The sequence below is a fragment of the Acanthochromis polyacanthus genome, chromosome 7 (assembly GCF_021347895.1).
Source record: "Acanthochromis polyacanthus isolate Apoly-LR-REF ecotype Palm Island chromosome 7, KAUST_Apoly_ChrSc, whole genome shotgun sequence".
NCBI classification, from domain to species: domain Eukaryota; kingdom Metazoa; phylum Chordata; class Actinopteri; family Pomacentridae; genus Acanthochromis; species Acanthochromis polyacanthus.
In genome coordinates this window covers 13011942-13588657 of record NC_067119.1, presented here as the reverse complement: position 1 = coordinate 13588657, position 576716 = coordinate 13011942, and the positions used below count along the sequence as shown (strand labels likewise).

Below are 576716 nucleotides of genomic sequence, written 5' to 3'. Positions count from 1 at the left end.
TCACACTTTCAGTCTACATCATTTGAAGTGTCTGACTAATTCTAATGGATATTTCCACCAAACTTCGCCTTTCAGTTGTATTTCGAGGCCCTTCAACTGTTCAGCTCAAAACTTTCTATAAATATCAAAAGATCCTTGTTTGGTTAAATAAAGGGTTAGCCGGAGGAGCCGAGGCTGAGTTTCAGTCACATGACAGAAGTAATATCCGCATTTTCTGATCAATGCCACGCTTGTTTCCATGCCAGGAAAAATGTTCAAGCATCTCTGTGGTTTTGCAGGATTCAAAGGACAAAATATTTCATATTTTTCCATTAGCCTCTTCGTTAGCCATTTCATTCTAATAAAAAGAAACGGGAGACAAATCTAAATCTAAATACTCTAGGTCTTTTTTAGTGCAGATACAAAGTGATGTGAAGCAACAAAGTACATTTTTGAGGCATTTGCTCTTTACTAAACTGTATTAATTTCTTACCACCTCATACTGTTAATACTGTGCTTTTTACTCCACTGTATAATCTTAGCTGTGAACCAGATTTCTAGGTTCATACTTTATATTTAAAAGTATATTAAGCCTAAAATGTGATGCATTAGTAATAACTTTCTAAATTTTTGGCTGGTGTGGCTCCTTTTGTCGTGTTTCATTCATATCTGTAGAGGTTAGGAGCTCCACCTATGACAGAATTTCCCTTAAAACTTCTCAGATAGTTTCACTGAAATGACTGTAAATAAGCTGCATAATATCTCACTAAAATACAGACATGAGACAGGTGACAAAGTGACTCAAATAAAACCTGTAACCGGGTTTAAATTTGTGTAAACGGCTCAAAACCACAGAAGGGGAACCACTGAGCTGTACTACCCATAAAGAAGTTCTAATTAGCTTTGCCTGGTCGCAGCTAAACATCAGAATGTCACATTTATGGATTACAACGAACAAATTGTACATGTTAAATGCAATTCGAACTCAGATCTTGTAAATACTTTTAATGTTTCAAGTGTTTTTGCTGATAATACTAATGTAAGATTTTGAGTACATGACTTTACTTGCAGGTGTTGTGCTGCTATAACTACTAAAGTAAATAATCTGAGTATTTCTTTCACGTCTGAGGATGATTTTGAAAGAAAAATCAGTCAGATTTCTATCTCTGATCACCAAAACACTGCTCCAAGGAGCACTGGATGTTAGTTCGTAGTGAGACGCTGCTCTCTAGTGACAACTTCTGAAACAACATGGAATAAAAGAGTCCAGCAGATGACGCCAGCAGACTGTTTATTAACTGTGACAGCTTTTTACTTATTTATTTATTTTATGAAGATAACACAGAAAAAGCCACATGTGCAAATCTCTCTCACATGCTTCTTATCTGTGCTGCTTCTTGATGCATGATGGTCAATTAACACAACGAAGCCACTGTTCTTCTTCGTCTAATGTGGTCATAAATATCAATACTGGAGCAGAGTGTTCCACCTGCTGTACATTTGAATGCCTTTTTCATCAGTTTTGTTTATACATATATAACTCCTCCACAATGAATCAGGCTCATTAATCAGAGCAAATGCAAACCATCAGACACTCAGTTATAGATGTGGATTAAGCCTGGTCCTAAACTGCAAATTTTAATCAATCGACATTGGATTCTCTCTTCTTTTTTATTTAGTTTCAGACTGGGCTTAATCCACAACTGGGTAACTGAGTTTCAGTGTCCAGATTAGTGTCAGGGTCTGTCATATTACATTAGGCTGTGGCAGTGTGTTTATATGTGCAATATGTCTGCACAGGGAAGAGTGTGAGAGATTAGCACAGGGACCTCAGTTCTGCTGGAGTTTTACGGTGTTTGTTATTCACAGCTGTGTCTCTTAAAAAACACCTCCCAGATGCAGGAATCCGCTCAGAGATAATAGGAGCAACATGTGTGATATTGCTAGCTTAAAAGCGGGCCCCTTTTCTACTACATATCAGGGGAAATCAGTCCCTTCTGATGAATAATAAATTAGGTAATTTTGATTTGTTTTTTTTGTTTGTTTTTTTAAGAACGGCAGGGAATTGGTTTTCAATTTTGGGATTTTTACAAGGCCACCCAGCAGATTTGGTGACTCCATGTGTCCAGTCCTGACTGAAGAACACACACACACACACACACACACACACACACACACACACACACACACACACACACACACACACACACACACACACACACACACACACACACACACACACACACACACACACACACACACACACACACAGAGAGAAGCACCACTGGTTATAATTACAAATGCAGTCCAGAAAATTACTGCACGGCCGTTTGGGAGCGCTGCCTGTAATTGTTTGCAGGTTACACACACATACAGACACTTGCAACGCTGTGTTTCTGAGAAGCCGTTCTGATATAACACATTCCTCAGTCCAGTGCACCTTTTCAGAGTAAAATACTGAAGAGTTTTTAACCTCTTGAGGCCTTTGAAACGATCCAAATAATCAATCTGTGATGAGAACCATCACTCTTTGATGGATTTTCTGGTAACTCCATCAACAGGCAGAACTTCTTAACCATAAGCATGCTTGCAATTCAAGCAGGCATTCTGGCTGTCTGTGAAGTGAGTGAGTTACTTGATAAGACCTCTTCAATTAGATCAGTCTGTCTAACTGTCATTAAAGCTCATAACATCTGGAGGGAAGATCAGAAAGGCAGATTTTGAGCAATCAAGTTAAGTTCTTGGTCATGTAGAGGACTGGTATAGATGGGCATGTTCCTTGCTCCCAATTAAAATAACTCTAATAAAGACAAAGTGGCTTATCAAGAGAAATGTGAGCGAAATCAAGGGGTCTTCTTTAGAAAACACTAGATAATCCATTTATAATGAATGCGAAGCTGATTTCAGTTTGAATTATTTTGCAGCTTTAGTCCTTAACAGCCTAAATGTCCTCCCTTTCCAAAGGTCTTCTCTCCCTCAAGGTCTAAAAATCCAACTGACCCTCATAAAAGTAAAAACAAACTCAGAAAACAGAAGCCAGCCACTAACTCAAAAGGAAGCTGAAAGCATCCAGAGGGGCAGGTACTGAGCTATAATTGATTTGGACCTGAACCATAAATGTGCACCGACTCCCCCTCAGAGTCCTGCATTATGCTGACCTGCAGGAATCTCATTTGGGACGCAGTCTTTAAACACAATTCCTCTTCACCTCCTCCTTTAGCTATTTTGACCCGGATGAAACTTTAAAAACACACACACACACACACACACACACATAAAGTTTCCTCCAAGGAAGCCTTTTTTCTTCTTTTTTTTCCCCAGAGCAAGCCCAATCTTTTCTGGTCTGGATGTGGAGCTGATCCACTGAGCGTGATCCATGACAGCAGAATTACCTCCAGGATTGTCTGCAGTGTGTGATTGTGTGTGTGTGTGTGTGTGTGTGTGTGTACACGTTTGTATACCACATGCTCTTACACAACAAGCACTTCAGAAGCAGCGTACTGTGCACTGAACGCTGTGTGCTGCTCGGTCTCTGTAACCTTGGCATCGGTGGCACACCCCTCACCGCCAGAATGCGTTTCCAGCGTGTTACTGAGCACAGTTCACCCACGGAAACAGAGACACTTGATTGGAGTGCACTCTCCTGCTAAAAGCTTTATTCTCTTTCCCCCTTTATATTTAGAAATGTGTAGCGTGGAGCGAGAAATGCGCAACCATTATTGGCTGCTGCTTGGGGTCACATAATCAGAGAGGAGGTCTCCCAATTGTAATTCCATGGGCGGCTAGCTGGGCTTCTCTCTTATTAATCAGCAAATATATATATGTGTGTGTGTGTGCTGGGGGGGAAGGCACTACAAAAACAAGTAAACAGGACCCCCTACCCACACACCATTCATAAGATTGTGAGTGTGGTAAATGTTGTTTGTTTGTGTGAGTTATATATCACAGAGGCCACCTACCTCCTTTCAAATAACACAGGATCAACTGTGCTGTTGTTTCATTTGTGGTTCAGTGAAGCAGCCAGCATGACGTAGGTGTCGCTCCATAATTCAACAATTGGGTACTTGATCCCAGGTAGGCAGGAAATTGTGAGGGGTGGGTGTCTGCTCCTGTTGGGGAGGAAGGTGAGGGGGGTGTCGCAAGTTGCACAATGCGGACGGATTTTAAATAGCAGTCATGATGCAAATGCAAGTCAAAAATAAGTGCCTCATAGCCCCTCCATCCTGTCCCCACTGAGCAGAGGTGCAGGGTAACACAGTGCATTCGCCCAGAGAAGAGGAGGAAGGGAGGAAAGGTAGATGAGGAAATGCTTCACTTTGACTGCAACATTTATGTGATGGCTCTTGCAGAATCATGTTTTAAATGCAAAATATGTAAGCTCATAAAATGTCTGATTTATTCCCTCAGATTACAGCCACCTAATGTAGAGGGTGGACCACCTACAGTTTAAAGCATCAATAATTTACCACTCTGCAGGGGCATTCTCCAAAATGAGCTTTTCATTTTATTCCAACTTTCTTTTTTTTCTCCTTCTTTTTTATGTTCTCACTGAGTTTTACTGAGAAGATTTCACTACTTTCTCCCAGCTGAAATGGAGCCTGCCTGTATGATGAGCAAACCGTCTGTATCGATCAGGAAGCTCACAACACAACACTGCAGCATTTACACAGACCCTGCCTCAAATATTCAGGTGATTTTCAGCCTGCACAGTCCCCACATGCTGGTCTTACTTTCTCTGGCCAAGCAAAGAAAAAGAATGTAGCTTTTGACCCTTTTGGAACCTGAAAATTCAGTGTCATTGCCCTGGACGGGAGATCCAGCTGCTACAGTGGAAAAAAAGTTGATTTTAAAGGAGTTGTTGAAGGTTACCTGGACAGAGGTGGAAAGAAAAATGTGAAAAGATGTCGAGATCACGCAGGGTTTTCTGATTGAAAAGCCATATGAGCAGTAAAACACGGAATACTGAAGATGAGGATGGTGTGCATGAGTCCCTACAATGAAACTTATGTTTTCTATAAAGCACGTGGCACCAGCTTCGTGCACCCAGCTGGACACTTCAGCGTCCTGCGGAGTTAATTGACCGAAGCAGAGCCACCAAACAAGCCATTTCTGCCATAACTGCTGTGGTCGAGCCGCTCGGGTACAGATTTAACAGAGAGGATGGGTGGGTGGAGGGCTGTACGGGGATGGAGAGAGAGTAGAAGGATCCCATGACGCCCAGCTCCATAATGACATCACCGGGTCTAAAACAAGCGCAAGAGGGAGATGGGAGGCACCCCACACTTATTAGATTTTGTTGTAAGGTCCTGCTCACAAGTGAAGATGCTGCTGCGCCTCTGTGAGGGAAGCTGCAATGAGCGGCTGAATCTCTGCGTCCCGCTGAACTTCTGGAGCACCGAGGAGCCAGAATAATAACTCCTGAGACGCACAGACTGAGGCAGCTCGGCGTGGATAATTTAACCACCGAAGGAAGAAGCTGCGCGTTTTTGACAGCACGTCTTGGCTTCGTGCGCAGCGCTGGAGAGCTCCGGGTTGACTTGGGTGGACTGGAAACGCTGACATCGGGCTGTCATCTGCCACGAAGTATCGTGTGTGTTTTTCAGTGAAACGATGTAAATATTTGTATTGCATTGCTTGTTGTTTCAGTTTTTTGCTCGCTATTCAGATGAGACGCTCCGCTGTACGCGCGTCTCCAAACGAGGACGCACGGAGATTCAGCTTCAGATTGCACAAGTGTCAACATTTACTCTAACCCGATCTCTCATATTCAGTGTAAACGACTCCAAATTCTAATATCACAAATTAATTCTTCCCGTTTTTGAGGACAGCAGCCTGGTTGAGCCATTTTGGAGAAAGGTACATTTTGCGCAAAACAAGTTTTTGATTGTTTGGACTTTAACTCTGCAAGGACTGAAGGACGGCAGTTTTGGGAGGGAAGTTCGTTCTACAAAGTGGCATAATTGAAGAGCACTGATCTGTGTCTTGACGCATTGCCCAGGACTGCTTCGTGTGCTTAAAATGGACTTGGAGGACCTGCCGTGGGGGGCACAGGGGAGCTTTCATTTGGAGAAAACACAGAGACAAAGCAAGTGAGGTAAATATGCCACAGAATTATCATTTAATTTACGACCTAAATTATCTTTGAATATAAAAGCAGTTTTATTTTTTTTATCGAGAACACACAGTGGTCTTGTGACACACTTAGGCTATTCAAACAGAAGTAATTTAATTCAGTGAGCAAACGTATCTATTTTTCTTTATCTATAAAGATAAGTCTGGAAAGATAACCCCAGCATGGCCTCGGTTCTGGACAACGGCTGCTCCATGGAGCTGAGCAGCTTGAACAGCAGTGTGAGCATCTCCGGAGCCTCCGTGCCCTGCAACCAGAGCATCCCGAAGCTCGCCCCTTACTCCCCCGAAGCCACGGCGGCCTTTGCCACCGCCATAACCCTGATGGTGCTCTTCACCATCGTGGGAAACATCATGGTCATCATCGCCGTGCTGACCAGCAGGTCTCTCCGAGGTCCGCAGAACCTCTTCTTGGTGTCTCTGGCCGCTGCAGACATTTTGGTGGCCACACTCATCATCCCCTTCTCCCTGGCCAACGAGCTGCTGGGCTACTGGTACTTCAAATCTCTGTGGTGTGAGATCTACCTGGCGCTGGATGTGCTCTTCTGCACCTCCTCTATCGTGCACCTGTGCGCAATCTCCCTGGACCGCTACCTGTCCATCTCCAGGGTCACTTACGGGCGTCAGCGGACTCCGAAGCGCATCAAAGCCGCGATTGTAGTGGTGTGGCTCATTTCTGCCATCATCTCCTTCCCTCCCCTGCTCTCCCTGAACAAAAGTGAGGGAGGCAACCCAGGGAGTAAGGGAGGACCTCAGTGCCAGCTGAATGATGAGGGCTGGTACATCCTCTACTCCACCATTGGCTCCTTCTTCGCCCCATGTCTCATCATGATCCTGGTCTACATAAGAATTTACCAAATAGCCAAGCAGAGGACACGCTGCCCCCCAGGAGAGCCCAGGAAGGATGGGGTTGGCTGTGCAACGCCAAGTCAGCCTCCTCGACACGCACAAGCCAACGGGAAGAATGAGGAAGAGAGCACTCCCCCTTCATCCAACAAAACCTCAAACGCCAGACCCCCTACCCTCGCCATAACCCCTTCCCCAGCCTCAGGAGAGTCTCAGAACTCCCAGAATCCCACCGCCAATAATCTCCTGCAGCCTCCATCCCCTTCTCCAGCCATGTCCCCGGTCACTGCCTCCCTTGATACCTCTCCTCACGGCCCCTCGACCCCTTCCTCTGTGCCTCTGTCTGCGCACAAGACGAAAGAGGAGGGGAAGAAGGGCAAGCGTCTGGGAGGGAAGAAGGCCGACAACAACAACGGTGACAGCTCGAGCACAGAAAGTGACATGGAGCACAGCCATGGAGGAGGTCGAGGCAGCACCAGCATGCCAGGGTCCCCAGGAGGAGGGGGGATCCATTCCCCGGCCTCAGTGAAGCGCTACAGGGATATGATCGCCACTTCAAAGGGGGCTCGGCTGGTGCCAGGGAGAAAGTCAAAAACAGACACCAACCCTGGAGCAGCGAGGCGTAAAGCCATGGTGAACAGAGAGAAACGCTTCACCTTTGTTCTGGCGGTGGTTATCGGTGTCTTTGTGGTGTGCTGGTTCCCTTTCTTCTTCTCCTACTCCCTGCAGGCAGTGTGCCCACAGACCTGCGCCATCCCAGACGCACTCTTTAAGTTTTTCTTCTGGATTGGTTACTGCAACTCTTCACTCAACCCTGTCATATACACCATCTTCAACAAAGACTTCAGAAAGGCCTTCAAAAAGATCCTGTGCAGAGGCACCAAGGGTACTTTCTTCTAGCATGAAAATCTGCTGTAGAGGACATGAACACACACACACACACACACACACACACACAAATAAAATAAAATAAAATAAAACGCTGTTTATGAGGCAAAAAAAACAACAATCATTTCCATTTTTCAGAACACTCAAAGGGCTGTTTTAAAAACATGTCAAACTGTGCAAATTCCAGCGTAAAATTCAGAACTGAGACACTTTTACAGACGCAGCGTGCAAGCAGGCAACTTGGACTGTGAAATCCCAGCACTGAGAGTCACAAATTTTTACAGGGTATGGGAGGACATGAAAAAGAAGCCGAGCAGGACTTCATTTTACTGCTTTGCACTTCAGTATTGCTGACAAGTTTTCCAATGCAAAGTTTTATCTCCACATCACACTGAATAAATACCAGTTCTGAGAGAAAAAGTGGTGCAGCACAGAAGAAATGTTACAAAACCGATGATGGGTCAGTAAGAAATCAGAAGAACTGACTCCCCAATATGTATACAGACTCTTTCATATAAATATATATATATATATATATATATATGTATATATATATATATATATATATATATATATATATATATATATATATATATGTAATGTTTTGTAGCTACTAAAGACTCTACGACTAATGGGGAGAAAAGACGGGTTAATAGGAAGGAAAAGTGACCTTAGATTCTTGTGAGCCTAAGGCCTTCTATTCATCGATACAGAGCACAAGGAGCACACAAGGTTAGCTGTGATTTCTTACGTCTGCAGTCTTAATTTGCCCGGCTGTAGGGCAAACATGTGTTCCTTGATTTTTATCTAAAAATGCAGCAACAAGAGAGGGTTTCTGATTAGCTCCAATATGATAGCACAAACAAGGGCACCCTTTCAGACTCATGTGTGTGGAAAGCCTTCACGTCAGAAATCTTTTGCTCTTAGCTCAGTATTGATCACAATGGACACTCAGGTTGTTTGTAAAGATTCTCCTTTGCTTTCATGAAATGTCGAATAAACTCAAATGTTACGGATTTTGGACTTCAAAGAAAATCACATTTATGTTCTGAAGATGTGGATGGTTGGACACTCTTTCCACCTGAACCATCACATTCATGAACTGACCTGTCTTCTTCAGCATGTCTCAGTATTTGGACATTTCTTCAACAATAAAAGCTTTTTTTGAGCTTCAGTATCTAATGGGAGGTGCATCTGCTGAAGACTGACAAAAAAACCAAACTGATTCTCATGATTATTTAACTTGTGAACATGATTTCCCTGCTTCCTGAGGAGCAGCAGTATTTACCAGGTAGACGTTCATTTTGACTTTGAAGGCTGGATGAACAATGCAATTATGGGTGATGTTACCCCTAATTAGGCCTACATGGGTTCCACCGAGAACCGTCTGGGTGAGTCACTCTTTATCAACGCCTCTGGCACATCATTGCCTGCAGCGGACTTCTACGTGGCACATTTGGCATGTTGCTGAGAGGCAAAGGAGGACGAACACTTATTTTTCTCACCAAGACACCGAGGCTCTGTCAGTTTCCTCGACAAAAAGAGGAAGAAAAAAAAACAGTGTCTGTAACTGTGAACAGCACACAGACTTATTGACTCAATGGGACAAGGGCTGTCAGCAGCAACACATCAACTTACTAACTGTCTAATTCTGCTGACCTGTGTGAGTGTGTGCGTGTATGTGTGCGTGCATGTTGACTTTTATTGTTCTGTAGAAAGTGTCAGTGCCTCCTCTGGCTGCTATGTACTGCAGATCTACTGTAATATTGAAGAACAGAGACCAGATTTTGTTCTTTTTCTTTTTTTTGTTGTTGTTTTTTGGTAGGCATCGCATTGCTGTCTGTCATGTGAACGTTTCACTTGCTGGGAGGATCAGCAGTAAAACAGTATAGCTGCGTTAAGAAAGTCTTATCGGTGATAGTGAGTACATGGCTTTTTAGTGATCACCCTCAAGGGACCAAAGAGCCTTATTGGACATGAGCCTGTCTCAGTGATTTCTGGCTCTGTGTTGCTTTAACGACATATTAGTTTATATTTGGTGTATGTGACGGGAGGCAAAGGTTGAAATTATTGTATTATTTATTTCAAGCTATTTTGTGTTTTCTGTCTGTTGCCTATTTATTGTTCAGTTACTGTGCTTTTATTATGAAAACGAAGCAAATTGAAACTGATCAAAGAGCGAGAACACACTTAAGATCTCGAATAAGAGCAAATTTGACTTCTGCCATTAGGCTCTTGCTTTGTGAGCTATATTTAAAGCTTGGGGGATGTATTTGTGTTGAACTGAAGGAACATGAACTTTGAGTTATGTGCACAATGCAGAACCCAGAATGCAACATTTATCATCATTGTTTCATCTAGTTATAGTACAGTGAAAATGTTCAGACATACAAGCACATTCATGGATGTACAAATGATCAAGCATACTGCTACAGGAAAACTCTCTCCTCACCACTGCTACTGTTGTCTACCTTCTCCTTAAAAAAGCGAACAAATACGAAAATGTCAATAGCACCCGCAGTCAGTTTCAGCTGGACGATTCGCAGGATATTAAGGCTACAATCCATACCATACACAGCTGCTGGAAGATTTAAATAAATGATTAAATCAGACGGTTACAAGTAAGAACTCTCTGCACTTATACAACTGATCCCTGCCTTCATTTGAAATTCTTACTTTCCTCACCAGAAATACAAACAATAAAACAGCTACAACTGTAACAAAAATAGCCACAAAAGGCCAATGGATTCATGGCTGCATCCAATTAATAGGAGTTGCAATGCTGCTCAAACTCACCAACCATGGCTTTATGTGGTGAGGCTGCTGCTTTGTTTGTTTTAAAAAAAGTAAGAATTCCGGCTTAAAGGTGACAGGTGCAGTAATCTGCCTCTTGATCACCCTCCTTTCCCCCTGAAACCGCCTGTATTGCCTCTTCCCCAACTGTGTTTGGACCGAAACTGCCTGGTCTGAGCTTTGCAGTCTTCTATCCCCCCATCTGTCATCACTCCTCTCCAGTTTTGGAAATAAAGCTACTTGAAAACGCATGAGTCATTCCCTCGGTTGCTTTTATTTCATTTATTTTCACATGACGCACCATCACGGGAAAGAAAGATCATTTCCAGGAAGATATCTAGCAATATGCTATTTGGCAAATTTGAGAGTTTTAAGAGAATGATGTTTTTCCAGCATACATGTTGAACCAAAGCACAATCTGAAGCAATTTCCAGTCAGTACGAAATGGCCTTGAATGGCAACACAACGTTTTGGAAATAGTCCGTAATATTGTGGCCTGATGGCTGTTGGCAAAATGTCACTGGAAAATTTCCGATCACAGCGGGACTTGAAGATGGAAACGGCATAATGTTACCTACTACCAACAAGTCTATAAGGAATTAGAGCGTGGCGCCAAATATCACATATGCACATGTACACACACACTTATTGAATGTGTCATTCTGCACCAGATGTCACATATTGTATTCAAGTCATGAAACACGCCCAGTTAACACTTAGATGCAGCCACACACACACACACACACACACACACACACACACACACACACACACACACACACACACACACACACACACACACACACACACACTCTCTCTCTCTCTCTCTCTCTTGTTGTGACAGCTTGTTATATTTGAGGTCATCAGGCCCATGGTGAATTGCAATTGATTTATGCTGATGGGCAGTTTGGAGATTTCCCGCCGGCGAATCGAGCCTCTCCCGTCCTGCTTTCCATTCACATGGATATTTCGACTCAGAAAAGACACAACGCCGAGGAGACGCTGCTCCTTTACCCCCTCGTGCTTTCATTTCCATATTCATCGCCGTGCTGTGATGTCAGCCACACGAGGAGGTGAACAGATAAGTTATCACAACCAAGCGTGGGGAGCAGCGAGGTGCATGTTTACAGTGTTGTATATTCATACAGTCACAGTGTCCCTAAGCTCCTTATTCTCTGGCCTCAACTGGAATATAAAGCAGGCCTAGTTGGGGCAGTGAAGCCTCCAGAGTGAAGATGGAGAGACCAACTAACATGACACACAGCACACTCATTAGCTACTTATTCACACGGTGCAGGAGCTTGGAGGGAGGAATAAAGGAAATAAACTGCACACAAAAGCTCCCTTGCAGAAGAGGTGTGGCACGCAGAGACTCACATATGGAAACACGGACGCACATTAACTTTCATTAAGAAATTCATGATGGATGCAGCGTGCCACAGTATGAATATGCATGTGTAGAGAGGGCGTTCCGGCGCTGAGCATCTTTCCTTCTCCGATCTCCTCCGTGTTACACAGATAAATTTCTTCACCCTGTAGTTTGGCTGTTGAAAACACCCAAGAGGCTGGATGACAAATGAGAGACAGAACACAGGCAGGCTCTCTCCCCATTGAAGGTGGAGACATTAAAAGGCACTTTTACTTTGTGAAGTCTGTGATAAAAACGTCATTTTTAGGGGGCACTGGCAATTATGATGAGAATCGCTTCAGGAGGCTGTGACTGTTTAACAGAGTGGAGCTCCATGAATATGTGTGCGTCTGCGTTCTACTGTGAGGACATTTGGGAGCACCAAATTGATATTTAAACATTCACCAGGAGGATGTTTTTTTTGAATCTGTGGATATTTTCTTCACAGACCTGGATGAAGCAAAGATTTAGGATCTGTCTTAGACACGTAATTGTTCATTTTTCAGGCTAGCTATCACCTTGGCAACAAGTGCTCTTTCTGCGATGAGAAAAATGCACAAGACAAGTTAGAAAATGCACGATATGTTATTGCCTAATGTGCTGCAAGTTGAAAAATGCATGCAAGTAGACAAAGCACAAGCAAATTAAGAAATTATTGTTACAAATACACATGCAACCTTGGGCAAAAAATTCTGGAAACACAGAGAATTATACAAAAATGAAAATACAAGTGCAGTAGGTAATATTTTAAAATTCTATTTGTTCTTCTCTACAAAGGAGAATAAGTGTTTGTTGTTCCAACACACATCTGTACAACAGAATGGATGTCACGAAACAACCAAATGCACACTCTATTGGAAATTATGATTGAAAGACTGAGATCAGAAATCACAAGTCAATTTTTCACCGTTTCCATCTGCAATGTTAAGAGTTACTGAAGTTGTTGGTGCCTGTGAAATGTTGCCCCAGTCTTGGCGAAGTTTTAGGATGATGTTGGCGGACACGTTCATCCAGACCTGAGATGATTTTTTAGATGGCAAATGGAGAAGTTGTGGACATTCAGATGTTTGACTATGATGTAACTGATGTGGTAGCATGGAGTTTGTCAACAGCCTGTTCTCATCTTCCTTGTCCTTCTCTAGCGTTTAAAAGGGCAAAATAGTTTAATTTCTATAATTTATGATAACACTGAGTCTTAGCTATAATATTATATTAGCTAGATCATTCTTCATAGTCAATACTGCTGTAAGGTCTCAGCTTTTGTGTACAGTAAAGTGAGATCTAAACGCCTGTTGTGTAAATTGCTGTGGTGCGGTCACACCATTGGGGGCGCTGTGGGGTTTTGGCTTGGGGTTGCTTTGGACGTTGTCTGGAATGTGGTGTGTGACGCTGACTGGACCTGACTCAACTTTTGACCTTACTTACATTATATGTTTGGGATCTTTTTTATGTTTGAATTTGTTTTAATTATTTGTCCAATTTGATATTTACTATGATGCAAAGGGCTGCACAGTGATCAGAGGTTAGACTTTCGCCTTGCAGCTAGAAGATCCCAGGTTTGCGTCCCTGCCTTCCCTGGGATCTTTCTGCATGGAGTTTGCATGTTCTCCCTGTACATGCGTGGATTTTCTCCGGGTACTCCAGCTTCCTCACTCACTCCAAAAACATGCTGAGGTTAATTGATTACTCTAAATTGCCCGTAGGTGTGAATGCGAGAGTGATTGGTTGTCTATATATGTAGCCCTGTGACAGACTGGTGACCTGTCCAGGGTGTCCCCTGCCTTCACCCCAAGTCATCTGTCATAGACTCCAGCACCTCCTGTGACCCTAATGAGGATCAAGCGGTGTATAGATGATAGAATAAAGCGGTGTATAGAGAGAGAGAGAATCACTTTATTAATCCCTGAAGGTAAATTCAGTTGTCAGGGTTCTTATTTGTTTAATTTTGAATTGAATAGCCTGACTGCTGATGGCAAGAAAGATTGCCTAAATCTTTCAGTCCTGCAGCGCAGGGATAGCAGCCGTATGGATGGATGGATGGATGGATGGATGGATGGATGGATGGATGGATGGATGGATGGATGGACTATAATGCAAAGCATTTTGTAACTTTGTTTTCCAAATGGTGCTTTACAAATACAGTTATTATTATTATTATCAACATCATCATTACTGTGGCATGTTGTCATTTGAATTAAGTTTCATTTAGAGAATGTCTTTTATAGTCACTCATCAGAGGAGTGTTTGTACACTGACCACAATATCTGATAATTGTCCGTTAAAGCTGCGCCTGACTAGGAGTGCCTCAGTGGTTGAGAATTTATCACCAGCTAAACGGACCAAAACATTTTTCTGCCTAAAGCAAAAGAAATTCGACTGCCAGTAAGACCATTTACATGCTGTGTTTATGTTTTTTGTCCAGTGTAAATCCAGAAGTGCCGTGAATAGCAAAGACTACAGTGGAAATGTTTCCATGACCCTCACTGACTCAGGTATTTTACTTTTTGTTGACCTTGCTTTCAACTCTAGGTGACAAGCTAGTTAATCAGTTAGGCACATGATGAATAAAATTAGAAATATCTTGCTTAAATGACCATGAAAATATCCATTTGGAGGATCCCAACACACTTCAGTGGAGATAACCTTTGTGAGATTATTTGTTTTCTAACACCACTGATGGATAGATGACTTAAGTAATTAAACTTTGTTTGAAACACATATTAGCTAAATTATTTTTTTGCCTTCAGGGTTCTGTGTTCTTTGTGCGTATGTAAATATTTTTGAATGACACCATTTATGAATGTAATTATCACCAATCCAACATACAGCTTATAAGCTTAAAGTGTAAGATTATTCTTAGATGTGTGATTAACGGTGCCCCTTTATCCTCCTCTTTTATTTACTGTGAACAAATTTGCAGACTTAGGTGGGATTTCATTATTAGTTCCTCTACTGACAATGTGATAATGTATGCCAGTGATATTGGCATACATTAGGCGCCCTCCAGCAGAAGCCTAATTCACTGAAGTCAACAGTGTAAAATTTGATTGGCTGTAAAGTCATTTCTATGTCAAACTAAGTTCTTGTTAATACAGTGCAGGTTTAAAAGATTTGCATAAATACTGTAAGTGCCCTTTAATCGAACTCATTTGAGTTGCAATGTCGACAAATGTGCATCAAATCAAATACAAAACAAAGTAACTGATCGGTGGGAAATTACAGAAAACATAAAACTGAACACCCATACTGCCAAGAAATGTTGCCGTCATAGATACTTTCCTAGATTTTTGAATTCTACAGCCTGCTAGATTATTCCATTGAGAAACAATGATTTTTTTTAACACTCATATCTGGTTCAGCTACTTTGGATGAGGGTTAGATAAAGCTTGATATATATGCTTGTATGTGAGTTTCAAAAAATCTGACTCACACAAAAAAGTTGACACACAAAAGATGTGTGAAAATACAAGCAGTTTTCCATCTGGAAGTGCAACTAAATTAGGAATGAGGCTCATTTCTGCTTTCCCTGTGGACACAATTACTTCCATGTTTTCATGGATATAAACCCTGACGCATTACTGTACCTCCTGGTGTTGGCAAAAAAAAAAAAAAAGAACAAAAAAGAGTCAAGATGCAAAAGTGTTATATCATTATCGTGTGCAGCATTAAGCTCAGCTTTAACAGCTACATTCGGGCTATATTTTTGTGGGGACAAATCAAAACTTCATCTGCACTCTGATGAAAATCTAAATCAAAACTGAATCATCTAAATTGCAAAGTACACACACAGGCTTTGAAATGACCAAAAAATCTGTAGCTGACATGTTGGCAGATCAACACACATTAAAAGCGATGACTTGTGCAGTCGTGTGAGACTTTTGCGAGCGAGGCTGCCAAATATGAAGAGGGAAGAAGACGGCTGTGGCTTTATTTAGCCAGGACCATCATGGAAAGGTTGCAAGTTCATTTTGACACAAAGACATGCATAGCCTCACACACACACACACACACACACACACACACACACACACACACACACACACACACACACACACACACACACACACACAAATATACTAAAGCAAACACACACAAGTCAGCGTGCACACACACTCCAACTCAAAGCACACACAAAGAGAAACAAACTGCTGCCTAAAATAGAGAAACAGATGACTAACATTGGGCTGCACAAACAGATATACACTCGTGAATGTCAGCTTTTGAGTTTGTAGTTGATTAAAATAGCATGAGGAGAGAAAGGAGGATGAGAATGTATGAGACAGGATGTTTGTTGACATACATGCAGTACGAGTCCATGTGTGTGTGTGTCACTTTTGGCACAGGAAGGAGGACAGGATGTTCTGTTTGGATGTGAAAGTGTCATGTCTTCTCAGAGCAACACAGTAGTACAGTAGCCGGAGCAGTTAGGAACGTTTCCGTAATCACAAGACAAATTTAACTTATTGCAGTCGGGTGTTTGGGGCTCCTACATGTTAGACATCACGCTGCATTGATTTTCATTCAGTTTTTCATGATGTCTGCAGCTGGGCCTCCTCCCAGGTGCTTGATGTTCTGTTTTGACTCAATTAAATGATGGAAATGTTTACGAGGAAATGCAATTCTGAACAAGCACAGCATAAACAAGCTTTATGAAGTGTACAACAAGACTTTTTAGCATGAATTTGTGCACAGAGATATAGTTTAGACATAGTCTCTGTGTCCTCCAGTTAAAGAATATGGGGTTCCTCTTGGTATCGTGAGTAGAAATACCTCTTTATACAGCTTGTGGTACATTGTGAAGGAATAGTTTGATGTTTGTGTATTAATTTTCTTTGATTTGGAAGATGAGTTTGTACTTTGAATAAAAAAAATGGCACACCCAGCAGCTGCTTGGCTTAGCTTAGCATTTGCAGGAAAACATCTGATCTGACTGTCAAAATGTAAAACAGTGACTTTACCTGCACCTCAGAATCTCACTAATTAACATGATAAACCTTGTGTGTTTAATCAGCATGAAAATGGTTCTTATGAGATGCATTGTTTTTGGTCTTCATTAAATTCCCCTTAAAATCACACTTTTTTAAAAAACATTTTGGCATTTGAATAGAATTAATTCATATTAATCACCATCCAGTTTCCAGTCTTGGAGCTAAGCTAAGCAGCTGCTGGGGTACATTCATTTTTCTGCACAGGCATGAGAGTGTTATTGATATATTTCTTGTGACTCTGTGCCTGAAAGAAAATGAGCAATGCAAACTATTCCTTTAAGCAGAAAACTAACTGGATGAGATCTTTAACTCCTCTCAGCTTTACCCGATAATGTATGCAGTCACACATCAGTTATTTGCCCTCCTGCTGTAATCACTTCTCTTGTGCATAGACTTTTTGGTTAGGATACAGCTCTTGAAAACAAGGTTCCATAAACAAAGTCACTGATTGATTTTTTCTTTGCTCACGTCATGACTTTAGAAGAATTTTTAGCAGTAACACCTGTTATGAAATGAGGCCGATGACCTTAGTCTCCTGGCATCATTCCGCAGTTTCTCCGCTCTGCTTTGAAGCTCTAACAGTGACTGATTTCAGTGGTTGGCCTCTCATCATTAGTGTGGTCGAAGAGCTCCATGTGACTAACAGGAGGAGAGCATCCAGCATAGCAAAGAGAAAGGGGCATTTATTTCTTATCACGGACTCAATCAATCCTTGTTTAGGTCTTTGTATCTAGAATGTCCCTTTTGGTGTCAAAGCTTTTTCACGGCATTTCTTTTTATTTACAAGTCCTTTTGAAAGCCAAGAATGAGGCCAACGACAAAGATAGTAAGAACTGGGCTCTGTTAACACAACATATGTCACGCTTTGCAGCTTTTTTCATGAGATTCAAAGGTCTCTCTACTCATTTAGCGCTCATGCATTCGACTGTTTTTGTGTGGGTAGTTTTATGCTCACTGCGCTCAATATTAGGTCATTACATTTTCAATTATTATAGATTGCCTGAAAAAAAAGATTAGGAATGTCGGGAAGATGAAGTAGCTCCATTTTACAGGCATTTGTAGCAACATTTTACACTATTCTGGAACATTTCTGATATCTATCACTACACAGCACTTACGTAAAAATGTGTGATTCCATCTACAAAAAGAAAAAGGAATCCCTTGTTTGCTATCTATCGTATGCCTACAGGCTTGAGACACGTCATTTGAGATGTCTAAGATAAATATTTCCCGTAGGCCTCACTGTTCCAGCTAGATAACGCTATAAACCATATCCAGAGAAAGGGTAGCGCTTATTCCAGGATAGTGAAGTGCACATGTTCCACTGCCAGTCATTTGCTAATGATGAAAGTCAAATGTCAAAGCCATTTTGCAAAACGCTGATGGGATTTTTCCTGAAACACACACTGCAGAGCCGAGGCATAAAAAGAGTTGGGTAATTAAATAGAATTTGGAGCAAGAGATATGTATTTTTAAAGCTCCCCTGCATTTAACAAAGTGCTTTGGTCATTTTTACTTTAACTGGATGTTTGCCCTTCACAGTTCAGAGTGCTGCATGTGCAGCTTTTGACACAAAAAGGCACTTTTCAAATTCATTTGTTCAGCTAAAGTTGGAGCTGAAGACCGGGTTGGAAGGCAGTCCTGGTCCAATAGGCAACTTACAGGAGTGTGACAAAAAACAAACAGAGAATTTACTGCTTTGGCAATGAGGGTGGACTTTCAGTAATGCAACATCTTGAATTTTTCAGAGATAAAGCAGTGACGTCATTTTAAGAATCACGCAAGCCAGAAATTTTAACTTTTTATGCTAAAATCACATCAGGGGCAAATTATTAATCAAAGCAGGATATTTTATGCTCTTTGAACATGTCTGGATGTATAAAGTCTCTTTCAAAACACTGACTGAACACCTAAAAGCTAAGCTGGAAGGTTTTCCTGGTCTATGAAGTGCCACCTCTTTCTCCACTGCTTGCTGCAGCTTGACCACACCAGCTCACATCATCGACAACCCAGCAACAGGAAATGCTCCACGACACTGGCTAACATTAGCTACAAGTTCTAATAATTGTTTAAATGAAAACATTAGAATGCAATGTTCAACAAATATTTAAAGTCTCCTCTAAAGGTTTAAATTAAATAAATACATAATGTTTTCATACTAACATTCAGAGGATGTTTGGAGGATGTCAGAATGTGTTTCATAATAACACAAATTGAACTATTTTAATCAAAATTTAAAAAAAATTAACGTTCAAGATGACATCAATGCCTCAGATAAGAGAACATCTATTATAAAAGTATTATAAAAGTTTTCTGTAATGTGATCTATTAATGAAGAAAAAACCATTTTTGTCTGTAATATTCTGATGATGTTTTGTTCAAGAATCACATTAGGAACTATTCTTCCATTAAACATTCTCAAAGGAAGGTCATTTCTATTGCAACATTCAGAAAATGTTTGAAGAAAAATGTCCTCACAGAACTTTATCCTGCCTTTCAGAAGAACTTTCTTTGAACTAAAAAACAACTTACTGCTGAAAACATTGCCAGAACTTCCTTGAACTTTTTCGTTGAATAAAAAAAAAAAATCCAGCTGGGAACTTTGCTTGCTACTCAAAATCGACTCTACCCAACACAATGGCAAATTGTAATATTTTAGTAGTTCAGTCGTCGTGTTCTGCAGGATGCAAACCAGCAAGCTTTTCTGGCCTCTGTGACCCACAAGCCTCAGCACAGAAGAAGACATGCCACATAAGTCAGTGTCTCACATGAGTACAAACAAGCCTCAGCTGCAGAGGGCAAACTGATGACAGCTCATTTCACACTACAGACTGCAACACATCTATGAGCAACACGGTCAGAGCTTAAGGTGCAAGGTTATGATGACGTGTCCCATATGTATGCATACTGCATGCAACATTACATACTCTGTAAGGGCAACTGAAAGTAAAAATATGTGATTTGATTGAAATGCAGCTAGTGCTTCCAGTTGGTCATCGGTACGCTGCATTTTCAAGGTGGGAAAGCTCAGTCATGGTGTAGACTGTTTATTTTGCTCATGGTGTGTCTTCAAGCATGTAAAAAACATTTCAAACCAACACTTCAACAGTGAAAAGCTTGATTATCACCAGAAGCAATGTAAAAGCATGAAACTGGTCCTCTGCACGATGATACTATATCGGGAACAATTAATAATATTCAGTAACTCATACATCCCCTTCAGGCCCCGAATGACATTTGTAAATCATCAGAGAACTGCTGTGTCTATTATGAGGGAAGGACAAAGCCAGCAGCCGGAGCATCTGTTTATAGTTAATCGATTATCAGTTTTATCAGTTCATGAATCTTAAACAGTGCTAATGTTAGTGGCTTTTGATGGAACAGCATAACTTTATTTCCTTGACTTTGGGGCACTGGACAGGACTTTTACAGAGCAAATAAACAAAAAAGGAAAATATACTCGCTTAAACACCTCTACATATTTATTTGAAATGATTAAATGATTATAATCTTTATCTCTGCCCATGCATTCATACATACATTTAAAGAGGCACTTAAATACATGCAAATAGGCACCCAAGTGAAATGGAATAAATTTACCAAAGTAAACTTTTTCTATTTCCACTTCTCTGTCACTTGAGGACAATAGTGCCAGACTGCATATCTCAGAGTTTGGTGGCTGCAGAACCGCAGCCAAATACACAGCTTGGCACTCACATGGGAAAGTGCTTATTTGTGCATGTGTGTGCCTGTGCTTTTATCCTCTTGGAGACGTTTCACACCCTTATTCCAGTATAATACATAGAAGTAGGGGTGGGTGGGAGGGAGGGAGGGAGGGTGTTGCACGGTACGACTGTTGAATTTTTGTTGGCAGATCTCCTCCTGCGGTTGTCATTGCGCGCCAGATGACAAAAGCAGCTAACTGTGTGATCAGAGACGAGAGGAGAGCCAGGAGAGAGAAGGGTAATTTGATTGGCATCGGTGTTACAGACAGACAGCAGCGAAATTCTCTAAATTACTTATCAAGCATCACGAGCACTGAGCGTTGGAATGAACAATAATGAATCCTGACATGGGGCTAACGCAAAATTGGCATCTCCTGGCTCTTAATGCAGGTCGATCACGGACATCTCTGCCACCCACCATCTACCTGCGACTGTGTGCTTCTCACCACTCATATATGGACACACACACACAGTCACATTATGAATGCTAAGTACTTTTTTAGTCGCTGAAGTCAGGCCTCTTCCAGCGGCAGCAAACCACCAGACCAGTGAGGCTAGTGATGCATACTGAGTCTGAAATCAGCTGAGCCTTGGTGAATACAAAGCATGCAACTGAGTCATCCTCTAATGCTCAGACGTAGCTGGAGGCAACACTTGAGTTTGATAATTTGCTGTCACGGGGAATTTGCGTGCGCATGTGAGTCACACATGAGGGTAACGGTGATGGCGACATGTTTGCAAAGGTGTATTTTGACCGAGGCAATTATGAAAGTGATATATTTGAAAAAGGCTGCTCACGTATGCCATCGGCTGTAGTGCGCGCCGACCTGTGCACCTCCTGTGTACGACTCACATGTGGGTGGAGGCCTAATTATCTCAAAATTATGCCTGACTGAAAGTGCACTATACTTAATTGACACCATCCCAGATAGCAAACTATGGGTGAATCAATGTTGAATCTATGTTGAGACCTAACGTCGAAATTATACAGAAAGCGCAAGGTTGATAAAATGTTGAGTCAACGTTTGCTTACATAGATTACATGTTTGCAAACATAGATTTAACATTAATTAAACATTGACCTGTCAAACATTTTAATTAAACCAAAATACAATGTAGATTCAATGGTATCTTTTAAACACTAACTTCAATGTTGACAAAATGTTGTTGAATCAACGTTGATCCAACCATCAGTCTTCAACCGTAACCACAATTCAACCTTCTTAACCCTAATTCAACATTGATTTAACATCTTTTGCTATCTGGGATGCGTAGGGTGCAGACAAAGACCCTGCATGCAACAGATGCCAGTTAAGGATATTGAAAGCATATACAGTGATTGAGTCAGTCGGTGATGTGTCGCCAATGTTGGGGGAAAGTTGAGAGACACAACACTCAGATTTGAAAACTTGTGAAATTCTGACACCAACAATAAATATGCTATTAAGAAATATACACTGCTCAAAAAAATTAAAGGAACACTTTGAAAACGCATCATATTTCAATGCGGGGGAAAAACAAACTGGATATTAGCATTGATATGGACTGGTTAATGTGTTAGGAATGAAAAGATGCCACATTGTTTGATGGAAATGAAAATTATCAACCCCCCACAGGAGGGCTAAATTCAAGACATTCTAAAATCAAAGTGAAAAACTGATGTGGCAGACTGGTCCATTTTCTGAAATTCCTTGGCAGCAACTCACAATGGTATTCAGTAGTTTGCATGGCCTCCATATGCTTGTATGCAGCCTGACAATATCGGGACAAGCTCTGAATGAGACGATGGATGGTGTCCTAGGGTATCTCCTCCCAGATCTGAACCAGGGCATCGCTGAGCTTCTGGACAGTCTTCAGAGGATGCTGTGGCTTTTCACCAATCTGCCTTGCCATCAGTGCTGCTCATCTTACCTCCTGCACAGCACAGAAAAAAAGAGAGAGGAATGAGTTAAATGGAGGCCTTTTTTATCTGTATGTTTGCCAAACCATGAGTGACGAGTTACCCTGACATAAGAGAGAAAACCCGAGCTTACCTTACACCTGGTAAACTATATAAGCTGAAGAAATACACATCAAATGGAAAACTTAATGCCATGTTTGTGTTTCATGTTAAATGTCAGCCTTCCTATATCAGCTATTGATTAACATCAACTACTCAGTAGATTCTATGTGCACAAAGAACTTTTTTGGCCTGTGTCAGTGCATTTATCAGTATTTTATATTTTAAAAAATGGCTCAAATGACTCCATAATGTGAAGAGGTTCGGTTGCAGTGACGCACCAACAGAAGAATTAACACTGAACACTGCTGTTTACTTCAGCTCCTTAGAGCTTTCTGCCTCTTTCAGCTCATTGTTTTGGCTCCTGGTCCACAGACTCTTCACAACAACCTTATTTCCAAGCAGCTGCTTTGATCAAAGCTCCGAACCTGCTGTATGCAACTTGTCCAACACCAATTAGCAGGCGGACAAAGTTGACGACGAGCTGGCAAGCATTTTAGCAGTTAAAGGGCCGTGTATTTTCATCAAGGTTCGGCAGAGATCAAAACAGCGGCTAAAAGAAGAGTCAATATTGGGCATGCATCCATCAAGTAGCCAGAGAAACGACTCCGAATGAATGCTAATGCTGCTGTCTGTCAGAAATGTAAAATGGAAAGTGATTACGAACACGTCGGTGGATAAAGTGATCTGTCGTGTGTTGCTCTGCTGCCCTCAGGAGGCCATAAAACTAACAAATGCAGCTTTAACGCAAGGACCAACCGTCAAACTTTAAATGCTGTTGCTTTTAATGCTCTGATTCTTATGTTCTGCCAGAGTTTTGTTGATTTTGTTTTGTCAGCAGCATCATATCTTGTGAATGGTCCCAGTGAATGGTCCCCTTCTGCTGAAAGCTGCTGGAAAAGCTCCTTGATGAGGAAACACCTGTGCCTCCTCTGAAGGCCTCTTGAGCAGCAGCAGCTTTCATCTATTCTCCTATCGAGTCAAACAATGATGGCAGGAAGGTTTTTCATGTCACGGAGGAAAAGCAAAAGTGATTTTTAGACCTTCGGGGCCTCACTCCAGGGGATTTCGCTGAGGAACATGCCTTGACCCTGCAGAGAGGGAAATAATCAATTAAATTATCCTGGATGAATGTCAGATCCATCAATGCCTAGTTTCACATGTCTGTGACTCAAACAAAAGTAGATAAAATCCCTCCCCAGGCGTTAACAATATAAGAATCTTCTCAGCGGGCCACTCCAGAGGGTCAGTGTTGATGCTTGAAAAGAATAATCTCACCTCAGCATTTTGATCAATACAGTCTTACGCAAAACATCAACTTTATATTCAATTTTGACCTTGCTATTTCTTTAACAGTGACATAAATGTTTTATAGTTGATCCTTGCCAAGAATATTGCAAAAGATGAATCTAGTTCGACTGATAGCGAGACATAGTACAGAAATTAAAATTCACCATAACTTTATTAACACTGATATTTAAATTCCTGACATTAAAAAAGTTAATTCACCAGTTACCAAGGATGCTTAGACTACAGTAGCAAGTAATTAATACAATGCATAACGTTATTAGCTTTTATCAGCTAGTAATTATCTTAGGCAATTTTTTAAATATATATTTCAGTGCTGGTTAGCTATGATGTTATTGTACTATTGATGTCCATGAGTGTCTTGTCTCCAAAAATACTCTCACATTTTCACAAATTACAAAAAACATTCTCTGTTCAAAAATAATGGACAACCCTACATATGACTATCATGAAAACAGTGGATAGATAGATAGATAGATAGATAGATAGATAGATAGATAGATAGATAGATAGATAGATCATTTAAAGGCCTCAAAAATGCCATAGATAAATAAATATAGATAGATATAGAAATATTAACTACATTAGCTTTTGAATTTCCATGTCTTTCAAACTAGCATGACATTTAGCTATGTCTGCACTAGGACCAGGGACTGCACAGTGTGTAGTGGTTAGAAGTGGTTAGAAGATCCCTGGTTCGTGTCCTGGCTTTCCCAGGATCTTTCTGCATGGAGTTTGCATGTTCTCCCTGTGCATGCGTGGGTTTTCTCCGGGTACTCCGGCTTCCTCTCACAGTCTAAAAACATGCTGAGGGTAACTGATTACTCTAAATTGCCTGTAGGTGTGAATGTGAGTGTGATTGTTTGTCTATATATGTAGCCCTGCGACAGGCTGGTGACCCGTCCAGGGTGTCCCCTGCCTTCGCCCGAGTCAGCTGGGATAGACTCCAGCACCCCCGCGACCCTAGTGAGGATAAAGCGGTGTGTAGAGAATGGATGGATGGATGCACGCACGCACTAGGACCAGAACTCGAGATTAAAACTCTTCTTTTTTAAACACTGGTGAAGAGGAGAGCCGTTGGGATTTTTGGAAATATGTTTTAAAAAATGCGCTAAGTGGTGCTCAGAGACTTCTTGGGTTTCAAACATTTGCCAGGGCTTCGTCAAACAGACGCTGTGTTGCTCTTCGTGGCGCAGAGCGGCTCTAACGGCTGCTAGCTAACAGGCTGCACAGGTGCTGCTGAGCCACCGGCAGACAGGTGAACACAGGAACACATCAACACCCACAGGACTGGTTGGATGTTTGCCGAAGAAAAACCCTCCTCTGACTGGTTAGTAAAACCTGTGTTTGTTCTGTAACCACAAGGCTTAAGTATTTAATGGGCTGTGTTTGCTTTGAACGGGGAGTTTGAATTAACGATTAGACGACGTTAAACACGAATTAAGCTAACTTCAACAGTTGGCAGACCTGTATAAAATTCTGGCACTCGCTTTTCCAGCTTTTTTTTTTTTTTTGCCTTTGGTCATTAGACTAACTGTCTCGACAGTTTCTGGAAATTGTTAATTTTATCTGCCTTGTCCTACACTACACGGCTGTCTTGACGAATTGGGCCTCCGCTAAGAGTACCGTCGCCTCCAACATTTAGCTAGCAGCTAACAGTCATGTGCTGCAAAGGGTTTGATTAATGTTAACTGTGTTTGGTGAATGCTTGCACTAAGCCTAGGGTGACCATATTCTGTTTCTCTGAAAAGAGGACACACTTCCAGCTCGCGCGCGAAAAATTTTCAGTCCCCCCCCCCCCCCCCCCCCCCCCCCCCACCAATTTTTAGGGGTTTTCTGTGCTTCAAACTCAGTTACACAGATATTCTGAATTCCCCAGAAAATAACACATAACTTCTCTCTCAGAGTTTCTCCTAAACAATATAATCAGTCACATACAAATATGGCATGCTCTAATCTTTAATAGTTATTGACTCAAGTTGTGTAGGAACACATGTATTCAGATGTTTAACAAAATAAGAAATAATCATCTCTCTTAAGTCTGACACCTTAGTTAGGAAAAGTGAGGTAGAGTACCATTCTTCAAAATAACCTCCCAATTATCAATTATGTAAAAATAGAAATAATGCCTATAATATTAAACAAAAAGAAAAAAGAGAGGTAGCCTATTTTTCAATGTTCAGTTAGGCCATTCTTCAAAATAATGTGTCTAATGGCAAATGAAAAAAATATAGAAATAATGCCTCAAGTCAACAGTCCTTTTTTCCTTCTTTTTCCTTCTCTTATTAGCTACAGAGACAATAGTCCCAGCTTTGCAGACTGTACATTCTGCCTCCCATTTGACACGACCCGGACGAAAACAGGGGTACTTTTTTCGCATTTCATCAGTGAAATGACATTTGCGTTTCGGCATTTTCTTTCGGTTCGAGTGTTCTCTCGCAGTGTGCCTCCCTGCCTGTCAGCCTGCGAGGAAGCGAATCTCCAGCGCCGTGGCGCGCGCCGGCGCTTCAGAGACGTGGCGCTGGCGCTCCGCAGGGTGTGCAGTGGAAATTGTCTGATAGAAGAGAATGGGTTGCGCAGTACGATTCAAGAGCACGGCGCGGCGGTTTCGCGTTATGTGGAATTTAGGGGATCAAAAACCCGGACATTTGAAGGACTTTATAAACGCCGGCCGGACAGGCCGGACAGCCTCTCAAAAGAGGACATGTCCGGGAAAAAGAGGACGTATGGTCACCCTAACTAAGCCAGTGTGTTGGCCCTGCAAATACAGGTAAGCTTCTTGTTCTCCGTAAAATATCTAACTTTTTAGAAGATGAATTTGCTTTCACTTATGTTTTGCAGGGTAAACTGATAAAGCACATCTTTGTGCTTGTTGCTGACAATGCTGGTCACTGTTTGAACTGTTATTTTTTGTAGTGCAGAAGTCCAGTGAAAACGCAAAATGGAATACCTGATGAAGTGTTTCCATTTCTTTGTGTTGACACATAACATTAGAACAAGTTACCAGCTGGGATTGTTATTAAAATACTAATATTTAAATCCAGTTTTGCTCTTTAGAGTAGGGATGTGCGCGACTAGTCGTTTAATCATTTAACCGCCTACTCATTTATTAAACGTTTAGTATTTTACTAGTCGGTTAAACGCTGCATTAAGCATCATGCACCTTGTCCCCGACTGGACGCCGCCATGCAGCTCTACGCTCGGGCGTGCGCCGCCCGCTCGTCCCGTCTGGGCTACCTGGTTGATCCTGCCAGTAGCATATGCTTGTCTCTTTTTTTTCAACCCCCGCTATCCCCCTCATCATTAGCGGTGTTTGGACCACTCCAGCTACACCCACCACGTCCCTTCCTGCCACCCCGAAGCAAAGCATCGGCTCCAGTATGTGCTGCTCATGGACTGTCATGGCACACTGACCCGCTGCCGTTACGCACAGACACAGCGGCACTTTCTGTCTCAGTGGACGACTGAACATCTTCATCAGAGGGTGAATAGTCCTCTTCAGAATATGAGTAAGCCATTACTTGACAAAGTACTTTGTCAGCGTTGAGCAGACCTCTCGATACGGTGAGTTTTCTCACTCTAAAATGTGCCGTCTTGCGCTCTGATACGCTCCGATGGCGAGTCTCGTCTCCTCGGTTTTCAAACTCTGTAAACTCCAAAACTTTTGAATGAAAACACGCCCACAACTGATGCTCAGATTGAAGTTCCAGATGTCACCATCTCCTGGTGTACAGTACATGAGGCACACGAGGCAGTATATTTGAAGCTATGGCTTGTTATGTTCAGCAATGTTGCTTGTCACAATATTGCGACTTTGGCGCTTAAAGGGTTAAATTGCAAGTTTTCCTAACCGACTAGTCGCCAATAAAATTAACGACTAGTCCGTTAGGAAATTAGTCGAAATTCCCATCCCTACTTTCGAGTGCAGATTCCTAATCCAAAAGTTATATTAAATGCCATCATTGTTGCATAAGCAGCTGTTTTTCCAATATGGCATACCATAAATGTCAATAATGTTAAATAGGTTGACAGATATTGCCTTTTGTGAATGTTTGCTGTGTGCCAGTGCATTGGCCCTGCAAAATACAGGTCAACTTCTTGGTAGCAAAGAAATATACAGTATAACTTTTTAGAAGAGAAATTAACTTTCAGGTCTTTTTTGCAGGGAAACCTGATAATGCTCATCTTTGTGCATATTGGTTAACGTTTGAACTCTAATTCTTTGTTTTTCACCCTCCAGTTAGTACAAAAGTCCTTTTCTGTCAAGGCAGCACACTGTTTAAGAAAAATTGTAGCACACACCCTTTTCTTTTTCAACAAGGTAAAAAAAAATGGAAAAAGAAAAACAGAATGCCTGTAGGAGTGTTTGCTTGTGTTTATGTTGACACATATGTAATAAATATCAAGTTGCCAGCTAGGATTGTTATCGAAATGCTAATATTTAGGTCCAGTTTTGCTTGTACAGTAGTAAATGACAGCATTTTTGCATTCAGCTAATATTGTGATATGACATACTGAAAGTATCAATGATGTAACATAAGTGGATGAATATGGTCTTTTGTGAATGGATGCTGTGAGTCAGTGTGTCAGCCACACAAGTGCAGGTCAGTTTCACGGTCACCGTAAAATATAGAACTTTTTAAAGACAAATTGACTTCAAGTTGTGTTTTGGAGGAAAAACTAATCATGCACATCTTTGTGTTTGTTGCTGACAATGCTGGTTAATGTTTGAACTACAATTCTTTGTTTTTCACCCTCCAGTGAGAATAGAAGTCCTTTTCTGTCAAGGCAGCGCTTTGTTCGGTGGAAATGGTGGCACAGACCTTTTTTCTTTTCTTTTCTTTTCTTTTTTTTTTTTTTAGCTAGAAGGATAAAAGCAATGAATAGGAAAAGCAGGCTGCCTGTTGGTGTTTGCATTTCTTTAACTTGACACAAAAACAATAACAAAACAAAACCTCAGCATTTTATTGCAATGCTCCAAATTTAAATCCAGTTTTGCTTCTACAGTGCAGATTCCTAATCCAAAGCTTATAATCAGTGCCACCATTTTGAATCCAGTGAAGCAGCTAGTATTGCAATATGACATCCCAAAAGTGTCATTTTTGTCAGAAAAGTGGACAGATGTTGTTTTGGAAATTCCTGTTTTGAGCCAACATGTTGGCCCTGCAGTTGCAGGTCAGTATCTTGGTGGCCGTGAAATATAGAACCCTTTGGAGGATGAATTGACTTCAAGTCCTGTTTTACAGGCAAAACTGGTCATGTAGATCTTTTGTGTTTGTTGCTGGTTAACTTTTGAACTATTGTTTTGTTGTTTTTCAACCTCCAGTGAGAACAAAAGTCATTTTCTGTCAAGGCTGTGTTTTGCTGGGTAGCAATGGTGATACAGATCCTTTTTTTTTTTTTTTTAAGCAAGAAGGATAAAAACAATGACAAAATAAAGCAGAATACTTGTTGGAGTGTTTGCGTTTCTTTATGTTGACAGATAAACAAAAAAAAAACAAGTAACCACCAGCTTGCTATTGAAATGCAAAGAAGTTGAATCTGGTTTTGCTTTTCTGGTGCAGATTCCTAATCCAAAGCTTATATTTAATGCCAATATTTTTGCATCTAGATAAATGGCTCATATTACGATATGGCATACCAAAAGTGTCATTTATATAACATAAGTGAACAGGTGTTGTCTTTTAGATATGCATGCTCTTGCCAGTGTGTTGGGCCTGCACATACAGATCAGTATCTTGGTGGCCATAAAAGAAATAACTCTTTAGAAGATGTATCGTCTTTCGGTTCTGTTTTGCAGGGAAAACTGATCATGCACATCGTTGTGCTTGTTGCAGACACTGCTGGTCAACGTTTGAACGATAATTCTTTGTTTTTGACCTTGCAGTTTGAACAGAAGTCCTTATCTGTGAATGCAGCGGTTTATTAGTGGACATAGTGGCACAGGCGCATTTGGTTTTTTTGTTTTTTGTTTTTTTAACACGATGGAATGACTAAATAATGAAAAAGCAAAACAGGATATCTGTAGGGGTGTTGTAGAAGTGGCCCTGTAAATACAGGTTTCTTGATGGCCATAATATAACCTTTATGAGACTGTATTCACTTCAAATTCAGAGTATACACACTTGTTGTTTTTGCACACAAACTGATCCTGCACATCTTTGTGCTTGTTGCAGGTTAATGTTTGAACTGTGATTCTTTGATTTTCACGCTCCAGTGAGAGCAGAAGTCCTTTTCTGTCACGGTAGCGCTTTGTGAAGTGGAAATGACGCGCTAAACCTAAACAGCACATGGAATCAAATTTGTTATGAACAACAGTTAAAAACATACTTGGAAAAAAATAACTAAATTCAATGAAAAGCAAAATAGAACACCTACAGGAGTGTTTCCTTTTGTTTGTGTTGACATATAAACGGTAAGAAACCACAGACAGATAACATTTTGAATTTCAGTTTTACGTTTAAGTGTGTAAATTTTTATTCCACTGAATGAAAACATTTTTGTTGATATTGTAATATGGCATACCAAAGTGTGAAATGTGTCAAATAAGCTATTTTGCCTGTAATGATATAAATAATGCCTTTAAAAAGAACGCTCCCTGTACAAAGGAGCGTGGTGTTGTAGGTCCAGCTCAATTTTAAATGGAGTGCATTTTTTCTGTTGTTAAAATTTTAGTTCTTTTGGACAGTCAAGATGCCCCACTTGCTACTGGAAAATTTTACAAATCTGTTTCCCACGGAGGAGACTTGAACGCCTCTGTGGGAATGGCTCAAGACTTGTAGTTGGTTGGCAGAACGATTACCATCAGTATACTGCATATGTTCCCATCTTTAATCAGTGGCCTGTGTCTTTACTCCAGACTGAGAGACATATGACAGATCAGTTGCACAGCTATGACTGATGTGCCTCTAATCTAATCGTGAACATGAACACATCATGCGCTGAAGTGGAAACTAGCACTAAAACAGAATCTCGGACATTGAGCAGCACTGTAGACAACACAGATGTGCCATAGTACATTAGCTTTCACCTTTAACTTGTTAGAGATGATGCTTTTAATTCTAGCTTCCTTTCCTTCTGTCCAGCCGTGGGCCTTTCCACTCATTACACATACTTTCCCACACTGGATTTGAAATGAAACAACGGTTATGTGGTTAAATTCCTAACTTTTTCAAATGGATTTCACCAGATGGCTGATCTCAATCTACCTATGCAGCAATTTTAACATGCCTGAAACCAGTAAAATGTAAATATCATTAATATCTATTGCTACCTTTTCTTACTAAGCTTACAACACATGTAACATATTCTGAAGTGGGTTGGCATTATGTGTATTGCTTGGTTAGCTGAATGTTAGAAATTAGTTTCCAAATGTGAAGTGCCTAGTCTTTAAAACATGGCTTTTCTTGATGTGAATATTTGATGGTGAGAGTTGTGATAATTAATTATAAAATGAGGGTATTGTCCAACAGTAACACTCAAGTTGCTGACAGTCTCATTTAGTAGAAGTAAATAACTGTTCAAATTAAAAACACGATTCACATTTGATAGAAATTACAAAATGCAACACTGACATCTTTTTCTTCTGCATAGAGCCATCTCTGATTTATTACAGCAGAATCGTATGTCATTTTAATTTCACTATAAAACCTTAAATGAAATCACAGAACTCTACTAAACAAATCTATGGGGGATCTTGTAAAGATAAAGTTAGAAAATAAGAGAAACAGTCATTCAGAACTCTTGTTAATGGTCACTTTAAGCTTTGTTCAGACATAAAGGAAGGAGAAATGTTGTTTAATAGTCATACTTCTCTTACACTGTAGCATATTACCCAGGGCTAAATCCCAAGCAACTTTTAAAGTCCTCCTCCTGGCATTGATTGAACCTCTTAAAACTCATTTCTGCTCAGCAAAATTCACATTTAAAGTTTGATTTGGCTTAGATGTAGTTGTACACTTTTGCCTCCATTAGTATGCGTTGATCAATAAGGTCATAACATCTGAAATCATAAAGTTTTAGTAACAATTTCTGCTTGCATATGTTCAATTTGCCTGAAGTTATTACACTATAAAATCTGGATATTTATGAAGATATCCATGAAATTTTAACTTGATGGGGAAATTTTTTTCTGACGTAATACCTTTTTGAAAGTTTCCCATTGAAATTAATAGCTTGAATATTCCACTGTTTGCCATCAGATCATTGATTTAGAATGTGCAATACTGACCACGTGGGTGAATTGAAGTATAAAAAAAAATTCACGATCAAGCTCACATTAACAAAAAAAATTATAATTCAGAAGTCTACTAATGATACTTTTTGAACTATATGTAGTTGAAGAAACAATAATGCAAAACATATAAAATATTTTGCATTATCAAACACTCGGCCATAAAAATGAAAGTTATTTTTGTTTACCTTTCTTTGCTTGCCATTCAAACATGGCCTCAAGTTTCAGTACAATATGTGGAAAAACCTGCGGAATGTAGGTCAACGTGCAATTTAAAAAAGAAAAATCTACTTAGTGCTCAATATGTCAGTCTATAATTTCACAGATACCAATTTAAATATCCATAGTTTAGGATGAGAAACTTTCAAACAAACCAGAGATGATAGAGCAGAAGACCCCAAATTTCAGATGAAATAACCCTATGACTATGCAAATTAGTCTCCACCTCTGTCTACCAACCCCTCAGCCAATCGTCTGCAGCTCCAGGCTGGTCTGCTCACCTTTGACTCTGCTCAGAAGTTTGGAGTAACTGAGCCATATATTTTTGAGCTGGAAACCAATTCTGTAGAAGAAAAGTGCTGAACTGTATACAGTCCTTTACAAGTTGATGTATCAGAATGGTGATGTATTTTATGCATTGTTCACTGCAGTGGTAACAGATGCCATGAACTTTTGATCATGGAACGGATAATAATGTGTTGCTAATGTTAGTAGTACATCCACATTTTCTTCTTTTGCAACATTGCAAAACAAATCATAAGTTTCTCATCTAATGTGGAAAGCTCCACCCTGTACGTTGACAGTTTAATGGTTTGTTACATATGAAACCTTGGTTGTCTGAATGCATGTTTGTTTTTTTTGTTTTTTTAAGACTTTCACCAGTTTACTGCAGTTCCAAGGTAGGTGTTTACTGCTCATTTCACAGTTGTAGCATATACAAAACACCATTAAATCATGTTAACAAGATAAAGCACTTAATTTTTGTCTGACAGGGGACTCTAAAAGATGACACATTATCCAGTCTACTGCACAAAAAATGATAGAATACATAAAGGCCGTGAAAAGCCTGATTGGAAACCTTATTGTACGCTGAAATTGCAAATGTTTCTTTTAGATCCCACTAAACACAAATTGCACTCAGAGCTGATGAAATTCAATAGCAGGAATATACAAATACTCAGTGGTCAAGCTTTAAGCATAAGGTGTCTCTCTAAAAAGGACTGTAATTATCGGAGCACTGCTGAGCTGATAAACAGCAAACATTAAGTGTACTCCAAATGGCATTAAATTTAATTTATGCAATACTTAGATCACCCTAATTACTGTACAGAATTAGATATATTGGATGCTTAAATCTTAAAAGCCCTATTACTGACTGGCATGGACTCCGCATCACAATGAGGAGAGCTGGCCAACCTCTGCTGTGCACTGCCAAACAATTTTCTAGAGAAACGGCAGGTATCAAGGAAGTCAGAGTATCACTTGCATTTGAGACCCAGCTGAGGTTTATCTGTCAAAATAACTGAGCACACCTCACCTACAGATATGTGGGTGTACAGAGCTTTGAAAATGATACAAGCTGACCACTGCAGACACTCTGTGCAACTATGCTGTGTAGTTGCATTGCAGATTATTCCAGAGTAACACAATGCTGGCGATAGTTGTTGTTTTTATGGTAGCAGAGGTTCTTTTTTCTCAAGGAAAGAGCACATAGAAATCAGTTAATTCATGCATGGATTCTTTGAATTTAATTACCAAAGGCGGAGAAGGTGTCTTATGAGTGTCCTGTAGGCTGTCTTGCTGCCATATATATGAGATGTAATGCAACAGTACTATAATTTTATTGCCCTTCTGTCCCATAAATCTGAGGATGTACATTTGCTCTCTATGTACAGAATTATTGGTGGTATAAATCCGTGAGATAACCTTGCTGTCTGATGGGTCTTGCTGCTGCTGCAAGGAGATGGTTTTTCAAAAACAGACACATGATGGCGTACAGTGTAGGCATGCCTTAACAGACTTTGCAAATTATTATCCTCGGAGGGAAAATAATTACAGGGACTGTTTCTTAATCATACATTTCATTTCTGTGTACTTCATTTTTTAAGCTTGTGTTATATGAGCACACACAAATATTGACAGTAAAGGCGTGGATAAGATTTAACAACATTGAGTTAGCATCTCAATAGCAGTCAACTGGTGTGACCTTATTTAATGTTGGTACGCTCAGTGTCAGTGTTTAAAAAATGTGGCTTCATTCCTACAATATGCTGTCACTTGTTGCCAGGCTATTTGTTTTTCTGGTTACTGAAGACAAAATCTGAATATCTACAGTAGCAGCAGTAGCATGATTATGGCTGAAATTATAATGCAGGCTGTTTTGAGCAGTAATGTCATCACATTTTCTTTTATTATATATATTTAAACTGATTTTAGTGGCAAAGTATTTTTGTTGTTTCTTTCAGTTGTGCTATATTCCTGTTAATGTACACATCTTTGAATCAAAATAAGGTTGGTATTTATTAAGATGATGCTGTAAAAATGGGCACTCAGTGAGCTAACTTAAGCATCATTGTTCTTCTTGGCTTTGTGCATTCATTGTATTGCTTGTGTTGGTTTTTCAGGCGGTTGAACAAATGTGTTTCTTTTCTGCTCAGTTACGAGCCTGACGCACGGTTTGCGTATGATTTGTTCTTGCTTAACATCACTTGCCCTAAATCCAAAAGCTCTCCAGACAGCACAGGATGATCCGTGTCAAGGGACTAGCTCATCACCTTCTGCTCCAGACATTTGATTTTCATTTTACTTGTCTGCTTTGTGTTGAGTTTTCGACTCAACGTACAGCTGCAACATCCAGAATTTTTTTTGCACAGGCTGCTGCTGCTGCTGCTACAGGGGTGCATGCTTTGTGGCAAGACGGCTCCCTAAAGTAAATGGTGAAGCTCTGATCTACAGGGTCTAAAACCTTTGCACAGTGTTGCATAATCTTTTATAGTCAGAGTTTTGAGTGTTCTCATTGTAATAAAAGTTTCTGTAAGATCACGCGAGTCTACACTGATTGACAAACAAAATTGTGTCAAGATGCAGCTTGGCTCATCCTGATTAGCTCCTTTTGTTTCCAAAAAGGGTGAGTTCATAGCTGGTTATAGTAGCAGAAAGCAAGCAGAGATAAGTGATGCTGTGACAGGGCAGAACTCTGTCTGAGATAAGACAATTTGACATTATGCTCTAGCTCAAACATAGTTAAAAATCCATATGTGGGTTACCACAGCAGAGTGATTTGGATTTGTGTTCACAAATCTGTTTGACATTAATAAATAAACTGGCAGAGACATCTGCTATCTATAAGTGTCTCAGTCAACGGTCATTTGGCTAAGCCTACTGCAGGATCCACTATGTTTATTAAACAGCATGTTTGGATTAGTGGTTTCAACTGAGCATCCGGGTGTACTGTAATAGCTTTAGTCATGACTAAGAAGTTATTTGGAAATGAAACCCCGAAAGATTTCAACTTAAGTATCCATGTGTAACAAAGTGGCCTTTAGGGAATTAAAATTATTAAGCATGACCTGAATTCTTCAAAGCTCCCACCATGGCCAAGGTAATTGACAGCCAAATCAGGATTCAAATGCTTCAGTTTTTTTTTAATGATATATGCATTCCCAAAAAACATCCCAAACAGCTGATTGGTGAATGTTTTTAAGCTCTGACAGAAGAATTGTGTCATTTCATCCTCTGGAGAGAGGGGGAGGGAAGCCTGTATGTGTGTCATGTTGGTACATGAGATAATCCACATTTCAAGTGCCTGCATGTGCTCAGGGTTGTGTAGCAACAATTGGTTATTAAGCAAAGCGACTTAATTAAAGGAAACGGTAATGTCCATCTGCACTGGTTCGCTGAAAGAGCGTTGTATGGTATAAAAATGAGTATATATGCAGTTTACGTGCATCATGGGATAGAGTTTGTTGCAATCAAATGAGCTCTGAGTCGGAGGTTTTCTCTTCCCCTCACATTTCATCCCTCTCCTCTCTCATTTGTCCTTCATCGTTGCATTGATGTGTTCCCTATTACCACTGATTTGACTTGTCTGGTTGTGAATGCTTAATCACACTGAAGATGCCACACATTCATTCCTTGAAGGCTTTATTCCTACCCTTCTTTTTTCCTCTCATTTTACCATTGGGGTGACAATTATTCTCCCCTTGCTGCGAGTGGAGGAGCTATGCCACATGCAGTTTAAACAGCCATAAAAGGGAGCCATGTGTGGCATGATCTTCTTTCCTCAGCCACCTACACTCAGTCACATGTATCCATATAGGGATATCAAGGCCTACATACGGACACACATTTTAGTACTCAAACACCTTTATTTTGATTATTCTACGCAAACTCTCTCCTTTTGAAATGTGTACCTTTATTCAAGAATCTGACTGAGCTGATGGTATGTGTTTAGATCACAATATCAGTCTGTTAAATCAGGCTTCTAAAAAGTCCTTGGTTTCTATTATGATAACATTGAGTGTCTAGCCACAAACCCTGCTGCTGGTTCAGAATAAGGTAGGCCAAACATCAGTCTTTTCATTGTTGGTATTACAAATGCAGAATGAGCCCACCGTGTCTCTGTTCACATAGTTGTGGTTTACATTGAGGTGTATCTGTTTGCATGTGTCAGTCCATTGTTTTTGATCTCCAGCAGTGTACTGTTCGGGGGGACCTGTTGCCTTTAGGGTTGCTCTCAGGGCCTCGGTCAGGTGTCGACAGCTGTTCTATGGAAAATGTAGTGAATGAGTCCTTTAGTTGCTATGTTACGAGGGACCATAGCAACAGTAGAGCATCATCACTATCAAAGGAAGTATTTTTCTGTATTCCGAGGCAAATATGTACTCTGAATTTTGAGACTGGCCTGCTAAGAGTTCGTGTGTGTGTGTGTGGGGGGGGATGAAATGACAGTTGAGATATTTGATTAGAGATGGAGACACACAGACGCTGTTCAGGATGCCTCCCTGTGTTTCACTGCTAATCTCTGTGTCATTACTATTCTAAATGCAACTGTGCTGCAAACCTTGGACAGAGAATATGAGTATAGCCCTAGTTTTCAGATTTTTTATTTTATTTTTTTAACCAGCGGGGATATAGCCTATTTGATTTGCATGTGGTTCTTTGAAGTGCTATGCCTTGTGAGTGTCTTGTGTCAGGGGACCTCAAGCAGTGATTAATGCTATCTGGTGGATAGTGATTGCATCTGTCTCTAGATTAGTGTTCTTGATAGGAGTCGCATGGTTATTCCATGCATGGGGATGCGTATCTGCTTGTGAGTGCTATAGCTTTAAGTGTTCTCAAAGCTCTAGCCTTCTATCCATTTTCTGCGGCTTATCCACAGCGTATCTCAGTGGCAGCAGGCTAAGCAAGTTATTCCAGATGTCCCGCTCCTCAGTGTTTTCAAGTTTCTCCTGGGGGATTCTGAGTCTTCCCAGGCCAGATTAAATGTTGCTCCCTTGTGTGTTCTGGGTCTTCAGGGTTAGATCTTAACTTTTTTCTGCACTAGCCACCCAGGCTAGTAGCTTGCAAAATGCACTAGCCCACAGAATGTTGCACTAGCCCGTTACTTGAAGCCTTTCTGTGTCTGTAACGGCGAGCCTAGCCGTCATATTTAGGAAACTGACTTTTGCCTTTTGAATACACAATTTCATTCTTTGTGACACCACCTGCAGATAAATCAAAATCTTTGACTACCAGCTCAAAATATAATCTGTGCTGTTAATCTTATTACCAAAATCCAGTGTCTGTCCTATTTGCTTATATTCTAAATTACTGTGAAATTTCCTTTTTTTTTTTTTTTTTTTTTTTTGGGTAGTGGGAGTTTTCATGTTGTCTGTCTGTCACACTTGCATGTGTTCTGTAAATGAAGTACTGCTGCCATGAAGCCAATTAACACCCTTAAAGGTGGGACTGAATACTCGAAGACTAAAAATGCAGTGTCAGATGGTGCAAGTTTCTTGTTACTGATGTCTACATATTGAGAAAATACATTTTAAAAATAATGAGCTTATAGATTCCTGAGAGATGTGAGTGAATCGTGCATGATAACATGCATAGGATTAATCATGCAGACAGATGACCCGCCTATCTCTTGGTCTAGGTTTGTTGTAGTCGGCTCGGCTGCACAGTTGCAGCTGCATACAAACTGCTTTCTATCGGTCTTTCTGAAAAGCACAGACACCCACTGGACTTCTTGCATCTGTTTAGCAAAAAATAAATCAATCAATTAGAGCAGGAAGGCATAATAACAATAGATCTATCTTTACTCAAGTAACTTAAAAAAAATCCTCAGGAAAATGGATAAATTAGTTGTTACATTAATCAAAGAAAGCAATCATAAGATTAATAAATGCTGCCGTAGAATACACTATACATATAGAGAGAACGATGGGGTGTCTCTCAATGGTACTAGTTATACCCAATGAGGTGCCATCTAATTAGATTTTATTAACGTTGTGATAACTCTACACAGTCAGCATCCAGTCTGAAGCAGTTTAGATGAGCATTTGGTTGATGAAATTGAAAAAGCTGTACGCTGCGATACTGGAAACGAAGCAAACGGCATGTTTTGAACAGGCACACTGGTGAACGGGCACTGTACTAATGGTTACAGATCAGTGACCAAGAAAAATAAATAAGAATATTTTGTTATTGTTCTGATAAAAGCATTCTTGCTGACAGTCATGGCAGATAATGTGAAGCTTGCTTGAAACCACTGAGAGCGACGAAAGAAAACATACTTAAATCCCATCTCAGAGTGGTTATTTTAGCCTCTCTCTGCATGTTTGCACAAAGGTAGGGCTGAGCTCTTCACAATCACAGATATCGGAGCGGAAGACACAGTGGAGAGACAGATGGATCGCAGTTTACTCAAGCTGATGATGACAGTGAATGGTTGGCACCCAGTCATTCAACAGGGGAGATGGTACGAGCAAAGCTGTTAGAAAGCAAAACAAATGAGATTTTCTAAAGTCATAGTTTGTGCATTACTGTTTGTGAATTCTTGTGAACAAGCTTAAAAATAAATGCTGGTTGTAGTTAACAGTTTAACCTAACTAGCTATATTTCCTAAAATTAGTAGAATTATTGTAAACTTTAAGGCAGAGCTCAGCCAGCCACTCCTCTGTACCAGCAGCTAGACTGAGGAAAGACAGGATGATAGTCTGGCATTAAAAAAAAAAAAAAAAACCTTATCTTTTTTTTTTCCCATTTGCAAGTAGTATCATTTATGATTATTGTATTGATTTCAACTACAACAAACGGATAGTAAATGCCTCTTCTGTATGAGATCTGAAAGTGCATCTGCAGTGATCTGGTGCATTAGTACCTAGACAGACACTCACAGAGCACATTCTCCTTCAAGGCCAATGGCCTCTCTCATAGTAGTTTCTATTTTTATTAAGAAACTGATCTGTATCTGTGCCAGAATTGAATGGATTCCTCCTTTAATGTTGCTCACCTCCACCTGATTTCATCAACATTGGGCTTAGCAGTTTTGTGCATAATGTTGGAGACAAACTGCTTGAAAACCTAGGGAAGGTAGGGATGTATCAAATTGTCTATGTTCACAGTGTTTTTATCCCTTCGAATTTCATCAGCAAGATTGAAAACTTTAGAGATGTATCACGCAACTTTACGCCCATAACCAAAAATGTTACATGTGTTCAGCTTTGTTTCTGTTTGTTTTTGTGTTTACCTGACAGCAGGATTACATAAAACTACCCCGCTGGATTTCCATGAAACATGGTGGCGAAATGAAGCATGGGCACACTAAGACACCATTACATTTTGGATCCAGTTAATTTGTTTGAAATCTAAAACTTCTGGTATCACTTTAAAAAGGCTTGTTCAATCTCAGGCCCAGATTCTGGTCTTAATGGCTAATCTTATTTTAGTTACTGGGTGAGCACTGACTCAAAGAAGTGATTGTACCTCTTGTCTGTTTTTGTTCACCCTAGTCAACTGACACACTACCCCACCCTCTCAGTCTCTTCCTCCTCCGGAGGTGATGCTGACTAAAAAAAACACAGGAACAGGCTGGAGGGAGGCTTTCTGAATTGTGCTCCTCTCTTTTTGCTTTTTCCCTCGTTTTTACTCTCCTCAATCATGTGCTCTCACACAAAGCTTGTATTCTCTCTTAACTGCTCATTGTGTAACCCTTGTGCTCGCCAGGAGACAGTGGGTGGGCATTTACGTTCTTGCGGGTGCAAATGTATCTATAAGTATCACTTTATCTTACAACCTCAAGCCACCTCTTCCACCACGTGCCATGATTTCCCTCTTCCCCAAACTCTCTCTGGAAAACCTTGTAAACAACTATTCATCTAAAGTTCTTCCAGTGGTAGAAAGAGTTCTTCTTTATTTTGTAAGAAAAAAATCACTCAGCCATGCATAAGGAAAAAAAAAAAAAAACTCCCACAAAAGAAGTTGTGTAAATTTGCGTTGAGCATCTACGTCATTCTGTAGACATTGATTGATCCTATATTGACAAAAGAACAAATTAAAAAGGGCTAAAGTGATAAGTCAGCAGGGCGAATATATTGACAGATATGAGCTCATCAGAGATACACCAGCATTGGTCTCAATAGGCCGTGCAATAACAAGAACACATTAAAAAAGGACTAAACTTTGGAAAAACAAAAGAAAATTAGGAATCGACATCATAAATAGTGAGGTAGAGATCCTAAGCTAAAGCCCAGTGTACATTGTGTAAGAGTGTAGTGGTGTGTATGCATGTGCTTATGTGTGCTTGTGTTATATTTTGTTAAGCATCGCTGAGTCAACAATCAACTAAAAAAATTAATGCACAGGAAAATAAAGGCTCCAATGTAATTTAAACAAGTGATACAATTCAGAAATGATTTAGAATCAAGTCAAGATATGTGGCTCTGAGCTAGTCTAGCTGCGCTAGACAACCCACGGCAACAAATTGAATTCTCTGCCAGGGAGGGTCTAGTTACCCTCCATAAGGCTCGAGGCTGGATTCTCCTAAAACTGGCCGGACCAATCACCATGAAGTGTAGAGTCAGAAGGCGGGCGTAACGAAGTGACGACAGAGGCGTGACGATTCTGACAAACAACCGGCGCACAATAAACGGTTATCTTTCAACTCGGCTTTGGCCACAGCCCTTAAAGATTTGAAGCTAAAATTCAATTTGAAAGATAAAGGATGGCACTGAAGTGTTTCATTGAGAAGAAAGACGTATTTGGACTTATGCCGACGGGATATGGCAAATCTTTAATATACCAGTTGGCTCCGCTGGTTGGGAAGCTAATGGGACTTAGCCACACAATCCGCCGGTGCTCTCGGAACCACGTCAGCCTATTCGTTGTGTTGATTGGTTGTATACCTACCCAATTGCTGCAGAGGGATTTGATAGACAACCTTTTAGCCCGCCTCCCTCCCTGTCGAGCTTCCCTAGACCCTTGTGCCGTCAGAAACATGGGATCTAGCATGGCTAGGCTAGCTCTGAGCAACATTTTACACAAAATAACAACACAATCAGTGATGCAGGAAAAGAACCTAAATAAACAATGTTATACTGGAAGGCCAGGGTTCTCACCAGGATTTTTTTTACAGTGAAACGGCAGGTCCTCCCGCACTTGCAATAGCCTTCATTAAATCTCGCGAGCAGCCGGCCCAGATGTCAGCCAATGAGCGTCACGCAGATTGGAAGCGACTCTTAATTTTAGACGGGAACGGGTCAATCGACAGGAAAGTACGGCTGAGGTGGGGGACATAAATTAACCTAGATGGGCACCCAGTCGATAAAACAAATGCACATGGCATTATCTGTCAAAATTACAGTGTAGCGGCCCTAATCAGTGTTGTGAGATGTGTCTGGTTGTCAAGTGTAGCTCAGGCAGCTTAGTGTGTAAATGTGAGTGAGTGTGTGTGCGTGGCCGAGGCACGCTGCTGGGTGTACGAGCCAAGCGAGCAGGTAGAAGCCTGGTGTGTGTATGAGAGCAGCTGAGAGACGACTGAGACGGCGACCGGGGCAGGTAGTGAGCAATGGAATGTGGCTGATAACAGTGCAGTTAGTTAATAAAAAGCCCCTCTCTTCGGCAAAGCGGCCTTTGTCTTTTGGGTGTTTGGGTCTGGAGAAGACGGTTCTCCCCTGTGTTTCGCGATCATGGTCAGGAAGTGGATAGCAGGAATGGTTAACAACAGTGTAATCTTTTAAACTGACAGCGTAACGGCCCGGTACGACGGCGTAACGGCCCGGTACGACAGCGTAACGGCCCGTTACGCTGAAATGTGCTGACGAGAACCCTGAAGGCTACATTTCATTTTTCCCCACACATGTGACTTTTATGCCTGGGCAAGTGAAAGGTAAAATTACTTGTTGAACCCTGATAGAAGGGCTGTACTTATAAGTAGGGTTGTGCAATTGATCATACTAAAATAGTAATTCGTATGTCCGTGTCATATTGTTTGTAAATGTCTGTGACTGCTGCACTAATGGGAATCTTTTGTCCATTATGTGATGTATGGAGCACATTACATTGTGAAACTGTTTTGTCTGTTATCTAAATAGCATAGATAGATTAAACCTTTATTAACCCTTTAAGCTTCAGTCATTTCCAGCCGTTTTCAGTACAAAAAATCGCTAATATTCTATTTTTAAATAAAAAAAATTACGAAAAATACGGGGAATATTGGACGTGCATCGGGAGGTGCATTTCCTTGAAAACGACCGATTCGGGGATTTTATACGACTTCAGGACATGTTTTGGACAAAATAGTTTACTGGCTTGTGTCATCTGGATGTAAAAGGTTGGATTATGGCCGTTTTTTGTGGAATCTTTTTTTTTGTGTGTAATAATAAACCCGGAAATGTGAGTCGCGCTGTGTGCGTTGAAGCCGTGTATAGAGAACGGATGGATGAATATTTGTTTTTGTCGGACAAATGTGTTTTTCTCACCCGCTGTGGTAATCGCATCTGAAAGTGGTTTATACCGGCGGATTCATGAGAATCTAAGCTTTCCATCGGTGTATAGTGTTTGTATAATCGCGTTTGCACCCGTCGGACATTCTTGAAATTCCTATGCAAATTAGTAGGTGTACCGCCGGCGGTACGCTGAAGCTTAAAGGGTTAATTCCACAGTGGGGAAATTTACAGTAGTAGTGTACACATATTCTTAATTATGCGGCTATGTATATGCAAATTAACTGAAAAATTAGGTAGAGCAGCCCCCTAAAAGTCAGCAATTAATACCTTAATTTCAGGACCCCTTGATTTAAACCTTGATTGCCTGTTGAATTGTGTTTTTTTGTGTTTTTTTTTTTTTTTTTCCCCTTTGGCTGCATCCATGTATGCAGCGCAGCACAGGAGCAGTTTAACAATCGGATAGCAATCCATTCTTGTCCTAAAACCACCTTACTGAGAACCTGTAATTGAAAGAGAGAAGGGTGATGTGAAAGGAGGACAGAGCTGCACAATGAACGCCCACAGATTAATAGTTGTTCACATTTTGTTGTCATAAGTTGATGTTACTGTCAAGCACTGGTCATAATCTTACCATAAATTCAAAAGCAGAATAAAAGAATGCTAATGTTTTAATCTCATTTTTAGCCCTAAAACCACAGTGCTCAATCTCTCCATCAAACCAGCCTGGTATGTAATAGAGTTGGTTATATTAGAGTAGCACTGCTGTCAGCACCTTCAGCATTCTTACGTGTACCAAAGTGTATTTAGACCCCTGGTACTCTGCTCCCATGAGCTGCCTGAGAGTGCATTTGAAAGGAGAAAAATCAGTTGTGCGTCAAGGGTTTGCTGACGTAAATTCGTTTCCACACCGTTGGCCTCTGTGCACCAAAGTCCTCTGTGGTGCTTTGTTTGTGCATTGTTATTGCCACTTCACATTGTAGTGCCTGCAGTACCATCACATCTGCATGATGTGAAGAGCCTTGTGGAGTGTTTATTTGTTTCAGTATCCCTGCAGGAGTCTGCTTTTTAATAGTGCATGAGCGGCTTCATACCTCTACCAAATTAACACTCTAGTGATGTTTTTGTAATGTCCCTCATTCTATCTCAGTGTTTGCATTTCCAATTTTGCTGCCCTCTTCCAGCACCGCTCTTTCTCAGTTTATCAATTTGTTGCCTTTTCTTCGCTCTCGCCTCCTTTTTTCAGTTTTTTCAACCTCTCCTCTTCTATTACTATTCTGGCCACGTGGGAGCTGGAATGCATTTGCGAGGATGTTTACGCATATCGCTGATAAATTGTCTGCCTTGATCTGAGAGAGCAGGCCTGTTATTAGTGTGGTTTATCTGATTTGGTATTTGAGGAAGCAAAATTGTCATTATTTGTGTGTAATTAAAATACATTCCCAGAGGTCTGTTTTTTTTATTTTTAATGTTCCCAAATGTGTGTGCGTCATCCCAGCTCTATCTATGGCCTCTGGGTTGTCATTATTATACTTGTTTAGGTTAGGCATACACCCAAGCATTTTCACAGTAAAGAACCCTTTTTGACTTTATCCTTGTCTTAATTACTGGTCACATTTAAATGCCTTAATGTGGCCTTATTATAGGGTATATATGTTGAATTTTCCCTATTAGACTTATTCTTTAAGGCTTTGTATTAGTGTAAAGGTCCACTGCTATAATTTTCTCAGACACGAGTACAAAGGATTTGCAGATGCTAAGCACAAAATGATCAGATGTTGCTGCTGACATGAGATGAATGTCTAATTACTCGCAAATGCTCTATTTTCTCACCGAATATACAATAGCTCTGCACGAGGACATGTCTCCTTTACAGTTTTGAACCTTAATTATAGCTAAGATGATTACACGAAATGCTGAAACTTTTTTTTTTTGCTTAATAATACAACAGAACTCCAAATGTCCATAGTAGCTTTTGCATCTCATGTTGGGTTATTTCGATAAGTTGTGACAGAGTTTCGCTTTTGTTTACATTCTTTCTCTGACAATCATCGACCCAAGCATTATTTGCTGCCTTTGCATTGACATGGTATTTTTTGTGGACATTTTTTTGCCGTATTTCCCATGACATTAATCAGTTGCCCTACAGGGCTCTCAACTTTTTGTTAGTATGTGTGAATGCTTCAGCGGATACTTGTGTGAGTGCACTAGTGGCATTGTGCTAAGTGTCATGTCCAACCCCAACGCCTGTTTTTTTTTTTTTGTTTTTTTTCCCAGCAAAATGTCTGCTTTCCTCTAATCACACTATTGTAGGGTGAAAGGTTAGTTTCCCAGCACAAAGAAGCAGAACTGAAAAAAAAAAGTAGAGGCTCAGCAAAACATATTTCAAAATTCATATGACATTGGGGTAAAGTGCAAAAAGAACCCACTGAGTGTTAATATAATTTGTTTTTCAAATCGATTCCAGTGTTTGTAGAATTGTAAACAATGTGCGTTTGAGCGTTTCCATGCAAAACGCATCAAAAGTCCAAGTGAGAAGTGACATTTTGCTCTTCCAGTCACTTCACACTATACTGAGTTTCATTTTCCAAAGGGAAATTTTCATATAATTTACTTCATTTAATTACCATGGGCATCTCTTTTCTGTTTTAATGTAAAACATGCTTCACTTCTGTTTGAGTATGCTGTGTTTGTGGAATGTAGAAGTATGTGTTCTTACAAATTAGAGGCGCAAATTTTCAACATTAACTGATGTTATCAGATAGCTGGTCAATAGTTGATTAACTGGAGAATTTGTGATAAGGTGACAAATCAGTTTGACGCTCGGACAACTAACAAATAGTCACATAGCAGGGACTTTATTTCTCTCTTGAATGACAGGGAGATGTACTTGCTTTACAAATTGTGCAGCACTTACAGACAGGTAGCAAACACACCTGCAACCTCATCTGCAGTGCACTTTCTGACAGCTGCAATGAATGTTCCTCATCTGTGACATTGTTATTTAATATTTTTAGATGAAGGTAATCATTAAAATGAACCATTAGGATCCTTATTGTTAATGTCAGCCTTTAGAATTCTATATTTCTTTAAGATTTTATGCCACTTTGGTCATTGCATTAAGTATACAAGCTTGGGAATTCAGACAAATTGAAATTAAATATTTCAGTCAATAAACTGCAGGAAAGTGCCTGAACATTCCAGAAAATAATGCCTAAATCTTCATATTTGTCTTTGGAAAGGGATCAGCTTAAAACATTCAGGGTAGAAACAACTAAAGCCTTTAACAAAACTTTTGAAAAAGGGAGTGTCTAAATGCAGTGAAGCTTGACAATTAACAGGAAAAGGATACGAAGGATTAATTTTTAGCTCTCTCCAATGTGTTTTAATGGGATTTAGGTCAGGCTTTATTGCTGGCTGGTTTAGAACAGTCCGTCTTTTCCTTTTGAATCATTCTTTTGTGCTGTTAGATATGTGCTTCAGGACTTGGTCCTGCTAAAGACCCACAAAGCCTCAAAGCAAGTTTTCCAACTCTGGATTCCACATTTTCACCATTTCATCATTACTTTGATAAATTTATGCCTTCAGTACCAGAGGAGGCAAATCGGCCCCACAGCATGATACCTGACTATTGCATGAACCTCTACCATGTTTTACTGGAGGTGGGCTGTTCTTTTAGCCTAGCCGCGCTAGACAACCCACGGCAACAAATTTAATTCTCTGCCAGGGTGGGTCTAGTTACCCTCAGTAAGTCTCGAGGTTGGACGCTCCTAAAACTGGCCGACGAATCACCATGAAGTGTAGAGTCAGAAGGCGGGCGTAACTAAGTGACGACAGAGACGCGACGATTCTGACAGAAACAACCGGAAACAACCATAGAAACAAGGATAGACAAGATGGCTGCGCACAATAAACGGTTATCTTTCGACTCGGCTTTGGCCACAGCCCTTAAAGATTTCTGTTAACATGTCTGTAATATACTTGAGCTTCACCCATTGACTGTATAAATAAGGCTTCACTGAACTCCCGCATCCTCTGATTTCCGGTGCTCTAGGAACTACGTCAGCCTATTCGTTGCGCTGATTGGTTGTATACCTACCCAATTGCTGCAGAGTGATTTGAAAGACAACCTTTTAGCCCGCCTCCCTCCCTGTCGAGAGTTCCTAGACCCTTGTGTCTTCAGACCTGGGTCTAGCACAGCTAGGCTACTGTTCTTTTCCTTTTGGCCTTCATTCTGTTGCCTCTAAACAAACTGACGCACCGCATTCTCAAAGAGTTCCGCTTAGGTTTCATCTCTGAAAACAGAACAGAGCTGTCTGATGCACTTGGACTACTTTCTTGCCATTGGCAGTGTGAAAAGAAGCTGTAAAAAAATCAGCGCCTTTTGATGCTGTAAAACCAGCATTCTTTGGTTAATGCAGCTCATGTGAACAAACAAATTAACCCTCAAACAGTTTGGGGATTTTTTTTTTTTTGTCATGTCACATTTTTACTCACTCTCACTGGGATTATTTTTCACTGCACGATAAAATCCTGCTGCTCAGTGGAAACAGTACAACTATTGGTAGAAGTATAGACAACTTAAAAATGCCTTTTGTTAAATATAGTTATGACATAAACTGTAAACAAAAAGAAAAGGGTTGAAAGTCTAATTTGACTACCGGTATTTATTTTGCAACGAAAAAAATCACGACTAACATTTCTCCAAATGCCCACAGGTGTCAGTACTGTGTAAATGGTGACTTTACATTCTATAGACACTTTACTAGTTATTAAATTTGTTTGCATACTTCTCTCATACCTGCTGTGTATACGTTACCTGCAAATCAGCCCAGACCAACCAAAAGGTCTATGACCTTTTGTCATGTGACTGTTTGTCACAGCAGAGTTACCAGTGGCTTTACAGGTACACCAAATGGGATTTTTATTGTTTTTACAAATCACGGCTTATTTTGACATATTTTTACACGAGACATATAGAATATGGTGATTTTGATGAAATATCAAGATTTTAAGGTTAAATTTAGTTGAGTGAGTGTTGCAAATTATTTGTTAAAAGACTGCCAGAATGTTCAGGTGTGCAGGTCACAATTAATCCTTTGCACCCTATAGTCTTGTTGACTTTGAAGTAAATACAGTCTAGTTAGGCTTTTTCTGTTAATTCTAAACAGATGTTAAAGTTTCACACCTTTTTTAAAATGTTTTGTTTCGGGAATTTTCATTGTATCTTTTTTTTGGGTTTAACAAAGGTCACAAAAGGGTAACCTCCCATTTTCATTGTCTATTGAATGCTTTAACTGCCTGGTAGAGTGTTTGAATAGTTGGATTAGTTTGGACTTAAATTTTAAACCAAGAGCTCTGGTTAGAGACTGAAAGAATGAGACTGTGGATACAAGCAGGGTGTTGCTGCATGCTTTTATGGACCGGGTATCAGATCTTGGAGTAGAACCACAGCTTCTTTGCATTGAAAGCAGCCAATTTTTGGTGGACACCTCCCTGTAGAGTTATTGGAAGCATACCAGAACATGCTGGAGAGAGTACATATCATTTCTGGCCTGGGAACATCTCAGGATCCCAAAAGAATAACTGGTGGCGACTTGGGCAGAAGGACCTGCTGTCACATCACCAAGACCTGGATAAGCAGGGAATAAGAATATGTGGATGGATTGACTGGTGGATGGATGGGGCAGACTATTTGTTCCAAAGCCAGTGCTGGCAGGTTAAGAATTCTTATCATTGTCTTCTTAAGATGAGAAAGCACAGCAGAGACAAAAAAGAACAAACAAGACCAGTAAATGGTTTTTGCTTATCTTTGTGGTTTTGTGCACCACAATTAGCTTTTCAAGCAATTCTTTGCAGTACTTTTGCCTTTCTGTTTACATCAGCATAGAAGGACAGTCTTACTGGAGTGAATTCAAAACCAGGCAGGTGATGAATTAAAGGAAAACCTGCTTAATTAGTGGACAGACATAACAAATGCAGATGCTTCTATACAGGGCAAAAGGCCACTAAGTAGTTTGATAATTGTGGAAATTATGTGAATTGTGTGCTGTGGACTTCAGTCAAGTAATTTGAATCAAAACAAGCAGCAAAACACAGGAGGGTACAAGGAGAGCCATGGGCCGCTTCAAAGGAATAATGGACTGATTATAGGACTACGGTAATATTTACTTTAGGGCCCCGTTATTTGATTATGTTATTGCTTTTCACTTCAAGATGGCCCATGGGGTTTTGTCCACCCTCATATAGGTCTTCCATTGACCAATATTTCTTACAGTCAGACTCTGCTGTCTGTGGAGCACGGAAACCAGTCACAAAATGAATCTCCTGTCACACATTTGTAGCAAGTACAATATGCTTTTATAACCGACAGGGGCTTGTGCTGAGTCATGAGGTACTGAGACATCTGAATCAAATAAAGTCATTGACGTAGTTCTGAATCCCAAAGCCTATTGGAATCAAATTAGATCACTGAAATTGTCTTTGTTGCATCAACACCAATGCTCATAGCAAATTAAATCACGAGTAATGCCTCCATTTGCAAATCATTATCTGCCTACAAGCTCACGAGTGACAGAAATCTAACTGCCACGAAGCTCATTGTCGTTTGACTTGACGCAAATACATTTTTAAATGAGTCTTTTCGGCCTCTTGGTTTTGAAGAATTGTCATTATTCACAATAATGCTGGAGTAAAGCAGCAGGAGAAAGGAAGTTATCGCTAATACAACAGGGGTTTAGTTAAAAAGCAGTGGTGAAAGTTTGTTTTAGTAGATTTAGAAACTAACTGCTTTGTGAGTAGGTTTGTCTTCCTGCAGTGTATGTCATTGCTGCATTAAACACACAAAGTAATTTCATGCAAGCTGGGCTTTAGTTTAAATTAGACTTCAACAGTCCAAGTGTCAAACTGCTTTCTGTCTTCTTCTTTCTTCCTTTCTCACATGCAGCACTTCAGTTGCATATGTAATAAAAAAATAATAATAATCTGAGGAGTAGCATCCGTGAGAGTGATGAACAAAGCAAGGTTTCAGACAGGATTGTGATGTTGTCCCTCATACACAGTGTGCTGAAGAGGCAGAAAAAAACTGCTCCATGTTGAAAATCCCCCAGTAAGATATTGTTTTTTCCAAGTACATACTGTTGTCTTTTCCTCTCTCTCCCTTTTCCCCTTGTATGGCGGTGGTTAAATTGGCTCAGAAATGTAATATCAGAAGTTTTAGTTAATTTGATTCTTTTGAAACAGAGGCTGTAGGCTAAGACCACTTTCTTTTAAATAGTAAATTGATGATTGATTTTGGCATTTTTCATCCCAATAATTTTTTTAACATCTAATGAAGGAGGCATGGTGCAGTATGTGCAGCCCAAGGTAGCATTTGGTACAGATTCTAATGATTTTTAATTTTTTTTTTGTTGTTGTTGCATCCATTTGCAAGTGTTTTTCTGCATTTAGCAGCTATTACAAAGTCTTTTGAGGGCAGTTTATTATTCATCACATACACAGGATATCCTCTTTGTTGTTTATTTCCCTTTTTATTATATTTTTGCCAGATTGAAGATTTATTGTGGTATTAAATATTTTACACGCGCAATTGCAGCAGTAGTATAGTTCAGCTATAATTTTGAAAGAATTTCTACTTATTTGGGAGAGATGTGAATGCAGAAGAGGGCTGTTTGTGTGGGTTGGTGGCTGGAGAAGTACAACGGAAATGTGCCTCAGATTAAGGAGGAGAGAAGCTGACACAGCACAGATTTAGTGAGGAGAGAAAGCTGTGAGGAGAGAATAAGCCAGCACAGACAGTGAGAAAGAGTAAATCAGACCTCGAGAGGACTGAGAAATTGCAAAGCCTCTGAGACTCGGAGCATGGATGGAGGGATGTTGATTGATAGGGGAATGACTAGTCTGTTGTTTATCACTGGAGTTAAGATGCTGTTAAGTAGCCTTATTCTGTGGTGCAGCAGAAGTAGTAGACAGGCAGAGGAGGAATGGGGAGGTTGAAGGAGAGGAAAAATAATTATTGTGAAGTGGAGGATGGCAGCTTTGAGGCACATACGTTAGAGAGTATTGACAATATAAAGTCATATAGCAGAGATAAAGTTAGAGGGAGATTACTAGATACAAAGGAAGAAATCTGGAGTGAGTTATTTTTGCACTATATCTCTATTTGTCTTGTACAAATGTATTAAGTCACTGATTCTTCAATCTGACCGATTGCTTCTGCTATATTTATTCACACAGAGCGGCTATACATCAGTTTCACTGCAACATCAGTTCTTTTCCACAATTTCTCATATTGTCAGCAATCATTTTGTGTCAGCTTTGTTATAACCAATAGCAATCTTTTCCCCTTGGTGACGCGTGAAAGAGGGTTTTGTTTTTCCTGCTTGAGACCTCACTGGAGATTTATTACATAATACTCTTCTCCTCCTCGTGATTTAGAATAAAGATTTAGAATAAAGACAATTTGAAGAATGGGCCTATATAATTCAAATATTGCTTCTAAGGAGGCATGTTTGTCTAGCTCTGCTGTCCCAAAAAAGACAGTCTGTGGTAGAAAGCATTCCAATTTTATCTAGAAAATCCACAGTGTGGATTGCTTCCGTGGCCAAGCTATGGAGAAGTGCCATCTTGGAGCCCAACATAAACTATGCACGTGTCCTCTCAGTTTCTGATAAGTAGGCTGTAGAGTTGCACTTGTATGGTAGTGCAAGTTGTAAGCAATTTCCCTTAAGCTTAAATTACTCTCTAAAAAGTTTTCTGCTGTGTATATGCTAAATGTTCATCTTCATAAGCTGACAAGTGAGACCAATGGAATAGTAAGCTAAGTCACATCTTCCCTTTACTTGGAAATTGACTATTTTCCATATGGTTGCACAGTCTTGAATGCATTATGGGAAGGGAGATGACACCTACGCACAACATCCTGGAAAGTCAGTCATTCTTTTTGTAGATGTCATCACACATCATCACATACACAGAGCTTTAGTGGAAGCTAGGTGGCTATTAAGCACATGTCAGGAGTTTACTCACTACAAAATTCTTGCACATCAGAAGATCTTGTATCTTAGATTCCGTATCTGTGCAGTGCAATGGAATCGGTGCTGTTGGTCTGCATGAGTGATACCATGTGACACGTTTGACCAAAGTTGGTAGAAGTGATTGAATGTGTTGGATCACTGTCAGCCGTCTAAAATTTAAAACAGAATTGTGGTATCGCTATTACCAGATATGCTTAGTACATTTTTCCATCCATTATCTATACACCCTTCAATCCTCATTACGGCTCGCTGGCAGCTCAGGATCCTTCCCTGCCAGCGAGGTGAGTTCCACATCCCCGAAGCTAGTCTACACCTGCTCCTGCCTACTACCCAGTGGGCATTGCATCTGGTTTCAAGCTTTCCTTAGGCCTTAATTAACAGAAATGTTTTGTTAGTTTTGCTTGCATGTGTTTCTCAAGACTTTGCCTTTATCAGTCAGAATTTATTTCTCTTATCCATTGATTTATCACAAATCATTTTCAGCAAATGGATATCGAGTGTTAAAAAAAGACATGCAGTTTTAGTTTGTGTCTGCCAGCAACTGGAGATAAATATCATCTCCACAAATGATTGTCAGAAATGTAATGGAATTGGTCCTGTAATTCATTTCTAACCCCCTGAGAGGTTTTAGCCTTGTGATTGTAAAGATTACATCTCACTCTGTCTCTGCAGAATACCAATGTCATACTTAAACTTATCTCTGACTGCAGCAGTTCTACGCTTATTCATTTGAGGCGCAAAACTTTTCCTGCTGCTGCTCGAGAGAGAAAATTGTGAATTAGACAAGCAAAGTGGTGCAGTGTGTGAGAGAGAGCCTGGAAGGAGGGACAAAGTCCTGAAATGTATCTGAAAATCCCAGTGGTTTTCCTCTTTGTGCGTTTTCTAATGAACCAGGTGTTCCCCTTATCCTGCCGATATGAGAGCTGGGAAATGAGTTCACTCCTGCCTCATTTATATTCATGTTGAACAAAGCAATGGAAAAGTAACAAGCCTTTTCATCACATTTCCTATAATTTCACTTGGAACAATGTGGTTTCCTTATTCACTACAGAAGAGATTTAATCGTCTTTGACCTGCTGACAGCGATAATTTAACAACTGACTGAACATAATTAAGGGTCACATTTAAACAAGTCATGTCAGTGCAGGGTTAACCGGCATTAAAGGATCAAAAGATAAAAAGCCTATAAAATTTCACAAGTATGTGTTCATATAAATATTCACAGTTGTAAGAGTGTTTTCTGTGTGAGCTCAAACAACTATGAATAGTGTGAAGTCTAACAGCGGCTACTGCTTACTAATTTCCCATGTATGGATGCACGTGTGTTTTCAAGTTTTTCCTGCCATCTAGATTTGTTTGTTCCATAAACTAAGTCATAAACCCATAATTCATGGCTGTAAAGACTCTTGTAAATTTTAAATGTGGTTAGTTAATGACGTGTGGTCATCCAATTACAAGCTTTCTATTGAATTTTCCATTTGCACAGTTGTCAATTAGTGACCATCGCTATAAATGAGGCTCAAATAAATTGTGATACATCACATGAGATGAACAAATCTGACCCACAAAAAAAACAGATAGCTGCAGGCTTGAGGTGACAGTAGCTACCAGTGTCTCCCCATAACACTACATGTGAACGGCAGCGGCATTATCCCCACTCCTTGTTCAATACATAATTTAAAATTAATTTAACAAATTCATTCATTGAATTCATTATTAAATAATTGTGTATAAAGTTATCTACTGCAAATATTTGAATTACTTAATTTGATTTGTGACTAATAAATAAGGTGGTGACCTGAGTGTGGTGCTGGTCCAGTGTTTTAAATATTGAGTTCTGTGTTTGCTGCACAAAAAAGGGAAATCAAGGCCCAATTCATGCAACCATATGATAGTCTTTCTCTGCCACTTCTTACTTAAGTGTTATGCCCAGTTGTGCCTTCCTTCTGAGAACTACATTCCCATCTGCAAAGAAGATGCGCTGAATGGGGTGGACATTGCAGGACTGCAGAGAAAACATCTTGCCACCTTTGATGCTGTGGAGAAAAAAAAAACGCCCCTCATTTTGCCTTCACCATCTAAGAGGATCTTTGGTTTGGGTGTTTGCGGCTCTTTGAAGTACATTTGAACTTCATTTTTCACCATTTGGATCTTTTGGGCCTCCTGGGATTTGCTATATGGACTGATGCAGTCCTTTGATCAACTGTGGAAGACATGAAATTGTTGTGGAGTCTTGTCTAGTAAGGTAAGGACTAGCACAATTTAAAAACCTGCAGCCTTTGTGTCAGCTGCTCACACAGCAACTATTGATTTGGCTTCAAGTTAAAGGAGTGTTTGCCCCTATAGAGTTTAGACCGGACAGTGGCGGAAAATGGCCCGTGCATTTCCTGGAGTCCTTTAGTATGTAGTGTTCCATCTCGTAAGGATGTCCTGTATCAGTTTATGTGTCAGTGTGCTAATTTACGGCTGTTTCACCTTCAGTTTTTTGTTCAGCTTGCTTCACCTGAGGTGGTGTACGTTTTTTTTTTGCCTGCCAAAAAGCTCTGGTGATGTTGGGCTCTCTGATAAACAGTGAGGTTGAGTGTGTGCCCAGTGGTGCAGACACGAGCCCTGCCATGTTTCTCCCTCAGTTTTGCTATCACACATTACCACCACTGTCATGACCTGCTGCTTTTACTTGGGCAGGCAAGATGGCATATTAAGCTGCCACCTTCTCCAGTCATGTCATTTTGTTTGCACCAGAATGTCTCTGCACAAGGGCCACTGTGTCAAGGTTCAAAATGTTGATTTGCCCATCTTCACAAATGAAGTAAAAGGACAGATCAAGGATAAGCCTCTGGTGCATGACTAGTCCAGACATCAGCTGTCAGCATGAGGAAACTCTTTATTGGTCTCCTTCACCTTTAAAGGTGGAGAACGCCGTTCCAGAGGTAGGTTGTTGACATTTGAACTCAGAAGTCAGACAAATGTACTCCTCCCTTTGGAGCCCTTTCAGAAGCCTTTAACCCCCAAATTTATGGACATGGAGTGCATTGATGAAGCCTTTTTTGCTGCAAAATTTTAATACACTAGCCTGTCCATGAATTTGATTTCTGCCTGAGTGCCATCTGTTTTTCATGGGGAGTGGTCATAACGATAACAACCCCCTTGAACCGCTGTTCCCGTCATAAAACAGCTTCTTTTGTCTGTTTTTCCATCGCGATCCTATATAGATATTATATACTGTCTTTTTTTTTTTTTAAGTCAGGACTACATTTTTGATCAGCTGCCTTAATGTTCTGTTTCCATGAATTCTGGAGTTATATTAAACACATATCTGTTCTCTGTGTGTTGTGTATGAATGTGAATGTGTGTGGAAGAGTTAAACACTTGTACCTTCTCAAGAGTTGTTTCATATTTCTTTTCTGTCAAGTGAGTGAAATGAGTTCTGGATGGTAAGTGGCATTCAGGGTTGAACTGCCTAATCATTTCTTGAACCCTTCACTCTTAGCCTTGGACAATAGTCATATCCTTGATCAGCTTTATCACTGATTCAGGGAGTACAGTCACTCGCTGGTGAACGCAAGTCTACTTCCCATGAAGAGAATCATTTATGGTAGCATTACTGGTGCAGGTTCTTTCCGGAGTGCATTTGGAAAAAAAGATACTTCTCACTCAAGAGAGTGACATTGCTCTTTTAAACTAAAATACTCCATTAAAAATGATACATTCCAGCCATTTTTTTTCTCCTTGATTGTAGACTACTGTGTAGGTAATTAAAAGTGCCCTAAAGAAAAACTTTCCCCTCTATATTCCAGTTTCATTTTACATTGAGATCTGAGTTATTAGGGATGTCACTTTTTTTTTTTTTTCTCCCAGAAGTCAAAATCGAGTGAGACCAAACAAACCTGCAAATCATGCCGTGTTCTCCAGCCTTCAATGTTACGCTAAAGATTAAGTTAAAGCACACTTGGTATGTGAACAAGATCCATTTAGAACACGTAATTTACAAGCTGTAACATCTTCTGATGCCACATTATGAACAGTCATGTATGTAGCATGTGTTTTTCCATCTTGACAGCTAAATTGCTAATTAACTTATGGAGGGAGACGAGTCAGTGTTTCCCCTCTCTGGCTGCTCCAGCACTCTGCTCTAATGTGCTCTCATGCCAATCAAGGTCAGTAGTGTTGCAGGTCACAAATGTTTTGACTGAGTTTGGAGTGAAATGCACCCACATTTAAATGGCTGATTTAAGTTCCTAATGGCCAATTGCATTTGCTAGTCATCAATTTTACTTGAGTACTTTGATTATTGATTGTAGCCCGAATGCACAGTAAATAAGAGAGCTGTGGATTAAAGGTTTAAATGTATAAAGAGATACAAATTTGAAAACACTATAGAGAGACATTCACTTCAGTTGTACTTTGCGTTTAACAACAAACATTTTGTTGGTCTGTTAAAATAAGGTTACACAATTTGAAATCTCCTGGTTTGGAGACCTTTCATGCAAGGCTGGCTGTCACGCTACCCAGTAGTATGTTTACTTTCGTGTGACTTTGCAGTAACAGTTATCAGGTGACATTCTCAGGCCTGTATGTTGTCTGCAGCACCTGCTGTGCACTCCCATCCTGAAGCTGTGTGTGGCTCTGCATATCTGCAACCTCTGTGACAGTGTATGTGTGGCTTTGTGCTAATGGCTTCCTCTGAATCATAAATTAGACTTGAAAGGAGGCAGAGAATGAACACATGATTGAGGACTGAGAGGCACAGAGAGAGCTTGATAGATTTTTCTATCATTAATACAGATTGTCTTGCCACACAGTCTCTATCATGTAAGATAATTACATTGATTTTGTCTGTCAGTCAGGTATTTTACCAGAGTGTGGCCCTCGTTCAGTATGCATGTGTGTGCCTGCTGTGGAGAATTAGCCAGGTTGCACAAGGGTCTGTCAGAGGACTTTGTCTGTAATTAAAGACTGTGTGGCAGCAGCATGTTTCCCATTAGGCCACCAGTATGACATCCCAGCCATGTGACTCCGCTTTGGCAGTCTGGCCTTCTTGCCCAGTTAAATAGTTAAACAGAAATGCTTAGCCTCATTGTCTATGTCACTGTTTGGATTTGTCTGTGACACTGTAAAGTAGCAACAATGATCACCTCAGCAGACAAGATTAAAATGGTTTCATATCCAGTAATTGTTGAATTAATGTGTACACTGGGGTAAGGAAAATGAATGTGCATTCTGATTTGCTCAATTTCTGGGGAAAAGTAACTGTTTAATTTATTTGCCTGCAAGGAGTTTCTGAAGAACTCTAGTCTGTGTGACTCGTTCTTTTCTGACACTTTTTCACAGATGATTGGTTCTGGCTCTGCAGACACCTCTGTTTAACTACTGTAATTTTTAACTTATTTTCGACTTGTTCAAGTGTTGCTGTAATTTTTACTCTTCTGTTTTTGCCATTGACTTAAGACGGACTGCGTAACTTTACAGTTGGTCGTTTGAGCTACAGAAAGTTTTGTAACTTAATTCTATCAAAACAAATGTATTGCAAAACTTCACCGAGTGTCAATGTCGGCGTTTGACGGGAGCCCTTCATCTTTCAGTGGTCACAGCAAGAGTTTTTTTGATGAGTTCAGTGGCATGAATGTTTGCCTCAATCAGTCGTGTGTTTGAAACTGTTTTCTTTATAATCCAAAGATAATTGTTTTGATATAGCCAACAATGTATAAATCACTTGTGAGAAAGTAGAATTGGTTAAATTATCTTGGTTCACTATCTTACCATGGATTTATGTCTTTTCTGTATGGAGCTTAGAAAAAAAATCCAATTCATAACAGCCTAATATTCACTTTAAATAAAAATTCCTTCGTTGAATAATTATGAGGATTTGGTGGAAGCAACGATTTGAAAAGGATAATAGCCTAAAATTATGGTAATAAGCTACAGCTGTCCCAGGAAAATCGGCTGCAAAACAAGTTGCACTGTTTAAGTTATTCTTCCAGGAAGTTTATATTTGTAGGTTGCCTTGGCTGCTAGTTTGCCTTGAACTTGAACTCACAAACACATGAACATTTGTGTGTCACTCAGTTCTAGGTTTCCCAGAAACGCCTGTAAAAACACATCCTGTTTGAGCTGTTTAATTTGGTTATGTCAATCGACTGACCAGCACATCCTTTGAAAGAGATGCTGGAGCCAGAGCACTGACATCCTTCGATTTCTTTTTACACACACACACATTTTCGTTTTTCTATACCGGTGGGGACTTACCATTGACTCCCATTCATATCTAACTCCTAACCCTTACCCTAACCTTAACCATCACCAAATCAATGCCAAACCCTAAACAAACGTTTTTGCACTTTTACATTTTTTATTAACAACAATATGGCCAAGAAAACGGTGTTGCCACCCGTGGGCACCTCATTTTAGGTCCCCACCGTAAGACAAGTCCCCACCTTTATAGCAAATAGTCAGGTCAAAGTCCCCACCGGTATAGCAGAAACAAGTACGCACACACACACACACACACACACACACACACACACACACACACACACACACACACACACACACACACACACACACACACACACACACACACACACACACACACACACAGAGAGAGAGAGAAATCCCCATAAACATATACGCTACATAGTCTTCTATAAAGCGCAGGGGCTGTGCTCAGATGTTATTGATATGTGTAATCATGGAGTGCCCTACTCTAATGGAGGAAGAGTCAGTGGCTCTCAGGAAGTCTGGCCTTTTGAAATGTCACAGTCATTTCAGAGGACTATCCTTTAAAAGAGAAGATTTCAGTCCTTCGTCTTCCACTTGTCTTTCCTCCCCTTTTTTCAGTCTATGTTCTCCTTTTTTGTACTCCACTTTTCATTGTTCATCCTCTCTCTTTGAGTCCACCTTGAAGCTCTGCAGAATGGCACAATGTACTTTTTGAGCCACGCACACGTAAAAGGGAACAGAACTGCATAGTGGCAGGTAAAGGTCTTCACACCAGAATAGGCTGAGTACGAGCTTTGCATGTCACATAGATAAAATGAAATACTTTCTATAATCCTCACTAGGGGTTTTCCCTTTGGGGGCCTTGTACATTTTGAGCTCCACTTAAATCCCTTCATATTTAAGACATTTTTAGAACGTGGGGGCTGTAGTTGGTGTTTTAACATAACATTGCAGATGGTTCACCTTCTGGGGTATTTAGTGGAGGAAAAGACGAGCAGGCTGCAGATAAGTTATTTTAGTTATTGTTCTTCTGAATTAATACATCTACATAATCAAATCAAAGCTATTATTGACAGTGCATAGAACAAAATTGGGAGCGCTGCTCCACCTGGTGCATTGCAAAAACGATTTAAAGAATAAAAGAAAAGCAAGAATATATCAACATGGGTATACTAATCGATAGAATATAAGAAATTTAGTGGACGTGTGGTGGAAAATATTTCCAGTAGGTAACCAGTTATTACATGAGTTATGTGTCAGCAAATGGTGAAAAATGCAGACATAATTTTCCCATGGCCTTAGGTTATGTGTTGCAGCATATCAACATGCTTTTAATGCGTGTATTTTAATCAGTTCTGCTGTCTGTGTAGGCTACATTTTACTTAACCTTCATGTCCATAAAAGTGTCTGTTTTTCTGTATTTAGTGATTGTTGGGCTCTGAACAGTTCCAAAGCAAAGGTCACAACTTTATACTGTAAAGACACACTGGAGCTGCTGATGCTACTTCATGCTACTGCTTCTGTTTATTGTCTTTAAAATATCAAATAGTAATAAATTATCTATCATATATTCAAAAAAACATTCAGTTCTCACATTTGAGAAGCCTTTTAGAGTTTTTGTTTAAAAAAAAAAAAGACTTGTATACAATATGAATTATTCTTTGACTGTTAAGTATGTTTGTGTTATATCATGTTCATAGGTTGTTTAGGATTCTCACTGCACTTGGGAAACTACAGCTTTTAGTGGGAAAATCTTATTTCCAGAGCCCATTTTTCGAAGAGCGTGGAACATCTAGTTCTCCCATCTTTGGCCAGTGGGACCCAGCTGATATGAGTCTCATACACTTGACCTTAACATAAAACCTTTGAACACTCAGACAGCGAGTGAAGTGCTTTGCTTCACCAAAGGTCACTCCCACAGATTTCTTCCGCTGGTGCAGTGTTTGGCAGCAAGAAGGAAAAGGGTGAACCCAGCAGGCTGCTGCTGTCTGACCTCAGGCCAGATACATTCCTGGACAAATATAGCCTTGATCTGTCTTTACACTACAGTTTCTTTTTAGATGTTTTTTTTTTGTGGACATTTTACGTTTATTCAGCACACTGTGGAGGGAGACAGAAAATCTAAGGAAAGAGAGCAGAAGAATGATGTGCAGCAAATAAATTGTTACTGAGCTAGTTAGCATATTGAAATCATTAGCATGTGCCAGATTTGCCGTCCCTGTCGTTCCAACTGCTGCTTTTCCTTCCATCTCCCCTATGCCTCCCTTCCCTTCTGTCCAGGGCACGAGCATGAGTGCAAGCTTGAATATATATGAGGCACTCTAGAATGGTTTTGTGTGGATGATCTGAGCCACTTTGTTGCTCATCTACATCATATATTTTAACAATCTTTTTTAATTAAAGACCAACAGAAAAAGGTACGTACTGGGGCATATGGTACTAAAAGGTAAGGATATAGCTGCAAGAGAAGCCATGAAGGACCTTTAAAAGTAAGATCCTAACCGCTATCCTAATTCATACAGAGAACCAGTGTAAAGGGCAGAGTGTTTAGAGTAATGTGATTGCATCTTTTGGTTTTGGTTAAAATGTGCAAATACATTAAATATCATCATTTTGTATTTAGACTTACATGTGTTCTTCAAATAAATTTTTAGTTATATTGATATAAATGTAATTCAACAAATTTTGACTGTGTAAACAGGATTTTTGTAAGACAGAATTGTCTAAATATGTTCAGGACAGCAAAAAAAATAGTATAATAGATTCCATGTAAATGTGTTTTTTACTATGCCAAGGAACGGCAGTTATGTGATAATCGGCGTATGTCTGTCCGTCTGTAGCATTACTCAAAAACTGACTTATGGATTAAATTTTCAGGGCAAGTCAGAAATGACACAAGGACCACCTCATTAAATTTTGGCAGTGATGCGGCTCATAATCTGGATCCATGGATTTCTTAAGGATTTCCCATTGCTAGATATAGCTGCTGAACCGGTGCTGCTGTAACCATGACGTGAACTCTGTCAGTTACCCGCTGACGATCACATGATTGTGATCCAACTACAAATTGATCGTGATTTATCATTTGGAAATTATACAATGAACAATTGATTAAACTGTGGGGTGTTTCTGAGTCCCATCAATTCCTGCCGACCACTACATATTTAGGTCATGTATGTAGCAAACCCCAGCCAGACAATGGTGATGCTCCTGATGTTTCACAAAGTCTTTGTGTTCAGCCGTCAGCCTTATTTTGAACACAAATTCACCTTTCTGTCCTTTACTCCTTTCTTCAGGAAATGCCGTCGGAGCTTGTCTCCATTCCAGCAGCTTCTAGGTTTAGACGCATCCTTTGCTAGACAGCAACAGCATAGAACAGTTTTCTTTCATCTTTACATGGATTTTTGACCTTTTAGGCATCGTCTTTGTCACGTCAAGAAACCGCTTCTGAGATAAACACTTCCTGTGCTGCTGGAATGGTAACAAAATAAGTCTGTAGCATTAAAAATACGCCTTCAAAATAAAAGCCTGGAGGGAACGGTTATTTTAACACTCACAAAACAAAGGCTTGCCAAAAGTGATGAACTGATCAACAGACCTTTATAAGGGAAATTTACACACAATTCAGTATCCATACGTAACATGCACATGCACAAGGTCATTTTTTGTTAAAGATTTCATCTGTCAGAAATGATACATCTACTGAACAGCCTTGGTGGAGTCCTGTGCTCTCTGACTGCTTTTCTTGTCTTTTCTGCCATGAGTCTGGGTTTAGGTGTTAACATTAAGAAAATTGAGTATTGACACATTACCTCTCCTGGTGTCACAGATTCATTCATAGTCTGGTCTGTGGCCTTAGAGTTTGTGCTGCTACTGATCTGTAGCATTTATAATCTGTGTGACCTCAAATGTGACTGAGTTGGTCAGTCCTGTTCTGTCTTTGATTCAGTCATATGCACACTATGCTGCTCTTTCATCTCTCTCCCCATCGCTTGCTTGTTTTGTCTCCCAGTCGTGGCAGTGTGATGAGATGAGAACACGCAGTGTCATTGTTTACAAAAATGACTGCCAACCTGACATTCAGCTGTCCATCAGCTGCCTACATGAATTCATATTACCAACCACTCTGTCCTCCTGCCTGTCATCTCTCTCTCTCTCTCTCTCTCTCTCTCTCTCTCTCCCCCCAATTTCCAACAAAACATGCCTTTCCTCCCTGTTGTCTCAACTCCTCCTCCTTTCCTGTTTTTTCGTTCTTTCCTCACATCACTCCACCTCAATCTTCAACATCTATCGATGTCCGCTTTAACCATGCTGCCTTTTCTGCCTCTTCCTCTGCCCTTTATCTCCTTTGCTCCCACCTCTCCGCTCACATTTCTTCACCCAGCTTTCCTATTCTTTCGAGTAAACGCAGTGGTTGCTTCAGATCTTGTAATATATATCAGTTTGTTTGAACTAGAAAAGCCCCCCCCCCCCCCCCTTTTGCTCGTGTGTTCTCCAACAACCCCTATCACATTTATCTTCATTCCTCACTCGTCCCATCATCCCTGAGTGCTTCTGTCTCTTCTTCTGCCTGTTTAATGTTGTTACATCTTCTCTGTGTCGTTTATCCTCCTCCGTTTCTCCCACTTCACTGAACTTGTTTTCCTCCCTTTTCTTATAAAGATATTAATGTATCTGCCCATTTGTCAGGATTTGTTAGTAAGGTCTGGGTAAGTTGATATACAGAAATGTAGAAAATCTATCCGAAACAATGGAAATGCTATTTGTCATTTCACTTATTAGGGGCAGGGTACTGAAAGAAATGATGCCATCATATTTTATTTTTTTGCATAATGCTTCACGTCATGGTCCCTATCCATGTGTTGATCAAAGTTGAAAGGCCTTGCTTGTGGGGGCCCAAGACCCAGAGTGGTGAAAAGCACCTCTCCCATATATATATATATATATATATATATATATATATATATATATATATATATATATATATTTTTTTTTTTTTAATCGACAGGAAACCTTGCTGATCTCACCAGCTCTCTTCTCTTCCCCTACTGGGTAGATGAAGACCTTCATCCCTCTATTTGTCTCTCTGTGACGCAGCTGTCTGCATTTTCCCGCTTTGCTCTTCATCCCCCTCTCCTTTATTTTCCTCTTGTCTTCTTTGCCTTTATCCTGCCATGGTCATTTATCCTGTAGTCATTATTCCCCTGTGGTGAAAAAAAATCAAAATGTCACTTCTCTGACACACCCTGAGCATGCCCACCCACATAATCCTTGCTCTTGAACGTGTCATTTATAAAAACACTGAGGCCTGGATCATATTAAATAGTAAAGGCTTGGATCTGTGCAGAACGCCCTCTATGGAAAAAAAAAAAAATCCATTTTGTAGTTTGTTTAATTGCCTGTCTCTTCCCTAGGGTGATGCTACCACCTAAATTAACACAGACTGAGTTTTAATTTCCTCAGTTTTAATTTCCCTCCTTGTCACCTGTCCCTATTTGCTGAAACAGTTAACACCACACACAAAGAAAACCGAACCTCTCTTTAATTTCAAAACGGAAGTATTTGTGGTTCAGTCTGGCAGACATCTATGCTGTCTTATTATGTTAGCTCTGCATCTTAAATTTATGGTGTTATTCTTAGAATTGTGGATGCTCTGTCAATGATACTTTGCTGAGTTTGCACTTCGCACCTCCATTGTAGAGATCCAGGAACTTCCAGCAGAGCAACAGTGAAAGCGCCATACAACTTTTGAAATAAAGTTAGATTTTTCATAAATAAGTGCTTAACGCTTTGTGTGTCAGCCCGAAATAAAGGATAGGAGGTAGCCCCTGGGATTTTAGTTGTGTTGCTGTTCGTGTTTAGTGGAGCTGTTTTGGGCAGAGTTGTTGTCATATTCAGAACAGCCAATTCAAAACGGTAGGTTGAAAATTTACAGGATTTGCCTAGTAAACTATTGGAAAAGTGGCTGGATACAGAAGGTGTAGCAAGAAAGATTGAGGGAAAGACGTGCCGATACACTGTAAAGATGGACAAACCCTTTGTGGTGTCATTCATAAGTTTCCAGTGGAGCAGTTTTAAAGGTAACGTTAAGCTTTAATACATTTTAAATGGCCAGTCAGATCAAAATGTACCTCAGTACAGTTGTCATTAATGAGGAACTTGGCTGTAAAGACAAAAACCATTGTTGTAAAAGGCCATAAACATACTTATTTCTCTAAAAGGTTTTAGCACAGCTGCCAATGGAGATTGACTTGCTTTTAAAGCCGGCCTCAAGTGGCCGTATGATGAACTGCAAATTGTGGCACTTCCGCATTGACTTTTTTTTCCATCCCTGAAGGTTAGCACTTTCACATGCCATAATCAGAGTTAACAGTAAGATTCTACAGAGGTCACACTTTTTGTCATGTAGATATTCTGACAGAAGAGATCATGCTGTTGGCGTCCTGATCTGCTTCACCTCTGTCACAGTTCTTCACAATGGTTAGCCCTTGACTATTTATGCTGACTCAGCAAATAGGTTTTTGGTCCTATTATCTTTTTTTTCCCCTCCTTTCTTGTCTCTATTAACTATTGAAAAGGCTGCTTTGTCATACATCAGCTGAAATCCCTCTTTATTTTTTTACTTTTTAGCACTTTGCAGTGGCAGTGGGAGTAATGTCACCATCGCTAAGATGAGCAGAGGCAGGGGCATCAGCAGATTTACTGTTGTTATCTCCAGACACAGTTTTGCTTTAATGGGAGAGAAAATGAGTTGGGGTGATTGAAGCATAAGAGGTGGGCTGTAGTGCAGCATGGAAGAAGTGAGGTTAAGATATTTTGTATTCAGTTTTTGAAAAGTATCTTTATTTTTCCACTGTGTGTAGCTTTTTGTTCACGATCACCTTTTGTCCTCCCTCCTCTTCGCTACAAGCTGAAAAGCACTACTGTTAACCTGTGCTCTCATAACAATTAAACAGCTCCACAAACTCAGAATTCATAATTAAGCAAATCACTTGTCTGATTAAGTAATTAGAATGAGCTGTGGTGTTCGTATTCCCCAGAAGGGTCCAAAAAGCAATTTTAATAAACTGGCGTGGGCCACTGTAATCAAATACGCACATTCACTGTCTAACTGCATAATGCTGACTGAATCTCTGATTTACGCAGCACAACGCAATATTGAAATATGTCCTTAGCAATTCTTTTAATGATCCGTTTATGTTTAGAGCTGCTCAGAGGCTGGAGTGAGTCGTTCTGAGGTTGGGCGGTGCTCCTGTGGTACCAAAATACAAACGCCTCATGAAATATCATGGAATCAATGCAATTCAGTACCACGACCATACTTCCATGGCATTGCTTTATTCTCGGGTGGAAAAGATTCCTTGAGACACTCGGTAGCTTGGTTACTAAAGATCTAAGCTTTGGTATAACTTTATACAGCTTCAGTGTATTTGGTACACCTTGTAGAAAGTAGATAAAGATAGAAAATATCGAGGGGTGAGGAGAAAAGACTGGAAACGAGAATGGAAAATGTTTTAGTTCTTGCTGAAAAACCCCTAGAAAGTCTGTGTAGCGTGTCTCTTGTAAAACTAAACTAGTCTCCCACTGCCATCCACCCAGTGCACATAAACTGCCTATAAAAAGTAATTATACACTTTGAACGTTTTGTTCCCTTTTGTTGAATTGCAACACTGAATTATGGTCAATACAATTTGGTATTATGGCCAAAATTTACAAAAAAAACTTCATGTCAAAATTAAAACTGACTTCTACAATGTAATGTCAATTAATCAAAAATATAAGGCATAAAAGAATTGACTGCATGAATGTTCACCCCACTTCAAGGTAATATTAAGGAGATGCACCTTTGATCGCAATTACAGCACTGAGCCTGTGTGGATAGCTCTCAATCAGCCTTGCACATCTGGACACTGCAGTTTTACAGCCTTCTTTGCAAACCTTCTCAAGCTCTTCTAGATTCCATTGAGCTCATGAGTGAACAAGCGCAAATTTACCGTTAGAATGACTCGGCCATGCCACAACATTCACCTTGATGTATTTAAACCATTTCACATTTGACTGTATGCTCAGGCTGTTGCTGCAGGGTCACAAAGATTCTCCTATGTTGCAGTTCTCTACCCTCCACTTTTAGAAGCCTTTCAGGGTTTGCTCCTGAGAAGATCTCCACATCATGATGCTGCCACCACCATGCTTCACAGTTGGGATGGCCAAACCTAGTGTCATGTCTGATGGCTTACAAGCTCAGTCTTAGTCTCATCAAATCAAAGTTTCTTCTTCCACTTGACTTTAGCGTACCTTCTGGTGAACTCTAGTCAAGATTTAATATGAGGTTTTTTCAACAGTGGCTTTTGTTTTGCCACTCTCCCATAAAACTTTGACTGTTGAAGAACAGGCAGCAGTTGTATGCACAGTTTCTCCAATATGAGCTGCTGAAGCTTGAAACTACTTCTGTGGAGTCTTGGTGGTCTCCCTCAGTAATCTCTTTCTTGCACAGTCACTCAATTTTTTGAGGATATCCTGCTCTAGGCAGACTAATGTATGTGCCATATTCCTGCATATTCCATTTCTTAATAATGGGTTTCGCTGTCCTCCAAGGTATATTCAGTGACTTGGAAATTGTCTTGCTTGAGAAGCTATTCAATAAACTTTTCACTGATGGCAGTCTCAAAAGCTCAGATTCAGACAGTCAGGGTTTCATATGAAACAAACCAAGGGAACCAATTATATTACCTTGCATTTTGCTGTTTTTCATAACATTATTCTGCTTCAGAATATATCTTCTGGCAACAGTCCAGAGTTACATTAAAGCAAGGTATGAAGGGATTATTTGCATTAAAAAAAAATCAAAATATTTAATTTTAATACATAGAGAGATTATAAGACCAGTTTTATTTTATTTTTTGTACACTTACCATTCCAACTTAATAAAAGTATTCCCTTTATGTTTACAATCTAATATTGTTTCAAGTATAGTCATACTAAAAAAACTAAGCTCAAATAATGAGCAGTGCAGAATAACCCAAAGTAAACCCCTTATTTACTCACCCTGCTTATTATTATATTGCAGTGTACAAGCATGTGTTATCTAAGATGTCACAACAACTCTGAATTACAGCTAAATTAACACTTTTTAGACATTGTGTTTGGGTATGAAAATTAAACAAACTTCAAAGTTGTTGTATTATTTATTACTGTTCATGCTATTTTGTCTTTTCTCTAAATGTGCAAATATGACAAAATTGTTGTGATATAAGATTAGTTATTATTATGTACTCCTTACAAAGTGCTGTAAAGACAATCCCACAACAATTTAGTGCTAAGAAATAAAACATTTTCTGCAAACATACCTAAATTAACTCAACCATCCACCTCTACACAAAAGAACCTGATGGGTTTAAATGGATGTGTTGACACCAGACTATTATCATTTCCCTCCTGCCCTAATTAGTTGCATGGTAAAATGCTCCCCTCCGACTCTTGTCTAAAGCTTGACAGTTTGTTTGATGTGTGTGACTTTCCCTTGTTCTCTGTTGGATCCTGTCCACTGCCGTGCTTTGACTCCTGGGCACGCACACATGGAGAAGGAAAAGAAAGAGCTACTGTTTAAGCTGCGAACTCGTGCCTGGCCTCTCCTCTGCCGTTAATCACCTTGTTTCCCATCTGGACTATCTGGCACTAGCACTCTGGCTCTTCTTTCCTCTTTTCTGACTCCTCAGTCCATAGATTCAGCTTCCATCAGGTTATGTGGGACTGAGATATTTCCGGCTGTACCCGACTCAGAATGTTGTTAGTTGAATCAGAATTGACTTTTCAATGTGAAGACTTTATTATTCATTTCGTGTTTTTATTCATGTAGTCAATCTGGAAATCCACTGGCATGGGCTTCAATGATGATCAATCCCTGAACATAGTCCTATATGCACTATTTCCCCTGGGTTGAAATGGCTATGAGGTGGTGGGGTGTAGGCAAGGGCCGAAAATCAAGATGCAAAATGGGGCATTCTGGCACGATTTGGAGCACATTTTGTTGTATTTGTAGCCATTTCCAAAAACTAAATTAAATAAAATTTTCATGTTTCTTTTCTAAAAATTAGTGATCGGGAGAAAATATGACAAATATAAACCCACTTGTCCTTGCGATCAAAACATGTCAACTAGTCCAGTCTGTTATATTCTGGTCAGATTTCCACAAGCCATTCCAAAATGCCACATCAGTTCTTATTACAAATTTGAAAAAGATGACAAAGGACTTGAATCTGGAATCAAGTGGTGACTTTTACTTTTTTTTTTTCTAAAAACAACTACATGTTAGGTACCAAATTCCCACTTCATTTTTATTTATAATAAAAAGGTTATGTCATGACCTTCATTTTACTTAAAAATGTGAAAGAACTTCAACTCTGGGTTAACAACTGGTTTTCTGATACTTAATTTGACATATGTCTGTGATACACACCTGCTTTTAGCCCCGAAAAACGAAACCATGGAGCGCTGCCACTTCTTGTCCGCAATGGGGATGTGCCTTGCTGTCTTCAGCCACGGCGAGAAAAGGCTGCCATTCTGGCTTGTTGATTTCAGCGGCGAATATACCGGACTTAAGTGTCAATGCTTTCTAATATTTAGCATTACTTTTTTTTTTTTTTTTTTTGACGCGGACCAGTGAGGCGGCAATGTCGGCAAAATTGTAATGAGGTGGTGGCCTATACCAGCGAGGCGGCCCGCCTCGTCGGTCATATAGGAGGGGAAACACTGTATATGGGAGGGGAGGGGGGAGAAAAAAATGTATATCTAGCACTTAAAAATCAATAAAAGACAGCGGCATCTGAAACAAGATTCCCACACCAGAGGGCTTGTTTCCCCTTCAGCAGGAGGAAGGGATACGAAGGGAAGGAATATTGTAACATCTTAAGGTATACAACACTTTGAAAAGATTAGAATAGACGGTTTCTATGTAATTTGTAACGGCTTTTTAAAAGAAAGAAACTTAAAGAAGACACGGCACTTTGCAGTGTCACAGCCTTGCAAGAGATGTCTTCATCATCAACAGCCTGGGTGGGCTGGTACTCTGGAGCCTTCATGCAGCACTGACAGAACAAGAGCTGCTGTATCGCATCAAATTTTATTGAAAGTAAACCTTTTTGGCACTCGCCATTGAGTCCATAAATTTTACCTTTTGTTTCCCCTCTAATTTTATTTGACATTATTTCTTCTGTTTTTTCCTTTGCAAGCTCATTTGGGCTTTGGGTTGAGAATTAGACAGGACCATTTTCCTTTGTTTTGTCATCCAGCTAGCTTGACTAGCTGAGGGAACGGTGTCCAGGCAGCTGCATGATAATCATGGCATTGTTCTGAAGAAATAGGTGTATGCATGGGACCTGATTTTTAATCGCAAAATCGATTACAACTACCAGATTGAACACAGAAACCCTCACTTTAGACGAAGAAGCACATCTGTCACACTCTCATAAACACACACAAACACACACGCACACAAATGCTACTGCAGTAAATAAAATAATAATAAAAAGACTGCTTTACTTGCAGAATGCCAGTCAAGTGAAGGTTTTCAGACTTATTTCTTGACTTATTGACTTTCAGGTAGCAGCCCTAGAGACACTTGCACAGTCATAAGTTAACATAAATAAAAGCAGTCCTACAACAAACATGAACAATGAACATGTCAGTGCTGTCACAATGACAAGTCCTTGTTTCATTGTGTACAGACAAGACAGTCAAATTGCTTAGTCATGCTCTCAATATAACAGTTACTCTGGTGGAAGGCTCTGATGCTGAAGATGGTTTACGTAAGTTTTGATGAAAGTTGCAAGTTACACCTTTGTGTGTGGGAGATTGATTGCAAGAGACTGGACAAGATTCATTTTACACTTTTACTGTTTTAAAATTTCTTGACAGACCATGTTATTGATACAGAAAGGAAAACAGCGCTGCATAGCACAAAGAAAAAAACAAAAAAATAAAAGTAGAAATGTGAACATAGGACAGTCTCCTCAAGGATAACTGTACTTCCAGTGCTGTAGGAATTACACACAAATTCTCATCACATCAGAAATTTATTCTCTTGTCTTTGAACGATTTCAGAAAATTCTAACCCTTCACACATTTCCCTTCATTAGAGAAAGTCAAGATTTACCTGGGAGCAATTAACCAATTAAGGACAGATTTAGATTTTTTTTTCTTTTTCTAAAGCTGTCCTGAATTGGTGTGTTTGTATAGAAATGTATAGAAACATCCTGACATATAACATGTTCAACCATTCTGCATGTGAAGACTTAAGTGATGAATTAATGCCTAAATGTTGTGAGAGCTGAGACTATTCAACAGAGACCCATGATAATACATTTTGATCAACATGACAAAAGCAATTGATAATGTAGGAAATAGCAGAGAATTGTACAGAATCATTTGCATGGATGGACCAAAGCATTTGCAACTTGTTGAAAAAAATGAGAAACTGCTTTCTTGATGTGCACAAGTGACACGATGATGTGAAGACTGAACAAGGAGTTTAGAGAATTTTAATTCTGATCTGAGAAATTAACCAAAGCGACTGAGAAAAACTGTAATATGACTTTGCAGTAAAAAAATAAAGTACATTTCAAATGGTGTAATTTTGACCTACTAAATAAACATGAATTTTGGGAATGCAATCCAAGAAATGTTGTTAGTCTTACACAGCTTGAACTATGTTGCACTGTGGCACTGCTGAAGAATGATCCGGATGGACCCAATTTGTTCTTCTGGTATGGTTGGGGAAAATGCAACGTCACATGTTCCACTTTAGCTGGCGACATCTGTTGGATGTCATTCCCATCTCTTGCTCCCCCTTATTTTCTGTGATCTTGCACGGCAACCCCTCAAAAACTCTATTAAAATTTGAAAAACAGCTCCAAATACAGTGCCTGATCCCAGCAATCACTTCTTCATATCACAGACTTTTGTCCATATGGTCTGGTATATCATTACCTTACCTGCCATAATCACTCTCTCTTTTTTCTACCTCTGTTGAGGTTACAAGGTGGAAGAACAGCTTCTCAGCTGTCGGCTTTTGGAAAGCCATCAGCTATCACTTGGCAGCAGACTTAGTAAAAAGGAGAAATTTCCGACTGTAGCTCCTACCAGACCTCTCCTGCCCAAATGAAGGATTTTGCACCAACATCTTGCTGTGTTTTATGATTATGTGCTCTTGGTAGATGTGCCAAGAAGTTAATATTGTTGTCCGGTCCGACATTAGCATCTGGATGTTGACAGATTTGTGAACATTATAGGTGCTGATTGTAAGAAAGAAGTCTTCTACTTGAGGTACCTTTCCACATTTTGGAGAGATACCAGGTCACTGAGAGTTCAGTAGAAGTTATTCCTTAGTAGTCATTTTAATCTGAGCTTTTATTACTCAGCAGATAACTTTTTCCACTGGTCAAATCCCTGTGCATGTTAGGGTTCATGGACACACAGAGAACCAGAGTGAGCCTTTCATTTAGTAACTCTGATGGTGTGTGACAGGCATAAAATTAGGCCAATAAAAGCAACAACAAAATTAATCCCCACAACATGTTATCATATTATGGGTTATTGGCAACATATTTGTTACAAGATTTTATGCAGGCTCATTAAGTCTCAGATATCTGCGTCAATTTTTCATGATTGTTACGGTCAAATAAAAAAATAAAACACTGCATGTGAGCTACATTAACAGCATTTATCTCTTTATGAGAAAGCCAAGCAGATTTTCATTTAGCTGTATGACGTCAGGAAGACGCATATCAATCATGCAAGTTGTTTGATTTCTTTGGTATGATATGATATTTTTTACTAGGGCTGTGTACGATAACGACAGGCATAATTTTAAAGCACAGTTTAGAAAAAGAGAACCAAGAAAAAAAACCTGGACCAAAAAAAAAAAAAAGCCAACTGATATAATGGTCAACCAATATAATATGCAAATAATATTAATTGTCAAGGATCAAATAAGCACTGATATCGAATCCAAATTTAAAGTGTTTGAGGAGGACAAATATTAATATGCAAATGATCATTAGATAAAGTCTGCTTTTCATATATTCATTATTGAAGGTTTATTAAGATGCATATACTTTTTAAGAACTAAAAAAATAAAGTACTGTGATTTAATTATTGAGTTTATATATATATATATATATATATATATATATATATATATATATATATATATAATATTTTCTTTTAAAGTTATTTTTTGGCCTTTTGTTGACCTTATTAGACAGGCTAGTAGAGAGGCATTCTGTACAGTAGGGAGAAGAATGGGGGGATGATTGCTCAACCAGTGAAACTATCTGGGTGCCCAATCGAATATATATATATATATATATATATATATATATATATATATATAGTGCGTGCAATGTTATATGATGATGTATGTACTTATGTAGATGTTGAGAAGTGGTACTTATGTGATTAAAAAAGCAATTACGGTATGCATAATAAACTTTAGCCTTTTCCTTTCCAGATGCACCTGCACACAAAAATGTGCTATGTGGCAGGACAAATAGAAATAAAAGGAGAATTGTAAAAAAATAACTGTCTATTTCATGGCAGATTAAAACAACAGTTGTTTCTGCATCAAGTTCTCATCGGTGTGAAATGACGCAGTTTCCCAGCTGATATACACCTTCAGTCTTAAAAACCTCCACATGGGCTGCTGCATGTTTTTATGAGTTTTTTTTTTTTAATTGTTTGATGTTTACAGTGCGTTGTGCATCCATAAGGTCTTTAATATTGAGTAAAGATTATCCCAAAATTAAAGCAGTTTCCACAAAGCAATAAGAAGTCAGTAAAGGAAAGGGGAAAACGTACTCCTCCAATACCCAACCAATTCTCCTGATTGGACCTAAATCACTGCTAGTAATAGGATTAGTCTGTTGGAGAACAAAAATAAAGGCTGTGCTGATTCATGGTCAACGGTTATGTTAAAGATTTTGTCCAAACCGTGCTGGCAGCCTCAGAAAAACAAGTTTGGAAAGAGTGTATATTATTGAGTATCTAAGTAGATGATGAAATAGAAATGAATCTGAGAACAACTACTAGAATGGCATGAGAATGTGCTCTGGAAGAACATACCCGGTACATCCTCTGTCAGTACCCACCTTCAAATTTAATCAAAGCTCCTGGGATCTGCTGCAAATTTAGTAGGTTAATTTTGGACCAGTGATCTACCTCTATGAAGTTTCCTGAAGTTCACTGTAATAGCTTTTGTGCCAGACAGACTCTCAAACAAATGGCTCATTTTGACAGAGAAATAAAAGATCCTAATGGAGCTTATTGGTACGTTATGTAAGGTTTATTATGAAGATTATTTGGAAGCAGATCTCAGTAGAGTGGCGCCCTACATCCAAATACATAATTGCATTATCTGCTACTATAAACAAAAGTCAAATGAAGACCAGAGTGCAGTTAAGGCAGGAGACAGTATTTGTACTTAAGGAAATTGCTACTGACAAGATACTCTAGTGCCATGAGTTCTTGCTGAAGTAAATTTTCAACCCATCTGTCTATGTGCAGACAGCAATTCACAGAAAATGATGAAAGAACTCCGTTTTCACAAAGTATGTTGACCAGCAAAATCACATGCACTGTTAATAGAATCCTGAATAAAAAATAAAAAAGGGTTGAGCATAAAAATGTTAAACGGTAGAATACTGTAACATGCAAAAGCAACAAAACAAGCAAATAATGGAAAGGTTCTGTAAAATAGTATTTCAGATGTAAATACAGCAAAGCACAGTAAAAATACAGATTTTTGATTTGGACATGATTTACAGGTTTTGTTTTTCAACATGTGAATGATTTTTCTTCTGTGACCAGATATTTTATGTAAATAAATAAAACGGAGTAAATCAGTGAAATAGTAAAAAAAGTGTTTTCCAACACTCAAAATATATAATTTAATAGCAGATAACTATAGAATAATTCTAGTCTGACTTGAATACAGCGAAAGTAGTTTTAGAATTTTACAGTCAAAAGTAATAAAAGTGCAGATTGCCTTTTTTTTTTTTTTTTTTTTTTAGTGTTGACATTATTTACAGTTTAGGCCTGTTTTATAGAGTAGCATGTACAGTAAGACTTTTTTGTGATTTAAAAAAAATTACTAAATAATTAAAAAAACTGGCAAAATTTGTGAAAAATGGCGTATACTCTAACATCAGTAACCTGGAGACAGTACTGCTGCACAGGGTAAATGCAACAAGGTGAAATTCCACATTAGATGTGGTTGTTATTTTCATTTTGATTACCTTTATAGCCAGCGTTGCCAAAAGTTTATACCTCTAATGACTCCCTTGCCACCGATTGCCACAGGATCGGAAGCAACAAGCTGCAGAATACCTGATTCTAGGAAGGATAGACATTGTGAGCCTTCAGGCATCACGTCCTGTTTGAAAATCTCATCGCTTCTTTATGAATGTAAAGAAATGTCTTTTAGTACAGGTGTTCCGGCCTTAAAGGGGAACTTCGTTTTTTTTCAACCTGGGGTCTGTTTCCATATGTAATTTCATACATGTGAGTGATGGAGAAATGAATTTTCGACATAGCTCCAGTATTTAGCCAGGCAGGCAGCTTAGCAGCTCAGCTAGCGAAAAGTATGGGGCAGCTGGCCCCCCCGCGTCAAAGTCCGCCCTAACGTGCTTTTGCCCCACACTGACCGGCTCAGATAGTCTCAGTGAGTGTCCCACAACATACTAGAGATGAGAAGTGAACGAAAACCTCCACATTACCTGGCGATCGCTCTTTGTTGTGGTCTGCATCCAAATCTCAGGAGGCTAGAACGCAAATCTCGTTGCGAAATCGCGCGAGACAACAGGTGTTTTGGCGCGAGCTCTAGCTGAGCTGCTAAGCTGCCTGCCTGGCTAAATACTGGAGCTATGTCGAAAATTCATTTCTCCATCACTCACATGTATGAAATTACATATGGAAACAGACCCCAGGTTGAAAAAAAAACGAAGTTCCCCTTTAACGTGTCACGATGCAGACGAATAGTGGGAATAGCAGTGACAAGAGCGTTGCGTCAATTTTAATTCAAGGATGAAAAATGGTTTAACAAATGTCACGTGTCCTTTATTCCTGAGCCGCACTAAAATTAGTTTTTATTCTGCTGCTATCATACCGCGACAAGATCAATAGTGCGATAATATTTCATTTCAGTAGTTTTTTTTGGTAATACAGTGCGAACACCTGCCCCTGGCCGTGATGGGCGTCCCTAAACAGGGCCGTGAAAGTGAATGACATATTGATTTTGTTGTGTTTTTAAATTTCAGAGTACACCAGTGTTGACAACTGTCAGAATGCTTTAGGCTACAGAGGCACCCAGTCAATAAGGTGCCAGGCTTATAACAGGAGGGCTTAAAATAGCGTGTGCTGGGTAGAATTTACTCAGATGTTTCAGCCAAACAACAAAATGACAGCTTAATAAAAGCCATAATCTGACACGGCTAAAACGGTCTCTGGCAGCTTCTGCTAAATACACAGAATTATATGGTGACTTTCCCTTAGTAAACAACCCAAAGCATTCCACACGTTTTGGCTTATTTATCGTGCATTTTCAGCTGCTGAGGAAAATTGGTGATACTGAATTCATATCACGGTGGTAGAAAAGGCAAGTTCTTTGATATTTTAACAATACACTTTTGATTTAAATATCTAGCTACATTAATTTTGTGTTGGTGTCTATAAGTGATGGTGGTGTTTTGATTGCATACTCATATGTAAATAAAAAACACATGAAAATCTTGAAAATGACAAGGAACAATTTGGCAATAATTTCTATTCACTTTTATTGTCCTCTCAATGACCAGCATAAATATTTGAACCAGATGGCATAAAACAACATGAAGTTATAAACCTGTCATCCTAACTGTCTTGGGGTGCTACTGGAGTAAGACTATTAGAGAGGTGTATTGTTTCTTTTCCCATTGCTCACAAGAGCAATAACACGATGTTCAGAGTTAAAGAGAGCTCTGCATAGTCAATCAAACCAAAATTCATTCTCAATGGGCCAGATGCATTGCATTTTAGAGGACAGAGCACTTCACAATGCATTATTGTGGAAGCAAAAGCTTTTTTATGGGGAAGGTAAACAATGTTTTATTAATTTGCTTGAATTTTGTTTATTTTTTCAGCATAGGCAGAGTCATAGGAGGTCACTGAATAAATGGACTGGAAGTTCACAGACACAGGCCTGTTCAAACTAGGTTAAACGGGGTTGTTTGTAAAACCCACTCTAACCCTGCAGTCATATCGACTTCTATTGCTCTGACAGCTTGTTTTTCATCAAGAGAAAATTGTATGCATTTGCCCTTTAATAGATTAAATGGACTAAGATAAAACAGTGAACTGGGGTCAAGCTTTTGAGGGCACAAATGCATGGGAAATTCCATTTAGCAACGAAAAAGTGCCGGGAGGGGTCTAACTGGAGAGGAGGGTGCAAGTATACCCACCCCATGGGTTGGTGGAGTCCACCCACTCTGTGTTTTAGCTGTGTGACTAATAACATTTTGTGATTCGTGACTGTCTGATAGAACACATTCTAAATTGGCTGTCTTTGAAATATAACATTTTTTAAAGACTGTTGCTGTAAAGTGGATTTTTGACAATTCACGTATAATAATCTCTAACAGTCAAAATATGTTTTTAGTGTGCTGTTTAAGACCATCAGTGAGATCTACGGTGTTTATCAGGACTGATCCTCAGGAACACTTGACAATCTTAATTCACTGCAGTCTGATTTTTTTCCATGACAATGATTCAGTAGTGTTTCTTGCAGGGAGACGACTTGTGCACAGGTGAGTGTTGTGCAGTATATTAATGTTTTCCAACAGGACACCGTCAGTCCAATAACTGGTGTGTGTGCTGATGCATTCAAAGAGGTGTCCAACACTATTTGAAAAAGGGTCAGATCATGTTGGATAGGTCTTTCCCATACACAAAATTTTTGCTGTGGCTCAGCACAGTGTTAACATTTCTAACCACACATTTATTTTTATCTGTACTTTTTTACTATTTTAAATGGATGAGGAGTAAGAGACAGGGAAACCTCTGACTTTGGAATGAGTATCTACTGCAGCCTGGCTCGTAGCTGGTAACTAGCTAACTGAGGAGAAACATGCACCATCACAGCATTGCAAAAACTGGACCTGTATTTCCTTTTCTATGGCAATGGATACAGTACACAACATCTGGATAAGTGTTGCACTGAAATTTGGGCCTATCTACACATTTTATGTGTGATGACAGTAACTGAATCTCCTCTGACAGCATTTATTTCACAGTGCTTACAGTTTTGTGCAGCAAGCTAGTATTTATCACTCCATCAAGGAACGCGGTGGAGTTATGTGACGATTTGTGTACGTTTGTCCGTCTGCCTCTCAGTTTGCAACATTGCTCAAAATTGAACAAATTTGGATGAAATTTTCAGGAAACGTCAGAAATGTCACTGATTAGATTTTGGCAGTGATGTGGCTTATAGTCTAGTTTCATAGATTTGTCAGAGATTTCTGTTTCTTTGTGAGACACCAACACTGTAACTATGACAACAAGTGAACACTGCGTCAGCTGCCAGCTGACAATCACATGATTGCGATAATACTACAAATTGGCCGCTGTGGACTTATCGGGACTTATCTGTTGGAAATCAAACAACTGAGCAGCCTTGGCAGAGTACGGCACTCTCTGAGTGCTTTTCTTGTTACCTCTGTGCCTATAAATAGCACGACCTGTAAGGCACATTTCATTCATTCATTTCGTGTTTATGCATTTTAAGTGCTTCGTGTGTAGTCCTACAGCCCTATAATTGTAAAGGGGTTAATGGTATGGAGAAGGGGGTCATTCAACATGACTGCATGGCGTCTAGTGAAGCATGAAGGGCAAACCACAGGTTCTGAAAACATGCATTTGTTATTCACACAGCTTTTCATGATACCTGTCAGCATAAGGCATGTAAACCGAAAAGCAGCCCTGTGATGTGGAGCTTAGGTACCTTTGAGACATGAAACAAGATCCAGGAAGACGAGTCAGATTAACAGAACCATGGGTTTCAGGCTTATCAGATTCCTAAACACTTTTGATTTTAATATGAGACAGTGTTTTTACAGCGGCAACTGTTAAGAATCATTTTACCCTTTGTTGCGCTGACTGTAAGTGAAGTGGCAGAAATATGAAGCTTATGTTACATAGTACTCTGCCAGCAATGGAGACTTATTTGATTTACCTTGAAATATAATAATTAAAGGGCTAAACACTAACATGATGAAAGCAAAAGCTTCATAAAAGCATGGAGACAATAGTTAAACCCAAAATTGATTATACAGCCATAAATATACTAGACTACTGCATTCTGTTGTGTACAAGCAATGTTTTATCATAGTTGCAACTCTACAGAGTGATGTACCAAATTTATCGAACAAACAGAACTACCACCGCAAAAAACAAGATTATTAAAACTTGAAGATACTTTCCAAAGCACCACACAAACATCCGTAAGGAGCGCCTCATCCAGTTCACCCTTTCCGTTAAGCTCTCACAGGCACAAGGAGATTACAGAGATAATTTTTTATTATTAAAAATGGTTGCCACAGGAATTGTGAAAGAATTTTGAAACCTCACTTTGGACCGAGCTAATCAAGATTCTGCCTTTAGCCAGACCAGTCATTCTTTGATAATTGGTCGATCGATTAATGTGAGGGTTTTGTTTGCACATCACGTTGTGCGTGCATGTTGTTACTTGCTTTATGTACTTGTAAACCTGTGATGTTTTTCAATAGGATTAATTTACTTTGTGTGAGTCTTTGTGTTGGAGAACTGTAGCACACTACCTAGAATATTTAATGTGGTTGGAGACACTCTCCAGAAGTGTTGATAAGCTTATCTGGCTCGTCAGGTCACACTGTGTATTAGACAGTGAGAAAGGCTGCTGAAAACAGAGCCAGCACTGCCGAAATCAGGTCTATACATCCGAAATAATGCACTTGGCTATTCTGCTGCACTTAGTTAGCTGTTGCATCTTTTTTTAAATAGATGAATAAATATTAGGCTTCTCCACAGCCTTTCACAACAACTCAGAAAAGGGTTGCTGTTGAACTCTTGTCACGGAAACATGTTAAAAGTTGTAGATTTCAATATTCAAACTGATGTCTAGATCGATGTGCAAGTTGCTGTCCGTGAGTGGTTTCAATAGATTGGTTATTGGGACAGATTCCCTGCGAGTGTTCCCGGCTGATAAAGCCCACAGGGCCGCTTGCAGCAGCAAATGGTCCATCCCTGCTAGAACCCTGTCAGAGCCAAGTGTACCGGAACTGCCAGCTCTCCGACAGAGGAGAATGATAACTACCAGAATGGGCATTAATATGCAGCACCCACCAATCAGGACAGTGCAGCTGGTATACAAATATGCATTCCTGAGTGGGTGACTACACCACCGGCTATATTTAATAGTATTGGGTTCTGTGATGCTTGTAATGTGACACATGCTTTTCTTTCATGTTTCTCTGTAGTAAAAGCTTATTAGTGCTTTGCAACAGCATGTAAACCAGCTGAATTAATTACACACGTGGACAAAATTGTTGGTACCCCTCAGTTAAAGAAGGAAAAACCCACAATTCTCACTGAAATCACTTGAAACTCACAAAAGTAACAATAAATAAAAATTTATTGAAAATTAAATAATCAAAAACAGCCATTACTTTTGAATTGTTGATTAACATAATTATTTAAAAAAACAAACTAATGAAACAGGCCTGGACAAAAATGATGGTACCTCTATAAAAGATTGAAAACTATTTGACCAGAGTGACATGATTAACTCAGGTGTGTCATTTAATTGACATCACAGGTGTTTCCAAACTCATAATCAGTCAGTCTGCCTGTTTAAAGGGAGACAAGTAGTCACCCTGCTGTTTGGTGAAAAGGTGTGTACCACACTGAACATGGACAACAGAAAGCGAAGGAGAGAATTGTCCCAGGACATCCGAAAAAAAATGATAGACAAACATCTTAAAGGTAAAGGCTATAAGACCATCTCTAAACAGCTTGAAGTTCCTGTGACAACAGTGGCTCATATTATTCAGAAGTTCAAGACCCACGGGACAGTAGCCAACCTCCCTGGACGTGGCCGCAAGAGGAAAATTGATGACAAATTGAAGAGACGGATCGTTGGAATTGTATCCAAAGAGCCCAGAGCAACCTCCAAAGAAATTAAAGGTGAACTCCAAGGCCAAGGTACATCAGTGTCAGATCGCACCATTCGTCGTTGTTTGAGTCAAAGTGGACTTCATGGGAGACGACCAAGGAGGACACCACTGCTGAAAAAAACTCATAAAAAAGCCAGACTGGAATTTGCAAAAATGCGTGTTGACAAGCCACAAAGCTTCTGGGAGAATGTCCTTTGGACAGATGAGACCAAACTGGAGCTTTTTGGTAAGGCACATCAACTCTATGTTCATAGACTCAATAACCAAGCATACGAAGAAAAGAACACTGTCCCTACGGTGAAACATGGAGGAGGCTCAGTAATGTTTTGGGGCTGCTTTGCTGCATCTGGCACAGGGTGTCTTGAAAGTGTGAAAGGTACGATGAAATCTGAAGACTATCAAGGCATTCTGGAGAGAAATGTGCTGCCTAGTGTCAGAAAGCTTGGTCTCAGTCGCAGGTCATGGGTCTTCCAACAGGACAACGATCCAAAACACACAGCCAAAAACACCCAAGAATGGCTGAGAGAAAAGCGTTGGACTATTCTAAAGTGGCCTTCTATGAGCCCAGATCTGAATCCCATTGAACATATGTGGAAGGAGCTGAAACATGCCATTTGGAGAAGACACCCATCAAACCTGAGACAACTGGAGCTGTTTGCTCATGAGGAGTGGGCCAAAATACCTGTTGACAGCTGCAGAACGCTCATTGACAAATACAGAAATCGTTTAATTGCAGTGATTGCCTCAAAAGGTTGTGCAACAAAATATTAAGTTATGGGTACCATCATTTTTGTCCAGCCCTATTTCATTAGTTTGTTTTTTTAAATAATGATGTTAATCAACAATTCAAAAGTGATGGCTGATTTTGATTATTTAATTTTCAATACATTTTTATTTATTGTTACTTTTGTGAGTTTCAAGTGATTTCAGTGAGAATTGTGGGTTTTTCCTTCTTTAACTGAGGGGTACCAACAATTTTGTCCACGTGTGTATTTTTTGAATGTATTTTCAACATGACTTCGAAAAGAACGAATTGACTCCTCTCAATTATGTGATTGAACCATGGCGTTCTCTTACTGAGCCTAATGTGTGCATCAGAGTGGAAATATGTTTGTGTACATCTCAAAGAAAGTTATCCTCACATTATTTTTCTAGCCACACAGCATATTGATATGTTAGGAGTAGTGCTCAAGTGTACTTGAGACCAACATCTGTGTTGAATTCGCACAGCTTTTATGAACTGCAAGCATAGAAAACAATCCCAAACTGACCAAGGTGTCATACCTTTGTTGAGAGTCAACATCAGATTCGAGAGGCTATGAAGTCATGCAGAATTTATGGCTCTTACTCTTTCACTTCTTATTCTCTTTGGTGCAGTAGAGCAAGATGTAGAGATATGGAGCATCTCTGTCCAGGATAAGGCTAGGCTCCGTGTCTGCTAAATATTTATGTTCAGACATTAAATATATATATGATACACTGTAGTTAAAGATGAAGTTTGGGAAGGAAGGAAGGATATAGACCAGATATGGGCTCTTTGTTGTTAGAACAACAAGAAACAGGAGAGTGGATGCTCTTAAGGTGGCTGAATAAAACTGTTTAAATCAGACAGGGCTGCCAAGACTTTAGACTTCTTGGCAAAAAAGTTAATGAAAGAAAGAAAAGCTTTTATGTTCATTTATATTCTTGTCCTATTGGAAACCTAAATCATTATGGTAATGCTAAAGGTCTGATGGTAATGTCACCGCTTTGAATGGTAGCTGTGGTTAAAGTGACACAAATCAGTGAGGTTAACAGAAGGAAAGGGGAGAGTTATAATAAAGTGCCTTTAAGTGTATTTTGGTTTAAGTGTATTCAAATTCCTCTCTCCTCAGATAAAGAAAATGAGATCTGTGAATATTCTCCTCTGTACTCTTAACATCCAGTTTGTGAGGATTTTAAAGATTTATCTTTGCCAAGCAAAATCTTCCCCAAAGTTGTTGGAGTAAAGATCAGAATATAATAAGAATTTAATACACTATTTGAAAAGCAAATAATTTATTTATGCAACTTGTTGTTGGTTCTACCTGGGTTTGCTGACATTATCAATGTGTTTTCAAACCTAGAAATTCTCCTTTCTTTGATATTTCACAACAATGAATGCAGTTGGCATCCTCTTTTTTGCTTATTCCTTTCAAACCTGTTTGTGACACTGCACTGTATGGAAAATGTTTCATTTTGTAAGCACTTCTGCTAATATACATGACAAGGAGATATAATACATTGCGCTGACTTCTTGGGTTGCTAAAGTCTATGTCATGCATCCAGTGTGATTGTTGCCAAACAGGAAGCAACCAAATTTAATGTGGTGCAGTGAACAGTCGTTGCACATAAAATTAATTTGTAGGCCAGCCAAGTGCATTACCTCTGTCTTCAGCCAGCAGATTGATTATGCAAACTAAATAGCTAAATGGTTATTAATTCTCAAATGTGTCACAGCCCTACAATTAAAGCAACTTCCACAGTCTATCAGAGATAGCACAGAGCAAAGCTGGAACCCTGCCAGTAGCAGTCAGCAGATGTCTACAGAGTGAAAGACTGCTATTATCAAAGTAAACACTCTGTGCATGAGAAGTCTTCAGGAGAGAGAGAGAGTGTGGGGAAGTGCAAGAGAGAGCAAGAACGAGACTCTAAGACCTTGTGCATGATCTATAAAAAGTGAGTCAATACAGCCTGAGGGGGCATGCTAACTTGGTTCCCTGTGGTATCTGTGTATGTCATCATTTCATAAGCTCTGCACCCTGTCCATCTCTATTGAGCACTCAGTATTTAATTCAGATACCACTAGCATCTACTCTACTGGTCATCAGATCCATAGGGGTATTAGCAGGCAGAGTGGTGTTAAAGCTCCAGCACTGGATTGTGTTTGTGCGAGTTTACCAGCATGACTGAGTATTGAGCAGCGGTTGAAAGCAACTGCAGAAGAATTAGCAGCACTAAAGTCGGACTATTACCCTAATGAGCTGGAATTGAATCTGGTCTGCAGGGCAAATGTGATTCATGACAAGGGCTGAGTAGTAAGCTGGATACGCTTAGGTGGAATGTTGTTGTAACCATCTTAGCTTTTACATAAACTGTATCAGAATAGCGTAGGTTTCAAGCAAATTTGTGTGTGATGATGGTGCAGAGGCGGCCCACCATCTCGTACTCTAGTCTTGCATCCCTCACCTCTCACTGCAGAGGAAAAATGTTTATGGAAATGAAATGCATATCCTACACATAATACTATCTAAATAAATCTGTTATCTCTGATTCCAAGGAAGTACTCTAGTTGTGAAATAGACTTCACAGGCTGTTGTTTGTATAACAGTAGTTACATGATATGATAGATGAAACACAACAAACTTTTGTGCTCTTAGCCTTATCACTGCTTATCTAGAGTATTCAGCAGAACTAAATACATCCATGTGCAATATCATTTCTAAGTAAAATGATTAGAAATCTTGAAGTTGACATAAGTGTCTCCTGTGAACACTGCAAAACATGCAAACCACAGACGGTGCGCTACTTGCATAATCTGTCTAAAAATCAGATGTGCAAATGGCTCAGACTCTTCACAGGGTTTTAAATGGAAATTAAGGTTTTGGTGAAAGCTCAGTGTGGAAAAACATGGCATAAAATCAGATTTTTATGAAGCAGAAAAAACAAGAAGAAACTGTTGCTTGCTCTTCAGCACGAAATTGACAAATTAAACTTGGTAAAGTTCATTAAAAAACAACAAAAAGCCTGATGATAATCAGGGGCACATTGTTTGATCAAAAGAGACCTAGATATACTTGTTTGGCTCAGACGGGGCCCAGGATGTTTGACATGAACCTTCTAGGACTCTCACAGTAAATGCATGATCTCCGCAGTAAAGCCTGGAGGCAAGAACATATTATGGGGCAGCATGAGTGCAAAAGGGGAGATGACATTTATAGATATCACCATAAAAGCCTCTTGTTATACCAAAATACAGACTGATACGATGACTCCCAGCCTTCAGAATTTTAGCATTATAATTTTTTAAACACATTTCAAAAATCACACAAAAGTTTGTAAAGAACAAATAACTAAAAAAAAAAATGTTCAACTGCATCCAATAGAATCCTTTTAGGGTAATTTAAAGGTAGAATAATACATCCCTTCCAGCAAAAAAGTAGCTCAACATCGTTTAAAAAGTCAGTTTGAGTTAGACTTCCAGACCACTGCACCTGTTTTTAGCCTTTCTCTTTTACAAGTCATTTTGTAATTTGTTTTGTTATATTGTGTGATTTGCGCTAAATGTTTTGTTGTTTCTGGTTTGCGTGCCATCTCTTGACCAGGTTGTTATTGAAAATGAGAATCAGTTTTCAACTAACTTATCTGGTTAAATATAGGTGAAATAAATAAGGTGCTGAAAAATATCTCTGAAGAATGACAGAGCATTTCTCTTGAAATTTGTGGGTTTGAAATCTTATTAGTGAAAGGTCTACTGACCTGATTTCCTGCTGTGGGGCCTGCACTTTAAACATAGTAAGTCCAAACTGTCACATTTTAATTTAAACAGTAATGTTCAATTTAGAAGTCATGCTTTTGCTGTAAGGCCATAAAAGTGACGGTACACAGTGCTCACTTCTGTTGTACACTGTAGCTTATGGTAGCAGCAGGCCAAGCAAGGAACTGCAGATGTCCTGGTTTCACCTTGTCTTCAAGCTTTTCCATGTGGATCCTGAGGCATTCCTGGACCATGTGGGAAGTATAATCCATCTTGCATATTCTGGTTCTGCCCCAGTTTCTATTCAAAAATGTAAATGCTTGTATAGAGAGGCGTATTTCATCACCATCTCTGCTAATTATGATCACAATGTCTCCCTTCCACTATATTTACTTACCATCTGATCTTCCAGTTTCAATGCCCCCCTGCTCTAGCTCTTCAGGTGGCTTCCATGTAGCCACCATTATTGGTCAGTCGCAATCAAGGTCATTGTCATTTAGTTCTCCCACTCCCTGCCTGGACCACCATGATGGAGGTACCCTGCTGCCTCCTGTGAGAGCTGCACTAACTAGATGTCTCTTGTTGTTCCTCTGCTGTCTGTCTCTGCTTGCTCATCCAGAGGCAAGTGCACAAATGTATTTATAGTAAGGTTGTGACAAATCAATCAATCAGTGGCAAAGGGAGGTGGAGCTGTCTAATTAAATACAGGGAGAAGTCAATGTCTTGGTGTCTTCTGGTCCTTGGGTAACTCAGAAATGGACATGCAACAAAGTCACCAGTAAAGAATTCAGATTGTCAAAATGACCACGTATAAGCAGGGGTTTTCATGTATGGCAGTGTCACCAAAAGAGATCCCACATGTCCCCATGCCCCATGAAGTTTAACAAACATCCCAAGAAAACAACTTGCATCGAAATAATAGGAATCGAGGCATCCAAGAGCTAAAGAAACCCTTTTCTTTTTTTAAACCACTTTCGTTAATGGGGTTTCATCCAATAAAGTATAATAGACAGCCTATCAGATAGTCAGAAATATTTGGAAAATGCATCAAGTAAAGACTCATTACCTTCACTGTACACAGACTGATCATTGTGACTGTTGTGTGAACTCTCCCCCAAAGGCCCATTCTGAGCAAGGGAAAGCCCTGATTAATTAACGCCACTCCTTAGTGAAATACAGAGCTTGATGCCCTTTGATGACCTTTTCTCTAAGGAGAGCAATGGAAATCGATCAAATAATGTGCTTTTCCTTCAAAAGAGGATATGAAGAGACATTTAGAAATGAAATAATTGAATTTATTTAAACACAAAATGTACAGTAGCTTTGTATATTCAGTCATTTATGTAATTTTGTAGTAATTTATACTTGACACATATGATGACACATGACAATAATTTAGATGTAAACACATCATAGGCAGATTGTCTTAACATGTATGACTCCATTATTACAACTTTCCACTGAGTAGCACCGAGCATTTTAGTGTTTGAGCAGAGTTGTATGTGAGCTGGTGTGCTGAGCTGCAGCAAATAGCAGAGGGTCAGGTGGAGGTAAAGACGGACAATACATAGATCTGCACATACTAGAGGGAGCAAGAGTGTAGAATATCATCTAAGAAGGCAATAAATATTATTTTGGAAGAGAAAAAAAACATCTAAAGCTGTATCTTTGAATCTCAAGAATGAGGTTTTAAAGGTTTTTTTTTTTTTTTTAATTTTCAGATCTTCTAAGCATTTTGACTTCTAAGCTACAGCTGTAGTCATCTTTGTGTATGGTTGCCATGGTTACAGGTATTCTCATCTATTGGTTACTTAGTAGAAAATGCTCAGTGCTTATGCTGTTCTGCACTGCAGTCATACAACAGACTGTCTTCAGTAAACCCACTTAAGGTTGTTGTTTCTGAACTCTGAACTGCTCGTCCTCTGTCGGATCTACTCATCTCTCATTACAATTAGCACAGGTGTCTGTTCTGTCCACTACTGTAGAAAGAGCAGCAGCATCTTTCAGGAGATGATTCACCTACTTGACATTCTTGAAAAAAATATCACACAATGGTTGGATATCAATAATGCAGTTAATCAGCTGTATTTCTTACCAAATATCTATGACTTCAAAGATGTGCAGACATTAATCCTGAAATGTACTCATTCCTTCTGACCGCAGCATCAAAGTAATGTTAGCATTACATCCACATCACTTGTGTTACATTACAGTACATACACATGCAGCAGTGTTAAACTAGTGTTCACCTTTTCAGAAATGTAGACTTCTGCCTGTATATTTGTACTTTACCTCAGCTTTTCTAATGCCTTTTATTCTTATCTGAATGTGATTACTTTATAAACTTGTTTTTCCAAGAGCTTGTTGTCAAATAACATCACTGACACTGACATTGCTGAACGTAAAGTGCTTCTTATTAGCAGCAGTACAAATGACCAAAACATAAATAAACTACTTTGGAGGAAACTTTTACTGGTCATAAGCTGCAGTCTGGGATTTTACAGATGCCGCAGGTCATTTAGCATTAGAACAGTGTTGTTAGTTCAGTGCGAGCACCATGCCAATGTATTGTTTTGTTAGAGGATGTTTGAGCAGCATTTTGTAATACTTTTCTTTTGTACATCTGCTCCTAAATACATTTTACTGATCTTACACTTGTAATGTTCATGCTAATGTAACTGAAACACTTGTCAAGCCCTGAAATAAACCAAAACATAGCTCTAAAGTTAAAAAAAAATGCTTCAAGGCTATTAATGGGCTGTGGTGTCAAGCACTCAGCCTTATGTGCACCAACAAAAGATGACGCGTCTGTCAAAAACAGCAGATATCACAGTCCATTAACACTTGCGGTTGATGAAAGCTACAGTATAAAACACTTGACTTTGTTATCAAGTTTCCAGTCTGAGCTCGTGAGTCCTGCAGCCTGCAGTGTCTAAGGCAGCTATTTGAAAGCTATCATGTCCCAGCAGGATGTCACTCGGTGGGGGTCTGTTCCTGCAGGCTGTGGTTCCTCACGCACATCACACTTCTCACACATCCACTTCCTTAATAGATGTTTAAATTAAGCTCATTTTATTTCTCAAATAAATAGTCTTAAGTCATCCTGTGTCTGTTTGTCTTGGTATTTATTTTCTATAATGAGTCCACCAACTCAGAGTGGCCTTATTAAACTATTACCAGGTATAATGACTCAGTTTATTTTTGCAGTCGGATGCTGTCTGTTAAGAAACTCATCAGCCTTGCCCTTTTATCCTTATTGAATATACACTCGAGTGTGAAGTATACAGCTCTAGTGTCTCCCAAAGGGAACACAAAACCTATTACCCCATTTCAAGATAAGGTGCCAATTTATGAATTACAGAGTTGTCAGAGAGATCTGGCTGATGGTAGGACTGGGAGTCTCAGGCTATGCCATGATTAGAGAGGGCAATAAAATCATGTGAATCTGGCAGTGGGCACAGCACATTAATCTAGATTGCCTAATTAAATTGAGTTATTCTAACACAATGAAGAAGAAGAATATTTCACACTAATAGTCTCTTCTCTTCAAAATATGATATGACTTTATCACAGTATACAGAAGTGGCTGCCTGACAGAGCAAAGTGCTTGGCTATATAGCTGTCAGTGCATGCTTTGGGCAATTCTCTGAATTACACTTAAGGAGATAGGTGAATCATTTGTTGAATCGTCTAAGAGAGAATTGAGATGCAACCAAGAATCAATAATTGTTTCACGCCTACCTGATGGGAGGGACAGTAGAACGCATCACTGCGCGTGAAGCTCTCATTTTTTTGTGGTAAATGCGCCGGTGCTTGATACTGATCTCCTCTCAAGCTCCTCATTACAAGAGGAGATTGCTGACTTGAACATCAGCAAAAGCTGTCAGAAAGGGATTAATCTCCTGGTTGAGCAACTCTCTAAGACACAGACAGTTCACAAAGTGACCATAAGATCATTCTTGCATCTATGGGACACTGGTTCCATCCGTTATTGCTTTCTGCTCTAATGAACTGAATACTCATAAGTCAAAACCCTTTTTGTATAAACACTAAAACATAAAGTACAGACTTTGGTTGGAATGAAAAATGCAGAAACACATGCTTTAAAGACAAGAAGTGAGATCTTCTTGGTTACAGTACGTGATGATAGAAACCCTGAAATGTATTGTCTTATATAGGAGAATAGTAGGAATATCCTGCTGACAAAATGGGATTAAGTATGTTGCAGAATTGATGAAATTGCTTTGTATGGCTACCACATGGCAGAATTCCTCCACACGGATACACATGCATGCTGTCCCTTGTGTCTGATCATCCTGCTGGATTACTGTAGCTTAAGCAGTCTTTTCTGTTTTTTCACTGTTCTCCCCATGCGTAAAATAAAAATTGATCCACAGGCACTTGACATATTGCTCATGTCTGGGGACATATGCTCGTATTTGAATTTGTTGATTAGTAAGAATGTTTCTTGTCAGAAAATGGGTAAAGCCCACAATATTTTCCTCCTTTATGAAGGCATGTGCAGGCAGAAAAAAGATTTAGACTTTTTGCTAAGTCTCCTGCATGTTAAATGAGTAATGCACTGTGCCAACAGCTTACAGATTTTATTGAGGGAAAAGTGATTAAAAGAGGAGTACTTTCAACCAAAACAAAAGTGTGAAATAGTTTTTTGAATCTCATTAGAAAGTTTGGAATGTGTCTGAAAGAACTCTTCAGGATTGTAAGTTGGTAAATTTAAAGTTGTGAAAGGATATAAGAAGCCTTTTTAAAGTGTCCAAGGACTTGCCTTCGATGTCATTTTCTATCAGACCTGCGGCAAATCTGTCAGAGGACTTATCTTTTATGCCGCTTTCTCTTTCGTCAGCAGTTGTTTCCTTCCTGAGCATTTTTTGACTGTCATGGACATTAAAGTCTATCTACTTCAGGATCCTTGGTGACTGCTTGTAAATGAGTGGTTTCAGTCTTACAGTGCAAAGGTCAGTTTAGTCTTTTTTAGGGAAACCCAAACTAAGTATTGACAGAAATTTATTAACGGTGGCATCAATACCAGTACTGCTACTCGATTGTTATTGATACTTATCTGTCCTTGTGTCAATATTATTGCTTAATTCTAATGAACTAAAAATGTACATCTAAGTATACCCTTATCTGTTGATTTCTTTGTATAAAAATCACAAAGCTTGATAGCATTCTGTTAATTGTTGTTCACTAGGAGGGAGGTGGAATTAAAATGCTGATTTATTTGGTGTAGGTATTTGCACTAATGACTGGGTCTCTGTCTAATGCACAGTTATCAGGAAAACAAAAGCTGAGATGCTACATAAGAGGTGAACATTGTCAATAAAACTATCCTACATCTCAGAGCGGAGAATTGCCTCATGTTCATAGCAGGAAGGCAATGGGACTACTGCAGCCAGCAATGCTAAACTTAATTGTGTTTAATCTTTAGCTTGCACCATGACTTTGTAAAGTTAATAACTGGGGAGTTGTTTGATCTGATAACATCATCTGATGTTACCTTAAATTTAATCAAGTGGTGATTTGGGCAATGGGGCCACTCGCCAATGGTGTATTTTCCCTCTGCTAAAGCAGCTTTTCTACCCACAAACGCAACTGTTCACTCACTGTTTTCTATGTGGGTTTCCTTCAGGTCTTTTACCCCCTTGGCATTTTAACCAGTGTATCTACAAGCCAGAGAATGATTAATGATAGCCCTATAAACTTCATAGACCTTATAAACCTTAATCAAGCCAGTGAATCAGGACCGCTGTCAATTTAAGAGCGGTCCTCAGTGCCCATCCATATGTATTGATAAGACAGAAGAAATAAGCAAGTACCAGCATGAACAAAATACATTATCCTTTTTAAAAATAGTTTCACACTACTGACCATAAGTTAGTGCTTAGTGAGTGATTGTATTGCAGGATTATCTTACAGCAGCGTCTATTGTTGTGACGGGTAGACAGACTGGCCACTGAGAGTTAAAGCATCAGACACGGTAATTACCCCTCTTACATCTAACGAAAAATTGGCAGGAGTCTATACACTTGGCAAATGAATTTGTACTGAGTCTTTCGAGTATTAACAGTCACCACAAATCCATTATTGCTTTATACAGCTGGTGTGTAGCAAAATAAAATGACTTTTTTCTCTGTCATCCATTTCCCTTTATTTTTTTGTGAGGGTGAATTGTTAAATTCAAAGACACCTTAATATTGAATTGAATAAGAGAATGTATTACGCAGATGTCTTCAGGAAGATGTTAAATCCTGACAAAGAGAGGACAATAGAGGTCTTTGTTTTTCACTGCACAAAGAGAGCACCTGTGTAGAAGATGTTGTCAGACCCATATAGCCTGTAGTAGTCGAGGTAATTTACTTAACCAGCTAAGCAGAAAAACGGCCAATTGTTGGTTCTGGTACAAATTATAGATTGGAACAGTTGTCAAGCCCAAAAGTCATTTCTGTCATTTCCTCACAAAGTGTGTGATTTTTGTTTTTTAATTAGAGCAGGTGTTAATAGATTTAATTGTTGCATCACTAGCTAAAATGGCAATGAAGAGTTTTCCACTTTAATTACCAGCTTCCATGACACAGGACATCCCTGATTAACAAACTGCAAATTTAGATTTTATTATTATATTTTACAGAGGTTCATGTCAGGTGTGTGCAGATTTGCTACTCTGCTGCTCCCGTGTCTTGCAAATCTTGTGCAGAATTCAACTCCTGGGGCTCTTGTTTGTGTTGAGTCCAACTTGGTAAACTTTGACAAGCAAATTTGCATCACTGACAAATAACAAACCCATCTCGACAGCGCTGACCTTTGAGGGAACAGAGAGCTAGAGACTGCAAAATGGAGTAAGCTATTGTAGCTTATTGACTGTGTTGTGCAATCCATTTTTATGTGAGACTACTGTGCTATAAACGGCTCCATAAAAGAGCAAACAGTTACAGGTTTATTGTACAAATACATCTATTAAACTATGTTAACTTATTAAGTCCGGCATTGAAATAGTCATTAAATTCCAGTACATGCAAACACTATTGTAATGTCAAAACTAATATTTGGGAAAGTGGACTAAGATTTTTAAGGAATGTATTACAGAGTAGATTAAAACTACATTTTACGTTGCATTTACATTGTTCACCTTAACACTTAACTCCTTTTTTCATTCACATTTTAGCAGAGCCCCACCCAGTTAATTAGGACAGATAGTGCCTTGACAAGTTTGTGTGTTTTAGAGATTGTATTGTAAGGAAGAAAAAAAACAACCTCTCTAAAAACTATTACAGCTCTATTGTGACTTGGATGTAAGTTTCACATGTCACACACAGAACTGCATGAAGTTGTTCACAATTTCTTTATTGTAGCACTATGTCCTTTTCAGCTTACTAAAGTGGATGGATTTCACAGCTATGCATTTATTATTACTTGCAGCATGTGGACATGTTCTTGAATGTATATGTGTTCATATCAAGGCCACTGGACTGTACCCTTTAGGGGGAACTGGTGCTCTGATGCTGAAAGCAGCAAATTCATAATTAATAAATCTTAGGCGCACAGCAGCACAGACCTTCTCAGTGGACCTCAGGCTGGTGTTTGATGTTACATCCTCTGTTTCACTGCCACCATTTTCACTCTTGAGGAGTTGACTATCTCCTGGTTCTTGTGGCCCAGAAGCACTAGTGCCCGAATTAGCAACGTTTTGTCAAAAGCTTTGGTTTGTTCCATTGTACAGGTTGGTGCAGTCACCATAGTAACCATTGTCACTGCTGTAGCTTGTTTTCATTATAGTTTGACGTGTGATGGAAAGCTAGTGTATATCTCACATGCTCATTATTTTCCTGGTCAGACGCATAGTGGACCAATCACCAAACTATGGGGAGGTTGTAGGTGGTAATAATGGTTTATTATAATAATTTTATTTATATAGCACTTTCAAGCTTAAGCAGAGAGTGCTTTCCATGTTAAAGGATTTACAGAATAAAAACTGAACCCCATTATATGCCTCCCCTGTAAAAGCTTAAAAACATGAAAGCATTTATATCACCAGCACTGAGCCCATACACAAGCAAATGGAAGTGCACAACAAAAGAAGTAAGTTCACATATATAAGAGTATAAAGCACATACAGATAATGGTGTGATACAGATAATGGTGTGAGTCAGAGTGATGATGGAGTGATTCAGCCCCTCTCTGTTGAACAACCTTTTAAAGTAGGCATTGTACATATAAAGTGTAGCATGTGTGCATCCCACCTCCCTGTCCTACCACCCTGTTCAAAAATAAGCTACCTTATACACAAGATAACCGCACACAGCTGTAATTCTTTGGGAATTAAAGCACATGATCTGGGCTCCAGTGCCAGCCCCATTTTCCTGCACCCCGGTCTCAAAGTTTCCACATCTCTCATCTAAACAAACTCTGATGCCACAGTTTGAAAAGAGCTTAAACCGATTTTTTTCCCTTAAATATTAGATGTTAGTGGGGTGTTAAATCCCAATCTGAGTTGGTGAAACAGCACATTAAATGCTGATACTTCAGTAATGTCCCTCCAGTAAAGCCACACTCATACATTTAGCCTTCTGATGACACTTGTTAAAAATGCACTGACGTATAAATATTGCATGTGTCTCCATAAAGTAGGCATGGGACTGACAACAAGTCCAACTACTGCTGGCTTGATTCTTAACTTGCAGCAGAGGCTGTTGTGGTCATTTGCAGTGCACCCACTGCTCCACACATCAAAGCCATCCATTTGCCATGATTAATTCTCGTTTTTTTTTTTTTTTTGTTATTGATTAATGCCATCTTTCAAATTTTGACAGCATTCCAGAGTGGCAAACAAGTAAGGGTGGAGGGAATCGGAGGTAGAGAGAGCGAAGGTGTGAGAGTGGGCGGCAGATGGGAGGCATAGACTCTGATCTCAGCTAAATGAGATGTTGCTGGAATTATTGGTCAAATCAATCTGAGTGCCAAGTGATGCCGGGGTTGTCTCCCTGCAGGGCAGGAGTAGGAGTTTTATAATATCTCTCTGCGAGAAACGCACACACTGAAAGACTGAAACGGTTTTTACTGTGTCAGCTCTCTGGTCATGATTTACTACACATCTGTATGTCTTTGTACTATGGGATCTGGGTCATGTTATTTATATTATTTAGGTGAAGCTCTGTAAATCATAATACGATAGAGTCTTAGCTATATTATTACATTAGGTCATTCTCCACAACTAACACCATGGCATCTCAGCCTTGATATGCATTGCCTTTTTATGGTAAAGTAGTATTTTAGATAATTTATGTAGGGGTTTTAGTCCCTTATATATAAAAATTGCTATAATCAAATGATAAATAATGCAAAAAGGGTTTTGACTTCAATGTTTACACTTACAAAGTTTACTTTTAATACCCGTCAAGATCCTTTTTACGTAGGCAACACTTTGATGTTATGGCTGTAGACTTTAAACTACTGTGTTTTTAAATATGAAAAGAAAAATAAACAAGCAAGCAAAAAAAGCCTTGACTTAACTTTGTACTTATGTTGCATGCTTACAGACCTGTTTATTTTTTAATAGTTGACTAATTTCACATTTGCTGCATTGCAAAATAATTCTGCAGCTTTATTATTGAACAATGCTACAAAATAAAGTTATTACTACTACTGCTAATGCTACTACTACAAATAATATTTTAATGTGATTTAATATTATTAACAATATTTTTTTTCGCAATAATAAATCTTGAACTGCTATGTACGGTCTCCTTCAGTTTTTTCTAATTCTCACAAGACAAGAATTCACCGACATTTAATATAAAATTTGTTGTTCATCAGGGTTTTGTTGGGTAAAAAGTGCATTGTATTAATGTACAGAAAATTTAAAGTTACAATCATGGTCACTCTGTTATAAATACATCCTTGGTAGAAAAATGTAAAAGATACCATGTAAAACAGGTAATTGTTCAGCTGTATGGTAATTTTTGAAGCTGTACTTTGCCATTGTGCATCTGTAAAAACTTGGACATTACCAGTATGTTGATATTTCCCACCGTTTTGGTGGATTCCAAATGTATGATATATTTTTCCAACCTACCGGTAATTGCAGAAAACATCAGGTCTCTCCTGTAGTGGATTATTACATCTGCTCATGATGACCCACAGGCAAATGCAGACATGAAATACGTTTTTCAAATGCACTCATTCACTGGGGAAAATACGACTTAAGCTTCTATTCAAAGCATGCCATAAAAATTTCTATGCAGCATTTTCCAACACAGCTGTGAACCTTTAGCCTGACAGGAGTTATCTGCCTGTCACTGTTAATTTTGTACCCATGCATACATTTCATTTTGAAATCTTTTACCAACCAGTGCTGTTGGTGATGTGGTGATGCTGGTATCACCGTGACTCTCTCGCTGTTGTGGATTATTCTACGTTAAGGACACTGTTAGTGAATGGAATGTGTAAGGATGCTGTCAGTGAAACCAACCTTGAGTATAATGGTGCCTCATGCAGCACTACTACACTCACTATAGCATCAACAATTACAGTGGACCCGAGGAAACACCAGAGCTGTAGTCGTTTTAATAGAAACTGAACATGTCAATGTGGAGTGCAGTACAGCTGCTGTGTTGCATGAGATTGTGCAGTTGTTTTTATTTTTAAATCAGAGCTGCACTCTGCAACTCTGTTCTTTAGGCAGTTATTCATTCTACAAAAGGAAATGTATCTGCATTAAAAATAAAAAAAGATTGAAAACAAAGCTGAATAAAGCCAACTGGAACATTCCTCATATGGTGTAACATTGGAAAATGTTTCTATAATAGTTTTTGCTTTGGATGGCAGTTAGAACTGGCTTTGCAGTTGTCACAAGGAGCTTTGAAGTGAAATGATCAAACAAATTGAGTTGCCTTGTGTACTGCAAAACACTGCTGACAGAGTACCTGTGTTTGGTCAACATTTTTTCTAAATTGCCATACGACTGATGTTCCTTTTCTTTTACAAAGAAATATTCCTTTTCAGAAAGTTAGTGTTTTAAATAGTAAACAAAAATGGATTGTGTGAATTAGTCTCTGTCAGACAGATTAGAAAACTATGAATTTCACTTTTAAGCAGCAAAAAGCCCCATAGCAGGATGTGTTGTAGTTTACTTGTCCTGCTTCACGTTGGACTGCGACGTGAGATGATGTGACGTGCTCGTTCATGCTGAAACATATGGCTTAAAGTATTCTGGCAATGTGCCGGATTTCCGTTGTGTGGCTGGGAAAAAAAAGGTCTAGTTCATCTACCAAAGGAACAAGGGGAACGCACGTTTTGCTCTCAACCAAACTAGTATCACTAGTAAAGTAGGGGCAGATCTTAGAAAGACGTTGAGCTCCAGCTGCAGTTGATTCCATACCAGAGTTTCCCACGGCTTCATGGAGTTCTGTATGCTGATATCGGGAGCATGGAGAACAGATTTTTGAAGCCAGATGAAGACTTCAAGGGTGCTCAGTTGTATGATTTTCAATGGATAAGCCCCGATAAGTCCGCAGTGGTAGATTTGTAGTAGGTTCACAATCATGTGATCGTCAGCAGGCAGCTGATGTAGCATTCACTTGTTATAATTACAGTGATGTTGTGCCATTATCTCACATTGATACAGAAATCTGTGGATCCGGACTATAAGCAGCATCACTGCCAGAATCTGATCAGGTGGTGTGTCACTTCTGATGTTTCCTGAAAATTTCATTCAAATCAGTTTTCTTTAGTAATGTTGTGCACAGACACAGAAGGACAAACGTAAACCGATCGTCACATAAGTCCACCAAGGAAGGCAGCGGAGTAAAAATGAATGTTGCTGGCCGTGGGTGGAAGAGTTAAACAGAGACGGGAAACCTTTTGATTGCTGGTGCAAAAAAATTGAAGGAGCTGGGTACTTGCTTCTGAACAATGTGCTCCAAAAAACTCATGTAACTAGTGGCAGAACAGTGCTGTCACATCACGAGTCAGACCCATAGAGCTGCTGTCAGCTCTGAAACTCACAACTCATTTACCGGGAGCAACAACCACCTAGGAAGTACCGGCTGACCAGGTTTGCGATTTTAAAAATACGCCTGTGCACATCCATTGAAGAACACAGCTTGTCGTTCACCACATCTCAACCACTCTTTGATCTGTGTAAAAAATGCTTTGTCAAAACTTTGTTTCAAATCAGCTTGCTGCTTCCATAAATACACGTGACACCGTGGCACCAGCATCTAAGAAAAGTTTTCCTAAAGCTCCAAAAAGAGTGTGTTTTCATTGAATATTGACAAAGCCGCTAACCGGAGCACAGACAAAAGTCTTAATGTGCTTCTTTTTTTTTGTGATGATGCAGTCAGAGTAACTACTTAACATCTGGCAAACAGAAAAGTGAACACTGCCATTGTATCAGCCCTTACAGAAGAAGTAAAAGATGTCAGAAAGAAAAGAAATAGGAAAAAAAAAAATTCATCTTACCAGTTCTTGTAGCCCCACAAATGTTATTCTTTTAATAAAACTAAATTGCAGTTATCTGTAGTGAACTATATTGTTTTCTATTTTCTTATTCATTTCTGATTATGTAAGTTTTTTTGTTATTTGAACTGAACTATGCTTTGCTGTTATGGACAATATTATTATTTATTTAGTATTTTTTGCACTCTGTTTACATAGTTGTATTTCAGAATAAGTAGTTCAAGTGGTGCACATATTGTTAATCATCATGTTGTCGTCAGATGGAGTACCTACCATGACCTACTGACCTTTTCTGGTATTACTATAATCTGTAGTCTGAGGCAGATATCTTCATTTCTTATCGGATACCTAGATTGTACCTCCACCCCAACCAAAAGCAAAAAAGTTCAGGCTCAGGATTATTTTTCACTTTAAGCCCCGTGAAACATGTTGTGCAGCTCTAACATAAATGTATGTTTTTCTTCGGAGGGGACCCTGAAATATGATTCCATGCATGTGATGATTGTGCCCCTGTGTATTCAGGAAGGCTCAGTAATGGTGTCCATTCAAAAATAAAGTATTTATGCTGGTAAATTACAACAGGCTGAGAAATTAGTTCTCTAAAGAAGCTTTACATCTGTGAGTTGGGTCACATTAAACATACAGTAGAGGGAAAAGTGAGCAAAATTAAATGTTTCCAACAGTCTTAGTGGACATTTATGGATGTTTTGTTTTATTCAACAGTACAAACTAAGAAGATATTCAGTTTACTGCTAATGAAAGCAGCAAAGATTACCATTTGAGAAGCTGCACTGCCGAATTAATCACTTGTCACAATCATCACTGACTTCTTGGAATGTTTTGTTTGCTTCAGCAGCACAAATCACAAAGATATTCAACTTACTCCTAATAAGAGCAGCAAATATTCACTTTAGGGAACCTGGCACTGCAGAAATAATCAGTTATCACCATCTTTGCTGGCATCTTGGGATTTTTTTTTTTGTTTTGTTCAACAATACAGATCCAGATTATATATTTGGTTTACTGCTAATAAAAGAAACAAATATTCACTTTTGAGAAGCTGGCATTGCAGAATTTTAAATGAATCTCTTATCACAATAATTGCTGATTATCTGTTGATAAACTAGTGGATCTACATATTGCCCTCGAGCTCATAATTTTGAGTAGTTTATTTTATTCCATAAAATGGATATTTCATACTTTATTGTGGGTATTAATGCAGTAATATTCACAATGCAACCTCAAACTGCCTGTCTGCTCTTAATTTTCTTCTTTAGTACATAAAGTCTTCCTTGACTCTTCCCTTGAAACTTTCCTGCACACTGACGTTATACACTTGTTTATCTTCCGACATTACTTACTGCCAATAGTGAGAGATTAATTTGTCAGTCAGACAAATTGATGATGGGCTAACCCTGGCCGTGACCCGGACTCCATTGATTTAGGCAGGATGAGTAAAATGTGCTGAGACTAGAGGGTTTGCTACATTTCAATAACAATTGTTCTGTTCAATTGTTTTCTTCCCTGTCAGCTCTTTGTAGTCGGCAAAGGGAATCCTGGGAATGCTGATGCTGGAGAGCCACAAAGATTCAGGGTAATTTGACTGGTAGCCTCCAGAAGGGCTCTTTGTGAATTAGAAAGTTATTGCCCGATTGCCACATAAATTGCCCCGTTAAATAGGTTTACTCCCCTGGTATCGCGTGCACTTGCATTATTTGCGTGTGGCCGCAAAGAAAACGTCAGAAAGCGAGATCCACCCAAGATAACTGGCTCACCATTACTTATATCAACAGCGCAGATAGTGCTGGTGCGGTTCTTTATTACCGTCATCAGTTTTATTGGTGTTGTTAATACTATGGTTTGTTCCTCTGGCACTCTAATGCAGAGGAGATGAGTGGATCAATCACAGCTAGATTGGCTCCTGGAGGAGAAATAAGCAGCGTGAGGCAGAGGGAGAGTGAGCGGCACAAAGAGATAAAAAGTGAAAAAAGGAAAAGTAAGGCGATATGAAAGAATGAGCAAAATAATTGAACAAGCAAATAGGCAGCAGTGAGTTGTTTGTCAAGAAAAAGGAAGTGAGAGAGGCCAGATAGAAAATGGGTTGCCCTGGATTGTATGTCCTCTGTGGGTGTGATTTAAATTTAGGGTATAAAAAAAACACCTAATGTGCACAGAAGGAGTAAAGAAGTTTTTTACTTAAAAGTGAAAGAGTGAGCTTAAGCAAGGAATGAGGGATGCCAAGATGAGTCCTGTATTTTTCTTGGCTCTGCAGAACAAAGTACTATCAGCTCTGCCAGAAGCAGAGGTTCTTTAATACTAGCAGGAATAGCCGTACGTCTCTTGCTGTACCTTATTTGTCACAGAGAAGAATCAAGCTGAATTTGGTTCTGTTAGATACTGTTGATGTCAGCTGTTCATTACCGTTCTTTAGGCTACGTACTTCATTTTCTGCTCGACGCTAACCGGGTCAGCTCTGTCTCCTGGAAGTCATAAGGCTAAGATTTGCAATGCTGAAGGAAGAGGTGAACAAAACAAGACACTGTATCGATTCAGCAGAACGTGATGCTAAGAAGGGTCAGACGTATCCATTTGCAAGAAGAATTCACTTTGGTTATTTTGAGAGATATGTGTCAGATTTAGCAGGTTAGTCATTTTATTGTGTCTTTTCCACTGGGGGGGAAATGTTGTAGTCTGTACCAAACAAGCATGCTCTCATGTCTGGAGACAAATGCTTGGAGTCCAAAGCATCTCTGCAGCACCACAATGCTTCATTTGTAACCTAGTGGTTACAATGTCAGCGCTGTAAGTGCATGCTAAAACTGAGGCTCCACCACCCCTAATTGAGGTGATAACAAGCATCCTAGCAGGTGGAGGAGGTCTCTACCTGCCTGTATGTGTGGGAATAATTTGCACTGATCGCACCTATTGAATGGTATGATAACATCCACATTGGAAGGTCACATAAAAAGGTGTTTCTGTTACCCAATACATCATCGCATCCAAGTGCCCCTACTTATTGACTTCTCTATCCTCTATTTACATATTTTAGTGTATTTAATGTACAGTGAAACATACTCAAATACTAATTTTAGAAAATGACACATTTGCCTAATGAATTATATTATATTAACAACATTAAACACTTGTGGAGTCGTTTCAGCAGACAGCAGTAAAGCAGAGACACGGATCATGGATCGAAAATCTTCACAGGTTGGATCAGAAATTTTCGATCCGTGAATTATGCTGGTATTGGAACCCGATACTGGATCTGATCAGCCTCATCCCTAGTTTAATCAGCTGTTCCTTTTTTGGTAACTTGGCTGCAGGGTGGGGTGGGAATGGGGATGTGTAAAGTTCTTTGTGTTGCATTTTCTGTGTTTGAAACGTGCTATAAAAATAACGTGATTGATGCGTTTTTTGAGGCGCTTTATGTTCCACAAACTTGATATGACACTGTCGATGCAGTTACACATATTGCTAGACGTCTCTAGCAAATTGTGTCAAGATACTGTGAGCTACTGGAGCTAACAGAGCTAATGGTAACTACTGGAAAAGCAGTCTTTGTAGAATCCTTTTTTGTTGTTTATCAATGTTTTGTCAGAGTCTAATTTCTGCCATCAATCACTTTTCAGCTCACACTGGTCGAGTTTTGCAACTGCAAATAACCTCATTGTCACAGTGTTGTAAGAGAAGCCGAAATAATGACAGCAGAAAATATGATTGTGTTTTCTGCTTTCCATTTTTCTCCAGGTGATATTTATTCAGCTGATCTGTGATCACTCAGAGATAGTAGACCCGAACAGCATTTTTAAGGTAAGGACACAGCTGCTGAATGCAACATGTGTAATCAATCACAGTAGGGCTGCAACACCTATTTTCATTATTGATTAGTCTGCTGACTGTTTTGTCCATTAATCAAGTAGAAAGTGGTGCAAATGTACATATTTAAGTTGCTGTTATTTGTTACCAAATTAAATACTCATATTTGAGAAACTGAAAGCACCAAGTTCGTTTGCATTTTTGCATGAAAAATTATTCTTAAAAAAGGTCACTGATCTGCATATTGATAAAAATGTTATTTTCGATGACGGTTATGAGACATGACTTCAAAGAAACATCTAAATGCACTTATATTATGAAAAGTAGTAGCATGTGAAGGATTTTTGTTGTAGTACTTCTATGAAAATCATGCTGGAGCAGAAATCAACAAATCAGATACTATATCAGCTGAAGCATTGCCATGAAAATGATGCTGATATGCAACGGCAGTCAAAGTCTCACTCAAGCGTCCCTTTTGTAGAGATGCTAGATATTGTAACAACTGCCTCAGCCAGTTGTTGTGATATGAGAAGCAAAGTAGAGATGATGGCAAGGAGGAGAGAAGGCGACTGTTATTACGAGACAGAAGATGGGGCGGATAAGAGACCAGAAAAATGGCAAGAGGTAAAAAATATAATGAAAGAGGAAGGCAGCAGCTGATGGAAAAAGAGAAGACAGATGGTGATGGGGAAGGGGAGTCGACGTGGACGAGTTTATGTCTGTGTTTCACATTACATGAGGAGATGAGGAAAAATGATTCTTCAGCTCTCTGTCGTGGTGGTTAAAAATTCAAGAGAGCCAAAGAGTGGTGCAGAGACGGGAGAGCTGAAGAGTTTGGAGGAGCAGAGCAGAGAGAGAGAGATGACAGTAAGACAGCAGAAGAAGCCAAGGCAGTGTTTTGTAGTGTAATTAGAAGAGCTCTTACCCCGGGCCGCCATTGGGGATGTTTTTGTTCTCCACTTGAGCGTTTGGTTGTTTGTCTGCACAGGTGGTTGAGACAAGAAAGGCGGCAAGAGGGAAACAAGACTGAATGTGCAAGTTGGAAACGGAGGGCTTCAGGGTGTCATGTTTTTGGAGAAAATTTGCACACACCTGTGGAGCTGCTGTTTGTGTATTACTCTTGTTTTCAATTTACCATATGTGCCTCATTTGCACCCATTTAGCAACAGCATAGACCTGCTTAGGGGCACCTCTTGCCCCACCTCTGACATTGCGTTAGCTTTGCGGATATTCTTGGTTGAGCATGAAGGAGCAGGTGAGCGGCTCTCTGTTTGCCTCTTCTGTCATTTTAGCGGACCACGTTAGGAGACAGCTATATATACATGTACATCCATGTTACACAATAGCTGAAGCACTAGTTGCGCAAGGATGCTTACATAAGTGGTACTGCATTCTTTACCACCACTGTTATCCACAGTGTACAACAATGCAATTAACACAACCCTTTTTTGTTAAAATGCAGTTTAAATACATTTAAGTGCAACTGCGTGTGAGGTTTCTTGCTAAAACTGCGTGTCACTACAATAAAAAGTTATTTTGGTGATATGATCTCATTGTGATATTAATCATGTGCATATACAGAAGTGTTAGTTCTCTCAGGTGTATGGGAAGCCCCAGAATATGGTCTTTCAGTGGTTCCTGTGTGGTTGTGATACATGGAATTGCTTATCCAGCAAGTATAAGTGATGTAGACCCTCTTCAGTAATCTGTTGACTCAGCAACTCATGAGCCTTTACAGGACTATTGTGGTTTCCTGTCTGTATATTGTCGGGTTTAATTTTTATTTATTTTCTTAGTGAAGTAATTTCAATGAGCATTGGATACAATGAGTTTTTTTTTTTGGAGCGTTAGCTGATGTTTATTACAAGAGACTTGACTTTTTTGCTGCCTATGAGACAAAAAAAGTGTTTTCAAAGCCCTGTCCATCACAGCTGTCAGATCCACACTATATTTTCAGTGGGTGAAAGGGGGAAAAAAAAAAAAGGTCTTTATTCGCAGTGAGCTCTGAAGACCAGCAGAAGGGTGTGATAAAGTAAGAGTCAAGTTGTTCAGATGAGGAGCACACTGCACAAGGAAACTGAAGTCAGAAAATCACATCTTTCTCTTTTTTTCTAATCTTCTCATCAGCTTCTACTTTTTTTTTTTTTTTTTCCTGTTGCGCCTGGAGAGACAGGAGAGAGGGAACAGGAAAGGTATTAAGTGTAGGTCACTTTGCCATTACAACGCTTTTCATTCAAAATATCACACAATTTAGTTAAACTATACTGTGGTGCACTAAATGTGGACATCATATCTTGGATTCTCAATCCATAAAGAAGCGCAGCTCACACTATGGCAGATGCACCCAAAGAAAAACCCAGCAGAGCTCATCAGAAACTACACACTACAGGACAAAACAACAAAACCACTGCCAGAGGCCACAAAAATACCTGTACATAGTATTATTTTCGGCCTTGACACAGTGTACAATCTCTCCCGCTTCTCACAGGATGTAACTTGAAAAAACAGTGTTCTTGCTGAAAAGAAATCTTTCAAGTAAACAGTGATACTGTTGTACCTGCCTCTGCTTTCTCTGCTGTAGACTAAATGTTGGTGGACACCCGCTAGTATACGCCTCCACTACACAGAAAAGATTAAAAAATAAAAAAATAAAACGAGCCGCTGACAAAACCCCCCCCAAAGGAGATATGGACAGAGGAGACAATCCATTCATTAAAATACACAGTTAGGTCTCTGAGTTTAGGTGAATAGAAACCTTTTGATTATCCCAAATTCAGCTTGTACGCAGATGCAATGTTTTATTACAAAGCAGCTTATTAATACTGTAAATCCTCTGAATTATCCCATCTCCTGACTGACTTCTAAGCTTCCAAATGTGTGCTTATAATGATCCCCAAATCACTTTTAATCATGAAAACATGTTGTATTTTCCAGGAAGCAAAACAACCTATTATTGTGATTTCAAATGCAGCCTTAATAGAAAAATACCTTCTTAGAGAACAGCTTGCCATTTGACCTGAGGAACGCTAATTAAAGGCTGCTGTGGGTAAGGTTAAAATATGTTGAATTTATATGTACACTTTCAGAAGTAATGAGACACATTTGACTCCCCTTTGCTCTAATTTCCTTGAAAGGTTGCAAGACCTCCTGATTTTTAAGGACACACAAAGTCCCAACAGCAAGACCTCAGATAAACTAAACTTTGTTCGGGAAAACGAAGCAATTTGTTCCATCAAAAGCGAGGCCTGTTTTATAATATGAGGAGACATTTATATGAGAAGCTCCTGCTTCCCCCTCAAAGCACTGTGATGCACTATACACTCCATGTATCCTCAGGGTATTACTAGAAGCTGTTCGCACATCCAGCTGATGAGATTATGAACTCTACAAAAACTCCCAAGTAAGAAAAATATTGATTGCCTGTGTTTTTACACAGCCCTCCTGAACAGGTTGCTTTTACCTTGCATCAGCTGTATATACACCTGACATGATCACAACTATGGCTCGTGCCAGAGGCCCATCGGCTCAGATTAGAGTAAAGAAAAAGCATCTTTTAGTTATAGCACCCTGGGGAAAGGCATGAGAAACGAGCTGTGCTGAAACTGAGAATCCTTATACCCTTGTGAGGTTTAGACTTCAAACACCACCTACATACGGGAGGTTGGCCAAACACCACATAGAAAATGTACGGTAAAAGTAGTGACAACTGCAAGCAGTGTTGTAAAGCTGGGTCAAGTAAGGTTGACAGCCAAGCAGAGGCTTTTGTCAGAGATTAAGGAGATCATGCACTAAGCATAATGATGTGTTTATAAACCAACATGAGACACTGCTTACAGGTGCATCTGTCAGACAGCCAGCTGAATTCCTAAATATATCAAGAGAAACCATGGCTTGGGTTGTGTAAATCTCCTGATTATTATTTTGTCAACTTACATGATGCAGTTTTGCATCAGTATTTTAATAGCAAGTTACTCTTTAAACACTGAGCATGTAATTCCTGCTTTTAGAAGCGGTGGTATACTATAGCAGTCAAAAGCTGAAAAAAATACAATCACATTTTAACAGATTTTAAATACAGTAAAACAGTGTAATCTTAGAGTCATGTGTAGTAAAAGAACAAATTCCTCATTGTTAATATGTAATAAATATTTTTTCTGTAATTCTTCAACATATTATTTGGAATTTGACAAAACAGGGAGAACCTGTAAGATGGTAGTTTAAAAATGTTTACAATTTTCCTATCCTTCGTGCCCATAAATAATCAATTAAATGCTGATTTAAATACGTACAAATTTGTGTAATATTACAGTCAAATTCAAACTTGTAACATAGACATTAGTTGTAATTTTGACCTATTTTTATGATCTAACATATCAGGTATTTATAACGTATTTTGTATACATTTGATTAGTTATTTCGTTTTACTAGATATCAGCTGTAATTAAAAAAAACAAACAGTAAATATATGTAAAAACAGTGCTTTGTTTAAAAAATTACCGTTAAAACTCTCTTTTACAGTGTACTTTCATTAAAGTGTGAAGTGGCTAGGGTTTATGGGACTTTTCACCATCGTTGCTATTTAAATTCTATGATTTAAGCAGAATTCATGTTCTCGGACAAGTCTGCTACCCATACAGCTACTGTATGGTATGTTATGTTATGTGGACATTTAAATCTGGTATCTGTAGTCAAAACAATCATACGAAAATAATTGTCATGCTTCAGAAGTGAGCTATACAAACAATAGGATGAAAAAACAGCTGTGTCACCCAGCATTTACCAAGTAAAGTGGTTTGGGATGATATATTACACAAATCAGCAAAATAGATGCTATTTTTCTAGTCATGTTTAGATATATTAATTCACAAATGTTGCATGTTGAACCTTTAGGAATCTTTTCTTTCAGCTTTTAGGTTATTGTGCTGCTGTTTGGATGTGTTGTCTTTTTTTGACGGTGTGTCTAAGTAGAAACAGTTTAATTTGTCGATTTTGTTGAAAATCATGCACAGTAGAGTTTTGAAATTGATTTTCCAATTGCATTTCCTTGTACAAATGAAGGTTACCACCACAAATGGGCTGAGGCGTACTGCTGATCATTCTGCAGCTGTTGGATGAATAGTCTAACAATCAGAGGAAACCCAGTTGGTGGTCCTTCCCAGATTTATTCATTGGGGGTCAATCATGGGTTTTGACAGAACACAGAAGAGACCGTTGTTTGTTCAATTTGTTTCTTGTTTAAAAATCTGTTCATCATTGAAACTGAGAGGGGAGTGCTTGAAATGCAACCACTCTTAGTACTGTAAGGCACTTTAGATAGAAGTGCCCTCTTGATGTTTTTTTTCTTTCTTTCTTTTTTTAATAAAAATCACATGAATGATACTGAATATTGAACATTATCTAATCTTTGAGAGACTCTTATACCGTTTGTTCATTACTGGTTGCCCTGAGGGCAAATTTATACTTTCATCATCATTTCCTGTTTTCATATTTTTCAGGGACCCATGTGACATACATTTTTTCTGCTGCTAAGGTCCTGGAACATTCCGCTGCCAAATCTTATATTGTACATCCTTACAAAAGATGTAAAATTGCCAGCTGTGCAAAGGTGATTTATGGGTATGGATGAATGAATGGATTAATAGTAGTCAATCAGTTGCTTGTCGTTAACAATTTAACTGAGTTGAAATTACAACGCAGAAGGCATGGAACATGCATATGAGAAATGTATTGTACATTTATTGTAGTACCTGGTTGTGCCACCAGGTGCCTCACTCTTTGAGGTGAAGTTACAGATGTTTGCTGATCAGCTATGAGAGGCGCATAAAACGAGTGCCCCTCCTTGCTGTCTAACTGCTAACTGTGGCACTCATGTTAATGTATTCTGCAGCACTGAGTTGTAAAAGAAGTGTCTTGCAGCTGTCCAATTTAGCTATAAATGCATTTTAGTGGTGACATTTAATATTAGCAGATTTCCTGGACTAATAATGTTGCTGCGAAAGTATTTGCTCCAGTTGAGCAGCTTTTCCAGCAGCTGGACTAACAAGTCACTTATGTGCATTATTTTTGCTACAAAATGCTGTTTAGAGATGAACACTGATCAACGTTACAGGCTCTCCTCTGTAGGAGACTGGTTGGTTTCATCTTTTTATAGGCACAGAGTCTGAACTTTTTCAGACTGACTGACATAGTTGGACTGCATCTTAGAAACTCCAGTAATTCTGTGAGAGCACAAATCCATTGTTATTTTTCACAAGACGCTGATGTGCTACTGCATACAATAGACATTATGTGTCTGGCATACACTGTCTATTAAGAAAGAAAGCACTGCAGTCTGGTCCACTTGTTCAGGGCAGCATCATTTTCACCACATTGCCTGTTATTATACAGACTTGACATCTCTCATTGAGACCCCAAGCAGCGAAAGCTTCTCTCATCCCTGTTGTGATGTTCTCACTTTTCATCCGTGAAAAAGGCTGTTTGCAAACGGTGACTTTTCAGTGGGAAGTCGTCATTAATAAAGTGCATTGTTAGACTTATGTAGGGCTCCACTGTCCAGCTTGACTACCGTATGTTGTAACTGCATTGTGTTCCACTTCTCACACCTTGGTGTCATCTTGTGCCTTCATATGGGTCTTGAATGGCAATTAGAGAAAGATAGATGTGTAATAATAGCGCTACTTTACAAGTGGCCTGATCATGTTTTCAAAGGCCTCTTTGATGTGTGTTCACTGGTGTCATGTCAAGTTGTCACATCAGTGATTTCTCTCTGCCATTTTGAACCTCTCTCACATGGTGTAACACTGGCAAAGGCATCCAAAATGTCTTTTTTTTTGTTCTTGCTTTGGATGGGATTCAAATCTGGCTTTGCACTTGTCACAAAACCAGACCTTCTTTATGGTGCTAATTTTAAAATGCCAAACAAATTTGTCAAGTTTCCTTTTGTAGTGGCAACAATTACAAGATACTGAAATCAAAGAAACAGTTTGTGGCCGACATCATCTTTGTAGCTGAAATAATGCCATACACTGTGCATTTCTTTATGCAACCAGATCTTCCTCACTAATGCAGAGCCTGCATGTCGTGCCTGGATGACAGAAAATGATTTCTTTTGAATTAATGAAAAAAAAAAAAAAAAAATTCCAAGAGACCTAAAATCTGAGTGAATCACGTCAGACAGACTTATCTTGTAGATTAAAAATGAAAATGGGCTTTCTTTCTATATTAAGCAGCGAAAAAGGCATGTTGTGTTTGATTTAATTTGCAGTGACGATGCAGAAACAATATGTTGCCAGCCATAAAATATGTATGCTTAAGGCAGTCAGTACAGATGGTGTGCTTACCTGTCACACAGAGGTAATCTGTTGTGCAGTGTTATGTGAACATCAACCTGTAACCTTCATCTACAGCTGTCTGTGTTTTCTCTTCAGCAGAGTGGTAATTCTTCTTCAGAGGAATGATCAGCTGGTGGTAGCACACTAAATACATGACGGTCCCGAGTCACTGTTTCACCATCGAATCAATCATTTTAGTGCTAAATCAGGTTATCTGAATCAAATTCTTCAAAAGTAAAGTGATAGAGACAAAGACAGGTGTTATTTCTGTGTTACAACAGTCAATCAGCATGTTATCGTCTGCTGTTCAGCCCAACTACAGGATGCGAAAAATAATTACGCAATTTTAATAAATGTTAATGTCCATTAGTTTAACATCTAAGCACTAAATACTGTAGCATTTATATCTCCTTGCCCAGAAACAGCTGGTCACAGATCTAACTGGATCCTTGGATTTTAATAATTTATAACTTTAGTTACTTGCAAATGATGAAATCTAATTTTAATGAGATCCAATAAGAGATTTTAAAGGCTTTTGATCTGGTAAGTGGTTTCAATAAGATGCTGGTTTCAGAAACCCCAGGGAATAGAGGCCAGTTGGAAGTAGCATTAGCTGCTAAGGCTATAATCACTGGCTTTGTGTTGACTGCTCCCCTCCGTAGCTTTACTGTTAGAACACATGCTGACTGCTATTAAGTGTTTGAGGTCCTACTTTAACATTTGTTAGACTTCTAAATGCAATGTAAAGATTTTAGGCCACGTTCCAACATCTCTTTCAGTGTGAGAGGTGTGCATTGCCTTCAGCAGAGGGGTAAATCTTTCACTCTTGTATCAGCTCCTTGACAACTAAATCAGCTAATCTATACTCCCACACTTTCTCCCCACATAGTTACGTATAGCTCTGATTAATCATTGGCTACGACGTGATCACTCGGTCGGTTACCTGCTGGGCCTAATCAGACTCATTATGACGCCTCCCATCTTGCTGTCAATATAGTTACTGGAAGACAATTTCAATAATTGGCTCACTCATTAAATGCTTGGCCTGATGTATGGTGCAGCACCAGCACTGATTTTTCTCTGCAGCCTAATAAGCACGATATTGTATTTTATAAAAATGTTAGCATCTCATGACATTACACTGAGGCAGAGCACCTTTTGCATAAATGCTCAATGAAACCTTGGAGTCATGTTGGCTACACTGATCTATCTGCATCAATAGTATATTTCTGTGCCCCAGCTTTAGTATGTCATCATTATAAGTGAGCTTGTGTCCTTGTTTTTATCTTGTTAATTTAGCATGTGACAGTAAAAAACACAACTTCAAAGGTTTCACAAAAGAAATGGTTTATTCCACATTTCTTAATTTTTGATAGGAGCTTCTTTTGATAGTCCTCATGACTCCAAGGATTACTAATATTTGCTGCCAGCTTCATCAAGCTTCTCTTTAAACTGGTTTTAAATTCAATTTTTAATATGTGCTGTGGAAAAAAAAAATATGCCTCACATCTTTTTACTTTGTTCCCTTGCCTCTAGGTAGAAAATATTTTTTTTGGGAGCGCATGCCGTCTTGTTTTCAAAAGACTCGAATAACTTGCACATTGTATTGAGATACAGCCTTAGAGGGAGCTCTGATATTTTTGTTTTGCAGAGAAGTTAGAGTTTGGCAAAGAAGTAAACAGTGACACCACTGTATTCGACAAATCAAACACCCACAGTGAGAGAGAGAAACAGAGGGAGGGGCAAATTCTCATAGAATATTCACCCTCGTTAGCCCACGGGCTCCTCATTGAACCCACCTAATGACCCTCACATGCTTGCCTCTCTCACTCTGACATATAACCACACAGCCCACAGCCTTGATTATATTAGATTTTACTGGCGTTGAAGTTGTGATCATGAGACCTCAATAAATTGCCTCCTTTCTCTTTTTCCCAGAAAGCTTCTAAGCCATGTGGCAGAATAGCAAACACATTCACATCACCCTTTTATTGGCTGTACACACAAGGATAAGAGACACAGTTTAATAATTTTAACAGCTGAGGATAGAGGGACAGAGGGTGTAATGTGCTGTATAGATTGCCCCCTTGAGGCAAATGTGATTTGTGATATATGGAAAGAAAATTGACTTGACTCGAATGTAAGGGGTATCAGTGGCAATATGCATTATACTGTATGTGAAAAGGCCTTTAGTCTGAGAAGGCTTCTCTCTGTATCTTCTGCGTTAACAATATTTTGTTGCCATAAATAAATGTCAGTGGAGACAATGGGGCAAATGTACTGTAGGTCACAACATTTATAAAGTTGGACTGACTCATTTAACAAAGTACAATAAATAACAAAGCGGAAGAGGTTCTAGAGGTTCTAATGGGAATATAGTTGCAAATTTTGAGTAATCTTTTAATCCTTTATTTACTCAATGCTGAATATGTATTTAGTACATTGTCTTTTTAATACATTTATATGTCACACATTTAAACGGACAATCATGAGTAAAGCCAGGCTGATTCTGGATTTTTGGGGTAGATATTGAATTTAGTTAGTAAAGAAATTCTGCTATTGATATATCGGAGAGTCTATGTATTTACATAAGCACATATATTATCGCTCTGAAGTTGCTATTCAGGGGAAACCCCATATCGGATGGAAAACCAAACTTTCAAATTTTAGCTTTCTTCAATGCAGTGACTCCTATTATTGTTACACTGTACAGAGAGAATGGGCTTAGTTGCTAACACATAAGCTTCCATTCAAGTGACAAAAAATCATGGAAGCAGCTCCCTAGCTGGCTTGCGAACCCACCAGATGTAGATTGCTGTAAACTTGACATTGGGCACATTTGTTACGTGGATTTCACCTCCCGTTACTCTTCTTATGTTACTGTTTTAGAAATCCCCTTATGCTGTGGGGAAACAACAACAATAACCCACAGTCCAGCATTGTACCACAATGAAAATTTTATTTTAGTTTTGCAGAGTATCTAGATCGTGAAAGGCAGCTCTGCTCATTTTTTCAGTGAATTATGTATTTTATTGACAGTGCTTGCCTTCTTTTGTGCAAATATTCCATCAAAAATATTTCCCCATCACTCGTTTTTACCTCTTCTCAATCTAGTTGTGATTGGTTGAGAAAAAGACAAACAAGCCCTATGGTAGAATGATAATGAAGTGAAGACGTACTGTTCTGTGCAAGACTACTAGCTCAATAAATCAGTTTGGCTTTAATGATGAGTAAAATAACAGCCTCAGAAAACAGTGATCTATCAGTGATCTAATTAACAGGGTTTTGTATCAAGTGTAAGGTCTGACTACGGATATCGTGAAAGTCGTGCAGTTTCTGTGTTGTTGTTTTTTGTACTGCCCACACATTCCTGCTCGGCCTATAGACTTTACATCACGCAAATAAAATGATTTCACAAATAAGACCTCCATGGATTAAACATTTATAATATGACGGGTGATAATTAAGCTTGGACTACAGTACTGCTTTAAACTAAAGTGGGCCTGTATTAAAATGAGTGTATCTAATCCTGTTTGAGAAAATATTTTGTATCTGAATAGCTCTAAATTAAGAAACTCATTCATATCCTCATCTATTGTTGAATTGATTGACTACACTTTTTAAAGTGGACAGAACACAGACACCAGGGTCCAAAACAGACACAGAAAGAGTGAGCACATTATATTGATTTTAGCTAATCTACACTGACTTTTGGCACCTATTTGAATCAATTTTAAATTCTTTTAATGGTTTATGGAGTGTTAAATGGCTTAGCCCAAGCTTCCATATTTGAGCTGAAACCCCTCCAGCCACCCAAATGCTCCAGCCTCTGCCATTTGGCCTTCAAACATCCCACTGCTGCTGTTGTACCATCATATCCATAAAAATGCTGAGGATGCAGCCTCTCTGCTTATGCACAGTGAGCACTTTTAGTAGTAGAAAAAGTATCTGTACAAACTGACCATCAGTTCACTCCTTCCAAAGCATTCCGAACTTCGGTTTAATATATTTTTCTGTCAAATCCAATATGTTGTTATTGTTAGTGTTTTATTTATTGCTATTGTTTTGTCATAGTTTGCTCTTTTATTTTTCTTTTATTGGCTGTTGTGTACAGCACCTTGACTTGCAACCACTGTATGAAAAGTGTTGTACAAAAAAATAAACTTCCATGATAGTTTTTTTTTTAACTTATACAAATAAATAGCAGATAAGAATGTATGTGTTTGTATAACATGATGACATAATTATGCTTTCATTGGTAGTAAAGTGCAGGGTCAAAACCTACCCATTTAGAGCCACTACATGGCAAAAATTGCTCAGAAACAACTCAAAGAGCACGGCTAAGAGCCCAAAGTTTTGACAGATCCTCCAAACACCCTATTTCTCAATTCTTTTGAGCATCTGGAACAAGCTGGATCCAAGTAGGCCCCAGCCTGTGACCTAGAGAAACCAAAGGATCCCCTGCCAACACCCTGGTCATAGAGGTGCTGTGTCCACACCCTGATGGTTTTAATGTTGTGGCTGATTGGGGTATGTTGCATGAGGACATTAAAGCAGTTAAATACCTCCCAGAAATTTGAACCCACACTAATTGGGCTTCATTTGTGTATTTTACACCAACCTTCAACTCATAGGCACTACATTTTGACCGTACTAATTCAGTTAACCTAAGCTTGAACTTCTGTGCTGCTCGTCGTAGGTTGATTGCGTTTCCTTTTCACCAACAAAGTAGTAAGGATTTCTAAGGATGTTTTTATCTTGACATGTTTCGACTTCCTCAGAAGCGTCATCTGACATGTGATGGCATGTCTTTTTATCAGGTGACAGGCCGGTCACCTAATAAACACACGTCATCACACTTCCTTAATAATCCGTACTAATTTGTAGTTAAAAAAGAAACGCTAACCTTCTGTGCTGCTCTTTTTTTTTTTTTTTTTTTAACATCTTACCCCCTCTTCAATTCCCTTACCATATTCAGATTTCACCACGAGCAGTTCTGTTTCTTTGTGATGTGTTGAGCCCTGTGCAGGTCTCTAATTGTCTCCTGGCTCTGATTTAACTTTGCTGTCAACTTTTTTTTATTTTTTCATACCCCATCACTGTTACTCCTGTGACCATGAATACAAATACAGATAATTATACGCTGCTCTCTGTCCCATTTTTCACCTGTAGGTCAGACATCAATGAAGAATGTAGCTTGTACACACCCATGGACACACACTCAGAAAGATGTCCCTGCCCCCCAGCTGAACTCTTAACACGTTCGTTCACTTAATTGTAATCATTCGACCGTGTCTGTCTCACCTTACTTGAACTCCTATGTGTACATGCACTTGTATGTGTAAATGTAAATGTCAGTGTGCGTGTGATCGATGCTTTCAAGCCGACAGATCAAGGGTGCAGTAGTGGCGTCCAACCATTGAATGCACTTCACTGGCACACTGGTGAAGCATTTTACTGACTGTATTTTTGACTACTGCTCTTGATTTATAGGCATCAGCAACAGACTTGAGTATCCACTGGAACTTAAGATGGTGCCAGACAGCAACACTTTCACAGGCTCTACTGTTCACTTTTCTACACCTGAAATAGATTTTTTTTTTTCTGTGATTACGAACTGAATATGCTTGGATTTTCGACTGATCGTCAAAGAAAAGATTGTCAGGGCATGTTGGGCCTTCCAAATGTGATAGACATCTTTTGCTTTCGCTTTACTCCATGGAGCAATCGGTCATTTATTAATGTATGAATAACAAAAATTCATTTCATTTACAACCTTGCAATTCTCTTTGCTGCCTAAACTGAGAAATGCTTAAGTGTACAGGGGGGTTTATATTATGTTTGAGCTGAATAATTGATCCTTAGAAATCAGTCTACAAAAACTTTGACCGTGAATTAATCGTTAAAGTCCTGTCTTAAGGAAGAATGCCAAAAATTCACATAATCCAGCTTTGTCAAATTAATTCAGTGTAGGTTTAGGGCATTTCATTTTCACAGGAAAGCCTTGAACCCTCTGGTGGAAAAATGAACAGATAAAGGAGACAGTTTTATTTCCATTAATGCTACAAACAGTAGGCATATACATCCCACTATAGTTAGGTCAGTGTATTCTTTCTCTCGGTCATATTTTCACACTCGTGGAGTTCAGCTTGTTGCCGGAGGGGGAGGACAACTCTGGGTCAAAGATGAAATGCATATTTACTTAATGTTATTGTAATTTTTCTGTGATGATAAGTGGGTGTTGTGGGGCGCTCGATGTTAATCAAACAAGCTTATGCTGTTCATTATAAGTGCAGCCTTTGGAGAAGTCTGTCTTTGCATCAACACATTTTGCACAGTTCATCCTCAACTATTGCATAAAAGCTGTCAACCCTTCCCGAATATTTTTGCTTCATGAATCAATTACCAGATAGGCCGGTTGCATAAGACATCGTGTTGCATAATAGTGTTTGTAGATTACATTTTGAAGGAACTTTCCAAGTATAGCTTCAGACGTTTCTTTTAGAGTATTTGCACATATTTGAACGTGTCTCGATTCATGTGCAAAGGTGGTTATGTAGACTACAACTTGGATATTTGTTTGTGTTTGGAGTACAGGGGAAGCAGAGCTGTAGGTGTTGCACCTCTTGCCCTTAGTTCAATCTGTTGCAACCTGGCAGGTCGACTGAGGTGTCTTGCATCCCACAGTAGTTGATAAAACATCACGGCTGTCGAGGAGAAATAAGAATGTGTTCAAAGGTAGGAAAGAGGAAAAACATGGACGCGTGAACAGACGGATGATGGGTATCTGACGTGTAATTAGTACCCTCTTTATTTGTGATTCCAGTGCAAGATGGAAACCTTTTTATCTGACAGAATCAGATAGAAACGGCTCAGTGATCAGTGTAATTATCATCAGATCCCATTAGTCAAAAACACGTTGATCAGTGTAATTATCATCAGATCCTGTTAGTCGAAAACAATCTGATCTCCATTTTTCCGAGCCTCTCTCCCCCCTCCTGTTTTCTTTTAATCATATCTTTTACAGTTGTATGCAGGCTTTAATGTTGTTTTTATGAAAGAACATCAAAAGTCACAGCGATTTGCTCGTTTTCTCCCTTCGATTCGTGCCTTCCCTCGCACAAACACATGTTATCTTTTATCTTTCTGCCGGGACTTTTGTTTTTTTGTGACGAGACATGCGGGGTCAAGCAAAGGGTAGAAAATGATCACATCCAACCACATGTGAGATATTTCTATAGTAAAACTGTCTCTGAAACCTTGTCAGTGGTAATAGAACTTTTTGTCACAGCAGACATTTTGACTTGCCACCGTAGAAAAAGCTCAGGTGGTGCTAATAAAGATGGCTTTGCTCTGTTCTAGTGTCCCAGTAAGCCTTTGCAGTGTGACAGCAGCCTGCACACACAGTACCAGGAGATTGGAACTGAATCTGCTAAAAAAGAACAGGGGCATCATTTATTTTTGTTATTCAGACATTGTGCTTTTCTCAGAGCGACACAGCAAAATGTCAGCATTGAAAAAGGCCTCTATCGATTGGATTTTCACTCAGCTGTACGCAGGCGAACTTGATCACTCCGGACACTAAAGCTGTGGGGCAATTTTGCTTTATATATATTAGTCATGAGTCTTTCAGCGATCTGCACTTAGATCATTTATTTTCTTATCCGCACCACCCCTGCTCACCGTAACACTTCCAATTAAACTTCTTTTTTTTTTTGCACAGTTAGTGTTTAAGTTCCCATGTGGCATGTTAGAATGTCTCAGAGCTGGATTGGAATACTTTGAAATGGAAAGAAGGCTCTGCTCACCTCCATAACCTAAGTGTTTTCAGTTATTCTGGCTAATTAGACCTCAGGTTGATACTTGGCAGAGCTCTGCTGGGAATTCACCAAACTTCATGTCTTAAAAGAGAGGAAGTGTTTCCAAACATGAAAAGCACAGGTGCATGGGTGTGTTTTCCCTCATTTTTTGTTCAGTGCACAAAACAGCACCTGCCGCTTATGAATCCGAGGGGTTTGTGTGGCAACTAATGACTGAATCCAAATGGAAGGGTAATGTACTGTCACTGCCAGCACTTAAAATCTATTAAAAGATTAAATTAAAGTTTACCGCAGCGTGTCCACTACCTACTACTGTTTGATTATTATCTGATACTTCACAGCTGCAGCCTGCACCCCATAGAAGCAGGTCTTCCCCAGCATGAAAATGACTGGTGCACCAAATGATACAGTAACTGTGTAAATTTTCCTGTTCTGACAGGTGACAACAAGCCTAACAAGAGAGTTGGGGAGATGCCAGTCAGGCTGAGTCTGCACACTACCACACTTTCCTGGGGGCAGGACTCATGCATATTAAATGAAAACATCTGTGGGGGTGAGCCATGGGTGTTCAGAAGTTGCACTGTTTAGCTAAAGTAATTACTTTGTGTCCAGACAACAGCTGAGATAAACAAATACCTGCTCTATCATGGTGAAAAGAGAAGATTTTTTTTAATGTTTGACTTTAGTTTTGTGATGCATTTTCTACTCTAACTGTTCTTTGAGTCGGTGTATTTTTTTAGTGGTTACTAATATTACCTGCAGATTTGTGAAAATATCACCTGAAACATCCAGAAATCCACACGAGGGAGAGTAAATATGAAAAAACAAACAAATACTGTCATGCAAATAAGGCAAATCTTTGCACACCTGTTAAATGACAGGTGCGTGGGAAATGAAGTGACAAGTAAAGGTATTTTCAGTTTGGTACAATGAAATGGCTGTTCTCGTCAGACATTTGGATGCTGTCACTATACCAGAATGTGAGTATTTATGTTGCCATAAATGCTGACGCTGTGCAAGAGCCGATTTTCATTAAATAAAGAATTATGTGGTTCCCTAAAGAAATTTCAAAGGGATTCTTGTATTAATATATTGTATTGTTAGTCTGTTATAAACCCTGCAATGCATTGAAATTCTAAATAAGATGACATAAGTAGCTCGCTCATTAATGTGGAAAAGTTGCATAACTGTCTGTCAGCCTTTTTAATTTGATTGCTGGCTGTCTTTTACAAGTGCTGTGCCATTGACATTAAAATGAAAACCGTGTGCAGCAGAATGGAGAATGAGAGCAGAGAGTAAAGTTAAAGAATTTCTTTTGTTCGGGGAAATCAATGATGCTCTGGCTCCATGACGCACAGTAACTGATTCACAGATTGATTTTCTGTGTGTGTGCGTATGTGTGAAGCAGTGAGACAGCTGACACATACAGGTGCGTAGCTGTGTATGTTTGCCATATTAGCATTCTTTTTGAATAGCCTGGTTTACTTGTAGACTGTAAATACATGCCTATCGCACTGATGTTCCTGTGGTGTTATCTAACTGCCTGCTCAGCAGAATCCTCGCTCCTCATTGGTTTGTTTAAGAAAGCTCATAAGCATGTCAAAGGCATGCTGTTAACATTATCACCAAGAACATTATGCACCACTGGATTGTCCCATTTATGCCTTCCTAGCTAATGCAATACTGAGATTAAAATGTTCTTTTCAGCAGGGGGACTCATTCTCTTCCAGTTGTAAAAAAAAAATTGTCATGGTTATTGCAGTCACAGATTGGCTATAGATCTTTTTACACCAAATTATCTAAGTAAGTGACTGACTATTGTCAACAAAGGTCGACTGGTGATATACAAGATTTCAGATTAAGACAAACGGCAATGTTAGTGATGAAACCCTTTTTGTTTTTGTGAAGAACTATGTAGTAGTTCAAGCAGGTGCATGATCAGGTATTGTCAGAAGTCTTCTGTCCTCCGTTTGTCTATGACGGCAATACATTTCTGCAATCCTTCAAATCCTTAAAATATGCTGCAGGTTATGATATTCAATATCTGGGTGTTCATCCTTCTGCCTGTTGGTCTTGTCTGGATATCCTGACTGCTCCCTAGAAACCCAAGAGGGCGAGCTCATAGCAGAAGTACATGATGGCTTGTCCTTCATCCTCAGCTGATGCTTTTTTTCACTCCTGGCAGATTCCCAAAATTCTGCAGGGGTTCTTCAGACCTCACTTTCCATATCCTGTGTAATCCATCAAGCTTTTCCATTTTTTAAATTTTTTTTATTTTTATTTTTGGCTGTTTCAGATCAATACCTTGTTCTCCTCCTTGTTCAAAATCCACATCAGAAAATCATTGACTCTCCTCGCCCCTCGTATCTTGGTTCATCAGCTTCAGCTCCTGCTCTGCTGAGAAACCCAAGGCTAAAAACTTGCCCCTCCAACCCCACTCCAGCAGCAAGACTCGGGTCACAGAGTGGGTCGTCCATTAATTGCAAAGTTCGCCGATTCGATCCCTGGCTCCTCACATGCCAGTGCGTCCTTGGGCAAACCACTGACCCTCCAGTTGTTCCCAGTGGCACACCAGCATCTAGCGGAGCAGCTCTGCTTCAATTAATGTGTGAGTGGGGGAATGAGGAACATTGATAAGCGCTTTGTGGAACTGCAAAGGTTAAATCACAGAGTACAGATGATTAACTCTGTTTTATGAGCCATCTCAAGTCTCTGCCATTGTAACTACCTTCCTCAAGAAATTTAACAAAAGACTGAACTGGTCCCCTGTTACAGGAAAAAAAAACACTCGGAAAAGGTAGTTGTTGCTGTTTGAATTGCTCTCTATGGTGCTATAATAAACTGTCATCTTTATTTGTGGATAGAGATACTAGGTCTGACTGACAGAAAAATCTCCAGATGTGAATTATTGCTCTTTCCTGAGCGTTTCCTTTGATGCTTGATTGACAGGTCATTAGGATAATTAGCTAGCTGCAGCTGCGACTGTGCGATGTGCTGCCTTTTGTGTTCAACATTGCAAGGACTATTACAGGAGAAGGATTTGAAGATAAAAGTTCATTTGTACGCAGTGTGAATTTAACCTAAGACTTCATATGTCACTGACTTGACTGGGGGAGAAATTGCTTCTGCTGCAGGTGGGTTTTACAAATAAATTCTGACTTTGCAGTGATGTAGTTTTTTTTTTTTTTTTTTTTTTTTTTTTTTTAACCTGTAGCTACCTAACATATAGCTAACTCGGCCTTGGCTCATTCATAAATTCACAGTGTAATACAAACCTTGGTTTGCCATCAGTGTGGTTCTTAAATTGAATTGGTGTCTGTGATGTACAGTAAAAGCCTCTCTCGGGCACATTATTCTGCCAGCATTTAGAGTAAACATTGCATTGATTTTCTTGAGGCCAGAGAAAGGAAATGCATTTCTTTAGCGTTTTCCATTCAGGTTGTTTAAAGCTCATCTGGCATGAACATACGGTTTGTTTTGAATTCCTTTGTTGCTTTTACACACCGTACCGTGTTTGCATATTGTAGCGTCAGTCAGTGGCTTCTGTTGTGTGTTTCTTTGAGTCCTTTCCTTAGTTTTCATGCTCTTTGTATGTAACATAACATAACAACTCGCCAACCAGCAGTTTGCACTTCCTTGATACACTCACATCTATACATCCATTTGTGCAGATTTGGAGGAAAAAAAGGTTTCCTGTACTCTGAGTGCTGCTTCATTCTGAATTCTCCATCTACAGCTCCTTTTCAAATGCATGCAAAGTGTAATTAAAGCCCCCGCTAATCACTGAGCAGTTTTGGGAATACACTTGAATGCACCCACCAACATCACTTCTACTTCTGCTCTAAAATTATCTTCGCTCTAATCTGACCTGGCATCTTGTAATGACTTCTGATTTTTCATCCTTTCTCATCATGGGCCCACTTAGGTCTGGGCTATCACATTAGCAAACTACAGCATATTAATTAACGACTGTAATTGATCAATTATCTTTTAATGAAGGGAAGAGCTAAGCAAGCATAAATGAGTACTGTAAGGAGGAACCTGTGACCCAGATCTCAGTATCTGTCTCTCCGTGTTTCTACAGATCAGTGTGTGATTTCACATGTTGTGTGTTGGCAGGTAAAACTGCACGTGGATGATGAAACTCGTGCGTGTAGTTTTACACCAGTCTGGGCTTTGTATACTGCTGCCTCTAGCTGTTTCCATGTGGTCTTGGATTCCCTCTAGAGTGGTTTATGTAACCCCATTAGAGCCTTTGCTTATGCCGTGGCTGTATAATATACAGATCTACACCCTTTACTGCCCGTTTTGCTCTCTTTTCTACTTCATGAACTGGTACACCTGAGAGGGATAACACAGCCCTGGGAACCTCTTATCAATGACTTTCTTCCCTCTGGAGTTGGTAATGAATGTGGGAACTTGAGCCAGTTGAAATGGAGCATCTCCCCATGGGGAAGTCTTAAGTTTTAATTAGCAAAGTTAATGGGGCAGAGTGGGATCAACAGAATGAGAGACAGCGATGCAAAGGAAAAGTCTCTCATCGAGCCTAATGAGACTCCTGAATCTGATGGATGCAGCTCCAGAAAGGTTTATTTGAAGACAGTTGTTGACAGCAGGAGGTGTCTTCGTTTTTTTTGTAGTAGAAACAAAGTCTTACACAGACCAAAGAGAATTGCTCTCAGGAAGGTGGCTTTCACACCAGCTTAGCTCTCTTTGGAGAATACGGACTGGCTCTTGATCTGCGTTAAATCTGCTTTAATTTCAGGTGATTACTCACTTGAGCTCCACCACTCTGTGCTATCAGTTAAATAAGCTGTTTAAGCTAGATCGTATTACATTTTGACTTATGTTGCCAACACTCATTACTGTGTTTCCGTGTGGGCAAATGGCCAGCATCAGTTACATAAGAGCTGTTTTTCAGTGGATGGCTATATACCTTACTTTTAATGATTTATAACCCACTAGTGACTATCTGCCCCGCTCCTCCTGAATGTTGCTGAGCAAAGACGGCCTCAAGTTCCTATCCATCCCTAAACTCCTAATGGCAGTTCTGTCCTTGTGTTATTCCTGCCTGCATATAGAGGTAAACACAAAACTTTTAAAATAAAGTTTGCCACAAGTCCAATAAGAGGAAACGATGAGAAACCAAGCCAATGAAACTGGCAACAAGAGGCTGCTCTCCTCTAACTCAAAAAGAATGAAAGGAAGGTTAAGAATTTGAGAGAATTTTGTGATGGTGCAGGGTAAAAAGTGCTGGTTAGATGGGTGAAATTGTAGCTATGGGCACAGGATGATAGATCAGAGAGTGCAGCCAACACTCCCCTGCTAGGACCAGAGGACAGAATGAATTTTGAGTCATACTGAGAGTTTCTGTGTGTTTATTTTCTTAAATTGGACATTGGAAGCCTTTTCTCAAAGCACTCTGACAATTCACAAAATTAGTCTTCTATATTGAAGCTCCTAAAAACACTCCCCACTTACATGTGCTCACAAGCATCCGTTATTAACAAACACAATATTAGAATGCATAGTTTTTAACCTCATGCTTTCATATTTGCTCTTTTCTCCCAATCTTTTCTTTGATAGGTTTCTGTGTGTAAATCTGCAGGAGCCTCACCATGGTGCAGGAGAAGACAGACGGGACAAACAAAGACATTGTCCTTCCACCAATTCAACTGAATAGAGCCGCTGTAAGAACGCTGCCTGCATGACTCTCTCCCACTGTCATCTCCCACTTACTCCATGCGCACTAATCTCAGACGCTTTGTTCTTCATAATCACGAGAGCACATGCATCGCCCCATGTCCTTAATTGTGTTTGATGTTTACCAAATGACAGGATGTGATGCGTCAGTGAGTCATACTGGCCCATCAGAAAATGAACAGAATTTTCAAAGACACACTGACATTTTGGGAAGCATGCTCATAAGTTTAATTGTTGCTGATGAGAAGATGGATACCACTTTTATCCGTGTCTGTGACGTTGTGTTTAAAGTATTGAACTGGATGTGATTAACTTTGCTTGATAAACTTTGAAATCTCTACTAACCGGGGTCTAAACAGCTGCTGACAGCTCTATACCTCAGATAGTAACATGTTGTATCTTGTCTATTTTAGTCAGTACACACAGATATAATAACAGCATTTTATGATTGTAAGGTAAAACTGAGTGCTTTTAATAATTGTGTGTGTATGTAAGAGTGAAACAAACAAGATACAATTTACCCCGCCTTTCAGTCTGTATACCAAATTAAGCTAACCGCTTACTGGCACTACCACCTTACTAAAAGGATAATTGACTCTGACGTATTTCCCATTAATGCAACTGTTGTGGCTCTCAGTGAATTATGCTAGCTTTGAACTGTTTCTTTGTTGTAAAGGTCCAAAAACCAGTAATCGCACAAAACAGTGTGCTATTTTTGGGGGTAAACATTATAAACTTAATGGACTTTACATTAGCTACTTATGTACATATTTATGTATTTTGTTGCTACAGAATTAATAGGATGACACTCCGCCTGGTTGCGCAGTCAAGTACTACGGCAAATACAAGTGTATATTATTGAGGAAGATGGTATCGGATCAGATTGGCAGATACTATATATTAAATTATTTGTTTGGGTTGGGGGGCCAAAAACCTTGTTCAGGAGATTCCTATTCCTCATGGCTCTCTATTGTAGCAAACTGTTCCTCTTGACTAAAGCAGGTAACACACAACTGATCCATTTTGTACCAAAGAAAGGTCAAATGAAGTTGAGTGCTCCTTTTTATGGGAGTGCACACAATACATGAGGAGGAAATACTGTAACAATGAAAGCTGATAACCACTGTAATGATACCCATTATATGTTTTTATGGTTTTGTCACTCCAGCTAACACAAAGAAAGCCCAGCTATGTTAAACTTGCTTCTTCGTATACCCTAGAACAGCGATTTTTTTTTTTTGATTTTTTTTTTTTTTCTCTCCAGCTGCATCAAGGCGTTTCATCCAGGACAACCTCAGATCTTTACAATAGAAGTGGAGAATGCAAGGTTAACCTGACACATATAACCACAGTATCCATATGCCAGATTGAGATCAACGAGAATTATCCTTTGAACAATGATATGTAATAATTAAGAGCTTGTATGAGCATTAGAACAGGTTCTGTTTGGTGTATTTGTTGCTCCTGGTCACGCTGCCCATTAGCAGTTCCCTTCCTAATGTGATTCCAGTGGAAGTGACTGGGTCCTTCCTGTGTGACTTTAAGTAATGGCACGTAGAAAGGTTTTGTTTTGAAAGCATCTCTGCTTGAATTATTTGTATTCCCTGTTGAGTTTCCAAACACCATAGCTTATGACTGAGATGCTTTTTGGCAGCTGAATGACTGTCGTTAGACTTCAATTCAGCATCTGAATGCATCACCAGGGAGGGTTCACAGATTTTAACACCATCAAAACTCTAAAATGAAGTAACTTTAATGGAAACCGAGGCGCACATGTGCTTCATTATGAAGCATTAGCTACTGTATGTTGAGCAAGTTCCAAGGCTCTCTGAGTTCATTTTGAAAGTGCATTTAAATAAACTGAAGCTAATGGGCAGCTGGAAGGTACAAAAATGTATTAAAACACTACAGCACCATTTAATTCCTTGAAACTTTCCATGAAAATTAGTCTCTACTGTGAGTCATTGAATTACTGGTTTTAAACACATTGATAAACTGAATATCTTTGTGTGATTCTAGCTTTGCCAAGTTTTTGATAACCTGTGCAGGAGCGTGTTTGATTTCTCCACATCAGACATTCAGTGTCATATATGGGAGATTTTCACACACACGTCTCCTGAACACGTTTATATGGAAATGTTTATTTAATTCCTATTTTTGTCCATGTGTCCGTCATCATAGACATTCCAGTGCACATTTTAGGACCACATTAAAGTTAATGAAGCAGTTTACAGCTGAATAGCACTGCATAATGTATCAGCAATATCTGCATGAAGAAATCAAGGTTGTTTTGAATGTTGTTTTCTGTTATATTGCCTATCGTGTCCTGTAGTATTTCTGTAATTTTTAGTGTCACTGTACATCTGTTGCAGCACCGTTAGGACTAAACAATCAATTTCAAGGCAAATTTCTGATTTGAAACAAAGCCAGCAGTTTAGTGTATATACTATGCAGTGTGTCAGACCCAGAGTTTAAACTGTCCTGTTGCACAAATTCATTTTGTTCTTCTTGTGCAATAGCATACTTTTGATCATCAGTCTTGTGGTGATGAGATTTTGAATTTTAAAATTCTTCAAATCTGTTATAGGTTGATATTGATCTGAAGCTTAACTTTTATAAGGCAATATATCATAAATCCAATCGCGGTATCTGTCAAAAATAAATGCAGTTACGTTCAACAAACCCCTAACCCTAACACCTGTTAACCTCAGCAGTTAGAAATTCCTTACCTTTCCAGTCAGCAGCAACACCTACTAGGTGCTCTGCTCACATCTGTTGCTGCTATCGTATAATTAGCTGAAACTCACTGCTGCTTTTATATACTCTGTGACTCAGCGGGTCACTCACCCACAATGCTGTGTGGCCAGCTGTCAGTCTAGGAGCAAACACTTGGGTAAAAAAACTGATAAATATTCATCAAACAACTTCTTAAGTTGAGTTTGGGACATTCTTTCTTCCCTTGAATATTAGGTTTCTTTCTTATTGTATTCTGTCTTTTGTTAAAAATGCTGACTCCTTTAACAGTATTCACATCCCAGCTATGAATTGTATTTGCAGTGTGGATCATATTGTCATGTTTATGTAACACGGGTTATGTATACATTATTCTTATGCCACACTGTGAGCAAATGAAATTGAATGCAAATTAATCAGCATGCAGAATAGTTACACATCACATCAAAAGATTGCCTCCTTCTCTTTGGAAAAGAGAGACAGAGTAGAATCAATCCTCTCATCAGGTTATTTCCAGAGGCAGCTGCAGTGGTTTTAGCATCATAATCCAAAAGCTTTGCCTGTGTTGTTGTCATGCCATCCACTGTTTTTGTTTCTCTCTCCTTTCTTTGTACTTTTGAATCAGTGTGGTAAATTAAATTATCGATACTTTGATGCAAGCTTTGTCATTGCAGTAATGTTTTGTCTTTTAATCGATCCTTTCTTGGCTTCTCAGTCAGCTGCTGTTTTCTTGAACCTGTCGTCATTATTCAGGCAGGAGAAAATGTCATTGATTTTAGGAAACTCATAGCTAATTTTGTTTAAAGGGAGCGTTCAGTAAATCCTAACTATAACACCACACGATCAGCATGATATTCAGTCAGTAATCGCGCTGTTTGGTTTGATGCTCTAATACAAATATTTACAGCTGACCAGCAGTCGGCTTCCTGCAGGAGACTTGAAGTCTGATTTATTAGTATACAGTGCACATTCTGGCCTGTTCTGAGCATGAGTTGTTTATGTTTGCTCTGCACCAAATGCTTGATACTGGATCTAAAATGAGATCTGTATTAATATTTACTGCACTGCTAGTTATTAGCTAGACTTTAACCAATCACGGAAACGGAGAAAACTTAATAAACTCTAAATTAAATCAAGGCCAAAGAATCAAAGTATTACACGCTTTTATCCCCTCTCGGTTTATTGACGTCACCCCCATATGCCCCCTTTTTTTTATCGCATGTCAAAGAAAAAAGGAATCCAAACTTGTTCAGTGTAATATAATACAGTTCAACAGCACTACAAACTGCAGCCTCCACAGTGACAATACGGGTAGAGAAACCTCTCTAAAATCCAAAGTTTCAACAACAATTCCACATTGTAAAGGTAGGCTTTTTTTTGCAGCATTGTTATAACATGCTGCGTTACTTTCAGGAAGGTGTAACTATTGAACTGTCAATTGTGTGCTTGTGTTTGCAGTTGCTGGGTACTTGATATCTTATTTGTGCTCTGTTAATGTGTGTCCATCCCTTTTAGTCGTCATGGGGGTTGAAGATCAAGAAAAAGCTGATTGTGCCTCCCAGTCTGGGCAAGTTCAGACCAATTGTGAACCAATGCTGCCACCAGTGCACACCAGACAGTCTGGTGAGTGTGCAGCTCAGAATAGACAGAATTTAGATGGATAACAAATAGGACTGCAGAAAATGAGATTGATGAAATGAAATGCGAGAAGTAGACTTTGTTGTGGACTCTGCAAATTAAATTTCTGTATTGTATAGATTAAAAATGAAACTATTCCACTGTATGGCACACTGAGCTTGTTGAAATTAAAGAAGCACTTGTAGATGTCAGATAGTATCCTTGAGATGCATGTGTCATATATATATATTAATTTGATTCTGTCCACTGGAGTCCATTCCACAGCCAGATCATCTGTTTGTTTGTGTTTTTCTGTAATTGCTTAGCGCAAGAACCTTGGACAAAACTCTTCACTTGGCTTCCGAAACCTGCTGAGCATCAACGAGACACAAACCAGGTACTGATGGTAGCTGGTGTTCAGACAAACAGAATATTTCAGTCCCAGCACACTCACCCATGCACTTTTCTCTAAATTGTGTGTTTTTCTTTTGCAGGTATCGTGGTTGGCTGGTGCGGAGGGTCTGCTTCGCCCTGTTTGTGAGTGGGCGCAAGGTTTACGGGAGTCCTGTTAGCAACAGGCTGGAGAGACTCTGTCAGAGCAACAGGTACCTGAGGGGAAAAGAGAAGGAGGAGGACATGCCAGAAAAGAATAAATAAATGATAGGCAGAGATACAGAAAATGAAACTCCTTCAGCTCTGGAGAGAGGGAAAGAGAAAGGACTAGGGGAGATAAGACACACAAACAAAGCTAGAGAAAATGAAGGCTATCATGGGGTCTGCACAGTGAATGAAGAGAAATAGGATTACTTGGGATGGTATTCACACTTTCCCCATCTCTGTCACTGAGTCCTCACTTTGTATCTGTTGTTTTCCCTCCCTCTGTGTAATTGAGTTTAACCTCTGCGTAACCTCTTCGCTCAGAGATGCTGTTGTTGCCGTGTTACTGAAAGTCGAGTGTTTGTGTAATTGTAGCACAAATGAGGCTTTGTGTCGTGTTAACCCTGCTGTCCTGTGACCATGCGTTTCAGGGTGAGGGAGGCGTTCACAGCAGAGCATGAAGCATCCGAGGGGGGAGACGGCCAGGGGCAGCTCAGACTCCTGTCACCATACCATGCCCTCACTAACACCTGCATTTCCTCTGGATTCTTGAGGTTTGTGTGTTTCTTTGCGTGGTCTGATGGGCAAAGGGCAAGGTTCAAAGATGGTTTTATTGTTTATTTATTTATAAAATGATTTTGCATATTGATTTCGACCTGCACTGTGTGACCTTTTCATTTAGAAATAACAAGAAACCAATAGGTCATTGCCAGTGTATCTGAAGCAGAAATAAAGATTCCCTTCAATGATTTTTCTTGGTCTTCCGAGAAATAGAAAAACAAAGGTGTTCTGGGAAAAAAGTGATCATAAAGTCAGAAGCTTAAGATTTTACAATTCCAATCATGTAAAATCTTGTTTTATCCATGAAATCAGTGTTGATACTTCATGGACAAGGCTTGTGATGTTTTTTCATCTCATCAGCTTCAAATCTGCTAAAAGCAGCAAAACCAGCAATGAAGGGATTCAACTATCAAGTATTGTTTGTGCAGCTAAACCTAGCTTATTCATCTTTGTCAAAGAGCTCCATTGCTAAGCAAAACTTATTAAAAGCACATTAATGAATGCTGGCTGAATGTTTTTTAATTACAATGAATACGGAAACTGTTGAGTCAGTTGAACTTAACCCGTCCTTGCACCTTCAACACTTAACAGAGCGTGGGAACTATGGCAGAGAATAGTTCCCAACAAATGCAGGAAATTTAATGTGCCTTTTTTTCAACCACCGTGTATATCCTGTGGCCTGTTTTTATGTCTTTTATGTCACTGACTGACTAGATAAAGGAAAATGTGCTAAGAGACCAAGTATTGCGTTTGTGGCCTCGGGTGTTTTCGTTGTATTAGCTTATGATACTCATAAGCCACAGTCATAGTTGCTATGGAGAAGAACCGAACCGGAGTGGGAATCCTAGCCGTTATGAATAGGAATGAGGAACAAAACGTGAACAAATTCACTGAAAAATGACCAAGAATCTGAAAATGAGCCGATTTAAGTCATTCAATGTTTCTTCAGCATCCAAGCAAAAACGATTGGTGATTATATTGTCTTTCTTCCCAAAATACAGGGTGACCCAAAAGTTTGGAAACAAATGAAAAGTCTGTAATCCAAATAATATGTTATTTCAATAAATCAGTACCACAGATATATTCAGAAGAGTAACAGATTAGTGTAAAACAAACATATTTCGACATTTTCATGTTTGTTTCTTATACAAAGTTGTGAACGTTTCCACCAACTGGTTACACTGGTATCTTCTGGAATGTATCTTCATTCATGCTTATGAAGGTTCCTCAAACTGGCCAGTAAATGTTGCCTCATTGTACTTTTGCATGTTTAAAAAAATTAAAACTGTCAGATACTTTACCATCAAGAGTTTTGAAATCTGGCACTGATGGTATGCATTTTGAAGTTATGCTCCAGCATACCTGGACCTTATGGTTCTATGAATTTTCTTACGAGTTATTGCACTCGACAAATACTAGCTTTTTTTTTTAAGTTATTTTATTATGCTATAACAAAAATGGGTAAAATAAGAGTGAATTCATGCACCCCCAACTCAAATAGACACTGCAGTTAAACTTTGTTTCCAAACTTTTGGATCACCCTGTACTCTTGTTTGTTGTGCGCAGTGGTTTGTAATTTTGACTTTTTTTTTTCCAGTTTTACCCATGATTACACTGAGAAATGTTCATGCCTTTCCAAGTTCTGACCAAGTGCTCCAGCAGCCAGTCGCCGAAAATTATCAACAGAAAATGAACAGTACATTTTCATCTGGAACTCTGGAAGCTTAAAATTGCTTTCTAGCCCTGAGGAGACAAACCCAAAAATGGTTAATATACCACTGGACGTGTAGGATGTTCGTGAGATTGCTGTGCTTCAAATGCAGATTTACTTAGAGATGCGGGGCTATCCATCATGGTCTTCAAGATGACTGACAGTTGTTGAGACATAGACTTGTCCACATGCAACACACTTCGATCAGGCCTGGTGAAAAGACCCAGGTTGTATTTGAAGCTGAAATTGGCTGTTCTGATTCTGTCAGATGTTGTGCTACATACTGTGGTAGAAATTCCGTACTTGTCTGGTGCAATGGAGTGGAAACTTCAGACTTTATGAGCCAAAGAAACGACTTTGGCTTTGTTGTGGGAATCTTTCTGCAAAATCTCCCATTCTCCTGCCCTCGTCTCTCTCTGTCTCCCTCATTTACAGCCTCAGCTTTTGTCTCTCCTCCCACTCTTATCGCGTTCTGTTTTGCTGCTTCCCTGTGTCATCATTTTATCTCTTATCCTCATCCCTTTTCACCCCGCTGCTGTCACATTCAACTTTGTCCTCACTTCCTGTGCTAAAGCTGTATTTATTTTGCACCATCACGTTATTTGTAGCTATTTTTCTCTTTACTTCACCACTATCTGTCCATTACTCCCTGCTGTATATTGTCACAATGTTCTCCTTATCTCCTCCCATTAATTCTTTTCTCCTCTGCTCTCTTTCTATACATCTCTCCACTCTCTATCCTCTGCTGACTAGATTTGTAGGCTGGGCGATGCTGAAGATGTTTGCTTCCGTCTTCTACAGTATTGAAGTCAACCTCAACCATCTGTCAGCATTGCACAGAGTCTCACAAGAGGTACGACAGTCTGTGGTTCCACACATGCAGCTGCAGATAAAAATATCACCTACTTTTTTAACAGCTGCCCCAAAGGGTGTCATCTTGTCCTGCAAAACACGGAAAGTACACTTTGTATTTGCACATGGAGGCTGTGATGTTTTGACTCAGGATGTGAAAATAGGCTGCGCTCAGCCACCTAATGAGATGGTAAACAGCTACAGCCTTGTTTGCGCACATCTGCAACAAAACATTTCAAGGTAAACAGAAATGCGAGGATATTTTCAGTAAAGTGAAGTTTTAAAAAAAAAACACCTCAATGTCTGGAGACTTTTGAAAGTTCAAGTTTCTCCTATTTGCCTTGTTATACCTAATTATTTTCAGTTGTTTAGTGACTACACATCTCTAATTACATGGCTGACTAAATAAATAGAAGTAAATAAGTCTGTCAGGCTGCTTGTTTCAGAGGCTCAAAATGGGTACGGATGAAGGCAGCGATCTGTGTCTTTAATTTTAGCTCCGATTTCACATCAGTTTAGTCTGTTAATTCATAAGTGGAACCCAAACCATCAAAAAATACTTTCATCACACTTTTGGTTTTTATTGGAGTATGTTCTGTCAACGAGTTGTCAGAGCAGGTTTTCTCAGGCAACATAAGAATGGTGTCCTCTCTTCTGCATGATTCGCGTGCATTTATAAAACCTGTAAATATTGGGGAAAATGCACAAAATGAATGGAGTTCTTGTCTGAGTCGGAGTATCTCGGTTTAGTTTCAAATGTGTGGTCCATTTGTCTGTTTCTTTTCTTTGTAGTCTGACATTAATTCTGCTTTGAAGTTATTAAACAAGATATTTAAGAATTTTTTTATTGTCCAGAATCTTGTGGCATTTCAGCATGACTTGCATATATGTTAACCTCTTTGGATGCCCACCTGAATCCAATTCAATCCAATCCAACTTTATTTATAATGCACTTTACAAAACAACACAGTTGACCAAAGTGCAGTACACACATAAAATATATAAGACATTAAAAAGCAATAAGCAAAATAAAAACAGGTATAAAATTACAACTTAGAATGAATTAAAAGCTAAGGTAAAAAGATGTTTTAAGAGCTGATTTAAAAACAGGCAGTGAATCGATCTGTCTAAGGGAATCATCCAATGGAACAGTCTGTACGATGCATAGAAAATCCAAAATGTCAGCAAAGTATGTTAAATAATACTTACACAAAAAGTGTCAAATGGTTGACTATCCCACTGTACTGTCAAAAAAGAGAGTACACACACATCAGCATCTGTGTGTGAGATATCATGGTGGCAGTGTCGTGTATGTATGATGCAAAGAAACATTTAAAGTTAAAATCTTACCTGAAGAATATAAATCAGAGAAAGAATCAGCTACAGATGATGTTTGTGTGTCCCAAATCCAATGCAGTGACAGATGTGGCTGATGTTCTTCACAGTGAACGTTTACTACATATATGTTGATAATTTGTGTGATTTTGTGTCTGTCCAATTTAAAGCAGGAAGAAATCTGTTCTCTGTAAGTTGGCATCTATAGCCTTACATGCTTTAATGTGACTGTTTTAATCAGTAGGTAGAAATTGCATGTAAAATAATAGATGAAAACTGCTTCACATGACATCGTTAAACTTGGTAAACCTTCGGTAAGAGTCTTAGGTGTTAAACAAGTAAAAAACAGTAATAATTGTTTTCACCATCCGTTTGAAGTGCTCGAGCTACTTATGTTTTAATATTGCAAAACCTTTTTTAAAGTAGTGACATTATGAAATGCACAAAAGTGAAGTTGTCTTTTATCTCGCCTTTACTTCATTCAGTATACATATAATTGAGTTTGTGAATGTAGCTCATTATTGCCTGTGGTGAAAGTAATCAAATGCTACTCAAAAGATAGCGGACTGCAGAGCAAATAATAGAGCTGCTGTTGAACTTGAGGGAAAAATAACCACTCATGATGTGTGTCGCATTTTTTCAGTACAATCCTTTAAACATACATACATGTATATGTTTATTTGTTGCATTTTTCTTAAACATCTAGGTGTACAAATAAGATTTAGGCATTCCATTTAGGCATTCCATTCTGATAATATCCGAACCTTGTGGGTCTTGATGACAATGCTGATTGTGTTTATGATCACTGAAATACTTTCCTAATCAGTGCATCACCTCTGCACAGTTCATGTTTGTTTGCTGTAATGAATGGCAATGTAAGGAATTTTGTTTGTCTAAAGCTGCTTTTGTTCTATAATTCAGGGATCTCCGCTGGTTTATGTGTATATGCGTCAGAGCATCATGGACTGTGCTCTCATCCCTCTCGTGCTCTTCTGTCACAACCTGAGAGTGCCATACACTGTTTATCCTCTCCAGATTAACAGCTCCTCACTAAGGTATACTCACTCAAGCCGCCTAGCAAGTCGAACTGCAGTAACGTTATCGAACACACTGGAAATAATGCTCCTCTCAAAACAAGAAAAAAAACTTATTCAAGGAACTTTAACCTTGAAATAAGTGGAAAAAAATCTGCCAATAAAACAAGTGAAAAATAGCTTGGTAAGATTTCTTGAAATATGATATTTAGAATATTGAGATCTTTAAATTGGTTAGGAAAACTTATTTTAAGCTATATTTTACCAGGATTGTCAAGCTTAAGTGTCTTAAGATAAGCAAGACATGCAAAAAAAAAAAACAGTTTTTCACTCAAAAATAGATTTTTGCTTTCACGTAACCTCCTAATCTGAGACGGATTAACCCTGCGGGTCAAAATTGACCCGTTTTAAAGTTTTAGTGAAAGTTCTGATGATCACATTTTCAACATTTTTGGGAAATCTTTGAACATTTTTTGGTGGGGAAAAAAAAAGAAATGTTAAAAATGTTTCTTAAAAACAACCAAAATTTTGGTTGATTTTTTTTTTTTGTGAATGTTTTTAAAGAAAATATTAGTTTTACTGATATATGTGCAATCACTTTAGATATTTTATGATTTTTGGAAGATTTTTACTCATTTTTTGAAAATATTTACAAGAATTTTCCTGCCAAATTTGGGGGATTTTTTAAAATAAAACTTTTAAGGGAAACTTTTAAGGAATTGGAATTTTCTTCCTGAAGGTTTTGCAAATTTTCAGAAATTTGGGGAATTTTTTTGCTATTTTTTGGGGGGGATTTTTTTTCAGACAAAGAAACAATTTTTTGGTGCTTGTAAATGAAGACAGCAGGAGGGTTAAACTTATTTTGAGTTTTCTTGTAAAATTCAACTCAAAACAAGATAATTTCAGGATTGTTTGACTTAAGACAAGGGTGTCAAACTCAGTTCCTGGAGGGCCACTGTCCTGCATATTTTAGATGTTTCCTTCTTCCAACACACCTGATTCAAAAGATCAGCTTATCATCAAACTCTGCAGAAGCCTGATAACGAGCCTGATCATTTGAATCAGGTTGGCTGGAAGAGGGAAACATCTAAAACATGCAGCATAGTGGCCCTCCAGGAACTGAGTTTGACACCCCTGACTTAAGAAGATACTTAAGATGCTTTGTCTTAAAACAAGTCCCTACATCTTGTTGAAATGTCTCTTGCTAAGTGAATTTGTCTTAAATCTAGTGAGATGAGACATTTTGACTAAAAATAAGACAAATGGATTTGGTAAGATTTTGAGTTTCACAAACAGAGCAGATGCCTCAGTAGCTGGTAATGAAATCCTGAATTTATCTCTTTTGTTCACAGCACCTTATTTAGGCTGGCCAGTTTATTTTAAACACGGTGAAGATATGCACAGTCACTCACAAGTCTGTTAAATTAGATGGCTGATGCCCGTGTGACATTATTCTCTATTTGTTCTACAGATCAGTCCTGCAGAAAGTCGGTGTTGTCCTTCTTCCTCCTTCTGCACAGACTGAACAAGATGCTGAGATGGACAGTTTGTACTCACCTGTCATGACCTCTGTAAGTCTCATGTTTTTGAAGATTGGGAGGTTAAGAAGGGGTAGGACATGGAAGTTTCAAATATTTGTGGTGATTTCTGTGCTTTGATGTCCTTTACCCGAACCCCAACTGATCGCAGCAGATGGCCCGGTTTTGCCGGAGGGTTTTCCTTCCTGTTAAACAGTACTTTTTTCTCCTCACTGTTGCCAGGTGCTTGCTCAAAGGCAGCCCAACAGAAAATTCGGATTTGTTGAGTTTTTCTGTATAGTTTTGTAAGGTCCTCTCACCTCACCATCTGAAGTGCCTTGAGACGTATGTTGTGAGTTGACACTGCATAAATAGAACTGAATTAAAATAAGAACACTGTTGAGTTATTAGGCACATGTATGAGTTTGTGCCCAGCCTCTAATAGTTTCAATTATTAGACAGTAGTGTATTAAAATGCTCCACAGGCAACCTGTGACCTCTGTTCACGGTTCAGTCTAGCAGATTTGTCCCCCTCAAACTACATCAATAAACAGAAAACACTGAACAGTCAAATAGATTAGGAAGATGGGAAGAAATACAAGATAATAGCTTTCTCTATTGATATGTCAGATATTCAGACTGTCAAGGCTGAAACATCTACACAGATGTTATTTTGAGACTCTCCACAGTCCCTACCTTGATGCTAAACACTTCAAGAATTAAATCAGTGTAACATCAATGTACAGTACATTAGAAATATATGTTCTATGCAGTTAATGATCTGCTGAATGTGTTCAGCCCCTCAGACTGATAAACACCACCATCAACAGCACAGCATGTGTTATGTTCATGGAATACACCTTCAAAATGAGAACAATCAGATCTAAATGTCTCCAGTTCAACTCAAATGAAAAGTTTCTGTCCAACATAATGTTGAGTCAACATCTAAACCAGTGAGCTGTTCAGATCAGGTGTGAGCCCTACATCGCTGTAGCATTAGAGCAAGTTGGATGAAGTCAGACAGAAATGTAACTGACTTGCATTGTACTGCAGAGATCTGGTTCATTTCATGCTACGGACAAGCAGATAGTGTGTGCCTTGTATAGAATGTAATTAAAATTTTTGACTTGAAGATGTTGGTTAACAAAAAGTCTTTTTGTTTAAAATTATTCCAGTTCACCCTCAGGTGGGGGAGCATGACTATCTGTACTAGATTTCCAGCCCATTAATTATTAATTTAGTAGCTGTTGAGACCTTCAATGCACAGCATATATGAAGCTCATGGTGGTGTTAGATCAAATGCCTATCAAGATACTGAAGTTTGGAACCAAGTGTTCAACCGACTGATGGACTATTCTTACTGTTCTGCAAACTTATTCACAAGCTTGTGTTAAAATCTTCTATTTTTGTCTCCAACCCCAGTTAAACCTTAAGACCCTTAATTATGTCAGTTAGGTACAGTAACCTATGCAAAGCTCCTTGAATGACGACATACACATTCCACCTTCAACAGAAAAAAAACAAAAACAAATTCGGGTTACATCTACCATTTTTTCACCAACAACAAAACGCCCTCTTGGTTACATTAGCTGCGTATGCGAAGCCAAGCACGAGCCACTGGGCCCTGAATCAGAGAGAATGTAGATAATGCATTTTGCTTAAAAAAATCATAAATGGCAGGTAATTATATGAAATTGCAGGGTAAGCAGAAGCTACCTATCGTTGTAATTTGGCTTTTTAGTGTAGGTGCATTCGGTTCAATTCGTACTCACTCACGTAGACACTTTTCATTGCACTCCACAGTGAAGTGTTATCACAGTCAGCTTCTCAATCAGAATACAACCTGTCTTTTCCTCCATCTCTCATTCCCAGCCTCATCCCACTTGCTATTCATTCTCAGTATTACCAAGGGGCTTGAGTTTTGCTACAGAGATTGCAGCTTTGGAGTTGGCTGGAGTGACAAAGCAATGAGCAGAGGGTTGGGAAATGAGAAGAATCGTGGTTAGTTTGATTGTCTGCACTTGGCAGGTCTAAGCAGGTTGTTTCTTTTTCATTGGAAGGTAGTTTGTGTGTGTGTGTGTCGTCGTTCCCCCCCTTATTTGGAAGCTTTCGTGGTCTGGTTTTTTTTGTTGTTTTTTTTGTTCCATTCTCTTTCTCTTCCCTTGCATCTACTAAAGCACCTTTTCTTTATACCCTTTATCAAAGTACCTCTATTTATTTTTATCAGTGATCAGCACCTGTTCAGCACTGCTGTGTTTATGTATTTTTTTGTCTAGAAGGAAGCTATTCGTGCTTTTTTATCAGTTTGCCTAAAGACATATTTCATTTGGAAAAGTTACTGGTTTCTTTGAGATCAATTTTGAGTTATACTGCTCAATAAAACAGCTGAGTTAATATGCAAGATTACAGCCGCAGTGCGAACAAAATGAGATTGTTTTATGAGTGGTACCATGAGTACTTTTTGCTTGTGTCATGTGACCAATCATATTGGCTTGTACGAGAAGGCAGGCTTGTTTATTGGTTGCACTTCAGCGTTTATAGACCTTTATTGTTTATTGAGTGTAGGCCCGCTTAGCTGTTGTTCAGTAGTAATTTAATTTTCCTTGTCTGGAAGGGAGAAACTGGACTTGGGGCAAAGGAAGTATCTGAATGTCATAAAGTGTCCCCCACAGTCTCTCTTCATTTCTGCTTTTTATCCTGACTGCTTCATGAATTTTGACTTGTCCTCTCAGCTGCCCTCCACCCTCTTTCCTTGCCTCTTTGTTCCCTCCAAGGTCTGGTTTGATATATTGCTTATGTATATTTTAAAAATGCATGGGAGGCACCTTATGTTAATTGCTCCCCTACTGCCAGGAGTGTTCAGACCTTTGGCTTTGACATCTTTCTCTCTCCTCATTTTTCTTTCCTTCCTCCTCAGCTTGTACGTGAGCTGCTGCATGAGGGCCAGGCTATAAGTGTCGGTGTGTCACCAGAGTCAGGCCAGGGCGGTCAGTGGCTGGCTCACATCATCCAGCTCATCAAAGAAGGATCTGTCCCTGATGTCCGCGTGGTCCCTGTGGGCATCTCGTACGACTGTGTGCCCAACACCAACGTGCAGGTGGATGAGTGTAACCGCACACTTGCAGGAACACATTTAACAAGAGCCATCTGTAACTGTAATGTCCTCAGGAGCAGCTGAACAGGTTTTCTCTAGAACAGAAGTTTTCAGCCTGCGAGTGGAAGAAATATGAGGCAGAGATGCTGCATGAGGTGAAAACAGGTGCATGTCAGCGTTCTAACAAAAATAATGGGTTAGTTATTGTAGTTTGATTAGTTGATTTGGTCTGCTAATCAACGCAGTCAACAGTTGGAGCAGCGGCTGTTTCTGTGACATAAAGCTCATGGAGGCAATTAAGGCATTTTAAAGGTCCCATATTTTGCCTTTCTAGCAAATTAATGAAAGTCCCACGTGTCCACAGGATGTGACTTAGAATTGTTCCCCTCAAAATACTGTGTAGCGATATTGCCTTATTAAACGTTAATTTAATAAGGATGCACTCGTTGATTGTAGTTTTATTAATCGGGGCACCACCCGGAGTTTAATTTACCGGGAAATTATTAATCAATCTTAATAAAAATATTATTAATTGATTGAAAATTTTGATTAGTTAATCAGTCTAATATCTGAATGTCGAGAATCCTCGAAAAACATTGACCTCAGTCAACACATATAAACGCAAAAGAGACTGTAATTGTGGTTTAAATGAAAGATATTTATTGACTAAAACTAATAACAAAACAGTGATTAATACAGTAATAAGTATAATAGGTGTGTGTGTGTGGGTGTAGGTGATTATAGATGTGTGTGTATGTGTGTGTGTGGGTGTGTGTGAGTGTGTGTGTGTGTGTGTGTGTTAATTATTCAGATTTGCATTTCTAACTAGGATTATGGACTGAGTAATCAGACCGCTGACGGTATGACGAGATGATTAATAGTTTGGAAAATGAACGACTGGTAAGTGACTAAACGGAGTTATTAAAAGAGGACTTTGGAAGCTATTTAAGGAAGATTTCAAGCTATTTTGAGACGTCAACCCAATAATTCAGATCACACCCATGCGTTTGCTGGCTTACTTTGTCGGAGAACGGCTGCTCAGTCTCGTTGCGGCTGGGACCACATTGCGTCTTGAACGGAACTTCAATCCTTGGCGGATCCCCGAGTCATGAAGTCTGTCGCTATGGCAACGTCTTAGCGTCCTGCCTGCTGATGCTTTTGAGCGCCTCTGGTTCGGTTCGGGCCAACTGGGTGGATCTCAGCAGATGGTGGAGAGCACGCAGGAATCGTTCGTCTTTCTCTGGGGTTGACTTGACCGAAAAATAGCTTGATAAACAAAACAGAACCGCAGGCTCTTGTCTATCTCTGCCGGTAATTTTGACTGTAGAGCAGATAGGTAAAGAAGCCTCTAAAAAACTGTCGGAGCCGTGAAACGGATCGAATTAGTTCTTAATTGAAAATAATTGTCGTCGAATAAAAATGGACTTGATTTGCTTAAGTAGTGAGCGTAGATATCTATTCTTTGATTAAAAGGAAAAATGATTAAGAAATCGCAGCTATGAGAGGCCTGCTCTGATGCTGGTATAGACTTAGAATAAAGAAAAGAAGAAAGAAGGCGCCAAGAAAACAAAAACTCGCTCTACGTAGTTTCTGGAAGCTAGTTAGGAAGAAAGAGAGCGTAGAAGCGTAAGATGGCTGGTTTTAAGGATTTTCTCTGAGAAGGGGCGTGGAAGTGTCGGCTGAGGCGCGCATTCCTTTGAATCTGAAGGAGGAACCTCCTTGGGCTCAGAGGGGAGAGATGAAACCGGATCAAATAATGATTAAAAATATTAAAACGCGCAAAAAGAACGATCTGTTTACTCCTCCATGGTCCTTACAATATATGTTAAACAATCAAAGATAAAATAAACTGATTATACAAGCTAGTCTAAAAATATGTGAGTTCTCGTTTCTATTTTATATGTTCGTGTGCATTCTAATGGTTATTATATGTATCACAGGGAAGACATGGTAACATACGTTCATACAAGGCAGAATAAAACAGTTTCCAACGGCTTTCAACCTGAATAACGACAAGTTTTATGATTAATACATTGAAACCTCGATAATGTCATGGCATTCCGACGTCAATAGGGGGCAATGTTGAGCTGTGGAAGCAAAATGTACTGTTCATGAGCAACACAATAGGTTTGATAACTTTTGATCTAAACCAGCTAGAAAAACGGGAGTTGGTTCAAAATGCATGTTGACATCTCACTGTGTCTTTTGTAAACACAGAATAACAAAAATACATTTCTGAATATGAGTTTTAGAAGTTCTGTGGCTGAACAAAGGAGAAAGTCTCTGCTAGCCTTTCAGAGGTGAGAAGCAGGTCATTAGAATATTTATGATCCTGCTTATCTGATGGCAGACCGGGAGAGCAGCAGAGGTCCAGCTGTGAGGACACTTAGTTCATCAAAGCAGTTCTGTTGGTGTGGACCACAAACATTTGAATGGTAATTAAATTTAAAGGTGTCAACAGTTCTCTGCAGGGACTCTGGAGTCTCTCTGTAGAAGAGGAAACAATAGGAGAAATCTCTGATGGGAACACGTGTGTCTCTTCTTTGGAAAGAAAAGAGGTTTTCTTTAAAAGTCAGAGGTCATCATAAACATGAATCTAGGGTGTCCTGGCGAATGGTACAGATGTCTCTGAATCGCATCTGGGATGATACAGGTCTCTCTCTGGTCATAAAAAAGCACTTTGGGCTCTTAGTCTTGTTTGTTTAAGCTTTCTGAGAGGAGAGAGTTTGTTGTTATCTGAGGAGGGGATCGGCTGTGGAATGTTTTGGTCACTTAAACCTGGATCTCACTACAACTGCAAAGTAGGTCCATTTAACAATGTTTGTGTAACTCCTGGTTTAGCCCTGGTATCAACAAGCTGCTTCAGTGTCAGTGGATTTATTTTCATACCCTCTTCAGGAAGAAAACTATCTCTGTGTCTGTCAGTGATAATGTGGGGCAAAACGGTCAGCGGCACGCAAGCTGACTCAGGCATCAAGACCAGTACATTGTAATGATCTCTGAGTTATCATTTGACATGGAAATATCACAGAACTCAACAGAGCTGTTGTTTTTATCTCGTGTATGATGAATTTATTTGACAACATTGCAATTTTAAAGTCAGTATTGTAGCAGTGCAGATCAACAGCTTGGAAATGGCTCTGAAATGACTGCTTGTTAACATGTGGTCTTAATGGGCTGGAATTCGAGCACTGTTTCATGCTCGTTCTATGTATGACAAGAGAAACAGAAAAACATATAAATGCACAAAGCTTTATTGGAAATTTGTCTCTATTAAAGAGAGAACAGAAAAAAGTCAACAAATGTAAAAACCTGCAAAGTTCAGATGACACTGAAGCACAGCAGGTGTCACAGTAACCTGCCTAGTTCGTGTTTACTTGGTTTTAAATAATCCATTTTGACCATCTCTGAGCTGTAGGCATATGATCAAATCTAATGGTAACAATAGCCATGTTAGCCCAGAGACTAACACTGAACACTGAGGACGGCTGTTGCTCTTGGCTGAGACATTTTAGAATTAGAAGGAGCAAGTAAATAAATCTGGTGGACTGACAGGCAGCTGCTCATTCTGAACGGCTCACCTGAATGCATCAGGCAGTGATCAGTTGAATTGTTGATTCTTTAGCTGAAACTTGGCAGCTCAGTGACATTCTTACTGACTTTTAAAGCTTTCTGCTATCTGTTTGTGTGTTGGAAGTAAACATCTTCATATCTTAGCAAATCCTCAAACTAATAATGTTTTTTATTATTATTTGCTTTACCACATAGGAGCTATAATACACACACAGTTATAATTTGAGTAAGAACTGAACACAAAGATATGATTCACACACATTTGTGGATTCAGTGTGTCTGACACTTCCCGATTATCTCTTTTGTCTGTCACCTATAAACACTGATAAATCTGCTCACAAATCATAGAAAAATATGTTCCTTATGACTCCAGAATTTGCCTGGAAATCGCCATATTTTTAAGCTTTCTTCAGTGTCTAACTAATCCAGTCATTGTATCCAGTGATAGCTGTCTGTGCCGCCATGGATAATTTGCAAACAGGACCTGCCAATAGATAATTAGCATACTTTTAATGGTGCCAGTTTTCTAAAATGTAACCAAACGTAGGCCAAAAAAACAAGTTGACAGCATCACTGAATCCAAAGCAGCATTACTCTTTCTGGTAACGTCCAAAATGAACTGTAGTTTTACAACTGGTCATCCACCAAACAGAAGAATACTGACTCCATTAATATTAGCTAATTTCATGCTGCCCTATCAATATTTCCAACACAGCAGAGGCTCACAGTGTCAGTGGTGGTTGCAGTTTTCAGTTTTTCTCTTGAGGGGAAACTCACAGTGTCAAAGGCGTGGTGTGGAGGAAAAACAGAATTGCCAGTGATGATCCTGCTTTGAGAGCCTTTCACAGCTTTGCTCTAATTTCTCACTGCCCAGCGTCGGTTGATTAACTGAGGTCTGCATTTCATGTTTTTTTCCCCCAGGCCACAGCAATGTCTATTAGTCTCCATTAATCTTGCCCTCTGTTGTCTGCACTTTGACGCGATACTGGAGAGTGGGTGTTGCTGTCGGTTAATTGTGATAATCAGGTCCTCGCCCCATTATTTTGTTCTGTCATTGAGAGCACATACAGTGCTGCACACACAGTTGTAGTGCTCGTTCACACTGTGAGACTGGCTGTTTATCTTAGTGCCCGTCATAGATCCTGCTCATTAGTGGTATTGCTGTTGGAATGTCCATCCTAAAGGCAAAGACCTCATTATGATATAATGGCTAACTCGCAGCCTGTAACACTTCTATGAATGTGTGTGTCTGTGTGTGTCTGTGTCTGTTTTACAAATCTCACAGGTTGGCTTGAGATCCGTGTTGCAGTGGATGATGTCTTTTCTCTGGCGGAAACCAAAAGAATGTGTGAGGATCCACTTTGTCCTGCCCTTTTCTCTTAAGGTAAAAAGACACATTCACAAAGACCTGTTTGTTATTCACACCGGTTCCCAGACTTTTTGGTTTGTGACACTGAAAATGGAACAGCATTCTTTGTGACACCTCATCACAGGTCTTAGTCGGAACACAAACTGTGAGCAATTCAAGAGATGGAAGGAAAGAGAGGGGAAAATCACTGACAACAAAGACTGTTTTTACGTTAAAGAATAATACCTCATTGCCTTGTGGGGTGCTAGCAAACAATAGGCTTTGTTATATATCACGCTGACATTAGGAGGTAGATTAACTTAATTTTCTGCTACAAATGAGTGTTGAAGTGGTTATGTTGTTTTAAGTTCATCCTCACTCAAGACTTGTTATTGTCAATATATGCAACACAAATGAGCACATCACAAATTACAATCTCCAGTAATGATTACAAGCTCTTCTGAAAGTAGGATCAATTGTAAAAAAAAAAAAAAAAAATGCCACATCAGTCTGCATTGGTTTCAGCTAGGTGTATCTAATAAACTGGAAACTTCTAAATTGCTGTTGATGATAGAGAAATGAGCTGTAGCAGAAACTGATAGTTAATAACAAACGCTTTGTGTAATTTTATGAACTCATTTAACTAGAACATCGACATTAAATGATTGAAAGATACTGATTTCCAGCTGTTTGAGTTCTTTGATGGCGCATGTGTGTGTAATTGATCCTCCTTGTGTGTGTGTCTGTGTGTGTGTAGGAGATGTGCGAGTCCAGGAGGTGGAGAGTAGACGAATGGCTCCCTCTTCAGGACCTGTTGCTTCCTGTAATCCTCAAGAACAGGTAATCAGACCACCTGAGTATCTACCTGCATGCATGACCGGGTGTTAGTACTGTATGTGAACAAACCACAATGGAATTCAGATGTAAATTTTGAATTACCAAACATCTGTGCAATTGAAAAGTTTCCTTCTCCTCAACTTTTAGAATACTTTGCTTTAAACCTTAAATCTGGCACAGTTGTGATGCAAGCTCTGATGAGAGTTTTCATCCTCTTAGACTCGGTCCAATTACCATCAACATTACACAGTCTGCCAGTGAAAAAGATAACGGAAAGAAAATAACATCCTCGCTCAATCTCTGCTTGGCTTCCGACGAGCAAAGTGGCTTCTGCCTTCATATGCTTAATTCTTCTGAGAGAGAGAGAGAGAGAGGGAGGGATGCTGGAAAAACAACAGCCCGAGTGAAAGAGATGGGAAGTGATAGATGACGAGGGGTAAAGAGGGGTTGTTAGATTGGATTGTTATCAGCATGAGCGTTTTGAGTTCTCCGTGCATGTCTACATTACAAACACGCTCCAGTGCTTACAGTGTGTCTCTGCTGTGCTTTCTCCTTCTGTTTGTCCCTGGCAGCCGAGCTTTGTAAAGTACACAGGGAATGTGTGGGCTGCTCTAATGAAAATGAAAAAGTCCTCACACACACACAGACACTGCCAGCCACAACATTAAAACCAGCTGCCTGATATTGTGAAAGTGTCGCCCAAACAAATCTGGACATGGGATCTCTGGGGGGTCTCCTGTGCCGTCTGGATTTTGGAGTTGTGGAAGCTGGCGCAACACCTTGGACTGTTTGTCGTGCTCCTCGAGTGTTTTCTGAGCAGTTTTTGCAGTCAGACAGCGCACATTGTCCTGCCGTTGCCATGTAGGTGCAATCTTGGTCTGCAGCAGTGTTTAGGTGGGTGGTACATGTCAAAGTAACATCCACATGGGTTCCTGTACCCAAGGTTTCCCAGGAGAGCATTGCATTGTAGCGAGATGGTCAGTGTCATTCACTACACATTTAGGTGGTTTTAATGTTGTGGCTGAAAGGCGCCCACGCTTGGTTTATTTACTGTTGGTTGAATTAAGCAGTGTTGTTGTCTGTAAGTCTTGTGTACTAACAAAATCAGACTCTAAATGTCTCTGATTCACTCAGAGTTAAAATGCATAAATAATACTCATATCACGGCAGAGTAGCCTCAGATATACAGCTAAAAAATCCATCACACACTTCAGTGTTTGAGTGATGCCCCTGCTGTTGCATCCAAGTGTTCTTTTATACTCAAATACAGCAGCTGGGGCGCCTGTATAGCTCAACGGGTTAAGCGGGTGACCGTGTACAGGGGCTGGTCCTTGACACAGCGGCCCGGGTTTGATTCCCGCTCATGGCCCGTTGCTGCATGTCTTCCCCCAACTCTTCTCCCCTCCTTTCCTGTCCACCATCTCTCTAACTACTCCTATCAATAAAAAAAGGCAAAAATAAAAAATTTTTAAAAAAGAGAAAGAAATACAGCAGCTGTTACAGAAAACTTTTTTTTTTTACTTAAAATGTTTTTTGTTTCTTCAGCAAACTGTTCATTACTGAAAAATTCAGAATTTAACATCGTTCCAGTTGGGGCAAAGAATACTTAAACCAATTGCCGTGATTTGTTGTGCAAAGTCTCTTGACAATGTATGCAAGATGCTGCAACACATTCTAATGGCTTAAGGCCAACAGTGGATCTTTTCACCAGTTGCTTTATTCTTCAAATTTAATCCCTGTAATCCTTGAGATCTCGGTCCTGGTTGATGACAGCTGTGGTTACCGTGGTAACAGCAAGTGTGGTTTACCAAACACTCGTTGAAAAGCTGCTTTGTCAAAAATACAACAGAGGAGCAACGGATGCATCCGTTTACGCTGTAAACGCGCATTATATTCCACCATGACCAAGTTGGTTACTGTACGTCTTCATGCAGCAGCTCCTTCATGTTAAATTACTCCCTGTAATATTTAAATCTGATGTAACACATGCTAGAAATTATCATTAACATTTTAACTTTGTGTTTTTATTAGACAGTCACAGTTTACGCTCAGAGCAGTAAAAATTCCATTTCCTGTGGCTGCCTCACAATCAAAGCTGCCCCTCTGTTTTGTTATTTGGGCAAATTTGCTGTGTGCAGCTCTAATGCAGTGTAAAGCAAATGAACAGGGCTGTAGCTGTTATCAGAGATAAAATTTCACCTCAATATAAAATCCCTCACCTCTTTGGAAGCACCACAACCTTGGCTGGAAATACAAAAATCTAAAAAATCTGTTTTGTGCTTTATGATGGTTATAATGCCATAAATTATTAAAAAAAAGAAAACAAAGCTGAATTTCTTTGGTTAGTTAGTTTGCTTATTTTGAAGAAATGGAATCAACATGTGCAACATTATTCCAAGTGCCAACAGGTGTTGCTACTGTTGGAGAAAAAACAGCAACTCTACATAGTATCAATATTTTACTATTTATTATTATTAATTATTTCTAGTTTGTGTCCATAATTTCTGCCATCAGCTTTGTGTAAACACAGTCTGTGGTTCACTCAATTGTTGGTTGCACGGAGGAGTAATATTGTGTTTTTAAGCATACCTTTTGGTCCAGACTAGACTCTGTGTAGCATGTGATTTCTTTTAAGTTGAAAATTTAGCATGAAAGAAGCTAACATGCTGTTGCGAAAATAGCCTGTAAATGTAATTATATGTATCAAAAATGTGTAGGCTAATGTGGCCACACCGCGTAATTGAGTGTAACATTGCACTCATTTATCAGCAGGGACACCACTCAGACATTTAATTCAGGCCATCTGGGAGACCTTTATAAAGAATATTTCAGGTTGAATGATCATCAAATGTATCACATCTACTTGTATTGATCAGTCTCAACCAAGTCATAAACTCTGATTTCATTGATCTCCAGTTCCCAAACAAAGAAACACATGATAATTATACACAAACATTTATTAGCAAATACTAAGGATAAACAGCAATGACATAACAAGAAGAGACATTAAATGAATAAAAAAATAAATGCAGGTAAACAAAGTAACTGTGATCATCACTGGAAGCAGTCGGTAGAAAGGTGATGAATTTAGAATTATGTTGGCGTTGCAAAAGTGTGCCGAAGTAAAAACACTAAGAGTCAAAGCTCATAGTTATAAAGAAAATATTCCCCCGTTTCATTGTTAGTTAACTGAAGAAGTCCAACAAAACATAGGAAAACAAAATCTATCTTAAATTGTAGAAAAGAAACCTTAGCAATTGTATGAAAAAGCGTGAAAAAACACTGAAGTAGCAAACCCTAGTTCACAGTTATGTCATATTTTTCTTTAAGCCATCATAAAAGAACCCAATTCTAAGCCTTTGTTTTAAGTTATAAGCCATTCATAGTTTAAGTCATCATGAAAGAGCCCGTTGCATTCCAGTGACTTTCTTTAAAACTGAAAGTTTTGAAGCCAAATTTAAATCAGCATCTAACCAGTCATGGATGTGTTCCTCTCAAGGAGTGGTGTCAAACTTCACTGTCCCGGAGATCAGAGGCCAGATGCCTTTAGAATTTATTTTTAGTTCATTTCTTAAATGTATGCATCCAATTATTAAATATCTATGATGATCACAGATCTGAAATTCCACGAAATATGTGATTAAAACAGTACCAATCGTAATATGTTTATCACGTATGAAGTAAACTTCTAAATAACTGAGAACACAAAAATATATATTCATTAGCAAAAAAAGAAAACTTTATTATTTCATTTTTTAAAATTTGGATTAAGAGTCTGTGTCTTTTTTTTGCAGTGGCAGAGAGAAGGGGGTGTTTGTGTATTCTATGTGTACATCTTCCACAAACACTTGAGATATGATGTGTTCTTCTTTGATGCTGGTCCTGATCAACCCTGGTGTCAGGTTGAATCCAGATGTTGGGAAAAATGCTGATTTTCTTTATTATGAGGGTTTCAAGCTGTTCCATTCATTGTTGTAGAGAAAGTTCTGGGTGTTAGGGAGAGAGAAAGGTCCAAAAGCCACAGTGAATAAGGTGTAGTTATTCTTACAATTGGCACTTTGATCATTTTGAAGTAAACATCTGCTCTGCAGATGTTCTATTTGGATGTGAGTTTTGGGTTCACTATCTTTTGAAGTGGTGTCTTACCAAATTTACAGCTGTGGGAAAGGGCCTTTGGATTCTTTGTGTATTGCTGGAGTGTTCTGCTGCTCAGTCCGCTACATATGCCTTTCAAAACCACTGACAGGTTTTTGGAATTCAGAAGTTTGAAGTTTAAGAACTTAAAAAAGTGTAAAGTACCTGAAATACTTGAAAATTCTCTTCCATATCCCTAGGGTGACATGAACAGTCCAAACCAATATGTATATTGTGTACGTACTTGCCATTATAACTGATTCTGAATCTGAAAATGAAAATGCTGTAAATTAATCCTGATGTCCTTCTCCTCTCACTTTTTCTGTGAAGAACTGAAAGCGTGTTTGGGAAAAGGAGGATGTCATGGCTCCTGCCTTCTTCTCATTATGCATCTGAACTTGAAGAGCCGGGTCATCCAGACAGGAACCTCAGCGTGGCCATCATCCATCACCTCATCTTCTGTAAATCCATGATTATGCACCCCTACTGAATAATAAATGAGTCTTTGTAAGCTGCTGTTTTAATTGTATGCAAATTGTGCCGCATTATCTCAGTGTGTGTGTCTCTTTGTAGCTGCAACTTCCTGCATGGCTGTGATGGCCACCAGTGTTGTGTCCAGCCTTCTGCTGTACAGACACCGCAAGGTACATGCACCATCCCCGTATGCATCATCCCTGTGCTGGTGTGGCTGCCAGGGTAATTTCCCCTCGGTGCTGTCAGTGTTACAATTTGTCCCTCCAAGCATCCATCGTTACTCCAAGTCACTCATAAACAGAATTGGTTTTCGAGCTGGTGTAGTAGAGTGAGAATGATTTTCTGAGTCATACCCACCAGTCTCTTACTAATGTCACCAGATGGTTAATGCTCACGTCTGATTTTGAAATTAAACTTCTCCTTCTCCTCCGCAGGGCGTGAGCGTATCTGGCCTGTGTCGTGATGTGGACTGGCTCATCGACGAAATCTTGTTGAGGAACAGAGACGTCGGCTTTGGAGGAACTTTAGCCAACGTTGTCCACTATTCCCTCTCTCTGCTGGGCCCCCACCTCATCATAGCTGCAGCACCGTCCAGGTGATGAGCAGCAAAATTGTTGCTCATCAAAAATACATTTTTCTTTTCTCTCCATCTCCATTAAGATCCTGTCTTCCATGTCTCTCTTCTTGTAGGGAAGACCCTCTCATCGTGCCCCGTCCTTCCTTTGCTGCCACACTTCACCTCTTCGTCCAGGCCCAGGCTGTCAGACACACCTTTGTAGTGGAAGCTGTTGGAGGTGGGTGACTGTGAATGCATGTATCCTGTGTAGCTAACAGAACTTTTCACTTAAATATCATCTCGGGGCCTTGTGTTCTCTAGGCACCTTATTTTTCGTGGGAGGCCTTGGCAGTGGCTCCGACTGTTGGCATGTCAATGTGGAAAATAATTTTGAAATATGACATTTAAAATTATGAGAACTTAATATTCATGATTTTTTGGGAAGTTTTGAACGGCGTCAGGGTACATGCAAAAGAGATTTTTTTTTTTTTTACTTTTAAAAATAAACAAGTAACATACAGACGGGTCGGCAGTGACACTGAAGTTCAGAAGCTGTTTTTTATGGTACCGCTTGTTTATTGCTACCTGTAATAAGTCAGTGAAACATACAAATGAGGCAGTAGAATGATATGAGGAGCCAATGCTGAAACTGAAAGATTTTCCCCAGACTAGATCTTATCCAGGTTACAGTCTTCTTTTCACCAACTCCAGACCTCTTTTATTACAAAGCTTGTTGAGAACTCCAAAATGCATGCAGTTCACAGTAGTATAAATCCTTGTTATTGCTGCTCTGACCTTTGAAAATCTAGCCAATAACATGCTGCATTATAGATATTTAGGGATTTGTTTGAGTACTTGATGGTTTTACAGAACTCATACCGAAAGCCTTACTAAGAACACAAATAAATACCGAAAAGCCGTTGTTCTGTTCACAGCCTACACAACTGTACACCACTTACCTTAGCTCCACTATATTTAAAAGCTAATAGTCTGTCTGTGTGTTTGACAGAAAACTGCTTTGTACAAATAAATTGTCTTGTGTTTTTATATATATACATTGATCAGCCTTGTCCTTAACATGGCAGCCACAGTTCTGACTCTTTAGGACATAAACACCAGATCTATTGGGATGCCTCTCTGTCACAGGGACATTGGCATCAGATGTCTTGGGTCTTGTGGATTGCGGTTTGGGCCTCTGATCATCTGGCTTACGCTGGCAAATCTTGTGTATTTGCACTCAGATTGGGATCTGTGGAGTTTGGAAGCTGAGTCAACACCTTTCACTCTTTTTCTTGTACCTAAAGCTGTTCCACAGTGGGTTTTGCAATGAGGCAGGGAGCACTGTCCTGCTGGGGGAGGCTTCTGTAGTTGGGAAGTGCCACTGCCTTGGAAGGATGTGCTTGTTCTGTGCAAAATGCTTATGTGGATGGTTTGTGTCAAAGTAACACCCATATGAAGGCCAGCACCCAAGGTTTCACAGCAGAACATTGCTGTAACAAGATAATCAGTGTTCATTTCACCTGTCAGTGATGTCTGATTGGTCTGTGTGCTATTTTTTACTCTGGTATTTCTTGTTATTGACCTCTTGATTTCAATTCCTGAACATACAAAGCTCAACAAACTAAAACCAGGCGTCCTTGTGGACATTTAACAGGATTCCCACTGGATATCCCTGAGCAATACACAAACAGCTGAACTACGCCGTGTTTTCATCATTATGAAGTCATAAAAGGAAAGCACTAAAGTGACAAGGTTTAGGTTTAGAGGACTCAAAAGCATAACACGAAACACTCTGAAGAGAGGGCATAACAAGCTTTACTGACAAAAGGCTCAGCCTTTCAAGGTGTAAACCAGGCAGTCAAACAAAGAGAGCGACAGCAGTCAAAAAAAAACAAAAAAAAAACAGGTGCTTTCAGAAAAAAACAGGCAGAGCAACAAGCAAGCACAACAGAATGCTGTAAGGTTTTGCTGCTGCTCTTAGAATTTCCATGTATACATGTGGGTATGCAGGGATCTCCCACACCAGAGCTGTAGCACTGAATATAACTTAGTGCTGATGGAAATTAAATATTTTCTGTGATTAAAGTGACTGAATTACAATCTGGCAAGGTATGAGTGGTGAACAGGGAACATGTACAGAAGGGACCAAAGAGGGATGTGGACGGCACCGAGCAGGGAGGTCAGAATTCCAGGTCAGAAGTATTATTAGCAGGAAAGCAGGTAGACAGGGGTGGCCTGGTCTGAAATGATGGGGAAATTAGTGATGGAAGAGCATGATGACAAGAATGAATGGCTTGATAATGTAAAATAAAACGGCTTATGTTGAGTATGTCATCACTTCATATGTAGTGAAATTCAGCAGTTACAGCATGAAGCTTCCAACTTATTGTTACTTTTAAGATGTGCAAAAGTATCAAGTATCAATTAAAGTTGCATCTTAGTTTAAAAATCTGTACATTCAAATACAGACCTGCAAACTTAAATTTGGTTATTGTTTTATCTTGCATGTGCTTTTATTAAAAGAGAAACACATTGATGCCGTTTCTGTCAACGTCCATCATAATCAGGATTTGGCATATTGGCCCAGTATCCCTACAATTAACAGGATGATTGAGCTCCTCACAGTTTATTTCCATTGGTCCATTCATTGCCATAAAAGAGAGGAGTTGCAAACACATGAAGATGTAACCCAGATGAAAAGTAAGGATGTTAGGATTGAGGATGAGTGTGCAGCAAGTGAGAAGTTTTGCTTTTGTCCAAGACTTGCAATTAATATTAATGTTTGATTATATGTCATGATTTTACTCCAATCTTCATGTGTTTTTTATTGTCCAAATATAGCAATAATGTAAAAAATATTAGCATCTAACATCCAGTAGTTTGAGTTTGCAGAATTCTCCAATGCCGTTGTTCTTCCTTGGCAACAGAGTTGAGAGAATTGCATAATACATGAGAATGTATGGTAATCGTCTAATGGCAGAAAGCCTAGATTCCAAATCCTCACCAGAGGTATATCAACTCCTGCTGACAGGCAGACTGGCGTGAAGCCATAGATACTGTAGCCCCATTTCAGTATTGTTGGTGGAGGTAAAAATAGTGTGTTTTTGAAGTACAGGAAGCTGCTTGTCTTGCATGATTCATTCATCCTGCATGACTTGCTTTGGTTGTATAGGAAGTGGAGCTGGTGGGCATGGGCTTTGTACTGCTGAAAGCCTCTGTGGAGAATAGTCCTACATGGGCGCTTACTTGAAGTGGTAAAAATGAGTTACATGAGCTGCGCTATATTTAGGGGATTATATTGTGTTGTAATAATAAAGCAATCTGGGAGACATGTCATAACACTACTTTAAAGAGAGAGAGAGTCAAATCTACCCAGCCTCCATAATGGTTCATGTTTAACATTTGTTCTCCAGGTTTGATTTTCTTTGATGTGTGAAGGCTTCACTGTTGAGTGACATAAACAGTCTGGATGTCACAGCTTTCCCACCAGCACATGATGAAGCAGGATGAAAGGGATCGCAAGTATATAAATAAAGACGTAACACTTGTGTAAATGGCGGAAATCCTAGATTACACTTATCAGCAAAATCTCATCTGCTGATCCATCATCCCAAGAGCGTGTCCTGACATAGTTCAGCCAATCTTGACATGCTTTTTTACATTACGCAGACTTCTCTCTGCTTCATCCTGGATGACAACACCTGTTTTCTTATTGTGTGTGTGTGTGTGTGTGCTAGCAGTGAAGTGTTTGTGTGTGTTTTTGTGTTCTTAGCATGTGCGGTGTCGGCCATGCTGTGTGAGGTGGCTTCAGTGGTGTCATGCAGCAGGGTGAGGAGTGACGGTGTGGAGGGAGAAGAGGTCAAAGAGGACATGGAGTTTAATGTGTGCTCTGCAATCCAACCTGACTGAGAGAGCCTTGCAGCTCTGCCATCTCCTGCCACCGGGCTTCGTGCCAGTGAGTGTTTGAATTCATATCACACACACACACACGCCCCAGTGTGTCTCATTCAATGGATGTTTAATGGAGCCTGAACAGCCATTCATCCTGCTCTGCTGCCTCTATCTCAGGGAGAGAGAGGTTTTGGATTGTGTGTGTGTATCTGTGTGTGTTTCTGTATGTACTTGCCCCACAGACTGACTTCAAGGGCTCCGAATCTGAGCCAGAAATACTGCTCCTTTCTGTTTGCCAACCTTTCATTTCGGCACCTGCTCTTTCTTGTCTCTTCTACTTGCAGCTATGTTTCTCACCTTATTCCCTCACCGAAAATATCCCTCCTGCTCTCATCCCCCTGCCGGCCGCCTCTCATTCTCCCTCTATGATCTGTTCTACATCTGTGCTGCACACCTTATGCTCTCTGTCAGCTGTCTAACTCGGCTCGTCTTAGATAATGTGACGGGCTAAAGCTGTTTGCGTCCTTAAACCTTGCTTCCCATTCAGCTCTCTCGTTTCTTCTCTCTCCCTCTCCAGCCCTGTCAGTCATCCCAGAATTTCGCTCTGGATGCTGTTGACAGTCCTGGTAACGCTGTGGCATCCCTGATCAATGGAGGAAAAGTTAAGAACATTTCTACTTTTTTGAAAGTTGTGCTCATCCAAAACCTTCAACATTTTAAAACTGTTCATTTTTTTTGTAAAGATTTCAGAGTAAGATGAATAGATCTGGTCTGTGTTGGATCTGCAAATAACTCTTCAAACAGTACCTTTTATTTTGTTTAAATTTGATTACAACACTCAGTAGCCACTTCAGTACACACATCTCTACATTCTAATGTAATCCATTGCAGCAGTTCTTAGTTCTTCTTTATGTCTATCGTCTTTTTTGACTCTTATCTAAGTGTTAATTAAAATGTACAATGTTTTTCTGGACTGCATTGTACATTTTTTTGAACAAATAAACTCTGTCATTGTATGATTAGTGGGACTTAGAAACACCCCCACAATTTAATCAGTTTGTTCCTTTTGTCATTTCTGATCAGTCCGCTGCGGTCGATTTGTAGTAGGATCACAATCATGTGATCAACAGCAGGCAGCTGTCTTGACTTGTTGTCATAGTTACAGTGATGCTGTGACACTCTCGCAATGATGCAAGATATGAGATACAGAAATCTTTAAGAAATCTGTGGATCCAGACTATAAACTGCATCACTGCCAAAATCTAATCACTTGGTCCTTGTGTCATTTCTGGCCTTCCCTGAATATTTCATCCAAATCTGTTATTCCATTTTTGAGTAATTCTGTGCACGGACAGACAGACAACTGTATGTCGATCGTCACATAACTCCACCGTGTTCCTTTCACAGAGTGATAAAGGCTATTGTATTCTGTTCTTTTCTCTTCTAAAAATATGGAAATGCGTCATCATCATCTTTTATGCTGACTGATCACGGCAGCTTTAATTTAGAGAGTAGTAATCTTCCACCTTCAAGGTAGCAGTATAGCACAATACCATTTTTATCTATAACATCAGTAAAGTAATTGAATTTTAAACCTCAAACATCATCATTAAAATTTAAAAGTGTGAAGCATTTAAAATATTGGGTGTTATCACAGGACTGCATTAGATTGTACCTAACGAAGTCGCCACAGCATATATTGATTTTATTCACTGTCGGTTATTGTATGAATAAATTCATAATCTAGATTAAAATGAAACAAAATATTTAAAATATAAAAACTGTTGTGTGAGCTCATTGTGTGGTCTTCACATTGCGTTCGTCTTTCAGTGTGAGTTACTGCTGTTTGTTGTTTCCTCTATACTCTGTAGATTCCAAGGGATGTTCCTATCTGTGATTTCTGGAAGAAGGACGGTATTCTGACCTGGACCACACTGATGACCCCTATCACAGCGACTCTGACTGCGAGGAGCAGGACCTGCGCTCCTACAAGGTACAGAGGAACATTACTGGGCCAAACTGGCTTCTTTACGTGCTTCGAACAGCATGAGTTTACACAACAGGACAAATGTTCAATGCCAGTCTAACCTACAGAAGATCGAACTCAGGTGACTGGCTCCAGGGCACATACAAAAATACCAGAAACACCACATGAAAAAGAACTTGAAGTAACTAAATCTCCATTCCAAAAGCACCTACATAAATGAGTCATGTAGCTTGAATGCCAAATAGCAGTATGTGTCAGCTTTAAAAGAAGCCCAGCTTACATGTCCGTTACATGTGATGTTTTCAAAGAAACATGAAGCAGCTAACCTGCTTCCAAAGGGACTAAGCAACCAACACTCAGAGGTGCCGGTGCATCAGTCATAAACACTGCAAAGTGACTTTGAGGTGGCAGTCTCAAGAGTCATGAACAGTAAAAAGTGAGAAGCAGCAACAATCACAGCACACTGACAGGGATAAACATACACTTCAACACAGCAGCTGACAGCTATGGAAAGATCATCAATCAATTAAACACTTTTTGCTTATTTTCAGCATGTCAAAATTTAATGAAAAACATCACATTCATCCTCTATTTCCCCACTTAAAAGCCTAAAATTTAGAAGCATTCTGTTCCTTAGCTGACAGGAAAGGTAAGAAACAACCATTTTTCTGTGCAGTGCTCTTATTCCAAAGTAAGGAACTGTTGTTGCTTTGGGTTTTGGTGTCTCAGACTGGCTTATATCATTTGAATTGTGAGGCATGTGTTTACTTTGAATGGGCCTCTTCACTATACACTGAGGAGGTAGCAGAAATATCGACACTTTACAGATATGTGATGTTCCGTTCCTGCATCAGAAGCCAAATGCTTGAATGCATTAAGAGCTATTGTTTACAAACCTATTGTTTATAATCTACAGTCATTTCATCGCACCTTGGCAGCTACTTTAAATTTAACTCCTTTTGTAAACATCTCCAAATTGTGGTTTATTTTCTATGCTAGAATTCACATCATGAGTGAAATAAACACTCACCATTGCTGTACTGATAACAGGTTCAAAAATACTAATTCAGATGTCCAGGTTTAAATACATCACAAACCAAAGGAAGCAATCAAATTAGTAGGGTGGGGCTTAATGTATTAAGATTCTTTTGCAGAATTAGTTTCCGGTTCCAGCATGGATGGCTAAACTACTCCTATATTACAACTTCCAGCTAGTTTTACAGAGCTTGAGCAGCTTTGTAGGTGAGCTGATGTTCAAGCTGCAGTGAGTGGTGATGATGGTGTAGAACTACATCTAAGCTATTTTAAAGCAGGAGGGGATTATTTTCAAGGGGAAAAAGACTATCTAAATATATAACTTTGTTACACAAAGATGAGTTTTTCAGGGTTTAATCAATGACCGACATGAGCCTTTCAAATGTGCTCATGTTCAATAAATGTGCATCTCAGGCCCTGTTGAGGGGCTGAGAGTGGTATTTGTTACAAGCATCACTTGAACAGAAGCACATAGCCAAACAAAATGCTCATTGCTGTAGCAAATGGGTAAAACTTCGAGGTGAGTGTCCTGATGAAACTTTACATACAAATGAGACAGAGAGGCTGTCCACACACAGCATATTGCGAGCTCTCAAAAAATTACTAATGAACATTGGAACACTGAAATGGAACATTTTGGCTGCCGTGTCTCTTTTTTCTTGTTCATATTAGATCATTATGGAAACAGACTGGTAAATGGACTGCAGTTATATCGGGCTTTTATCCAAAATGCCTCACAATTTACCTCCCACTCACTCATTCACACACACAAAATAGACACACACACTGCCATTCATTACATTCACTACTATCACTACGATTTCTCTCTTGATCTAACCCTAAGTTTACGCCATGTTTTTATCCTAAATTTAATGGTTTGCATCACGAAGACTCGGTTTTTGTCACCCTAAAAGCAAGGCGTCACAATGTGTACACACAACCACACACATACGAGGGGCAGCAACCTGTCATGTAAGGCAGCAGCTCAACCTTGGCAGTTAATTGGGGTCTTGTTCAAAGCGAACTGAGCGACATGTGGGCAGGAGGAGCCAGAGATTGATCCACCAACCTGCTGAGCCACAGCCACCAGTTGGTGCGTGCGTTCTCATATCAGGTGATCTCATAATTGTAGGCCGAGCTGTCTTTTTTGTGTGCGTTTGTTTGTTTGTGTGTACAGCCAGCTTTTCATATGAGCGCTTGCCTGACGAGGACCTTGACGGCTGAAACGCTGCATCGCTAACAGTTGTTATCGGGGAGCTTCTTTATGCTCTGTTTCTCACAAACTGTCCAATATCCTAGTTTCTTTGTGAGACTCCTTTTTTTTTTTCTTAAAAATATAAGGAGCATTCAAGCAAACAAGAGTAAACTAGAGAAAAGCATCCTAATAAGTTTTCATGCCTACCTTTGCTGCAAGGGAGCTGACAGCTTTGGTCCAGTTAAACCACTGCCACCCACACTAGCATAAAAATCCTCTCTCTGACTTCAGCTTTGTCCACTGAGGTAGAGCCTCGCCAGAATTTACACAGTTTTACTCTTTCAAACTCCTGTCTTTTAACTTTCTCCGTCCAGTGCACTCAGTCTTCTTGGCTTGACGCCTCTGCTCTGCTGCTCACAGGTGCTGAGTGAGGACAGCAAACACCTCCATACCAAACAGTGAAAAATATTCCCTGACCTCCTCCCCTGCTGACTGTTTCCACTTCACCTTGATAAATTCGCTCAAGGTGGTCTTACAAACCCACTGTAGCAACTGATTCTGTTGTGGAGGCTCATATTTTTGAGATTTACTCCCAAACACTTGAGCGTTTAAATATTCATTTTATACAAAAATATATAAAGCTTTCCAGAGGCGCTTGCATTTATATTTGTGTATATTAAGTTATTTATTTGTATTGCTTCTCGGTTACACTAGCCGCAGAGTATTATAAATAAATAATCATCCCCCTGTATGTTTAGAACTTATTTCTACAATGAATGAAGACCATGATGTGCTGCAAATGACAGTTAACGGCTAAAAAATACTGCAAGTACTCTCTGTTGGGTAAATGATGTAATTTCTGACATTTCTGTGCTGCTATTTCTTGCTATTTACTAGACAATGTATGCACAGATACAGATCCATCTGATGACTTAATGTTGGAGAATGTGTCAGTGTTTATTCAGGATGCTAAGATGCTTCTTTGAATCCAACCAGTGCAGCTTCTTTCTTTAAAAATCAGCTTGTTTTTATTATCTAATTATTGTATTGCGAGTACATTTGCAAATTGCATTTATGTGCAATTTCTTTGCCAAGCCTTGTTTCCACAGGGGCTGCTGTGTTGCCCTTTTTGTTGTAATGTGTGTTTACTGCTCTTCTCTCTCTGCTGCTGCTCAGATTTTAAAGTTCTGCTGTGTTTTGATTCATTGAAGCGCTGTAACTTAGTATGATGATATTTAAACACAAATTGAACTAGCTTAGTTGTCTAAATGGTGACTGCTCATTGAAAAATTGGATGAGCTCCATTCAAAGTGTCAAGCTGATTCATATATTTTCAAGCAGATTTTGTACCAAAAAAAAAAAAATGCGAGGAGTACAGCTGCAGAATAGTCAGATACGCCTCCTCCCACATGAGGAGGAGTTTGTATGTGTAGATACCAGAAGCTGCCTATATCAGCTGCAAGCTGTTCAGCATGCTGTAGTGGCGAAAGCATCCATCCTTTAAGAGCTTTAACTTTCATAATGGCTTTGCATGGCTGTGTAATGACCAGAACAATTTTACAGGACCAGCTGCACTCCATAATGTACACTCTGCTCTCATATATTCCCATATTACATGATTATTATGGCCCCACACAGCTATTTATACAGCGCTGTCATGAAACCCCAGTTTCATGGCCTTTCTCATTACCAGATGTAACCATTAACACAGTCTTTATTGCAAAGTAAATTTCCAGCTTCTGAATCCCTAAAACAGACGACGGGCTTCTTTATGGAAGAATTATGCAGTTTTTCAGTTTGCACTGTGAAAAAGTATCCAAACAACTCTTTCCACACAGTTTTGTGTACTTCTAGTTGTGGCTGTAGGCCTTGCTGCCAGGTGAGAGAAGTTGTATCTTTAAAGGTCCCATATGGTGAAAATCAATTCTTATTTTGTTTTGTGCTTGTTATAAACTTGGAGGTGTAAAATAATGGCTCTTGAGATATGAAAATGTTTCTTACTGCCGTCCCTAAGCCCCCAAAAATGGATAGCCTCCCAGCTTTACAAGTCGATCAGAATTTTATTGAATTGCTACATACCTGCTGACGAACCAAGAGCTGTCTAGCACAAACTGTGCAAGGTGAGCCAGGCTGAAAGCACAGCTGCCGGTTCTGTTTACTTCCTAAAGTTGGATCTGCAAACTCTAAAATGTCTCAGCCAACTAGCAGAGCTCAAAAAATGTTATGCTGTTGGCTGCAAGAGTCAACACAAGAGTCTTGATGCACTTCAAGCATGTGAAGAACTGAACATCCAGTGGGTTACAATTTTTGAAGGCCATGCCACCACAAAACTAGGAAAATACAGTGTTAGCTTGTTGTACACATCTTGTGCTTCAAACTCAGTTGTTGTTTACTTCTGTTTGCTTTCTCCTTCTCTCTGCGGTCAAATATACTGCATTTTAATACAGCCAAATTCCCATTAAAGCTGTTCTACTTCACGTATTTTTCTGCTTTGGTTTTCAGACTTACCTGAAGTAGTGACTGAAACATTAAGGCTGAATATTGATCATTTCCAAACTGCTGCTCAGCATCACTGAACTCCTGATTTTATACCTGAAATGTTGTCTAACAAACTCACCACATAGAAACTACAAAGAACAGCTGCTGTGCTGTGAATTTAATGATATTTCCACTTACAATGAGCATTCAGAGAGAAAGTTAAGTTATAAAAAGTCCTGGTATCACAGTCATTCACATCTGTGTCGGCTGATGTGATCAGCTGTTTTTTTCTGTGCTCCCACTTGGAGAGGCAGAGAGAGTCTTCTTCCTGAAGACAATAGCAGCTCAGCTTACATCAAAGCTACAAACACAAACAGTTTATTCATAATAGGGCTACACCAAGGGGCTATTAAGGTGTGGTATAATGAACAACTCCTAAGTGTTTTGAGCTGAAAAGTTTAAAAACATTCTAGTTACATGTGAGATTCATTAACTTCCTGAAAATGGGCACAGTATGGCCTTTATACCTTTAAAGCACGGCATATATGTCTAGACAACAATGTGTTTCCAGTTTTCGTGTTTCAACAACTGCGCAATATCTTAACCTGTTTCAGGAGGTCGTCATTTGATATGGTTTTCATTTCGCAGGTGAGCAAAATGCTTAAAAGCAAATATAGAAAACAAGTCTTACTTGATTCCTATAGTAATCCATATTATAGCAAAAATATTGCACCAAGTGAAACAACGGTTCATTATTCCATTAATACATGAAGGCCAGTTAGCTTCTGAAAATTCAAGAAAGTTTCTTCAAGTGCAGAAACCATCAAACACTGATGAAAGTGGCTCTCAAGTGCTGTTTCAGGAAAGGAAGGGCAAGAGATCCCTCTGTTACAGAAGATAAGTTCATCAGAGACTTAACAAATCAGCAATTAACAGCAGCTGAGATTAGAGCCCACATCAGTGTTTCCCAGAACAGACACAACATCAACTGGTGGAGAGACTGTATGAATCAGGCCTTCATGGTCACCCTGCAGCAAAGAAACCACTACTGAGGAAGACTAATGAGAAAAAGACAACAGCTTGGGCCAAGACACACAAGGAAGGTCGTCAAACTAGTGGAAATATACACTGTGGTCTAATGAGTCCAATTCTGATATTTTTGTTGCCAGTAATCTTTTTTTTTTTTTTTTTTGTGAGACACAGAGGTATGGATCGGATGATGTCTGCATGTGTGGTTCCAACTGTGGACATGGAGTTGCATGGAGGTGTAAATGTGTGCTCTGCTGGTGACACTGATGGAGATTTATTAGTTCAACACTGAAGCAGTATGGCTACCACAGAATCCTGCAGCGACACGCCATGCCATCTGGTTTACTCTCTGTGGGAACAGCATTTGTCCATCCAAACATCAACTTTCCTCCACTTGCCCAGTTTGCGGTGGCAGCAGGCTTAGTAGGGCATTCCCAACAATGATTTCCATTTATTTCCTGGGGATTTCCAAGGCTTTCCCAGGCCAGATGAGATGTGTAATAAGTTCTTGGTGTACTCTGGAGTCTCTTTGCAATTGGACATGCCTGGAAAACTTCCAAAGAAAGATACTAATTCAATTATATCCTGATTGCACCTAATCAGACTCCTGAACTACCATTACTGGCTCCATTCACTGTAATAGAGCAGCAACTCTAGTCTGAGCTTCTCAAACTATTTTCAAGGCTGAGCCCAGCGACCCTGTGGAGGAAACCCATTTCAGCTCTGTATATCCATGATTTAATTCTTCTATTCACTACCCAGGGCCCATGACCATAGATGAGTGTTAGAAAGGAGATGGATTGGTAATTCAAAAGCTATGCCTTCTGGCTCAGCTCCATCTTCACCTCAGCAGACCAGTACAACACTCACATTACTGCTGATGCTGCACCGATCCGTCTGTCCATCTCACGCTTCATCTTCCTGTCAGTCAAGAACTGGATCCTCCAATACTTAACCCTCCTGTTGTCTTCAATTACAGGCACCAAAAAGTATAGTTTCCTCATCTGAAAAAAATCAAAAAACCTTCAGGAAGAAAATTCCAATAATTCCTTAAAAGTTTCCCTTAAGTTTTTTTAAACAAATTTGGAAAGAGAAAATTCTTGTAAATATTCTCAAAAAATAAGTAAAAATCTTCCCAAAAAATCCTAAAAATATCTAAAGTGATTAAACCTCTTATATTTCCTTTAAGAACATTCACATAAAAATCAACCAAAATCCAGCGAAATTGGCTGGATGCCTGTTCTATTTTTAACATTTCTTTTTTCCACCAAAAAAATTTTTCTGCAATTGTAAAAATAATGGAAAAAGCCTTGAAATAATGCGTGTTTAAACCTTTGATACTGTTGAGTAATTTATGGCTCAGAGTTGGTGTAAAGGTTTCACTCCTGTCATTGCTGTTGCTTTTTTTTTTTAATCCACTCACCTTTCACTTAAATGTGATACACCTAAAACTCCTCCTGCTGTCGATGTGTGCTGACACTTTTGGTCATGGATGATACATTTATCTTCCTCTACACTTCCCTTCTTCAAACGGTTTATCAGCAGGGCCTTCACATTCACACTCAAAGACAAACTGCGTGCCATAACTTACTGTATGTGGAGACTCAGTAAGACATGACAACAGTAACAATCTGCCAACTGTAGTGAATTTATAAGTTTAAATTTACATCGATTTGAAAACTATGAACTCTCTCATTAGTGTATTGCCCTCATAAATGTTGATGCCCCAATGTTTGAAGACTACACCTCTGTGTCCAGCAGCTGCACTGTGATAGTGACTTTTAAGTATGAACTCATTGTAGTGGAAAATACTCCTTTCACTCCTGCAGTCCCTCAGCCTGATTGTGCCTTTTCTGACCTTTCCGCCTTTGGTTTGTCTGCTTTTATAGATAAGCCAGCCAAGTCGGTGTCCTGAGATGCTCTTCTTCCTCTGCAGTATGCTTGCTGGACATCTGAGAGCCCTGTGCTGGACCACCATGGGACTGGACCACATCGACACACCTCTGGCGAGTATGTGCACTGAATGTTCAAAGGACTCTCTGTGCCCCTTTTCAGCAAATGAACGGAAGTCTCACATGTTCCCACAATGTGATTTTCAGTTTTTCACCAAAAAAAAAAAGCAAAGAGAGTTAATTTTACCATGATGGTGATTTTAGTTCTGTTCTGAAGGGCTGTTTCAGTGTCTGTAGGTTTAACCCTCGTGTCGTCCTGCAGGTCAAAATTGAACCATTTAAAAGTTCGAAAATGTGGGAAAAAAAAAAATCACAGTGAAACTTCTGATGTCCACATTTTCAACATTTTTAGGAAATCTTTAAACATTTTTTGGTGGGAATAAAAGAAATGTTAAAAATGATTCTTAAGAAAATTTGCATAAAAATCAACCAAAATCCAGCGAATTTTGCCGGATTTTGGTTGTTTTTTTTGTGAATGTTCTAAAAGAAAATGGTAGACGTTTTACTGATATATGTGTATGTAATCACTTTAGATATTTTTAGGATTTTTTGGGGAAGATTTTTACTCATTTTTTGAAAATATTTACAAGAATTTTCTTTCCAATTTTTTTTTTTTAAATAAAACTTAAAGGAAAACTTAAAAAGAAATTATTGGAATTTTCTTTCTGAATGTTTTTCAAATTTTCAGAAATTTGGGGAATTTTTTTGCAGATTTTTTGGGGTTTTTTTTCAGACAAGGAACAATTTTTTTTGATGCCTGTAAATGAGGACAACAGGAGGGTTAAGACATCTCAAATTAGGAGGCTACATGAAAGTAAAACTCTCTTTTCGAATGAAAAACTTCTATTTTTTTTTAACTTGTCTGACTTATTTTAAGACATCTCAGTTTGACAATTCTGGTAAAATGTAGCTTAAAATAAGTTTTCTCAGCTAATATTAAGATCTCAATATTCTAAATATATCTTATTTCAAGAAATCTTACCAAGCCATTTTTCACTTGTTCTATTGGCCGAGTTTTTCACTTATTTCAAGGTAAAAATTCCTTGAAATAAGTTTTTTTTTTTTTTTTGTCTTGTTTTGAGAGGAGCATTTTTTTTTTACAGTGTACAGATGTGATTGAATGTTATGGATCATTTTACATGCATTATGCTTATAAAATCAGTAGTTTCCTGGTGCTGGTCAGCAGCTGGAAACTGCCTATTGTCTTACGAAAGAAACAGAAAAATATACAAATGAAAACAGGAAATTGGTTGTGTTAAAATGCAGCACACGTGAGCACAGAGAGCAGGAGAGATGTACACAGATGTGAACGTTGGTTGAGTTTAGGTGACATACACTGCAGTAACCCACACCGTCCTCATGTTTTGAAGTGGTTCTAAAGTTTCCATCATCTCTGCTTGTCCTTTTATATTTCATTCTCCACATAGTTCTGACCTGTAGGCAGAAGATCCAAGCTCAAGGTAGCATTAGCCACATTAGCCTCACAGCTTGCTAACACCAGTGATTCTCCTGTTATTTTGGTGACATGGCGATCAAAAACAAAAGTAATCCACTAGGTCTGTGGCTTTTTAGGTGCTAGGAGTGCATGGAGACTCTTGAGTTTGTTCTTGCAGCAAACAGGAGAACATTTGGTGTGTTTTAGTGAGCAGAAGCAGCTCTAGAAGGTAAACAAACCTGTGACTAACTGAAAGGGCGGGTGTTTCTGTGAAATGTCTCACCTCATGAGCAGTGGGCAGTGAGGGGGCAATATACAGGTTTGGAGCGAGATGACTAGTGATGTTTTAGCTGGTGTGTAGCAGTTCAGTAACATTTTTACTGGCAGAAGTCCAACCACAAAAGACAAGTAAATGCATTTTCACCATATGAGCCCTTTAAGGAACAACAGTCGTCTCTGATCAGTGTGGAGAGTAACAAATGTAATGGGCTATGACTGGCTTTTATGGTAATGAGTCTCTTTCCGCGACTTTGCCTTGAAATTATCATGTTTTTTAAAAGGTGCAGAGAAATCAAAGCACTAAAGTAGCTCTTGAGTTGGAAAAAAAATGCTGAAGGCAGTCTTCATGTCTGATAATTATCTCTCACCCGATGCTATTTGTAGTGACCTTCTGAACAACCCATCGGCTTTAGAAACACAATATGATGGCACGTCACCCAACCACAAAGAATCCATGCATTATTTTAGCAGGCTGTCCACACTTTGCTGCTGTAAATGCCTCCATTTTCATGTCTTTCCTGCTGCAGAAGCTGAGTTTGTGGCTCAGATACGCTCGCATCTGCGTGACACAGCGAATGAGAAGAAGCAGTACTACGGTGAGCTCAAGCTGACATCTCCTCCCAAAAAACACACACTCACACCAACACCTTCCATTTCTTTGTGACGTAACTTAAAAAGCTTCTCACCTTGCCTTTTCCCACTCGTTTAGTGTCTGTTGTAACGGCTTTACCCAGACCATGTTCTCCTCTCATTAAAAACCCACATTAGACACACAAACTACCCAAATGACACCCTTAAATATTATTCAGGATTAAAATTACCATCCCACTGGTAATGGCTTTGTTCTGTTATCCTGACCTCGTTCTTCTATATTGGATATCTGTCTGTTCTTTTGATTCATGTGTGCCTTTGTGCTGTATCTCACAGAGAGCTGCTCAGAGGAGGCGGCACACACTGCAGTTAGAACACTAATAGACCTCGGGGTGAGTGACAGCCTCTGTGTGTCTCTAAATCTGTCTGTCTGCCGAGAATTCAGCACTGAAACTTTAGGCGCACTTCCACTCTGAAGAAGTTCAGCGCTAACGTTAATCTCTTCCCAGGCGACCCTGAATCCGGCCCGAATCTCAAAATCACTAGCCTAGCTGCGTGTTTTTTTTTTTTTTTCTTCAGCGAGAGCCCTAAGCTCAGCGTGAACAGGGGTCCAACCTGATTTTGATGCAATGAGAAAGTAACTGTGTCTGACTGGAGCCAACTATATCCAATCATGTGTGAGCCAGGAGTGTCAGTCTATAAAGAGAGTACAGTGGGCCAAGGGCACAAGTGATTTAAAATTAGAGGCTGTGAAAGAGTAGCGCAGGCAGGTTAAGGTCTCTCCAGTGTGGCAAAGTGATTTACATTTCACATTCAGGTCTTGAAAGAAGAACACTGGTATTATATTAGCCTGTAATCTTATTATTATTGCCTATATCTGTTTTACATTTTCTTGCTTAATACTTCCAGGTGTACTGGAATAAATTTGAGTTTAAAACATTCATAGTGTCAGTAAATTATCCAACAGAGAGAATTTAATATCTGTAACAAAGACGCCTGAGAATACAAACATAGTTGGGATGACTGCATAAAACTTTACTGGAATACTTCTTTGATTTTCCAGCGAAATTTGCTGGATTTCGGTTGATTTTTTTATGTGAATGTTCTTAAGAAACATTTTTAACATTTCTTTTTTTCCACCAAAAAATGTTCAAAAATTTCCTGAAAATGTGGACATGAGAAGCTTAACTGTGAAAATATGTGTTTTTTCAACTTTAAACCGGGTCAATTTTGACCCGCAGAACGACATGAGGGTTAACTGAAGGGAAGTATCTGCATTCTTGGCCGGGGGTTAAACAACCAAGAAAATCTGTTTTTGAGGATTCCTCGTCGACACATTTCCTCTCTTCTTATGTGTTGGGAGATGACCTGATATGAAAAAACTCCACTCTGACACAGTGAACTGAACATTTACCCCAAACTTTGATGAGACCAGATAAAAAGGTTGTTGTGTTTATTGTGATGGATTATCAAGCTGTGAGAGTTATTTTCATACAGTGCAAAGAGGAAGGCAGCAAATGGTTTCTACAAACAGCAGCGAGGAATAAGGGGGGAAAAAAAGAAGGGCACAGACCTAAACACTGGGACCCAAAGGGAAGCACACGTATTGTGGGAAGTTGGCTTGAGAACAGAGTTCAATGATGCAATGTTTTCATCCAGAAATATATAAATTAATGTTTCTGCACAAATTCCCCTCTCTAGAAATTCACCAGTCAGCCTTTCAACTCGGTTAAGTAGACGGTGTCTGCTCCCATCAGTCTCCACCAGTCTGTGGGTTGGGAATCGCTGCCTTTAAAAATAGAGCATCATTGACCCATTTATCTGCAAGGATCTCATGGGGTAGTTATTGAGTTTATTATCAAGGTTATCAGTCAGAAATGCTTGTAATCACGCTCGTCTTTAAGATCTGACAACTAGCTCCACTCTCTGATGTCAAGAAGATCCGCAGGTCAAATCACAGATAAAACATGCCTCTCATGTTTGTGCAACTTTGTGAAAAAGCAACGACTGCAGTCTGAAGTTCGGCTTTCTCATTTGGCCTAATTATTTCAGACCTTGCAAAGTGAATAAGGTGTTTTTTTTTTCGTTTTTGTGAAACATCTTTAGCTTTGTTTATCTTTTTCATTTGAGAAGTGCCCTTGTTTTGAAAGGTTTTGTTTTATCTCTTTTATTACTTCACTGTTCTTTATTTGGCCTTGTGCAGAAGAAAGCACACCAGTGAAGATAAGAAAAAGGCTGTGCTGTGTCCTAACGTTGTTGTGTTTATGTTCATTATGTTCAATTCAGGTCCTTTCGGAGGAGCGCCACGAGGAAGGCGTTCTCCTGGGTGTTAGTCCTTTGTTCCAGTTGTCAGAAAACAGGCAGAAACTGCACCGCTTCATCTCACAGTACCTCTTCAATTAATGTGTTTAACGGGGAAGAATGAGTCAAGGCCTCGACACGGCTTTGTTTAGTTGCAGGGTCTGACCTCATCTGCTGTCAGTGTCAGGAAAGCTGGTGTTCGCTGTTAAAAAAGATGCACGCTGAGCCGGGGTGCTGGTGTTTTTAGGTTAATTGCGTTTTGATTTTTCAATGATGAGACATTGATTTTAAGTTTATCTTTAGTAATAGCATTAGCATAAAGCCACAGGAGAGGAGGATTATGAAGTCCCTGTAATCAGCAGCGAGGACTCGTGTCGGATGGTGCAGCTTGTGCTTCCAACGCGTTTATTTTGTAACCAAGGCTCCTCGGGTTTTGTTTGTTCCACGTGAAAATGTTTGTTGGGCTTTTTGTTCAAGTTAAATAATGTTCATGCTGGCAATAAATAAATTCAGCACCTGCACAAGAGTAGGTTTCATGCAGACAAACTGAAATCCTTGTCAGTAGTTCATCAGATATAACTTCCTCCACACAGCGCCTCATTGTGAGGAGTTCTCCTGCTGAATGTAGATCATCCTGTGCTGAGTCAGACCTCTGGAGAGTCCGTCTGTTTGACGTCGACCTTTTGACATCAAGATCCAGAGACAAAATCGATGCCTCACTTTGATCGGGACATGGAGCTTTTTCTGGCAGACGTTCATATTTTGGGCATTTACAGCCGACTGTTTGTACAAGCAAGAGTCACTGCAGCTGTTTTTTTTTTTTTTCTTCAAAACTCCTAAATCAAGCAGCAGTGGTTCAGCTTTTTATCGACCATGAGCCTCCACTGCCCTCCAGTGTTCAACTGATGATACTGTTGAGTCTGAAATCAGACTCAAAATCCATGTTAGGAACTGAATTTGGTTTGGTTTTAGAAGCAAATTATACTCAAATCAGTCAGGTGTAAAAACAGATTTTTGGGCGTGTTCTTGATGGATATTTTCCAACAATGTAAGTACACAGAGGAACTGAAAGAAATAATTGTAAATGGTGGTCTTCTAAACAAATCAGTAAATTGACATTTTAAAGTCACCAGTCAACTGATGCAGTTATTTTAGAGTGTAAAGCAGCTACTGATTTCTTGTAGACCAAATCCACAGACAGTATGCTGTATAGAGCTGCATAACAATGGGATGTTTGGGGATTCATTTTAAAATTATATGTAATATTCAATTTTAGCCATTCTTTTAAACACAGGGGAAGAAGTATTTATCACGGCATCTCCACAACAGCATGGGCGTCATGAAACCACCAAATAGACACTGTACTGAAGATGACAATGGGTAGATTGAGATTAGAAATCGCACATCAGTGCTACACAGTTAATTAGGTTGTCAATGCTGCTTGTGGAATGTCGACTCCTCCTGGAGGACTTGGTGAAGTTGGTGGACACTTTGGAAGACGGTCACGTTGTCAGACATCAGTCCAGAGCATCATGGACGAAGCCCATTCTCACTTGCCTGTCATCTGTGGTATCGTGTCATTTGGGAAAAGCTGCAAGCCACATTAGTCTGTTTACTGTCCACTTAAAGCCACATCTGACCAGCATGTGGATTAACTCATATCAGTAGTTGAGCACCTCTAAAAATGAGATTTTTTACTTTTCCTCCAAATCGTAAAAGACCCATTTGCATGCTGCATTTTAATTTTTTGTTCCGTTTAATTATAATTACTGCACAGTTTATTTAAAAAAAAAACTGCCAGCATGGGTAAAAGGATTCAATTTTTTTTCTGATGCAAATTTTCAATAATTTCTTGTCATTCTGTCCGCACAATTAGAAAAACACCACATTATGGGACTTTTAGAGGCAGCTGGAGCTTTTTGGTTTGGGTATTGCAGAGATCGCACTGCAAATTACTCCTTATGGACGATATCTGTCAGTGCAAAATGTAAAAGCACAAAATAATGTAACGCCTCATTTTGAGTCCAAGCATTTCACACGTTGTGAGTGGTTCAGTGGTCAAACATAGTTACCAGATTCACTCATCACGCTGCCGCTAATTGTACACGAGTGCATTTGGTCCTGGGATTTCCCTGAAGCTTTCTGAGTGGAAAAATGATGCCTTCTGGGATTTGACCAAAGAGAAAATGAAGCAAGGAGGAGCATGAATCAAAGTCCAGATCAAGGAAATTATTAAGAATTTTCTCCCGGGCAAAATAAAGGACACATTCTGAAGATGGCATGTTTTATTTTAATTAAATTCTCTGAGTTACTTGTAATTCTTCTTCTAAGAAAGTTGCCGTTTGAATCATCGCAGTCGGTAAAAAGTTCATCATCCTGCATATTAAACATAATTAGAAATATGTTTTATTTATTACATATTGAAATAAGTCAGGAGGTTCAGGGTTTCTGCTGTATAGCGTGAGTGGGTGGCTGCTGATGAAGAGTATTTTTACAGCGGGTGATGACTGTGACTCAATAACTGAGGTTGAGTCACGTAATCACACAGTTCAGTAAAAATACCACTTTTCCTTCCTCACAATTACCCAAGTATCATTGATTAACACATTCATCAGGCTACATACATTTTTATACATTTCCTGCTGCTTTTGCATATTCAGTTAGAGGGAGGGAAAAAGATTTTGTTTGTAAATTGTAATTCATGGTGAGAAACAACAGATCAGAAGTGCAGTTTATTTTCACAGCTGACATTCACTTGGTGGATTGTTGTCTCCGGGTTTAGACCACTTTGTTGATTATAGAGCCCAGTTGGTCTACCTGGCACTCCACCACGTCTCCTTTCTGAAAGACAAACGTTAAATTACAACTTTACTCCACTTAAATTGTTCCCTTATTGTCTATAAAAACACAGTGTTGCTGACTTTACAGTCCCTTTAACTTGATTCTATAAAATAAACTTAATGGAGCTACAGATCTGTGCAAACTGTCTGTAAAAACACAGATCAGACACAGCATTAAGACCACTGACAGGCCAGGAGGAAAGCATCAGTTATCTCACTAGAATGGTCAAATGAGTGAGGACCCTTAGGGAAGGTCTCTCTACCTACCTGATGTATCTACAGAGTCAAAATCTGTTAAGGAGTAATGATATGTAACAAATCATCTAGACATTCAAATTCTTTTATTGGTTAATCAAAGGACATTTTATTACACTTTGATGATTGCCTTAACAATAGAAACATATGAAAAGATAGTTAAAGTTCACTTTTTTTCATCAAAAAGTAACATACATAAGCGTAATTTTGGAAAATTGATAATTGCCATTTGTCAAAAACGTGCCTAGCTTACTATCTTTTCATATGTTTCTATTGTTAAGGCAATCATCAAAGTGTAATAAAATGTCCTTTGATTAATCAATAAAAGAATTTGAATGTCTAGATGATTTGTTACACATTATTACTCCTTAGCAGATTTTGACTCACCTTCAGATTTGCGTCGCTTTGGACAAAAGCGTCTTCTAAATTAAATTGTAAATTGAAGTTGGTTGTTGAAAGCAGGAAAAATGGAATCTGAGCAGCTTTTACGAGAACCAGAGCGCGATGGCTGGACGAATGGGGCGGAGAATCGTTCAAACACTTCTGGGGTGGATCAGGTATGCAGTGGATGGTACTCCACACAGGTCAGACCAAGGGAGAACAAGCGATTAATGGACTATAAGGCCGCTGAGAGCTACTAAACCATAATGCTAAACTAACACGGAATCAGAACACAAAGGGCTGCAGCTCAGTCAGGTCCACTGTCAGAAGTAACTACAATGTTCACGTGAAGAAGCAACATTTCTTTGGCATTAAATAATAACTTTATTTGTATAGCACCTTTAAGAAGAACATTCAAAAGTGCTTCGACAGGTAGACCATAAAGAAAATGGACAAAAATGTCCAGAATGGATAGCTAACTAAAAGCTAGTTAAAAGGACAACATCACAGAAGGAGGTTCAGAGAAAAGATAGAAATAGATTAAGATCAGGAGGTTAGAAAGAGGGACTTCAAGCAGTGAACATTTTAAAAGGGATAAAAAGGCAGAGTGATAAAAGAACTTTACTGGAAGGCGAGTCTTTAAAAGTGGGTTTTTAGAAGAGATTTAAAAGAAGTTACTGGTTCGGTGAGCCTTATCTCCTCAGGCAGGTTGTTCCAAAGCCGTTATGTGAGCGGTGCTGTGTATGCTCCATGTTTACAGAGGAAGAAACGGAAGAAGGCAAGCTGCTGGAGGCAGTGTGATGCTCAGAATAAAGTCCTGCTATGAAACCTTTAGGATGTTAGTTTGACAAGTACTGTCTAGCTAAACACTCTTACAGATCAGATCCATCCCTTCATGGTGCCAGTATTCATAGTGACCTCATCATGATGCACCGTGGCACGCTGCAGAAATCGTTCAGGAAGGTTTTGAGCAGCATGACAAAGTGTTCAAGGTATTGTCTTGGTCTCTAAATAACTCCTCGGGTCTCAACGTGACTGATTTGATTTCATCTCGTCACATCTTTTGGGATATCACCTCTCCAGAAACCTGAAGGAATTAGCAACAAAAATGACAAACGTTCTCTGTACAGCTGTTGAAGAGAATCTAAAAGCAAACTAGAGGAGTTCCACAGCCTTTCCAGATCAGTTCATGTTTGGTTGTTAACCTTTGATGCACAGTGTGGGTCAGGAGATGCCCATTTTCCATTGGATTTGGGTCACGTATGACCCGTGTTGTGCATCAAAGGGTTAAGGCTGCAGAGTCTAACAGAGCAGTTAATCTCAGTTCTGGACCGATGTTCCACCTGCATGAGGAGATTGTTACAGTGTTCCAATGGAATGAGACTTCATTAAGAATAGAGGACTACTAATGTCACATATCCTTCGCTGCAAGGGTTGATCAAAACGTTACGAAACCGTGCCTCAAGAAAGCAAAAATTTTAATAGAGTTAAACTTGGCCTCTGTGCAGCGATACATTCGTAACGCTCCCTGAAATGCCGTTACATAAACATGTAACGCACCAGCTGCAATGAGCACCGAATCTCCTCAACTGTGTCAGAATAGTGACCCTTCGACTTGAATTTTTGAGAAGAGGAAGGAGTCACTAAAGCCAAATCAGGTGAGTAGGGTGGGTGAGGACAGGCGATTGTGTTGCTACGGCCAAATAAATGATTCATAACCTCCACCCACGTGCCGCTGTGTCACATTTCATGTTGTTTCTGTTGAATATTCTCCCTCAGACACCTCAGGAGGTTACAGTACAAACATAGGGGCTTAAATCATGGTGCACAACCACAGGAACGTTGAAGAAAACGGTCATGCTGATGTTGGAGTACTGCCCTGACACGTCGTTTATTTTTGCATACTGTGAGCTCTTCTACTGTGTAAGCTGCTGTTTCTTCTCTTGATGGTAGCTGCACACCCTCTCTTATGCTCCTCGACATGAAAGCTGGCTCATCCTGGCTCCTGACTGACTCAGAATTTGATGTTTTCTTGAACTTTTTGATCGTCTCTCATACGTGGATTGTGCTGGAAACTAAGTCTGGTCCACGGAGCCCTTATAACTTCCAGGACTTGAAGGATCTACTTGATGTCTGACACCACAGGACACCTTCACAGGTCCTGGGGAGTTCATGTGTCAAAGGGCCAGACATGTTTTGACGGCCAGACGGAGACCAACAGTTTTGGTCAGGTGGTTTTAATGTCGATGTATTAGGTTTTGTCAGAGTCATGCATCACCTTGAGAAAGACCGGTGGATTTTTGAACACGCCCACACCTGGAGGCGTCCCCGTCAGGAACACGTCTCCTGGAGTTAACGTCACAAACCTGACAGCAGGGAAAAAAAAGACGAGTGAATTAGCAAGACTGAGCGTGTGGCTTCCAGCAGCAGAACATGACTTCTAGTGTTAATCAAAAAATGTGGATTTTCGTTCTCAGGTTCACGCAGAATGAGCACTATATTAATTTAGATTAGGCAAAGGCAGGCGAAACAATAACTTTGCTAAATTATCCTGCTGTCTGTGGAGACCCTGTGAAGGGTGCCCCTAGCTGCTGTCGCTTCAGAACAACACAAGCATTGTCACCAGGCAATGGAGGGAGAAGCTTTATCGTCCAAAAAATCTCAGATCGGATCAGAACGCTCCAGTTGGTCAGAACGCTTTAGGGCAAAAGAAATAAATCTGAGCTGAAGCTTGTAATTTCAGCTTTAAGTGTGTGATGAATGGAGGACAGAGTTCTTTTAGCGGATTCATTTCAGACATGATTTGATTTGCATCATTTCACAAATGGAAAGTTTGTACTGTCTGCTCGACTCACTGAAGGAGAAGAAAGCTGTGCATGTATTCTGTTAATCCGTACTTGTGGTGTCTCTGAAAGTCTCATGTACAGACATAATGAGCGATGAACACTGAGTGGACTCACTTAGAGACCCAGGCGACCAGCGCTGCTGTCTTGAAAATCATCTGCTCAGTGTTGCTGCTCTGCATCGTGACTCCGTTAACAAGGCAGCGGATGTTCAGGTTGTGAGGATCTGGAGGAGAAATAATACATGAAAGCTGATATTTCTGTTTTTCATGCAACTACCCCTCAAGAAGATGTATGATCGTATCTGCACATCAGCGACTGAAATAAAAGAACTCTTGTTGCCTTTTGTTTCCCCAAACATGGATCAAATCCATTAGTTGGCTGAATAGAAAATTCTATGAAAATGTTGCTTTGAGGAAGTCATTAGTCTAGGACTAGGCTTCAAGTCAGGAATATTGAACCTTTAATAAGGGCGAAATGACGGATACACAAGTCAAATATTAAAAAAACTAGAAAATCAACATCCTCTGCAGAATTAATCTGAACAAGCTCCTGCTGATGTATTTTTAATCTTGCAGTTTTTTAAATAATTACTCAGATGTAACCGTGCTTGTAATGTTACCTAAGTCGTCAGTTTCACTCATTACCAAACAGAACAAAATACTGAGCCCTTAGTACAAGTACAGGATTCTTCATGAACACCAATGTAGATATTTGAAAAAAATAGAACAACCACATACCAGCTCAAAGTTTGGTTCTTTTTGGTCAAATCCTTTAGATTACATTCACATTAACGTTTGAAAAGTCAACTTGTCAGTGCTCTGTGAGCACGGTTTCTTGGTTTGCATTTATTTACCATAATTCTTGTTACTTATAGGCAGCTAACACACACTAATACAAATATGTTTGCAGTGACCTACTATGAACTTATATATCAGCTGTCTTTGTGGTCTCCAGTCAAACATGAAGTGTATGGGACTTGAGCTGCAACATTTTTGGTCAGTTGTCAACTATTAATCCCATCCATCCATCTTCTTCCGCTTATCTGGGGCCGGGTTGCAGAGGCAGCAGACAAAGCAGGTCGTTCCAGACGTCCCTCTCTCCAGCAACACTTTCCAGCTCTTCCTGGGGGATCCCGAGGCCTTCCTAGGCCAGAGGGGATACATAATCCTCCAGCGAGTTCTGAGTCTGCCCTGAGGTCTCCTCTCAGGTGGATGTGTTCAGAAAAGCTCCAAAGGAAGTCTCCCTGGAGGCATCCTAATCAGACGTCTGAACCACCTCAACTGGCTCCTTTCGACATGAAGGAGCAGCAGCTCTACTCAGAGCTCCCTCCAGATGTCTGAACTTCTCAGCCTATCTCTAAGGCTGATCTCAGCCACCCTGCAGAGGAAGCTCATTTCAGCCACTTGTATCAGTGATCTTGTTCTTCGGGTCACTACCCAGACCTCATGACTACAGGTGAGGGTTGGAACGCACATGGACCGGTAAAATGAGAGCTTCTATGAACTATTGATCCCCATCTAGTTTTACTCTCAATTACTATTTTTTTTTTTAAATAATAAAAAGTCAAGATTTTCTGATTCAAATAAATTCAAATTCAAATACTTAAATGTAAATATTCTCTGGCTTCTTTGTTTCTTTATGACTGTAAACTGAATCCTTAATCTGAAAACAGTGGATTAAAAAAAAAAAGGTTTGGTTTTTGTGTGTGCTGAAGATGCACGTTGTTGTCTGACACTAATGCACAACAGAATGAAAGCAATTAAAACAAACTAACAAAAAAGTCACAATTCTGTGATTCCAGCTTCTAAAATGTGAATATTGTCTGTTTTTTGTTTTTTTTTTTGCTTCATTTTTGCAGCAAGTTGAGTATCTTTGGTTGTGGATACAACAGGACATGTAAGGATGTTATCTTGGGCTTTGGGAAACACTGGTAAACATTTTTTGCAATTTTCTGTCTTGTTTTGAAACCAAACAACTACAGTATATGATAAAATAAGAAACAAAATGGACAAAGTGGCAGCCCTACATGGGACTTTATCCTGAAAATAATACTTGACAGCCCTAATACACAAAACTAAAGACTTAATACACACAGCTGAGGAAGAAAAAGCTTTTTGTTCCAATAAAAACAGGCCTTAAAGCTGTTTGTAGTTACTATACTGAAGATGATTTGAAACCTCCATTCTTGGAGAACCATCCCCTGGAGTCTGAGCTGAAGCTCAAATGTATCGTTTTTAAATGTTGACTCATAAACACGATAGCCCACATTCAACCAGAATGCTTTCAGCCTTTAGAAAGCCTGATGTTTGTTATCATCGTGCCCTGCTGCTCCCATCAGCTAAAGAAATCACACTTTCCTCCTGAATTGCAGCGCACTAACTCAGTGATGCTGTAGGCGTCACAAATCACAGATAATTGCGTGATTCACCAGATTATCTTTAATCCCCCTCCTCTCTGTCTCGCCGTGGGTCCTCGCTCACCTCTCACAGCGTCTCTGGTTACTAAGGCTGGGCCGAGAGGACAGAAGCTGTCGAACGTTTTTCCAAGCAGCCACTGGTTCCCGTTGCGTTTCATCTGCCAGTCACGAGCGCTGACGTCATTGGCCACGGTGAATCCGGCCACGTAGGAGAGAGCGTCTTCCTCCTGAAACACAGGAGCAGCAGTGATGGAGTCACATGTGACGCTTAGGGCAGAGCATCAAAGCAGAGGTGATGCTGGGATGCTGACCTTGATGTGTTTTCCTCTTCGTCCAATCACAAAGGCCAGCTCCACCTCCCAGTCCACCTCCTGCAGACACACAGGAGAGCAGGATGAAGCAGAAACCGCATCAAGAAATAAAAATTAATAGGTAGCAAATTAAAACTGAATGCCCCATATTGTCGTGTGAGGCACCGCTCACAGATGTAAAACATGTTAGTACGATTTTTCCATTAAACATTTGTAATCACAATTTCGCTAAACATAAAGCACTAAACATTTTCTGAGTTTATAGACAACCAGGTGTGTTGGTCCAGTTAAGGTAGAATTAATAATATACTGTCTCAAGATGAATACGCTGCAGATATTACAGATAGAAGAAATGATGTGACACTTGCTCATTTTAAAAGGCTGATCACACATTAATGTCCCTCTGTGGTCACTGATTAAATCCCTCAAAACTCATATCCGTGTATCAAAGTTACTTGTTTAGAACAAAATAATACCTTCATGCCTTGAAACATATAAGTATAACTCAAGTTTGTTTTGTATAAAGCCCAGAAATCTGTGTTTTACGGCTGTCGCTGGTCGTTTCAGAGTAGAAATGTTCATCCATGGTGTTGGTTTTGCTCATGATCTGTCCTCTAGCATGTAAAAAAAAACCCCAAAAAGATTTGATAAAAAGGGAAAAAGCTGTCTTTAATTGGAGCTTCACATTCATAATCCTAATAACCAAAGCAAAGTGATGTTCAGCAGGTATCATCAGACGCTGAGAGTTCTGGAGAACCAGCTGCTCTGGTTTTATTTCTAAACTAAATGGTGCAGATTTGTGTCAGAGCAGAAACAGTTGCAGACACATTGACTCACTCAGTGCTGCTCTCTGTGGGTCAGAGGAAATGTTAAACTACTGCAGAAAAACAATTACACTCTGACCTTTTTCAGGCTCCATTTAAACTACATTTTCAGTCATATTTTGTCTTTTTAAACTGTGCATTGACTCACAACACCTGCTTTCTAAGAATCTCTTTAACCCTCTGTAAGAATGTTTTTGTCAGTGTTTAATTTTGTGCAACAAAACACTACATCAGATTCCTTGGATGTGAAAACCCACTGAGCAATAAAAGTGACTCTGACATTTCTAGTTTAGTGAATACGATCTGATTTAGTCCTCCATGTTTTCAGCATCAGCCTCAGGTCGTCTTCTCTGTTCGACTGCACGACTTCACTGCTTTCTACCAAATCAGAAATGAACTGCACCGGTTTCAGCTGCTCTTCTTTGACTCTTACAGGACTGAATAAAATGTTAATATCTCAAAAATCAAATCAGTTCATCTTTCAGGACAAACAATGGTCTTATCTGTGGAAAATTTCCAGGTAAGGAACAGATAAAGTTAATCTCTTATCTTAAAACTTGTTTTCTTTGTCTTTTGTTTGATGATTATTTGGGCTAGACCATTGCTTCTCTCTTATCTTTTGGTACACCACTTTGTCGCCTCTTTTTTTTAAAACCATGACTGATTTTTCTTTTCTCACCCTCACCTGGCTTTCTGTGGGTAGAATGATGTCATCGTATGGCCCGGTGATGGCGCTGGGGAACTTGCTGAAGATGATGGGTTTTTCGGGGATGGGGGCGTTTTGCTCCAGGCAGTGGTCCTTATAGTTCATCCCGACACAAACCACCTTCTCTGGGGCCGAGACAGGAGGCAGCAGCTGGATGTCGGCTCGATCCACCAAACACTGACCGGACGCCAGAGCTCTGAGGAGGAAGAGAATGATGAAGATTTAGAACAAATGATGATGGAGGAAAAATGACGGTCGCTGAGGAAGATAAAAGTTTCAGTATGGAAGAAGAAGAAAATACTTTCACAAATATATTTAGAAAGATTTTTAAGTAGGGGATGATTTGGTGACTGATCAAAAACAGGAAGTTGTTCATTAAGGATGTTGATTGAAGAAGATGACGATGCTTTACTATTAGCATGATTAATGGAGACAAGAGTACGTTGATTTAGAAAGGCAGTGATGATATAAGAATAATTCAAGGCATCCTAATTATTTAGAAGACGATGGAAGTATGTAATGTACAGCTACGATGATTAAACTTGTTGATTACTGAGATTACGGCTCCTGTGAAGATGATTTATTTAGAAGGAGAAGGCGGACACTGATTTTAGGAGAAGACACATAATAGAGAACGATGACAGATTCAGGAGATATTCATGAATAATAAGAATATAAGTGCTTGTGTTTGATACCTCTGTGCGCTCTCTAGACCCTTCTCTCCCAGCTCCAGCAGCTCTCTCATGGTGGAGGGCATGGAGGGGTCAAACGCCTTCAGATCCACCACACCGAGCCCCTCACCCTGCTCCACTCCCACCCTGATGATGTTTCCTTTGTCGCTGTGGCGACGAAACTGCACCAGACGCATCGCCGCACTGCTCGAGTTTTGCCTCCGTGCGTCTGCTGTTGTTGGCCTTTGACAGATTAAACTCCTGAAGATGCAAAAGGAGCGAAGAGGAAACCTCATCTGATGGAGACGAGGGGAAAGAAAACACAACAGGTGAGGAGAGATAACAAATGAACAAACAAAAAATGGGACTGTCTTTATCTTATAGGTCACAGCTTAATCTTTACATATCAAGAGACAGAAATTAAAATGCATTACTCCTTTTAAGATCTTTTTCAACTGTGCTATTAGAATATAGTGCTTATTACAGCACAGATTACTTATTTTGTTAAATGGAGAGTCCAAAACTTTACCAAAGTGAGTTTAAAGTCCCCCTGCAGTCATTGATTAAACCCCTAAAAACTCATTCTGTGTGTCAAAGGTACTTATTCACAAGTTTTCTTTCCTTCCTGCCTTATAGAAGCTTATAATTAATGAATCTGGTGAAAATTTGAAGCTGCTGCCTCTTTTTCCACTCACTTGATAATTCGCTCAAGAACACCAGCACAACTACAATGTTGCTCAAACTGTCTAAAACTACTCCAAGCTGCACAATGGAAAGTTGTAATATTTGAGTAACTCAGCAGGTATACACTACAGTTCAAAGGTTTGGGGTGACTTAGATATGTCCTTATTTTTGAAAGAAAATTTACACATCATTCTTGCAGAAATGTCCCTGTGCAGTGGCTGATTTAACACCTAAAAACTCACCTCTGTGTATCAAAGTTACATATTTTTTATGAAAGAAAATCACTTCATGGCCAAAAAATGGCTTAGATGTAACTCTATTTTGCTGCTTCATCTAGAATGTGCTGATCTGTCCACTCATCCTTTCCTGTTCACTGCAGCTCGAGCACACCAGCTCACTTACAACGCTGTAAAACGACTTTTTGCTACACAGTGGGAAGCATATTGGACTAATTCAGCAGCACATGTTCAAAACACAAAAGCCAAACTACTAATTAAGCCGACATGACTGGTTGTTTAGGTTTGTTACATATTAAACCCTGGAAGTCTTAACCTTTGTTTTGAGACAGTCATCGGTTCACTGCAGTTCAAAGGTGGAAATGTTACACAAGGTCCTAAAAAAACTGTGATTTTGTATGAAACGGTGCAAAGTAGCAAAAACCGGCACCAGAAAATTATGCAGTTTCAACTGACATATTGGGATTCTATTAAAGGTCAAGTAAAGTTCTTGTGTTGTGATTTATGATTTGCACTGGGCTTGCAGTGAAATGTCTTACTAATGCATGTTTTTATATAAATTAATCTCTATGAACTTTGGACGGCTGCAGCTGAAAACGCTGCAAATACTACACAATGAATACTACACTCCTGAAAAGTAGCCTCCCTTGTTTGATTTGTTTATTAGGCTTTAAAATCACCAGAGCAGAACATCAGAACACAATGTGAACTGAACTCAAACCAGTTTGAAGACAAAAGGCTGCGAAATGGAACAAGTGCACATCATAAAAACATGCCTATCGATCAAATACTAATAATCGCCTGTTCTCACTGTGACAACTGAGCTGCAAATCCTAACCGAGGGGAGAAGAGCCTGAACAGCTGCAGCTGAACTCTGCCTACCTGCAGCTCGACCTGCTGGATTTCCGCTTATCTCTGATCAAATGTCATTTCCAGAGGAACGAACCACTGCAAAGTATAACTACTGCTTCTGTCCGCCCTTTGCACTCTGTTCACTCAATACTCACCTCCACTTCTGCACACAAAACACTTCTTCTGACTACTTCCGGGTTGCGTTTGTGGTCCTTTAGACGCTGAAGTTGGCGTCAGAATCAGCCGTTAAGGGGAAAGTTAAGGGAAACTCAACGTACAGCACCAAGTGAGCAATTATTAGCTTTTTTAATGGACATTATATTGATGGATAACCTTGTTGAACATTTTAGAGAATTAATGCTGCCCGAAACTCGCTTTAAAATCAATGAAACCCTTTTTCTAATTGTGAAAAAGCGAAAATTGAAGATTTCAATGCCTTCTTGTTTTCTGCTGATCGAAAACCACCAGATAAAGACAGGTCAAATCTGGATTACTTTGTTTTACAGAGGCTAACAATTGTGTAAAATGCAGTTTTTCATCTGTGAAATCTCTTCTACTTGTGAAGATGCCAAAAGGGAGATTTTACTGTTTTTTGTATGTAGAAGACATTAAATCAGGGCTACATGCATTTTAAAAATATATTTTAAAAACGTATTGCAGTTGCCCTCACAAAGTACGGACTGTTTCGTGCAGTATGCATACAATGAAAATTTACGACATCATCATAAGAATACTTTTTTTTAAGGACAATCTAGACCACATTTGACCTGTTCTTTGGGATTTGGATCTGGTCTAATGTGATCTGCATGTAAAAATAAAAACAGGGAAATAATATTTAATTATTCACTTTTAAGTTTATGCACTTTCTCTTCATAAATCGAATAAAGGTCGACTTAGGTTTCCCTTAATTTTTCCCTTGACTTGTGAATTTCAAGCCAACTTCAATGAGGTCAAGAAGCACAAAAGTAAGTTATTAAAAATCAATCAGCGACGCAGTGTAGCCGCAGTTTGTATATATTTGCAAAATATTGCTATAATAAATTGCAATATTCTTGTTATAATAGTCGAATGCTGTTTTTTCTTTTGCTTAATCGTTTCTGGAAACTACAAATCCCTACTGTGATCCCAGAGACGTTTTTCAAGTACGGTGGGAATTTTAGCTTATTTTAACAAACTACTGTGAATGTAAGTGAAATTTTCACTTTTGTAGATTTGAATATCAAACTAATTCCAAGCAAACTTCATAACTGAATGAAATTACCTATTCAAAGTTTTATTCTTCCTTATTATCGTGCTGAATTAGCATTTTACGACGGAGATGATCGTAATTCCGAGCTGCGTGAGTCCGTGAAGGCAGCACCAGTGTAACTTAAGGGATCACGTGACCGAGCGGAGTTCACGGAAGAAGCGGTCGTTACCGGCGCTCAGTTGCTTCTTTCACCCCGAAGACACCGGCGGAGGAGAAGGACAAAATGTGCACCAGGTGGGATTAACGTCGGCTTTCATTGCAAGCGGTTACATTTAGAGTCGGTAAAACGGTTTTGTAACGTGCACCGTTTCTGTGCATGAATTAAATAACAGCTGATGAAATTCATGAAGGCTTTATTGTTGTCTGATGAGCTGCTTTGCACACAGCTGCAGACTATAATGGCCAGTTAACATTAGTTATTAGATAAGCTTGCATTGTAAAATACTGCGCATGTTTGTTAGAGATGTAACTGAATTATTCTCCAAGCATTTAGATAATCGATTAATTGTTTCTGGTAATTAAAAAAAAAAAAGAATTTAAATCTAAATTGTTTGATTCCAGAATGTAATATCTACTTTCTTTTCTCCGCCATGACAGTAAACCAAACAAGACATTTGTCATGTTGGATTTGAGGAACACTGATCATCATTTTCTGACATTATATAGCCCAAACAACTAATTGATTAATCGAGAAAATAATTAACAATGAAAAGAATCATTAGTTACAGCCTGAATCTGATCGTCCCATGAATCATATCTGTATTCAGTTTGCGCTAGTTTTTGTTTGTTGTTTGCTTTGTTTTGGCTTGGATTTCTATTTGTTTCATATGGTGCCTGAAGTGTCTATCGTTTAAAAAAATGAATAAATAAAAATTAGTGTTTTGCTCCACAATCGTCAATCAATCCACTATTTGTCAACTTCTAAATTAATCTGCAAATATTTAGGTAATCAAGTGATTCGCTGAATATTTTTAAAGGAAAAAAGTCTAAATTCTCTGATTCTGGCTTCATAAATGCAAGGAGTTTCACTTTTGCTGACAGTAAACTGAAAATGTTCGAGTTGTGGACAACATAAGATCATAGTCATCGCGTACTTCAACATTTTTCACCATTTTCTGACATTTTATAAACCAAATAATAAATAATCAACACTTAGTTAGTTGGAGCTCCAGTGTTCATTCACAGATAAAAGTAAAAGAATCTGATCCTCTCATTTTGTTCAAATCTGGATTGTGTTTCCACTAAAAGCACACAATGTTTCTTGCTGAGATTTCACTTTCAGTCTTCCCCTTCTTTTTTCCAGTATCACATGACGCCTGAAGCGTCTGACTAATGTGAACAAACCTGTCTGCTGTAATTCACCGCAGACGGAGTGATTATTCCTATAAACTGCACACACGGTGCAAAGTCTTGGGACAAGGAATAATCCTCAGACAACCTACTTCTGAGGTGCAAAGAGAAGCAGGAGGTCTAATAAATGTACCTGTTAGACGCTAAAGCGGTAGATCTCAAAGGTCTCAGAGACTTTACCCACTCTGTTATCATTAACCTGCGTTATAAAACCTTCCTGATTGCATCTGTCTTGGGTATCTTGGCTCAGCCTTGTTTTTTCTGAAATGCTGACGCTGCACCTTGTTTTTCTGTCCAGAGTCCAGCCCATCGAGTGGACCACCGACCTCAAGAACCAGAAGTGAGTAGAAATGAAAAGACAGGGACTGCTGCACTTCCTCTTTAGCCGCCTGTTTGCTGGGAAGTTGTTAGATGATGGTGTTGCTTGTTTTCTAGTTTTGATGGCATCGTCTTGGTGACCCAGAGTCATGAATCTCTGCCCTCTGAGCTCGAGTGTCTGAAAGCTCCTCTGCAGGACTACAGCTCTGTAAGTTTCTGCTCTTCTGATCTTTATCTGTTTCTATATTGACATCAGTTTCACCACTGCTACTAATGAGGAATATCGTAGTATCACACATCGACTGCTCCAGCCCCTTACTGACAGGCTTCAACTTATCAATAACCACCGTGCAGTCAGGATCATTGGTTCTTGGTTTTCCTTTCATTTGCACCGTGTCTTTTTTCTGCAGCAGAAGAAAAAGTCACTGTATCATACAAGACATCAGAGAGAGAGTCTGCGCAGTGAGGCAGGCTGACAATACTTACACTTCTACTCAAAAGGAAACTTAGTTTCCCGACCTTCAGTACTTTTCCACTCAAAAACAAGTCTCAGTACATTTATCATGTGACACAGCAATGCTTCAAAGTGATCTCTAATACAGTCCCTGCATGTACGATCAAACCTCTGCAGATGATCCATAATGCAGCAATCAAAAACAGTACGCCACTCTGTTTAGATCGCTTCACTGGATTCCAGTGGCTGCCCATATAATTCAAAACTTGCATACATATGTACAATGAAAACAGCTCCCTCCTACCTGAACACTCTCATTCAGGTTGACACTCCCTCCTGCTCTGTACACTCAGCCAACAAAACGCACCTGATTCAACCACCAAAACAGGGCCGGTCCATAGCTAGACTCTTCTCCTGTGTGGTTTCTCGACGGTGGAACGAGTTACCAAACTCTCCTGCATCTGCAGAATCCTTCTCAGGCTTTAAGAAAAGACTAAAAATCCAACTCTTCACTCAACACTTTGCACTTAGCAGACTGCAAAAGAAAATTCTTCTTACATCTGCCCTGCCTGAAGACACCACGGTCCTATTTTCACACTTGAACTTGTTATATTGCTCTTATCCAGGTTGTCTTCTCCTGATTAGATCCTTGTTTGTGTTGCATCTACTCTTAAATGTACGCCTCTTTGGATAAAAGTGTCTGCTAAAGGAAACCGTAGGAAAAAATTTGTTTGATCATACAGTGTATATTTTTATGATCTCAACAGCTTTCTTTGCATTTGTGCATTTTCTGTTGCAAACATTGCATGTCGTCTAGTTAGAAATTACATGCAAAATATCTACAACGACATATCGAAAGTGCTCAAACCCATAAGAGGTTAGTTCTTTGTCGGAAAGTAATGTGCTTCATAATCTGGAAAGAGCTTTTACATTTTTTTTCAGTACAGTCAGGAATCAGAACTGAATCATGCCAAATTCAATCAGGAGATTTTCCACCTAGTCACAGCAAAATAGATCATTTTGAGTGGTCTTGATAAGGTTCACAGGATTGAACCGGCAAGAAAAAAGACTTTTATGCTGCTCATGGCTATTTCTTTTTCAGAAATGACTCTAATTTTAGGCTTTTCTTGCGAATTATTTCACCTGTTCAGGCTTGTGTTGGTGAAACACTGTACAACCTGTGGTGACGGATTGCACATTGTGCCATTTAAAAGGGTCTTCACCATAGAGCTCGTGAGCAGCAACACTGAAGGGCCTATATGAATCAGTTGTCTAAAACAAAGGGTCCCTATAATGATGATCTTGTTGTTATAAGAGGTGGTGTAATATGCTCTCCAATGGTGCTGATTTGCTGTGTGGTGTTTCTTTGCCTGCAGGTGGACAGCGGTCTGGGTGAGGAGGTGGTGGTCCTCAAGGTCCCCGGTCTCCCTGGTAACCGCCTGGTGTTTGCCTCCACCGGCCCTGTAAACCGCGACTACGATGACGTCAGACGCTTCAGTGACGCTGCAGTCAACGGCATCAAACGGTCAGTTAACAGCAGCTGATTCCTCTCCTCTTAAAGACTCACGCTGCAGGTTTACATGGAGGTTTTGTTCTGTCTTTGCTCATCCGTTTGTCCCTTCAGGGCCCTGAAAGCCGGCATGCAGCGCCCCCTGCTGGTGTCTCCTCCACACAAGGACTATAAGAACAGCACCTTGGTGGCTGCACTTGGAGCCCTTCATGCTCTCTATATGGTGAGAAACACCTAAATATCTCATTCTCACCTAGAGCTCATAAACGCTGTGCTCACATTTGGTATTTAAAGTGTCTTCAATGGCTGTTTTAACAACAATCTCCACTGCCCAAGTATAGTTTACTAGTTATGAGATGTAAATGTGTGATGTGGCATTGGCACATTTAATCAGAAAGTTCTTGGTCACATACAGTATGTTACAGGAAATGCAGGATCCAGGTTATTTGAAGGTTTATCTGTAGTAGCAACAAAAAATCAGGAAATCCCTGCTGCTGCTGCACTGATTTTTAAAACTGATGACAAAGCAGAGAGTGTTTAATAGTATGTCAACCTTGTGATTGACAAGTTGTGTCCTCCTGCCTGTTGCATTCTATAGAAGCCAAATTTGTCTTGTGGTTGTTTTTTTGTTTTTTTTGTTTGGGTACCTCCTATGATTCCATTACTAATATAATGGATGGACATACTCAGGCATATTTTTGATCTTATTTGTACAGGGTTTCTGCAGGGCATTAAAAAGCATTAAAAGTCCTTAAGTTGATTTTGTGAAAATTAAGGCCTTAAATGGCATTAAAAATTCGTCTTCCAGTTTTCAAGAAAAATATTTGACAATAATATATATAATTATAGACTGCGATTCGTCAGATATGTGCATCTGCGTAAACATGCTGAAGCACTGCGATAATTGTTCCGGCCGGTCGGGTACAATTGCCGAAAGCTGCATGTTTTTAAAGTGGCCGGCAGGCTGGATCAGGTAGCGGAGAGCTGGGAAATGGGGAAATGCAAATTCCAGCAAAAATGGTTGGAAAACGTGGAATTCAGAGAATGACTGCAGCCCGTGGGTGGTCAGGGGTGGTTTCTGGATTCAGAAATAGTGAAATGTAGGGACAGTTTTCATATAAAAATCGTGTTTTACAAAAAAGAAATCCATGTAACTTGTTGACTTCAAGGTTGTGGCATTAAAATTTTTACAGTATAGAATTAAAATGGCATCAAAAAGCATTAAATGTGACTGTTGTCAAACTGTTGTGGTACATTTAGTACTGCATGTCTCTCTCTTTATGGTCACTGCTGCTGAGGCTTCCAAACAGTAGTCCTCAAGTGAATAGGGGACGCATCACTGTTGCTAGATCCATCTTTTATCTCACTAAATCCACAGCAGGGTTGGTCAAGGATGCACTTGAGTTGTGTAAATCAAATGCTGTTGGTCCATGACAACAGATTTTTTTTGTACAGTTAGTCTGTGTATCTTAGCCTCATCAGGCGACAATGTGGTTTTATGGGCGGCAGACTTCAGTGAAATGGTCACTTCAGACATGTATGAACACTAGTTAATCTCAGCTGACACTTGAACTGAGATAGAAGATGCTTCCTTTGAACAGGGCGTCTTAATTTGAAACCTCACCAAATTTTACACATTTCCAAAAAACACTCTGACTTGCTGTATTCTCTACTTCCAGCCCCTTGAGGTGAGGGAGGGCAAAGTAAAACCCTCTGACTACAAGGTGTGTGTTCTGGGGCTGTGGGCCGCACAGGAGGCTCAGGCGAAGAAGATGGTGGAGCTCGCTAACGCTCTGGAGAGCGGCAGGTGAGTCTGACACTTCACCTGATTCCCTGCTAAGATTTCACAGGTTGTGTTTGTTCGTTCACTGACCAGCTGCCCTCATTTCCCTCCTCAGACTGGCGTATCGTGACATTGGAGGCTCAGACCCTGAGCGTATGGCTGCTCCTCGGGTGGCTGATTACGTCCAGGAGCTCTTCAAGGACAGCCGTGTGAAGGTAGAGAGGAACATTATGTACTGTATGAAATCAGAATTAGGCAAATGTGTAGAAACGGTTTCAGTCTAGAACAGTTATGTAGGTGTTTGGCGGTTCTTTAAACTACCTTTCTAGCTGCAAACATTCTAAACAAATAACGGTTTCTTTACATCCAGGTGGAAGTTGTGAGCGACCTGAAGATTCTGGAGAAAGAATATCCATGTCTGGCAGCCGTCAACCGCTGCGCCAACGGTAGGCAAACTTTTTTTTTTAAACACTTAAATTAACATGGGCTTAGATGGGGTTTTTTTAAAACAAGAAGTCGCATATTAATTTGTTGTCTCCTCTGCTTACAGGCATCTCTCGTCACCAGGGCAGAGTCATCAAGCTGCAGTACTGTGGAGAAGGACCGGTCCAGAAAACACTCATGTTGGTGGGAAAGGTGAGACGAGACTCTCATGCATCTGTCTTTGAACTAGTATAACATTAAATACATTTCTTTGTGTTGAATATCTGTGGTTTGTCAGGTTTTATAAACAATACATTTGAAGAAGTCATCTTGATATTTTCACTATAATCTAGATTAATCAGGAATCAGGATTCTGCTGAAATTTGATAATAAAAATAAGCATGAATTGTAGCTCTTCTTTAAGGTAGATTTAAAAAAGGAATATTAGCATTTACTGCATCTGTGTATGTGACTACATGATTCTGTGGTGTTCTCAGGGCATCACCTACGACACCGGTGGAGCAGACATTAAGGCCGGCGGCATCATGGCCGGGATGCACAGGGACAAATGTGGAGCTGCTGCTGTTGCCGGCTTCTTCCAGGTGAACGACTTCATCTCTGTATCTGAGTAATAAAGCAAATCTGAGCAAAAAATTTCCCCAAATTTCTGAAAATTTGCAAAACTTTCAGGAAACAAATTCCAATAGTTCCTTAACAGTTTTATTTGAAAATAAAATCCCCCAACTTTGGAAAGAAAATTCTTGTAAATATTTTCAAAAAATGAGTAAAAATCTTCCAAAAAATTAAAAATATCTAAAGTGATTACATGTAAATCTGTAAAACTTCTATTTTCTTTAAGAACATTCACATAAAAATCAACCAAAATCCAGCAATTTCGCTGGATTTTGGTTGATTTTTTATTTAATTTTTTTGTGAATGTTCTTAAACATTTGTAACATTTCTTTTTTTCCACCAAAAAAATGTTCAAACATTTCCCAAAATATTGTAAATGTGGACATCAGAAGTTTAACTGTGAAAATACATTTCTTTTCCATATTGTCAAACTTTAAAACGGGTCAATTTTGACCTGCAGTACGACATGAGGGTTAAACGTATTTTGAGTTTTCTTGTAAAATTCAACTCAAAACAAGATCATTTCAAGATTGTTTGACTTAACAAGATATTCAAGATGCATTGTCTTAAAACAAGTCCCTCCATCTTGCTGAAATGTCTCTTAAGTGTATTTGCCTTAAATGAAGTGGGATGAGGCATTTTGACTAAAAATAAGACAAATAGACTTGGTAAGATTTTGAGTTTTTGCAGTGTGTCCTTTGAACTTCCCAGGAGTTGTACATTTTAACTTGGATGGTGAAACTTGAGGTTTTGTTTCAAATGCTGATCCCTTCCTCTCCTGCAGATTTTAGCCCACCTGAAGCCCAAGCACCTGAAGGTTATTGGCATGATGGCCATGGTGAGGAACAGTGTGGGTGCAGGTCAGTGTGCTTCACTTACTCCAGCTGATGTTTCTCTGATTTTAATAGTTTTGGCGTCTCCTCTCATCGGCTGACTTCGTTTATCTTTGTGTTTTCTCAGACTGCTACGTGGCCGATGAGCTGGTGGTTTCCCGCGCGGGTCGCAGAGTGCGAGTGGGAAACACTGATGCTGAGGGGCGCATGGTGATGGTGGACCTGCTCTGTGAGATGAAGGAAAAAGTAAGAATATCTCATTAAAATCACTTTTCGGCTAGTTATTCTTCAGGTTATATCCGTTTTTTGAGTGAGATCGTACCCTTTGGGTCTGTGCAGGCAGTACGTGAGACGTCTCCTCAGCTGTTTACCATCGCTACTCTGACCGGTCATGCCATCCGAGCCATGGGACCCAACTACTCTGTGAGTACTGCTGAAACACAGACAACACAAAACGCCTGTAAATATTTAATATGCACACTTCAATGCAGCAGAAACCACTGTGTATGCTCAGGTCAGTTTGGAACTTCTCGTTGTAGATTATCATGGACAACGGACCGGCCCATCGCAGTGGGAATGCTGCTCAGTGGCAGAAAGGTGAGAGAACAATAAATCTGAGTGTTGGAGCACTCTCTTAACCTTGTATCAGTAAATATTAAAAGTGTATTTACTACTGTCTTAAAAAGCTTTCAACTGCAAATGAAGCCTTTACGGTCAGTGGTATTAGTTCAGTTGTAGTCATTTTTTTCCCCACAAATAAACCACAACCACAGAACCTGCTCCTCTGACAAAGAAGAAATAGCTAAAAGGGGTCTTTCAGTTATTTGATTCATTTTAAAGACCCCAGGTGTTTTAACATGTCCATAAGGTGTTTTTTTTTATGGTAGAAGACATATCATGATCAAAATAAGCAGTAAACACCATAGTAAGTAAGAAAGTAACCTTTATTTATGTAGCACCTTTCACAGATACAAAATCACAAGGATAAAAACAATAATGACAAAAGTAATAAATTGTTAAAACAGGGGAGCAGCAGCTGGAATACAGTGCATCAAAACGAACAAACAAAATAAAGCAGTTACAGGTCAACCAAAAGCCTGTCGGAATAAAAACGTTTTCAGCGGCCTCATAAAAGCTTCACGGGAGTTGACTGATCTCAGCTGCAGAGGAATAGCGTTCCACAGTTTAGGTGAAAGTGCTTGGAAAGTGCAGTCACCACGGCTTTTATACTTAGAACGATGGACAAGAACTAATCTTTTTACAAATGTAAATTCTTTACAATATAACGATTAGTAGACAAAATAATTATGGCAACAGAGAGACCACATGGTGTTTGATCGCAGTCCTGGACTTCTTTTTAATAAATGCAGTTCCGCATGTTGCCCAGCAGATGTCGCTATTTTGATTGATTCAAATACTTGGAAACTTAACGTTTTCCAGAATCTAACGCATGGTCTTTATCCTCTCTTGCAGCTGGAGAGGAGCTGGGCGACGTGTTCGAGGTTTCCAGTATCAGACGAGAGGACTACGAATTCCACAAGGGCAAGTCTGAGTACGAGGACATTCTGCAGTCCAACAACCTGCCGTCCTCAGCGACACCTCGAGGACATCAGACCCCTGCAGCTTTCCTCATCATGGCCTCAGGGCTGGACAAGGTGCTGACACATCATTAGACCACATTATTTATTTTCAGGACACTAATGATGTGAAAGATGTGCAGTGATTAATCTGTATTATTACTTTCCACCACAGCACGGCGTGGATTCTGACGCTCCTCTGCGGTACTCCCACATCGACATCGCCGGGTCCAGCGGTCCTTTCCCCGGTGTCCCAACAGGAGCCCCCATCCTCGCCATGGCAACCAACTACATCCTGTCTGAGGGTGTCTAAACAGATGGTGTAAAAAGAGCCCTGTCTGCACGCCAACCTTTCTCAAATTTGTAATCGTCCAAATATAAATGCCTGCCACAACACATAATGCAAATTTTCATGTCTGACATTTCTCAATACCTCAGACTGCTTTTCTTGTAAGACGGTTCGCTGCTCGCTTTTCTAAGATCTTTGAACATCCTTCATATCTGAATTGAGTGTCAACGAGCCTGTTAAGTGACCTGAATCTGTGTATTCTCAGGGGTTTAAAGGCCGTTAAAAATAACACCCTTTTATATGTGTGTCTGTGTGTGTGCAACAAAAAGGGGGACATACCTGTGTGATTTGTGAAGCCGTGTGCCAGTCGACACAAGCACTTCTCATTGATCAATAAATCAATTTTTGATGCCATTGTGTTGTTTCCATGTAATTTATTCTCATACATTTTTTAATATGGAAGAAGAGCTGTTTTTATTAGCTTGAATCAAGTCTCAGTGGTATTTTGAGTATCTATTATTTTAGGATTAATTTTCGCATACTATATATATTTTTTTTTAGAAATGGCGGTGGAAAACTAGTCCTACTCCACTATATTTTTAAAGAAAATATTGTGCATATCCTTCCATTTCTATTCACCAGCTAGTTATTTGCAGATTAAGAGCTGAAAAACAAAACCTTAATTTTAAAATAATTTTGCATACTGTGATGTTTTTGTATACATTATAGAATTTTAAGTCATTTAAGGTAGTAAAAATGATTTCCATCTTGTGCTGAATTCCATTGGAAGTTAAATTCAAGACTATTCTTTTATTTATTCAACATATTTGTGATCGGTATAATTTAATGGTACTTGATATTGCAGCGTGGACCCAACAGCTTTGCATGCAGACTCCAAGTTTTTATAATGCTCCTAATAAAACTGTAATAAAAAATATCTAATACATTTTTGAAAAGTAACTAGTAACTACAGCAGCTGGATAAACAGTAGTGCTCTACCCTGTAGCTCTTATTTGTGGGGTAATATATAATATTGTAGGTTTTTCACTTTAATATTTGAATTGGTGAGGTGAATTTGGACTTGATGTTGTAGGATCTTAACCTAGATATATATTTTAGTCAGATAAAACAGTTTTTTATATTTCATGCAGTCTTTACTTTAATATCTAAATAACCCTTTAAAACCATTTGTAGTTGCATTGTTTGTTTTCCTTGTTATGCACCACATTCAAGTAGTATTTAAGGAGTATTTCCATTATCGTCTGTAGTTTATTGTGGTTTATGAAAATGTAAGTTATGTATGCTCACTGTACTGCATTAAAGTCAAAAAATAGCCATAGCTATAAACACTCAGCACATCAGTTTTACACTCTGTAATGGAACTGTGTTAAACTTTAGTGTCCCAATCAAAAGATGAACAAAGCCAAGTATAAACTAGTTTTTGTCCATTTGAACATCTCAAACGTGTACACTCCAGTTGTGTTTCGTACTTTAACCAATAACTACAGTAGCGTAGATAAGATAAGTGGTATAATATTGCTCTTTGAATTGTACTAAAATAATCAAATAAAGTACCCTTAGTTGAATTCAGTTTATATTTAAGCATAGTACCTGTTTAGAGGTATTTTATCTCTTCTACTGTTCATCTTAGGACCTTTTATTACAGTTTACACAGTTGCCCTCTCCAATATGGTCGACATCAACGTCCACTGTTTTTCGCAGTTGGGCGGTACTGACGTCTGAACGTGATGATGCAATCACGCCGAATCATTAAAAGCCGACGTTAGCGCGCGCTTCCAGCTCAAAATCTCCTCTGTGCAGCGAAAGTAGGGTCTGTGTGTAGCCGCCGAGCGAAAAACAACACAAAGCCTGAACTTACAGAGGAGCCTGACTCTGAAAACTACCACCTGCAGCCTCCAGTTTTTCACGGAGCGACGCTAAAAAGGCGGCACAAATCTCTTCCTCCTTCTTCTACAACGCAGTCGTAAAACTCCACAGCAACCATGTTTGAGGCTCGCCTGGTCCAGGGCTCCATCCTGAAGAAGGTTCTGGAGGCTCTGAAGGATCTGATCACGGAGGCCTGCTGGGACGTCAGCTCGTCCGGCATCTCTCTGCAGAGCATGGACTCCTCTCACGTCTCCCTGGTCCAGCTCACTCTGCGGCACGACGGCTTCGACTCGTACCGCTGCGACAGAAACCTCGCCATGGGAGTCAACCTGAGCAGGTGCAGCAAAACACTACATTCAGCAGAAAACGCCGAGTTTAGTCTTTAATCTGTAGCGCTGTTAGCATGATAGCTTGTGGAGAAGTTAGACTTATGCTGACTAATGTAGCTGGTTTAGTAAAGTTTGGCTGCAGTTTAAAGTGGCTGTAAAACTCGCGATGTTTGGTTCGTCAGAGCGGATTGTGCGTACATCGCCGTCTGTTAACGTTACTCTCTGAACAACAGATGATTTACAGTCTTTTGTTGGCGTATTTTAGTGTTTTATATGCGATGTCTGAAGCTGACAAAGAAGGTAGCCATCTTGGCAGAGTTTGCCCGGGCATGTCTCTCTGCTGAGCTGAGAGATAAACCGGTTAACTCTTTGCTGTCAGCTCTGAAACAAAGCGGCATTTACACCCGTTTTACAGTCTGTATGCAGCTTTGCTGTCGCTGTTTAGTGTTAAAACTGCATTTTGGCGCAGTTTGGGAGACTTGGGCGCTTTTGTGACGTCATTTGAGCGCCAAAATCTCTCCTGGCAGTGTTGGCGGGAATCGCTGTTGAACCCCCACTTCCGTTTTTTACGTCACTACCTTTAGTCCGTGCAACACCAGTGTCTGCAAAAACTGATCGCAGTTATCCTGACTTATCCTGCAATTCTTCAGTTTATATAAAACACCGATCATGCTAATCAGTGTAAACAAACATACTGAAAATGATAAATTCATAGCCTTAACATGAGTTTACACAGATCAGAACTTTTTAGCATGACTTATGTCCATAGGATAGGCTTCTGCTGTAACGTTTTGATGTCTATGAAATATTTTTCGATTAATGTGCTGGGGGAAAAAAAAGACGGTTTAGGCTCACAGAAACGTTTTATATTGTGTTTCATTATGAGGTTTAAACAATGATCTGTGATTTTTTTTTTAAATCAATTTAGTTTACATAAAACTTTTGGAATAAATACAGCACAAATTCTCTTTTGAGAAGTTATTTTAGTACAAACTTTAACATATGTTGTGATCTGATTAGTTTTCAAATGTATATTTACTGTTGTAAAATTTGGAAGTTTTATATTTCAAGCGTATGAATCACAATTTTCTGTCCCTTGTGGTTTATAACCCATGTTTTTGTATTTTCTGTCATCTAGTATGTCAAAAATCCTGAAGTGTGCAGGAAACGAGGACATCATCACCCTCAGGGCAGAAGACAATGCAGACACGCTTGCTCTTGTGTTTGAGACAGTCAGTAAGTAGAAGTAAATCAGCTTGACAGATGCTCTTCAGCTGTATTCCATCCCCATATGTCTAATTTTCCGTCTCTTTACTCTTGCAGACCAGGAGAAAGTCTCAGACTATGAGATGAAGCTGATGGATCTGGACGTGGAGCAGCTCGGTATCCCAGTAAGTAAATTGCTGTCTTGTACTTTGTGACCAGCATGTGTTTTACTGTACATGATCCCTGACCTTTCCATGTCTGTCCCTCCAGGAGCAGGAGTACAGCTGTGTCGTCAAGATGCCCTCTGGGGAGTTCGCTCGTATCTGCCGTGACCTCTCTCAGATCGGCGATGCCGTCATGATCTCCTGTGCCAAGGACGGAGTCAAGTTCTCTGCCTCAGGAGAGCTGGGAACAGGAAACATCAAGCTGTCCCAGACCAGCAACGTGGACAAAGAGGACGAGGCTGTAAGTATGAAACCAGAATGATGTGTAGCCAACATTTAGTCAGTTACCAGTATAACCTGTTCACTTATTGCAAAAACGCATAATCTGACAAGTATCAAAACAGCGTCATACTGATATGTCAGAGACAGAATGTGTGGCTGTCTGAGAGATGACATGTTTGTTTATCAGGTGTAAACATTTAGTTGTCACAAATTTTATGTCAAAGTTTAGGGGTTTCTTTTCCAAATGTTTTAATTAATACAAAGAAGATATGTTAGTGAGATATATTGATTTAATAAGAAATGTAATTACCAGCTGTTTTGATACACAGCAGTGACTTTGGCTATTTTTACGCTCTGCAATGTTTGATGGATTTCCTCTGCTTTGTGCCATTCATTGAATACTATATTTTCCTTGACAGCAGGTCAGATAAACAGTTAAGGACACCTGCTTTGGTTTTCTCTATTTAGGATTATTAGTTTTACCTTATTAACTCCAACAAAATTGGATTTTATGCAAGTGTTTAATGCTGACTTAATGTTTGTCCCTTGAAACGAGCATTCAAAGCTTCACTTTAGAGCGAAAACACTTGACAGTAAATTCATTTGAAGCTACTTTCACTGTTTTTTCACCTTCTCGGCTGTGAAGATTTGCTCCTTTTTAGTTTGAGATGAGCACTTGTTCCTTTGACTGGTCATGTGTTAACTTCTTGACCGTTCTCTTCCTGTTTTCAGGTTACCATTGAGATGAATGAGCCTGTCCAGCTGATCTTTGCCCTCAACTACCTGAACTTCTTCACCAAGGCCACGCCGCTGTCCAAGACAGTCACCCTCAGCATGTCGGCTGATATCCCCCTCGGTAAGCGCATGTGTTCTTCTTACTATCAGTAAGGTCTTTACTCCATCTGTTGAGCATTAGATCTGACCTATTGTTCTTCCCACAGTGGTGGAGTACAAGATTGCCGATATGGGACACATCAAATACTACTTGGCACCGAAAATCGACGAGGAGGCTTCCTAAGTAGTTTCTAACAGACCGAAAAGGGAGAATGGAGAAAGACAGGCGACTGTGACTCATCCTGAGTGACGGAGGGACTGAAGTGATCCTGTGATGGTCGATGCTCACTCTGTCTGATGCTTCTGACTGTCAAATGATGTCAACAGCTGTGGTGTAAACAGCCAGATGTGTGAATACTGTCATCTGTATGACATAATGAAACTACAGAGGTGTTCAGAGCTGCTGGCTTCGGCCCACACATCCCCCGTGTAAACTTCAGCACTTGTTCACTCCACTATTGGGTCTCTTTCTCTATTTTGGCCTGTTTTGGGAAAGCAGATTTTAAATATCCCATCTTTTTTTGTAGATAACGCATTTGTAAATACTTTCTGTGGTTTCTCACTGTCAGTTACCGCTCCAAATGTTTTTGTATTCAATGATTCAGCCCAAAATAAATGATTCAAGTTGTTTCAAACTTTTGTGTTTCATGTGTACAGTAGTTTAAACGTTTATCACAGTCCTCACAATGTTAAATTGTTTTCCAGTGTTACATATTGGAAGAGTTGGCTGAGATTAGTTTGACTCGTTTGGCATTGGCAGGTTAGATTTGAACTAAATGTGAGCCATCATGAGCTGCCGTAAGACCTATATCCAACTTCTATGGACATCAGAAATTATTAAGCTCATTTACATTCACTGACCTAAGTCATTGCAAGTGAAGAATTTTAAAGACAATTTTTGCAATTCCTTTTAACATCCTTAGTTCTCTGAAACAAACCATTTGTATTTCTGTTACTCATGTTTAAAGTCTCTTAAGAAGGAAGTCATGATTCTTAGTTTCCTACCCTGGGAGTGTCCCATTAACCAGAACTACCTGCTAAAGGTTCACATAACATAATAAGTTTAGCAACTTTGAGCGCTATAGTCTTAGTGATCAAACAATGTCTCATCATGGACACAAGGGCTTTATAATGACGGGAAAACAAATTAGAATGAGAAAATGGAGGATTCCAGATGAGCCCTCAAAATAGGAATATTTCAAAAATAAAACTTTTAAAAATACTATTTATTTCCTTTTTTAAAGAGGGAAATTATTAATTTAGACCACTTGTTTATATGAAGGATTCAATAAAATGTAATTGTATGTAAAAATACTATTTATTTCCTTTTTTAAAGAGGGAAATTATTAATTTAGACCACTTGTTTATATGAAGGATTCAATAAAATGTAATTGTATGTATTATGATAGTCTTGTATTGGACTGAGTCGTGGCTTCTCATTTATTCAGCTAACATAATTTTATTGTGCATGAGGGATTTATGATGTTCGAAATGATAATAAAGTTCAGATCTTAAATTAGGTATGAGACCAAAATATTTAATTTGCAAATTAAGTTTGAATGAAACGCGTGTGTGTATGCAGTAATTAGGAATGACCACTAGGTGGAGCTACTTCTCTATTTCTGGATTTAATCTGTGGGCGAAACCAAATTACTTTCGCCAGTCAAGGCACGTCGGATTTTAGATTATCTGTATTTTCCCATTTTTAAAAAAACAAAATAGATACAGGCTTATCTTTATTTTCTAAAGACAGATGTAATTTATGAGCCACCCTCCATCTATTTACTTTCTTGTTGCATCACTTTTATTCAATCAAATTAGGAGGTTTTGGACGTCCAGCTGCGTTTCAGAGAAGTTACATCACAGAAGTCCTCCACACTGAGGCTCCTCCACAGACCCAGCTTTGTCCTCATGCAGAGGTCAGTGAGATAACCAGACAAACTACTGGACATTCACAGAATTCACGTAACATGCAGCCAGAAAATCACGAGTGTGTCTGTGTGCAGCTGTGTTGGACTGCAGTGGGTAGTGAAGAGGCAGACAGTAATCCTCACAAAGCTTTAATCTGACCAGCAGACACATCTGGCACCAGTTTACTTTCTGTGCACAGAGTTGTTCGTTACAGCATAACACGACCAGAAACTAGCTGGTATTTACTGGCGCTTGTTTACTTTCTGAGCAGAAATAGTCTCATGTCTGTGTGATTAATATGAAACTCCAGCTTTAGCTAGCAGCTGTTCAGTGCTGGGTTATTACAAGCTCCAGTTTCACATGAACATCACTTTATTGCATCTGACATTGGTTCTCTTACTTGTGTTTTTGAATTGTATGAATTTTAAGTTGTAGTTTCTTGCCCTGTTTGTTTTATTTTTTTGTGTTGTTATTAAAGTACCAGTCCGCTGTTTTGATACACTAGCCTAGAATACACACAGGACAAGATGGAAGATGTAGTGTAGCTAGCTTAGCCTAGTATAGAGACTGTACAAAATTTGTTCAACTCAGCTTAGCACACAAACTGGACAAGCTTAAGACGTTATTTATTTTAGTTTAGCAGGCTGGACAGATTAAGGCAACCGTTAGCTTTGCATAGCTTACAGACTTCCCAAGATATCTTAGCTTAGCCTAGCATACACGGTGCATAAAATTAAGGCTGGAATTTAGCTAGCCTGTCATAGCGCACAGACTGCACAAAATTAGTTTGTTTAGCCTAGCATGCAGGGTGGGCTCATTACAGTAATGATTCAGTTAGGTTAGTCAAGCATAAAGACACGACAGGATTAAGACTGTAGTTTGACAAGCTTGGTCTAGTATATAGGCTGCCCAAAATAAAGTAGTTTAGCCTAGCCTACAGGCTGACCAGATTCAGGCAGTAGATTAGAAGATTAAGGCTGCAGTTTAGCTAGCTTGGCATAGCACACAGACTCCTTAAATGTATTACTTTAGGGTAGCATACATACTGGAATAGTTAAGTGTACTGTAGTCAGATGAGCCATACATTCAGACTGCAAAAGATTAGTTAGCTTAGTTTAGCACACAGAGTGGACAGATTGAGACTGTAATTTAGCTATTCTAGCATAGCACATCATCTGGACAGATTAAGGATGTAATTTAGTTAGCTTAGTAAAGCATACAGACTGCACAAGATTAGTTGGCTTACTTTCACACACAGAATGGACAAAGTTAAGACTGCAATTAAGTTATCTTAGCCTAGCATACAGATTTCACAAGATTAGTTAGCTTAACGTAGCATACTCACTGTAAACGATGGTAAACTGCTAGCCTGTTCACTTCAAGGGTAATAAAATCAACCAGCACCCGTTAAGATCACTAATGATCCAGTTCTATATTGTTTTTTTTTTAAATCCACTTAGAAAATTGAAGTGTAAAATGGACAATTCAACATTTTATTGAGGTTTAACTCATGCTCCCTGTTCAGCAGTTGCCAGGCAACGAGCCAAGAGGGCATTACTGGTCACTGGAAAACCTATTGTTTGTTTTTTGCGCCTCAGTTTCTGTAAGGATTAAACAGAATATCATGTGTTAATTAGTGAGCTTTAGAGGTGTTGATAGATGGATTGTTGCACCTCTGGAGACAGGCTAAGCTAAGCTAGGTGGTTTATTCTTGCTAACAGTCGATCTTCTCATCTTTAACTGTTGGCAAGAAAGTGAATGTTTCTCACGATGTTAGATTTAGCCTTTGAGAACATATGTTTTCTCCCCACCATATTCGCATGAAAAGGCACTTTCTCTCTCTCTTTTTAGGCCATCAGTATAAAATCAGATTGTGCTCATACCTGTGCTGGCTGTGTAAAGAATAAAAGCAGTTTGAGATAGAGACAGCAGGGTATAGACTGAGCAGATTATAACCTCACAGTAGATTGCCTGCCATTTGTAATCCTGGACTCCTCTGGAATGTCAGAATTCATCTGCTGAGGGGGCTGAGCTTGCACCCAGCATCAGGAAAAGAGGATCTAATTTTTTATGAATTTATTTATGTCAGATTCATCTGATAAATGTGCTTCAAAATTTAAAATACCTGTGTGTCTGTTTGAGTTGTGTAAATCCATACCAGCTCTCACAGCATTTTCATCTGTACTGGAATGTTCCTTAGATTTGTGAGGGCAGCTGTACTCAAAGTATTTTATTTTTTAAAGTACAACGTGTCTGCTGCAGCTGTGTGTTAATCTGATAGGGCCACTGTTCCAGATAAGAAGAGTGTGTCTCCAGATGCAGAGTAGGGAAAAGAGATGAGACTGTCATCTCACGAAGTGACCGATAAAGCAAAGTGACAGTGCAGCCGCTTAAGCTGCCTCAATATTTAATTAACCACTGCCATCCAGGTTAAGATTAATTATTTCCTGGAACAGAGCGAAGAGGGTTCAACCTGATTGGGGTTTCCACTTCTCAAACGGCGACAATTTCAGACTGCAATATCAGAGATGCTTCATAATAATGTCAGAGCTGTAAGGCTGAGTTATACTTGATGTTCAGGACAGATTTAGACAAAATCAGGCCAGTCAGGCAATTTATCTTGGAGTCAGAGCTGCATAGCAGACTGCCGTACTTTTGTGTGATACTGACTTGATCAATATTATTGAAAATCCCTATTTTGTTTTCTATGTTGAAGTTGTTTATAATTACTGCATGAGGTTCACACATCTGTCAGATCCATAAAGTGGTATTTACTGTGCAGTCTTCAACAGTGATCTGCTTATCTGTGACATTTAGTTTTTTAATCTTCCTATTCAAACAGCTCAAGTTTACATGTTGCCAATTAGCAGCACCGATCAGATTTTAGAGTCCCAAAGATACTAAATCACCGAAGTTTAATATACAAATAAGAGAGAACTCTGGCTACCAACATCTCTAAAATTTACTAATTTTCACATTAAGTCTTGTTTGATGAACACAAGAAAAAGCATAATTTTAAAATTGACAAAATTTACTTTTAATGAGATTTGTGAAAGCCAAAGACCTGCTGGTATAAGAACCTCTGCTAATGATAAGTTTTTCTAGTGATTAATCTATCTGCTATCTATCTAATCTATCAGCAGGTGATATTAAATTTAATTAATTAAAGCACAAAAATATAGGGTTAAACTTGAAATGCCAACATGCTAAAAATAAACAGAGGGCTTATTAGTTAAGGCGGTAATGGAGCTCCCAAAGAAATTTTTAACAAACCCCTGCAACATGGTGGATACTTTACAAGCTGCTAAATGAAATCCTTTTATCCTCATTGTGTCATTGTCCTTTGACTTTAGTTCAGTGAAAATATTGCTGAATTCACATTGCAGCCATTTCTTTTAACTCCTATGTTTGGTGAGTTTGTTGCATAATGTCAAAATGAGGATTTTAACTGTGCAAAGCAGCAGCTTGGAAGTGACTGCAGCTCAATATTTAGTCCTAATGAGCCACGATTTAGTCACTATTTTGCACTAATTCTGTTGTCTGCCAACAGAAACAGAGATATATGTAAATATGAACAGCTTTATTGGGAATTTGGCTGTATTAAAATGTAGTATATGTGAGCACAGAGAACAGGAGAGAAGCAAACTGATGGAAAGTACCTCAGTGACAAATAACCATTGGAACTAATTGCACAGTGTACAAACCAACATTTCTTTCCGTCGTCATTTGAAGTACTCGCGTACTTTGAAGCCTTGGGTCTTTGAAAAAATTTGACACTGAACCTGACTTTGCTGTTGACACAACAATCAGAAACTGTTGTGCTGATCCCCATTGAATTACGCAGTGATACTGAAGAAAACGTGGTTGAACGGAAGTGGGAAAAAATGCATTAAGAATTTATCGTGAACATCATCAATAATGTCAACTCAGAGGCTAACTATTTCCATCCGTGTCCAGTTTTTGTGCTAAGCTAAGCTAGCAGTCTGCAGCATAAAAGTGAAATGTCTTTTTTCAGAAATTAGATGTAACTGTGTAGCTCTAAAAAATACAGCAGGGTGTCAGGATGGTTGTTTCCTGATACCTTTTTTAAGAAAGATAGTTCTCATAAAGCCATTTGACTCTTCAAGAAGAAATGTTACAGCATTCATCACACAGCTGATCTTTACCTCTTGGTATTAATGTTGTTCTGTGAGTTTAACAAATTAAGACTTACCAGTAAACAAAACAGAAGTCCTAACAAAGCCATGAAATGAAAACAGTTCCCCCCTCAAGTTAGTCACAATAGTCAAACTTTTCTATTATATAAATTATGTTGTGTTGTTAAGGGTTTACTGTAGTTGCATAACATTTTTCCAGGCTTTCAGCAGTGTTAAGGCGTTCTTTGATAAAATAAGAATGAGCAGCATGACATGCTCAAGATTATGTCTCCGACCTGCTGCTAATTTAAAATTTTATTTGTGTGTCATTGCTTTATATTTTAATGCCTTCTTAGTGCGACACACTTGTCTGGGATGTAGCTTGTTGTATTGAAGTGAAGCTAATGTGTTATCATGAGGCTGCATTCCTGCATCTCTGACTCGCTCTCTCTTCTGTCTCCGTCTGGCCTTTAAATTGCTTTCTGGAGGCAGGGGATTTTGGCCAGGGAGATAAGGGGAATGGGATGAAACACTCTCAGTCTGTCTATCTCTGTCTCTCTGCGAGGCAGAGGGAGTCTACTGACGCGCTACATTTACTGAGACAGAGGAGAGAGCAGGTTGTTCTCACTCATCCCCCGGGTCAGTGAGGCTGAGGAGATGCCAGCGACGCCTTTCAAGCCGCCATCAGCCTTATCAGGAACAAAACAAACTGCTTGTGAATGAAGGATGTGAAAGCATACAGTAGATGTTCACTGAAACTATAAAATATATTGCACTGATGCTGCAGAGCGGATAAAAGCCTCTTTGTTTCTCTTTTGTAAAAAGATTTATGTTCTTGTGGTTTCTATGCTCTTGTCAGTCAGTCAGGTCCCGGAGGGTCATTCCCAACTCTCAGACCTGACATGCTCTTATATAAGCTCTCAGTGCGCTGCTGTCTCTCCACATGAGCAGGTTGCATGGATTATTGATGCCTGTGCAACAAGAACAGGGCTGCACATGGCAAGGACATGCCAGTCACACACAGGCTACCTGCAAACCACTCTGTTGAATATTTCAGATATTATTCTTCCTGTTGCAGAGATCTTGAGGCATTTTTTTCCTGGTGTGAAGATGTGGGGATTCCCTCTCCACAAAGCTTCCACCATCAGTTTTTAAGCAAACTGCCACAGCTCCCTTTCTTTTCCTGATCACCCTCACCCTCCCTGAGCTTTGATTTTACACAGTGTGCCTCACGGTTGACACACATGTATTTCTGACTATGCTCCATGTGTTGAAGTCTTCCCTGCATGGATTAGCATATTAATGGGATGTCCTCTTTGTCCCTGTTTTCTGTCACATAGATTTCACAGCACTGAGGGAGAGGATGAGGAGGAAGATGGTGCGCTGGCGTCGCTCAGGAGTCGTGCCTGAGTGTAATTAGCACAGGTGGGACAAAATAATCAATACAGTCATCAGTGTCGATGTGGTCACATTGACAACTGTAACTTGAGAGTTTAATTCCCCTATTTCTGAAAATATAAGCCATGAAAACACACCATGTACTCCCCTGTCTGAGCAATTTTTAGTTTATAGAACAAATCTTTGGTCAGAGATTCTCGTCAGGCATCACAAAGTGAGAAACTGATGTCCAACACCTGTAGATTAGATTAAATTAGATTAGCTTTGTCATTGCACTAAGTACAAGTATTAAGACCACAAAATACAGTTTAACATCTACCCAGAAGTGCAAAAGCAGCAGGAAAATGCATTTTTACACTATTATATCCAGTATGTTACATTATAAATAGAATGATCTGCATGGACAGAGTGCTATGAATATATAGATGTGGATATAATATGAAATGAATCAAATAAGTCTAATAAATAGTGGTATGAGCATTATAAACAGCATGAATAGTGTGTCACGTTACTGTTCAAATCTTACCTTAACCCCTTGACGCCTGAATTTATTTACAGTTAAATAAAAAACATTTTTTGGTATGTTTTTGCTTTCCAGCTGATGCTATAATAAGTGGAGATTGTTAATTTATCCATTACACATACAACATAGTTACATAGATATATAATAATAATAATAATAATAATAATAATGGATATATAATAATTAGGTCCCACTCCGACCAGTCCTATGAGAAACCAGTGCTTGCAAAAGGTTCTGAGGTACATATTGAATATGGACAAATCGGCATTGAGGTAATGTATCTCAGCTACGACAATTGGCATCAAGGAGTTTAGCAAGCCTTTATTTGGAGGGTTACGAGTATCTGGGTGTCTACATGGACAGCAGAAGCAAGTGGAGGATCAACACTGACGCTGGGTACAAGAAGGAGATGAACCGACTTTATTTTCTGAGGAAGCTGAGATCCTTCAGCGTGTGCACCATGATGTTGGAGATCATTTATCGGTCTGTGTGGCCAATGCAATGTACTTTGCAGTGGTCTGCTGGGAGAGCAGCATCAAACCCCGAAATACCACCAGACTGAACAAACTTTTCAGGAAGGCAGCTCTGTGATTGGCTGCAAAGCGGAGACTCAGCCAATCACAGTGGAAAGGAGGACACTGAAAAATCTGTTGTTTATTCTGGATGATCCTGACCACCCGCTTCACCCACTGCTGGACAGGCAGCGGAGCAGCTTCTCTAACAGACTGCTTCAGCTCCACTGTCAGATACAGAAAATCATTCCTGCCCACTGCAATCACTCTGTTTAACTCCTCACCTCTGGCTGGCAGAGAGCTCTCCACACTCTGCTTTGTAGCATCTGTCTTGTTTTTGCAGGTTATTCTGCTGTCATTGCACTACATGCGCATGTTCCACTGCTGTTTACAGGACTTTAATTTCCTCATTCATTGTATATATTTAAATCAGGCATTTGACACTTTGCATCTTTCACTTTAGAACGTTTTCTATTCTTTTGCTGTTTTAGTCTGTTTTTTGTACTTCAGTATATTTTTCTTTTTCTTATTTATTAATATTGTGGTGGTGGTCACTTTACTCTTTCTGCTTGTACTGTAACAACAGATCTTCCCCTTGGGGATCAATAAAGTGTTTCTATTCTCTTTGGTGACTTTGGTGATCCAAACTGGATTTTTTAGTTGAAAGAAAAGTTGTCGATGCTTAAAGACACCGCATGGCTGTCCAGTTTCAAAAAACGCTTCCAATTTTACAAGCACCGATCAGCCACTACATTAAAACCACTGAGAGGTGAAGTAAGCAACCTTGAATATCTTGTTGCAGTGCAGCGTTCACCTTTACACTCACGTGGATGTTCCTTTCACATGTACCACAGAACTGAACACTGTTGCAGACCAGGCACACTCCCAGCAGCAGGACGGTGCCTCTGCCACAAACCCAGAGCTGCTCAGGAACAGCTCGAGTAACACGACAAAGACCTCAGGGCCTTGATCCGGCCTCCAATCTCTTGAGATCGCAACCCGATCAAGCATTTGCAGCATGCAGAGGAACAAGCTCGATTTACGGAGGTCCCACTCCACAACCCACAGGATCCACAGGATATCCTGCCAGCGTCCCACTGCAAAACAACACAGGACTCCTGAAGAGGTTCATTTCTGTGCCTCGATGGGTCAGAGCTGTTTTGGCAGCACAAGAGGAACCTACACGTTGTTAGGCAGGTGATTTTAATGTTGTGGCTGAATGGTGTATTTTGTCTTCATTCGTAGTTGTCACAGTGCAGACTACAGCGCAACCACATGTTGTTTGAGGGCATCATGTCACCCAAATACTGAGAAAACACCAATCTGTACCTGTCCAGTATACGGTAATAAAATATCTCATTCTTTCATGAACCCTGTCAACAGACATGTCAACTGTTATTCCTATTTGTTTTCAGGGTGTTTCCATATGTTAAGAAAAGCTTAGGCACATGAAACTTCCTTCACTGATCCTTTCACCTAATATTTAGATTAGAGTTTTGTATTAAATAATGTTGCAGTTTGGGAGTACTGGTGAAAGAAGGACAGCATGTTGTAGCACATTACAAGGCCAATTTAAAGTAAAGTTACTTTTTACAGCGAGCGCAGCCTTTTGTTGTATTTCTGCACAAAGATAAGTCCAGAATGAAAACTAGAGTTTAAAACCTTCACTTTGCACCCAGAACTCTGCAACATCACAAATCAACTTTGCTGTCTTTTGCTTGTTCACCTTCTCCCTCGTATTGCGGCCTGTCCGCCACGCTTTTTTTTAAACATACAACGCGTCATGTTCATCCACCTGAACACATCAATAATGTCTCCTGGGGACATCAGGTGTTTTGGTTTCTTTCAGCATCACATACGGTCACCCAGCTGGTGTTGATCAAGCTCAGACTTGTCTCCAGATACGTATTACATGATTTATCGACACGGCTGTCAAAATGCAGCTATTAATGTCACTCAGGCGGATCTGAAATGTGTTAGATTAATGTCTGAATCAATATTGTTGTTCAGGTTTCACTGTCAGGATTTTGCAGAAACATTAACGGACTTAGTGAAGTCCTGTCTGCTTCTGACAGCTGGCTGAGCGTCAGATTCTTTTCTTTGACTTTAATAAATACCTGCAGCAGCAGACGTGATCAGTACTGCTTTAAATTGAGAATAATGTGCACCTTTACACTTGAACCGCAGTAATGGTAACTGCATGAATGCAGGATCTGATGATGAATAATGTTAGTATTGAAGTGTAGCTGTCACTTAATCGTACTGAGTAAAGCTCTCAAGAAAAAATGCCAAATCATCCCCAATTCTTGCTCTTCAGTTGTGAATATTTGTTGCTTTTCTTTGTCTTATTCGAGATTCAAGAACTTTATTGTCATACACACAGTAGAAACAGTGGTTACCCTGAGTGATGAAATTCTTATTTTGCGAACTTCCTTCACATAACTGAAACAAATAGATAAGATTTTAAAAAATGACATAAAAAATACTAATAAAAATAAACTAAAAACAAAATAAGATAAGATAAATAATAGTTACAAATACATTTTCTGTGCAAATGTTGGCAATAATGCAATATTGTCATATATAAGCAGTGAAGGGATGTGTGCAAAATATTGCTATTTCTGGTTATTGCATGTGAGTCAGTGATTTAATTGCCTGTGGATAAAAGCTGTTCTTCAATCTGGTGGTCTTTCACACTCATGCAGCGTCTTATTCAGTAGTAAACAAAAAAAAGTTGATTTTGATAAATCTGTATTTGCAGGTTTTGGGGTGGGGGGCTAACTCAGCAAAACAAACTGTTTAATGGCGTCAACTTGTGTTTTAACAAGTTGTGACATGAATTACTTTTTGAATCCACCAAATAATGAATATTGAAATGAATCTTAAGTTGCTGTTGTGTTGGAGAATGATGGTTTTGATGAGTGATCCTCCTCGTCGAGCACTTATAAAACAACCAACTTACTGATTTTGTTTCAGTCGTACAGTTTTGTTCATGTGAATCTCTGAAAATCTTCGAAAGCTGTGGATATTTCTTCCTCTCTCTGCACTTCTTCTGCACTTTCCTTCCCATCATAATCAGATCTTTGTCCCTCTCTGTCCGGGGATGCACCGGTTTGCTACTTAGCAACTGTTTCCACGGCTACAAAGTTGCTCCCTGTCTCACCCCCACCTCGCCTCCACAATAAGTCGCCGGTGTCCCTCTTCTGCTTTGCGTCTGCTCCCTAAAGTCTAGTGATGAAGCGAGCCGTCGTTGAACTCTGACGTTTATTTATCTCAGTGTTAAACGTCTGGAAACTGTCTGAGGTTTACTCTCAGGGCCGGACATCATCCAGCGACATGTGTCCCTCTGTGTGGAGAAGGGGTTCGTTATCTCTGAGCTTTGATGGTTTTATTTGTCCCACGAGGGCTGTGGAGAGTGTACTGATGAATGTGACAACCTCTTCCCTATTACACTCCTGCCTCTTTCCTCTGTTGTGCTCCTATCCTGAGTGTCAGTGAGCCCATACAGCTCAGCACTAATGTCACTGAGATAAATTGTCATTCACTCACACAGAAACACACTGAGAAGGACTGTGGATGAGTGTTTGGCTGTGTGATTTAGAAAACAGGTCCACAGAGACACACAGATAAGAAAATAATATACAGTAAAGGCTGCTGGGAATATTCAGACGTGATTCCAAGCGTTGGAGCTACAGAAAGATCTATTTATATCTCTTCTAAAAATAGACATTCTTCTCCATAGAAACATGAAATCCTTCTGAGGGGCAAATTACTCTCAAGCTGCTGCTGTTTTGTGTGTGTGTGTGTGTGTGTGTGTGTGTGTGTGTGTGTGTGTGTGTGTGTGTGTGTGTGTGTGTGTGTGTGTCTTTGTTAGTCTTCAGTTTCTTCCAAAGGTGAAAGCAAATTAGCGGCCGGATCATTCCAGCTGTGAGGCTCTTTCTTGGGGAATCTCCGCTTTCTCTCTCCCTCAGCCTGCTGGATTTTACAGAGCTTTGATGATCACTTCCCTCCCCCACCCCCACCACCTCGTCCTTCCGTCACGGCGACGGGCTTTAATCCGACAGGCGCGGCGTAGATTCATCCCCATTAGTTTACAGTAGCAAAAGGAGGAAGTGTGTGAATCCGTGGCTAATCTGCTGTGGGAGGGAATTGTCTTGACGATGTGGAAAAGACGAAATGACGTGAAAATCAGCCTCTAATTTTAGCTCAGATAGCCAAAAGCCAAATGGCCCTTGTCTCAAACATTTAACAGGATGTTTTCTACTGATCGTGCTTCCTTGTATTCTGGTTCTTTAGTGTGGCCTTCAGCTTATAACACAGTAGTATCACCCAGCTGCAGCTCTTAGTCAGGCTAATTTCAGGTGGATTCATCTGCCTGCCTGCTTTAGAAGCACTTTGATTTGACTTTTGATGTCATCAGCCAAAAGTTAATTCTGAAAATGCCAGAAAACTGAAAACCAGTTAAAACTATATCAAACTAAATTCTTGATACCCCAGATAATCACATTTAAAAAAAGAGATGCATGAGGAAATTGTGCAGCTACACCTGCCAAGTCACAGAAATAAGGACAAATTAAACAAGAAGGTTGAAACAAGCACAGCTTTTTATTTTAATGTCAGTATTTTTCATTTGTACATCCTTGAGCCTCTCATTTGTCTCCAATTTCCTTCTCTATTGTGCAGTAAATGTTCCATTTTATGTTTCATATTGGCTGTTGGACACATTAACGTGACAAATTGAAACATAAATCAGAGGAAATGACTCAAAATAACATTTAACAAAGCACTTGCTTTTATGCAAATCTGCTACATGGTACAATTAAGCAATTAACATCATCTGTGAGCGGTAAAAATGCTCAGATAGTCCCAATAAACCTTGATTTTTACTGGCAGGAGGAAAAGATTTAAGTGATTTTTAAAAATAGTTCAAAGGGCAGCCACAGGCTATGAAGAGTCACTGAATGTTTGATGAGTGTGAAGATGATGTGGATCACTGGAGTAATGTCTGAGATGTGTTGTGGAAGAATCTGTGCCAAGAATTACTGACTGTGTTCTTCAGGGTCCTGGTTTACCAACACCAATTTGAGATATGCTTAAGTCAGTTTTACTCTCATTTGTCTTCATGCTTTCAATGTAGATCCTACATACACAACCTGAGATTTTGTGTTTGATTCACTTAAATATATTCTGCAGTTATTGTTTAAAAGCACAGTTAAATCTGCACCATTACATGGAACCAATTTATTAAATGTACAGCATCTTATCCCAAATACTCACAGCACGGACCACCCAGGGGTATTGGATGAGGACTCATCTGTTTAGCGCTAGAGAAGTTGTTGCCAAACTGGGGGTTACGACCTCCCAAAGGAGCCATGAGATGATTAATTGGAGAGAACAGAGTCAGAAACTTAAGCTCGTGCTGCACAAATCAGCACTTTTATTGTGGAAAAGTGATGCTTGAAAAGCAAACAGTCCCCCGGAGGTTAATATTTACGATATGAACCTTAAAATAAGGGGTTCTGAGTTAGCATTGCTTTGTTTTGAAGGGATAAACATCATAAAACATGGAAACCACTGTGGCAGAGCCTTTTACAGCTCAAATACCGAATACTCTTAGGGGAAAAGGAGGAGGTCAGTTGATTTGGTCTTCACAGACATCTTTTCTTCCACTGTAACTTTCTCAGACGCACCCTGTACGTGTTTTCCTACATCATGTGTCTCTTCTGTAAGAACCTCCAGCTTTGCGTCAGTTTTTATCTGACAGGTGTTGTTTGTTGTGTCCTGGAGTGAGTCTTTATTCTTCGGCAGAATCAAGTCACCTTGATTTAAACTGATCAGCCACATAATAACCTTGATCATTTTGGTGCAGTGCAGTGTCACACTGGAAAACCTTGGACTCTGGCTTTCATGTGGATGTAACCTTAACATAAGTCTTGAAGAGACAGATGTATCTCCACAGCACTCTGTCAGTGCTGGAGAATGGTCTGACTGCACCCCAGTTTCATTCTGATATAGGGAGAAAACGAAGCTCTGGCTTGTTAATTACTGTCATGTTGGGCAGTGATGGTGCAAAATATTGGCAGGAGAATTGTTTTAATGAAACATTTGCATGCAGGGATATGAGCACCGTCATTAAAATGGCTAATTCAATGAATTAACCAAGCATGGCTGCCGTAATGTCTGATCCAAATCTTTGGCCAAACTTGTCATTCTCAGCTACACAACGGTTGTTGTTTTTGTTGTTTTCAGTAATAAAGTGGATTTTTAAAAAATAGTGGAAGTGGAGGAGAAAGCTGCCTGAAATAACAGAAATGGCAAGCTTGGAGCTGAAGTGCACGTCTAGTGAGTCAGACTATTTTGACATATGCCAACCACCTAAACATTGTTGCGGACCAAACAGACATAGCAACCCATAGCAACAGCACCCTCAAACCGCTACACAATGTGCCACACTGAGGAACACAACCAAGAGCCCAAAGCACTGACCTAAACATCAAAGTCCCTAAGTCCCAATTTGATTAAGCTTCTGGAGCTACACAACATTGTGCAAGTGGTTTTCATGTTGTGTTTCAGTATACAGAGAACATTTAAAACAGCAGAAATGAACCCAAAGCGCTTTGAGTTTGAGACAGAGGAATAACAACGCTAAGCTACATGACTAATAGAATCAGAGAGCACTCCTTAAAACCGATTCATTTCAGTTTCTACCACAACAAAAGCCATCTCAGGGCATCTCAGCGTCTACAGTGAACCTCGGGGGAGAATCAGCAACAGTTTCATCCATCAGATACCCCACCAACACACCCCCACAGGGATCACAGAGCCGATGTCGATCTTCAACAAGAGCCGCTTCCATCATATTTATTCTATGGCGAGCTGGAGGAGTTCAGATGGAGCTGACCCTTGCACTGATTGTTTGTCCTGCTGAGCCATTCTCTTTGATAACTGTTATCCTTTCTTGCCACGAGGAAGACAAATGAATTGCTCAATGTGTGTGTGAAAGAATGAGATACTGAATGAGTCAAACAAAGGCAGAAAAAGAGAAGAAAAAACAGAGGAACATAAAGGTTTTATTTCTTTGTGCCTACTGTACAAATGTTCATTTATATCCTGTTCTCCTTCATTGGCCCCTCAATGATGCTCAACCAATAAGAGAACATGCAGTTATTAGTGAGACGGCAGCTGTGAACACACAATGCGGTTGTGTATGCAAAGCAAGCGAGGCAGAGATAAAGTGGAGGAGAGCCGGAGATGGACATGGAGATAACGTGAGCCGATGAATTTGAGATTATTTTAAAAAAAAAATCCACTTTGTTAGAAGTGACTTTGCAGATAAGAGCTTCAAGTACAAGTGACCTTTCTACTCCAGACTGGTTGCGTTATGTCGGCCTTCCTCGTCAATTTGCAGTATTTTCAGTCAGCAGAGTCTTTTTCTCAACAAACTGCAGGAAAATGAGCAAATCTTTGTCCTTCAGACAACAAATAGAAGCTCTGGTTTCTGATGCCCATGAATATCAATCGCTAGAAAATGTAATCTGTTAGGTTTGTGGTCAGAGAAATGACAAGGTTAAAGTATCACTCTTATGTATTTCAAGGGAAAGTCCTCCATTAAAATCTGTTCAAAAATATCAGCGACAAAGGTAACACTTTACAGCACAGAAAAATACAGTTACTGAGGAACAAGTGAGGAACAAGCTGATAATTAATGACGTGACAATGAGTGACAATTAGAGAAGAGACTAGGAGGCGCTGCATTAATGGATCATTAGGTAATAAAAAGCTCATAAATATTTTTACTTTCTTCATCAGTCATTACTAATTAACTTTAGTAGCCACTCATTCATTGAGAACTACTGAGTAATTGGTTGTTCTTTTTGTCATACATCATGCTGAGTGATTACCAGCTAATCCTGCAGTACTTGATGATGATCTGACCATAACTTACTCCTCTGTGCCCTTTGATTTAAAGCCTTTCCAAACTAACCTGTAGATGGTTTTATATTGATTCATTAATATCATGCAGAGCTGAACACATGACATCCTATCTCATTATAAGAATAAATTCATGTACTACTGGATCATTACTATTGATGCTTTAACAAGTGTCACATTTTAATGATGTAGGTGGTCGACATGAAGCTCGTTTTAATGAGTTACTTGTAGGTTAATATGTGGCGAGTCGCCATGTTTTATTACTTTATTGCATGTTTTGTATAAAAATCTCAATTTGAAAGATAACAAGACAGTATTTAATGTATTTTTTGTGCAGTATATGTGATATTATTTATTTATTTGTTGCATTTTAATACTTTTACTCACACATTTCCCTCTTCTTATTGCCCAACTTTGCTGTGTTTTTGATTGATTCAAATGCTTCCAAATTTCGTTCCTCTTTGCATCTTTTGATCTGCAACTTGAATGACATTCTTGATCTTAATCTTGATCCTAACAAATGCAGTGATGTAAAAACACAACCTTTCCTTATGAAATGTGGTTGTGTAAACTCACACCGATTAGCCTCAACATTAAAACCACTGACAGGTGAATGACATCCATCATCTCGCTCCAGTGCATCTTTCTGCTTGGTGACCTTGGGATTCATGTGGACGTTGCTTCGACGTGTACCACCCACCTAAACATTGTTGCCTAAAGCACATCCCACAGTGGAAAAGTCACCCAAGTCACTAAGTCCTCTCCAGCAGCACAATGGTTCCTCCTCCACACAGCACATATGCAGGATATATGCATAAGAACAGCTTGAGGAACCGAAAGCCTGAAGCACTGATTCTGCTTCTCAACTCCACAGAGTCCAATCTGCTCAAGATTTCACGAAAGTGTCTGAGCAAGGTCAGTCCATGGAAGCCCCATTCCACAATCCATAAGAGCCAAAGCATCTGCTGCCAACATCCCAGCGCAAAACACCACAGAGGTCCAATCAGGTCAGAACTGTTTTGGCAGCATGAGGAGGACATACACAACATCAGGCAGGTGGTTTTATTCTTGTGGCTGATCAGTGTGTTTCCTCTTCTCTCATAAATATCACAGTGCGTTTGACAAAAGCATTATTGTTACGTAAAATGAGACTTTAACAAGAAAAGCAGCCTTGTTGCCAGCCTTGTGATGATGCATTTTTCAGACGATCTTGTTGGTTTTTTGATGATTTATTCAGCATGAAAAGATGGGAAATGTCCTCAGTCCAAAAAGGTACACCTTCACCTCCAGGGGAAAATTCTATCTCTACAAAATCGGAGATTATTTGCTTTGCCAGTTGTCAGAAAAATAAAGTATTTTGACAGTTAGTTAATCCAGGGATGAGCCAGAAAAAGCTCAAACCAAAACCAAATGCCAAATTCCCAGTTCCCAACGCCACAGAGTTCCTGTGATCATGCCCCGATGGATCAGATTTTTTGGTAGCAGGAGGCAGAAATGCACGATATTAGAAAGTTGTGGTGTATATAGCAATATAAAAATAAAGTTAATTTATTTTACAGTTTGCTGGAAGCGGCAGTGACTGTGGGTGCAGCACTTAAAAATCACCAGCGTAGCAAAATGGAGATAACGTTTGCTCATTGTCTCAAGTTTTAAGCCAACTCAAGCAGAAAGCCCCAAAGAGAAACTTTAAAACGATTCGACTGAACGCTCCAGAACAGCAACTAAATGGCCCTGGAGGTGAAATTGTTTTTTTTTGTCAACTGGCTAAGAATAAACTTTAAATCAGCTGCTTGTCAGGGATGCTGCTAACATTAAACGCGGTTGAGGCAGTTTGTTCGCTACTTTCTTTAAAACCTCCCGAGGCTCTTAATCCTGCTGTTAAATTAAACAGTGTGTGACAGGATTCTGAATGTGCTCCGCAAGGAATTTCATTTTGATAACTAGAGACTTGGCTTTAATATCCCCATCAAATTGTGTCGATATAATTTTAGTTTTATGTGTAAAGATACTGTAGCACTCAGGGCTATGCATGCTTGTGCTGCTGTAATGAAGAGATTCTGGGACAAAATATTTGGCTTTGATGTTTTCTTAGTATAAACAGTAAACTATAGGATATTTTTCCGAGAATTTCATCTGGAAAAATGAACATCCAGTCAGTAGCTGCTGCAAAACTGTGAGGCCAAAATGAACAACCTTCAGCTCTACGGATGGGAGACTCCTGGGACATTTTTAAAATCCAAAAATTCTCTGTATCCTCATCACCAGGTCGGATTGAGAGTAGAAAAAAATATTGCAAAACCTGACACTTTTTTTGCTTTTACCTAATCGAAATTACTGAGTAAACAGCAGCCTTTTAAAGTAAACTTGTTGTTGAACTTGTTCTACAAATTCTCAACTGCAGCTTTGCAAATTTGATGCAACAGAAGTGAAACAAGTCTTCATTAAATGTGCGTTTTTGATAACAGATGCAGCCTGGGGTTCAGCATTCCCAGGATGTCTTTGAATTATGTGGCTTCACCAATCCTCACATGCTATCACACCACCTTGATAATTCATCCCAGGGCTTTCTGAACCTGCTTGTGAGCATATTCACATAAAACGGGGCATCAGATGACCAAACATTAACAGGTTTTACAGCTGCATATTTCCCACAAGCGGAACAAACTTTAATCCTAAATCAATATGAGGATTTTTGAAGTTTAATCCAACCTAATAGCAACACTTCTGCTGCATCCAAAGCAGGAGAAAAAGCTGGCAAGTAACTGTGCAAATGCACAAGTGAACAAGCTTATCAATATCACTGCCCCATCATTAAGATCTGACTGTAATTACAGTTGTATATTCCATTAAATGTGCCCAGATGAAGCCTTTTTCTTTCTGCTGCTGGTGTTAAACGGTCTGAGGAGCAATAACAGAACAAATATAAAAGCATCATTCAAGCCGGTAAGTGGGTTCTTACTGCGAATCTCAAAAGATCAACAAGTACAAGGATTTAGTGCTTTAATCTGTCTCTGTCAAAGGATTATGTACTGTGGAACAACAAAATGGCTTTAAAATTTCTTGCCGTCAAAAGGAATAAAAATAAAGCAAGGAAAACTCGAGTTCTTTCCACTGGGAATCTGTACCTCATATCTGTCCTTGTCAGGTCCCTGTATAAATACTTTAGATTTTTTTTTTAAATAAAATAAAAAATAGAGCAAAAATGTAGTTTCAGAATAAACATTGAAATATTAATGTTTTTTTTCTTTAAGACCTGTGACTTTACAAGTCCAGATGCTAATATAGTCTGACTGGTAAACGTATTGATTGAATTTTGATTGTTATTCCACAGTTGTAGTCTGATCTGTGCTCTGTACTCGATGGACACTTGGAGATGACAGTCTACAGGCACTTTCACATGAGGACTGGAGGTCCACAGCAGAAACATCTGGACCCTTAAACTGATTCATTCCACTATGTCCACATGTGAAATCACTAAATTATCCTTAACTCATTCTGCTGCTGGTTCTCTCCTGCTGGTGCTGGTGTTGTAAATCAGCTGTTTGCACTGTGTCGGCCCCCTGGAAAGTTTTGTCCCTGCAGGGAACAAAACAAAGTGGGGGGAGTTGGACCTCATGAGGCTTCAGCTCACCTGGTTCAGTTCCATTATATGAGGTGATGCCAGTCAGTAAATCTGTCTTTCCTTTCTTGCTGCCCGCTTGTTTTTTTGTGCTATTCCATCTTTTCTGGTCTCCCCTTCGTTGTCCAGACTTGACACATGCAGGGTTGCCTGCTTTTTAAATGGACTAACTCAATGGCTTTTTTGGCCTAGTTATGTGTCAGATAGCAGGTTCTGCTTAGGGAATCTATTGTGTCAACTAAGGTGTGCTGCTGAATGGGGGAAGAACGTTTTGCTTGGAAACGCCTCGGTGTCTTCTGGAGGGCTGGTTTAATCGACTGACTTCCCATCCCTGATTCACGGTGTATAAGTACCACTTACAATTACCCGCTCAACCTCTTGAATTGCGTAGTATTTGGTGAGATACAGTAGGCAACTGATTTCAGTTTTATTTTTCTGCTCTTCTTGAGTTGAACCTGCTCCATTATTTGCTATCTTCTAGCTGAGTGGTTTTGAATTTGTGATCAGCTGTGGAGGATTTTATTCTCCTTCAGTGGAGTTATTGGATCAGTGTATGAAGGACTGTTTATTAAAGATTGCCGAGTATTTTGATATTGAGGTGAATGAAAAATGTCTGAAAGATGGAGATGTGGGAAAAAATGAGATTTTTAACCTTGTCATTGAAGATTGTCTGACTGTTGCTTTCATTTAACTTATTCTAACACACTTGAGATGAAAAAAGAGCAGAGTCAGTGATCTTTGGTCCACCTGTTAGTTTATTTTACACGATACAGAGAAGGCAAAAACTGAACAGGACATCAGCTTAAATACAGTTCTTTATGCTGCCCAACATGCGTCATAGAAACTCCTATCAGACTGTGTGAGGCCAACTTTCATGAGTCAGCGTCCAACTTTCTTCTCGTGGTTACATCCTGTGTCCTGTTTTTTGTAAGTCGTGTTTAAATCAAAACATCATGAGATATGTGTTCTGCCTGTTTTTTGACCCAACACAGAACCTTCCAAGCTGGCTGAGTCACGCATATAAAGCATACAAAAAAATCTGTCCTATCAAGGCTTCCTTTGGCTATCTATCCTGAGAAGATGATCAATTTGGACGTCTTGCCATCATTACATTTTAGCATATGTGATTTTATATTTACATTTAGAAAGCTTATTAACATTCTGTAGCCCAAGCAGTTTCTGGGCATGTTTAATTCTTTTTTTACTGTCACATTTGTACTCACTGTGGGCTCATTTATCACTGCAATATTAAATCCTCCACCTCCAGAAGTCAGTTTTGCAAAATGCCATGCCATAATAAAAAAGATAAAAAATATAGTTGAATTTCTTTATATATTTTACTTGAAAAAAACTTGAAATCAGCATGTACATCATTATTCCATCTACCACCCATGTTATCAATACTAAAAAATTCTACACGCTATAGATATTTAGTGCTTTCATTTTTAATTTGTCTTCTTACGATCCCCTTTTTACTCTTTGCAAACTCAGCCTTTAGTTCCCAGAATTTTTGTCACATCAGTGTTAGTCAGAGCTGAGTCACTACTGACTGGTCTAAGGACCAAATATTTTTTTAATTTTTACAGAATCTGGCTAGTGATAGTTAAATGTGACACATGGAGTAAAGCGATTTTGATAAAATATCCTGATTTTAGGCTTAGGTTGCAGAAAGAAAAAAACGCTGTTCACAGATGGGAAATTTGAAAACTTGATGAATAATCTTTTCTTTTTCACAATTTCTGGCGGGTTGTGGTGCTCAGAGAGTTAAACATGAGTGAAGACTTGGTTTAAATAATTATATATTCTATATACCGACTGTATTTTTAACACACAACCTGCTATGACCACTGAGGTTTTAATCTTTAAACAGCAAAATTAGTTGTTTATGATTAAATTGTGACATTATAAACAAATGAAATGCATAAACAAGTGAATATAAAAGAATGTCTGGCACCTAGCAGGGGACTAGCACTCTTAAAAGACAGTGTCGTTCGTTTAATAGCAGCCCTGGCCTGCATTAAAACAAATGAGCTCCCAGACACTGACCGAGCGCTCTGCTTTCTGGTGGGGTTGCTGTTCTGGAAGACAGTAGTTTTAAATTGGAGCTAACTTGAAATTGCTTTCAAAGTTCACCAGAAGTTTCAGACCTCTTCTCTCTCTTTCTTTGAGCAGGTAGAACAGTTCCAGGACTGGTCTGATGAAGAACGTACAGTACTGTCACAATGAGTTCTCACAGGTAAGGAACAGGAGGAATGAGCGTCTTTAACTGTAGAAGAGAAAATGAATTCTTTTAAGTCTGCAGTGTTGTGGGTTTTTGAGTTCCTGTCGGCAACGTTTCAAAAAATTTGACAGATGACAGCATGTGACAAGTCAGATTTGTGTGGGATTTGATGGCATTAACGTTGTGACAGCAGTTACTTTACGTTTGTTTCAGTTCAATAGTGCTGCGTTGAATTCTGATTAGTATTCAGGATGCAGAAAGTACCAACCAAAAAGATAATACATATAAATCTTTGTATTTTCAGGAAGCTGCAGGCATTGATTTTCGTCCACGCTGTGTATCTGCAGCCTCAGGTGATAATTTGACACTTTTGTCTTTAGCTCTTGTACATCCAGCATCATTTCCTGCCAGCATATGGTAAGATTCCTTCTGGAGTGGTGAATATTCAGCAGGCTGCCTCATAAATCAAACTCGATGTGAATGTGTTTTTGCTAAAAAATGACCTCTCATGGTGCCTGGATGCTACAGAAACATGTGGAAACGTGTCTTCGGCTTTGGTGGCTAATAGGAAGCAGTTTTATTAGACAGATGGCCTTTCCCCATTCATCCTGCAGGCGATTTACATTTCTTGGCTGTTCATTATGCAATCAACGTGATGTGTGAGGATGCTTGACCTGGCTTGATTGCTATTTAGCATCTCGCTACAGTCTCCCTCGCTCTCTCTGCTCCGGGCAGCTTTGCAGAGAGCCAAGGTCGCCTAAATTGATTCAGTTCCTCACCGAGCTCACGCCGATTCTCCAGCAGGGTTTTAATTGCATTTCTGTACCAATAACTCTCATGACAATCACGTACTGTACTACAACACACACACACACACACACATAGAAAGAACCTCCATCGCTTTTTTGCTTAAATTGGCTGCAGTGATGATGGAAAAGGAAAGATGAATGAAAAAGAAACGCTGCAGATTTTCTTTTACTTTTAAGATGTTGCATTAAAGCTGCTATGTATTGCAGGGACTGTTTCTCAATTTAGGATTGAAGAAGGGTTAACAACTAATAATGGTTACTTATTTGAAATTACAAGTTGAGGCCATTCTTAAACAACTTTTGTTTTGCCAGGTGTGGCTGATCATGACCACTCTTTCGATTAGCTGTGTTAGTGACTAATTTGCAATTATAAACTGTAATACTTTATTAATAAAGTGCTATAAGAATAACTGATGTAGCCTGCAGTTGTAAATATTAACACGTTGGTAACAAGATGAATTTTATTCAATTATTAATACTCCATTGATCATTACCGAGAAGTGCGAGCTATTAATAATTTGTTTATAGCACACTAACATGCTGAAAGACACACTACAGTTTATTTCAGTTTATTTCAGCCTGATCGATATTAGATTTTTGGGAGAGAATGAAGATTTTTAGGGAATAGTAGAGTTACAATGAATAGGAAAACAAATTTTCAAGCAATGTGCTTCACAGAGTAGTTAGTGATTTACCATGAAGACGCCACTTGACTCCACACCGCCATCGGCTCAGCTGTGATCCTTACTCTGCTACATGTGCTGCAGACGGTATTGTAGACAGTGGAGTGCACTCTGCTGGACGAAACTGCGTGATGACACTGTTTTGAAATTATCTCAAGCATTTTTTTCTGTGTTATGTTCTGTAAAATAAAGTTTTCACATTAGACAACATATATGCTGATACTAATATATCTCTGATGGACCAATATTGACCAGCCAATCGATCAATCGGGCTCTACTTTCTACATCAGTTTCCAAATTATCGATCTAAGCATTATGCATTATAAAGGAAAAAAAGTTTTCTTATTGGGCAGCATATACACAGATAAAGATATATCTGCTATATCAGCAGACCAATGTATCAGTCAAGCTCTATATTTTATACACCATTTGCAAGCTCAGTGTCACATTAAATAATGTACAACTGTTGCCAAATACACTGACTCAAAATATCCCTTATCCGCTTAAACTGCACAATGTTTTATTCACCATAATGCTTTTAAATGCTGCACATAGACAGTCTGTAATGGAGGAATATTGCGGTTGATCTAAACAGGCACAAATACAGCAGAAGTGTCATGTCGGAGAGGGTTTTTCCCCAACCTGGCAGCCCAAAAACTAATCAATGAAAAGCTTATTACGGCTCTATACAGCATTAGCAGATGATCAGTCATTAGCAGAACCAATATCTGCTGCTCATTATGGCAAAGCTGACTAACAACCTCATGAGGGCAAGAATAAAAATCTAAATTATGAAATCATCAAATCTAATAATATTGATAATAAATCAGTCTCGAGGTTTTTCTGATATCTCAGCTCCACATCTGTCCAGGTGTTCAACCCTGCTGCAGCTGCTGTTTTAGGAGGACACATTAGTGGAATTAAATCAACTCTGGCAGCCTGTTGACTTTGTCCTCCCACCATCAGGGCTGTAAAACGTGAAGGTGCGCTCGTTTGCTGCACCTCTCGCTCCACCCCACCCCCTCCGCGTGCGTGGACGTGTGCGCGCATTCCTTCGCATCCAGCGGAGCGGCAGTCGGAGGTTGAGGGTCCGTACGGAGAGGACGCACCGGGCAGGAATCAGCCGTGACTGTCGCCGTTACAACAAAACAAAACATGCAGGTAAGACTCTGATTTAACAAGAACGATGATAATAATTCTTTTTTGCAACACGAAACGACGCGCTGTTATAATTTCCTGCAGGTGGCAAAAGCAAAAACGCGTCTTAAATAGAATGAATACCCAAGATCCGCTCATGAAGCTACTTGTTGGTTTAATTTGCTGTGTTTATCCTCATTTTTTACCTCCTTCCAAGACCATCAGAGGCTCATTCGCTTTTACTTTTTTAGCCGAAAGCTGAGTTTGGGAGTGAAGTTATGTAATTTGCAGCCCTGCTGTGGAGGAGACGCTTCGCTTTCAGCGCGCAGCAGAAATCCTGCAGACAGCAAGTGTCACTTGGCATCACGTCTTCCGACTTTTCCTCCTTCTCTGCACGTCATTTTTGAACGTGTGCTGCGTTCGCGTGTTTCTTACTGTTGGTGAGATGCAGAGTCCTCACGAGTGACTTCATGTCTGTAAATATCTGGACTGAAACCCCGCACGGTCTGCTCCAAATCCCCGATTCTAGGAAGAGGAGTGGGATTGTGTTTGTAATTCTGCCTCTGCATGTCCTCCTGCAGCCTGATGAAGCAATTTAGCGGATCAGCCCTCCACAACAAGCAGCCTCTGAGCCTAAATCCAAGGTAATAGACTGTAAAGTGAAAGCCCTGCCTCCACAAAGTGACTTCCAAACACCTTGCAAGGCAGCGCTCATTAATGCTCCCACTGTGATCTGGTTCTGGTAGTTTCCCTACTAGAAAACAAGGGAAACCTGTTACTGCAGAAGCAAACCAGGTCCTTTTAGGAAGGGCTGCAGCTCCTTTTGGCTTGGCTGCACATCATTTACGAGAAGAAGCTGTGTGTGGCTTCATGTCAGAGTTGTTTGCTCGCATGCACTAGAAAATCTGAATTTCCCCATCAGGTCAGTTCAGATCAAATGGCCTCCTCCTGCACACAAATCTTTCACATCTGCACCAATACATGCAGGTCCCAGTGCTGAGAGTTTCTTTGTGATTGACGAGGTTCATCATCAATCACTTAGCGGGTCAATCAGTCATTCAGTAAATTGGTCGATCAGTCACACAAACATAATGAGATGGAGAGCCGAGGTCTGCGGGCTCTGCATTATCGTGGGCTGTGTGCGTGATGGAAACGACTTCAGGGTGTGAATTTGTCTCTCATTTGTGCTTTATGATCTTTTTAGGCAATCATGCAGTCTATAAAATGTCAGAAAATGTAAAAAAATAAGTGAAGCAAATTGAGTAATTACCCACCAAATAGAGTTTAGCTGTAATTTCTGTTGTTTATTTGCTGCTCTCCTTCCATAAATGTGACACGCAAGTTAAACCAAGCATTTCTGTTCTGCATTATCAGTGACAGCAGCCGTTATTAGCAGCAGATTGATCCCTGCCACGGGCCGACTGCTGCCGCTCCTCTCCTTCAACATTTTGACTTTCCCTTCTTCCTCTCTCTTTCCGAGTATTGACCTGCAGGTGTTTGAATTAAATCACGCTGAGAGGCATCTGGGTGCCTCATGGTGTTGGTGGGTGACTCATTTTTGATTTTTTTTGTGCCGAAAAATGATCAATAGGGTTTGTGGTTATTCTCTCATTCTGAGTCATTTTCAGCAACATCAGAGTGCCACTTTGAAAGAGTGCTGCTGAACCCTCACTGACATTTTCTTATACATAAAACATCATTAAACATCCGATATTTCAGCCGTTTGACAAATGCTCGACTCATGCCAAGAATAATTTTGTGCTGAAGAATTAAATATGCTCGATCCCAATTCTGCCACCTGCTTTCGTCTGCTTCTGTTAGAGAACAATTCTGGTGATATTTCGTATTTTTGTTATTGTCAACAAACACACCGATGAGTCAGTGCCATATTTCTTCATCACTATGTAGTTTTTGTTGCACCATCCTGTTGCTGTTTTTTCCTGTTTAACATTTACACTCAAGTAACATTTGCTAAAAGCTCCTGTGGTCAGTTATATAAGGAAATTATTCAGCCTTTCTAAAAAAAAAAAAAACAACTATGTGCTTTTAATCTGCTTTAAAGATTTTCATGTTCAGCTGGAACTAAGAGGCTTCAGGCTGAGACCGAAGGTGAACTTGGAGATGCACTGAAACTTGATTCATATGTATAGTTTACAGCGTAGCTACACTACACCGCAGCTGACATGTGCTTCATATATGTAACTACATGTTACAGCCGTGTGGGAAGTGTGGCTGGGTAATGGAAGCTGCTTGTGTTTCCACCTTTGTTGCACACCATTTACGAGAAGAAGCTGCTATAATTGTATGTGGCTTCATGTCAGAGTTGTTTGCTCACATACAAACAACTCTGTCTGATTCTTGGTGGTTAGGAAAAAAATAAAAGAAAGACTGAATTGGCTCACTTATATGCATGGAAAGAAAAACCGAACAGGACGTCTGTCAGTGTAGAAAAATGTGTTCCACTTATCGGAGTGGCTGCATTCTGCTCTGTGAGTGTAGGAACAGACTCTTTCTTTTCTGTATAATCCAACAAATCCTCCAAATTAAGTGACAAATTATGTAATTTGTCCATGCATTGGAGAAGGGAAACAATATCATTTGTCTGTGCCGTTTAAAGCTGAAAAATAAATCTGTTTATGATGAAGGATTTTGGTTGTGTTGAGGCACAAAAACAGCTCTTTTGGGGAAAGATATTTTGTTAAGATTAGTGGTCCGTTGAGTAGTTGTAAGAGGGGGGGAGTAGGGAGGATGTTGGAGTGGATGATTCGGCCAACAGTGCTTGAGACTCTGAAACCAGAGAAAACTTTTAGTACCAACAGTCTGATGTTATTTCAATCACGTGAATGCATGGAAGTGAAGCCACTGACCAGAATACAACCACTGAGTCTGGTCTTGGTCTGTTATTGTTTCCTTCACTGACAAAGAGAGGAATTTAATCACTGAGTCAAGTGTAACATATAGAAGTCTTGTCCTGTTGTAGTTTCTTTCACCTACAATCATATAACCGAAGCTGTTGGGGCTGTTTTGGTCGTAAACAGTTGACTCTAGTAGCAAAATCTGAAGTATTGTTGACCCGGTCATCCACCCCAGCAACCTCTCTAATCACTCTTGCATCACCTCACTTTCATCTTTGCTCCTAATGAATAATACTTGAAATTGTTGTTGTTTTTGGGCTTATTTGCCCACAACTGATGCTGTTCTTTGGTCTCATATGATGATTTAAGTTCATCATGATTCTGCCATGCATTCAGGTATTTAGATGGTAGATCTATCATATAGAGAAATAGGTAATGTGCATCTGAATGTGTCAGATTTTAATGTTGTATTGTAGGGTGTCAAACTAAACCACAGTTACATGCCTGTTTTGAAATATTCCGTACAAATCGCCCTCATAACTGTACTGAAGGTAGCACAGCAGGTATTTCATGGTGGACTTTTCCTCTCAGAGACTCTAATGTTGCAGGTTTCCACACAGCAGCCCGTCAATCAGAGCAGCCTAACACACAAACACACACACAGTCGACCTGCACAGATCAGTGACGCTCCGCCAGACAGGCTGACGGCAACACACACACACACAAACACACACACACACAGTCCCTCCGCATTGTGCGGCACCTGATATTGTGTCTGAAGGACCCACCTGTTAAATAGGTGGAGTGATTGGTAGATTTAGACTCATTAAATAATTTAACAGTCCTGGTAACTGTATCCTTTAAAGCTGGAATAGGGATGGGACGGTGCACACTTCTGATCCAACTTCCACACAGAGGAGAGCTTCTCATTGCAGCACTGCAGAAGAACATCAAAAACTTTAACTAGTGTTTTTTTTTTTTGCTGAAATCTACATTTTAGTGTAGCTGGTGTTCTCAGGATCCAAGCTTTGAAACGAGGTCAGTTTTATCATAGTAAATTAGTCCGACATGGTAAATTAGTTCAAATGAAGCATTTCTTTTTGACTTCAGCATAAGATATTGTAAATTAGCATGCATAGACACACACACACACACACACACACACACACACACACACACACACACACACACACACACACACACACACACACACACACACTTTACCAACTTCACAGCACTGACTGGGACATGGTTTTATTGACCGACTAAGGGGAAAAAATGCAGTGAGGTGCAAAGAGGCTGCTGTAAAATATCACTCATTGATCAGCTAATGTTGTGATGTTCATACATGGTATCTCTATTATCCGTCGATATTCTTATTGACCTGAACAAAGATGAATGGCCGGACAGAATGGGGCGATGTGATGTGTTTGACATGGACTGATGTGTGTGCAGCAGAGGGAGTAAGAGGAGGAGGAGGAGGAGCTGATAATTGAAACATGGCTCCTCTGTTGCTCGCAGCCTCCCCAGAGTATTAATTCTTTCTCCACATGAAGGCTCACACATCAATATAATACTGTGGCTCTCTCCATCACACACACACACACACATACACACACACAGACACACAGCATGCAGTCCGTATGGATGTGCCATCCTCCCGCAGACACACTGATTCACACTGACAGCCATACTGAGAGGCTCAAGCAGTCAGGACACAAATAGTATCAGCTCTGGACCATCAGCCGGCTCACATATTTTCTTCATCAACACACAGCTGACTACACGTAGAAGTACACTGCACCATGTTATGGGAGCATATAGACCGATTGCAGATGTTTTCTATCAACTTCAGGTGAAAGTTGCAGTCTGCTTGCTATTTTATGCATCAGACTGACAACAAACGGTGCCTTATTACCAAAACTTCATCTGTCTGCATCTCTAACGACCATCCAGCATCTGCGAAGCCGTTTTTCGGCTGTCAAGTGACTTGATTTGTTTTTCAGAAGAAAACGTCTACTTTATTCAACTGTACCATTTTACTTGTCGAGTGTGATTTTGTATTTAAGACAAAAAATTTTCAAGAAAAGAATTTTGTTTTTCATGTAGGATCTTATTGTATAACAGTGTTCCAAGATAGAACATTTAAAAAAAAAACAACAAATCAATTTAAGTTATGAAAAGGCAAAATAGCTTAGACAAATGTCAACAAGTCCTTCAAACTAAATAATGAAGGACACTAATTGTCGTTGCGCTCCAGAACATGTCATCAAAGATTTTTGTTATTGTTGGAAGGATGACGGCGTTCGTCATCCTGCCAATTTTAACAATGAATCATACAACTGTTTCATGACTGACCACCACTATGGTTTATTTCTTTATTTAGTTTTAGGCACAGAAAGTACTAAATGACATTGAAAATAACATGATTCACCAACTGCAGACCACAGAAACACAGAGACACAGAAATCCAAGTTGCATGTTTCCTTAACTCATTCATCCACCCCAACCTCCTTATGTTAAAATGATATGCTACTTTTTAACATACAAGAGGCCTAATCAAATTAAACTAAATGTATTAATTTGTATGTTAATTGTTACATTAGATGCTGAAGTTGTTACCACACATCTGATTCTGAGATGATTCTATCTGAAGTCAGACGCTGCAGCAGCATTAAACTGGTTTTGTTTAGTTTAGTTGTGAGCAAGCCAAGCAGCCACACTGAGAAGTCTTCTCTCCAGCAGAATCTCTGTTAAAACCATTCTCATGTGTCATTCTCACACCGCTTCACACCTGCATTTCAGAGATTTGAGACCATGTTGCACTGCTGGAAATCCCAGGTGATAAAATCTCTGTGTGAGACTTTTTTTTCCACACAAGTGTTCACTGTAGGTTTCCCTTTGTGCTGTCAGTTCTTGTCACCGTGCTCCCCCTCCTGCCTGCTCCTTTCATTTTTCTTCATATGCAAACACGCACAGGTTTGCAGAATGAACCTCTATTCTGTTTAGGTCCTATTCATTTTCCCTGCTTCACCTGCAGAGTAGCCTGGCGGCAGGTGACATTATGGAGGAGTGATTGACTGTGAGCTTAATTGGAAGGAATGAGGAGGTGACGAGACGGAGCAGTTTAGGACAGATTTGTGCAGACGTCCAGGGTGAAGAGAAGGAATAAATATTGGAATGAGCGGCTAATGAAATGAGTGTTGTTTTCCATGGTGTGCACGCGTGTGTTGGTGGATGTATGTGCAGTCTCATTTTCATTCCAAGGGAAATCAGGTTAGGTCTTTGAAATGTAGCCCTGTGGATCAATTAGATCTCCTCGGGGTTTTAAGAAGGAGTGTTGAACAATAAATAGATATTGAAAGAGACGCAGGAGGGAATGAAAGCTCGCGTCAGGGTTTGTGGGATGAATATGTAAAGAGCAGAATAAACCGCTTTTTTTATTTCATCACCTTTTTTCCATGCAGCTTGCAGCTTCTTTTTAATGCAGCTGGTCCAATAGAATTGATTTTCACTAAATAGCTGTGGCTGCACCTGTTAAGTTATCATTCTTTTCCCAAGAGATGTGCAATTTGCTGCTCTAATTGTGGTCAGTTTGCTCAAACTTTTCAGTAATTTCTACAATAAAACAAATAAAAGTCCTTGGTTTCTCACAGTGGTAGAAAAAAGCAGCTTCTCATTTCTAGCTTGTGATTGTAATTTTTTCCAGCCAGAAACACAACTTTAATTTTAACGAGCCAGCTACCTGAATAAGATAACGGTAGCTTCATGAATTAGTTGAAAATGCCGTCACTGTGACTTTACTGTTCCCCACTGGGCTGTTTAAAAGGGGGACTTTAAAAATTCAGGTAATATCTACATAATGCATACATGCTCAGGCTAAAAACGGAGACTGAAGCTACATGTCTAGGGCAAAGTCAGTCAGCATCCGTATTGAGGATTCTATGTGAAGACACAGATATAAAGAAACACTACTGATGTGATGTTTGTCAGGAAAGTGATAAAGAAACATGTGAAAACATGTCTGTAATGTTGTACAAACGTGTGGACACTCCTGCACAACATTACTTAAGTTACTTGAACGTCAAATTTCATTTAAGTTGAAAAGTAAAGGATTTCCACTTCTGAAGAATCAATATTTGCAAAGAAAACCAATCCGCAAAATAGAAACTCGGTGCAGAAAAGTAAATAAACCTGTGATCACTGAACCCAAACTGAGGAAACCTGTGATTTCAAATGAACCTAACTGCCATAAACATGATTATGAAGTGACCTGTAAACACCAGAACTTGCTCGGTTTTGTACCTATGGGCTGTTTATCTGCATATCTGCATCATGGCTCAACATAGAAAAGAATTGCAGAATGAATTTTAAAAAATCTGATTGAGAAGCTTTAGAAAAATGGGAAAATCTTGAGCAACTTAAAATCTGTCAAAAACTGTTGCAACAATAAGGAGGTACCAAATGAGTCGTTTTACCGGTGATTAGAGCAGCAATGACTGTCCTCATGTACTACCTAAACTATGCAGTTCTTAGAATCAGACATGCAAGTACTTGTGACTTTCTACAATGGTTATCAGTGGAGCTGTGAGTTTTGTGGGATGGTCACCGCATAGTCCTGACAGTGAAGCACGGAGGCAGAAACATGATAACAAGGCTTAGCCTGAATGCAAAAGATATCTAGGAGATGACATTAGATGGCACCATGAACGGCTGTCGATATTCCAAAATACTGGCCAACGTGATGATTTCCTGTCTGCAGCAGAGGAGTATTCCAGCATGATAATGATCCAAAACATGCAACCTAAATCATGGAAAAGTTTCTAACAACTAAAAAAAAGAGAGAGACCTGTCACCTGACTGAGTCCAGTAAAACACTTTTTGGGTATTTTAAGGAGAATGGTAGAGCAAGAACACACAAAAAAAAACGAAAATTTGGTATCTTCCATGCTGATGCGGATTGAATTTGTCATTTATTGTTTCAGTAATAAAGGACTTGGAACTCAGTGATGAAAGATGTTCTGACTTTGTTGCTTTTCTACTGAATTTTTATTGTAGTGAAGCTGAACTGTTGTACTTTAATTATACACAAATGCACATAACCTACTGTTTAAGTTAGAGGTAATGCAATTATCAAGAGGTGATGCAGTTTTTAATCACTTGAGATTTAGTGGCTATTGCACAGGGATGCGGTCACTTCTGTTGTCTACTGTATAATGTTGCCTCCAAACCCAACACCGTTTGACTGCTGAGGAGCTTTAATGCTGTTTCCAAACAGCATGTTTTCTCATTAAAAGAAGGGATGAATGCTAAACAATGCGTCTGCCAAATTAGTGCAGATAACGTTGCTGGAGCATAAACGCCAACCTAAACTGCACCAGCTTCCACGTAGCTACTAAATACTGCATGATGTGTCAGATTTTTCTTTGAACTTCACGTGTAAATAATGTAGTTTGGTAATGGTAACACTGGGAAGAAGTCCATGTAGAAGATTTTGCAGTAAAGGAACCACAGTTAGTCCTAGCAATAAAAGCACAGTAAGAGAAATTGTATCGATGGTATTTCATTCTAACATAACCTTAATTAGCTGCTTAACTTTTATTCTTGCTTGTATTTCCAACCAGTATGTGGTAAATGGCAGGACAGAGGCCTTAATGTCACCTTAAACTCACTTAGTGTAAATAGTAATGTAGGTTGCTGGACATGCTAATGAATGTAACTTAGATTAGAGTCGACAAACACCGTGCAATCTGACACTTCTGCTCTTGTGCTTTTGGAAAGACTGAAAAAGACACCGACTTCCAAACCCATTAGACGGGTTCACGCACGCCTGCTGTAGCTGCTTTAGGTCTAACCAGACCATCTCTGTGCTTAGTGAGCGATCACGTCTGCACTTAATTGAACCCCACGTGTTGTGTTTGTTGAGCCTCCAGCTCTGAGAGTCATTTGAACTTCTGTGTACAGTATCAGCGAGCTGCAGCGCGGCTATGTGGGCGGCGGTTATAAGTGTGACAGATATAAGGGGAGGTGTGTGTGTATGCACGTATTTCTAGACTTGTGTCTGCCTTTATGTCTGTCTTTATGCTCTTCTATATGTGTCCAGGATACATCTCTGTGTTCTGTGTGGTTATTTTCATTTCTGCCTTATATATATTTAGAAATGGGTAATAACAGGCTGAAACACATGGATCATTTTCATGTGATATTTTATAAAATTGTTGTCTAGATAGGGTTTCTTATCATATGACTGACTACATATTTTTCTAGATTTGTGATTTTGGTGTTTGCTTTTTGTGCATATTATGGTGAGATGTTCAGTTTATTTCTGTTGTTGTGTTTCTGGTTCTTTGCTTTATTATATAAGAGGCTTAAAAAGTGTCCTTGCTAGGAGAGAATAAAAAACTTAAGTAATGCAGCTGTGCAGTCAGTGGCTAATTTATTAAAAAAATAAAAATTTTATTAAAATAACAGCAGAAAGTCGGCTTTTTTTTCTAAGTTAGCTTTAATATTAATAAAGCAGGTTCAAGTTTGAATCCATTTCCAAGTTAGTAAATTACCTCCAACAGTTCAACTCAGAGTCTAAGGGACATCTTGAATGCATTAATTTAGTGTTTTAATGTGCTTGTTTTGCTCTTGGATTTGTTTCCCATTTTCGCCCACTGTATGATATTGGTATTTTGTATATGTTGTAACACATTTTTGAATGAATCTTCATTGTCTCTTTTTTAACTTGTAAAGAACAACATGCACAATATTTGAGTAGTCATTTATTTCTCTTTGTGAAATATGGAATTTGTGCCTTTTTTGTCATTTACAGTTGTTTATATGAGACGAAAAGGACTTGATGAAAGACATAAAAGAATTCAGATTTGATGCTGGATTCACCGTCAGTAAAAAATAATCAGTAGATTCTTGACAGAAGTAACTGTTTTCATTTATAATGGTAAATATACTTTATATAGTATAAAATGTCTGTGTTAAACTGTCTAAAATTAGCGTAATTTGATTTTAAATATATAAATAGAGCTAATCGTTAAAACAAATACATGGTAAAGATTAATAGGAATCTTCTATGGGCACTTTTCTCATCTGAAGCATCAATGCTCTGCGCTCCAAACTTCTATTTTCTTCTGGTCAAAGACACAAACAAGGACTTTGTAACTGTGACTAAACTTGACAGATGTGCTCTGATGTCATGCAATGGAAAGGTTGAGCTGTCTGAGGAATACATCATTTTATTTTTTGTTTGAAAGCGTGTTTTGTGACTCGGGGATATTTCCCTGAAGCGGCATGTTTTAGCATGTTGTGACCTTGAAGAAGCAGTCGGGCAGAACAGAGAAAGCTCTGCAGGCTGAGTTTGAGTCACGGCGAGAAAAAAAAAAATGTGAGCCTGGACATTAAAGGGGGACTTCGTTTTTTTTCAACCTGGGGTCTGTTTTCATATGTCATTTCATACATGTGAGTGATGGAGAAATGAATTTTTGACATAGCTCCAGTATTTAGCCAGGGAGGCAGCTTAGCAGCTCAGCTAGCAGCTCAGCTAGCAGCTCGCTAGCGAAAAGTATGGGGCAGCTGGCCCTCCCGCGTCAAAGTCCGCCCTAACGTGCTTTTTGCCCCACACTGACCGGCTCAGATAGTCTCAAGAACCTGATATTCCCCTCAGGAGTTGGCGGAGACCAAAAACTGGTCTTAAATTTGAGAGGTGACCATCTCCAAATGAATGCTGAATTCGGTCTGTGATTGCTGAACATGTAAATATGGTTTGATATAACATTTTACTGATGCATTTTCCTCAACAATTACATGCTGATAGCATGTCAGTGTTGTGATTACAGCTCCTGTGGCTGCTCCCAAGTGATCAAAAACACAATTATTAGTGAATAGAAATGAGAAACAGAAGCAGCTAATGAGATCGAGCTGATTGGAAAGGTGAGAAAAGAGGAAGAAGAAGACCTCAGCGCAGGTTTGTGTGTGTGTGTGTGTGTGAGTTGCTTTGCTGGTTTTCCCTCAGGCTCTGACATATTCGGCTGCTTCCATGGCAATGTCAGTGGTTTTCCTGCAGTAAATATTGAATTTTAGTTTGGTCTGAGAGTGTGTTGAACTCCTGGTATGTCAGTTTTTTATGCAGGCTGCAATGTAGCAGGCTGTTCTCTGTGGGTTGCCATGTTTGTTATTGTCCACCAGTTTCAGTGAATGTTGAGGTCGCAGTTGATGTATTTCTTGTTTTCTGGTGGCTCAGACTATTTTTTTTCATGTTTCTTCGACTGTATTTTGTTTTACATTGATCCCTGGGTTGATTTCAGCGGAGCAGCAGCGTGTAATGAGGCCAGAGTTTACGCTTCAAGTGAAACCAACATTCACTGAACCAGCAACACAGTGGACGACGCTTTAATAATTTACGGCAGAGCATCGTAATGTGCACAGTGTCGCTGCTCTGTTTGTTTTGAGCGTATATGCTCTGCCTTATAGGATGTGTGTGTGTTAGTTTGTTTTTCAGAGGACGTTGAGGAGACGTTACAGGATGGAAGTGCAGCCGCAGGACGAAGCCAGCTGAAGCGTTAAGGAACAGCAGATATTAGCTGGAAATGTGTGCGAGTGCGTGTCCAGCGGCCCATGAATAAACAACTAATGTAGCTCTGAGTTGTCTTTTGTTTAAGCAGCGTCTGTCTGCATCTGTTTGTCTCGCGGGCCTTCTTCTTTCCCAATTTGTGACTTTCACTGAAAAAGCCACGTTGAAAACAATTCTTTCTTCTAATTTGATTCTCCAAAGAAGCGAGTCGCGCTGAGCTCATTCACTGGGTTTGTTCTTATTACTCCTCTCCGCCGCGCCGCTGTTGATATCTGGTTAAATAAATATGTGGATAAATGGAATTTTCTCTCCGTTTCGGTGTGCTGTCATTGTATTGCGTGCCAGTCTGTTTGTGTGTCTATGCAGATGTTTGCTCCTGATGTTCTGCGTTCCTTCCTTCCTTCTTCCCTGCCTTTTCTTCTTTCATCTTGCGCTCTTTCTTATCCATCTGTTCATGTGGAAGACGCACGGAAATAGCCCTGAAAATATATTCCCGGGCAAAGTGCTTTTCTATCCTCACCTCCTTCCATCCTCCCATCCTCCATCGCTTCGTCCTCTGGCCGTCCTTTGCTCTTCTTCTCAGATAGGCCACGATTCATTATGGTAATTGACTTCAGTTCTTCCAGGAACACTGGCGGAGCTTGTTCTCCTCACATCTCTTTCTTTTGCTCCCTCGCTTTCTTTATTTTCTCCTTCTCTCTCACTACCTTGAAGAAAAGGGATTTGCATGGTCAGACTCCCATGGGGTCAAATAGCCCTTGAGAACCCTCTGTATGTGTGTGTTTTTGTGTGTTCCTACCTCCTCTCATCTCCTTCGTTTTCTCCCCCTCTCCTCCCTCTGTCTTCCCCTCCTTTCCTCTCCTCCCAGCAGAGTAAACAGAGCTACTGTTTGTTCAGCGTTCACCTCTTTCATCTTCCTCCCCATATATGTGTGTGTGTGTGTGTGTGTGTGTGTGTGTGTGTGTGTGTGTGTGTGTGTGTGTGTGTGTGTGTGTGTGTGTGTGTGTGTTTTGCATCCGCCCGGCAGGAGCAGCCTAATAGAGCTTCTCGAGAGTTTAAGAAAAGGCATTCTCACTAAATCACATCAAATCAGTGTTTGCCGGATAAGAAACCGAGCTGATGCCGATATATGAAGGAAAAGAAATTGAAAATGTATTGGAGCAAAAAAAAAAAAAAAAGTTTATCTCCACTGATGAAAGAGGATAAACGGTGAATATGAATGAGTCAAAGGGGGGGTTAATCTTGCACAGAGGGAGTCACGGGGATGAATGGAAGGTGGATATGAGAGTGAACAGAATCAGGTTTGTTCGTTCATCTGAAAAACTGAGGGCCGATATTTCAAGATGTGACTTCTTAGAACGCTGGTGTCAAAATTGATGTCTTCAGGCTGATTGAAAAACTCTGTACTGACAATCACAGTGCTTGTAGATGAAGTGGATCATCATCTCTGTCTAAAGATGTTTGACTCTTATTCCTTCTCAGTGTGTTGGTCTGAGCTGCTGTATTTGCATCCTGATGGTCATAATCCGTTCGTATTAAAGCATTTTTAAGACAATGTGTTGAGCAAAGCAATTAAAAAGTTGTTATCCAAAAGTTGTTACACCGCTTTCCCACTGAGTCAATTCATTAGTGATCGATGCAATAATTGTGTTTTTATTTACATGTGAAGGAAGGCAGTTAGAAAACGCTGCTAATCACAACACCAGCAGTAATAATCAGTAAATTAGTAAGATCGAGTTATGATTGTTCTCACGTGCTGTTAGAGCTGCAATGACAAATTGATTAGTTGTCAACTATTAAATTAACTGCCTTCTGTTGGTTTGGATATTTTATTGTATTTCTGATTTTAGCTACTTACATGTGGATAGTTTCTGTTTTCTTTCCTCCTCTGTGACGTTATACTGAACGTCTTTGGGTTACACATAAAGCAAGATGTTTGGGAAACAGTGATGAACATATATTTTTTGAACCACTTTCCGACAGTCAATAGGTCAAACAGCTACACACGTGGACAAAATTGTTGGTACCCCTCAGTTAAAGAAGGAAAAACCCACAATTCTCACTGAAATCACTTGAAACTCACAAAAGTAACAATAAATAAAAAAATTTTGAAAATTAAATAATCAAAATCAGCCATCACTTTTGAATTGTTGATTAACATAATTATTTAAAAAAACAAACTAATGAAATAGGGCTGGACAAAAATGATGGTACCCATAACTTAATATTTTGTTGCACAACCTTTTGAGGCAATCACTGCAATTAAACGATTTCTGTATTTGTCAATGAGCGTTCTGCAGCTGTCAACAGGTATTTTGGCCCACTCCTCATGAGCAAACAGCTCCAGTTGTCTCAGGTTTGATGGGTGTCTTCTCCAAATGGCATGTTTCAGCTCCTTCCACATATGTTCAATGGGATTCAGATCTGGGCTCATAGAAGGCCACTTTAGAATAGTCCAACGCTTTTCTCTCAGCCATTCTTGGGTGTTTTTGGCTGTGTGTTTTGGATCGTTGTCCTGTTGGAAGACCCATGACCTGCGACTGAGACCAAGCTTTCTGACACGAGGCAGCACATTTCTCTCCAGAATGCCTTGATAGTCTTCAGATTTCATCGTACCTTGCACACTTTCAAGACACCCTGTGCCAGATGCAGCAAAGCAGCCCCAAAACATTACTGAGCCTCCTCCATGTTTCACCGTAGGGACAGTGTTCTTTTCTTCGTATGCTTGGTTTTTGAGTCTATGAACATAGAGTTGATGTGCCTTACCAAAAAGCTCCAGTTTGGTCTCATCTGTCCAAAGGACATTCTCCCAGAAGCTTTGTGGCTTGTCAACATGCATTTTTGCAAATTCCAGTCTGGCTTTTTTATGAGTTTTTTTCAGCAGTGGTGTCCTCCTTGGTCGTCTCCCATGAAGTCCACTTTGGCTCAAACAACGACGAATGGTGCGATCTGACACTGATGTACCTTGGCCTTGGAGTTCACCTTTAATTTCTTTGGAGGTTGCTCTGGGCTCTTTGGATACAATTCCAACGATCCGTCTCTTCAATGTGTCATCAATTTTCCTCTTGCGGCCACGTCCAGGGAGGTTGGCTACTGTCCCGTGGGTCTTGAACTTCTGAATAATATGAGCCACTGTTGTCACAGGAACTTCAAGCTGTTTAGAGATGGTCTTATAGCCTTTACCTTTAAGATGTTTGTCTATAATTTTTTTCGGATGTCCTGGGACAATTCTCTCCTTCGCTTCCTGTTGTCCATGTTCAGTGTGGTACACACCTTTTCACCAAACAGCAGGGTGACTACTTGTCTCCCTTTAAATAGGCAGACTGACTGATTATGAGTTTGGAAACACCTGTGATGTCAATTAAATGACACACCTGAGTTAATCATGTCACTCTGGTCAAATAGTTTTCAATCTTTTATAGAGGTACCATCATTTTTGTCCAGGCCTGTTTCATTAGTTTGTTTTTTTAAATAATTATGTTAATCAACAATTCAAAAGTAATGGCTGTTTTTGATTATTTAATTTTCAATAAATTTTATTTATTGTTACTTTTGTGAGTTTCAAGTGATTTCAGTGAGAATTGTGGGTTTTTCCTTCTTTAACTGAGGGGTACCAACAATTTTGTCCACGTGTGTAATTGATTTATCAGGAAATTAATTGACAGATTAGTCAATAGTGGAAATAGTCAGTGGTTGTAGGCCTAATTACTGGAAATGTCATGATAGAAGGAGTGTGATAATTGTACCACTACTATTGAAATGTCACAACCTAGTTCAGTACAAAATTAGTTACTGAATGAGAAAAACATTTTTGTTAAAAAAAACTCTGAAATAGTAAAAAGAAAATTTAAAAAAAACAACAACAAAAAGTCAATTGTTTAAAAGATATTGTTCAATTTTTTTACAGTGTAGTGTTAAATGATGTGATTGGAAAGGAGGCCATTTATTTTGAAGTATTAACCCACATCATGAGCGTCTTTAACTCAGCCTGAGACGTAACTCACGCTGGATGTAATGAAGCTTACATTGACATTAACTGTCCTGCTGTCTTAACTCTGAAAGTTTTGACATTGTGCTTGTTGTAAACAAACATTTCTGTGTAATTTACACACAAATTCAATGCAAAAGTGTTTTCCAAGCATGTTAGCAGGGAGCATTTTATGCAACATGAAGACAAACATATAAGACAAAGACTGCAGAAATAGTTAAACTGAAAATGCTTTGTTCTACATGTTGTTATTGTTGTCAGCATCTGCAGTATTTATGGTATGTATGAAACAAGTTTCCAGATCATGGCATCGACTTAAGGGTCTTTATTATTCACTCCATCTTATAAAGTAAATTGACAGTCCAGCTGCTCTGATCAGTGTTACTACATTAATAGCAGCTCAAAGGTCGACATACAGTGTGACGGAGAAGGAAAATGTTTTTCAACTCAGCAGCTTCCTTTATATAATTAAAAAAATGGTGTCTTTCAGCTCATTGTTTTGACTTTCAAGCCGTTGGTTTTAATCCTTTCATTTCTGTTTTGTTGCTGCAGCAGGCAGCTATTTCCAGAAAAAAAAAAGCTGTGATAAACACTGCATTGTAAACTGAACTCTTTTTGAACCTCTTTAAAGTGTTTCTGACACACCTCCAGATCAGAGGTTAATCATATTTTCCAGGCACGCACATAATCTCCTGCTTAATTTAAAGATCTCAGCTGGGTTTGTTTAATTTACATACTGACCTACTCTCTCTCTCTCTCGCTCTCTCTCTCTCCAGGCGGATGGCAAGGTGGTCGATGGCAGCCTGCTGGGAGATGCCAACGGCGTTGAGCCTGCGCCGGGCAGAGTGAAGGATTCTGGGAAGTGGCAGAAGCCGCGGTTTTCTCGGAAAGCTTTGATGAAGTGCTGCCTGGTTAAATGGATCATCGCCAGCACACAGCCACAGGACAAAGGTGAGAGAAACGAATCCTGAGTGTGAGGTGTTGCTGAGGCTTACGACGTGGTGAATGTACAGCAAGTGTCACTGACGGTAATCAAATTGATCCCTGAATGGACTAGATGGACCTCTGCTGGCCCTCTGAGGTCCCTGTGGAGCCGACGGCCTCATTGTGCCGGCGGTTGACCTCCAGGTCAAGCACCCAGAGATCATTTAACTGCATACAGTCATTTATCAAACGTCTCTGCACCCTCAGTTCACATTAATATTCTCCACAAAGACCTGAAATGTTCTCTGCATCTCACGTCTCTGCCTTCTTATCTATCTTGTCACCATTTTTCCTCTGGACAAGTACACAAAAACGCAGTGATGGGAAAAAAAAACCTGTGAAGAATGAAGGAGATACTTTATAAGACTGTGATTTACAGCAAAACCTTGTATGAATGGAAGAAAACCTGACTGTGGAGGACAAATGAGTAAAAACTGCACATTATACTGTAAAAAAATCTTTATTTAAACAGTGAAAATCTGGCGGCAAGGGTGTCAGATTTTTGGTAGAAAAAATTAATTACTATTTTAAAAATACAAATGTATGTTTTGTGTATTCAGTTTTTGGACACAATGTGCAGTTTTGATCATTTTATAGCTGTCAACAAGAAAAATAATACTTTATTCTATGATTTAAGTAGATTTTGCTTCTAATTTAACAAAGTAGGGAAAAATCTGTAAAATAACAATACATTTTTAAAAAAATTTTTTAGCAATTTTTCAATCCTAAATATGCATATTTTATTCTTTTGAAATAACGGCAATTAACTGTAAAAATATATTTTTAGCAGATTTAAAAACAGTAAAAATAGTTTAGTGCTTCGTCTGCCATTTAAAAGAACCTGTTTTGGCCTATTTTTCTTTTAACCATTAACACATCAATGTTTTTTTCTATGTCATTGAGCTTAATTTAACAGAATAGGGAAAATACTAATTTTAAAACATTTTAAAATATTTACCATTTTTCAATTCTCAAATTCATATTTTTTCTTTCTAATAACAACAAAAATCTGTACAGTAATTATATTTTTGCTGATTTAAATATTGCAGTTTTACAGTGAAACATTGTAAAAGATCGAATCACTATTTTAAAAACTACACATTTTTAATGTAGATTATTGTACAGTTTTGACCATTTTTCATAGTTAATATGTGAATTAATACCATTTTTCTGTGATTTCACTAGTCATTTTCTATAATTTCATAAAACTGGAAAGTCTGTAAAAACGACATTAAGTTGTTTTATAAGATGTAAGCAACATTTTTACAGTGCATACTTAACAGTATTTATTATATTTGATGCATCTGCCGGGTAGTTTTCAGCAGTTCCTTTACTTTCTTCTTGCAATTTAATCAGAAGAATTAAACAGTAATTACTGGGCTCCTTGTTAAACATTAACCATGTTTAATCCAAAGACATCTGTATGTAATAGTGTTAGTTTTTCCTCCTCCAGTCACAAGAGAAGCTTTTTGTGGAGCAAACTTCATTGGAACTTGATTCCTACAGCAAAATTACATCGTCCAGAAGACAGTGCTGAGAGGCTAATTAGAACTTGTCCATTAGCTTTATGTGGATGTTGCCTTTAAGGAGTTCTGGTTTCTTCATAGACTGTTTATATTTAGTCTGTGGTTTCTTCATGTACTTGGAGTGTTATTGCTCCACCCAGTGGTCCAGCTGTGATCGTACAGTCAATGCCTGCAGGGAGAAACTATGGAAAATGTTTTCAGTGTTGTAACATGCAGGTGTAAAGCTCCAGCTTCATCCCTCAAGCTCATCGTCACCACCGACTTTTATGTCAGTCTCTTCTCGTGTTTCTCTGCTGTGTCGTCAGTTGTGATAGAGAGCTTTTAAGTGGATTGCCCGAGGACACAATGAGTTGAATCTGTTTTGTTTGGTTACATAAAAAGCACTCATTTGTGAGTGAAAGTTAGTGATGTGCAACTAAAAGCCTTATTTTGTTGTTCTGGCTTTGTTTGAAATAACAAGAAGCTACAGAGATATGTTCAATCTGCTCCAATCAGAGGCTGGTCCTTCTTTTGCTGGCCTCTTCTTTCCTCTTTACCCTTCCTAACCTCCTTCATTCTTCCTGCCCTTCACTGTCACATCTTTTTAATCCCCATCTCCTCGTCTCTTCCTGCGCTTCTTGCTGTCTAGCCCTTACTTGTCTCCTTCTTTTTCTAACTTCTTTCCATCTTTCTTTACCTTCTCTTTATGCCTTTACTTGTCTCTTTTCTTTTTTTCTTCCTATTCTTTCCTTGTGCTTCATTTTCCATCTTTATCTCCATGTTTCTGTCCCTACTTCTTCCTTTTTTCAGCCTGTTTCTTTCCTTTATTCTCATCAATCCATTCTTATTTTCTTCTCTTTTTTTTTTTTACCTATTTCCTGCTCTTTCCTGACTTCTTCATTATCTACTTGTGAAAGTCCCTGTTTTACTGTTCCTTCACTGCCTCTTTTTCTCACTTTCTTCTTCTTTCTTGCGCTTATCTCGTTCTTTCCTTTTCAATGGCCTCTTATCTCTTTTTGCATTCCTTATCTCCTCCCTTTCTTTCATTCCCACTTTCTGCTTTTCTTCACTGCTGGCTTTTCTTAATCCTGTCCCTCCTTTTCTTCTTTTCTTCTCTTTTCCACTAAATTCCCATTCTGCAATGACTTCTCCTTCATTATTTACTTCTGTCATTCCCTTCTTTCTTCTATCCATCGTCCTTCTTCACTTCACTGTCTCCTTAATTTCTTTCCTACTTGTTTCTCTTCTCCCTTAATTACCTCCTCATGTCCTTCCCAATGACCTCCCATCTCTTTTTGCCTTCCTTTTCTCCTCCCTGAGTTTCTTTCCTGCCTCCTGGTTTCCTTCACTACATCCTCCTTTTCTTTCCCTTTGCTGTTTATTTACTCCCAGCCTCGTGAGGACAAGAAATAACTGGAAACCGATGCCTTGTTGTGGCTCTAAAGCCAATTTTAAGGTTTAAATGAAGGCCACATTCATTAGGCAGCAAGCGTTAGTCCATCTTCAGAGAGTTTTAATTAAACCAAATGAGGCACAGTGAGTGATCGCGTCTCTCAGGCCAGTTCAGCCTCATGTAGCATGTAATGGTACTCTGTCAGGTCACTGAAACATGAGAGCGTTAATCAGTCGGATAAGCCCTGCTGTTATCGTGCAATCCACACACACACATTCATTGTATCGGGTGTGTCTTGGCTCCAGTTGTGGCATTTGACTGAGTGCTCTGATGGTTTCCCCCCAGGTTCATGGAAACTTTTTGCCCTTTGGCGGCCCCAAGTGGCGACAGCACATAATTGTTTGCATTTGTGACATTGGGAGTGACTTTTAATCTCTGAAAACAACATTGCACACTGCTTGGGTGAATTTTCTTTTAGCAGTGAAGTTAATGCAGACATTGAGGAATGTGTTTCAGCTGCAGGTTCATTCATTGCTGATTTATGTGAAGTAAAGCAGCGCTATAACAGACATATTTGGACTTCCCAGCCAAGCCTATGCACACTTGAATTCCATCCTCTCAGCATTCATGGGGTTTAGGGGGCTGTTTTTAGCTGTTTTTACTTGCCCCTCATGCACACACAAAATCAGGCTTTAAGACATTCGCATTATCCTCCAGGTCTTTTCTTTTCTGTGTCTTTGGCTGCAGAATCAGTGAAAGAGCTCTTTGTGTGGGTGAAACAGGAGCACAGTGAGTAAAAAAAAAAAAAAAGACTAAGAGTCACAGGGAGAGAAAGAAAAGCAGCGCTGTGATGGGATCTATTTCATCTCAGCAGGGTCGAGGGAAGAGAGAGATGCAGCACTGGCAGTGGGCAAGCCCTCACCTCGATAATGGCCAGCAGCTAAAAATAGCAGCAGACATGGAGAGAGGTGGAGGTGGCGGTGGAGGTTCACTTTAGGTGTGGAGAGGTTGAGACAGAAAGCAGAATTTAAGCTGCTGACTGTCCACTCTGATAGACTGCAGGATATGAAGTTTACAGGTGAAGGTTTGTCCAGAAAAGCTGTTAGTAAGGATATGAGAATTAGAAACAGAGTCAGGAAGTCTGCAGGCTGTGTTACAGATATTCTGACTGTGATTATTTATAGAACTGGTCACTTATTTTTCCAGTTAACTGACTGTTTATGTGGGTTTCACGTTCTTCAACTACATGATTTTCTTCAGGATGAGTCTGATACGGTTATAAACGTGTGTTTTATTTGTACATATTTTATCTTTCGAATTACAACAAATACATAAGATGATATTTTTGAGGGATGTAAATACAGTGAAAATAATATAATTTTAGAGTCACATACTGTAAAAGAATAAATTACCATTTGCAAAAATACAGATTTTTAATGTGAACGTATGCAGTTTTGGTCTATTTTTTATTCTTATTTTATAGTCAACATGTAAATTAATAAAAATTTTGCTGTGATCATACTTAACATTATCTATAATTTAAATAAACAGTGAAAATCTGGAAAATTTTAGAAATTATTTGCCATTTTTCTGTTCTCAAAATTGAAAATATTTCTGCCAAAAAAACATCTTTTATCTGTAAAATTATATTTTTTTGCAGATTTAGGCAGTGTAATTTTGCAGTAAGCAATTGTAAAAGAAGGCACAAACATTGATAAAAGTTCTTGTTCTTCTTTTTGTTCTTCTTCTTCATTATGAAACATGAACAATTTTTGTCACTTTTTCACATTTAACATGTAAATTCTGTATCTTGTATCATATTTCTTGGTGTTATTTCCTGCTTTTATTTGAAAGAACTATCACAGAGAGATTAAATGAAATGACTCAGGATGCCCCAAATATGAGGTGAAAAAAAGTAAAACTGTTCCTCTTCCAGTTTAATATTCAGTATAATTATATTCCTAGTAGTACAGAAACGGCTTCAGAATGTCTTAAAGTTTAACAGGTTAATGAACATCCTAATCTGAACGGTTTAAAAGCTTCTCCTGGTGGCTGTGGATTCATAATCACCCAATGATTCGGTTTCCAAACCTGCATTCCCCTCCAGATGTGTTCTTCAGAGGTATTTGCCATCTCCCACGTCTTAATTTGAATGGTTTTTAAGCGAGGTGTTATGTAACAGCGTTCATTATATAACAGCATATCATAAGCTGTTTTTCACTGGCAGAGCTCGCGAGTCATTTTAGAGTGGCCCTGACCCTGTATGTATGTTCTGACTGCTAGAGCTGCCCCTGTAGAACATCTTTCAGGGCCGTTTTTGTGGTAGAAAATAGTTCCTACTTTAGGGTAGTATTCCAGAATAAGCTGCTTTGTGGGGATCAACGCCGATTTGTTGAACTCAGAGAGAACAACAACGACAATCTCGATCCTGCCGTCTTGATGTTCTTGATGGGGAAAAAAGATTGCTATAAAGTAAAGTCAGACAATTTAAAATGTGAAAGAAGGGATTGCAGTATTTGCCCCTTCTAAAATGACTCCTCTAATTCAGCACAGGTGTAGCCAGTTGGTGCTTGAAGTGACACAATTAGTGAAAAGGAGATGATCTGAGAGCAGTGAATGTGTCTTAGGTGATTTTTTGCATAAAGACACCTGTATCTGGAACTTATCTAGTCACTTCTGGATACAACAACACCATGAAGACAGAAGAGCACTTCAGACAACTCCATGAAAAGCTTATTGAAAATCATAAGTCAAGGGAAGAAAAAGAAAGAATATTTACAAGTCACTGAGTATCCCTTGGAGTACAGTTAAGTCTGTCATTAAGAAATGGAAGGAATATGACCTATGCAAGAAACTCCATTGTGAGGGAGATCACCAAGACCCCTATGACTATGGTTGTCTTTCATCAAAGTTTTATTGAAGCGTAGCAAAGAGAAAGTCACTTTCGAAAAAAGCTCATATTATAATCTTGACTAGAGTTCATCAGAAGGCAAGTGGGAGTCTCTGAGGTCAACGGGAAGAAAATTCTTTTGTCTGGTGACACCAAAATTGAGCTTTTAGGCCATTAGAATAGACTCTATTCTATTCTACACATTATCCTCACCATAAAGCATGGTGGTGGCAGCATCATGGTGTGGAGATGCTTCTCGGCAGCAGACCCTGAAAGCAGCATTAACCTGGAAGACAAACTGATGCATGAGAAGATTCATTTTCTAGTGAGATAATGACTCAAATCATGAAGCCAAAGCTACACAGAAATTGTTTAAACACAACAAGGTGAATTTTGAGTCACAGCTCAGAACTCTAGTTGAGAACTTGCGTCTGGACTTGAAAAGAACTGTTCCTCAATGATCGCTGTCTAACCAGGCGAAGCTTTTGAAATTTTACAAAGAAGAATGGGGTAAAACTGCAGCGTCCAGATGTGCGAGGCTGATTCAGACCTACCAGCACAGGCTCAATGCTGTGCAGCCACTAAATACCGATTCATAGGGTATGAATACTTATCCAGTGACTTATTTTATGTTTTATATTTTTAACAATATAAGGCCAAACATGGATATTGGTTATTCTTTGCTTAACATATTATCAGGATAGTCATTGTGAAGCATGCAGTCCCACTTCATTCTGTATCAGATTGTGGATTTTTAGATTTTTAAATTTCACACAGCACAGTTTAATCTCTAAATTCCACTGTGTGAGAGGAGCCAGATAATGGAGCCATATCAGGGAAACTGAGAGACGAACAGGAGAAATGTCAGCGACTGTAATATGAAAAGTGTAACATGAGTCGGATTGGATGTGGGAGAGAGGTGAAGGAGGGAGGCGGCGAAGACAGCGTGAGATTTGGTTTCTTCACTCAACTCCACCAGGTTGCGTCTGCATGACTTTTGTCCGTCAGAGAAAGTGAGGTGAACTTCAGAGGACGGTGACGATGCAGCGCCTGGTGACGGCTGAAACAGGAGGAGCGTTGACGGTGTCGGTGTTGTGTGTTGTGGTTTGTCAGGGTCGGTCATATGAAACGACAGTGACCGGAGCTTCTGGACGGACCAGCGTCAAGCGACTCACTTCAGCTCCTCTGAGACAACAAGGGTAGAGGAGAGAGAAGAAGAAGAAGAGGAGGGAGTGAACATCACCAGTAGGAAAAGTGGGACACCAGTATAAAAAGGCGCCTGAGAGGAAAACGCAGACAAACAGAACCTTAATAGTCAAAGTTCAACTGGAACGTTCATTTGAATTTGAGCATCTTTTTAGTTTTTTGTAGAGTTTTTCTGTTATTTCTTTCCATTTGTTGGGGCACTTTGGTTGATATTATCCTGTGAGAACAACACTTTTTTTGTAACTGTTGTTGCTGGTGGTCAAAGTTTGAAGGATGAATGCATGCAGGGCTCAGTGTGAGAAGGAAATCACCAAGCTGCTGAGCTGCTTCTTTGGTTTCATCACCGGGACGCTTGTTCAAGGTATTTTCTCTTTTATTCTGTTGCTGCTTTAGTCATCCGTCAAAACTGTATTTTTTCTGTACACTAAAATAAAGGTATTGGTTGTAAGTAGTTTTAAAGAAAACCTACTTGGATGTTTTCATTACTATTATCTGTGACGTGGTGTTCATTCACTTAATACGAATCAGTGGTACGAATGTGGTCAACCTGAGAAACTCTTGGTAGAAATCGTACCCCGTCTTCAACCGGGGTGAAAAAAATCTGCCTTTTGTTTGTGGATTAAACTAAATTGGGCCACAGTGCACCTTATTAGGCTAAATTAGTTATAAGTAAGCATAAAAAGCTAGTATTTGTGGAAAACTTTATACTTTTAGCTTGCTTGTTTTACACTGAAATCCTCATAACAGTCTTGAACTAGCCTATATTCATATAATTTCTATTAAAAAATAAAACGGACTGTATCTGCTCAGCACAATAACTAATTAGGAATATAATACAGACAAGTTAGGCTGTTTTAGACAGTGTGATGTATTGGTTGTTAAGCTCTGGTGATTGCAACATTTGCACTTGTATTTTTTTACCGTTCGTTTTGAGTCGACTCCGAACAAACATACAGAAATCACTGAATAAGTCAGATCCAGCCGTCTCTATTAGGTTTGGTGAGTTTAGAGGATTTAATGAGCTGAGAATGTCGACCTGGAGACTCAAGGCTCTAATCAGTGGTAGGAAGTAACACAGAAATGTTCATATTCCTTTCTTGAGTATTTCTGTTCTGTCACATTCTGCTTCTCTGCCTCTCAGAGTAAAGTGTTGTACTTTTTGCTCAGTTACATTTCTGTGAAAGCTGCAGTAACCTGCTACTTCAGATGTTAAACAAATGATATGGTTATAAAATATCATCCAGTGTCTATTTTATGGCCGCTCGTCATGTTTTAAGGCGGTTCCACCAAAGAGATGCTTCTCTTCTAAAGTTTTCAGAAGTTTCCAACTCAGATGCTACCTGTTCAGGGTGCTAAGATGTAAAAATATCCAATATTTTAGCATCTATTTTAAATACAGCTAATATAAATTCCTGTAGTACAGCTTTGGCTTTCTTCATTCATCTTCCATTAATGATAAGACCCCCTCTCAGATTAATCTTGTCACCTTTAGGTTGGAAATTTCAGAGCTGAACTGTATGCAAAGTAGTCAAAAGTAGCTGCATCTGGTTCAGGAGTTAAACGCTTCTTACGTAGTGACATATTAACATTTTTAAATGTAAACCATAAAGCAAATCATAAAGAACTCTAAATCAAACATCACTTCACAGAAGCCAGATTCTCTTACTTCGTACATTTAAAGTGTAGTTTGTACTTTTTTTTTTAAAGGCTCATTCACTACGTTCCTACAGTATGCAACAATACTGCAGTCTCATTTACTTTATGAAGGGAATGTTGTTTCTGCTGGATTATGTTTGTTTGTGATGCATCACAATTGCAGGGTGGGACCTACCTACATCAGGTTTATCCTAACATCATGCATGCTCAGTAAGATTTGAATCTGAGGAGTGTGGAACCCAGGTGAACAGCTTCGCTCTGCTGTGTTCCTTGGACCACTTCTGAGCAGATTTTATGGTGTGTCAGGGTTCATTGTCCTGTTGAGGGTGGCAACTGGCATCAAGAACTGCTGTCGCCATGGAAGGCTGCTTGACCTGCAATGTTTAGGTGGATGGTAGATATCAAACATCTACATGAATGTCAGGACTTAAAGTTTCACATTAAAACAAGATGATCGATGTTTATCACTTCACCTGTCAGTGGTCATAATGTTGTGGCTGATGGATGTATCTTTGCCTTTTATTCAGTCATTTCTTTTCAGTCAATCAATCACATTTTGGGTGTCACTCATCACCTTGGTAACCTGGAAAGGTGTTGATTTGAACCCAGACAATGATATTTTTCACAAATTGTGGCAAGCCTAAATCAAACCAAGGGTGTGCAGTGAATAAAAAGAATCCTAAATTGAAGAAAAATAGTCCCACACTGAATGCAGACTCTGTTCTCCTTGATAAAAGTCCTGACTGAAGTCACTACCCCCTCCTCTGACATCCTTCTGTGGATTTTCAAACTAGACACTTTTCTGACTACATCGTAGTCTTAAATAATTGAGAATGAAGTTTAGTTGTATAAGTGCATAACTTTTGAAGACAGGGTTGCTCTTTGGTGATAAATAGTGAATTAGCAGACATTTATTTAAGTGAAACTCTTCTAGAGTGGCATTTTAATTCACTTCCCCCACGGTGTCATTGTTTCGACCTTTTAGGAGACTGATACTTCTTGGTCTTGGCTTTAATCACGTTTTGTAAAGACTTTTCAACCTCCTTAAGGAAACAGTGTGCTGTGGCTTTTTTCTTTAGATTTAAATATTGTTTTTTGGGAGGCCTCTGAGAGTCAGTGGCACCTTTTCAAATTGTGATTTTTTTTTATAACGATCTTGTTCATCTTTTTATTTCTCTGTCCTTCTTGAGTCAGTCTGTATCGATCAGGCATAACTCGATCCTCTGTCCTCTTTCTGCGCCCTTTTGTCACATCTTCAAACCCCTACCAGCTGAATCAGCACTGAGTATCCACCCTGTTTCCTGTCCATCCACACTCATCTCTGTCGTCACATTCTTGTTTAAATGTTGATGATCTGTCCCATTCATGAAATCTGCTCCCAGATTCTCCTCAAGTTTGTGCAGACAGTAAAACGTTAGGACATCTTCTTTAATAAGGCAGCAGGAGACAGGATGGATGATAAATGTTCTCTGCAGAGGAAAATTGCCTTCTTTTGCCTCCTGCCTCCCAGTTTAAATCTACATAACTGAGTCCTGCTGCGGTTGGTCTTCACTGATCCATTAGTTAAACCTAATTCTGCCTTCAAAGAGGGAAGAAAGGGGGAAAAATAGGGAGAGATTTGGGTGCTGGATAAAGAGAGAAAAAAAAAACAGGGCAGAAGAAGAGGCGAAAAATTAAGCTTTGATTAAGACCTGACTGTTTTAATTGCGTAGCTGAGGCCGGCTTTGAACCTGCCTGGCTTTATGAAAGGGGAGATTACCTCGTATGAAAGTGAGACCGGGTTTGGTTTTAATTGGAAGATATCAAGCAGCTGACGGAGCGAGGCAGAGATATCAGGAGTGGGAAAGAGCTGCCATCCTTCCCCTGATAACCATTGTTAGATTTATTTCAGCTCTTGTTGCGAAGTTAGAGAAGCAACTTTAAGTGTCTGGGCTGTTGTTTGCTGAGAGTGCAGAAGGTGGTTCTTGTCAATCCTTGGTGAAGGGAAGTTTTTAGTAACTGGGGCAGGTTTTTAGGGAAGATGGAGGAATTAAAAACACAAGGATGGAGCATAAGGGTGGTTACAGTCACTGCATATGCAAAAAACATGCTAAAACCTTCTAGATTATCCCTTTTCCGCATGATTGCATTTCCTAAATGTGCAGAGAATTACAGGTAGGCTTCAGTGCTGCAATCTTTTGATATTAAATTTCTCTGTGGCTTGTTTTCTCTCTGTGTATTGGTTGTTCCTGATCAATCATTTCCCTTTCGAACACGGAAACCGATGACGTGACAAACCGCAGAGCATCCACTGACCCGTTTGCAGCTGAGTAAGCTCGGAATAGTCGGAAAAATCTGATCCAATCTCTCATGTTTCCTCTCCTCTTTCCTCTCTAATCGTGTTAGTGAATGGAGATGAGCAGGTTGTCTGGCGTCCGACGTCCTCTAGTGGAGTGAAGGGATATTACATTAGTGCTGGGAAATAAGAATGTTGTCTTTGTTATTGCTACATCACATGGACTTGGAAATGTCTGGATTTTAAATGTCTGTTAGCTCGACTCAGTTGCACAGAAATGAAGCAGCTTTTCCACAATAACTTTCCGCTGATGCCCACTTTCTCTGCCCTTTCAGTTTAATGTGCATATAAACTAAACAACTAAAAGCCCCCGTGCTTTCATTATGCTTTCACAGTATGGTAGGTTTGTTGTTGTTGTTGTTGCTTACCGGCTTTGTGTTTCATGACATTTTCCTCCACCGCTGGCTGCATGGTGCCAGCTTTGTGTTGCGTCTCCACCTGTGTATTCTGTTGTTTTGTTTCCAGTGACGAAACAAAACCAAGTGAATCTTTGGTCGAGACTCCACATGGAGGAATTTGCATGAATGCGAGAGCAGGTGAACTTTCTGTAAAAAAAAAAAAAGAAAGAAAGAAAAAGAAGCAAGCAAACTAAAGGCACTTCAAATAAAGATTGAGGACAGACATTTGTCTTGTGAGCTTTTATTGGAAGCAGTTGTGAACTTAAATTTGACAAAATTGATTTCAAATTTGTTAAATGCGGGGCAGCATAAACAAGAGTTTATGCAAAAGTGTTGTAAAAATGAATTATTGAATGAGCAGGGAAGATTGATTCACAAAAGACCGTCAGATTAGTTGCAATGTCCTTCGTTTTATGAAGAAATTAAATTCACAGTTGCTTTAAATATTAGCAGTACATTAGCCTCAGACATAACAGTAGGAATGTCCTACTGGGAATCTTGTTTTCTCACTTTTAGTTATCTCTGATCATCCAACTTAAACACTGTGACTACTGATTAGAGGCACAATGTTTTCAAATTGTCCATCACATTCTTGTTAAGATGATCTGTCATAATCATGAGGGAGGGAGTTTCATTACATCCTGCACATACGTTCACTTCGACTTTACATAAACCGATTAGAATTTGGTGATCAAACATCTCTGTGAACTTGCAGAACATGTTCACAGTCAAACTCGAGAATTCATGCACTAATTATGACAAAAGGGTAAAATGATGAAGTGATGACATTTTGCACCCAAAAGGTCAGCTTCATTCCAACAGTAGCAGAGACGGTCTAAATTTCTCATTTAGTTGGTTGTGGAAGAATGATTTTCAGTTCTGCTGGGTTGAAGATGTGTGGGAAGCCTCTTTGTCCAGTTTTTAGCTTCAACATCAACAGCAACATCCACATTTGAAGCATTGTCAGCTGTCATCAGAATCTGCTTTATTGGCCCAGAGTGTGAGCACATACAAGGAATTTGACTTTTGTTTAATGAACTTACGTCAGTCACGACTACATATATTGTGTGAGTCTAGACAGACATGGATGTAAAGTATAACTTGACTGGTTGGTGAAGACGTACAACAGAAATGTCCTAATTGAAGTTTTAACACAGTCACACTGGATCTTTTGCTGCAGCTGCACTTGTTACCGTTATGTACCATTATGTTTTCAGAATTTTAACAACAATCAGTCCTACGTTAACCCTTTAAGCTTCAGTCAATTCCAGCCGTTTTCAGTACAAAAAATCGCTAATATTCTATTTTTAAATAAAAAAAATTACGAAAAATACAGGGAATATTGGACGGGCATCGCGAGGTGCATTTCCTTGAAAATGACCGATTCGGGGATTTTATACCGACTTCAGGACATGTTTTGGATAAAATAGTTTACTGGCTTGTGTCATCTGGATGTAAAAGGTTGGATTATGGCCGTTTTTTGTGGAATCTTTTTTTGTGTGTAATAATAAACCCGGAAATGTCAGTCGCGCTGTGTGCGTTGAAGCCGTGTATAGAGAACGGATGGATGAATATTCGTTTTTGTCGGACAAATGTGTTTTTCTCACCCGCTGTGGTAATCGCATCTGAAAGTGGTTTATACCGGCGGATTCATGAGAATCTAAGCTTTCCATTGGCGTATAGTGTTTGCATAATCGTGTTTGCAGCCGTCGGACATTCTTGAAATTCCTATGCAAATTAGTAGGTGTACCGCCGGCGGTACACTGAAGCTTAAGGGGTTTTAACAGAGACGAATCAATACTGATGTTAATATTTTAACCCTATAAAGATCATCCATCCTCTATACACCGCTTTATCCTCACTAGGGTCGCGGGTGGTGCTGGAGCCTATCCCAGCTGACTCGGGCGAAGGCAGGGGACACCCTGGACAGGTCGCCAGTTTGTCGCAGGGCTACATATACAGACAAACAATCACACTCACATTAACACCTACAGGCAATTTAGAGTAATCAATTAACCACAGGGAGAACATGTAAACTCCATGCAGAAAGATCCCAGGCTCAGGCTGGGACTCGAACCAGGGATCTTCTTGCTGCAAGGCCAAAGTGCTAACCACTACTCCACTGTGCAGCCCCTATAGAGATCAGCGATTGCATATTCAGTTTTGATTGGTGGTAGATTTGAAACCAGATAAAATAGATCCATCATTCTTTTGCATATAAAATCTAGAGAGTTACACTAATGTTTAACACATTCACCACGTCGCAGAGGGTTTTTTTCATTGCAGTGACGGTTTTTTAAAAATACATAATAAAGCACACATAGCAAAAATCTTTATAAATAAGACCATGGGATATTGTGCAACTATTTTACATTTACACATTTGAGGGATGCAGCCATGCAATTTCTGTGTTTTGAAATATATGTGAAAATGCAAAAACGATTTTAATCTTTTTAGGTTTATTGCACTTTTAAGCGATTTATTGTTGTAGTTAAGACATAAGTCAATACATATCATTAAAAGATGGGATATAGGGGTTATATTAATGTAAAGCAGATAAAAACACTTCAAAAAACTGCACTACAGTTTGTAAAAATGTAAGAGTATCTCCCACAATGGTAGGTCTTAAAGAGTTAACTTTTTTGATTATCAACGAACCTCAGATTTGTGCTCATACCTCAAACTCTTCTCAATTTTTTCGTTCATTCATATCCAAGTCTGAGCCTCTCCGTCTTCTTTAATGTTCTTGTAATGTCACTCATTTTCATGTAGATACAGACATGCTGTTTTAGCGTAGCATTGGATTCATATACAATCTTTGCGTGTGTTATGGTGCAGCTTTGTTTTTGTTGTAATTGTATCTCGCAACTCATGTCTCTGTGGTGGAAAGCTCAAATTATTTTCAAAACTTCTACTCTACGGCCAAATGAACTGAGAGAAAGTGGCTGCTTCAGTGCTTAAAAGTGGAAAATTCTTCAACATCCGGAATTCTTTGAGGTCTCTTCTTCCTGCTCCTGCTACTAATAAGCTTCTCTCTCCTTTTGTTGAGACAGAACTACGAAAAACAAGAAAGTACAGTCTGTTGAAGTTAGATATACTCCACGTCGACACGTCTCCTATTTTATAATGATAGAGAGTCCGTTGAAAATCTGTGAAAAGTCACCCACTCGAGGTGCAGTGATTTAAATCCTGCTGCCAGTTTCAAGCAATCAGCTGAGCGACACGACCAACAAAGGCACAGAAGACTGCATCTATCAAACTATGCACAGTGTGAATGTTTAACAGCAACATTTAATATGTGCAACAGAATGTTTTATTCATAAGTGTGATTACGTATAAAATAGTTTGTCTGTTTGTCTGCAGTGAGATAATTGCGAGTTGCTCAGGTTTCCAGGAGCACACAGGAGGAGGAATTTGCATAAGAGTGTGTTGGAGAGAGTCAGTGTGTACAGTTGTGTTTCTATGTGGTAAACGATCAGAAGAGGGGAAGCCGGTGAGACGGACTGAAAAAAAGAAATGTGGAGGTGTGCGACTCGTGTGATGTGAAAGGTCAGGAGCTCTGCAGCGCTGTTTGATCCCGTCCTCTTTTTTTTTCATCTCTTTCTCTCGCCTGACGTGGTGTCACAAACTCAAACAGACTTTCCAATGTGGCTTCGCACAAAAGCACTCGTACACACAATCACACACACACAAATACACACATACAAGCTGTAAAACTCCCTCACCTATCGCCTTTTCCACAGTGCATAGTCGCCTCTGTCGGTACGAGAGATTCAGATTCTGCTCGTTCGCCTCCTTCTAGGCTGAGCTGAGATTTTTCAAACTTAGCAGCTCCACTTCAAGCATTTTGTTAGCATTGATCGAGCTTTCACATTTACGGCTTTAAAGTTTGGATCTCCAGCAGCGTCCAAACTCTTTCAGCCAGCCTTGTTGTTGTGATTAGTTGAGCTGCATTATGGGAGCTGTGATGGCTGCTCTGTCTGTGGAGGCCAGGAGGCGTCTCTCTCGGCCCAGCTGCCTCTCTCACTGTGGACACAGTGCAGCCAGGTACCATCGCTCAGGTAGGCATCAGGCGATTTCACTTCATTAACGTGTCTTTGTCTTCATTTTCCCTGCCTGTTTTGTCATTCATCTCTTGAGTTTTTTCTCAAATAGAAGTTACAGTCATAAACTGCACTATTTTTAGGGAGTGAAAAATTTTGGCGCTGGTTTATCGGCTAATATTCTTGACATGTATACATGTTTTTATTAATTACAGTAATAATAAAAAGGTAAAGTTGCGCAGTCAGTGCTCATTAGCTTTGCAGCAATGTAAAGTACAATGCAGCACCTCTTTACTCCGCACCGTCATCTGCTACATGTGCTGCAGACAGGGATGAGGGTAGTTTAACCCTCTGATGGGCAACATGCGTCAAAAGTGACTCAAATCCAGTGGAAAATGGGTGTCTCCTGACCGACACTGTGCATCAAAGAGTTAAATAACCCTGCCAGCCAGTCTGCTGGACGAGCTATGTGATGACATTTCCATATTATCCCTCCATCCACCCATTATCTATACACTACATAATCCTCATTAGGATCTCGAATGGCTGGAGTCTATCTCAGTTGAGTTAGGATGATGGCTGGGGACACCCTGGACAGATCGCCAATCTATCGCAGTTCTACATACAGAGACAAACGATCACACTCACATTCACACCTACAGGCAATTTAGAATCATCAATTAACCTCAGTGTGTTTTTGGACTGTGGGAGGAAGCCACATTCTCTTGAGTATATTTTTTCTGTATTATGTTGTGTACAAAAAAAAAAAAGACCAAAAAAGATTTTTTACAAGTTTTCTTATTGGCTCATATCACACAACATATACTTCAGTACTGGTATGTCTGTGATTGACCAATATCAGCTGCTTTAATTAAAATTCTAATTGGCTGAGCTGGTCAATAATTCTGCTTTCTTGTACACTGACTTTTGGTTAATGAATATCTAGAGAACAGCATCACATCTTGTTATTGCTTCACAAACTACTCTTGTTAAAATATTGACTGGAAATTACTTGAAATTAAAGTTAACAATCTTGTTTACCATTTTTAATCAAAAATTAAACAACATATATATCATTTTGTTGATTTTAAAGTATTTTAAAAATACTTTAGACGTCATAGTATGTACAGAAAATAGACAAACATCCATATTAATAGCCATTATAACATGCAACATTTAAAAGTCTTATCATGGAATTTCAGGACATCTTGCTTACAAGTGGAGAGCTGTTTTATCCCCATAAATGACCTGATGTTTAAACAATTTGTTCAGCTCAACAGAAACTTTGCCTCTCAAGTTTATATTTGAATTTCTGCCGGCTCTTTTCTGTGTCTGTTTAGTTAGAATTGGATTTTCTGTTGCTGTTTCCTGCATAAACTCAACATCTTCTAACTTATTTTCCGAAAATCTTCACTTGTGCTTGGCTAGATTCCACATTTTACCTAATTTATGTCACAACAGAGGTTAGTTATTTGTCCTATTGATCCAAAATCCTGGAAGATTTTGTATGCTACCCAACAACATATGAAGAACTGTCCAACCACAGTATCAGAAAATACTATGCATCGTGTTTATAGGTAAGTGGACTAATTCTGTGTATTAGATGCTGATTAAATCTGTTATGTCTGAAAATATTGGATGGAAATAGTTTAGTACGGAGTCATTTCTCACAATTAGACAAAAGCTTCCACACTCAAGAGGCTTAAATGTGTTATTTCAGTGAGTCTTCCTCTCTGTGAAGGTCTTTGCTGACGTGTCTGAATGAGAGGAAACAGTCTGGGTCCTCTCTACCTATTTACTGACTGTTGTGTCAGCAGGCAGCACTGAGGAAACCTTTTAAAAACCTGTTAGTGTCCTAATGGCCTGGCTAGAGCAACACACACACAAAACACCACCACACAGCATCAATATGCAGCAAAACAAACTTAAATGTGCAAAATAGACTCAAAAACACAGTTATTCCCCATTAAAATATCATTATGCACAAGATGCACAAGTACCTGCAGTCATGATGTGGTTGTGTTTTCCAAAAAATGCAAATGTGACCTTCAGGGTGATTTTTTTTTTCACTGTAAGCTACACCACAGACTGACTTACCACAGTTACAACAATAGAGTTGTGACTTTACGATAGATGATTGACCTCAATTTTTCGAGTGAAGTCTAGAAAGCAGAGGAGGGAGCTTCACTACCATCACCTCACCACAAATGTATTGATCTCTCTCACCCCGGCCTCCCAACTGTGTCTCCCATCTCCAACCAAGTCAATGCATTCACACACACACACACACACACACACACACACACACACACACGCACACACACACACACACACACACACACACACACACACACACACACACACACACACACACACACACACACACACACACACACGCACACGCACACACACACACACGTCTTATGTTGGTGCATTAGCGACTGCACAGTCATCAGTTAGCCTCTCTTGATCAGCTAAACACTCACTTACACAACTACATTTATGCAAACTCAGAGGCATTTTCCCTTTCTATCTACGGCACACGTTCCAGGAATCATTAATCTGATTTAGTGATGAGTTTTTTAATAACCTAAGTTCATGCTGTGTTTAGAGAAATAGATGTAAGTAGAACAGCTGAAGTGTGAGGAGATGGGGTGTCCCGGCTATTTGATCTCTGTGTGTTCGTGCGTTTGTGTCCTCACTCGCTAAAGTGTTTCCTCAAACGGAATCATTGGATTTGTTGGGTTGCTCTCTATACTATGCTCTCTAATCTTGTAAAGTCTTGACCTGATTATGTGAGGTTACCTGAGGTGATTTATATAGAGAAATGGTGCTGTTATAATAAACAGAATTTAATAGAACCTGATTGGGTAACATCAGAGACACAGGACCAGTGTCTCTATACTAGAACCTGTGCTTGAAGTGACAACTAACATTTCCTCTTGGAGAGCCAGTCAATCAAATGCTGTTGAAAAGATACCATACCATACTCCCTAAGATGCAAACACAAAAGTACCCAAAAGAAGACACAAGAAAAAGAAACAGTTGAAAACAAGATTCAAAATACCTAAAAAGAGGCATGAAACGACCACAGAAAGATGCAGAATGACTACAAAAGATGCAAAATGACAGCAAAAACATGCAAAACAATTGCACAAGATGCAAAATGGTCACAAAAAATGCAATATAACCACAAAATGATGGAAAACAACTACAAAAACATTCAAAATGATTGCAGAAGATGCAAAGTGGCCATAAACAAGAGGCACAATGACCTTAAAAAGATGGAAAGTGATGAATAAATATGCATAATGGATATAAACAAAACAAAAAGATATGAAATGATTGTAAAAAGACGTTAAATTTCTACAAAAATATGCAAAATTGCCACAACAAGGTAAAAAAAAACCAACCACAAAAATATGCAGAACAACTGCAAAATGCAAAACTACTACAAAAAGATGTAAAATAATCATAAGGAGACACAAAGTGACTGCAAAATGATGCAAAAAGATGCACAAAACAGCCACAGAAAAATACAGAATGATCACAAAAGATGCAAAAATGACCACAATAGGATGCGATATGACCTCAAAATGATGGGAAATAACCACAAAAGCATTCAGAATGATTGCAGAAGATGCGAAGTGACCACAAAAAAGACGCAAAATGACCACAAAAAGATGGAGAGTGATTAGTAAAGATGCATAATGGATGCAAACAAAACCCCAAAAGATGTAAAAATGATTGTAAAAAGATGTTAAATTTCCACAAAAGATGCAAAATTGCCACAAGATGGAAAACAACTGCAAAATGCAAAACTACTACTCTTATTAGAATCTTGGAAGTTGTTTCATCTCAGTTAATGATTGCTATGAACAAGAGCTATTAAAATTGAGTCTTTACACATTTTTGTAAACATCAAATATTTCTGAATAAGCAGAGCTGGATGAGGTGAAGACGAATCAGATGGTTTGAAGAATGAAGAAGGAACCCAGCAGAGGTGGAGAGAAAGTCTGTGGTTGGCCAAAGTTATAGAATGACAGAGGAGATGGAGGGAGGAGGAGGAGGAGGTCCAAGCTTCGGGGCACAAAGGCGAATCCGATAGACAGATGCAGGAAAAGGAGGAGAGCAGTGGAAGATAGAGACCAGAAGAAGAGCAGGATGGGTGGAAGGTATCAGGTGGACCCTTGAATCGCAAACCTTCAGCTCAAGCGCAAGTTGCGGCTTGAAACAGCAACAGATAAATTCAGGAAGCTGCAGAGAGAGAGAGGGGAGTGGTGGAAAAGTATTTGCGGAGGAGGTCGACACCAGGGGAGGAGGTTTCACTCCCCACAGCTCCTCTCAGTTTCTCAGGATTTCCCTCCCTGGACACTGCTGCTGCTGCTGCTCTGAATTCCTTCTCTCCAGAACCAAACTCTTCCATAACTGGACCTGGATTTGGACAAACGGTGAGGACGAGACAGCAAGACGAAGCCTAAACTGAGCTATCAACAGTCAAATTATATCTGAAAGCTGTTTGAGGACCATTGTGAGAGATTTAAAATACCACAATTCTCATACATAAGCCTGATCAGTTTGATTATTTGGACAAAAGAGCCTTTTTCACCAAATTCTGCATTTTTGTCTCCACTCGGGTCTGTTTTGTTTGGATGCCGCTGACTCTAGAAGGTCAAATTGTTCTCAGCTTGCAAATAAAGTATTTACAAAATGCTCTTGCTCCATAGTTGAGGTTTTAAAAATTCTCGTGTGGTTAGCGCGTATAATGGGGTAATTTATTTCTGATTGCTAATGCTGTTTTGCCGTTTTATGGCTTGAAAGATGAGAAGACTCAGGCATTCCGTGCTCTGCTCTCGCATGTTGTATTCAATGAGTCAGTTGCTTTCACTGAAACTTTCTCCCAGCTAATGGGAGCAAAATCATGAAAATGGACACCGAAGCTGTACCGCAGTGTTTGCTTTCCCTTAATGACATTTTCATCTAAAACCAAGATGTGATTTATTAGTTGAAGTATGACGTGAGGACTGATAGTAGCTGTTTAGATTAAGAGGCTGTGGAGTAACTTGCGTCTTTGCCAGTCTGGGCTGAGGAAAGTCTGGAAAGTGACTCTAAACGTCTCCTTTAATGCACTGTGATAAATGGCTCATGACACGTCCCCCATTTTCCCTCATGGGTCCAGAGAGGAAGGTTTTCCATATATGTCGGCTTCTACATATTTTCCGTTTCGGCATCGGTGTTGACATTAGAGCAGCCTTCGTCCAGCTCGCTGGCCTGGTTCTCATGCTGCGTCCTGGGCCTGGAAACAAACTCATGCAGTCCCTCAACAGCCAGGCTGACTCCGTCTCGGCTCACCTCTGTTGAAAACACTTGTTGTCGGCGAGCGCAGCTTCCTTACCGTCTCCAGGCCTTTTGCGAGCAGGTTCAGGCCCTGAGCGGCCTCCACTCCTGACCTGCAGTCATGGGGATCCAGGGCATGGAGCTGTTTGCCATCGGCGTTGTCATCATCCTCTTCATGGCGGTTCTCAAGCAGTTCGGCATCCTGGAGCCCATGTCCTCGTTTGAAGGTAAGGGCCCGTCTGAGGCCCCTCTGCTGCCTAACAGGTTCCTGCAGTTTGGTGCCACTGTTGTCTGCGTCACGGCTGCACCAATGAGCAGCCCTTTCACCTCCTCTAAGCACCATATAAACATTTATTCGACAGCACAGAGCACACTTTAATACTGTTGTTCAGACATTTGTAAGTGCTTTTTCATATTGAATATATCAACAATCTGACCTACTAAACATATTTGATATTAAATTAAACTGACATTATCTTTTACATTATTAGACTCCAGCCTCCACAGGATGAGTTATAGTTGTTGTGCAAACACTTGTATACATTATAGTGCCTTATAAACTATTGATTAAATGAGTGTTATGCTTATAATTGCTACAAGGTAAAAGCCAAACATTAGCATTTTAACATTTATCGATTACATTCTCACATGTTTAAAGAAACAGTTTGAAAAGCCGCACATCATGTTGCTGTGCTTCCAAATTTGGCGATAAAATGAAAGAGAATCCGTTCCTTTAAGGGTTAAGTAAAATAAACTGTTTAAAATCCCACTGGATTAACCTCCAGTGGCTCTCCCCAGTGCAAGACTAAAATCTTGTTTGGATAAACTCTGCTGTAGCAAACACAGCTGCAGGTTTGTGTATCTAATACTGTTGATCAGTTATTTCCAAACAGAAAAAAAGAAATATTTCAATGCTAAATAAAGTAAAGTATGGACTTCATTTTCACTCTTTTAACATGTGCAGCAGTTGTGAGATTTGGCTGATGTTTAATAATAAGACCACACATAACTGCAGTGTTGTCACATGAAAGGTTTCCCACTGTATGTCTAAAAATACTCTGTATTAACTTTATGTATAATAGTAAATATGTTGCTTACATGTTAATGTAACAATATTAACCCAATAATATCAGGAGAAATCTGATCTCTAATCAGATATTCTGCTGCTACTTAAACTTATTTTACCTGTTTCAATAATATTTGCAATGTTTTGGCTTTGCAGTGTGTGTAGTTCTACATATTTGATGTGAATAATTCAACCACTGTGATGAAGTCATACTTTTCTCCATGTTGCCTCTTATACAGAACACAATGTGCTTCACGTAATTAGAGTAATAAATTAAAGAAATGAAGGTATTTCTATTGTTTTAATGTTTTAATGGCTAATTAGCATCTGGCCAGTGCACCAGTTTCCTTATTTACAGTGATGTTGATCAATGCACATTGACCCTGAAAAGATAACAAAGTTAAATCAATCAATCACTCAATCAGTGGCGGCATAGGGAGTCAATGTCATCCCTGCTGGGTCTTTTCTGTTGTCCCCTGTTAAAAGTGCATCCTTAAAATGTACCGTGACTACAGTGGCATTTAGGTTTGTTGTTTTTTAATATCTCTAAATACAGTATTACTCTGGAACGATCAGTAAATCTGTTGATGCCGTCATCAGAGTAGAAAAAAGGTTAATGGGTTGTTTATTTTGCCTACTAAGGGATATACCATGAAGGCTGGACACTCCGATGGACCGTGTACATTTGGGACGGTAAAAGAGACATCAGATACTGCTCTTTGAACGATGCAGCTCCCTTTGATTAGAGTTTTGGGCTGAAGGCCAGCCAGTCAGAGTGCCCTGCCGTCAGCGTGCCAAGACAATTACAGCCGGAAGGCTCCAGTCGGCACATTAGTGCTTCTCATATGGCTCGGCATCATAAGTAATAAATTCAACAAAAACACCAGTAATGCGCTTTCATAATTTATCACTCCTCTCAATCTCCCCAATCTTTAGTTCCACCGATACCACCTCCTCCCCCCACTGTGGCAGGGCCTACACCCAGGTTTAGCATTACTCCGCATCAATTATACATGCAGTATTGAACAGGCTTTCTCTGAGGCCGCCTAAATATGGAGCCCACAGTGATCCTCCAGGACCCTGAAGGACACTGGCCATCCTGCAGTAGCCTCCAAAATCCTCATCATGTGTCTTCATCCTCGTTCCTGCCATTTCATCACTTACTTCCTCATCTCCCGGTGGGACTAATTTACCAACTGCAGTGTCCTTATCCGACCTGTGGGATCGTTTTATCTTGACTTTTAGCGTCTGACAGCAGATAATTTATATGTTTCAGAATCCACAGGTGCAGATGTTTTGCTCTCTGTTCATTGGCCTTCGATAGAAATAGCTTCCAAACAGCAGCCCTGCAATAAACATTGAGTTATGGAGACTCTCGCTGTGACTGTGATTCAGTTCTGTGGTTTGTTATTTTGTGTTTACTGTCTGTTCAAGATGGCAGTCTGTAAACACTGACTGAAAATTACGCTTCCTTTTCTGCAAATGCATGTGGGTCATTTGGCAAATGGATTTTGAGGTTATTCTCGATACTGGGTCTGGTTGACCTTTAGTGATATTTCTGGGAATTTTGGGCGGGTGTAGTGACAGTCAAGAGTTTCAATTTTACAACTGGGCCTGTAATTAAAGATGATGTGCATCTCCATTAATCAATAAAACATTTGTTCTGTGAAACTGTGAAACATGTGGGAGAGCTTTGTAGCTTCTGCAAACTGTTTCTTTTTATGGTCCAAAACCCAAAGATTTCCATTTTACACAATAGACAAAGCAGCAAATTTGATCATAATTATAAGAAATAATGATAATTTTGTGTTTATCAGCGAATGCGAAGAACTGAATCAGCTCTAATTACACACATATTCAATATTTTCTTAATATGTTTCTAAAAATGTTAAACTTTCTATTATAAATTTACATTTTGATATAGAAAATAGAGCCCAACCAATCTAGACCAATTATCTGCTGATATTGGCCCATTACAGATAATCTCAGCATAAATGTTGTATGATATGAAAATTATGAAGAGTTTCTTTTCCGAGACATAAAACAGAAAAAGATTCTTGGGATGACTTAGAAATAGTGTCTCCGACTCCACTGTTTATAATACTCTCAGCTCTGTGTGCAGCACATGTAGCAGAGCAGGTGGTGGTGCAGAGTCAAACTTTGCCCTAAGTTGAACTAGTTTTTGAAAAATATTGCTGGAAAGTTACGAAACAACAACTCCATTATTTTGTCATTTCAATATAACTCTGACATCCAAAGGGTTCTTCAGAAAGTTCTCAGCCTCACCTTGAAACAAGATGCATATCTTCTGTTTCAGGGTATAACTCTGTATTTTAAAACCTTATATCACTGTCCACAAAATCGCAAAATCCTGTCATGTTTTCTGTTGAAGTATTCTCCCATGTTTGAGCAATATCGGCCCATATATTGATATCAGAATTTCTTTGCCCCTTAAATCGACACCGGCCCTGAAAATCGAGTATCAGTCTGACTCAAGAGCTTTAGTTGGTGGTTTGAGGTCAGGAATGTTCTCAGGGAAATTTTACTGGTGACCTTTCTCAAATCATGGCTATAACCCTGAACACAATATCCTCTGAGGAACTACACTAGTGGTTTCATGGTATTTTTAAATGCCACAAAATTTGACTCATGCTGGACTCACTTTTCTTTTTCTTCTTCTTTTTTTGAGATGTTTTAGCTTCACTATGAACATTAAAGTAAACTTTGGCACTAGTGGGCTGTTTTCATGTTGATATGTTGCTACAATCACCTTCAATTTTAGGGTAGGACAAGCATATGAAAAGGGATGTGAGTACCATTTATGGTCTAATATGCTTGGACTCAAACCAGTGTGATGTAGAAACCTCAAATGTAACCCATGATATTGTTTGTCCGGGAGTCTGAAGTATTTATTTTTCATGTGTTCAGTTTTTCTTAGTGAAGGAGAAGCAGCAGTTCATTGATTATTTTTTTCTGGAGGAAAACACATCTCACATGATTATTTTTAAGTCTAAAACACATCAGGAATCAATCTTTAGATTCCATTTAAATACTGTGTACCCACATTTAGCTGTACATTAGGTGTCCCTTATCAATCAGCTCCGTAATAAGGTGTGGTTTATGTGTTGAATTATTAATGTCACCAGCACTTAATGGAGCATCCTCTGAGTTTGCCCCACAAAAAGTGCACACCGCTTCACTTCTTCTCTGTGTTTGACCACATACGTGTTAATAGTCCAGTTAAATGATCTGGTCTAAAACGGCAACGCTGGACTTTGTTGTTTCTGTCTGATCTTCTCCGGTGTCGATGTTGGGTTCAGTCCAGCTCGGTCCTAATTTGGGATGACATCGATGCCAGAAGTAGCCTTGAGATGTACCAGCTCTATTTTGAGGATCTCTGATACCAATATCTGGTATTTTTTTACTCCACATTTGATTCTCGTGCAGGATATTTAAGGAGTGAGTAACATCCGTATACTGTAAAGAGAGATCAGGAGAAAAAAAAAAGCAGTTTAGATTGTCTCTGGCTTGTTTGCTCCTTTTCATTCATTTTCTTGAAAATCTGCAAAGCCTAAGTTACAGCAGTGGAAGAAGATTGTACTAATAGTTGCCTACTTAATCTAAGATTGTTCCTTGAAACTCACCACCTGAGACATTCTCAAAATAGAAAATATACATTATACGCATTATACACAGTACAGACCAGATCCATCAGTGTTCATTTTTGTGGAATCTCAGAAGCAGCGTCGTATTTATTTTGCTCTAAATGATAAAGTTAGTGTGTCTTACTCCAAGCTGTCTGAAGTTATGTGAGCAAATTTTCAAAATCGGGATTTTGTCCTTTGTCTTACTACAGTTTCTGCGTCTTCCAGGTACAATTCAGATGATAAAATGTTGTTGTTCGTCTCTATCACCACGACAGCCCGCTGACTCCAGGGTGTTTCTGGGTGTTTTTTGCTCCTGTGTACTCACTTGGGGTTCATATTCCACTGCGATATAAAGTCCTACTCCTCTATTTAAATAGCACAACCATGACTAGAAGTAGAGAGAACTCAAAAATGTATTTTGTGCAGAATGGCAGCATTATAATGCCATAAATAATCCAAAAATAAGGTAGAGATTAAAATATCTTAATTTCTTTTACAGAAATTTTAAAAACCTGGAATCAATAAGTACAGCATTTTCCCAAGTGCCCACAGGTGCTTTCAGTATTGGAAAAAATGGTAATTCTTTAAACTATATAATAGGCTATAAATACTATTTACATTTTTATTTGTTTCCATGCTTGTCCCCTGCAGTTCAAGTAAAGATTTCCCAGATTTTTCTCACGACTGTTGGTTGTCGATAAGTCAGTATTCATCACACCTGAGCAGCTCAAGCATTTACACGTTCTTGCGTGCCTGAATGATGTCATTTTGTTTGTTTTTTCTTCAAAAGGTATCAGACCTTTCAAACCCTCAGGTGGGTTTTGGAGTTGAGAGGGTTAAGCAGCAGCAGCAGCAGCTTATCGTTTAATTTCACCTACAGTGACTTTATTGGTGGAGTTTTTATTTTTCATCTGTGCTTTATCAAGGGCTTCTATTGGTGAGGTTTGAGATGGAGTAAATATTTCACAAACTGAATGAGAAGTCAGTTGTACCTCATTTCTTTCCCTCATTCTGTCAGAAGTGTGACCTGACTGTCTCACATTTAACTCGTAGCACGCCACCTTAAACAGCAGCAGCACACTGGCACAATCTAACAATGAATATAACATACAGATGTATGTGAGCACACATACGATTGGAACTCTTACACGATGTTCATTTCTTTTTATCTTCTTATCATTTTCTTATGCTGACTTGTTCTTTCAAGCTGTCGTATTTCACTGTATGAGCATAAATACCTTGAATACTGAATGTGCATGGACAATATTTGTGAATGAAGAGTGAAACTATCATTTTCTACGTCTCAGATACAGTTACCTCTTCACATTACAAATCTCAGTCAAAACAACCCTTCGCACTCTCTCCGTTCTTGTAGTTTCTATAGTTTCCACTAGAGGGAAGCAGACAATGACACAAACAAGTGTCACAGGGCCTGAGGGAGCGTTGGCTCACTGTTTCTCTGTGTTACATGAGTGTGTGACAGAACTCCGCTGAGTTAATGCGCTGTTAAATCTGTGCTACACACCCCAAGAGACGCTCAGGAACAATTAGAAAGTAGATCACGGCGCTGAGTGGGAAAATGGGATTCAGGACACCTGTTGACCTTTTTCACCGCCCTCTCTGCCTCCTTAAAGGCAAATAGTTTTCTGTATGCCACATTTAGCAATAATTATTAAAATCCTTGCTAGTTTTCTTTATTTATAACTGATGTGCAGCGTGTTGATGTGTCTGTTGTCTTTTAATTAGTAATTTTGATGAAAATTGTAGGAATGCAGCCTTATTCTGGTTTCTCGGGAGTTCACAGGTTAATTAGCAGAAAAAAAAGGTGTGATGGAGTGAGGATTTAGAGGAGGGAGTCACAGAGCATCAGTCATTCAGTCTGTGGTGGATTTTTACAGCCCATTTTAACCCTCAGATGACTTGTGGATTTTATTTTTTTGGACACAAGTTTTGTCACCAAGTAGCGGATTCAATGGAGGAATGCTAAAACAGCTGCAACCTTTTGCACATTTTGAGTGAAAGTATTTGAGCTTCCTTTCTATCTGATTGGATTTTCTGTGGATTAACGTGATGGTCGAGGTTTTTGGTAGGATTTCTGTCTCTCTTTCTCCCTTTTCACAGCAGTAATCTGAATCCCTTTGCCTTAATAAAGGCGTTTGGACCATCACACCCAGCGCTTAGTTGTGGAAATAATCCTGAGAGAGCTAAATGGAGTAACAGAATCGACAGGATAAAAAAAAAAATATTGTGACAGAAAAAGAGCGATGAGTGAGTGACACCGTTTCAGAGACAGGACGAGATAGAGCAGAAGGGCGGAAGGCGGAAAGAGGCAGATGGATTGAAAAGGAGTTTTGTAAAGAAAGTCCAGTAATGTAGAAGTCGAGAGGAAGGAAGAAAAGGACCGGGAAGCTTGAAGAAAAGGAGGAAAATGAGTGTGAGATGGGAGACGGAGGGACTCCAGACTGTTGGCATCGTCTGCCTGGTGATCATGTTCCTCAAACTGATGCACCTGCTGGGTCTGATCGACATCACTGAGACCGGTGAGGCCACCAGAGAGGGCCGCTGAGCCGGAGGGAGGAGACGGAGGCTGGAGGGAAATACTTTACTTTAATCCTGGATGCTTGTTTTAAGAGGATTAGAAGTAGTTTGCGAGGTGCTTACAAACGTGAGACAAGCTCAACTGGTGTAAATGATAAGGTCATATTTTGCATATCTGGGATTTAACGGAATGATCGTTCCAAAGGCTGTTAGGGAAAAACTCATTTCAGCTTGAGTTACTGTCAGTGAATCCCAGGAAAAGATCAGAACCGACAATGTGTTGCTTCTTCTTTCATCAATACTCCCATTACATCTGCAGCCTGTCAGCTCAAAGAACGTTTTTATAAATCTTTAACAATGGGTTTTGTTTTGTGTTTTTTGTTTAGTCAGGCAGGAGTAAATAGTTCAGTTGGTTACATATTTGGTGCTTGAGGGAGTATTTACAGCACAAGGACAGTATATACTGTATTTATGTTGGATCAACTCAGAGTAAAACACAGTAATTGTGGTGACATAATGAAGGAAAATGTCATTTCAGTACAACAGTGTGGCTTATTGATCTGTTTAAATAGTTTTTACATGAAGCAGGATCAATTTATTGTCAATTTTGGTCTTTTCCCGGCTGAAAAACAATGAAATTTCACCAGACTTACACCTCAAAGTGTAAGTTCACTGCTTTTCCTGTAAATTTGACAAACCAAGGAAATATTATCTATGCAAAAACAGCAAGATTCATCTTCTGTGGCTGTGAAAGTGAGATAAATTTTAATAAAAGCCTTTGAAAGTATCAGAATTCTTTAGTACATATCCTGCTATATAAAGATGAATAATTTTCAATTTCTAGTTTGGGAATGGTGCTCTAGTGCCATGTGTAGATAAAATTGGATTAAAGGTGGATTAAAGGAGGCAGCAATGTAAAAAAAGAAATATATACTGTAAATTATCTTGCACACACACAGACAATATGCTTCTTATTTGTGTTCACTGGGCTTCTCTTCCAGTATGAAGCAAAATATTCCTCTTACTAACTAAATGCAACTTTTTCTTCTTATTGGTATCATTTATACCCCTTTGATGTAGTAAAGCAATAAAATATAACTTTGAAATTGCTGTGCCGTGTAAAATTAGAATAAGTAGCTGATAGTTTAAAATACTTTGAATAGAAGTTTTCTTTAAATCACCCCTAAATACTTGATTGTTGTTACGGCGGTCAAGCTATTTGTGTAGCCCTTAAAATTAGAGAAGTTAAAAAAGATAGAGGGTTAAATCAGGATTTGTAATGTTAGTGGGGTTCTTGTAGAGTGTCAGTATTCTAATACAAAGGCCTTTATTTGATATCAAATCTATTTACAGGCATTAAAGAAAAGGAATTTTACTCCACAGTTTCATGTGCAATATTACTTTCATATTTTTGCCAGTATTAATTCTTACTTTTTTATTTTAGTGTTATATTAATTTGCTTTTTGTTTACTAACTGTTTAGCACTCCTTGCTATTTGATGAGGCACAGCTGTTAACTCCTTATACACTGTATATTTACTAATCCTGTGTTTTTTTCTCATGCAATTGTTATTTTCGCTCTGTCTGCCACAGGAATTTCCTTGTCTCATCTTAGTATGTTTGGCAACATTTGACAGATTGTACATGAACTTCAATGACTAAAACATATTATAAACATCGCTTCAGTTATTAAGAATTGAAAAAACATTGTTGAAGATGGCTGTAGTGAGGCTGATCGTCCCTCGATGGCAGTACAGAGCTCATTTCTGGCCCTGAGGCTGGACTCAGTTTAACCCCTGTGTGCAGTATTTGCTCCCTAATTGTTTCGTTTTGTTGTTCCCTTATGTGTGCTGTGTTATATCGCAGTTATTACCAAAACAGGACCGTAAATTTGGAACAGTTCTGTTCTGTTTTGCAGGAAGTAATCTAAAATGTTCTTATTTTTTACACAAACTGAGCTTCTCTCATTTTTACAAGAACCTCACTGCCCTCTGAAATCATTTAGTCTTCCTGTCGTTGTTGAATTTAAATATGACCCTTTAAGTCTAAACCTTTGTGGCTCAGATGCATTTTTTATATATATCGAGTGTACAAACAAAACAAAACCCAAGCGGGCTCTGGTGCAGTTTCCCAGAGGTTTTCCCGAAATACAACCCTGGCTTGGATCCCAGCTGTACTTACAAAAACATTTAGTAAATAAAACCGTGTAATCCCAGAGTTCATGTGAGTTCAAAGACCCGTGTCATGTTCCCATCGTATGGCATGGATGGTAAAAAATAACAAACAATGGATTGCACAAGGATTAGAATAATGTGCATTGACAATTTAATACCTCATGCATTTATGTTAAATGCCATGAAACTGTGGCCTTGTGAAGCACTTGTTTGTATTGTTTTCAGGCAGTTCTGTGTAACTAAGTAGCATTTTTTTTTAGATTTCCAGATGTAACTTTAAAATCTTTTTTAAAAGAGATTTACAAGTTATGGCATGAATGCAGGGCGCTCCCATGAAAGTCCACGAAACAGATTCAAAATTATAAAAATGTAAAAACAAATGTGCTTTGATCCAAAGAGAAATCCTCTCAGTGAAAGATGGAAAATACTTAACTCACCATCCACTTTTAAACATTTCTGACACCTAAAAGATGTGATTTAAAGTTTATACTATACTTTATAGTATGATTTAAAACAGGTTTTATGGCCCAATTTTTGTTTCTAAGATCAAGAATGAATGTTTGTGAACCTCAAAAGCAAAATACTGTCTAATAAATAAAAGATCCACTAAAATTTGTTTCTAACAAAGCATCTTTGATCATGTGAGTGAATCTTACAGAAACTGTCGGTTTCCTTCTGGGTGGTTTGGGTTTATGTCTCCCAGTATATTACATTTCACTGCTCTGCTGGATGTTTTATCAGAATATATAACTTTCCTCTGGACTCCGCAGCACCCATCGTTTTCCCTCTCAGCGTCCGATCTGACTTGACTTGTTTTCTTTTTGTTTTTTTTCTTCCTCTTACTGTCACTGTTCTCCATTTGCTCTCTTTCACTCCATCTCGGTGTCAACGCTCCCCTCTCCTCCTCTGTTCTCTCTGTCTAAAGATGGTGAGTATGGAACAGCTGAATAGAGCCCGACTTACTCGGAGAAAACTTCCCTCCTTTTTTTCTTTCTTCCCAGTTGTGCAGTGCTTTCTCTTAGTGTGTGTGAACTGGTGACCAAAAAAAAATAAATGTCTTTGATTGAATTTCTCAAATTGTGATTTTCTGCAGCAGCTTTTTTGAAACAAAAAGGAGTTTGGTGACATTTCCGCCATAAAGAAAGTACCCCCTCTTCTTTTTTACTCCCTCTTCAGCCTGCCTTTTGCTCCTCTACAGTTTTTGCTAATTCTCTCTCCAACACTCGCACGTTTCCCCCTCCTGCTCTATATAAATAGCCTCCCTGTTGAATGTGCGAATCCACCTCCTCTCCCTGAATGTTGACCTGCATCCACTCACTCAATGTCTGCCCCGTCCTCCCTCTTTTCTCTCTCCATCTTTCCCTCTCTGCATCACTTCTCTCTCCTTCTTTCTGTCTTCTCTCCCTTCCTGTCTGTCTATCCATCCCTTTCTGTCTCTCTCTCTTTCTCCCACAGACAGCAGCGACAGCGACCTGGAGCTGTCGACGGTTCGTCACCAGCCGGAGGGTCTGGACCAGCTGCAGGCTCAGACCAAGTTCACCAGGAAGGAGCTCCAGTCTCTGTACCGAGGATTCAAGAACGTACGTCCAACTGCTGCCGCTGCTCAGATGCTCTTAATTGCTTTGCTACCAGAACTTTGCTTTATATAGACCTGAATTATTCTAATATATATCGTTTTTTCTCCCTCTCTTGAGCAGGAGTGTCCCAGTGGGCTGGTTGATGAGGAGACATTCAAGACCATCTATTCTCAGTTCTTTCCCCAAGGAGGTTAGACGTTAAAACGATCTCTCCTTTCTTGTCCTTTCTTATCAGGGGCTGTGCAAAAAATAATCAGGGGATTGGAAGGATATGCGTTTCATTAATTAATTTTTTCCAGATTTATTACCAAGATTTATGTTTTGTTTTGTGATTTTTTAAAATGTTTTTTGCTAAACGTTTGTAAAATGATGCAAAAATTACACAAACCCCAATTTAGGAAGGTAAAATTCCATCTTTCAAATAATATTTTAGTACAAGTACAGAACATCAGCATCAGTAGATCCCTTTTACTTGGCCCTGGGCCACAATAAAATCTCATATTTGAGTTTAACAAGCTGCTATATTTAGCAGTGTAATCATTTAGATCGACAGTAAAAGGGAAGGAAACATTTTTTCTCCAATTTACAATGTCAAAGACCAGTCTTAGCTTAAAATACAAGCTGAGATTCCTTAAGCAACCAAGTTCATGCACAGCACTGTTGATGTCATTGCTGCAAGACCACACATGCAGATCCGTGTATCGGCGACTCACGCAACAGGATTCCTCGTTAAAGTCATGTTCCCAAACTCATTAAAATCTTCCTTTTGATCCAGGTTAAAGGTTGCAACGCTGCTCAGTTCTTGTTTGTGCTTAGACTAGTGATGTGTCATGAGCAAAAGATGCGACTCCAAGAGCTGATGCTTTGGAGTGACTCAGAAGAGCCGACTCCCAATACTAACACTGTGCTCACAGAAACCACGTTACTAAATCCTAGGTTTAAGAAGCTTGCCTTCAGTCTTCTCCCTCCTGGTGGGAGACTGTATTGTAACAACTTCTGTTCCATCTGAGAGAATCTTCTCAAAAACAGGGCAAATATTCACCGAAAGCAGAAACGGTATCAGCCCATCCAAGTTCAGGCATCTGATTTTTCTGAGGCTGCAGTGAGGACATTTATACTGTTTGAATCCCGAGTTTGGTTCTGTTTCTGCTCTGGTTCTTTTCTGTGGGTTTGTGTGCAGTGTTATGTTCACTTGTTTTTTGATTAAAATATTAAACAGAAAGAAATAAGAATGCCTGCTTTTGTAGCAGAAAAAATGCACAAAATGAGGCAATTATAAGGCTTCTCATAAACGCACTGAATGCAGAAGGGTTTATCAATGCACAAATCAATCATATTTGCCAGGTTAGCCTAAAATACAAGACTACAAATAATACTAAATGAGGAGCCATTTGGGAGTACAAAGAGCCGGCTCTTCTTTGGGAGCCGTACCAAAAGAACCGGCTCTCTGGAAAGAGTCGAACTTTTCACCAACGTCTCTTATACAGAAGCATTTTCAGCAAGACTTATTTTAAGTATGAGAAGTAGAAGCATAAAAGAATGCTGTCTGAAAACTGACATGTTGCTGTAGAAATAAATGTCAGGACTTAGAAATAATGTCCATGCACTGACAATATCAATTTATTGGGGAAGAAATGCATCATAATTTAAAAGGCGATCATATATTTTAAATTAAAAAATGTATTTTGTGTAGTAACCAGGTCTACAGTTGGTACATAAATACAGTGAAGTAAAAATATGTAAAATACAAGCCTAAAGAGTCCAACATAACCTCCAGTCCTCCTCACCTCCAGTGCTTTCTTTCCTGTCTCTTTAGGTCAGGGGTGTCAAACTCAGTTCCTGGAGGGCCACTATCCTGCATCTTTTAGATGTTTCCCTCTTCCAACACACCTGATTCAAATGATCAGCTTATCATCAAGCTCAGCAGAAGCCTGATAACGAGCCTGATTATTTGAATCAGCTGTGTTGGAAGAGGGAAACATCTAAAACATGCAGGATAGTGGCCCTCCAGGAACGGGTCTTGACACCCCTGCTTTAGGTGATTATGGGTGCTTTGACAAAAACGATACATTAAATCTATGTTTCCTTTCATCCACAGATGCAACCACCTACGCTCACTTTCTGTTCAACGCGTTTGACATCGACAGAAACGGTTCGATCCGCTTCGAGGACTTCGTCATCGGCTTGTCAGTGTTGCTCAGAGGTTCGGTCACCGAGAAGCTCAACTGGGCCTTTAACCTCTACGACATTAACAAGGACGGCTACATCACCAAAGAGGTAATAGGATGAACGGGATATGTGAGAGTTTGATCACAAAAAGTTGAATGAAAACAGGGAAGTTATTTTATTCTATTAAAGACAGGATAGACAGACAGGACAAGCAGTTCACATGCATCAAAGGTTTCAGACACACACTGCTTGCCCATTGTTGATTCAGACTGTATGTGAAGATGGGAAGATCAAATGATGATAGAATACAAAAAAATAGAATAGATCTTTATGGTCATTGTAATAGAACAAAGAAAGGTGGTTTAGCAGCTTCTGGGATTAGTAGCAAGTGCTTTATTTATTCTAGAGGAGTGTGTGTGCATTTAAAAGCCTGTGGGAAAAGCTGTTCATTCCGTCTGTTTGATGTTTTCCATTGGTTTCCATTGGAGCTGGTTTGGTGAGTTGATGCCTAAAGAATGGCTTCATGATCAACGCCATCTGTACCGGTTGAAGCTAGGGGGTTCAAATATAGGAAGTGATGTAAAAAAGTGGGAGAGGGACGTGAAACCGGATAAAAAATATCAAGATGATTGCGATTATCATGCGAATGCCCCGGATGCTGGATGCTGTTGCCAAGCAATGCTCCAGGTGTTAAATCTGAAATCTCATTTCCAGTTCTAACTGAAGCATAAACAAATTGAAGATGACCACAGTTGTCCTCAAAAAGTTTCTCATCCAGACTTGTTTAGTCTTTTTCTCATGGTACAGAAGTATTATTTGTGTTATAACAACTTGTTGCACCACAGTCTCTGTTTGTTTGTGTCCCCATGAGATCCTGTGACGTCCTCTCCCTGATTGCTCTAAAGGCACTATAATTTTGATAATATCCTGTAATATGTGATGTGCCATTATTTTAAAATCCTGTAATGTTAGCATGTTTGACATTAACAGAAGTATATATGTGAAACTTCTCTGTTTTTGCAAACCATTTTAAACTTTCAAACAGTTTCTAAATTTTAATAATATAATCTAATATATAGTATCTAATAAATATATCATCTTAAAAAAGTGTCATTTTCTAAAGCCCTTAAGCTTTTTGACAGACCTTTTGTGCACTTTTACAATTGACCAGTTTGACATAATGAAATGAAAATTTATTTTGGACAAAAACATGCCCATACTTCTCAAACTAAAGAATGTGAAAGTTATCACTTTGGTGTCGGTATAGAAATTTTGATCTTGTACTTTCATCAGTATGAAACCATGTCCATCGTAACTCAAAGCGTGGTGCCATGTTCGTTGCTACTGCATCTTCATGTCATGTACAAATGTGCCATATATACCATGTTAGAGGGTTACATTTTGACACTATTTAATCATGAATCTTCCTATTAATTCTGGATTTTTTAAACCTACACAAGCAACTTAATTCTAAGGCAGCAATAAAATTCCACTCATTAAATCTGTTTGTGATCGTGGTGTGGGACACTGCATTGTTCATGAGAGACTTAATGTTTAAATGTGTCTTCACCATGTGCATGTGATGTGATTTAGAGCTTTGTAACAATAAAACTCATGTGCAGTTAGTGACAAATATTAAAAAGTTTTTTTTTTTTTTCTTCTGTGCAGGAGATGCTGGCGATTATGAAGTCAATCTATGACATGATGGGGAGGTACACGTACCCCTGCGTGAGGGACGAAGCTCCGTCTGAACACGTGGACAAATTCTTCCAGGTTCACAAAACTCACTAAAATAAAGCAAACACTCGGCCACAAGGTGCCTTTTTTAAAAAAAGTGCCCTTAGAATTCTCCTTCTAATGTGCCGCTTTGCTTTGTTTTGTCTCTTTTTCCAACAGAAAATGGACAAAAACCGAGATGGCGTAGTGACTATTGAAGAGTTCATTGAGACCTGTCAGAAGGTGACTCTCATTTTCACCCAAACTCAGTCACTCATCAGCCTGTGTAGTTCACAGCAGATCAGCATCAGTAACAACGTGATGTGACAGGCCTTGACTAAAAACAACAGCCTTCATACGTACAGTAGCAGCATCACTCGTGTTTTCCAGAAACATCACACTTCCTTGAAACACATCGAGGCACTCCTTCATCTTACTAACACCATGTTTATTTTAAAATCGACTTCACCCCAAATCCTGTTAGCTTTTACTTGTCGCCACCCCTGTTTCACACAATCACTGTGCAGTTACACAAATACTATCAGGAGAAGGAGACAAGACCAACCCTCATTTCCTCTCTTAACATCTGCAGCTTTTCTTCAGATTCATAGGCTCATTTTATTGTCAGAGCAGTTCTGATGCTTCCACTCTTTATTACTTGGTTGTGATTTTAATCCTTTGAATACATCTTGACCCAAAATTTCTTTCAACAAACCAACACTCACAGAAAGAAAAAGAATATAAAAAGAAGAAAAAACACAAAATCAGTTAGTTTTCTTTCATTTTGCTGGTAAACTTCATAACAAATGGTGTCCTGGGAGTAGGTCGATCATTATAAACTAATGCTTTGCAACCCTTTTCCTACTCCAAACAACAACAACAAAAAATATTTTGAATGTTAGTGCAGAACCCAAAGTTCCCAAAGACTCCCAACTGTGTCATTGCGGATTTTTCTCCTGCAATTTCACAATATTACAAACCACAAATTCTTTGGTTTGACTCCAGACAAAACACAGAGTGTGCATTCCTGATGGAGAAAGTGGCTGAAGTCCTAAAAAGTTATCAAAGAAGAATAAAAACGACTTGTGTTTGAGCATGTCTCTCAGTGTAAGCATCGTATAGATTTAATGTAGAGCTGGAACAAACTCATGCTGTTACTAATTAACCTGCTGCTAATTATATGCTAGCCTCATTCTAAGATAAGATAAACTTTATTGATCTCTCCCTGGGGAAACATTACGACAGCTAGATGCAAATAAAGCAGAACAGGAAACAAGACAAGTTCAGTAAAGATAAAAATATAATATGTATGTATGGTGTATAATATGTATGTGATGCATGTACATCATCCTATTATTTTACTGTTTTGAAGCCAGTGATAAAAATCTTCAAAAGACAATCATCTTTCTTCCCCTTCAGTTCACTGCTTGACTTTTTGTGTGAAAACGTTTAATCTGTATTTGTTTTTGAGAGTTAAAGTCATAGCATTAATTCTGAGAAAGCGGTGCAGCTTTGTGATATATGCCACGACATGAACAGGATTTTCTTTACGTCTGCTTAAAAACGAACCATGATATTTACCCAAATTATCTTTTTTTTTTTAAATTCGCTGCTATCAAACTGCTTTTTCAGTTAGGGATGCATAATCTGGCTTTTATTTGCTGCTTTGAAATCTCTCTGATTTCCCACCACTGCTTTTAACACTGACCCACACTGAAGACGTCTCTCAGCGCGTTCATGAAAACATCTTTTTACAGCTTCCGAAGCTGTAAAAAGGCAAGAGTGGAAATTTTTATCTCCCGATGTCGGTGGTAAGCTGCTGTAAAAAGATGGTGTCAGTAACGAAAGTAGATGAATCAAAACTAGGCTTTAAATGTGACTTTTGAACCTTTGTTTTAATTGTTTTGTTGGGGGGGCGGAATGTAATTACATTGTTTAGATTGTTCTGTTCTGGTCAGTTTACTTCTTGAGTTAGTGGGGATTAAACCGTGTGAGTCAGATGTCGTGTAAATATTAGTGGAAATCTGACGCACATGGGGTGATTTGAGATGTTCTGTGTGTTTAGTTTACACCAAAGTCAAACATTGTGCAACAAATCTGTAACTCTGCAGCTGTTCTGTCAAAAAGGGAGTTCAGATACTTTGTAGGGGGTATTGACATAACTCGAAATAGTGCATTTTTGGAACTGTCTTCTCTTAAATGTAGATTTTTTTACAGGATCCTCTGTATACATAAATTAAGGAAAAACACATCGCTAACAAATATACAGCTTTCTTTTGTCTTAAGTACCAACTGTGTATCATTTTCTTTTTACATAAAGTACTATACATCGTAGACAACACATTACTAAACCACAAGTAGTTAATTGATCATCTGCAAAAGTGATCAGTGTTTGGAATGTTATTTTTTAATAGCAGCTTATTACAAAACAGCATTAACAAGTGACACAAGTAACTCATTCGAATACGTTTGCATTAAATTAAAAAAGATCTCCAGGTATTTCCTTGTGAATTTTGGTTTTATTGTCCAAAGAGTGTGTGGCCTTTACTTATTAAGAATTACTGTATGTTTTATTACAACTAAACATAAGATCAAGAGGGCAAACAACATGTTTTTGTTGTTGTTGTTTTTGGAAGCACATGAACATAAATAGAAACCGGGCATACCTGACAGCTGGCACCTGAGCAGCGGTTTGGCTCCTATCGACTAATATTCATTATTAATCACAGCTGCCACTGTTTAAAAAAAAAACAAAATACAGGCACGTGTAGCTTACCATCTAACTAACTAATAACTAACTTGTAGGCATCTAGTTGCCAAAGAGTAGGAAAGAAACACAAACTGTGTGAATGTTAGTTTCTGATGTACCAGATTTTCTTATATTTGGTTGTTTTATTGCAAAAAAAGCAACAGAGAAATACAGTAAATTTTAACATTAACAGAGTGCTTATTTAGAAAAGTAACTAAATAATAAATTAACTGCAAACTTAACATGTACTCTTTGTGATACTATATTTTCAGTGTAGTTTCATGTGGGAGAGATTCTGTATTAGTCATATCTTATTTCATGCAAATTTGAGATTTTAAAGGAGAACTTTTTCTTTGTCCTAAATCATTTTTGAATCATAATTATCACTTTTCTGCTGTAAAGCCGATTTAAAGTTTCAAATAATCAGTTTCTTTGGACAGCTATGCACCAGTACACAAATAACAAGACAAGCTAGAAGATTTTTGTTCAGAATGACAGATTTTTAAAATCCCTTTTCTCTGAATTTCGCTGAAAACTACAGCATACTTTGTGTGACTTCTAAAATGCTTCACAAGTCAAACTGAACTTTTCTTTACTTCACACTTGTGCTAACAGATGTTTTTCTGTTGTTGTTTTTTTTTTTCCAGGACGAGAACATCATGAACTCCATGCAGCTGTTTGAAAATGTGATATAATGAACCAGGATGTCCCCACTTGTTTTCCTTAATTAGCACAACTCACATACAGAAACAGCACAGTCATACACCTCGCCTATTTCTCCCACAGTCACGTAGGACATCCTGGAACATAATGAAGCTACTGTAAAAAAAAAAAAAATACAGATTTTTTTCTATTTCTGAACAAACTCCTTTAGGTGTATCCTGCAGCTGCTCCTGGATTTATTCTAAATAACTGCTACTTGTAGAAGAAGAGCATCCTGGGTACATGTTTATGTCCTCGGTGACGTAACAGAAGAGCTCCTTGTGCTTTTATCAACAGACAAAAAGGATCAACAAGGAATGAAGAAGCTTACAATAATCCACTGACCTGAGCCCACATGGATACTAGCTTTAACACGAATACACACTCACATGCACACCGACCTGCTGTCTCCCCAAGAGTTTTTAGAGCACTGGATCAAATACAAAAAAAGAGAAATGAACTAAAGCATGTTTGTCATCAAATATGTGATGTGGAATTAGCTTGCACTACAGTTTTACGACTATGTATTATATGCGCCTGAAATAAAGGCACTGTAGATACCTGCACCTGATACACACTGATGGAAACCAGTGTGTATGTATATATGTATAGTTAATAGTTATATATCCTGCATTGTGTCGGTCTCATCTGTATTGCACTGGGTGATGATGTTGGACCAGATCTGAATATTTGTTTAAGAAATCTCTGTGTTAATTTTAATTTAACATCATGTTTAGTATCCAATCTTCACAGAATTTAAATGGATTATTCAAATACTTCTCTCTTTTTTTTTGTATTTTGGAAGATTATGTTTAGCTGGTCAGAAAAGGAAAAGGAGTCTGTACAGTACTGTGAAGAAACTGAAGGACTGTTAAGTGTGTCCTTATGCTGAATTAAGGCTTTGTCTTGTTTCTTCAGTATCTGCGAGCATGCTGACTCTTAAGTGCCACGGTATTATGTACAGTACAGTAGGACCTTTGTGATGTCCGTTAATTAAAGATTCTGTCGACAGCTGAGACTTCTCCTTTTTAATGCGTCCATTCACCTTAGTTCCCTTCTGTGTTCAGATAATGAAGCAGCAGAAACTGGTGGGTGAACAAATGTGACTTGACATTTATCAGTAGGAAATGACTGATGTAAAAACTGAAGTGAGAGTGGTTTGTTTCAAATGTGAGCTGTAAAATTTGCTTGCGCTGTGCGTGAACACATAAAGAGGAGTACATGGAGTCGTGAGCAAAAGTTTCCATATACTTGATTCATTAAATCATTGAAAGCCTAGCATCTTTGTCACTAAAAGAACACGAATTTTGATTCTTTCATAGATTTATTGTAGGTCTTCTGGAAATATGACAATCTGCTGGTTAAAAATATACATACAGTAATGTTTATATGTCTTTTGGCCTGCCTATGAAGGTTCTCAGTCATCCAGGTCATCTTAAGGTGAAGGGTTTAGTTTATGTTCATCTTGAGCGACCCACTCTGAACAGAGGGGGAGGCCTCAGGCACCATCTCTCAGCAACATACAAAGCTGCCTTAAGAACTCTCCCCAGAAGATTTAATCACTCTTCACACCTTTCCTCATGTGAGCCTAATGACTCACATGATGATGAGTCATAGGTACGAGGCTATTCAGTGGGGCATTAAATCAACAACTCTCACCAACCCCCCCTCTATTAGCATATTAATACCTCACTGGGAGTCAACACCTGTTGTTGAAAGATTTCTTTAGTCTTTCAGTAGATACCATCAGCCTTAGCCCCACCTTCACCTCTTGTGGTTAAATACCTGGGACTCTCCAAACTAGTTTTTAGAACTGAAGAAGCCAGTCGGATGAGAGGCGAAACGTCTTTAAGATCACAAGAATAAGTCCAGTTGCCTGAACTAACCCTTCACCATGTCTTTTGTCCATTTTCACCTCAACTAAGTACTTTTGGTAGCTGTCTACAAGCTTCTGGTTGTATCTTTGATCACCCCTCATGGCAGAATAAAGACTAGATCTGATTATTTCTTCATCACACTCCAAAGGTTCCTGTTGGGTTTGAATCAGGACTTTGGGAATCCCAGTCAAAAAACTTCAATTCTAGTCTGATTTCTAATGTTTGGGATCAGCTATGTCCAATGATCCAACCTTCTGCTTAAAGATTTCAGGTGTTCCTGAAGATTCTGGAGTTAATCCTCCTCCCTCATTTTTCCATTTACTTTGTGTGAAGAACCAGTTCCACGAGCAGAAAATTGTCCCAGAGCATAGTACTGTCTGCCACCACCATGCTTGACAGTAAGTTTGGTGTTCTTGTGGTTAAAAGCCTCACCTTCTCTCCTCCCAACATGTTTCTGGTAATTGTAGCTCAATCATTGATTCATCAAACCACAGAACTTTCCACCAGAATTCCTTTTCTTTGTTCATGTGATCAGCGGCCAGCTTAATTTGTTGGTTCCAGAAGATGGCTTTCCTCAAGAACCAACACCCAAGGTACTTTTACGTAGCCCTATACACTGCAGTCTATTCCGCCTGAAATTTCTACTGAAGTTCGCTAATATCCATCCATCCATTCTCTATACACTGCTTTATCCTCACTAGGGTTGCGGGGGGTGCTGTAGCCTATCCCAAATATGGGACACGCAGCACGAGGTGCACGTTCACGAAAACTAGCCATTTGTGGATTGTTTACTGATTTCAAGACATGTTTTTGGACAAAATATTTTACTGGCTTGTTTTGTCTGGATGTCCAAGGTTGGATTATGGCCGTTTTTTGTGGAATATTTTCATCTGTGACTAGTTATGAGCCTTCAAAGGTGAGTTGTGCTGTTTACCTTATTTGTTGTTTGTTGGATAAATGTGTCTATATTACCCGCTGTGGTTATCACATCTGAAAGTGGTTTATACCGGCGGATTCATGAGAACCTAAGCTTTCCATGGGTGTATAGTGTTTGTATAATTGCGTTTGCAGCTTCAGACATTTAAGGAAATGCTTATGCAGATCTCAAAGCATCCCGCGGGCGGGCCGGTGAAGCGCAACGGTTTAAGCACTTTATGTAATTTGAGGGACTTATACTTTAATTGAGTATTTCTGCTTTATGCTTTAGCAGAACCTTTCAGAAGAATATATTGGAGCATTTGTCCCTTTTTTCACCATTACATTTAAAATGCTAGCTCCTAACAAATAAATCAGCATCTATAAATAATCTTACAACTCCCCAGATTTATCTTGTGACCCTGTCCGACCATTAGGTTGGGTACCTCTGAATTAAACTACAGCTTGGTAGTAATTTTTTTAATAATGCATAGATAAATGTGTTCCAACTCAGAACAGGTTGAGTTGAAATGGAGCTTTGTTCATCTTTAATGACGACTGGCTCAGTCCTTGAACAGCACCTGATGTAGATCTTTCACCAGTATTAAACTGATGTTCTCTAATCTTTTAACTCTCCCCATTTTTCCTTCATAAGTGTTATTTCTTTGGAGTTGGTGCAGGCCATGATTTTAGAAAAGTGCAAATTAGTCATATTCTTCAGAGCACAGATACGTTATTAAACAGGCAACTGTACAAACTTTTAGGCTTGAATGGAAAAGGCTGCAGGTTATTTGTGTGAGAGGTAGTTTGTGGCAGTCTGAATAACTGTAGGAAATATAAATTGAGATAATGAAGCTCTTGCAGTGACATTTCTTGCAGAAAGTTCCAAAGCTAAAATTAGGTTTTATTTTGCTTGATTTTGTGCTTTTGTAATGACTATTTCTAAATTAATTTAGCTTTGTGAAAACACCACAAACTAATTACCAATTCAAGTGATGCTGAGAGATACACGGATGCAATAATGGGCTCATGGCTCATTTTCAAACCGGGAGGAATGGATTTTAAATAAATGCTGATGTTTCTTCTGGTTAGCAGACAGAGCAGTGCTTGAAAAACTGCCATCTCAACAGCTTTACAAGGTGTTAATGGGACTTCACAGGTGTCGGCTGGCTTTTCAATTATTCAGTACAGCTTTAATAATTAAGTGGAACCCGTATATAATCAGGTAGCATTGTGCTCATCCTAAATTTGCATTTTATCAAAATCCTTTAAATACATACATATTATCATACCCCAGCTGAGACTCCACAGAATGAATTTATGCTAGAAGCCTAGTAATTTAAGTTTATTAGGGAACATATCTCATATATAGAATATGAAAATATCAGATCCTGTAACTGTCAGGTAATCTTCGATATTTTCTCTTAAATCTTAAATTCTAAGAAGTACAGAACAGCAACTACTTTGCTACTAGCAGACATGATGAAAGAAGGACTCAAAATCTTTCAAATAAGCGATGCATGCAACTGTTGAATGAAGCCCAAAAACAAATCAAATTTTTTGAAGTTGTGCAACAGGAAAAAGAAAAAGAAAAAAATGAATTTGTGCAACAGGAATGGGCTGCTGTGACAGCAGAACAATATCAGAAGCTGGTGGAGAGCATGACTACGGTCATAAAAAACAATGGTTATGCAATCAAGTGTTAACTCCTGTGTGTATCATGTGACTAAAACAGACAGAAAAGAAATCACTGAATGCCTAAAAGCACTGTATTTGGCAGCACAATGCCATAACTACTGATGTAAGAACTTCAGTGATTTTGGTTATCAAGAAAACCATGGAAAATGGCTAGATATCAGCTCTTAAATTAAACTTTTATGAGCTATATTTGTGGTTATCATTATATTTGTCCAGGCATTGAAGTGAACAAGAAACTGAAGAAAACAAGGGTGACCTGATCATTTTTTCCATGACTGTATTCTATTTTGATCTAATTATTGTTTTTATTTTGACTTCTTTAGACCTCAAACTGCAATTTATAGGAAACCATTTAAGAGATTTACAGTGGAAAACACCTCGGATATCTTAAGCATGAAAAATAGTTAATTGTATGTAATAAGTACTGTTTTACAACAAACAAAATATGAACACAGCATGCCAATTATCTTTTTTGCTGACTAAGAGAAACAGAAAAACAACTCATTTCTACTGTGTTGTGTAGAAAAGGGTCACATTCAGCCACAACTGTAACTTTAGGTAGTATTCAATAAAAAATGCATTCAGGCTTGTATTTTTTGATGTATGTTGAAAAGTGACTATAGCTGTCAGAGTAGTGGAGAAAAAGTATAATAGGTCTTAATTATAGTGATGAGGAAGTTGCATAAAATCATAAAAACTATCTCAAGTACAGTGTTTGAGCAAGTGTACTTCCCACCCCTGCCTGCTGGCGAAGCACTGTTACCCAACCTGGCTACAACTGTGTTATGACAGAATTATTACATGATCTCAGGCGTGTGAATGTAGGCCAATAAAGGCAGTGCAAATAAATATCCATTGGGTGGCAGTGTGGTGGGACACATGAGGATGAATGCACAGTGGAGGTCGTGCAGAAAGACCAGCTTTTAACAATTAGCGAGGCAGTAAACGGCGTGCAGGCTAAGTAACTGTACACAGCAGAGAAATAACGGACGGCTTATGCAAGAAAGGTTATTATTACAGAAAGTGTCGGAGCCTCCATAGGAGCCTCAGACACTGACATCCTCACACAGAAGGAGGCTGGGCTGCGTCACCTGCCAGGCCGCCTCTGATTGGCTGAGCCGCGCCTCAGGGGGTGGAACTGATAGGCTGGCACTTGACGTCAAGAGCGAAGTGAGCATGCGCGGCTGGAGAACGTCAACCCCCGTGGCTTTATGAAACGCGAAATCCCTCCATGGGCAGCGCGTCTGGCAGCTGTCTCAAAGCGCGTTTATCGAGGGCAAGAAGCTCGTCTCGGAGGAAACCGGGTCTGAAGACGGTCTCACCTGTCCCCCACCGCTGTCCGCCGTTTATGTGAGCGACCCTCCGCCTTCAACCGCTTCTGTGTTCGGCTCCCGCTTCAACAACACACAGCACGGGGACGAGCCAGCGGTCGTAACGTTAGCCGAGAAGGGAAGTGGACTCCGTCTTCTCTTTCATCAGGCAAGTGAGTACCAAACGTGCCATTTTTAATCCCGTGAGACGGACTTTAGCACACGTGTGGCCGTTAGGAAGCGGGACAGGCTGGCGGCTCCGGCTCCGGATGCCCCCTGTGAGCGTCGCTACAGCCGGGGCTCCTCCTCCGGCTGGGTTAGAGATGTAAAGGTCTCTGAGGACTTCGAGGGCCGGCGTGACCGTGTGTCTGCTGATGCTGGAGTGTGACCGAGAAAAATCAAGGCCATATTAATCAGGCTCGTCCCTTATTTCCTCCACGTAGTTACCTTTCCCCTCTTTAGCACGGAAAAAAATACATTTCACACCGCATCTTTATCTGTATGTCTATTAAGGAGGCCAGATGCCTCAAGGTTTCAAGATAATGAGGGTTTATTGTGACTCCAGCACACAAAACACAGAGCAGAGAACATGCATTTATAAAAAGCAATGCCTTGTATCATTTAAATTAATGAGACCCTGTAAGGTGGAGCTGATATGAACCAGCTCTAACTGGGACACACTGTTTGGCCATTAAGATTTATTGGCTCAAGATGATGGTGGTGGTGGTGGTGTCCTGGAAACGTGGCTTGGCAGGTGTGTGTGTGTGTGTGTGTGTGTGTGTGTGTGTGTGTGTGTGTGTGTGTGTGTGTGTGTGTGTGTGTGTGTGTGTGTGTGTGTGTGTGTGTGTGTGTGTGTGTGTGTGTGTGTGTGTGTGTGTACATCTGTCATCTGTAAACACATTACTGAAATGGGACTGAAAAGGCAAGAGGAGAGTAGTTGTGACGAAGTGTTGATTGAGGTAATAAGGATGCAGCATCCTTTGGAGTCGCATCCAAAATAGCTGAACATGTGCCACAGATGCCACAGAGCAGATTGACTGCCTCAGCTTCCAGTCTAATCAATGACTAGTTACCTTTCCAGATGACTCCACTATTCCCAGATTGCCCAGAGTAGGTATTTTTTTGACCCAAGTGCACCTGTTAGAAAGATAAATCAACATTTCTAGCATGAAGAAATGCTTCTCAGTGTGTGGCCTTCACCATCAGGGTCATCAAACCGTGATAATATGATGAAGGAAGGACATAATAAAACTAATTGTTATGGTTTAAATGTTGCTTGAGATTTGGCTTTTTCTGAATGTCCTCTTCTGTCTGACAGTAGGTTTTATAAATGTAGTGTGGACTGGTTTGATAACCATCATTTTCACATCACTGTTCATTACACTGAGGTAATTGTGTGGAACCAGTGTTCTAGTCCAGTAAGTGTATGGTTTTTCCTGTTGCTTTGCGCTAACCAGGAGTTTATTATACCAGCCAGTATAATGAGATTTTCTTTGCAACACCTGAAATACCTGGAAATACATACATGTATGCATACACACGCATTCTGTTACACTCACGTTCCCTAAATACGAAAGTTTAATGCAGCAAAGGTTTCTGGGTGTTTTTTTGTCTGTTTGTTTGCAGAGCATCCTTTTAATCGGTGCAATTTTCTCCTTTTTGGTAAAATTTAGTTTCGTTCATCTAGTGCCAATTCACAACATATCCCTTTTGTAGTGTACGATGAAGACCTGACAATATTATATTATGAAGAAAAACTCCACATTTTCCTTTGAGCAAGCAATTTGACGACGGTGAGAAGTAAAAACTCTCCTTTTAACCGCAGGAAATCTCTAGCAGAATCAGATATAGGGAAGGCAGTTATCTGCCTCAACCAGTTGGATGAGGTCAACGGTTAATTCATGCTTTCCATATCGATTTGACCAGTGGTTATTTTTAGTGTTCTGCCTCATCTTCAGTGAATTCTTCTTTATGTTATGCAACACATTTTTCATGTCAGTTATTATGCACAGTTAATATATGTAGTTACTGTTGTCAACAGCTCATCGGCTAGCTTATTGTATAAGCTCTAAATTACCTTCAGTTGTGTTCTTGCTGAGTCAAAAACAATCAGAATAAAGTTTACTGATTGAGTATAATTTGATTCAGTTTGATAGTGCCAGTCCATAACGTCTATCGTCACATGATCTTACAAGTAACCTCACAAAGTTATACAAATACAAAGTTTCCTTGAGATTCCCTCTGAGCAAGCACTGGACAACAGCATTTCCATATAGAAGAAGTTTGAGTCAGGTCTAAGTAGGGCTCAATGCGCATACACTACCAGTCAAAAGTTTGGACACACCTTCTCATTCAATGTTTTTCTTCTTTGTTTTTACTACATTGTAGATACATATGAAGACATCAACTATGAAGCAAGATATATAGAATTATGTAGCAAACAATTGTGAACTAACTCTAAACAGGTTTTATATTTTAGGTTAATCAAAGCAGCCACCCTTTGCTTTGATGACAGCTTTGCAAACCTTTGGCCTTCTCTCCATGAGCTTCATGAGGTAGTCGCCTGAAAAGGTTTTCGCTTCCCAGGTGTGCCTTGTTTTGGTTAATTTGTGGAATTTCTTGTCTTCTTAATGGGGTCGGGACCATTAGTTGTGCAGAAGTCAAATTGGTACACAATTGACAGCCCCATTTGACAACTGTTAGAATCTATATTATGGCAAGAAAAAGTCAGCTAAGTAAAGAGAAATGACAGTCCATCGTTACTTTAAGAACTGAGGTCAGTCAGTCCAGAAATTGCAAAAACTTTGAATGTATCCCTAAGTGTAGTCGCAAAAACCATCAAGCAGTATGACGAAACTGGCTCACATGAGGACCGCCCCAGGAAAGGAAGACCAAGAGTCACCTCCTCTGCTGCCGAGGATAAGTTCATCTGAGTCACCAGCCTCAGAAATCACAAGTTAACATTAGAGCCCAGATAAATGCCACACAGAGTTCTAGTAACAGACACATCTCTACATCAGCTGTTCAGAGGAGACTGACCAATCAGACCTTTATGGTCAAATAGTTGCTAAGAAACCACTACTAAGGAAAAGAAGAAGAGATTTGTTTGAGCCAAGCACACAAGGAATTGACATTAGACCAGTGGAAATCTGTGCTTTGGTCTGATGAGTCCAAATATGAGATCTTTTGGTTTCACCGTGTCTTTGTACGATGCAGAAAAGGTGAATGGATGGTATCTACATGCATGGTTTCCACTGTGAAGCATGGAGGAGGAGGTGTGATGGTGTGGGGTTGCTTTGCTGATGACACTGTTGGGGATTCATTCAAAATTGAAGACGCACTGAACCAGCATGGCTACCACAGCATCCTGCAGTGACATCCCATCCCATCTCATGCGTTTAGTTGGACGATCATTTATTTTTCAACAGGACGATGACTCTAAACACACCTCCAGGCTGTGTAAGGGCTATTTGACTGAGAAGGAGAGTGATGGAGTGCTGCATCAACTGACCTGTCCTCCAGTCACCTGATCTAAACCCAATCCAGATGGTTTGGGATGAGATGGACCACAGAGTGAAGGGAAAAGAACCAACAAGTGCTCAGCACCTCTATGAACTCCTTCAAGACTGTTGGAAAACCAATTCAGTTTGAGCTCATAGAGAGAATGCCAAGAGTGTGCAAAGCAAGCAAAGGGTGGCTTTTTGAATAATCTACAATATAAAACATGTTTTCACTTATTTCACACTCTTGTGTTTGCTTCATAATTCCATATGTGATCATTCATAGTTTTGATGTTTTCATTGAGAATCTACAAAGTAAATAGTCATGAAAATAAAGAAAATCCATTAAATGAGAAGGCGTTTCCAAACCTTTGAGTGGTAGTGTACATACAGTGTCAAAGAAGGCACACAAAAGCATAACTAAAAAAATATAAATAATGAACTAAAAAGTACTCTGTGGAAATGCAGCCGTATTCTAAACAATGAACTGCTGTGAGGTAGGACATTCAGATTTTACTTGTCAGCAGCATCTCATTAGACCCAGTGATCAGCCTTCTTCTTTGTACAAACTTGTCACTTTTTCACATTTGATGGATAGCAGTGAAAAAAAAAAAAACTTGACGACAGCCCAATGAGGATGTTTCCTTCAGCTGGGAGAGCTCACATCAGTGTGGGGGCAGCAGTGACTGTACGTGGATGTAAGTTTGTCCAGCCTCCCCTACTGCTTACTGTCTGCGAGGAGGCTGATGAGACAGTAACATGCAGATCAAAAGCCTTTGTAACCACAGATCTTTGCGGTGACAGGCTTTAGTCATTTAGTCGTGTGATGAATGTTTTTTTTTTTTTTTAAATGGGACCAGTATGATCACGGATAATTTGACACAAAAGCAACACTACAAGCTATGATGACCCAGTGTTTTGTTATGTTTTTGCCTTTCAATGCCCCAACTCTTACAAAAGCAGGTGGACTGAGTTATTTTTGGATGAGGGTTAAAGTCTGTTTTCCCAGATTGTGGAAATGATGCCGGCAACAAAGTATAGCTGATGAAATTCACAGCAAAGATGCCACCAAATGTTTCAGCACTATGTACAGTAGGAGAGAGAAAATGGTTTAGAACCAGCCCTGTTAGCTGCAGAAATAAAAATTGTGATGTTATCTTTGTTCCCTAATTCAAACGAGGAGATTGAATGGTGAGATTATTCTTTTTGAGCAACAGACGAAGACGTGAAACTTGTCATCTTACCTAAGGGAGAGACTACTCTCCAACCAGTCAGTTATTTTAGAAAAGCAATTACTAGTCACAGGCTTCTGGAGCATGAAAAATCTATCTTGTTAGTTTTGTTGTTGTTGTTGTTAGTAGTACAATCTGGCTTTTTGTATTAGTTAATGTATTGACCATGATTCATGCCAAAGTGTACAATATAATTGCAGCTTCCTTTAGAGGTAATGGAATCTTATCTTGTCTACTATCTTAATTTTTGGGGCATTTAATCTGCTTTTCAAGGGAATTGTACAAAGTTGCTACATATGAGCTGTCTCATTTCATGTTTCCCTAGCTGCAGACTGGTCACTGTTGTGGCGGTCCTCGATGCCACTGAGCTCCCTCTCTCGTCCTGTAGATGGACACCAAGTCACTGTCTTTGACTGCAGCTGGTGACAGTAGTTGAGTACGTCATGATGGGCACTTCTGTACAATCTTTGTTCTGCTGCAGAGCCTCAGTAGGGGCAGATGAACCAGTTCTCCAACACGCTGGAAGTGGTCGTCTATAGAGCAGAATAAGGACGACTAGTTGTAGTCAAAGACGGTGAATTTGGAGTCTGTCTGTAGGATAAAGACAACCATAACAGCAGCCTGACCTCCCTGCAAGTAGGCAAACTAAAGATGGGACAAGCGAGGGCTGAGAAGTTGCACCGCTTTATCCTGGTGAGGGTCACAGGGGGCTGCAGCCTAATAACACTGGCATTACCTGAGAGGCTGGGTACGTATTGGACAGGTCCACAATCTGTTACGGGACTGACTTATAGACAACTACTTATACTCGCACTTAAAGCCAATTTGAATGCACTCGTTAACCTACCATGCATGTCTTTGGATTATGGGAACAAGCTGTACAGCCTGTAGAAAATCTGTGCTATCCATAGCACCTCCATGCAGTTCTGTTAGCAGAGACATAACTTTCAAAATAAAGTGCTTACCTTTAGATCATTTCAATACAGAAATTGCTATTAATTATTTACATTTTCCAACTCATCATGAACAAAGCAAAAGCACAATTAGTTCTTCCACAATTAGGGCTGGGCTCACTGGATGCAGTATACATTGTGGAGGTGTAACTTATGTTGTAAACAAAGAAACAGCATAGCAGTTGAAGAACAGCAATGATCGTACTAACATGAAAGAGGTGTCAAAGATGTGGAGAGGCCTCTTCTGGTCAGGACTTACAGAATACAATCAAAGTGTGTACAGGATGCAGAGATGTGTAAGTTTGCCCTTTATTCCTGACATGAAGTGACAGGATTTGTATCCTGGAAACACTATACACTAGTATTCATGTGATCTAAAGAGTTTAACTATTTCTGTCATGATTCTAACCCAATAGATTGTTGTATGATCTTTTGTGCTGTGTCACCCGGCCTTAACTTACCCTGTGTAATGGTACTACCACAGATACTGCTTTAATGCAGTTAGTCTACAGATCAGTTCAACTTGTACACAAAACTGCAATGATCACTGGCTTGGCTTCGTCTTAATGCTTTACTCTGATTAAAGCAACTCTTCTGAGTCACTCTGACTGGAGGATATAGAGCAGGAGATCACCGGGTGTCGAGCCAGGCTGGGCCAGGAACAGACACACGGAGGTGAACTGGGTCGCAGAAATGGATTTCTGGCTCTGTTTGCTGTAGGCAGCATGTGACTAAGATTACACTGTAGTGCTGGGTCATGCTGTGCCTTCCCACTGTACTGTGCAAATTTGTGTGTGTGTGGTAAACTGTAACCTTCTGGCCTGTGACTCTTAATATTTATGCCCTAAAATAACATTTACTTCTATTTATATGTACTGTTTTATACAGTCGGTGTATTGCTAAGTTAAGATAATGGATCCTCTAGTGCTTGTGACTACACTTGTGCTTGTTAATGAAAGAAAAAGAGTAAGATGCAGATGAAATGGCTAAAGGCAGCATAGCAGTATTAAGCCGTTTAACTCCATTCATCATTCTAACCGTATCAAAAATGTTATTCCTTTCAGTGCCAGCGGAGCGATGTTTGTGAACTCTCACTGAATCGTCATTCTTTGCTGCTTTCACAGCTGTTGATGACCATTTGTGCAATTACACTTTTTTAAAATAAAATTAGACAAAACTGTTTTGTTTTTTTTGTTTTTTTTACTGCATCACATCTGCATCACATGGTCTGGTATAATGAGTTGGAGAACAAACTGGGCATTCAGTAGCATTTTAAAGATTTCCACTTACTGTGTTTGGATGAATGAGACCACTGGAGCCACCGATTGGCTCCAGTGGTCTCATCCAGTGGATTTATTGCTGACTGCAACAAATCATACTTATGTGCAGATGCCAGTGTTCGTGCAGCGAAGACATTGTTTTCTAATTTGAGCAGAGTTTATTTAAGCTTCTATATATTTCCAAACATTATAAAAATGTTCCTACTGATGCACAGTGAACATAGAAAGACCTGATTTAAATTGTCTCAATGCTTGTGTGTATTTTTGTAATAGTGTGAACTGATTCCTGGCCCAAAGTGCCTGAAGTAATTGTCTAAAAAGAAAAAATCACACGGAATGCAACTAACCCTGATATTAGGTCAGATCCTGGAATCTTCACAACCAAATGGACCCATGAAGACCTCTAATCTGTTGATCCACATTATGCAACAGGCCTCCAGAGGAATCCAGCAAATGGAACTAGGCAATAGTTCAGAATAATATTATTTTTTTTAACTATGCCAAGTTTTTTTCATGTGTTGTGATATAATTTTTCTCTGGTCCAGATTAAAGTATTTTTGTCAACTTTTCTGTCATTGGACAGTAAAATTAATGTATTTTACTGTGAAGTGCTGGTCAGACAAAACAAATGAGTCCATGTTTCCCTCTCACTGTTTTCTGACATTTTATAGACAAATGTTGAAATATGGTGAAAATAATCAATAGTTGCCACCCCAGTTCCAAGCAAAGTGCTATTATAAGCATAGTTGAATAAATTACGAAATTGATTTAGCCATGGCCCAGATTTTGTGCCTCACTTATAAAAACCTTGTGACATGTCCTCAGGCCAGTCTGTGTAGTTCTGAAAATACTGGAACAAAGTACTGACCCATATCATATGTAAGTATCATAAAAATTTCATCAGCAGCATGACAGATGATGAATGGATTGGCAGCAGCTCACTGAAGAAGATTACTAATTGACTTACTGTTTCTCAGTCTACTGGAAGTAGCCCATGTGAGGTCTGCCTGTGCCTACACCCTTATGAAAGGAGCTTGAAAAACACATCCACACTCATGTTGTCAGGTCAGGTTTTCCAAGAAAAATGATCATGGCCCTAATTATATTGGAAGCTATTGTTATTTTTGAAAACGGCTTTTGACATGTACTTTGTTAGTCTGTCAAAAGAAATTCAGTTGAACAAACTAAGAAGAAACTATGAATAAATGATCTAGATATCAACCTGCAGCCATAACCCAAAGATATTTGAGCATTTCTCTTTAATATGTTTACTGAAATGATTAATTAATGTTTACTTGGTCATTTAGAGAATGCTATAAATTGTTCTGTTTTGTTGAAATTGGCTCAGCTTTCATTCATTCCTTGCTGATTGCCTTCAGGGTAGGCTAGTATTGTTTTACATGTACAGCACTTTGACCTTGTATGTTAAAAGCCTTGTTTTAGGAATCATCCATTGATTTTTATCCTCTTGTGTGTCTGTCACTGGGCCCCTCAATGTGGCGACTCCCTTAGTGATAGTCTGCATATCGCTCCTCAGTCAAGCATCTCGTTATCTCACCAGGCGTTGTTTGTTTTTGTCTGTCATCTCGCTTGTTATACCAGCATGCTTCTTTTGTAGTGTGCGTGGTTCTGTGTACTGATTGTGCAGCACAGTTGGGTGTGTTTTTGAGAAATTCTCATACTATGTAATAATTAATAACAATATAATACGTGTTGATTTGTAACTGATTTGATAATCCTTTAATTTTTGCAGCCATTTGTGAGGAGAACTTAAAATGCATCATTGATTAGCTGTAATTTAATTGTCTGCTTAGTTTTCAGTTATATTAAATATATCTTCAGATTACGAACTGTGATTGAACAAACCTTAATTATATCATTTCATCTTTGGACGCCAAAATTCAACCTTATCTGCACCAGTTAGTTTGCTTATCAGTTACTTTACTGACAAAAACATTAAATGCCCTATATTATGGCCCTTTTCAACAAATTTTAAAGTTCTCCATAATAAGTCTTCATGTTCATGTTCCCCCCCCCCCCCCCATGGCTTTTTACACCTCCATGTTTATAAGACATTCAAAACATATTTTTTCCATAAGGGATCTGTAGTTGGCAACCAGTGAAGTTACTTTTTAGACCCTCCAGAAAAACGTGATTATGTGATCTCAAGAATTCCCGCATTAATCACCAAAATGCCGCTGATTATGCGGGGGTCAATTATTTCCCAAAAGGCCGCATAATCCCCACAAAACAGCGCATAATTCCCGCAACAATCTCACATTTCCACGAAAAAAAAGAGAAATATGCGGGTCCCGCTTGATTTCACAATTTCCGCATAAAATGAGAAAACTATAACCAATATAAATGGAGTTGTGAGTTTTTATGTGACGCCCGGCCTGACGTCATCAGTTCGCGCATTCGCACACACACACTAGAAGCACGAGCTGATGTGGAGCGCGGCGCCAGTGTTGCCAATTTAGCGACTTTTTCGCTAAATCTAGCGACTTTCCAAAGCGTCCTTTTTTTTGTCAAAAGCGACTAACCACAAATCTAGCGACTTTTTCTGCCGTTTTGGAGACTGACAGGAAAACTCGGATCATTCTGCAGCTACTGTTTTCAACAAGCAGCAGGTGCTGCTGTGAGCTTCTCACCCTCCCAGAGCACAGGCTGTCAGTCCAGTAACCCTGCAGCAGTCCCATCCCTCTGTGGCCAGATGGCAGGTGAATTGCGCATATTTTTGCATATTTCACAACTATTCGCATACATTGCAACTTTCCTCAATTTCCCCGCATAAAATGGCATAAAAAAAACACATATTTATTCGCATAATCAAGGATTTTTGCCCGCGTTTTTCTGGAGGGTCTAACTTTTTGTGTTCTTTAATTGCAGTTTTGCCAGTGTGATGTTTTGTTCAGTTAAGACTTGCAGGAATTCAGAGATAACAAACCGAAGGAACCAATCTTGTCTACTTCAGGGATGAAGTCTCCTGCGTCATTGCTCTTCTTCAGAATCGGTTTCTGGTTTGGATGATAGAGTTACTCCCATATTACAGCTTGCTATTGTGAACTGTAGAGTATTTTTGCAGTATTTGAGCAGAGTCGTAGGTGAGCTGGTGTGCTTGAGCTTCAGAAAGCGGTGAGAGATGCATGGGGATAGAGAAAGCAAAGGAGACAGGTTTAATTAATGACTAGAGTGGGACTTATCACCTTAGACATTTTTTGCTCATAATTAATTATGAAACTGTGGAGTGTCTGAATAAAGGTAATCTGTTTCCATAGTTACTGCACAAGCAAATAAAACCAGGTGTCCCACTGCGAGCCGCAACAGGAGTCTGGCTCGAGTAAGCTTAAAGGATTTCATCAAGTTCAAGCAACAAAGGATACCTTTAGTTTATGTCACTGCAGGGCTCAGTGGAAAAAATGCCTGAGGCTGTGATGGAGTGGAATGACCTATAAGAAGAGTGTACAGTTACAGTACAGGTCGACTTTGTCTGAGAACGTTTGTGAGAAGCTGGGCCCATTCATGTGCTGTTGATAGCACGCTGTGTGGGTGTACGTGTTGCTTTGAGAACGGGATGGAAGCACAGTTAACGGTTGAACATCTCCTTTCTCCTGGTCTAAATGTTACTCTGTCCTGCTGCTTCGGTTTCTTCAACTGAGGAATTTGTTTGTGTAACGCAGCATGAGAGCACACTCGCTGTTTAACTGTAAAGACCAGCCAGATTATTGGAAAAACCGTAACTCAGCAGTGCGTGTTTCTCTTTGTGTGGAAGTTGACAAAATTTTCCATTAAATGTAACATCTTCCTTGTATTGCTGTGCTGTTACACAATCAGCTTTTTCTTTGCTTCCTTGTGCCAACTTTAACGCCCGTGTCCTGCAATCAACGTGGGACGGTACCGAGTGGAAATGAAAGTCGAGGAAAAGGAAAAGCAGATTGAATACAACAGTGGTCTCTGTTTGAAATGAAGGTACTTTCCCCCACCGTGCTTTAGTGTGGTAAAGGCTTGGGACCTGATCATCCCTAAGTGTTTCTTGTTGACTCATGATTAGGAAAAGGAAGCAGGGATTTACAGTAAGTCCCTAAGCTGGTCAAAAATCCTGAACTTTTAGCCATTACCATGCAACAGTAATAGCAAAATGCAGAACAAAGTGCTTTTAAGATGCTACTGATTCCAGTCTGAGCTGAAAATGGTTTAAGTTTTCACCTTGTGTTGATTTTTGCAGCTCTCTTTGAGCAACAGGAGTACAAAGAAAATATTCCAGTAGTCAAGATCCCTGTACTCTTACCAGTGAACTGCTCCGATGAACAACCCACACGCACACACATTATTTAATTTATACGTAAGCAAAATTTAGCACGTGTTTTTTCCTGAAGTTAAACGATGTCTTGCTAAGAGCTTCCTCTGTTTCTGTGTGATTGATGAGTAATGATTGTAATTCCCACTGACAGCTGCCACAATAATCTGGTGTTATACAACAAAATGTGCTTCACCCTGACGTTATCTGCTTGACTTGGTTGCATTGTTTGTTGGAAAAATAAAATGTTATTGCTTTCAATATAACCTTAGACCAGATGTAAGTATCCATGACTGTTACCTATTTCTGGCCTAAGGTAATACTGACCACATTCCAACCACAAATCTCATGTGATTTCATTATTTGGTTCCTCTTTTCACTTTAAAAATGTGCTGATGGGTTAAATCCAAGTCCTGTGACACCAAAAGTTCTTTTAAAATCATGTGACTGCAGTCGTGGTTGATGGTATTGAAACTGGGAAATAAGTAACTATAGTAATGAATTAAGTTTATTGAATGCAGTGCAAAAAAAATGCAATATGAAACTGAAATAATATACTGTAGTGATATTTGTATATTGCCTCAAAAATGAACATAAACACATAGCAAAAAATATACACAAAGATGCAGCTAAAAGTCATCATGCATAAACCTAAAACATTTTTACTTAGAATATAGATTTTTAACTACAAATTTGAAATAACGAAAAGCCTCAGACAGGATCATTGTGCTTTGTCACAGTTGTAGTCATCTGAATTAACGGTTATGATAATTTTTTATTTGTCAATTTGTTAATTTCAGCTAAGAAATTGACTAATAGGACTCAGGACTTTTTCAACATCAGCAGCAGTTTGTGATTTATTACAGTTAGATCAGATCATTAGTCATACTGCTAGAGGAAACAAAAACGGAAGGAATTTCTTACTCTTGGCACATTGTTGGCTGTATTGAAATATTTAGTCGTATACTGTTTGTATGAGTCAGTCTGACTTCACATTGCTGCTGTACTGAAAGAGCTGCCTTCACTGTGACTGTAGCGTTGAAACAAACTCTCCTATCTCCATTCACCCCTGCTCCGCTGGTAGAAAGTCGACTGATGTAAACATGACCTTGGAGCAACTTTACGGTCTCGCGTGCTCACCTCTTGTGGTGAAATATGACCTCCTCACGTGTACTCTGTCATGTAAAGTGATGCCTGCTGCCACCACCACATGCATGCACATTCTTAACATGTTTCTTTTACCGGGCTTTGCAAAAGTTCTGTTACACTCTGTTTCATGATATTTAGAGACGTTTACATGTTGGAGTGAAAAATTCCATTAAAGAAACTGAAAGTTCTACCTTATAGGCAGGTGTCCTTAATACAAATTTTTTTCTCCGGTGAAGTTGTATCAAGATGGAAGTCAAAAGAGTTGAGATATCTGCTCTCCTTTGTGCTGAACATCAGCCGGATGACCGTCCACAGAGTCGCGGAGAGGCTAAAGAATGGTGAAGATCTTTCAGGTCTTCACCATTCTTGAAAGCTCACTGAAAGATCTTCACCATTCTTGAGCCTCTCCGCGACTCTGTGGACGGTCATCTGGCTGATGTTCAGCTGCTTGGCTCTGTCAGACTTGTTGTGGCCTGCATGAAGGAGAGCAGATATCTCAACTCTTTTGACTTCCATCTTGATACAACTTCACCGAAGAAAAAAACTGTATTAAGGACACCTGCCTATAAGGTAGAACTTTCAGTTTATTTAATGGAAATTTTCACTCCGACATGTAAACGTCTCTAAAGATCATGAAACCGTGTAACAGAACTTTTGCAAAGCCCGGTACAGTACTGCAATGCATATCATTATTTCCTGGTTTAAATAGTTTCACGGCAGCTAAACTGTGGTGTGTTGTTGGCATTTATTTGCTTGCCAAACTTAAGATAGTATCGGGTAAACGTTTGAACGAGGAACTGTTACTAAACCTGGTGCAGAACATTTAATGCACAACGTGACAATTGTAAGACAAACGGTCTGAGCTTTCTTTGCCCCGCGTCATATTTTGCAGCTTGTTTAAGCATGCTGACTTGCCATGTCAATAGTTTAGTTATTGTTTTGAGTCGAGATAATTATAGTAATTGTACTTCTTCAGAATTCAACACAAATAACAAGCTTTCTGTTTTTGGATTTATTGGTTCTGTGGCCATGCAGCCGTCCTGTCAGCTGCTCCTTCCAGTTTTGAAGCAGCTGCTGAAATCTTTTGCCACTGTATGCAAAAGTTTACTTCTGTAGACCTTGTTTTTTTTGTCTGTACATAATACACACATCCCGTCAAACCTTAAATAGCTTTAAGTAATGCACTGTAAAACAGAAGCATTTGAGGAATTTAGCTTTTGTATCGGAGGTTGTCATGAAGATTGTGACAGCACAGAAAACTTGACCATGCAGTATTTTGAAAAATGAAATGCTAGAAGTCACAAGACTGAGTTGATTCCTGGAGAGGTTTTCATAAATTCTCATCTAAGCACCTGTTTGAATAAGTGCTTCGAAGCAAACTGTGACTCTTGAGTGATATTTGCTAACAAACCTTTCTGACAAACAAAAATTGAAACACAGCTTCCGTGCAGTGATATGTGGTTTTCGATGCAGAAGTCATGGAGGAATTCCTTTTTCATTCAGAACTGTCACTGAAACTCAAACCTTGTAGTCCACACAGTGAGTGAATATCAACTGAATATCTTCAGTTTTGTACAAGAAAGATGAGAAGAAAAAGTCTTTTGCAATTTTGTTAAGCAGTTAATCAGGAATACAATTGGCATAATAATCAGTAATGAACAATGATTAGTTGTAGCCTTACTATCAAGAAGCGTCTGGTTTGTATTGCAAATTTGGTCCCACACAAGCATCTGTGACTGAAATGTTGTATTTTCAGTGGACTTCTTCTATGCTTTTTTTTTTCCGGTAACGTAAACGGTACAATTTAAAAACGCTCCCAAATCTGTGCTCATGCTTAAACGTTATCTTGCTGCAGGCTACACTTTGAACTCCAGACTAGCATCTGTAAAGGACAGAGCTGATACACACAAGTGTGCTTAACTCGGTGCTGGAGATGAAACCACCAACATAAACATTTTGTGCGTCCTCCTCTGGTGGAATCCCACACAACACAACACAAGCCTGCACAAGATCAGGTTACCATGGTTATAGATCCAGCCGGTAACTGTCCACCAGCCTGCTTATTCTGGGATGAGATAAAATTACCACAGCAGATATCTTTGTTCCACCTCGCCTCACTCGCTTCCTTTATTCACTGCTTTTCCTATTTTTCTGACACTATCTCTTACACAAACACACACTTCCTCTGATTTTATCCTTTGTTTTCCTTTGTATTATGTAAAAGCTAACGAATGTTGATCAAACTGCAGTTTTCACTTCTGTTACATAACCAGATAAACTCAGTTTCAGTTCTCTCTTCTCTCGCTCTAGTTCCCCGTGTGTGTGTGTGTGTGTGTGTGTGTTCCCAGTCAACACCAGCAGACGGAAACAACAGGGATGAGTCCAGCTGAGTGATTTTGTCTCTCGGGTGATGGTGGAGTCGAGCATTTGGGGATTTCATGCTACAGTAGCATGGCTCTTCTGGTGTTAGCACATGCCTCATCAGACCTTAAGTCACCCAGAGGCTGCTGGGATACTCTCTGTCAGCTTCCACATCTCACAGCTGAGTCACAGTAGCGAGAGAGCTACAGGCTGTTCAGCGCTGAGGTCAATTACGTACTCTGTTTTCATGTCCAGTGTGCAACATGCATGGGTCAGAAAAACACCTTGAAGAAAGACCGACTCGTCATCATGTGGCATGGGTAGTGGTTTATTTGGATGTGAGCTTTTTTTGTTCTTTTGACAGTCATTTATATTTAGTATAACATTGTACTTGTCAAATGTTAGCATCTGGAAAGAACCAAATTAGAACTACATACTCCACATAGTATATTTACTGTACTTCAGTAGAAAAAATAAATCAACATTTTCGTTCTCTTTTTTTGAAGTTTGTGCATGTCAATTAGCGGTTTATGTCACATTTAATAAGTCGTAAGCATCTTTCTCTTTTTTTGAGCCAACAAAGAGAAACAAAGGTTGCCTTCGAGGGCAGACTATGCTGAGAGATGGATGGGTTACCTTTGTAGACTTTAATGTAATGACTTCCTGTTTCACGAGTGTTCTCCATGAATGCAATCTCATATATCATCATTCCTCAAGCAGGGCTCTGAGCTCAGTGTTATCACAGATCGAGCAGGAAACTGAGTCAGATAGCTTTCAAGTGTTGAAGTTTAATAGTTTTTGTGTTTAAGCAGCCCTTCAAGGAAAGAAAAGTCCAGCCACTGACCTTCAGCTGATTTGAGTTTGTGTCTCTGTTTTAAAACCTATTCCATCATCTGACTGCTCTTGTTTTCTTCCAAGTACATTTCCTTTAAATGATGCTGTCACAGATTGAGATCGTATCTTTGTGAGTTATTGTTGCTTTAAAAAAGTATGAAGGCTAAAATGGCCCCAAAAAAAAAAAAAAAAAAAAACCCCAGACTGTAATAATGCATAATTATCCTTTGAAAAGAGTGAGTCTCTTATCCAGAATCACATTCATGTTTTTCCATCTGCAGATTAAGGTACAGGGATCTTTAACAGAATAATTGTGGTATGGGTATAATGATACACAAAATTCGTGCGCAACTTCATTTGCAGTGAAAGTATTTGTATCATTTTACAATTAAGGCACTCAAATGTTGCATGCTGTCAATAAGAAAAGACTCAGAGTAAATTCATTTAAAAATGGCTGTTTACCCAAGTGCAGAATATTACAAATGAACTTAAATGAACCAGCCAGCATTCTTTCAATACTGAGGACGGCCATCTGGATTGGACACCGATGTTAACATTAATCAGGGGCTTCACATAAACGAGGTGCAGATTGTGACGGAGTAGGAAGGAGGATTAAAACTCCTAATGAAACTGTAGCGTGAGTTAACACTTTGAACATTTTTTTAATTAAGCTGACAAAAGTCCTGCCAGATTTCAAGAGGTACCAGGCTAACATGTTCTACTTGATGAGAAAACTGATGCACTGCCAAACCTTATGGGTGGAGCTCTTGTCAATTTTGCCTGTCAACAGTCTTCATTCTTTGGATTTACGTTTTGATTGATATGTCGAGGTAGACAGACTAATGATAGTTGTTTGGATCACAAAGTGTACTGAACTGAATATCTCACAACAAACATTTTGGGACAAATACACCTGCTGGAACAACCCTAAAGTGTAGAGTTTTTATTAAGGCTGCATGATACTGGGGAAAAACTGACATTGCGATGTTTGTTTTTTCTGCGCTATGAAAAAAGCACTTTGTAAATGTAGCATGGCTGACTTATCAACTGCAAGATGCAATTTGTGTTCAAAGCACTGCAGCCTGATCCACATGTTCAGGGCAGCACCTCGTTGTCTGTTTGGATCAAAATGTTTCTCCCATCACCAAATGATCAACCAAGCAACAAGTTTTCAGTTGTTGCTCCTGATTTATAAAGTGGAGGGTAAGACGTGCTCAGGGCTATTTGTCAGACAGAAGTACTTCCCTGCTGTAGCTGCAAAATATTCCCTCTGTGGTAGCTCTTTCAATTTCTGACTTGCAGTTTCCATACAGCTTTGGGATGGAAACTTGAGAAAAATAGATGTTTGATGTTACATAGTGCTTCTCAATGGACTGGATCATGTTTTTAAAGTCCTCTTGTGTTGCTCTGTTAATCGGTATCATGTCTTTCATGAGGTGAAAAGTTACAAATCAGTTATTTCTCTCTGCCGTTTGGAATCTTTTTCATATGCTGTAACACTGGCCAAGATTTCCAATATAGTTTATTTGCTTTGAATGACTTTCAGATCTGGCTTCACTCAGAGCTCTGCGGTGCTGATTTAAATGTGTAAACAAATTAGTTGTGTGGCCTTCAATAGTGGCAACAGTTGAAAGACACTGCTGACGGTGACTGCAGTTTTTGATTTTTTTTTTTTTTTGTGTAGCCAAAATATCTCAATACAACTAATGTTGGATTTCTTTTACTGCCAACTCTTTTTTATTTATTTTGTGGTGCGCTCCTGGTCTTTGCTCATGCAGAGCGTAAAAGCCTAGATGTAAGCAAACTCTGTATCCAAGAACCCTTCAATTACTGTAAATTATGTTCTATCCGACAGACTTCTGTAAAAGACTTTTGGAAAATGGTAACTTTGAAAGTTTTATTTTTATAGCAAGAAGCAAAAAGTTTCAACATGATATCCTTTACCTTGGCTATTGTGCACTTTACAATGTTGGTGCTGAAATTATATATCGCACAGCTCTAGCTTTGATCCACGGTTAAAGTCCGGCAGTAGGTCTTAATAAGATGTCTGATTGGTGCAACACAGACTTATGTTGTTCATATTTGTGTGAAATTTACTTTTTCCAAAGAAATAAGGTTATGTCCACATCTGAACTTCAGATTTAGTAAAGACTCATAGTACTACTTGTGAAAAGGTGAAAGCAGTAATGACCTTTCTGAAGCTAGATTTTACCAGAGAATCTGACTAATAATCAGCCGCACTAACAACTTTTGCTTGTGATTAAATGATATCTGTCAAATTAACTTGTGTTTCACCTCCCCCTTCCTCCTTATCCTCAACCCCTCTATGTCTCTCTTCTCTGCCTCCTCCCCCTCCTCTTCTTTTCTTCGCTCTCGTCCTCTCTTCTTCTACTGCCTCCTCCTTTCCCTCTCTGTTGCTCCTTTCACACAGATGCTCCCAGCCGCCCAGCTTGACAGGAGTGATGGGATGTGTCAACTAGGTATTGCATCTATCCCAACATCTTACACTGCAAGCAGGGATACTGGCTGGGTGGGAGAGGATGCACTGGGAGGGCACTAAAATTTAAAAATTTGATCAGGCAGCGTGGCATAGGAGAACGGTGATGACAATGCAGACATAACAAGTGGGGCCAGATGGGCATCTGATTTGATTAAACAGTTTGATGCCAGTGGGTAGTCTTTTTCTAGTGCCAAACAGTTGGAGGAATATATCCGATATATTCATGATTGCATTGCAAAGTCCAGTTGACAGGAAATGAGCAGAAAGATGGCGGATGAACTGGCCATTGTTTTATAAGCCTGAGGTCATCAGGATGCTTCTATTTCTGCTGTCTAAATAATAATGTGGGACAGCAATTTCTCACTAAACTAACTTTTTCACAACTTTTTGAAACTTATTCGTCATGTTAGTTGTTTTGGTTTTTTTTACATAGATTTGAGACATCATGTTAAGGGGACTAATAATTAGATATTTGATCATTTAGATCATTGTTTTGGCCAATATGAATATGACTTGTCATAGATTCTAGATGCAAGCACTGGACAAGAAATGCTTTTACATAAATATGCATATTGAGACATGAACAGAAAATTGTATGAAGAGGATTAATTTTTAGATGAAAATGAGAAAAAACAGAAGCGCTCAAACGTAGTAAATTTGTTTTTCTGCTGTAAAACAAGAAGGCTGTTTTTATCGGGAAGTGGGGTTGGTTTGTTTTGTTTGTAATGAGATAATGAATAAAAAGACCTTTTAAATAATGAAGCAGCTTTGCATTGGAGTGGAATGAAGGAAACGGGATCCTTGATGGCTCCTTTTCCTGTCAGAGACCTAATTGTTTGGAGGCCAACGTTTAAAGGTAGCACTTCAGTTGTGTATGATGTGAAGTAATTTGTGTACTGCTAATGGCACTGTATTGATGAAGATGCTGTTAATATGCCAAAGCACTAAATTTTATTTTTTTAAATCCTCCTAGTTTTGTTAATTCCAGATGTTGGAGCTTCCACCTGTCTGTCTGGTCCTCAAAGCTCAGTTGATCTACTGTGTGTTTCACATCATGTACACCAGACAATAAGGCCTGTTTTCTGCCAGAGGTGAACGCTGCTAGTTCTGTTAGCTAGTTCTGCTTGTATTTAATCAAAAAAACATCCTTGACATCAAGATCTTTTACAAAAGAGACCTGAGATGAACTTGCATATATACAAGAGCCCGACCGACTGGATTTTTCAAACTAGTTTTGCAAACTAGTTAGCAGCTTACGACACTGACAGCGCTCAACTTCACACTGCAGCTACTCTGCTGCATGTGCTGCAGGCATTGCTCAGAATATTGTAAACAATGGAGCTGGAGCCGCTTGGTTTGATAAGCTATGTGACGACACCGCTTATAAAAGACACAAAGTATCTTTTTGTGTTTAAAAAAAAAAAAAGATATTATGTCTATACACACCAGACAACAGTATATAGCAGGTCAGTATGAGTTAATAATTTTGGCCTGCTGATGCATGGATTAAGCTCTAGTATTTACACAAAGCAATCATTCCAAACAGAGTTATAAAAAGAGACCAAATGTTTGAACACCCAGTTTAACGACTGCTGGGTTGAGCGTGTACCACATCTGACACCAGCATTTCACCAACTCTCTTTTGATCTCAATACGTAAGGTGTGTCACAGTCGACTATTTCCAACGATTTGATAGCGTCAGGTAGAACAGACACGGGAATGGTACCAAGAAATGTCAGTCAAGGCTTTGTGTTACACAAACAGAAGTTGACACGACAGCAAAAATTAGACAATCCCCCACCATGCCTGCTAGTACAAACTGACATCCCTTTCTTTTTCCTTACAGCACCTTTTTCACCATCTCTCAACTCTGATTATTCTGTTCCTTCTCTACTTGCGTAACCTGTCCTCTCTCTTTGCTGCCTTCTCTCTGCTTGTGTCAAACAGACGGTGACACCATACCAACAAACAATTCATTGTTTTATTCGCTAAAGTCTATAAATTGTTTTTCCCAAGTCATTATTTCTTAAATAATCTTTTGATTATTAGTAAGTACTTGTGTATGTTGTAATTATGATTATCTTTAACCATGAATATGCAGATTATTCTGTGGAGTATTTGTTTGGTCTGCAAAATGTCTGATTTTTAAAATAACTGTTATAATGGCTTCACGGCCAAGCCATTTTGTGTGTGTGTGTGTGTGTGTGTGTGTGTGTGTGTGTGTGTGTGTGTGTGTGTGTGTGTGTGTGTGTGTGTGTGTGTGTGTGTGTGTGTGTGTGTGTGTGTGTGTGTGTGTGTGTGTGTGTGTGTGTGTGTGTGTGTGTGTGTGTGTGTGTGTGTGTGTGTGTGTGTGTGTGTGTGTGTGTGTGTGTGTGTGTGTGTGTGTGTGTGACTAATGTTCCAAAACCAAAATAGATTTAGTTTACTATGGCATATGATAGAGGAAGTTCATTTAAAAATTTTAAATACGTTAATTCTTGGCAATTTTGCTTTAAAAATTACTCACACATTTGGCCGACTATCAAAATAGTCAATGAGCTGTTTCAGCTCTAGATCAAAATCACTGAGCCAGGATACCAGAGCCAAAACTGATGTCTTCAGAATGCTATCAAAAACTGTTAAGCAACCAAGAAAGACTCCTACAGCCAAAAGTGGAACAGAAATTCCTTGATACTAACTAGAACAAGGAAAGCAAATCTTGGTATTTGAACAGCTATAGCCAGCTTGTTGAGTTCTCTTTTTACTTTGTAAATCATCAATATTTGCAATTTACTTAGTCTTGTTGTTCAGAATAGTCTGGACCAAAACATAAGAGAGAGACCTAAGATAAATCAAGTTTTAATCAACAAAGAGTCCAACCTTCCAGCCTCACATGCTCTCTGATGTTATCAGATCTTAGTTAAATTAGGATATGGGAACCCTTTAGATATATCAAGATATTAAACTCTGTGTGTTTGTCTTTTTCGTCCAAGCAGGTGAGGCAGTCCTGGACAATGTAATCGGACTGACGGATTCATCTGCAGTGTTCACACCGGAGCAAGATAAAGGAGGGACTGAGATAGACGAGGAGGACATCACAGACACAAGGATGGGTGTGGGGAAGAATACCACCTCGAAGTCAATGGACACCACCAGTGAGGGTGGAAAATATGAAGAGGAGAGCAAACATGGTGCAGATTTCTACCCTATTCCGGTATGTAAGCCTGTTTAATGTCTCTTTTCACTGTTGAAAATGGTACAACTGTAACAAAACCGCTGACATGCTTAAAGCAAGCTCACATAATGAGCAGATGACAAAAACTGGTTTCCCACGCAATAATTACTATCCTCTTGCTTCTCCTCCTTTGACTCTCACGATCATATTTGGCCCTACTTTTTGCTTGGAATGTATTTGTTTGAGCGGACAGCATAGCTGCGCACTACTTAGTGCACACTGCTGCCGCTCCATCCATCCATTTCATCCATTTTTGTCATGGCAGCAGGCCACTGCTTCATGTGCTTCCAAGGCACATTCACAGACATCACGCAAACACATTTGTGTTTTTTTTTGTAGAAGTTTTTATATAAATCCAGTAGTACAAATGAACTGGCCTGTACTTAAGTACTTTTTTTGATGTATTTGGGATGAAGTGGAGCACAGGCAGGATTGGTGCTGTACTCTGGGAACTGTATCGGACTGTTTTAGTGAAAAGAGTGCTGAGCCTAAAGGCAGAGCACACATATTACCAAGTACATTCCAACCCTCACCTGTGGCTATTGTTGTTGTTAGTGACCAAAAGAGAGAGACTGAGGATGGCAGAGCTCCCTCTTAGAGACGTGGCTATTCAGAGGGAGGCTTAGAAAGGAGCCACTTGAACTTGTTCAGGCATCTGATAAGGATGCCACCTGGGCGTTGCCTGGACAGGTAGTTGTTTACCAGGATAGACCCAGAAAAGATTATGTACCTCCAGGAGAGATTATGTATCTGAACTGGTTTAGGAGCATATTAGGATTTCACAGAAGTCATAAAACTACTGGTGAAAGTATCGTCTGGACGGCCTTTCTTAGCATGACACAGTTCCAGATAAGCAAATGAAAATAGATGGTTTTTTTTTTTTTTTTTTTAATGTAGTGAAGTCTTTGGATTTTATACCAGTTTATACTTGCCATTGAATAAAATTTATTTATACCTTTTTGGAGTTTCATATTTTACGTACAGAACATGTAATCAGTTTTTTTTGAGGTTTTGAATGGGAATGAAGTAATTGCATTTTCTCAACCTAGCCTACATGCACCATTAATATTATAATATAATATTTACACAATAATACATCAATAATTGGAAGGACACTCGGAGAGCACAGACCTCTGCCAAGGTCAGCAGTGTATTCTTTGAGGTGTGATTTTGCAACCCACACCAGATCCTCCTGAAAATGTATTTGCTTCTTCTTTCTCTCACGCTCCACCTCTGTTGGCAAGTTTCATAAAAACCGGTTGCTAGTATCTACATAACCCTGTTACCTAAACGGTAATTATAACATAACCAACTTTTCAGAGGTAATCATTTTCCCAGGCACAAACATTTAGTAGATAGTAGCAGAACCGCCTGAGTCACTGTTTTGAGGAAGGAATCACCTTTCGAAAGGAACCACAAAGCTGCATAACTGAGTGGAGATTCTTTGTTCCACCCTTTTGTTGTCTTTCAGCTCATTGTTGTGGTTTTTCAGCCTTGCCGATTTATTGGTTTGGCCAGGCTTCATCAGTCTGTTAAAGTAGCTGCATTCTGTCATTCAGACAGAGGTCGCATTAAGGTTTCTCACTGCTTCATTCAAACGTACCTAAGACAGTATGTGTGATATTAATCATACTAGTGAGAGCCATTAATAATAGACTATTCCACGATGTTACAAATTATTTAACTGCAGCATATGAACTGTGAATGTGAAAAACTGTATGATGTGAAGAAAGTACACAGTGTGACTTGTTAGATCCTGATCGACACAGTCTCCATGTTAGGGATAATTTACAATTGTGTGTAATCTACATAGTTACTGCTGTTCTTCCACATGCATAAATGTAAAATCTCAACTGCTTTAGAGATACAAATAAGTGTATGGTTTATGACTGCTGTTTGAAGCTGCAGGTTTGTAATAAATTTAGAGGAAAGACTCCTATAAGCTCTGTGGCGACTCTCCAGGGTTTATCTAACTTCTCATCCTGTGTCAGCTGGAATAGGCTCCATCCACCTTGTTAGCTTCTGCGGGATAATGTGGGTATAGAAAGATTCCTACGAACAACTGGAAGTACACCACTTGTGCGTCCCTCTCCATTCAAGCAGTGGCATGCAGTTCACAAAGTGATTAGCAGACTCTTTCCATAGAGTAGCGATAGTGTCCGTGAAGCCTGCCGATTTCCTTTAGAAACTTAGATAACCTCTGTTCCAATTGTTGGAACAATCACAAAGCTTCTCCTGAGGGGACCAGCTTTGTCAAACACGAACTTGAAGCTTCCTTTGTGTTTAATAGTCCCATTTGGCATTGTGAGGTGATCTTTGTTTCTCTGCACAAGCATACATGCCTGTTGCTGCTCAGTGGTAATCCGTTGGGTTTGGAATGTAGACACAACAGAGTATGCTTGCATGTGGAAAACCTTTTCTCAGAAGGGATTTCAGGACTGTACAGTAAAAACTCAGCTGTAAAAATCACTTTGTAACCACAATTTAAAGACAGAATGGCGGCAGCTCATGGACGAATATATTTGCATGCTTCTGTCAGTTTGCATGTTGTCCTTTAGGACGGCATGAAAATGTTCTAAAATATAAAATCCTTAAATATCTTTAAGCATCTCTAGTCTTTGTCACTGTCTTCCCAATGTACTCCTCCTTAATAATAAGCTTCTCCTTATTGATTAACGCTACATGAATACGTGTAGGTCATTCAAAACTACACATTTGTACATAAATCACGCACACGCTTGGTGGAAGAAATTTGTTTGACAAATTTGCATACTGTAGGAATCATGTGCTCAAGTCCAGGTATCCAAATCTACTTCATTACCTGTCTTGACCTCGTTTTTTTTTTTCCACATAGTGTAGCACATAGACAGATACTCAAACAAACTCTTGACACTTTTATTACATGTCAGATTTTGTCAGCCAACAATGTGTCAAAGATATGAGCATTACCTGTTTTTTTTTTTCTTTTCCTGGGAGTTCACGTTTGGCAGTCTGTAACTACAACTGACCTATATAATGTCTCATGAAAGGAAAACTGTTGACGCAGAAATTTAATATGCAGATGTTTGTTCTTGTGTGTTTAGGTGGTTGTAAATGGAGTTGGCAGCGCCAGTGGAGACCAAGACACTGAGAACACAGAGCTGATGGCAATCTACACTAAGGACAACCAAGTAGCAGAAAAGGTAACAATGCAGAAGTGAAACACAATCCTCATCTAACATGGTGCTTTAGAAGTACGTAGCGTTCCATTTAAGCACACTGACACATAGTCACATGGTTCAAAAAGCTGAATCATACAGTTTCAGCCACAGTTTTTGTGTTGGCATTGTAATTTTGTGTGACCACAGTCAAAAACAGTTTTCTTGACTTGCCTTTTCTGCCTTCACCTTTTCCCTGCATCCCTAAAATTGTCATGCAAGCCTGATTTGAAAACCAAATCACCCTTTAAAGAGCTACATTTTTTTTGTCTATGGGTGTTTTTTATTTAAAAAAGGTAGTTAAAAACAACTGTGTTCACAATCTTGTTTTGTTGATGCATTTTTGAAAGTGATTTTATTACAAAGCAGCAGTTACAGAAAATGTTCAGAGGCTGATGTCAGTAACATTGAATTGCACTGAATGCTGCGTCATTTCCTATGAATTTCATGTTTGCGTAGACAATCAGTATCCAACACAGGAAAGGCAGATTCCGGCACCACCAATAAAAATACTATTTGGACAGATAATTGGCTCCAAATAGAGGCTGCAGTTTGCTGTTCTGGCAGTGTTATTTTAATTTTTTATTAGTTTTGTCAGTGGGTGTTTTGGGCTATGGTCTGTGTGTATATTTCTCTTGTTTTGTGTTATTGTGTATCTTAAAAATGAAAATACAAAAATACATTTCCATGTAACGGATCTTTACAAGAGAACAATCCAGGGTTATGATCTGTTAAACTGAATAAATGAAAAACATTAAAGTTAAATGTAACAAGAATAATAGTGGGGCTATTGCAGAATTATTGCCAATCATGAATAATGTTTAAAAATTTGAGTGGATGTAAATGTAAGAGAAATTTTTAAGATAAGATGAACTTTGATAATCCTACAAAGGGAGACATTTCTGTTTTCCCAGCAGCAGCAGGTCATAGAACAAAAGTAATTTGTCTCAAGAATAGTTCAACTTTTATTATGACTCATTTATATTTTCAGCTTAGCAGTGATTCATGTGTTTTCCCTAAAGAAAGGGTGCCCTTTTATGATATATCTTTTGCATGATTACCTATGATTTTTATGTTGTACAGCACATCTACAGTATTATGTAAAAGTCCCGATTATTAATCTTCAAGTAAAAAGGTTAAAAACTCAGTTATGTTTCAATGCTTTCCTGTGAAACACAAACTCATTTCTATTACTGTCTCCACATTATCTTCCTCTGCTGTGCTCTATTCTTGTTGTCACTGTGACAGTGCATTTTTTTTCCATGCTGGGAAAGTGAAATGACGTGTTGCGCTCTCTTTTCACACAGTGTCTTTCTTTGTCTGTCACAGTCTCTTTTTTTTTTTTTTTAAATCTCACATTTTCTTCATTCATAAGATTCTGCCTTTCTCATATTGCTCAGACATTCTCACATCGCTGTTTGACTCTCTTGGATGAGATCTGGCTGCCGTTCTTTGTGCTTTTACATAAGTAAATTCTACCAAAGTGCATTATTTTTGATGCTTTGCGTAAAGGAAATTGTGCAGGACAAATGAGCCATGTCAAGAAAGATAATGATAGTAAAGATATCATTCATCCTCGTTCTTTGTGTCATTGTGTGTGCAGAGCTCAATGTCTGAGACGCTGGACAGCACAGACAGTGTGGACGCAAGGAGGAATGATATGATCTACACCATCGAAGACACCCCACCCTGGTACCTGTGTGTGTTCTTAGGCTTACAGGTAAATCCACAGAACACCAACAACAACACACATGTCCTGTATAATCAACATCTATGTCATATCCTTTACTGTGATGCACGTGGTATTTTTTTATTCCACTGTGTCCAGAAGGCATTAGGTAGCTGCACATCATACACAAAAAAAGGATTTTGCTGACAGTATTTGTCATGTTCAGTAGGTTAATGTTCTCTTTGTCTGACTGCAGGGTGTTTGTATCTGACTCTGGACTTTTGTCTACTATTGTCTCCCTCTGTCTCTTAGTCATTACTGAAAAGTCAAGTCGTTCTTATTTCTGTCGCACATTTTAAAGAACAGATGTCGAGCTAAAGTGTTTTCTAATAAAGAAATAAGAGTAATGTTGCATATTTACCAGATAAGGTAAAAAATTTAGGCTAAGACACTACAATATTATATATAGAGTATATAGAGATCCACAAAACCAAAAAAATCTCTTTGAGAAAGTACTTGGAATGCAAGAACTCCCCTTTAACAGAAACAGGCGTAGGGAAGGCACTCATCTCCCTCAACTGGTTTGAGTTAAGGCAAGGATCTTATTTTCCTGAAATACAAGAAAGAAATCCCTCAGGCCAAGCTCACACTACAGGAGTTTTGTGCAAATTTACCTAATTTCAGTCCTGCTGAAAATCAGACTAGAAATGTGGTCTGGGACCCTGTCTGAACTGTTGTTTGGCACAAATTATTCGGTAATGTGAGGGTTTTCCGAGCCAATCTTAAACCTCCTCAGCTGTTCGCAGAGTCATCAAGGCCACACTGATACTATCCAATATGTTTGAGTTAAAATCAGGCTGATTGCAATTATCACGCTAGCACCCACGCTAGCTACAGGTTGAGACTGAGAGTTAAAGTCTCACCATCAGAATAAGCAACCCATGGAGACTGCATCTACCCAAACATTTTTCCATTCAGACTCATTTAGGCTATGTTTTTGTTTTTTCTCACTGGAAAGTATTATTAGCAGGAGAGCAGGTTGTTGCTCCACAGTCTACATTTTGTTTAAATCTGCATCCCCATGAGATCATGTGAGTTGATACTCTGCTGCCTGATTGCTCCCTCTGGCACAATAATCTTAAAAATACCCTCTCGTATGTTATGCACTGCAATTTCTAGTCTTGTAGTGTGAGCATGTCTGAGATTACAGAGAAGAAGAAGAATATCTAAGAAGTATCTCCTGATGTGCTCAGCTTTACTACTAAGGCTGCATAACCCTTAAAATTTGTTGGGGAAAAAAAACTTAAATTTTTTTGAAACGTCAGTGTAAACTTGGACACAAATCTTCACTGAGCCGCACATACTGTATAATATTGTGCCTTAATACTTTTATCCACAGACTCTGGGAATGCCAGTCAGCTTAATGCCCTGTCTGTTGGGAAAGTTTAGTCGATGAAGAACGGTTTGATTTAGCTGTCTGACAGCAGAACAAAACATTGGCTTAACCACCAACCATTCAGTACCAATGGTCCAAGAGATTCAATAATAACATTTGATTGAGACTTTCTTTGTTCAGAGAGGGTTTAGCTCATATTCACTGTATTCCTATAGATGCAGAAGATCCACCCACATAGCAGTTAATCCAGACCAGCTGTACTGAGGGTATAGTGAGAGTGTATACTTCCACTGAAAGGTAGTTCTTCTGATTGGTGGACAGGGAGCATATTTTTTGTCATGCAAAGGTGAAATGTCATTGAATTTTCCATGGTGGGTTTGTGAGTTTATTTGCAGTTGTGTAATGCATTAAAGAGGTATGGCCATAAATAAGCCATAAAGGTGTAGCTTTAAAGAATCAGCTGAACGTTTTTTGCATGGCTGTCCAATGGTGTCCCAAATCTGGGGAAGATCTTTGTAGGAAGAGTAATGAATAGGAAAAGAAGTCAGATTGGTGGAAAACCAACAATGAGTTACACTCAAGGATTCAATTTGAACAAAAGATTTCTGTTTTATGAGCAAAAATGTAAAGGGAGTTTTTTTTTTTTTTTTTACGAGTCTTCTTGATAACAGTGTAAGCTCCTAATATAAAAACAGATTCCTTGTTCTTGTTTCTTTATTCAAAACTATGTTTCTGATTTACATTTCTGGGTTAATTTTAGTTATCTAAAAAGCAACAGAAATTACTGCCACCCCTAGGTAATTAATTTTTGGACAAAAAAACCCCCAACAAAATGAGAAACATCCTGTCCCACTGCTTTCTTGTTCCTTTTTTCTTCCACGGTCTTCCCTGAGGAAATAAAGAAATTTAAAGTCAGTGCAGAATTAAAGATGTGGGAATATCCTAAACTTAAGTTCACAAGTTTTAAATGGCAATGCCATGTACCGGTAGTTGAAACGTCCTAAAGAGTTGTAGTTATGGTGTTTTTGTTCTGCACTGCCCCTACATGACTTCACAGTTGCTGCTAAGCTAGGCCCCTAGACGGGCACATGATCACTGACTCTATCACACGTTGTCTTCCAGCACTACCTGACATGTTTCAGTGGAACTATCGCCGTGCCGTTCCTTCTCGCTGAGGCGATGTGCGTCGGCTTCGATCAGTGGGCCACCAGTCAGCTGATAGGGACCATCTTCTTCTGTGTGGGGATCACCACCCTGCTACAAACCACACTGGGCTGCAGGTACACACACATAATGTCTTACATAAGGAAATGCTTCCTCTTAAACACTATATTTAACACTAAACTGTAGCCGTTGTGCAGCTGTAGGACTTGCATTTTCCTCCTCCCTGTTTGTTCCCCCTTACTTCCACTTTGTCTCATCAGTAAGTACCACTTAAAGACAAGCACCATTGTCAGGATGAAGTTCCCTTTCCTCCAGCCTTCCTCTTTGTCATTGTCAAGCGTCTTTTAAGTGTACGAGGATGCCATAAGTATATGGGGTTTTTTTTGTCATTGAAGGTTCTTAGAAATTCTCCATTAAAAAATTAATCGGTTTTTAATCTAAATTTTTTGTTGAATATGTCTGAGATAAATTATCAATCTAAATGTTTTGTTAGCAACTTTTGAAAGCTTTGCGTTCTGTAGCAGTTGTCTCGTATGTATGCCTATTTGCTGTCAAAATGTAACAACTATATAGCATTTTAAGTTCCTCGTTTTGTTTTTTTAAGACTTAAATGGAACCCAGCCTCAAGTAGATTGTAGTTTCTGAATGAAGACAACATCTGAGAGAAAAAAAGGATTCCAGAAAACAACCACATGAGGCATTCAGGTGCAGACTAGTAGATTGAGCTACATGTGGTTCAAGTATTTTATAATTTCTGGGTAAGCATTGTGAATAGCACTGAAGCTATAATCGATTAAACACGCAGGCATGCCTTTGTCAGCCGCCAAGAGGCCATACTAGTGTGCACATGTCGGGAATAGCTCGTTTGACCCAGTTTCCTCTGGCTCCTGACACATTTCTCCTTCCTTCTTTATCCACATGTCTTTTATTTTCCTTTGTCCTCATCCTACCCTGAGATACTCAGCCTTCTGCACACGTATTGATCTACCATACGTTATCTGCAGTTCACCACCTTTATGCTTTCTGCTGTTCGTACACGTCACTAAAGCTGTGTGTTTCAAAATGTACCGTATGCTTTGTAACCTTTGATTCAACTGTGAGGGTGATATCACTCCGATCATTTGCCAATAACAAGTCATGAGACATAACCTGTTGCCATGGACATTATCCCATCCTCTGGGTCTTGTTTTAATGAAAGCTGGTCCATGCTGGCACAAGGTGTTATTTTCCTTTCATAAAAGACAAGTAGTTCAGAGGTAAACTGATTCCCTTTCTTTCTTTTTTTTTTTTAATAAATCTAATCTTTCCATCTTGACGTAGCGGAGTCTCTGTCTCATTATCGTTCCTGGTGTGCAGCAGCTGTCTGCCAAATCACTTCATCAGACAAAGCCAGACGGACACAGACACTTGCTGCTCTTTTTGACGTCATTTTGATGGCTTTCGCTGCTGCCTTGATGAAAATAATGTCCAAGCACTGGTCTATCATCTTATTTTTATTACTCATTATTTCAGCAGAAGCCCAGAAATTTTTTTTAATTATATTTTCATTGAAAGATATGTGGTGGCTTAAAGAAAACAAACTCTTCATGGGAATTCTCATATTTTTCCTAGAGCCCAGAACCAGATGTACACACTACTAGTCAAAAGTTTGGACACTCCTTCTCTTTCAGTGGTTTTTATTTAATTATTTTGTACATTGTAGAGTAATACTGAAGACATCAAAACTATAAAATAAATATGGAATTATGTTGTACACAAAAAAGTGTTTTGTTCAGTATTAATCTACAATGCAGAAAATCATATAAATAATTAAAAAGCATTGAATGAAAAGGTGTGTCCAAACTTTTGACCGGTAATGTATGTCAGGAAACTGACTGTCCAGTACCTAATGCAGATAATTTTAAATTCAGATGGACTTTACTTATGCATGATGTTTGTTTTTTCTCCTTTTGATATCACAGCTGGTAGATGTATTACCTGCAGGGAAAAAGGCTAATTACAGTTTTGTCTTGAACTCCACCACTGGCCTTAGCAGTATCAGCGCTGACACATTTTTAAAAAGTCATATTCAAATCAAGTTTGATTTGTTGTTATTTTGATTTGCACAAGCTCAGGAAGCAGCCTTATCTTTGTGGGCCATTTTGTTATCTTCTCAGGTGCTGCAATGTTCTGCTGGAGCGCACAGCTCGTGTCCTCTGTTTTTATTCCTTAGCTGCTTTCGCTGATAAGCAAGTAGGATATGCAAAAGGGTGATAGTGAAGAGAGCGCCCTCTGTTGAACACCAAGGCAAGCTACTTCAGTCTGTAATGCTCAGATTGTCGCGGTTTTAGTTCAGTCAAGTTATAACAGATCGGATATGGAGTAAAAAGTGAAAGTCCTGGAAGGTATAATGTTCATGAGAGGTCAAGGGATATTCCACTGATTGCGTTTATAAAAGGGGAGACCTGCAAGGTAATTATTAACATAAAAGTAGTAGCAGTCAAGCAGTCTATGGTCTTCCTCTTCTTCTTTTACCGTTTGGTTCCCCAGGTCATTGCTCCAGCCTTCGTTTTTGTGCTTCCTTCATATATGACCAATCATCTTCCATGTACACCACTTTACTGCAACAAGGTGCAGACTATAGCAGCTGACACAGAAAGATAACACTCTATGAAGGGCGTATGCGCCACAAGACATGACGGACAGAGATCAGATCAGATTGACAAAAGAAATTGTCAAAATAGTTTTAATGATACACGGGCCTAAAACTTAATATCTTGAGTTTTATGCCCTAATACAGTGTTTCTCAATCTCCAAAAGCGCCAGATCCTACAACACTCTTAATGCAAATTGGTAGCGTTCGGTAGAGTTGGATACTGCTTCATGTTTGCCTTAATATAGCAACAACAGGGAAATTCCAAAACACCCTGTTGGCAGAGATGCCTCGCAAATTAAAAGCTGTAAGTCTAAATTTTCTTGCTCATTCTCAGATGCAAGGACAGAGAGGAATCTGGTCTTGGCTTCAGTGTGACGGACATTCCTGTCACACCAGCAGCCCACTCTCTGTGAGGCGGTGCTGAGCCGAGGTGACAAACAGTGCCTATCTATCCATCTCTCTGTGGATTACTGTCTCCAGAGAAATGTCACTGTGTGTGCGTTACACTGTGTCACTTTGGGTATTTGTAGCGCAGTCACACTTTTTTTTTTTTTTGTTCTTAGGGGCTGAACTTTCGCACATTCAATTTGAAATAAAATGGCGAATGCTACATTAAAACGCCAAGTCTAACCTTTAATTTAAGTGTGTTTACATTAATATAGAAAGAACTGTGTGGGCGGTACAGCCAATCTAACACTTACATGGGCTGTTTGTAATGCACCAGATGTCACCTACACGCAGATTGTTAGGAATGAAAATACACATTTAATTTGGCATCTCCTCCTATTTTTAGCCGAGCATCAGAACGGCCGTACACTGTGCTGTCTCCTCCAGCCACATACATTCATGAGCATAGAACATTTCATGATTTGACTAACCTGTTATCTTGATTGCAAATTAACCTCTCAAATCAAAACGTGGTTTTCTTAAAGCAGTTTGACTGTGATGTTTGGGCATTTTGCACAGAACGAAATATATGTGCAGTGTATTTTTACATGAATCTGTTTTTCATGTGAGATGTGGAAGCTTCTTGTCACATACACTCAGAGTTGACCTTTTCAGTGAAGGAGTAACATCTTTTGTCAAACCTTGGTAGACTCTGTTTTTTTTTAATGAAAGTTTTTTGTATAAGCAGATAATTGACTGGAAGGGCTCTTTTAAAGGTCCCTGTGGTGAAAATCTTTTTTTTTTAACCTTGTTAACCTGTTCATATGTTGTTTTATAGGATACAGACATGTCATTTCATTTCCACCTTGAAACCGCAGTGTACCGATGACGATCTAGGTTCAGACTTCCAGGGTTTCACATGTAACAAACCCAATGATCCAATCCTGTCAACTTGTAGGGTGGGGATTTCTGTATCAAAATACTTCTTCTGAATGTTTTCAACCCTGGCATGTATTCCTGAAATACTCTAGTGTTACAACTTGCTATTGTGTAGTACTGGGCAGTTTTACAGTGTTTGAGCAGAGTTGTGAGTGAGCTGGTGTGCTGAAGCTGCAGTGAGTAGGTAGGGATGAGTGGAGAGAACGGCAGGGACAGAATAGTCCCTACACTCTAGAAGAAACAATGGTGTAGTTATATCTAAGCCATTTTAAGTAATGAAGATTTTGCTTGTTCTGAAAAAAACTTCTAAATATGTAACCTTGATTCATAGAGATAGGTTTTTAGGTTAAATCAGCCACTGCAGAGGGACGTTAATGTAAAGTTGTGGAAACTTTTGGTCGCATGTACGGAGAATTAGACTTCTCAGTAAAACGAAGTCGTCTTGTGTCCAAGATATTTGCATATTGGTAGATTCTGTTTTTTTGAATATGTAAAAATGAATAGCAGACAAAATGTTCTACTAAGCAGATTATTTTTGTAATAAATCATATCTTGAAAAGCTCTTTTCAACATGCTCTCCGGTGAAAATCCATTTTTTTTAATCTTGTGAATATGTAATTGTGGTAGGGTTTTTTTTATATGCTTGAATCTATATCATGAACTAAATGCCATGGCTGAGCATTTCCACCTTGAAACTGCAGCAGCGATGACCGGCTTAAAAGCACTAGCAGACAGAAAAGCTTATTCTAAATGCATTATTTTGTCTTCCACCACATCTATAAATGCTCTTTTAAAGTAAATGTCTCTACAAACCCCTACCACCGGCCCACAGCACAGTTCTCACTTCCAAATACACTTGTATCTGTCGAAGCTTATCGCTGAAATGTTTCTTCAGCAGATTAAATAGCTAATAATGAACCACAATGAAAGACAACCCGTTAAACTGGTTCAGTCCTAGACGTTTGAATCCCTGCTCAGATTTCTTCAAATGTTCTTGATGAATAGAACAATGAAGTGGGGGGAAAAAACGAATGGCAGTTCAGTTTAATTATTAAACTGTTAAACAGGGACTTTTCATGTGCCTACTAACAAGTGCAGTTCTTATTTCTAGTAACATTTGTATATTTCAGAGTTATTCGGATGCCATGTCTGAGTAGTGACTGTATCCTTGATGTAGAGAGCGTGTAGCTGAATGAAGCGCACAGGAAAAAAAGCTTGAAGATGAGTAGTGAGGAATGCTGAGAGACAAAAGAACACGTGTACAGCAGTGAAGAGATGGAGAGAGGAGGAGGTATGCGGTGTGATTTGATGAGTCATGGTACCAAGTAAGGTCGATCAAAAGGGCGGAAAAAAAAAGCCCAAATGCTCTTCCTGGAAAGGTGAAGTGTTCGTGTACATTTCCCCGAGTGTCGTGTCTGAGTGTGCAGCTGCCACCCGCAGACATGTGACTTGTGTAGTGGATGTGAAATGATTCAGTGTAGACTTACTGCTTTTTGAATTTTTTTTTTTTTTTTGTCCTTGCTGCTTTTCATTTGTCATAATATTTAGTTAGATTTTATTTATGAAAGAAAAGTAGAGTGAATGTGTTTTTAAGCAAAGTAGCCAAGGTTCTTTTCCATTAAAGGTACTTTGTACTGGAAACAGACAGCTGTACAGTAGAACAGGAATCTGATGCCTTTTTTAGATGTACAGTGTGTCAGTCCCAACCTGATTATTGTCACGTCGTCAGGTTATTTGATCAAGCAAAGATCAGACTGGAGATGTGTTTTGATGCCGGTATTCTCTCTTTTACTCGAAACAAACAGATGCACATCAATTTACTATGAATGCTCACTTCCTCTTTCTTCACAAAAATAGCCGTCCTCTCTGTTTTCTAGCTTGTTGGCGCTCATTTCTGTTCTTCACGTTTGTATTACAGTTGATGAATTAATTCTGTTTAGATAATTGATTTACCAAGCTGTCATGACTGCATATCACAGCAGGGAGGGAGGGGAATCTGTACCAACAATAACTGGCTGCGCTATGTCCTCCTCTGTTTAGCTGACCTTAAATCAGCCAGCAGCAGACCAGGGGGAATCTTACCCTGCTCAGTGAATGGTATCCAAAAAAAAAGAAAAAAAGATAAAAATAGCCAGCAAGAATAGTATGCATCCTACCATGATGACTTGTAACTCTTGGTTGGAGGTGGTTCTCCATGTAAAATAGCATTTTTTGACACTTTGTTGTATGTTACTGTGATTATTCAGGCTCTGAAAGTGATTTGTAAACTGCTCTTTTCTTGTGTTTAGGTTGCCTCTTTTCCAGGCCAGCGCTTTCGCATTCCTCGCACCAGCCAGAGCAATCTTGTCACTCGAGAAATGGAGCTGCAACAACACAGGTAGCACTCTCCTGCTTTCCTGTCTTTCACTCTTCACTTACTCAATACCAGCACTCCCACGTGATAAAAATGTCAATGAAAACTGTTGTTTTTGTGTCTTTGTTTACTTTGATCCCTGCTCCAAATGCTGTGAGAGCCTGCAAAGATGGCTGAGAATTAAAGGGCCCCAGATGGGATTAGCTGGTTTATATTTGTGTGCTCCATTTAATATCTAGAGTTCTGATTCACATAGTGATCTCATTCTGTTTTATTATCTTCTGATCTCTCCATGAGCAGTGGTTCCAGCACTGAACAGCACAGAGCTCTTCCACACAGAGCACATCTGGCACCCCAGGATACGAGAGGTGAGGTGAAGCAGGGCAAAAGACAAAAACAGACAGACCTGGAAAATGTAGGAGGCTGAGCATGGACATGTTAGATGATTACCAAATTTTCATGACGCTGTGGAAGGGCAGGTCTATTCAGTTAACATTTTCATAAGATGTTATCCAACCTAACTTGAGTAACTTCTTACACAAATGTTTACGCAACTGTAGTAACATAGTGGGCGTTTCTTGACCTAATTTATTTATTTTGTTGTCCAAATAGAGATGCCGCTTTGTCCTCGTGTCTGCAGGGTTTGGTTTTGTGTAACAGATGCTGCTAATTTGCGTTAACCTTTTCTGTTTGCATAAGCCAGTTGAGTAATTGTTGTTTATGTGACACACCAATGAGACAAAACTCAATCAGACGAAATCAAATTGCTGAACGGAGGAACACGGAGGTGATAAAAAGAGACAGAAGAGAACACAAAGGCCGATGAAGCCCAGGCAAACAAGATTATCACTGTGAACACTGGTGATTCTGTTCCTCCGCCATGCACAACCATGAGGCAGATTGCTTATGGTTATTTTTGATTCATGACTTAGATTTTGCACATTATTTGGCTAAAGGTTATGGAATATGCTGGTTATTTACAGGGTCTCCCTCAGGCACTAGTTACACAGATATAGCTGTGATACATTTTGTCTTATGACCAGAGTAGTTACCAAAGGATGTTTCCAACAGTGGCCTTGATCATAGATTATGTTCACGAAATTTTGTTCCACTGAATCTTGATATGCAGGGTGTCCCAAAAACATTAGACATAATTTTGCAGGTCAGTAATTTTGGCAATTCTTGTTGAAATAACCTCAAATTTTCACAGAATGTATAGAAACAGATCAAGATTTTATATTTACTGTTTTATTTTTGTCCTGTTTTCAGGTTGAGCCGTGCCGTTCACTCCCAAAGAGAAGTCATTTTGTGTCTTGGAATATGCTCACACACAGTCACCCAAAACTGTGCAGCGTGCCTTCAATGCAAAATTTGGAAAAACTTCACCAACTGGCAAACAAATTTGGACTTGCTACCAAAAATTTAAAGAGGAGGCTGCTTATGCAGGGCTAAAAGATCTGGTAGACCATCATCAACATCAGCATATTCCAAGACACAAAATGACTTCTCTTTGGGAGTGAACGGCACGGCTCAACCTGAAAACAGAACAAAAATAAAACACTAAATATAAAATCTTGATCTGTTTCTATACATTCTGTGAAAATTTGAGGTTATTTCAACAAGAATTGCAAAAATGATTGGCCTGCAAAATGATACGAAATTTTTTGGGACACCCTGTATAGTTAAATATAATCTTTATTTTAGATGAAGCAGGGCAGCTCCTTCACAAAACCCCAGATTTAGTTTTGCTAAATTAAGGCACTCATTACACTTTAGCTAAAGAGAGCAGGCTAATGACATGCAGTCACTATTTAGGACATTGGCACCTATGTAGAATGTGTCCTAACCAGTTCACTGTTGGGTTGCCCCTCAGTTTAAAATTGTCTTAATTCCAATTTTAACAGTCAACACCATCTTGTCTCTGAGTCTACTCCTGTACTTCATGAGTTTAAGTTGTTGATTAAAAGTTAAACTAATTCAAAACTGCAGCTGTGTTTAAATTTGTTGTTTCGTTTTTTGTAGCTTTATTTCTACAGCTTCTAAAAACATCTTTGTTTCATTGACCTGTTTTTTTCTGCCTCTACAATTTCTCTGTTCCATCAGATCCAAGGGGCGATCATCGTGTCGTCCCTGGTTGAAGTGTGCATCGGAGCGCTGGGTCTGCCCGGGATCCTGCTGAAGTACATCGGACCTCTGACCATCACCCCAACCGTGACCCTCATCGGCCTGTCTGGTTTCCAAGCTGCAGGGGAGAGGGCCGGGAAACACTGGGGCATTGCTATGCTGTGAGTAAAGACTCTCATGCAAAATAAGTTATGTTGCAATAAGAACATTTTAAAACGAAATTCCACCCACGTATTTTCTCTGTTGTACTTTTGCATTTTGTCACAATCCTGATTCACATCCATCATACGACGTTGTGTATTATGTAGAAAGAACAACACTGAGCCTGCAGGTGGACGGATATAATGGATAATGCTACAGAAGTGGTTTCTATTTTAATAAATTATTTTAGTCTACCATGAAACCTGTCACCACTGGAAACCACTGAAACTGTCTATAAGCAGAGCGGCCTGTTCACCAGGAAACGGAAGTTTTTAACCGCTACATGTTTATTACTTAAAAAATTTCAGGGTTTAGAGTAACATTTGACGCGTTCAAAAATTGTACTTCTATTGTAGTGTTTTATACGCAGTAATTCTTTCCCTTAACTGATTTATGTTGATTTCATAAGCAAGCTAAACTTCCTCGATCTCCTACTTTACAGCGATTATTGAAAGAAAACTTAATAACTCTCTACATCCTGTAGACTGTAAAGCTACAGAGGACTGACTCAGAGGAAGATCTACTTTCTATCCGTGATACTCGGATGGTGTGACATCAGCTCCTGCTGTGTCATGGCTGTTTACACCGTAGCTGGAGGGCCTCTCCTATCGCTCCACAGGGACCGAGGATCTGTGCCTGTAATTGCCACCGATTTGTCAAGCAGTTAGGATAATTGATTGGCTCTGAAGCCTATGGGGTCTGAGTCAGCCATAGACGGGACTAAATGGAACATGTTCATAAAGGATTAGTTCTCTCACAGGAAAATATACCTTATAGGAAATAATAAGACACTATTATTTGACTGTGATTAAACCAAACTAAAGATGTTTCTCTCTGCAGGACTATCTTCTTGGTGCTGCTCTTCTCTCAATATGCCCGAAACGTTCACTTCCCTCTGCCAATCTACAAAGCCAAGAAAGGTTGGACCTCTTACAGGCTGCAGGTCTTTAAAATGTTTCCTGTAAGTACACAACTTGTTGTAAAACTACACACAGACTTCAGCTTTTGTATTGTTTTGGGTTTCATTTTGTACCAATTGTTTGAGCTCTAGTTTTTGCTTCCTTTTTTTGAGTCTAAATATTGTTCTCTCTTCTAATGGTTTGGTTTGACCTTTGTGTTTCGTTACACTTGTGTTCCCATGTAAGTCTCAAATTATTCAACAGAGATAATCTCATTCTCCCTCGGAGACGTCCTAACTCTGTGTAAATCAGTCTTTTCCTACCCTCTGCTGGTGAAATGACAAAAGCTCTGTTGAAATTACACCAGAGTTACCCAACAGGCTGATTTATCCCATTTCATCCCAGGGCCTCTTACTGCTGTTGTAGTTTTTATTTACAGTGTTAAAGTGAGTTTGATTTTGTAGTCTTGGAGGCTGGAAATGCACTGCAACACTTTTATACTGGTCCTAAATGTCACATATTTTCTGTGTACGTCAAAATGTGTTGAAGTTGAAAGTCGCAGTGAAACAGAAGCTAGACTGTCTTTATCTTCTGTGTTTGTGAATAGATGAAATACTTCACATGAGGTGTTTAAATCAGAACCCTTATGTTTTAGTGAATTTCTCAGGTGGTTCAGTTAATGTATTAATTTATATGGAGCTATAAACAACTGTTAACTTTCACCCAAATTTTCCTCACCTTTGTTTTTGACCAAGAGGAGAATTATGATAGAAAAAAAGTAAATCGTGTTTGTTGAAGATGTGAAAAAATTTGCCAGCTAATACCTAAACACTCACCTCTTAATGTGATATTGCATAGTTAGCTACTGTGACCAACCAGCTGAAGTGTCTCCAAGGCACATTTGATTGGATAAATTAATGCATACATCCTTTTTTTCCCCCCCTTTTTTTATATTTCTTCATGCATTTGGCGTATATCGAGATTACTGCACTGAAGTTACACAAGACTGAAAATTAGCCCGAGGAGCCACAAGAAAGTCTGCACGTTCTTGGTTTCTGTCACATTTTTACTTACTGTCGGCTAATTTGTGGTTCAAACCCCAGTCGGGGTGTAATTGTCTAGTGAGGACGCTTAAGTAAGGCCCTTAGTGTTCCCTGCCTACCAACTTCAACCATAGGTTTGAAAGCAGGCTTTTTGTTTTTCATTATTTTTACAGCTTCTGACTCTAAAAAAATGCTGTAATTTTGGCAGTTCAAAAATACAAAAGACAATTCAAAGTTCCGGCAACATTTGGAGGTCAAAAGGCTAAACTTGTCAAATGTGTTTATATCATTTTATTTGAATGTCCTATGAGTGTTTTCTTCTCTCTGGCACCCAGATCATAATGGCCATCCTGGTGTCATGGCTGCTGTGTTTCATTTTTACTGTGACTGACGTTTTCCCGCCGGAGAAGGACAAGTACGGTTTCTACGCTCGGACAGATGCACGTCAAGGAATCCTGGCAGCTGCGCCATGGTTCAAAATCCCCTATCCATGTAAGCGTGTTCATTTGGAGTTTAAGATTAAATACCACTACAATGGCATGGAGCTGTCTTAATGATGTAGGAAGGGATGCAAATGTGTTAAACAAAATCACATACAACGTGTGCAACAGGAATTAATGCCACTGTGATAATTCAGTAATATGAGCAGCTCAGACAGAAACCAATAAACACTTTATATACAGAGGATTGAGACTAGTTTTTTTGCATAATGTAACATTATGCAAAAAATGATGATAATAATGTTATTTATGTAGCACTTTTAAAAACAAAGGTTTGCAAAGTGCTTTGACAGACAAAGAAAAATCAGGCTACAAAGTAAAATAACAGGAACTGTGACAGCAAAGCCAAACAAAGCGAGGCAAAACTGAGATGAAATTAACATAAAGTTAAAACAAGAAGACGGAATTGACAAAAATACAGAATGCAAAATGTCAGCATTAGTAAATACCAATAAGATAATAAAGCAATAGAAAGACAGCACTGCATAGAAGCAAGTCTATAAACATGGGTTTTAAGAAATTATTATAAAGAAGTCCTTTTTAAAAGCCTTATGTCAGGTCGTTTCAAATCTGAGGGACGCTGATGGCAAAAGCACCTTTCAGTCTCGACTTTGGAGCAGTTTTCTCGTTCAACATTTCAGCTGTGTAGCTTGAGTTCAGGAGTAGATCTGCTATACACCCATGTTTCTGACGGCACAAGGGTCGAGGGAAGCTTGACAGGGAGGGAGGCGGGCTAAAAGGTTGTCTATCAAATCCCTCTGCAGCAATTGGGTAGGTATACAACCAATCAATGCAACGAATAGGCTGACGTAGTTCCGAGAGCACCGGCGGATTGTGGCTAAGTCTCATTAGCTTCCCAACCAGCGGAGCCAACTGGTATATTAAGGATTTGCCATATCCCGTCGGCATAAGTCCAAATACGTCTTTCTTCTCAATGAAACACTTAAGTGCCGTCCCTTGTTTATCTTCCAAGTCGAATTTTAGCTTCAAATCTTTAAGGGCTGTGGCCAAAGCCGAGTCGAAAGATAACTGTTTATTGTGCGCCGGTTGTTTCTGTCAGAATCGTCGTGCCTCTGTCGTCACTTCGTTACGCCCACCTTCTGACTCTACACTTCATGGTGATTCGTCCGGCCAGTTTTAGGAGCATCCAACCTCGAGCCTTATGGAGGGTAACTAGACCCACCCTGGCAGAGAATTAAATTCGTTGCCGTGGGTTGTCTAGCGCGGCTAGGCTAGATCTGCTATAAAAGTGATGCATAAAATCCTCAAATCAATTCTAAAATGAACGGTGAGCCAGTAAAGCAAAGCTAAAGTTGGGTGATGACAGGTTGAAGTTGAAGCAGCTAACAGAGTCTTCCAAACAAAATTAAAAATCTGACAAGTAAAATGCTGACATAAAAGCACTTTGCTAGATATTCAGTCCAAAAGCTTTGAGTTTTTGTTATTTTGTTTTTTCTGTTGAAATGACGCTGTGTTTTTCCCTCTACAGTTCAGTGGGGAACTCCATCTGTGACAGCAGCTGGTGTCATCGGCATGATGAGCGCTGTGGTGGCCAGCATCATCGAGTCCATCGGAGACTACTACGCCTGCGCTCGCCTTTCCTGTGCTCCCCCACCTCCCATCCATGCAATCAATCGGTAACTCTCCTTTACCCGTCTCCGTATTCTCTCAAAATACTCCGGTTGATAATGAATCATAGCGTGGACAATTTACTGTCTGGTAGACACCATAATTAGTAGCATTTCTTTGATGTCTGCAGGGGGATATTTATCGAGGGTCTTTCCTGTGTGCTTGACGGTCTTTTTGGGACAGGAAATGGCTCCACGTCGTCCAGTCCAAACATAGGCGTCCTGGGCATCACTAAGGTTACACACAGCTCTATTTTTACTTTCATTTTGACTGTATGTTGTTTATTCTGCATCTGTGTTTCCTCATGATTCATCGATAAGTCAGTGGGCTAAAAATTATCTGGCCACTGCAAATGTTTTCTGCTTCTTCTTCTGCTTCTAAAATGTGAAGATTTTCCACTTGTTTCTTATTTTCGTATCATTGTGAATTTAATATTTCTTGTTTTGACACTATTGGTTAAACACAATGACCAATTTGAAGAAGCTGCGTTGGGTTCTGGAAGCTATGATGGGCATTTTTAAATTCTCTGACTTTTGCAGACAAAATGATACATTTATCACTAATGAATTAAAGTATTAACAAGCCTTAAATTCAGATTCTACAAGAAAGGCCTTCAAGAGTATTAAAACATCTGGAATTTCGACAGCCTTTTGTATGTGGTTGTGGACTATTTGGTGACTTGGTACATGTGTAAAGTGTGAGTCTGATGTGACAAGATTGTGTGGGCGACTTTTCAACCATTTTTGTTGTATTTGAATCTGCACCATCAGACCTATAGCAAACACTGCTGTTTTGCCCGTCTATTATGACCAACAGTTACAAGTGTAAAATGTAGCAAAAATATGGTAAAAATGAACTTCAGTTAGGTTTTAGTCCATCTATGCATCGTTTCACACAGGTCTAGGTTATGTTAATTGGTTAGAAATTGCTGTTTAACTGCTTGGAAGAAGCTCATATACAGTGTAAATGTCATTAAATTTGTGTCTAAACCATCTGACCCCAAGCAATGTAGAGAATGTCACATTTTGATTCACTACAGACTAATTTTTCACTGCAATATGTAGCCTTGCATTTTGGACACAGAACAACCATGATTAGAAGTCGAGAGAAGTCAAAAATGTCTTCTGTGCAGTATAGAAAAATCTCCGTTAAATAGTGTTTTTTTTTTAAGGTACCCCGCTCTTTAAACCCACCAGTTGGTTTAGGGTTTAGATAATTAATAATAATTGTGGTCCTTATAGTCTTTCTGGGTTTCCTGTCATTCCTAGATTTGTGTGATCATGAAAAAGATTTGAAGCTACAGTCAGTGTGGTGCTGAAAAAAAAACTTTAAGCTTGTGTGACATTCCTTTCCTCCAGGTGGGAAGCAGACGTGTGATCCAGTATGGAGCTGCCATGATGCTGCTGCTGGGGCTTGTGGGTAAATTCAGCGCCCTGTTTGCCTCCCTGCCTGACCCTGTCCTGGGAGCTCTGTTCTGCACCTTGTTCGGGATGATTACAGCAGTGGGACTGTCCAACCTGCAGTTTGTTGACCTCAACTCCTCCAGGAACCTCTTTGTCTTGGGCTTCTCCATCTTCTTTGGTCTGATGCTGCCAAGCTACCTCAAACAAAACCCACTGGTCACCGGTGAGTGCAGGGCAGGAATCTTAGTTTATCCATTTATACTGATCAATAAACAAGAATGTTAGGACTCTGAGTAACTTCTGTTTATCAAGCTCAGCTTAATACAGAACTTGTGTATGTATGAAAACATTTAAAGTAAAATTAGTTTCTGTTTTGCATGTGAGTAGCACATACTGTACATCTTTATCCTTCCATTATCTTACGCAATCTGCAGGAAGTTTGTGGCAACTTTTGAGAAGCTCGTTTAATGTGCTGCTGTCTGAATTTAGCTGTTTTAGGTGTGAGGTGGGAATAAATCGGGCATCCTCTTAAAGCTGAGACTTCTTCTCTGAAAGTATTTACTAGGGATGTTCCAATAAAGTTTAATTTGCCCCATATCAGATCAACATTATTTATTTAGTGTCTGTTAAGCCCCATGTAGTGGTTAGCACTTTCACCTTCCAGCAAGAAGATCCCCAGTTCAAATCCCGGGGTGGGCCTGGGATCTTTCTGCATGGAGTTTGCATGTTCTCCCTGTGCATGGGTGGGTTTTCTCCAGGTACTCCGGCTTCCTCCCACAGTCCAAACCATGCTGAGGTTAAATGGTTACTCTAAACTGTCTGTAGGTGTGAATGCGAGAGTGATTGTTTGTCTGTATATGTAGCCCTGTGACAGACTGGCGACCTGTCCAGGGTGTCCCCTGCCTTCGCCCGAGTCAGCTGGGATAGGCTCCAGCCCCCCACAACCCTAGTGAGGATAAAGCGGTGTATAGAGAATGGATTGATGGATGTTTAGCCCCAATCGCATTTTCTCTGATAATACAATGCTTCCAGTATTGTATGTGAGCTGTTGTACCTGTATTTGCCACTAGGTGTATGCTCTTGCTGTTTAGTCCTGTAGTGAACAGAGGAGGCGGTCTATGTTTTTGATTGCAAACTACGAGCTAAACCCACACATTTCTGTCAGAGGGTCTCGATGACAAACTCCTCTGTGAGGCTTAATGGCCTTCATCCAGAGCTCACACACTAGATGAAGTAGGTATGAGAAAAGACAGTGTGTGAATTTCCCAGTGCTGTACATATCATGCGTATCTGACTTAGGCGACAAGATCAACACATGACTGTTAAAATATGTTCTGGATAATATATTTCTTTCTTAAATAAATTAGTCGCACATTTTAAGTAACTTATTTTATTTTACATCCAGTTTGATAATGGATGTAAACAAATGATCAAGCTTAGGCTCTTGTTGATGTCATACAGTTTAAAAATTGTCTCGATCTCCCCCAAACCTTGAAAATTCAAGTGTTTACAATTAGTTTTGTTTTGTTCTGTGTCATGTTTAATGAAGACAAAGTGCACCCATACGCTGTAGGTCTCTTCACGCTCAGTGTTTATTACATTGCTCAACACTTTGTGAAACAGTGATGACATTCTCTGATATTATTCATACTGTCAGTTTTGGCATTTGTTAAAAGCCTCAACACATATTTTGGTCAGATGCTCAGCGCCCATCTTGACTTTCTCTTGTTGTCTTTCTCAGGCATAGTTGAAATTGACCAAGTGCTGAACGTGCTCCTCACCACTGCCATGTTTGTCGGAGGGTCTGTCGCCTTTATTTTGGACAATACTATCCCTGGTAAGGTCTTTACTTCTCTCTTCTTTACATCTGTCACACTAATAATGTTAACATTTATGGCTGCATGATAGTCACAATGTTGTGATAGTAGTTTGCAGAACACAAAGCATTTTTTAAGGAAGAACATCATAATAATATGTCTGTAACTGCAGAGCAGGTACAGCTATGCATATAAAAGCAGAACATGCCAGCAGGTGGTATATGTGATCCTCAAGATTCGTCTGGGAGAGCTGGAAAATGTGGGAAAATGTTACCTGGGTTTAATCGACTGCCACATGGACAATCAATAGAGGACTGATGGACAGATGCTGTTTCTTGACATCTTCAAACTGATCATTGGGTTGTAGCAACAATGGAAGACTCGAAGATCATGTTCTTTGTTAGTTTGGACTTTTTTGTTGATTAATCTTTACCTTTTGTTTCAGGTTCCCCTGAAGAACGAGGCATCAGGAAGCTGAAGCGCGGTTCTGGTCTCAGTGCAGCAGAACTGGAAGGGATGAGATCTTATGATCTGCCGTTTGGAATGGACTTCATCCGCAGATACCCAATCTTCAAGTACATCCCCATCAGCCCTGCGTTCACAGGCTACCAGTGGGGGAGGCTAAAGGAGTGCGGCAGGAGCAGAATGGGACACGGGGATGTGGTGAAGGGAGGAGGAATGGGAGGGGAGGGAGGCACGGCGCCAGGGGAGAGTCGGGTATAGCCAACGGGCTGGAGAAATCCTAAATGTTGCTGAATTTGGGGAGCAAGGGATGGTACACTAAGATAAAATGATGGGAGAGTGGAGGACCGAAGCGGCACAGGATTGTGTGGAAGAAAATGTGATGCACCAACCCCCCGTCAGTATGTCTTTTCTTTAGCTTGTGTCAGTCTTTTCCCACTTCCCACTATGCTATTTTCAGCATGCTATAGCAAGTCAAAGCATGCTACAAAAGATGTCACCGTGCTGAGGCTGCTCGGTGTGCGTGCATGTGTGTGCCGTATGCAGTACCAGATAACGGGTTCGTGCATTGATTTACCTGCACTTCAATCCAGAGGGAGACAGATGAGCATCAGACGGTCGAAGCTGATCGTCTGATGAGTCGCTGACTCGTAATCGCTGCTAATTTCTACTGCCCGAGTCATTTTTATAAAACATATTCTACTAAAAGCACAGTAGAATGGATTATGTCAATTGAGGATCTCGTCATGAGTCGTTGGCCTCTAGACTTGTTATGCAACCACATTAGAGAAACGCGCAGACACACACACCGACAGCCTCACCAGCTTGAGCTCTGCAATGCACGACAGGGGTCATGTAGATTGATGGAAGTAGTTTGTTAGGTGCCCTAAGCCACGCAAAGTGATTGTGAGATTTATTTTTGCACTATCTGCCTCTTGAATTCCAAACTAGAATGTCACTTCACAGCCCGCTCCCCCATTTCTTCAGTGAAAGCTCCGCAGAGACCCACTTAGCAGCACATCACGTTTCATGTTAGACAACCTCACATCTCTCTTTGTTTTCACATAGGAGAGCGCTAATATTCACCACAGCTCCCATGTGATTGGGCAAAATAAAGTCACTAATACGTCAGTTTACATCTTAGTATTAAGCATCGGTTACTAACTAGACCAAAACTCTACCTTTCCTGAACACACCCTTGTCTCATTCAGATATCGAATGGGGCTTGTTTTACTTCACTTTGGAGCTAAATTTATTATTTTAAGAGTTTTATGTTTATTCAGCAGCCTTTATTTGCTTTACATGTTGGCACTTACATAATGACACAAGCTTTGAATAATGCACGTGCTGCTGTGTCGACAGCAGTGCATTTGCAAAAGCTACAGTAACGCACAAAGCATGACGGACACGTGGCCTTTGTCAGGGAGACTTTGTGTACATAAATACCGGGCTTAAAACCGATGCATGACGACAGGAGAATTAAATGTTCTTTATCCAGTGACAGCAGAGATCTGTGGTCCTCTCTCAGTTTAGAGGGGTCACTTGTGCTCTGTTTTTAGCAGTAATGTGAGTTAAAGTAGGATTTACAAAGACAGCACCATAAATAATGCACACCCATCCAAACCCTTTTTTCTGTCAGTGCGGCAGCATAATTTCAACAAGTAAGGAGGGTTTTTTTTTTTTGGAGTGTTTAAATGTAATACAAGGGTTTCCTTTGTTTTGTTCTGTGCACTGACTCACAATAACGTGTTTTTGCATCAGCCGATCATGTCCGCTGCCGACAGTTGTCACATGTTTGATGGTGTTGATGACTTCCCCTCACATTCCTCCTCCCATCCTCAGTCATCTCCTCTCACTCTCATCCTCTGCGATTCGTTTACTGGAGGCATTTGTTACTGCTCACGTCTGTTGTATTTCAAGCTGTGGCAGCTCGTTTGGCGGAGTGACGCACAGCTTCAGAGCATCGGCAGCCTAAAACCCTGAAGAGTGAATCTTTTATTTGACCACACTGTGTGCCTCTGCTGCTTTAATTGAAAAGCAGCAGTTTATAAATTACCTTAGAAGAGTTTGCAACAATATAATCGAGGAAAATTGTAGAAACAAAGAGCCGCACAACTGCTAAATATTTAGCCCAGCTGAGACTTTTACTAAACCAAAATGCGAAAAGCTCTTTTTTTTTTTTTTCCTTTTTCTTCTGACTTTTCTGTGTTATCGTATACCAAAACTTTTCTTTTCTTTTGTTGCTACTGAGAAACTTTAGTTTGGAAATTAGTCTCATCCCAAATTTCTCCCTCTTTTTATCTCTTTTATTGAAGCTATTTATTTATTTATGAGAAGAAAGTTGTTTAATGATTGCTTGAAGCAGGTTTCTGTGTCTCTTGCACAATGTTGAAAGTATATTTATTAGTTTACTCATTTATGCCCTGTTTAGACAAGCCTGGCAGTTATTGAACCGCTGCTCCTGCATTCGGCCTCAGCTGCAGTTGGTGCTTTTAGAAACTTACCTGGAGACGACAGCTTTTAAAGGTAGTTACTATTGTAAGATGTAAGCTGCTTCAATTTCATTCCATTAATACCGTGTTGTTTTTAAAAGCAAGAGAAAAAACACTTACAGATGTTGAACTGGATCGTTTAGTCAAATCTCCATTTCAGGGCCTTTTTACTACAAGTACTGTTTGCACATGTAAAGGTGCCAAGAAGATCAGGGTCTGAGTGAGTAACGCTCACTAACCTGGAACCCTAAAATGTCACTATTGTGCTTTTCCAGTTTTATAGTCGAGTAAGAACATTGGTTTTTTTTTTTGTTTGTTTAATGGACATGAAGACAAGTGGCTGAACTGCTTTGTGGCTGAATATTTTTGACCATTAGTATCTGAGAGTATGTCAAGCTTTAGCTGCTTTATGGCTTCACCACTGAGACTCTTATGATTTGGTCACATTTGACTTTTTCTCACCTTTTATCCAGCAGCAAATTGCATCTTTAAAAGTATTTTTTCTATATATGTAATATTACAGATGTTTGCTCAGGACAAAACCAAGGTTCAAATCCAATATTTCCACAGACTCTGGTGTAGGACTGAGTAATTAATCGTATATCACAGGTTGAAACAATGCAAATGAGTTTGTGTTAATGCAGAGTGTGTAAACCAACATTTACAATCTTGTCAATGATTTTACAGATTCATGGCGTCCTCCTTGAGTTACCACTAGCTTTTGACGGTAGCTCATGTTAATGTTAATTTCATGTCTATTACCGAGTTTATATTGAAGTGAAGCTTCAGTTTTAAATGATGTATTGAAAATGTAATTGCAGTCACAATATCTGTCAGAAAAAATACAATTAGATGTTTTTCAAAGTGATTTAGCCCATACTGTTATGATTTTAGCGAAGCCTGTAGTAATATGCTGACAGAGGCCAGCATTAACCCTCCTGTTGTCCTCATTTACAGGCACCAAAAAATATTGTTTCCCTGTCTGAAAAACTTTCCAAAATTCAGCAAAAAAAATCCCCAAATTTCTGAAAATTTGCAAAACCTTCATGAAGAAAGTTCCAAAAATTCTTTAAAAGTTTCCCTTAAAAGTTTTATTTAAAAAAATACCCCAAATTTGGCAAGAAAATTCTTGTAAATATTTTCAAAAAAATAGTAAAAATCTTCCAAAAAAATCCTATAAATATCTAAAGTGATAACCTATATATATCTGTAAAACTTCAAATATTTTCTTTAAGAACGGTCACAAAAACTATCAACCTTTTGATTTTTTTTTTGTGAATGTTCTTAAACATTCTTAACATTTCTTTTTTCCACCAAATATTCAAAGATTTCCCAAAAATGTTGAAAATGTGAACATCAGAAGTTTCACTGTGATTTTTTTTTTTTTCCCCCCCACATTTTCAAACTATAAAATGAGTCAATTTTGACCCGCAGGGCAACACGAGGGTTAAACCAAAATGTGTGTCCTGAATAGGAGTTTCAGTGAGATGTTAAATCTGCTTTGATCATATTTACCACTAATGTTACCAAAATAGTCCTAAAATTTTCTTTCTTGTCATGTAGAGTCACAGATTTTGTATTTTTATTATGCCTTTATTAGATCGTGTGGAAAGGAGCTCATGCCAGATGTCAGTTAATGCCAGAATTTTTACTTACATCTATCATAACACAATATGCAATTTAGTAAAATACAACCATTTGCATTGGTTCTAGAGTTGAAATTCCTAATTAGGTCACACAATGCAGTATTTATGTGGAAATGTTGGATGTAAATGTTGGTCCCACCACATTAAATGATCATCCTGGGTAGATGGTGAGAAACATACGGAGTGCTAGAGTCACAAAAGAAGCTATTTAGAGACCTAAATAAAAAACTATAAATCTAAAATCTCACCATCAAAACGTTGGCTGTGCTCAGGATCTGGATAGCTGTAAATACAGAGCAGTGTTGGTATAAATCAGCAGCGTTGTTGTCGCTACGCCGGCTGATGTTTTGACTCTCCTGCCTTCACTGCGACCTTGCTCCAGGACCCGGCGACGAGTGAGTAGACGTTAGACAGCAGCCGCCACCTCTTATATCTTCCCTGCCAGAGAAACCGAGGCGGGTTAGTCCTAATGGATTCTTCAATACATGCACACATGATGATCACATGCAACAACTTGTTTTCTGTGTCATATCACGTTCATCCAACCAGCACTTACTTCTCCCGTCTCACAGTCTCTCCTCTCTCCACACAAAATTTCTATCCCCCCACCCGCAGTGAAAATATATTGGTGTCCTCTCATGTTTAGTGTACCTGGTTTTCTCCCCGGGAATTCTTACTGTTGATGAGACACCGGCTGGCCGCCTCATTAAGAGCCTTGTTGGGGTTTTGGCAGCTGAGTGAACCTGCCTCATCACTTCACCTCAAGACGAACATCAGATATCTCTGTGCCTAAAGGCAGCTTCTACTTGATTTTAACTTTTACCCTCCAGTTTTTATCGTATTTTCTTATTTCAGCGTTCTATACACATTGTAGTTGTTACAAAATCAGTTACAGTTTCAACAGTTGGGTTTTTTTGGCTTCACGTCTGTTTCACCAACAGATAGCTCTTAAGAAGGCGGCCTTAAGGTGTGTAACGCAAAGACATCAATCCCTTTCAGTTATTTTGAAGGGGGCGCTACCTGAAGAATATACTTCTCTGTATTAAGTGTTTTATCTTTTTCAATGTTTTTGTTTTTTATACATTGTTTTTATGTTTTTGCAAGCAGATATTTGTAAGAAACAAAATCATACCTTTTAATCTTAAATCATGCTGGAAAGCGCACCATCTTGTACTTTTTATTTAAAAAGTAAATACATTTTGATCCTATTTTGAATCTGTGGTTTGGTGGAATCCTTTTGTTGGTTAGGACCTTTTTTGCATATTGTATTTTTTTACTCTAACGTTGCTTTCTGTCCATGTTAACACATTATTAGTACAAATCAAAGAACAAGCGGAAAAACTTTAAACAGATGTAAAAAAAAAGTGTATATTTAATGGAGTACAGTTTGCTAAACATTCTGGAAGATAAATTGTGTAAACTAATTGTAGCAACAAAATGTTTTATTCTCTGTTCCTAAAACTATTTAATAAGATGTTACAGAATTCATTCAGTCTTTTGTCTTTTTTCGTCACCAGTCCTGGAGGTGACAGTTCATCTCTTTCCAGTCTAGGAAAACTGAACAGAATGTTTAATTTCATTATCTGACAGCTTTTTTCATTACTCTTTTCTCTGCAGCATTGTTGGTTGTGTAAATTCTGAAAATAAAAAAGTAGTACGTGCCTTCCAAATATGATTTAACTAAATATAAAAGATAATAATGAATTGACCAAATATTCATATCCTATTTAGAAAGGCAGAAATAATACAAGCTATTATCGTAACTGATCACATTTTTCCAACGGTTACAGCTCTGGAAATACAGCAGGCCTCTGTATACGCTTTTTCAATGTTACCAACAAAAAAGGATATAAAAGGACATATTATGATATAAAACTGCCTGAAATCGAAGCTGCAAATGCAGTAACCCTAGTTTATGTTGTGCAAATGGTTTGTAGTAATGTATTTTGTTTGGGAATATGAACTACTAATGCACAGTACCAGCTAATACAGTAAGTTCCTGCAGATGGGCCTTGCTTTCTGCTGAATCCTGAAAAGAGGCCACCCGTGTTAAATCAGGTTTAAAGTAATGTGATCCTCAATGCAGTGCAGAGTGAATCCTTATTAGGGGCTCATTTACTATCCGCATCCCCAGAGTTTCATGTTTTAATAGATTCAAATGTCCCATGGAAAACAAGGCTGCACATCTTCTTCTAAATGTGAAATTTTAGTGTTGAACTTGTTCAATATTAGGGCTGTAACCAGGGGTGGACTGGGGCAAAAAATCAGCTCTGGCATTTTTGGCCCAGACCAGCCCACAACATTATCGGTTGACTGAATCAAGCACTAATTTTTGAATGACAAAAAAACTTGACAGAGAGGTCAGATTTTCAGAACAAAAATTCAAAAACATCCCGAGAGACCTAAACAAACTTGTTGACAAGTAGTCCGGTCTGAGAAAATGTCTTAAAGCAAAGGTCCAGAACATCATTATGTAAAACTTGAATTAGTGCGATAGCTATATGTTGATGTAACCTACTAGTTTTATTAGCGTCTGCATGTAACCAGTAACTGACTATCAAAACCAAATAAATTCAGTACAGTTCAATAAACATTTTGGCAACACTTTTTTTTATAAATAACTTTTTATATAACTGTAAATCTTAAAGTGCAGAACTTAAAAAAATGACTGAACAACCTGAACCAACTTATAGACATAGTTAACAATTCCTAAATCTGAAAAATAAAAACAACTGAACCAGTGTGTGTGTGTGTGTGGGGGGGTACAACAGAAAAGGGGGGGCTGCCGAAAAGTTGTAAGAAAAAATGAAAGCTGCTACTGACCTCTCGCTTTTACAAAGTATTTTTCATGTTTTGTTGGGCAATTAAGTGACAAATATTGTACAAGAACAGCACTATATACAACCCTTACAATGTTTACTGACAATTATCACACCTAAAATAAGAAATAATATTCTGTACTTTTAGCAATCAGTTCTCAGCTGTATACCAGAAACATAGGGTTCTGTATGCTAATCAGTCTAAGTCTAAATGAGTACTACCCAATACATCACAGTGAACAACAACAATCTTTACCCTTGATCTGTGATAAAATAATCTTAAATGTTCTGTGCAGTAATGTAAATTTTAAGATACAATAAGTAGCACTCTATACATTTAATAGTAAACCTGAGAACAATAATAAACAGTAAACAATACTCCATATGGAGCTCCTGCAGGCCACAGCTCCTGTCAGAGAGAAGGCCCCTTGACTGTTGTGAGAAAGGTTTGAGTAGCTGAGCCACTTGATCCCAGGTGTGGCTCAGCTGACGACCCTGACTCAGCTCTGGGAAGACACCTGGTTTCCAGGTGGAGGGTCGTCACAGTAGGTAGATAGAGTGTGTTAGGAGGTTGCACTTTGTGTTTCCAGTAAATCAGAATTTTTGGATTATGGGTTTGTATCTATTAAATATATGTAAAAACATTGTGAAAATGGCCTGCTTTACCAAACACTTGATTGCAGTATCCAATACAACAGTTTCAAAATAATATTGTTTTTTTGTATTCAAAATTATCATAGAAATCATGAGCTACTACACTATAGCAATGAAAATTTACATTTTTGTTAAAAAAATTCCTTTCCTTGGGGAAATTCAGGAAAAGATAACAGAACATGTTTTAAGTTGTATTGACAGACTTGTTGGGACCTTGTACTGTGCGTCTCCAGTAAATCAGAGTTTCCATTGATTAGCTCTGCCTGCTGCTCTCTCTCTGGACTCTATTGTTGTCCTGTTTTCATTCATCTCCACACGCAGCACTAACAAAGGCTCGTCAGACTCGCGTTCTGATTGGCTCCCTGCCGGGCCCGCGCGCCGCCGCCGCCGCCGCCGCTGCCGCGAGCTCCGCTACAACAGATGGACAGCTCTCGCGCTCTCCTCCTACTTCTCCCACGAGCTCCTGGATGCGCGGCGGCTGCACGCGCCCCTGCTGATTGTTTCCAACGGCAGCAGCACGAGCGAAGAGTTTAACGGTTTTGACGGGGAAAAGGAGAAGAAGAAGAGCACCGACAGGAGGAGGAAGAGGAGGAGAAACACCGAGGAGAATCGTGTGAGGTGAGCCGAGAGACGAGCTCCAGAAGTGGGCAGGAACCAGACGGAGGGTTTCGGTGTAGCTAAGTGGGCTGATCGTGATGATGTCTGTGGGGTAGATGTCGCGCTACGGGCTGGGTGTAGTTTGATAACGCGGTTGTTTGTGCCAAAACAAGACTTAAAATGTTTTTGCCACATAAAACACCAAACAGCAACATGTATTTATCTCATAAAAGCACAGGCGACACGCACAGACTCCAAAAACCTCGAATTTGACGCGTTTGTGTAGCGTTTAACTCGCATGCAGCGATAATAGGCACAGACCCCAGCACTTTCTGTGATGCTCCAAGCTACATCTCCAACAGAAAATACGCATATTGTCACATTTGTTCTCTAGCAGGGAGTGCACATAGCTATGATTTAGTAAAACAGGTTACATAACGAGCAGTAGATAGTTAAAATTCCTCTCAGCGAACGTAAGTCTGGCTGGATACAGGGAGTGCTAAAAAGTGATGCTCACTCAAATGCCGCTATATGTGAAACTGCAGTTTAAGATCATCCTACATCCATAGTGTTTAGCTTTTTTCAGGTGGGGATTCAACTTTAAAGCTATTTTGAAGAGTATATGAACAGCACCATCTGCAAAATAATAATAAAGTTGAATTACCACTCCTAAATTACAACTAGAAAATCATCGGTGGGATTATTTGCACAAATTGCGCTAAAATAGTTTTTATGTAGGTGGATCTGATGAACTAACAGCTAAATATTCAGCCTCAGTCTCATCTGTACCATTTAACCAATCCATTTCTGCTTTTGGACATGTCAAGTGCCAGTTAAGATTGTAAACACTTTTAATTTAATTGATACGCAGTTGCAAGTTTGACCTGCATTTGTGATTTTTCTTTTACAGGGAGGATTATTTGCAGAAATATTTCACTAGAATTAGTTTTACATGCTCTTGAACTTGTCAAACCCTATTTTTTTATTATTGTTTTTTTTTTTTGATATGCAGTTGCAAGTAGACAAGGATTTGCAAGTCGGATTATTTGCACAAATGTTGCACTACAGTTACTTTTATGTGGGTCTGATAAACTACTAGCTAAACATTCTGTCAGCTAGCCATTATTTTCCTTTCTCTTTTGTTTGTTCTATAAAATGCCACACAACAAGCGCTGACATCTTAAATGTATTGTTTGTCCGTCTAAAACCTAATTTTATGTAATCAGTAAAAAAGATAATTATAATGTTTAAAAAGCAGGGAACAGTGATTTTCTTCTGTTTTTGCTTCAATATAACTTTGATTTAGCCACTTACAATGACTAGTTGTTTCATCTCCACCGTCAGCTAAGAGGAAAGAGTAGTTTGAACTCGATCTTTAGAATCTGAGCGTCGTATTCAGATTCAAGTCAAGCCTGGCAGCGTTTTTGACAACCCCAGTAGGCCTAACAAGGAACAGGACAGACAAACACACTATTTTTGGCTCAGTGTTTGTGGGCTAGCTGCTGAAGCTCAGATGTTTTCAGTGTTGCTATGACAATAGTGAAGCAGAGCAGTAGTAACGTGGAGAATGAAAGCAGGGGAGACGGTGTTGGTGGGCCTGAACAGGAGGAGGTACGGCGCTATTCATCGTCCGTTTCAACCAAAGACATTGACAGAGGAGGTTCAGAGGCAACGGGGCAAAAGGGCAGAAAACAAACGTGCATGTGGGTCAGTTAGAGGCAGAGAGTTTGGGGGAGAAAAGTCAGGAAGTTGCGGTTTAACAGCATGTTGGATGGCGTCTAGTTTTTCACAAGGCAATGTGAAGCAGATGAAAAGCCAAGAAGAAAGAAAGCCAAATGGAAAAAACAGGCAGCAGAGAGGGCAAAATTTTCCAATCAGAAAAATTGGACAGCCGGTAATACACTGAGTTACTGTGGTAGAAAACAACTGAGCAGATTAAAGTGAATGAGACATAAAGACACAGAGAAAGAGGAGAAGATGGAGGCTGAGGATTGGCTGACATTGTAATGAGGCACAGAGGAATACAGGCAGTCAATGAGTTCTACATTTGGAGTTGTCCAGTACAGAGATGGGAAACGGACTGGGTCAGCTGTGGGTCAGTCTGGCTGCTTTATATGCTGGTGTTGGCTCTGCTGCTGGACTCTCAATGCCATACAGATTTTTCTTTCTGTGGAGACAAGTTCCTCTTGTTCTAACAAACAAAACTGTCAACGGTTTGGAGATATTTTGCTTAAATGTCGAGGCCATTTGTTCAGTTTTATAGGCCTTGAAAACCATGCAGATTCAGTTTATGTGATTTACATGTTTTCCTGAATGACATTCCTTTTGAGAAAAATGTAGAGATTTCTATCAGTATTTTGCAGCGGAACTGATGGTACTTTGAGGTAGTATTCCCAAACCAAAAATTATGTTTGATGTGGATTAATGGCCAAAGAAGTGCAATAATTAGTTGTTCATTTCACTGAGCTGTAACTGTTCGCTGTGATAGTTATATCATCAATTTAGCTATCTCTAAAGTCTTAGCCTTAGCATATTTGAAAGAACTTTGGATTCTAATAATCTGTAATAATCCTCATCTATCTGGTACGTAGATATTTATCTGAATAATGCAATTATTTTTATATCTCAGTTGATTTCAGTTTGAAGGCTTTTATGTCAACAAAAATAACCAAAAGTATGTCTCTACCAGACAGATAGCAATAGCATTGAGACCACAATGCTGAAAAGATGCACAAAAATACAGCAGAACAGTTAGCTAAGGCAACAATGAAGTTTTTTTTGTTCCTTTTATTTTACAGAGTAGTATGAATTTAGCATCAAATCTCTGGTCAGATATAGAATTTTGCTAGCCTTTTACCTCTTATTAGGTAGCTTTTCTCTTGCAAGTTATTAATCAAAATAAGTTTGTGAACTTTGTTTTGTCAGTGAAAAGCTCTCCGATATTCTCACACATATGCAGAGGAAGGTATTTAAAAAAACACTTTGGCATCATATTGGCAACAGTGCTGAGACGTTCTTGAGTGTCCGGCCCTGCTTAACTGTAATGTAGCCTTGAATGCACAGACAAAACAAACCTTTGTCACAATATTAAAACAAGAACAAACCCTGCACAATATCTAACTTCATAATACCACATTGATATTGCACTGAAATAACTCCCAGCTCTGTCTCCCAGCTGAAGAAAACAAACTTGTCGCCAACAGCAAACACTAAATACATTTATTATGATGCTCTAGCAGCAGCTTTAAATGTTAAATATCCTTTTCGATTTTAATCTGAGGAGCCTGAGGTAACATTAGGAATGGATCAATTTTGTCATCGGATGGCAATTTGGTTGACCTAAAGTTCACATTGATCTTGTGACTTTCCAGACAATTGCAGCTTTGTTTTGCATTAACCATCGGCCACATGTCTGCCTCCGACCGCTGGCATCGCCCGTTATTGAATCTACGAGCACAACCGCCTTTGACCACGACTGTGATATTAAAGACTAATGACTTTCATTGTGTAGGTCAATGGTGAGCTTTTGAGTGCTTGACAGGGCTAATATAAGTGCTGAAATATTGATAGACCTTGGCATGGGGCTTGGCTGATTGGTGTTAAATATTTAATTCATCCACAATAACTGAACACATTTATTTCAGAGATTGACAGCCTCAGGCTATTTATCAGCACTGTGTGTTTAAAGCTGCTTGTCAGGTCTTTTGTTTACACTAAACTGTTTAGGTATGTGTCTGATCTCAGTATTCAGAGCCTGATAACGGTGTGAGGCAGTTTGTGCATCTACTCATGCTCGTGTGTAAACTCTATTTGGGCGTGCATGATAAGTCAAAGGTGCAGCTTGAATTGAGGAAGTTTTGGGCTGTGTAAAGGCTAGTGTCAGTTTCCTGTGTGACTGACTGAGTAAAGGAGGAAGTGAATTGACGGAAGGGGAGCACTTCCTTTTAACGCCCCCAGTCTTCCTCGTCTGTTTGCTGTCACACTCAGAAGAAAAGATCTTTGTGGGCCGTTTTAAACTGACACCTGAGTCATACATCTGCTAATACCTGAGGATACCTATAGAGACTGCCTGCCTAACATTTCGCTATCTGTCTCCAAACAGACAGCTCCCTCTCTCTGGTGACTCAACACGATCACACAGTCTTCTCTACGGTAAGATCGCTTATAGTCTTACAACACATATTTATACTGCATTTACTGCGTAGGCATGTCTCTATAACTTTTTATTTTAAAAACGGATTAGTTGTGTTACAGAAGCACTCACTTGTGTAACAGAGAAATGTGAAAAGAAATCATGCCTTTGTTTTGCATATTTTAACCTTTTTACCACTCATAATGTATTTTTTGATGCTGTTTCTTAGAAATTTGTATCTTTAATCTCCCATTCCAAGCAGCTCTGAGACAATGAAACCATAATATAACAGTGAAATTACTGAAAACCTGTATGTAAACAAGTCTCTAATGTCCAGTAATTGATTCCAATGCCGTATGGAATATAATCAAATCCAGTAGTTACTTGTAGCTGCAGTAAAAACAAAAAGACAAGACAAAAAAATATACCAGCATGTTACCAGCTCTGAAAAGTGTCTGAAGGCACAAATCTGCTTTGAGCTACATGAGTCCATGCTAATATCAGCTCAGTGACAATGGTGACATTCTGATGTTTAGCAGGTACAATGTTTAGCATGTTGACTTTCTTAGTTAACCTGTTATCCATCCATCCATCCATCCATCCATCCATCCATCCATCCATCCATCCATCCATCCATCCATCCATCCATCCATCCATCCATCCATCCATCCATCCATCCATCCATCCATCCATCCATCCTTTTCCAGAGTCAGTTCACAGTAGCAGTCTAAGCAGGTCATTCCAGATGTCCCTCTCCCCAAAAATGTTTCCCAGTTCCTCCTGGAGGATCCCAAGATGTTCTCAGGACAGATAAGATATGTGATCCCTCCAGCGAGTACTGGATCTACCCTGGGGTGTCCTCCTAGTTGGATGTGCCCAGAAAAGCACCAAGGGACAGCACTCAGGAGGCGTCCTGATCAGATACTGGGACTACCCCAGCTGGCTCCTTTCAACATGAAGGAGCAGCAGCTGAGTTCTGGAGTTTCTGATGTCCTCGCTTTATCATTAAGGCTGGGTCCATCCACCCTACAGAGGAAACTATTTTGATCACTAGTAAGCTTATGTTTGCTAGCAGTAAAAATAAAGTTCAGTAAAGGCTGATGGGAACGTCATTTGTTGAATTTTGGCCCGATGACTCTTCAGAACTGAAGGGGAGGTGAAAGAGAAGTCCAGTTACTTTTACTGAAACTTTTATGATTGAACTGAATGACTCAGAATCTGCACAGACATTTTGACCCCAAGAGGAAGTTAGATGAAAGGTCAGGGGATCGCCAAAGTTGCTGCAAATCGCTGGGAGAGAAACTGGAATGTCTATTAAATTTCATTGCAATACATTCAGTAGTTCAAATTTCAACTTCATGATGACATATATGGGATCACTAAAGTAAGAAGGATTTATCCCCTTAGTCCTCTCCTCACATCAGAGATTTTGTGGCGATTAAGTGTGATGAAGTATTCATTTCAGCTGTTTGTGATGCCTCTCTTATATGACGGATGTGGAAAATGTTCATTGAGGATAAATCAAGGATAGACTTGTGCATTCTTGCTCAGAACTCCTCTTTGCTTTGCTCTCCACAAAGCATTTTAGGAATTGAGACATCCTTTGTAATAGAGCTCCAGGATTGATTTCCAGGTCATGGGCTGCAGTACAAAGGAAACTGAAATTTGTGAAATGAGATGAGCCTATCCTCTCCAGAGTTGTGTAGCAGCCAGCCACATACACACAAACAGCTGACTGCTCCTCTGAGTACAGACACATTGCAGGTGACATGACTTAAGCCAAAACTAAATTACCAACCAAACAAATTTAAAGCTTTGATTTCAATTAATATTATGTCAAATCAAACTTATACTGGAATGAAGAATCACAGAGCTTGATTGGATTCTAGGACGACGGTTGCCAGCAGACACTAGGAATAGGTTTGATTGTGCTTTTTTTTAACTTTTGAATCCTGTGATGTTTAATTGGAACTGCTAATTACATGTACATCTCTTGGCTTCAAATCCTGAAGACAACCCTTGCAGAAATGAGAAAATCTTTCAACGCCCATCTTTGATTCCCCCATCTTTTCAACATATACTCCAGTTTAATCATTTTTTTCATATTGCTCCTCCACATACTCTTACAATCCCATCCGTTACATCAATAACCACTTTTTAGGATGTTTGGGCAATTCTTGTTTGAGATGTCACTGAGGACTGCAAGAAAGCATCATGGAACATGATTTGGAACCCTTTGTTTTGTTAGTTTTATTTAATTTTATGTGATTATAGTAAAACTAAAATGTGTTTGGAAGAGTTTCTGAGATAGAACATTTTAGTTAAAATAGGATTGATTTCTTTTGCCCTAAGCTTTTGTCCTTTGAAGAGAGTGAAATGATTTCTGCTCAAAACTACCTCTAACAGGGTTATCATCTTTCTTATGAGGCTAGCTCTTTGAATTACCTTACTTTAATATCTTTTACAGTATGTGTTAAACAAAGAAGTTAGACCTACATGGCACCACTGTGTTATGAATGATACACCTAATTATTCATTACCCTCAAACTTTGAATTACACTATTGCTGAGACTTTTTTGACATGTCTTATCAAGCCAAAGATTTGTTTATATATTTATCTTTGGACCAAAGTAGTTGACACACAGACCTTTTGACCCGTACTGTCAGTCATAAAGTTTTCCACTTTATGTTCTACATGCATTTAAATAAATATGCTCTTGCAAACACATCAGTATGGACTGTCAAAAAGGTCCATAACAACGTGTTTGTATGTGAAAACATGGAACACAAAGATTTATGTTTCAATAGTTTGAGATGACTTTTTTTTTTTGGATGAAATCAGAAACATCCTGTGGGTTTCATTTTTGAGATGCAAAGACTTTATAGTCAGTATTTACAAACACAAATATGACAGATGAAGGTGTGTATTATGCTTTGCCAGTAGCATGCTCCGTGATTAATGTTTAAGCAGCTGAAATAATTTGGAGCAGTGGGTGGCCCATGTGTCCTGCACCTGTCCATCTCCTTCCGGAGGCTTCTGTCCAGCTAGTTTGACACACACACACACACACACCGTCATTCATTCAGCAAAGAGGGAAAGAAAACTCTACGGGGAGATGGCAGCGTTCCACTTAGAACAGCTGCATGTGCGAATGTGCAATGTATGCTTACGTGTAAAAGAGAAAGGCAAGAATTAAAGGGCTGACAGTAAGAGAACATACATTGTAAGACGAATAGGAGAATGTGGACAGCAGCTGCTGTGCTCCATCACACACTAAACGTTTTGATTGTGAAGCTAGACCAAACCAACGGTGGTTTAACTGTCAAAATCTTTTGATGAATAGCTGACAGGAAAGTAGATATGATCTGGTGTTATTGTTTACAGTCTGAAGCTTTACTTCTTCCTCTTCCTGCAATCACTTTCCTCCCCTTCAGGCCGTCCTCTTCGTGTCTGTGCTGGCTGCCGGTCATGAGGAGTCATGAGACTGAATCAGATGGATGAGCATTAACTCTCTCTGTGTTGCTTCTTTGTCTTTCAGCTCCTCTCATGCTCACTGAGGATGGATGATACACAAGACTTGGTTCAGATTGGAGAGAACAGATTCATTAGCAAGTAAGATTTCTGTTCCACACATTTCTCAAATGAACACACAAATAGTTGAATGTAAAATAGATGACAAACATATCAAATTAGACATTTTTTCATTTATTAAACCTTATTAACCTTTGGTGTGTGTATGATAGACACATATGTTTACAATCACATGGTGTGAAATGGGAAATTAAAGCAACACGCTGGTGGTTTTAGAGGTTTCTGCATGTCAGCTGCTCAGAAATTTCACTGTTGAAATGTTTGTATGTAGTGTATGTGTTTGAGTTACATAAGAACCTTTTAGTGCCCAGCCCATATAGACTTACATGACACTTTAAAACGGCTAAAATGACATTGATCCACATATTCAAAAAGAGACCTTAAATTTCTGAAGAGTTACTTTTCATGTTAACTAAGCAATCCGACGCCCAACATAAAGGATTATTTATCGTTTTTTTAAAAAAAGTGGTCTCATTACATCTCTGTATATGCAGGAATTAAACAGAAGTGAAATTAATTCTCAATTATTCCAAAATCACAAAAACAAGCCCCAAATGCTGCTCTTCAGGAATGTTTTTATCCAGCCACATCAAGATCTTACCAGTTTGTATCTGGATATTTGCTTTGCATGCAAGATTTTTTCTTATTTTTCATGCTCCCTGCACAATATTAGAAATCATCTTGCAGAGGCATTAAGTGCCAGTTATATGTTGTAACATCCGTAACATGAAATACATAAAAACATGAAAGTTTCAGTATCACTATATAGAAATGCACTCAAGAGAAGGGACTGATTTGGAAACGCATAGGGATACACTGCCAAGCTGTTATTTGCTGCAGGATCCAAAATGTATGAGGAGATGGCCAAAGAAAATAGTGCTTTCTCAAGCTAGATTGTTTGGAAATCAGAACCAGAAGACAAACAGGACACAAACATGGAGATGGTTAACCTTATTTTTCAGCGAATCAGCTTTTAGCTGGAATGTGTTTTAGATTTTTGTTTTTTTTAAATCAACTGACCAAAAGCATTAGCCCTGCAGCTCTGAAAAAAAATGTACTGAACACTCCTTTAACTGTGTGTTTAGGAACAGTGAACTTGTTGTTAATTTGTGGAAAATGCGTCAGCAAAATACATGCAGTGCATTTTTGTAATATTCTATAATTTCAAATTTAGAATTCCAGGGAAGTTGTTGTTAAAATCTAATGCAGACAGTTGTTGAAACTTGTATTCTGCATATGCAATTAGGGCTTAGTTCAGTATGTCTAATGCATGATCATTTATATTACTATGTATATGGTTTTACATACATGCTACATTGTGACGTACTTTGTATTTATATCAGAAAATATACTTACTAATACTGAGCAACTGATGTAAACATTATCATGTAGCCTAACATAAATGTCGGGATGAGGACAGGATTTTAGTAGCATAATTTTAATGCGATAGACTCTACATTAGCTGTTCCTTTAAACAGTCTTCCCTGTTCACTGATTCACCTTCTCTGTCCACAGGACAACCGTCCTCTCACATCTTAAAACATACAACTTGTATTATGAAGGACAGAATCTACAGCTGCGGCACAGAGAGGTTAGTGTTACCAGCTGTCTGTTTGTACATGATTGTTCTTATTCTCATATTTTGTTTTCAACAAAGAAATCTTAATGCCTCTAGGGTTCACCCCTGTTGTCCTTTTTATGTTTGCTCTCAGTCCTATGCAGTTTAATATACCCGACCCATTATATGCTCAAGCCCAAAGGGGTAATAACTGTCTATTGTGTGTATTTATGTCTGTCTGCATGTGCATTGATCAGGGCTTTTGTCTACTCACAGGAAGAGGGGGAGCTGATTGTCGAGGGTCTGCTGAACATCTTTTGGGGCCTGCGACGTCCAATCAGGCTTCAGATGCAGGATGACCACGAGCGAATCCGACCACCTCCCTCCTCCACGTCCTGGCACTCCGGGTGTAATCTGGACAGTCAAGGGTAAGTCATCCAGACAGATCCAGTTACACATCAGTGACCGGAAATGGTGATACACAGGTCAGTGAGGGCAAATATGGATTCTTTCTCGTTTTTCCTGGAGATATTTATTGACATTAGTGTTGTAGATTTATATAAGAGTGGCCGTCTTGTAACTGGAAGGTTGCCGGTTCGATCCTCGGCCCGTCGTGCTCATGTCGAGGTGTCCCTGAGCAAGACACCGAACCCCTAATTGCTCCTGATGGGTTGTGGTTAGCACCTTGCATGGCAGCTCCCGCCATCAGTGTGTGAATGTGTGGTGTGAATGGGTAAATGTGACATATCATCATGTAAAGCGCTTTGGATAAAAGCTCTATATAAATGCAACCATTTACCATTCATGCAAGTTCAGTTTGCTGAATCTCTAATTAAACACCAGTCGGCTGCGATCTATAAACAAAGTCAACCTTTTAAGCCTCATTTAAAATCACCAACTGAGCCCGAGACTAAGTTGGTGATTTTTGCCCCAAGCTGTTACAGATCAGTCTGTCAATAGACTCAAAGCCCCTTTTCAGCTCTGTAACCCCATTCATTAAAGAAAGCTATTCTTGTTCCCACAATAACATATCTCACTGGCATGCAGCTCATGTTTGAGTGCTAAAATTCTATCCAGTAGATGGATAAAATAGCATGAAACATTTATGGCAACATTTACCAGCAAGAAAAGACATCTATCAGGTTTTAATAATGTGAATTTTGAAACTTATATTTGCACTCAACCAAACAATGCTGGTGAATTGTTCCAAAATTACACAATTCTGTAAATGCTTTCAGATCTCCTGAAGATATTTCAAACACAGAAAAACTGCATCAACAAAGAAAGCTGAAACTAACAACCATGGACAGGACACATAAAACAAACACATTAAACAAACTTTTGCTATCTGACAGAAAATGTAATAATTACAGTTCCCTCGCTGTCAGTGTTTGCAGTCATGGTGATGTTGTCATTCCAAAGACCACACTCTAGATGTTATTAATTAATATATAAAGTTTTTATGTACAAAATACTTTCAGATGTTGCATTAAGGTTTGCCAGCTTACAGGTCCTGTCTTTTGTCTCTTACAAATGCACTCCTGCTTGTTTCTCTTTGGAAGTTCCCCCAACAACACAGATGGTCAACAGATGACACAGCAGAGCCCACCCACAGTGGAAGTGACGCCACCTGAGAGCCAACTAGAGGACAACGGTGTGACGGAGGAACAGATAGAAGGTAACTGGCTTAAAAGACAGTACAAGTGTTGAAACGTGCTGTGTGTTATTCTTTGGTTATAAGGATCCAGTAAACATCACACATTAGTAAAAATACATGAAATATGTAAGTTGGTAAATTTAACTGTTTTGTTTATGGTATCTTGCCATGAAAAAAGAAACGTTGCATTAAGTCTTTAAGAGCAAATTAACTTGGCTGTTATAAAAACCTTGCTGTAGACCAAGTCTGTAATTAGCTCTCAGCTGCTTTATGTAAACATACAATCACTGTTTGCTGGAAACCTCTCATCAACAAACTGGCAGTTTCACTTGGAATTAAAGCCTTATTTTTTTTTTTTTGTTCTTAATTGTTCTTTTTTTCATCTCTTAGAGGAACATGTGTGTACTTTAATAATACCTGTAATATTGTGCTTTTTTGGATTGTAAGGATTATCTTATAATCAGAATTACTAATTATGTTTCCAGTTCTGCAGAGGGGATTTACTTTGATGATTTCAGTGTGAATGAATACAGCTTTAAATTAACACATCCACTAATTGAACGTAAAGCCTATTTTCCAAAAATTGGAAGCACAAATATGATGTCTTCTCAGGAATAATTAATATTGTGAGATCTTAGTTTAAGCTCACATTTCAGGCCTCTTTTCAGCAAATTCATCACATGTCCCCATAGTGTGTCTTTCAGTTTTTCAGCTCAAAATACAAAATGCAAAAAGAATTCATTTTACCATGTCTGTATAACCCCAGCTTTCAGGAGTGTTTCAGATTCGCTGTTTTGGTCTGAAAACTAATGAATGGCTACTGTTTCAACCTTTTCAGGGAAACACACTGTCTCTGTTTGAGCTGGATGGCTATTGGTTTTAGTTAGGTGTTACATAGAACCTGTGTTCAATTCTTATTTACTTATAGACTTAGAGGCATAAAATAAAGGCACCTAAGTAGCTTCCCATGTTTACAGCAACTGCAAATTGTACAATAGAAATGGATTGTCACAACATGGGGCCTTTTAAAAATAAGTAAACATTTTTGGAATTGCTTTCACAATGAAGACTGAATAATAACCGTTAATCTAATGGAGTGATTGTTGATTGGACAGAGGACAGTGAGAGCTCCACTCAGTTGCTCAGAACGAAGAGTGATGCAGGGGTCTTAAGACGGGGCCAGCGAAGGTCCCCTAGTGACCAGAGGAAAATCCGCCGCCATCGATTCTCCATCAATGGGCACTTCTACAATCATAAGGTAATGTCATTACCAAATGTTTGTCAATAGATCCCTTGAAAGACAAATTATGTGATAATGTTTGTGTTCTTCATAGTTACACTAAGATTATATACTATTTTAAAACTTATTCCTCTTCCAACAATTTAGTCTTGCTTTAATTTATGTTAAAACAATACATTAATAATCTAGTTTTGCAGACTCCAAATAGTTATATACCCATAAAGTTATGTAGGAAACAAATGAATGTTTCTGTGTTTTGTTTTTCTCCCAGACAGCAGTGTTCACTCCTGCTTATGGTTCAGTCACTAATGTTCGCATCAACAGCTGCATGACCACACCTCAGGTGCTACGAGTTCTCCTCAACAAGTTCAAAATTGAAAACAGTCCAGATGATTTTGCCCTCTACCTCGTCCATGCAAGTGGAGGTGAGTATCCGTCATTACTTGTTCCAGAGTCTAAAAAGGGGTTAAGCACTGTCGAGATGGAGTTTAGGCTCAGGTGGTAAATGAATTGTGCTCACATCTTACTTGATGGTTAAGATGTAATCCTAATTTACAGTTTATCTCAGTAGCAGTGTAATTTTCACATTTTTCCAACCATCCTGGGGCCAATCTCAGTACATTATCAAAATCATTATACAGAGACGAAACTTGCAAAGCATGGCAGATGCATCATAATGGAGTGCATATTCACGCAGGTTTTTAGTAAAGTTAATTTTTTTTTTTTTAGGTTTTACATGTATTTAAATGTTTCCTGGATTTCAGAGGTGCATTCAAGTCCTGATATGAAAGGCTGACAATAGAGCTTTTCCACTGTGCTAACACGTCGCCTTCCGTTCAGAAGCGGTGTTGATGAGAAAACGTATCAGAAGGAACTACTCAGTGTTTTTAATAACACGCCATTCATTGCAGACACTTGAGTAAAGAACCATAGCATCTTATTCTCTTCTCTGGTGTTTTTATTTGTAGTGTAGTTGTGTTTTTAGGCACATGTATAACAGAACTTCAACAGATACATGAGTTAAAACTGTTTGTCATAATATTAGTTTGTTGATCTCAAGAATGGAGCACAGATTTAGCTACACATTGGCACATAAACACTTTATTTCTCTGCATCCAATTCAGCTGTTTAACCTCACTATATTATCAGAGCTGAGGCCTGTACTACAAAGCAGGATTATAGGTTATCAAAGTAACTAACTTTTTAGGGCTCTGATATAACTCCTAGCCTGCTCCTGGAAAAAAGCATTACCTTCCTCGGTGCACAGATACTGAGAAGGGAAGATATAAGTTGCAGAGCTGAAAGCAATTTAAAAGACATTTCATTATTCTAAATGCTTTCTGTGCAGCAGTATAATCCTGAAACAGAAACGGATTAAAAGACTTAAGCCTTATAGCCTATTTGGCCTTGTAAGATTTGCATTACTTATTAGTTTGAATGATGTTTTAGATTTGTTCTTTACTTGTTCCCAAAACTGTTTAACACCGCCAAGATTGTTGTTTAAAGGATATGGCTAATACTGTCTTACACACCAGAGGAATAAATTTAAGCAAAACATTTATTGAACATAATATACAGTAATAATTATAGGGAGATCTACTTGTGCCCTCATTGATTTACTGAATTTAAAACCAGCTTTATGATGCTGCTCATCCTAACTGTGGTTGTTAGGTTAAGTGAAGTCAGATAATGAAAAGAGAGAAAAGATAATCTGAGTATGTTAAACTCGCTTCGTAGTACCGGCATCTGGAAAGGCCACATCTCAGCTAGTAAACAAACAAAAGTCAGCAAAATAGTAACTCTGCAAAGTAATGAAGCTTCCAAAATGATGCAGAGTTCTGCACAAGTTCGTTCAAGAGCAGCAGACTCTGTCAGATGGTGGTTTAGTTACACTCGGCAAAATATGCTGTCCACAACTGAATGGCTTTCATGGTTTGTTGATCGAATTTTCTATTCCCTCCCAGCAGTGATGTTTTGGTCGAACAGTGGAATGTGTCTCTCCATTATGGAAATGAGGCCTAGATTTTTTTGGAGAAAATTGTTTCACAAACAAAATCATCATTACTGTCGGTTACAAACGCAGACTTAAGTTTTGTAATGCAAAGCACTGACTTTAACCTCTTAAGACCCGAGTATTGGTTGGACTGGGATTTTTTTCTAGTTATTTGGGATAAGGAGTAACCAATAAATATAATAATTGGATAATATCTAATACCTGATTATTATGTTTATTACATTTACATTATATTTTTTCGGATTTACATTGTTATTGTTATTACTATTATTTTATTTGTAGTTGTAATATTAGTAATAGAAGTAGTAATATTATTATTATTATTAGTTTTAACAATACGCTCTTTTGGAAAAACAACAACAAAAAAACAACAAAAACATGTCCACATATGTGGATGGCAGGTCTGAAGAGGTTAAAGATGATTGTATCACCTGAAGTTTTACAAAGTTGTGCTTTGTTGCTGTGCAAAATATTACAAAAAGCAAAAATAGAAGTGAGTGTTTTGGGGAATGACTGTGTGGAGGGTATTTATTGAGCTTAAACATACAAAATTTCTCATACGGTCCTTTATTAAAGGACAGCACTACATTATTTGCAATTTTTTGTTCTCTTAGTATGTTTATGGATGTGTTGTTGTTTCAGAGCGTGTGAAACTGAAGCGGACCGACTATCCTCTGGTGCTGAGAGTAATGCAGGGTCCATGTGAGCAGGTCTGCAAAGTTTTCCTCATGGAAGAAGACCTGGGAGAAGAAGTCACATATGATGTAACATTCCATATTTATTGTAACTTTCTGGCTTGATACAGGAACACAGATATGACTCTGCTATAAACGACCACATCTTTGTCCTTTTTGTGTGTCACCCTGCATCTACAACATATTCACCTCGTTTTTTGTAGGACTTATTTATCATTGAAATCCTCTGTCCTTCCACCAGGTGGCGCAGTATATCAAGTTTGAGATGCCTGTTCTGCAGAGTTTTATCACCAAGCTGAAAGAAGAGGAGGACAGAGAGGTGCAGAAACTCAGAAGAAGGTACAAGAAATACTGTATATAATTCACCTCACCAAACAATTGCCACATATTTGTTAAATCTTATGATTGTACCAAAATGTTCATACAGGAATGTCGGTAGTATTTCTTTTTTAAATCTCTCTGTGCTCTCTCTTCAAACTTGTAGATATAATTACCTGCGGTGTATAATTGAGAAGCAGCTCAGTTGTCTTCCAGAGGGGGCGACGTGTATGTGATCGGCTCACGGTGAGGATTCCCTCCACCACACCAAACTGTCAAAAACTTTCCCAGAGTACCATATCCTCACAACCGTGACCAAGAACCAGCTGACAAGAACACAGCATATGTGTTTTCAGTGACTATTCTGCTCCTTTGAATTCCTTCCTCTGCATGGGGTATTTTTCCAGCTGATCAACCTACAGAACAAAACATGCTATATTGTGTTCATGTTGAATGTGACCATCTCAGCAATAGTCTTGACTCACATGTCATAAAGAGTCTTGATTTGACCCGATCACTTCATCTTTCTATTCGTCGTTACACACAGTGCACGCAGAAAGACATTCCTCTAATCCTGAGTGGTATAAACCTTTTTGCAGAACAGAACTTTGTTGAATGAGTCAAAAATGAAATGCCTTTTCTTCTGTCTTCCCTCCAAACAATATTTAAAATCAATTTAAAGCACAAACATCATGGTCTAAGGTCTCAGTAAAGTGCCTGTTTGAAGGGTTCTCAAAGCACAAAACAAACTTTGATCTGTACTATTTTAAATTGTCGTGTGGGAAATTTGGGGGGGGTTTACTAGGAAAGCAAATGAGTGTAGCCTCAAAAGCATTTATTATTCAGTCCCAAAATGCACTTGATGGTTCTATTTTCCTCCTGTTTGAGCATTTGTTTAATATTTGAACTGATAAATTGACTGTTTTCATTTTATTGCACTTGAGGAGTTAAATGCAGGGATTATTGAAGGCCATGTGAACAGATCATCTTCTTATGTTACCGTCAGTCTGTTGGAAGTCTGCTCGTGTCTGTGGCGTTTGTGCAGGCAAACAGACAAAATGTCTTTGTCATGTAGTTAAAAAAAAAAAGATAAACGCTTGCTCACTTATCTCTGTAAAGGTTAAGATGTTTATTTTATATTTGTGTAACTACAGCCAGCAGCTAGTAAGACTAGAGACAAACAGCGAGCCTGGATATGTTCAGAGGTGATGCATAACACCTGCCAGCATCTCTGGAGCTCATTAACAGACACGTTGTAGTTTGGTGTTGTTTATGTGTCAGACTATTACTTTCCAGAGGCTTAGTTTGACAGATAACAAAACAGCATTAAGTTGTATTTACTCTTCAGTTTTTGTAAGAGTAAAACAAACAAGAAATAATGTTAACTAGTGAGCTGGTGCTGGTTGGCAGATTTTACTGCCTTTGCTTTCTAACCCGCTGCTCGCTGTAGTTTCATATTTACCACACAGACATGACATTGCTATTAATCCTCTCAACAAACTCACAGCATGAAATCAAGTATTTCTCCAAGAATATCAGACTGTTCATTCAATGAAAGTTGTATATTTTAATTAAACTGTAAAAAAATGTAAAGGCCCAAGTACAATAGTTGAAAGTTAGCAATAGCTAGAAACTCTCTGTGCAGCACATCAGTCCCATGATCTGCGTTGTCACTATCAAATAATATTAGACAAAAATCAGAAAGAAATCTACCCTGAAATAGTTTTAAGCCTTTAAGCCTCTTTTAGTCCTTCTACATGCATTATTGTCTTAACCTAAAATGAAAGACTATTCAGGGATGATTCTTTTTTCATTTATATCCAGCAAAAAATGACACAAAGCACAATACAAAAGTGAAATCCCACAAGACTGTGAAATATGCTGATGATCTTTTATGAAGGATGTTTTCAGTGTGTAACTGAGCATTTCAAAGCAGTACAATTTGCCTCCACATGTACAGCACTTTGCATTCGTCTGCTTTTGTCCGTCGGTTCAATATTTCTAACGTTGCTGAAAATCTCGCCGTAAAACACACATCCTCAAGAGTGTGTCTGTGACACTGAGAGCATGCATGTTATATTTTTAGTGACTCTTTAAGACTTGCCTGCTTTTGTATTGCGTCTTTTACAAAATAATGAAGAAATTTTAGTCTTTAAAGTGTTAAAAACTCATGCCACTACTTGGAAAATGTAGATTTTTTCGAACAATGATTATTATTTAATAAAAAAGTTGTTTTGGGAAAATATGAATTTGTATTCTCTGTCTCTGTCTTGTTCTGGTCAATGTTACGTAATGATGTGTAAATAATGTTGTACAATTTAAACACCACTTGCTAAGACAGTATAGAAGCAGCATTAGTCATTGCGGAAGCTTCAGGAGAGCTCGTTAAGTGTCCTGGTTTGTTCACCCAGTGGGCGCTAAAATAATTCAGACACAATTAGAAAGACGAATGTTGACCCACAGGTGTGATGTCGGTAGTACAGCAGCTTACCGTACGCTCAGCCAATCAGCATTTGAGAGACGCAGTGATCCACTCCACCTGATTGAGATTGTCTGGAGGATAACTGACTGCCCCTGAAACATACCTTCTCACAGTCGGTCAGAGGAGTTTGAGCTGCAAACACATATTGTGGTTTCAACTGTCAGAAGAGGAGCATCACCTAAACGGCCGTGTTTCCATCACCAGCAGATACTCAACAGGTTAGAATGTTTACTCTCTGAAAAACTTTTTAAAATTTCTTTTTAGATCTAAATGTTACTTAATATAAGAAGGCGTGAAAATTTGTCTTGGAAATTTAATGAGTTGTAGAAATGTTAATTTTTCCCTTAGTTATGTGAGTTTCCCGCATTGTTTGAAGCCTCACATTATTGGCACAAATTTAAGGCACATGTCTAGAAAGCCCAGTTAGTAGCCTACTACGCATAATGATTTGTTTTATCTTTGTGACGGCATTGCTGTAATCTGGGAGTCACTGGATTATTCTCCCAGCAAGTGACCTGGTGTAATTATAGCTCAAGTCATCTTCTAAGAGGGCACAGATTAGGACTGTAGACGGTTTGTTGACGGCACAGAAAATTGTGTCATGTGGCTCACCGGTCGTACTTTTCTTAAACCACATTGTAAAGATACTCTATTGCCAGTTAAAGTTCTGCATTTAAAAGTTAATCCAAGCAGAAACGCACCTAAAAGTAAAAGTGTTACATTGCAATCATAGTCTTATAATGTGCTGTACGTGAATCCTCAACCTGAAAAGTAACAATATTTCCATTTGGAATTTAACAGAATAGATGCACAGAAGAGCATAAAATAAAACCACAGAAGTACCTGAAAACTGATCTTGAGTTAATGTAAATATTATTGTTCTATTTCACTGCTAACATTTTGTGGATATCAGAAAAACAGGGCAGTTTATGAGATAATGCATTGATTTTTCTCACAGTTTTGTTGCAAACTCATCATCAAAATTGCATAATATTCACCTGATAAATATTGTTATCACTACCTATTATGATGAATGACAATACCTGGCACGAATTTGCAGTATTTAACTTTAACAATATGCATTTATTCCATAGTGTTTTTTATAATAGTATTTACTACTCGCATAATCAACACAGGTTGCTTTTCTAAAAAATACTTGGATCACTATAATTACTGCATGTATAAATTTGAGTGTGGGAGTTGCAATAACAGGATTTTTATAATTTATATAATTGCAGCATTGCTTAGTGTTTATATTATCTAATATACACATAGATATGCAACTTTATATCTATATATTATGTAGTATACTTACCTATTGCATCCTACCTATACAATTAATAGTGCACACATTGTGGGTCATGGATTTATTAAAGTCACTCGCTAAAGTCATCTCTCCCATTTCCATTCATCTTCATTTAATTTTTACAACATTATTATGTAATTTACTCCAAACAAATGACTATCAATTAGGCAGGCATCCTTCACAGATCTAGGACCAGGCTGCCTCAAGCAGACACTAATTAGAGATTGTGAAAGCTATCTGATCCCTCGTCAGCTGCAGCGTTAAATTCTGCTGCGCTGCTTGTGTAAAATGAGATTCTCAAAGCTGGATTAAGAGCCGTGATCTGTACTGCTCTTAATTCATCTGTGACGCAAAAATACCAACCGCAGAAGTAAAGCTGCACTGAGAACATCTCTTCAGTCTGTTTATGTTGTGTGGGAGCATTGTGTGCTTTCAGGAGCCAGTGGTGGAATTTAACTTGGTGTTCATCTTTGAAATATTTGTACTTTACCTGAGGATTGTCATCTTATGCCAGAAAGTATTGTACTCGTTCATTTGACAGCTGTAATTACTAACTATGTTAGAAATCAAGACTTTGCTTACAAAATACATGATTAACTTCTAAAATATGTAGCAACATTACAGATTAAGTCATTCACCAGTGTTTGAATTAGTAATGCAGCCACTGAATACTTTTTCCTTATATACTTTAAGTATATTACATTAATATTACTGAAATGCAACCTAATTTACTTTGGAAAGTTTGCTAACATTTAAAGATAAAATGTATTCATGTACTTATTTCTCAAGAGATGCAAGTATCCAACTATAATTAATGACAGATCCACACAACAGATGCATCTGTTTCTAGTGCAGTAACAAATTGAATCCTAATGTTTCCTTAATTTTATTTCTACAGGTCAAAAACCATGTTAGGCCTGCAGAAACTTCCTGTTGCAGTGGCTCTGTGTTTGCTTCTCCTGGCCACACTATTACCCAGCTCTGAGGCCCGTCGTGGAGGTGGTGGCTTTGGCCGAGGAATGCGAGGCGGAGGCTACAACCGGGGCTACAGCGGTCAGGCCTACAGACCAGCACCTGTCCAGACCGGTGGGGCCAGTGCAGGGAAGGTAGCCGGGGCAGCTGCTGCTGGGGCAATAGGTGGAGCTATGCTGGGGTCTGCCCTGAGCCGCCCTGGGTATGGGTATGGTGGAGGATACGGAGGATATGGAGGATATGGTGGAGGATTTGGAGGATATGGAGGAGGGTATGGAGGGTATGGAGGGGGATATGGCTACCCACACTATGGAGGTGGAGGCAGCAGCTACAGGTCTGAACCAGAGGGCTCTGGAGATATGGGCTACTACACTGGAGCATCCAGTGGGCCCATCTACAACAGCATCATCGTTGTCATTGGCTCCCTCGTGTCCCTGCTGCTGGGCCACTGGGTGGCAGTCATGTAGAGCCGGACAAGGAGCTGAGATCCTCAAAAATAGACACAGAACCAACCCACCCCTGTCCAAAAATAACCCGTGATCTGCCCGTAAAGACAGCTAGACCTCTGAAGAATGAAAATTAGTTGCAGCTAATTGGTTTTTCCAACGCTTCAGTGACCCTCCGTGAGGACAAGAAGATGAATTTAACATATCAGTGGGACCCTGTCTGCAGATGTCCTGCTAAACATGAATCTGATTCAGTATGTTATGAATAATTCTTCAGGATAAATCTGGTCAAGAATAAATTAGATGTTTAATCAAGTGTAGTCAAGAAACAATGTCATAACCAGAGTTTAAGAGCAGCTGAGCACTTGATTTATTAATGCCATTTTTCAGTATATTTCATCAACTATCTAGATCAGTTAGACTTTTTTTCCCTTGTGATTTATGTTCTTCATATTCAGAAGTTTATTTTTCAAGTATACTGCTTGTGAACAGACAGCTTTATAAAGTAAAATACACATTTTATGCTATTTTGTAGTTTTTTTATGGAGAAACAGACAAAGGAGTTTCCATGTTTAATATTGTTATATAAATAAATAAATAAATGCCACAGCCGAAAAACATTTGTGTTGATTTTTTCCCCCTATAATACACAGAGCAAAAACCAAGAAGCTAAGTTTTGATACTCAAAAGTGTATACAGAGTTTCAAGAAAGCTGTAATAATTATGAGCACCAGTATCCAAAACAACACAAGCTCCACTGTCTTATTTGTTCTAGAACTTTCTGCTGGATCTAATGGTCACTAATCAGCACACTGTTGTGAGCTGGAGTTAAACCTTTAATCTGACAGAGACCCTGCCAAAGCTAAATGTGAACATTAGCATCCTAAAATATGCTTTGACAGCATCTTAATTTATTTATGTTTTTAGCTTCCTATCGGTTGCTTCTTAACATTAAAGTCAAACTATAACAGAATCAGAAGTATTTGAATATATGTAAATTAATAGGTGCATTTTTTTGGGATTTACCCTGAGTGGAACACGAATGTCCCACAAAATGTACTGCTCATCTTTCTGGAATTTTTGAAAACCACAAACTGGTCAGACGAGTCATTAGGATTCATTCTCTGCGCCCAAGAGGCCCTTCAGTGCAGTGATCCATACATGCACACTTCATTTATAATTTACAAACATTGCCCTCACTAATGCAGTGAGAGACAGAACTGTGGATACTGATGCGACTGTAACTTCCCAGACCTACAAAAACAACAACGCGTTCATCGTAAGAGGTAGCAGTTGTAGCCAAACACCTGCTGCATAGCATTTAGACGAACCACCATTTGTCACAACCTGGCGATGGTGCAATCTAAGTATTTTTAATCAGGTACTGTGCTTACATACAAACTTAAGATACTTGTGCTTTACTTGAGTTTCTCCATTTTGTGCAACTTTCATAATTCTACTGCAAGAGGCAAACATTGTACTTTTTACTCAACTAGCTTTACTTGCTTGTTACTTTTCAGAGTGTTATTTTTCACAGCCTTCCTGTCCAGCAAAGACTATCTTCAAACTTTTCTTTGTCTGTCTTTTGTGATTTTTGAATCACCCCTTGGTTTTGCAGAACATTTTTGCATTGCCAGAAAGCTGAAAACTGGGCTGTTTATGAAGCTATCTGTAAATATACAACAATATATGGCGTCGTTAAAAGTAGCTAAAACTTCATCTACAGCACTGAAATGCAACAAACACAGCAGGATTTAAAAGATCTATATATAATAGTAAAACACATGTTACAATTTCTGAATTCAGTACTTTTACTGTCCTGGAGTGTTTTCTTAGTGTGATGTTAGTGCTTTTGTTAAGGACTTTTGCTTGTAGAGGAGTATTTTCTCAATAGGGTGATAGTACTTTTACTTCAGGATCTTTGTATTTCTTCCAGCATGCGGCAAAAATAGGAGACACATAGGTATACCACATGGCAGAAAAATGTATTTACGACAAAAATAATGTAAATAAGTGAGTGGGAGACATCTGCAAAAGGCAGTTCACTTCCTACTGTATGGATGTAGTGTTGTAACACAAAACAACAAAGGCTCCAACCAAAGGAAATGTACGGGGAGAAGAACTCTTCTAACTGGCTGCTGCTCCAGTCTTATGTATGCATGAAGGACACCGGAGCCAGGTGTATCCAATGCCGCCGTTATGTTCCCTGTCAGGTCCTGCAGAAAGCAAACACAGCAGCAAGCAGGGCAGGCAAATGGGCTGTGACATATCACCACCTGGTAATATGCATATGTCAAGAATGAGGAGGCCTCCTTTTTCTGCTGATAGTTTTAGCTATACTTAGCTGCTTTTGTACTTATACGTGTGACTTATATTTGTAATGGAGATTTTGGATTGTGCTTTTTTTCTAAACATTTTGGTGATATACATTTTCCATCATTATCATACTGTCTTACACCACATGAGTAGAAATCAATAGCTTTAAACTGCACATCAATAAGTCTGTTAATTACCATTACATTAAGATAGCTCAACAAAACCACATATAACTAACAGATCCATACACATACACTTACAAATTTATGTATTTAGATTGATATGGGTGTTTTTTGGGTTTTTTTGCTGATGCGGCGCATTAGTTTGATCACAATAAATATTTGATAATAATTTGAGGTTAGTCCACCATAACATGTTTACCCTAACCATTGCCACTTCCTTCATGGTTATAAATGTGCAATCAAAGCGTCCTGTAACACTCATTTTAAGTCAACATTTCACCAACCAGCTCTAAAAGTAATAAGAACAAACATCCACAAATTCAAGTTAGCAAAAGTTTATTTGACAAGCAGAAAGTGCAAGTAAACCCTCTGTATTCAGCAGAACATTCAGCAGGTTGGTACATAATATGTCCCAGCATAGGAAACAACAGCATAGGTGCAAACAGCTTTTAGTGATCCATAGTTACATTTTACTGGGATTGTGCCCTCTAGTGGCCACAGTAATTCTGATCTTTTGCATAGGGAGGTGGTCAGGGTGGATGGGTGGGTTAAGAAAACATTGGCCTTTAGGACAAGAGATCACAGATCATTTCCCATTTTTAATCAACATCAATGTTACCTTTACCCATGACCATTCCACAACCTTACCCACATATTTATTATCCCCCGCCTCCACGAAGTGGAAAAGGGGGATATACACACGTGGACAAAATTGTTGGTACCCCTCAGTTAAAGAAGGAAAAACCCACAATTCTCACTGAAATCACTTGAAGCTCACAAAAGTAACAATAAATAAAAATTTATTGAAAATTAAATAATCAAAAACAGCCATTACTTTTGAATTGTTGATTAACATAATTATTTAAAAAAACAAACTAATGAAACAGGCGTGGACAAAAATGATGGTACCTCTATAAAAGATTGAAAACTATTTGACCAGAGTGACATGATTAACTCAGGTGTGTCATTTAATTGACATCACAGGTGTTTCCAAACTCATAATCAGTCAGTCTGCCTAGTTAAAGGGAGACAAGTAGTCACCCTGCTATTTGGTGAAAAGGTGTGTACCACACTGAACATGGACAACAGAAAGCGAAGGAGAGAATTGTCCCAGGACATCCGAAAAAAAATGATAGACAAACATCTTAAAGGTAAAGGCTATAAGACCATCTCTAAACAGCTTGAAGTTCCTGTGACAACAGTGGCTCATATTATTCAGAAGTTCAAGACCCACGGGACAGTAGCCAACCTCCCTGGACGTGGCCGCAAGAGGAAAATTGATGACAAATTGAAGAGACGGATCGTTGGAATTGTATCCAAAGAGCCCAGAGCAACCTCCAAAGAAATTAAAGGTGAACTCCAAGGCCAAGGTACATCAGTGTCAGATCGCACCATTCGTCGTTGTTTGAGCCAAAGTGGACTTCATGGGAGACGACCAAGGAGGACACCACTGCTGAAAAAAACTCATAAAAAAGCCAGACTGGAATTTGCAAAAATGCATGTTGACAAGCCACAAAGCTTCTGGGAGAATGTCCTTTGGACAGATGAGACCAAACTAGAGCTTTTTGGTAAGGCACATCAACTCTATGTTCATAGACTCAAAAACCAAGCATACGAAGAAAAGAACACTGTCCCTACGGTGAAACATGGAGGAGGCTCAGTAATGTTTTGGGGCTGCTTTGCTGCATCTGGCACAGGGTGTCTTGAAAGTGTGCAAGGTACGATGAAATCTGAAGACTATCAAGGCATTCTGCAGAGAAATGTGCTGCCTAGTGTCAGAAAGCTTGGTCTCAGTCGCAGGTCATGGGTCTTCCAACAGGACAACCATCCAAAACACACAGCCAAAAACACCCAAGAATGGCTGAGAGAAAAGCGTTGGACTATTCTAAAGTGGCCTTCTATGAGCCCAGATCTGAATCCCATTGAACATATGTGGAAGGAGCTGAAACATGCCATTTGGAGAAGACACCCATCAAACCTGAGACAACTGGAGCTGTTTGCTCATGAGGAGTGGGCCAAAATACCTGTTGACAGCTGCAGAACGCTCATTGACAAATACAGAAATCGTTTAATTGCAGTGATTGCCTCAAAAGGTTGTGCAACAAAATATTAAGTTATGGGTACCATCATTTTTGTCCAGCCCTATTTCATTAGTTTGTTTTTTTAAATAATTATGTTAATCGACAATTCAAAAGTAATGGCTGTTTTTGATTATTTAATTTTCAATAAATTTTTATTTATTGTTACTTTTGTGAGTTTTAAGTGATTTCAGTGAGAATTGTGGGTTTTTCCTTCTTTAACTGAGGGGTACCAACAATTTTGTCCACGTGTGTAGGTTTGGCCTCCGTCCGTCCGTGCTTCCGTGTGTCCATGCGTCCGACATGAAGGGGACAGCTTTTCTCGTAAACTATTACAGCTAGGATTATGAAATTTAGTGTGTAGCTTCACACCATGGACACCTTGATCAAGTTCGAAAATGAGACCTGTGCGATAATATTTAACAGAGTTATGGCCCTTAATCACTATTTTGGATATAGACTCATAGACATCACATGTGGCGGGGGATATTGATGACCATGTCGTCTTGTTTGTTTTAACCCTTAAAAAGCCGGAACCAAGTATACTCGGTTCCCGCTTACTTGTACACACAGCCGAAACCGAACATTCTCGGCTCAACACGTGACTTGTTTATGATTGCAAATTAAGATAAAATATGCACACACCCGTATGTTTAACTCGACCAATGGTAAGATATAAACATTGGCCCCAAATTTGCTTATTTCAAACGATAAAGCCGTATGAGCCGTTATAACGAAGCCACAATTACGAAGCTTTTATCGGGGCCGTGTACCGTAATAACATGGCCGAAATTCACAATGGCAAACGTCTACGACAATGCGACCTCGCAAGACTTGATCGATATTTTTATGGATTAGGTGGTTTTAGTATACAGTATGTTTTAGTATATGTACTTCTACAGAAATATGACTGTACATGCAAATATATATAAAATAACATGGCCTTTTAAGGGTTAATACTGATGACCTTTAAATGTTTCCCTAAAACGAACCTGTCTTATTTACAACATCCAAGCAGCAGAGTCTTAAAATATCTAAATTTCCTGCTGTAAGTGCACGGGCTAATTTTTTAAAATGCTCTTATGGGTTGTATTTAGGATATATATAGTTTTCAGGATAGAGAATTATTGATACATGTGGATTTCAAATACATTCAAAGCCAGACACGAAATAACACAGACTACGTACAGCGACTTATTAAAGGTACACTGTGGAGTTTTTCTGTCCAACATCAAATGATTTAGGACATGATAGTCATGTTTGTGTGTAATAAAAACTCCAAAGAGTACTTTTAATTTGCTTTTTTCCAGTCATCTGCTTCAATGACTAGCAACATTCTTGTACAAATGTATGTACTGTACTGCACATATCTTGATACCATAAACACAGCTGATAATACAAGATAACATTCAGTAGGGTTTTGAGATCAGAACAGGCACATGCAGGATGTTACACTTTAAGAGCACTTCTGAAATCACAAAAGTGGAGGGAAAGGCAAAACACTGGATAGAAGGAAACAAGGAGGCAAGTATATTTTTTAAAAAAAAGAAAGAACATATCAGAAAATAAACAACCTACTCGACACAGCAAAGGCGGAACACTTACAAAAATGTCAGACAAATGTCATAATGTTTTAGAAAAAGAAAATCCTTTTCTTTTGGTTTGAGTTTTCCAATGCACCACATATTTTAAAAGTCCACATATGTATTAAGCTGTCAAGATGGAAGTAGATATAATTCCATTACAAATACTCAGTCATGCTTATAGTGTAAAATCTCTGACGAAAGCCTGAACCATTGATAGTGATATTAGTAGACAAAGTTATTACTAGACAGGTAAAAGCCAGATATTAATTGATCATTTCAGATGGCTACTTGGTGTTTTCCAACTCTTTGTACCCTCTTTGCAGATAATGCAGTTAGATCACACTTAAAGCATACCTGCATTATCTTAAAGTAGTTTATTTACACAGATCGTCTTTGGCCGAGCCTGTGGCAGTCCCACAGGTGCAGGCCAACCCTCTTAAATGCTTTTTCCACTAAAGTAAAAAAAGACAAAGACCTCGTCAGCTCCTTCAATAAAAAAAATAAACAATTTAAAAAAAAATCTGAAACAAACGGGACATTACACACGAGAAAATGAGTTACTGGCAGTGCCACTCTGAATTTCTAAAGCTATGGCTACAGAATGTGTAAATGTAAATAGACTTTAATGGACCAGATTTTAAAGCCGTAGCAAAACTTTGAGTATTAGTGCACAGTTAATGGACCCTTTCTTTTTCCTTTCCTCTAATAATTACATTACAATCCATTATGTCTGCCAGCTGTGGCTTGACAATCACACATGTGCATGATGAATCAGTGTCTTTAAAAAGCATAAAAACAATAAAGTAGAAGTTCCCAAATGATAAAGAGGTAAGAGGTTCCTTCATTACTAATTATTTACCATCAACTTACTTTTAACACATTCTCCATCATTCCCCACTGTATGAAGGCCTTAGTGCAGGAGCATTAGCATGTTGCTATTGAGCAGCATCAATACTGTACTAGTGACCACAGCTAAAAGCCCCCGCAAGCCCATCTCCAGTCCTTGTACCCCTCCAGTCTGTCTCTTCAAGTACCTTTCAGAGTCAACCATGTACAGCTCCAAGCATTTCCTGGCCTTCAGCTGCTCAATCAGCGCTGGGTAGCCGATCTCCACAATGCTGACTGTGTCATCATCTTCAGCACTGCTGAGAGCCGGTGAAGCCGGTGCCACAGGACCGACTTCAGGCTGATTTCGAGGGGAAGGAGTTGAAGGTGCAGAGCTCAGGGTGTTTCCTGCAGCACTGCTGTTGGTCTCTGTTATGTTGCTTTTAGTATCTGAAGCTGCAGTGATAACAGTGGTCGCAGTAGTTTTAGTCATGGTAGTGACAGCTGGCTTGCTCTTCGGCTTTTGACTCTCTCCACGCAAAAGGTCGGTTCTCTTCATACAGTTGTCCATGTGTTGATCATAGGTCTGAGGAGGTGGATCGTATTTATAGTCTCTGCTGTAGTCATTAGTATCAGTAGACCGGGTGCCATACTTCCGGTACATGTAGTGGTTGTAGTAATGTTCCTCCTGCCGGTTGCGGAGGGGGAAGTGAGGACGGGGGAACTTCCCTATCCCGTAGCCCACAGCCATTCCTGCCACAGCCCCTCCAGCTGCTGCCATTACTGCAGTGCGTCCAAACCCTCTGGACTTATCAGAGGGACCAAAGCCCATCGACTTTACATGTTGGGAGAAGGGAGAGCCATATCCAGCGCTATAACCCCCATAACCAAAACTGCCACCATACTGAGGGCTCAGAATTTTGTTGTTTGGGTTCCTATTGATATAACCACCTCCATAACCACCTTGTCCACCATAACCGCCTTGTCCACCATAACCTCCATAACCACCTTGCCCACCATAACCTCCACCATATGGGGAACCTGGGTGCTGCTGAGGGTAACCTCCTGCACCCGGCTGCCTGGGGTAATTGCCTTGACCAGTATGTCCAGGTTGTCTTGGGTATCCACCTTGAGAGCTGGATCCTTGGTTAGTTTTGCCTGTATTGGTGTGGCTGCTGCCGCGGTAGGTTGTGGAGGTCTTTTTGGAGCCCCAGCCTTTCCCAAAGCCGCCTCCTCCTCCTCTCTTGGCCAGTGATAAATCAGTATTAAGCAAAAGCAGTGACAGATAAAGCACAGATAGTGGATTGAGCTTCATCTTCTCCCTGTAGGGAAAGTCATGGAGAGAAAAGGAAAAATAAGACAGAGAAAATTTTGAGGAAAATATGAGCGATATAAATTTGTATCTGCTGTAATACATTAATAAGGCTTCAACTATTTTCACTACTAGAATTAGAAATATTATGGTAATAATTTTTTTACATTGTCAAATGATTGTTTTCCGTATTAAACAGCTATCTTTTGTCCATTATGAAATCAAAGAGCCAAGGAGGCATCTATAACCTAGTTACTGCATCTATATCTAGTTTTATCAAACCATTACACTGTTTGGCACTTGAAAAACAACTATTCATCATAATACTTTGAATTGCCATTTATTCTTCCTTTTTAGTTTCTTCCTTCGTTTTAGGCTGTGAAAAATATGGATGTTCGTGTCACCTGTACTAAACAACACAGTGAGTGATGTGTACGTATGTCAATATTGAAACTGAGGGGAAATAAAAAGGCAATTCGCAGTCATGCTCATAGTGAAATGTTAGGTTTAGTAGAGCTACAGTTGATGATTATTTGCATTGATGATAAATGTGTTGATAATTTTCTTGACACGAAAAAATCGATCAGTGTTTCCAGAAGCTCAAAATGGTGTCTTCATATTTCTTGTTTTGTCCACAACCCAAACATATCCACATTTATGATGAAGCAAAAAAGATAAGACTCACATTTTAGAAGCTGCAATCTGAGAATTAAGACAGTTTTTCTTTTAAAACTACTCAAGAAAATAATCATCTACGACATTAACTGGGTAAGTAAATAGCTAATATAACTGTTATACACACACACACACACACACACACACACACACATATATATATATATTAAATGCTAATTAAGCTCACAGCTAATTGACTAAGCAACAGATTGCTGCAGCTCTTAAGGTTATAAATGCCTGCTGCAGTTTTATTTTTTTTTGTCAACAACAACAGGGGAAAAAACAACAACAAAAAACAGTTTCCACAGAAAAGCTAACAAAAGCAGTGCTGATCCAGTCAAGTTAAATGCTGATAAACTCGCTCTTCTTAACTGCTCATTCATCAATGAATGTGCAGTAATATCTTGAGAGCATTACAGCTTTTACATGTATGAAGCTCCTAATTGAAAAAAATTCAAAACCGACAACATCATTTACAAGGGTGAGTCAGACAGGTGATCAATCTGAGATCTCATGAAATGCTAAATCATTAGGGTGAACAGAAGTCATGGGTATATTTTGTTCCTTTTCTCTGGTAAATGCACTAATTAATAACGAGAAATAACTGTTAACAGTGACCAAATCTATCCTAGTCCAGCTAAACAAGAAAATTACTTTTATTTACTTTAAATAAACTGTGAAAGTGAAAATGATGCCTTTTCCTTCTGAAAGCAAAACCAGTCAATAAGCTGATGAAAGGTGTGGCATTGAGAGTTGACAACAACACAGATCTGTTTATGGTGGGGATGCCACACCTACGGATAACACCATCAAAACATCTCAGAATTAAGCAGAACTAATTAGGACAAATGCACGCTGATATTAGTATGCTGTGCAACAATAACAATGGCACAGCAGATGTGTCCTGTCAGCTCCCACTGCTCCTTTCATTCAGTTAGAAAGATGGCGATTGTCAGATAGCTGTCCACTTGTACACATGAGCTACGGCGGCGTCAGGTTAAAAGCATCATCATCTCCTGGATCCAAACAGTAAAGGTGCAGCTACATGACACGCAGCCTTACCTTGAGTGATGACAGCTTATCTGCCCCACCACTTCAGGCTTCAATTTACCGTCAGCGATCCTCACGTGAACCTGTTTAAAAACTTCGGAGTCGTTCGTACCGTTTAGAAGCTGCCTCTATCCGACGTAATGCTGCACGAGAAATGTGGGTCGCATGGAAACAGGGGAGGGGGCGGGGCTTACCTTGACTCATTTCCCAGCATGGAAAAACATACACACTTAAATCATTAAAAGTGCACAGCAGAAGTGAGCACACATCACGTGCACCTCTAAATTGCATTATTTCTAAACAAACTGAGGAGTGTTTCCTCTCATGCACACCCAGAAACAACTACTTTTGAAAGATTGTATTGAAAATACAAGGCCAAGAGTAAACATTGAATGCAGCAAGTAAGTATGCCACACCCATGTTTGCTGCAACAAAACTGATTACAGTTGCCACTTCGAGTAACTCTGCTTCCATGAATGTGGTTAGAAAATGAGCAGTAAACACCAGAACTTTCTCAGTTTTGGCCTGTAGGTTGGATGTCTGCATCATGTCGCCACATAGAGGAACTAAAATGTTTGATTGTGAAGCTTTACAAAGAGGAAAAAGGATACAGGAAGTCATAGATCACCAAAAAAACATTCCAAACACAGTTGCAGCATTAATTAAGAGATACTGTTCAACGCCGGGCAGTGGCCAGCCATAGCTGCTATGGTTTCCTTCAAATGTTGCACCAAAAACAGTGCATTGCTTGCTCAATCTAGCTGAAAACCTAGATTGAAGTGCTTCAGACTTGAGTTATCAATGTAAATATGAGATTCTGTGTCAGCTCAGGCTGTGCAAAGGATGTTGTATGATGTCAACCTCTATTGACCGCACCCAGGGGGAAAAAAATGTGCTTGCTCTTCAGCACAAACCTGCAAGAAAACATTTTAAAAGAACATGAAAAAATGCCCAATGGATAAAAAAAACTAAAATAATTTTTTAAAATCTCAGTAGTGAAAGATGCACTGACTTTTACTGTGTTGAGCTCCTACTGTGAAGTCCTATTTTTTTTTAATAAATGTTGCTAATTTTCTATTTTACATAAGTCTAAATACCCAACTGTTCTACTCAAAAGTAATGCTGTTAGTGTAAAGTGATACAGCTTCAACCCATTCGACATTTAAGTGATATTGCACATCCGTGTACTTACCTCCTTTGTGTACTGTATACAACTTCAGTGAAGCATAGGGATAAGTGCATTTAGCCTGCTCAAGTAATGTTCAGCTGGGAGGTAAATTTACTTGACTGCTTCCATTTTACTCATATAAAATATACATTTTACAAAGCTATGTCATACTTTTACGTCAACTTCCTTTATTTGAAAACATAATTAGTTTCTTTGCAGATTAGGATATATAAAATGATGCAAGGTCCTAGAATAAAATACCCAATAAAATGTAACAAATCAGATCCAGCATTAAAATGCTACTAGCAAGTGTGCTGTATAAATACTTGAGGTAATTTTGTCCTGACAATATGTAACACTTTGAGCCCCTCGTTGAGTATATATGAGCAGCGCATAACAATAAATAATAGCTTTCTATTTTTATACATCATTTCCTTATATATTTTTATTGTGTTATTGCTAGCTTATTGTAAAGATCTGAATTCTTTTTTCATCACTAAAAGGCAACAATGTCTAAAACACATACAGAATACTGCGGCAAAACAATTCAGTTCATATTTTTAGGTTATGTATTTATAGGTTCCTTATTAAATATTATATTTCAACACACTGTTACCAAAAATAAGGTGTTGCCAGTGTAAACAGTAACAACTAATTTCTTTGATGAGCAGAGGTTTTAAACTTCTCTAAAACTAGTATACAATTTAAAAATGTTAGCCTGATCTTTCTAGAGGTTTTAAAATATTTATTTTCTGTTTAGACCAAAAAAAATTCTGTATGCAATACTTTGTGGTTGACCTTAAATAAAGTTAGGCTTATAGATTTTCCTTTTATGTAGGTAGTGATCCACAGAAAAGTAAATACCTAGAATGCTGGTAATGATTAAATGTTCTTAATGATTCAAACTACTGTATAACTGTGTGACTGTGAACTCATAACCCAATGTGCTCAGTAAATGAAAATATAACAAACTGATCCTTTAAGCAGCCGGTTGAAACTGGCTAACATCACTGATAACATCAATGTAACTTGTTTGTGTGCCTTCAAGCTAAACCATTTCCAACTATTGTCAGTCACTCAGTCAGACTTTGCTCTGTTGAAGTGATTCCTTGCGCAAGAAAAACTTTGCTTTGACTTGAGGCGACTCCGAGTATTAATTTGAAGAAGTCAGGACCCCACTGAAGAATTTTCCTGACAATACCAAAAACCAAAGGTTGCATTTCAGCACAGTTTGCAGCTGTCTTATTTAAACTAAAGCCGCTTTCATTCATTTGTAATATAGGGTGTAATCGAAACTCTACTGACAAATGGAGACAAATAACCAAAGCTGCTTCTTGGCCCCGTGATGTTTTTGTGGTTAAGTCAGACAAGGATTTTAAAGAGCTCCGGAAGAATAAGCAGTTTTGTGGATGCTTTTAAGGGGGATTCCACAGTGTCCATAGTGTTGGGAAAGTTCTTGTACAAATCCTTATTTAACCCCAGCAATGAAACACTCAGCTCATAATGTGATAAACATCCGGTAGATCTGGAATTTAGCTCAGTCAGGCTCTGAATTGCACCACTTTCAGGCAGTCTTATCGTTTCCCCTTTTCATGGTCAGAAACTATAGACACAACATTTATAAAGTAATTGATTTGGACTTTATTAATCATGATTCATATTAACAAAAATATGAATAATTACAATAAGAAAACAGTGCCGTGAGTGGATTAGGTTTGTTTGCATCAAGAGTTTTTGGGGGGGTTTTTGTAGTGGGTAATTGCCCACTACACCTCATCAGCAGCAAAAGTGAATCCACCTGCGGAAATGAAATGAACCAACTGTCCAATGGGTGCAAAGACAACAACCTTTCCTTAAATTTGTGGAAAAAAAAGGATGTTGTCATCAACTTCAGGAAGGACCATCAACAGCAGAGAAGTGGAACAAGTGTGCAGCACCAAATTCCTTGGAGTGCACATCTCTGAGGACCCTCCTGGAACAACTATATAGCTTCACAAGCCAGGGAAGCAGCGCCTCTACTTCCTCTGGAAGCTGAGGACAGCGAAAGTCCCCCATAACATCATAAGGACTTTCTACCACGGCACCATAGAGAGCATCCTGCCCAGCTATATGGCCTTGTGGTTTGGGAGGTGCACTTCTGTCAACTGCAGAACCCTGCAGCGCATAGTGAGAACAGCTGAGACAAACATTGGTGCCACTCTGCCCAACCTCCTGGACATCTACAACTCCTGTCTGCATTGCAAAGTCACTATTATTGTGACTGATCCCACCCACCCCTCACACACCCTCTTCAGTCTGCTGCTTTCTGGGAAAAGATACCAAAGCCTCCAGGCCAGCTCCACCTGACTGTGCAACTACTTTATACACCAGACTGTCAGAAGGCTGAACTCTCTCCTTTTCACTTCCAAACAACTTGGACTATAACCTGTGCCATCATTGTTTCTTAGTGTCTTTGTCTTTTTTTGTTTTTCTACTGTGCCTTGCATGTTTGCACCAAGATCTGAGAGAAACAGCATTTCAATCCTGTCTGTGTCCTGTACATGTGACAGAATTGACAATAAAGCTGAGTTTGACTTTGACTTTAAAGAAGTATACATGCTGGTATCTTTATTAAAATGGTGATGAATTGCCCTCATGCATGATCTGACATACATACAATTATAACCTAATTTTATGGTGAAGATTCAGAAAAACAGAAACGCATAGCAAGAATTATATATTGTATAGATGCTTTTTTCCCTTTTTCAAGGGAGCCCATGTCTTATAACTAGAAGCCAAGTTTCCATTGGCTCCCGATTTAGTTTGTATATTGAGTTCCATTAATATGGCCACATCTCATGTGATTTTTCCCTCAGGGTTGTTACATTTTAAGACCACTCCTGCTGTCATGCACCGCCTCAGAGAGTGGAGAGAGGCCAGACATAGCAGAGAAGGTAGGCAAGTGTAGAAAATATATTTCAAAAATACAACATCAACAACAGCTGTACAAGAAAGGGCAGTGCACAGCATTGGACAACAGGACAACAGTATTCGGCTTATGAAGATTGTTTAATCCAAATGAAATGAAATAACCAACAGAAAAGAGGATTTTGAATAGTTTTTCTGTATTTCAGTTAAACTTGTGGTAATTACATAAAGATTCAGTTTAGTATACAATAACAACAGTAAAAATGTGATCCATTATGAATACTCAGTTGTGCTCACAATGTTAATATTTTAATATTTACTACATTGTCATCATTCAGTGTAATGTTCACTCTTCATTTTTGAACTGTCCTTCAGTCAGACAGTCCTTCAACATTAGCTTGACACAAGTTCTTATAATCACTACATATACATACTAATATCACTACATATACATACTACATATACATACTAATATCACACATCCTTTATGGCACTACTGTATTTGTTTAAACACATCATCACAGTAACACAATCCGTATGATTTCCAGAGTGCTAAAAATCCCCTAACACACTAACACTGGCCACATTTTTTAAATAAATAAGCAAGAGTCCAAGTGTACAGCTATCTTTGTGGATCTCTGAGGCACAATGGGGGTTTTGGCTAAATGCTACTTTCAACATGCTAGCATGTTCACCGTATTTACAAAGTTTAGCACAAATTTCAGCTCAGGCTGATAAGAATGCATATAATTTTGCAGGTATTTGGTGATAAAACAAAACCAACTATTGGAAAAAGATAATTGGACTGATGGTAGCCTGATAATCTACCCAAAACTCATCAAGATATGTTACTCAAAATCAAAAATGTCAACCTGTCATTCTTTGGGGACTGCAGATATACAAACAGCAGATATTTTACCACTTCCCAAGATAGTTTCAGTCTAAACCAGGATAGAGGACAAATGAATGACATGCTTATACCTGGAGCCATTCTGTTTTAATACTTTTTTTGTTGGGCACCTTACACCTACATTTCTCAGTCACCTTCAATGCTAATAAATGCCTCAGTGCAGCAGCAGCAGCATTTGCGTTTTGATATTCAATAGCATCACTGTAGTGCCAGTTACCACAGATAAAAGCCCCTGCAAGCCCATCTCTAGTCTCTGCACTCCAGCAGTAGGAGAGTGCGGTGTGGGTGTCGGTATTTTTTTCAAATGCTTTTCAGTGTAGACCATGTAAAGCTCAAGACATCTTTTGGCCTTCATCTGTTTGATCAGTGCTGGGTAGCCTATCTCCACAATGCTGACTGTTTCATCATCATCATCATCAGTAGCAGCGTTTCTAAGAACCCGAGCAGGTGGAGTTGTAGGATTGACTTCAGATTTATTTAGAGGGTGGAGAGTTGAAGGTGCAGTGGTCGAGGAGTTGTCTGCTGCAGTGCTGTTACTTGTTACAGTGCTGTTACTTGTTGCAGTGCTGTTACTTGTTGCAGTGCTGTTACTTGTTGCGTTGCTGCCAGTTACAGTAACTGGTGCAGAAGTAGTATTGGAATTAACAGAAGCAGCTTGGGTAGTGTGAGTTGTGGTGGCAGGTGCTTTGTTGTTTGGCTTTTGCCTCTCTGCAGGCAGAAGGTCTGTTCTCTTCATGCAGGAGTCCATGTATCTATCATAGGTCTGAGGGGGTGGATCATATCTGTAATCTCTGCTGTAGTCATTAGTATCGCTAGATTTGATACCATATTTCCTGTACATATAGTAGTTGTAGTAATATTCCTCCTGGGGACTGTGAAAGTGGAAATTTGGCCGAGGGAACCTCCCTAATCCATAGCCCACAGCCATTCCTGCCACAGCCCCTCCAGCTGCTGCCATTACTGCAGTGTGTCCAAATCCTCTGGATTTATCAGAGGGGCGAAAGCCCATCGACTTTACATGTTGGGAGAAGGGAGAGCCATATCCAGCGCTATAACCCCCATAACCAAAACTGCCACCATACTGAGGACTCAGGATTTTGTTGTTTGGGTTGTGGTTTATGTATCCACCCTGATAACTGCCATAACCTCCTCCATATGGGTAGGCCTGTGCTGGATAACCACCAGCTGGGTATCCTGGGTGTTGGGGGTAGCCTCCTTGGTTAGGGTACCCTCCTGGTTGCTGAGGGTAGCCTCCTTGGTTAGGATACCCTCCTGGCTGTTGAGGGTAGCCTCCTTGGTTAGGATAACCTCCTGGTCTGCCTGGCTGTTGAGGGTAGCTTCCTTGGTTAGGGTACCCTCCAGGTTGCTGAGGGTAGCCTCCTTGGTTAGGGTAACCTCCTGGTCTGCCTGGCTGTTGAGGGTAGCCTCCTTGGTTAGGGTACCCTCCTGGTTGCTGGGGGTAGGTTCCTTGGTTAGGGTAACCTCCTGGTCTGCCTGGCTGTTGAGGGTAGCCTCCTTGGTGAGGGTACCCTCCTGGTTGCTGGGGGTAGCCTCCTTGGTTAGGGTATCCTCCTGGTCTGCCTGGCTGTTGAGGGTAGCTTCCTTGGTTAGGGTACCCTCCAGGTTGCTGGGGGTAGGTTCCTTGGCTGGACTGAGTGGGTTGTTTGAACTTCTTGAGTATTGCATCCTTAGATTTGGATTCTGGTTTAGTACTTGTTTTGGGAGTTTTTTTAAAAAGATTTGTTATCCCTCCAAACTTTCCTTTTTTAACGGCCAATGAAAGATTAATATGAACCAAAAGAAGAGATAGACACAAGGCAGCTATTACTGTCAGCTTCATCTTTGCACTGCAGAGAGGAGCCAGGGAAAGAAATGGAAAAAGAACAACAGATAGTAAAAAAAGGGGAAACTATAAATGTTTTTATTTTGCCATTAAAATTATTTCTCTTCTTGTGATCAGAATAATTAAAGGATAGTTCCGATATATTTTAGCTTTTAGCATATGTCCCATTCATGCGAATATTGCATTCTCTGCTGTAGAAACGAGGTGTCACACAATACTGCATATCATCAGAGAAAGCATGACTATCCTGCAGCTTTCTAAAAATTTGAACTTAGATAATTAATTTTATATGCTTGTTTTCTAGTCTAAGCGAAAGTTAGCACAAAAAAATGCCCATATGGATCAACCTGATGGATGACACATGCAACTTGGCTTGTACATTTACAGAAACAGCCACAGCATAGACTCTTTCAGTCCTCCTATTTCCATTGCATTGCCAGATCTGACAACATTGTCCATGACATTAATTCAGAGCACAACAAAACAACCGTAAATAGCAACTTTTCGATGTAACTCCAGTTCTGTGCACACAACAATGGAGCATTTGTTGTGTTAGCTTTTGTGGCTAATTTTACATTGCTGATGACACTGTGTGATAGAAGACTGATAATCAATAATCAACCAATCAATATTGAGGCATGCACAGCTGTTTTTTCAGGGCAGCTGAGAAATGTCAGGAGCCCTGAAAAACAGCCCTGAAAAAGGTTCTACAGAGGTTGTTCCTACAGTCAGAACATGCACAAAGCTTCAGCTGACCCCAAAAACAGCCAACAAGTTCCTGGATTGAAAAACAGCTAATTTGTCACCAATATATGCTGTTTTATGTAACTCCTTGTTTCCTTCAGACTCTCTTACCAGAGGCAAAGAGTGCAAAGCTAGCATGTACTAGAGAGCCATAACAGCCATATTCCTGGAAAATGTATCATGTTGACATAAAGTGGAATTTTTCTTTTCAGTGTTTAACCTTCAAAAACTACCAAATGATAAATTTCGATGGGTCAAAGTTTCATATTTCCTGTACCACTTTTAATGAAACTACATAAACTTGTGTTGACTTCTAAAGTGTCTACAGCAGACAACCTAATTAAACACCAATAAAGACCCATAAAATGACACAGCATTTAGCTATTTAATTTAAAATGCATGTGTAGACCTATCCTTAAGCCTGATTTGGTGCTAATGCCTGTAATATAAATTATCGAGACTTGTGCTGGGTGCACATATTTATCATGATTTATGGGTTGCTTTTTCGCTTTAATATGTATGACAAGAATATACCAAAAGACATGTCAAAGTGAAAATACAGGTAGACAGATACTTGAGACATCTTCACTGCACTCAGATGATTCAAGCGTTTCTATTTACCATATGCTTACAGTATGTGTAGTGAAATGCAAGGTGACTGCTTCTCAAGGCTGTGAAATAACAATAAGACATTATCAAAGGACAAATGACCTCCATTTCACTAATTGTATAACTTCTAACCCCAACTGACTGCACCTGTGTTGATTAGGTGAGATACTTTAAAGGGGGTAAACACTTATGTAATCACTTATTCTCTATTTTCAATTAACTGACGTTACTTTGTAAAAGGCTGTTCACACTTTGACATCAAGGAGTTTGTTTTGTAAGTTCTTGCTAAAAAAAAATAAATAAATAAAAACAAATTGACCATGATTTGATGTTGGAAAAAGTAATGAAAATAGAAAACTTCCAAGAAGGATGATTACCTTTTATAGGCACTGCACACACATAACTTAATTGCTACATGACATTTTTGCATTTATATCATGTAACAAACACACAGGACAGCAACTCACACAACACTTTAATTTAATATTGTCTTTACACCTGATTCTTTATGACTTCTTCTTTTTATAATTTATTTTTATCATATATCTTGTTAGTGCACAGCCTTACAGAGCAGTCACTTTCCATTTCATGTCCCTTCCTAATTGTCATGTGCCAAATATAACCTTTTGAACATAGAATCTTGACAATACATTGCATTATGTCAAAATACATTACAGCCTTTATATCATTTTGACAAACACAGCCTCGACCACTTGGTAAACACAAAGCTGTGGGTTCAACAAAGTGGCTGGCTTAAAATAGCTGCGTCCTTATGCAGGCAGCTGCTCTAACACTTCTGTTTGTTCTCAAACTTCTGAACATTTTCCTAAACTCTATCCACTGCAAAAACCTGTATTTCAGAAAACACAGGTACAAGTTGAAACAAATTATGTCAGAGTACTTTTATTCAAAAATCGGAATTTCCCCAGACACTCACTGCAACATGTACTAACCTTCTGCTTTCTGTGCGTCCAAAACAGCCCCTCCTCCTCCCCCTGTTCCACCATCATCCTCCCCTTTGAACGGGTAAAATTTCAGTCCCCTGCCCACCGCCATGCTGTAACCAAGAAAAAAACAAACCCCACATGCAGCATTTGTTACAACCTCCTGCATAAAATGTATTCATTGAGATTTGAACATGCACAGCATTTTTCTGTTTTGTACAACTTCCTTGATTGATGTCATTATAGTATTAAGTAACACTGGAATTTTTAACTCTTGAACATTAAATCAACTTAACAAATTAGTCCTGTATGTTAGTTCATGAGGTAAAATAACCATGACTTTTGTCTTGTGGAGTTTTACAGGACATAGACACAGTAATAGTGACATCTCCTTGGTGACTGGAAGGTCGTTCCATTTAAACATCCTTATTATCAGATGTAAAGTGGAGTTAAACAGTTAAAAGAAATCACACATTTTCCCAACAACTATGATGTTTCTCTCCTCAATTACAGTCACTGTTTGAAATATTAATTAGATTATAGTCTGTATATGCTGTTTATTTTTTTGTCATTTACCTTTTATTGGTTTTTGATTTTACATGTAAACAGACTAACAGTCAAACAATCAACCTGAAGACCTATAGATAAGTACAGATGTATCGAGGAGAAAGTAAAAACTTACATAAGTGGACTGGTAATCACCTCCAGTTGAGAAGATATAAGTATTCTGTTAGTACAGTCTGAGATTACCTGAAATCCAGTCTTATGGTAGAGACAAGAGCACACCATTTTTGCCAATTATCAATAAATATCTCTTTTTGTGTTCTTAAATTAAACGTGATTCTTTCCATATAAAAATGCTGTACACTATATCAATCCATTCATCTACACTAGGTGCCTCCCTCTTCAGCCATTTCTTCGTTATTGATTTCTTACAGACCACCAGTAATATTCTCAGTAAATATTTATCTTTGTTCCTCCAATCTAGTTCCTGTAAATCCACCAAGTATAACAAACTGAAACAAAAAGTTATTTTTGTTGAAAACACAGTCTCTAGAGTTTGATGTACACGTAACCGAAATGGGGTCACAACAGGGCAACACCAGAATATATGATAGTGATTCGCCTCTTGGAAACTGAAGGCAACACCATAATTTCCCAGGAGAATTGGACGAAAATTTTTAAACAACAATGGAAAACAACAAATTCTCCGCTCTGGAGAGAATATGAATGGAAAAATGTCATTCGTTATTTCTGTACTCCATATCAAAAGAGAACATATTCCAATCAGTTCGAATGTTGGAGAGGTTGTGGAAGTAAAGAGGCGTATATGCTGTTTAAAACCTCCAAGTTTATTATTTACACATACTGTTAATGACAAATACAGCCTATGTATATAACATTAAGTTTATGGTTTGAATGATTAGCAATGGCATAGTCTCTTTTTTAATAGATGGCGCCATCTGTAGACCATCTTAAAACAGATTTGAAAATACAGCTGACTCATTGACATCAAATTTCGGTTTTGGTTGATTTTTTGGGGGAATGTTCTTAAGAAACATTTTTAACATTTCTTTTTTTCCACAAAAACATTTTCAAGTTTCCCAAAAATGCTGAAAATGTGGACACCTGAAGTTTCATTGAGAAAATATATATTTTTTCCACATTTTTTCAAACTTTAAACGGGTCAATTTTGACCTGCAGGACGACACGAAGGCTAAACAGCTTTGGAAGTCAGCAGACACTTAGTGCTAAAAGTCAAGGGACAACATATTGCAGAAAGTCACAGAAAAACTTCCAGTGGGCAAGAATTTCCAAATTAGTTGCCTGAGAATGTGTGTGCAAGGTTAGATAGTATTTAAACAACCCCAAATGTGTTTTATTGAAGCACATCAACAAACAGAGACAGGAGACAGATTGTAAAGGGTTCCATGATTTTAATGTGTGAATTCCTGTTTTTCCATCACCCCAAAACTCATTTGCATTTCCAGAGTGATGCATGAATTTTAACGCAGGGCAACAACTAGCTGGACAGCAGTGCAATTTTCAATGGAGAAACAAACTGACTGTGATGGCAGCAGGTAGTAGTAGCTTCAAGACAGACACGGCAGTCATAGGTAACAGACAGAAATATTTTTCAGTCCGGTTCGGTGTTTAAATGCTGTGCGATCTTTTAATCATAACATACCAGTCATCAAGTCAGAACACCTTCCAGCTCATCAACTCAACAAGACACTTTTCTGTGTGCTGTTAAAGAGTGACCACATCCTCACCACTGACCTGCACTGGATCTGTAGATGTATTTCTGACATCCGTGTTGAACAAGGTCACACGTGCAAAGGAGCACATTTTTAATCACAACTAGCTGGGATACAGAGTGTGGTCAGCGGTAAAAGGTCAGAGGAAACAGGCCCAAAACTTTCAATCAGGGAGGAAAAAAGTCACTCCTATAAAGCAAAGATCTTTCTTTAAAAAAAAAAAAAAAAAAAAAAGAATAAATTTTCCAGAAATCATTTCACATCAAAACTTAAAGGGAATTGTTTTTTTTAAAAATATGGCTGCAGAGCTCTAACCAGAGATGACAAAACAACTATTCTGATTCTTTTTTTAAAACCGTTTTTCTTGACCTTCACACCACAAGGGGAGAGCCGATTGAAGATGCGTTTCCATCGGTATCAACACTGCTGACTGTAATGAAAGGATTTATTTGGGTCAAATGGGAAAGGGAAAAGGAGACATTCCACGAGAGAGAAAAGGTGCAACTGGGTGTTTTAGACACACCGAGGTAATTGTTGAATTCAAAAGTATCAATGTGGAGTTCAGGAAATCTGTCTTCTGATGTAAAACGCAAACAATCGCCCTTCAACCTTAGGCACATATGTAAAACCAAGAACACAAATCGCCAACAGAAATCATTTGGCTTGAAAGCGTTCTCTTTTTCGTTTGTGGCATCCACCTCTGGTAGGTGTCGATGGATAAACAGCAATGAGGAAAAATAAACATGGAGGATTACAAAATGTGAAGTATTTTCAAACGCACGCAAAACTGTATTTATGTGCTAAACCTTCCAATAATTACTTTTAAGATTATATTTATGGGGCTTAATGAAGTCGGGTGAGTCTTAACGCTATATATTTACTTCTTTTATTGCCACAATACCAAAAATAACAATCTCATTTGTGGCTTCAGGATTTAAACTTCTCCTGCCATATTAATAGCATATTTATATTGACAACATCATGTACTTTCTGTTTTCAGTTTAAAGACATTTTAGCATCATAGTGTTAAAGCACAGTACATATACCATATATGCAAATAAAAATCTGCTGCTTCTTTTTTTTATTTTTTATTTTAACAGATTGTCCTTTCAGTGGCTTAACCAGTGGAGGGCAATAAAATTTACCAGCCTCCTCTGGATTTAAGGAGTAGACCTGCTCTTCAAAATGTACCAGTCTTCATCTGCTAATTACAGCAGCAGTAAACTACAGTAACTCTGCTGAGAAACAGAGCCAGTCCAAATCTGCCGTTCTGCCAGCAGACAAATAATTAAATTTCTACATATACATTTTATTTAATAGCAGGTCTGGATCATGCCAGCTTCTGATGTCTGCTTCGGCACGTCAGTGCAGTCAAGCTTAATGAGCAAAAACGAGGTTGGGGCAGTGTCCGAACCAATAAGTTTAGCAAAAATATTTCAGAAAAACCGATATCTTCTCTCTGAACATGAGTTAAAAACGTCTACAAATAAAACTAGGTAAAACTGCTAAGAGAGAAAAGCCTGGCCTGCGAATAGCAAACTGTACAAAGCTGCTGCTTCTGTGATGTAAGACAGACAAATAATATACATGATATTTACAAATTTACACAAGGAGGAGGAAGAGGAGGAGGAGAACGTCCAGACTGTTGAGAGAAACCTGCAGACAGACAGTTAAACAGGAACTGCTGTGGGCGGTTTGTTAGTTCAAAGAAACCACAACACCGCCGGTCTGCCAGTCCAGTGAAAAATCAGAACTACAGAGAACGGAGTGCAGAAATGTGAACGGAGAGGGTAAGAAACCGGCAGCAGAGCTTCCCTGGGAGGTAACGGAGAGAGACGAGGAGGGAGAAAGACTCCTTAGATGCTGGTCCAAGGACAGGTTGGACGAAGAGCTTTTACTGATGGTTACTGAAATGTAGACCATCAGTGGGGTGTCATCTGTCGCTCCTCGACCCATGAGGTCACGGGGTTTCGTGACTCCATCTCCCTTCAGCTCAGAGGATCCTGCTCCTCTTTAAACACCGTTGGCACTCATCTTGCTCTTCTGGGCCACCTCTGTTGCTGCTTTAGCCTGTCAAAGAAATGAAGAGAACTTAGTTTAACTACAGTGTCCTTCAATTCCCACTGATAAAAATGACAACATGAGTCTTTTCATGTGACATGAAACACATTTTTCATGAATGTCTGTTGCATTTGTGTGATAGATTGCAGACATTAAGTGACAGAAATCATGAGAAGAGCTGCCTGTCGTGTTCCTCAGAGTGAGTTTAACCTCAACAATAAGGTGAGTGTACAAACAGCTACATAACATTGCAGTCCAGTGAGTTCAAACTTCAGCGTCTTAATAACTCTGTCCTCAAAATAACATTTTGCATGCTTTCTGTTCATTCTCACGATAGGTTTTCTTTCACGGCTGTGTATACATAATTGTTTAAGTACTTGTTTGTGTGCTATGCATGTGACTGGAGCATTTCACCAAAGAACTCATACAGGTGAGGTGTGGGTTCTCCATTTAAGTTGATGAAGCTGTTTATATCACTGCTTTAATTCAACACTACTGAACATGCATCATGTGACAGTGCTGCGTTAAAAAAAACTGTGGACAAGAAACAGACTTAGAGCAGTTGGGCTAATGCAAATTTCAATAATTAATAGTAATTTTACTGTTTGAAAACCAGGTCACATACTGGATGTGTCAGCTGAGAATAACTGGAGACATCCTCTCACCAAATGTTTATCAGTCAGGGGGTGTGTATGTATGTAAATGGTGGATTGGCTCCCCCTTCTGGCAGCGACAGTACTAACACAAACAGTGTAGACGCGTATTTATGACATATTACATGTCGCCTTCGATCGCTTATATGTCACACTGGTGCTCCTGACATTTAGCAGGTCTGACTGTATGTTTCAGGCACTGACAGAGATGAAATTACTGTTTTCAACTTAGATAAATCTGACAGCAGTGAAGCAGTGGGGTTAGAGATGATAATAGTAAATGTTAATGCTGCTAATAATAATATCTAGGAAGAGCTAGTCTTCACTAACTTTAAATCCCATCAACCTCATGGAAAACAACAGGATAAATGTATAAACGATTTACCTGCACCTCTGTTCATGTTTGAAATAATTTAAATGATATGACAAGAAATTACCAATGTGTATGGGGCCTGACCTAAAAGGTTAGTATTGTGTGCTGGTGCACCTAAGAGCCCAGTCTTTTCTTATCCTTATTTTCAAGATTGAGTGTCTCTGAATCATTAGATTTTTTCTTAAAGGCTTGCTTGGTTTCTCCAACAAACTCTCAGCTGCTGTACTTTTCACCGTCTCTATCACAACAGTTGCACCTCTACCACCGCTGTGGTAAATCAGTCATTGTTGGATGATGTAAAACGCATCACTACCGATGTAGCAGAGCTGGAGCGTTGCCACAAAGACCAGATTTAAGATCCTGGCCTGTCACAAAATACAGATTTACCTCCTGCTGACAGTTAATCAGCATTGTGTGAAATCGTTTGGCAAGCGCTTGACTATAACGGACAGAAGCGATCTTACATAAGATTTCACTGATAGCGTCTTGAAAAAAAAAAACAAGAGCCAAGTGTCAGAAAATAGACATTTATCCTTCCATTGTTAGACGTTGCGAATAAATAGAAATAAGAGCAAAGAAAGGGCACTGTCCTGAATAGAAGTGAGAGTTGTTGTATAATTGGTGACTGGACAATTGAGAGTTCGGATCTTCCTTCTGAATAGAGACATCAACAAGTGCAATTACAGTCTTCTACAGAGTGTGTTGCATTATGGATTATTTGTAGCTTTAATACTGCTAAAGTAGAAAGTGCTTTCTAGTCTGTTTATTCAGTTTTTTTGGAGTTAATCAGCCCTCAAAGCAGTTGGTGAGTCTAGTTCAATTTGCAGGAGCTTGTGACAGCTCCTGCGAAGTGTTTTTCTGCTTCAGTAACTAATTATTGCTTCTAGCAGGAATGAAGCAGTGAGAAAAATCTTATGAAGCCAACAGCTAAGAATCAAGGCCGCCACACAGAACATCTTGCTGTCAGAATAATTTATATGACGCTACATCATTTAAAAAAATCCACACACAGCATCTTTAAATGCGTATTTGCATCTTGTAATATCACCTTAAATAACTGGCTGAGCTCTTGTAAGCCAGTCATAGGTCTATGTTTATCAGATATTTTTAAACCTCACAGATTATCTTCCTGCTGTCCAGCTCCTAGTTTGCCACTAGCTTTCTGAATTGGTGATGGTCACTCTGTCAAGCTCCTAATCACTAATTTTATACATTGAAACTAATTGTATTTCTAAGAAGTCTCTATTCTTTCTCGATTGTATTCAAATAGTTTCTGTTCTCCAGAAAGGTACCTCTGTCCCGCTGCAAGAGATTAGCACATCATGTGAAGGAGATCAAAGCAGGAAGAGCTAACTGGATTACAAAACCCCATACTGGTTTCAGTGGATTCTGCAGTTGCTCACCTGAAGGACTTCAGCAGGAGTCAGAGGTTTGTCCGACACCAGAGGAGCCTTGTCTCTCATCTCCTCAACCTAAAAAGGACAGAGAAAAATAGGACAAATATACAGTTTGGTTATTTTGTGGATCCAAAACGTAAATTTTTCACAGGCATAGAGCAACAGGTCTGTTTCTAGACATGTGAAAAAGACATTTTTATACCATCTACCATGTTTTTGTTTTATTTAAATGCCTCACAGAGAGTTAAAATGTGAATATTGATCACTCTTACATCAGTACAGTAAAGTTAGCAGCAGCAGCAGAAAGACTGGAAACGGAGAAACGTCTAAATGTTGCTTTCTTTGGAAATATATACAAATATGCATGGCTGGGCTGATTAACGAGTGAGCTTTGACTGATTTTGTTACCACTAGACGAAGCCAAATTGGCAGTTTTCCCTCTTCTTCCAGTCTTTTTGTTAAGCTAACTGATGGCTGCAGCATCATTTCCCCATACAACCATCAGCCTTTGCATCTTAGCTTCCAGCAAGAGAGCAAATAAGTGCATTTCCCCAAAAAGATGAACGGGAACATTTGGCATCTGGACAAATACAGTGAAGATCAGTGACTCACATTCTGCAATTATATATGTAGCTTGTAACATAATATATATTTTAAAAAAAGATTATAAAATTCAACTAGAGAGGTGAAGTCCCACCACTTTTCTAAAAAAAAGTGCAGACAAATAATATTTTGATCCTATTTGAATTGCACCATGAATTACAGATTTGTCAGTTGAAAAAAACAACTTTTCAAGAAAGAAAGTGGCGGTTTGTCTTAAAACTGTTTTACGACTGTATTATATTGTGAAAATATGTAATTAGAAAGACAACACGCCCCAAAGTGACATCATGGTAATTTGAGCTGCTGAGGATTGAGAGACAGATTTGCTCCATTCTCACAACCGTCGCTTTCAACATGACCAGACTTGTGGTGATTTTTTTGTGAACTTTTGTTTTTCTTATTCTGGAAGAACAAAGTGAAATGTGCCAAAATAAACGAGACAACTATAAGACAACTATATTCACAAGTTAATTTCCAAATGGATTAATAATAAACATAGGAACAAACAAATAAATAATGATGTATTATTGTTGTGAAGTCCTGTAGTGGCATCCTATTATTAGATGAAGATGATGCTTTATTGATCCTCAGGAGGAAATTTACAAACTGCTCCACAGTAAGTACTAAAACTAGCTTCACATTAATAACTAGAATATAAAAATAAAGTACACACTAGTCTGAAATGGGCCATCTGCAGAATAAGCACAGCTACTTCTGCAGGTTTAAGTATATATTTATGCAAGTACTCCTGTACGTTTACTGAAGCAACAATCTGCAGGTCTTATCCTCTTTACAGAATATTTGTTTCCAACTACTCCCACCTCCAAAGCGTCAAAATGTTTAAGTCCACTTGATAATTTGTGCTCTCTTGCGAGGACTGTTTTCCACTCATGTTCTGTGATCTCCTATCATGTGCACATGCCTGGTTTTGATGTGGAGAGGTTTTGAGTCTAATAAAAGACCCTAATCTTATCCTGTTCAGTGTTCTGTGTGAGTGTTTCAGCAGCGCACTGACCGGTCTGTCTTTGATGACGAGAGCTGGGTCTGCCAACATGTCAGTACTGACCGAGGGTGTGTTTGCTCCGGGGTTTTCTACTGGGGGAGGAGCAGCAGTCTTCTTCAAAAATAACAAAAAATATCAGGTGAGACCAACATCCTGCACATAACCACACTATAAAGCTGCTCTAGTTTACTTCTTCAGTGGTGGAATTTGTTTCTCTCAGAAATGTGTTTTACTTATTGTTCATTCAGTTTGATGTGCAGAGTTCTACAACTGAAAGCTGTTTATACATTTGTCTGCAGAAGTTGTGCTCAATTTACATCCGAGTGAAGGTATGAGCTGATTTTTATTAAATTTAAAAGTATAAAAATGCAAACTTTTAGACTTCATGTAAAAAAAATAAGAGCCTTTTTGAAAAAAAAATTGTGACTTAAATGAAAGATGTTATAAAGGATTCACAAGGGTCTACTTAACCTCAATAACAGTCAGCTGAAAGACAATTTATTATGAGTCAATTTTTAAGCAAAAATGCCAAATATTTTCCTGTCCCAACTTTAATTTTTTTAATTTTCATAATAGTGCAGAGGATATCTTTATGTACTGTTTGTCGGTCAAATCATATTATATTATTTGAGGTTGCCACTCCCAGCTCTTGGAAGTTATTATTGGCATTTTTTGCTGCATCTTTCACTCTAAATCTCCCATCAGTTACTGAACTTAATTTGCTAATAATGAACTGGAAGTTCAGAAAAAAAACAAAACTTTTTCCCTCATGGTAGCAAAGACTGAATATAAAAAGCCTCAGTGACCTGCATAGCAGCTATTTAACATCAGGAATGTTAAGCAGCGTACAGCTTTCTCTAATCTGACATTCAAATGCATATGCAGCGCTAAGATTATGAGTGGACTGTTAAGGTCGAACCTCTAGTTTGGGAACAGGGGGGATGACGGGGGGTTTTGGTTTGAGGTCTGTCAGGTACATGGCTCTGGAGAGCAGCAGCAGCGATGGAGGAACGTTCTCCTTCAGGTGCAGGTCCAGCCACTAGAGGACAGGAACATTTATTAAAGATGATCAGTGAAAAGACGGTAAAGTATGTGTTTAATAAACACGTCTGCTCCAAGCGATGCTACAAATTCCCACAAATGCAACCGATACTGTATGTTTTGATAAATGGAAATTAATATTCACTGTTTAAAAGATTTCTATTTTTTTGTGTTTACTTCTTTAGCCTCAGATACTGAGAATCAGTGGAATCTTGGATTAGCTTCTGTGAAGCCATAACAAGCTACATTGATCTGCTCACCTGCTGCAGCTGCTGACGGAGCTGATCGGTGGTGAGACCCAAAGACCTCATCCCACGACTACGACACGCCGCCTGCAACTCTGACACACTCATGGCTGGTACACCCTCTGCTGCAATCATCTGTGAAGAAATAGAGCAAGGAGGTAAAAAACAAACTGTTGCACAAGCACAAAATCTGATGACATTTCTGCATCAAAAGAGGCCAGAATTTCTTCTGTATCTCTGAGTTGCATACTACTGCTGTGTTTTCAGATTTCCTTCCTTTAAGGGTGGCATAGGTTTTTATTAATTCTACAACAATATTCACAAAATCATTTTACAGAGACTTGGAACTTCCTTATTACAGTTTTAGTGCCCTTTCACACACAGCAGTCCCACCCTAGGATCATGTATTAGCTGCAATGCATGTATTTGATTTGGACACTGAAGAACTTTACATGATGTATCTACAAGAACGCAGAATGCTATCCAAGTCGTCAGAAGTCGATGCGCCACTTTTTGTAGTGGCATCAGGCACATTTATAAACTGTTATTTTATTTCATTTTAATTTTCAAGTGGCATTCCCATCCCTAACTTCGAACTCCAAAAATTCTTGGAGAATCCCTGTATTTTTAACAGTTTATTCCAGCTGTCTTTTTTATCACTTTGCCAGACCACATTTCAGTGAACACATCAGTCTCCTCCTTCTCTTGCCATGTAATAAAGCCGTTTTTCCTTCTCCCCCCTTCCAGACAGCCTACTTTAATTTCCTTTAATTGGTCCTGAAGTCCCATCCACACAAAAAATGTTTTCACACTAGAAATGCACTGGACCATTGTTCAGTTTGAGCCGGACTAACACCAACATGGTTTCATCGGCTCAAGGTTTGACTGTTTAAATCAAACTGGAAAGTCTGAAAATCCAGACCAAATGAGTTGGTATGAAAGGCCTTTTAATTTCTTGCCAAAACTGCATTAGTGTGATGTGCCGAGACAAGTAAAAGTAAAGACTGTTATGAAAATTTCTGTCACAAAAAGGCAGAAAAGAAGGTAATCTGGAGTCTACAGCAACTGATCATTTATCAGCCTACAACAGAAACATCAATGTGACATCTTACAGTATATTTGCCTGAAAGATAGTTACCAGAAATAGGTCAAAATCATGCAAACTACTAGCATTTTAAACTTTGTGCATCTCCTCCTCTCATGACTACAAAATCCTGTTGGCAGTTCCTGAGCCACTAAACTACCAGGTCCCAGCCCTCTGTCTCACCTCATCGTCTGACTTGATCGTTCTGAGTTGCATCATCAGCTGAAAACGCAGCAAGTTGTTGGTGCCGATGGGCTGCAGCTCCAGCAGTTTGCACAGAGCCACCAGCTGAGGGCGCTCCAGGTGCTCCAGCGTCAGCTCGTCCTCAAAAAGCTTCGAAAACCGGACGATGTCCTTCGTGGTCGGCTGCTCCCCCGTCACCCGAACCTGAAAACAACACAGTCGTTAACGTGAAGTAATTAAGCAGTCCCCTCCTAATGTCATACAGCTTGGCTATCATTGGTCAAAACTGAAGCATTTCATGTCAGAGATGCTCTTCTCCAACACTTTCCAGTATTGCTTTTTTGTAAATTATAACCAATCTTCTATGCATCTTAGATAAAATCAACTACAGTTCAGTTTATTTACTGAACCTCGGTACGTTTTAAAAACTTATCAGGCAACAGTCAAACTTTAAAAACAGTACAGCACCAAATAAACGGCACAGAAAATTAACTTAACCGTGAGCTACACAATGTGTGACGAACAATGTGAACAGTTATCTTTGCAGTAACTCACCTGCTGAACATATGTGGAAAAGCGCTGCGTCTCATCCTCAGTCTGAACTTTTGCTTTATTCCTTCGGGCCATTTCAGCGATGGTCTCTTGGAGAAACTTGGCCAGTTCCAACTTTGCAGCTAGACCCTTCTTCTGCTTCTCCTCCTGCACAAAGAGGACGGAAGAGGCCGATTAGTTTCTTAAAATACTCAGAGTTCAGAGTATAATTTTTAATACATAAAAGTTTCTCTATAGTTCAAGAAATGGAATTGAGACTTTTCTATCTAGTAGTGCTTGGCTTTAGGACAGTTTTTCTTTTTCTCTACGCTGCCTTTTGCGGCCAACTTTAAACACTGACTTGTTTGTTGATCTTCTTTTGAACATACAAAATACAGTGTAATTCAAGAAGGCTTTTACACTCTAATGAAAAGCGATCACACATATTCCTTATTTCTATAGTTTACTCCAGATAATAAAACAAACAATACATCTGAATATTTCTGATAGCTCCCTCATTGTTTTTGACACTCTGTTGTTGTCACAGCACGCATTTTTTTAAATTCTTCCAACATTGAACACCTCTGTTCTGTCCAGGAGCATGAGAACAGATCTGTGAAGCATTCAGCTGTGATCCAGAACAACCAGAGATCTTCAGAGTTAACAGGTTGGACGCACCAACACAGAAACCTACTGCTTCTTTTATTTTCCAGGAGACGTAACGGGAATGCCATATTATTGGAATAATTACAATACATTTTGCAACAAGGGAACACAGATATGTATAACAGGTCATGAACGACAACATAGCAGAAAACTAAGTGAATGAACAATATAAAATATGTCTTCATATATGAAGTTAGAACTGCTAACACATACTGTACATTAACAAACACCTGTAAAAGTCTGTGTATCTGTTAGTACTACTGCACTTATTATTTCTAGAAGAGGCAAACCTGAATCAGGTCCTAAAGTAAATTGCCAAGATTAGATAAAGTCAGCTGCCTGTTACATGAACAAAAGGTTCCTGGTGGTTACGTAATCACAATGAACCATGTCACAAGGTCACACAGGTGACAGCATCTGTCTTTGTGTAAATGAACACGTGCCTTTTTGGACTCTGTCTCGAAGGTGGAGGGCAACATCTCTGGGAAGAGTTTGAGGAAGACCGGAAGGAGGAACTCCATGAAAGGAACGATGATAAACACCATGAAGGGCACCAGGCGGAAGAGGTCAGCACAGGTCCTCATCAGCTGTAAACACAAAGAAACACAATGCTGATGTTACAAAACGTCAACAACAGGGGACAGTCCTATCGTGTCACTGCGCTGCTGTTAGGGCCCCAGGCTTTAGAGCGGGGTTTGCCTGCAAGATCCACTATATCTGCCTGCTGGCCCTCTTCTAAAATAGCCCAAATATAGTTTTACCAAGGCATGTGCACAGCTTGAAACTCTGCATGTGCATATGATGTGTGTCCACCAACCAGTCAGTAACAGTCTGTTCTTTCTCAAAGCTCTATCAGGGCTGTGTCTTCAACAAGCTGCAGATAGCTTATCTCAAATTTGCTGAATATGTTCTATAATAAAATAAGAAGATCTGCTCAGCACAGTCATATCTAGTAAGTAAAAGCGAGTGGCTGTAATGATGTGCAACTTTTTGTAGTCAGGAAGAGCAAAGTGACAGACAAAATTCATGATTACTGACAGTGACAGTGGACATGCAAAATGTAGAGTTTGAAAAGTAATGACCTCACACCTCAATTTGAACAAAAATGCCAATATACTGGTTTCTTTACCTTTGGTTAACACTAACAATTACACATTTACAACTTAACATTGCCTCACCGCTTCACTGACACGTAAAAACACCTGCTGTGTCCAGTATTACTTAGTTCATCTGAATTTTATAGACGATAAAATAGCAGTCGTCTCTGTTATCATCAGATGTATCTTGCATGCAGAATGGATTGACAAACTTTCTGTAGCATTTGTATTCATTTTTGTATGTGCGGACATATTTTGCAGAACAATGTTTGTCTGGACAGTGGCAGAGAATATTAATCTAGATAAATATCCATTTGATAGTGGGCAAGGGGTGCGTGGGTGCAAAATAATGAGGGTCTCCTTTTTATATAGTTTTCCTACCAAAGACTTTCTGTTTCTGTTAAATGTCCCAATTGGTGCAAATCTTAGTAACTTAAATGTGTTAATGAAATAAATACATCACATGTAAAACAATTCATATGAGCTGCTGCAGCTATCAGGTTCTTAAAATCTCACATTGTTAGGCTCAAAAATGCCTCTATATGTAATTTTGTGTATATTTAAGCGTTATTTTTGCATTATTATGCCTCATATGCACTGCTGAAAATGTAATTTAAAAGAAAATGGGTATGAAAAATCATCTTGCTTACATCAGACACATATTTGAGGCCGTAAAATACTACAGACTGTCATATTTTACTGTCACCAAACAAAGTTTAACTTACGACCGGGCTATAAATACCACTGCAAAATCCCAAGTACTTGTGGTATTAATGTATAACAACCAATGCTTAGTGGGTCGCGGATAACAACACGAGAACCGAGTGTATTTCACAACAGGATTTAGTTCTACAGATTAAATTTAACCTACTTCCAGACAATAAGGAGTCAGAGAGCATAGAGAAAGTGCAGCCATACACCCCACTCTTCTTTTTTCTATCTGCAGCTCCTTCTGACAAAGAAACTAATCTGCTGATGAGCACAGTGAATGTTGCAGTATTTAAAACTGAACAGTCATTTAAGGCACCACACAAGTACGCACCTGCTGTGGCACACATGAGTTACAACTTCTGGAACACACAGTACACATTCCTCATTGACATGTGAAGGCGTAAAGCTTTCATAGGAACCCTCAGGCTATAGCATAGGGTTCAGTGATTTACTGATAACAGCCCAGAGAAAAGAGTGATGGAGGAGGGGGAACAGGATGAATACGTCTAGAGTCTAGCTTTTTTGAAACAACAATAAAAAAAGAAACCAGACAGACAATACAAGATCAGGGCAAAACAAGGAAGAGACAGACTGCAACTGATTTAGGACGAAGCCGTGAAACATCGTCTGTTTATATTGGGTACAAGTCTATGCTATGATAAAAGAAATACAGCATACAGTCTACTGGTAAGCTGAATTTACAGACGTTAATGCTGCTACTTTCAGTTACCATTAGGAGCAGGGAGGTTTATGGGCTTCCATGAATACAAAAGACATCTTGAAGGTATCTGACACCTACTTAATGTTTAACTGATCATTAAATGCTGATTTAAGAGCTTCACTAAAATACTGAGGATTTATGAGGACTTCCTACCCGAGTGTTTTTTGTCAGCAGGTGTCTCAATCTTGCCACTATTGGAATAGAATAATCATCAACTCAGATCTTCATTATTTTTAAATGAATCACTTCAGCTGCAGACGATTCACAGAAAGAGTAAAATATGAATTATATATTCCCAATCTGATGTCTACACACTGATGAATTTCTCAAATCAACATTCCAATATCCTGAGACGTTCCATTTTGACCCATTCTGTGGGTCAACGTATGGTGACTTAAGAGCTACAATATCCTTAATGTAGAATATATTCTTCTGGTTAGTTGGTGCTTGGGCTGCACAGTGGATCGGTGGGTAGCACTGTCGCCTTGCAGCTAGAAGATCCCTGGTTCACGTCCCAGTCTGGGATCTTTCTGTGTGGAGTTTGCATGTTCTCCCTCTGCATGTGTGGGTTTTCTCCTGGTTTTCCAGCTTCCTCCCACAGTCCAAAAACATGCTAAGGTTAACTGGTGATTCTAAATTGTCCGTAAGTGTGAATGTGAGTGTGCTTGTTTGTCTCTATGTGTAACCCTGTGATAGACTGGTGACCTGTCCATGGTGTCCTCTGCCTTCTCCTTAAGTCAGCTGATACAGACTCCAGCCCCCCATGACCCTAATGAATATTAAACGGGGTGTAGATAATGGATAAATGGTTGTAAAACACTCCAGTTGAGTTTTAGGAAAGGACTGAAATATTACCTTTGTGTGCACACAAAAACAGTGTGATGCTTTGTGTCAGCTTTTATGTTCTTGTCTGACATAAACTCATTAGTTGTTTTATTGGGTAACCTTGTAGAATGCAATTCAATCCAACACAGCAGCTCAGCCATAAACTTTACCTTTAAAGGATAATTATGTTCAGTTTATGTGACACGATCAGAGAGGTTTTAATTTAACTATGTGCTTATTACTGAGGTAGCAGTTTCATGGTGCTTAACTAGTCTGCATAAAGCCTCAAATAAACCTTTAAATTGTAGAGTCCCAGTCAAGTAAACGGCACGTTCTGCATATTCCCAGGGCTGCCTTCAAATTAAGGAAAAGTAAAGTATCATGATCTAACTCAACAAACCAAACAAATGAAAAATAAACAAACAAAAAACTTCAAGATCTATCTACAGTTTGCATTGTTTCATTTACTTTTATTAGATTTTGTCACAGGAATGCATGTTCTTTGTCACGTCTGAACGATGCTTTTCTGTTTGCAGCGTTTGTTTTGAAAAAACTTTTTTTCATTATTTATATTTCGTATGCTGTGCTCATTGAAAAGTCCCTTGATGCAAATTTTTGATTTGTATTACTGGGATGTGTTTGTGTGTTTGTGTATAGTGCAGTCCAGTACAACAATATCACTATCCCCTCAATAATATACACATAGTTAAATGAGCATGTGTCTGACAATGTCAACAATAACTGAACATCATAATCTTCCAAAATGTAGATGTTAAGACAGATGTGTTGTATTGGATTGCATTAAATTAGACAGCTGTAACTGGAAAAGTGGATGTTTCTTATCAGCGCATGATAGCATGATGCCAGGATATGTATGCAAGACACAATAGTTATATCCATAAATTATCTAGTTTCCAGTGACTGGTGGTTCAAGGGATTATAATATCAATTAGACAGACTGAATAAACGTATACAATAATGTACATTTAGCTCCTCTTACCCTTCTTCTCTCCCTGCGTGTGAGCAGTTGTCCATGCAGCAACCTCCAAACCATCCTGCCAGCAATCTTGATGTCAATGCCGAGTAACCGGAAGCCGTTGTAGTAATGCTTCAACTCATCCACAATCCTCTGATGCAGAGCCTTTTTCAGAATTGCCCTCTCCTGAACCGGAGGGACGGTGGCGGCTGTGGTAGCGGCGGACGTTGGAGCGGGAGCTGACGGAGGTTGGGGCTGAGATGCAGCGACCACGGAGTCCTTTTTAGCTCCTGGAGAAGCATCCTGCGCTGCGGCTGGTGAGGCCTTAGCATCCTCCGGCTTTATGTCCTGGAGCCAAACACCTGAGTTGTGTAGAGAGCGGGCGAGCAGGGCGGAGCTGTGTCCACGGCTGAGGGCGTGACCTCGGTAACAGTGGGGGTAGCCGTAGCGGGAGTGCCTGAGTGGGAATGAAGTCGAAACATGGCGGGGAGGGTCTATGTGGAGATAGGCTTTTGAAGACAGAGAAGAGCAGCTGTGCCTCTTGGATAACAAATAAGATCCCCTGTCAACAGAGACAAGAAAAACTGGTTACATATAACGTAATGTCTGAGGAAATGTTGTTAGAGAAAGTCTGGAGAGCACGTGCTAGTGCTCACATGTGTGTTTGATGAATTTATTAGTTCATTAATGATAATTAAAATTCAGATGATTACTTAATCAGGTAATTAGAGAAGTAAAAGTGCAAAACTGTCTGTGGTTCAGCTTCACATCCTCGCTGTACAGTAATGATCACTGGATACCAACCTTCAAGCTGCCAACAATCAGTTGATTAGTTGATATCTGGCTGATTAAGTTCTTAAGCATAAATACCTAAATTCTCCCACTGAATCTCCTCAAAACAATTCTGTTTTATGTCAGTAAAAATTGAAGATCTTCTTGTTCTGACTTCTGTTCAGACAACCTAAGTTATTCAGAGACATCGTCTTGGGCTCTGGGGACCTTAATGGTCACATTTGAACAATTTCTGACTTAAAAATCTAATAATTTATCTATAATGTAAGCTACCAAATACAGCTATGATAAAAAATAATTGGTTGCAGATGCCACCTATATCACCACATGCTGCTATAGTAAAAATTGGACGATGTAAAAGCACCTCTACAGGTTAGCAATGAACTATTATTATTTAATTACCTGTTGATTGTTTAATTTAATTTAGTAGTCATGTAGTGAAGAAAAACACTACATGAACCAAAAAACAGTGAAAGACATTGGACACAGCAAATCCTTACACTTGAGAAATTAGAACAAGCAAATATTTGACAGTATAAAAATTTCAAGTATAACTCTACATATCAATACTTTTGAGGACTAATTTCTGTAAACTGGCTAATAAATCAGTTATTTCAGCATAGCATCGTCCACAAAGGTCACTCAGTGAAACCTAAGGCCCAAATAATGACCAACACTTAGATATAAATAAACAGTGCATGTAGAGGTCACTCAGTTTATTTATATACAGCGTTCTGCATTATATGGGTCTCTCAGGGTCATCAGCAAATCAAAACGAAGGAAAACTACGACTGAGTATCAAACAGGCTCCTTGTTGTCTGCACGCTAGGCAGCTTTAAGCATCAATACCCCTATGTACATTTGCGTAACATGTTCCTGTGGCGTCTCTGTTGCGTTAATGAGTAACTGGCTGAGTAGGTAAAGTGACACCTCTCTACTGTGAACATCAGTTTGTCAAACAAAACCAAATGTTACAGATAAGAAAGGTTAAAAGTGTGAGGAAACATGTAGCGGGTCAATAAAATAAATGCATGAGTTCATTGAAATTCATCCAAAAATCTACTCAAACACGGACCAATTCTGCACAAGAACAAAAATGGGAGGAAAATGTTCTGAAAAATACATCAAACATTAACTTACTAAACAAATATTCTTGGCACACTTAAGTTTATCTAGCCTAAATAAAACGGACAAAAAGTTTACTTAAGAGAAACGACTCATTTGTGTTCCATTCTTGTTAGGTTTCTCTTCTGTTCTAAAATATTTTGTGAATCATCACACCACACATTCATCTCTCAGACCTCTCCATTCAAGGGCTTCTAGGACACCATCCATTCTTGAACAATTTTTACTCTTTAAATAACAACATGCTCAGATTGACAACACAGACAGATACTGAATCCTGCTGCACTTCACACGTGGCAGCAAAATACACCTCTGCTGCATCGCCAGTTGATATCAGATTTCTCTTCCCCCACTCTACTCAGACAGTACTGCTGAAATAAAATACACAATAACAAAACCTGAGGAAAGGATTTTTGCACTTTGGGAAGCATTTGCAATAATAGTAACATTCAGCAAAACACCTGTTAGTCAAATGAACATGTCCTGAATTTAAAATAAATGTTATAACCCTCACTTAGATGTAATATGTGGTTACTACAAAATTAACTGATTTATGCATTTTAAACTGGAACGTGGAAAGCTAATATAACTTTTAGAAATTGTATTACATCCAACGTCCTCTATAGCCGTTATGTTAACACTCTGTTTTGCTCACAAATACTCACTGAGGTGCAACAAATATTTAAAATACATTTCCTTTCATATAAAACATTTGCAAAGTCATTTTTTGGTGTTTGAAGTTCTACAATGTTTTCTAGCTGTCAGTTTTTCCTTTGCTGCATAGGTTATTTCTTTTGCAATATTGTCATGTATCAGGAAAAAACTTTGATGCAGATATAAAAAGCAAGTAATGTGAATAAAATCCTATAAATTCAATACAGCTACAGTGCAGTGGTAGCTTGCTCAACCTCAAATGTACAGCTAAGTTAAGAATGTGCAAGTACAGGGGGTATGAGAATTTAGGTTGCAAAAAGAGGTCAGAAACTCATGTCCACAAGAACACTGCGCTACCTTTTTCTGATCTTGCGTCATTAGTACCTTCTGTGTGTGAGTGGAGTCATGAGATGTACTGAAAATGCTTTGCTGCAGCAGACATTGTGTAAACAGAGGCAGCCTGCAGTCTCCTGCAATACACAGCAGGCTGCACCCACGAGCTGCTAATTAGCAGTATGAGGAGAAAGCAGTTTGTTTGGGGAGGTAGCCAGCCTGCTCTGCAATAAGTTAGTGTAAAAATGCACTGTTCACTTACCTTGATCTTGTGACTGCAAGGAGCACCTGGTGACTAAAGACTGCCATTGCAGGGGCAAATTACAGTATCCTATTCAGGCACACATGGACAGAGAGAGAGAGGGAGAGAGCATGCACAGGTCCGGTTACAATCCAGTTATGTGGCGCAACTGCAGGTGAACTAGAAAACAACTAAAAAAAACAGCAGTAACGACTGTGTAATTACTCACGCATAGTCCTGCCAGTTCTGCAACTTAGCTAACATGACAAAGCTAACCTTAGCGTGAGCACAACGGGACAGCAGGTTAGTTCTGTGTTACGTAACAACGCCGCTTTCCAATGACTACTAATTTGACAGATATAACGCATCTATTCATTCGTTTGTATTAAAAATAATAATAATAGCGGACTATATTTAGAATAGGAAATACACTCAAACGTTACACATATATCCCGGCTTAGCATTACGTTACGGTCCGATCTATAGATATTAAAGCCGTAATTTGATGTTAAACGGAGGAGAAACCTTCAACGTTTTTGGTAAATTTCCACTAACGTTACCTCGTACAACAAACATCCAAATGATCTTCAAATAGTAATAAATGCTATTAATAAACCACTAGTCTATAAACCGTGGAAATTCACCGGCACTCAAACCGGCTGAACTTAGCATCGAGCTAGCACAATATTATTACAAGCTACAGCTAGCCGGTTAGCCTGTCAGCTTAGCCGGCTGTTGCTCGCTAGCTAGCTAATGAAATGGCAGTCGGCGGATGACGAGCGCACTAACCTCCAGCGTCAATGACCGAGCAATGGCTGCCGCTGCTGCTGCTGACTGGGCGTAGTAAGGCTTGTCGGTGAGACGGGAACGAGATAATCCATCCAAAACAATCGGATGAGGTAAACGGGAGCGACGAAGGTAACGGCCGGTGTGGTGATAAACCCATTTACGGTGGGTTTGCGGTGTTAGATCGCCTGTGGATGTGTCGTGTCTCAGCTCATGACCGTGTGAGCAGCCTTCCCAGGCAGCTGCACTGAAAGGTCACACTGTACATGCGTGGATGTTGTGTGTGGAGCCGCCCAAGATCGTCTGTGTTTGGACAGATGGATCACTCGGAGAATGAAAAACAACTCATAACAGGAGCTCAGGAGAAGTGGGCGTTAACCCCGGACTACATCCCAGATTATCATGGAAATTTCCAGGATATGACCCCCTTACTATATCTGTGTAGATTCTCCAAGTCAATGTAATCTTCATTTTTATCAGAAGGCAAGTGAAGTCTTCTTTTTGGTTCTTGAGGATAATTTAATGGTTGTGAAACACTCAATGAAGGGATCTCAGTACTGCATCATAAGTGCCTGATAAATGGTGTCATAGACCCCCCTCCTTCATCCTAATTTGCTATTAGTGGTCTTTAAATTAACACACATCTCACATTATCAATGTAGATTTTAGTGACGCATCTCCCTCAATATGTCCGGTGATTCTAGTTTTTTCATTAGCGGGCAAGTGAACTGCTCTTTTTTTATGAGGATGATTGAAGAACCAAAGGAGGCTTCTTCAATTGTAAATAAATCACATGGTGCACCAGGTATTATTTCTTATCTCCAAGTCACATCTCTAATGGCCCAGTAACTGATTTAAAACCTTCATGCCTTTAGGTGTAAAAAGTTGTGAAACACATTAGCACCTTGAGTGTTAATAGTGGTGAAACTGCATGAAAGGGGACCTCAATACTGCATTATAAGTACCTGATAGTTCATGTCATACACCTCCTCCTCTGTTTAAAGAAGGTTGTTTCGTCAGTGGCTCTTCATTTAGTTAGAATTAAGGAGGCCCCTTGGATGAAAGGTAAACATCCTCAATATTCAAAAAGATAATCCTGTTGCTGTCTGATAAATGTCTTAAGAATAGCATGTGCATTTTTGAAACTGAATTATGTCCACAATTTTCCTTATTTCAATAAAACTTCTCATAGGCTTCTCTTTTGTGCCAGACTATTTACTTGATGAAGGTCTGGCACAGAAACATTGACTTGATGAATATCATTTTTGCAAGTTTATCTGATTAAAACTTTTGGATTCACATGTCCTTTCCACTTGCTTTATGCAATAGATTTGCAAAGAGTTCCTTATATTAAATTTGTTTTTGACAGATGATGTTTCAGATAGCATGTGTGGAATTAACCCTACATCTCAGTTTGCTATCAGTGGGACTTGATTTACATTTACGACTGAAGCAAATACATGGCACTGATCATGTTTGTTCATTTTTATACTTACAAAAGCTGTATTCTTTTATTTAAGCAGATCACACTCTAAACTCTTCAACGCACAATCAGGCAAACTAAAAATGATCGAAACACCAGAAGATCAATGCTTCAAGCTTTATTCGCTGAAGGATAGAAAACTAACTTCACCAAATACAGAGTGCAAGAATCCAGTCAGCAAATGTCCAACCAAAAGAAACCTTCATAAAGGATTCTCTTGTTGCTGCATGATTTGAGTTTCCCAACTTATAATCCTGGGAGCTTTAGCAGAGGGGTGTGGATAGTTGTGAAACTGCTAGCACAGTGATGACTCAAGATGATGGTGATGAAACTTTCTAGGACTTTTCAGGACAACTTTACATACCCCATACAACTATTATTTTCTCCATGTAATCAGTTTCTGAATACAGTTAAACAACAAAAAAATATAAAATAGACCATTCATGCTTCATTATACATCTATGCTGAGTACTAGCTGTTGTCATCAGTGCTCTCCATGAGGTGGCTTTGTAAGATGTTTTTACAACAGATATTTGGACTTGTTATAGCTGGAGAGGAAATAATATAATTCACAATGCATTTAAGGGTTATTACACCTGAGCTTTCTCTGCTATGGCATGTTAAAATGTCTGCTGTGACAAATGTTAGACTGCTGTATGGCTGAGACCCAAACGTGTTATTTAATCCTGCATATATGCATATAATAACAGAAGGCAGCTGCACAGAAGCCAAATGAACACCTTGTATAACCACAGTTAGAAAATGTTGAAAAGTGCTGCATTAGCTTAAATCACAAATGAGTTTTAAAGGAGCTGAAAGTATCACTCCTGGTTGTGCTTGTTTTCTCAATTTGTAGCATTTTTTTTTGTGCCTAGAGTTTCAAATTAGAGAAGATGTGTCTTTAATTTGCTTGTTTTTTTCCATTTGAGTGCGTTCTTTTTGAGTTGCAGTTCACTGAGCTTTCAGGAAAAGCATTATTTTGTCATGGACATACTCTTAACCAGAGGACAGCCTCCATATAACTCTGTATCAACCCGACCTCTGTATTCCTTGGTATTTTTTGCCACATAACTGTAATAAACTGTACATCAAGCCACTAATCTGTTGTTGCTTTGGAGTCTTTGTTCGTAGTGTTGGTCAAAGTTTGGCTCTCATTTAATCAATGACAAAAGGGTACCAGTCCACATGTGGACTTTAAAGTGTGGATATATTCAGCTTTGGAATCAGCTTTGCTTACCCGAGGAGATGCGGTTCACAAACTCAGTGATTTCGTTAAAATCACCTCTAGACACCCATTTTTACAGACTTGTTTTTACATTAGTAATCTTATTTCTATTCCACTTATTTGAGGTCAACTCACAGTGGCAACAGGTAATTCAGGGACATGCCAGACATCTCCCTCCCCAGCAATGTTCCCAGGTCAGATAAGATATATACCCAGTTGACTATGCGCAGAAAATCCCCCAAAGGGAGACACCCAGAAGGAACCCTAAACAGATGAACAAACCACCTCAGCTGGCTGCTTTTGATGCGAGGAAGCAGCGACTCTCAGACATCCAAGCTCCCATTTTGGCCACTTGTATCCGCAATCAGTGAGGGACTTCTGAGTATGGTGCATTTGTTTTGTCTGTCGAAGCACTTTATAAATCCTTGTTTTAACAGTGTTACATACATAAAAGTAGCATTATTATTACATAGATAGTCAAGTTAAGTCAAGATCCCCTTTTATTCTCATTCAAGCTGTACATCAAAAGATGCAAAGAAATGACAACTAAAAACAGCAAAAAAATGTATTAAAAAAATGAACTGTGTGAGTCAAAACAATTAAAACGTAACAAATGATACCAAATGCACTTTAATCCTTACTACATTCCTGTTGTTTTTTGTGGATGTATTTCTATATGTATTACATTCTGTTTACATACATATTCTTGTGTTCTCTTTGATAACATTTACCAAACATTGCCCACTACTACTCATGCTAGTGTAAGAGACTGGCAATAGAATTTTATTGCATTTTCATCTACATTTACAATGAATAATTTTTAAAAAAGCACATAAAATCCATTAATTGTGAGACTCTGGGAGCAATAAGTTTATGGGTGGTGTCTCATTTTATTTAGCAGTCTAATGGCAGAGTGTAATTGAGTGTTTTTGGCTACTGTGCAGATTAAATTGTGGACTACAAGGTGCAGGAAACAGAGGCGGAGTGAGACGTCTTAAATTTTTGGCTCCTCTCGGCTGCAGATCAGGAGAGGAGGCGTGTGGGAGCCAATCAGAGACGCTGCTGCAAACGTAACTACAGTAGTAGAGAAAAATCCTAACAATTATTTAATGTTGTTCATCCATAAGATTGATTAAAAAAAACCCGCTGAGTCAGATTTTTTTTTCACTTCCCACTTACATGAAACGACATGACATGAATTTCCTCTTTCGTTTCAGTGTAGGCGTGACTTTTTTATCACTGCTGCTGCTGCGTTTAATGCCCTGCTCCTGTGCTGTGTGGTGTTTTTTTCTTCTCCAATTAAAGTCATAGACAGTGGTGGAAAGTCTGCGCCCTGACAAGTAAACTACACATCCCGGAGTGCCTCTGTTGACCCCTGCAGCCCGCATCTGTGCGATTTGGCGCTGAGCTGGAGGACCGAGCGGGGCCTTAAAAGAAGAAGAAGAAGAAGAAGAAGAAAGAAAAAGGAGCAGCGCTGCTTTTGTTGAACCGGAGCAAGAGGGAGCTAGAGATTATTAGTGTTATTAAGAAGAAGAAGACAAGGAAGAATTGGACGTGTCTGTCTCCAGCGGACCTAAAACAGCTCGGGTCCTTTGCACTGACGAAGAGCCCAGCTTTGGGATTGGGTAGCGACCAGATAGCGTAACACCCCCTCCTCCTCTCTGTGGAGAATTGCGTTAAAACGAAAAAGGAAAGGCCTGAGCTTTATCAATATCACAGGATTATTTTTTTATTTTTTTCATTTTCCCCCCATTCTACCCCCCCTTTTCCACCACTATAGATTAAACGAGGAGACGTTGCTGGCTGGTGTATGTGTTTAGAATGGGACACGCTGAAGGTATTGACATTTTTTTATATTTGTATTTCCCTGCATCTTTCGGCTCGGCATCAAAATCCGTCCTGCTGCTGCTCCTGCCGCTTCGCTCTCTTTAGCGATAAGCGTGTTTTGCCGTATCTGCATGTTGTTCTCCCCCCTCCGGTTAGCCTCTCACTGCCCCGCACGGTTCGCGTTTGCTCGCAGCTACCTTGTTTTCAGGCACATTTCCCTGCAAACCGCCAGTGATGGAGGTTTAATCACGGCAGACAATTTGATTTAAAGGGGCAAAGGCAGCCATATTGGCACTGGAGCGTTAGCCTAGCCAACATTAGCTTCCCCCCTCCTCCTCTTTCATCTTGCCCCATGTGTGCTGCACGTACGTGGATAAACAATAACCGGAGACATTTCGCCGTGTGTGCCCGAACACCAAATGGTCGTATCTTCCCGTTCCGTGTCCGTTTTCGGGCCTTTTTTAACGGCTCCCATCTCCCCATCGCGAGCCCCTTTGATGCCAGGTAGCTTTAAGCTAACATCGCAGGAAGCTATAAGATCATTCAGGGAAACATTTCGGTCTGCGCAGTCGTTTTAAAATGAAACCACACGGCTGTAACCAGATATTAATGTCCCCCACCACACATGTGAACCCAAAATAACATTACGAGCTAATTTAAGCAGCTATTGACCGCTGGTTGACACCTTATGGATGTTTACATCACCGACGTTCACCTTTTCCCACTCGCACATTAAACCACAATGAGGGGATTCGTCTCCTCGCTAAACACTGTTAGCCCGATTAAACCACAAATTTGTGAAGTTTCAAGTGTAGGAAGGGCTCAAAGCAACCCACTGGTAGATGTTCTTTGTTTTGTTTGTGTCCGCGGGCCACCATGTGTTTGTGTTGATGGAATAAAAACACTAAATGATCGATAGGTTGTGATAAGAGGCTGATGGCTAATTGGTTGTCAAACAGGAGCCTTGTAAAACCTCTGAGTCGTAAATACAAGTTGCCTGGAAATTAAAAGCAAGTTGGAGATAAGACGTGGTGATAAAAGCTGAGCATTTGACCATACAAGTCCACTTATTGTCCACTGGCATCTAACATTCAGGCCGCCACATAATCATTTCTTCATCATTATTAATCTGCAGATCATCTCAATGCATCTAATAATGATTATAGCTTGTTTCTTTAAAATAGTTTAAAAGCATTGTCTGGAAAGTCATTCAAAAATCAAATATTTTCCATTTGTTGCTATAAAACACAAAATTAACTAATGCGCATTTGAGCTCAATCTGAAGTGATTATCAAAATTGCTCAGTTAATCCACTGCATGTGTCAGCTTTTGAGTTTATTAGGTGCTAAAATTAGAATGAGAGATGCTGTATGTTTTCACAGGATCGAGACTGGAACCAACATACCGTAAATATGTAAATATTTAATGAAGTGACCACAAAACAGCTGATACATGGCAACACCAGAGGCATGTGAGTTGTACTGAAATAGGAGAAGTTGTAGGATTCTGAGTGTCAAGGTTAAATATTGTCTAGACAGTAAGTGATGGACAACACATATACGCTGCTCAGAAAAATTAAGGGAACGCTTGAATCATTCATCCACACTTTGTAATTTATTGAGGACCTAATGACGTAAGAATGGACAGTGGAAACCAAAGTTATTAATCCACAATCACTTATGCTGGACAAGTTGGTATCCCAGAAGTTTAGTTGAATTGGTGTTTCTTTAGATGCATGGAGAGTTGCAGGAAACGGAGGTTTTGATCTATGTAATGTAAAGCTGCTGCTACATGTTTAATAGCTTCTGAAGGTTTTGCAAATGATAAATGAGAGGATTTCAGAGGTGTTTAAATCAGAGCGTATTTAACTGCACATATCTCTGTCAACAGGTCCAGTCAAAGAAAAAGACAGTTAAGGATGCAGGAGCCCAACAATGGATTTCTCCTTCTCTTTCATGCAAGGGATCATGGGAAATACAATTCAGCAACCCCCTCAGCTCATTGACTCAGCCAACATCAGACAGGAAGGCACCTGCGACACCGGCAGTGACCCGGGTGAGGATGGTGGTCCCTCCTATGATGCTGCCCTGGATGCAGAGTTTCCTTACCCGCCGTCAGCCTCGGAGGACATGCCGCAGGTCCCCAATGGCTACCCGTCTGGTCTGGGCATGTACGAGCCGCAGGCCAAGTTCTCTATGTACTCACAGTTCCCCAACGGCTCAGCCAACGGCTATGGGGCCATACGGAGCTACGGAGATCACGGCCTCATGCCAGGCGAGGGCACGGTCCTGAGAGGCCCCGGTCTCCAGGAGAGACCCCTGTCCCCCGTGTCTCCCCCGCTGCCCACACATCACCCGCATCTCCACCACCACCACCATCACCCGCATCACCACCACCATGCACACCACTTCCACTCAAACCCGCCTCACATTCAAACCCACTCGCACCCGCAGAGCCCTCCACCGCAGCCGCTGCCCTCCCAGCACCACCTGCCCCAGACGCCTCACATCATGACCCACAACCTGCCCCCGCCTCCCCCCTTACACCTGCCTTCCTCCAGTCCTCCCCCCTCCCTCGTGGACAGCACGCCCTCATCTCAACCCGCCCACGCCCCGTCCATGACCCCCGGTGGGGTGCTGAAGAAAACCAGCTCTCCGGAGATCAAGTTGAAGATCATCAAGACGTACCAGAATGGAAAAGAGCTGTTTGAATCTGCGCTGTGTGGAGACCTGCTGCAAGAACTGCAGGTAATGCATCCAACAGTCAAATATCCACTCACACACACTGACACAGGTCAGTATCTCACACCGAAATCACGGTTGTTCTGTCTTTTTACACTTTTCAATGCAAAAATGCGTTTCATTTAGAAAGAGAATGAGCAATCTTCTATAATTTGTGAAAAACAAACATGCATATTTGATGTTATCACAGAATGATTAGCTGCATGGTACTCATTTTTCTTCTGGTGCCATCCTGGTCGGCCGTCAGAGTTGCTCCTTCAGTGTTTGTGTCTATTTAACTTTTTTCCCACATTCTGCACTTTGTTCACCAAAGTAACAAGCTAAGTTAGTTCTGAGTAGAACAATGGGGCTTTGCACTCTTTCATGTTCTTATCGCTTTTCAAGTTTCAAGAGGTTCTGCCTTACGTTATGAAACCCTTTCTTATCTTGTCTTATCATAATGAATTAGTAATCGGCAGGTTGCTTTGATAACAGTTAAGGCGTATACCAGATTACCACAATGCAGTTTGCAAAACAGCTTCCTCCCTTTTCACTTGCTTCCACCTCTACATTGTCCTGGCCAGTAAAAGTAAAAATCCCAGAAGAAAGAATCAGTAACAACTTTTGTTAGCTATTTTGGTGATTTTACATGCAGAAATAATGAACGTTGAATGGCTTCAGCCTCTCAAATGAGAGGATTAACTGCTCGTCTCTCTTTTGTGTCATTGTGAACTGAATATCTTCAGACTATGCTGAGCATTTTGTGGTATTTTCTGAATGAGCAATGAATTAGTAAATGTGTAGATAAATGCGGAATACCGTAAACATGATAAGCCTCTTGAATGGGGAAAGTTTCTTTATTCTTGGCTTTGGACAAAAAACCCACTTATTAACTTTTTCCGCCAGCTTTTAATCATATGTCTTAGCCATCCTTAATGTCAGCATAAGCCTCTTGGCAGCTTTCGGGATACAGTATTAAACTCACCCTGCTTTTATCTTTGTCTGTTTTTATTAATGTCAACAAAACTACACCTGAAGGCACTGCGGATCATGCTCACTGTCAAACTTTATACTTATTAAATGAGAAAAGAGGAAAATAGATCTTATCCTGACCTCTTCTGAACTGATCATCCCTCTGCATCTCGTGAGCTTTGTATTCGTTATGCCCATCAGTTGATTAATCAGGAAACGTTGTAAAAACCACTAACAGATCTGGAACGGTGTTCACAGACAAGGCAAACAGCTTATTTGTTCCTACACTTTGGATCAGAGGATACACTTAAAGATTATTTTAGTTATTGGATAATACAAATATTTTGTCTACTAACCTTTTAATTGTTTTGCCTCTAAACAATAAACAATAATAAAACATGTTCGTAACAAATCCTTGGAGTCCACGGTGATGGCTTTGTCCTAATTATACAAAAAACATTAAGTTTAAGATCGTGACATGCCAGAAATCTCTACATTTTAAGGGCTAAAACCAGATTTGTGGGGGGTGTTTGATGTTGAAAAATGGTTTGTCAATTATCAAAATAGTTTTTGTAGTTTGCTGCACACATAAGCCCTCCAAACAAACAAAGCAATGACAAAAAAAAATTACGCCTCACACTAAATATAGCCCTAATCTGTCCTATTAAAATTCATATGGAAATGTTACTGTGTGTGCATCTTAGTTCGCTTTTAATCATCTTCTCAACACAGCGTAGGAAGTGGAAGCCAGAGGATGTTTTGATATCAGCAGACAGAGTTTGATTTTTGAGTTATCTTTATATATAAAAAAATAACTGATGTTTCATCACCGCTGTTTTCCTTTTTCTATTGTCTCATCTTCAGAAGGAGTCTCAGAAGAACGAGGCCGCTCAGATGCAGCGCAGACATGAGAGGAAGAAGGAGAAGAGGAAAAAGAGTGCGAGGCTGCAGCTGCAGGTCCAGGAACAGAGCCTGGAGTCGAGCCAAACGCAGGCAGGTACCACGGGCCAGACGGAGGACACCCACGTCCAGCCTCAGCCGAAAGAAACGCCGCCGGCCCAGACAGAGAAGCCTCAGAAGACCGTTATCAAAACTGAACCAAAGACGCCGAAGGCAAGAGCTCGATTGTTCATTCTCCAACGCTGTGTGAATCCTTTGCACACCAATCACTTCAGATTGTAGTAAACATGCAGCACTTGACATTTTTTAGGTCCTGAAGACACACCGGTGACTTGTTTGTTTTCATGTTTAGGTTCCGAAGGTCCATCATCCGTCAGTGATCCAAGAGACGGGTTTCTGTAAGGAGTTTGTAATTGGAGACCTGGTGTGGTCCAAGGTGGGCACTTACCCCTGGTGGCCCTGCATGGTCTCCTCTGACCCACAGATGAAGGTCCACACTCGCATCAACACCAGAGGTACGATTAATGCTCAGAATCCACCTGTTTTCTGTGACTGCGTTAAGACATTAATGCTACAACTTGTTTTCCTTCCTGTGCTGCTGTGCAGGCCACAGGGAGTATCACGTCCAGTTCTTTGGCAGCGTCGCTGAGCGAGCGTGGATCCATGAGAAGAGGATAGTCATATACCAGGGGAAGCAACAGTTTGATGAGCTTCAGGCCGACACTCTGCGCAAAACCACAAACCAAGTAGAGAGGAGCAAAGTATGTACAAACACACTGAAGACGTTTAGTCAGACTGATCCAAAATAAAGACAGTGAAAACTCAATTTTAGTTTGTTTTTTTAGATACAGTGGAGGCATTTACTGGGTGAGAGTTCTTAAACTAAATTTAATTAAGTAGCTCAAGAGTCTAAAAAGTCAGACTTTATATATATCATTGATTATTACTTTGGTTTTCTCAACAAAGATGGAGACGTCATACATAACTGTATAGAAATGATCACGCTGTAGTTATAAGTAGAACCCAGTTAATACTACAATTTTGACACTGATCCACTGTTTATATGTATATTTATAACAACTGCTGTGAAATAAAGAATCCCTTCAATGCAAAAATGATGTGAAACAGTCCAAGTATTTTACAGATCAACAATAAAGTCAGAGACACTCAGCTTTGACAGCAGCTTTGGCGCAGCTGCGACAGACATTGAGTTCTTATTTGTTTGTTTAAAAAAGATTTACTTGAAGATATGAAAACTGTATTGTAAAATATACTTTGTGGTGCCAATACTGAGTTTAGAGATGTAATTTAGATTTATGTTCATTACGTATTCTGAAAGAAAAATGAGAAACTCTCTGGGATTTCTTTCAGTAGAAGCGTATTCTGAGCTGTCCTCCAGTTTAGTTTGTGTTCCGCCATCTCATGCCTCATCCTTAAAGGGATTATAAGTAATCTGGACTAAACATCAGTGTTTATATTGCAACAGTTTCTTTTCATCAGCTCCCATACAGTCACTGAATACATTGCCAATTTGAAGGTTTCTTTATCAAATATTGTATATATATGGTATAATATTTACTTAACTCATGCCCTGTATGTCATTAGCATGTTCTTGAAAATGCAAGTAAATGAAATGAAGGCGCTTTGTTAAATAGTCCTACCTATATATGCTATTTAGACCATCATAAGTCATCAGTTTTTGTGTCTTTTGTCTCCAGCTTCTGAAGCCGATCCCTCAGCGTGAGCGCACTCAATGGGAAGTGGGTGTGGGCCACGCCGAGGATGCCTTCGTCATGACACGGCAGGAGCGAATTGACAATTACACCTTCATCTACGTCGACCCAGACCCCGCCGAAGCCCCGCCTAGCAAGAAACCCAACATCAGAGCTGAGAAACGAAGCCGACGCTCCAGCGGCTCCATCAGCTCTGTTGGTAAAAAGGAGGATGCACGTGTGAAGTCACCAGACAGAGAGCAGCCGCCGCGAAGGCAGCTGCCACGGAGACAGTGCAGTGTTACAAACACAGACGACAACGCAAACTCCCAGGCCTCAAGCGAAGAGAAGAACCAGAGGGGGGACCAACGTAAGAGCAGCTCGCCGAAACAGAATGCCGGCTGCGATGCACGAACACGGCAGGACTCGCCACCTCCGGTCAGGGCGTGGAAAACAGCAGCTGCTAGGAAGCTGCTGCCTCTCTCCATCACCATGAAGAGGCTGAATGTGGAGATCACAAAGTGTGACTGGCCTCTCCTGCAGAAAAAAGCTGCTCCATCTCCAAAGAAGGACAAAGAAGAAGAGAACGAGGAGCGAGTGGAGAGAGAGGCCAGGCAGCCCGACCTGGGATACTGCTCACCTGAGGTTGGTACAGCTCAGTCAGACAGAAAAAGCTGTGCATGACAGAGTTATCCTCTGAGGTTAAGTCCAGTGTTGCTTTCAGCAGGACAGCAGAGCTAAACCTGAGCCCAGTCCAGAGGAGGAGGAAGACGGGGATGAAGGGGAGGAAGAGGGGGAGGAGAGGAGAGGCTCCCCTGCTAGTCGGAGGAGCGAGGAGGGAGGGATGCAGCAGACCTCTTCTCCTGGATCACACCACAGTAGTCCTCATGGTTTGTAAAACACCGACATGCAGCGTGTTTAGATGAGGATTTGACTCGAGGAATGACGCTGTGCGACCAGTCAGCTCACTATGTTTTGTGTTTTTCAGGTTCTCAGGAGAGGAAGCTGCAGCGGCGGTCGGTCAGGAGCAGATCTGAGTCAGAGAGAGGCACAGATCCCATCCCTAAGAAGAAAACCAAAAAGGAACAGGTATCAGTCCTCCACAGCTAACCTGACGTTCAGCCCAAATAGTATTATATTGAAAAAAGTGTTGCATACAATTGCAGCATTTCCAGAATGTTATAAACTTCTTTGGTTATATTTCTTATACACTTTTTTTGTCTATGCTGTCAGCGACCAGTGCAAGAAATATTGACTAAATTATAACAAAAAGGTCAAGTATGTAAAACTAAATGAAATATGAGCCAAGACCTTCAGTTGGAGTAACAGCTCTAAGAGTTTGAAGGTTTATCAGATGCCAAAGCTCTGCTAGGGATTTATAATAATATGATGGAAGGTTTTACAACCGCTGGAGACCTGTTTGGGCCACAATAATTTTTCCTGCATCTCATCGTTGTTGGGTAAAGAGTGAAATTACACGTCTGCATTACAATCTAATCTACAAGGAATGCATGTTACAACATATATAATGTCATACTGTGTGAAGGAGCAGCTTATTTTGCACACTGCTGATGTTGGTATATACACGGATTAGAGTGAATTTTCTCACACTGACCTGCCATCACCTAAGTCTCAAAGCTCACCACAATATCCTAAACTTTCACGGTTCCTTTCCTGGCAGGCTGAGATGGCTCCAGAAACCACGCTGAGGACGGGTTCACAGAAAGGTAAGGGATCTTTCTTTCACACCTGCTGTAAACCTGTTAGTGGAAACTCCTTTGCGCCTCTAAAAGGTGAAATCCGTCTTTTCGTTGCCCTTCCATGTTGTCGTTTAGGAGCCAGTGAGATCTCGGATGCGTGCAAGCCTCTGAAGAAGCGAAGCAGAGCGTCAACAGATGTGGAGATGGCTTCATCTCAGTACAGAGACACGTCTGATTCGGACTCAAGAGGCCTCAACGATCCACAGGCAGGTTCAGAAACACACTGATACACAAAGAGGGAAACGCTTAACTGATTAACGTCGCCCACAACCCAATTAAGCTAGCTGTTAGTGGCTTATCAATGCTTATGAAGATATAAATGTGTAAGCATGTGTCAGTGTGGACATGCTACACGTTATTGGATCAGTTTCATTCTACACGATTCAGTCATTGATTAGAAAGTCTTCTATGAGGTTAGGCCTAGATGTCTTTATCTCCATACATTTGTGCTTGATAAAAATGTAGATGATGTATTTATTGTGCTTTGCAGAGGCTTGTTACAGGACAAAAACTATTTTTATGTGCCATTTTTTGAATAGATGTGGTTTAGCTTGTGTTTTAGCCACGTGTTGAAGTAGCCCATTTTCAAAAACAGCAATAATGTATTTTTCAAATGAAGTCACATATGTACTTTCAGTTCTTTTGTTCTAAAATGTTCTATTGGTTTGTGACAAATAAGCAGACATTCCCTAAAAATATATGGATTTTATTAATTACCATGCAGTATTTACCTGGGAAGCACTCAGGCTCAGGGATGTTTACACCACTTGAACTAAATTTATAGGAAAAACTTTTATTCCTTTTATCTTTATCATCTCTCTTTAACTTTGCCTTTTTTGTTAATAGCTAATAAAAATTCAATGCTTTGACTTCTCAAAGGTGAACATTTTGCTGCTCTTTTATTCATTAAAGATTGTTTTGGTTATCATTGGGTTTTGTCCTACTGTGTCAATGACAAGCAGAGGTTTTCTTTATTATTTTACAAACCAAACAGTTAATATTCACATTCATTAATGGGAAGGAGATTTTGTTGCAGCCTTTATCACACCATACATTAGTAAAGATATTTATTTACACACATTTCAAGAGTAATTAAGCACAGTGGCTGACATTTGCTGTGTCTGCGCTCCAGAGTTTATTCGGGAAGAGTCTTGACAGTCCAGCAGCAGCAGATGCAGACGCTTCAGACACTCAGTCGGTGGACTCCGGTTTATCCCGTCAGGACAGCAGCACTGGGAAGAGAGACACCGTGTGCCAGGTCAGTGGTGCTGATGACTCATCACCTGAAAGCTCACGGGCACTGATTTGTGTGATGTTGTAACTATCCTTGTGTGTTTTTGTGCAGATCTGTGAGGTGTATGGCGAAGGTTTGGTGGTGTGTGAAGGTGAATGCAGCAGACAGTTTCACCTGGAGTGTCTTGGTTTGTCGTCCCCACCTGAAGGCAGATTCACCTGCCTGGAATGTAGAAATGGTGAGTGAATCAGAATATAACTGCATCTTCACTGGTACTTCTGTTGTGTTCAGCTCTGTAGCTATAACTGACTCACTGTTATTCCTTTTCTAGGCAATCATCCTTGTTTTAGCTGTAAAGCAGCGGGCCGGGAGGTGACCCGCTGCTCTGTGTCTGGATGTGGTTGTTACTACCATGAGGATTGTGTGCGTAAACTCCCGGGCGCCACCAGCAGCTCCGGTGGAGGCTTCACCTGCCCTCAGCACAGCTGCTCAACCTGCTGCCTGGAGAGGGACCTGCAGCGAGCCAGTAAAGGTAAAACAGCATCTGCTTTATATTTTGACTTCTCTGGTTTCTTGTTAGCCGGTGCTACGTCAGTAAAATGTAAAGAGAATAAATGAAACTCCAAACCTTCGTTATGAGTTGCATTTGAGGCTTCATAGCTGAAATCAGTCACAACAAGCAACAGAAAAAAGCTCAAATTCTGTGAATCAAAATGTTCAAGGGTCTATTTCCTTCATAAAAACATGTAAGATTGCAGTGCAAGAGGAAGAAATAAGACATCAAGTGCTTTTCTTTAAGGAAATTAGATTGAGAAAGAGAGAACTGCCCAAAAAAGTGATGCTTACTATGTGCAGCATTTCTTGTAGAATATTATGATAGAGCCTTGCTGTACGCATTCAGTTCCACCTCAGCTGAAAGTGCTCTATTTGGTTTGAGATGAAGGGCACCTAGAGGCTGTAGATCACTGCAGAAGTAATTGCTACATTCCAGAAAATGTCTCTCAATGATGGCGCAGTATCCTGTTTGAAATGGGCAATCTGAAAAAGGAATGAGATGCACTGCGGCTCTGACAAAGATCAAGTGTCTTTAGGTTTTGAAATGACTCTCAAATCCGAATGTGTTAAAAATCTGTACAGAAAAGTTCAAACATTTTACTCTGTGATACCATCAGCTGCTGTTTGTACCTCTGACACTACAGACGATTCATGCGTTTTGTGCTTTCATTCTGACCATAAAGAAATGACGACACAGTAGTTCAGCATTTCTAGAAAGGAAGTAAGTGAAATCTGAATCTCACACTTCTGCAACCACTGCATTTTTACATAATAACAGAAATTCCCCTCGGGACATGACTGAAATAACATCCTTCAGCGAATTATGTTGTATCTACTGATGAGTCAAAACATTATGATCACTCACAGAGGAAGCAAAGAACTGATTATCATCCAACACTGCGCATGTCAGGGCCTGGGATATACTGGATGTGGGATGCAGGTGTAAAGACCTGAGAGCATTTGACAAGAGCCACATTGTTCTGGTTAAATTACTGGATCGAGTCTTGAGCTGAGACAAACCATGTGCTGGTGACAGTGTTTGGACAATGCAAGGCAGTAGACCAACAACATATTGAGCATTGTTTGAGCATCTGAAGGACAAGTCTATTGTAAATTCAAACCCAACAGGAGAGAATTGTGGCTGTTTTCTGCAGAATCTGTCTGCACAATCCAAAATGGTGACTTCCAGCCTTTCTGACTTGTAATCTTTCTCTGTTTGGGGCCTATTGTCACATTTAGGTGTTGATGAGTTGTTAACGGATCACGCATAACCACTGACCTAGAGGTAGTTGTAGTTCTGAGGTCAGTGGGAGGTCATAGCCCAGTTGTTAGACATGCTGAACACATTTGTACGAAGCAAAATTTACATAGCTGGGATTTCTTTGCCTTTGGTTCTGCAGACCTAAAACACGGAGGTTACCAGTATCACGACAGTTATGAACTTTATTGTTAACCCGAGTTTTACGGTCATTAGGCTGTTTGAGCTCCTGTGAAAAGGGACATTTTGATGCGTCGTTTGAGTTTTCATCTACACAAAATGGACCAACTGCATGCTGCCTACTGTAACAGAGAGCTGTGAAGAATATAAACATTATTTGGGGTGAAAAATGCTGCTACTGCAAGTAATGCTGGTAGAAAATTGTTAATGGTGTAAGTTAATATGTTGTTTTTTACCACTCGGTGCACTCTTAGTGCATCTGCTTGTTTCTAATGTAACAGCTGCACATTAAAGCTCTTAAACTTTTAACTTCATCCATTAAAACATGATTCTCTAGAAATGCATTAGCTGTGACGCTGACCCAAAATGATTGAAATTGCTTACGTTTCAGGCTAAATCCAAGTGAAATTCATGGTATTGACTGAATATTTTCTGTGATAAATATCAGCAGACTTGTCAGTTTTCTAATTTGTGCTCTATTAGCAGTGCTGCTAGAAGTGTAGAACAGACTTTGCAGCACATCAGGACCAAGTGTCGAAACATATTTATGTATTTTCTGCATCACCAACTGAATCTAGGTTCCTGTGGCAACGAAACACATATGGTTTTGTGACTGTAGCTGAACGTCTTTGTTCAGTGGCGTTACAAATGTACAGCTCAATGTGCAACTGAGAGTCTGTACCGCTCAGAGAGAATATTGTCAGATAAAGAACTGTTGTGAAAAGGAGACGCATCTTACAGCCGATTTAAATCCCAAACTCCAAACAATAACTGCCTTTGACACAGGCTGGCTGTGTAGCATCAGTTACCATGGTGATCAAGCCACCTTTATGCCACTGAAAACTCTGGATTTATGTTCAGCATACCTCACTAACCCATTAATCTCGTTTCGTAGCACAGCCCTCAGATCTACTCCAGAAGTACCTTTGTGTTCACCTTTATCTGGAAGACCCATGTTGAAAAATGTGTTCTCGTAGAGATTATACTTTCTTCCACAGACTCGGGGTGGATGGGATGGACCAGAGGATTATGTTTTTATTCTGCCAAGCAGTTTTAAGGAACACAATCGAGTATGGGATGTGAACATGGTATGGCAATCTCACTGCACAGTGAAAGTCTGAGCTTGTCGGCTGATACAGGCTGCAGGAAGGTTATAGAGAGGGATGAACATCATTCCCTTCAGTCGATATATGATCACACAGAAAACAACCATCTCATGTTCTCCACACTGAGTATGAGCTCGTATGTTCTGCACCCCAACGTAAACGCAGCCTGCCTCAGTTAACATTTTACACAGTGCTGATTGAGGTTGTGTGTTGGTTTTATGATGTTGTTTTCAGTTTTTATCGCTGGCTGTATAATATGTGCATTATGTTTATGTATATATGATTTGCAATGGAGGCAGCTTTACATGAGAAGCATTTGAATCCAAGACAAATTTCCTCACGGAAACAAAAATAAATCATGTCGTGTTGTACGCTTTTCTTCTCGGATCATTTGAATTAAATGACAGTTTCAAACATTTTCTCAAGCTGAAGCGTTTTTTTTTCCCGCTTCATTTCGCATTTCACAACCTGCTAGATTTTTCTGTGACCCCTCGAGTTCACAAGTGTGAATCTTTATTATCGAACCATGTTTTGCTCTTTTGCCTTGTTTTCATAGTTGCAATAAGTGCTTTTTTCATGAAACATTTCAAGTCATTTTTAAGTTCTGTGAGCAATGCAAACCAAATCTTGTTCACAGACAGATATTAGATCATATCTGCACGTAACTGGATGCCAACAGAGTGAAGTGAGAAAACATTGTTTGTAATTTGGGTGTTTTAAGTCTTTAAAAATAATTTTAACCAGAGTTAAAAGACGTTGACAGAACTCCAAAATGTATTTTATGCAGTCCTGTATAGAAAGTTAAAATGCCATAAATTATACAAAACAAAAGAATCGACACAAGTTTATTTTCTTTGATTTTTTTTATTTTATAAAATACTGAATTAAGAGGAATCGGCTTGTTAAAAATTTTCCAAGTGCCTACAAGTGTTGTCAGTATCGAAAAGAAAGATAATTCTACACACTATAGATATTTTACAACTTATATATTTTTGGTTTATTTCCATACCCGTGTCCTTTCTGCTCTGTCCATGAATCCCTGAATTATTGTCACATCATGACTGAGTCAGACATGGCTTCTTGGTTGTGCTGAGGAGCGCAAAAGTTTTTTTTACAGAATGTGGTTGGAAATGTTTAAATGAGATATGTAGTTTTAACTATTTTGTTGAAATTTCACATATTTAAGCTTAGATTTAGTTAAATGTCCTGACAGAACGTTGCATCACAGTACTGTTAGACAATTGAAAATCCAATAATTCTTTTTGATTTTTGTAGTTTCTTGCCCTAATAATGGACCTAATTTTGTCAGTGTTTGAAAACGATAACATGCCTTTTAAACCTGCTGGCTGGGTTTGGGGATTCAGAGAGTTGAAGGACATTTAAGCTCAAAGGGAAATTGTTAAAACTTTGTACTTGAGTCTTGATTATCTGGCCACCAAAATATTTCCACGTGGTTTTTCCTTTTAATTTTAATTACAGCTGGAACCCATAAAGGAATATGACCTAAATCCTTATAAGGACTCTGCAGTGGAAGAGCGTGAGCAGCATTACACTGTACTGTGTCTTAGCCATATGTGATCGCAGCTCACAGGAACATTGTTGAAAAGTCACCGCACCAGTCTGCAATAAACTCAAAGCCATTTCTCCCTCTTCTTTTGCTTCCCTGCAGGTCGCTTGATTCGCTGTATCCGCTGTCCGTTGGCGTATCACACGGGCGACAGCTGCGTGGCGGCGGGCAGCGTCATCATCACCCATCACATCATGATCTGCAGCAACCACGGCAGCGCCAAAAGGAACGGCCTCCTCAGCTCCCCGGTCAACGTGGGATGGTGCTTTTTATGTGCCAGAGGTAAGCTTCCTCAGCTGTACACACTAACTGCCTTCCTCCCCTGATAGAGCAGTGGCCTCGAACTGACGGAGCAGGCACATGCAGAAGCTCTTAATTTCACCAGATTTGGTGATTTTACCTCCACTGACAAACAACAACATCAGTCCTTCTTACTTTACCTTCACACTAGAGCATCAGTGGGACCAGATCGCCCTCCATGACTGTAGTTTTTATAACCACTTTTTGATACATCTCATGAGTGAAAACTGAAACCTCACATGCTGTGTTTAGCTATCTTTAATATTACATGTTTCATGTGTTGCTCATGAATAGCGGTGCTGTGGAATGTAATGTTTGTTTTCCATCACGATACTAATACTATGAATGATTCAGGCTGCTACACTGCACTCCACTTAAACAATCACGCCTGTCCTGAATGCTGATGAGAGATAAAACACAGGACTTTCACCCTTTTCCACGACTTTTAGCCAGTTTAGATCTGATATGTAACAGTAAGTTGAGTGCACTGTTTGGCCTCTTTGTGTTGGGACGAATTTGTTTTACTTTTTTTTGTGTGTTACAACTGTGTGTGTGTGTGTTTGTGTGTGTGGGTATGTAAAACTGTGCGTATGTGTTTGTTCTTTCTCTTTTGTGAATTTTGGGTAATTTCGAGTTTGACTGCGGCTCACCCCCGTCTCTTCCTGTGTGTCTTGTGTAGGGCTGTTAGTGCAAGACCTTACTGACACCATATTAAGTTCATATGCCTATAAGTCCCACTACCTTCTGACTGAGTCAAATCGTGCTGAGTTGAAATTACCTATGATTCCCTCTCCTTCGTCAGCTACCAAAAAGAATGTTGGGAAAGGTAACTGAACAGTTTTTCTCTTTCTCCTTTGTCCCACTGGTCTGTGTTTGTGTTGTGCCTGCTCCCATCCTGATTCAGTTTCCCCTTTTTTTTTTTTTTTTTTTTTTGCATACGTCTTTCATTTCAAAGCCTTGAGGTGCAAAGTTAATTAACTGATTAAACATGCAGTTAATTTTAATGCAGAGTGGCGCAAAGTAACTTCAGCCGAGTTCCCTAACACATTAACAGATAACAGTGGGCCTCATGCAAGAACGGTTTTGTATTCTGGGACAGATTCACCAGGTACACCTGTTGTAATTTGGTCTTTTTAACAATCCACAGGTCACAATGGAAAAGCACAGGTGTAGATGTAATTCGTGGTAGCTGTTTCACCTTCAGAGTCTTGTTATTGCGCCTGCTGGCTCTCTGCCGCACTGTCATGGCCGACTGAGACACTTGAATAGAGCAGAGCCATTGTTAATGTTATTAGTGACATCTGTGCTTTCCCCACTATGACAAGTTGAAATGTCTGCTGTGAAAAGACTTTCTGCTCCTGTCACCCTGATGAATGTCGCCTGTTCACTGCATCATTAGCATAATCACAGTCTAAAGCTTCATTTGTGGGCAAGAGTTAAAAAGAAAAGCAATTATGTTGGAAATTGGGAGAAAAAAATCAGATGGCTGTGTTATAAGAGAGCCAGAAACCAAAATATGAAGTAGATGACAGAGAGGTGTTGTCAGAACAGCGCTGTACTGAGGCGGTAATGAAGAAGGATTATTGTCGTAAATATTCAGAACTCAAGGTGCACTTAAGCCTTTTTTGCAAAGGACTAGTATTACCTGGGGTCCTCTAATTTGTAATAACTGTGTATGTCATTTGTGAGTTTGAGATTTCCATAATTTGTAAAGTAATAATTCCGTCACTCATTTCACCAAACAGGTCCTGTGATAATAATTAATCTCTTGAAAATCAGCGTCTCAGTGATTTTTAAAAACATTTTACAAGTTATTTTTGTTTTTTCTCTGCACCTTTCTTCTGCCTCTTTGTGAGGCTGCGTTGCCAATTATAAACGAAAGTCTGAACAGCATTTTGGGTGCAAATTTATGAGGCTCATGTTGCTACACAGCATGGAGACCCATTTACAGAAAGAGCTCAGATCCATCACAAAATGATTAGATGAATGGCAGCAGGCAGAATGCGGCACTTTGCTGTCTTTCAGCAGGCTGAACTGTTTTTAAGTGGCAGCCTGTTAATATGAAATTATCCACAGCTAAATCTCATGCAAATGCACCACACAAATAATAATTTCTAAATCACACGAGTCTCCAGGTAGCACTAGTCCTCCACAAATATGGCTTTTCTTAGCCTTTGCCTGTAACTTTCAGCATTAGCATCCTTCTACAGCAGGTGAACAGTGACCTACACACCGGGCAGCTAGTCAGAAAGTGTTACACCTGTCACTATTAGTGCTAAATGCGATGTTTATTACAGTGTGCAGAACTGTGCAAAAGCTTTAGGTAGTAAAAGTAAGATAAAGATGCAAATAGTTTTTATGCATCAATAAATTGCTGTTTGGAGAACAAAAGTCACTGAAATCATTATCAGATGTGTCCATACTTCACCTTTAAAACAGCAGTAGTTCCCCTTTGTGCTCTTGTGCACAGTTTTATTAAGGCTTTTAGAAACTCCAGTTTTTCTGTGGATTTAGGCTCTCACCTGCACTTTTCACAGAGATAATGCTGAAATTCTGTAAAAAATAGAGCCCCTCGTAATGCCACTGTTGCTGACCTTTGCTCATTCACGTTGAACGAAACAAGCCGGTGCATCTTGTAACATGACGGCTCTCCTAAATCAGACATGTAGCGTGTAACACAACAGCATCAATGTCCAGCATTGCATGTCCCACCATGCTAGCTCAGGTGTCAATTTGACTTCTTTCCTACCTCTGCTGCCCACAGAAAGGCACAACAGCAATTCCATCTCTTTGTTCTAGACAGCTTTGAATAGACATTGTAAAGGAGTCCAAATTACTCCATGATATTTAGAGATCTGTTACCGGATGCCCTCTCTGTATTGTCAATAAAGGCAGTTTTATATATGGAAACTTCTTGTCTCATTCTACACCATAAATTTGACCAGTTGGAGGCCTTCCTGATGGTTTTAATGTCATGGATAAGTGTCTAAACATTGGAAACGCTTTAAAATTTTGCACAGTACTCTATGGTCAAAATAGGAATACTGAAGTTTGAAATGGAAGTTAGGTGCCATAAAATAAAGTCCATAACCTTCAAGGGGAGCTCAATCAAGAGGACATAGCAGTACAAGCATGGCTATCTCTCAGCAGGGCAATAGATGGCAGAATATTTACCAAATATTATTATTCAAATAAAATCTTGTCCAAGAACCGCCTCAGTAAAATGCCAAACTATAATGATTTGGTTTATTGTTGTAATTCATTTCTATTTTAATTCTGCTTTTAATTATAGTTATTTAAACAAGAGGATGTGGTGAAGTCGTATCTGTACATGACAGATCTCAGCTGTTCAATAATTTTTTTTCCCGTTCATATCCGAGTGAATGTGACGATGCCTGACCTTTGTCTGGCTCCAATCTTGTATGAGTGGTTCTTGCACGAGGCCCGTTGTGCGATTGGTTGTGCATGAACAATCAATCTGGATATACAACTTTGCAAAAATGTTGCTATGTACAAGATCAAACAGTTTCTGTGCTGGGAAAATGTAATTCGTCTTCAAACCTCCAGTGTGATGCCCTGATGCTGGATGCTCTGGGTTGGTTCCGGTTCTGTCTGTGGTTTGTGGAGCTTATCACTGCTGGAGGCGCACTGCTTCTCTGCTTCAGCACTCTGGGCTTGTTATTGATTTGAAAAGCCTCGTCCAGCCTCACCTCTTTTATGCTGACTGCAACTAAGTTTTGGTTTTTGACCGAAATTTTCAGATGATCTGATGTCCCCTCATTTCCTTGAGCTTTGACCTGCCTTGGATGGAATATAAACCAATCCGTACTAGATTTGCAAAAGTGAAAATTAATGTCAGTATGGCAGTTATTTAAACAATGAAAACAAAAGCATTTTGGAAATTTCACTGTGTCAAAGCATGATTCCATGCAAGCAGGTCTGTGCAGGTTGTGATATGTGTGATGGGAAACGTTTGCCTTACTGGCAGGACTGCATGCCTGCTTTTTGCCAATAATTTGTTATTTGAGTAAAACCCTGATTCACTGTGAACTTGCTGGCTGATTTTATTCCGGTGCTGCCGCATGTATTTCCCACAGACTGGTCTTGGTACAGTGCTCTGAATCTGATTGCCAGACATGCTGTAACTGTTGCAATATGAAGATGAAACCAACCTGACAACCTCGTGCAGGGTTTTCAAACCCTTCTTAGTCTTTTTCCTGCAGTCACAGGAGCCTTCACTCAAACAAAAAAAGCTCCTGGCCTTAGTTTCCATTCTAAATAATAACCATATATTATTGTAGCTTCAGAAACAATTGTGTTCCCTACACTGCTGAGCTAATATTAGCTGTTAAAAAACCTGATTTTATTCTGTATTTGTAGACTTCATAGTATTCATAAACTTTTTAGGCTTGTCTGCAAATGAGATTCAGAGTTTGTCCAGGTATGAAGGTGCATCACCTAATCATGAAATCCTCCTCTCTTTGCATACCCACCCACTCACAACGCATGCACACACACTCACACCCACGCACACTCATACATGTACATACACACACACACACACACACACACACACACACACACACACACACACACACACACACACACACACACACACAAAAACATGCATATGTACATCCATACAAATGTAGGAGGCAAGTTGCTGTGCTGCGACTCATGCCCGGCTTCCTTCCACCCGGAGTGTCTGGAGATGGAGATGCCGGAGGGCTCGTGGTCCTGCAGTGATTGCAGGGCAGGGAAGAAACCTCACTACAAACAAATTGTCTGGGTCAAACTGGGCAACTACAGGTAGGCTGAGAGCACTGATTATGGACTGCTGAAGGTTGTGCAACTGTCAGTTTGTCTGTGTTTTTCATGTCGCCAAAAAATCCCATAAAAAGGCCAAACCTAGTAATAAATTGATCTAATTTCTCTGTGCCAAAGTCGTCCATTGTTGTTTGTGTGCAGAAACACTGAAGAGACTCGCCCTGTTGTACCGAGAAACATGAGCACTGTAGTTTATTCTGAAGCAATCCCACGTCAACACTTTTGGTTCTACAAGTCTGCTGAAAAAAGTAGTGCCGAACATCAACTGTTTACTTCTGTTCAACCCTCAGAACTGGGCAGTTTCTGGGTATTTTTCTTCCGTTTTCTAACTCACTGTAGACTCAGTCTTCACTGCAATGTAAAGTCCTTCATCTCTATTGCAAAACCACAACCATGGCTGGAAGTACAGACAGCTCAAAAATATCTTCTGCGCAATATGCTAATGTCGTAAATCACCGAAAGAAAGAAAAAGCAAAGGTTGAATTTCTGTAATTATTAATTTTCCAAAACTTGAAATTAATTCATATCGACATGCAAACATTGTCCACAGGTGTTGCCAGAAATACCGACTTTTTTTTTATACTATTTACATTTTTAATTTGTTTCCATATTAGCCTCTTATCTGCTGTGCGTCAACACAGTCTGTAAATCCGCCCAGTTCAACCAAAAATTCCCTCAATGTTTTTTTTCACGCGTCTGTTTATCACAGCTGAGTCACTAGTGGCTTCTCAGTTGTGCCAAAGAGTGCAGAGTTTTATGCTTTTTTTTTTTAAAGAATCTTGTCAGTGAAAGAAATTTATTTTTGGCAAATCTTTATAAGAGGTATCTAGAATAATGCCATTTTGATTAAATAAAATTATTTTGTTAATTTTTTTTTCAGAAATAACTATACCTTTCAAACTTTCCCAGGTATTTTGAGGTTCTGAGGGTTAAGTAGCTTTTTCTGACAGCTGATTTAAAAAGTTAAACTACATATTTGTGCCCCATTTGCTTCTCCTCAGTAGGAACACATGGCCCTTAGGCTGCCAGCTGCACATGGGCTGAGGCTAATAGATAATTTGGCCTTTTTATAGCGTCAGTAGACATGAACTAAACTGCTGAAAAATGTCACCAGTCTTATTCTTTTAAGTTCATTGCAACGAATTAGCCTTAAACCGCACACGGAAACAGAATGTGACGCCATATTATCGATTCACATGTTCAGAAAGTCATGTGCCGATCACAGCAGTGGTGTTTTCTTTTGTCATGCTTTAAGCAATTCTCTTTGCCATTTAAATCACAGTTTGCAGTCTGCTGTCGTGGTGCTACTGGGAATAGGACACAAATCATTTCATTCTAATGTTGGAAAATGATTTTGTGCCTCAAATCAGTATTTTTTGGGGTAAAACATACAGATCTCACAGGTCAGAGTTAAACATTTGTAATTTTGAAAAAAATTGAAGGAACTTATTTTTGCTGCCAGAAACACATTTTTAAAAATAATTATTCACTTTTAGAAGCAAAAAGAGAGAATTATATTTTGAATACATTGTTATCAAGTGTGAGACTACCTTCAGGCTGTAATAACTTTAGGTTAAATGTTCTGTGATTGGTTGTTAACACTCTTCTCCATTCTCACTTTTCCTCCCCTTCTCACTCACTAATGTCTCGCTTCCTGGCAGGTGGTGGCCAGCAGAGATCTGCAACCCTCGCTTGGTACCATCAAACATTCAGAGCCTTCGCCACGATATCGGTGACTTCCCCGTCTTCTTCTTCGGCTCCCACGACTACTACTGGATCAACCAGGGCCGCGTCTTCCCCTACGTGGAGAACGACAAGAACTTTGTCACGGGTCAGATCAACATCAACAAAACCTTCAAGAAAGGTAACTCATCCCTAGAAAGTTTCCTCTTGCATGATGACAAATCTGCTCTGATTTCGTCCTTTTAAGAAAAGATGAAATTCTGAGAGATTGTTTAATGTTTCAGCTCTGGAGGAAGCAGCCCGACGCTTTCAGGAGCTGAAGGCACAGAGGGAGAGCAGGGAGGCTTTAGAGCAGGAGCGCAACTCTCGCAAACCTCCACCGTACAAATTCATCAAGGTAATGTGATTTTAACATCTCACCGACGACAGAAATGATTGAAGCTAAAGTTAAATCCTCAGTGTTTTTACCTGTTCTGTGTTTTCTTGTGTCAGTCCAACAAGCCAGTGGGGAAAGTGCAGATGCACATAGCCGATTTGTCAGAAATCCCACGATGCAACTGCAGATCAACAGATGAGCATCCCTGCAGCCTCGACTCACAGTGTCTCAACCGCATGCTGCAGTACGAGTGTCACCCACAGGTCAGTGTGCAGACATGCTATTGTTTGTTTAGCTGATTTCTTAATTAGATTTAAAAATCATATTAAAAAAAACTGTGAGAATCTGCACCTCTGACCTTTATGTTTTTCTGATCAGGTGTGTCCCTCAGGAGACAACTGTGAGAATCAGTGTTTCTCCAAGCGGCTTTACGCAGAAACCGAGGTCATAAAGACAGACGGGCGTGGCTGGGGCCTCAGGACGAACCAGGCTCTTAGGAAGGTGGGTACTGTTAAGGATTTCTTGTATCAGAAACAGTGCAAGTCAAGGTTTGCACTGTTTGGAGACACGTAGGGATTAAAAGGCGACCAGCATATCTTCTCATGAAGAGGTCTGTGTGAACTTTCTTTCGCTGAATGACACATAAAAGCAGAAAGCTTTTCATTCCGGTATTGAAACCATCAAAGGAGTTTTTTTTTTTAAATTTGGGGCATTCACATATCGGCAGGGCGGCTACGATTTGAGCTTGTGTGAAAAGAGATCAAATGTCAGTGAGAAAGATTCACACAAAGACCTCATGTTTCACACTTTGGTTCCTGTTTTTTGATCTTTCATTAGATAAACCTCATTTCAAACATGCACTCCTTTCAGTTAATCTGACAGCCCCTGAACGTGTCTGAATTAACACCCTGGTCACTTCGCTGTAAAAGCCACTTTCTTCTCACTTCTGTATCACTTTCAACACAACACAAGTCTAAACTGCATGTAGTCAGATCAGTGGAGAGCCACGGACAATATTACAATGTACTGATGTTGGATGTTATGTACAGTGGATGACACAAGAGTTTAGGATGTGACACTAGCTGGAGAATGTCTTGAACAGCAACAACACATGGAGGAAACTCCCCTGGAATGCATTCATGTTCATCCACCGTATTGTAGGAAAACATCTAAGAAAATTCTGTCTTCAAACATTTTTTTGTCACTTGACATACTGTCCAGTTATGCACATATGTTCACTGTTGTGGTTATGTCTAAATATATAAGGAAAGCTATGAGGAAGTCAATACTTTTACCTTAAAAGGCTAGTAAAGCCACATGTTTGTCTGAAAAGGGCCTCAGCAAGAACAGAATGGTAGGAGAAGAGAGATGAAGGACATTTGATCAAGTTCCAGCCAACTGTGGCTGACCTTCACAGCGCTGAATCTCAGGTGCCAGTACTGCAGCAGTTTCCCAACACAGAAACACACGATACATAAACCCTGAGTGACTGTATTTAAAGTTGGAAACTGCCTTGATCTTCTAGTTTTATAGCTGATAACATAATGATGAAAAGCTCACAGGGTCAGTAGATCTCACATGAATGTGTCCTGTTGAATTATCTCTCACAGTTATTCCAATTTAAAGTAATTTTAAATAATAAAAATGTGATTGTTTTTGTTTTCTCCAGGGCGACTTTGTGACGGAGTACGTGGGAGAGGTGATCGACTCAGAGGAGTGCCAGCAGCGAATCAAACGCGCCCATGAGAACCATGTGACCAACTTCTATATGCTCACCCTCACCAAGGTACCTCAAGTGATGCAGACAAACACAAGGATGCCACAGTAAAAAAAAACTACAGATTTTGATAGACCTGCACCTCCTTTCCACATAGCTCTGTATTCACATACGACTCAAATGTTACTCCATTCATTCCTATGAGAGCCTTCGTGATCTCTGACATGTTTGTGAAACTCCTTCTTAGAAGCCGGATTTTGCTTCAAGTAAAAATTTGAGAGACCGGATTGTGTTTTCCAGAAAGTTGAAAAAATGAATTCAGACAGTTCAGCTGTTCGCTGGTCAAGTCATGTAAATTTATAATTACAAAATAAACTAGTTTAACATGTGCTAGCTGTGTAACATACAGAGAACAAACATGCTAGAGTGCTTCATACATCCTGTTATTACATTTTTCACCAAACTGGTTGCACATGAAGCAGCATAACCTCTTCCTTTATTTCTCACTGTGTATTAATGATTCTGTTTTAGTGGCTCCATGCACACGTTTCACAAAACTGGGTGGTTAAAAAAAGCCTCTTTTTCCGTCCATCTTTGATTAAACACATTAATAAAGATAAATCAAAACTACATGAAAACGAGGCGTGAATAATAATGAGAACATCCTGCTGTCATTACCAGCAGCACCGTTCTATATTAGCCTGAAGAAGCTAATGTTAGCTTTTGGGTGTGTGGAGTTTTGCAGCTAACAGATGTCAGGTGTTGCAATTAGCAAACAAGATCAGTAACTTTTGAGCATTTGGAGGACCTTGGAGCTTCCTGCTAGACACTGAAACATTGTTCAGAGAGTCTTAATGTCTGTTTTTCCTTCTAGGATCGTGTGATAGACGCCGGCCCAAAAGGGAACTCGGCCCGGTTTATGAACCACAGCTGCAGCCCAAACTGTGAAACCCAGAAGTGGACGGTAAACGGTGACGTTCGCATCGGACTCTTCACCCTCTGTGATATCGAGGCCGGTGAGTTCACATGGAATAGTGACGCTCATGCTTACATGTGTTGTGTTAAGTTCAAAGCTAGATGATCTGTTTAATGTGGATCTGGTGTTTCTACAGGCACAGAGCTGACGTTCAACTACAACCTGCACTGTGTGGGCAACAGGAGGACGTCCTGTCACTGTGGATCAGACAACTGCTCCGGATTCCTCGGGGTGCAGCCAACGGTGAGGACAGTATTAATGTTTCGCCAACTCGAGAGCAAAACCTAAGTTTGGAACCTGTGTTTGAGACCATTTCTTTCTTTTTCTAATGTTTCTTTCAGAGCGCTGTGGTGATGGAGAAAGAGGAGAAGGCCAGAAACGCCAAGCTGAAGCCGAAGAAGCGGAAGATGAGGATGGAAGGCAAACACACTCATGAGTACTTCTGTTTCTGCTGTGGAGAAGGAGGAGAGCTGGTGATGTGCGACAGGAAGGACTGTCCGAAAGCGTATCACCTGCTGTGTCTCAACCTCACCAAGCCGCCATACGGTAAAGACAATATTACACTGTAAAGAAAAGTTCAGACATTTTACGGTAACAAACCTGTGAACTCAAACAGTTTGATGCAGTTTATATAACACTGAAGCACCGTAAATAGGTGAATCAGGAGAAAAGTGTGTTTTTTAGATTTTTTTTCATACATTTTTCGACTCAACACAGTTTTTAATGGAAAAATGCCATAATATGTATAACAATACTCTCATTTTTGCATTTAATTCTCAAAAAGAATACAGTTTTTCCTAGTTAAAATTACGTATTGTTGTGCTGATGATGGAAACATGCTGCAATATTTACAGTAAGCCTGGCAATTTCTGCATAGATTACATGTAAAAATTACAGTTTGTACAGGTCAGAATGATTTACTTTTGTGTTAATAACAGACATGCTTTAACCGCAATTTTTGCTAAAAATATATATATATTTAATGTTACATATACTAACTATTGTGCTGATAATGAAAAAATGCTGTAATATTTATAATAAGTTACACAAACTTTATTTTTTATAGTATTTTCATGTAACTTTTAACATTTTTGAAGTTTAAAACTTTTTTTAACAGTAAATCATGGAAGGAAGCATGTTTTTTTTAAAACGCTAAAATCAATAATATCAATGCCTTTCTTTACCGTAAATGTAGAAAATGTTTTACTGTAATTTTATGGTCGTGTTTTAGCGACCACAGTTGCCGGAATTTTACTATAAAAACTTCTTTTTTTTTTTTACAGTAGACCTCATATGCATGTGTTTGTTTACATGTAGACATTAAAATCAATGCATAATGTTGAAACAATTTTTTTTTTCTAGAGCAACTTGCCTCCTAAATGTTTTTCAACTTTTTCGTTCGGTTGTGTTCACTTTAAACCCCGGTTATAACGTTATATTCACACAGTAGTAGAATTTGAGAAGCAGGATAAACACTCCTTAGACTGACCTAGAAGTGTTGATGTGATATTCCACGGTGCTCAGCTTTAGTGCCAACGTTCTCGTCACATCAGATAAAGAGTCTAAATTAGCTGCTTTTGTAGTGTCGCACGTTTAGCCACATCAAACCAGATGTGTTTACAGCCGTTCTACCCACACTTTGTTTACATGTCTGTAGTTCCTTTTACCAAGTGAACAATATTGTCTTCATCAGAATATCTCTGACTCACCTCAAACAATTCCTGGGCGTTTTCTGCTCATTACACTTTACCTGCTGCGTTTTGTTTTGCATTTTTCCTCTGTTATTTATACGTTCTTATGCTCTGATTTTACTGGACCGGCCCTCTTGAGATCAGATTGGGCTGAATGTGGCCCTTGAAGTAAAATGTGTTTGACACCCCTGCTCTACACGTAATACTTAATTTACTCTTTACACATTTAATTTGTGTTCATACTCGTCTACTTGTTTCACATCTGATTTGGGCAAACACAGCCTGCAGTTGAGCAGAAAAAAGTCTTTGTCACCTGACTGCTGCTTCCATCTAATGGCTTAACAGTTGCTCATAACTTTTTGCTTCTTTACAGAATTTTGTGAGAGCAAATAGTTTATTTTTGTCAAACTCTTAAGTGACACGTAGAATAAAATTATTTTGATGAATTTAATTCAATTTCCCGACTGTACGTCCATCACAGATGAGTAGTTCAAGGACTGCTGGAAAGTTCAAAATCCAGTGATTCTGTGTTTTTACTGTTTCTGCCTCAGATAAATGGTGTAATTTTTGTGGTTTTGCAAAGACAAAAAGCCACTGGTAGGTTTTGGGATTCAGAGGATGAAAGATCAGCTAACATCACTTGATATATGTTGAACAGAAATAAGTTTTTTTTTTTTTTTTTTTTTTTATCATTTCCGTTTTTCAAAATAACAAACCACCATAACAGGGGCGGCCAATAACAGAACTCTTTTCTTCTGTGGTTCCCTGATGGTGGAACAAGTTACTACTGTTCGATCTGCTGAGTCTCTCTCAGTCTTTAAGAAAATACTATAAACTCAGGTCTTCACTGAACACCTCTGCACTTGACAGACTGCAACAAAACAAGTCCTATTACGTCTGCTGCCTGTAGACATCATGGTCCTGTTATGACTCATTAACTTGTTTTATAGCTCCTATCCAGGTTGTTTTCTCCTGATTAGATCGTGCTTATGCTGAATCTACTCTGATATATGTTGTTTTGGATAAAACGTCTGCTAAATGAAATTGTAGAATTGTAAAATAACCTCCTGTGAGCTTACCTTTAGGCCTAATCGTCCTGTCTTCTTGTCTGCAGGACGCTGGGAATGCCCGTGGCATGACTGCAGCGTCTGTGGTGCTCCGGCTTCGTCCTTCTGTGACTTCTGCCCTCGATCGTTCTGCCGGGACCACGAGGCGGGAGCGCTCACCGCCTCCTCCCTGGAAGACCGCCCCTGCTGTTCCAGCCACAACCCTCTTAGTCCGCTGGGCTCCAGCTCCAGCTCGACCCAGCCTCGCCGCTCCACCATGAGCCCCGCCAGGGTCAAAGAGGAGCCGGAGCCGGAGTCGGGCCAGTCGGCCACCGAGTGACGCCGCAACTCCCTCAATACCTCATTCCCTGCACGGTGCCCGGCGCTCCCACCTCCGACATGAAGCAGCGCACCACTAAAGGGAATACAGTGCTTTTTGACCAGTGCGACGGCCGCCATCCAGAGCCGAGACTCACTGACGAACACCTCGATGCCGTTTGTGGCGAGAGCAGAGTGGATGGAGCAACAGCAGCGGGAGTGACCAGGCATCATCGTGCGGCGTTTTCCCTCCTCTTGCCATAAAAACACACCACTACTTACTCTGCAGCTCGCCTGCGCCCAGCGGAGGGCCCAGACCACAACCTCATTATGTTTTCTTTTTTTTAAATTGTTTTTACAGCTGTGGAAATTTTAAGTGTTGTCGTCACGTCGTCAATTACCGGCACTTTGAAGAACTCAGCGAGCGAGGTGGAGGGAGGCGAAGGGAGGAGGACGAGGAGGAGACGTAGAGCCGAACCTCTCCACCGTCATGCTGCTCCTCTCCTTGTTTACCTGCTGTAAGCTGTGGTCGACATCTCTCACACAGGACGGCTTCACGATGGAGGCGAGCCAGCTTTACTCCATCGCTCCTGGCGTGATCCGTCATCCTATTTATCTCTTTTTCTTCTCGGAGAAAAAGGAGCAGGGAGGGAGTCGGGGAGGGGAAGGGGAAGGGAGGGAAATGACCGATTTTGTGCAATTTTTTTCAGGACCACACTACATTCCAACCTTCCTTAAACATGGTTTTAATATACTTATGGGTATAGATGAATATAATTATATACAGTATCTATGTTTGTTAATGTTTACAGACAGATTCTCTCACTTCATCTCGGTGAGTGGTGTATTATGTTTGTTTGTTTAGGTGTTGAACATTACGCAGACCTCCTTGTGAAAATAGTCCTATTAAGGTGAAATATAATGGTATATAGTGTAATGGTATGACATTACAGAAGTACTTGTGATTTTCATATTGCCAGTCTCACTTGCCATTGTGTACATAATTGGCTCACAATATTGTAAAGAACTTAAAGATCAGGAGCGGCGGCGGGAAAAAAAACGCCTCTCCGGTTTGTTCCTGAAAGAAGGAAACGCTTTTTTAAAACGACAAGACAGATCCTTTTTTTTTTTTTTTAATTTTATTTTGAAATTTCACATTTCGTCCGAGTGTTTCCTATCATTTGTATAGCAGATTGAGGGGCCCAGCTTGTGATCACTGGTGCTGTCTTAAAGTGTTGTTAACAAGCCTTAAGTTGGGTTTTGGCTGTAGTAACTACTGCCCAGATGCAGTCCATTTCAGTGAGTTCATTTCAGTTGTGTACTGTGACGGCTTCTTTAGTTGTTTTTTTTGTTTTGTTTTGCCAGACTTTTCTGAAAAAGCACTTTCACACGGCTCGTCGCTACACGGTTTAGCTAGGTCATACATCTACAGAAATGTATACTAAAAGAACATACGACAAGTGTTTCAAAAATGGATACCTCTTTTTCTCGTAGTGACGTTGGAATTTGAACTGTGTTGTAACTTTTGTTGCCTCTAGGTCAGAAACATGGTGAGTGCTGGGTGTGCTTTTGTTTCTTTTAACTTGAGTTTTTCCTTTTTTTTTCTTTGAGGAAAGTGGCCTAAAATGCTGTGTTTTTTGTTTCGTTGGCACAAGTAGGAATGACTGCCAGCCCAGCTTCGTATGGAAAAAAAGTCCTCGGTGTCTTCTGGAGGCACTTCTTCTTCTTCTTCTACTTCTACTTCTTCGTCTTCTACTTCTACTATTTCTTCGTTTTCCACCTGGAGAAAAATCCTCAAGGCTGGGCTTTCTAAGAAGACATAACGGCGTAACAACAGTCCAGTCCAGTTTAATGTACAAAATACAAACTCCTGTACAGTGTTTTTAATCGCTCATCTGTCAAATCCAAATTTTTTGTATTTATTGCACCGCATTTTATACCAATTTCTTTTTCAGACACCAGTGCAGTACTTTTGTCTCCCTCTTCACCACGGTGTAAGTGAAATAGACTATTTAAAAAAACATGGGGAGTTTTACATAATATACCTGTATTTAGTCCTATTTTCCTTTTTGTTTTTTTTTACATTTGGTGTAATGATTCCACATTTGGTAACCGCCGCAGCTCATCGGCGTGTCGTGACTCACTAATAATTGGTGTTAAAAGCAGTTCAGTATTGGAATGTAAAGTTTCTGTTTCAGACTCAAGCGATCGTCACAGGAGGAAGCTTTTCTGTCATCATGCCTCAGCTTTTTGCTTGCGATTTGTGCTTTTTTTTTCATGTTTTTTGCCCTCAAAAGATGCTTTTTTTGTAAGCCTTCCACGGTGGTTGGTGTCAAAAGTTGAGAAACAGGGTTAAACAGTGCCAATGTTTCCAAATCTGTTCAATTCTTTTTTATTGTCTCCTTGAATGCAAACAGTAGATGCACACGATGGCCTGTTTATTTTGTTGAACTCGTAGTAAATCCTTCAGGAAGGTTGTAGTTTTTAGTTTTCAGAAGATGCTGTTGAGCTGCCAGGTGTTTTTATTACTTCTGCCATCTAGTAAATAACAGAAATGCTTCGAAATTCAAACTGCCGCCTCTGAAATGACTCCAAACGCCACTCAAGAAACAAAATCTTTACGCTTTCTGAAGGGTTTATTGCAGGACTGCTGTATTAGAGCTGCTTTAACCTGTTAAACTGGCAGCTGAATGTTAATCATAAAGCAGAAAAATCCAAAAGGGGGGGGGGGGGGAGCGATGCGAGCCCCTGAATGCAGAAAAGTAATAAAGTTCTCGACATTCTTTAAGCTATAAACTTCAATTAGACCGTTAAAAATACTCAACCTCACACATATTTGTCGTTTGTCCTCTTAAAAGTGGTCTAGAATCTATAAATATGCAAATTTTCCTCATTTCAAAGTCCACTTTTGGTGCAGTGGAACCTTAAAATTGCCACATCAAACATGTGTAAGTTGCATATTAGACCATGAGTTGGGACTTAAACTAACATTTAACTTCAAATGTCAATAATAATAAATAAAATCACACGTTTGAGTGAAGGAAACTTTAATATCCTAAATATGCACAGCACAGGTGCTTAATCGCATAAAGGGTCCAGAAAAAGAACTCCTGCTTCTTTTCTGTGAGCTTTTTGCCTTTAAACGTCAGTATTTATGCACAAATATAGTTTTTGTCACTATTCAGCAGCTCTTCCTCCTTTATTCTATCCGTCGTTTTTTGTGGACTCCTGAAAAACAAACGTTATTTTGTGTAATCAGGTGGGTGCATCATCTTAGATGCACTTGTACTCAAAACGGTCATCTACACTTGAATATTCTTTGTGTTTTAATTTATTACTGTGTTGTTTTTAAGGCATCCCTGACTCTTGTTGCTTCGATAAACACGACTTGTGATGACATAGCTGGTCTTACAGCCTTTGTTTTATTCTGAAGGTGGCTGTTGTTCAGCTGAATTGCATGCTCCTGACACCAGACAGTGATTTAATGCCAATGTTTTTATTTTGTTTTATGTTTTTCTTACCATATTGCACAGAGATTCAGTAAAACCGAACAGCCTTTATTTTTCTTTGCACCTACAGATCGCATGACCACGATCGTTTCCTTTGTGCCAGTTTGTCGCCCTTCTCAGCTGATTCAGCAGCAGTATTACTCATTGAAGTGTCCCCTTTTCAACAGCTATCTGATGTTTGTTGTTGCCCACGTTTGTTTGTTTTTGTTTGAAGAGACAGCATGTTTGTTCTCGTTTAAGTGACCCCTTAAACATTGTTTCACTTAAATTTTGGATGGACCACCCCTTTTTCGTTTGTCAAAGGGCATGTTTCAGTTCACCGTGACGTCTTTTTTTTTGTTTGTTTTGTTTTTTGTGCAATGTTGCCGACTGTCATTGAGTTTTTAGTTGACATGCTGTCGGGCAGTGATGGAATAAAGAAATAAATTCACCTTCATAAGCACTCATCTCTTTTTACTTGTAGTAAAATTGCTTACAGTAACTCTAACTGGGGTCATATCTATCTCTCTTGGTGTTGCTTCGATTAAAAACGTGGATGAACACAAAATGCCATGTTGATTACTGTTCAACCTGTGTTACTGCATACTACATATTGTTGAAGAACCTGTAAATAGTTTGCATTGAACTTGCATAGGATCATGTTACTGTGGCGTGCTCTTTTTGCCTGTACAATTCTGCTTCTAAATGTGTGTGACTGTTGAGACGACACTCTTTTTGTACATGACTGTCTTTTTATTTGAGAATATTGATTCTGTCCTTTTTCATTCTAAAGTTGAGTTTGAAGAGTTCAGACATGCCTGAAGTTTGACTTTAATAAAGCTGTACTCTGTCTCAGTGAAACGCTCTGTGTTTGTCGCTTTTTAAAACTGATTTAAAACAATCTTGATTTTAGTCTTGAGGTAATAAAAATAAAATCTGTTAGTGAATTAGAACGCTGTCACAAAACATTTGCCATTATATGGGATTTTTCCTTTCAAATTTCTTTGAAATTCGTGGAAATGTTAGTAAAATTACAGAAATGCATATTTATATACTGATGTGACATTACAATAAAAATAATAAATATCTACATATTTTTCAGAGAATACATTTTAAACATAAAAAGACAATTAATACATTTGCAAATGTATCATAATATCAAATATTTCCTTTTAATTTAATGTATAAACTAGTACTTTAAATATATTACTTATTTTTATAGATTAACAGCATCGTATTCTTTCTGTCTACTTGCAAATATTCTTTATTTATTAAAAAAATAAATGAAACGTGATCTCAGATTAAGGCTGAAAAATATATTTTGATTTAGAAAAAAAAATTTTTTTAGCTGTATTTCACTGTGTTTCTGGCTCCCATGTTTTGTTTTTTTCCTTTTTATAGTGTATTGACGGATTTGCATAAATATAAATAAACCTAGAAAAAAGTAAAAACATTGATTTATTCTGTTACTTCTGAAGAAAATTCAGAGGAAAAAAATGTTAAAATGAAACTATAATGCCACATAATAAACTATAATACGTTGTCAATTAGGAAGAATGCCAGACTAAATGATTTGATAGAAAAACAAAAAATCATGCAACGTCACAGTTTTTTAATCATCTGTAGCGTGACGTGGCTTCTCGCATCCACGTGTCAAGTCAGATAAAATTATCTCACCGCCGCTTCCTGTTTATGAATTACTACAGCCCGACATTCAAAAAGATATTTAAACACTCTGTGATGCTTTTAAATGCTGAGAACTCATAAATCATAACAGACGATACAAAAATATACAAGTTTAAAATACAATAGGTGTGTTGCAGTAGTCATATGAACAATTATTCTATTTTAATTAAGTTAATAATTTAATTATACTCTTAAACTTATGGAATACAAATGGTGGCAAACTAAACAAAAAACTAAGAAAAACAAAGAAAAGAAATGTGTTTTGAATCCTTGCAAGCTTATTCAATCTGCAGCTCCTAATTAGTGCTAGCTATCTAATGCTTGTAATCTTCAGTATGACATTGATCACGCAACAAAGCAGAAATAATCGGTGATAAATGTTATTTCACAGAACTTGACCAACAGAAAAAACACGTTTATAATGTATTTCACATGAAAAAATCTCAACTCGCTTGGCAAAATACAATAAAAGCAACAGCAGTACTCTGCATGAGTACTTTTATTGCTTTTATTGTATTTTATGAAGCGTGTATAAGTATGCACAGTAACACACAACATAAGTATAAATGCAAAGTGTAGATTAGTTTAAATATACAAACTTTAAATGGCAAAAATGTATAATTCAATCCTTAAAATATACTCGTAAGTGAATAGTCTCTTATGATTGTAATTTAACATTAAAGAAGGAATTGTATTTAGGAATCAAAAGTAAAGATTTGTGTTATATAAAGTGTTTGACTTGCACTTACTTCTTTAAATGACATTCTATTGGAGTCTTTATAATTCAATAAGTTGCTGCTTCATTTTCATACTCTTATGTTGAAAATCTGTACCGGATGTGTGCGTTGTATCTGGAAGCTTGACGCGGCTCTCCGCACCTCCGCGGCATCTGTGCTTCTCTCAAGTCCTCAAATGCGCGACTTTCACCGTCGGCAGAACCGGAGGATGTCGAGGCCCGGTTCGTGTTAACGGGACGTGTTAATATGAGAATAAAGAGATAAAATACCGGCCCGTTAAAGGTCAGTACCGGAGCTGCTCTTGGCTGGTTGTCAACGCGGAACTGGGCCAGATGTCTTGTTTGACAGATGTTGCTAGCTAGCTTAGCTCAGTCTGCTAACATCTAGTTTCCACAGAGTTATTGATGCTAGCTGTGTGTTTCTCTTTTTTCGTGTGCTGACAGGCTGTACGGTTAGTTTGAGGTCATTAAAATGTGGGGTAATGCTAATTATTGATAAATAGCAGCTTCTAAATATGTGTATCACCTGGAAAATGAGGGCACAGGTGCAGCATGTTGGCCTTTACTTCAGCTTTAAGACGAAGCAGGAGCTGCACAGTAAATACTGACACATTCTCAACATTATCTTTAATACCAGCTTATCTCATGTAGACTGACTGGACACGTTTTAGAGATATATTGTACAAAAAAAGAACACTTCCACCATTTATTTGGGATTTTTCCCTGTTTTTGGAGACAAGTTTAATATAAAGGAGAATAATGTCTTAGTAATTACATGTGACCTTCACTGTGTATTCCCTGAGAGCAAACACTGACCAAATCCCCCTTTACCAAGAGGGAAACACTTCTGACAGAACCAGGCTCAGGGATGGCAACCATCTGCCTCAACCAGTTAGGGTGAGGTTAAACGAGTGAGAGAACCAGAATAGCAGACGGAGAACAGATAAACAATGCAGAAGAGAACAATATCTGCACCAAAATAACATCAGGAGGATATCAGATGAGTTCAGGGTGAACTTTCTCTCACAGTCCTGTGAAGTGGGAAACCTGTGTGGGTGTGGAGAGCTTTTGAAATGGAAGAAAATGTGTCAGAAATGATTGTTTTTTTTACCTAGACATCTAACATAAGCAGACATTTTTGATAGAGATCAGTTGGATATATGAGGCACTGAGACATTGCCATAGGAAAATAAGCATTAAATAATAATAACAGTTTCAAAACTACCTCAAATTATTAGTATTACTGAAGTGCAATATTTAGATTATTGTCCAACATACACATTGAGCTTATGCTGACTGATGGATTATTAGTCAGGCTTTAATCATAACAAAAAAAGAGCTATTTGTATTTAAATTGATCACTGTATAATCTAAAATTCAGTCCTCCTGTTTCATTTAGTCCCAGTTCAGTTTAAAGAAGGTGGCGTGACGATGTTTGCTGTTGACTGAAGTCCACTCTGAGAAACAAAATGAAGAGGAGGCTGCTGCGTGGGTTCCTGTCGGAAGTTTCCGTCCGATTAGCGCTGCTGGTGGTGTTCCTGTAAGTCGTGTGCTTCCTTTGAATCACGCCTGCGGATGCGTCATCTCATTTGCAACAGATCCATCATCTATAATGCAGGTATTGTTTCTTTATTGCGGAAAAGCAAACACTAATATAACGCTGTTTGTCGTACGCTCAGGGTGACGGAGCAGCTTCCTCCTTTCTACCGTGAGATCCAGGCAGAGGAGATGTGGCTTTACAAGTTCCATCGTGTGGAGAGAGACCATGTTCCCACCTTCCTCATGTTTGTAAGTGTGTTTGATTTCATCTGAGATAAACTAGAAGGTGATAAATCCTTTCTCTTCTCCTGCTGTGTCTTAAAGATCATGCTGATGTTTCTTACCATCAGTTAACGTTACTCTGTCAATGATTATCCAAAGCTTATTGTAAGTAAAGCTGCAACTGAACGCTGTTTTCATTGTCGATTAAGCTGATTAATGATCTTTTTTTGCAGAATTGATTATTTATTTAGACTCGAAGATGTCAGAAAATGGTTAAAAAAAATCAAATGACTTGTTTTGTCCACAGCCGGAATATAATCAGTTTGCTGTCATGGAGAAGGAAAGAAAGTGGAAAATACATTTATGAAGATAAAATGAGAGAATTCTACAAGAATTCATGTCTTTTATTTTTGTCAAAAACGTCACTGTTATTTTTCATTTTGCTGCTCAACAAGAACATGAACATGATAGATATCTAGATTTCTGGCACTGTAAATGCGCATAATGTTGCCTTCTAGTTTACTTTCGACAAACCAATTCCACTGTTTTTGCTGGTTTTCATCTAGTAGTGACAAAAACAGAAGCAGTTTGTCTGAAATATTAATATAAAAACTATCACGATACTTTATAGTGGAAGCTGTTATCATTTATGTGTATGCTATACATGCATACGGACAGATGTTTAAGGAGAAGTCCACCAGCTCTACACGTGTTTCTGATGTACAACAGCATGCATTTCATGAAATAAAGTTGTTTAAATCCTTTAGTGTCTCCAGATAAAGCTGTGAAATTCGATAAATTGGAGGTGTGGAGTTAGAAAGAAGTGACCCTACCAGACCTCTGTAATCTTGATGCCTGCTTGTCTCTTGTAACTGGAGACTACATCAGTTGTTGTGAGGATAATGCATCTGAATCTCTGGTAGATCTGATTGAACTGCATTGTGGGTAATGTGGGCAGCAGATTATGTCGAGGGAGAAGACTGCATGGGATGACAACGTTGGTTTCTCTGATGGTTTTTCCGGTTCTGCTGCATCAGTGTTAATTGCTGCTGGAATGTCACTCTAAGCTGGTGGACTACTCTTTTAATTTCACAATAAATTAGTAGATTATTATTCAGCCCTTCTCTTTTTCCTGTCTGTGTCAGACTGTGGCGGTTTTCACCCCTCTGATTGTAATCCTGGTTTTCACCTACATGAACAAGTCGGAGCGTGGAGATCTGAAAGAAGCTTCACTGGGTAAGAAACAGGGACAGGATTTAGTATTTTTCATTTTAAAATATGTCAGCTAGCTTTTTGAGTTGACTCGTCTTTATTATGATTCAGTTGTGTCTCCCCCTGTCATCCAGCTGTGACTCTGACGCTGGTGCTGAACGGAGTTTTCACCAACGTCATCAAACTTGTTGTTGGCAGGTAAAACAGCAGAGCAGATTGTAACTTTAACCAGTGCTGCAGTGAAATAAAACCTGAATTTGTCCTTTCTGTCTCTCTTTGTTCTCTCAGGCCGCGACCAGACTTCTTCTACCGCTGCTTCCCGGACGGTCAGATGAACCTGGAGCTCCGATGCAGCGGTGACCCAGATGTGGTCATGGAGGGCAGAAAGAGCTTTCCCAGCGGACACTCTTCCTGTAAGAGGCTGTTGTGGTCGATTATGTTTGCATGGCTGTTGTATTTCTAACAACAAAAGCAAATAAATGCACAAAGCGAGGCAGGCGGCCGACCTCTCAAAATGGATCCATTTAAGTGTGTTTTTGCCTTCAGGCTCATATTTGGTTGCATGAATCAGAATGCATCTTGTGTTACTCTACAGAGCATCTCTTGGGCTCTGATCCTGCTGCATGACACTCCTCTGTTTCTGTATCAGACGTCCTCTGGCTCTGATCACCCTTTTGATTCTTTCTCCTTGGTTCCAGTTGCGTTCGCGGGTTTGGGTTTCACGGCGCTGTACGTGGCAGGAAAGCTGCGCTGCTTCACTGCAGCAGGACAAGGCAGAGCGTGGCGGCTGTGTGCCTTCCTCACCCCTTTACTCATCGCGACTGTGATCGCCCTCTCCAGAACCTGCGACTACAAACACCACTGGCAAGGTCAGGCTAAAAGCACTAGTCATCAATAAAATGACTGCTGTACGGAAACAGAAACTTTTCCGAGTGCATTTTAGTTCAGGTGCCACAGACATCCCAATTTGATCTTAAGTGGGCCAGACCAGTAAAATCAGAGCATAATAACCGATAAATAACCACAACTCCAAATTTTTCCTTTGTTTTAGTTCATAAAAAAAGCACCTTCTGAAAATATTGACATTTAAGGATTTATCTTTTTACAAAACATTATGAACAAACTGAAATTTGTGAAGAAAAATAAATTCAGTTTCAACAACATTTTGCCTCAATTTATCATTTCCACATTACAGCTGACAATTCATTGTGTCTACAAAGGAACAAAGCATTTAGCCACATACATCTGGAACTGAATGATATAGTGTTTTACTTTAAAAAGGACAAAAACAACAACAACAAGACAAAATATTACAAAAATGGGACATATAGCAAAACTGAGAAACAAAATGACCAAAAAAAGATCAAAAATTAGACAAAAAAGTTACAAAGCAACAAAAATGAACAAATGAGAAAAAAAAATGACAAAAGTGTGAAACAAAACGACCAAAACAAAATGACCAAAACGAAACAGAAAACAATTAGTAGAGCAAAACACAGAATGAAACAAAATGATAAAAACGGTAGCTTCAGTTCAGACTGTGATATGTGTTGTTTTCTCTCTCCCTCCATAGATGTGTTAGTTGGGTCTCTGCTGGGTCTGGCCTTCGCCTGGCTCTGCTACCGGCAGCATTATCCTCCTCTTCAGGACCCCGACTGCCACAGACCTCTGCGTCACAGAGAGACTGTTCCCACTGCACAGGAGCGCAAGCTGGCCAACTCCAACTACATCCTGCCCCTGTAAAGCATCTGTAACCGCATTATACTCTTATCTGGTGTCATTTTTACCGGGTTACTCAGTAATCTGTGTAACGCTGGTTTTCACTTCTTTAGGGCAGGGCAGCATATCAGTATTTATTCTCTGTCGCCAATCATTGTAACATGATGCACAGTTTGTTTTCTAAACTAAAACTACAAGTAATCAGGCAGTCAGGTTCCTCTTGAACGGTTTCTGAAACATTTGAGAGCTGCTTTAGCACAGCAACAGTCCAACGCAGTGGACGTCAGCCACACACCACCTGAAGGGTGTGTTTCTAAACCTACAAAGATGTCATTACATGCTGGAGAGATCGATTTTAGAAGTCGGCTAGTTCTTGTTTCCCACGTGGCCCAGCTCTGCACACGCTGTGCCTATAGATCACATAACTTTAACTAGTCACAACAGCTGAGCAGGTAAACAACACAACCACTGCACTATTTAGTCCACTGCCCATCGATCCCTGGCTCAGCTGATGTGAAACAGTTTCTCACGTAGGGTCACTATTTTGTGATTGTTTTGTAAACTTTTTAAACAGGTTTGAGGGAAGATACCTGAATACTATATTTGGTTTCTGTTCATTTTCGACCTTTAGGAGCAAACTAAGGGGGAATAAGATCAAAGCTCAAAACTTCTCGTTAATAATTGAGAATTTCCAGGCACATTTTATGATCTTTTGGAGCTTGCTCAGGTGTCACGACAAGACTAAACAAACACCACGAGCTGAGTCGAGGGCGTCAGACTTCTGTTTATCCTGCTGGTTTAAACGTAATAGCACAAGCAAACCTCTCAGAACTTCAGAGAGACGTTCTGACCAGCTCATGTGGCAAAACTTCACATTTAAGCTCAGCTGATGACCCGTAAGTCAGCTGCATTTGCTGAGGAAGATGGTGAAATACGGTTAACTAATCCAAAATAAGTGGAACTTTGAGCTTAGATCATAAAATATTTGATTTGTCCAAGAAAAACCGGTGAAGTAAGAAGTGTCTGAGAGGAGTGGGTTGCATGGATATAATCCTTTGTAACAGTTATCATAGTATTGATAGTTTTTGTGTATAATGCCTTTTTTGAGACATCAGAAAAAGAAAGGAATGTCTTAGTTAAACCTGCAGATTCAGTAAAAGACATTAGCTAATGACACCATACAGTGAGTTATAACGATGCTATCAACGGATGAAAAGCTGGCAATATTTGATAGCTTTCGATTTGTCCACAGATCCCATGATGAGACCAAATCTAAATGTAAAACATCACAAATTAGTCAGAAATGTGTAGTTTCATTCTTCTATCAGCTAGAAAAAAATCCTTTATGAACTGGGTATTGTATTTTTCAACTAAAATGACAAACTCTAGTAAAAAGTTTTTTTTTTAAATGAGGACTATTTTCTGTCGTGGATGAATACACATTTAATGTTATCGTAGTTTTTGAATAACAATGAAGCTGTGTGGAGGAATAAAATATCTCTAAAAGGCATTTAATTCTGATCTTTATGGGATTAATTGGCAAGAGGAAGAATATCAAAAATTGCCAGATTTGTCCTTTAAATTAACAGTTATTAACACATCGTAATATTTTCCACCTGGGTTACATTTCAAGGCAAGTTAATTTAAAACGACTTGTCTTTAGTGCTTTAAATTTTCTGTCTTCCTCTAGTAGATTTTGAATGTTTCCATCAGCAGTTTTTTGACAACTATTAACATGAAATCCTCATAGAGCAGCACCACTTATTGTTTCTCTAGTGCCTGCTATACTTTAGACCGTCATCTCATCTCTGCTCATCTGAACACGTCGCCCAAAGTTTGTCGCACTTTTAAAAAGAAACCCTGACGTAAATGTTTTCCTACATCTGTGGTCTCAGGCTTACCGCCGGTCTGGTTTTTGTAGCTGCACACCGGCTCCTCTGCCGACTCGTGGGGCTCCGTCCTGAGTTTGAATGTTCACCAGAATTGGAGAGACGAGGTGCATAGGGTTGGGTTTAGGAGTGACGGTGGAACCAGATCTTTCTGATGTACCTGGACTGTAACCTCTCCAGGTGATGGTGCTAGCCTCCCAGTGCTCCTGCTGGTCGGGTTTTCTATCCTGTTAATAGTTCTGGCTCGTGAAGTTTGGTTTTTGTTCTTTAAAATCAGTGAATGCTACAGTTTATGGTTTAATCGCTCTGTTTTCAGTTGTGTCCGTTCATTATGCTCACAAGGTTGGTTTTGCATTTGAAATACCTTCAAATGTACATGTTTTATTTACTGTTTTTCCAGGTTGCACCGTAGGAAACTACCAAACCTCATGTTTGTGTGTGAAACCAGCCAAAGTTTTTCAGGGTCAGAGCACTTTTTGCTTGTGTCGCTGTAATCTCAGTGGCTTCCGACCAGACTTGGCAGAAAAAAAACATGAATTTGTGCCTTTGTTTACATCACTCTGAGTTAATGAATGAAGTATACACTGCATGTGACAGTGTATGCTCTCTGTCATTCCGTCATGTTACCTTTGTTATGAATCTTTACTTCTTTTTTTTATACTTTCCAGTATATAGGATTCACTTGTGAAGATACACAATGTTTAAATGTGGCATGCTGCCTTTCTTTACCTCAGAAAATACTTTACTTTTCATGGATTTAGTTGTCGATGGAGTCAAATGTGAAGGTTTTCTGTGTGGTGACTAACATTTACAAGCGAGGGATTACACAAGAAGGAGGTAAAACTTACCTCTAAGACAAATAATATCTGAATTTACCTGTTCAGTCTTACAGGTATTTTTTAAGACGATGTACAACTGAGTTTAATTTTGGGGCATGTAGGAGTTTACTTGAATATTTGTTACTTTAAATGTGAGGATCATGAAAACAGGAGTCATATTTGTGGGTTTCTGGGGAGCTTTCAGACAAAGAAAAAAAAAAAGAAAACGTTCATTAGACTTTGCTGCATTTTGATAAAATCCTGCATGTTCACAGCTCAAGAGCAACATATTACCCTCATAACTTCCATCCATGCTGTTAATTTATGTGGTTTTCAGGACACATTTACTGTTTCAGGTCCATGATCATGTCTGTTCTTCAGATCTACTGTCATGACAAGGGATTATACCAAGATTTGCCTGTTTGCTTTATTTATGTCATGACCACAGAGTAGCTGCTCATGCTGATACAGTATCCTGATTGTCCATGTTGTGATGCTTTTAATCAATCTTTTCTTGACACTAGACAATGTTTTGAAATTACAATGCACACTGTCTTCTGCTCTTTTGAATCAGCACTCCTGGTTTTGTTCGGTAATTACAATAGAGACACAAATATGCACAACAAATTGTGAAGCTGCAGCGATGAGAGTTTGTAGAGTAGCAGAGTTTTCTGTTTTATAGCTGCAGTTTGTTTCTTCTATTTGTAGATGATGCGCTGGGGAGGGATGTCCTGGTTTGTTTATATGTATTTCAACAGGAGGGAATGTCAAACCTCATTTTAAAGTCATCGTTCTTGCCGCCTGTCTTCTTGTTGAAGCATGTCATCCTGATTAAACTGATATATTTGAAGGAATGTCGTTGTCGGGATTGTGGTTGTAGGCAGGAATTTAGAAAAAAAATCCTTTTCAGAAATAGTATGACTGTATTTACAGTAAAATCACGAGCAAAACTAAATCTTTCATTTCAATAACATTTAGCTTGTTTTGTATTATTAAAGACTGATTAAAATGGAGATGTTGAAATATGAAAATGAACATGTTTTGTTTCCAGTTTTGGGGTCCTCAGTGTTCTTAGGTTCTCAAGGGGATGCATCAAAATACTAAGTCATAAATTATGTTTTAAAGTATTATTATATACTCAATAATAGTATATGTAACAAACAATGACTCTAGTCTGTCTTATTCCAACACATTAAGACTGGATTTGACCTCTGTGTGCTTCGGCCTTGATCAAAGTACAGTAAAGTAACCTTATAATTATTACTACAGTATTTCAGTCACAAGTAAGCAGTATTTTTAATGTGCTGTCTTGGTATTCGAGATATTTAATTGTTTGACAGAGTTTTGGTCTCTGAATTTCAATTTAAAAGATGAAACTCAGGTACCAAAAATGCTACTCCTCTAGAGTCTTTTGTACATCAATGCAGACCTGACCTATCAGTAATACTTGAAATAAACTCTTATCATTATCTTTTCAGGATATAGGCTATTCAAGGTTGTGCTGTTGGACTAATGTTTAATTGAAGCATTTTAAGCTCTATTGCTTTCTGTATCGCCATCCTCCCAAGTCTTTTTTGTTTATTTGGTGATTTTATTTTATTATTTATCATTAATCAGGGTTAGCGCTTTCGCCTTGCAGCGAGAAGATCTCTGGTTCGCGTCCCATCTTCCTGGGATCTTTCTTCATGGAGTTTGCATGTTCTTCCTGTGCATGCGTGGGTTTTCTCTGGGTACCCCAGCTTCCTCCCACAGTCCAAAAACATGCTGAGGTTAATTGATTATTCTAAATTGTCCATAGGTGTGAATGTGAGGTGTGATTGTTTGTCTGTACATGTAGCCCTGCGACAGACAGGCGACCTGTCCAGGGTGTCCCCTTGTCTTCGCCTGAGCCGGTTGAGATAGGATCCAGCCCCCCAGCGACCTTAATGAGATTAAGCGGTGCATAGAGAATGGATGAATGGATAGATTACTTATCAGAATCCATAAAGTCAGTGATTGACATCATCAAGGAAAAATGTCTGATGTTTAAATCGGAAACGTTTTAGAGTAAAAGTACATACAGAATAGTATAAAACTGAAAAATAAAGTACAATATTTAGGCTGGTAGTTACTGTCCATCACTGCCTCTGTATTTATAAAATCTTTCCTACAGCAGTAACTGAGTTCATTCAGCTGTCCAGGTTTGCAAAAGCTTTGTGAACAACAAAATGATACAAAAAATGTAATTTCTGTTATAAAGTTTAAACATAATTTCTGCTTTATCAGAAACAAATCTACAGGAATCCCTCGTTATATAGTGTCTGTGTGATCTGAGCAGGTTTCTGTCTGGTTGTTTGTCTTCTTTGTTTCTGCTCAGCTTTGTTGTCTCAACATGGTGGGCGTGGCTTCATACCTATTACGTACGCCGACTCCTGCCCTCTGATTGGTCGGAAGTGACATGCAGATTTGGCGCCACATTTCTAACAGGAACAGAGCGACGCAGCTCGGAGTCTGACAACAAACCAAAATAACTTGCTCTTCATGCCGCTTTAGGGCTGTTTTTTTCCTGCTTGTCTCATTTTAAGCGTTTTAATTCGCCACTGGAAAATGTTCATCACGGACATCAGGAAGGATTTTTATGAAGTTGTCGCCAACCAGGTAAGTGTTTTGAACTAACTGTAGCTTTAGTTTAGCTAGCTGTCTCGAGCCATGGACGGCTGACGGTGCTTAGCTTGTAGGTAATTTAAGGTATTGTTTCGAGTCGCGAGACATTTATTTTGTGTTGTAAACGTATAGTTCTTTGCTTTCAGAGAGTCGCACTCCTGGTGGCCTCAGACATCGACGCTCTGTGCGCCTGTAAGATACTACAGGTAAGATAATGTGCTAACTGTTAGCAAGAGTTGGCTCCTGTTCGGGCTCAGAAAGCTGCTTTTTGTTGTCCAAGCTTCATCAGCAACAAGATCCAACAAAAACACGCACTACGATCTCGTATCTACTTTATAAAAAATATATATACATGTGTTTGCTCTCGCTTTGTGACCACCAGACAGGATTGAACGATTTGAGAAATATATCTACTTTGCGATTTTTCTAACATATGATCCTTTAATGTTTAATCTTCAGTTCAATATTTGATGTGTGGTAGATCTAAATTTATCTATATTCTAGATCTATATTCTAATGCAGAGATGAGAACTTTAAGATTTAAAGAGAAGGAATGTCCTCAACATCTATGATATGTTTAAAATGGCGTAGGAGAAGCTGTGTTAAGCTCAACAACTAATGTAATAGTAATAATTAAAAAGACAAAAATAATTTCTACAAGAGACTAATAGGATCTTTCTGGGAACAGCTTTTGACATTGCACAAGCACTTATGCAGTTTGTCTTCCTCATTTGCAGACACCGGTAGAAGTTGTTTATTCTTTACCAGCTTATTTCTTGTATAATGGATCTTTATGCATAATAACTGATTATTTCTTTATATGAGAACTTGGTATTTAAATACTCAGTTATATCTCCTGCGGTAGAAATTATACTGGGATGTTGCCACATTTATATTGTTTATGTTATAATCGAAAATATTTAACTTATCATGTGTTACATGTCAGATCAATCAAGGAATACAGCTTTGAAAAGTGAATTAAAGTGTCTATCTTTACTTCCATATCAAGACTTATGATTCAAGGTTCTTTTAGAAGTCGACAGATCTGGAGTTTTTTTTTTTAGGCTGATACCAATAGATAGGTAGATAAATACTTATTCATTCACTTTATTGGGGGAAATTGAAGAAAACGTGGAGACTAATAAAGGAGAACTGATATTTGGGACTAATATACATTTACATAAAAATCTAAAAAAAATGCAAATAGCAAAACAAAACTGTGTTGAAATGCTTTTGTTTAAAAAATGGCCACATAGGTTTCATTATAAGTAAACTTTTTAAACATTTATTGTTCAGTATTTGCTATTTTTCATGATGTGTAGCCGCTCAGTGTAGATGGGATATTGTTTGAGACAACAAAGAGGTGATTACAGGTATAGAGACACAGCTGCATTAAAGCCAGTGTAGCATATTATTAAGTAATTGTATTTTAATGGGAATCAGTTAAATCATATATCATACAATGTCATATACTGATAATCAGTATATTCCTAGTTGTCAGAGGATGAAATTGTGAATTAAATCATGTTTGCTTAATCTGTGTGTCTCTTTACTAGGCATTGTTTCACTGTGACCAGATCCAGTACACACTTGTGCCAGTTACAGGCTGGCAGGACCTTGGCACTGCCTTCCTTGAACACAAAGAACAGGTACAATTAAATCAGACTTGAACTTTCACGTGAGTATGTGGCAGTAAGGAGGAACTTAACATATTAATTTGGTTTATGTTGTGTTGTAGTTTCGATACTTTGTTCTGATCAACTGTGGGGCAAATGTTGACCTCCTTGAGATGCTCCAACCAGATGATGACTCCATCTTCTTCATCTGTGACACTCACCGGCCTGTAGATGTGGTTAACGTCTACAATGACACCCAGGTGATGTTTAAGGATCGGGTTATTTCAAAGTTTAGACTCATTTAGCAACAGTGTACTCACATTAAAATGCTTTTCCTTTTGAATTTATTCATGCATTTGTTAATTGGTTTTCTTTTCCATGTGAAGTTTGCTGTATGAGAGTTAAAAAATTTAAATCAGTGGATCTAAGCAGCTTTATGTCACTTGTGCAGGTTAAAGTTAAATGAACTACTGTCATCTTCTCCACAGATAAAGCTGCTAATTAAACAGGATGATGATCTAGGTGTCCCCTCTTATGATGATATCTTTCGAGATGATGACGATGAGGAAGGAGATGACTCCGGAAACGAGAGCGATGAAGGCTCGGAGCCGTCTGGCAAACGGAGGAGATTCGATGAAGTACGTATTAATTAGATTTAGTAGATCCAACAGAAATCAGTCAGAAGAATGTGGACTTGAATGTAACAGTCTTGTTGGGTTGATTGTATCATCACAGGGGGCAGTTGAGAGGAGAATTGAAAGACAGCGAGCGAGGAGGGAATGGGAGGCCCGAAGGTGAAGTGTTTTTAATTATTCAATAGTATTTAGTTTTATTAATACTCAGTACAATGACTAAATTGATGCTGATGTTTCACTTATTTCACAGGAGGGAAATCCTGTTTGACTATGAGCAGTATGAATACCATGGAACATCTGTGAGTAAACGGTTTTATAACACTTAAATGTTTCCTTTCTAAGCTGTGGCAACTCCAGATAAGCTTGGAAAATAAACTTTCACAAAACCAGTAAATTAAAAAAACATTTTAGAGTTCACTTTGTGTATCTGTAGATTTTTTTTGCACATGTTCTGCTGTTTTTGAACGAATTCTTAAAAGTTTTCACGTGTTTCTTCTGTCAGGCTGCCATGATGTTTTTTGAGCTTGCGTGGGTTTTGACTAAAGACACCAAGGACATGCTGTGGTGAGCTGATTGTCTTTTTCAAATGCAAATGTACTGGATAGCTGCAGTGATTATTGATTATTTGGCACCTCTGTAAGTAATCACCAACTGTTTTGTGAACTGATTATTTGGCTTTACTTCAGTAAGAAAGATTCTCTGATTCTACATCCTGAATTTTTTGTTTTCTTTGCACCTGTATGACACTAAACTGAATATTTTTGAGTAAAAGAAGGCCTTGTTGGGCTTGATCCACATTTTTCACCATTCTCTACCATTTCATAGAGCAAACAACTAGTCAATTGAAAACAAATTATTCAACATTTACGATAATCTTTGTCATAATAATCTCTGTACAAACTGAGGTCTGCAGTATTTTTCTTTGCAGGTGGGCCGTCATTGGGCTGACAGATCAGTGGGTTCATGATAAAATCACTCAGTAAGAATCTGTTCATTATTTCATTCAGTTATTTAAAACATCACAATTATCTGGAGGACTTATGCTTGTCTGCCTTGTTTCTTTTTCAGTATGAAGTATGTAACAGACATCGCCACAATGCAGCGACACGTTTCACGGCATAACCACCGAAACGAGGACGAGGAAAACTCTCTCTCCATCGACTGTATGAGGATCTCCTTCGAATACGAGTATCCTTCGTTCGTCCGACATGTTGTCATTTTACAGATCTTTGGATCCCAGCTTGTTTCACCATACCAGACAGAATCACACTTTATTCTCCTTAACTTTCTGCTCCAGCCTGCGTCTGACACTCTACCAGCACTGGTCTCTCTATGAGAGCATCTGTAATTCCTGTTACACATCATGCAGCTTCAAGCTTTGGACCTTAAACGGCCAGAAGAAACTCCAGGAGTTCTTGGCTGACATGGGGTTTGTGTTGAAATCAGCGCTTTGTGTGTTCGCAGTTGGAGGCACGCAGGAAGTTTATTGAGTGGACGTTTGTTTTTCTATGTAACCTTATTGTGTGTCTGTGTGTGGTGCTTTTACCAGGCTGCCCCTGAAACAAGTGCGACAGAAATTTAATTCCATGGACTTGTCGATCAAAGAGAACCTGAGGGACGTGATTGAAGAGTCCTCTAATAAATTCGGGTACAAATCTAGACTTTAAGAGTCTCTTACTGTCATTCAGTTTCCTTTCATAATTCACACTTTGTTTGCATCTCATCATCAGTATGAAGGACATCCGCATCCAGACGTTCGGCGTTCACTTTGGCTTTAAGAATCGTTTCCTAGCCAGCGACATGGTTCATGCTGCTGCTGCCTTGCTGGAGAGCGCTGAGAAAGACGAGAGCAACAGCGACAACTTCATCAAGGCTCTCGAAGCTCTTTCCAGGTGTGTGAAGAAGCAGGTTTACTTACTTTACTGCTGAAAATCTTCATGCAATTAAACTTCCTCCATTTGTTTTTTTTAAAGCTATGAAATGTTTGTGTCAAAATGTTGTTTTTTTTCTGTCCCTTTGTCTGTGCAGGAGTAACCTTGAGCGTCTACATTCAGGCATCGATTTGGCAAAAAAGAAGCTGATGGCCATCCAGCAGACTGTGGCCAGCTGCATCTGTACCAACCTCATCCTGTCACAGGGACCCTTCCTCTACTGCTACCTTATGGAGGTGCGAACACCCGCATGCCTGATACACGTGGCTGGTTTTATAGCGTCACATCCTGCCCAGATCAAGCTTTTCCTCCTCCTCCTCCTCTTTCATTTGTAGGGAACACCTGATGTGAAGCTCTTTTCTAAGCCCATGGCTCTGACTCTACTCTGCAAGTACCTCCTGAAGGCTTTTGTCCATTCGGTGAGTATGTGAGTGCAGATTGTGAAAGGAGGAGATTAAAGTCAGTTGTTGAAGTTTTTCCAATCTTTTCTTGTTCTCGGTGTCTTGGTTGTTTAGACGAGGAATAAACGCTGCAAGCTGCTTCCCCTCATCATGGCTGCTCCTAAAGACGTGGAGAAGGGAACCGTCATCGTTGTCGGGATCCCACCAGAGTCTGAGACGTCTGACAAGAAAAAGTAAGATTTCGCTGTGAACAAGAGCTCTTTGTGAATAGAAGGCGACTGCAAGATATGAGAGAGAATTCAAACTGTGCTACTGTAATAATTCAGCGTAATTTAACACTCAAGTAAAAACGTTTTAATATTAATGTAATTATTTTTGTTTTAATGCAATGTCAAGCTGCTGAAAATGCTATTTACTTACATTTACCCAGAATGCAAATTTTCAAAAGCTTCAGACTCATAAATGTTAAATATTTTGAAGAGTTGATTGATTGTATGTCTGAATTTTTTATGTCTCAGTTTTCTTAAATGTACAGAACAATTGTTACTTTATTTCTTCAAGTGTATTTTGTGTTCTATCTTCAAGTTTCTTTGGTCGAGCGTTTGAAAAAGCTGCAGAGAGCACAAACTCCAGAACTCTTCACGACCACTTCGACACCTCAAGTAAGTTCATCTATAATCTCTGCTCTGTTCTGAATTCTCTTATTTGTTCTTTCAGAGAAGTCAGTCTCTTCTATGGGCACTAGGTGGCAGCCTTGTCTTTGTGTAATGCTTTTATTTATCCGACCTGATGAAGGGTCAGTTGAGACGCTCATTACTTGTGTTATTTCAGATGTTTGGATTGCAACCCGAGTCATGTGTGAAATAATGTTTGAGTGCTTCTAGTCGTTCCTTCAAACATTTATTCTGGACTGCTTCCATTTGGATATCACTAATCCACAACACTGACAAGTTTTCAAATTAATTACACAGATTCTTCCCAATGAAAACATGTCGCAGTGTGACGGATGAGTTCACATTTTCTTCTTATTTCTTATCTGCGTTTTTCTTTGTGCAGTAATTGAACTGAAGTCAGAGGACAGAAGCAAGTTTCTGGACGCGCTCATCACTCTCCTGTCCTAAAAGTTCAGAGATCAGAAGACTGTGAGTTTGAATCTTGGTTTGAACGGTGTCAGATCTGCTGCGTTTCACATCTGCATGTCAGACGTGACGGAAATGAATCGTTGGTGTCCGAAATGTAAAGCGTCACCTAGACAAGAACGTTATCCAGGTTTCATTTTCAAAGGTTTTAATTGGTTTTGTGTGTATATTGTACAGTCTTGTAAATGAGTGGAAGTACTATTTTTGTTTTTAAATTTCTGTCTCTTATTCCTGTCTGTGTATGTGAGTAGTTCATATCACAATACATTTTAAACATTAATAAATCATTTTAGCAACTTAAATGCTTTGATTGTGTTTTGTACAGATTCCTCTACATTTTTAGCCTGATTTTTCAGGTATTGGTTATCTTCTTCACATTTCGTACCTTTTTTTTATTTTTGAATTTGGTCAAACTTGTGGCTCTGAGTCCTGCGTTCCTCAGGTATTTCCTGTCGTGCTTTTATTTCTCTTGGTCTGGGGCAGCCGTCTGTCCAGCTTCAATAGTGATTTGCTTTTTCATTTCCTGAGCAGTTTTAGAAATTACAAAAGCAATTGTCATGAGCCTGAGGATGAATGTGAAACCATTTTTTAAGCATTATAATCATTCTCTTTTATTTTTAAAATATTGCAACAAGCAAACCAAGAACTTGGAATATTCATAAAGGGAGAATACAGAATCTCCTCGAGTACAACTTCATGGTGGAACCACACCAATTTCATGGTAGTATACAGTTAAAATGAATATCTGTATATACACATCCACATTTAATACATGGGATATTTAAATGAAACATCCTTTTCTTATCTCTCTAGACAAATATTCAATCATGAAAGTAACCAAGTAACAAGAGGGCTTTTTTTTTTTGACAAATATCGTTTTATTTGCTGCTGTTAGATAGGTGAGATGTGCTGCTTGTTGTAACAATACTAAACTAAGAACTTTATTGATCGTAGGTGTTACTGCAGCTGAACAAAAGTGGTTTCTTACACACTTTAGAAGAAAAAGTTACGCAGCTAATCTAAAGAATTTAAAACAAAATGCACAGAAATTGTACATATCTACAGGAATTATAGTGGAGACGGACAATCGCGAGACACACTGTAAGAAAGAACTTTATAGTAATTTTGTCGGTTCAATAACAGAAAATTGCTCTGTATGTTATGGTAAAAGATATGACAAAAAGAAAACACTGGAGCTCGTTTAGTTCGACCTGTTCAAGTTCATGTATAGTTCCTTGAACAAACTTTGCAATTATACCAACAGTATGTGAGAAGAAATGCATTAAACTCAGTAGATTTAAATCTGTGCAAACAAAACTGTTCATATCCTCTGACAGGCTCAACCAAAAGTAATCTGCAAGGAAACGTGAATTCATGGTGAAAAGTCATTCTATTCATTTTACCACTGACACCTGTTTTATCAGCAAAACGCCTGGAAAGATCTAGATCCATCTGATTCCAGATCTTAAAGGAAGTTGCGTCTCTTGTGTCATTAAACAAAGACTTGGCAGATTGTTAGCTGCTGGCAGTCGCAGCCGACGGCAGCAGAGAAAGTGATCCAAACTGATTAGTCTTTTCATCGTGATCCAGTCTTTTGTTTCGCTGACGCACAACTTGCAGTTCCACAGAAAGTAAAGCTGCTCTTACCGCATTTTTATTTTTATTTTTTTTTGTTTTTTATGACCTTTATTTAACCAGGTAAAAATGTTTGAGAACCAGTTCTCATTTATGAACATGACCTTTCCAAGAGGCCCCAGTAGGAATAAATGCATCAAAATGCATGATAGATAGATGGATAGATTAGATACATACAACAACATAGATAAGAAAAAGACAGGACAGACAGGTTAGTATATACTCTAAAGAACTTGTACGATAAAATTAAAAGCACTGCCAATTTTAAAAATGTATACAAGCTATACATGGAGTAAAAATACATACACACCAAAAAACAAAACAAAAACATTTCCATTTATGTGACCTCTAGTAAAAATGTCAAGCTTGAATGAACTTAACGTCTTCTCCTGAGCTCAGCCGGCTCTTGTGGGCCAAAGGTGAGCGCTGTGACCTTGACCCACATCGCTGAATGTAGGCCAGGCCTCCTGGTGGGGATTTGCTGCCGGCCCAAAGAGTGACTGGAAAGGAGAGGCCTGGGCTGCTCTCTGAGGGGTCATTAAGATCCTTATCGCTCCTGGATCAGGATGAGATCATGGCTTTCAGGGTGGAAGGTGTTTGGGAGGAAAGTGCAGACTGAGTGGCAGCAGTGGGTCTGAAACGGGCCACAGTGGGCATCATGCTGCAGCCGGGGATGTTAATGCAGACAGCCTTATTGTCAGGAGGGTGTGTGCGACTTCATCACCTAATGCTGCAATCTAAGTCTTGTTCCCTCCCCCTGGATCGACTATTTGAGAACAGTTTCCATCATAATAAGACTGTTTACAGTCACAGCACAGTTATGTTATCCAGAAGAGAAATGCTGCTGAGAAACAGTTTATTTTTAGAGCTGTAATTATCATGAATTGATGATAAATGTGCCTTCAGCTGCCTCTGTTTTTACTTTCAATTTCTTGCTCTTTACTCATGTTTTGTTGTTTCAGGTGCCTACCTGCAGTATGTTGAAATTTAAACAAGGTCTGTGTGTGGATGCTGTCGTCTACAGTTTGTTCATATGTGGAAAAAAGCTACTCAGTAACACAAACTCAAGACTGTTGTGCACAAATTCTGCTTTCAGGTTCTTATAAGCTGCAAATATGTAAAATTATAAGTTTTAAATCCTTATGTAGCTGCCAACTCATCTTCTATTTGCATTTCATCAAAGTAAACTTTGTCTACATCAAAATTCAGTTCAGTTTCTCAGGTTATCTCAGGGCACTTCAGAAAGTAAGGCCATGATCTCATAATATTAAATAATTGACAGAAACTCAATGAAAACTTTAGTACTTCTACCTAAATGTAGTGCACAGTATACAAGAATTGTGTGAAATGAGCAATGCAAGAAGAAAATATTCTAATCAGTATCTTTTCATGGAGATACATTTTTAAAGTTTAATAGTGCAAGTGTCCTCTACAGTTGAAGCCTTTAACTGCAGAGGACACTTGTAACTTTAACTCTGGGATGTTTGCATTAAAAGTCATTAAGCGTTAATAGAGGTTTGTAAAACCAGGGAGGAGGAGGGCCCAAACAGCTACAGAAAGCATTTAATGGTTGTTTTGGGGGCTTTGATTATATCGCATGATCTCCAGCTGCAGCTGTTCAAATTATACTTTTTTAAGGCCGACGTTTTTAAATAGCCAGTTTAGCAGACGGAACAGGAAACAAAAACAAAGTGCATGTAGTGGAGCTTTCTTTGCTTTTAAGCCACCGTGGATGAGAAGTACTTCAAGCAAAAAGATGAAACTTTGGCTGAACAAATGGCAACTGGCAGGATAAGTTGACATTTTTTATTTATTACCACTTAACTGTTTATCAGGAATGCACTTAAATGTAGTCAAACACTAGGCCAAATAATATCAGTCATGTATTTATCTAAGGTTTGCTAACTGCTGGTCACACTTGATCAAGTGAGGCTGCAGCAACAAAAACAAACCCAGAGGGCAGTGAACTGATTAAGGATACCTGTTATTGCTTATAAGTTAAGATTTTCCATGAGTACGATGGTGCCTTTTCTTCTTTCAAGAGTTACACAGTCTAAAAACCACTGAAATGTTCAAAAAAATGATAATTTGAACATGTAGTTTCGGGGCAACCAGGCAAAATCCTGATGCTGATGAAGGCCATGTGGTGTGATAGGAAGCTACTACATGTAATATTTTCTCAGCTGCCATTTTGAGGCCTCAAATGAACTTTCACATGCTGTCAGAACATGAAAACAAACTAATCTTCTTCTTGTTTTTGGTTGCTAGGACATTACGATGTTGTTGTTTTCACTCTTTCCTGAGCAACAGCCCACACCGACTCGTCCAGCGGTGCATCCACCTGTTGGCTCCGTCACTCGGCCTCCTGCCCTCAGCCATCAATCACTCGGCTCTCCATCCCCCCTCTTGCACCTCTGGTGAAGTGGGGCCACTGCCCTTTATGCCTCTCTGAGTCTGTGGAATGTGGCTTGCAACAGACCCAACACACACACTGAGGGAAACATCTCCCCAAAGCCAGGATCATGCAGTCCATGTGTAGATGTGTAGCACAGCTTTTTTTTTTAAGGCTTCACACTCAAACAGTGGTGTTGCCTCAACAGGGGTGAAGCTGCTTAGTGGGGCTTTGTGGGATGTCAGTGGAGTAATGATGTGGATGATGGGGGGGGCCACGGCTGATACAGTATTTTCTGACTTTTTTGATGCAACAGCTTAGTTTTAGTCTGGACTGAAATACTCCACAGCTTTGAAGTTTACATTTTTAAGTGAAGTTTTTGATAGATGTGGCACTTATCCAGGCTTTTTTCTCCTGGCTAGTTCCTTGCTTGTGTCGTATCTACTCTCAGATGTACGTTGCTTTGGATAAAAACAAAGTGAACACACTTACAATAACTTTTCATTCCACCATGTTCGAAACAGTGGATTAACTGTTATATTTACAAGTACAACTTCACTGTTACTGGATATCTGAAGCATCTGTTTTAATGCCTCATATCTAAAAATCGTATTGTATTGTATCTTTGACATTTCTGTGCTCAAATTTCATGCTTACAGGCTGATATCAACCAACATATGTAAGTATTTATTTATCTTTTAATTCTCCTTTCCCCCACAAAAGCAGTTTATAGTCACTGGTTGCATGCAGACAAAACATTGCGTCACTTACAGACAGCTTCTTGTTGTTCATAATAGCATACTTATTTTTAGGTTTCTGAAAGAGCTGCACTTACTTTGATTGGTTTTAGGACATTGTGCTCTCATTAATTAATATCTCAGTAAACTGTATGTTTGCTTATCATCCTTCTAAAGCAGCTGTTTCCATCCCTCTTCCCGCTCTGCCTCCCAGATTCCAGATAGGATTAGCTTTACTGGACAACCAGGGACAAAGAACTACAGCTGACTGCTTTCTGCCTGTTGCCGGACTCCCATCATGCTGTGAGAGGAAAATCACACACACACACACAGACACACACTCTTGAACACACACAACCACAGCGCACAAACTTCTCAAAAAGACTAGACACGTCATCGCTTCAGATCTGTATTTTGGGTTCTGCTACCTTCGTTTCAGCCTGTCAGCCCACAGATGCCCTTCATGATCCCTGACCCCTGCCACCTTCAACCCCTCCAGCCCTCTCACGGTTGGGGGTGTTATTCCCCGAATCGCTCTCTTCTCCTCCATTGTTTTAAAGTGCTTTCAAGCAAAAAGGGATTAGTATTGCTGGAAAAGAAATTTGCATTAATTTGACACTGAATTGTGTTGCTGCCCCTGTTTTGTTTTTTTTACAGACAGCAAGTTTACTGAGAAACATTATTGAATTCATTTCAACATTAAGCACTTTTATATGTGATCTAGCTCATTTTTATTCAACTTGCACTTATTTTTTTACTATACATTGTCACATTTGTTGTCTCACTTTGAAAGCCTGTAATTGCTTCTACTAGAAATATACCTGTATATATGATGTACAAAATCAGCAATAATCCTTATTAATTTGACCCTATTTTAAATCTCCTACTTTCATAATATGTTACTGTTGCCATTTGCCCCTTTTCAGATTTTTAGTGCTTACTTTCAATATCTGTTTTTTCAAGACAGAATTATAGGCGATGGTACCAAAACCTGAAGGAAACAGCGAGCCTGGCCTTGTGCAGAGAAAAACACATCTATTGCTCATGTAACAAGATGTTATCACTCTTGGCAAACAATTTTCTGGCATCTAAGTGCCTGTCTAAATATTTGGCAGCACTTTTTATAGAGGTGGTTTGGATTTTGTTACCTTTAGACAGAAACAGGCTGTTGCTCCTTGTTTACGCTAAGCTAAGCTAAGCTAAGCTAAGCTAAGCTAACTGGCAGTTGCTTTTTTAGCAGATATAGAGTAATTTCAATGTTTTATAAGCGCATGTCCCAAAATGTCAGTAGTTGGTGACCACAGAGCCTTGTTTATTGTTGTGTGATGTCTTTTGCATTGCAGACATTACAGATTCAATTTCAATTCATTGTTCCACACATTCTGGTAATTGAGGATAACCAAACAAGACTAAAGCCACAGAACTGCTTTTTGGCCAATCAAAACCTTTGACCAGGTTCACTGCAGTATATAAACATAGACAATGCATCTCTTCTTTCTCCTTCTGTACAAAACTGAAGCCAAAATATCTCAGATATGGGCGCTGCAGGTGGAGCCAGGGTTGAGCAATTCAGATTCAGTTTCTGTGATTCAAATTTAGTTTCTTGTGACATTTAATTCTCCCCATACGCGTCTTATAAGCACAGAATCAAATGTAAAAATAAAGATCCTGTCACAACTTTATGACAGAGGGATCCTTTTAAAGACCTCAAGATTAGTCAGTAATATATGCCCCTTCAAAGCACTTATCATGTCAGCAGAGACTGCTGCAATGCTGCATGTTCCCATTAAAAATGATAGTCAAAGTCTAGCCTCATGAAACATTGGTGATGCATCTCAGAGGAAGAAACATTGAAGGCATTTTAGATATTTGTGTGCATGTAAATATGTTTTCCACAGCTTGTTTTTTCAGCCCCAGTTGGGAAAACCCCAATAGGCATAACATCCCCCTTTTATTTGGGTTTGCACACTGGGACAAAACCGAAGGCTCAGACTGCAGTCGGGTGTGATGAGGGCGTCTTTTCTGTCGTTCTCGGTGGTAGGTGGCTCAGTCATGCAGGACTTTCTTTAATGGATAACAAGCAGAACAGCCTTCATCCTTGAAAATACACTGTGCTCCCCTGCACAAAGACACAGAGAGAAGAGCTCAGGATGAGAAAGGAAAAAACTTTCATATAAGTTTGCCTTTTCCCAGATTAATTTCTTCAGCTGCTTCTTTTTTTGTTTTTTGGGTTTTTTTTTGCATCCAACAGTCATAAGAAAAGCAAGACTTTTCCTGTGAGATGCAATGTGGAAACAATACACTTAGAAGACATCTAAATCCTGACCCTGTTTGTGTGACGGGTTGTTGGTTTAATTAGCCACTGATTGCAATATCCTATGTTAATATGGAAGTCCAAATTGCCCCTGGAGGCCAAAGCTAAAATCAGCACCACATGTGTCGCTGTTCTCAGTATCAAATATGATGAATAAATGCTGATGGGGTTTGTTCCTGCTGGATTTCTTGTTTGAGGAGGTTTGCTTTCTCGTCTTAGTTGAAGAGAAACTGACATCACATACATTTGCCAACCGTGCAAAATCAGAAATGTCTCCGGATCCCCCCCTCAGACATTCCTCATGCTGCCAGGACTCCTCTTCAGCTCAGCAGAGGGCTGCCATTCACCCCTTTGCCTGCTCAGAGTTACCTACGTGCAAGTCGACACATGCTTTTATGTGTCCAAGTATTTAAAGTTGTCTCTCCCTGATGATATACAACATGGAAATATGATCTCACTCAGACAGGCATGAAAGGAGTCGAGACTCCCTCTTTTGACTTCTCCTCTCTCATATTTCTGAGATAAAACCATCCCTGTGCACTCCGTCTATCACTCTGTTGAGAAAACACTTCATCTGTTGCTGTAAAATGTTGTTGGCTTGTCTCGAATTATACACCAATGCTTGAATATTGTGTCGTTTTAGAAAAGTGGGATTGAATATTTGGCAGCACTTGTTTTATTTTATAAATATTGCAGGTGTGTTGGGTTATAGTTGAAGTTTATAACTACCTGTTTAACAGGGAATGCGGAAATTAGTTGTGGCTATCATCACCTTTACACTGATGTAACTGGTGATCCACCAGTTACAGAGCAACATTAACATTCACATCATCATATATTTCCCAACAGGTGGCGGTTATTGGAGGTTCTTTCTTACTAAAACTTTTTATTTTCTCTCCTGGTGCATCTACGCAATCAAGAATAAGTATTAGCCTTTATTGTCACTGTTAGCTCTGTGTACAACAAAATGGTGCTTCGAAAATGCAAAAGTTAAAGCACAGGACAGGTAATAAAACAACAAGATAATTTATTAAAAGAAAACATACAATACACGCACTATAAGTAACATGAGGCACTGTAAGTAACCTGAACTGCTGAAAAGAAAGTAAATTACATTAATGGACAAGAGTGTAGGCTGTAATAACTAGGATAGCAGGATATCTTTTTGCAGACATGATATTGTGCCTGTGTATGATGAGAGTTGTTTCTTTCACTTTGTGTATGGCTGAGGATCAAAATTGCATTAATAAAGTAATGCAAGTGATCAATAGTGAGCAGGTTTTTGGGTTTGTCCTCATAAGTTACCCTATACAGGGTTCAGCTGCATGGAGTGTGTGCAATGACTGACCCAAAATCATTGGTTTTAAAGTTTCAGACAGAAATCTGGAATAGGAACAAAAACAACTATTTGAAAACTTCTTCCTCTCTGCTTGTTGCTCTAAGTTCACCAGACGTACCAAGATATTCAAGCTAAAGTCCTCTATCTGAGGCCAGTGTTGTACTTTTTGTATCTGTGCCTTTACAAGGATCCCTCCACAGATATCCACTGACAATTTCTTTCTCTTTATTCTGTCTCACCTGCTCAAAGTAAAAGACTTGTGATTGACTAAAATCTCCTGTCATAGACTAGATTTTCTAAAGCCTGAAAACAGAGCAGAGGAGGAACAGATGTCTGGTTTCCTCCCAGACCACTTCAATAAAAATCCTGTCCGCCCCAGCTTTAGGATGTTAAATTCTCCCTGAAGTATCTTGTTATATAACATTCTACTGTAACCTGTTTAACAACAGCACACATATAATTCACCTCTTTATCAAAGCTTTATCACTTTAGTATTGAGTGAAATACTCACATCCAAGATACTATAGTTTATTAAACATTGCATCACGCTGAAAAACAGACTGGTGGGACTAGACCATGATTTAATACATACTTCAAACGAATTACCTTGAAATATTTCATATACTCTGAAAGTTTTGGAACTTGACAAGAATTCAGAATAACATTGTATTGATTTAAACAAACCTTATCATAATAAAAACACAGCTGTAGAATGACAGACTTGCCAAAAATCCATCATTAAAATGGGTGGAACATATGGTGAATTTATTGTTTGACAGGATTTCTTACGCCTTTTACAGTATCTATGTAAAGTATTCAACCCCTTGGAAGTTTTCCTCTTTTATTGCTTTTAAATATTGAGTCATAGTCACTTTAATTTGACTTTTTAGGAACGTAGTGTCTACAGATACGGACCCGTACCCGTAGCCTGTGGCTTACGGATACGGCACTTTACCTTTCGTAAATATTAATGAGACGGACATGAATATTAATGAGCCGACTGATGAACGCGCTTTGTGATTGGCTGGTAATCCGACGACATAAATATTAATGAGCCGGCTTGGTAATCCGAGTGATGAAGGCGCTTCCGTGATTCGAAGTGAATCTGCGCGCCGAGCCCGTCATGTCAGTCATCTGCTGTTCTCTTTTCTATCATGCATAATGTCTTATAAATATCATTATCTGACTTTTTCACGGACAGCGATTTGGGGGTTGAAATCAGCACTACTATTAAAAATAGCAAAACTTTTTATTCACGTGACCCTGTTCTAATAAAGCACAAACAGCAAACAAAACAAATGGCGGAACTAACAGCCAGCAAACGAAAAGTATTTTTTACCTTCAAAAGTAGCGACAGACTATTACATATTAACAACCTAAACAAAACCCTGACGTATTTTCTACGTCTGTCAACACAGACACTGCACGTCAGTCACTTTAATGTTAGCGGACTCTGTTGAATGGCTAAGTTACATCACCACAAACAAATCTCACAATATCACAGTAAATCGAGTTTGTGGGTTTTTTTAATTCATGCCGAATTAAAGAGCTGCTCCTCACCATTCACGAGTGTTTGTTTCATATTCGACATCCTTAACTTTATCTTGTAAATTAGCGTCCGAAATTAAATGGGAACATTTGCAATGGAGTTCGTCAGCCGCTTCCACCACTGAACGCGGTAAACTAATTAATAGGAACTGGACTTCAAACAATTTAGACACGGCGTCTAAAAGCGTAAAAACTGCAATGTCTAAAGTGTGAGAGGAGACGGTGTATTTTTGGTTAAATTATACAATGTTCGCCGTCAAAGTCATTCATATAAACTGCTTGTAATGTGCAGCAAATAGTAGTTAACCGGCGCCAGCTCTTCAGTGACCTTAACGGGTCCGTACCTCTAGTACAGATGCTACCTTTTAGGAAAGAATTTACCAAAACAGACTCTTTCATGTAAAGTGAAAACAGATTTTTACAAAGTTGTTTCAGTTAATAAAAAATATATAGCATATGAAATAAGTGATTGCAATAGTGTTCAACCCATTCAAGTCAGTATTTAGTAGATGCATGTTTGACCACAGTCACAGCATTGAGCCTGTGTGCAAAAGTCTCAATCAGCCTGAACATCTGGACACTGTATTTTTATCACATTTTTCTTTGCAATAAAGCTCAAGCTCGGTCAGGTAGGACAGAGATCATGAGTAAACAGCCCTTTTCAAGTCCAGCCATAACTTCTCAATTGACTTGAGTTCTGCGCTCATACTGAGCCACTCCAGAACTTTCACCTTGTGGTCTTGAACCATCTCTTTGCAGCTTTGACTATGTCCTTCATCTTATTGTCTTGCTGGGACACAAATCTTCCCAAATCTTAGTTCTCTTGCAGACTACATCAGGTTGTCCACCCGGTGTCTCTATACTTTGCTGCATTCATTTTACACTCTGCCTTTACAAGCCTCACAGTGCTCACTGCCGAGAATCATCATGATGCTGCCACCGCCATGCTTCACAGTGGGAACTGTGTGTTTGTGATGATGCGAAGTGTTTGGTTAGTGTCTAGTCTGATGGACAATAGTCTAAGTTTTGGTTTCATCAGACCAAAAAAAACTTCTTCCAGTTGACCATAGAGTGTCTCATATACCTTCTGGTAAACTATAGTTAACATTTAGTATGAGAATTTTTAAACAATGACTTTCTTTTTGCCACTCTTCAATGAAGATTTGACTTCTGCCATCTCAGCTGCTACAGCTTGTAACTACTTCTGTGGAGTCGTAGCTGCCTTGGTGGTTTCTTGCGCACTCACTCAGTCTTTGAGGATGCACTGCTCTAAACAGACTAATGTATGTGTCATATTCCCTTCATTTCTTAACGATAGATTTAACTGTACTCCAAGGAATATTCCATTCGTGGAGTTGTTTGGAGTTTTCTTTTGTCTTTAAGGTTTAAGTAAAGCCAGAAGTACTGATTCACCAGTGATTGGACCAAAAAGAGTCACTTTTACTAAACATTATAGTCAAAAAACCCAAATTAAACTGACCAAAGCAATAAAAGGTAAAAACTCTGAAGGGGGTACTTTTTATAGGCATCATGTCTGAGACCTTCTCAGATAAATTTTTCACATGTGATAATATTGTTGGTGGTGAAATCCACATAAAATATTCTCTGCGTAACTACATTTTTTGTGTTATCAACTGCCTTTTGTATTCATTTGGCTCAGGAAGACGAAGAGTTTATTGACCTATAAACGAACAATGATGGGTTTGCATGCTTTTTGTGCAGGTTGTGTCAAAATGAGCGTGAGCATAAATGTGACTTAACACGTCAGAAGTTAGATGATTGCTGGACATGCAGACACATATGTTTGCTTGTACCTGTGTTTGAGTGTATACTGTAGCTCTGGGAGCAGTTTAGCCCAACCATAGAGCTGCACACACAGAAACACACGCTCTCCACCCTCCACCGCCTCCTCTCCACACCCTCCATGTTCCTTCCTGTTTCCTGTTCCGCTGTCCGCTGCACAGGAAACCTGGCCGCGCTACGGCGCTTCGACAAAAACTCGTGAGTCACCGAGCTGTAAACTTTCTGGACATGCAGGAGAAAAGAACGTGGCGTGTTATTTTCTGATCTCCATCTCTAACCATGCTAGCTCTTGCATTGTTTAGCAAACAAACGGCTCACAGGGTCTTTAACTCAGCTTACAAAGTCACATTTGTCCTCCACATTTAACCACCTGCTGACTCTTGGCTTTACTGTCTGTGAGTAAGCCTCCTCCAGCTGGGAAGTCTGTAGATTGTATGCACCTGCTGGCTCTGATGCAAGTCTGAGTCAATCAGTAAAAACATAAATTAAGTCTCCTTTGTTTTATGAATCAGCTACACTTCTTTGGTGGTGTTGTGGTTTCCACATCACATTAAATTAAGAAAGTTCCCGTAAGCAGTTATTTGCTGGTGTGAGGAGCTCAGGGTTGAGGGTTGTGACTCCGATCAAATGTGGAGGATTCTGCTTCGATGAGATCATGCCTGGTCAGTGGCGGGAAATGACTTTCGGCTCGCCTGACCCGAAACCGGCTTCAGAGTTCAGAGTTCATGTCATGAGAGACAACACTTTAGCCCAACCCAACCTCCCGAAAATGCACGTCTCTCACTGGTGACCGCACAAATCTGAAATCAGTACTGACTTTTGACATGACCTTAACCGTGTGGCCCCCTCGCTCTGTCCGACTGAAGGAAGTCAAGTTTAGAGGTCAGTTTCAGTGGTTCTTAGTGAGTTATGTCATCTGTTTCTGCGAGACATTTTTCTGACACCCCTGACATTTATCTCTAATATGTATTGACAATCATGTTGGCAACAATTGCTCTTAAAATGAAACACAATGAAGCAAAAGTGTTTCTGCTGTCACAGCTGTTCTTGGAGTGACCATTACAGGATTAAAGTAAATCCCTCCTTCATCTTCCAGACTGCTGTGCATAGGCTGTGTGTATGTTTGTGTGTATGTGTGTGTGTGTGTCCGTGCATGCTGGAATGTCTGCTGGCCTGGCCTTTTATTAGGCTCATCCATACCACCACATTATAGGCTCCCGTAGCCAGGCAACTGCAGGTTCTGGCTGGTTACCATGGCGAGCGCCCATTGAGTGACGTCGCTGGCCCTATTTGCCTCCCTCCTCATTGGAATGAGGGCCTTTTTAAAGGTGCAACAACCCCACCCCCAACTCTTTCTACACTCACACATACGTGCACTCACTTAACCCGTTACTCACTCACACACACACACACACACACACACACACACTGCACTTCGTCACCCTCTGTGCGGTGACTAGAGTGGAACTAACAATTCGACAAAAACATCTCACTGAGGCACATCACACTGCACCTTCCAGAGAGAGTCTTTGTGTAGAAAAAAAAAACTCCTGCAAGCTGCAAACAAACTGCAAACACTGTAGGCAATTCTGAGCTTGAGACTATTACTTAATCTAGATAAACAGTCACATTTTATTAAGTTAGAACAGTCTAAGATTTCTGAAGTACAATGAAATCAGCCAGGTGGAATGAATAGTGTTTAAAATATATCATAGTCACTAAAATAAAGGTACCAAAAATGGTTCTTCTCGGTAATGCCTTAGAAGAACCATTTTTAGTTCCACAAAGAACTTTTAACCAAGAAATTCTTTGAAGAATCCTCAAAAGTGTCTCAAAGATCTATCAAACTATGGCCCTCCAAAGAAGTTTTGCCAAAATGACTTCTGTAAGGAATCATTTTTAAAGTAGTTTGTTGTTGACTCATCTGGTTCTGTTTTGATAAAAGGACTTAATAATTGTTCAAGTAATTGTTAAGGAAACAATTTGATCTGAGTCCCTTCCACTATGATACATTAATTATTTTGAGTTCTGGATTGTTGGTCAGACAAAACAGGATATTACAGGATGTCAGTTTAGGATCTGGGGAGTTGTGATGAGCATTTCTAATCATTTTCTGGTGTTTATAGAGCAAATGAGTAATCAATAATGCAAATAATTGCTGGTTGCAGCTCTGATTTAATGCTATTTCCTGCCACCGAACCAAATAACCCCAATAAAAATAAAGAACTTTTAGTACTTTATCGAACCAACAGTAATCCCCTAAATAAAGAGCTTCTCCAGTTAATGAAGATGCTTTGAATATAACTTTTTAACAATTTATTTCCTATTAAACCAATTTCCAATTCATTTTGTGTCTATAAACTCCATATAAATGTTCATTCTACTCTTTTGGAAAGATGATATAATCAATGTCTGTGGTATAGTTTGACAAAACAATACCAACTTAAAATGCTGCATGTTTTTATTGCAGGGTTCACAAGAAGCAACATGCTTCCAAGTTGGGATTTTTTGTCAAACGACTATTTTTCAGACCAAGTAATTGTTGACATTTAACTTTCTAAACCAACAGGAAGGAGATGCTTGCATGGCAACAGATCTGTCTCCATGGCAACGGCGCAAACTCCATCCACAGAGGCAGAACCTGTGATAAACTCGAGAAAATTACCTGATTCTAAGTCTCATATCATACATTTTATTTCCTTTCTATGGTTTGCCTGCAGCTGTTTGTACCAAATGTGGAATAATAGCAAATAAGCAGGAGCATTTGTTTTGGATGTGGAGAATCTACAGCTATAGTTATCATTTTGCTAGACTCTCTCCTGATTGTGCACTCGCCAGACTCTATGCAGACTTTCTTTGTGGCCACAATTTCAACTTCTAAGAGGGCATATGACCTGCTAAGGTTCTTAAGTCACCAGCAAAACAAGTATGGATAAGCTTTTGTAATCCAGTCAAAGTTTTAAATCAGACTGCTGTGACTCAGTCACTGAAATATCTTGTTACTGTTTTTTTTTTCAGTTAAACAGTCTTGTAACTTTATTTCAATATTGCAATATCATCCCCGTGAAAACATGTTGTTGCCATGAAGTACATGTGGACACACTGCGTCAAAGTAATTATTAGCCGTGGCACCGTCCTGGTGGAGGGTTGTGACCACTAATGAATGAATGCAGTGACTTGCAGGAAGACGATTCCAACAGCTTCTCCATAGCTTTAATTTGAACGCCTTTCACTGACTGCGGACGCGGGGGCGTGGGGTGGAGGGGGGGGGGAGTATTGTGAGTTGAACAGCAGAGCCCCACTCTTGCTGAATGGGCATTGTCATCTGGATTTCTATGGCTAACCAAAATACTTTCTCCCGCCGTGGGGGTTGGTTTATGGATTCATGGTGGGAACGGCATGTATTACGCACAGCCGCGGAGGGCTCTGCTGCATGTGCGCACCGTCACAGCTTTAAGAACACATTTTAACTAAAGATTTCAGACAATATATTCACTTTAATCTTAATAAAAGGAAACAGTATTGCATCTTCGTATACATGAATAATGAATCATTACATCAACATACCAACAGAGAACAGAGTTTATTCCTGGAAGTTGTGAAAAGAGCAGAGCCTCCCTGCAGGGACAATGATGCAAAAACTTTGCAGGTGCTCAGTGCGGCCGAATAACGGACTGTACATGTTTCATGTTTTGACCTACAGATCCCAGGATTTCCGAAATCTACACGTCTAGAATTAGACTGCAACCTTCTGAACAAGACAAAAAGCCTGTCTGGCATTCACATGTATGCACCTTTCTTCTTTTCTCTTAGATGTTATTAGAGTTTTTCTGTCAACATGTCAGCGTAGTTCCCCCTAAAGGAAATTCAATGTGTGGGAGTGCAAACATTCTCAGCTACTGTACAAGTCTGTGCTGACAATGCACATCAAGGTCAAAGAACAGTGTTTATTTTCGGTGGCAAGAGTTCCTCAAGAAAAGAAAACCTTTGCAGTTACAACGGTAAACAATTCAAAATACTAATAATTTCGAAGATTTACAAAAGCAGGTACCTAACAAAGATACTCCTTTATGTCTGTGAGCTACCTCTTGTCGTTGATAGTCTTTATTTTTTCTTTAATCTCCTGTAGACACAAAAAGGATGTGTGAATTCGTGGTCCGAGCATAATGAAGGGCCAGTGTAAAACAGCAGAGGTGCTTCCATTGATTTTCAAAGTTCAGATTTCTAAGAACAAACAAAACAAAAAACTGCAGGTGCAAAGACAACGTCCGTTAAAAAAGTTTAAAAAAAAAAGTTAAAAAAAAAAAAGTCTTTTTTTTTTCAAAAGCTGCAGGTCATTACGCACCGCCTGCTATGAGCCGCACAGCTACACATAATTCCTCTTGTCATAGTCCCCGTTCTGCGCGGCTCTCTTGGTCGGTGCGTATTTTACCGAGTATCCAGAGTTCCCGCTGGAGGGACAGGAGCAGCACAGCAGCGCTCCTCCGATCAGCAGCAGCGCCGTGGCCGCCCAGCCGATGTAGAGCGCAGCGCCGATCTCTCTCTTCTGGGATGCGAGCACCTGTGGATTGTAGAAGTCTGATATGATGTTGTTGGCCATCCAGCACAGCGGCACCAGCACGAACAGGCCGCTTATGATGTAGATGACTCCTCCGGCGTTCACCACCCGGGCTTTAACGTACTCGGCGCGGATGCAGTTGGTGCACTGCGCCCCCGCGATCACCACCATGAGCCCCAGCACGCCCATCACGGAGGAGATGATGGTGAGCGCTCTGGCCGCCTGCAGGTCGTGGCTGAGGGCGAGGACCGAGTCGTGCACCTTGCACTGCATCTGGCCCGTGCTCTGCACCACGCACGTCATCCACAAGCCGTCCCAGATCGTCTGAGCCACCACGATGTTGGCCTCGATGAAAGCCGTCACCTTCCACATGGGCAGCCCGCACGCAACCATCACCAGGAGCGAGCCAATTACGCACAACGACAGTCCCAAGATCTCCAGTCCGGCCGACACCATTTTCGCTCTTTACGTCCAACCAAGTCTGTCTGAAGTTGTTGAATCTCTCCCCTTAGTTCTCTACTTGAGAGCAAGGTGTTTTTCTGCGCTTTGTGTCTTCGTTCTCACCTCGGCGTGCAGGAGCGTCAGTCGTTAGTTGCGCATCACTCACCGCATTTACTCAGAGATGTAAGACAGCAGCTCCGCGTCTCTTTGTCAGCGAGGGGATGTGAAAACAACTGGAATCACAGTAGCACCGGACCACGAATATTTGCGGGGTGGGGGTGTGTGGACTCGAGGAGAAACTTTCCTCCAATCCGCTGCCGCCGCATCCTCAAGGGACCAATGAAAACGCAGGGAAGTTGTGCGACTGAATAAAGCGGTCCAGAGCGCATTGTGCGTTTGAACAGTTATTTACAATGAATAGAGGGGGGCAGGAGAAGGGTGACGGGCTTTTATGGGAAGGGGGAATTAAGGGGTGTTTAAAGGTTATGGAGCAGCTGAAATGCAGTGGTTTGGTGAATCAGGGCTCTTGTTATTGATTTTTCGGACGTGGAGGCTAATGCCACTTGTCTGTGCAATACACGGGCTAAAATAACCGTTTCACACTCATTCTGATATGTATGAGATTCTTATTTGGCTGCTTTAAGCGTCGGGGAAAAAGGAAAGACAGTGAAATGACATAGGCAATTTCTTTAGCCTTCTGAGAGCCTGATTCCCTGACTGAATTTGGTTTCATTGGTCTCAGAAAACACGTATAAAGTGTTGTTAAATATGTTTTCCAATACATTTGATTCTTTTTTGTTTAAATTTCACATTTAAAATCACTTGTTTTAAGTACTTGTATTATTATTTATTATTTATCTGTAATTATCGCTGTTATTTATCATTTATTATTTACCTGTGATGTTCTTGTGTTTTAGATGCTTTAAAAATTATTAGGGGATCTGGTGGAGGGTTATGCACCACCTATGCTAAATAGAGCAATTTGTGAAATGTAATAACTTGTTAGAGACGTTATTGAAACAGTAAATTCATTTCAGTTTACACCAGAGCTCTTGATGGTGGTGCATGTATGTAGGCCAAATTAAACATTTGAATAAAATTCACATAGCCTGTAGATTACTCAAGGGTATACTCTGCACAACAACCTTTATTTGCACTTGATAGACGTTTTAGCCTATAAAATGGCACCAGCATAATGGAAAAATGCTCAATTAAAGCACTTTGATATGTTAATGACTGCTGTGAAATGGGGAAATAGTCACAATATCCTGTGAATGTAATGCAGTTGAATAAAGAAGTATAAAATGGAAATACAAGGATCTCAAATTAATACAATGTGTGTAACTTAAATATGTGTACTAAAGAACAATACTTACATTTGAACACTTGGTTTGCTAATTTAAATCATTTATGGACACACCTTTGGGCATGATACAAGACTGTATCAATCAAAGTTTATTTCTATAGCACTTTTCATACAAAAAGTAACACAAAGTGCTTAACAAGTTAAAAACAAACAATAAAAAACAATAAAAAGACAATGTCCCACATCTCTCCCAAATCCTGCCCCACATCATACTTCACATGAACACACAGACATACACACACCGACAGTCACATAGCCACACGCACACACACACACACACACACACACACACACACACACACACACACACACACACACACACACACACACACACACACACACACACTTTTATAACAGAAATAATAGTGGTAGTGTCTTCTAAACACAAGAAAACATAATTTGACTTGTAAAATACTTCTATATTACATTTAAAATTTTCCCACGAAGTCGGCAGACAGGGCAGTCTGCGACAAGGCCAAAGTCAGAAGAAACTACAATACTTCAGCGGCCATCTTGGATCGGTTAGGTCTACGCTGTTCTACGCTGCAGCCGTCCTGACCGTTGAGCCGTAATGGCGTCAGTGGCTCAATAGGACAGCCGTTGGTAATGAAAAGCTTGAGTGAACGAGGGCGGACTCAGGGAAGCGCTTTCCGGGTTTCCCTTCCTGGGCTGGGACAGCGGCGAGAGGCAAAAAGCTCCGGTTATTAACGATATTTCAAAGTTACGGACAGGTAAGGCATCACTCGGTTGTTTTTGTCATTTCTTTATATTTTAAAACTGTCGGAAATAGTTGGAAGAGAAATCGCCGGACAGTCGGTTGAAGTCTAGCTGGCAACATGACACCAGCCGCAGTAACAACTGTTGCATGCTAAAGTTTGACATGTAACGTTAACACAGTTTCTTTGATTTGTTCGGGTCAAACTGAGTTTGTCGTTCAAGTTTTAAAGGAGTTACTCATTTAAAGGAGCTACCGTGTTTACCTAAGCGGTGTACGTACACGGTATGTTGTCATTGTCCCAGTTGATGTTTGGTAAACTCAGTGGTGTCTGACAGACTGGGTGTGGTGGACATCTGACTGTTAGACACTGAGGCCTTCACACACGTTTCAAATTCCCTGTCCAGTGACTAAAGCATTGTTTTATACTCCCCCTTATTACTTGACACAACTGTCCAAATAAACATTTCCTTCTCTTTAGCTTTTCAAAACAGTGATGATGGCCAGATACCTTTTATTGTGTAGTGCTTTGAACTCAGTTATTGTCCCATTGTTCCAGTTCATTCGTGGTTACAGTAGGGAAACTCTCTACACTTCAGTAGGCCTACATATCTCCGAAATCAGTGCCATAACAAATATACATATTCAGAGCACTTCACAAATTTCCTGCAAAAACCTCTTGTGTAACTTTCTTGAACTCTGCTTTCTAACATCAGATTATATCTTGACCTTTGATGTAAACTATATTTGCTCAAAAATAAATTTTGTGCCCAGACAACATAACAATAACAGTGGGAAACAATAACATATTCTCATTATATGTCTGTCTAAGATGTGGCGGAGGGCCACTATTGAAGAATTATCATCCATCTTTGCTTGTGTTTTTGGCTCAGTGAAAACATGCATATTTCACTTCCTTTGTTGCTGAGTGTTGAACACTATGGGCATGATGGCAGACGACGCAAGCTGTAATCTCAGGCTGGCAGCTGCCCTTTAGCTCTGAAAATGGCTTCGCTTTCTATCCAGCTGGACAGAGATCAGTTTGATATCAGAAGAACAACATCTTGTACTATCGAAAGATGTCTCAGGCCTCTGATTCAGTACCTTCACCGCTCTCTGACCTTTCCCCTTCCCGTGGCCTTATCCTACTAATGCTGTCTGGCACGGGAGCGCCAGGGAAGACCTCTCTCTGACACTACAAACTACAAGGGGATGTTTCCTCCTGTTTTGCACTTTGGTGTGAATGGAAAAACAGAACTTAATTCACTTTGACGGACCCAAGTGGAACTGGACTATTGTGCCAGACGTTTGAATGATGATGTTTCTCAGCAGGATACCTTTGATTAACCAGGCTGTGTGTGGAAAACTGGATGAACAAACACACTTTAGAAATAACCTTCGTCCCTACAAGTCCCCGTTCTATTGTGATTACAGGAAAATGGTCACATATGGCATTGATTTGCTGTATACTGTATATTTTTGTCCTCACTAGGTATGAGTCTAATGAGACTGTAATGACTTCATTTTAGGACTGCTACTCATGCTTACTTTTTCAGTTTTAAAAATATGTTGTTGTAATCTATTTCACAAACTACTTAGCAACTTACTGTGAAGACACAGCTTGACTCCACACCACCATCTGCTCAGATACGATGCGTTACTCTGCTACATGTGCTGCAGACACTGCAGAGAGTATTATAAACAATAGGACCAATGCTTCTTCTTCCAAATTAAATCAAGGAAGACTATCATATGGATGCAAAAAATGTGATGACTAATTTTCAGCAATGACCACTGTGGGTTGTATTTGGTGCTATTAAATGCTTCCTACAGTGTAACAAAATCTATTTTTTAGACAGATTTTGTCTACAATATTGTCCAATTTATCATCTCCAATTTGTCCTTTGATTTGACATTTAATGTTGAAAATGTTAGTTTTCTGGACTATAAGGTTCTTTGTTTTGTTTGACCAAGAGAAAAAAAGTTACTACAATATAGCAGAGATAAGCAGTACTTCCTCACATTTAACAAAATGAAACTACTTCATCTTTAGCATTTTGCTTTTTAAATGACTTTTTTGATTCATTGTTGGTGCTAATTTTTTGTTGTCTGTTCATCAATTAATAACATGTAAGAAATTAATGTAAGTTATCATAAAGTTTAGGAGTCTGTGCCATGGCAGTTGACTGAAGGAATATTGCAAATGAATGAATGAATGAACCAATGGATAGAATTTGTTCATTCAAAAGATAACAAAAAAGCCTTTCTTCCCATTTAACTTAATAGTACTGTATAGCAGCTATGTGGGCAATGCTGGGATAATATTTTCTTGCTGTATGACTCCCACTTGATTTTAGTAATTTCCTACCCTGTCCACATCATCATAAACGGTCCATCCTGTGCTTTAAACTCTGTCCGTGTTGCAAACAGGCCTGCTGGTTTCCTCATGGTTGAAAGGCTTTTTCATTCCGCCCATTGTGGCTTTTTTCCTCTCTCTGGACTCATATTTTAAACTGTTTCAAAAACCACCGCTTAAAAACCAGTTTCATGTCTTTATCACAGCACCGTAGCCCACCACCACTCCCTCTGGCTCCTAAGGGATACTTAATTACAGTCAAGACCCCCTATCTCTGTGTCGTAGTGTGTCTATGAGTGTGTGTTTTTATATGAGCCAAACATCACTTTATTATGCTCAGGAGCTCCGGGGTCCCCGCTGCTGTGATCAGTTGCCAGTAAATTACCATTTTTGTTGTTATGCCACCGAGTTCACCGAGTCTCCAGGGTGTGAAATTATTGTTTCAATGTTTCCAATAAGTGCAGAAAGTCCTTAATCCAGAGAGAGTGGGTGTGCGGACCCTTGACACTGCTTGTCAGGAAGGTGAATAGTTGTACTAGCACTGCTGCCCCTTCATGGCTTCCCTCCAGCCAATAAATCAACTGTAAATGCATTACATGCCAACAACTTTGGCTTTTCTAAGGTGGCATTTTTCCCTTTTGGCCCAAACTGTTTAATCTCCCCCACACGTCTGGCTCATTGATGGCTGTGTGTATGTGTGTGTAAGCAGCTCAGCAGCCCGGCCGATTAAATGGCCATTATTAAGAGAGTATTATTGAAGTGTGCCTCCTGCCTGTCTGTCCTGTAGTGTTGTCTTTGTAAGATTACAACTGCGATATTGGAACGGTTTAATTAATCTGCTGACGGACTAATGCTGGTTCCCACCGAGCCTGAAGTGGAATAACACTCGGGGTATGTGTATGCAAGTGATACACATGCATACGCTTGTGTGGTCTGCTGCATTAACTCAGACGTTCATTAACAATGAAAACACATTTATTTTCATCTTTGTGTTTTTAGGCTTGAAACAAGTGATGAAGCTGCCACGGTGTAGTAGCTTTAGGGATGGCAACAATAGGCAGGGAGTCGGTCAGTTGGTCAGTGTACCACTTTGATTCAAACACCACTTGAAATATGAAATTTGGTGCAGATATCGACAGTTCTGAGAAAGTCAATCTTTTCTGGCTTGGGTGATGCCTTAATTTCTTCTCCTGCTCCACCAACAGGTCAAAGTTTTCATATATTCAGGTAGATGCTGCAATGTTAACTGGATACATTGGTTCACATTTTCTGCATCCTAGTACCTTGTGTAGTTCTATGAAAAATATCTTGACTGCAGGGAATAACTAATATTAATTTCATTTCAGCAGTTAATTTTTACAAAATATATATAATCATTTTCCATCACAATGTCCTAGTCGTTTTAACTCATGCCAATGGCATGCCATGCTCTGTGTCGTTGTTTTCATAACATTTGCCGTGTGTCAGTGATTGTTTCTCCCCTTTCTAAATGTTTATTTCCTGACAGGCCCTCATACACTCTCCCTCTTTGATTTCACCTGGCACTCCTCCGCCCTAGATGATTGGTGTTGTTCAGTATGTGGTTGGTCTTGAAATGTTGTCAGGGGTGAGGCACGTGTTCTCCCTCCCCCCCATAGGAAATTCTTCAGGAACCCAAGGGATAAACATCCATTCCTACGGGCTCGATGAAACCCCCCTGTTGGAATGAGAGGCTGCTGAAGCTTTCATGTAGATACAGGGGGCGCCCCCAACTCCCATCTAATGCGTTTAACAGTGTGAAATTATTCCCCAAGTGTCCACACATGTGTTTGCCACATGCCAACAGAGAACGGTCAATTCAGGTTCCCATGCCACCTCTTTTCCCCTGGCTAACATTATATAACCAGAGTGAATCTCCATTTGGCAGCGCACGGCAGCCGACCTCTTTCTAATGCTTATCACACTCCACCTGTCAAGGGCCAGTGTGTTGGTGATAAAATGGAGCCTGTTCTTCCTGCTCAGTCATTATGCAGCTAATTTATCAAGAGGGATTGTTGCTCTGTCGTCTGCTCTGGGTCATAGAGTGGGACAGGAGGACGGGGTACACAAGACTGTAACAGCTTAATGGAAGTCTGGGAACAAACTTGTTGCCACCAGCTCGTAATCTCTGCTCCTTCCTCACGATAGCATGAAGAACGGGGTAGTTGTCTCCTTGAATGAACGCCTGAACGTAGGCTCAGAGTGCAGATCTTTTTGAGCTTACAATAAAAATATTCTGAGGTGGCATTGTGTTTTTGTAACAATAGTAGTATTGGAAATATAAGATGTAAAGACAACTGTGCTTGTTTATTTCTTTAATTGCTTGCGGCTGTATGAATGAGTTGTGAAGACTTGCAAGAGAAAGTTTCAATTTTGTCCAATTTTTCTTGACCTTGTCACCTATCTTGTTAGTTCTCAGATCATTTTGCTCAACTATTTTATGCTAATATATGTTTTTTAAATGATTTTACATTAATGAGATGTTTACGCTTTACAACTTGACTGGCACTTTTCATTGCTGATTTGTTTGGTTATGTTAGGGTTTTAGATTTTCCTATGAAAAGTTTTTTCCCCAGAAAAATATATTTTTTAATGTGTGTGTGTGTATATATACATACACACACACACACACACACACACACACACACACACACACACACACATATATATATATATATATATATATATATATAATTTTTTAAAATTATTATTATTTTTTTAACATTCTAAGAGTACACAAGTGATTCCTTCCATTTGATGCACAAATTAAAAAAAAAAATTAGTTTCCAGTTTTGCTGACAAATTCTCAACAGGTTCCTCAAATCAGGCTAAAATGCAGGGATCTATTTACGGCTGTGCGACATAAAGCGAGAGTGAATATGTCATATTTGTTATTATCGTCTGAAGCTGACGATAGGAAGAAAAAGCTAATCCTTCCTTTCACATGTAGGAGAGCAATAGCTGTTGGCCGTTCAAATTATTGCATTTTTCTGTTATCTTTGTAGTTCATTTGCACCTCTTTCTTCGTGGTTAACTGTTGAAGCCATAAATATACTTTATAGGTGTTTACAGTTTCTTCTCACATGTTGCATGATTTACTGCAAAATGGATTACTCTGGATGGACACAATATATGAGCTTTATGAAAAACATTGACTGCAAGAGGCAATTTGCATCTAGTAGGAGGAGGGTTTTTGAGTGACATCATTTACAACTATATCTCCCTATTTTTTCATCTGCAGGTTTATCAGACGTCCCATAAACAGTAGTGATGTCTCAGTCTGGAGAAAAAGGGAAGGTGAGTAACAGGCAGCAATTACACCACCTTACAGTTATTACACTAAACTGTGACAGATCGAAGGAGTGCACAGGAGGGGTTCCTAAGAAGGCACCGGTGATTCATAGGCATGGTGCTTGTAATCTCATGCACACACTCATACACAAGCATCCACAGAGGATATCCTGTATAAATTCAAGTGTTTCATTGCCAGGCTTTATTGCCTGTTGGAATTTCTACAATGATATGCATCATCATCATTAATCTCACTCTTATACACTCACTTGCATCTTTCAACGTACACCTCATAAAATTATGAGAAATGTCAGGCAGGGCTTGTTTACTGAATTTACACAGTGAAAGGAACAAGTAGTAAAGTGTAGGAAATACCTTAACACTAACATTGCATAATAGTACAATACCCTTGATTGTGAGGCAGTACATATTTTTTTTACAATGGTTGAAATACAATATGCCTATTTTTTTTGTTCCTACAGTTCCCAGATACAGCAGGTTATGTAGGATTTGCCAACCTCCCCAACCAAGTGCACCGGAAATCAGTGAAAAAAGGGTTTGAATTTACCCTGATGGTTGTGGGTGAGTGATTACTCTTGCTGTCTAATTCAGACTATATGCTTTCTTTAGAGAGAAGAGATTTGTTTTCTAATGTCACTGTTTTTCAGGGGAGTCTGGTTTGGGAAAATCGACACTTATAAACAGCTTGTTTCTCACTGATCTCTACCCTGAACGTTACATCCCTGGTGCCGCAGGTACGTTCAACAACACACACACACACACACACACACACACGCACATTGTAATAATAGAGAAATGTCTGCTGCAGTGTCTCCAGCTGAGCATTATTTCAAGAGGAATGTTGGGAATGCTGCAGTCTCAAAATATGACCCTGCGTTTCTTATGACTCGACTTAGATTAGGACTTGTTCTGGCTTGAAAACAATTATCCAGGCCCTCCCCGGTCTGCTTGTGTAGATTGGACAGTATCCCTTTTAGATGACAAAACCCATGATTTTTTCTTTTTTAAGGCAATAATACTTTATTTGATGTTACAATGTTTCTCCTGCTTTGACCCCACAGAGAAGATTGAGAGGACGGTGCAGATTGAGGCGTCGACTGTGGAAATTGAGGAGAGAGGAGTGAAACTTCGTCTTACTGTTGTTGACACCCCTGGATACGGTGATGCCATCAACAGCCAGGACTGGTGTGTTTATGTGCTGTGGAGGAGTGATAACCACTTGAGACATATTCAACATGCTCTCTCGTCCTTCCCTCTTGTCCTTTACCCCTCCCTTTCTCATGTTTCATCCCAAACTCCTTTTTTCTGACCTCTCCTCCCTCTGCATTCCCTGTGTCTAGCTTCTAGTGCACTCTGCGTGTGTGTGTTTGAGAGTGTAATGTATCTGTAGGTGTGTGTGCTCATGATAGTGCTGTCAATGTAGACTCCCTATCCAAGTTGATTGTCTTGGAATAGCTCATACTGCCTATAATGGCTACTAAAGGGAGGAAAGGCTGCAAAGATACAAATTTGTAGGAAAACAGGCATATCACCTTTGCTTTCTCTGCAGAATCTGGTGGTGTCCCCTCCCCAATCCAATATTTAGATGATTGATGTTAAAAATGAAAGATATTGACGCAAATTTGATCACGCATTTCAAAGTATGAACTGAACACACATTATACTACATCACAGTCTCTGAAACTAAACATAGAGTTTGTGCATTCCAATTGAAGAGTAGGGTTTTATCAAATTTAAGCAACTAAACTGGTCGCAAAACATGCATTTTCATTTTCATTTTTACACAGTAGGTTAGACAAAAATAGAAACGGTGTTCATTCTGCGAGTCATTTTGTCCTGTTTGCCTTTGAGGTGGAAATTTTTTTTCATCACTTAAACTCGTTATCACACCAGCTGCTCAGAAACAGTGTGTACAAGTGGCATCCTGTTTATTTCTATTTCAGAAAGGCTAAAAGTAATGACTGTTGTTGTAAGAGATGCTTAAGAACTGAGGTGACTGTCAAATGATGACCTCATAGCAGAAAAATGTCTGCTGTTGCTTTGTTTTGACCGCCTTAATTTCTTTTAGTTCATCCAGAAGAGTTTAAAAGCTTTCTCAGCTTACAGACTAACTTGAAATCCTTAAATTGAAAGCAGTCTATCATGAAACTGGAGGAACAGTGACATACAACCACCAAGATATGTTTTTGTTGAAGTCCAGGCAGTTTATTTAGGCATATATCTGTGTTTAATTCTGAGACTATTTACTGCATTTGCTTTATAAAATACTGTATATTTACATGAATCCTTCTTGTATATAGAGAGTATCTCCTTGACAGTGTTGACAGAAAAATATTTCATTTGTCTGTTTTGGTGTCAGCTTCAAGACCATCATCCAGTACATTGACAATCAGTTCGAGCGATACCTCCATGATGAGAGTGGGCTGAACCGAAGACACATAGTGGATAACCGGGTGCACTGCTGCTTCTACTTCATTTCTCCATTTGGACACGGGTAAAAAAAACACTTGCAATACATTGATTACTCTGCTACCTCATTTCGAATATTTCAGAACATCTCTTGTTTGGTCAGCTGCTTGTTAATATTTTTGCATCCGCATTGTATATGCTATAGAGACAAAACTGTTGCCTCCGATCACTGGTAATGCATTGTCTCCCAGGGCTGTAATGAAATTTAAAGTTGCACAACACGCTTGATTTGTCCAGTTTCAACCACTTTCAGATTTTTTTCATCTCAGCACTGCTGCCCTCCCAGTTTTTCATGGTGTCCCAATTGTCCTTCCTGTTCCTTTTTTCTTTCCTAGCCTAAAGCCTCTGGATGTGGAGTTTATGAAGGCCATCCACAGCAAAGTTAACATAGTCCCAGTCATCGCCAAGGCTGACACACTGACACTGAAGGAGAGGGATCGCCTGAAGAGGAGGGTGGGTTTAATGCACACATCAACATAATATTCCATCCAGAGGTTTCCACTCTACATAAAGTACATGTAATCATCTTTCCCCTAGTTTTGACTACCGGCACAAAGCTGGAATGTCTAAAGAATCTTGTAGTCAGGATGTTGGGGACTTTATTTTGGGATTGTTATGTGCTTGTTTTCATCCCGTCAGCAGATGCATGGTTTATCCATTAGAAAATGGACCATCATCATGATGATAGAATGGACTGATACACTTAAAATAGCTATGTCACTTTTCTATCCTTATTGGCAGCCTGGTGTGTCGAACATCCAAGCTTTTGTGTGAGAGTGCACACGTGTGTAATCACAGTGATGTATGGCTTGTGTTTTTGGTGATACTGGCAGATTGTTCAAAAGCACAGGGAGGGGCAACATTGGAGGGGAAACGGTAGGAGGGACGGGCGTTGGAAAAGAGTGTTGTATATAATATGGATGAAGCACATCTCATCCAGTCTCAGCCCGTTCCAGATACTTCCTGCTGGAGCTGACCCAAGTGTCTGCCTGCCTGCCTGCACGCTTCTCCGCTTCCTGCTGTCCAGAGGGGGAAGAACAGAGTAGTACCACACAATATACGAACTTCACAGCAGTGTGTTCAGCTGGTAATCTCTCACATGTGAGACGAGTTAGTAGGATTTTCCTGCTTCTGTGTTACTACTCTTCTTTCCCTTTCAGTGTTTCTATTCTTCTCTTTAATTGGTGTTCCTTAGTAGTTCCATACTTGGAAGTCTGGAATCAGAAAAAAAGAAGCAATTGGGCAATTAGGTAATTATTTTTAGAGAGAAATAACTTGTCTTAGTCACTTTTCAAACAAAAATACCAAACATTCTTTTGTAAGAGCTTGTCAAATGTGAGGATTTGGTGTTTTTTTTTTCTCTTTGACATTTTATACATGTATTTGAAAAAGTGACCTCAGACTTTGCTGCCATTATTTTACAATTTTCTTGCATTTTACCAAAAAAAAATTATTGATAAAAAAAATCAGTCTAACGGATAGTGAAGGTCACTGCTGGTTGCCAGTGCTTGAGAATAGTTGCAAATTACTTTTTCATCACACTCCCACCTCGCTTGTTTTTAATTGGAAGTCAGCCTGTCTCCCCACCTTCCCGGACCTCCCACCTGCCTCTCATTCAGGTCTCGGAGCCGGTGGTCTGGCAGGCGTTTGGCTGGTCAGCTAACAAGAGTCTAGCTCAGCTGCGTTCTTTTCAGTCTTCAAAGCCTCCGTAGTCAAGTAGCTTGAAATCGCTGATGCAGCATCTTAACAAAACAAAAGATCACAGCTTGGCCGTTCAGGACACACGCTTTCTTCCTGTGCTGCTTAAGACAACAGGATTTAACGTTTGTCACCGTATCAAAATATGTGAACTCCATAACAGCACTAACTCTGGGTTTTCACCAGTGTACAAATTGTTGCTCCAGCATCAAAGCTGGAATCAGTCCAGTGTGTTGCCCTGAAGGGAACCTGCCAGTTTAATTGTACCCTGCAGTGTTGTTTTGTGTTGTGACCTTCCTCAAACCTACAAAGTGTTCCTTTGGCACTTGAGATGAACAAAACCATGTTTCCTGCCACCACTGACCCCCAGCTTAATATACAGAAAATCCCAGAGCTTGTTGGCTTTCTGATCCAGCTGGCAGCGTTCAGGGGGTCAGCTGTCTTGATTAGAGCTTTGACATAGCTTTTGTTTAAATTTGTCTGAACGTTTCTTCTACATATATTGTTAATGTGTGGCAGCAAAGTAGGAAACTACATAAGTGGGCCAGCGGAAATATTGTAACAGTATCACTCTGATCTGACCTCGTTTCAGCTGAACTGTCCTCAGCACTGACTGTCCAGCGGTTTGTTCACATGCTCCGCTAAGTGTTCATTTAACAGACATTTCCCTCTGTATGCTAAACAGCAATTAGTTTGAGAGTTCAGCAAAGTTTTCCAATTCATGCGCACACACTCACACATCCATAACATCTATAGCAACAATGACAAAAACATGTTTTTCTGCACTAAATATCTTTTTTTTTTTTGTTCTAGTTACACACCAAATGAGATATTTTACCTTATCTCAGCCTTATCTAATGACAGTGAGTTCCTGGACAAGCCATTATTGCCAGGAAATACACAGGGTTAATTGAGGTATCTGTTCCACATTTAGAAATGGCACACTGTGTCTCTAAGGAGGGTGTATTACTGCTATCTCTCACTGGGCCACAATTTTGGCATACACAACTTTTATCTTCACCTCAGTTTGTTTAAAAAAGTGCTGCAGCGGTGCCTATTTACAGACTGATGTTGCATCAGTTTGTTTCAGATTTACAAGCCCTAATTTTACTGGACACAAAAGGCTGCATTTCATTCTTTTGGCGTTATCTTCTAAAATAACTGATGTCCTTTTTAATCAGATAAAGATATAAAGATACACCATAAATTCCCGATAGAGGTAATTTGACCTTTCCACGTTCTATTCTTTTACGCTTTCTAAGTGACAAGAGATCCAAATGCTGATATTCAAGCACATACCACAGTCAGTATTTATTCCTAGTCTAAAAAAGTCAGAAAAACAGGTGTCATAAAAGCCAATAGTCATGTAAAACTCCTAATATACAGCTTGGCAAGTTTTTGGTAAGTTAGTAAAAGTGGTTGTGTTTATGACAAAGACTTGAGACCTCTGTAGATGAGTGTCTTTGTCACAAAATAATATCATAACATACTAGAGCTGAAACTTAGCACTACTGTATTGCTTTAATGGTCAAAGTAGAAAGTTGAACCACTAAAAAAGTTGTTGTCACATTGCTGAACAGAAGGCTACATGCAAGAATTAAACACAAGTGCACGTACAAGCACCAACTGTCCCCTCTATAGCCTTATTGCTGCTCTCCAGCATACTGAGTTTAAATTAAGCATGTACTCTTTAAAATATGTGATAGATTAAGTACAGGTAAAATGTAGTTTCAAGTACATTCAGAACAATTAAATAATTGCAGGGTGTAAATGTGCTATTCTTGACTATTCTGACATCACTGATTTATCACAGTAATTGTGTTCTTTGCGTGTTTGGAAACATAGGCATTGTAAATGTGAAGCAGCATAGCAATGCCAATTAATCTTTATTAAGTGTCTCTCAGGAGAACTGGCGTGAGTGTTTGTTGGTTAGATCAGATTAGTTGAAGTGGCTCTTAGGTATACGTGCCTGATTCCTGACGTACGGTACAGTACAGTAAAGCGGGCCACCAGGCCTTCCTTTGAGGTCAGAGCACCAGCAGCCAAGAACCTGCCAGAAAGCTGAGTGCTGGAGGATGATTGATAACCCCGAGTGTTTCTCCTACACAATTTATTAGTTTGTTTTTCAGCAGGGCACTTTCTCACCGTTTGGAGCCATTTGTCTCTGGGTAAATGGGACAACCCCCACCTCAAAGATTGTCCAGTTCTTTTTTTTTATTATTACAAGGAAGCAGCTTCTCCAAAACAATATACGTTTCCTGCAATGTGTCAAGACTGTTCCACTGACAAGACACAACCTGCTGCCCTGCACAGCTCAGGCTCAAAGGACGCAGTGAACAAACCTCCCATCGTTCACCTTTCATCCCCTTAGTTCTGCTTGCTTCTCGCCCAGTCCTTCCTCTCCTGGCAGTGCCTGACTCAGCCGTCTCTTGCTTTCTCCCTCTGCCTCTTTGTCTCCTCTTTTTTTTAATTTGCTCTAATGCCAATTTCCTTCACCAGGGTCGCTGTGGTCTCTAGCTCATAAGTTGCCCTGAGGAGGGTATATTGAGGGGCTGATCCTCTCAGTCTGGGACCCTACAGTCATATCCTGTGTGGGGCTTTAGTCTCAAACTGCTTTACTGGTTGTTTTTTGTTTGAACATCGAGGACAGTACCCAGCTGGTTTAGACTGGAATCCAGATGGAAACAACAAAGTGAAGATGCCGGGTTCTTCTTGTCATGTGTCTGATTTTTAGCTAGAGTAATCAGTTGATTGGTTTGGCCAAAACTCTTTTTTTCAGGTGTTAGATTTTCACAACATAAATCTATAGTTCACATAAGTTTAACTTAATACTGAGTGTGCTGTTCAGCTTGTTAGATTAAGAATCTTGAGCAAATTTCAAGTCTCTGCCTGTTCATTTTCATACTTTAATTAAATGCACCTTAACCCAACACTCCTTAGAAGGAGTGGAAAGCATACAGTATACAACAGAAGTAGGAACACTTTCACTTTTTACTTCTTTAGAAGCTCTTGTGGGATTTTGGCTGTGTGCTGTGGATCGTTATCACGCTGGAATATTTCTCTAAAGCCAAGCTACTACAGACTTGGAGTCATCTTATCAGACGGTGTTTTAGTATATCCACCAGTACTCTTGTTGCCATTTATAAATTTCATCTCAACACCTTTTGCTCTAATACAGCACCATTACACTCCTACCACCATGCATCACTGTCAGGATTATGCATTCACTGCAGTATTCCTGGCCAGGTCAAGTATGCTGAGCTCTGACCAAAGAATGTGCTGTCAATATTCATCAGGCTTTTTTTCACGACTTGTAACAAAGTTTATTCTGGTAGTTTTGTGCTAAAGAGCAAGCAAGGGAAATTCTGATGTACGTCATTAACACCTGTGCCAAATTTTAAGCCTGGACCGTGCAAGTAGCTCATTGTCTGTGGCATCACTTTCAGAGGATAACCACTGCGGCTCTGATAACTGGTACTATGTTTGTGCTATGCCTTGTTATTATAGCAGTAGCTATAATTTAACAGATTTTTAGATGGTCACTGATCTTCCTGTAAGCTCTGTAAATTTTCTAATCTGTGTGTAAGAGATCACAGATGTATTCACTTCAGGTATATTTAGTTTCTACCCTTGGGCTTGTATTGCCAGTGTAACCAAGTAGTTGTTTTTGATTTCTCATAAGTGGACATATTTGTCAGTTTAGAAGTAATACAGTTATTGACAGGTTATACAATTTTGACATGATATTAAAGAAATATTGCACAGAGGTGTTCTCACTTCTGCCGTATGCTCCATCCATTATCTATACACCACTTAGTCCTCATTAGGGTCACCGGGGCTCTGGAATCTATCCCACATAGGGCAAAGGCAGGGGACACCATGGACAGGTCACCAGTCTGTCACAGGGCTACACATAAAGACAAACAAGCACACTCACATTCACACCTACGGACAATTTAGAATCACCAATTAACCTCAGCATGTTTTTGGACTGTGGGAGGAAGCTGGAGTACCCGGAGAAAACCCACGCATGCAGAGAGAGAACATGCAAACTCCACACAGGAAGATTCCAGGCCAGTGCACAAACTAGTGATCTTCTGGCTGTGAGGCGACTGTGCTAACCACCAATCCACTGTGCTAACCACCGATCCACTGTGCTAACCACCGATCCACTGTGCAGCCCTGTATGCTTTATATGAATTCTAAAATCCCACAATGTACTTTTGAAAAATGCTCCACAGATATTAAAGTGTAAATATATATGTTTGCCTTTCCTTTAAACAAAGCTGTCAGAAAGTTGCAGTTTGCTGTTTAATATGATGAAAGGTTTGCAGAAGCTGACCAGATGCTCTGCGTGGCATCTCTGTTTTCCTTTTGCGTGAAGACTAAAGGCTGCTCTCCTAAACCAGAGGTCAGCGAGGGCTAGAGAACCCAGATCCTCCTCTGTTCTCGCACCAGGCTGCAGACAGCAGACAGTAGTTTAGCCTTTCTTCCTCCCTCCACTCCCTTCTGTGTTCCTCCTTTCTCCTCACATCGCTTGTCACTTCCCTCATCTTCCTCATCTCCTCTCCTTTCTTCTCCCAGCCAGCCACTTATCCTTAACCAGCCATTTCTGCTGACTGTCTCCTATCCAGAACCCTCTCTCCCTCCTCTTTGTCCCCTCAGATGCCAGATTTTACCACTAGTTCAGGCACTGTCACAGTTTTACCTTCTTTGTCTGAGTTGCTGTCCTCCAGCTGCTCCACTACAGTCAAACTGTGTGAACCAGTTCTCCACTTACAGACATTATAACTGCTGGACTGCTCATACCAGGTTTTATGAAAGTGAAACAGTTTTGACACAGGGGCAGTCAGTTCTTTTACACAAGAAATGGAAATTATAAGGCAGGCATATACAACTGATTAATGATATGGAATTTTGTGAATTTTATGTCCGTTTTACATATTGCTTTACTAAATTTTTAGACTGGTGCCCCAGAGTAAAGTTTGAGAGTCAATTACTTCATTCTTAGTCTTTGTGTGTGTGTGCGCAGTCCATGGTCAACTTGTGCTCAGTCCTTTTCCTGCCAGTGTTTCAAACACGCGGATATATTTATTTTTCTGCCCTCCAGCGGTCATTGTGCCAGGGCATGCTCCACATCTCCACAGATTTTAAAACAATAAATATGCCTTTTTCTTCATGAAGCGAGCAGCTCGATTACACACAATTGTGTGTTCTCGAGTGAAGAAAGTACAAGCCGACTGCAGTGTGAAAACAGCAGGTTTCCTTGTTCAAGGGCCAACCTGAAAAGATGGTTTCCGGACTTTGCCGTGCCGCTAATGAGCCACTTATTGCTGTTGTGTTTGCCGTTGAGACCCCCTTTGATTAGCAGACCAAGCCACTAAACTCGATGTGTGGTTGAAATCCTAAACTCGTACTGTCCCCTTCTAAATCTCACTTAAGTACAAGATTACATGAATAGCTCGATTGTATCTCTGCATGCTCTTTGATCAGAGGGAGAGGTGGGTGGTCTCAACTGTACTAATACTTAGTCCAGACAATAGGAGTGTGGGACGGTGTGTGTGTGTGCATGTGAGTGTGTGTGCTGACCATTGGAACTCATATGATGCCTTTATGTTACGATGGATCCGGGACTTCCTCTGTACGTTCCATCGGTACCTCCTGTCGAACAAATCCAGCTGTTCTGGTCCATTCAGTTCTGATCCGGTCAGTTCTAAGCTAGACTGACTGAATATATCTGCATTGTGTTTCTGTGAGTGTGTGCAACTGTCTTTAATCCTGTGAACAGAAAGATATTGTTCTCCTGGTGCTGCTATGTGTCGGTCAGTCTTGTATTGGTCCTTTTAGAGGAAGATATCAGAAGCATTTTCTCTGTAGATGTTTTGCAGGTCAGGGTACCTGAAGATGTGAGTATATTTTTTTTCTCTCTCTTGTAAGACTGGGCTCAGTCTTTGATGATTCACTCACCTCCTGGAGCTCCAAAGCTCCTTGTACGTAACAGGCAAACTCTTTTCCCCACTCCTGACGCCGGATTATACCGGTTCACAAAGTGAGGCAGCAGTTCGCTATGGGTACGTGAAAGTGTGTGTGTGTAGGAGGCTGGTATGAGGCCTAAATCCCTTCGACCCCCCAGATCAGGTATTGTTGGGGCTCCCTCACCCCCTCAGACTCCCTGCAGGCAGGAGAGAGCCGGTTAGTTGAAAGGCGTTTCCTGGCAAGAGAGAAGCATTTGTTCTCATGTGTCTTGAGGTTAGCAAATTAAGTTTGTAAACTAAAGAATAGTAGTAGAAATTGAGCAAGAAATCTGCTTTCTCTCCTTCTGCGCTTTTGTTTGTATTGTAATATGTCTTGTCTGAAATATTAATTACATGGTTGCAAAGGTCAGTGGTTTTCATGTAGTGTTCCAATTTAGATTTGTTGTGAGATTTACTGAAAATTACACTTTTTCCTTGTGTGGAGACTGACTAAATCATAGTTTTCTGTTTAAATAAATGTTGGTATTGTAGGTTGGTTGCTAGAGTGACATTCCTCTTTATTTCATACTATGGAAATGCAGTTTATAGCCATAAAGCAGCTTTGAATATTAAGACTTTATGCTTTTCTAGACTTAGATATATAACTGGAGATGCTGGTACTCATCACAGTATTTTGTTTAAGCAGGTTGGCCTTTTTATGTTATGTGGTAAGACACCATATTTTTGCTCATCCACAACTCATGTTTTACGTTGTTTGTTGGCTGGAATTAATCTTCACACTCACTGGAGCTTAATTTTTGTGATTGATGTGACTTTAAAACATGAACATTAGTTAAGAATTGTTAAAGAATCTGTTTTTGTGCAAATGTTTTCCCAAGTTGCTTTCATTTCCCTCCTAAATAAAACTAAAGCCAAATTTCTGAGATAGAAACATAAAGTAATTAACATTTTACCAAGAACATTGGTCTACCCGATGTGAAATCTTAGATATAGCATGTCTGATTGTAAATGTATCAATATTAAACAAAAGCCACTTTCAATGTATAAATGGCATTTTTGTGTGAAATGATACCTCTTTTGTTTTACTTAGAAGTTAATTTTAAAATGCATTACCTTTAGTTTCATAAATAATGTTTGATTTTTAAGATGCTGGATGGTCTTAGGTTGAGGTGGGTAACCCAGATCTAGTGTTTATGGGGTGTGTGTGTGTGTATAAAGCAAATTCACCAACCGTAATTGTATACATCATTTAGAAAATGTGACGCAATTAGGCAAAAATGTAAACAAGGAAGTAGGTATCACAGCTCTTGCAGAATAAGTATGTAACCGAAACAAAGTTAAACTTTGCAAATGATGGAATAAAATGTGCTTCTCCAAATACTACCTCTGTAGTTTAATCCCTTTCATTGAAACTTTTATATTCATTGTAAGTTTTTATTACTACTCGGTACTACTGGTTCACCTCTATGGCAACATATTTCCTTATGTTAGCTTTTTCCTTTGAGCACCAGAGATTTTGCCTTAAAGTAAGTGTGTGGATTTATAATGTGCAAGGTAAGCAGTTGTCTTGTTCACAGATGCGCAATTGAGCCCACTGAAGTCTAATAAGGGGCACAGAGGACTCACCATGGCCAGGATTTGCCTCTAATAAATCCCCAGCTTTGGAAAAAGAGGGCCCCTGTTCTTGAACTTCATAACAAGCAGTGTCCCACCAGTGGGTCGGTCATTAAAAACTAATGCTACACATCCAATCCTTGTTCAGTTTCTCTCAGTTTAATCATGAAGGCCTAGTGAAGAGTTGGAACAAGCTGGTGCTGTCAGATAGGGAGGAGTGAGATGACTTGAACAACCATAGATCCCTCATCCTGTGAAAACCAAGTTATTAATTTTGTTGAAATGGTTTCTTTGTGTTAGCTGGAAGACATGGCAAGAGAAAGAATCAGTGAACACCATGGTTGAACATGTCCACTGTGAAACTGCAGTGTAATGATGATCCTCCAAAAAACATGGATTCGGACCTCTGCAGTTCCAATCCGGTCTGCTTGCAAGGCAGGACTTTTATCATTGTTTTTCTTCAGCTGTTGGTTTCTGGTATGAATATTTATGGCTAAATTACTTCTTACAGTATTAAAACTTGCAATTGTGTATTGCAGAGTAGTTTGACAGTGTTTGAGCAAAGTTAAAGGAGAGCTTGTGTACTGTGGCTGCAATAATAGGAGAGTGAGGAAGAGACTTTATATATAGACACACTAAATGAGGCAATGGTAGAATTAAGTTACATTTAAGTCAATTTAAGGGAGGAAATTATTACTTTCATAGTAAAAACTTTCAAATATGTAACTCTGATATGACCGGAGATTTTAAAGCTACTTTGAAAGTTGGAAAAGTGCATGTGAAAGGGTTTTCGTATTGTCTCAGTATGAAACCAGGTTTTAAAGCAGCTAAAAGCCAATCAGATTCACTTCATCTAATGGCAGTGATGCACCGTTTCATTCCCATGGTCACTGCAGAAGCTGGCAGGCAGCTGTGAGGTTACATAAACGTTATGTAAAAGTGCTACTGATCTGCTCCCTATTCTTCGCATTCTTGCTCTTCTCAACCAGGGATGTTTAGTGTCTAGATGCAGTTTGATTGTTTTGTTTTGTGTTTTTTTTTCTCTGTATGCATTGTTGATTTCCTGAGAATGCTCTGGTACATGTTTCTACTTCCAAGTATTGTTCCCTGTTACAGTTCAAACACCATGCCAATCCAGAAGAGACTCAGTCTTGTCCCCAACAATCACATGAGAAAACTGAATCCTTGCGTCTGTGTTTGTGCGTGCCGTTACCTGTTGAATGTCAAAGCTTCACCACAATCCCCTCTTTTGTTTCTTTGGTCTTTTCCTTGGCAGCTGTTTGCTTCCTTCCAATGATGTTTGTCCAGGAATCATTGCCCAGTGCTTAGCAGGTGTTTGAGTCATTCATATTTTTGTGGGTTTGTTTGTAAGAATGAACAAATTGTGAAAATATTATTCTCTCGGCAGGATGACATGATGGAACTGTAATCCGTGTAATGATGGGTTTGCACCGTGTTTCTTTATGATTTAGGGGTTTGGTTCAAGCTGCTGTGCAATTGTAAAGAAAAAAACTGCTTAGCCACGTCTCCCACCACTTCACTCTCTGCAATTATACCTATGTATAGGCCTGCAGGTGTGCTATATTTGGGTTTCACATAACCGCTACAATCTATTTAATACTCCTACTCCTAGAACTGAATAAGCCTGACTTTTCTTTGGAAATGCACGTCTGGCATTATTCATCTATAATTTCCCTAATTTTTAACCCATTTTCTAAGTGAACAGCATCAGCCTCCACCCTGAACTTATCACAGCTGCCCAACATGACTGAATATTTCCACAAACAATGTTCATATGCTGCGATGTGAGCCAGAAACTTACACCGATAAGTCTTTGGCTTCCTTTTCTAATTAACGCTGAGGCAGAGTCTTGCGTGGCATTGTTTGTACGCCGCCCGGACAGCGCTGAGTGGACCCGCACAGCCAACCATAACAGCACAGTGAGGGGTGGGAGTGAGCGGTGTATTATAGCTGGACAGGATGGTCATAAAATCAAAATGGCTCCCACTGCCAACATTCCCATGCCAACGAAAATACACAACTACGAGGAGGAGAGTCTGGTGTAACATTTGAGATTAAGGCTGACATTGTGTACAGTAAATCAGCAGGAGACAACAGGGATTTGGAGCAGGCAGTGATTTTGACATCTCATGATCCCTGAGAGGTTTTGATTACAGGTGTCAGGCCGTACTAAGCACATGTTACGGAACAGAGTAATTCAGGTAAACAGCCATTTTGGATTTTCAAGGTCTGGAAACAGATGATGGCAGACAACAGATTTGTGTTTGTGTATTGACCTGACCAGATCACATTTCAGCATATTTACTGATATTAATGAAATGTTTATACTGGTTTCATCAGTTGTTCATTTAATTGGCTGCTTGGTGGTTTTCAGTCCCACTTTTCCTGTTTTATCACATATCTGAATTTGTCTCTATCTTATCTACTTGACGGCCTAGATTTGCTGCTTGTTTCATTTTTTCCTGCCATTGTGTCATGCGTGTTTATTTTCCCACTGAGTGCACAGTTTCCCAAAATTCTTTATGTGCTGCCCCACCACACTGATGTTTATCCAGCCTCCATGTTGGAGGGTTCTGTAAATCGTGTGTGTTTGAGTAAATGAAGGAAAAAGAGGCTCTGGTCCGGTGTCACGCTCTCCTCTGAGTCCTGCAAAGCCTGTTTGTTTTTAGATCTGCCCCGCAACAATACCCCACTCTCCCCACACACACTATCTCACACATACTGTGCACAGCGCTCACTGAGAAAACAAGCGACAGCCATAACAAGGACTCAAACAGGAGCTGCGCTCGGTAGGAAAACCTGCACTCACTTCCCAGACTCCTGCCTGACTCACCACTGTCCTTTTGTACACTACTGTACATGAAAGTACCCAAAAAGTCAGGAAAACAACACTTGACATTTTTTGGCTCAATTACATAAGACTACATTGTGAATTTAAAAATTCTGCACTCAGTGAAACAAAAGAAAAATGCAGCTTTGATGCTTAGAATAATAAATACTGACATCTGTCCCCGAGGTAGCGGTGAAGAAAGCTCCTTTGTTTTAACTTGTTTCTACACCGGTTGGAGAAGAAATAGACGAGGGTGAGAACTTTGTGTCGGACTCTTTCAGAACCTGAATGCACACACAGACTGTTATTTTTCACCTGTCTACCCTGTCTGTCTTCCCACTTATCCCCTATGGGGGGCTTTAATTAAATGTGTTGCTGCAACAACGGATACTCACTCACACCCTCCTATTAGTCTATAGAGCTCTCTTCTTTTCTGTTTATGGGTCAGAGCAGCAGCTGTTATTTTGTCCACATAATTCACAGTTTACACTGAATGCACCTGTTTTATAAATATATGTAGATCACTTGCAGAAGCATGTGCTTTACTGGAATGAGCATCTGCATTACAGAATGTATTGTTTTAGTTAACATTAAAGATTTCAGTTGAGGTAAATGGCAGGAACAAGAAATAAGATCACAGTGCAAGTTGAAGAACAAGCAAACTTAAAAGAAACTCATACTAAAGAACAGTTCCTATACACATAATTTAGCATTAAAAAAACTATAAATTAAAGAATGTAAAAATATTTTACATGAAGTTATCTTGAAGGAAAGGGTTCATATTGTTGTGGCAGTGAGGATTCTTTACTGTTTTGAAATGAGGTGGGTTTTTATATCATTGATATCTGGACTGTTGGAGTACTGATTGATAACAGAAAGTCAAGCCGGACCTTTGGTTGTATCTGAAGGACTCAAGAGTCGAGTTTTCCCCTGTGTTGTGGGACAGGTCAGGAGGTCACACTGAAGTCAAAATGCTGCCTCCTCACCTCTGTGTTTCTCTTGTTTACACTTCTCAGATCCTGGACGAGATCGCAGAGCACGGGATCAAAATTTATCAGCTACCTGATGCCGACTCTGATGAGGATGAGGAGTTCAAGGAACAGACCAGAGTCCTGAAGGTGAGACAGGGACACACAGCTGATGTCAGCTGGTACCAAAGTATGTCAGACACTCCCTGCTGCTGCTTTAGCAATACATACCATTCTCTACCCATTCATTCTGGTTTCCTTTTACCTCAACACCTCCCTTCTGATACCTTTTATTTCCCATATCTCTTTCCATATCCCTTCCTCTGACTTTGTTTCTTTTGTGACATCCACTGACATCTAGCTTCCTTTCTCAGGCGAGCATTCCCTTCGCTGTGATCGGCTCCAACCAGCTGATCGAAGTGAAAGGGAAGAAGATTCGTGGTCGTCTTTACCCCTGGGGAGTAGTAGAGGTGGAGAATCCTGAGCACAATGACTTCCTCAAACTACGCACCATGCTTGTGTGAGTCTCCTTGGTAACAAAACTCCTCAAGTAATAGGATTTTCACATGGAAAAGGCTTTTATAACCTTGACCGAACTTTTCCTCATTAAGCTGGTTGCAAAAGTCTGCCACAGGAAAAATAAAGCTGAACTCTTCTGCCCTCTAGTGTTTGAAGATTTGATTTTGTGTCTGTTTGTTTGCAGGACCCACATGCAAGACCTCCAGGAGGTAACTCAGGACCTGCATTACGAGAACTTCCGCTCAGAGAGACTGAAGAGAGCTGGCAGGTGAGATGCTGTTTAATGTCTCTCAGATAGCTGATGAGCTACTCCTGCTTCAAGCATGGTTAATTATATTTAATACCTGCTTTCCTCTGCAGAGCTGTGGATGAGGATGTGGTGGATAAGGATCAGATCCTGCTACAGAAAGAGGCTGAGGTAAGAGCACACAGCTCTGATCTTTTTGTGCAAAAATGTGTCTCGACTCATTTAATAACAAGTGGATAATATGGAGGTACTCTACTGTCTTTATTCAAGTGGGTGGTCTCTTAAATTGAGAATATTATTTCTTCATCTTTTGTTAAGATTATTTAACACTTTCACTCAAAACACTCTTTCAAAAAGCTCCTGCTCAGCTGCAGAACTGTATGTCTGCAGTCTGATAAACACTCAACTTTCACATATTTGTGCATCTCTTCACACTCAAATTGCTTCTCAAGAATTATCTGCTCTCAGATTTGTGCTCTTGCTTCTGGATCTTTATGAAACAATCCTGTCAAAAGTCCCCAACCAATAGAACACCAGGTACACTATGACGCCTACCGATGAAATCGTCACTACCTGTTTGTATGCCTTCTTGCTTTACAAATCTGAATGTACAATTAAGAAATAATGATCTCAAAATTAAAATTAAGAAAGAAACATAATAATAATGTTCAGTGCAAGGCTGCTGTGGTACAGAGGCTGTCCTTACAACAGTTTCACATTTTTTATACATTTAAATTCAGAGAGATGTAAAATTTTCAAGTATAGACAGTTAACATACTGTAGTGACACAAATGTTGCCACTGTTTTATGTTAAAGTGGCAGAACTACACTAAAGAAAAGTGTCTCTGCCAGGGATAGGCTACAGATAAAATACTGTTTTACCACTGAAATCACAATAACGGTGAGCTATAAGCTATATATGGAAATGGGTAACTTACTGAATTTTAGTCAGATGTGTGACTTGGTTTATTCATGTTGAAAACAAGCAGTTGAGCAGAATATATCAGGATTAAAAATGGCTGCTCTGATGTGATCTTTTTTGAAGTTTCATGTCTGGGCATGTGGATGTTGGAGTAAATATATCTTTTTTTTAAAAAAGCACAAGAATCTGAAAAAAATATTCATAAAATATTGTTCTACAATGAAAATCACACCAACTGTGAGCTATAAATGGAAATAGGCTACTCACTGGATTTTAGTTGGGTGTATCACTTGGCCCATTTCATTTTGAAAACATAAACAGCTCAGCAGATTATTCCAAGATTAGAAATGGCTTGCCTGATGGGACCCTTTTCTTCCTGTGTAGTTTTGGGCATGTAGGTTTTGGAATAAACACATCTCTAAAAACAGCACAAGGATCTGATCCCTCAAACCACACTAACCCAGACTGTGTGTGGTCAAGTGTAAATGTAGAGTCACCCTGACTGTTCAGAAAAACTGCTCTTTCACCTCTGTCAGTCATGTGTGGCACTGTGAAATTAAAATGTTCTCTGGTTTTAGAAGCTGCAAAACAAACCTGGAAACCTGTCAGTTCTTCAGAGCATCTGTATATTGGAAAGAGAAAGAAAAGTTTTGTTTGTTTTGACCCTGCTACATTTCGTCAGGCAACAATCTGCTTCCTGATGGCTCTTGATTGGCCTGTGCTGCTGCAGCGGTGCTCCGTAGTGAGCGGGCGCGGTGCAATCAGAGCTGTTTGTAAACAATGTGCCCGGGCAGGATATGCCATCACTTCCTGCCTGGATGTGCCGGTGCAGTTTTATGGTGGGAATGACCTCAGAAACGTGAGCAGCTTGAAGCACAAAGCTGCTGGGACAGTGGGTCATTTGCACACATGTTGCCAGGGATTTAGTGGAAGGAAACATTACAATGACCACTGGTACTCCCTAGATCCCTAATACTATCCCAGAAAGCCACTGATAAGTTATTGTTATTTATCTGAAAGGTTCTTGGAAAGAGCTTTGTACTTTTGCTTTAATAGCTTAAAAAATCAAGACAGAGTTCAACTGTTAGGACAAACGGGTTGCGTTCGTGCACAGCAGGTCAGTTGAATTCACAGAAATGTAGACGTCGATTACAGGCAAATTCAGATGACAGTTCAGTAAATATGTATTTACTGCATTATTAGATACAGTGTCTATCAATAAACATTGCTGTAATGGTTATTGTCATGTAATGTCAGTAAAAAATCAGCTTTTTTTTGTGCAACCTGGACAGATGATGCCAAATCGCTCTATAAGAAGAATATGAGATTAAAGTAACAAAACAAAGGGGTAATAGTAACATTGTTAAAACATTATATGAGACAGCATTACACTTCGTTGTTAGCTACTATGTAAAATATACATGTTCCAGGGAGTACATGCATTGAAATAAACACATGAATGAAAAAATATAGTAAGACTAGAGTTTCCATTATTGAAAAATATTGATGTCATGTGTCTTGCTTCAAAATGCGGTTACTTGAGGTGGTACTTACTGCGCTTCCAGTCTTTACTTTGCCTAAAATAGCAACTGTTTCCAGGTATTGTCGCAAATTATTGACTAATTATAGGAGGTTTAAAATACAGCACTGCCTGTTGTTATTTCCCTAAGGTAAATGATTATACCTGACTGTAATTCTTGGGTCTATATTTGTAGTAAAAACAGCAACAATGATAATAAATTAACTTAAATCTGTGTTTAAAGCCTATTTAAAATTTAAAGAGAGATATGGTTTAACTTTCCATTGATTTCCAAAGTATATCACGAGCAGTTAGCCCTCATATTTTATGTAATCTAAATTTTGCCAGCCAAAACATATGCAGAAATTTTGTGTTATTAACATTTTAATTGCCTTGAAACAACTTGATTTGATTCCCAAAAACACATAAGATCACAAGAAATAACTTCAGTTTTATTGTGTAAAAAAACCCCATCCAATATAAACTATTTGAAGTTTCATGTTCAACCACAAGATGGCGATAGAAGTAAAAAAAAAAAAAAAGAAAAGTTAACAGTTTTGGGAAGTGATTTTCCCACAAGACGAATATTAAGAGTTGCTGAAAAATAAAGATAAATTTATACTAACACACACACACACACACACACACACACACACACACACACACACACACACACACACACACACACACACACACACACACACACACACACACACAGGTTCTGAATCAGCTAATATACTTTTGTGTTTTTTGATTTTGGAGCAACTCTGATCTTAATATGCTGAACATTCGTGTATCTGCTGGGTTTCTTTTTCTACATCGGATGTACTTTCTTGTACAGGATTTAAAGTGAACAGATCCAATCTCTACCGAATTGTGTTGCTTGAAGCCAAAATTCTAATTCATTTCTAAGCACCTATTCATATTAGGAAACACTGTGTTGAGGAATGAAAATGGAGATTTTAAATCTATACTTTTTAGGATGTAAAAGTCTTTTAACTCTCTTAAAGCCCAAGCACTTTCTGTTCTTTATATGTTTACTCAGTATTGTTAAATTCTTTACTGTAGTATAAAATCCTGCTCATCTATAGAAACAGCACAGCCATGTCTCGAAGTAGCTCAAATTAAAAGTGTCTTCTGCGCAATGTGGCACAGTTACACTGCCATATATTAACAAAAGAATACACAACAACAAAAAATGCTTACTAATTTATTTTACAAAAGCATTAAAAAAATAGAATTACATGTACGTACACCGTAAGTGTTACTAGTACCGAAAAAATTAATGAGTCTACCGTACAAACTGTGTATATTTTCCTGCTTAAATTTTTAATTGGTTTCCATACATTCCTATCTGCCCTGTATAAACACTGCCACAGTCACACAGAATTACCAACTACAAGTTAAAAGTCTGATGATTTGTTCTCCTTTACAGTTTGTGGCTCTGATAAATGTTTTTTTGTTTTTGTTTTTCAAACCAGACGATATTTTGTGGGGTTTAAAGGGTTAAGCGAGAAACACAGCTAAAACTTCATGATGTGAAAATGGTTGCTGCTTGAGAAAATCCTCCACCAATGAAACTTTGTTTTTGTGTCCTTCTCTCTCTGTAGCTGAGACGCATGCAGGAGATGATCGCTCAGATGCAGGCACAGATGAAAATGAAATCAGACGAGTAGAAGAGTCGTAGGGAAGCACGGTGATCCTGTCGCACACACATATCACACATATCGGTCCAACGGTTCCTGCCGCCCTGCAGACCCTCCAGGAGCCCAGGATCTAATCATTTTATCTCCACACCACCACCTCTTCTTCTTCTTCCCTCCAAACATCCATCCATCAGTCACTCTGGAGCTCCACACTGATGTTTTTTTTGTCTTCAAGACACATGAATCACAAAAATGTTTGAGTACTGGATGCTTATTATTGACATTTATACATTATTTCGCCTTCAGTCTTAATTATTGTCCACAGAGCTGCCAATGACAACGGTACTGAGAGTCTTTGCGATCATGCAACGTGTTTACAAAAATATACGTTTGAGTTGTGAGTTTTGTTCAAGCTTCAGGATGCTCTGTTTTATTTTGCTGTCAGTTTTGAACATACTTTAACTTTGGAGTAGAAAACTGTTTTCTTCTCATGTTTCCTAATTGCTTTTGAGTAATTCAGCCGCCCATCAGTGCCTGTTTGCTTCAAGCTGATAATGCAAAAACTTCAGAGATTACTACAGTGAACGGTACGTGTGGTTAACTGTCTGTGTCAGGGATGAGGAAGAACTTAACAGATATTTGTTAGTTATTTCTTAGCCAACAGTAAAAACTAATGCCAGACTGCTATATAGACTTTAGGATCAAGTCATAATTATTTTGTATTTATCATCTAGAGTTGATCTGTCAGTGCCAAACTACAACTACAAACTGTAAACTAATCAAATTACTCAGTCCTGAAGCTCATTATGTGTCAATATTTGTTTCATTGACGTTATTTAATGTGTAAAATGATCTGTTTGTACACTACATGTGCAGTTTATCATCATACTCTAATCGTGCTTGCCCATTTAACAGTGCAGTACTATAATATTTAACGGTACTTTGTGTAAACTCCCTCCAGCTTTCTGTGAGCAGCAGACTAAACATCCTAACTTAAGTTCAGCACTGCAGTCTAACTGTGCTGTCACTGAGGTGCCATCGGCATTATTTTGTTTTCGTCTTCTGCTTGCAAATTTGTCAGTGGAACTTAAAGCGAACGTAATTATTATTTCCTAACCATGTGTCAGACAAGCCTTGTTTTTAGCTGTCAACATTTTTTGTATTTCTCTCTGAAATAAAATTTGTTTAGAGAACGAAGTTGAGTCACTTTCAAATGTTTCTGTCAGCAGCTTTTAAAAGAACAAAAACTAAATTATGTCAGCTTTAATCTTATTATGATCTGCACTGACATGTGCCTTGTTTTCTACCACACAGAAACCTATTCAATAAATGCATTTAACATCCGGTACCATCCAGGGCTCCAGACTGTGACCTTTTTTTTTTTTTTTTTGGAGAGTGTGTGAGGTCATGATGATCATTGAAGCTGTATTTGCATCTCTAACCGGCACAGGCAGCTACTGTTAACCAAAGTAGTGGAAAGTATTACCTTTATAGCTTTGGTGTACTGTGGTATTTACACTTATAAATGTGGAATCGAATGAAATGCAACTACATGCACTGTTTAGAAAAGAGCGCATGTCAAAAAAACGTACTCTGTTTCATCTGGGACAAATCTGACATTACAGCGATCTGGTTTTATTCTTTTCAAAATAAGTTTTTGTCGCACACCTGTCTGGGCACCGCATGACAAGCTGATACACCGGTGCTAACAGGAGCTCTGCTACATGGTCACAGTGACTTGTGGTTTATTTGTTTTGTGACATGTGTGACTACATTCGTTTCTGATGTGATATTTAGAGAAAATTGTGAATTAAATATGTAACGTCATGTTTTTTCTTAGCAAAAGTCCAACAAAATATAATTAGCTGCATACTTTCATAATTAATCTTCTGCAGGGTGTCTCAAAGTAGAGTAAACATTTGATACACAGAAAGTCAAGTGGTGAATGCAGCTGTTTTTTGTCATGATCCTGTAGGTAAATCTGGTTTTCTGTGTTTAGGTTTCTTTTCTGCTGGTAAAATATCTAACATATATTAAGAGGGATTCTAAAAAAAATGTAGATCAGAAACAGATGCAATTTCCTGGCCTGCTTTTTTTTAGACTTCAAAACCCAAATTTGTATTTGACATAATAAACAAATAAGTTTTAATGACAGAAATACAGTTTAGAAAAAAAACTAACAGTTTAAAAGGCCATTTTTCAGACTACACTGCACAACAACTCAAGAAAGATGTTTCACCATGCTGAATGTATCTTACAACAACTTTTCGAAAGACGGTTTTGCGCTTTGTTTGACAGGTTTTTGAACTATGCTGCATTTATTTCATTCTCAAGTGTGTTGCATTAGGGTTATCTCAATCAACAAATCCCTGGATCTTTTCACCTAACTTTTGGTCACTAGTGGCTTCTCAGTTGTACTGGGGATCACAGAACTTTTAGTTTTTCACAGTATCTGGTGAAAACAGTTTATTGTGAATTTTCTGTGCTTAGATTTGGTTAATTTTATGGATGGAACCATATTTTGTATTACAGGTTTTCTGAAATCTTCTATCTTAATAAGCAAGTAATGTATTATCTGATTTAATTTGCATTCATTTGCATTATTTTTCATTTGAGAAACATAAGATAAGATAACCCTTTATTTCTCCCCAACACCAGGGGGAATTCATATGGTTACAGCAGCTTATGAAGCAAAAAACATAGAAATAAGATAATAATAAAATGGTAATAATGTTTACAATATGTACACGAGTGAGAAATGAGAATGATGGAACATGTGCTGTTTTATTCATTTTCTTTCCTCTAGTCTTAAAGAATGCATTTTATAGAGGAAAATACTGACCAGTGGTTGTAAAAACAGTTTTTTGCTTGTAGTGACTCGCCTGTAATGATGTCAGTGAGGCTGGTTTTGACGCTTTAAGCCCTCATGTCCACGGCTGTGTGGAGCTGAGCGGTGTGACTTGGCTGCATGCAGGAGGAGGAGGAGGAGGAGGAGGAGGAGGGCTCTCATCTGTCAGCTCAGCCCGCCCTCCTGCCGTCTGTCCGGGGCTTGGAGGCGAGGCGAGGGGCCGCTTTCCTGTGAGTCGTCGCTTCGGTGAAATCGAGGGAGGAGAGCGCTCATCATGACGAGCAACATCAGGTACAAAAGCCGGATCCCCGTCAAAACAGGTGAGGGGCTCTCTGGGTTTGTAAATTCTGCAGCATCCTGTTTTTTTTAAATTCTCACTGAGGATCGATGCGATGATTGCTTCATGTTTGTGTCTCCCTGGGCGTCGCTCTGCATCCATGCACCTGCGCTTCCTCCTCCTCATCCATCCTGCAATGGCCAACAGAGGACAGCACAGAGGTAGGAAGCACCATTTAACCTGCTTATTTTATGGCTTTTTAAAAGTACGGATGCGTGTTTATTATAGGAGCGTTGGCAGATCTCAAGCAGCGCAGCACCGCCTCGGCTAAAGCAGCAATATTTACGTTTTGGATCGCTTTTTTTTTTTTTTTTTATCTCAAACGCACGATGCTGTGAGGCCAGCCATGCCATCACACTTCACAGGCTGATCAGCGCACTGACAGCAGGGGGGAGGTTCATTTTTAGACGCGTATGTGGAGCAGACCGGCGCCACAAGAGGCGAACGTGGTACCCAAAAGACAGCATCCTCCTCCTCCATCCTCTCCTCCTTTAGCCTGCAGTTTTATTAGCGATTATTTGCCACTGACTCCACTGATGGACTGACCTGATTGTGAACGTTACATCAGCATGATTACTGCTGCCTTCAGCCTCCCTGACCATTGTTCAGCCCAGAAACAGCTGCCACATGAGCCTTTAGGGGAGGTCGGCTCTCTGGTGACCCTCGGCCTTCCTCCTCCTCCTCTTCCTCCTCCTCCCCCTCTTCCTCTCTCCACATAGTGTCTGATGACAGCACAGCAGCATGTGTGCACCTACAGTGAATCATCTGCACGAAGTCTGGATATTTGAGAGATAAAAATAGAAATAGGGATGATTTCTCATATAAAAGCTGAAATACATGAATGGGAGTGGTGATACCAAACATGCTGCTGCGATAAATGAGCGCTTATGGGATGTTTTACATATATGTACAATCATTTTTGCATGGTCACAAACGTTCAGAGAGGTGTTGTCTGTGAAAGCTGATGGACTGAGCTGTTCTGTAATGGGAGGAGCTGTTACTGATTCTATTCTTATAAATATAAATGCAAAGACTAAGTAGAAGCACCTCCCAGAAATAACTCAATGCAAGTAAACAAAACCACAACTATAAACTGCAGATTCGCTAATCTGTTCCTCACTCGATGTTCACATTTTCAGCAGCAGGGCTGAAGCTAACGATTGTTCACACTGTCGACTAATCTACTGCTTGTTTTCTCGATGAAGTGACCAGTTCTTCGGTCTATTGAACATCAAAAACTGTCAGTGAGCAGTAAAGAAGTCAGAAAGTAATAAGCTACTCTATTGCAAGAAAAAATACTGAATTCATAATAACACTTGATGTAACAATATTGGTCGTATAAATCACCATGCAGAAGAGAGTAGCTCAGAGAGTTGTGCTATTGTTTTACAAGTAAACACTCACATAAAGTAAATACTCTCAAATCTGTCCGCCTTTGTAGCCCATATCATATGTCTGTTGATTAAAACAGAATATCAGCACTGGGCAAATATCCACTCAGTTGGTGTTATCAGTTCACCAGATATTGATCGATAAACCCAAAAGCACACATGATCTCATATAAAGTTAAGGCTGGAACATGAATTTCAATCATGTGAATTAATTTTTATGAGGTGTTTTCCCCCCACTATTGTAGTGTATTTTTGGTGCCTATTAATTACAATTGATATTTGTATAGTTTTTTGTTGCTGTTGTTGTTGTTGTTTTTTTTTTACAGTGCATTGAAATTACTCTGACAGTTGTATTTTTCTTTTTAGAAGAAAAAGCATTAGAGATTTTTCCTGTTTTGTTAAATGACGGAAAATACTTATTTGATCACAGAAAATGTATTCATTCAAGTGGTAATTGTAAAACATCTGACCTAAAATGACACTGCATTGAAATCATCAATAATTTTGGAATCTGACAGTGCTCCACCATTTTTTAACTTTTTTTTTTCTGCTTGATGTTTAGTTTTTATCTGGACTTTTATTCATCATATATATATATTATTAAAAATATCTGTTGTCAGCCAGACAATTTCATGTTGTCCATAAAACTCACATTTTTATCCATGTGGCAACATAATTGAACTAGGGTTTTCTAATCATCAATTAGCCTTTCAACACCATTAGCTAACACAATGTAGCATTAGAACACAGGAGTGATGATTGCTGGAAATGTTCCTCTGTACCCCCATGTAGATATTTAATTAAAAATCAGCCGTTTCAGCTAGAATAGTCATTTACCACATTAACAATGTCTAGGATGTCTTTCTGATTAATGTTATCTTCATTTTTTAACAGTGTAGCCTTTTAGTCTATCAAATTACTGCAACATAATGTGGTTGTTAGGTTGTTGTGTTCTTTTATGTTGTTGTTGTGCACCTTATTGGATTGCCCTGTTAGTGCTTGTGCTTGTTTGTAGCCACTTGTTTGATTTCTTCAACCACCTTTAGGGATAGTGAGTCTCTCGCGCTGTTATTTTGGGCTTCAGGGACTGAGAAGTTTTGTTAATGCCTGGCGTCAACTACAAATACATGAAAATGTGCTTACATGCTATATTCATGTGCACTTTTATCTTATATATTTTGTCAGATTTAGGCTTCCCCCCCCCATTTTTATATTTGTCCATTTGCTGGTTCGGGCGTTCCCTCCCACCTCACTGCTGGCAGAAATATGGCGGACAGGTTGCATTTGCTTTCTCCAGGAAAATAACAGTTGGATGTAATTCAGTGGTTGAAATCGTTGTTATCATGTAGCATCACTTCCAGAACACCCACACAGAAACGCACAGAGGAAAAACCTGCTTTAGTCGATTTTGCACGACTTCCAGTTTGTGCAGAAACTACATTTCCAGTAAGAGTTGGCCTCCTGGTACAGATATTCACCTACTTCTGTAGTGATTCACTCGTGCTCAGTGTGTAAATTACTGTTCGCTTTTTACAACTCGTGAGTTTTGCTGTTGGACGTCGCTCACTCCCACATTCTCTGCTGCATCTGACCCTGTTAGGCTGTTTGAGAAAAATGTTTCATATTCTGGACCATCCAGGCTGCGGAGGAGGAGGAGGAGGATGAAGAGGAGGAAGGAGGAGGGAGAGCTGGAAAACATAGTAATCTGCTCGGTGTGACTGAGATCATAGCTGCTGAAAGAATTACAACTGATAATAAATCCTAAACCAGTGTTTTCACAGCGCTTCTTCCCTTTCCCGTCACTTCCTCGGCTGTGGTATTGCGTTGCCAGGAGACGGCGTTTTTATAAAATCTGTTTTCTCTGATACGAAGGAGGGGACGACGCCATCTGACCTTCCCACAATCCTGTGCGGTGATTATTCTGTGTGTGGGTGGGTTTTCACAGATTAGAAACCCCAAAAAGAAAAATCAGAATCACAGTTATATCAACAATTAGCTGGGATGGATCACCTTGATAGAGCGACACAGAAGATGTGTCACCTCTGAAATAATGCGATTATTAAAACTATAAAAACATCCAACTCTACCCGAGCAAGTGTTAGTGTTTCGAGGTTACTTCTAGGTCTTTTAATCATCTAAATAGTGTCAATAAAATAGCCAGTTTTGGACTTTTGATTGAGTCATGCGGATCATAAATGTTAAAATGAGCTTTTTATTTGCCTCAAAATGTGATATTTAACCCTCGTGTTGTCCTCAGGGTCAAAAATGACCCACCTCCACTGAGCCTCAAAAATAGAGCAGCTTAATTGAATTTTCAACCAAAAATCTAATTTTACATGAAGAAACAATCTGCCCTGCATCACACACTGTCTGGTTTTTCCCTCTTCAGTAGGCAGAAAGACTGTATTTAATCAGTGGACGCCACTCGTTTTAATTGCATCGCACGTTAGAACTGTTTTCTTTACTAAAGTAGAGGTCTATTATCACTATTATTGCTGCTAAAGGTGCTGCATAGGTGTAAACAGTATTTGTGTAGCAAGAGATAGTACTTCGATATCATAGGAAAGAACCAGAAAGTAGCTTAAAACACATTTTTAAAGGAAAACAACAATGTACTGTAGGCTGTAAAATGGAATTGTACAGTATACAGCATGGAAAAGTCATCGGATTTTAAGTTGAAACAAGGTCATTTAGGGTTTTTATTCTATGCTATTAAACATAGTGGCTGGGTCATTTTTGACCCGAAGACAACACGAGGGTTACAGATGATTCTTGAGGTTTTGGTGTCAGAATGAATAAGTAAATAACAGCAGCTTGACTGTTTGTTTGTGGAAATGTAAAAATCAGGCTGCAAATCCACTTTTCCTCATAGAGAGTCACTTTAATGTAGTAATTTTTGAAGTGACATTTATGAGATGTTTACTTAGTTTAAAGTTTACAGGTAGAACAGAAGCACCATAAGCTATGGGACACACAAAAAAGTGTCTTCAATTATAAAGTGGTCTGTTTCGCATCTTATGATTGCAGTTTTTCATGTTTGAAAGGATGTTTTTGATATTTTTATCTCTTGGTTGTTCATGTGTTCTGAAGAGGGATCCATCTTCTGTTGTTGCTACTTTATTTATTTTCAGTTCCTTTGTTGGTGTTTCTCAGTTAAGTTGCTGATATGACAGTGTAAGAATTAGAGGAAACACTTTCTAATAAGGCATCTCTTCATTCATGGTTGATAAATAATTTGGAAATGATTTATGGATGAATTCTAAAACACATTTATGGGTTGGATGGGTGGTGCTTTCTTTGTTGCTCCTCAGTTTATCTAGTTGACCTCTGACCTCTTGCATCTAAACCGCAATTCTTTTATCAACAACATTTTAATGTTCACAGTGAAATTTAGATTGCTAACATTTATAATTATGGTTGAGTAGCTAACTGTGTCTGTTGCTTTAGTGAGTGAGAAACACTTATCAACTTCACATTTAGGACTCCAGAGTTGAAGGCCTTTTAAAGATTGTAATTCATGAATGACTTAATCGATATATTGTCTATTAATGACTCAGCAGCCAGAGATAGTTTTCACAACCCGGCAACCCAGCAGCTGCCACTTACAAACCTCCTTTGAATGCACTTTATTAGAAAGTGTTACCAGAGTTGAGGTTGTGTCTCCACCTTGTCGCACCTCACATCAGGTCACATGACTCAGCGATTCCTCCACCGAGCAGATGTTGAGTCAAATGCATCTGAGTCCGAACATGTGTGTCGTGTCACTTCAGATACACTCAGCTCTCCTCACTTCCTCAACTCTTCCTCCATCACTCCTCCCTCTGCCTTTAAACACTGTCGCTGCCACAGATGGGACCCTCAGTGAGGACCAGCTGCAGGGCAGGAGCAGCGTCTCTCTGGGGGTTGGGTGGGGTATTAAAACGGGCGATTTAAACCCCCCACGGCTTCTGCTGATCTCCAGAAAAGAGCAGGAGAAAGAGGCTGATTGATGAAGTCTTGAGCTTTTTCTTTGATCTGTATTTATCATATAAAGACAGTGATTTCCCCCTCAAAAGAAATATTCTGACATTGTGGAAAATGCTCATTTGCTTTTATGATGGAAAGAACATTAGTTCAGCTTAGTGGAAATGATGAAAACAGCTAGACAGACTGCCCCAAGGTGATAAAATCCACCTAACCTTTTCACTAATTAACCTGATGCATTTTGTTTTTGAGGCAACACACAACGATCCCCATTTTAGTGCCGTTATGTGCCAAACTTGGTTTTGAGCAGTTGCCAGGCAACAAGCTCAGAAAATAGTTGCCCCCAGTCAATAAATAATCCAGCACATAACTCAGCGTAGAATAGCAAATTGTCATTTTTACACAGGACTGAAACAGTTGACGTGTTAATTAGTGAGCTCTCGAGGGGCTGGTAGGCGGGTTTTTGACGGAGCTGTCTGATTCTAGTCTTGATGCTAAGCTAAGCTAGCGAACTGCTAACTCTGGCCTTATATTTACTAAATAGACATGAGTGCAGTATTAATCTTCAAATCTGAATATTCCCTGAAATGTCAAAGAATTGTTTCAGGCAGCTTTAGTAGTTGAATTCCCTGTTGTTTTCTGATCTCTTCATCTAAACTTTGTGATGTTTACAGAGTTAAATTGTAAGTATTTTTGTGGCTGCAGTTTTTGTTGTCTTTGGAACTTTAGGACCTCTACTAGAAAGTGAAGTTAGTTTACTTTGCTTTGAGGCTGCAGCATCGGTTTATAATGACTGACAGCTGGTTGCTCTGAACTAGAAGCAGTTTCTGGACATTTTTAGCTCCTGTCACTTTTTTTTTTTACCACTGTGTGCTCATTTTTTATTGTGATATAAAGTTCTGCTTCTCTGTTGAAACAAAACCTCTTTGGCGCAGTATGGCAAAGTTAAAATACCATTAGTCATAAAAATGGCAGAACAAAAGTAGAATTTGTTTGATTATATATTTTACAAAATAAAGACAAAAATTAAAAACCCAGAATAAACATGGAAATCATCATTCCAAGCAAGGGCATCAGTTTGTTTTTAAAAGAGTGTGTGTGTGTGTGTGTGGGGGGGGGGGGGGGGGGGGGGGGGGGGACCACAGCCATTGTCAGATGGAAATGCACACCCTGGGTAGCGTGCTGGGTAGTCAGGAACACGGGATATCCCTGGTAGGCCGCTTTATTGTTGGGCCGCTCCAGTCATAAATAATAATAATAATAATAATAATAATAATAATAATAATAATGCTTTAAATCATGGGTCTCAAACTCCCGGGCCAACTGCGGCCCGTGGGACGATATTAAGTTTAGCATTGGTGCGGCACGCCTGCTTTTCTCATATGCTTCCGTGTGGTTGGTAAGACAGCACTTTGAGAAAATGTGAAGAACTGCGACAAAATGCCACAAGCTGGGCTCGAATTCACAACCACCGCACCAAAGGCGGGTAAAGGGGTCTGTGGGCCGCTATAGTACTAATTCTCCCGGGCCGAAATTTTGCCCCTGCACGCCTCTGGTCGGAGCTTCCACTTGGCACGGGCGCAAATTTAGCATCTGCACGTTTTTTTTTAACCACACGAAGGTGTGCTGAGTGTCTGTGCAACTCTCGGCCGAGTGCGGATGGTGCGTTCAGGAGCGTCGGAATTTTCTATACTGCTGAAAATAACTGGGTTTACAACGGCTTACATGTTGAGTATTTGAATGTGTTGGAGACAAAATGACCCCTGACAAAAAGTGGGGGGGACACATCCCCACCGTCCCCCCCTAAACTGACGCCTATAATTCCAAGCATTCACAGGTGTTACCAACACTGAAAAATGGTGACTCTCGAGATATTTTGCTGCTTACATTTATTTTCATACTCGTCTGAGCCCAATTTAGCTGAAAAGTCCTTGAATTTTTGTAATAAAACTGTTGATTGCCTCTGAGTCACGAATGAATTTACAGTTACTTTGAAGAATACAGCACTATTGTATTTTACAGAATCTGTTTAGTGCAAAATATTTATTTTTACAGATTTTTATTTTTTTTTAATGGATACAAAGATGTAATTGCGATTTATTAATATCAGAATTTTAAGCTCAGGTTTCAGGCTCTGATAAATCGTGTGGTTTTAGAGGTTTTTCAAAAAATAACATGCCGTTTAACCCCACCGGCAGGTTGTGGGGTTCAAGATTGTCCAGCAGAAATATTTCCACATATTATACAATCACTACTGCAAATGATGTGGAGCCTAAAACATGTACAATCTGCTTCTGCAGGTTTTCTTAGGAGTGTTTTTCCTCTGGGACAGTTGGTGCCTTTGTTCTTGCTCAGGTGTTTGAGGAGTGTATGCCCTGCAGTGTGTTTTTGTGCACATACTTTCGTTTTGTCATGCTGCAAACATGCATGTAATCCCAGTGATCCGGTGCAGTCTGTGCGTACCGTCATCTTACACCTGAAACAACTCACTTTCTCTTCCTCTGTTGTGCTTTGAGATTTCTGTCATAACACAGCCTCTCTGTGTTGCAAAAAGCTTTTGGAAGTAAGTGAAGGCTGACCCAGATAGTCGGAGCCTTTGAGAAAAATCTTTTTAAGTATTTGGTCGACCTGGATCTGTTTGGGATTATATGCTCTGTGGAAATAGCAGGAGGTTAAGCAGTAATCCAATGAAACGAATCAAGAGAATTAAGAATATTTCATAACCACTCTGTGTCATAAACAGCAAAAGCATCTTAGTTATAATTTTGGTAATCCCATACCAAGTTATTTATTGACTAGAGAGCACTGAAATGTTGGATTTAATTCACATTAAATCTGTAAATTGGTGTTATTCCATATTTTTGCTTAGTCTTGACCTTAGAAACAGCAACTGAGAGAAAACAATCTTTACTGAAGTTCCAATCATTCTTTTTTTTCTGTGGTGTTTCACCATATTACATCATCGTCAGGCTTTTTATAACTTTGAGCTATTCAAGACTTCTCATTCCTGGCTTTGGAAACTTCAGTTAATAAAAAAATAAAAGCCTTTTGAGCCGTTTCCAAGGTTAGAAATAAATTCTTGACCTCAACTTAGCCCAACATGGACCAGAAGTCCAATGAATCACGTTCATAATTTAGCTGTCTCTGCTGATGAAAACTGTGTGATGAGGTTAAACATCTAAACGAAAAAAGATTTTATTAGATCTAAAAACTTGGTCACTATGAACACCAACACAAACAAATATTACAAGGGGACAACTGTATAGCTTGTGATCCCTTCATAACCACTGATTTAAAATATACTTAATGGAATCAATTTGTTAATAAATAAAATAAATGCACCACAAATTTAAGAATATTTTGTCAATTATGTTTCTCTTAGTGTCAACAAAAAGCACCAAAAATGACTTCATCTTTGTTCAGTCTTTTTAAAGCAGATTACAAATATGTAGCTTAAGCTGGACAATGGAGTTTTTCGCATATGTTTCTAAAACATACTCAATTTGTTGAGGACTATTTTAAGCTGCAGATTAACACACATATGGTTTGTTAGCAGCAGGATGGTACAAATGGAAATAAAATAAACTACAATGTGTGTGTGTGTGTGTGTGTGTGTGTGTGTGTGTGTGTGTTGAAGACACGTGTCCTCTCTAAATATATATTTATGTACATAAATACGTACATTAAAAGAGAATTTTTCAGAAGTGATCCATCAGTACTAATTGAACATATAAACAGCTGATGGCACAAAAAAAATCTGTAAAACAAATGAATGAAAGTCTGGCTGGCAGAATAAATGCATAAAAAATACTCTATTGTAAAAACAAACTGTGAAATTAACTGCAAAGATCTTTAAAATAATTACATTTTTGGCTAATTTCAATACAGTGAAGAAAGTGTAATTTCAGGGTTACACATTGTAAAAGAACAACTTAATATGTGTAAAAAGACAGATTTGTGATGTCGAAAATATCTACAGTTTTGGCTTTTAAAAAATGTTTTCTTTTTTACCAACATTTAAAAGAATATTTCTGTTCTTCTGTGATTTAACTAGATGTTATTTGTAATTTAACAAAACACAAGCAATTTGTAAAATAAGAGTTAAAAATTATTTCAAAATTTTTAATCTTGGACATAATTTTCTTTTGAATAACAAAGATATTTTCTATGTATTTATATACAATAAAAATAGTGGAATTTTGCAGTCAAATGTAAAAGAATTAAATATTATTTGTAAAAATACAGATTTTTGATGTGAACATTAGTTATAGTTTTCGCCTGTTTTTCTATGCTTTTCTTTTCTGATATTTCAGTAGTTATTATCTATAACTTTACAAAACAGGAATAACTTGTAACATTTCAGCAAATTTTTCAAAAACATTCTTTAAAAATGTGCAGAATGTAGGAATACTGGCTCTTTTTTAAAAAAAGAATATGGTATTTGAATATTTTTGCCTGTAACTGTAGTGGATTAATGTTTTTCTAGTAGTTTTTAAACATCAGTGAAGCTCTGTGGTGCAGAGAAATATGATATATGAGATTTAGACTACACTGACGATACTTGCTGGTTGGACCATTTTTATTATTTTTGTGTTTTAGTGGGATTTGTTGGCGAAAACAAAAATATAGGAGTATCTGTAGTCCCTCTGTTGTTTTCTAGAACTTCCAACCTTCTTCAGCACTCCTTCTAGGCCCTACAAGGTCACGACTTTCCTCCCACAAGTGTCATTTGTCTCTGAACAGGCAGATGCTAAAACTGGGCAGCGACAGCCAAGAGTCCTTCAGTGAGACAGTTTTATTGCTGCCTGAGCAATTACATGCTGTCAGATTAGCATGTTAAAGAGCCAAGAGCATCTCCACGGAGACACTGCATGGGAGGGCAGGGGTCCATCTTTATGTTGTTTTTCTGCCCCTCTGCTTTTGTCTCACCCGTCCTCACCCCTCTCTGCCTCCCTCGCTGGGCCACCATCCGGTCGGCAGGCAGCAGCTCAGAGGAAGCATTCGGGGTTAATGGTGTGAAAGTGCCAGCAGGGCGGCGAGGATCTGCAGAGAAGTCATCAGTAAAGGTCAACGCTCTTCACAGCTGCTTTAAGCCGAGAGCACAAACACGACATAAAGCGTGGTTCTTACTGCGACTGTACCGATGGATCAGTGTCTGCTTCATGATGAGCTTTCACTAGTTTGAGCAGCAGTGCAATTTAATGAAAAACATGCAGTAATTTGGCTTAAAGCTCCATAGATTATTGTCCTGTACCAGTATTTCCTTTTCTGTCTGTTGGTCTCTCCACCTTCACTCCATACTGACATATTTCAACGATGACTGGATCATGGAGTTCAGTACAGACATAAAGATTCTCCTCAGGTTCAGTTTTAATCACTTTGCTGATTGATTTTTGTCTTCTGCCAACAATTTTCCAACACTTTAGTTTATGACCAAACACCCGCAAAACTAATGACAGTCTCCATCAACCTCCACTAAACTGTCCCATGTTGTCTGGCCCCGCTGGAACAATGTTCAATTTAAAGCTTCAATTGTCTTTTTCTTCTTAGGAAAATCTATGAATCAATATTTTTCATTTGCAGGAACTGATTGTTTTCATCTCTAGCTTGTTCATCTGTTGTAAAGAAGAATCCATCTTCTCTTTTTGCACCTGTTTTTTCTTTTTTTTCAGTTTCTCCAAAATACACTGAGCACCTAATGAGAAATAATAACAGCTGCTAGTTTCCACTTTGGGAGCGCTTTATGAAGAGTTAATAAATAATTAACTATTGTTTAACACATTTTTGGGTTTCCAGGTTTGAAAAAAAAAAAGTCCTTGCTGGAGTTTCTCCTTCAGCAGGATGCTCTCTTTGTCTCAGGAGCTCTTTGTTTTATTCATAGACTCTCCAGTTGCATAGTGCACCAGTGGTTAGCATTTTTGCAGCTAGAAGATCGCGTCCCCGCCTTCCTGGGATCTTTCTGCATGGAGTTTGCATGTTCTTCTTGTGCATGCGTGGGTTTCCTCCAGGTTCTCCAGCTTCCTCCACAGTCCAAAAACATGCTGAGGTTAATTGATGATTCTAAATTGTCCTAGTTGTGAATGTGTGACTATTTGTCTCTATGTGTAGCCCTGTAATAGACTGGTGACCTGTCCAGGTGTCTCCTACCTTCACCCTAAGTAGCTGGGACAGACTTCAGCCCCCCATGACCCTAGTGAGGATGAAGCGATGTATAGAGAATGGATAGACTCTCCAGTTGACTTCTGACTTACTCCATCTAAACTGAAATTCTCCCATTAACTGCATTTTAACATTCGCAGTTAAAACTGACATAAATGAGCTACATTTAGATTATTAACATTTGTAATTGAAGAAGTCTTTTTCAGTTGCCTGAATAAGAAGCTCATGACCCTTGTTATTTCTGACATATTGACATTTATGACTACAGACTTGAAGCATTTTGTTAAAGTTTGACACTCCTTCTTTTTAGATGATTGCACCACGAAGTCAGTGACTGAGCAGATAGGGACGCTACTCCCAACCTGGCAACCCAGACGTTACAGCTTACAAACAAGATTCCTTCCAGGATTAGTGTTAGCCACTTTTTGTAGTAATCGTCCAGCTTTTGGTTATGACCACATAGATACAGAACCAATGACATTCACTACATTATGTGGTCTTGTTGTTGTCATTTATTGGTATTTCATTACCAGTAACTAGACTCATGTCAGGTAACTTGAGCTGCATATTGCGATGTAATTGTTTCACTTCACTGAAAACACAATTCTTCTCTAATTGTGCATCTGTTATGCTGTTTTTTGAGAAGCAAATATTTTGTATAATCCAGTGAGAAAAGCCTTTTAAAGTCATGAGGACACCAAACTGACCCTTCTGTATTTTCTATAAGTAACCGTAGAAGCTGCTTTGTATTGAAGTAGTTTTTGACAGCAGAGCTTTGGAATCATTTTCCTGCTTGAAAAAGATGCTGTTGTTCTTATTTACACAAACCAGGACCAGTGCAGCCGTGGACCATGAAGAGAAGCTGTTTGGTAGAAATCCATGTGTCTGTTACTGCTGTATAAAAAAAGCTGCTGTCAAAAATGTGAGCTTTTCATGGTGGCTTAAGATTTTAAAAGTCCGCTTCAGCTGAACTGTGTTGTGGCGTCTCATCTCTGTGCTGCTGCTGCTTCTTGAAGCTCCTTGGCCGCGTGAAATGATGGTTCGCTGCATTATGTGTGTGTTCACTGTGGCAGTGGAGCTGACTGCTGTGGGCCTTTCAGAGTCACTTCCTTTAAGGCCACAACTTTGTATGAGAGAGAGGAAGAAGCCTGCTGACTGAGTGGCTGATCTCTGGATCTGTGCCTCTGCAGGGACGTCCAACACTCGGACAAACAAACAAACAAACAGAGTCATGGTGCTTTCAGACTCTGAAATAATATTCTGACAGCAAAGAAATTTCTTCTGCTTTGCATTGACAACAAAGCAAAGCATTACTGACGACAAACTCTGCAGTCAAAACATTTCCTGGTCCAAATGAAAGGTTCTAGAAGGAAGGTTTAGAAGGAAAACAAGTGGTACAGCTCAAAGGAGTAATTCATTTTTGTCAGTAACTGCAAAAATGTCAAGCATTCTCTGCTTTGTGCTTCCTAATTATGAAGATTTTTGGCTTTTTTTTTGCACTTTTTCCTCACTGGAAATGAACCTTTGCACAGTCTGATACAGCATTCAATCTGAGCACAAAATGCTTGGCTCTCATTGTTTCCTACATTTATAGATTAAATGAATATAGATTAATTCAAAAAACAATCAGCAGATTAACTGTTAATGAAGTAAACGTTTGCTGCAGCTCCAACACAAGAGGGAGACAAGCAAACATATAACAGAAAACACTACGAGGAGTCATGAAACTTCAAGAAGAATTTAGTGAGTTATTAACAAAAACTTTACAGAAAAAGAAGAGACAATAGTGTAAATGTGAACAAACCACAGAATTTTTAGTTGTATCTTGATTTAAAGTTAAAGTAAACAAAGGATTTTCAAGAAGTCTTGGCTTTTTCTGCATCTGTGAAGCTTTTATATGAATGAAGTCATGTAGCAAGTCGAGATCTGACAGTTTCCTGTTAGTTTTCAGTTTTATACCCACATGTTTAAGCAGCGACAGACTATGGGGGTGTTAGTTTGTGTTCACAAGTAAAGACAAAGGACACAGTAATGTAGAAGCGGGGCCAAAAGAAAATAACAGCTTGACAGTACGAACACGTTGCATTTTTAAAAAAGGTGACAGGGTTGGACTGTCTAATGTGTGCATCTCTGTTTAACTGCTAAAAAAACGGAATGTTTTCAATTTAATCTGCTAAAAGTTCCTCTGAGTTCACCATAAATCTGACATTCAGACATTTACCTCCAAACAGGAGCTTTAAATGTCAAATTGCTTTCCACTTACGAAGAGTTTAACGTGTTGCTTATTCAGCCGTTTACACACACTTACATACCAATTGCAGCTATGGATAAACTTGGAGTTCGATGTGTTGCCTGAGGACTTTTTGGCTCGTGGAGGAGCTGCAGTTAGTGGACAACCAGCTTCACTACCTGACCCAAAGTGACTAGTTTGGACACAAATCCAGGTCCAAAACACAACAGATGTAATGTGACGTGAATCGCATATAGGCTGGGAAGGATCTTTCAGTCATGTGGGAGACTATTAGGACAGTTTTCGATGAGGATAGAGGTGTATGTAGTATTTGAAAATTGCTGCCCAGGTATTTAAACTCAATTTTGAACATATCAGACACAAATTATTATTCAAGCAGAGCATTTTTGTCTGTGTTCCAAAATATCTGGTGGAGCTCTTTAAAAATTTAAACAGTTAATTTATCATTTAAGGTCCAAACATTTTCTTAAATGAGGGTAGCCAGTCCTTTTGAAAGATCCTGGTGATTTCTAGTCTGAGAGTTGTGTTTATTCCTTATTGGCAATTAAATACAAAGTCTCAGAATAACCAAAAATATATCTATCTATCAAACTCATGAGACAACTATCCAATTATTTTTAGCCAATGATGCATTATATAAATGAATTTGACCTTTCAGCTCATTTGTACCAACTACATGAACGATACTGATCTATTTCACTCAATTTAGTTTTTTAAATAATGTCTGTGGGCAACTTTTAGCAGCTGAAGTTAAAATTAGGTTCATGTGATGCATAATATTTAACTTTAGGGGTTGATATCTGTGAGGTAGAAACAACAGCAAAGCATAAAGTTAAGTTTCTAAAGTGAGCTGGTGAATGAATAAAGATCACATGAGACAGTTTTCTGGCTTCACTCAGTAATGGAGGATGTTTAATTGAATATAGTGTTGAATTTGCAAGTAACAACAGAAGTGTGACTAAGAGATTACATTTGTGTGTGTGTGTGTGTGTGTGTGTGTGTGTGTGTGTGTGTGTGTGTGTGTGTGTGTGTGTGTGTGTGTGTGTGTGTGTGTGTGTGTGTGTGTGTGTGTTAGAAAGGGACAGCTGGCCTCTGAGAACCTCTGACAGCGGGGGGTTCAGATAGGGGGGCTATTGTGGGAAAATTTCAAGACATCTGTTCCTTTTTCTATTCAGATTCCCGACCTAAACTCTTCATCTCACTTCTTCTTGAACAAAACACCGTTCTGTGACATTTACATCTGCATCATCCCAGCTGAGAGGAACCAGGAATGTTTTTTCTTCTTCCTGACTGTGAAGCATCACAAAACTTACACAATATAGTTTGTATTGCAGCCGATTCCTCTGTCTCCCTCCGGTGGTTTGGAGTGAAGCCGTCACGTTCTGTACGTGGCATCACAGCGAGGCGTGTCTGCTCGGGAAAAGAAAAGAAAGCTGGAAAAAAAAAAGTCCAGCTCCTTTTATTTCAAAGAGCATTTAAAGTCTGCTGCCCACATCATGTTTGAATCGGACACACCCATCATCGTACACACACACACACACACACACACACACACACACACACACACACACACACACACACACACACACACACACACACACAGCTGTCACATCTGGAATCAATCGAGTCCAACGTCTGCCATTAAATGTACCTCATTCACCTCTGCACACACACACACAAACAGAAGTCGACATTGTGGCCAATTTCCTTTCCATCCTTTTCATTACAGTCTAGACCAATGATTTTAACCACAGCGTCCCTCCATCTACACTCATAGCAATTTTCAACTGAAAATGACTCATGGATTCGATAGGAGACATTATTTTTACGACCTACCCAAACAAATGGACTGATGATGTAAAATATGTGACATTTTAGAGGAGATGAAAAGCCTGGTATTATTCATGTGTTTGTACAGTAAATATGAAGCCACAGCCAGAAGCTATTTAGGTCATTTTAGCATAAAGTAGAGCTACAACTGATTATTAATCAATTAATCAGTTTGAGTCATCTTTTAGGAACCATAAGTTTGAATTCTCTGATTCTGACTGTGATCTGGCATTTTATAGACCATGCATAATCAAGAAAAACCGACAGATTAATCAAGAATGAATTAATCGTTAGTGTAAAGGTTGATATCGGTTATTGCAAATAAATGTTATTAAACCTGCAACGTGTAACTTTTATCTTCTCCTTCTGAGAGTGAGTCCTTCCTCTGAATGAGTTTCATTTTATTCCAGAAGAAAATCTCTGCTCTCCAGTTTTAAAGATTAAAACAGAGCTTCTTGTTGGCTTGTGACTCCTGTCAAAGACATTGTGTGTATTCAGGGTCCCTCCTCATATTCAAACATCTATGAGATGTTAGGAGCTCCTTGAAAAAGACATTTGTCCTTTAAACTTCTCAGATGGCTTCAACTAAATACCAGTTTTAGGCACCAAAGAGATAAAACTATCACATATTTACCAAAAGTACCAAAGTAAAAACACAGACAAAAAAGAAAACAGAACCATCATCTCATGACCCTTCAATTTCATCTCCTAGGATGAAATAAATTAAATTATTGATTTTGCATTAAGTAATTAAAAAGACATGCACTTTGGCATCAATAGGAAAATGCTTAGTATTAACAATCTAATCATGTATTAATATCTGTCACAGGAGTCATATTATTCACAGAAAAGGATATTTTTCTCCTCTTTAGGTAGTTTTGTTGTTAATACTGTACTTTGATTGAATCATAAGCTCGAGTGCAGAATTTTTCCTCTAATTAAGCTTTTTTTTGACATTGTTTAGACAGATTCAAGATTATAAGACAGTTGTTGTTGTCACAGGCTCATACAGTGTGTACAGTGGCATGTAAAGTGACTGTTCCACAAGGCTGTGCAATAACAACAACTGGTAGTTCCAAACTGCTTCTTCCACCACTAATTGTCGCCTCAAATCTACAATAAAATACAGAAGTCTTGGCTCAGCTTCAAAGAAAAGTTTAACACACACATGTAACATTTGCTTTCACTGAACGCATTGATTGACAATTTAATTTACTTGATTATCCGACAGTCTCGGTCCACAGGCCCGAACCTGCAGTGTTTGTGTCTTTATCTTTTGTTTACGCTGCAGCTTTTGTCACTGTCAAGCTCAAACAAGTTAATGTTCTTCACATCTTGCACTGAAGTCAACAAAGCAAAGCATCTGGGTTTTCTGTTCATACATCCGTTCCTTTTTCTTTGTTTCTTTCTTTGTGAGCTGGTGGTCATTTCTCTCAGTGTAGAGATTTATTTTTCAGTGGGAGCTGGGGGGAGGGAAACACAGGCCGAATGAATGAGTTTCTTTTAGACCTTCGCTTCTTCCATCCCTCCCTTGTTTCCTCCCTCAAATTGCCACCTCTCTCTTGCTCCCTTTCCTTCGCTCAGTTTCCCTCCCTCTCTCTCTGTGAGAATTCCTTCATACCTGTCTGAACAGGGAGAGTCGGACCGCTTTAGGGCAGAGGAGAGAAATAAATAAAGAAAGTAGTAGGGCTGGGAAAGCAGCAAAGAGAGGAAATCAAGAGGAGGAGAGGACTAACAGGGAAGGAGTGGAGACGAGTTTCTCGAGGTCTGGAGCTTTCGAAATTGGCCTTTTTTTCAGTCTCTGCTGGCCTGTGTTTTTTTTTTTTTTCAACTTTCTGAGACTGGTGACTATTTTGGTCCGTTGGTGTCGGAGCGGTTTAGGATGGATGCCATCATGCTGCAAGAAAAACTGGTGGAACGGCTGCTGTGCCCAAGAGTGAGAACGGCCAGACAGAAGGTAAAAAATTGGAAATGTGTGCAGAATAGGCAAAAAGAGAAGCAAGATAACATTCAGTTTTACGTCTATGTGGTGGAAAGTAGCAGTAGAGAGTTCAAGATTAGTTTAGAAGTGTGCAAACAGTGAACCCTCACACCTGCAGACTTTCTGTCAGCATCTTTTTTCTGTCTGATTTAATTCTTCACAGTGTCAGATTTACTGCTCAGATTACTCGTTTGATTTATTCGCAACTTTATCAGCAGGTTTCTCAACCTTCCACCTCTGGCTCTTTGGCAAGTGTGTCTTGGGATTGCACTGCCTGTGTTTTTTATTTAAACATGAATGCGTGTTTTTATAAATGCGAGAATCACCCGAGGGGGCCGTCGGAAATGCCAGTGACAAGTTATGACAGCGTATGAGGACTCTGACTGTGCGTTTGGCTTGTAGTGTTTACAGAGCGCAAAAAGAGCTTTTCAGGTCTGGCTGAATGCAGCTTCTGTCTGTGTGTGAATGGACTCCACGGGCCTCGAGTGCGTATTTATATCGACACATGTCAGCATGTGGCACTGAGGGGTGAAGATGACGTTCTGCCAGATGCAGCAGCGATGGAAGCGACCGAGAGACTGGTGTCCTCTGGTTCTCTTTGTGTTTCTGTGAGCGCTTTAGTGGAAAGTCTGAGGCGCTGGTTATTCTCAGCTGCTCAGAGAGGAATGCTGTGCACGTGTTTTTCCATGCAGTTGTAGATCTTGTGTATTATAGACCCCGAGCTGTCTGTTGTGGTGGTTTTATTACAGCAGACGGTGCCAGATTCATTTTATTCCTCACATTAAGAATCCTTTGGAGCTCTTTTACAGTTATTTGGTGTCTGCTTCTATTTTTGACCTTTTGGCTTTTAGTGTATCAACGAACTTGTAGATTATTCAGTTCGTGGACTGACAGAAAATGTGTTTATAAGATCAGAAAAGACAAACTTTATTGATCGCTCGCTGGGGAATTTTTTTTTTTTTTTTTTTTTTAAATTTAGAATGGGACAGTGCATATTAATCAACATGAGTCAACAAGGTCCACATGTAAATATGCCAGAGTTAGCCAGAGTGGCTAATTTTCATCTGTAGTCCCAGTGCAGGTTGATGTTACAGATTTACACATTACAAAAGCATAACGAGGCTAATATTAAATGTGTAATAAAAGTCTCATGAAGCTGATGTACTGATATGACATGCAGATCATTAGTTTGTTGCTTAAACAGTTTTTAGGAAAATATGATTTCTTAAATGATAATGAACTAAAAATACTCACCATGAACATCAAAATGCACTAAGAGTTCTATTCATGAAGTACTTATTATACACAGTGACCCATTTCAGATTCATGAACATTTTAATATCTGATCCTAATTATTGATGCATTCATGTTCATCTCTTTAATGTTGCAGCTGGTGACAGTGGAGCTCACTTTAATTGCTATATTTACTTTTAGGTGCCATATTTGTTTTTAATCTGTAATTGATGCATCCACTGAAAATGCAGTTAGGCTTATTAAACAAATGTGGTGCAGTAAAAAGTGCAATCTTTGCTTCAAGTGACTTTAATGCAGAACAAAATGGAAATACTAAAGTACAGAAGAAGCACCTGCATAGTCCATCCATCCATCCATTCTCTACACACCGCTTTATCCTCACTAGGGTCGCGGGGGGTGCTGGAGCCTATCCCAGCTGACTGGGGCGAAGGCAGGGGACACCCTGGACAGGTCACCAGTCTGTTGCAGGGCTACATATACAGACAAACAATCACACTCACATTCACACCTACGGGCAATTTAGAGTAATCAATTAACCTCAGCATATTTTTGGACTGTGGGAGGAAGCCGGAGTACCCGAAGAAAACCCACGCATGCTCAGGGAGAACATGCAAACTCCATGCAGAAAGATCCCAGGCCCACCCCAGGATTTGAACCAGGGATCTTCTTGTGTGCAGCCCACCTGCATAGTGATCCAGTTTAGTAAATGTACTTAGTTACTCTCCACTGCTGGTCTTTTGGCTTTGGCCTGATGGTCAAAGACATCTGAGGATATGTTTCAGTCATTTCCCACTTCCTCAACTAAACTTAGGTTTGCAGTTAATCATTATTTTCATTACTGATTAATCTGCCGGTTATTTTCCCTGTTAATGGATGAACAATGTGACCTCAAAATGCCAGAAAATAGTCAACAAAATTCTACAAATTCCTTGTTTTGAGTCCCTAACAATCTAAATCCAAAGATCAACATGATATCACATCAAATTTTTAAAATACAAAACTCTAACTGGACAATATGATTTTTTTTCACCTGAATAGTGACTGAAGAGTTAACTGATTGTTAAACTAGACAGACAATATTATTCAGTGAGAATCAACTGATTTTTTCAGCGCTACAATAACTATTAGTGACAGTCTTCTGCAATTCTTTATTAACATTTTCTTTCACAAAGCACAATTTCAAACTAAGCACCTATTTTCTTCTCTGTGTCCTTTTTCCATCGTAGGAGAAACAGTATGTGGGCTTTGCGACACTCCCCAACCAGGTCCACAGGAAGTCTGTGAAGAAAGGCTTCGATTTCACACTGATGGTCGCAGGTCAGTTTCCAGCTGAAGATGCAAACATGATAGAAATCTCCACTAACTCACCCTCAGATGTCACTTTATTGGACGCCCTGAGCTGAAACTGATGTAGACCTGCAATAAATCCTGCCCTAGTGAAAGTTATAGGGTTCAGTTTGGGTTGCACGTGTTTTAGAGACGTGTTGATGAACCATTTGGTCACTTTAAAGAAATGTTTGTGTTATTTATTTTTTGCTTTCATTGATATAAATGGGGTTGAAAAATATATTAGCAACAACAAAATTCAAGATCTGTTGTTTAAAATGACTGCAAAGTTACATCAGCATCTCTCTCAAGGTAAAAAACAATGAACATAACCATCATAAAGGAGGTATTTATTGCAGTACTACTGTGTTTGTTTGTATTTAGTTCATAGCACTAAATGTACACATTATAAGACATCCATGTGTGACTCTGCTGCAGGAGAGTCTGGAATGGGAAAATCCACTCTGGTCAACAGCCTCTTCCTCACAGACCTCTACAAAGACAGGAAGTTACTGAATGCTGAGGGTGAGTCTTCATGCTATTTATTATTTCTCTATATCAGTCATAATGATGCACTGCTTATTGGATGTTTGTTACACAGTTTTGTTAAACTTTAAATGGTGATTGGCCAATGAATTCACTCCACGGTCGTCTTTATGCGGCACATTTTTTAAATTAGATGTTCATAAATAACAACACATCATATTTTTTCATATAAATTATTCACTTTTTCCAAGTTCTCTTGTGGATATTTTCCATGTAAAAATAGGTCAATTTTTTCTACTGAACAACATCAAGCCGTTGGTGTTTTGCAACTGGATCAGATCAACTCCAGTTTCTCATGATAGCTTTTTTTCTGATTGCAAGATGAATTTTTGTGTTTAGTTTTTTTTGTGCCTTTGTTCAGTGAAGTGGGAATGTGTTGTGCTGCACACTATAAGAGCTTTTCAGTAACTGGTACAAATAAAATCTTAAAATTCAAGGTGTAAGATAGTTAATGTGTGCATAAAATTGAGATGAGAGAATGACCTGAATTTGCGACGTTATTATTAAAGGAAATCTAAACTATGATTTATTTTGCTGAGATGTTCATTAAACCCATTTTCCTCATCAGCCAGTCTCTGTCCTTCATTTTCTTTATGTTATTGCTTCTCAGAGCGCATTAATCAAACCGTGGAGATCATCAAACACACTGTAGACATCGAGGAGAAAGGAGTGAAGCTCAAACTAACCATCGTCGACACGCCGGGGTTCGGAGACGCCGTCAACAACAACGAATGGTGAGCTGCGAATGTTTCTGATCATAAGTGTGCCTGATTCACAGTAACTCGGAGGAGCTGCTAATGTAGTCTGTGTTGTGGCTATTTCTGTGTTTGTATGTGTCGTAGCTGGAAGCCGATCACAGACTACATAGATCAGCAGTTCGAGCAGTACTTCAGGGATGAGAGCGGCCTGAACAGAAAGAACATCCAGGACAACAGAGTCCACTGCTGCCTTTACTTCATCCCTCCATTTGGACATGGGTAATAACGCACACACACACAATAACAAGTGACCAGATCAAATAAGATTTTCAGGGCTGTCATCGCTTCAGTCTCCTACTCACTCTGTTCCTCTCTCTACAGGCTTCGTCCGGTAGATGTTGAGTTCATGAAGGCTCTGCATGAGAAAGTGAACATAATTCCACTCATCGCGAAAGCCGACTGCCTCACGCCCAACGAGATAAAAAAGCTGAAAGACAGAGTGAGTTAAAGATCTGCAGCTCCACTGTGAATGTAAAATGTTTGCTCCACAAGCTGTTGTCTGGACTCTGAGTTTTCTTTGCATGTATGTGTTTCTAGATACGAGAGGAAATAGACAAGTTTGGGATCAAAGTGTACCAGTTCCCTGAATGTGACTCCGACGAGGATGAAGAGTTTAAACAGCTTGACAAAGAGCTGAAGGTGAGACAGATACCAGTGAGGACAATTTACTGACTCTGTTAGTGGATAGAACTGAAGATATGGACACAAGTGGAGGTCATTTCACATTAGTTAGATGCATAGCAACAAAATACCAAACAAACAAACTTCTCATTGTACAGTACATGCAACCAGCCTCATTTACCCATAATGGTGCCAATTAGAATTGTTGATATATAAATTTAGATTAAGGGTAGAGTCAGGGATTACACTCAACACTTCTTTTTTTGTCTAAACAGAGAATGTTTTCTTGTGGTCAGTTCTGTATGAGCTCCAAAAAATCCATTGTTTTGTACAAAGTCCTGGTTCTCGAAACTGGAAGCCACCAAAGTGGCTTGGACAGATTCACACAACACTATTCCAGTGATTGTTGTGCACAGTCATGCTCATGCACATTTGTGCTCGTGCTGAGGACAAGGAAGGGAAGATGGCAGGGAAAGAGGGGCAGTGGGGGTGAGAGAGATGATAAATGAGGTACATGTTAACTATCTCCATATACAAGCTAGCTACACTAGCTCATATTGTTTATACTGTTCATATCACTATTTACTGCTACCTATATTAATATTTACAGCTGTTCTTTTTATGTACTTAGTGCATTCATACCATTCTTTTCATACTGTGTATATCCATATTCTCTATAATACACTTTACTGCTGCTTTTGCACTTCTAGTTAGATGCGAACTAACTTGTATTCTGCAATTATAAAGTTGAATCTAAGCTAAATTAATCTAAATAGCAACAATCTCTCTGAAAAATCGCAGACTGAACCTTTAAATAAAGGCTGATGCGATTGGCTCAAGGGTAAAAAACATGAGCACCAAAGCTAGTTTTAAAATAATCTTCACCCATGGGCCACTCACTGCCTTTTTTCCAGAGCTTTCAACTCAGTATCGTTGCCTTCCTAAAGTTGATTGTCATCACACAAACTATTAGCGCTTTGTATTATAACATTATTAAGCATCATGAAATATATAGTGCAATATAAGTATAGCTTATAAAAGTAGTATGTTTTGTTTTGTGAGAGAACATGGAGGTAGTTCCACTTTTTTGGTGGCAAGAATTTTAGATATCTGCCTCTTAATCTCATTCCTCCGTCCCAGTACTATGGCAGTGAATGGAGTTCTGTTTGAAATGCTCAGCTGGATCGCGTCTCACCCGAGATGTCCCAGTTCCTCTGGATGATCCGCAGACTTTCCAGTGAGTCACATTCAGAGGGACTTTTTCTTTGGTAGGAAGTACTTTGTGTGTTTGTTTTAAATAAACCGTGTTACAACATTTCGCAATGGCCTCAATGGAAGGGATCGAAAGTCAAGAGTGTTCTCCAAGAGCTCTGTTTTCTTTTGCATGTTTTCCTTGTCTCGGTGTGATGGATTGCTCTAATGAGGACAACGGAACACATATCGGAAAAGCCTCTGCTCCAGAATGGAAAGTGGCAGAAGTTGTTTTGTGAGGAATATAAAAAGAGACACTGAGGGAGAAGTTCAAAAGTTTGTGATTGTAGCAGAAGTCGATCTGACAAATGCCTTCATTGTACTGAGGTGGCCGCATAAATCTCAGAGACAGATGTCATAAAACTCGAGTACAGAAACTCAATTCACCATTTTTTACCATGAGGGCAAAGACCTTCCTCTAAAAACCTCTATTATGCTCTTAAATTGAAGTGTAGCTGCAGCTCAGAGGCAATAAATATGGGCTTGAATCCACTGATCAGCTGTGAAAAGCAAAACAAACAACAAACTGTCTTTTACCTGCCTCAACAATTACAGTCACACTTGGGTTGAGCTGCTCAGTGGCCTATTGTGATCGAGTACAACTGAGCGAATGTGTACCAGCATGTTCAGCAGCTTTCTCCAGGCAGATACAATAACAACCCGTCCTCGTGTTTCTCTGTGCAGGAGTGCACCCCGTTCGCTGTGATTGGCAGTAATACAGTGGTGGAGGCCCGAGGGCAGAGGGTGAGAGGAAGGCTGTACCCCTGGGGGATCGTTGAAGGTTTGTTCATGTTATATCTCTCTTATTCAGCTGTCATTACTCATTAAACTCTGTTTGAATGTCGTGACTCGGTTCAGGAGTTAATGTCACTTGTTTCTTTGCTCAGTGGAAAACCAGTCGCACTGTGACTTTGTGAAACTGAGGAACATGCTGATCCGTTCGCACATGCACGACCTCAAAGATGTAACCTGTGACGTCCACTACGAAAACTACAGAGCGCAGTGCATACAGGAGATGACCAGGTATGTGTGGGAAAAAAGCAAAAAGGCGTGAGAATGTGGCTGTTTTGTAAACATCTTGGATTTCAGCTGATGTTCACAGATTTCAGTGCAGATTTTGCCTGCCTTAGCTGTTATCTTACTTCCCTTCTTCTTCTCTCAGTAAACTGGCTCAGGACAACCGTATGGAGAGCCCCATCCCCATCCTGCCGCTGTCCACTCCAGACGTGGACACTGAGAAACTAATCAAAATGAAAGATGAGGAGGTACGAAGCAGCTTTTGTTTCACTCAGCAGTCAGTGTTTGGGTTTCTGTTTGACTATTTATTATAAATGTGGCTTGTATGAATCACAGGCCTCTTCTCTGACAAAACAATGTTTAATGTGATAAGAATCAGTCACAGGTGCAATATGATATGATAAGATACAATACATGACAATACGGCGCAATGAGCACTGGACATGCTGCAATTACAATGCCATATGATACAGTATGATATGATGCACACTACTGTTCAAAGGTTTGGGGTCACTTAGAAATGTCCTTATTTTTGAAGGAAAAGCATTTTTTTTTCAATGAAGATAACATTAAATCAATCAGAAATACAGTCTAGACATTGTTAATGTGGTAAATGACTATTCTAGCTGGGATTGGCTGATTTTTAATGGAATATCTCCATAGGGGTACAGAGGAACATTTCCAGCAACCATCACTCCTGTGTTCTAATGCTACATTGTGTTAGCTGATGGTGTTGAAAGGCTACTTGATGATTAGAAAACCCTTGTGCAGTTATGTTAGCACATGGATAAAAGTGTGAGTTTTCATGGAAAACATGAAATTGTCTGGGTGACAGCAAACTTTTGAATAGTAGTGTATGATACGATACTATGCAGTACCAAATTATAGGTCACATTGTGATACGATTTGATACGATACAAAAGGTCACGGTACAGTACGATATGATTCAACATGATAAATAATGATACAATGAGTTACGATACAGTGCAGTACTAATGAACATGATACAATACGTCACAATATAATATGATGCATTTACGTCTGATGCAATTTGTCGTAATACAGTACGATTTGATATGATATAACACATCACAGTATGATAAGATATGATGCAGTGCAATATGGTTGGACATTATGTAATACAAAACGTCACAATACAGTATAATAAGATTTGATTTGATACAGTCATCATGGTATGATTTGTTGTGATATGTTACGGTTTGATGTGATGTCAATATGATTTGTTACGATGAATTTCATTACAATATGATACGACTAAACATGATATGATGCGTCACAATACGATAAGGTATAATACAACACAGTATGATCGGATGTGATACGATACATCCCAGTTCAGTACAATACGGTTGAATATGATACAGTAAATCATGATATGATATGATTTCTATCCAAATAAATAAGTCACAAAATAGAAAACATTGCATAAAAAGAAAATATTTCCAAAAAAAGAGAGAGAAAAATTCTTTTTGGTACTAAAATACACACATGTGCATATAAGTAAATATGATTATAAACTTTTGCTAACAATATAAAGTGTGGCATAGCAGAAACGTAAAATTTTATTATCTATTGTAAAATTTATGTTTAATGGTTTAAAAATGTTTGTGTTCCTCAGAATTATTTTACAATATACATATAATACACTGGTCTTGTACATGTATTTGTACAGTCCATATGCTGTTCAGACAGCCTGTAAATCAAATGCAGGTGTCTATTTTTCATTGATATATATCAAAAATTTAATTCATATTCGATATATATTTTTCGCAGCGACAAACATTATTGTTATGTTTGTTCATATGTAGACACTTCCGCCTCCTGTCATATGTCTCTCTGTTATGATATCATTGTGACTCCAATATGATGATTCGACTGCATCTTTGGAGTCCTTTAATATGTACAATTTGCAACTAAATCTAATTTTACATCAATAATATGCTGAATGAGTTCATGTGTTCAGTTCCAGGAATTCTAAACGATCGGTCATCCTCATAATATTTGTACCAAAGTCTCTGTCATACATCTAAATTCACACCTGTTTTAATATGTATTTTAAGGTTAAACATGAACTAGTATGAGCTTCAAAGTCTGCTTTTAACATGCGATGTGAATCTTCCATCTGTGACTTAATGCTGAAACGCTGTTGACTCTCTGCAAGCCACATTAGCCGTGTAGGATTCATCCATGTGGACAGATTAACCCGTCTCTCTTCTCTGCCTGCAGCTGAAGAGGATGCAGGAGATGCTAAACAAGATGCAGCAGCAGATGCACGAGAAAGACCAGTGACATCTCGCAGAGTCAGGCTGCACCGCGGCGCCACCTGCTGTTTCTCCCCGCGAACGACAGCGAGACCTTCAGACTTTGACCGTGGATATCAAGTGTTAGTGGCAACCCTGGCTGTACATTTCTCTTCAGTTTGGTGCTTTTTGTATAATTCATCTGCTTGGAGGGTTTTTTTTCTCTCTGAAATTATCCGTTTGCCCATTTTGAGCCCTTTCGCTGTTGTCTTAACATATATGATATAAATGCGTAATTTAAATAACTACTCCGTGTATCTAATTTATAAATGCAATGCTAAACTTTTTGGATATAATGTCAGGGTGTGTGCTGCAAGATGTTTTTGTAAAGAAATTGTAGGTTGTTGGTGATATTTAGATTTGAACATGGATATTGTTTTCTATTATGTGTGTTTGGGTGTGTGAGTGTTTGTATTTCATGGAATTTCATTTGATATCTCCTGGTATCCGTCCATAAAACTCAGTTTTGTCCTTTAAAAGGTGGCACAGTGACTTTTCTTTTATTAGAATCTGAGTTTTGCTTGTGTTTATTCGCTCATAAATAGCCCCATTTAGCATTTTTCACATACAGAGCAACAGAATATCATCTCCCAGCGTTTTTTAATCTGTTGGCTGAGCTGACAATGCACTTATTGCCAGTGGCTTACTGTGATGGGAGAGTCTCTGACATAATGAGAGGTTTGAGCAGTGCAGGGTGCATGTGCAAGCATGCTGCCATTACTCATATCCGCTAAAGGCTGTGGGCCTATTTTTACTGCTTTGTAGCCGTTGCCCTGTGCTTGTATCGAATGCATCACTTACCTACAGTATCCTTCGTTAAAATTAGCTCAGTAATGACGAGCAAATACTGTGTCTGTGTTCTGTTTTTGACTTCTCTCCTTGGAAGTGAGTTTTGCCATTGAAGTTGTGTAACCTACATGTTTGTTAAGATTATTTGAGAGTGTGTTTGTGTGAGGGTGTGTCGGCTGCTGATGCTGATGATCTGTACATATTTTTGCCTGAAGGCTGTGAGCTCAGCCGGTGTCCCATTTACAAAGGTGTGACAAATAAACTCTTGTTTCTCGTCAGTCTGGCTTCACCGCCTCAACCTCGTTTTTCTGAAGATTAGGGTTCACAGGAAAACATGTTCTGTCATTTCCACATGTCACAGAGCTGCTGCAGGGACGCTTTCTGCTGATTCATGTTTATCTCCTGCAGCCATTCTTCCTCTGTGCTGCACACAGCATCTTTTTCCTGGCAGTCAGTGGAGAAGCACACAAGCAGACTGAACATCGGTGTGAATGACAGAACTATCAGTGTTTTCTGCAAGTTCATTAGTGAAGGATGAAGTCAGATATTGAACTTATCTTTGACTCACAGCAAAAAATGGTAAAAAGTACTGGAATTGGCATCAAAATAGACTTACAGTACTGAAAGTAAAAGTACTCATTATGCAGAGTTGGCATTTCATCAATAGTGGAACTAACTTTAATTAGTTTATCCACTGCTAAGAGGGTGAAACCTGTAAAAATACATCATGATTTATTTGTCTGTTATATTTTATTAATCAGAATCTGCAAACCAAAGCTATTAGATGAGGTGAAGTACAATGACAATATTTTGGCTCGCTGAACTGTGCCAGTTGCGCCATAGACAATAGAAATACTCGTGTGAACTACAAATACCTCAAACTTGTATTTAAGTGCAGTATTTGATTGAAACCCTGCTAGTAATAAAACATGATAGACTTGATACCTGACATGTCTGATATACATCCTGATGCAGATGTGGGTTTTAACAGCTGAAATATACTTCTTTAATTTCCTAAATATTTAGTGAAATATAATTCCTACTGGAAACTTTATTCTCCCTGTAGATTAACTATGTGCTAAAATGTTCCAATTCTGCTGTAATCTGAATAGAAGACAGAGCACAGTTATTTGAAAAAATTCATTGAATAATATCTGTTTTACTTCAAGTTAGTACCAAAGTTAACAACCCTCAATAAAAGTCTATTAGGAATTAATGAAAGAGTTTCGGAGATATTTTCATGGTGGTGTGTGTGTGCGTATGTGTTGTGCATGCGTGTACACAGATGTGTGTGTGTGTGTGTGTGTGTGTGTGTGTGTGTGTACGTTCATAATGTGTCTGTGGTCTTTATCAGGGAGCTCCAGCTGGCAGTAAAACACACTCTCCCTCTCAGAGCAACTGTAAGAACCATATTCTGAAGACACGCAGCACTGAAGGTAAATGACTCCTCAGACTTTATTAGAAGTTTCATTTCATTTCAGTAGATATTTTCATATTACTGAGGTTAAAACTGGGTGCTCGTGACCCCATTAAATTCTCTCACGGGATAAGTTGACGTGTGAAGTTTAGGTTGACATAATTATGCTGTTCTATTTAAGAGGAAATGATGAATGTCAACTTTTTTTATTTTAAAATCTATAAAACAAAAATCAATACGAGTTGTACTCCTTTAAAGTGTTTTTTCACATGGAGTTTTGGCTGTTAACTGTTTAGTTCTGACCTCACAAACTTGTCAACAGGCGATTGATATGAGAGAAGGCAGAGGGTTGTTTGCTGTTAAGGCACTTTACTGAAAATAATCCAAAATGAATGCAAAATGCAGTAAAATGTACAAAATGCACTGATTATGTGTTATATGAGCACATAACAGCCTGTCAATAACATGCTTTTGTGGTGCTTTTGTAGAAGGTTACACTATGTACTGTTGTTACATCATTCAGTAGTCTTTAACTTGTATTATTGAATATTTAACTGTATATAATATTCATTAAGTTTTCCATGAATATTAAATTAATGAAGACAAACTGCACAAACAGTGCACTGTCACATAAACCAAACAATTAAAACACCTTACTAGCACTTTAATGCATTTATAGTCCAGAGATAATAACATCCCCTAAGAAAACATCACATACTACAATGCAGAGCTTGATCTGTTTCTATGACACGAAATAAAATTAAAAACAGTCAAGATTCACAAAGATCTAAGAACATTGCTGGAGAACTCTTCTTGCATGGCAGCAGTTTAACTAATTTTTGATCCAAACAGCTCTTCAAAAGAAGGCACACAAGTAAGACAAATGAGTTAAATAACTGTGTAATGTATTAGTTTTTAGAGTTCTTACACTAATCATAAGCTTTGCTATGCTATTTTTACGTATGTGCCAGGTGTGAGTTAGTTTTTAATAGAAGGGTTTGTGTTACTGCACATTGTGGATATGTTTGAATGGATTTTAATGTCTTTTTGCCTTTATTTGGTAGCACATTAAAGATAGCAAGGAAACTGGAAGAAAGACGAGGGGAGATACCATGCAGCACCATCCAACAGGTCAGTAATAAAACTGGAATCTGACGCTCAGGGTTGTTTCACTCATAGTAAATACTCAATCCTGAATTAGTTTTAGGCCTTAAATCTGTAGAACACAGTCCAGACACAGATGGTTTCTTTCAACAACAGGTATAAAAATTAAAAAGCCAAATCTCTATCTTTGTTAGTGTGTGCATGTGTAGGAAAAGAAACTCTTTTTGGAAGCGGCTGTAACTTTCCAGCCTGACCTGTCTATATCCACCAGAGTCAGGGTTAATGCTTAACTCCATCTCTCCCCTTTTAAAGGTCAGGCACAACTCAAGCATTGATTGCACAATGAATGGTTATTGACCATCCTGTTGTCTTTATTTATGGGCACCAAAAAATATTGTTTCCTTGTCTGAAAAAATACCAAAATTCAGCAAAAAAAAAATTTCTAAAAATTTGCAGAAACTTCAGAAAATGCCAATAATTCCTTAAAAGTTTTGCTTAAAAGTTATATTTTTAAAAAAGAAATCCCCCTAATTTGGCAAGAAAATTCTTGGAAATATTTTCCAAAAATATTTAAAAAATCCTAAAAATATCTAGTGATGACAGATAAATCAGTAAAACTTCTTATGTTTTTTTTAAAAGAACATTCACAAAAAAATCAACCAAAAACCAGTAATTTTCACTGGATTTTGGTTGATTTTTTGTGAATGTTCTAAAAGAAACTTTTTTTAAAATTTATTTTCTACCAAGTAATGCTAAAAAAAAATTCCCCAAAAATGTTGAAAATGTGGACATCAGAAGTATCACTGTGAAAATATATTTTTGTCCACATTTTCAAACTTTCAAACGGATCAATTTGACTCGCAGGACAACACGAGGGTGAATATTAATATTGTAACACTCGTATGTAATACCAGTTTCAGTGTTCAGCCAGCAGCGCCTTTGCGAGATAAAAAAAAAATCCTAACAAACTAAGATGCCTCCTCTCTCCACTTGGCAGCCATGAAGGGGCTTCTGCTCCTCTTTCTGCTCCTCTTGTCCAGAGGTCAAAGGTCATCGGCCTGCCCTCACCTGTGCTCCTGTCATGGTGGTCAGGTAGACTGCAGCAGCAAGTCTCTCACCTCCTCTTCGCTCCCCACCAGCTTCCCTGCCGGAACCACAGACCTCCGTCTCCACAACAACCAGCTCTCCACCCTCCCCAACGGGCTCCTGGACAGCCTGACCTCCTTGCGCTCCGTCTCCCTCCACGGTAACCCCTGGGTGTGCGACTGTGGCGTCCTCTACCTGCGGGCCTGGCTGCTGCGTCAGCCCCCCAGCCTCACATCACACCTGGGTGTGAACTGCAGCTCCCCTCCAGACCTCAGAGGGCGGCTGGTGGTGTATTTAAGCGAGGAGGAGGTGCTGGAGTCCTGCCACTACTGGTACTGCGACCTGGCGTTGGCCTCGCAGGTGTGTCTGTTCGTGTTTGTGGTGGTGCAGACGGCTCTGCTGGTGGCGCTCATCATTTTCCTGAGGAAGTTCAAGAGGTTGTCCAAAGAGGCGAAAAGAATCACAGAGGAGAGCTTCACTGTCGAAGAGGCCCAGAGGGAGAACGAATACGCACCTTTAAAGGCCAGCAGCTTCTGAAGTGGATCTATAATGTTTGAAGGACTGTTTCTCATTTGCACACTGGAGAGAAAATGTTTGCCATTCTAGGCTTAAATTCAAGCGACAACCTGAATAAATGAGTCAGGAAACATAAATACAAATGATCTTCACTGCCCTTACCTATAGTAAGGTATAGTATAGTGAAACATGCTATAGGTAAGGAAATATATTCCCTTTTCTTTGTCTTTCTTTGTTTTTATTTTATTCCATTTTTTCCTCATTTCATACTTTATTCATCCCTTTTCTTCAGCGCTCCAAATCTTTATTTCCTCTCTTTTCTTTTTCAGTCCTGTCTCAGTCCACCATTTTCATTCCATCTTTTCTTTCTTTTTGTCCCTCCTTTTTGTTTCTCGTCTTTGTTTTCCCCATTTGTCTACAGTTTTTTCCTTCTCTGACTCCTTCTACTCGTTTTGCATCCTATTATCTTCATCTCAAACATCTTCAACATTTTATCTTCGTTTAGTCTTTCATTTCTACATTTTTGTCCCCTTCTCTACTCCAGTTTTTGTTTCTTGTCTTGGCCTCTTTTTCATTTCTCATCTTTCTTTCACCCTTTTTCTCAGTTTATTCCCTCCTTTCCCTTCTGTTTTTTTTCCTCCTCTTAATTCTTTTTTCAACCTTTTTGCATCCCGTTATCTTCATCCTCTTTAAGCATCTTCATCATTTCCTCATATTACCTTACCTTAGTCTGTAATTTTTAGCTTCACCCGATTCAAGGTAAGCACTAGCACAACAGTTAATACCTTTCTAAGGCACTTTATATTGGCTTTTCCTTTAATTTAGCACAGTCATATCTGCTGGATGTCACTGTAGAATAGTCTAAAACAAAGATTCAAAATTATCTGCAGTAGAGCCTGACAAATATTAAATTCTATTTCGTCTGAGAAAAAGATTCCCAGTGTCAAAACACTGGATGGTAATATCATTAGAATATTTTGATAAAAAACCCTTAAATTTGATAATCAGACCACATGACCATTATATGTACCGAACAGCACATTTTACAGACATTGCTGTCTATGTAAGCTATGTAAACTACTTTTCTTTTTGTAACTTACCAGGTACATGTTACTGATACATCTGTGTGAATATTCATGTAACTGCAAATCACATACTCATTGCATGTAATCAAATTATGAAGAAGAAAATCCAGTTTTCTATCTTAGAAACTGTTAACTGAGACTGAAAGCTTGCGGTATAAATGCGAAATTTCAATGTGGCCAAAGGCTGAAAAATACCCTGCATTAAATATAAATACAAGTGTTTGTACAATGGCCTCCACTGCTGTTTAGCACTTTGAGTTGTTTTATTCTATCAATGTAAGCAAATGAAATATTCATAACTGAAGGCTTGGTGAAGTGCAAATTGGTTTTGTATTTCCTAGGGTTTCTTTTTCTTTTTCTTCACTCCTTTCCCGTCTTTTCAAACTCCGCTTTGGCGGCCTAAACGCACCCAAAACGCGTCAAATTTTACATACAGATCAGGACTGGTGAAAAATTTTATATTTTATAGGAGTTGTGCACATGTGGCAAAATGGCTCCATAGCGTCCCCTGTAAAATTAAAAAAAGTGGTCATTAGGCCAACTGCCTCGATGTTTCATCGACAGCCACAATATTTGGGGGCACATGCAGCACATCAGGACACACAAAAAAGTCAATCACGTCCACGCCTTAAACCAAACAGGAAGTCGGCCATCTTGAATTAGCTGTAAATTTTTTCTGATTAATAACTCATCGGGGGTAAGTCCCAGATACGTCAAATTTGGCCAGTACATGCAGCAGTCCTTCCTGATGAAAAGTTATCAAAATGCTCCGCAAAAGTCAAAGGGCGTGGCCATGGTGACTCCCCAAAATATTGACCCTTCACCATGGAACAGGAAATGGTGTCTAACTCACCTGAACATGCTCCAATCTGCCTGAAACTTTACATGTGTGATCAGAGCCCCGCCCAGACAACATCCATGTAGTTATATACATTCACAGTCATAGCGCCACCTTGTGGTATCAGGAAATACAATTTTTTTACTTTTTGATGCACTATTGTCAGCAGGTTGATCAGATTTACTTTAAATTTGGTGACATAAGCCTAAACACATTGATGATGATTCCCAGAGAAAATGGTCACTCGTCATCAAAGGGCGTGTCTGTGGCGGCGAGGCGAATTTCAATGTTTCCCCATGAAAATTTAATTATTCATATCTCAGCTGCACGTGGTCCAATCTGGACCAAACTTCATATGATGGACATCAGTCCGGGTCTGAACATATCCACACTCATGAATTTAGAAACACTCATAGCGCCACCTACTGGCAACAGGGAGTTCTTGTCATTACATTTGCACGTCCCATTGCACGATACTTTGTCATATCATTCTAGAAATTTGACAGCTCAGTGTTCACACCGAGATGATGCCACAGTGTGAAGATTTTGACATTTCTTAAAACGCTGTTGCCGTGGCAACGCATCGTTGCCGTGACAAAGTACTTTTTGACAGGTTAAAAATGCTCAAAAGCTCGTCAATATTAACACAACATCTGGATTGGTAAACCATTTCATATTTTAGGGGAATTTCACCTGATTGTGGCCAAATGGCTCCACAGCACCACCTGGAACATTTCAAACATTTACTACGGCCAATGTGTGTCATCCAGAGTTATGAAATTTGGTAGGCATATGTAACTGGTCAAGACACACAAAAATGTAATTGACACTCATGCCCAAAAACCAACAGGAAGTCGGCCATTTTGAATTTTATGTCATATTTTCGACGATTTTCGGTCATTTTTACACATTTTCAAAAGGTATATACTCAAACAGGGTAACTCCGCAGCGCCCCAGCGGCTCGTGACGTCCCATCTGCCCCTCACTGATTGACAGGTACAGGTACCTGAGGATGACAGTAAGGATCTAATCTGAAGAGCGATTCTTTATATCATAATCATGTTTAATTTTTTGCACCAATGTAACTCTGATAATTATCTTTTTTGCACAAATTTGATCTGGCTTCCCCACGTTTAGACTGGATTGTATTTTTATATATTTTATATAAAATCCAGTCCAAACGTGGGTACAATCCAGTCCAAACGTGGGGAAGCCAGATCAAATTTGTGCAAAAAAAAACATTAGCAGCTGTGCTGACGCTGTTGTCGGTACTGTGTCGCTCCATACTGACATCTGCTGGCTCTTAAAACCGTTACAGGTAAAATGATTTGATTACATTTTTTTAATTTACATTTACAATTTAATTATAATAATACATAATAAAATAAATTTGAGATTTTATTAAGGAGAAAACAAAATAAAATTTTGTGTATACACACACACACACACACACACACACACACACACACACACACACACATATATATATATATATATATATATATATGATTACATTTAGATCATATATATGATTTAAAATTAAAATTAAAATTTGTGTTTTCTCCTTAAAATTTCTTGTGCTTGAGTTGTCATTGCTGGTTTATACATATCCAATAGATGGTATGTGTTTTTCTCAATATTCACGCAACTTATGAAACAGATTGTTCCATAGATTATTATTAATAAACAATGACAAAGTCTGAAAGAATACCAAATTCTTGTTCGCGACTCAGTTTGTGCGCCGGAACGTTTCTATGAAGTCACATTTCAGCGACGGACAGTTCCAGCTGATGGACTCGCGTATGTTTACACGTGAGGTGTGTGCAGGGCTGTAGTTTTACAAGTCAAGTGTTTTAATTTCAAATGCTGCTGTTTGACTCGGTATAATAACGAGATTTGTATGTAACAATGTTCCTAAATATTTAATCTGTTATGTAAATTCCGATTTTAATGTAATAATAAGGCTTGCTAGTTAGCTTCTGCTACATCGCTGTTACCCTGATAAAGTGTCAGATTTTTCTTTGTCTTTGTCACGTAACAAATCAACCGATGGTGGTTTTGCGAAGGTAGTTATTAGTGTTGTTTATTCATTTCCAGAGTTTAGCTTAAAATGGGAAAACTTAGGAAGAAACACAACTGGAAGGGAAGACAACAAACTGATGCTCAACAACCAGCAAATGAAGAGAAGACGGACATTGTGGTGGAACTAAAAGGTAGGAACTTACAGGAGAAATCCATAAAGCGGTGAAAAATATTCGCTCTTTATTAGCACTTATTTAACTGTATGTTTGGCTTGTCACAGTCCCCTGACTTCTCTGTATTGTCCTCAGATGCGGACAGGCTGAAAGGTGTAGATGAGAGCAATGCTTTGGTCCTACCAGCAAACAAAACTAAGAAGAAGAAATCCTCTCTGACACCAGTTTCCAGCAAAAAGCCGCTCACCAAGAAGCAGAGAAAGGAGCTGCAGAAGGTCCTGGAGCGCAAAGAGAAGAAAGTTCAGGTGAGACACAGTTTGCAGGTTTAGACAAACTGTGCAGCTGTAAGAGGAAATACGTATTTCTAACTAGGATATCACAGCTTTCAATTCAGTTTGTATATTCAGTTTGTGGCATTCTTTAGTTCTTAAATCTGAGGATTTGCTTCCTTTCTGTTTTATGTCTCTGTACATTGATACAATGTAAATATGAAGTAAAGTATCTTTGGGTTTTGGATTGTCAGTTGGAGAAACAGGATTTTTATGGCACTGACCTAGGTTCTCAGAATTTGTAATGGACATTTATTACTTTTTATCATGAAATTGCCCGGTCTTTTGGAATTTACTACAATACCTTAGATATTAGAGCTGAAATTTTAGTACTGACTGAAATATCAAATCAAAGATGGTTCAAAGTCGAGCTAGAAGTTTGCTTTGATGCTCTGATCAGTTTAGCAGCTCGTTTATTTATTCTCTGACATGGCAGTTGTGTTGAAACAATATTTAACTTAGTTTTTGTGACATGAAAATGTAGTGATGTAGATAAACATGACTTTTAATGTGTTCTTTTGGACATTTTATGCTTTTATTGCAGATAGTAGAGGGATGGGAAGAACTAAGATATCAGGAAATCAAGTATTTATTTTATTTGTTGGTGCTGCTCCTAATAATTTTTGTACATTAATGTTAACTGATTTTGGCATTTTGGGTAATTGTATATAAAGGACTAGATCACATCCCACATGCATGATTACTTCTCTTCCATCCAGAGAGCAGACATCCTGACCAAACTGGCTGCAGTGCAGCTTCCAGAGTCAGAACTGAAGCTCCTGTACACCACGTCCAAACTGGGAACAGGAGACAAACTTTACCAGACTAAACAGTAAGACCACAACACAACACATTAGTCAAGACAAAGAAGCAGTGTGATTGGTCTGTTTCTCGGCAGAGCAGGTGGAATAAGTGGTTTTCATTGTTCTCAGGTCATCGGATGAAGCAAAAGATGGAGACTCGGGTCCAAACATCAGCAGCCTCAGTGGAGCAAACAGAAAGAGAAAATGGAAAGAAGAGGAAGATGAAGAAGAACAGAAGGCTGAAGAAAGTAGTGATCTGGACACATCTTCTGATGAAGAGGAGGATGAGAATGTGATGAATACCACAGAGGCAAGGGTTCCTAAGGAAACAGATGCCAAAGAGGAAGTGACAAAAGAGCAGAAAGCCACAGAGCAGAAAGAACAGAAAGAGAAAAAGATTTCAGAGCAGGAGAAAGTTCAAAACAAGGCGCCATCACAGCCGGCTGTCTTCATTCCTGTTGACAGATCACCAGAAATACAGGTATGTGAACCGTTAAACTGCAGAATGAACTTGAAAACAGTGAATATCACATTTTGCAGGGTGTTTTTTTGATTTTGCTTAAAGCGTATTTGAATCTGTTGCTGCAGGAAGCTCGTCTGAAGCTGCCGGTTCTGGCGGAGGAGCAGGTCATCATGGAGGCGGTGAGAGAAAACCCCGGTGTCGTCATCTGTGGAGAGACAGGCAGCGGAAAGACCACCCAAGTGCCTCAGTTTCTGTATGAAGCCGGTTATGCCAGGTAGTTTATGCACGCTGTGGTGCTGTCCTGAAATGTTTTACTCAACATTTAGGTGAAATGTGATATCATGTAGTTTTGTCTTGTTTCCTCCAGTGACGGTCAGATTATTGGTATCACAGAGCCGAGGAGAGTTGCAGCTGTCAGCATGTCTCACAGAGTGGCCAAAGAGATGAACCTGCCCCCACAGTAACTAACATTTACTCATTACAGATTTAAAATATTCAACATTAAGCGACGTCGGGTTTACAGGCTGAAAAAGAACACTGGATGTAAACGTTTGCTGATAATGGCGCATGTTTGTGTGTCTGTGTTCAGGGTGGTGTCATATCAGATCCGATATGAAGGAAATGTGACGAGTGACACAAAGATTAAGTTCATGACAGACGGAGTTCTACTGAAGGAGATTCAAAAGGTATTTTCTTCACTTTCTACTGCGTCATCTAATGAAATACAGTGAACATGATGACAAGCTTCGACTGGTGTTTCTGAAATATGCAGGCTTTTACTGCTTTCCTTCATGATGCCTGATAGATGCGACCACAGCGGCAGAATTAGACGGACAGATTGAGAGAGCTGAATGTGTAATGACGTTCATGTTTCGTCTGCTGATGTAAGAGGATTCAGCTTTTTTAATTTTGAGAAGCAAACTTTGATTCAGGCCAATACACGAAGTTCTAAAGAAGAAGTTGAGCCTTCATAGCTACCTTTACCTTTTAACGTGACTAAAAGGAAAAAGGTTTGTGAAGGTTTTATTATTCTTCTAATAATAATGAACCACTCTACCAAAGAGCTGTCTGCAGTTTAACATCAGCATGTGGCGGTTAAAACACCATGTATAAGTCTCTGAGTCTCTGATCTCTGAGTGCAAGATCACAGAACGTTGTGTCAGAATGAAGGAAAGCAAAATTTTCCATCTAAAGAGTAAAAATTAGGACTGCAGCCAACTTATTTTTTTATTTAATATTCTGTTTATGATTATTTTGAATAGTTAATTAATTATATCATCTGTTTAGTGCCAGATTATAGTTAACAATGTTCGTTACAGTTTCCTGAAGCCCAAAACAATGTCCAAACATAACTTTAATTAAAAGATATTGTGTTTATAATCACAAAAGAGCATGAAAAACTGCTGGTAAAAGGCAGCATTTGGTATTTCTGCTTGAAAATGACTTGAATGATCAATTGATGATAGTTAGCTCACGAGACTTTATTGCTCCAGCCACAGGAACTGTTATGTTACAGCAGCATAGTCAGCAATAAATAAAAGTAACAGTAAAATCAACAGTGGAATCGCAGATCTGCTGAACAAGCCACTGACAAAACATCAACATTTGACAATATGTTCAATGTATACATCAAATCAACAGCCTTATTATTTAATAGTGTAGAAGAGCAACATATAATCAGTATTATCCAGCACTTCTTGGTGATTATTTCACTTATCAATTCTATAACTAACTTCTAAAATTACAGCTTGAATGGCCGTCATTTAGTTGAATTTAACCGAAAAATGCAGCTGAAAGCATTTAAATTATTATTTTTTAAATCAGTAATAGACTTGGTTGTAACACATTTTATCTGTATTATTCTTGAATGTTTGTTCAGTGTTTTGGTGTCTCTGTCCTGTAGGATTTTCTGCTGAAGCGATACCGTGTGATAATCATAGATGAAGCTCACGAACGGAGCGTCTACACTGACATCCTCATCGGATTGTTGTCCCGTATCGTCCCGCTCAGAAACAAGGTGGGAGACACAACTGCTCTGTCCATTCATTGTTTATTTTACATTCATAATTTATTTAGAGACATTGTATTTTTACAAGCATACATCCATTTAATGAACCTGTTGCCTCTCCACCTCGCTGCAGAAAGGGATGCCGATGAAGCTGCTCATCATGTCGGCTACTCTGCGGGTCGAGGACTTCACAGACAACCAGAGGCTGTTTCGGACGCCTCCTCCCGTCATCAAGATGGACTCTCGTCAGTTCCCGGTCACGATCCATTTCAACAAACGCACCCCAATGGAGGATTACACCGGAGAGGCCTTTCACAAGACCTGCAAAATCCACCGCATGCTGCCTCCAGGTGCTTCACAGCATTAATATTTATTTACTAAAAAACTAAGCTGATGTGTAGTGGTGACATCAAAGAATAGCAGGTCATTGGAAGAGGAAAATAAAATGTTTTTTTTCTCTACTCTAAACATATGGCTTCTTTCTTACCAAAGCACATCCAGAGATAAAAGACTTAACAAATAAAATTTAACATCTAAATGAGCAGAATCATCTTTGTAGTTTCTTAATGATAACAGACTTGGACAGTTTAGCCTGTGGAGAGATGGATGCTTTTATTTTGACATTTTTTCGATTGATAATAATGCGTTTATATTAGTAGATTTTCTAGCTGTGAATAAAACATGTATATACAGAGAAATTTGCAGTAAATCACAAGGACAAACTCCCTAAAGCCATGTCTGTTTCCTTCAGGTGGTATCCTGGTGTTTCTTACCGGTCAGGCTGAAGTTCACAATCTCTGCAGGCGACTGAGAAACGCTTTCCCTTTCAGGAAGAATAACGTAGACGCTGGTGAGTGGCAGCCTCCTCACACTCTGGAATACCTCAAAGCAAAGCGTGTGTTTTGTGTATTTATTTGCTTGTGTGTCCAGCTGAGAATGAGGACGCAGACAGCTCAGAGGCGATGAGGAAGTTCAAGAAGGCCAAACAGAAGAAGAAAACAGTCGTAAGTCGGATTTTAGAAAATGGTTTCTAAAGCCTTTGTAGCTAACAAACGCCATTTGTGTGTGATTTTACGATGTGATTTACGTCACCTACATCCTCAGCACATATTTCTTGTGTAAATATTTTAAGAGTGTCGACTCTTTCTTTAGTCTCTGCCCAGAATCGACCTGGATAACTACTCTGCCCTGCCGGTGGATGAAGGTGATGAAGACAGAGAGGCTGGAATCGGAGACGAGGAGGACGGAGGCTCAGACCTCGACATCGGAGATGATGTCGCTGATTCAGGCAAGCAGCTCTAAATATGTTATTCTTACGTGGATCTGTTTCAGTTTGGTGCTCTAACATTTTCCTGTGTTTTGTCTCCGTAGAGGAAAAAGCTGACCCATCCATTCCTCTCTACGTCCTCCCACTTTACTCTCTGTTGGCTCCTGAGCAGCAGGCGAAGGTGAGATTATTATCTTTCATCTGCACAAAACTGATAAGAAAATTCACCCAAGAGACAGATAGGGTAGTTTTACCATAAAAATAGATGTACAGATAAATGAGTGTAAAGATTTATGTATTTTTCAATGTCCTGGATAAAGTTCAGCATTTGCCTTCCACTGGACCTCTGACATAGTGAATAGCTAAATCGCCAATACAGTGCAAGATGGTCCATTTTTTTACAGAATAGATTTTACATAAATGTTGTCCCCTTCCTGGTTATACTTTGTAGCCTGAAACACTTCGACCTGTTGATGAAGAGGAAACTGCTCAGGATCAGTTTGAAACAACTTAATGCATAAACTAAGTAACTATTAATAAAACAGCACTTTGAGTGTTTATTACTTCTTGACCAAATGTTTGTTGTAATATGATGTTAGTGCAAGAAATATATTAGAGTGTCATTACATTAAATGATGAAAGACAATTGTATTTCATGTTAGATTTATAAAGGATGGATTGTTCAGAAATCCCAGGTATTTTTTCTATTTTGTTCGTCCTCTATTCTTAGATTTGTGGCCAGTTGATGATCATAAAGATGAGCAGGCAGTGAGTTGAATTTGTCTGCATAATCAATATGAAGTGTAGTGAACAGTTGCTTCAGATTGATTTGTACCTACTAGTACACAACAATTTAAATTAGATTTTTTGAGAGAAGATTTTCACCTAAAAATACGAAAAAAGTTTTGTTTTGTTTTTTTAATTTGTTAGTATGCTGTGGTTTTTAATTTTATTGCAGCTGGTAGATTATTAACATCACCAGCTACCAGATGAGGTTATGTTAGCTATTGTGTAAAGTCAGTTGTGTCGGTTATAATTGTAATCAGAGGCGGTGGTTAATCTGTAATAATGGTGAAAGGTGGAATAGTTGGCTGCCATTCAGACTGGATATTCTACATGAAATGTAAATTTACAAATGTTACTGTGACACCTTGTGTGTTTCTGCAGGTGTTCAGGCCGCCTCCACCTGGCACTCGTCTGTGTGTCGTCGCCACCAACGTAGCCGAGACGTCTCTGACCATCCCTGGGATCAAGTATGTGGTCGACTGCGGTCGAGTTAAGAAGCGTTTCTACGACAGAGTGACCGGAGTGTCGTCCTTTAAAGTCACGTGGACCTCGCAGGCTTCAGCCAATCAGAGGGCCGGTAGAGCGGGACGAACAGAGCCGGGACACTGCTACAGGTCAGAACTGTTAAACTGTGGAATGCTGTAGTGAGACTGGTGTTTTGTTTACTTGAAAGGATTTTCACAAATATTTGTTTCTGTATTTCTGCAGGTTGTACTCCTCTGCAGTCTTTGGAGACTTCAGTTTGTTCTCGGAGGCAGAAATCACTCGCAGGCCTGTGGAGGATCTGGTTTTACAGATGAAGGACCTCAACATAGATAAAGTCAGTAAAAAAACAAGCAACTAAAACACAGCTGTGTAAGAGAAACAAAATGTCATTAAAACAAAGTAATATTTTCTGTTTGCACAGGTGGTAAATTTCCCCTTTCCCACGCCTCCGTCTACTGAGGCTCTGGTTGCAGCAGAGCAGTTACTGGTATCACTGGGAGCTCTGGAGGAGCCGCCTCGCACTGGAAGGTAACTGACTGTCTATTTCTTTCACTGCCCCTCATGGGTTACATAACATTTAATTATTTCTAACTGCTTGGTCTGATGGAGATCTCTTTCTATTACACAGTAGTCGCTCTCTTCCAGTGTTGCAAATAAAATAATACAACAATTAAATACTGTCGGCCCTAAATTGGTCAGGTTAATCTCTGTAACTTGTAACACTGTAGGGTTTTAGTCACACTATCTGTATTAATTAGGGTAAACTTTGGAATTTATAACACCGTAGTGTCTTGCTGTATTATTACGTCACTTAGATCATTAATAACGCTGTAAGCTTTTGTGTTAATATATTCTGATCAGATGAAGTTGTATTTTATACCATTTGTGAAGGTTTCAATCCCTAATTTGTAAGCCACTCAGATGAAATCACATTAATCTATAAATAACACTACAAGGTCTTAAATGCAATGTTTAGTCTTGTTAGGTTTCTTTCATAATACCCATCTCTTCTTTTTGACATGCTACATTAATTCACTGTCTTGTCTTGACTTAACTATTTTGTCTGTTTTTTATTTGCATGGTCGCAAACTTCAAAATTTAAATTTGTTTCAATTTTTTAATTTGACATTTGTTTCATTGTAGAGCACATAACTTTGTTTTTGAAATGTGCCATACAAATGTAGTTCAATATTGTTATTATGTATTAATGCAGTTCAGGCCGCATCTATGCCATTTGTTTTTCTTTATATGCTGTTTCTTTACTGAGATTAATGAAAAGAGGAAGTGATATTAATTGAACAAGTGTTTATTTTATTATAAAGTCATTTAGCATTACATTCAGTTGATCAATAGCAAAACACAAAGACCTCTTCAAGATTATTGGCCTTTTTTGAAGCCCTATGAAAGTACCAGAAATGCAGTTTTGTTCTCATCTAATCAGCCTTCTTCATGTTTATGCAAAATGTCTGTTTGTATTTTAGTGGGATTATACAAACTGAACTAATCACTAGTTGCATCATGTGTCCACATTTGTAAACTGTGAAGTTTTTCTATTAAAGGGTGAAACAGATCCAGCAGGCGAGTCTGAGCTGTCCCATCACCCCGCTGGGCAGAGCGATGGCTTCGTTCCCTGTGACCCCACGCTACGCTAAAATGTTAGCGCTCGGGCAGCAGCAGGACTGTCTGCCCTACGTGATCGCTGTGGTCGCAGCCATGACCGTCAGGGAGATTTTTGAAGATCTGGACAGGTGAAGACAACTTTTCTCAAAGGATGTGTGTTTTCAGATAAATTCTGAATTAAATAGTAGTAACAGAAACATTCACTGTGGTTCAGATTTGATTCCAGTGGGAAAAAAATGAAATTTATGCTTCACAAGTGCATTAATTCGCATATACGTACAAACCTTAGATGAGCCTAAAAGTGACTTTAACCCTTTAAGCTTCAGTCAATTCCAGCCGTTTTCAGTACAAAAAATCGCTAATATTCTATTTTTAAATAAAAAAAAAATTACGAAAAATACGGGGAATATTGGACGGGCATCACGAGGTGCATTTCCTTGAAAATGACCGATTCGGGGATTTTATACGACTTCAGGACATGTTTTGGACAAAATAGTTTACTGGCTTGTGCCATCTGGATGTAAAAGGTTGGATTATGGCCGTTTTTTGTGGAATCTTTTTTTGTGTGTGTAGTAATGAACCCGGAAATGTGAGTCGCGCTGTGTGCGTTGAAGCCGTGTATAGAGAACGGATGGATGAATATTCGTTTTTGTCGGACAAATGTGTTTTTCTCACCCGCTGTAGTAATCGCATCTGAAAGTGGTTTATACCGGCGGATTCATGAGAATCTAAGCTTTCCATCGGCGTATAGTGTTTGTATAATCGTGTTTGCAGCCGTCGGACATTCTTGAAATTCCTATGCAGACGCACTGAAGCGTTGTAACAAGAGCACCTTATCAAGCAGCATTAACATGTTTTAGATGTTTTAAAACTGCAGCATGTTTTTGTTTCCCCTCAGACCTGCACGTAGTGAAGAGGAGAGCTCTAAACTCACCCAGCGTCGAGCTCGGATGACCCAGATGAGGCGGCTGTGGGCTGGACAGGGAGCTGCTCTCCAGCTGGGGGACCTTATGGTCATGCTGGGTAAGATGACTCTCTGCTCAGGTTACAATAATGGACAACAGACTGTAGACAAGTCTCTTTAGGCTGTAGCTGACCTTTAAAGGCCCCATGATATGGCTTCAGAGTTATATTTTTTCTTCCAGGTTTTAGCATAAGATAGAATTTCATGGGGACACTGAAGCATCAGGGGGCTCCTTATTGAATAATTTAACTGAGTCTCAATTTAGGAAGGGCTAGTTAGGGGCCATAAAGGATTTTGTTGATGCAGCTTGTTGATATTAAGCATTTTAATTGATTCTTGCCATAAGTCTGTAAACATGTGATTGCAGGTGCTGTTGGTGCTTGTGAATTTGCTGGCTGTACTCCAAAATTCTGTGAGGATAATGGACTGAGGTACAAAGCCATGGTGGAGATCCGGAAGCTCAGAGGACAACTTACTAACGCAGGTACACATGTGTAGAAATAAAACAGATAATCTAACATACGCTGCTGAAGAAACGTAACAGAAAACCATTCGCTTTCCCTCCTCCCAGTGAACGCAGTGTGTCCGGCGGTGGGAGTATTTGTGGATCCGAAGATGACCCCACCGACGGAGCACCAGGTGGTTTGCTTGCGGCAGATTGTTCTGGCCGGACTGGGAGACCATCTTGCGAGACGTGTACAGGCAGAAGATTTACTGGACCCAAAGTGGAAGAATGGATACAAGGTAAGTCACTTGAAAGAGCTTTAAATGTGATTTTGGAGAATTTAGTGCATCTGTACTCACCTCCTCACCTTTATCTTTTTCTACTCATAGACACCTCTCATGGACGACCCAGTGTTCATTCATCCTAATTCTGCACTGTTCAAAAGGCTGCCAGAGTTTGTCGTCTACCAGGAGGTCATGGAGACCACCAAGATGTACATGAGAGGTAAACAAGCTTTGGTTACAACACCAGTAAAAGTAGAATAAATTGGGGGCTTTTTGTCAGCTGGATACTGTAGCTGCGATTGTTTTCAACTTGTGGATGAGTCTGTGTGCGTCATCGTGGTAAAATGTGGTCGGCAGTAGCTTCACAACCACACAAGATGCAATCAGAAAACGTTAAAAGTGTGTTGTTGAGGTCAAAATGAAGGCCAAGTACTCACTGACAATCAGTGGGTCAGAATGTCAACATGTTGATGTTCTTCACAGGTGCTATGAGGTTGCTTGATTTTTCTCAAATGTTTGACAACATTTTGTAGTTTTTATAGTAGTGAGAATCGTAGAATAGAATAACCGAGGTGTTCCACAGACTCTGGAAAAGAATAACTAACTAACACTCTTCAGGAAGAGTATCCACAAGTTCAAATGATGTGCTGTGAAAAACACAATCAATCACTCCTCTCCTCCTGAATTATATCAGACCAGTATTCATTATTCAACATCAAATAATATAAAAAGGACATATTTAAAGAAACAACCAACTTATAAAAAATGTATAAAAATGACATTTTCCCAAAAAATAATCAACCCATCATTCTTCTGAATGAGGCACTCTTCTGATTTTAACACTGTTTCAAAATTAAAGAATATAAAAAGTAAGCATTTGGTTAGTTCACACATTCATTAGGTTAGAGCATATGGCAGTATAAATAACAGGTTATAATATCATACCGTGCTCCCTCATTTTGCTGCCGCTCCTTCATAATCCCATCCTTATGGCTGACTAGGGGATCCCATATCCATGACTTTTGACAGCTGCTGCACATATTATGTCTTCAAGTCCAATCACAAGGCAGGGCCAAATAGTTTCAGGTTGTCACTGTTAAGTAAAAAAAAATAGATATGATTTTTGAACGTTATTTTGAAGTCTGTGCTGTTTCTGTTTTGATGAGTTCCTGAATTTTAGTTGAACCTCTTGTTTTAGACAAATCTAAGGATCTCTGGTTTGATGTTTTCTTTGCCTTATGTGAGTGAGAAACCACCGTAATAAATTCTAATATGATTGCTTAAACGTCCATCAGCCAGTCATAACTCTGAATTTCCGTCTGCACGATATTGATTACATCACTGCGTGTTTGGATGCTAAAATAATCGCACGTTTCCTGAAAATCTTCTTCATGAGCCGTGTGTCTAGTATGCTAAATTTCAGGAAAACAAATCACTGTTACTTTTATTCAAGCCAGATTTGCAGACCGATGCTTTCACCTGATAAAATGTGCCCCCCTTTTCCTGTCAGGTGTCTCGGCAGTAGAAGCAGAGTGGGTCCCCCAGCTTCTGCCTCAGTATTGTCACTTCAGCTCTCCTGAGGAGTCGCCGTCACCGTGGTTTTGTTCCTCCACCGGCACCATCAGATGTCACCGCAAAAGCACCTTCTGTAAGTTTTCCACAGCAGAGCTCCAGAGCTGAAATGTGTTTCTGAAACATCTGATTAATAACTGTGTCACTGCTTCAGTCCGTGTGGGTTGGCAGCTGCCTGCTGTGGAGATGGAGTATCCAGACGGAGTGGAGCGCTTCAAGCTGTTTGCCAGTTTTCTTCTCGAGGGACAGGTATGGCGGCAAAACCTAAAAGACTTTTTCTGAACACTGCTAGAGCCCCAAATAGAGAAATGCTGTTTTCCTGCTCCCTTCTTTATTTGCTTGCTGTAGTTTGGAAACATTGGAAAACCCCTGTGGTTCATATTAAATTATACAACATCTGACATATAAACATTATTTGTTGACCTTTTTTTTCTTACATTTGATCATTATCTGTGATCAAACTCAAGATAAATCAGCCATTGCTAACAGACATTTAAGATATTGTCTGATGTGTTGTTCTCTGAGTGCCTGCCCAAAAAATATGAACTACAGGGAAACTAGAAATTCAAAATCTGGAATTTAAACTTGGCGCAAAAGATATAAAAGCTAGACAGATGATGCCTACACCTGATCAAACCTGACGGGAACATTTAGCTCCAATGATATTTTCTTTGTCTGGCTAACAGGTTTGTCCTCAACTGAAGAAACACAGAGAACACCTTCTCTCCAACCCCTCCATCATGCTGAAAACATGGGCAAAGTAAGTTGATGCCTTCACAAACACTCATCTTTACTCTTTCAGTCATTTTTTTCATTTTTCAGCAGATGACTTCAGCTTGCTGTTATGTCTTTGCTATTTTAGGCTGCAGCCCAGAACGGAGGCTTTACTGGTGCCGCTGGTGTCAAAGAAAATTGACAACAAAGAGGCTCTCCTTTCTGTCTGGAAGATGGAAGATAAATGTGAGTATTTAATGTGTTTGGCTTGTTTCTGATTTGATTATTCCTGCTCTCATTTACTTTGTTGTTTTATAATGTGTTTTTCTTCTCCTACAGTTCTTTTGTCTGCATATTGCCAGTGGTTACCTGAATCCATGCACCAGGATGTAGCCAAAAGCTGGCCTCCGATATAAAGTCCTGCATCTGAAAGTAGAAAAAAATGACCTATATGGCAGCCAAGGCCACGTCTTCACTGTTGGGAAAAGATTGTTGAGACTCAGCAGGGTTTTGTTATGTTTTATCACAAAGCAAATACAATACACCCAACACTGCCTTTTCTCAGTTTTGTATTTTATACACTGTGTCTATGAATTGTAAAGTTGTTTTCATGCAGGAAGTATTTCAACTACAGCTTTGTATTGACTTTTAACTTGTTATCAAAGTCTTGCTGTCACTTATGTATGTCATTATGATGTGGTCTTTATAAGACTTGTAAAAGATGTGACCGTGAAAGAGGCTGGTGTGTGATTTCTTCATGCTTTCAGTCAACTGTGGTTGTCAGCAGGATTTCCTCGCTTTTGAGATAGTTGAAAAAATTGTTTGGAGCCTGTATTAAGAATAATTTAAAATAGAATAGAATAGGATGCTTTTAATTGTCATTATAAACACACAATGTACAACAAAATTAAAGCAAACTCTTGTGGTGGAAAGTGCAAATACCACCTAATAGATAAAAGTATAAATATATATAGAAAAAGAGCTGATACGACAATGAGAAGAACAAGCATGACAACAACAAACTACAGAGATATGTTGCACTGCTGACAAATATATAAGGTATCAAGGAGAAAATGGTTTTGGTTGGAATTTAAAGCAAAATTTTGACCTTAAATGATAACTGTCTCTCGGACAGTCCAACTGCGAGGTACATTAAAAAGCTGTTTTGGTTTCTGTTTTACACAAGCTTTCATAATGAGATTTGCCCAGTTCCCATAGAATTACAAAATATAAAATGGTGAGCACAAGCGGTCTGTGTATTTTTTGGCAACTGGATTTTCCGTTCTGAAACAGATTAGAAAAACAAAAAAGTGGTTATTTTATTTTCGTTTTAAAATAAAAAAAATAAAATTGAAATTCAAGGCGTTTTTCATTTTCATGATCAAAGAGGGATATACGAAATTTTAAAAATGCTTTGATTTTCATTTCATATTTACAAGTCATCTTAAATCATCTTATTGACTGTGTAAAGCCCTGTTTCGCACGGGATTAATATTACCTGGTGACCTCTGGTGATTTGTATTAATTGCGAAGGAGGTCGGTGATCTTAATTCCTTGTGAATGCGCCATGTCGGTAACTGGTAAAGTAATAATTCCCCCACAAATTACCTTCTATATTTCACCAAACACCGACATCCTGGGATAATACTAGTCCCGTGCGAATCTGCATCTCAGTAATGAGGGGGTATTTGAGTCGTTGTTGTTTTTTATTGCACGTCTTTTTCTACATCTTTCTCGGTTGAATTATGGAAGTTGTCGTGGAAATTATTGATGGCATTTTAGGAGCAAATGCAACAGTAGGCCAATACACAACAGACCTGTAGAGCATTCACAGAAACGGTAAAATCAGATCAACAACAAGAGGGAAATTTGCGAGGATATTGTGATGGAACTGCACTTTCAGAAATGCAGATGTCCTGGGGTAATTCACAAATTATCAGAGGTCCCCAGGTAGTACTAATCCCGTGCGAATAGTGCATACGTAACACTTTGTGAGTAAGTGAGGGACTTCTGTGATTGGCTAATGGTCGTCCTGTCGTCATTTCCTTCTGTCGACTCGTACACTTCCGGAAGAAGCGGAAGACAACAGTGGCAGTTCACGGCATATGTGTTTTTTCAAACAAGAAAACTGAAGTAGATATTTTCATTCCAGTCGTTTGACAGCCGGATATCTAAACTGTCAACATGGTGAGTACTATTCTGCTTTTGTTCACCGCTGACTGCAAAGTTGTATCAAAATAAACCGTAGTTGTAGCAGTTTAGCTAGCGAGCGGCTAACAACAACAAGCAGAGCAGAAAGATGCGTCGTCATGTTGATGTTGTCCTGCCGTGGTGTTACCACTTTGTGCAAAGCCATCGAAGCATTGTTTGTATGTTTTAATGATATGTTTGTTCCTCAGTTTTCCTTTCAAGTTTTCGACCACGCGATGGCCCGAGGCTTTCAGAACCGCTTCTCTACTCAGTATCGCTGCTACTCGGTATCTATGCTGGCTGGTCCAAACGACCGCTCCGATGTGGAGAAAGGAGGCAAAAGTGAGTTGTATACAAATATATGTTCTAGTCTAGTCCATATCTAGTTTTATATAATCAGGAAATTCAAGGTTTCTGAACATGATGTATTTTCGGATTTGCGGGCAAGCCATCTGGAATCAGATTAAAATAAGTTTTCTCAAGCATTTAGTTGATGCACTGATTAATCAGTAAACAGAAGATTGATTAGAAAATATTTCGAATGTTAGATTTTCATCATTGAGAGACCTCCATGCAAACGTGCCAATAATCAATGACTCTACCTTATCAAATATGATGATTTGATGCTTTTCTTTGTTGCATATGGTGATGACTTTTGATATTATCAGTCCTAGCACTGAAAGATAGATATTTGCTGAACAGTCACCAATACAATAGACATTGTAAGAGTGTTGTTGTCTTTGTATATCATGATATTTGCCTTATAGTGACAGCTAAACATGTAATATCACAGACCAAATATGATCTACTCCACATAAGCTTAGCCAGACATTATCAGTCATTCTCAATGTCATATTTGAATTTAAATCTCAAACAAAATTTTCCATACTTGTACTTTTTGTTTTTCAGATTGATTACTTGAAACCTTGTGACTGACTGTAAAGATAATAATGAATGCATATGCTGTTTATTCCTGAAATCATTATTTATTTGTTCTTTTCAGTAATAATGCCACCCTCAGCTCTCGACCAGCTCAGTAAGTTCATGTCAAATCAAATACATTTTCATCTTAGATGCTCTGTTTGGACTGTCTGTGATTCTTATCCTTATTCTCTTTTCGCCCTGTACAGGCAGGCTTAACATCACCTATCCAATGCTGTTTAAGCTGACAAACAAGAACTCAGACAGAATGACACACTGTGGTGTTCTGGAGTTTGTGGCAGATGAGGGAATCTGTTACCTTCCACACTGGGTAAGAAACAATCATGAGTTTGATGTTGGTGTCACAGAGACACAGATGTCTGCTATTCTGACGTTTTTTTTATGTGGAAATCAACAATAATACTTTATTCAGACAGAAGTAAAAGCAACAGTTTAAAAATCTACATAATTAAAAAAAATGTAGTTAATAAAAGCACTGAATAACAGTGTATGATGGATGTGATCTAACAACATATTTTTATTGTCTGAAATGATCTCTGCATATTTAATGCTTTTAAAGCCACTCTTTGAATATCAGTGAAGGCCACTCTGATATTTGGTTCATTTTCTTTGTTGCAGATGATGCAGAATCTTCTGCTGGAGGAAGGTGGTCTGGTTCAAGTGGAGAGTGTTAACCTTATGGTCGCCACTTACTCAAAGTTTCAGCCTCAGAGCCCAGACTTCCTGGACATCACAAACCCCAAGGCCGTGTACGAAACATTAGCTAGGACAATGAGTTTGACTTTCATATTTTGTGTTTAGCTGAAGCGATTTAACTAAGTTGTCATTTTATTACAGGCTGGAAAATGCATTGAGAAACTTTGCGTGCTTGACTACTGGTGATGTTATCGCTATCAACTACAATGAAAAGGTCAGTCAGTTTGTTCAAATGAGTACTGGGCTGATATGTGAAGATATTTAAGGTTTATTTCTTTTTTCTGTGTACCACTGTTAATGCAATCTGTGTGTTTGTTTCAGATATATGAGCTACGAGTAATGGAGACCAAACCAGATAAAGCAGTGTCCATCATTGAGTGCGATATGAACGTAAGGCTCTCGATATGAACACAAACAATAGGGAGATATTCTGTGGCACTCTATACTGCAACTATGTGTCGTGTCTCTGTTTTATAGGTGGATTTTGATGCTCCATTGGGTTACAAAGAGCCTGAACGACGACCTCAACACCAGGAAGAACCGACAGTAAGGAACAAAACCTTAGTGTACCTGTAAATTTTATGCTCTGGACAATGTGATAAAACTCTTTTCTTGACAGGAGGAAGAAGGAGATCCCAGCAGTTACGCTGACATGGACATGGGATTCAGGGTGAGTACAAAATACCGCGTTAGAGACAAAAAAAATCGGACTATTGATAATTGTGGTGGTATTGTGTGTGGTAATAGGATCTCATATAACTTCTTATCTGTTTATGTTTAGGCTTTTACTGGCTCTGGCAATCGATTGGATGGTAAAACAAAGGGGATTGAACCCAGCCCTGCTCCTCTTGCCCCAAGTGACATTAAAAGGTAAAAAGATGTTTAGTATTTTTACACTCGGGAATGTTACAGTCAAGTATTATAACACACAACAACTCTGCAACAGTATAAGATTCCTCCTTAGACTGAGGAGACTGTTGATCAAACAGCACAGAGTAGAGAGATGAGGACTGACATGTAACAAGCATTCATTACCTTAAGCTCTAAGCCACCAGGTAAATAACAGCACATATATTTTGGCTACCTTAGACAGCATTTTTCAGTTTGAACTAGATCTTCCACAGTTAGGTTCAAGGTGGAATGGTGAACTGAATGGAGACACACAATGTGAACCAGTAAGGCGCAACAGACTGTCAGATAATGCAGTGGCGGACAGCTTTGAGCAAAAGCTTGAGTGTAAATTAATAATCTTAACGTCTACTCTTACGTCACACAGAGGCATTCCCAACTATGACTTCAAAGTTGGCAGAATCACCTTCATCAGAAACTCCAGACCTCAGCCGAGAAAAATTGTAGATGATGTAAGTAAAGTGGATTATTTTTATTCAGTGTCTAATTCCCTTATGCGGCTCCTTCCCAACAGACACTGAACTTAATGGTTTAATGGTGTGATTAATATAATTATATTTAGTTCTCTACATGAGATTTCTTTATTTAGGGGTCTTGCTATAGTTTTTGCAATTACAGCCATGTCTAAATCTCCATCTTCTAAATCCTCTCAGGATGATGCCATGAACAGATTCATCGCCTTCTCTGGACAAGGACAGTCGCTACGCAAGAAAGGCAGAAAGCCTTGAAGAATCACAAATAAAGAAGCTGGTTTATGTGCACAAATCTCACTTATCTTTGGTCACCTTCAGCAGCAAAGTAAAAAAGAAAAAAGAAAGATCTTATGATGCATTGGAGTGTTGCCTCTCTGTTGCTTTTAAATGGGAGTTTTGCTGTGACTTTGGATTATAGTAGATCTCTGGCAGTAATGTTTTTGCTTAAAAAGACTGAACTGCATAAATTACTGTCGGTTCTAATTTGATGTTCACAAGTTCAGGTTGGCAGATTTGAGCCAGGCAGTTTAGATTATATCACCAACACAAAGCATAACTTGTGAATTATTGCTGTAAAGATATCAGATTTGATTTACCTTTGACTTAGAACAACCTCCCCTCTTCCGTAATTGTCACATTTTTACAATTCAATTTAAGTGTGCTGTTATCCAGAACCCTGTGTAAAATGGGAGCAATAATACTTTTAATGATAAAGGAAATAATTTTATGCTTGAGTTTTTTCCAGGGATATAAAATAAGAAATAATTCGCAAGTTTTTTTCTCCCCTTTTTCCTGGTTTATTTATAAACAAATAAAGGATTGTGTTTTGAAATGAATTGTAGAGGATATTTTTTGTGATCTTGTTGCCTGTACATGAACAACCAGAATGAAGGTGGAGTATGATAAATTTGCAGCGCCTGACTTAGCCACATTCATGCTTGAATAAGCCAGCGATATAGTAGTTGGGTTTTCAGTTATAATATGACAAAATATGTCAGCATAAAATAGATGATGGAAACCACCAATGTGTAGAAACTTTTTATATTTGTCCAAAACAGGTACTCAGAATAAATCTTAAATAAGTTGTGTAACAGCCGTGTGCAGCTCTCCAATCGTGCACCCATTTTTAATTTTGATATTTTTTATCAGTAGTTTGCAGCCCGAATAATTATCAAAATAAGTGCTTCAAAACTGTGTTGTCGCGCTTTTGTTGTGAAAGGCAATCGGCCCGGAAGTACGATTGCTGTTGAAGCTGTCGCTGTTTGCGATGGAACGGTCAAGCGAAGCAGCGTGGAGGGTAAGTTTATGTTTAATTGTCTTTTAAATTACATTCGTGCCAACATTTTCTGGTATTATTTTACTTGATATAGTGCCGATGAAGAAGGAAAAATGCCAAATCTTAACGGAGTAGCTAGCAAGGTGATTAGCTGGCGCTGCTAAGTAACCTTAGCTCGCTGTTAGCAATGTCAAAAAAGAGCCGAGAGGGGGTCAGCTGTTTGTTTAAATCACGATTTGCTTTGAAATTTAGCTTTGCGTTTCAATTGTTAAAACTACACGTAGATAGTTGTAACGCCAGATGAGCTCCTGAGCAAACTGAGGTTCACCTGAACATTAGCGACCGCAGGGAGGCACTATTAGCTAACTATTGATGCTTTCAAACACTCATCACTCAAGACCAGCGTGTGGAAATACAGAGCTGTTCAAGTTATCTGACAACAGTGGTGCAGCTCCAGTAGTTAATCTTCTAAATGCTGCACTTTCATTGATGTGTTTATTACATGAGAAAATATTGTGTGAACCTGAAAACTGCTTATGTGAGTGTACTTTAGTCACAGTTAATTTTGAAAATGCTGCACATTTTGAATATTAGATTTTTACATTTGTAAACTTTACTGTTTTATTAGCAGGTTGTAGGCAGTTACAGCAGACCATTTAAAGGAAAGACATAACCACAGTTTGTCTCGTAAACCAGTTGGATAGAGAGGCAATTAAATGTTTTATATTTCTTGTTTTCCCTGTACGATACTGAACCTTGACCTTAAAACTGAGATAGGTATGGAACCATAATGAAAATTTAAGTAGCATTATTAGAAGAAGCTGTCTTGTTAAAATGGTAATAGTGGTAAGTCATAGAAATTATTAATGCATATGTTTGTGTGGATTCTCAGTCTTCCAGGTCTCCATAATCCCAACAGTTTATGTAGAGAGCAACTGGACTTCTAGTTTCGGATCTTGAACAGGTTTTACTTCCATCCAAGAGGCTTCTTCAGTTTAAAGTGTCTCATGGGCAGGCCCTGACATCTATGTGTATTGTCACCCACAAATGATATGGCAGTTTTTCAAACTTGTTTTTTGAAATCATTTTTGTAAACCAGCATGTGAGTTGACCCTTGTTTACTGTGAAGTCACGGTATTTTTTGCTTTTCCATGTCTAGAGCTATACTAGCACCCTTTGTTAGTGCACAAATTTGCTTTAAAATTCAGGATTTGTTTTATTCCTCTTGGAGCTGCCAAGCCTTTAAAGCATTACATATAATTTATGGACCTATAACAAACTAAGGCAGGAAACTATGTTGTAATTTGTTATTATGTAAAGCCATTTCATTTTTAAGGCAAACAGACAAGACATTGAATTTCACAGTATGCGTTTTTTATACAGAAGCAGTAACAGGATGAACACAGTTACCTCCAGTATTAATTAAAGACAAATATCTGAATAAAGCACAAGTGTAAGCCCAACATCAATATTCTGGAGAATCAGTTTTGTTGGTTGCTTTTCCTGCATATCACAGGTGTGCAGACAAGTCACAGTGCAGAAGAGTCCAAATGGCCATAAATCTCAGCAGTTTCATCCTGATCTTTGAAAAGAACTCCATTTGGGTGCATTTTGCTGAGGCTCAAGGGCATGTTGAAGAGTCAAAGACATGCCTAAGCACAGACACCTGAATAGTCCAGTCACGTAGACTCGGATAAAAAGCGTATAATCAGCACACAAGTATTAATGTAAATTTACTTGCCAAGTTTAGGGTTCACACATGGGTGCTACTGCCCTGTGGCAAATGTCTGTAGCCAATATTATTTTTGAATAAATCCATATTAATGGGCTATTAACCATGTGATTTTGGGCTGACAGTACATACCTGTGACTCCCTTTTAGACAGGTGAAACTGAAGAAGCCTCTCAGATGAAGGTGAAGTCCAGTTCCCTTCTACTAAAGCTCTTAGGATTATCTAATACATGGCAATGTGAATAACTGACGACATATATACCTAATATACCTAATGGTGTGTAATGATTCACACCATTTTTAAACATCAGCTCACTGGTATAAAACTATTACATTCTAATTCATTTCACAATAACAGGGTTTCTTGGATGCCGTTTTTAAATTTAACTCCCAGGAGTTTTTGTTTCAAAGTCCTTCCACCATGCCATTTTGCCCCTGTGATAGTTTTATTTTAAAATGTCTCTCCAGTTTTAAGTCGGTCAAGACAGACAGTGCTGACAGCAAGTAAATTAAAATAAGTGCTAACCTATGTAAGACAGACAGCCAAAAATATGGGTGGGAAAACTTTTTGGCTCAGGGGCCGCATTGACTTTTGAAATTCGACAGACGGGCCAGACCAGCATCAGATGGTTGGAGACTGTGCTAACTAATATGAATTACATGTTAAAGACACAGACATTACTGATAAAGTAAAGAATACTCACATTCCGTTTCAGTGGGAACAGTGTTGTTGGTCACCCTTTTCTGCCAGTGCATCAAAGTCTGGTGTCAGTTTGGTTGTGGCAATTCTCAGAATAGAGCTGAGGTGTTCATCATTTAACTGGGATCTGTGGTGTGCTTTGTTGATGTTCATCACGCTAAACGTCTGCTCACACATGTAGGTAGATTCGAACAACACCAACATCCTCTGTGCCATCTTCCCAATGTTTGGAAACTTTGCTTCACTTAGTGAAGCGTAAAATTCATTCAGTTTAAGCTGAACTTCTTCTTTAAGACCGAGCCGCTTTGAAGATCGATCAGTTCCAGCTGCAACTCCTGAGGTGCTATTTCTGGGTCTTGTGACAAAGGACATGATACCTACTAAAGTGTCTTGTCGTTTTTTTTTTTGTTTGTTTGTTTTTTTCAAAATTAGAGAACCGCTGGCAGAATTCTCCATGTCGGTCGTCGAGTGATTCCTTATATTTCATCACATGTCCACTGGCCTCTGTCAGCATCACCAGTGTAGTGAAATGAGCGAAGGGTTTTTTTGACATTTGTCTTGAGAATAAAGTCAGTTTGGCTTTGAAGGCTGTCACATTTGTGTACATTTCGTGCACAAATTGATCTTTCCTTTGCAGCTTCACGTTCAGCTCATTCAGTATGTCCACGGCAAAAGCAAAATCACAGAGCCAATCTCTGTCGCGCAGCTCAGGAAAATCATCGGTTTTCTCGGTTAAGTCCAAAAATGAGCTAATCTCGCCTTTGAGCTCCCACACACGCTGACATACTTTCCCCAAACTTAACCAGTATTGTTCTCCCCAGGTTGATTCTTAATTTGCTCTCACAGTACTGTCATTCTGAAGCCTGTGGAGCGTGTTAGACTTAACCAGAGCAGTAAAAGTGATGTAATCATTCAGCAGGACACAACAGAATGAGGTGAAGTATAATTGGCTCAAGTTTGATTGGTAATTATTCCTGCTTTTATCCATCCAGCCACCACGGGTATGTGAAGACTATTGGAGTGAGTTCAGACACTGTAAAAGTATAAGGAATCGTTTCCATCACTACTACGCTCACGGCACCAGCCCATCCTGCCAGCAGTGGAAACAGGACTACGAAACCTGCAGAGAGTGGGAGAAGCACGGAAGCAGAGAGACCAAGGTGCAGCTGCAGGAAATCACTTTGTTTAAAAACCTAAATTATGATCTTTGTGTCACCTTTCAGGCTGTCTGAATATCCCAAATAGTATATTGTATCTGTTTTGCAGGAGGCATTGCAGAGAAGTGAGAGGAGCCGAGTGGCAGAGCAAAGAAACTTCACCCCAGTGTGGGAATTGAGGCGAGAGCCTCCTAGAGACTGGCATATGCCTCTGAACCAGGGAGGGCCTCAGGACTCGTGAATGACCACTGTTCCCATGCTGTCACTGTTCCATACTGCATTTCACTTCATTGACAACCTTTGGAGTCATGTTGGACAAACTGGTGATCACTTGTTGCCTCCACAGGTTGTATCATGAGCTGTTGTATGTAAACTGCAGTGGGTTTGTTGGCAGCACCGAGTGGTCAGTGATGTGGATGACAGCATCTGTTCAGCTCGTGATTACAATGTGATCTCTGCGCAGACAGTGCTTCTTGTCATAAATAATTAATTCTCCAAAGCTTATGTAAACTGAAGCACAGAGGCTGACTGCACTCAAGAGACTCACTGACTCAAAATGAGTTTTCTATTCATATCCTTGTGCAGCACAGTGGTGCAGGAGTCAGCGCTGCCATTTACAGAAAAAAGATTCTAGATTGATTGTCCTTTTAGAAACTCCAGCCCTCATGGCACAAAGAAAAAAGTGATTATTGCTAATGGATGAATATCATTGTTTGAGGTTATATGTAATCCATCCATGTAGTGTAGAACCCGCTGTGCTTTATTTTGATATGGGTTAGAATTTGAAGCTGCATTAGAACTAACACTTTGGCCTCAAACAGTGGAATTGTGACAAATTTTGTCAACATTTCTCTGTAACTCAGCTGTATGTCAGTAATGCCTGTGATGAATTCTCTTAATGATACATTATTGTGACAGAATTGAGCTGTATCGTTTCAACTCATACCCATGTAGCACTTTTCTGCCTTGTCTAATTAATTATTGACTTTCCCATAACTCAGAATGTTAAAAAAAAATCTGAACAAAGTAAATCAATAAAAAAAAGCACATTTTTATTTTCAGTTTTCAATGTTTCATACAGAAGTGTGTTTTCAATGCATTTTACATGGCTGTAAGTCGTCTTCAATTGATGCAGGCAAAAAAAAATTCCATATCATCTACATCTGCGACAAGACTGCATCTTGGCTTTGTGAATTATGTACAGATGAGGACACACACAATAACAATACATAGAGTCTGCACCCACAACTGTGTCCCGTCCATCACTGTGTGTACACTTTAGTCACGTCATTGTATTTGCCATCAGGAGCGTAGTACTTGGGAATCGGTGGTGTATAGACAGGACCTTCATGAACAAAGGGAAAGAGAAGTGTGTCTGGCTTCAGCGCTGCCTGGTACAGCTCCTCTGACTCTAACTTCAGCTCCTCCAGTGCCTCCCTCTGTGCTTCCAGAGCAAGTTCAACAGCCTGCACTTCTGCCTTGTGCTGCTTCTGCAAGAACAAATACAGTCTACTAAGTGATCACAATGGAGAGCAGAGGTCAGAAGTAACATTTTCTATAAAAGCTTTAGTGACGGAGGTGTGATGGTTAAGTGGTAACCTGTTTGTATCGAGACCACTCCTTCAGCAGCAGGGCTCGACCCTCACTTTCATCAAATGACAGCTTTGGAGAAGAGCGTTGCCTTTGTAAGAGAGTAATAAACATCAATTTATAGCGCTTCAAAGCCAGACAGGGAAAGAGCAAATGTGCAGTGAGTCAAAGACAAACATCATATAAAAGCATCTCCATGAAATATATTTAAATGGGCATTTTTAATGTTGAATAATGATTAGCCAATCTCCCGATGCCATTGTAATGTGTGGGAGCCTCAGTTCAAAAAGACTGTTTTTAATCCAGTGTTTTGAACCAACAGTGAGGATCTCATTTAGTAGCAAAGTGAGCAGTACCTTGTTTCATCCAAGCATTTGTTGGGAGTCATGAAGTCCTCTATTGGGATGAACTCAGGTGGAACCTTCTCCAACTTTCTCAGCCTTTTTTTCAGTCTATCTCTGACCAACTGCTCTCTTCTTGGGTCCACTTTCTTCTTCTTTCTCGGCTCCGCTCTTGCACAAGACAAATTACAGCTCTATGTGAACATATTTCGTCACAAGATATTTTGAAATTGCAGGGAATTTAATCAGTATAACATAGACTCAGGGGCCACTTAATTAGATATACTTTCACAGAAAATTGTAATTCAATGTAACACACATCATCTCGTTAACTCCTCTGTGATAGTGTAGAAAAACTGAACATAGCTGGCATTGTAAATGCAGACTTTATTTTCAGAACAGTTTTAGTGTACATCAAAAGATTCTAGTTATACCTAATTAAGTGGCTGCTGGGAGTATAATAATACTGTTACATAAGGCTAGATATAGTCTTGGATTTGGGGAGATGAACAAATGCCATCAAATCTGTATTATCTAAGGTTTAAACTTCACAGTTCAAAATCCTACCCATGATGATCAGTTCTTTGTCTATTTGTCAACAATATCACTGTCAGTATTTGATTACAGATTCTTCAAACAAAAAGCAAGGATTCAAGTTGGATTTTGAAAATGCAATGAATTTTTAATTGCTAAAAATTGATTAACAACAATAGAGTGAGGGCAAAATAAGCACAAATAATAAAGGTGTGAAAAGTAGATTTTAGCACAGGACCTCTATTCAAGACAGTGTCACTAAATTAGCAGTTAAATGAAAGGTCTGTCTTAATTAATACTGTAATAGTGCATATCCCCCCAACAAATTTGCAGCTAACAGCCAAGTGACATGGACCATAAAGCTGCAATAATTTATTGAGTAGAAACAATTCTGATTTTCAATTAAAATGTTTCAGCATTTATGAAACTGATTCCACTGTCTTAAATTTGACTATTGTTTATTTTGGTTTGTGGACATGACAAGACATTTGATAATTTTATCTTTGGCGCGGAGAAACATTTTTCTCTACTTCATGGCATTCAATAGACCAAACACTCTATCGATTAATCGAGAAAAAAACCCCAGCCTGGATCATACCTCAGGGGGGCAGATGTCTTCAGTGTCATCACTGGGGCAAACCAAGGGCTCTGTACAGCATGGTGATGTTTTCCCAACACAAAGCTGCACAACAACACACCACAAACAGAAAACAGAGCAAAATAAGCCGTCTGAGAGGGCTCTGTGTGGACGCGAGTGTTTTATGATCTGCATAAAATAACCTAAATAACCTTACCTAAGTTAGCTTTAGGAAGCTAACGCCTCATTAGCTACCACACAGAAGTACTACAAACGCTCACCTTGACGAAGCGGTCTGTCGGGATATAACCCTGCACAGACTGCGCGAAATAGCCAAAGTCATGTCTTCAGTTCTTCTTGTTTCACTTTAAAGTCATACTCTGGTCCACAGTAACAGAAACGTTCACATGTTTCTTCGCTTGTCCCCTTGCTTGACTGACAGAACGGACAGAACAGACATGTCGCAAAGAGATGACGTCTAAAACAAGAGCGCTCGTAATTTAGTGGTCGCACTTTCGAGTATTTCCGTAATGCAGAAAATTAAATAAAAATACTGTAACAGATGTGGTTTCGTTATCATTTTCTTTCACTAAAAAGTTGATATGCATTCATGATATCTTTCACGTTGATTAATGCGTCAATTTGAATTTAAGGTTAACATTTTTGTCGAATCTTGCTGAACGAGTAAAAAGTTATGGTCACGTACTATTTGGGATAAAGGTCGCAGATGTGTCAGGGTTTTAAATCCGCCAGGGTTGAATTTATTGCAACAGCAAACTATCGGTCGGTTCGTTTGTTCCTGACAGTGGTGGATTGTTGAACCAGCATCATGGCACTTCTCCGAGGTAAACAAACCGTCCTCACTTTAGCATTAAGCCAAAAAAATCAGGCATGTTAGCTGGTAAAATGCGTTTCTTTGTTCATAGTTTATTACAGCTACGTTTTTCCTAGTTTGTGCCGCAGGACGAAAATATTAGTGACTTAAAATGAATGGTATCAATTATTTTTAAAGCTTCAGTGTCAGAAGAGTTTAAAACCTTGCTGGACAAAGTGTTACTGCAATATAGGCCAAAGGTGACAAGATGGTGCCAAGAAAATCAACACCTGTGTCTTAATTGAATTCTGTGGGAATGATTTTTGAATGAATTTTTAATATTTTTTTTAAAAAAAGGGTTTCATTTATAAACAATACATTAATTAAACACTTTATCTGGACAATTAACACGGAGGACATAAATTTTATGTTCTTTGTTACTGTAAATATATAGCTGTAAATATTTGTGATTTCATTTGTAATGTGATAATCTGACTTTGTATTGAGGTGTAGAGTTACTTTTTTTAGGTATTCTATTGTATTTTGTCATTCAAGTAAAGTAGATGGAAAACTTTGACACAGATGCAAATCTGAAACTGCCATGTATCTGTAATTAACTATATGACCGCTTACATAAACAAGTTACTTCACCGCCATAAAAACTCTGATGTAGGGCTGCAACTAGCACTTATTTTCATTGTTGATTAGTCTGTGGATTGTTCTTGATTGATCCAAGTTAGTGTTTCCCATATCTGAAAAGGATGTCCTCAGTGCCCATCCTAAAGATACTCAGTTTGCGGTCATAAAGGTGTAAAAAAAAAAAACATAATATATTCAACTTCAATAAGCTATAATTAGAGAATTGAGATTTTTTTGCTTTTACAAATGCTCAAGCTGATTTATTGACTTCAAAATAGTTTACAGTCGATTTAATAATTTAATCATTGCCGTCTACTGTGAACATATAGAAACTTTATTTAATTTTCATTTAATTCTTCACTAACCTATGTTATGAATTACTTACTATTACTGTTACTATTTTCCACTGTATGTACACAGTCTGGGTATTGTTTAACTTTCTTACTCTGTATTATTAGTCAAAAGAGAACAGAAAACAAACAAAGGTGCAGTTAGCTTTCTGGAGACAGTGCTTCCAAAGGTTAAAGTCTTTATATAGTGTAGTATAAATAGTATGCAGAGCAGTTCATTTAATTAGTTTTTTTTTTTTACATTATTGCCATTCCATTATACATGTTGATATATCACTGTGTAAGTTCAACAGTTCAACACTAGTCAGGATGCACCACAATTAAGCTACTTTATACACTGTAAGAAAGTTTAATTTAGAACAAGCCAGATCTCCAATTTAAAAAGTAATTATTTGTTCAAACAGATTTTATAAATTATGTAATAGTCACAATTAAATATGAAAGTGTGATAACAGTTTGATTATCCCTTCACAGATCCCTCCACTCCTCTCTTTTTCTGTCCCTGTAGGTTCTGGCCCATTTTGTATTTTAGTGCATCATCTACATTCAGAGTACGGTTTAAAAAAATAGGACATATTACACAACTCTAAACACACTACAACAGTGAAAGCCTGCTGCTAGTGTGATGTTTGTCAAATCCAAAACAAACACCCCGTGCATTGCAAATACGATGACAGGTCAAAGCATTCTGTGCTTTCTGGCATGAAATGGACAAGTGTCAGATGCAGAACTAGAAGGCATATAGACAAAAGATTTTAAGATAAGGATCATACCTATTAGATAAGTGTTTATGACATACTGTGCACCAGTGAAGGAACTTTCATCACACAAAATGCAGATGAAACAGGCAGTTTTTCAGATCAGTTCTTGGCAACTCTGGAGGAGATAAAGTTAACTGACCTAACTGGGTAATGAGGATCATGCATAAATAATATATGAGATGTGTTCACTCTGCTGACTGTACTGTGTATCTTCCTGAGACTTCAGGGAAATATGTTTCAGTTAATATTTTTCTCTTCTTCTTGCAGGACTTGTAAAATATTTACTCTTTTTAGCCTATTATGCAATATTTCCTTTCAAAGAAGGTGCAGCAGTTTAGTACATTTTAACCAACAGGTTTAACTTGCCTTTAAAATCGTTATCACACCCATTTTTCACTGTATAAGATTGATTCCAATTTATTATAGAGGTAGCTCTTTAATCAACAGATGTGTTTTCAAATGTATTGAAAAAAAAATCCATAATCCCTAAACATTCTCTATGAGAGAAATATTCCCAGAAATGCGTATATATTCTACTTTGAGATTTAAAATTTTGGGTGTTGTTGCCTTTGTTGTTCCTTGATTCCCATGTAATGTATCTGTTAGTTCCTCAGTGTCTTTAACTTTTGCAACTAAATGCACCAGTTCTATTAATCATTTCTCATTACACAAATCTGTTCACTCTTCTTCTGTCACCTGCTAAATTCTAGCTGCAGCTCAGTGGTGGTTACCTCGTTGTACAAAAATGGTCTTTTTTTTCTCTCTATAGGTGTGTTTGTTGTAGGTGCCAAGCGCACTCCTTTTGGTACCTATGGTGGTGTGCTGAAGGATCACAGTGCAACGGATTTGGCTGAACATGCGGCCAAAGCTGCCCTCGCTGCAGGCGGTGTGGCCCCAGAGCTTGTAAACAGTGTCATCATGGGAAATGTCATGCAGGTACTTGAGATCGACACTCATATCGAGCAGATCATGAGGACCATTGGGTAAAAAAACATAAAAACAGAGTTTAGAAGCTTACTTTAGCTCTGACAAGTGTCCTCTGCTTGTTCCATTTTCACGTCTCTCTTCCATGCTGCTAATTTCAGAGCTCAGCTGATGCACCCTACATTGCTCGTCATGTGGGTCTGAGGTGTGGCGTTCCCATCCCAGTGCCTGCACTCACTGTGAACAGACTGTGTGGATCTGGTTTCCAGTCCATCATCAGTGGTGCTCAAGTAAGTAACTTCAGGAACTAAACACATTCTGGCAGGAACACAATTGTGGGGAAAAATATGTATTGTACATTTATTTTTTAATGGAATCTGACATAACTGATCTTCCTACTTTATCATGTTAAATCTTTGTTACACGATCATAGAGGTTAGTCAGTGGTGATGTTATGCCGTATTATATTGAACAGTGTGTCTAATATTATGCCCATCCATCCATCCATCCATCCATCCATTATCTTTACACCATTTAGCCTTTGTAAGGGTCACAGAGGGGCTGGAGCCTATCCCAACTGACTCAGGAGACACCACGGACAGGTCACCAGTCTATCACAGGGCTACACATAGAGACAAACAATCACATTTGCATTCACACCTAAGGATAATCTAAAATCACAAATTAACCTCAGCATGTTTTTGGACTGTGGGAGGAAGCTGGAGTACCTAGAGAAAACCCACACATGCACAGGGAGAACATGCAAACTCCATGCAAAAAGATCCCAGGAAGATGGGGATGCGAATGGTGGGGGTATTCTCTAGCTAACCACCGAGCCACTGTGCCGCCTCTGTAACATACAGTGTATTTAAATTTGCGCTTTTTCTGAAACCATCAGCAAAAACATTCTTAGCTTAGTAAAGATCAACGTTATTGCATGTGTATCTGAAAGAAGAATGAGTTTAAAAGACTCAAGTTTTATCACTAAAATATGCTCCAGTAAAAGAACAACATCTTAGATTTATTGAGACCATGTTCATTCAAAACAAAAAACCTTGTGTTTGCAGGAGATTTGTCTCAGGGAGTCCGAGGTGGTCCTGTGTGGAGGTTCAGAGAGTATGAGCCAGGCCCCGTACGCTGTTCGCAATGTTCGATTTGGAACAAAGTTTGGAGCCGATCTTAAGGTTGGTGTCTTTGATCTCTGAACACTTGATATGAATCTACATGAAGCCATATGATGACCATACAGATTTGCTTGTTATGCTCTAAAACTTCAACAAAAAGATAAAACTTGTTCTCATCTGCGTGACAGCTAGAGGATACTCTGTGGGCCGGTCTAACCGACCTGCACGTCAAAATCCCGATGGGCATCACAGCAGAAAACCTGGCCGAGAAATACCAGATCACACGTGAAGACTGTGACAACTACGCGCACCAGACGCAACAAAGGTGGAAGGCAGGTGAGGCAGCAATCGGTTTTTGATGTCATTTTGTGGTCCTCCCTCATTGGCACATCATGACATTAAGATTTGCTGCTGTTGAGAAGTTCCTGCTCAAGATAAGGTTGTTCTTATCAATTAAACTGTAACTTTTTTTCTGTTTGCAGCTCACGAGGCTGGTTACTACACAGCAGAAATCGCTCCCGTTGATGTGAAAGCTAAGAAGGGCAAAGTGTCCATGGCTCAGGATGAACATCCTCGTCCTCAGACCACATTGGAGCAGATGGCCAAACTGCCTACTGTCTTTAAGAAGGGAGGAACTGTTACTGCCGGTAATGCTTCGGTGAGTTTATATTGGTATTATACAGATGTAATTTAATTGAAATTAGTATAGTGGTGTGTCAAACAAAGCTTAGAAAATGTTAAAAATCATATCCTAAAAATGCTAAATTGTTGTAAAGTCGTTGTTTTTAGATTTTTCATTTTTAAAAAAGTATTTCACACAGAACAGTTTTGTGAAGTTCAACAGTGATACATTCAGGACCCTTAATGTATCTGTCATGTTTTTTTTGTTTCATTAGAAAGTGAAATCAGTCTGAGCATACAATTGTTTTTTATTCATGTTCCTCAGAGATATGATCCTTTTTATTGTTACTAAATAATAACTTATGGCACTGTCATTTAGATTTTCACACTATTGAATAAAAAGTAAAATATATCATTTATTATTAATATAATACCAATGTTCTTACTTCTACCATTAGTAGTAGCCTTTTATCACTAATGTAAATCTCTTCTTGGTCTCAGGGTGTATGTGACGGTGCTGCTGCCGTGGTGATTGCAAGCGAGGATGCGGTGAAAGAACACAAACTCACTCCGCTGGCCAGAGTCGTTGCCTATCATGTGTCAGGCTGTGACCCGAGCATTATGGGAATTGGTGAGTGACACCGCTGCTAAGGATGTGTCATTTAACCCCTCTAAATTATAAAAGGTAAAAGTCATTAAATAAATTTTGACATGGTTTCTTCTAAGAATTTTCTTGTTTTCTTTAATCTTTGTAGGTCCTGTCCCAGCAATCACAGAAGCTCTTAAAAAAGCCGGTCTGACTCTCAAAGACATGGATCTTGTGGAGGTTTGTTACCAGTAAAAAAAAAAACGATTTCTGTTACCGTCGTTTTAGGCTCATTCTATGTCATTTACGCACAGCGAAACAAGTACTCAGATCTTTAATTTGCCAAATGAAATTAGTGGTACAATAATCTCTAAATACTCCACTGCAAGTAAAAACCACACATTTAAAATGTTACTATTTATTTATTTAATTATTTGGTAGGGACTGTGCACATTAATGAACGTCTACTTAGACAGCAATGGAAGTAAATATGCCAGATTGTAGCAACAATGCTAATTTACATCCGTAGTCCCTAGGCAGGTTAAAAAAAGAAAAGAAAAGACATAACCGTGATACATAGGACAATAAGTCACAATAAAAGCACATTACAAAAAGTACACACAGAAATTAGTCACAAGACTGGTTGACTTTCAGCCACTATTGAAGGTGAGTTTTGAAGGTTGCTAACGTGCCAACACTCCCTTATGGAGAGTGGAAGACTGCTCCAGAGCTTTTTCTCTGAAGGCTGTTTTTCTGTTACTATACTAAGAGTAAATGCGCTTCCTATTTGCCGCCACTTTTCAAACCTGATGGCTAAATCCATCTCATATATTGTCGTAACCTGTTTTTTTTTTTTTTGTTTTAATTTTTACATTTCCACCTTAACGGGCTCAGCTTCATCATAGCAGCTGCTGATTCTTATGCATTCATTTGGCTGATTTATTCTCACTCAAAAAGTGAGGTCAAAGACTCTATCTTCCATCTATACATTTTCCTTCATGTTTGAACAAACGCAGTCCCACCCCTTCCCTTGCCCACACTTGTTCGACAGCTAATTAAATACCATATATCTAAAAATACTGACTCAGAATATTATTAGACAGGAACTCGTAGGCAAAAGGAACCATTTTCCTCACTTCAGTATTTCAGCAAATTGTGAAAATTGAATTTGCAGTCAATACAAAACCATTGCTCAAACATAAATACAATCCGTGTTTCCAACGCTGCATTCAGGATACAATATGTTTGGTTTATTTTGGAGGTAAATACTCAGTCGTGTTAATGTCTGCTGCTTTACACAGGTGAATGAGGCCTTTGCCCCTCAGTATCTGTCTGTTGCCAAGGCTCTAGGACTCAACCCAGAGAAGAGCAACGTAAACGGTGGAGCTATTGCCATCGGACATCCTCTCGGGGCTTCTGGAGCACGCATCACTGCTCACCTGGTGCATGAGCTCAGGTAGCCTAGTTGTTAGTAATTATATATGTATACACAGCAGGTTATATGACAGGGAGATGTTTACACTTTTACTATGGCAGTTTGTAATAATGAACTTTGTCTCTGACAGGCGACGAGGAGGCAAGTACGCTGTCGGTTCCGCCTGCATCGGTGGCGGTCAGGGCATCGCCATCATCCTCGAAAAATGCTGATTGAAGAAGCTGCCAGATCAGAAGAGTTCCTGGAGAAGAATGAGCTGCACATGAAATACAGTCGATTCATCCTAAATCAGATTTTTTTTTTTCACATAAACTATAGGAAATGCTCTTGTAACATAAGGCACTGCTGCTCAGGTTTTCACCTTTTTCCTGCTTTTTGCTTCGACTTTCACTCCAATTCTACAAAAATGTACAATAAACATTCAGCCCAGTGTTGCCTTGGGAGCCTTGTGAAGTTAAAAAGCTAACGGGCTGACACTTCTGTGCTCTTTTAACAAATGTACAAAAGTCTGTTTATTTATGTGCCTAATCCAGTGCTCGATTCTTGGTCACGTTAATGTGTGGTATGTGATTAAAATACAGTTTAAATTGGCTTGGAGTAAGGTTTGATATAACTGTGATGTCTGCCTTAAAATGATATCGCTCCGTTATCACAATTTTGTGTAGCCAGGAAATATGGTGTGGTGGCTCCACTAACAACCAGTTTTGTACTTAATAAAATCTTCAAAAAGAGAAATTAAGTTTTGTTTTTGAAGTTTTCACAATCACCACTTGACAATGACTGAAGCTTTTTTTTCTTGTTCAGCAGAGTTAACAGACAGCCAGTAGTAGGTCTTATTTTAGTTCTGATTATAGTTTTTGTTCCAACAGTGGTTTTTTTTTTTTAGTTCTTTAGCATCACATTTTATTTCCATTTTATCTCTTTAGTAAAGGGACCTTATTTTGTTCTTGCTTTGTTCAGAAAAAATGCTTTAAAAAAGGAATAAAAAAAACATACAGAGAAGATACTGAATTTGGTGTTTGCAAGAATTTTTGAAAAAGTTTGTTTAACAAGAATAGGGAGATGGCAGAAAAAATGCATTATCAGTTTGTTACTTGTATAAGAGATATTATGAAAAAAAAATCAAATTAGCTTCACAATATCATCCATAAAGTCACTTAATCCTTACAGGTAAATGATTATTTTTTTTAATTTTTGAAAGAAGCCCAAAGTTAGTATAACTAGTTGTTCTTAATTTCCAAATATGAAACAAACAAAAAATAGTTTTATTGTTTGTTTGAGCAGATAAAACATTAATATGTACTTAGAAAAACACAACTTTATACTAAAGCAACTAGAAATGAATAACTTGTTAAAAATTATATGTAGATGCTATTTCAATGGTATTGTGAGATGAAAGGATAAATTAAGAAATGGCTCGATCACACCTTACTTTAAGGCACAGAATCAGCATCTGAGGTAACTTTGGTCTGGCAGTGAAGGCAATGAAACAAAAAGCATGTGGAACTTTTTATGTTATTCTAATGAACTAAGTTTTACAAAACAGACATAACAGTATTGTAGTAAGTAAGTATGAGACAATGCAATCTAACCAACCACCCTCTGTGGTAGTGAAGTGTGGTGTCCACTCAGTCATCAGGAGACAAGCATCTCGTAGAGGTCCATTCATGCAGGACAGAGACACTCAACCTCCAAGTCACACTGAGATTTCACACACAACAAGCCCTTCTGCCAGCTGCTCATGAAGCCTACTTATCAGATTAAACCTAGCACTAATCAACATGGATCTTAACCATCATAAGTCAATCTGAAAATTTCTTATTTTATCAAACTAGAAAAGCAGTAATCCCACAAGGCTGTTCATTCCTCCATATGTCATTGTCAAAAATGCAGTATATTTTTGTAGAAATCCAGCATTTTTTTTATTTGTTATTGATGATCAAAAACCATGGCAACAGAGAATGTGTGTTTGGACGACATACTGAACGATGACGTTTTTGTGGCATTTTGGATGACATACTAAACTATGACATTTTTTCCCACATTTTGGATGACATATTAAACTATGACATTTTGGTCACATTTTGGATGACACACTAAACTATGACATTTTGGTCACATTTTGGATGACATACTAAACTATGACATTTTTGTGACATTTTGGACGACATACGAAACTATGACATTTTTGGTCACATTTTGGACGACATAATAAACTATGACTTTTTTCATATTTTGGACGATATACTAAACTATGACGTTTTTGGTCATATTTTGGACGACATATTGAACTATGACGTTTTTGTCCCATTGTGGGCGACATACTAAACTATAACATTTTTTTCCACATTTTGGACGACATACTAAATTATGACATTTTTGTGATATTTTAGATGACACACGAAACAATGACGTGTTTGGTCACATTTTGGACAACATAATAAGCTATGACGTTTTGGTCACATTTTGGACACATACTAAACTATGATGTTTTTGTCGTATTTTGAATGACATACTATATTATAAAAATTTTTCCACATTTTGGACGACATACTAAACTATGACGTCTTTCTCCCCATTTTGGACGACATATTAAACTATGACATTTTTGGTCACATTTTGGGATGACATACTAAACTATAAATTGTTTTCCTACATTTTGGACGACATACTAAACTGACATTTTTGTGATATTTTGGAAGACATACTAAACTATGACGTTTTTTCCACATTTTGGATGACACACTAAACAATGACGTTTTTGGTCACATTTTGGACGACATACTAAACTATGATGTTTTTGTCATATTTTGGACGACATACTAAACTATGACGTTTTTGTCATATTGTGGACGGCATACTAAACTATGACGTTTTTTCATATTTTGGACGACATACTTAACATGACGTTTTTGTCACATTTTGGATGACATACTAAACTATGACTATTTTTCATATTTTGGATGACATACTAAACTATGATGTTGTTAGTCATATTTTGGACAACATACTATTTGGGGGAAGACATGGGCCACGTGAGTGGGAATCGAACCCGGGCCGTTGCATCGGGAATCAGACCCTATACACGGTTCGCCCGCTTAACCTGTTGAGCTACAGTGACTTATGAAAGTGTTCGGCCCCCTTGAACTTTTCAACCTTTCGCCACATTTCAGGCTTCAAACATAAAGATATAAAATTCTAATTTTTTGTCAAGAATCAGCAACAAGTGGGACACAATCGTGAAGTGGAATGAAATTTATTGGATATTTAAACTTTTTTAACAAATAAAAACCTGAAAAGTGGGGTGTGCAATATTATTCGGCCCCCTTGCATTAATACTTTGTAGCACCACCTTTTGCTGCAATTACAGCTGCAAGTCGCTTGGGGTATGTCTCTATCAGTTTTGCACATCGAGAGACTGAAATTCTTGCCCATTCTTCCTTGCAAAACAGCTCGAGCTCAGTGAAGTTGGATGGAGAGGGTTTGTGAACAGCAGTCTTCAGCTCTGCCCACAGATTCTCGATTGGATTCACGTCTGGATTTTTGACTTGGTCATTCTAACACCTGGATACGTTTATTTGTGAACCATTCCATTGTAGATTTGGCTTTATGTTTTGGATCATTGTCCTGTTGGAAGATAAATCTCCGTCCCAGTCTCAGGTCTTTTGCAGACTCCAACAGGTTTTCTTCCAGAATGGTCCTGTATTTGGCTCCATTCATCTTCCCATCAATTTTAACCATCTTCCCTGTCCCTGCTGAAGAAAAGCAGGCCCAAACCATGAGGCTGCCACCACCATGTTTGACAGTGGGGATGGTGTGTTAAATCTTACTTTTTTTCGACATACTATGACTTTTTTTCATATTTTGGATGACATACGAAACTATGATGTTGTTAGTCATATTTTGGACGACATACTATTTAGGGGAAGACACGCAGCAATGGGCCGCACGAGTGGAAATCGAACCCAGGACATTGCGTCAGGGACCAGACCCTATACACGGTTCACTCGCTTAACCTGTTGAGCTATATGGGTGCCCCTGTTGCCCACTACTTTACATTATTTCATCATGTGGCATGTTTTTACGACGTGTTAAAAAAATCGTACTTTTTTTCGACATACTATACTATGGCGTTGATGACATACTAAACTATGACTTTTTTGGCCGACATACTAAACTATGACATTTTTGTCACATTTTAGACGACATACTAAACTTTGACATTTTTGTAATATTCTGGACGACATACTAAACTATGACGTTCTTGTTATATTCTGGACAACATACTAAACTGTGACGTTTTTGGTCATATTTCGGACGACATACTAAACTATGATGTTGTTAGTCATATTTTGGACGACATACTATTTTTCCGAAGACATGCAGCAATGGGGCGCACAAGTGGGAATCGATCCCAGGCCGTTGTGTCGGGGACCAGACCCTGTACATGGTTCGCCCGCTCAACCTGTTGAGTTATATGGATGCCCCTTTTACAGCCTACTTTACATTATTTCATAATGTAGCATGTTTTTACGACATGTTAAAAAAAATCGTACTTTTTTTCGACATACTATCCTATGGCGTTGATGACATACTAAACTATGATGTTTTTGGTCATATTTTGGACGACATACTAAACTATGACGTTTTTGTCATATTCTGGATGACATACTAAACTATGACGTTTTTGGCCATATTTTGGACGACATACTAAACTATGACCTCGTTAGTCATATTTTGGACAACATACTATTTGGGGGAAGACATGCAGCAATGGGCCACATGAGTGGGAATCGAACCCAGGCCATTGCGTCGGGGACCAGACCCTATATATGGTTCACCCACTTAACCTGTTGAGCTATATGGGTATCCCTCTTACAGCCTACTTTACATTATTTCATCATGTACCATGTTTTTACGACGTTAAAAAAATCTCACTTTTTTTGACATACTATCCTATGGCATTGATGACATACTAAACTATGACGTTTTCGGCTGTATTTTGGACAACATACTGAGCTATAACGTTTTTTCGACGACATCCTAAACTATGATATTGTTAGTCATATTTTGGACAACATACTATTTGGGGGAAGACATGCAGCAACAGGCCGCACAAGTGGGAATCGAACCCGGGCCATTGCGTCGGGGATCAGACCCTATATATGGTTCGTCCGCTTAACCTGTTGAGCTATACGGGTGTCCCTCTTACAGCCTACTTTACATTATTTCATCATGTAGCATGTTTTTACGACATTAAAAGAATCATACTTTTTTCAACATACAATACTATGGCATTGATGACATACTAAACTATGACGTTTTTGTCATATTTTGGACGACATATTAAACATGACGTTTTGGCCATATTTTGGACGACATACTAAACTATGACGTTTTTTCATATTTTGGACAACATACTAAACTATAAATTGTTTTCCTACATTTTGGACGACATACTGAACTGACATTTTTGTGATATTTTGGAAGACATACTAAACTATGACATTTTTGTCACATTTTGGACGACATACTAAACTATGATGTTTGTGTCATATTTCGGACGACATACTAAACGATGACATTTTCGTGACATTTTCGACGACATACAAAACTATGACATTTTTGGTCACATTTTGGACGACATAATAAACTATGACATTTTTGGTCACATTTTGGACGACATACTAAACTATGACGTTTTTGTCATATTTTGGACGACATATTAAACATGAAGTTTTTGGCCATATTTTGGACGACATACTAAACTATGAGGTTTTTTTCATATTTTGGACAACATACTAAACTATAAATTGTTTTCCTACATTTTGGACGACATACTGAACTGACATTTTTGTGATATTTTGGAAGACATACTAAACTATGACATTTTTGTCACATTTTGGACGACATACTAAACTATGATGTTTGTGTCATATTTCGGACGACATACTAAACGATGACATTTTCGTGACATTTTCGACGACATACGAAACTATGACATTTTTGGTCACATTTTGGACGACATAATAAACTATGACGTTTTTGGTCATATTTTGGACGACTTATTGAACTATGACGTTTTTGTCCCATTGTGGGCGACATACTAAACTATGATGCTTATGTGATATTTTGGACGGCATACTCAAATATGACATTTATGTGAAATGTTGGATGACACACTAAACTATGACGTTTTTGGTCACATTTTAGACAACATACTAAGCTCTGACGTTTTGTCATATTTGGGACGACATACTAAACTATGACGTTTTTGGCCATATTTTGGACGACATACTAAACTATGACGTTTTTGTCATATTTTGGACAACATACTAAACTATAAATTGTTTTCCTACATTTTGGACGACATACTGAACTGACATTTTTGTGATATTTTGGAAGACATACTAAACTATGACATTTTTGTGATATTTTGGATGATACACTAAACTATGATGTTTTGGTCACATTTTGAACGACATACTAAACTATGATGTTTTTGTCATATTTCGGACGACATACTAAACTATGACATTTTGGTCACATTTTGGATGACATACTAAACTATGACATTTTGGTCACATTTGGATGACATACTAAACTATGACATTTTTGTGATATTTTGGATGACACACTAAACTATGACATTTTTGGTCACATCTTGGACAACATACTAAACTATGACATTTTTGGTCACAGTTTGGACGACATACAAAACTATGACGCTTTGGTCACATTTTGGACGACATACTAAACTATGATGTTTGTGTCATATTTCGGACGACATACTAAACGATGACATTTTCGTGACATTTTGGACGACATACGAAACTATGACATTTTTGGTCACATTTTGGACGACACAATAAACTATGACTTTTTTTCATATTTCGAACGATATACTAAACTATGACGTTTTTGGTCATATTTTGGACGACTTATTGAACTATGAGGTTTTTGTCCCATTGTGGGCGACATACTAAACTATGATGTTTATGTGATATTTTGGACGGCATACTAAGCTATGACGTTTTGGTCATATTTCGGACGACATACTAAACTTTGACGTTTTTGTCATATTTCGGACGACATACTAAACTATAAAATTTTTTTCCACATTTTAGACGACATACTAAACTATGACATTTTTGTGATATTTTGGATGACACACTAAACTATGATGTTTTTGGTCACATTTTAGACAACATAATAAACTATGACGTTTTTGTCATATTTTGGACGACATATTAAACATGAAGTTTTTGGCCACATTTTGGACGACATATTAAACATGAAGTTTTTGGCCATATTTTGGACGACATACTAAACTATGACGTTTTTTCATATTTTGGACAACATACTAAACTATAAATTGTTTCCTACATTTTGGACGACATACTGAACTGACATTTTTGTGATATTTTGGAAGACATACTAAACTATGACATTTTTGTCACATTTTGGACGACATACTAAACTATGATGTTTGTGTCATATTTCGGACGACATACTAAACGATGACATTTTCGTGACATTTTCGACGACATACGAAACTATGACATTTTTGGTCACATTTTGGACGACATAATAAACTATGACGTTTTTGGTCATATTTTGGACGACTTATTGAACTATGACGTTTTTGTCCCATTGTGGGCGACATACTAAACTATGATGCTTATGTGATATTTTGGACGGCATACTCAAATATGACATTTATGTGAAATGTTGGATGACACACTAAACTATGACGTTTTTGGTCACATTTTAGACGACATACTAAAACTCTGACGTTTTGTCATATTTGGGACGACATACTAAACTATGACGTTTTTGTCATATTTTGGACGACATATTAAACATGAAGTTTTTGGCCATATTTTGTACGACATACTAAACTATGAGGTTTTTTTCATATTTTGGACAACATACTAAACTATAAATTGTTTTCCTACATTTTGGACGACATACTGAACTGACATTTTTGTGATATTTTGGAAGACATACTAAACTATGACATACTAAACTTTGACGTTTTTGTCATATTTCGGACGACATACTAAACTATAAAAAATTTTTCCACATTTTAGACGACATACTAAACTATGACATTTTTGTGATATTTTGGATGACACACTAAACTATGATGTTTTTGGTCACATTTTAGACAACATAATAAACTATGACGTTTTGGTCACATTTTGGACGACATACTAAACTATGACGTTTTTCGTCACGTTTTGGACAAAATACTAAACTACACTCAACAAAAATATAAACGCAACACTTTTGTTTTTGCTTCCATTTTTTATGAGATGAACTCAAAGATCTAAAACCTGTCCACATACACAATATCACCATTTCTCTCAAATATTGTTCACAAATCTGTCTAAATCTGTGATAGTGAGCACTTGTCCTTTGCTGAGATAATCCATCCCACCTCGCAGGTGTGCCATATCAAGATGCTGATTAGACACCATGATTAGTGCACAGGTGTGCCTTAGACTGCCCACAATAAAAGGCCACTCTGAAAGGTGCAGTTTTATCACACAGCACAATGCCACAGATGTGGCAAGATTTGAGGGAGCGTGCAATTGGCATGCTGACAGCAGGAATGTCAACCAGAGCTGTTACTCATGTATTGAATGTTCATTTCTCTACCATAAGCCGTCTCCAAAGGCGTTTCAGAGAATTTGGCAGTACATCCAAGCAGCCTCACAACCGCAGACCACGTGTAACCACACCCACCCAGGACCTCCACATCCAGCATGTTCACCTCCAAGATCGTCTGAGACCAGCCACTCGGACAGGTGCTGAAACAATTGCTTTGCATAACTAAAGAATTTCTCCACAAACTGTCAGAAAACGTCTCAGGGAAGCTCATCTGCATGCTCATCGTCCTCATCGGGTTCTCGACCTGACTCCACTTCATCACCTGTGAGGTGGGATGGATTATCTCTGCAAAGGAAAGTGCTCACTATCACAGATTTAGACAGATTTGTGAGCAATATTTGAGAGAAATCGTGAAATTGTGTATGTGAAAAAAGTTTTAAATCTTTGAGTTCATCTCATAAAAAATGGGAGCAAAAACAAAAGTGTTGCGTTTATATTTTTGTTGAATGTATTACGTTGTTGGGCACATTTTTATACGACACACTAAACTATGACGTTTATGTCATATTTTGGACGACATACTAAACTATGACGTTTTTGTGACCTTTAGGACGTCATACTAAACGATGACATTTTTTCCACATTTTGAATGACTTACTAAACTATGACTTTTTTTTTCATATTTTGGACAATATACTAAACTATGACGCTTTTGGTCACATTTTGGACGACATACTAAAAAAAATTCATCATGAATTTTGTCCAAAGTATACTATATGGAAAAAAATGTGATTTTTTTCAACATGTCGTAAAAACATGCCATATTATGAAATAATGTAAAGTAGGCCGTGAAAAACACTACAGAGCAGTTTTCTTTGAAAAAAAAATCATCATGAATTTTGTCCAAAAAAACGCCATAGTATACTATGTCGAAAAAAAATGCAATTTTTTCAACATGTCGTAAAAACATGCCATATTATGAAATAATGTGAAGATTTTTTTTTCAGACAGACAGACAGACTCACAGACAAACATACGCTGATTGTCACACAACTCCAATGTTCCTTGGTGGAGTAATGAGCTGAAATTTAACCAATTCAAGCTTAATCAAACTCCATTGCTATATGTTCCTACACCATGAATGTAAATTTGCATGATATCTCTTGACTGTCAGAGGTGCAAAGCAGAGACAGAACCAAATGCACATGTAGTGATCACAATCTAACCAAAGAGAAAGAATGATACAAAAGTCTGTGGCTACCAGGAGAAGACAGACTCTGTGGTCATTGGACAACAGGCAAGGTACAGATATAAATCCAATTCCTCTTAAAATGTGACAATTATAATGATGTAAGACAGGAATAGTGGAGCTAGAGGACAAAGAAAGTCAATTAATTAAATATTACAAGAGAGAGAAACGGCTAAAGTAGCTGCACAATATCTGACTGCAATTGAGGGACACATCATATAAACATCACTGAAAATGGCAAAGCCTATTATAGATATAGCAAACACACACATACACACACACACACACAAAATATGCACAATATGTATATGTCCAGATATTTTTTTCTTGTTTTCCCATTATCTTTTTATTTTATCATCTTATTCATTAACTTTAACCCGAGTAATACATTGCCTTTTTTAACTTTTAATTTTAATCACAATTTTCCTTGATGTTCTGGTAATATTGTTACCTGATATTCGTGCCAGTTAAGCATACTAAAATAAAATTGAATCAAATCGAGAAAATACTTTGAGGACTACAAAGACCATCACATTCTTCATCGCGACGTAATGACGTCAGGATCCAGCGTCCTTATATACGTCACATGCCCGGATGTCGGTCTTTTTTTCATAGCAAAGGTAAGATTGCCTTGCCTTCGTGTTACTGTAGGGAAAAAAATCTGTTGTCATCTGTGTTACAGTATAAAAACTATGGTTTTCAAATATTATGAGTCGAATCCGCGTACCTAGACGATGCGTTTGTCATCGTTATTACGAAGATTTATCTGTTACTTTCTGTAATAATGAACAGTTTGATGTGTCGCCAATTGTAGGCCGCCGGCTAGCGTCCATACTGGCTATAACGTTAGCTAGGTTGCTAAACGCTCAGTTGCTTTCCTTCGTTCATATTTTATGTTGTTTATACGTATATTTATGTTGTCACATACTTCAGCTTTCTTCAAAGAAATTGTCTAATGGAAGTGGCTTACTAACTAGTAAAGCAACGCAGTTGAGCTGTGTTGCTAACTGCTAGCTAGCAATTCTTGTCATGCTCGTTTTGCGTTGACGATTGCTTTCTGTTAGCACCAAGCCAAATTCATGTAACAATAGTCTCCAGAATAGTTGTGTATTCCTGTCTTCTAGTACATTGTGTAGTTATTATACTAGCAACACAAATCCTGTGGAAGCTGAAAATGTCATTGATTCAGTGTTAGTGTGCTGAAGTTGCTACTAATGTCTTGCTGTTATTGGTCAGTATGCAACAGTCTTGAACCAAGACTGGAATAATAAATGTATGGAAAAAAATGACTCAAAAACACATCAAAAATGTTTTTTTCACATTTAGGGCCAAACAATCAAGTGAAAAAATTAAATTGCAATTTGGTGACATGTATTGTGATTCGCTTGTGATCTGATTTAAGAATTCACTAGTTCATCTTCATTTATCATCGATCAAACACGTTAGATGACATCAGTAGCGTGAATCAGATTAGGAGGATGGCATGAATTTGTACAACCATTCATGTAGCAGTTACAATCATCGTTGTGATATGCTGCAAAGTATACCATGAAGTGCACCTTTTAAGTTTGGTAAATGCATTGTTGCCGACTGTAGTTTGGATTTGAAAAGGATCGTTCGGCCCCAGTAACAGTGTGATTTCATAGAACTTGACTGCAATTGATACACTAACAAACATCTTTTGCTTTGTATCAGATGGCAGAGGGAGACAAGAAGTCTGCCAAGAAGAAGCATGGGAGCCGGAACCCGAAGCTGGCCCGGGGCATGAGCCGCTACTCCCGGTCCGCTATGTTCGCCCGTCGGGCCATGTACAAGAGGAAGACCAAGACCACTGAGACCAAGGTGAGACCCATGACACGCTACAAAATGAATGGTAAAGAAAAATCATCAGAATTCACATCACACTGATCTACACATTTGTCCCCATTTCAGGTGGAGAAAAAGCTTAAAGAGAAGCCCAAGGCCACTGTTGTCAAGACTGTTGGGGGAGACAAGAATGGAGGCACTCGTGTTGTCAAGCTGCGCAAGATGGTGAGTAATATGTGAATTGATTAACCGTACAGGTTTATTTTGTGCATTTAACAGTGTCAGGAAATGTCACCATGCTTTGACAAGTAGAATTCCCTAAAAAGTTGTAAAACTGCATCATACGCTGTTAATGACATTCTTTAAAGAATGTTTAGCACAAATGACATTAGGAGTTTTAATTTCAGGTGACATCTTTTAGTTTCGAGGACATCGCAACCTTTATCAGCTGAGGCAGTATTGTCAAATTCCTTTTAATGTTGTCATTACCTATGGCAAGAATCTTTGTCTTGTAAGTCTTTCATTGAAATGCTGAATTAAAATATTAATGTTTTTGTGTATTTCTTTTTTTAGCCCCGTTACTACCCCACAGAGGACGTTCCCCGTAAACTGAAGAGCCATGGAAAGAAGCCTTTCTGCCAGCATAAGAGGAAGCTGCGCGCCTCCATCACACCAGGAACTGTCCTCGTTTTGCTCACTGGTCGCCACCGTGGAAAGGTGAGGAGTTTCTGGCACGTCTTAAGAATGATTTGAATGCATTTATAGATTAGCTAAAAAAAAAAGAAGACACACAGAGCACAGGCTGAAATATGTATCGCAGTGCCTCTGGTGCATTACAACATTTTAGACTACAAGCAGGTGAATATGCTGTAACATGGTGCAGGTTCACAAACAGAAAAAGTCTTCCAGGATACAGGAGTAATATTAGTTCTCAGAGGTTGTCTAAGGGAGAGAATCTCTCCTGCTAGGACCAAAACATCTCTCTGATCCTCATATATGATGCAACACTTTTTTAACTGGTGCCAACTATGATAAGCTCTTACCCTACACAACTTTTGGTCTATGTGAGCTCTGAAGGCACAGTCTGATTCAGATCAGATGTAAACAAAATATCTACCTTTTAAAACTTTCTTGATGCAGTTGTTATGATTGACAGCCATAAAAGCTTCAACAGCCAAGTTTCAAATGGAAGTTCTACTGTTTTTGGAAAACATGAGGTTGCATAATCTGAAAGTTTTTCTACTTCATAGCTCGTGGTCAGCTATCATAGTAGATGGCTTGTTATTGTAATATTATTGATCTACAATATGGTGTAGTGAATAAACTTACAGTTAAAGGGGACGTGATACATAATACAATACCGGTTTCTTAGATTCACTAAGTATCTCATCGTGTTCTGTTAGCTGTCCATTCTGCATATGCTAGAAAAAAAGCGATCCAGTGATCATATTTGACTCTGTACATGGTAAACACAAAGTTGCTCAGTCTGGTCCACATAACACTGCTGTAGTGTGTCCTGTGCACAACCATGTTCATGCACAGGAGAGGAAAGAGGACAGTGGTAGCAAGAGGGACGCACAATCTGGCACATATAAACTATCTAATCCAGAATCAGACGTCATCTTTAATGTCTTGTCATGTAAAATGTAAATGAATGTGTCAAAGCCTCAATGTTGCACTCTGAAGAGTTGATGGAGACAGTAATGGATGTGGTCAATGAATTGCCAGCTGTGGCATATTTCAACTGTTAATTTCCTGTTGCATAACATGTAGAATATTTAGACTGATTGTAATGATGGTGGATTTTCTCCCCCCTACTCATAAAAAACGGTTTTGCATTGGCATCATTTTTGTAATAAGACTCAGAACTCTAGAAAATATTAACAGTGCAAAT

General features: G+C 39.3%; 25 protein-coding genes across 44 annotated transcripts in view; 19 read left to right on the top strand and 6 right to left on the bottom strand.

Annotated features, from left to right (window-relative positions):
• The first annotated feature begins 5089 nt into the window (after nt 1–5089).
• Nucleotides 5090–10886, top strand: adra2b (adrenoceptor alpha 2B). Its single transcript, XM_022196066.2, has 2 exons — nt 5090–6073; nt 6249–10886. Exon 2 carries the CDS (start codon nt 6274–6276, stop codon nt 7852–7854), a length of 1581 nt encoding a protein of 526 aa, XP_022051758.1. The 5' UTR covers nt 5090–6073; nt 6249–6273; the 3' UTR covers nt 7855–10886.
• A 111350-nt stretch (nt 10887–122236) lies between these two features.
• gpat2 (glycerol-3-phosphate acyltransferase 2, mitochondrial) lies at nt 122237–167027 on the top strand. The gene is given in 24 exon segments (XM_051951121.1): nt 122237–122342; nt 126604–126711; nt 127032–127102; nt 127200–127310; nt 127734–127856; nt 130328–130427; nt 132683–132816; nt 134267–134366; nt 137230–137409; nt 142265–142363; nt 143085–143167; nt 147629–147759; nt 147872–147942; nt 148207–148367; nt 148463–148566; nt 152101–152179; nt 152220–152283; nt 152797–152880; nt 154091–154148; nt 154151–154212; nt 161833–161953; nt 164137–164205; nt 164537–164592; nt 166487–167027. Coding segments are annotated over 24 exon segments (2358 nt in total). The 5' UTR covers nt 122237–122270; the 3' UTR covers nt 166604–167027.
• Nucleotides 167028–168768: 1741 nt separating this feature from the next.
• On the bottom strand, nt 168769–179745 carry fahd2a (fumarylacetoacetate hydrolase domain containing 2A). Of its 2 annotated transcripts, none has more exons than XM_022196069.2 (8): nt 179679–179745; nt 177776–178047; nt 177060–177276; nt 175551–175610; nt 175304–175466; nt 172938–173046; nt 172256–172343; nt 168769–169342 (listed from the first exon to the last, which is right to left on the bottom strand). In XM_022196069.2, the coding sequence occupies exons 2-8, from the start codon at nt 178045–178047 to the stop codon at nt 169280–169282; spliced, it is 972 nt and encodes a 323-aa protein (XP_022051761.1). In that variant the 5' UTR covers nt 179679–179745; the 3' UTR covers nt 168769–169279. The 2 variants fall into 2 exon arrangements, with proteins under 2 accessions (XP_022051761.1, XP_022051760.1); XM_022196068.2 differs by having other exon boundaries at nt 179554–179689.
• A 1145-nt stretch (nt 179746–180890) lies between these two features.
• On the top strand, nt 180891–190356 carry zgc:152830 (uncharacterized protein LOC767682 homolog). Its single transcript, XM_022196067.2, has 16 exons — nt 180891–181006; nt 182421–182462; nt 182558–182648; nt 184271–184419; nt 184519–184627; nt 186084–186211; nt 186303–186402; nt 186558–186633; nt 186738–186823; nt 187108–187212; nt 188028–188103; nt 188204–188322; nt 188416–188499; nt 188616–188673; nt 189550–189731; nt 189829–190356. Exons 1-16 carry the CDS (start codon nt 180996–180998, stop codon nt 189964–189966), a joined length of 1554 nt encoding a protein of 517 aa, XP_022051759.1. The 5' UTR covers nt 180891–180995; the 3' UTR covers nt 189967–190356.
• Nucleotides 190357–191730: 1374 nt separating this feature from the next.
• Nucleotides 191731–195279, top strand: pcna (proliferating cell nuclear antigen). Its single transcript, XM_022196070.2, has 6 exons — nt 191731–192166; nt 193297–193394; nt 193482–193549; nt 193635–193829; nt 194543–194666; nt 194752–195279. The coding sequence occupies exons 1-6, from the start codon at nt 191946–191948 to the stop codon at nt 194826–194828; spliced, it is 783 nt and encodes a 260-aa protein (XP_022051762.1). The 5' UTR covers nt 191731–191945; the 3' UTR covers nt 194829–195279.
• A 24126-nt stretch (nt 195280–219405) lies between these two features.
• Nucleotides 219406–276037, top strand: kcnip3b (Kv channel interacting protein 3b, calsenilin). Of its 4 annotated transcripts, XM_022196072.2 has the most exons (8): nt 219406–219549; nt 235714–235888; nt 267564–267688; nt 267806–267875; nt 269784–269962; nt 271523–271627; nt 271751–271813; nt 274967–276037. In XM_022196072.2, the coding sequence occupies exons 1-8, from the start codon at nt 219544–219546 to the stop codon at nt 275012–275014; spliced, it is 771 nt and encodes a 256-aa protein (XP_022051764.1). In that variant the 5' UTR covers nt 219406–219543; the 3' UTR covers nt 275015–276037. The 4 variants fall into 4 exon arrangements, with proteins under 4 accessions (XP_022051764.1, XP_022051768.1, XP_022051769.1 ...); XM_022196076.2 differs by lacking the exons at nt 219406–219549; nt 235714–235888 and adding an exon at nt 251077–251365; XM_022196077.2 differs by lacking the exons at nt 219406–219549; nt 235714–235888 and adding an exon at nt 256183–256911.
• A 4645-nt stretch (nt 276038–280682) lies between these two features.
• slc23a2 (solute carrier family 23 member 2) lies at nt 280683–331585 on the top strand. Of its 7 annotated transcripts, none has more exons than XM_051950808.1 (16): nt 280683–280990; nt 298859–298907; nt 301903–302120; nt 305225–305323; nt 306942–307058; nt 309526–309683; nt 315817–315905; nt 316182–316249; nt 317985–318166; nt 319047–319167; nt 320484–320640; nt 322138–322285; nt 322408–322513; nt 323636–323903; nt 325422–325517; nt 325943–331585. In XM_051950808.1, exons 2-16 carry the CDS (start codon nt 298859–298861, stop codon nt 326218–326220), a joined length of 2154 nt encoding a protein of 717 aa, XP_051806768.1. In that variant the 5' UTR covers nt 280683–280990; the 3' UTR covers nt 326221–331585. The 7 variants fall into 7 exon arrangements, with proteins under 7 accessions (XP_051806768.1, XP_051806767.1, XP_022051771.1 ...); XM_051950807.1 differs by having other exon boundaries at nt 301900–302120; XM_022196079.2 differs by having other exon boundaries at nt 280683–280994.
• Nucleotides 331586–333975: 2390 nt separating this feature from the next.
• rassf2b (Ras association domain family member 2b) lies at nt 333976–351622 on the top strand. Its single transcript, XM_022196083.2, has 11 exons — nt 333976–334188; nt 338270–338319; nt 341839–341912; nt 343407–343482; nt 343726–343877; nt 345012–345127; nt 346222–346364; nt 346618–346771; nt 349003–349124; nt 349297–349394; nt 349540–351622. The coding sequence occupies exons 3-11, from the start codon at nt 341860–341862 to the stop codon at nt 349607–349609; spliced, it is 984 nt and encodes a 327-aa protein (XP_022051775.1). The 5' UTR covers nt 333976–334188; nt 338270–338319; nt 341839–341859; the 3' UTR covers nt 349610–351622.
• Nucleotides 351623–351822: 200 nt separating this feature from the next.
• sprn2 (shadow of prion protein 2) lies at nt 351823–355191 on the top strand. Its single transcript, XM_022196061.2, has 2 exons — nt 351823–352073; nt 354060–355191. The coding sequence occupies exon 2, from the start codon at nt 354070–354072 to the stop codon at nt 354598–354600; it is 531 nt and encodes a 176-aa protein (XP_022051753.1). The 5' UTR covers nt 351823–352073; nt 354060–354069; the 3' UTR covers nt 354601–355191.
• A 5473-nt stretch (nt 355192–360664) lies between these two features.
• On the bottom strand, nt 360665–364754 carry LOC110952495 (major prion protein homolog). Of its 2 annotated transcripts, XM_051950809.1 has the most exons (3): nt 364616–364754; nt 362575–362888; nt 360665–362529 (listed from the first exon to the last, which is right to left on the bottom strand). In XM_051950809.1, the coding sequence occupies exons 2-3, from the start codon at nt 362879–362881 to the stop codon at nt 361652–361654; spliced, it is 1185 nt and encodes a 394-aa protein (XP_051806769.1). In that variant the 5' UTR covers nt 362882–362888; nt 364616–364754; the 3' UTR covers nt 360665–361651. The 2 variants fall into 2 exon arrangements, with proteins under 2 accessions (XP_051806769.1, XP_022051750.1); XM_022196058.2 differs by having other exon boundaries at nt 360665–362888.
• Nucleotides 364755–368853: 4099 nt separating this feature from the next.
• On the bottom strand, nt 368854–371431 carry prnpb (prion protein b). The gene has a single exon (XM_022196059.2). It carries the CDS (start codon nt 371426–371428, stop codon nt 369743–369745), a length of 1686 nt encoding a protein of 561 aa, XP_022051751.2. The 5' UTR covers nt 371429–371431; the 3' UTR covers nt 368854–369742.
• A 4214-nt stretch (nt 371432–375645) lies between these two features.
• letm2 (leucine zipper-EF-hand containing transmembrane protein 2) lies at nt 375646–394373 on the bottom strand. Of its 3 annotated transcripts, none has more exons than XM_022196085.2 (11): nt 394091–394373; nt 393323–393391; nt 390181–390718; nt 386270–386413; nt 385185–385328; nt 384630–384833; nt 383378–383497; nt 382996–383115; nt 382089–382187; nt 380477–380545; nt 375646–378056 (listed from the first exon to the last, which is right to left on the bottom strand). In XM_022196085.2, exons 2-11 carry the CDS (start codon nt 393367–393369, stop codon nt 378000–378002), a joined length of 1542 nt encoding a protein of 513 aa, XP_022051777.1. In that variant the 5' UTR covers nt 393370–393391; nt 394091–394373; the 3' UTR covers nt 375646–377999. The 3 variants fall into 3 exon arrangements, with proteins under 3 accessions (XP_022051777.1, XP_022051776.1, XP_022051778.1); XM_022196084.2 differs by having other exon boundaries at nt 382089–382190; nt 394091–394371; XM_022196086.2 differs by lacking the exon at nt 382089–382187.
• Nucleotides 394374–398047: 3674 nt separating this feature from the next.
• nsd3 (nuclear receptor binding SET domain protein 3) lies at nt 398048–429869 on the top strand. 5 transcript variants are annotated; one of them, XM_022196090.2, is made up of 25 exons: nt 398048–398632; nt 400513–401369; nt 403182–403427; nt 403567–403729; nt 403821–403975; nt 404933–405571; nt 405651–405816; nt 405915–406015; nt 406608–406653; nt 406762–406892; nt 407819–407944; nt 408032–408158; nt 408252–408452; nt 412689–412868; nt 413566–413712; nt 417539–417695; nt 419375–419577; nt 419681–419793; nt 419889–420035; nt 420151–420273; nt 421442–421558; nt 422364–422505; nt 422602–422708; nt 422807–423011; nt 425271–429869. In XM_022196090.2, exons 2-25 carry the CDS (start codon nt 400557–400559, stop codon nt 425540–425542), a joined length of 4827 nt encoding a protein of 1608 aa, XP_022051782.1. In that variant the 5' UTR covers nt 398048–398632; nt 400513–400556; the 3' UTR covers nt 425543–429869. The 5 variants fall into 5 exon arrangements, with proteins under 5 accessions (XP_022051782.1, XP_022051779.1, XP_022051781.1 ...); XM_022196087.2 differs by having other exon boundaries at nt 403179–403427; XM_022196089.2 differs by having other exon boundaries at nt 398049–398632; nt 403179–403427; nt 405654–405816.
• A 1673-nt stretch (nt 429870–431542) lies between these two features.
• Nucleotides 431543–439860, top strand: plpp5 (phospholipid phosphatase 5). The gene is made up of 8 exons (XM_022196093.2): nt 431543–431713; nt 432830–432970; nt 433110–433218; nt 434337–434427; nt 434538–434601; nt 434692–434816; nt 435102–435272; nt 435977–439860. Exons 2-8 carry the CDS (start codon nt 432900–432902, stop codon nt 436144–436146), a joined length of 801 nt encoding a protein of 266 aa, XP_022051785.2. The 5' UTR covers nt 431543–431713; nt 432830–432899; the 3' UTR covers nt 436147–439860.
• Nucleotides 439861–441285: 1425 nt separating this feature from the next.
• Nucleotides 441286–447496, top strand: cdc45 (CDC45 cell division cycle 45 homolog (S. cerevisiae)). Its single transcript, XM_022196060.2, has 18 exons — nt 441286–441466; nt 441619–441678; nt 443029–443121; nt 443211–443348; nt 443577–443726; nt 443824–443882; nt 443974–444022; nt 444226–444287; nt 444652–444702; nt 444792–444911; nt 445021–445152; nt 445273–445371; nt 445454–445615; nt 445752–445890; nt 445990–446073; nt 446170–446288; nt 446641–446717; nt 447112–447496. The coding sequence occupies exons 1-18, from the start codon at nt 441416–441418 to the stop codon at nt 447174–447176; spliced, it is 1710 nt and encodes a 569-aa protein (XP_022051752.1). The 5' UTR covers nt 441286–441415; the 3' UTR covers nt 447177–447496.
• A 14943-nt stretch (nt 447497–462439) lies between these two features.
• On the bottom strand, nt 462440–464333 carry cldn5a (claudin 5a). The gene has a single exon (XM_022196095.2). It carries the CDS (start codon nt 463974–463976, stop codon nt 463329–463331), a length of 648 nt encoding a protein of 215 aa, XP_022051787.1. The 5' UTR covers nt 463977–464333; the 3' UTR covers nt 462440–463328.
• Nucleotides 464334–465917: 1584 nt separating this feature from the next.
• zgc:63587 (uncharacterized protein LOC393431 homolog) lies at nt 465918–493353 on the top strand. Its single transcript, XM_022196094.2, has 12 exons — nt 465918–466058; nt 471658–471713; nt 472190–472289; nt 472376–472462; nt 472790–472913; nt 474088–474222; nt 474533–474650; nt 487352–487453; nt 487678–487823; nt 488007–488090; nt 488183–488240; nt 492121–493353. Exons 2-12 carry the CDS (start codon nt 471687–471689, stop codon nt 492184–492186), a joined length of 1047 nt encoding a protein of 348 aa, XP_022051786.1. The 5' UTR covers nt 465918–466058; nt 471658–471686; the 3' UTR covers nt 492187–493353.
• A 1801-nt stretch (nt 493354–495154) lies between these two features.
• On the top strand, nt 495155–523077 carry septin5a (septin 5a). Of its 2 annotated transcripts, XM_022196097.2 has the most exons (12): nt 495155–495324; nt 495489–495502; nt 515397–515487; nt 515935–516021; nt 516653–516776; nt 516885–517019; nt 517122–517239; nt 517338–517439; nt 519357–519453; nt 519560–519695; nt 519835–519937; nt 521937–523077. In XM_022196097.2, exons 1-12 carry the CDS (start codon nt 495279–495281, stop codon nt 521997–521999), a joined length of 1116 nt encoding a protein of 371 aa, XP_022051789.1. In that variant the 5' UTR covers nt 495155–495278; the 3' UTR covers nt 522000–523077. The 2 variants fall into 2 exon arrangements, with proteins under 2 accessions (XP_022051789.1, XP_022051788.1); XM_022196096.2 differs by lacking the exons at nt 495155–495324; nt 495489–495502 and adding an exon at nt 512746–512892.
• Nucleotides 523078–523183: 106 nt separating this feature from the next.
• On the top strand, nt 523184–528240 carry gp1bb (glycoprotein Ib platelet subunit beta). Its single transcript, XM_022196098.2, has 3 exons — nt 523184–524235; nt 525281–525347; nt 526318–528240. Exons 2-3 carry the CDS (start codon nt 525329–525331, stop codon nt 526941–526943), a joined length of 645 nt encoding a protein of 214 aa, XP_022051790.2. The 5' UTR covers nt 523184–524235; nt 525281–525328; the 3' UTR covers nt 526944–528240.
• Nucleotides 528241–530567: 2327 nt separating this feature from the next.
• Nucleotides 530568–543519, top strand: dhx37 (DEAH (Asp-Glu-Ala-His) box polypeptide 37). Of its 2 annotated transcripts, none has more exons than XM_022196099.2 (27): nt 530568–530662; nt 530943–531058; nt 531176–531345; nt 532089–532201; nt 532302–532653; nt 532761–532909; nt 533003–533095; nt 533225–533321; nt 534539–534652; nt 534777–534993; nt 535395–535493; nt 535574–535647; nt 535796–535931; nt 536015–536091; nt 537078–537310; nt 537405–537516; nt 537604–537710; nt 538742–538930; nt 539701–539825; nt 540134–540250; nt 540338–540510; nt 540601–540715; nt 542006–542143; nt 542222–542316; nt 542754–542827; nt 542930–543027; nt 543121–543519. In XM_022196099.2, the coding sequence occupies exons 2-27, from the start codon at nt 530956–530958 to the stop codon at nt 543195–543197; spliced, it is 3447 nt and encodes a 1148-aa protein (XP_022051791.2). In that variant the 5' UTR covers nt 530568–530662; nt 530943–530955; the 3' UTR covers nt 543198–543519. The 2 variants fall into 2 exon arrangements, with proteins under 2 accessions (XP_022051791.2, XP_051807275.1); XM_051951315.1 differs by lacking the exon at nt 530568–530662 and adding an exon at nt 530721–530743.
• A 1305-nt stretch (nt 543520–544824) lies between these two features.
• ufd1l (ubiquitin recognition factor in ER associated degradation 1) lies at nt 544825–548827 on the top strand. Its single transcript, XM_022196100.2, has 12 exons — nt 544825–544968; nt 545181–545313; nt 545975–546007; nt 546102–546223; nt 546532–546662; nt 546751–546823; nt 546931–546999; nt 547087–547155; nt 547229–547279; nt 547391–547479; nt 547886–547970; nt 548172–548827. The coding sequence occupies exons 1-12, from the start codon at nt 544966–544968 to the stop codon at nt 548244–548246; spliced, it is 933 nt and encodes a 310-aa protein (XP_022051792.1). The 5' UTR covers nt 544825–544965; the 3' UTR covers nt 548247–548827.
• Nucleotides 548828–549183: 356 nt separating this feature from the next.
• On the top strand, nt 549184–553910 carry c7h22orf39 (chromosome 7 C22orf39 homolog). Its single transcript, XM_022196103.2, has 3 exons — nt 549184–549288; nt 552691–552858; nt 552965–553910. The coding sequence occupies exons 1-3, from the start codon at nt 549259–549261 to the stop codon at nt 553094–553096; spliced, it is 330 nt and encodes a 109-aa protein (XP_022051795.1). The 5' UTR covers nt 549184–549258; the 3' UTR covers nt 553097–553910.
• On the bottom strand, nt 553887–556379 carry mrpl40 (mitochondrial ribosomal protein L40). The gene is made up of 5 exons (XM_022196102.2): nt 556179–556379; nt 555919–556002; nt 554802–554957; nt 554455–554536; nt 553887–554345 (listed from the first exon to the last, which is right to left on the bottom strand). Exons 1-5 carry the CDS (start codon nt 556238–556240, stop codon nt 554118–554120), a joined length of 612 nt encoding a protein of 203 aa, XP_022051794.1. The 5' UTR covers nt 556241–556379; the 3' UTR covers nt 553887–554117.
• A 201-nt stretch (nt 556380–556580) lies between these two features.
• acaa2 (acetyl-CoA acyltransferase 2) lies at nt 556581–563886 on the top strand. The gene is made up of 10 exons (XM_022196104.2): nt 556581–556742; nt 559231–559397; nt 559547–559675; nt 560453–560569; nt 560698–560845; nt 560992–561167; nt 561632–561761; nt 561886–561956; nt 563018–563172; nt 563282–563886. The coding sequence occupies exons 1-10, from the start codon at nt 556727–556729 to the stop codon at nt 563361–563363; spliced, it is 1191 nt and encodes a 396-aa protein (XP_022051796.2). The 5' UTR covers nt 556581–556726; the 3' UTR covers nt 563364–563886.
• A 10799-nt stretch (nt 563887–574685) lies between these two features.
• Nucleotides 574686–576716, top strand: part of rpl6 (ribosomal protein L6) — a 3117-nt gene continuing 1086 nt past the window's right edge. Inside the window, exons 1-3 of the mRNA XM_022207814.2 lie at nt 574686–574858; nt 574949–575047; nt 575396–575539. Coding sequence (XP_022063506.1) covers nt 574712–574858; nt 574949–575047; nt 575396–575539 — 390 coding nt within the window. The 5' untranslated portion in view covers nt 574686–574711. The remainder of the gene's footprint in view (nt 574859–574948; nt 575048–575395; nt 575540–576716) is intronic.

What these genes read in the sequence shown, in the direction of transcription:
- slc23a2 (XM_051950807.1), top strand. Translation starts at nt 298,859, where the DNA reads ATGCTCCCAGCCGCCCAGCTTGACAGGAGTGATGGGATGTGTCAACTA. An exon ending in CAAACCACACTGGGCTGCAG is followed by an intron (nt 309,684 to 315,816) that starts GTACACACACAT and finishes TCTTGTGTTTAG; the next exon opens with GTTGCCTCTTTTCCAGGCCA. An exon ending in ACAAAACCCACTGGTCACCG is followed by an intron (nt 323,904 to 325,421) that starts GTGAGTGCAGGG and finishes TGTCTTTCTCAG; the next exon opens with GCATAGTTGAAATTGACCAA.
- zgc:63587 (XM_022196094.2), top strand. Translation starts at nt 471,687, where the DNA reads ATGTCTCAGTCTGGAGAAAAAGGGAAG. An exon ending in AGTCTGGAGAAAAAGGGAAG is followed by an intron (nt 471,714 to 472,189) that starts GTGAGTAACAGG and finishes TTGTTCCTACAG; the next exon opens with TTCCCAGATACAGCAGGTTA. An exon ending in AACAGACCAGAGTCCTGAAG is followed by an intron (nt 487,454 to 487,677) that starts GTGAGACAGGGA and finishes TTCCTTTCTCAG; the next exon opens with GCGAGCATTCCCTTCGCTGT.
- rassf2b (XM_022196083.2), top strand. Translation starts at nt 341,860, where the DNA reads ATGGATGATACACAAGACTTGGTTCAGATTGGAGAGAACAGATTCATT. An exon ending in GAGAACAGATTCATTAGCAA is followed by an intron (nt 341,913 to 343,406) that starts GTAAGATTTCTG and finishes CTCTGTCCACAG; the next exon opens with GACAACCGTCCTCTCACATC. An exon ending in CCTCGTCCATGCAAGTGGAG is followed by an intron (nt 346,772 to 349,002) that starts GTGAGTATCCGT and finishes TTGTTGTTTCAG; the next exon opens with AGCGTGTGAAACTGAAGCGG.
- mrpl40 (XM_022196102.2), bottom strand. Translation starts at nt 556,240, where the DNA reads ATGACTTTGGCTATTTCGCGCAGTCTGTGCAGGGTTATATCCCGACAG. An exon ending in AAATGCTTGGATGAAACAAG is followed by an intron (nt 554,537 to 554,801) that starts GTACTGCTCACT and finishes TCTCTTACAAAG; the next exon opens with GCAACGCTCTTCTCCAAAGC. An exon ending in AGTGGTCTCGATACAAACAG is followed by an intron (nt 554,346 to 554,454) that starts GTTACCACTTAA and finishes TTGTTCTTGCAG; the next exon opens with AAGCAGCACAAGGCAGAAGT.
- cldn5a (XM_022196095.2), bottom strand. Translation starts at nt 463,976, where the DNA reads ATGGTGTCGGCCGGACTGGAGATCTTGGGACTGTCGTTGTGCGTAATT.
- septin5a (XM_022196096.2), top strand. Translation starts at nt 512,818, where the DNA reads ATGGATGCCATCATGCTGCAAGAAAAACTGGTGGAACGGCTGCTGTGC. An exon ending in TGAGAACGGCCAGACAGAAG is followed by an intron (nt 512,893 to 515,396) that starts GTAAAAAATTGG and finishes TTTCCATCGTAG; the next exon opens with GAGAAACAGTATGTGGGCTT. An exon ending in ATCCCTCCATTTGGACATGG is followed by an intron (nt 517,020 to 517,121) that starts GTAATAACGCAC and finishes CTCTCTCTACAG; the next exon opens with GCTTCGTCCGGTAGATGTTG.
- nsd3 (XM_022196087.2), top strand. Translation starts at nt 400,557, where the DNA reads ATGGATTTCTCCTTCTCTTTCATGCAAGGGATCATGGGAAATACAATT. An exon ending in ACCAAGTAGAGAGGAGCAAA is followed by an intron (nt 403,976 to 404,932) that starts GTATGTACAAAC and finishes TTTTGTCTCCAG; the next exon opens with CTTCTGAAGCCGATCCCTCA. An exon ending in ATATGCTCACCCTCACCAAG is followed by an intron (nt 421,559 to 422,363) that starts GTACCTCAAGTG and finishes TTTTCCTTCTAG; the next exon opens with GATCGTGTGATAGACGCCGG.
- kcnip3b (XM_022196072.2), top strand. An exon ending in CACACAGCCACAGGACAAAG is followed by an intron (nt 235,889 to 267,563) that starts GTGAGAGAAACG and finishes TTTCTCCCACAG; the next exon opens with ACAGCAGCGACAGCGACCTG. An exon ending in TCAGTTCTTTCCCCAAGGAG is followed by an intron (nt 267,876 to 269,783) that starts GTTAGACGTTAA and finishes TTTCATCCACAG; the next exon opens with ATGCAACCACCTACGCTCAC.
- cdc45 (XM_022196060.2), top strand. Translation starts at nt 441,416, where the DNA reads ATGTTCATCACGGACATCAGGAAGGATTTTTATGAAGTTGTCGCCAAC. An exon ending in ATGAATACCATGGAACATCT is followed by an intron (nt 444,023 to 444,225) that starts GTGAGTAAACGG and finishes TTCTTCTGTCAG; the next exon opens with GCTGCCATGATGTTTTTTGA. An exon ending in CGACCACTTCGACACCTCAA is followed by an intron (nt 446,718 to 447,111) that starts GTAAGTTCATCT and finishes TTCTTTGTGCAG; the next exon opens with TAATTGAACTGAAGTCAGAG.
- adra2b (XM_022196066.2), top strand. Translation starts at nt 6,274, where the DNA reads ATGGCCTCGGTTCTGGACAACGGCTGCTCCATGGAGCTGAGCAGCTTG.
- prnpb (XM_022196059.2), bottom strand. Translation starts at nt 371,428, where the DNA reads ATGAAGCTGACAGTAATAGCTGCCTTGTGTCTATCTCTTCTTTTGGTT.
- dhx37 (XM_022196099.2), top strand. Translation starts at nt 530,956, where the DNA reads ATGGGAAAACTTAGGAAGAAACACAACTGGAAGGGAAGACAACAAACT. An exon ending in AAACTTTACCAGACTAAACA is followed by an intron (nt 532,202 to 532,301) that starts GTAAGACCACAA and finishes CATTGTTCTCAG; the next exon opens with GTCATCGGATGAAGCAAAAG. An exon ending in GAAGAATAACGTAGACGCTG is followed by an intron (nt 535,494 to 535,573) that starts GTGAGTGGCAGC and finishes TTGTGTGTCCAG; the next exon opens with CTGAGAATGAGGACGCAGAC.
- fahd2a (XM_022196069.2), bottom strand. Translation starts at nt 178,047, where the DNA reads ATGAGGTTTCCTCTTCGCTCCTTTTGCATCTTCAGGAGTTTAATCTGT. An exon ending in TTCTACCCACAGAAAGCCAG is followed by an intron (nt 175,611 to 177,059) that starts GTGAGGGTGAGA and finishes GTGTGTCTGCAG; the next exon opens with GAGGTGGACTGGGAGGTGGA. An exon ending in ATCCACCGGTCTTTCTCAAG is followed by an intron (nt 169,343 to 172,255) that starts GTGATGCATGAC and finishes TTTGTCTTTCAG; the next exon opens with AAAGGAGACGTGGTGGAGTG.
- LOC110952495 (XM_022196058.2), bottom strand. Translation starts at nt 362,881, where the DNA reads ATGAAGCTCAATCCACTATCTGTGCTTTATCTGTCACTGCTTTTGCTT.
- letm2 (XM_022196084.2), bottom strand. Translation starts at nt 393,369, where the DNA reads ATGGCAGTCTTTAGTCACCAGGTGCTCCTTGCAGTCACAAGATCAAG. An exon ending in CACGCAGGGAGAGAAGAAGG is followed by an intron (nt 386,414 to 390,180) that starts GTAAGAGGAGCT and finishes TTGTGTTTACAG; the next exon opens with CTGATGAGGACCTGTGCTGA. An exon ending in CTCCTGCTGAAGTCCTTCAG is followed by an intron (nt 378,057 to 380,476) that starts GTGAGCAACTGC and finishes TTTCTTTGACAG; the next exon opens with GCTAAAGCAGCAACAGAGGT.
- c7h22orf39 (XM_022196103.2), top strand. Translation starts at nt 549,259, where the DNA reads ATGGAACGGTCAAGCGAAGCAGCGTGGAGG. An exon ending in CAAGCGAAGCAGCGTGGAGG is followed by an intron (nt 549,289 to 552,690) that starts GTAAGTTTATGT and finishes TTATCCATCCAG; the next exon opens with CCACCACGGGTATGTGAAGA. An exon ending in ACGGAAGCAGAGAGACCAAG is followed by an intron (nt 552,859 to 552,964) that starts GTGCAGCTGCAG and finishes TCTGTTTTGCAG; the next exon opens with GAGGCATTGCAGAGAAGTGA.
- pcna (XM_022196070.2), top strand. Translation starts at nt 191,946, where the DNA reads ATGTTTGAGGCTCGCCTGGTCCAGGGCTCCATCCTGAAGAAGGTTCTG. An exon ending in ATGGGAGTCAACCTGAGCAG is followed by an intron (nt 192,167 to 193,296) that starts GTGCAGCAAAAC and finishes TCTGTCATCTAG; the next exon opens with TATGTCAAAAATCCTGAAGT. An exon ending in GTCGGCTGATATCCCCCTCG is followed by an intron (nt 194,667 to 194,751) that starts GTAAGCGCATGT and finishes TTCTTCCCACAG; the next exon opens with TGGTGGAGTACAAGATTGCC.
- ufd1l (XM_022196100.2), top strand. An exon ending in TCTGTTACCTTCCACACTGG is followed by an intron (nt 546,224 to 546,531) that starts GTAAGAAACAAT and finishes TCTTTGTTGCAG; the next exon opens with ATGATGCAGAATCTTCTGCT. An exon ending in AACACCAGGAAGAACCGACA is followed by an intron (nt 547,156 to 547,228) that starts GTAAGGAACAAA and finishes TTTTCTTGACAG; the next exon opens with GAGGAAGAAGGAGATCCCAG.
- zgc:152830 (XM_022196067.2), top strand. An exon ending in AACGCTCTGGAGAGCGGCAG is followed by an intron (nt 186,212 to 186,302) that starts GTGAGTCTGACA and finishes TTCCCTCCTCAG; the next exon opens with ACTGGCGTATCGTGACATTG. An exon ending in CGTCAACCGCTGCGCCAACG is followed by an intron (nt 186,634 to 186,737) that starts GTAGGCAAACTT and finishes CTCTGCTTACAG; the next exon opens with GCATCTCTCGTCACCAGGGC.
- sprn2 (XM_022196061.2), top strand. Translation starts at nt 354,070, where the DNA reads ATGTTAGGCCTGCAGAAACTTCCTGTTGCAGTGGCTCTGTGTTTGCTT.
- plpp5 (XM_022196093.2), top strand. Translation starts at nt 432,900, where the DNA reads ATGAAGAGGAGGCTGCTGCGTGGGTTCCTGTCGGAAGTTTCCGTCCGA. An exon ending in TTCCCACCTTCCTCATGTTT is followed by an intron (nt 433,219 to 434,336) that starts GTAAGTGTGTTT and finishes TGTCTGTGTCAG; the next exon opens with ACTGTGGCGGTTTTCACCCC. An exon ending in CTACAAACACCACTGGCAAG is followed by an intron (nt 435,273 to 435,976) that starts GTCAGGCTAAAA and finishes CTCCCTCCATAG; the next exon opens with ATGTGTTAGTTGGGTCTCTG.
- acaa2 (XM_022196104.2), top strand. An exon ending in GCAACAAAGGTGGAAGGCAG is followed by an intron (nt 560,846 to 560,991) that starts GTGAGGCAGCAA and finishes TTCTGTTTGCAG; the next exon opens with CTCACGAGGCTGGTTACTAC. An exon ending in CACCTGGTGCATGAGCTCAG is followed by an intron (nt 563,173 to 563,281) that starts GTAGCCTAGTTG and finishes TGTCTCTGACAG; the next exon opens with GCGACGAGGAGGCAAGTACG.